Source organism: Cetorhinus maximus, chromosome 27 (genome assembly GCF_964194155.1).
Source record: "Cetorhinus maximus chromosome 27, sCetMax3.hap1.1, whole genome shotgun sequence".
NCBI classification, from domain to species: Eukaryota; Metazoa; Chordata; class Chondrichthyes; order Lamniformes; family Cetorhinidae; genus Cetorhinus; species Cetorhinus maximus.
In genome coordinates, this window is record NC_135905.1 from 12,088,423 (window position 1) to 12,665,138 (window position 576,716).

Below are 576,716 nucleotides of genomic sequence, written 5' to 3' on the forward strand. Positions count from 1 at the left end.
GCCTTGCTGCTTCATTTGCCTGATAAATTGTGTAGTCCAAGGATTTACCTAAAGACACAAGCAAGAGTTGGTGACACCATGTTGGGTATTTACACTTTGGGTGATTTCAGATTTATGGGAGCAGCCAACTGTAAGGCAAGTTCTGAGGCATCCAAGTCAGGTGGTGGAGCATAAAAATCTAAGCTGACACTCCAGTGCAGTACTGAGGGAGTGCTGCACTTCTAAAGGTGTCATCATACAGCTGAGACATTAAACCAGGGCCCTGACTGTAAAAGCTCCAATGGCACTAATTCCAAGATGAGCAGAGAAGGTCTCTCAGTTCTGGCCAACATCACTAAAACAGATTATTGTGGCCATTATCACATTGCTATTTGTGGGATCTTACTGTGCGCAAATTGGTTGCTATGTTTCCTACATTGCAGCACAGCCTACTCTTCAAAAGTGCTCCGTTGGATGTAAAGCACTGTGGTTGTGACAGGTGCAATAGAAATACAGGTAATGTTGTGGTCAGATGTGCAATGCTGCATCCTATGAATAAACCTACTATCAAGAAAAGATTTGCATTTACTTTCATACTTCACCATCCGGCTTCGGATCAATTTGTTACCTATGACCCATTACTTCTCCCTTTCCCAGTCAAACTCTTTGCTGGGGTTACTGGGTTTAGCTTAGGTACAGAGGGGAAGAGAATTCCACAGGCCCCAATCTTCATCTGGGTTTCTCTTGCGCAGCAATGACAGAGATTTAAGGACTTTAAAAAAAACACAAATACCTTCAGTTCAGGTGTACGAGTGAAACTAAAAGCAACTCTTTAATGAAAACATGTATAATTGTAGATTACGTCTGTGTTGCTTCCTGTGTATTGAGTTATATGGAAAATATGGGGCACTGTGTTTAACCCACTCCTTGGAGCACTCAATATTTAGTCAAAGAATGTTAAGTGTTAAGTAAACAGTGATTCCCACTTTCCCCTCATCACCACATTATATTTCTTTCCTGTTGTTTTATTGGCTTCTGTACCAGCATGAATTTTCAATCTCAATCAAAGATGGCAATTTAAATCACAGTGGATCTTAGGAATATTTATTTTATTGTCAAAGAAGGGTATATCTGTTATTGTAGGGTACATCGGAAAATCATCCATGCAACAATGGTCGTTTCCTCCTCAATGGGTTAGAGTGCTCAGATTCTCCTTATTGCATGTTCTAACCTGCTGTATGTTACTGTGCATTGGTTCATTGTGCAGTCAGTCCAGTCCAAATCTGATCCCTATTCATTTCCTTCCCTATTTTTTATTGAGTGTAAAATAACATAAGTTATTTCTAAACAGTAGGATTTTGCTTGTTGTCACTTTCTGTCCCCTGCCTCAGCCCATCTGCTGGCAAAACTCTCGTTCATGATTTTGTCACCCCCAGGCTCGACTATTCCAAATGCTCTTTTGGTTAGACACAGCCATCTTCCACCCTCCAAAAACTTGAGGTCAGCCAAAACACTGCTCCCCATATATATCCTGACAGCCGCCAAGTCCCACTCCACCATGAGCCCTGCATTCTCTGACCTACATTGGCCCCCAACCCAACAACATCTCGATTTTAAAATTCTCGTGTTCAATTCCCGCTGTGGCCTTGCCCCTTTCCGCAAGCACTTCTTGAGCATTCACAGTTTTAATCGCTCCACCACTGGTGGCTGCCATCAGTTGCCTAGGCCCCAAACTCTGGAAGAGCCTCCCTACACCTCTCCACCTCACTTTCCTTCTTTAAGACACCCCTTAAAACATATACTTTTGACCAAGCTTTTGGTCATCTGACCTAATATCTCTTTATGACTTAGTGTCATATTTTGTCTGATAACACTACCGTGAAGCACCTGGGACATTTTGTTAGGTCAAAGGCGTTATACAAACATAAGTTGTAGTTGTTACAGCCCTCTGAAAACTCTGTGTTTCTCCAAATTTGGCCTCTTGTACATCTCCTCCCTCCTTTTCCCCAAAGTTGACAGCTGTGCCTCCAGCTCTCCAGGCCCTACGCTCTGAACTGCTTCCCTGAAACCTCCCCATCTCTCTCTCCTTTGAGGTTCCACTGAAAAGAACCAAGTTCTTTTGGCCAAGTTTTTGGTCACTTGCCCTAACATCTCTTTTTGGTTCGGTATCAGCTTCTGCCTGATGATGCACCAGAGGAGCACGTCCTTTTGCTATGTTGCAGGTGCCCTGTAAATGTAAGTTATTTTTGTACAGATTTTGGAGAGGAAGTTTGAAATGTCAGCATCAACGGGCTATTGAACTATAAGGGGCATCACAGCTGAGCTGATTCAGGCCTGACCTTTGACACACACACACTTCATAGAAGGAATCACTGTAGAAGCAATCAGGATGAAAACTTTAGTGATTGAATTTTCAAACCAACCCCCTCCCTTGCCTTTGTCTATATGCAAACTGCAGTTTGCATACCAATGGTCCCTCAAGAATGGAACCTGTAACCTTCCTAATCAGGATGGCTCGGGACTGTTCACTAATCTCCTGAAGGGTTCACACCTTTCACTGCAATAACCTCACCATGATTAATTAATGCTGTACAGACTCCGACCAGTCTGGCTATCTGCACCCGATATAAACACTGGGCTTTCCATTGAAAGCAGCAAATGATATTCGAGACATTCCCTTGAAAGTGGCATTTTTCTCAGATGCCAGTTAACTCCTGAAGTATTTGAATCAGAGTTGGGGGTTTTTTCCAGTAAAATCCATGATGAGTAACACATTTATTTGTGGTAGCTTCAACACGGATGATTTAACTTTAGCCATTTGTGCATCTTGTACTTACTTACACACAATGAGTTTCTATTTGCCATGCATGGATAGAAAGCTTTATAATCGTTTCGTGTATATGAATCTCTTTCCTACACTTGACTATATGATCTTTACAGAATGCTTAGACACAATCTGCAGCTGCCAAGCACTGGGGGAGTAAAAAATGAGGCATGTGATGCAGTAAGTGTCCCATAAACTGTTAACACAGTAAAATAATCCATGGTAAGGTATCTGCATGACAGAGATAGTGCTCTGACTGAGATAACACCCACACACTCACACCTCAATTCCCACTCACACTCACTCAATCTTTCACATTCACTTTAACACAGAATAATCTCTAAATGGCCATTGTGCAATGAGTGGAATACAAGAAAGCAGCTCGCACTGTCAAAGGTCTAGTTCTGCCAGAATACCAAACAGTCACTGGGAGAACAGATTGTTGGAAATGTGATCATGGGGATTTGCTCTAAAAAAAAATTCAACATTTCCACATCTGCCTTGTTCAAGCTGTGAAACAGTTGCAACAGACGAAGGCATCTTTTCCACAACTTGTTCAGCCAAGACGTCGGAAGCTGAAAGATTGCAGAATATCTTAAGTGTGCGTGTTATCTGTTTACAGTCGCTTTTTTTTTCCTTATTATAATACGCACGGGATACATTCCCCTCCATCGTGGTGACATTATTTCTGATCCCATTACTGTTCAGGTCAGACGATTAGATCCCATCTGTCTGCAGCTTTGTGTGGAGCCATGGACCGAAATAGAAGCAGAGATGGGAACTGGTAAACTGCAGTGAGCAATTGTAGTATGTTCGTCCTGCATTGTGAGGAATAACAGCCAGGAGTTCACCCAGGGCTAGAAATGCTCCTTGGGGTTGGTAAACCGCTCAAGTTTCACTATCACAGCTGACATCTCAATTGCTTGATGCAACAGTGTGCTGGAGACATCGCAGACTTGACATTATCGTTTTTGTGATATGCACATAGCTTGAGGAGAATGGACAGATGTGAAACCCACTTTGACAAAATGCGTCTCATTGTCTGAACATTCTCAATAAGTTGCGACTGAATGTTAAAACATTTCTTTGATAGCACGTGTACACACAGTGACCTTTCAGGTTGGAACTTGCAATCCCTTCATTATTTTTGCCAAATAAAGCTCGTGCAACACTGTCACTAAGACAATGGGCGTACGTCTCAATGGTGAACGATACAGGTCAAGGAAACAACAAAAAAAAAACAAATGAATCCTGCTCAAGCTGTGATAAAGGAATTTTTCACTCTGAATATTATCTTATGGGATGCTTCTCCTTGACCCATGGGTAAATGTTGAATCTTCATTCTCCATTTCTCACAAGGAACGAACAATTTTTAAGATCAAGGGCGGAATCGCCCCAGATTTGTGCTAAGTGCAATAGCAAACCTGAAAAAAAAGGCATTTTACCCGCTGGCAGCCATGGTGGGTTTTCGTGCATTATTCCACCTCATTAATAATGCATTCACGGGAAACACTGTGGATCGCTGGTGGGCAGACTCGGGATTCGCCCACCACGCTGTGATCTCACTGCTTCCTCGCTCCGGACGCCATATTTAAAGTGCATCAGAGCGCAGCCTACTTCAGGTCTCCAGACCAGGACTGCTCCAGGTGACAATTGGCCCCGGAAGCAAAGGAAACGGCAGCCCCCAAATTTAGTGACGCCTCTCTAGGGCACCTGCTGGATGCACTGGAAGGCCACGATGTCCTCTATCCCCCACTCTGGCCGCAGGAGGTCCACCAGAGTCACCAATCCAGCCTGGGAGACGGTAGCAGTGGTGGTCAGTGTCACTGGAGCACAGAGGAGGTCAGCCATCCAGTGCAGGGAGAGGATGAATGCTCTCACCTGTTCCGCCAGGGTAAGTCAACCACCTCATCACTCTCAACTCACACACTCACAGGCTCCTCACACATCCACAGGGATCTCACACCTCAAGGGACAACACCACTAACTCTCACACACACCCTCACATCTCCATCAGGCTCATATCCCCTGGAACTCACATCCTCCTCCCACCCACGGCTCCGCTCACCACACAAACATTCCACTCAGTGCCATATGTCCTGCTCACACTCTCTCCATCTGTTTTCATGCAGGAGAAGCTGGCTCACAACAGCAGGGAGAGGTCCCAGATGGGGGACGGGGGGGTTGGGTTGGGGTGGGGTGTGGAGTGGCCCATATCAGGCCCCTCACTCACTTTGAGGAGCGTGTCATCACGCTGACTGGTGAAGACGTGAACCGTGCCTGCGACGACAGTGAGGTCAGCGGCGAGCACCCGTGTGAGGATCCTGCACCACATCATCCCTCTCTCAACGCAAATGTGAGGGCTAGGTCTGCAAGAGAAGGATGGCGGACGCCATGGAGACCCTGGTTCAGCAGGACGTGGAGATGTGCGCAGAGCTCCACTCCTTTGCGGGAGCCATGGGTGAGTTCCTGCAGTGGCAACGCGAGAGGGAAATGGGGCACCTCAAAATCCATCCAGGTGCTCCTTCCCCTCCAGGGGTCAGGCCTGGGCCCTCGGGCACCTGAAGGGAGGAGGAGCGATAACTAGACGCCTCTGGGTCATCCACTCAGGAATCTCAGAGGCTGTCCGCTCCCTCCGAGTCCCCTTTGCCTGTGACCCCCTCAACCTCCTCTGTCACTGCAGAGGGAACAGCTGGCCCACAGGAGGACAGCCAAAGCAAGCCGGGGCCCTCAAGGCCTTGGTTCTCCAGAAGATGCACGCTGAAGTTATCAGAGGCAACAGGGCCTACCATTGCACAGGCTGTCTCCACCCCTGCTGAGGATGTCAGGACAGCACCTAGAAGAAGTGGTAGGCCTAGAAAATCCTGATCACAAGTGGTCGCATGAGTGAACACATTTTGTCACTTAATAATCTGAAAATGTATTCACTTTCACTGAATAACGTGTAATATTGTCTTTCAGCTTCATTGACAGGCTTCACGAGTCCTCCCACGGGATCCCCCACTAGTGGGCCACGAGTGATTGTGGAGGGAGAAATGTGTGTGTGTGTGTGGCAGGGCCTTTCAGAGTCTCGAACAAGCACTCTCCCACACAGGCCAAGCCTTCATCCATCACACCCATCTCACTCTCCCGAGCAATTTCAATGCTGCCCGCTGGGGTTCTCTTTCAGTTGTCCTTCTGAGCTGACCTGCATTTCCGCTCACCCACTGACCGCACTCCCATGCAGCACCTGCGCCCGTCCAACAACAGGCTCCGCGCACGTTCGATTTCGACAGCCATGGTAGTCGTTAAGTTTCGGATCAGCTCCCCTGTCCTTTCCACAGTCACCCATGTCCTTTCCCCCCTCACTGTTGACCCTCCTGGCATCACCTTCCACCTCCCCACCGTCGCCTACCAACCTGAACTCTTGTCTTTCCAGGATGTCTAGGTGAATGTGTATGTTCCCTACTTTCTTGAGAATTCCACCCTGATCCATATTGACCTCCCCAACCTCCTCCTTCCCATCCCCATGTCTGCCTCCGAGTCCCCACCAACCACCCTCACCATTCATTCTACCAGTATCAGTGCACCCTCACCCTTCCCCTCTGCCCCTTCTCACACTCACCGTTCCATCCTAATATGCACATCCTCAGTTTGCTCAGTCATTGACCCCACAGATCCCTCCCTTGCACATTCATCTGGACATTCCCCACCCCTTACTCCCTCCTCCACCTTGCCCCCTTCTCCCTCCAGACACCTCCACCCCCACCGAACTCCCTCCCTTACATCTTCCTTCCCCCTCACACACCTCCCCACTTGCCAACTTCTCCCCCATTACACCCCCCTCCCCCTCCCAATCTCACCCCACCCCACCAATCACCCCTACTGCACCTTCCTCTCCCATTCACAGCTAGACCTTCCCCCACCCAACCCCCCACCTCGCCAATCAGCCATAGCAGCTCATGCCAAGACCGTGATGTCCTGAAATAGGCCCGAACCATCAGCAGAGGCCTCTAACCTTCCGTGAGCAGCTTCGTGGCAGAGCCCAGTCCATGAGAATCCACCCAGGATGTGATGCCCGTGTTCCTCCAGGGTCCGGTTGCTGTAGGGCTCTAGCATCCTCTGCTGCTCGGATGTCCGCGATCTGAGCATGGCCCTGACGGTAAGTCCTGATTTCTGCACGTCACACTTGTCCAGACGTGTACTGGGCCGGTGTAATCTGGCATGGGGGAACGGTTCTGGTCGGGCCTTACTTTGCATCCCATTAGCGGGATGCAACGCAGGTTCACATCGGCCTTCAGCGGGATTCACATTCTGCCATGGCCGACACTATCGGATAATCCCGCTGTGCTTTCAAAGCCAGCATGGAACAGGATTTTGGCCTTCACCCCATATTGTTGTCCCCCACCCCGTCCGCAATGACACCCGACGCCAATGGGACCGGAAAATTCCGGCCCAGGTAATAAATAAAAGCAAATGCTGGCGATCTGGAATAAAAACAGAGAAGGCTGGAAAAGCTCAGCAGGTCTGGCAGCATCTGTGGAGAGAGAAGCAGAGTTAACGTTTCGAGTTCAGTGTGACTTACTCGAAATGTTAACTCTGTTTCTCTCTCTCCACAGATTCTGCCAGACCTGTTGGATTTTTCCAGCATTTTCTGTACCATATTATAAAAGACCAGGTCCTTGGGTTTCACCTCTGGTAGCTGACTGTCCCTTATGGTTGATATTCTGCTGTCAATTCTGCTGCTTGTAGACACCATTATATCAGACTTTTACTTCGTTCTTGGTTAAAACTCATAATCAAGTCAGCCAAAGCTACTAGAGTTTAAGTTTCATCGGTTGCGTGACATGCTTGGCTGTGCAGCTAGAGCAGGGCTGCTTAAACCCAAAAAGGCTTTTGCTCCATTACACTTGTAACGCTATCCCACCTTCTGAGTGCAATTAATTATACCTATTCTGTTCACTTACAGTAAAAGACAATATCCAGCAGTGGCAGACAGGCTGACCTGTGAATAGCTCAGATACAACAGATCAAAAGTAAAATGTCACCTCACACAACTGCTGAAAAGCCAGACGGGCCTCTTGTAAATACAGACCCCACCTCACTGTATCTAAAGGATTATTGTAGGTATGAAATAGATCTCCTCAGTAACTTAATATTCTGTCTACCGGAGAACTGTGAAATGTTGTTACTCTCTTCTACTTGGCTGTCATGGCATGTTTTGCAACAAAGCCAATGATGGAATAACTGAGAATAACTGAAAATACATTGAGGTGCGGTATGATTAATTGATTATTCAATCGCATCTTCCTGATGGGCTGACAATAACTTTTATTTGTTGAGCAGTACCAGTTAAGCTTGATTGACAATACCTTAACAGACAACACAATACTCCTGCAAGTTCCCAATGTGTTTGACGATAGGTATTGTGCTAGGGGGAAGGCAGAGTGGGAAAGTATTGTTTTGACCTTGGTAGAGACCAGTAACGTATTTATTTATATTTTTTAAGAGTCCTAAATCCCAAGTATTTAATAAAAGAATGAAGCCACAAGGTTAATGGTTTAAATGAAAATTCAAAGCACATGAATATTCACAACTGCACTCTGTCTTAAATGATCACTTACATTAAAAATATTAAAGGTACAACGAACACAATTTTCCAAACAAACTTCTTAACTCAAATTTCTTTCTACGCCCATTTAACTTATGCCCTCAAAATTCAAGTCAGATACTTAATAAAATTTGGAAGATTAACCATTTGTTCTGAGTACTACTTTGAAGATTCATATAAGTGTTGAGATTTCTTGGGTCTTCTGCTTACATCCAGCAAAGTTTTCCCTTCAAATCTCCTCCAACAGTCCCATGGTTGTAGACTTCCTTGTTCAACATACTTGTTGCTACCATGGCTACCTTGGGACAGAACTCTCCTGTTTCTGGTATTCTTTAACCCTGGAGTCCTGCATCTAAAACTCACCCTCTGTCTCTTCTCAGCTTGGCTATCCCAGAAGTCTAATTTACTGTTAGGAGTTCTTTAGTCCATGAGAGGTTTGAACTCTTTTAGTCAGCACATCTTGCTGTGCAGCTAGATTGCTCTAGAAACTAAAAAACCGACTTGAGACCAGAGCCACACTCACAATCTACTCACCCCTATAATTAAATTGTTGCTGTCCCTTTGCTATACTATTGTCTAATCTCCTGGGCAACTTGGTCACATGATCATTTACTGAATAACAGGTGCTGTACCAGAAATCAAATCCTAGTCAAGCCTAGTTCTTAAGGGGGCCATAACCCCAACATAAAATATAGCTTTTTCCCCTAAAAGCACATGGGCCATCACAGTATACATACACATAACTTACTAAATGCCAAAATTGTGAGTGAATTAGAGTGCTACATGGCCATTCAAGGTTGCTGCCAGCAAACACTTCTTTGCACAAAGGTCGTGAAAATCATGTACTCTGTCCCCCAAAAAGCTGTTGATTCCAAGGGTCAATTGAAAATTTCCAAACTGAGATCATTAAATGTTTGTTAGGCGAGGATTTAAAGGTTGCAGAACCAAGCTCCTTAACTGGAGTTAAGATCAGATTTGACCATAAACTAATTGGATGGTGGAGAATGTTCGAGGGGTTGAATGGGTCTCTTTCTATGTTCCTACGTGTTAAGGACAGACTTGGAGGAGGAAGCTGGACCAATGTTTCTGTCCTCACCCAATCTGTATTCAGTTTATAAAGAAAGTGTACAGATGCCTGAATCAAACTGGATGTTGTTATGGACTCATAGGGCAACTCATAAAGCATTTCCTATAAATGTTAATTATCTTTCACGTTGATGAGTTGGCCAGCTCCAAACCCCCTTTGGCATGTCAATATCAATGTGTTCCGCACGCTCACAAACACAGCCTATTTTTTTGGTGATGTACCTAGTCAACTTGCCCAACAAAGAACCACTTTACCTGGTGTTCCTGTAACATTTCTCCTTCTGCCGGGGTTTTTTTTCCCCTGTGACTGCCCTTGTATTCCACATGAATGATCGTACCGAGATGCTATAATCCCTGCAGCAAACCTAATGACGTGAAATGGTAGCTCAGATCCATGGGGAATGGGCACCTGGTAGTGGAAGGATTTTCCAGCACAGAGGCTCTCTCACTGGCACGGTCTGTCACATTGTGGGCCAAGGATTCAGCAGGTAGCCTGCACTAATACTCATAGACTGTCTGCCTTGTGAATGATGCTATTTACATACACTGCGATAGGTTATTGGTCAATGAGCACGACTTGATAGAGGAAGCACTGTTTGCTACTTCAGTGCAGGCAATTCACTGATGCCCAGCATATCTATAACTCTTGGTGATTCCATACTGTGATGCAGATAGAAAACTGGGACTGTGACGTTGACCGAACAATTCTCATGATTCTTTTCGATGCCATTTTTTAAATTGCTGCTTCCACCGACTGGCAGCGAACTGTACCCTGGCAGAAGATCCGCTTCCGGGTTTCTGCCAGTGTGCGAGCGCAGTGCGAGATGGCTGTACCTTGCCTCTTCCCGCAGCCCCTCTGAAGCAGTTCCTGGTTTCATCAGCTCTCCATCCCCAACAGCGTGTCTAACGCTTGCTCGGACAGGAGGCACGTGCAAACTCATTACCTGCTGCAAATACAGAGAGCGGCAGAAAGCAGCGGAGGCAGGCTCACTGAATGTTTTGAAGGCAGAGGTAGGTAGATTCTTGACTAACAAGGGAGCCAAAGGTTTTTGGGGGTAGACGGAATGTGGCGTTGAGGCCACAATCAGATCAGCCACGAACTTACTGAATGGCGGAGCAGGCTGGCGGGGGGGGGCCTCCTCTTAATTCACTGAACAATCACCCAGTTAGATTCAGTCTGGTTCATAACAGGAGATGACACACATCATAAATGTGTCTGCAAGTTGGTACTGAGAGGTCATAAAGGCAGCTGGAACAGCAGAAGCAAGAATTCATACTGGTACAGTTACCAGGCTGTTAAGGGTCAATGTTAAGGCAAATTATTGTCCCTCGCTTTCAACACCGAGGAAAGTCCTTTTGCAGCTAAGCAATACTACAGGCAATCTCATTCGTGCAGAATGTTACTTTCCTCCTCACGTCTACGCTGGACATATTTTGGCTGTTGTTGGCTTTGAAAATTTTATGCTAAGGTCGGTCGGGTCTCATTATTCCATTGGGCTGAATCTTGACAGGGTTGGGCTGCACAGGTTCAAGTGTGTTGTGGGGGGGGAGGGGGGCTTTCTGTCAGGAAAGCCAGATGTTTGGGTTTTCGCCACATGTTGTGAGTTTTGGCTCCCTGACGGTGTTGCTTTGCTTTGATAGGTTCCTCGCGTGTGAAACTATTGGTAACCCTGGAGTTATGGGGGAGCAAATGGGAATGTGGTACTGCGCAGCACTGTCAGAAGGACAAAGGCTTTAGTTCATGTTGTTATTGTTATCAGCACCCTTCTATACGACAGCCCCTCCGGGTGTTGGAGAATTCCTATCTTGCAGTGTCTCCGCAGGATACTTAAAGTCTAGCTGGGAAGACAGGCGATCGAAATCTAGCATCCTCAGCAATGCCGATTCCTCCAGCACCACAATCACGATCGTGCAAGATCAGCTCACTGGTCTGGACACCGCATCTGCAAACCAAATCATCGGCTCCCGACGCACACCTTCTTTCCACAGCTTAAGGATGGCATCCGATCTCAAGGAGGATACGGCAAACATTTTTAAGGGCACTCTGGAGGCTTCGTTGAAAAGGGGACAAATTGATATCGCTGCGTATATGAGGCGTTTGCCACAAATCGTACCCTGGGAGCACCACATCGGACAGGCTGCAACGCAGTCAGGAACTCACCGCATAAACTCTGCTGCGGAGACGTGACAAATGGGGAAGGGAAGAGAGCAGGGCTTAGCTTGAGAAACCTCCCCGGCTTCCTCAGGGCACCTCTTGTCCCCTCTGCCCAAAGAGCTGGGGCTCCAGGGTATTGGTCCGCTGAGTCACCTGCGGGCACACAAATCGCGAAGCCTGGCAGACATCACCCTCGTTTCGAGGCACTGACGATGAGGGCGATGCCTTTCAGATGAGATGTAGGAACCGAGGCCCTATCATTGGGCGTAAAAGATCCCACGGCACAATCTGAGCAAGTGCTCCCTGCTAGCCTGGCAATATTTAGTCCCTCAATCAACATCACTGACATTACATCATTATGAAGAAAGAAATACTTGCATTTATATAGCACCTTTCACAACTTCAGGGTGTCTGAAAGTACTTTACAGTTCCTGAAGTATTTTCTGAAGTTGCAGTTATTGTTTTAATGCAGCGAATGCAGCAGCCAATTTGTGCACAGTAAGCTCTCGCAAACAGGGATGAGATAGTAAGCAGCATCTCTTTTAGTGACGTTGGTCAGCAGAGTGAGAGCAGACACTGGGGGTAGAATTCTCCTCGTTCCGGTGAGGGTGTATTTTGTGTCACATTCTCCCTCACAGCAGCACCTTTCAACTTAACCAGCGAGTGAGAATCCCATGAGATCAGCTGAAACATTGGTTAATCATTCCACCCAATATCATTCCCCATTGATTTCAATAAAACTAGTGTTGCAACCAATCCCATTAGCTCCCGATGGGCGGGTTAGGATGAAATCGCTTCCAGAATGTTAGAACTATGGGAATTCTATACAAAGCGTTTGCTAAGACCAAAAAAAAATTACAGAAGACTATTTTCACGAAACAGTGCTTCCTTTAAACATCAACAACAATAAACTCACTGCAGGGAGTACAAGTGGTCCTTTGATGTATTTCTTGCCAAGTAACCAAGTCCCTGGACTAATTGTTTCCATTTCATTCTTGCACTGTATGTCATCTAAATCAAATGCATTGATTGTGCTGCTGTCATGTAACTCTCCTCTAGGCAGATATCATTAAACTATTTAGGTTCATACGTTTCCCTTTCCTGCTGTGAGGATACAGCTTGAGTAAAGAAAGTGATTTTTATTTATAAATATGCAGCTTTACATCTAACTTAAAAATCTGTCAGAAAAAGAAATTCCATCGCACTTGTGTTGTAATTATGTACCACGAGATGGTGTGGTGAGTAAACGCGGAGCATAGTCTTGTTGTTCTTCTTCTGTCCTACAAACTCCCCAGCCCCAAGAATGATCCATCAGGTTTGCATCTTTAAACAGTTTGAGGGACCAGCAGATCTCTTGTGGCATTGCTCAAGATGAATCAAAGGAAATGCTGTTATATAACAGGGGTGTCATCAGCATTGTGCGAGGGAAATGAGACAGGAAGTTTGTGAGACTCTGACAGGAAGCTTGGGTGATTGACAGGAACCTTGTGAGACACTGACAGGAAGCTTGGGTGATTGACAGGAAGCTTGTGTGACACTGACAGGAAGCTTGGGTGATTGACAGGAAGTTTGTGTGACACTGACAGGAAGTTTGTGTGACACTGACAGGAAGTTTGTGTGACACTGACTGGAAGCTTGGGTGATTGACAGGAAGTTTGTGTGACACTGACAGGAAGTTTGTGTGACACTGACTGGAAGCTTGGGTGATTGACAGGAAGTTTGTGTGACACTGACAGGAAGTTTGTGTGACACTGACAGGAAGTTTGTGTGACACTGACTGGAAGCTTGGGTGATTGACAGGAAGTTTGTGTGACACTGACAGGAAGTTTGTGTGACACTGACAGGAAGTTTGTGTGACACTGACTGGAAGCTTGGGTGATTGACAGGAAGTTTGTGTGACACTGACAGGAAGTTTGTGTGACACTGACAGGAAGTTTGTGTGACACTGACAGGTAGCTTGTGTGACACTGACAGGAAGTTTGTGTGACACTGACTGGAAGCTTGGGTGATTGACAGGAACAGAAACAGAAACAGAAATACCTGGAAAAACTTAGCGGGTCTGGCAGCATCGGTGGAGAGGAACACAGTTAACGTTTTGAGTCCATATGACTCTTCAACAGAACTAAGGAAAAATAGAAAAGATATGAAATATAAGCTGGTTTAAGGGGCGGGGGGGGGTGGGACAGGTAGAGCTGGATAGAGGGCCAGTGATAGGTGGAGATAACCAAAAGATGTCATAGACAAAAGGACAAAGAGGTGTTGAAGCTGGTGATATTATCTAAGGAATGTGATAATAAAGGTACAGATAGCCCTAGTGGGGTGGGGTGGGGGGGAAGGGATCGAAATAGGCTAAAAGGCAAAGATAAAACAATGGATGGAAATACATTTAAAGATAATGGAAATAGGTGGGAAAAGAAAAAATCTATATAAATTATTGGAAAAAAGGGGGATCGGAAAGGGGGTGGGGATGGAGGAGAGAGTTCTGGCAGATCCTGGTGAATCTCCGCTGCACCCTCTCCAGTGCAATCACATCCTTCCTATAGTGTTGCGCCCAGAATTGCACAGATTACTCCAGATGTGGCCCAACTAGTGCTTTATACAGCTCCAACATAACCCCCCTGTATTTCACATCTTTTCTATTTTTCCTTAGTTCTGTTGAAGAGTCATACGGACTCGAAACGTTAATTGTACTCCTCTCCGCAGATGCTGCCAGACCTGCTGAGTTTTTCCAGGTATTTCTGTTTTTGTTTTTGTTTTCCAGCATCCGCAGTTCTTTGCTTTTATCTTTATGATTGACAGGAAGTTTGTGTGACACTGACAGGAAGTGTGTTCGATACACAAGACCTTTAATGTGTTCCTATCTCTGTGGGGAAACCATAAACCAAAATAACTGAATTTACCAAACAACCCCCAATTGAAGAAATTACCAACAAGATTTCTCTTCTTATAACTTTTACTTCAACACAAATCAGAACCAAAGCAAATTAAACATTAATTAACAGGCAAATTAAAAAGGTACATTTCACTTTAAATAGTCAATACAACAAAGATATGTATTACACACAACCACAAGCATTTCCCTTCAGCATGTATGGCATTGTGTAGCTACAGAGTTTCACAATATGCTGTACTTTATTCACACAGAGTAGGTCAGATGTCCTATCCAACAACAGCTTTCACCTCCACATTTCACAGGTATAATTATCATCAGCAAGGCACATTTCTACAAACCATCTCTCCCTCGGGTGATCCCGATGATGCAGCTCCCTAGTTCCTTTTCAACCAATCAACCAATACCCCCTGATTCACGATCTACTCCTTTGCCACAAACTCTCAGCTCCTTCACGGGCCCAAGCTATTGGGATCACTTTTTAGGATTTAGTCCCTTTTAGCTCACACGTACACCACTTCTCCAAGAGCTTCTGGAGTTCTATTTTTCTTCTTACTACCAAACAGAAAACCAACCTTTTCATGCAGCTTTGTTGGCATCTCCTCACGTGAGTTCTGTAATCCTCTTTCTGTCTCTGTCTGCTCTCTCTTTGTGTCTGCATCTGTGTGCTAATTGCCCTCACCCTCCAGCTCTCCTGCTTGGAGCTCTCCTTTGCATCTGGCAACTACACGGCTTTCGTATGTTAACTTCTTTCCTGTTGGGACTGCTTCCAGGTCAAGGGTCGCCAGGCCACATGTACCAGTAATTCTTATTATCCAAGAAAATGACAATTGATCGCTTTACAATTGATGCAAATTCATAAAAGTCTTTTTTAAACATTCTTAACAATTACAGATTCCACAGACATTTTAAAGAAATTACTAATTTTCCTTACTGCAATGCTTCCAGGTCAAAGGTCATCACAAGTGTAATGTACAGATGTGTATTTTAATCTGTTATATATTGCTTAATGCGATAAAGAGCAACAATGCACATTTACCAGTGTGCGTGTTTCATCCTTTCTTGTAGTGTTTCATATTTTAAAATAACCAGAGGTGCCAAGAAGGAAAAAACAATTCGGACCAGTACTCTTATTTTCCAGTTTTTATTGCTTTTACCTTCTGGGTAGGACATAAGTGCATAAAAATAGGAGCAGGAGTAGATCATTCAGCCCTTTGCGAGCACTCCACTGTTTAAATAAGATTATGGCTAATCTTCCACCTCAATTCCACTTTCCTGCCTGAACCCCACATCCCTTTATTCCCCTAGAATCTTAAAATCTATTGATCTCTGTCCAACTTCTGAGAGCAAAAAGTGGGACCATGTATGAGAGCAGGGAAGATGTGGGGGCGGTGGGGGGAGTTGCAGGAGGACGGGGAAAGGAGTGGGAGCGGGGGGGGGTGGTGGGGGAGGTTTATAGGATAACTGCACTAGCCTTTTGGAGTCACAACATCATCATCATCAGTCTATTGGCCAACTCAAAGCACACTTGCAGTCTCTCTCCAAGCGCTCTATCTCCCCTGGTGGCCGATGGACCACAGTGCACAAGCTCAAAACAAAGTCGAGTGGGCAATGGTAAGAGATTACTCCCAGCCATCTCCCACAGCTCTGGAAATACGGGACAAGAGAGTCCCGGGCTGAGAATTTGCAAGAAGTGGGATGAACAGGTAAAAACATGGGGCAATCCTATAAAATAAGGGACAGTTGGTTACCCTGCAAGCAAGTCTTGAATACAATCAATAACCAAGTATCCACAGTCCTCTGGAGTAGAAAAATCCAAAGATACACATTGATGGCAGAGACTTCTCTTCATCCCATTCCTAAACGCCTGACCCCTTCTTTTGAGATTATGATTCCCATGCTCTAGATTCTCCAGCTGGGGGAGGCATCCTCCCAGCATCTATCCTGTCAAGTCCTTTAAGAAATTTTTCTAAACCGTAGAGAATATGAACCGATTATATGCCCAAACTCTCCTCTTAGGGGCGAGCCCCTCAACCCTAGGAGCCAATCTAGTGAACCTTTGTCTCAGTCCCTCGAAGGCAAGTAAATCCTTAGATAAGCGGGCCAGAATTGTATACAGTGCTCCAGGTGTGGTTGCAAATTGCTTGCTGTACCTGACCAGGTCCCTACCAAATATCAACATTTCCTAGTCTTTCACTATTTAAAAAATGTTCTGCTTTTCTATTTTTCTCTGCCAAGGTTGATAGCTTCACACACCCACACCTCCACGTCATATCCATCTGCCCCATTATTGCACACTCACTAAACCTGTGCATCTCATTTTGTAGTCTCTTTGTGCCTTCCCACTTACTTTCCCACCTAACTTATATTGTCAGTAAAGTTTGATACAATTCACTCAGTCCCCTCACCTAAGCCATTAACATAGATTGTAAATAGCTGAGGTCCAAACACTGATACTTTTGGTAAAAGCAAAATGCTGCGGATGCTGGAAATCTGAAACAAAAACAAAAATTGCTGAAAAAGCTCAGCAGGTCTGACAGCATCTGTGGAGAGGAAGACAAAGTTAACGTTTCGAGTCCCTATGACTCTTCATCAGAACTAAAGAGAAATAGAAATGTGGTGAAATATAAGCTGTTTAAGTGGGGTTTGGACTGGATGAAGCTGGATAGGGGGCCAGTGATAGGTGGAGGCAAAGGAGAGATTGCCAAAGATGCCATAAACAAAAGGTTGAAGGGGTGTTGACGGTGGTGATATTAGCTAAAGGATGTGCTAATGGTGACATTAAGGGTAGAAAGCAGGATGAGCAAGTGACAGATGGCCCTTGTGGGGGTGGAGAGGGGGATCGAAATAGGCTAAAAGGTGGAGATAAAACAATGGATGGAAATAAATAATAATAGAAATAGGTGGGAAAAGAAAAATATACTTATAAAAAATATACTGATACTTTTGGTACCCTGCTAACTACATCCTGCTAACTGGAAAATGACCTGTTTATTCCTACTCTCTTTCCAGTCTGTTAAACATTCCCCAGTGCTGGTTTATCAGCTCCATTCCCACCAGTCGTAACTTTGTGCAATAACCCCTTGAATGGCACCTTTACAAAAATCCAAACACATTGATTTTCCCTTTCTAGCCAGTTAGTTACAACTAAGGTGGGAGCACAACCACCAATATTGAAATCAGGACATAGGAAATAGGAGCAGGAGTGGGCTATTCACCCCCTCGAACCTGCTCCATTATTCGACTAGGTCATGGCTGATTTTCTACCACTACACCATGATCCCGCACTAACTACATATCCCTTGATATCTTTAACATCTAGAAATCTCTGTCTTGTATTTACCCAATGACTGAGCCTGCACGGCCCTCTGGAGTAGAGAATCCCAAAGATTCACTGCCCTCTGAATGAAGCGATTCCTCCTCATCTCGGGCCTAAATGGCCTAACCCCTTATTCTGACACTATCTCCCCTGGTTCTAAATGCCCCAACCAGGGGGAAACATCCTCCCTGTATTTACCCTGTCGAGCACAGTGAGAATTTTGCATGCTTCAGTGAGACCAACTCTCATTCTTCCAAACCCGAGAGAATATAGGCTCGGTCTCCTCAACTTCTCCTCATCGGAGAATCCTACCGTCCCGGGATTACTCTGGCAAACAATCTGCTCAGAATGAAACTTTGCCCCAATGATGGCGAATTTTGGGCAGCACTTTCACTTCATTCTGATTTTGTGCGATATTGTAAAATGGGTGACCATGAGCGTCAACGTGTTTCCCGTGTCTCCCAATCTTTATTTCCATGGAAAATCGGCAACCGACTCACTCTGCCCAGTTTTGCAGTGTCACATAAATTCAAAACCTTTCCTCATTTTGACACAACAACAGCATTTACACAGTGCCTTTGACCTGGTAAAACATCCCGAGATGCTTCACTGGAGCACTGTAAACCAAAAACAAACTGCTTGAAGAGATATTAAGATAGGTGGCCAAAGGTTTGGTCAAAGAGGCAGGTTTTAAGGAGTCTCTTAAAGGAGGAGAGTGGGGTAGCGTGGCAGAGAGGTTCAGGGAGGGAATTCTAGAACTTAATGCCTCAGCAGCTGATGGCACAGCAACCAATGGTGGATCGATTAAAACTGAGGGTGTTCAGCAGGCCAGAGTTAGAGGAGTTTCGATTTCTCAGAGGGTTGTGTGACTGGAGGAGGATGCAGAGATAGGGAGATCATGAGGCCGTGCAGGGATTTGAGGACAAGGGCAAGAATTTTAAAACCAAGACATTGTCGGCTGAGGAGCCAGTTGAGCGAGCACTGGGGTGGTGGATGAGCAGGGTTTCTGTTGCGCAAGGACACGGCCTAGCAGAGTTTTAGATGATCTCACGTTTACGGAGGGTAGAGTGTGAGAGACCAGCCAGGAGTGCATTGCAGCAGTCAAGCCTAGAGGTAACAAAGATATGAATGAAGGTTCCGGCAGCTGATGAGCTGAGGCAGGGGTGGAGTCAGGCAATGCCATCAGGGGGAAGATAAGCGGTCTTATTGATGATGTAGAAATGTGGTTGGAAGCTCACTTTAGGATCAAAGGTTCAAAAAGTACTTCATTGGCTGTAAAGTGCCTTGCGGTGTCCAGTGGTTGTGAAGGGTGCTATATAAATGCAAACATTTCATTCCAAGGGTGCAAACAGACTGGCTGAGCCTCAGACAGTTCTCAGAAGGACAGAACTTCTAACGTACACTAACTAGGAATGTCTGAGGTGCACTGCAATATGTACTTAAAACCCCTTTAGGAATTCTGGAACACAGTGACAATTAGAGCACGCTTTCCCTTTAATAAGAACAGAACAATCAAAGCAATCTCTGGGCTGTCAGACAAGGACGCTTTTTCTGATTAATACAGGCTACTGTTATTGATTTTTATTACTGTGTGAATGAAGGGAATGAAAGCTGGTTAGCGGCGATAGTTAATTAGCTTGCCTTTGACTGGCTAAGCAAGCAGCTGATGATTAACAATCACCTAAACTATCCAGTTATGTTTGCACAGCAGGCTCCTGCCTCATCAGCAGACACTGAAGCCTGGGGGTCACCTTAAAAGTGCCACACGGACAATATATGAGCAGGACGTAACATTAAAAAGGAAGCCAGCAAGGTAAAATTTCAGTGCTCCAAAGGTCAGGCAGGCTCCACTCAGTTTGCACTATTGAACTCCACGGAAATAGAAGCTGAACTCCCAATTGTCACATCACGATTCTCCAGGGTAGCTCAGAATCGGCTATTTCAAGACTCCCAGCTGGAATCAGAATGGAACACAGGGCGCAGCCATTGACCTAGCCGAGGGCTTGGCGGACAAAGGTTCTGACCCGTGTGATACTGAGCCACCTAGGTGAGGAGGGTTCCAAGTCCGATCACTGTCTAGGCTAAACATATCAGGCAGGGTGACACTCGAGGCACTCCGGTTGGGGAGGGACCTAACGTTCCGGGGTTAGGGGGGGGGCCAGATTTACAAATGCCGGCGGGGGGGTTTGGGACCCGGTGTGGGCGTGGTTTGAAAATCGCGGTGTCCCGTGGGCCATGTCAGGATTCTTGATGCCTATGGGACAGTTTGAAGTTTCCAAAGTGCTGGTGGCGGGGGGGGGTTGGAGGGAACAGGAAGCTTTACTCGCCACCGATTAACAACCCCATCAAGCTCCTTTAAGGAACTTGTTAATGGACTGGGGCGTCCGGGGCTGCAATATTCAAAGCTGGCTTGGGTAGGCCCGAACAGTCTGGTGCATGTTAGTGTACAGATGTCAGGTCCGTCACAGGGTCAAAGAACAGCTCTTTTGATGGTGGGAGTTATGGGGCCCTCGGGGGATGTGCATTACCTCAGTTTGGCTCAGTTGCCCTCGGTCTCATGTTTTTTTTCGTGCTTCTGGCCTGCTCTTTTCAGTAAAGGTGCAGACTGGCAGCTCGTGTCTCCTGAAGGGGCTCCTGCCCAATCAGGGCGTTTACATTCAAAAATAGCATTGTCTTGGCGACACAGCTGAGGCGTGGGATGGGGATCCGAAATTCGTTTGGGTCCCAACCCCACTGAAAATCCACCCATCCCTAAGTTCTATCCAGGGTTAAATGAAAAGGGGCAGCAGGAAACTCATGTGGAGCATAAACAGTGACAACTTCAATAGATAAACTGCCGGGTAAAACGCACTCCTGGCTAATCTCCCACGTTCTCCCCTCCGTGAACTCGAGGTAATCCAAAACTCTGCTGCCTGTGTCGTAAACGTGCACCGAGTCCTCTTTACTTATCACCCGTGTGCTCGTTGATTTTAAAATTCTCATCCTGGTTTACAAATCCCTCCGTAGCCTCGCCTCCTACCTGTCTCTGTCATCTCCTCCAGCTCCACAACCCTCTGAGATATCTGTGCTGCACTAACTCTGGCCTCTTGTGCATCCCTGATTTTAAACCCTCCACCATTGGTAACACACCTCCAGTTGCCGAGGCCCTAAGCTATGGAATTCCCTTCCTACACCTTTCCACCTCTACACCTCACTTTCTTCCTTAAAACCCACCTCTTTGATCAAGTGTATGATCATCGGACCTAATATCTCCTGATGTGGCTCGGTGTCATACTTTGTTATATAATACTCCTATGAAGCACTTTGGGACATTTTATGATGTTAAAGGAGTTACTAGCAGATTTTGAAAACTGAGAGAAAATAGCCAGTGAGAATTAGCAGTTGGCGATAGCCCCTTCTCCCAAAATGAGAAGATTAATTGGGTTGAATGACCTGTTCCAGTGCTGTAGACTTGATGTAAGTCCATGTGATGCCTGCTAGGAAGTGTAGGCCTGTGACTATTGGGGTGAAGATACTTTCAGGCTTGACTCTCCTGCTCTTCTGTCCATTGATGCACATGTATGCTCACTTGGGTTTCACTCAATGCCCCAAGTATGGTGCCCACTCCGCACCAGCAACTCATGCCAACCCAGCATGAGTTGGCCCCTTCAATGGAAGAGGAGAGAAAAATGGTCCAATTCTTGGTGAAAGTAAGAACTCCCACCTTTCCCCTTTAGAAACATAGAATGCAACAACAGCTTGTGTTTATATAGCTCCTTTACTGTAGTAGAATGTCCCAAGGAGCTTCACAGGGGCATTATCAAACACAATTGAACACTATGCCACATTTTAGGACAGTCTTGGTGAAAGAGGTAGGGTTTAAGGAATGTCCTAAAGTAGGAGAGAGAGGTAGACAATTTAAGGAGAAGCTCCACATATTAGGGCCTAAAGAGCTGACAGAACAGCTGGCAACGGTGGGAGAAGGGAAGAGGGAATGTACGTGAGACCGCAATTGGAGGAACGTGGAGATCCTGGAGGGTTGGAGGGCTGGAGCAGGTTTCAGAGAGGAGGGGGCGAGGTCTCGGATGGATATGAGCACACTCGAGAATTTTAAACTTGAAATGTTGCTGGACGGGGGGGCCAATGAAGATCAGTGAGCACTGCGTTAATCACAGGTGAACAGGATATGGTGAGGGCAAGGGTACGGGCAGCAGCGCTTTCGATAAGTTTAAGTTTATGGGTAGTGGAAGACGGAAGGCTGGCGTCGGAATAGTCGAGTCTAGAGGGAATGAAAGCACGGATGGGAGCTTCAGCCACAGATGGGCGGAGCTGGATGTTGGCGCTTTTGTTGATGGACAATACAGAGAAGCTCAGTAATCAGGCAATAAGGTTACACAATGCACATCAAACCATGCAATTGCCTCATATACAGGTGATATCTCCGTGATCAAGCAGCATGTTATTCTTCTTGTTCCAACAGGCAATAAAGAAAGAGCCTTTGCACTTTTTATATTTACCAACATTTTCACATTCACTTTCATTCCTCACACTTGGCAAGAAAAAGTGATGCTAATCAGATGTTCTTCCATGGTGGATGATAACATTTAAACAGTGTGGCTAACATCCGCATAGGTCCATCGTTCATGGTCGTTTGAAACAAGAGTAGGAAGTGTTTGTGTTATTAGATGCCTCACAGCCACCATTCAAAATGGCGGAGGCCCTGCTGTAAATGCTAACATGGTAAGTGGAACTTACACGTAACTGACACATCGAATAGTGGCATAATGAGAAGCAAAGACAAGTCAACAAGGCTGATGATAAATTAATGGTTGAAATTTTTATGGAAATGCGTTGTTTATTCTGCTCCATGTCACCGCCTACTTTAACAGTGTCGTCATTTTAAATATGTTGGCTTGCGAGGAGGGAGGTTTGACTTGGTGGGAAGCAATTTTGTTTCTTCCTCTCAGTATTCTCTTGCTTCTTTTCCTCCATAAGTGTCATCTGCAGACAGCAATCCACACTCGGTACATCGATCATCATTCTGGGCTTCGGGAGCGTTGTCCAAAGATTTCAAACCAAAATCTTTTCTTTGAAAACAATGGGTCAGCTTGACCACTTTTTCTCATGCTGCGGTGATATTAGTAAAACTGCTGATGGGTTCGCTGAATTTCCAACAACTGGCAAATCGATTCTCCAAACTCAAGCTATGATCCTGTCCACTGGTACACACCTCCCTCATCTGCTGCCCATTGTGGACTTGGAAGCAGAGTTGGACCCTTATGCAAAGGCAGGTTCCAATGGACACCATAGTCTACCAATACAGCACTGAAGTCTTTCCTTTAAGAATCTGGATAGTGAGTATCGATAGGAAGAATTGGTCTGCTTGCTATGTCTTGACAGCACAATAAATGTGTTCAAAAGGAGCCTGCTAATGGCACCATCAGATACAACAATAAGCACAACTGTGCCAATTACCTAAGATAAAAGCAAAACGCTGGGGACGCTGGAAATCTAAAATAAAAACAGAAAATGCTGGACAAACTCAGTAGGTCTGACAGCATCGGTGGAGAGAGAAACAGAGTTAACGTTTCGAGTCTGGGTGGCTCTTCTTCAGAGCTCTGTGAGTTTTTCTAGCATTTTCTGTTTTTATTATTATAATGACTTATTATTGTGGCAGTTATCTCTTTGTCCGCACGTTCCCACTTTCAATAGGGATCGCTCTAGCAAAAATCTTGGATAGCTTTCCTTTCCTAACTTGGATAGGGCAGTCATAATGATCCAGCTGTCACTCTAGCTGAGAGCAGGTAACTGAGAAAAAGCACAGGTTGAACACCAGAGCTTCCAGGTTCTTTATAGTGTCGATCTCAAACTCACTGAAGGGCATTTGCTTATTACCTTTCTCAAGAGTTTAAAGGACACGTTCCATTGTGTCGACCTCCCCATGTGTTCCACAGAGTTTTTAGATTGATAATAGAGCTTTACTAAGAAGCAAAGGAGGATGCAGGCTCTATTCAGACTGTAAACATCTCAGTTCTGGAATATTGATTTTTTGGGGGTGAGGGGTGTTAGTGAAGTGGAGGGAGTGGGGTTGGATCCTTAATAAACATCTGCATTGTTTTGTATACTAATATATTACAGGCAACCCTATTGGTATATTAACATACACGGTGCACACAAGCCTACAGTTCAAATTATAACTTCCATCCTCCTCAAACAATGTAAGTTTGGTACTGAATCTTCTTTGATGTGCATTTTAAATAGATAAATAATAACAGATAAATAAAAAAAAGGTGATACGTTTTAAATTCATTAAACCGTTTGCTTCCAATAGGCTGCAGTAAATTCTCATTAAACAGGGATATTATGCGTTTAAACCGATGGTGTGACCATTCTGTGCAAAGAAAACCCTGACACCTACTGGACAGTTGCTGCTAAGCTCTGAACATGCATGAACGTTAGAACAGGGGGGGGAAAAAAAAAGTCACTTGATAAACATCGTCTCACTCCATTAAAGCTCACCTCATTCACCCAGCCCAGCATTCACTGCATTCTGAATGTTTGTCAAATCGATCACCCTACTATCATGATTGGCAGATTGTTCCAAACATTCACATGCTTTGAGTAAAGATGCTTCATTTCCCCAGTGCCAGTTTTGAATGTACTGTCTGTCAATTGAAGCTCATCTCTGACTCTATTTACTGCAAAGTAACATTCTGGGTTAATGTTATCAATACCATTTAATATTTTATCCGCTACTTAATCTTCTCCTTTCAGGATTGTAGTGTTTGCGCTTTTCTAATCTTTCTTTATAGCTCAGGCCCTTTATATTTGGGATCATTCTTGTTTCTGTCAGAGCTATTCATTGTCACCTGGAATAATATCTGGGCTTCAGGTAGCATTCTTAGCACAAGCTGATTAGTGTCGTACACCCCCCCTCACACTCATTCCCACCGTTTAATGTTTCAGCAGAGTGCAAGTGTCAGCAACGTGCTTCAGGTGAATTCTGTGGCTACACGGCACATTAGGTTGGGTTTAAACATGAATAAGCAAAGATGCAAATTAGTAATGTGATAGCACTATGTCACTCATTAAAAGCATCTGAGCCTGTCTCATGACTCCCTAAGGAGTAGGTACTGTCCTATCAAGTTTAGCTTTCTCAAGACAAGGTGCATTCCATTCAGCTGTGCTCGTAAGTCAGTTTTTACAGAACAGCTAATCTTTTTTAAGTATATAACCTGTCATTCCTTTGTCAATCCCTTCCCTCGTCCACAACATAGTGGGGCAGATTGTGCTGAAACAATAAAGATGTCTGAACAACACACGCCATTATTATTAGTGCAATCAGCCAGAGCTTGTGGCAAAGGAGAGATGCCTCATGAATTAAGCAAGTTTGCTGGAAGGTTTACATCACTTTCCTGTTAGCTCCACAAAAACAGCAGCGAGCATTTAACGCCTCCGTCGTGATTTTCATAGTTTCTGTATTTGCAGGTTAATTGCCCATTGAACTCACCACAGGAAGTTAAGTTCCATAATTGTCAGCAGAAGGACCCCTTTAATGATGTGATAATTGTTAATGACTGCCAATTAACACCTCTTGCCCTGAAAGTGAACAATTATTCTCAATCCTGCAGGTTGTGAATTTTTTTTTACTCTTTCACGGGATGTGGGCATCGCTGGCTGGGCCAGCATTTGTTGCCCATCCCTAATTGCCCTTGAGAAGGTGGTGGTGAGCTGCCCTCTTGAACCGCTGCAGTCCATGTGGTGTAGGTACACCCACAGTGCTGTTTCAGGAGATTTAAAAAAAACACTCGATTTAAAATTTAATTTTTTTCACTTTTCCTTTTATACGTTAAGATTTTTGCTCTTATTAGACATTCAGATGTTTTGAGTGGGGTATACCTGAGATGGAGTCACTCGTATATCGTTGCCAGTTAAAGTGTACTGACTCTCATTATGCATTTGCCTATATATACACAAGAAGCTTGACACCATCCAGGACAAGGCAGCCCGCTTGATTGACACCCCATCCACAATCATTCCCTCCCTCCACCACCGACACACAGGGTCAACAGTGTGTACCATCTACAAGATGCACTGCAGAAACTCACCAAGGCTCCTTAGACAGCACATTCCAAACCCGTGACCTCTACCATCTAGAAGATCAAGGGCAGCAGACACATGGGAACACCAGCACCTGGAAGTTCCCCTCCAAGTCACTCACCATCCTGACTTGGAAATATATCGCCGTTCCTTCACTGTCGCTGGGTCAGAATCCTGGAACTCCCTCCCTAACAGCACAGTGGGTGTACTTACACCACATGGACTGCAGCGGTTGAAGAATGTGGCTCACTGCCACCCTCTCAAGGGCAATTAGGGACGGGCAATAAAAGCTGGCTTAGCCAGTGAGGCCCACATCCTGTCAAAGAATTAAAAAAAATCCATCTTTAGGATGTGATTTTAACCCAAGCTCCATTTGCCCCGTCAATCCTGATAAAAGGTCATCGACCTGAAATGTTAACTTTAGTTTCTCTCTCCACAGATGCAGCCTGGCCAGCTGAGTAGTTCCAGCACTTTCTGTTTTTATTTCCCAACTGCCCCCTCAGCTTGATGTAAAACAACACTATTCAAAGAAGACCAGATGTTCTGGCCATTTGTCACTGCTGCTTGTGGGATCTTGCTGTGTGCAAATTTACAGTCACATTTTCCTACACTACAACGGTGACTACACTTCATAGTATTTTACCGGCTGTGAAGCACTTTGGGAGTGTCACAAGTGCTATTTTGTCCTTTCACTCTGAAAAGAAATGAACCCTCGTGGATAAATGCAGCGTCCTTATTGTTTAAATAACTGTTCCCTCCCCTCTTGCCAGCTTTCTACAAAACAATCTTGCCTGTATTAATCGGGCATGGTTGGAGGGGGGGGGGTAGTGGGTGGGAAGCGAGGAAGTCTTGCGCTTATTCCAGTCAGTCCAGTTGCCCCCCATGCGAAAGGGGTTAGTGGAGTCCATAATGTTCACCACATTCTTTGGTGGCAGCCCCTCGGAATCCAGGATGATGCCCGTCAGGCTTGGCGAGGCTTCGGATGACTGAGGCGCCCAATTCTGGATCCACATGTTCTTCCGCAGCGGGGGCGTGTTGTTGCGCAGGGGAGTGGAAATTGCAGCCCCGTGTTGGCTACATTGCAGGATAAGTATTAAGGTTTTGATAGGTTGGATACAAAAAAGAATGTTTCCTCTTGTGGGGAAGAGCAGAACTAGAAGCCATCAATATATAATATATAGAAGCCAAGAAATCCAATGTGGAATTCAGAAAGAACTTCTTCACCCAAGTGGCACGAATCAACCACTCCAGAGGGAATGGCTGAAGCGACTGGTACAATACAGATGCACTTCAGGGAAGCTAGACAAGCGAATGAGGGAGAAGGGAATAATAGGTTACGATGAAAAAATTCAATGAGGAAAGATGGGAGGAGGCTTGAGTGGAGCATAAACCCTGGCATGGACTGTGTGGGCTAAGTGGCCTATTCACCGCCGGATATTCTGTGTGACCCTATGTAACTACATTGAATTCTAAGCAAGAAATTCTTTAAAGTGCGGCAAACCTTTCTCTCAATCTGCTGTGTGAAAACCAGGCACAGGGAAACGATTTGCAATGCTTAATAATTCTTTCTTTTCAGCCTTTTTTTGTGGTCGGTTGCAGTTTTTGCACTTGCAGGTTTGAAGAAGTTTGAAAATTCCATTTCCTGTCGGATTTGGATGTCTCATGCACAATTAAAAAGCAAAGACCTCTAGAAAAGGAATTAGCTGTGGAAAGGCGATTAGAGCCTGCAAGAGACCCTTCGCCGTTGATTTTGGCAGGGGCTGTCTGTTGCTTTAGGAAAACTAGAAACCTGAAGTAGGCGGTCGCTTCAGAGTGCGCAATGGGGCTGAGAGGTAGCACACCCTCCTGCTCAATAAATCTCTCTTTGTTTTGATCTAGACGCGATGGTAAGGCAAACAGAACTGATCACAAAGTTTGTGTTACCAGCTCTAATGGGGTGTGTCGATTACATGTGATGGTTTCCTTCTAGCTTGTAACTGCTTTATGTGGAGCAAATTTAACCCATTACGTGGAAGAGATGCAGATGGACCTTCCCTCCACCATTCGTACTGATCTCCATCATTAAAACCTAATCACCCACCAGGATGACAGCAAAACTGAGTGAATGGTTAACCACTAGCTCAAATGACAAAAAGTTCAGTACTATAATCATATCTGGGAATATTAATAAATCCTTATAATATGACTTCCAAAAGGAGACCTGCATCATACTATACACTGGATCCCTATAACTCCCACGTTTCATATGTGACATTTTATAGGTCCTCCTGGATTCCATGTCTCTATGCTACAAGCCGTGAGACAAAACCACCACTGCTGCATTTTTTTATTTGTTCATGGGATGGGGGTGTCACTGGCTAGGCCAGCATTTATTGCCCATCCATAATTGTCCTTGTTCAGAGGGCATTTAAGAGTCAACCACATTGCTGTGGGTCTGGAGTCCCATGTAGGCCAGACCAGGTAAGGACGGTAGATTTCCTCCCCTAAAGGGGTTAAGTGAACCAGATGGGTTTTTACAACAATCAACAATGGTTTCACGGTCATCACTAGACTTTTAATCCCAAATTTTTATTGAATTCAAATTCCTTCATCTGCTATGGTGAGATTTGAACCTGGATCCTCAGAGCATTACCCTGGGTCTCTGCGTCTCTGGATTACCAGTCCAGTGACAATACCTCTACACCACAGGGGCTGCAGGGTGTGGATCCGGCTGCTTAAAACGCCCGCCTTGGTACAGTGGGACTTGGTCCCAGTTAAAATAAAAACATGAAGGCCTCCAGTCCTCACCCCTTACACCTCCTCACCATCCAAACACTCCCCATGCTCCATCCGAGCCACCTCATGCCCCACACCCGCCACCTATCCCCCCATGGCCGCTCATGCCCCCTATGCCAAATGTCTGCCCTTCCACCCCCAGCCCCTCATGCCCCATGGCACGCTATGGCACTTCCATGCCCATTGACCCACTATGCACAGTGTAGAACCAATGAACCCTATAGTCGCAGTAATATGTGTTTAAAAAGTAATTCATTCATAACTTTCTACTATGTCGCAAAAAAATCATTTCACTAATAAAAGTGCCCGACATCCAGACACTTTATCAATAACAAAAATCACAAACCCTTGAAACCACTTAACGTTGGGTTAGCAAACGTTGTGAAATTGACAGCAGAGATCAGAGAGCCTGAAGCTGTCAATCAAGCAATGGTTTCCCTGGGGAGCAGCTGTTTCACAAGCATAATGAACAAATGTCTGAGCTCCGAGCCAAGCCTCACTCTTTATGCTTACAGTTCATTTACCCTTCATTGCTTCCTCATTGCCCACCAATAACATTACACTGGCATGACTAACTTCTCAAAGTAAGGAGAGAAATGGTTTGGGAAACAAATGAAGTCAGATGTCATGCCAATAAAATGACTAAATCAGCATTGAGTCATATATAGTTACATTGCCATGTCATTCTTCCCTCCCCACCAACGCCTCCTCCAACAACAGCAGTCCCAGGACCTTTACTCAATCAAGACCTCTGTGAAGTGAATTTTTAACTACTGCCACAGCAGAGGAAGCTCAATGTCATTTAGATAACCTCAGAAGAATGGAACTGAGGTGGATTGCAAACTGAAAACTCAATCTCCTTTGATAGCTGCAGTAATAAACAAAAGATGTGGAATAATGGCTCGAATCATTGATTGCCATGGCAGTGAGTGACAGGTTGAAGAAACAAGTAGACAGTGTCATGATAAAGTGCAAGCTACTTGGAGACAGATTCTGAAAGGCCTTTTTGAGGGTGATTTGTATCGATGGCTTTTAATGCATGTGTATAACTTATCTGTGTGTATCCAACCTTCAATGCTTCCTATTGACATGTAATATGATAAAACATTTAATAAAGATACTGGTATCTATAGAAATTTCAAAAAAAAAAGGACAGTTCCAGTGGGTATTGAGTTTTGAACCAGAAACCCCCCTGGGATGCCCTTACAGTGTGTATCGGTATCTCCATTGTGGCTGTCAGCAGTCTTTGGTCATTTTCTTACACAAAAAGTCGTCTCAGCATCGTCAGTTTCAATGTTAGTTACATACTGACATGGACTGAAATTTGCACAGCTCGGTGGAAAGCTGTACAAACTGTGTTTTTAAAAACGCACATCATAGAGTTTCAGGGTATTTCTGATCCAGAACAAGAGGCGAATAATATTGAGTGCTGTTGAAGGGACTACACGTTACATAATTTGAGGTGACTTTGTTAAACGTTTTACTGATCACCATTGTTTTTGGGGTCTGCTTCCTTTATTAAACAGCAGCAGTGTCTACCCCTATTTGTTAAATAGTAAATAGCATATTTGGGGGGAGGTGTAGTATAAAGGTGTTAACAGAATGCATATGACATAGATGTATCGCTGACACCCTATTTGATTGCACTAATAATCAGTCATTCTATGCGGTATCACATATATAAAAAAAATAAGCATTAGACTATTCTTCAATGCTTCACGCTGAACCCTGGGGTATACACGTTGAATTGCAAAGTCAATCCCCACACCAGAGACTTGAGCCCATAGTCCACCTTGGTGCAGCACTCTCAGGGGTGCTGTCTTTCAGATGTGATGTTAAACGAATGCCCTATCTGCCCTCTTAGGTGGATGTGAAAGATCCTATGATGCTCTTTTCGAAGAAGAGCAAAGGAGTTCTCCCCGTTGCCCTGCCCAATCTTCATCTGTCGTTCGTGGGAGCTTGCTGCATGCAAATTGATTGACACATTTCCTACATTATAACAGTGACTACATTTCACGAGTACTTCACTGATTGTAAAGTGCTTTGAGGCTCTGTGTAAGGTGCTGTAGAAAGGCAAGTCCGTCTTTTCCATATGATTGACTGTTGAAGGTGAGCGAATTAAAGGCCGAAACGATTTTGAGCTACTTTCCTCCCCTCCCCACACTGATCCAGGTTTTATTAAGTGAATGCTGTGTTATCCTGTAGGAAACCAGCAAAACACGGTATTGTATTCCTCTCCATTTTAAGGTCAATGAAGTTGATAAACTGGAAGCTGTGGGTAGGTCACACGCTGAGCAGTAAAGATAACATCAATCTGAACGATTTTAGATGTTAATCCCTGGATAATGAAAGGGAAGAAAATAATGGGGTTTGCTGAGATCCATGAATCATTGTGATGACCATTGGATTTTGCAAGCTGCATGTTATAGGTGTCCTTGTTAATCTTTTCTACCAGTCTGCCCCTCCAAGTTCAACACTATTGCGTGGTTTGTTTTCAATACACAGAGGATGTTTGATTTTAGCGTGGACGCTTGCCACCATGAAGATTCTGCAGTTATTGGCCAAGGCGATAGTTAGCACTTTAGTAGCACCTCGCCTCACAAAATGGGGTGGAAAAGGGGCACTGAGCAGGAGGAAGTGTCGGAATTATGTTAAAGATTGAGATATCGAGGAGACGTTTGGAATTCGGAAGTGCTGATTTTTTAAATATTATTCATTCATGGGATGTGGGCTTCACTGGCTGGGCCAGCATTTATTGCCCATCCCTAGTTGCCCTTGACAACCGAATAGCTTGCTAGGCCATTTCAGAGGTCATTTAAGAGTCAACCCACATTGTCAGTCTGGAGTCACATGTAGGCCAGACCAGGACAGGACAGCAGATTTCCTGATTTAGTGAACCAGATGGGTTTTTACAACAATCGACAATGGTTTCATGGTCGTCATTAGACATTTAATTCCAGATTTTTATTGAATTCAAATTCCACCATCTGCCATAACAGGATTCAAACCCCAGTCCCCAGAGCATTACCCTGGGTCTCTGGATTACTAGTCCAGCGCCAATAACACTAAGCCATCACCTCCCCAACTAACTGATGGCGAAAGGCATTTGTGGAGGAGCAGATACGCCTGCTTCCATATATGCTCATGGCACCCGCTCGCTGGATGTAAGGTCCAGCCCATAATGTTAAAAATCTCTGTCAGGTCCCCTCTCAGCCTTCTCTTTTCTAGAGGAAGGAACCTCGGCCTTAATCTTTCCTCATGGGTATAACCTCTCGGTTCTGGTGTCATTGGGTGGAATTTGATGCCCTCTGCTGAGGTGAGTTTGGTGGCAGGGGGGACGTTTAATCAGGTAAGTAGGGTGGCGGTGGGGCCTAGCTGCCTTCCTGCCTCTGCACAGGGCAGGAGGGCTTGTGGACGGCCTTCCTGCCTGGTCGCCAATTGAGGCCTTAAGTGGGCAATTAATGGCATGGAGCGATGCGGAAGCAGGCATATCTTCCGCTCCCGCTCCGTCACATGATTTTGCAGTGATTTAACATCCGTTGGGGCATTAATGACCTTGAGGTGAGACCTCGGTCCCTAGCTGGCTGGAAGTCCTTTCTCGAAGACCTGCTGGCCATTCGGATGGCCAGTAGCTCTCTGATCCCAGAAGCGCCACAGGGAGCGGTGCCCACTGCTGGGAGGGTTTCCAGTCCTTAGCAATGTTCGCCACTGGAGCTGGGTGCCAGGTAAGTGGGGCGGGGGTACTGTATCATCGGAGCCAGGCTACCAGGCCCAGGCTAGGGCAGGACGGTGGGGGGTGTGGGGTGGGGGGGTGGGGGTAGGTTGGCGGGGGGTGGGGGGTGTGAGGAGGAATGGGTGCCATGTTGGACAGGGCAGGGAGTTTAAGGTGAACCACAGGGGTGACTGGAGATTGAGGTGCTTCTGATCAAAATGGGGGCCTGTGAAGGAGGCTCCCCCACCCCAACCCCCCACCCCCCTCACCCCACCCCCGGCTTTCCCACCTGCTGCCTGGGCAGTGTCACCTCCTGGGGTTTCCAACCAGTTGACAGCTTCAGCCTGCTGCCCATGAAATAGCGGCGGAGACAGAAAGTGGCCAGTGGGTGGTCATTAATTGGCCACTGAAGGGCCTCAATTGTCACAAGGGTGGGCATGCAGGCTGCCCTATACCTGTCCTCACAATTGTAAAATTGCAGGGTGGGCACCAGGAAAAATGCCCATGGGGCCCACCACCCCACCCACCCACCACCCCACCCACCCACCACCTGCAAAGCCACCTGGACTGATGCATAAAACTTTCCCCTGTGAATTTGTCAATGATCCCAAACTTAGAAGAGTGGCAAACAGTGAGGAATATACTAGTCGACTGAAACAGGACGCAGAAAGGCCTGCGGAATGGACAGACAAGTGGCAGATGGGATTTAATACAAGTACAGGGAAGTGTGAGGCGATAGGTTTGGGCAGAAAGGACAGGGAGTGACAATATAGACTTCATGGCACACTTTTAAAGGGTGTACAGGGACACAGGGACCTGGGGGGGTTGATGTACAAAGCAGGCCATTATTGAGAAAGCTGTTAGCAAAGCATATGGGTATGTTGAGCCTTTAAAGCTCTGGCGACACCACAAGCCGGGTATTGTGTCCAGTTCCGGGCACCACACTTTAGAAAGGTTGTGAGGGCCCTTGAGAGGGTGAGGAGGAGATTTACCAGAATGGTTCCAGGGATGTGGGATTTTAGTGACAAGTTTAGGTTGGAGAAGCTGGGGTTGTTCTCCTTGGGGCAAAGGAGATTGAGGAAAGATTTGATAGAGGTGGGCAAAATTATGACAGTTTTGATAACGTAGAGAAAGAAAAGCTGTTCCCATGAGCTGATGGTACCTGGACTAGGTCACAGATTTAAGGTTTTGGTCAAGAGATGCGGGGGAGGGGGGTGGGGGTTGGTGGGGGGGCGGGGGGGGGGTGTGAGGAAGAACTTTCTTACGCAGTGGGTGGTGATGACCTGGAACTCGCTGCCCATTCGGGTGGTGGAACTGGAGACAATCAATGATTTCAAAAGGAAATTAGATGGGCGCTTGAGGGAAATAAACTTGCAGGGCTACGGGGATAGAGCTGGGGAATGGGACTGATTGGATTGCTCTACAACACACTGGGCATAAACTCAAATGGGCCAAATGGCTGTTAATGATTCTATGAAAGGGTTTGATAAAGTAGACAAAGATGTTCCCACTTACAGGTCAGATCAGGGCTAGGAGCCATACATAGTTACTTATAAACCCAATAAGGACTAGAGGACAACACTCTTTACCTGGAGAGTGGTTGCATGTGGAACTTGCTACCACATGGAGTAGTTGACGCGGAAAGCAAGGGTGCATTTAAGGGGAAGCACATGAGGGAGCAAGGAATAGAAAGATGTGTTGATGCGGTTAGATGCAGAGGGTGGGAGGCATCTGGAGTTGAGCATAAACACTGTTGGTCTGTTTCTGTGCTGTAAATACTGTGTAATACTTTATATATAAAACACAATGGAATACCAGCTCAAATGATTATGACTGAGCTTCACAATATCACTCCTCAAACTGTACTTTGGCTTTAAAGGGGCAATTGTCATTTCAAATTAGCACCATTATGACATGCGTTTGAATGTGAGGGTTTCTTGCTTTCAAGCAACATCCACCTGGGTTTGTCCTGAAACTTGACGTAATTTTAAGATTAAGATCAGCACTTGGGCAAGTTCAGATTTAATCTACATTGACAGGTGAATCCATCTCTATTGTATCAGTATTAACGACACCTGATGGGAATCCCAGACTGGTTGGAATGATATGGAGAAGTGCTTTGCACAGGAAATTTTGACCTAACACCTAGCATGCTGAAACTAACTGGTTGTTACTGGTTCCATTCACTCTCAAGTATCACTGCAGTCCTTTAAAGGTCATAGCAGAGGTCCTGTTACTGTACTTACAGAGAAAAGCAGTGATCTATCTGGAGTAATGGGAGAGACATAATCGCCTATCTCACCCCATTCAGAACATGGTGACAGGAACCTGGAAAGGGTCCCGAGAGTCAAAAGTGACAGAAATCAATAGCTTGAGGATCAGAATAAAGAGATGCTGGGAATTTAAACCTATAATTCCTTCAGCACCTGTCTCACACACCTGATTGATTACAAGAAGGAACTTGTTGCACGACAGGCAATTCATCGCCTGCCTCCTGCATTCAACCTCTCTCACTTAAATCATTGCAGCATTTCTTGCGTTTCTCTGTTTTGTAAATACTATTTCAGCTACTGCATTTCTGAAATTTCCCCTTTTCCTTTTAAATTCCAAATACAGGATCCTTTATATTCATCATTTATGTATGAAAACACTAGTTAGACAGCAACTAGAGTACTCATTCACTCCTGGTCACTGCATGGCAGAAAGGATGTGCTCACAGTCCAGATGGTACAGAGGAGATTTATGAGGAAGTTGCCAAGAATGGGGGAATTTTAGCCATGAGGAGAGATTGGGTAGGCTGAGGTTGTGTTTTGGAACTCAAGAGGTTGAGGGGAGATTTAATTGAGCTGTATAAAATTATGAGGGGCCGAGATGGAGTGGATAGGAAATATCTATTTCCCTTCACAGAGAGGTCAATAACCACAGGGCATAGATTTAAAGCAACTGTAGAACGATTAGAGGAGAGTTGAGGAGAATGCTTTCACCCAGAGGGTGTTGGGGATCTGGAGCTAACTGCCTGAAAGGGTGAGAGAAGCAGAAACTCTCATCGCATTTAAAAAAGTTCTGGGATGTGCACAAGAAGTGCTGCAATCTGCAACACTACAAATCGACCACTGGAAATTGGGATTAGACCAGATAGCATTTTTTTGGCTGGCACAGAACAATTGATTGAATGTCCTCCTTCTATGCAGTAAATTTCAATGATTCTATCCTCCTATCTCTATCCTCTTAATGCCGAAATCAAGGCTCATCATTGAATCTCCCACTCAAATTCCTTCTTTCCTTTGGGAATAAAACTGCGGAACTACTTCCCTCCATCAATCTTTACTCCTTCCTCAAAGTCCATCACCTTTAAAGTTAATTGGCGCTAATCACCATTGGCAGTTATGGGACTTGCCCCTCCTCTTCAATTTCTCAGTTGAATTGGATTACATACGCTGTACCATTGTCTATGGCCTGGACATTAACTGGCTACAGATACGTTCACATTTAGCGAGATGGGAAAGATCTGAGGGAGCAGAGGCAGTTGTCCTGGTAACAGGCGAACTGACTGATTGGCATGTTGACTTGTCAAGATGGAAAACATTGAACAATTGCACTACAGTAACCATGGCTACATTGGACTTTCCCCCCTGAAACACATGTAGAACACGTATACCTTTTGGAAAAGGGCTGGTAGAACACTAATCCACCCTGAGTGGACTTTGATAGAAAAGACAGTGCTACTTTGAATTAAACTCCTTTATACATTGGGATTTTCATGTTGGATTTGTGTTGCTACAAGCATATAGGTGATGCACAAGTCCTATTGTGGCAAAGGTATCATGACTTTGGAAGATCCATACTGAAGGACACCGAGAAGGACAAGGGCAACAGATGCATGGGAACACCACCCCCTACAAGTTCTCTGTCGAGTAACACACTTGGAACTATGTTGCTGTTCGCAGAATCACAGAATCTTAGGAGGCCATTCAGTCCATCATGTCTGCACTGGCTCTCCAATGAGCATTATGGCCTAGTGCCATTGCCCTGCCTTTTTCCCGTACCCCTTCACTGTCGCTGGGTCAAAATCCTGGAACTCCCTTCCTAACAGCACTGTGGATGTTCCTACACCGCATGGACTGCAGCGGTCCAAGAAGGCAGCTCACCACCACCTTCGCAAGGGCAATTAGGGATGGGCAATAAAATTGCTGGCCTAGCCAGTGATGCTATGTCCCATGAAGGAATGAAAAAAACATGATACAACACCCATGGCAAGACCTATAGCAGAATGTTATGAATCATGTCTTTAGTGCCTCAGGGCCTGGGAATTTTCCACTCATGTGACATGTAAACAGCTTCGTCTATTTTACAAAAAGTTTAAGTCTATTTTAGGAATTATAATCCACTTCCTCTAAGTGGTAAATTTAACCTAAAAAAATATGGTCAGTATGAATAGTTTCATCACATTCAGAGAAATAGAACGTGCAAAATTTGAAAGGAATGATGGTCCAGGAGCAAAACGTTCTCTTCTAATAAAAGCAAAATTCCGCAGATGCTGGAGATCTGAAATAAAAACAGAAAACGTCAGGAAAAACTCGGCAGGCCCGGCAGTGCCCGCGGAGACAGAAACTGTTTCAGTTGCGAGTCGAGCATGACTCTTCTTTGGAAAAAGTTCGAAGCACTTCTCCATTGTCGAATTAAAAAGGATTTAAGTATAGAAGTGCATTGTTAACATTCGAAAAGGATCTTTGAATTTCTTCTCTCTGCCTGATTTTCATCACAATGACATTGTGCGCAAGTGTTGTACGCTAGTGTTTATGGCCAAGAAAGGATTTGGTAAGTATTGTTACATGAAGGTAGTGCCAGCTACTGAGAGGTATATAAAGATACACAGGGGTATAAAAGCAGAGGTGGCCTATGCTTAGACTTCTGTCTCTCATCTTTCTTGACTTCTCTAGTACAATCAATATCAAGCCATCGCCTTCTCCAATAACTCCTCCTCCTTTGCCAACATGATTGCTTCTAGTGTTTTTTTTTAAATTCATTCTTGGGGTTTGAGCATTACTGGCAAGGCCAGCTTTTATTACGCATATTTAAAAAAATTCTTTCATGGGATGTGAGAGTCACCGGCAAGGCCAGCATTTGTTACCCGTTCCTGACTGCCCGTGAACTGAGGGCAGTTAAGCATCAACCTCATTGCTGTGGGTGTGGGTTGGGAGTCACAGGTAAGGACAGCAGATTTCCTTCCATAAAGGGCATTGGTGAACCAGAACAGTTTTTACAACAATTGATGATAACTTCATGGTCAGCATTACTGAGACTAGCTTTATATTCCAGATTTATTAATTGAATTTAAATTCCACCAGCTACCATGGTGGGGTTTGAATTCATGTCCCCAGAGCTTTAGACTGGGCCTCTAGGTTACTAGTCCAGTGATATTACCGCTATGCCACCATCTCCCCCTATCTATAATTGCCATTGAGAAGGCTGTGGTAAGCTACCTTCTCGAACTGTGCACAGTCCATGTGGGGATGGTATTGCCACAGAGCTGGTAAGTAGTGAGTTCTAGGATTTTGGCCAGGCAATGATGAAGGAATGCCAATATGTATCCAATTCAATATAGTGTGTGTGACTTGGAAATAAATTTGTAGGTGGTGGTGTTCCCACGTAGCTGTTGCCCTTGTCCTTTTAGGTGATGAAGGTCACTTGTTTGGGAAATGCTGTCAAAGCAGTCTTGGCGCATTGCTGCAGTGCATCTTGCAGTTGGGACACACGACTGCCATTGTACATCAGTGTTGGAGAGAATGGATGTTTAAGGTGATGAATGGGTTGAAGTGGATTGTTTAGTCCTGGATACCGTTGAGCTTCTTGAGTATTGTTGCAGCTGGGTCCATTAAGACAAGAGGAGAATATTCAATGACACTCCTCCCTTGTGCCCTGTAGATGGTGAACAGGCTTTTAAGGGGCCAGGAGGTGAGCCACTCACCGGAGAATACCCAACTTCTGACCGACTCTTGTAGCTACAGTGTTCTTATAGCTGGCCTAATTGAAGTTTCGCTCAATGGTGACCCCTAGGACATTGATGGTGGGGAATTTGTCAACGGTAATGCCATTGAATGTCAAGGGAAGGTGGTTAGACTCTTTCCTGTTGTAAATGGACATTGCCTTGTACTTGCATGGCATGAATGTTACTTAATACATTTCAGACCAAGCCTGGATGTTGTCTGGGTCTTGCTGCATATGGGCACGGGCTATTTCATTATCTGAGGAATTATGAATGAAACTGAATATTGTGAAGTCATCAGCGAACATTCCTACTTCTGACCTTATAATGATGGGAAGGTCAGTGTTGAAGCAGCTGAAGATTTGACTGCTGCCTTGAGGAACTCCTATAGTGATATCCTGGGGCTGAGATGATTAACCTCCAAAAACCATACCCATCTTCCTTGTACCAGCAACTGGGGAGAGTATTCCCATTGAATTCAATATTACTAGTGTGCCTTGGTGATACACTCAGTCAGATGTTGCCTTGCTGTCAAGGGCAGTCACTCTGAATTATCTGTCCTTAGTCCCATTCGCTTCACCATTTACATGCTACCTCTTGGTGATATCATTTGGAAGCATTTTCTGCAAATATGTGGACGCATTGCTCTATCTGTCTACCTATCGCTCCTACTCTTCCACTGCATTTCTGACATTAAGACTTGGCTGACCAAGGGCTTCCTCTGGCAGAGCCATTCTCTTCACTTCCTTAGCCTTGACGCCATCATTCTTCTGTCTGTTATGCCCGCTTGAATAAGGAAGTGTTTAGTCCTGCTCTGTACTGGCCTCTGCTTCCTCATCTACATCCACTCTGTCAGCAAGGCAGTATTTTTCCCTTCTCGTTCCTCAATGCCAGCACGTCCACCGAAACTGTAATCAATTCCTCCTTCCCTTGAGGCTTATGGTCTCCTTACCAGCCTCTCTACCTAAACCGCCCACAAGATATAATTTACTCAAAATGGTACAGTCTGTTCTTCCTACACAAGGTTTCATTTCCCATTGTCTCTGAGCCCCACTGATTCCCTGTGTCCCAGTAAATGAACTTCAAAATCCTCAAAGGACCATTAGAAACAGGAGGAGGACATTAGTGTTATCTCTGCTATCCAATTAGTTCGTCGCCGATCTATAGTTCATTTTCATTTACCTGCCTTTGTTCCATGTCCCTTAATGCCCTAACCTAACAAAATGCAGTCTTGAAAATTCAAATTGTCCCGACATCCACAGATTTTTGGGGGAGGGAACTCAGGGGAAGAATCTTCTGGGGGCGATGGGATTCTCAGCCACTGGCTGGAGAGCGGGCGAGACCCCTGTGCCACCTCCTTTTCCGGAAGGCCTGCCCCGTCTTGTGCCACTCGGGCGCTTGATGGTGGTGACCTTCACATCTTTCCTGCCAAGGACTTAATCAGGGTGGAGGAGAGAAGGTGGCAGGGTCCCCAACCACCACCCTCCCCCTTGATTAAATGCCCCCCCAACAGTGAACCTCATGGAAATGGGAGATTTTATACATATGGGGAATGAGAAATATCTGCAGATATAGGACAAGGTAAGGGAGGGGACATGAGGCCCAGGGAAGCTGGCAGAGAGGGGTGGGGGTGTTGTTAGGGAGGCTGGGGGTGTTGTTAGGGAGGCTGGGGGTGTTGTTAGGGAGGCTGGGGGTATGGTGAGGGTGCCCTCGCAGGGGTCAGGCCTTTTGGGTGGGGGCGCCCGATGTTAAAAGGGGGCTGCTGTTAGTGCCACCTCCCCCACCACCCAACCCAACCTTCCTGACGGAGGCCTGAACACAGTTCATTTTCAGGCTACCCCCCCCCCGCCCCCCCCCCCCCCGCCCCCCGCAAGGCCAGTTGAGGCTGGGCAGGAAACGGCCCTTAAGTGCTCAACAATTGGCCACCTAAGGGCCTCAACTGATATTAGGGAAGACGGGCCTCACCAATCCCAGCATAAATTTGTGGAGACACCGAGGCAGGCAGGAACCAGGTGGGAAGGCCGCCCAAGACATTTTACAGTCACCCGCCCACCTACAAACCCGCCGGCAGGGGAACATAAAATTCTGCCTATGGTTTCATCTGTAGGTGCCGTATATAAGAGCACAGGATAGAATCAGAATTCTGACTTCTATTGAGCAAATCTTGAGTTATAGGCAGTGCTTTGTAAATATTTCTTTGGACCTTTCACATCCCGGTACAGTTACATCCTAATTAGGGTCAGAAAAGGCAAAACTCCACAAAGTGTGTCCGCAGTCAGATACTCAGAAAGCAGCTAACCTTTACAAAAGCGCTTTCTCCAAATTCAGCATCTTGACCTCCTCTTCAAGAACTGTTCCATTATTAGAATCTGCTGTAGAGTGATTCCATGAATCTAGAATAACTTAATTGGCTTGCCTGGATCACTCTTTTACAATGGTTACATTTATGAGCTGAGAGCACACTCCAGTAATAGCAACAGCAGCAAGCAAATAAACAGACAATCATGATAGCTTTCCGGCAATGTCAGTAGCAGCAATATTGACAGTTTAACAACCTCAATTGGTACAGCAGTTAGGTAGAGTTAATGCTATTGAAAAATATCACTTTAGGGGATTGGTAGAGGCCGTCTAAAACTGCCTGTCACCGAATCTATTCTGCCTTGCGTAACAATAGTCAGTGTTGTTTGTCATACAGGGAAGCCATCAAAATTCATCAGCCTTTTGTCTTCAAATCTCTTCCTCTGCCCAAGGGCTTAAAACCAAGTTTCATTCTCATGTCTCTGCTAAACCCCAATAACGTCTGATAACCGCAGTTTGGTTCATCATTGATCAATTTGTTTGAGGGAGGGGCCAATTCATTCAGTTCAGATACAAACATGCTGTGTGATTTGCTCACATAATGGACCTGGCAGCCTTTGAATCTACCAGACCGTTATTGAAATTCCCTTCGGCATCAGGTACTACCTTGGAGCGACATATCTGCCTGGCCTTACAAATTGAAGAGGTTTTGATCTGGAGCCTTGTGTGGCTAGAATCTTTGAAAAGGATAAGTTTAAGTCAGGCAACTTCTGTAGTTGGTGAGGGAAGAAGTTCAAAAATTACCTAAACAACTATGTAAACAAAAAGGTCGCTGTAGTCATAGTTTAGCACTAAAGTTGCAATTTATCTGCTACTGTGTGAGAACTAAGATCACCGAATCACAGGAGTGTTGTGGTGCAATTGGCCCATTATGTCTGCACTGGATACTATTAAGCTGCTGTAAAATTTGTTATGCTCCTGTTATTATTCAGTTGCTCTACTATGGTTTGATTAGTATGTTTAGAATCAAAGCCTAGAACAAGGTGTGTGTGGTGTCACTCAATTCAATTCAGTTTGGGTGCATTGCTCAAACATTAAAAAATTACATATACCTGTAAATGAATAATACCAATAAAAGAATGAAACATCTAACATTACTTAAAATAATTAATTAATTATAATACTATTCCAATGCATGAAAATAATCTTTGAAAGTTGCCACTTTCAAAGATTATAAGAAAGTCCCAAAAAGAAATAATAATGTAAGGACGGAATGTGAAGAAAAGTCTTCCCTGTTCATTATTTTAGATGTGTTACAAATGTCACCTAGACAGCAGTACAAATATTAACGCTCTCAAGGATGTAAGGGGCTAAGGTTTACCTACAAGTATAGTCTGACACACGGAGGTCACAAGTACCTAGAGTAAAAAGGGTAAACAAACTCAGATAATGTAACAGGGGATTATATAGGACCAGTCAAGGTTGGTTGATGGACAAGATTTTGATGCAACAATTCATTTAAGCAACCAGCCAGAACGAGCAGAACTTAGAGAATGAGGGCAACAGGTGAGTGAGAGCTTCAACTTGAAGGCTTAGTTTGTCCTTGTTCTCTCAGGCAGAGAGGGTGTCATTCTCCCTGCTAGAGTTTTGATCCACTTAATTTGGCTTGTGCACAATAGCCCGCGTGATGTCCCAACAGTAGCAACTCTTCCTGCATTTATTAAATGCTCGATATAAAAAAGCCTACAAAGCTGCTCACAAACTCAACCACTTTGAAGTGTTCCTATATTTGAATGAATCTGTAATCTTTGCTTTCAGTAAGGATTTAGTGAACACAAAATCTGAAAAACGGTGTTATTAGTCTGGGGCACAATTGAGAGAACAAAGACCAAGATCGAGTAAAGTCCAGTGGAGGCTTTTTAACCTTCGCCACCAAGAGGCTCCAATATTTGCCGCTGCAAAGTTTTTGAGCAGTGGGGTGAAGTAACGGTCGGGAAAACTGTGTTTTCTCATACACCATGGCATGCACGATTTTTAAAAATAGATTTTCTGCCCAGAAGCCAGCCTGATTGGCTGGTTTGGCTGACTGGCAGGCGGGGACTGTGCCCCAATAGGCTACAGAACTGGGCCACGTAGGTTCAGTAACTATCGAGGGCAGAGATTGCTGGAAGGTTAGTAGAGTGTGGTTGGGGGGTGTTGGGGTAACAGGGGAGGGGTGTGTGTCTGATATCCCAGGGGACTGGTGGGGTATCAGAGGGGAGGTTCAGAGACTGAGGGAGAGTTACGGTTTGTTGTGGGGTGGGGGGTTGGTGGTTGTGTGGAATTGAGGATTGAGTGGGTGGGGGGAGTCATTGATGGTGGGTCAGTCATCATGAGTGGTTGGTGATAGAGGGGGGCTGCTGGGGTAGGGAGATCGGGAGATGGTGAAGATGGGGGTGCAGTTACAGGTTAGCTTGTTGGACCTGCAGGGAAGCCTTCTACAGATGCTGAACCACAAGCCATGTTGTAAAGGCACTTACCTGATGGATCCAGCTCCTCTCGCCTCCCTTTATCTGCTGAGTTTCCTGAGTGCCAGGAAACCCAGCTAACATGGGTTAAGAATAGAAACCCTGTAAAAGTAGAAACATGGAGCAGCGCGCAAGATTTCGAGGACAGGCACACCTCCTGAGAGCAGGTGTCTGAGCTGTCTGCTCTCATACACTCCCCTCTTCCACCCCTGCTAAAACTGGGAGTGGGCATGTTTGCACTGGGTTGGGTTCCTGTCGCATATCTTTAACATGTTAACCTCCTAACTGACCCAAACCCACCAATTTTGGGGGGTTAAAAATTACTCCCAGAAAACATCACGACTTTTTATAACACTTTTCCAGAGGCCCCATTTTATTTCTTTATTTGTTTCACATATAACAAATTGATTACATCACATGATTGCTGAGCAAAACCTTATTTTGATTCTTAAAATGAATTACATTTATGTGTCTCTTTTAGTTCAATTGCTATGAGCTTGGGCAAAGCTCAGTGAATCATTTTGGAATCCAGGATGGCTATGTTGGAAAAATCATGTTGGGGAGCTTGGAATTCAGATTCAACTAAACCTTAATCGTTTATGTCTAACAATTTGGGTTGGAAAGAGGAAGCCAATGCGGATGAGGGAACAGGAAACAGGGATAGTTCCATACCCTCCATTGTAGCACATTACAGGGTGAAGATCATTGAAGGCTCTCCTGACAAGGAATGGATGAGTGAGAGGGGATTAACAAAAGAGGAAAGATCAGATAAAATAAATTGTGGCAGCAAGAATGCCTGTAAATATTTTGCCTTCATTCGCAGTATGTTTGATTAGGGAAATGAATCAAATTATTTGTCATGTTGCCCACACTGCATTATAAAAATGATTGATACCATACATGCTGTGGTAATGATACCTCTTTAGTCCAATTCAGTAATATACAGGTACAAAATCACACTTGAAAGATAGGTCAATCATTGTAAAGCATTCTCAATGTAGCATTAGGTTCATGCCAATAGCAGAGCATGTCAAAATGGCCAGTGACTGAACTGGAGCAGCTTTTTGCCTGAACTGGACACAGAAAAAGGGAGGACCAACCAAGCACCTGCAGCAGACTCAGTGTTCTTACCTGGGACAATCTCAAACAGATGTTTGCCAGGCTCCTCAGGGTTGGCTGTGAACTCATTCACTTGGCTCCCTTGCAGGTGGATAGAACCCTGTGGACAAAGAAAGGCTGAGTATTTTGGACAGAAGAAAATATTGAGATGCTTAACTGCAAAAGAAAATCAGCAAACACTTGAATTTCTACATCAACTTTATTACAATAAAATGTACCAAGCGCATTTCACGGGAGCATTATGAAACAGAACTTGACACTGAGCAATGCGGGATATTAGAATGGATGACCAAAAGCTTGGTCAAAGATGTATGTTTTAAGGAGTGGCTTAAAGGAGGGAAGAGAGGTAGAGATGCAGAGAGGTTTAAGGAGGGAATTCCAGAGCTTAGGGCTTGGAAGACATGGCCACCAATGGTGGAGCAATTAAAATTGGAGATGCTCGAGAGGCCAGAATGAGATGAGCCCAGATATCCCAGAGGGTTGTGTAGCTGGAGGAGATTACATGCATAGGTGTGGGTCATGGAGGGATTTGAAAACAAGGATAGGAATTTTAAAATCAAGGTGTTGCTTAAGCAGGCATCATTGTTAAACAGTGAGCATATGGATAATGGGCGAATGGGACCTAATGCCATTAAGGACATGGCCAGCAAAGATTTGGTGACCACAAGTTTATGGAGGGTAGAATGTGGGAGAGCAGCCTAGAGTGCATTGGAAGAATCAAATCTAGGGGTAACAGATGTATAGATAGGATTTCTAGCATAGCAGATGAGGCAGTGATGGAGTTGGGCAATGGGCGGTTTTAGTGTTAGGGCAGATATGTGTTCGGAAGCTCATCTCAGGGTTACATATGGTACTGAGGTTGTGAATAGCCTGGTTCAACCTTAGAAGGATTCTCTGTGTCCAATGACAGAAAATCGTGATGGAATGATATCTGAATAGACTGAAGGCTGGATCTGCACATCACATCAGGAGAAAGATAGTTCGTTGACGTGGGACGAACGCTTTACTGTTGGAACAGTGAGACACAGAGAAATGTCTTTAAAGGAGCAGCATTGAATAAATCGCTTGTTTCATATCTAGCTGCTTTTATTTGCAAGAAAGCCCCTCAAACTCGAGTTAATAAGTAATAAAGAAGTATTCACTGTCAACAGTTGGCTTTCATCTTTTTTTAAATAAGTTCACAATTTGATGCATCTCAAATAAGTCTTTGCTTAAAAAGCTCAGTGGGAATGTCCTGTTCTTGTAAGCTGTTCCACAGTTATGTAAAGCTCCGACACCAAGAAGCATTCGACAAGCTACTGCCAAAGCAGCTCTGTTCTGATCACTATAAGTTGTGTGGGAGCAGCTTGGCAGAGACGCCCACACAATGATGTTAAGCTCCTGGCTGCTTTGTAGTTCCATTGTGTGACTGGTCTGTGAGCCAGCTCATTTTTTGTATAAGGTAGATGCAATAGAAGGAGGGATACCATGTGTTTAAGGGGTCAGCACCCATTCCGTGTTGGAGCAATGCTTTGGAGTGAAGAGAGATGGGTTTCAGTCCCATTTTCCCGAGTTTCAAATCTCACCCATTCTGTATGGAAGCACTAGGCAAAGCAAATTGTGTGGGCGTCTCTGCCAAGCTGCTCCCACACATCTCTTAGTGATCAGAACAGAGCTGCTTTGGCAGTAGCTTGTCGAATGCTTCTTGGGGTCAGGGGCGCATGACCTATGAAGTAGGCTTTTCGCTTGTTAGGGTGCAAGGTAGCTCATTTTTCACCACTTTTGCATCTTGGGATGAAAACAAGTTGTTACTTAAGTTATGAAGGTTTACTGTAAATTGCCAGCATTAAAAAACAATCAACATCAGGGCTGCCCCACTCCTATCCAGTTTATGATGGGAGAGAGGAAGATGCAATAGACCCACAGGATGATAAAAGGGAATGTTACCACCTGACCCCTCAATCTCCATCACAGAGTCTCAAATATACACTTGTGTTTATAGAAATCCCTCTCTGGAGTGGTTGTGAATGCTATATATATATATATTTTTAAAAACATCGCTATTACTTAAGAGGCTACTTTACAAAAGGAGGGCTTTTGAACTTTGATCTTAGCCAATATGAATGCAATGCTTACAAGTAGAAGATCCCAAATTGAGTAAGGTCAGAAAGGAATTAAATACCTCTCCTCATTTTCTGTTTGGATTCATGTTCAAATCCAACTCACAGAACTGAACTAAGAACATGTTAAAACCTTGCTGAGCCACCCAACGTTAAAATCAATCCTGGATCATCCCAAACCCTGACCCACTCTCAGTCCATTATAAATGACTCGCACATCAATGTAAGTGATGCATAAAGCCAGTTTTAATAAGGATGGATACCTTTCACATTGAAACCATGAATTATTTTGAAGTCTAGAGGCTGTTATTGTGTGTGCAAAGTGGCAGCCATTATAGGCCCATAATGCAAGAGTCCCCCAGTGATGATTGACTAGTTTTTGTGTATGACATATTTTCTGAAAAAAATGTTTCACTATAAATAACTAAAATCCTGTTGTAAGCAGAATGAACTTCCCCTTCTCAATGATGAAACCTCCAGCCAGTAACTGTTATGTCGTGCTGACAGACTTTATTCAGTGCAGAAGTCAGCCAGTGGTGTTCTGGCTAGTGAGACACTTTCATCTCCAGAGCCTAACAGATTAACCAAGAGGACAAAAAGAAAATGGTAAAAATGTAATTTGCCCTTAAGGAACAAGGCAAAATTTCTTAGGCTGCTTTTGTTTGGTTTCATTTAATGTGAACTGCAGGGTAGTGTCCTTGGCCCAACCATCTTCAGCTGCTTCATCAATGACCTTCCTTCCATCATAAGGTCAGAAGTGGGGGTGTTCGCTGATGATTGCACAATGTTCAGCACCATTCACGACTCCTCAGATACTGAAACAGTCCATGTCCAAATGCAGCAAGACCTGGACAATATCCAGGCTTGGGCTGACAAGTGGCAAGTAACATTCGCACCACACAAGTGCCAGGCAATGACCATCACCAACAAGAGAGAATCCAGCCATCGCCCCTTGATGTTCAAAGGCATTACCACCACTGAATCTCCCACTACCAACATCCTGGGGTTTACCATTGACCAGAAATTGAACTGGACTAGCCATATAAATACTGTGGCTAGAAGAGCAGGTCAGAGGTTAAGAATCCTGCGACGAGTAGCTCACCTCCTGACTCCCCAAAGCCTGTCCACCATCTACAAGGCTCAAATCAGGAGTGTGATGGAATACTCCCCACTTGCCTGGATGAGTGCAGCTCCCACAACACTCAAGAAGCTTGACACCTTCCAGGACAAAGCAGCCCACTTGATTCGCACCATATCCACAAACATTCACTCCCTCCAACACTAAGGGACAGTAGCAGCAGTGTGTACCATCTACAAGATGCACTGCAGGAATTCACCAAGGCTCCTTAGAGAGCACCTTCCAAACCCATGACCACTACCATCTAGAAGGACAAGGGCAGCAGATAGATGGGAACACCAGCACCTGGAAGTTCCCCTCCAAGTCACTCACCATCCTGACTTGGAACTATATCGCCGTTCCTTCACTGTCACTGGGTCACAATCCTGAAACTACCTCCCTAACAGCAGTGCGGGTGTACCTACACCACATGGACTGCAGCGGTTCAAGAAAGCAGTTCATCATCCCCTTGTCAAGGGCAACTAGGGATGGGCAAGAAATGCTGGCCCAGCCAGTGAAGCTCACATCCCGTGAATGAATTAAAAAAAAAGTAGGACATTCAGCTGCTTGAGTCTGATCCACCATTCAGTTGGTTCATGGATGATCTGTATCTTAACTCCATCTACCTGCTTTGGCTCCATAGCCCTTAATGCCTTTGTCTAATCCAGATTGGTAGCATGTCTTATCTCAGCACTTACCTTTGCTTTATCATCTGGAGTACTGAAAGAATTTTTTCCCAAGCTGATAAATGAAAGTCTGTTTCTGCTCATGCCAGGTGAAAAACCCTGTCTATATGGTGAACAGAGCAGTAATATTACTGCATTAAAGATGTTGAAAACATATATCTATAGATTTTTTTTGTGTTTTCCCCTCTGAAAGCATTCAGCCATGCTAGCAGACAGACCTTGCCAAAGCAGTCATCCTTCACATTTGCTGCTTGACAGTGATGTTAACAGGCTTCTTGAGCATGTAGAGCACTGTTTCTGAACTTAATTCCTTCCATATCTTATGTCCACACTTTCTACCACAAGTTGCTCGTGCACATTCAGGAACGTGACTTTCCCCCCCCACCCCCCACCCCACCCTCCCTGCTGCCCAAGGGCAGGAAGTCAATACACTGCCTCAATCTTGCCTTTAGGCATGACTAGTTAACTCTACTTGGGCTGAAGACTCTCCTTGCCCGTGTGGCTAATTACCACACTGGCTATACATTTACCCACAAGGGTGTCTGCAAATTTCTAATAGGCGGTCAAGGAGGAGTTGAAGAGCAGTGAGTGATTCAGCTGTACAATCTAATGTCACCAAACTGCAGAAGCTGACTTTGAATTGCTGGCAGAACCCAACTCAGCTATTACCTTGGGAAGATAGTCAGCAGTCCTATTGTTTGTTGTGCGCTTGCTTGCCACATTTTTTTAACCATTGGGTGTGCTGAATGCAATAGAGATGGAGTCCAACTGAAAAGTAATTGAGACAGTGGGTGTGGAGGGCAGAGGGTAGATGCAGTATGGAAACTGCCAGCAAGCGAGCATCAAACACGGCTGCAAATTTTAAATTCTATGCAACATTTATAAAAATGCTACAACGCTGAGAAATGGAAAGTGAAAGTTTTCTTCGCGGAGGCTGAATTTGGATTAGATTCCCCCAGAGATAGGGTGGTGTGTGACAAAATGGAGCCCTTGCTAGACTGGGGATTGGGGAGGTTCGCCCAGTGCTTGAATCAATGTGAATTTCCCCATTCCATGAGTATGCTTACTCAAGCATACAAACAGGATGTTAGGTGGTAGTTTGAGTAAAATAATTTTTACTTTTTTTAAGGGTATACATTTCTGGTAACCTTTATTATTACTTCAGGAGCAAAATTAATTCCTGGAATATCCTTTGCTCATTTTTTTTACATTGAATATTAAAATATTCTAGTTATTTTTTTGTTGTGCATTTCCATAGTTGACGATTCAAGGTTTAAAAAAAAATCTTTGTAGAAGGTCTCGTTACTAACAGTGATTGTTACTTAGCCAATCTGAGCCTGACAGATCCACTGATATATGCAGGTAAGTCCTCCTCCTTCGGTTACCATGCCCTAAGAGAGCATTGGCAACTCTGGACTTCCATTGGATTGGTCCATGATTTTGCTTGGCAGAGTATTGCAGTGGTTTGCCATTGCCTTCTGCAGTATGGTTGACCAGGAAACTCTCCCACTCACCATCAGGCACATTGGAGGGATTTACTAGGCTGATGATCAACCTGATTGGCAACGTTAGGAACAGACCTTCTATGGCCATCAAGTCCCCAAGTGGGACTTGAACCCAAAATGTCTAGCCCAGAAGTAGGGATGCTACCCACTGTGCCACAAGACCTTCAACATGCAGGTAACTAGGCAACTTTATTTACAAACTCGCATCCAAACTCAGCAATACTTCCCGCTGAAGTGATATTTTGACCGATTACTTTGGTAAACTAAGAAAGAGGGACCATGATCTGATTTAAAGCCTCAGACAAAGATTTTAGGTAGAACTTTGTCAAACTGTTGGCTCCACAAAATCCATTAAGTTGAAGGAAGCTGTGCAAGATGGAGGAAGGTGACCTGTTGGTCAACGTGAATATCCGCAGCTAATCTGAATTGGAGGTTTGGGATTTTATCCAGAGAAAGGGCACAAAACCAGAACTAAAAAAAAAACGTAGCTGGATTTCAAGGATTGGATGAGAGGAAACAAATTTCAGATAATTGCAAAGAATTAATGGCATGAGTAGAAAGATTATTTACAGGATACAAGAAAGTGTGGTTGTTGAAAACAGGGCAGGAGTGTGGCATCGGGGGGAGGTTCTCTTGAAGAGAGCCAGCATGGACATGATGGACCAAATGGTGCTGTAACCGTTCTATGATTCGTGAGTTGAACTAAACCAAGCCCAAGCACTTTGCAGTAGAGTAGAGTTTTGAAAATAAACACTTTCAGTTTTAATTATGAACTTGGAAGTTGTACATAAACAAACTGCCTGACATCTTTGGTCTCCAAAGCAGCTCCACATTATTGACCCACATTTTGCAGCCAGTGTTGAAGCAACAGCGCTCACTGCTGGCCTTGAAGAAAGCTGCCCACAAAGATCTAATGATCTCTGTGGCATGGATTTCACCCTTTCCTGATGCTAATTTGAATCTGGCACCAAATTCAAGAGATCACCAAGAGCCCAGCAACAGTGAAGTCAGGCTAGGCAGCCAATCACATTGATGTAATCTCACAGACTGCAAACTAGGAAATAAGATGCTCTGATTATCCTTGGCTTTTTATAAATTTTACAGAGAGCAAAACAAAGATCACGACATACACATTAGAAGCTGAAGTATCATAAACAAACATAACTTTTTTATTATGTTAAGAAGCTAACATTTTTAATGGAAAAAGATTGACATTACACAAATATAACATTAGTTTACTGAGGCCAGAGAGGTTGTTCAGCAGTACCTATGACTTAATACAGCATTAAAAACCTACTTACACCTCATGAATAAAAGGTAACTTTTTCAGAGGATTTTGTCAGTGAGGTTATAGCATAAAAGGGATGTTTATGTCAGTTCAGTGATTTCTAAAGATTACCATCTCGAGGGACTTCAACAGTGCACTCTGTGGAGGAACAGGGACCCACAAATTGCAGCTTCTGAATTTCCATGTTTAACTGCACATCTGAAGACATCAGAAGTTGCAGTCAGTTTCATAAGATAATAATGGCAAATGCTAACAATCTCACCATCATGACAACCACAGAATCTGGGCCAACATCTCAGTCATTTATCCCCACATTAGAAAGAAGCTTTGTCACACACAACACGGTACAGGCTCATGAGTTTTTTGGACAGATTCCTTCAGGATTAAGGGTGCTCATATGGAGAGCATCTTGAATGTGTGGTTGTAATTGGATACAGCAAGTGATTCCCTTTGTGGCTTTGTTGCTTTGGGAGAGATCCAAACAACATGTTTAGTCTGAACTAATCATGGATTGCTCAAACCTAATCCCTGTTTATGTTGCACTTGTCACTTTCTGAATGGCTGCAGCATTTAGTCATTTATTGTGTGCGTGATTCTTTTGTAGCAACACTTAAACAGCGCAAGCTGCCTGTCGTGGAGGTGAACTGCTCCCCCTATACTGTCTGTAGCCATTGTAGCAGCTGGTTTGAACATGTTGTCTTGGATACGACTTAAACGAAACATGTTGCTAACATATGTGGCAGCCAAAAAGGATGCGAGGATCCAGGAACATTCTTAAGACAACATTGCTGGCATATTGGATAGTCTGAGTAACTATCAGGCCAATATTAGTATTGATGTATCAAAGTATTCAATCCATTTTCATTTGTTACATTAACAAGGCAGTCATCCATTCAAAATATTTTAAGCATGCATACAACCACATTGCCCACAATATTTTCTACTTTTCAATGAGGTACGGCCTGAATCTGTTGCTCGTTGAGCTGTTTTAATCAAGGGAGACGGTTTTATTGTAGTTGGCAAAGCGAACAGATCAGAAACAGATTTACATAGTGAGTTAATATGACCAAGAAAACACTGCCTGAGTGGATGTTGGAAGAAGCGATTTCAATAAGAATTGGATAAATACCTGAAAGGGGGGGGATGGGGAATTGCTGGGCTCTGGGAAAAGAGCACGGGATTGAGACTAATCGGGACGCTCTTACAAAGGGCTGGCAGAGGCAAAATGGGCCAAAGGGCCTCCTTCTGTACTGGATCATTCTATGACGGGTGAGGGTAAACTGAGTAAATGCAGCTTCCAAAGATCTTTGCCACAGGACATGCTAAATTTCAGTGCCGTTCTGAAGACAATGGGCCAGATCTTGTGGAGGTGATGGGGGGGTGGCCTCTGCCGCCAGCTGGAGATCTTGCGAGACCCTGGACATTGCCTTGTTTTTGGAAGGCCTGCCGCATCTTGTGCCAATCAGGCACTTGACAGGCCAACGTCAGCCTGCCTCCAGGATCGAGGACCCCAGGGGCGAACATCCCGCCTGCCGAGGGCTGCCCACCAATCACAGGGTGGCAGCGCTTCTGTAACCAGTGGGGCCACCAGGGAGGCGATGACACCTACCTGAGGCCTAGGATCATCGCTGGATCCCAGGCCAGAGGCGAGAAATGGCGGGAGGGGGATCGCGGGGTGGAGCTCACAGGGCAGGGGGTGGGGACGGAGGTTGGCAGCAAGGGAAGGGGTGGCTCTGAGCGGGAACCCACCCCTTCTAAGATGCCAGGTCCCTCGATCAGGCACTGACTGCATTTGAACAAGGGACCCTTCCCTGGGAGACCGGGTGCAAACTTGCCAGGGTTTGCTTGTTATGGCCTCCACATGGCGAGCAACCTGCCCGCTTCTGGGTTAATACCAGCGGCAGTGGGGTGAGGTCTTTAAGTGGGCATTAATTGGCCATTTAAGGGCCTCAATTGGGGCTGGGGCAGGAAGGCCATCTACAGGCCTTGTCCACAGGCCTTCCTGCCATGGATCTAATTGGGATAAAGGCAGGAAGCTGGTGGGAACCTTCCACTTGATTAAATGCCCCCGCCACCAAATCCACCACGGGGAGAGCACATGATTCCTCCAATACATAAAACTGTTAATAAGCTCACTAGTTACTAGTAAAGGCATTGCCCATGATCAGCTGATGAAGTTAAGGTTTTTTTAAAAAATAAATAACGTGGTGACAAAGCCCTCCTCGAGCTTTCAGAAACCTACCCTCCAGCGCCATCAAGCAACGCCAACGTGACAATTAACACAGTACAATGGATTAGGAAATGTTGACATAGCAATTTACAATGGGAAATATTGACAGGAAACACCAATCAAGAATCATTACAAAAGGCAGAAAGGTTATTGGGCATGAAGTACATACCCTACTCAAGATATGAACTATTATTTAGATTATATTTAATAACATATGGATTATATTTTACCATCACCAAAGAAGCCTCTCTGGAATCACCACGCCGACTGTTTTCAACATTTCTTTGCCATTACTTCACTAATCCTTCACTGATTACTCTGCTTATGACTTGCATGTAGGCAGATGCTGAATTTTAGCCCTCGGTCATTTTTGATAATGACTGGAATACGCAAACAAAATGACTGAATTAGTGATGGTGCATATTTTGTACAGTACGACTGCCAGACAACAGTGCAACCACACCAGAAGTCACGGTGAGCACTGGATTTTGTGAAGAATTGGGTTCTGCTGTCATTTTTCCCCACTCAGCTTAATCATTTTTTTGGTCACAAAATGTTTAAAGTAGGCCACACAACTGATTGTTACCCCTAATTTCAACCGGAATAATACAGAATTTGGAATTTCATGTCATTAGGGAGCGAGCCGATCATTATTTTGTCGTGGTACATTCAGTGTAAAGTCGGTTACATCAAAGCGATTCCGTTTGATGTACAGTCAGGCACTGCTTGAACATCATTTCGTGTGAGGTCTGTTTCGGGTTAAAGAGGAAAATGCCACTCCGACACGTCACTGAAGTGCTGCATGGAACCATACGGTAGGTGACATTTATTGAAGCTTTTAATCAATTTTCGCTAACACCCGCCAAACCTCTGCTGCTACTTGATGCTTTATCTGTACTTAGGTTTTATTTCAGGTTACTTAAATATAGTCAGCTCCGTTGGACTTTAATAAGAAGCAGGATTTTCAAGATAATCCCGTGGTTGCCGTGCAGTTACAAACCTAAAAGTCTTATCACAGAACCGTTATGCAATTGATATCACATGCACACACAGAAAAAAAAACCATTCATGCGGAGCCCCACTGTACAAAGGCAGGTGAATTATTTTTGTCTCAGTTACAGATGGCATGATGCACACTGACAGTCAGGCTAGGGCACAGCTGTGCTGAACCCCCGCATCTCTTTAATCTGCAGGATGAGTGAAGAAATCACCTGGTGACTTGAATAACAGATTCACTTGCAATTGTTTCTGTCCATTCAGAGGGACTTGGGATCGGAAGCTGCTGCACAATTATTAATGTTTAATGACGGTGACAGGGCTCCATCTGACATTTCTGAGTTAGAGTGGTGGAAGGCACGAAACAGAAATGATCACTAATTTGTTCAATGTTAGAAAAGATATAACTTCTGAATGGACCCAATAGCTGCATGTTAATTATTTGTTAATTGTGCTTAATTGTATGCAGGTGGTAGGCACTATGACTGGGTATTCATTGAGCCCCAGAAACTGAACTGGAATAACCATATAAATGCTGTAGCTATAAGAGTAGGTCAGAGGCTAGGAATCGTGCAATGAGTAACTCACCTCTTGACTCCCCAAAGCCTGTCCACCATCTACAAGGCACAAGTCAGGAGTGTGGTGGAATACTCCCCACTTGCCTGGATGAGTACAGCTCCAACAACACTCAAGAAGCTTGACACCATCCAGGACAAAGCGGTCCGCTCGACTGGCATCCCATCCTCAAACATTCACTCCCTCTGCCACTGATACACAGTAGCAGCAGTGTGTACCATCTACAAGATGCGCTGCAGGAATTCACCAAGGCTCCTTAGACGGCACCTTCCAAACCCACGACTGCTGCAATCTAGAACAAGCTTGTCCACATGCAGCCCATGGGTCACTATGGGGCCCGCCAGTCCTTTCTATCCAGCCTGTGGACCATATGTTTAAAATGCCAGTAAGTAAGTTCAAAGATTCTGTGCGTTTCTACCCCTCCAATGAGTCTCTCCCGCGTTTTCTGTTGATAGGATCACTCGTGATCCTATCAGCAGCGAAGGTGGGAAAGAACCAGGCTCTGATTGGAGGAGCAGCTGGTGGGGGACAGAGTGGCTGATGGTGGTGGGGGAGAAAATGGTTGCTGGTGTGGGGGGGTGAGAGTGGCTGTAGGGAGGGGGGGAGGGGTGAGTGTGGCTGCAGGTGGGGTGAGGGGGTGAGTGTGTGCGAGGGAACAAATTTGTGTGAGGAAGCGAGTGAGTGTGAGAGGGTCTGGCTCACTCCCAGTCTCAGGGTTCACACTCACCCTCACCCCACACACCTAACACACTTGAACCACTTCACACAGCTGGTGTGGTGAGGGTGAGGGGGTAAGCACCCTGAGACTGGGAGTGAGCCAGACAAACACAATTTGACCCTCTCACGCTCAAATGGTCATCTTTAGTAATTACCTCATTTTTAAATTTATTGCTCTGACAATGCTTTTTTTTGATCAGCAAGCTGTCTTTTTCCCTCATTCCTCAGCATTTTATTGAAATTCATGTTTAATGTTGCGCCAATCTCTCCAAAATTTTCTCATCGGCCCCTTGAGTGAGAAAAAGATTGAAATGTGGTCCCTCGCACAAAAAGATTGGACAAACCTGACCTAGAAGGACAAGGGCAGCAGACACATGGGAACGCCACCAACTTGAAGTTCCCCTCCAAGTCACTCACCATCCTGACTTGGAAATATATCGCCGTTTCTTCACTGTCGCTGGGTCAAAATCCTGGAACTCCCTCCCTAACAGCACTGTGGGTGTACCTACACCATATGGACTGCAGCGGTTCAAGGAGGCAGCTCACCACCACCTTCTCAAGGGCAATAATGGATGGGCAATGAGTGATTTCCTAGCCAACAATGCCCACATCCCATTAATAAATTTAAAAAAAACAGGCACAGACCAAAACTGTGGTTGTTGGGTTAGGAGGTGTATGCTTGTAATGTGCAACTCTGTAAATAAATATAAAAGTGTGCAAAGATTGGCTCCAGTTCTATCCCCCATGAACAGGCTTTCTGAAACAGGACACTGCAAAGCAGAACTCCTTCCATAAAACTATTGATTCAAGGGACCTATGCTCTCAGCTTTGGGAGAGTATGTAATTCCTCAACAAAATGATTTCACCTCTCAGATTGATTATAAGAAGAACATTTCAACCGATTAAGGTTTTCTTGTCAGGTTTAATTGTAATGCAGCATAGCTTTTAGAATCTGGCAAAAGGCTTGCCAAAAGTCCAGTTGTGTTCTTTCAGCATTGAGTGGCTTTCATTATTATCCACATACAGTGGGTAGCCAATATAGCTTGTTAAAGGTCACTTTAGGCCAATTTAAAGGAAGCTGACTGGGAATTCCAGGCCGCCCAGTCCCTGCAAGTGGCGGGGGCCAATTTAGCTGCTTGGAGACAGGCTTCAAGCGGCAGATTATCAGACCAACACCAAGACTGGCCTGCAGGCCCTCCTGTCTGCCTTGGTGCAAGAGCCATTGGAGATCTGGATGCATGAGCCATTTTTTAATGTAAGTTTAAGAAAGTTGCGAAGAGGGTGCCTCCATTTTGAAGGGCACTTCCACTTACCTTCCATTGCAGACTCCTTTCAAGCTGGAAGGCCTCTGATTGGCCCTCCAGTTTCAAGAGCCCACACGCCATCCTTAATTGGATGGTGAATCTGCCCGCTGGCCATCAATTGGCTGCTCTGGGGAATATCACAGTGAGTGACTGTTTCGCACACAGTGCAGGCTTCATTTCAGCCTGACAATGGGGTTCAGAAACCCCACAGGGAAAATCTTGCCCAACTCTTGTAGACAGATTCTAGACATTTACTGGCGACATCTCTTTCTTTTGCTACCCTTATCTCCTGAAGGCAGTGGTCTTTGCTCAAATATGGCCCCATGCAACACTCTGGTGCCGTGTCGGAGTGGCATTTTCCATTATTGACTTGGGGCAATGAGTGTCAGCAGGACATTTATCACAAGGGGCATTGCATTCAAGTGGATCATCTTCTCACCCAATGCCCATGTCTGTGAATTGAATAAGCGGGTCACGAGGTAGTGATCAGGAGTGGGAACCTTGTCTATTTTTATTTTCTGTATCTTTTGCTGATGCTCATTGCAGTATCTCTGCTGTTAGCGTGGCTGAGATCAGCTAGCTCCATGTAGGCCTGGGATTGAACCTGGGGCCTTCCTGGCATACGTGGCCAGCTATACATCGGGTGGTGAATTTACCCACTGAGCCATCTGCTACTATTGATGTTTAAGTGTGAGGCCAAGGCTCTGTTTTGTGATGCCCCCTCTTGTGCACTCCCCCTCACTTCACTCCATCATTGGCAGCTGTGTCTTCAGCAATCTAAGCCCCACTTTCTCCAGTTCCCTTGCTAAACTACTCCACCTTCTTAAAACCCGGCTCCTCAACCGAGCTTCACTCCACCCTTTTAAGCTCTCGTCTTTTGAAGCACTCAACATTAACAGATTCACTTTTGTCACCTGTTTGTCCTTTACGTTCTGACTCTTCCAGTAGAACCACATAGTTCAAAGAACTATTGGCAACAAAAATATTTTCCCACGTTTAGGTTGTTTTAATGGCGGTGGTTAGAGGGAGTGCCTCCCAACCCATTGCTTTGTTATTTTAACAAGACAGTAGTCCACTTAAAATAAATACTTCAAGCACAACATACGATCACATTGCCCACTGTATGTTCTGCTCCTCAATGACGTATGGTCTGAGTCAATTGCTAGCTGAGCTGTTTTAACCAAAGGCGACAGTTTTATAGTAATCGTTGGAATGGTCAGAAGTGACACGCGGAGAAACACATTTACCCAAGTTGCTGTGATCTGGAACGCACTGCCTGGAGGGGTGGTGGGAGAAGTTTCAAGAACTTCCAATAGGGAGTTGGATAAATACTTGAAAAGGGAAAAAGAAGCTGAACTATTGTTAAAGAAAAGGGCGGGACTAATTGGATAGTTCTTTCAAAGTGCCAGCAGAGGCACGATGGGCCGAACTGCCTCCCTTTGGCCTAGTTTTCTCAGGCCTCCATGAGATACCTTGGGATGTTGCTACATTTATTCAAGTTGTTGGTGTTGACCAGTGATATGCCCACGTTCAGGGCTGAAACTTGTGTTGCAGAAAAGAAACTAGGAAGTGCGTGATGTGACTGGTTCAACTGGCATGAGGTAAAAGTAATCGTTTAATTCCCAGGCATTTCAAATATGCTGTTCCACTGAGAATGGAATTGCATAACATTTGGAAAATCAAGGATATGGCATCATTATAAAATAGAACGGTGACTCAGTGAGCCAATCAGCAAAGTATTGTTTTTGCCCTGGGTCTTCTGTCTGAATCCTGTCTGGAATATATTGGGCTTGGAAGGGGTATTGTGCAGATTCACCAGAATGATACCAGAGCTTAAAAGGTCACATTATGCTTACAGATCACATAATTGTATTCCCTTGAATGTAGGTGTTTTTGACGGGTTCCATGATTGATGTATTTCAAATCAAAGGGGTTTAAAGGGGTAATACAGACAAACCATTTCCTTTGGTGAGAGAATCCAGAGGAAAAGATTCAAGCCAGGTCATTTAGCAGTGAAACCTGGAAGGACTTCTTTTACACAAAGGGTTGTGGAAATATGGAGCTCGTTCCCAAAAGGCTCTGCCGATGCTTGGTCAAGTGACATCTTCAAGATTGGGATTGATAGATTTTTGTTGGGTAAACGTATGAAGAGGCATGGCACAAATGTGGGTAACTCAGTTGAGGTGCAGATGAAACCTGAACTGATTGAAAGGTGGGACAGGTCCAAGAAGCTGAATGACCTCCTGGAGCTGTCAACAAGGGTACATCACACCACATGGAGCAAGGAAAGAAAATCAAGTCAGACATAAAAATAACCAAACAAAGAGTACATTGAGTAGGAGCCAGGCTGTTATACTTTTGGCTGATCTCCTTCAGCTTTGTTTGATTGCCCCCAGGGATGAGAGAGGAATTTCCCAGCTTTATCTCCCCACTAAATTAACCTACTGTTTTTAACTTCTCCTTTTTGCCTCTTCTAGTAGATTGTGAGAGTGCAGTGGGCAGGAGAGGGGATAGACCGAAGATGTGATGGAAAGGATTTAATGCTGCATGTAGGGTACATCTTGTCAGGACGGGATAGGCTTGTCTGTTTTTTGTATGTTCAAAAGTTGTTTTTTTATTTGTCCTTGGGACGTGGTTGCCAATGGCAAGACCAGCATTTATTGCCCATCCCTAATATTTTTAATTCATTTATGGGATGTGGGCGTCACTGGCTAGGCCTGCATTTATTGCCCAACCCTAATTGCCCTTGAGAAGGTGGTGGTGAGCCACCTTCTTGAACCACTGCAGCCCATGTGGTGCAGGTACATCCACAGTGCTGTTAGGGAGGGAGTTCCAGGATTTAGACCCAGCGACAGTGAAGGAACGGCGATATATTTCCAAGTCAGGGTGGTGAGTGGCTTGAAGGGGAACTTCCAGGTGGTGGTGTTCCCCATTTGTCTGCTGCCCTTGTCTGTCTAAATGATAGTGGTCGTGGGTTTGGAAGGTGCTGACTAAGGGGGCTTGGTGAGTTCCTGCAGTTCATCTTGTATATGGTACACACTGCTGCCATTGTGCTTCGGCAGTGGAGGGAGTGAATGTTTGTGAATGGGGTGCCAATCAAATGGACTGCTTTGTCCTGGATGGTATTAAGCTTCTTGAGTGTTTTATTGAGCTGCACTCATCCAGGCAAGTGTTGAATATTCCATCACACTCTTGACTTGTGCCTTGTAGATGGTGGGCAGGCTTTGGGGAGTCAGAGAGTGAGTTACTCACCACAGGATTCCAAGCCTCCGACCTACTCTTGTAGCCACAGTATTTATATGGCTAGCCCAGCTCAGTTTCTGGTCAATGGTAACCCCCTGGGTGTTGATAGATTGCCGTTGAGAAAGTACTGATAAGCTGCCTTCTTGAACTGTTGCAGTCCGTGTGGTGCAGGTACACCCATGGTGCTGTTAGGGAGGGAGTTCCAGGATTTTGACCCAGTGACAGCAAAGGAACGGTGATATACTTCCAAGTCATGTCCTGTCTGAGTGGATCCATGGATCAGGACATCATCCATCTGACATACAACTCCATCCAGTCCTTCTAGGATCCTTAACATTGTCCTCTGGAAGATTTCTGGTGTTGATGTGATGCCGAAAGGTAATCTGTTGAAACAAAATCTCCCGAATGGTGTGATGAAGTTTATGAGCCACTTAGACTCTACATCGAGGGGTAGTTGCCAAAAACCATTATTTACATCTAACTTCGTGAAGATTGAACTCTTTCCCAATTTTGCTAAATGCTCATCCACAAACGACATCGGAGGAACTTCGCGTTCAGCTGGGTAAGATCTACACAAATTCTAATAGATCAGTTGGGTTTTGGCACTGGGACCATCCCCGAGCACCAGCTTGTTGGTTCAATTACAGTTGAAATAACCCCTTGCTTCAACATAGAGTCTCTTTCCTTCTTTACGTTTGGGCACGAGTGGATGAAGGACATTTCTGGGTGTAAACAGGCACCCTGGCTTTGTTTCTGGAAATGTGGTACACTGTCTTCAGCTTCCCTAGTCCTGCAAACAACTGTGAGAATTCAGCTCTGGAGTTTTTGGTCAGATCTTCTTGGCTTTCCATTTCCTCTACTGTGCAAATCTGATGTAACTCAGTGCAGGGTTTCCTGTTTAAGAGTGAACAACTCTGGTTCTGAATCACATACAATGTTCCTGTGATTTCTTTCTCTCGGTAGGGTTGCCTTCAGTTCTTCTATGACCTTGAGCTCTATACCTCCAGGCCTGTATAGTTTTTTACATGATGGCTGAAGAGAGCTTCTCTCCAACTACAGTTCAGCACCAGACAGAACCAAAACTGCTGCACCTGCGTCTAACTTAAAGTGCGTTTTGTTTCCCTCTACTAGGGTATCACCGCTCCAGTAGCTTCCTCTTGGCACCTGGATCTCTCCGAGGAAAGGCACCTCAATATCTTGGATATCATCGCCTTCATGGATCTCACCACCTTTGGAAGGCTTCCTTTTGTGCGTATTGTGGACAGGCTTCTTGCTAGGGCACGCGGCCTGGAAGTGGCCCATCTTTCTGCATGAATGGCATTCAGCTTCTTTGGCAGGACAGTTTTCAGGCCTGTATATTTCCCTGTCACACCAATTACAGTTAACTTGCTCAGAAGCTGGGAATTCTGCGCAGAGTCACTCATCTTCTGACTCCCCAAATCCTGTCCACCATCTACATGGCACAAATCAGGAGTGTGATGGAATACGTCCACTAACCTGGAAGTGTGGAGCTCCAACAGCACTCAGAAGCTCAACACCATCTAGGATAAAGCTGTCTGCGTGATCGGCTCCCCATCCACCACCTTAAACACCCACTCCCTCCATCAATAGCACATAGTGGTAGCAGTGCGTACCATCTACAAGATGCTTTGCAATCTCTAAGCCTCCTTCGACAACACCTTCCAAACCCCTGACCTAGAATAGCCTGTGGCTCTTTAACAACGCCCAGCTTTTTCATTTGCAGCTCCCAACCTTTTCCAGTTGGATTGCATTATCATGAAAAAAAATAGCCTAAAAAAAATGCCAAGAAAAGGAAGAGCTGTGTTTTTATTCTGAGTTTGGGAGGCTAATCATTAAAAAAGCTTGTTCTAGTGATATAACAATATCATGGCTATAGATCAGTTCTGATGAAGAGTCATACGGACTCGAAACGTTAAATCTGTCTTCCTCTCCACAGATGCTGTCAGACCTGCTGAGTTTTTCCAGCTATTTTTGTTTTTGTTTCAGATTTCCAGCATCTGCAGTATTTTGCTTTTATCATGACTATAGATGAGCTCTTTAATTTGAGGAACAGGTTTTATACTTGTGACCATTATTGGTCCAAATATGGCTGAGATGATAAATTATTTTTAATGTGCTATTAGAAACTGTTTTTATCATGAGAATCAATAGCTGAAAAAAATTGTCTTAATTCCCATGCATCCTGAGTTAAAGTTTGTTTTAGAGATGATTTTTCTGACAGAATTATGTTTAAAAAAAATCAATTTATCACAAGATCTGTTATAAAAACTCGAAGACAAATTTATCTGTAAATTTCTTATTCCAAGTGAAAACCTGTGTCTTTGCATTACATTGATGCAGCTCACCATTTTTACATGCTTATACATAATTCATGCAAATTGATGCATGAAACCCAAACATGCATTGACCAGAGAAACGAAGAAAGCAAAAGTCAAAAAAAGACAAAAAAATGTCAAAAATGTTGCGATTCAGAGTTAGTGTCTGTTTTAATTTTGAATTTTTTTCTGATTCATAAATTTAACACGCATTTTATTTTGTGTATTATGTACGCAATTTATACATTCTACTAGAGACACCTTGTAATTTGCCATGTATTTAGTTTAAAACTGCCAACTTTTCATCTTGTGATCTTCAATAGATTTTATTTTTTAGGCATTTTTTTATTAAAAAAAGGTTGCCAATCCCTGATCTTGAAGGACAAGAGCAATAGACCACAAGCTGTAAGTTCTCCTCCAAGCCCTCGATGTAGAGTCTAAGTGGCTCATAAACTTCATCACACCGTTCGGGAGATTTTGTTTCAACAGATTACCCTTGGGCATCACATCAACACCAGAAATCTTCCAGAGGACAATGTTAAGGATCCTAGAAGGACTGGATGGAGTCGTATGTCAGATGGATGATGTCCTGGTCCATGGATCCACTCAGACAGGACATGACACTAGAGTGCGAGCTGCGTTACAATGCCTACAGGAAGCAGGGCTCACACTCAACAATAAATGGGAATTCTCACGCCTACTGTCAGGTTCCTTGGACATCTTGTGGATGCATCTGCTGTCAGAGTTGATCCACAGAAGACAAGAGCAATCAAGGAGTTCCCAGCGCCAGAACGTGACTGAGCCCCAGGGATTCATGGTGAACCAAGTCTGAAAGTTCTTACCCAACCTGGCTGTTGTCAGTGAGCCACTATGTCAGCTGTTGCTACAAGACAATACATGGTGCTGGGAGGAAACAGTTTTTCACAGGATTAGGGAAGCTGAAGACAGCGTACCACATTTCCAGAAATGAAGCTAGTGTGCCTGTTTTGAGAAAATCACTATTTTAGCTCACTATGTCCCAGAACTACACACTATCATTGCTTCAGATGCATCTTCTATAGGATTGGGAGCTGTTCTCTTTCAGATACAGACGGGTGGAAAGCGTAGACCAGTTTACTATGCATCCCGTTCACTGACAGAGACTGAACAGAGATATGCAGTGATAGAGAAAGAAGCATTAGCTGCTACATGGGCTTGTGAAAAGTTTGAAGATTACATTCTTGGTCTCCACTTTAAGATAGAGACAGGCCACAAATCCTTGGTGACACTCTTAAATTCTAAGGAGCTAGTAAAAATGTCTCCACAAGTACAATGATTCAGACTGAGGATGATGAGGTTTGATGCAAATACAGAATACATTCCAGGAAAGCAGCAATATACAGAGGAAGGTTTGTACCGTATCCCAGTTACATGGGCCCAAAGAAGGTGATGTAGCCCTTGTTGAAGAGGTAGAAATCTTTGTATCGACAACAGCCACAGCTCTACCAGCAACAACTCAACTCATTACTCTCCCACACACTCTTGCCACAAGTACAAGCTGATGTCTTGGACCAAGTGAGAGGGAAAGAGGACAAATATCATTACAGCCACAAGGCACACAACCAGCCAGATCTCCAAACAGGAGAGTCAGTTTGGATCTGAGACCTAGCTTGCTATGGGCAAGTGGTTGAACTAACACCCCATCCATGGTCCTACCTCATCTAAACAGTGCACAGTACGGTGAGATGGAACAGACGTGTGCTGGTTGGCACACAGAAGCAGCCTCCTACCCTGTGGATGCAGTCATTTACACAATCTAACCAGCTAGGGATGCTGCATTCATCCACCAATCCAGATGACAACCTGACTGGTAAACCTGGGTCATCTACCAATTCCCCTTCTGCCCAGCAGAGTGTGAGAGACCACACCAAGTACTCAAACCCCCCCCAATACCCACAAAGGAGAAGAGGACCCATTCTAGTAGATTCGTGAAACTGCCACATCAATTCTCCCTATAAGAAGGCAGGAAATAAAAGGATGTAAGAGTTACAATGCGCCAGGATTTACAGTTGTGATTGGTTTGATCTTCGCAATATAGAAATTGAAATCAGAGACTTGGAGGGAGATGTAGTGTAATGGATTAACTCTAACTGTTTAACATGCTAGTCAGATACTGTGTACATCATCACAGGAAGTGAAGTAACATCACATGATTTACACTATTGTACAGCTTCATGGAAGATGTAGCCCGAGCAGTAAGATGTGTTCCAATAAAGCTCGTGTATTATATACCTCAACAGACTCATTACATATTCTGCATTACTTGAACAATACCATATTATAGTCACCATCCCTTCTGCAACTGGAAATAATTTGTCCTTATTTACTCCATCAAAGTCCTTCATGATTTTGAATGCCTCTATTAAATCTCTCCATAACCTTCTCTACTCCAAGGGGCACAGTACCAGTTACTCAAATCTCTCCATATTTCTAAAGTCCCTGATATCAATCCGGTAGTCCACCCTATATCTTCCTATGCCGAGAATCATACTGACAGTAGGTCATGTGACATTACATACACTGAGAGTTTGGATTTGGGAGATGCAAATTTCTTGGCAAATTCAACAACAACAACAACTCACGGTTACAAATAATCTTTAACTTGCTTTAAATGTCCCAAGACTTCACGGGAGCATTATGACACAAAATTTGACACCGAGCCATGTGAAGATATATTAAGGCAGATGACCGAAAGTGGAGAGGGGATTCCAGAGCTTGGGGCCTGGGCATGCTGGAGACATGGAAACTATGGGATCTGCAAGAAGCCGGGGTTAGAGGAACGCGGAGATCTTGGAGGGCGGGTAGGGATGGAAAAGGTTACAGAGATAGAGAGGGGTGGTAGGGAGGGATTTGGAAATGAGGTATTTCTGGACAAAACAATCTGTACATCCCCATCAAAAAAAAAACAAAAATGAAGACTGTTTATAAAATCGCATTGTTAACATACTTGCACAACTTGCTCAAAGTGGCCTTATCATTTACAGCAACTCAAGCAAAACCGCTTTCTCTTGTGGGTGACATAAGCAGTTGTCCGCTTGAATCACAGGCTGGAATTTTCCAGATCCAGTTGCGTCAGGCGTCATGGCGGTGGGGGGCGGGCAGGGGGAAACATTGTGGCAAGAAGGCCAAACGTTTGCGATCGTCTGCTCTGCCCATCAGTGGCGGGCCACACTTCCTGCTGCCACACATTAGGAATCTAATCTCACTATTTTAGCGGCTCATTATAAACCCTGCTTGCCGGAATCATCCCCCCCATGCTTGGTCATCCGGGATCACACTGGCATGTTTCACAACTGTACGTCAGCAACGTGCGCCTGGTCAGCTGCATTTCATTCAGGAGTTCGAGGTTTGTTGGCCTACTTTGCTTCGGGCAGCACTCGTAGTCATCAGCGCCAGGCTTCGCAGGCAGAACCTCATCACTTTATGGGGGCTCACGGGCAGGTCTCCACCTACCAGACCCACCGTAAGGCGGGGGTGGCTTTTCAATGGCTGCAGGGCTAGGGCTTGCTTGGGGAAGGGGGAGAAGCGGCCTCAGGCAAGGGAAGAGGCTGCAGGATGAGAGCTGTACTGAACAAGGAGGGAATCCCAGAGTGTGTGTGTGGAGGCACATGTTGGTCTGTGCAAGTGGACTCAAGATGGTGAGAACTCCTCTTGGGTCTTGGGGTCATGTCTTCACCGGAGCAGTCCTGGGCTACAAGCATTGAGAAGTGTGCACACAGCTGCAGTTTAAATATGGCACCCAGCGTGAGGAAGCGGCGAGGTAATGGCATGGTGGGCAAATCGGAGGCTGCCTGGCAGTGAGATGGCGTGTTTCCTGTGGCCGCATAATTAATAAGGTGGGAATGGGGCGATACGGCGCGAAAACCCGCCATTGTGGCCAGCGGGTGAAACGACTGTTTTCCCACTAGCTACTGCACTTTGTGCAGATCTGGGACAATTCCACCCACAGTGTGGAGATCATAAAGGCAAACTTGCTTCATTGACTGACGTAGGCAGAAGGATGCCATACAAACACACTTAGTGCTTATTGACCAACATTGGCTTTGCTTGCTCATGCTTGTATCTTTTTTTTAAAGATCTTGTATCAAATCAGAAAAGTCTCTAAGGGTGATCCTCATAGAAAAAGTGTTTGACAATCCTTTCATTTATTTGCAACTACACTCAGCTGTGGCTCAGTTCATAGCACCCTCGCCTTTGAATCAGAAGGTTGTGGGTTCATGTCCCACTCCCGGAAACCAAGAACTGTGAATGTACTCGAAAAAGTTACAATCTGTGACTGTTGATAACTCGAAAGAGTTACACGTTGCAATATGCAAATTACATTATCTTATCACAAGTGTATCATATCAAGCTGATGATAGCTCCTCCTCCCAACTCAAACTTAAAAACCTTTTCTAAATGCTTTGTGAGCAATGAGTGACTTTTAACCTTCTGCCTTTATTCCTCTCCTCCTGTCTCATTGTCTATTATATGAGCCGGGCTGACATTCCAGAACATTGCAGGAGTGCTACATTGGCAGGGGCGCGATCCTTTTGCTTAGATTACACTGAGATCCAAGCTGCCTGTCCAAGTGGTCCATGTGACTTTTAAATATCCCTTGACACCATTCAAAGTCTTCCAGTGTCCTAGCCAATATTTCGCCCTCAACCAAAAACAGATGCACTGTTTGTGGAAACTCCTGGGATCTCACTGTGCTTAAAATGGCTGTCGCTTTCACCGAAATAACAGCAGTGATTGTACAACAAAAAAAATGTAGTTCGTTGTGTGAGGTGCTTTGAGATGCTTTTGAGAGACATGATAAGACACAGCATAAATACAAGTCTTTATATCTATTGAACCACAATGGGAGTTTCCCTAAGCCAATGCCATGAGCCCAAACACACTACAACTACTGCCACAGAGCTGCACTCCTCAGAAATTTCATAAGATGTCTTGCTGAATCTCATGGAGTAAGGTTACGTCTCCTCGACATGAATAATAGTTTCTGTCAATGGTGATATAAATAAAGAGGATCTGTTAAAATTGAACCTGTGCAGCATTAGCAATCTTAATGGGGATTCAGGTAGAAATTCACATCAAGTGTAGACTGATGATATCAGTAACATCTCAAAGTACATTGTGCATATCTCAAAACTGACAACTTTTGCTTTTTAGATGGTTTGGATATAGACGCAGTAAACTGGATTGGGGCAGTTTTAAAATTCCATCTTATCTTTGACACGGGGGTTTGAGTCCAGCTAAGACAAATAGGATGAAAATGCCTGCCATTTGATGATTAATAAAAGATCACAAGGGAAATAACCTGCAGGCAGCCTCTATCTTTAAGTGTAAATCCACGGTGTTATTGGGACCAATTAGGCTATCACAAGCTGGGATAATGTTGGAAATAGATGTGTCACACAGCAACAGTCAGGGGATAAACTTCTGAAGCACTGGTTAAATATTCAACACAGGCAGAGTTCTAACCTTTGTCAGGCGCTAAGGGTGGGATTTTTCGTATCTTCCCACTGCTGGTATCTTCCAGAATGGGCTTCTGGCTGGGCCGCTGCCTCTCCCCCGGCGTTTCCTGGCCTAAGGCCCGAATTTCCTGGCCGCTGCCTCTCCCCCGGCGTTTCCTGGCCTAAGGCCCGAATTTCCTGGCCGCTGCCTCTCCCACGGCGTTTCCTGGCCTAAGGCCCGAATTTCCTGGCCGCTGCCTCTCCCCCGGCGTTTCCTGGCCGAAGGCCCGAATTTCCTGGCCGCTGCCTCTCCCCCGGCGTTTCCTGGCCGAAGGCCCGAATTTCCTGGCCGCTGCCTCTCCCCCGGCGTTTCCTGGCCGAAGGCCCGAATTTCCTGGCCGCTGCCTCTCCCCCGGCGTTTCCTGGCCTGAGGCCCGAATTTTCACCAGGTCAGGTTGACTCAGGAGCCCTTTAAAAATGGCGGCAGATCCCGATTCTGGGATTCCCGACCCCCATTCTGGGCTGTCCAATTGTCGGGAGTGCCTTTAAGGGGTGCGGGCAGGCTCCTGTTAGATGCCCGCATCCCATACCCCCGACCTGGGCAGCTCCAATGCAGAGATAGGCACCTCCTACACCTCCGCAATTTTCATGGAGCCTGGCCAGCTCTTTAAAGAGTCATAAACCCTAGTGTTTACGAGAGGACCATTTAAAAGGTAAGTTCAAAAGGACCCCTTCGTGTCCCCAAGCCAAGTTACGTCCCCCCAACCACCTGCTATGTCCTGTCATGCCCCCCGTGCCAAACTCTGCTCTTGCACCCACTCCCATGTCCTCTCATGCACATTTACTCCTTTTCCCAATTATTTTGAATCTGTGCCCTCTAGTTCTTGATGCTCTCTTGAGTGGGAACAGTTTCTCACTATTTACCCTGTCCATACCCCTCAGTTCTTCCTGGTATCCTGGCTAGTATTTATCCCTATGGCACGAAAATAGATCATCTGGTCACTTCTATTTGCGAGAGTTTAATTGGCTGCCGTGTTTCCCACATGTAACCGTGACGACAGTTGAAAAGTATTTCACAGAATCTTTACAGTGCAGAAGGGGGCCATTCAGCCCATTGAGTCTGCACTGGCTCTCTGAAAGGGCATTCCACCAAGTCCCGCTGCCTACCTTATTCCCGTAAACTTGCACAGTATTTCTTTTTAGGTAGTAATTCCCTTTCGAATACCTCGATCAAATCGGCCTCCACCACCCTTTCAGGAGGTTCGTTCCAAACTCCAGCCACGCTCTGGGTGAAAACATCTTTCCTCACATCACATTTACTCCTTTTGCCAATTATTTTGAATCTGTGCCCTCTGGTTCTTGATGCTCTCTTGAGTGGGAACAGTTTCTCACTATTTACCCTGTCCATACCCCTCAGGATCTTGAACACCTCTATCAAGTCTCCTCTCAGCCTTCTTTTCTCCACGGACAAGAGTCCCAATCTCTCTGATCTATCCTCATAGCTACAGTTCTTCATCCCGGGAATCATTCTTGTGAATCTCCTCTGTACTCTCTCCAATGCCTTCACATCCTTCCTCAAGTATGGTGCCCAGAACTGGTCCCAGTACTCCAGATGAAGCCTAACTATTGTCATATACAATTTTAACATGACTTCCTTACTCTTGTACTCAATGCCCCTTTTAATAAAGCCTAAGATACTATGTGCTTTATGAACTGCTCTCTCCACATGCCCAGCCATCTTCAATGATCTATGTACATATACACCGAGGTCCCTCTGTTCCTGCATCTCCTTTAGAGTCTCTCCCTTTATTACATACTATCTCGCCGTATTCTTCCTGCCAAAATGGATTACCTCACACTTCTCTGCATTGAACTTCATCTGCCACTTGTCTGCCCAATCCACCAACGTGTCTGTGTCCTTTTGAAGTTCAAGACTATCCTCATCACAGTTTGCAACATTTCCAATCTTCGTATCAATTGCAAATTTTGAAATCATGCCCTGCACACCACAGTCTCGGTCATTAATCTATATCAGGAAGAGCAAGGGTCCCAATACTGACCCCTGGGGAATTCCACTACAAACCTTCCTCCAATCTGAAAAACAACCACTTATCACTACTGTGTGTTTCCTGTCACTCAACTAATTTCTTATCTGTGCTTACTTTCCCTTTTATTCCATGACCTGGAATTTTGCTCACAAGTCTGTTGTGTGGCACTGCATCAAATGTCTTTTGAAAATCCATATGTATCACACATCAACAGTGTTTCCCTTATCAACCTTCTTTGTTACCTCCTCGAAAAACTACAGCAAGTTAGTTAGACATGATTTTCCCTTAATGAATCCATGCTGGCTTTCCTTAATTATCTTGCACTTGGCCTAAGTGACTATTGATTTTATCCCAAACTATAGTGTCCAAGAGTTTCCCTACCACTGAGGACAAACTGTAAAGTACTTTGGGACATACTGAAGTTGGGAAAGGTGCTAAATAAATGTAGGTCTTTCTTTTTTAACCCCTTACCTTGGGGTTACTCAAGTTACTCCTTGTTGAGCAGTGACTCGCTCAGAAGCCACTCTCACACACCTGATGTAAGGATGTTTCACCGATACTCTTGAATTTATTCCTAGACATTTCCAAGGGGTGGTTGAGCCCCGAATTCAGAATTCAGGAGACTGCAGATCCCTTTTTTTAAAACAAAGTTCGAAAAATCTTCACCTTGGCACATTTCCCCATTGCCTTGTAGTACAAGGATTGTGAAGCTCAAAGTGTGCTGCAGGAGTAGAACCAACTCCCAAATTAAAGCAACACTAAACTTAAGGGTCTGTGGAGGTGGGAGAGTGGAAGGCCGAAAGTGACCCTGCCACCTCTAGAGCATCACTAATGTGCAAACAGACAAACAACAACAAAAAAAGCCGGAAAAGCCAGCATCTCAAACACAAGCAGAAACAGAAATACCTGGAAAAACTCAGCAGGTCTGGCAGCATCGGCGGAGAAGAGCACAGTTGGGTCTGTTGAAGGGTCATGAGGACTCGAAACGTCAACTGTGCTCTTCTCCGCCGATGCTGCCAGACCTGCTGAGTTTTTCCAGGTATTTTCTGTTTCTGTTTTTGTTATGGATTTCCAGCATCCGCAGTTTTTTGTTTTTGTTTTTACCTCAAACACAATGCTTACAGTCTTACAGTGCAAATGTCTGAGTTCCCTATTGGATCCATTAGAAACTATCTTCTATTTATTTGTGACTAATTTATATTTGCAATGGAGAGTGGGTAAGACCAAGATTTTTTTATAAGTTATATTAAAAACAAAAAAAAATTGTCCTCTTGTTAGCGTGAGTAGTGGATGAGGCCTCAAATTACTTTACAGTTCTGCGCTGATCAATCTTTTTGTTCTGCAAGGCCCTTCATTCCACAAATTACATTTGCTACTTGGTTTGGAATTACTTCTGACTGGGAGCTCTGTGTTTTGTTCCACTTATCACTCTGAGTGGGCCCCGCGGTGCTTTGCTTGGTTTAAAACATCATTAGCCAGGCAGAGCCTGTGTTGAGTCGGCGAGGAAGGTTAATGCAGACTAAATGACTGATGAACAAGGACACATCAATCTGTTTAAATTTCGTAATTGTACTCCAACAGTGACGGCAACTGTCTGGATCAATAAGACCCACAGGGCCAGGAGTTCACCTTTCCTTCCCTCAGTTCTGCGGAATTTCATTTCACAGGCCTCGATCGCATTGCAAATCAGAAGCTCGTTTTCCTCCTCAATTGATAATAATTCAGAAACGCAACGAATTTGCTTACTGCACATATAATCCTATTCTGTACCTTTCACTAGCCGCTGCTTTTTAAGAAGGTCTAACAACTGCCATGAATCTTTACAGGTTGTGATTTGGGTCTTTTTAACGGCCACTGCTCTGCTCTCAACGTAATGAACGCTGTTTTACCCGCCGGCCCCAATGGCGTATCATTCACACCGTATCGTTCCCAAACCCCACCCCCGCATTAATTGCGCGTTCCCGGGAAACACGCCTTTTCCATGGCGGGTGGGCTCTCATTCGCCTGCCTCGCCATCACTTCGCCGCTTCATCACAATGGGCGCCATATTTAAAGTCCAGCTGTGCGCTCACCTCCCAGTGCTTCCAGCCCATGAGTGCTGTACAGAAGTCTTGGCCCCGAAAGGCAAAATGACGGCTGCCCCCCAGGTTCAATGCCAACGTTTCTCGAGCACCTTTTGGACACAGCAGGTGCTCGGTGTGATGTCCTCTAACCCCACTCTGGCTGCAGGACGGGCAGCAAACTCGCTAATCCGGCTTGGGAGGCAGTCCAACGCCCGACAAAAGAGGACAGCCACCTAGTGCTGCAAGAGGATGAATGATCTCCTCCACTCTGCCAGGATAAGCCACTCTTCTCATCGCTCTCAACTCACACACTCACAAACCCATCACACATTCACAGGGCCCTCACTCACTGCCAGTTCAAGGGACATCACTATTCACTCTCTCACACTCAACTTCATTGTCCTCATCCCATCCATTGGACCACTCACCACCCACACAGGCCAGGCATACTTATCATCTGGCCTGGCAGGCGTCCTGCTTACACTCCCTCCATCTCTATTCATGCAGGAAAAGCTGGCACACAACGAGAAGGAGAGGTGGCAGACCTGTGGCAGAATGCCTGAAATCAAGGTCCTCATGGACTTTGAAAACAGAGCCATCCAGCTGGCCGGCGATGACCGGGACCGGTCCTGTGCTGATGGTGAGGTTGGCGCTGCTCTACCAAGTGAGGATCCAGCAGTGCAACATCCATTACACAACCATGCTGTGAGTGATGTGTCCTGTTTCACAGGCCACTGCCATGCACTAATTATCTCTCCTTGCTTTCGCAGGCACATCTGCCAAACAGCCGACAGAGTCCCCGACCCAGGGCCTCCTTGACCCAGGCCATCAGTCCTGCACTGCTGTGCGGGCTGAACTCCATCGCTGATGTGCCCAGATGCCCAACTGTTCTGCAGTCCATGAAAACGCTAATCTCTTTGCAGTCTGTGCCCGAGGGGTGTAAAGCTCTGGAGCACTTGGTGGCACTTTCGTGCCTCGGCGTTGCTCGAGTGGGCAGAGAAGCTAGAGGCCCGACTCCAATCACATCAATGTGGCTGCGTCTGAACTGTCTCAGCTGCAGAGGAATGGTCATTTTATTCAAGGTGTCCTTAATGGGTGGCTGCTTCCCCCATTCACTGCCCCCCCACCCCACCCCACACATGTTTGTGCTCTACCTTCAACCACAGGGCAGCCTTTCCACCCCCCCACCCAAATGTCACCTCAACCTTGAAGCCCAACAGGCATCCCTCATCGTGTATTCCTTTGCCTTGTTAGTCCTCCAAAAATGCATCACCTCACAGTTTTCAGGATTAAATTCCATTTGCCAGAGTTCAGCCCATCTGACCAGCCCATCTATATCATCCTGTAGTCTAAGGTTTTCCTCCTCGTTATTTACCACACCAACAATTTTTGTGTCATCTGCAGACTTACTGATCATACCTGCTACATTTATGTCTAGATCATTAATGTACACTGTAAACAGCAAGGGACCCAGCACCGAACCTTGCGGTGCACCACTGGACACAGGCTTCCAGTCACAAAAACAACCTTCAACCATCACCCTCTGCCTCCTGCCACTAAGCCAATTTTGGATCCAATTTGCCAAATTGCCCTGGATCCTATGAGCTCTTACCTTCTTGACCAATCTCCCATGTGAGACCTTGTCAAAAGCCTTACTGAAGTCCATGTAGACTACATCAACTGCACTACCCTCATCTACACAACTAGTCGCCTCCTCAAAAATTCAATCAAATTTGTTAGACATGATCTTCCCCTGGCAAAGCCATGCTAACTATCCTTGATTAATCCTCGCCTCTCCAAGTGGAGATTAATTCTGCCCCTCAGAATTTTTTCCAAAGGTTTCCCTACCACTGATATTGGACTCACTGGCCTATAGTTCGCTGGTTTATCCCTACCACACTTGGTGAATAATGGTACCATATAAGCTGTCCTTCAGTCCTCTGGCACCTCTCCTGTGGCTAGAGTGGATTTGAAAATTAATGTCAGGGCCCCTACAATATCTTCCTTTGCCTCCCACAGCAGCCTGGGATACATCTCATCTGGGTCTGGGGGGTTTATCCACTTTTAAGACCACTAAAACCATTAATACCTCCTCCCTCTCAATGCTAATTTGTTCAAGTATATCACAGTCCCCCTCCCTGATTTCTATACCTACAGTCAAGTACATATCCATAAAAGGTAAAGACTTCAAAACTCCACTTGTGTAAAGCAATCATGGTCAAAAAAATAGGCTAAGGGGCAGAATGAAATGAAAGGGGAAGGTTTACACAAGTGCAAGGGAAAGTGGAAATTCAATAGACCGGAAAAAACTTTAAAAAGCAACAAAGGGATACAAGGAAAATGATGAGGTGCAAATAGGCAAAATGAAAAAAACTTGCAAGGGATATCAAAGATAACGCAAAAGGCTTTTAGCAATATAGGAGAGTGATAAAGTGGATTGTGGGAGTATTAAAGGTGGATGCAGGCAAGTCTATAACATAATATGAAAATGGAGACTTTGCCCATCCAGGACAAAGCTGCCCACTTGATTAACACCCCATCCACCAACTTAAACATTCACTTCCTTCACCAGTGATGCACATGTGGCAGCCGTGTGTACTATATACAAGATGCACTGCAGAAATTCGCCAAGGCTCCTTCAACAGCATCTTCTAAACCCATGACCTCTATCACCCAGAAGGACAAAGGCAGCAGATGCATGGAAACATCATCACCTACACGTTTCCCTCCAAGCCACTCACTATCCTCATTTGGAAATATATGGCCGTTCTTTCACTGTTGCTGGATCAAAATCCTGAACTCCCTTCCTAACAGCACTGTGGGTGCACCTCCACCACATGGACTGCAGCGGCTCAACAAGGCAGCTCACCAACACTTTCTCAAAGGAAATTAGGGATGGGCAATAAAATGATGGCCTAGCCAGTGGTGCCCACATCCAATGAAAGAATAAAATCAGCACTTTGCATCCATTTTCAGTGCAAAAGAGAACAAAATACCAGCAGTACAGGGATACCTAAAAAATAAGGGAAGTGGAGAAGCCTAGTGGATTAAATAGCAATGGAGAAAATAATGGGACTTAAAACAGGCAAATCTCTTGGACCTGGTGGTTTCCAGGTATTAAAAGAAATAGATGAGAAAATTGGAGAGGCTTATGCCCTAATTTACCAAAACGCTCCAGAATCAGGAAATATGGCCTTGAATTGGAAAATTGCAAATGTCAGTCCTTCATTTAAGAAGGGAAGGGGAGAGAAACCAATGTAAGCACTGAAGCATCTGTTAAACATTAGTTGTTTTCAGTGAAAACGCACATCGGACATTTTCAATAAGAGGTAGGTAGCTGGAATGCCTGGAATAAGTCTAAACAGCAAGTCTAAAATCCATACTATAGTCTCCATCTTGTTATTGGCAAAATTAGTGCACAAATTCTTAATGTGGAACTAATAGATAGTACAGCACAGAAGAAGGCCATTCTGCCCATTGAGTCTGTGCCAGCTCTTTTGACGAGCAAGCCAGTTATTTCCACTGCCTGGCTCTTCCCTCATATTTCTGCAATGTTTTTCCTCCTTCAAGTATTTACCAATTCTCTTTTTGAAAGCTGCTATTGAATCTTTATCCACCACTCGATTAGAGAGTGCATTCCAAATCCTATTCCCTCACTGCATTAAAAAAAAGCTTTTCCTCATGGTGGCCACTGGCTCTGATGCCAGTCATCTTAAATCTGTGTCCTTTAGTTATTGACCCTTTAACTATTGGAACCAGTTCCTCTTCCTGGACTCTATCTAAACCCTTCATGACTTTGAACACAAATCTCCCCTTATTAGCTTTCTCTGCTCTAAAGAGAACAACCCCAGCTTCTCCAGAATGAATCCCTCATCCCTGGGACCATTCTAGTAAAACATATCCTTATAATGTTGCTTCTTGCTTCAGCAGTGCGCTAACCTATTTGAAATAAACAGACCGACCATCAACTCTAAATTCCGAGAACTATCGAACTGAAACATTCGAAGAAAATGAAAAATAAAACACACCAATTTCTTTTTAGTGCCCATATGAATTTTCTCCCTGGTTTCCCGCAGTAATTACAGGTCATTAATCTTTAATTCCTGGAGACTGATGGACTATCCAGGAGACTTGGAGACTCTAGTTTAACCACAGCACGCCAATTTGACATCATTGTTACTGGGCTGCTGAAACCACCACATATTTCTCTGACAACGGTGTTTAAGCACTTGTTTTCAAATGCTGTGCTGATGGTTTTTGCTATCATTTCTTTCCATCCATTTGAGTATTAAAGTGTAGGTCCTGCAGATGTAAAATCGTTTTGCACTGCACTGGGCTACATTAGTGACATTAACAAAAAATTATTTTTTGCTGTCTAATGTCTAGGAAGCAACCTCCCATGTATTAAATGTGTCCCAAAGCAAGCCTGCTAAATTAATATTGCAGAAGACCCTGATCTGGCAGAGAAAATAAGTAGAATTCCTAACGTTTCATTTGAAGATTAATATAGTGCAGGATTTTTGGCAGGAAATGCTTATAACTTTTGGGGTCAGAAGTTGCAATGTAATTTACCCTCACTGAAAATCTCTATTTAAGAATCATCGAGATAAAGATTAATTAATGTATTTGTGATTTCAGAATTTTTACTGGTTATGTTATTTGAATGGTACAGTAATCAACTACAAGTCATTCCCTAAGCTTCAGTTGTAACCTCGCAATTGTAAATCTCTCAGTGTGATATCTGTGTGTACTGGGTGCAGCTGATTATACTTTGAAGGGGAATTTATACAGCAAGTTTAGCATTTTATACTTTGCCCCAATACAGACCGACAGTGTAAATCCAGAATCGGTATCCATTGTGATGCTGAGACAAGACTCTCTGCTCTGCCCCATGGTACAATGTCAAAGCTGGTTTACAAAGAACTCAGGGCTTTGTGGAGCACCCCAGGCATTTTTTAAGAACTGCCTCACCTCAGTTTAAATGTTGGGGGATCTGTGACTCTCTGCTTCTGTATCTTTAAATATTTTGGGGGAAGATGGTGGCGTAGTGGTGATGTCACTGGACGAGTAATCCAGGGACAAAAACAAAAAATAGTTGGAAAGACTCAGCAGGTCTTGCAGCATCTGTGGAGAGGAAGACAGAGTTAACGTTTCAAGATGCTCTCAGACCTGTTGAGTTTTTCCAGCTATTTTTGTTTTTGTTTCAGATTTCCAGCATCCGCAGTATTTTGCTTTTATCTTAGTGAACCATAGGCCCAGGCTAATGTTCTGGGTGTAAGGGGATTGTGTCCCACCATGGCAGCTGGTGGAACTGGAGTTCAATTAATGATCTGGAATCTGAAAAAGTCTCAGTGACGGCGACCATGAAACCATTGTCAATTGTCGTAAAACCCACCAGGTTCACTAACGTCCTTTAGGGAAGGAAATCTGACGTCCTTACCTGGTCTGGCTCAGACCAGGGCCACAGCAATGTGGTTGACTCTTGACTGCCCTCTGAAGTAGTGTGGCAAGACACTCAGTTCAATGGCCAATTAGGGATGGGCAAAAAATGCTGGCCTTGCCAGTGACAGTTTAACAGGGACGCAGTTTGAGAATAAGAGGTCTACCGTTTAATACGGAGATGAGGAGGGAAATTTTTCTCTCAGAGAGTCGTTAGTATGTGGAATTCTCTTGATCCTGAGAAAGCATTGGAGGCTGGGTCATTGGATATATTCAAGGCAGAGTTAGACAGATTTTTAGGAGATTTAAGAGTAATGAGGGGTGAGGGGCTACGTGTGGATGGCAAAGTGGAGATGAGACCACAACCAGATCAGACATGATCTTATTGAATGTGGGGTAGGCTCAAAGGGCTGAATGGCCTACTCCTGCTCCTATGCCCTATGTTCCAATGTTTCCAATGATGCCCACATCCATGAATGAATAAATAAATAAAAATGAATTACTAATGGTGGTGCAGTGGCTATGTTACTGGACTAGTTATCCAGAGAATGTTAGTTAAAGTCTCCAACATGGTAGTTTGAGAAATTCAATTCAGTTTAAAACAGAAATCTGGAACTGATAAACTGGCATCAGTAAAAGTGACCATGAAGTTGTCATTAAAAAAAGTAGAATCTTGCGGACTTAGTATCTGCTAGCAAAGGTGGGACCATTTTCTGGGCCGGGATTGTGATTTTCTAATTGGGGAGCTTTGCTGAGGCTCTTTCCTAGAGCAAAGCCGCTGTCATCTCGCCTCTGGGTTCCTCAGACCAGCTAGTGAGGCTGGGCAGGACGATGTGTCCATTCTGTCAAAGGAAGGATCTCTAATTAAAAGGGCCACAGCAAGGGCTAGAATGGCTCACCTACACGTAGACTTTTGAGGCTCCAGGCAATGACAGAATGGAGAGGAGACCTGGAAAAGCTGCCACCCGGGTCTTTCACTCTTACCTGGGGGTCCTGCTGTACGATCGATGAGGTGACATCTCTAACCGGTCGGGTGTAGATTGACATGCCTGAGGAAGTGTGGACCCTCCAGCTTTGAGAGAGTTGCACTGTGGATTCAGGCCCTCAGGATGACACCTGCAGGCACCAAGCCCTGGCCTGCCCAAATTTCTCCTGTACATCTTGCCACATATCGACACACCTTGCAACTCCACTCATCTGAATCCCTGCAGGTGCTCGCGAATCCAGCTAAACAACCAGCGCCGATGCTCTTGCACCCTTGCCTCAACTTCACCCTCCTTAAATAGGGCCCATCCCTCCTCTCCAAACAAGCACTCACATTACGAGCACTCACACCTCTCTGTTTCCTCTGCTTGCAGGAGAAGATAGCGTACAACTTGGCAAGAGTCAAAGACGCGGGTTGGGGATTGGTGGTCGGGTGGCCCTCCAGTAACAGACACCTTGTTGGCCACTGGCAATGCAAGCCTGCCTGGTCCACTGGGAAGGTGGTCTTGTTCCGGGGGGGCCTCAGATGTCAGCAGTGACCTCCCATGAAAGCCTGAGCCTCCCGAGGCTCTGGTCCTCAGACGTGCCGAGGCAGCCGAACCTCTGCTTGTAGGCTCTGTGTTGAGGTTTTTGCTTCCACCCATCTGCCCCTCCCCTCTGCCCTGGGGAGGGACATGTGGCTGGGGAAAAGGCAGCTGATGTCGTTGCTCCTGCTGCTGGAGTATTTGGCAGCAGTGTGGTTTCTGCTCTTAATCCTCAGCAGAGTTAGGAGGTGGAGCTGCTTAAACTGCTCCCATTCCATGGTGAAGGCTGGCGGTAGAGAGATGCAGCTGGAAGTGAATGAAATGCTGGACAGGCCTCCCAAGAAGTTGGCAATCACCCATCAAGGAGTAAAAGCACCCTCTAAGAGAAGAAATGCTTTGAATAGCAACCTCTCATCTGGCCATGGCTCTTGCATGTTAATGATAAAAGCCTTCCCAGCCTGCCAGTTTCACTACTGAAACCCTTTCTTCTGTGGAACATGCCTCTGTGACCCTGGTGAGGAGCAGACACAGTGTGGAACCTGGGCACTGTTGGGGGCGGGGTGGAAATAAAGGCATCCAGGGTTAAAAAAAACTCCTAACGGCCTTTTTAATTGACTCCATTGCTTTCCTGCAGCCCAAGGGAACTCCCCCAGTGGACTCAGAATTCAAGCTGGGGAAAGCCAGGAGTGGGAGAGATGATGTCGGGATCCCGATTTGATTTCAATTTCAGGGAAGTTGATTCCCCACATGCTCCGATACCGCCTCCACTTGACTGTGAAAACTCTGCCCAAGCAGCTGACCAATACCCTTCAGGGAAGAGAGCCTCTTGTCCTTACCCGATCTAGCCTATGTTTGACTGCAGCCAAAAACCAAAGCGATTGATTTTTAGCAGGCCACTCAAATCTTTAAACTGCTACAAAGAATAATGCCAGTGGTTCAAGAAGGCGGCCAATCACCATGTCCCCAGGGCAAATGGGGATGGTCAATAAATGCCTGCCTGTCAAGAGAGAGCTCTCAATACGCAGGCAAGCTCTCAAACCCCCACCCCACCGCCCAGCCAGATACAAACCAAGCAGTGTAAACAGTGTTCTGCTTGGTGGAACCCAAAATGCAGCTGTCAGCCATTGACCAGTAGTTATAGCGTAAATACATCCAGAGACGGGGGAATTATGAAGTTCACGGTGTTTATATTATTAAAACAATAATAGGAAACCATGAATGATTCCTAGATGGGAATCTTACTGTGGGATTCATGTGACAGTTATGATAATGCACTAAGCTTCCTTCTCACAGCTGAGATTGTATCTGAAGCTGAGATCAGATTACTGTGTTGTGAGTACTCCCAGGTATCCATTATTCCCGGCAGTTATTTAATTGCACATTCCAACTTCTTCAAGCTTTCATCAACTGCTTTGTAAACCTTCTCCCATGAGCATATGCTGCTGTTGGACACGTTGCTTGAAGAGCTTGCAATCTGACACAGTCATGACCCTCAAAGCAAATCCAGGCTTCCCAAAGACATCCACAGGGTTGGCCTCACTGCCACTGACAAGAGTTTGACTGATGGACAAGCTGGGAGATTGGAATAGCTTTACCTGGTTTTCAAATTTCAGATCAAAGTATTTTATTGGAAAGTGAAGTGGGATCAGTTCAGCGGGTGCAGCGAAGATACCTCTCGGGCATCAATACCCACCTAAAAACCATGGAAAAGTTGACGGACAGCTTCAAAACGCCAGCCACAGCCCTAGGAAACTGGCAATTCAGTGTCACAAAGTGAAAAGTAACACTGAATAAAGACCCCTACGAGGCTGAATCCATTAAATTATCCTCGTTACACCGAAATCACAATCCAAACTTCTGTTACCTTTTCAATGCAAACTGAAACCCGATGACCTCAAATGTGACAGATGAAAAGGAATAGTTACAATGGGAGTGCAGTGGGACATGAACCTGCCATGACTGACACTGCAAACGTATATCCACATTACATTGGGTGCATTAATATTAGGCAAAATCAGAGCGCATGGAAGTATAATTTTTAATTATAATTATCATGGTCGACCTAGAAACTTTTATAGGGAGAAATGAACTCTGAAGCTGCAAAGTGGATTTTTTTGGCATTTTGGGGGAATGTCCTGTGAGGAAAATTAGATTTGTTTTTACACTTTTTGGTTATATTTCCCAACATTTGGAAGTATACTATATGTTTTAAATGTGTATATATATATAAAAAGATTAAAATGGGCACACGGTGACATCCCTGGGTACTGGGGATAGGAAGCATCATGTGTAAGTAAATGATTCAGGGCAATAATGTGTGTGAATCAGAGATGGGGAAGGGAAATGTCTGGGATGAAGGCCAATGGTTTGTTAATGTACAGTGTTAGACTAACAGGTTCATTGCAGTCAAGCTCAGCTCGATAGTGATGTTTGAAACCTGACCTCTTTCGTGACCTCACTCTGCTCCTCCATAGGGTACCTTCAGCCATTGAGGGCCCACAGTCCGAAATTCTCACCTGAAAACCCCTCCACATTTCCAGCTCCAAGATCCTTCTGAAAAATCCATGTCCTTGTCCAGGTTTTTGGTCACTCCTCCTAATATTCCCTCTTTTGCCATAGAATCACAGTTACAGCACAGAAGAAGGCCATTTGGGCCATCATGTCCATGCCAGCTCTCTGCAAGAGCGACCCACCTGGTCCCACTCCCCTGCTTTTTCCCCACAGCCCTGTAATTTTTTTTTTTTCTATTCAGATACTAATCTAATTTCCTTTTGAGTGCCTCAATTGACTCAGCCTCCGCCACACACTCAGGCAGTGCATTCCAGATCTTAACCGCTCGCTGTGTGAAAAAGTTTTCCCTCATGACGCCCTTGCTTCTTTTGCCAATGACCTTAAAACTGTGCCCTCTGGCTCTCAATCCTTCCAGAAATGGGAACAGCTTCTTCCTGTGTGCGCCTCATGAATTTGAATACCTCGATCAAATTTCCTCTCCACCATGGCCAAAATTTTCCGGTTGGCGTGAGGGTGGGCAGGCCCCGCACACCGACGCGTAAAATGACGTGCGGTGACATTGGGCGAGTGTCACGATGTCACCGCGATATTTAGGTGGGCGGGCACGTGATGTTCTCCGATGTGCGCCCGCCATTAATTAATCACCCAGTTAAGGCCCTTGAGGCATCAATTGACTGCAATTTTTCGGGGCCCATGAGATCTTCAGAAAGTCGCCTGGGCGCAATGGGCAGGCGGGTAGGAGACATTTGTATAAACCTCATCCACGGGCGGGATAAGAGGGGTGAGTGGGGTCGTGAGTGGTATTTGTCAGATATTTAATTGTAAAAGTTACAGATACTTGCCTGTGTGAGCAGGAATACTTCAAAACTCATACCAGCTGCTTGGACAGGACTCACAACCTTCAGGTCAGCACTCTACAGTAAAGATCATTTCTGGAGCCTGCAGGTTTCAGGAAGCCTTCCCTTAGCCTGGGAATAGGAGTTGTGTTCTCCACTGGAGGCACCTCCTCTGAGGAAGTAGGGAGAGCCAAAAGGGGGAGGAGGCCAGGAGTCCACGTTCAGCCTCCAGGGAAGCCACCTTTGGGAGGACAGGCGCAGGCACAAGGGGTGCAGGGCCAACAGGAAGTCCAAGGCAGAAGGTGCCGCAGAAGACGCCACTATCCTGCTGCCAGGGTTTACAGGCGGGGAAGCAGCTACCTCAATATGTCTGAGGTGCAGTGCCAAAGGAGGCTCTGTCTCTCAAGGGAGACAGTCACCTCCATCTGTCAGGTGATTGGGCCTGAGATCTGCGCCAACTGTGTGGGTGGGCACCCCATGCCAGTGGCTCTAAAGGTCACAGCTGCCCTCCAGTTCTATGCCTCTGGCTCTTTCCAGGAGTCGGTGGGTGATCTTTGCGGAGTCTCCCAGTCAGCTGTCCACACTTATGTCAAGCAGGTGACAGACGCTCTATTCAGGCGTGCACACACAGTGTGTCGGTGATAGTGGTTGCATGCTGCACTCTCCACAATCTTCCGCTGGAAAGGGGCGATGCAGTGGACGAAGAAGATGTCGACGCAGTGGCTGCAGCTGCACACGATGAGTCCAGCAGTGAGTCCGAGGATGAGCACGCACAGGAGAATGCTGAGGGGGTAGACACTGACCCGGGCATACTGCAGGGAGGCAGGGACACCTGGGAGGCTTTAATCCAACAAACCTTCAGCTGGAACACACCACAGCTGGACCTCCAACACCAGCTAGGGCTGCAGGCTCCATGCTCGATACCTGAGTGCAAAATCTGCCTGGATAGGAACATTAACTCAAGGGCCTTGTCAATAAAGTTCAACGTCACAAAAATCACTCATAACATCATGGGTAACCGTCCACCTGCAGAAGAAAGAAGCCCTCTGGTGAGCCCTTCCACTTGCCATTGTGAGCAGCCTTTCCAAGGCTGCCAGCGCTTCATATAAACAGGCCGCCGGATCACCATTGGATCGGGTGGACAGTGCACTCCCACCACCGCCCACCCACTCCCGCTATCCTCAGGAGTCGCGCATTACACTGGGCGGGTTTTAATTGGCCCCGTAAAATGACGGCGCAGACCTGATCGCGGGCGATGGTCAGGTCTGCGCCTGCCCACACCCGCTCCCGCTCAGCCCGCCCGACATGGGGAAAATTTTCCCTATGTCTTTCCTTCCAGAAGAACAGTCCCTGTTCCTCCTCACTGGAACCATTCTTGTGAATCTTTTTGCACCCCCTCTAAAGCCTTCACTAATAATGGCAAATAATGATGACTTGGCACCCACTGATTTCTGATGACAACTTGGTGAAGCACCCTGGGGCATTTCTCTACGTTAAAGGCTCTATTGAAGTGCGGGTTGGTATTGATGGGGAGAACGCTGGATAGACCTAGTTAAGTGTGATGCTGATGCTTTCTACCTCAGGATCCATTTTGTTCATTGTTGCGTATCTGTGATGCCCAACAATACAAGTGTAGCGTGAACAGAGTTTTATTAATTTACAATTTTGTTTCACTAAAGTTTTAATCAGACCACAAAAAAAGTTCAGCATCCATATTTAACTCTTTGTTTTAAAAAGGGAGCATTGATGAAGGTATATGAGCTAATTCTGGATTCTGTTTGAATGCCCCACGCAGGACATAGGAAATAATAACATCTTGTTATTTTACTTTTCTGCTGATTAGGGCAAATTAGCATCACACGGTCCGGAAAGGTGACGGGCCAGTCTGAAATATCAGAGTTGATTTGGCCTCCATTTAAAACAGTATTTTTCTAACTCCACACAGTCCCAAGGGCATTGTTGCAGGATTTTCAAAATGAATTCTATGTTCAACTATAATGTTTAAAGAATTAACAAGGATTTAGGGCTTAGTAGTATATAATAATGAAGAATATTATTCGTGCGTAACGGTAATTTATGGTTGAATAAGGATATGCCTCATTCCTAGATTTCCTGACAAGCTCCTCATTGCGAGGATCAGACTTTAAACCATAATGGCACGGAACAAACGCGAGAAGGAACTACGGAGAGGGATACTGTTGACGTTTCGAGTCCGTATGACCCTTCATCAGTTCTGATGAAGGGTCATACGGACTCGAAACGTCAACTGTAACCCTCTCCGCAGATGCTGTCAGACCTGCTGAGTTTTTCCCAGGTATTTTTCGTTTTTGTTCCAGATTTCCAGCATCCGCAGTATTTTGCTTTTATCTGAGAAGGAATGATCTTGTCCTGGATGTCAGTGCTCCTTGACAGCTCACCCTTACCCGGTGAGGAAGCTTCCAGAACAGCACAAAGCCAACCGACCCACTTCACAAAGTCATCGACTAAGTCAAGCCTTGCACTAGGTGCTGCAAAGGGTATCTGTGCTGCTGCTTTTTCAGATTTATTTTCAGTGTCGAGAGAGAGAGAGAGAGAGAGAGAGTGAGCGACGGCTGAGAAAATCTCTCTGGGGAGGTGCAGTTTATAAATACCTTGGAAGATTGCGCACAGAGCATCTGTTTCGAACAAAATCAATTCTGATCCTGGTGACTTTGGCGCAGCAAAAGGATCTCTGTTGTTTCATCAGCATTAGTACCAAAACTTTAACTTGGTTTTCCAGCAACTGCTGGTTCCTCTTTTGGCTTTTCCCATGTTACATGAGGTCGGCGCAATGTTGTTTGATCATCTTCAAATGAACCATCGTTTTTTTTTGTTTGCATTTGGCAGGTGGCTTTACAAGCAGATGCTCTTCCTGTCACGATCCCTCCCATTTGTCTGGGCTGGGGAGCAGCACATGTCTGCACCAGTCTCTGTGTTCTTTCATAGCCAACAAGTCCTGGAGTGGGACTTGAACCCAGGGTCTTCTGGCCCGGAGTTAGGAGAATTATTTGCCTTGTGTGTTATAATGATACAAAGGGTACCAATCATTGATAAGGGATTGTGCAAACACGTTAGAACCATAGAACCATAGAAAAGTTACAGCACAGAAGGAGGCCATTCGGCCCATCTTGTCCATGCCAGCCCGAGGACACCCAGGTGCCCTTTCGTTGTAGGTTCATGTATTAAGAATAGGCACATGTGAACATATATACGTGGGTAGAAAGCTTGAGGGCATCAGAGCTGTGTGTGCTGTGTTCTGCTCCAGGCTGAAGTGAAACTGAGGCTCAGTGAGGCTTCCCCCCCTCCCCCCCCCCCCCCCCCCACCCCCCCCCCACCCCCCCACCCTCCCCCACCATCTCAGCACCATTCCTGACAGGTGGAGCTATAGTGCTGGAGGCAACAGGTGAAGAAGCCTCCCAAAGGATCAAGCTCTCTTAAAGCCCATGTGGCTGCTGTTTCTCAGCAGCTTCTCAATGGTATGGGCCTCTTCACAGGGTGTTTGTGCGCTGCCCTCAGCCAGACGGGTGTCAGACGTTCCCAGACGCAATGTGAAGATCTCAGGAGTGTCCTCACTTCATCTCGTCATCATCCTCCTGGAATCTTGTGGCGATGAGGGCCTTATGAGTAAGCCTGCCTCGTCTGGCCAGTGCATTGGCCTCATCGCCTGCACCCTCGCCTTCCAGGACCTCATCACCCTCATCCCCTTTGACTTCCTGCTCATCGGAGCAGACTTGCAGCTCTTGCATCTCCTCATCATCCAGCTCCTCCCCCCTTTGCATCACCAGGTTGTTTAGCATGCAGCAAGCCACGATGATGCACTACACCCTCTGGGGAGCGTACTGCAGTGCTCCGACACATCTGTCCAGGCACCGGAGCCTCATTTTCAGGGTGCCAATGGTGTGCTCAACCAAACTCCGGCTTGCGGCATGAGCCTCGTTGTGACTTCTCTCACCAGGAGTCTGGGGCCACCGCATGGGCATCATCAGCCATGTCCTTCATGGGTAGCCCTTGTCCCCGAGAAGCCAACCCTGCATCCTGTGTGGTCCCTGGGAGACGTCAGGGATCCGAGAGCTGCTGAGGATGTATGAGTTGCGGACACTTCTGTGGTATCTTGCACCCATCTGCATGGTCCGTTTGTTATGGTCAGAGACCAGCTGAAGATTGAGAGAGTGGGAGCCTTTGCGGTTCACATACTGGACTGCTTGTTGCCAGGGAGATTTAAGAGCCACGTGGGCGCAGTCGATGGCCCCCTGCACCTGTGGGAATCCAGAAATCTGAGCAAATCCCAGCGCTCTTGCTCGCCTGATCTCTGTCGAAGTTGCCAAAGGTGTGTGCCTTGGCAAAGAGGGTGTCCGTGGCTGCCTGGATACGTTTACGGGTGGAGCCTTGCGAGATCCCGCAAAGGTCCCCAGTGGAGCCCTGGAAGGAGCCACAGCCGTAAACACTGAGCGCGGCGGTAACTTAGCGACTGGCAGTGGATGCCCTCTGAGTCCCCGTGGTGCCAACTCCTGCAGAAGGTGGCATATGTGTGCATGACCACATTGGCATGTGCAAGTGTCAGTGACACTGATTCGCGCTCATCTGCAGGTATCACACGCGCCATCTGTAGACCCTGTATCTAGTGATGCGTCTACGAATGATGACTGTGTGTGTGGAGGGGGCCGTGTGACCCCTTAGTCTTCAGGGTTCTGCTTCTCCCTTTGGCGAGCCAGGCACCTCCTGAGTAGGTCATTCGGCCCTTCGAGACTGCTCCGCCACTCAATATGATCATGGTTGATCCTCTATCTCAACGCCATACTCCCGCTCTCTCCCCATAACCCTCGATGCCTTTAGAGTCTAGAAATCTATCTAAAGTATATAACTTGGCCTCCACAGCCTTCTGTTGGAGAGAATTCCACAGGTTCACTACCCTCTGAGTGAAGAAGTTTCTCCTCATCTCAGTCCTAAATGGCCTACCCCGTTTCCTGAGACTGTGTCCCCTCATTCTAGGCCCTCCCCAGCCAGAGGAAACATCATCCCTGCATCTAGTCTGTCCAGCCCTGTCAGATTTCAATACGTTTCAATGAGATCGCCTCTCATTCTTCTAAACTTACATCATTGTAATAATTATGGTTTTATTTAGTGTGTAATGTGCCTTTAAGAATAATACTTGTTAAGGAAGATCACATGATCTGTAGTAACCAATAGGAGAGTAGCGCGGGCTACCTCAACAGTCAGTGTAGAGATAGAGTTGGAGGTGAAAGCACATGTGTCGTTGCTGCTGAGTATATTGTAAATAAACTTAATGTTTCCACCCAAGAAGTATCTGCAGATCAATTTTACCAATAGCAGCAACTGGGCCACCCTCACAACAATTACGAAAACAGATTTGCTGGTTATTAACGCATTGCTGTTTTTGGGATCTTGCTGTGCACAAATTGGCTGCGGCGTTCTGGACATTACAACAGTAACTGCACTTCAAAAATAGTCCCCTGCTCCTCTTTGAAATAGTGCCACGGGATCTTCTCTGTCCACCTAAGGGGCTACTGGGGCCTTGGTGTAATGGCTCATCTGAAAGATGGCACCTTTGACAGCGCAGCACTACCAGAGTACTGCGCGGAAGATTCAGCCCGGATTTTTGTGCAAGTCTTTCTTTAAGGGTGGGAGAGAAATTTTTCAGACTTTTTGCTCTACTTGGCCTGAGTTTTTAATCTGTTTGTTTCCCTTGATTAATAGGGGTGGGAAATCCATTTTATTGTGATGCAGCTTCCAAAAAAACAAGAGGGGGGGAATATCTGTCATGAAAAAGTGAGCTTTGTAGCTGCCTTTGACCCGATGTTGCTGGCCACAATCCCATTGGATTGCCACTGAAAGGAAATAATATGCCAAAAAAAAAAAATCACGAGAAAAGATTGTACCACATTCTTTGATGTAATAACACTTTGCAAACCCGTGACCTCTACCATCTAGAAGGACAAGAATAGCAGATAGATGGGAACACCACCACCTGGAAGTTCCCCTCCAAGTCACTCACCATCCTGACTTGGAAATATATCGCCGTTCCTTTACTGTCGCTGGGTCAAAATCCTGGAACTCCCTTCCTAACAGCACTGTGGATGTACCTACACCGCAGGGACTGCAGCGGTTCAAGAAGGCAGCTCACCACCACCTTCTCAAGGGGCAATTAGGGCTGGGCAATAAATGCTGGCCTAACCAGCGACGCCCGCATCCCATGAACAAATATATTTTTTTAAAAAACAATAATTATACCAATACTGTTGCAACAGTCCTTTAATATGTTACAATTACCAAGAAGCTATTTTTAGAGGTTGGATATCATTGAGGAAATGGATGTGGCTCTGAAGCAGTTAAAATGCTTTGCTGGAGCTTACATTTCTTTGGCACAATATGAATCAGGCAGCTGATGGGGGAAAAAAGAAACAAAATCTATATGTGAAACATTTTGAACTGCACAAGAAACATATCACACGGTGTGGTTGTGATATAGTAATGAACATCCCAGCTCTGATGGGCGGGACCATGCTTTGCAATTATAAATAAGAGGGCTTGCAGTACACAGGAAGATTTCTAATTTAAGAGTAACATTATTGAGCCCTGCCTAAAACCTCAAAGAAATCTTTTTCCTTCCCAACACTTTCAACATCCTTTGTTTCTTCATCAGTGATTTGATCGATTCTGGTGAATATTGCTTCGCATTAGGAGCGAGAGCTTTAAATAGCTGCTTCATTTGACAATGTCAAGTCAATAATGCAATGCTTGACTAGCCCTCTCGTTACAGAGGCATCTACTCACACTGCCTTTGCTACGTTGTGGCAGCGTGTTGTGCTAATGCTTATGTAAGATGATCTGAAGGAGAGCTCACACAAAGAGCACTGGCAAATCACTGGCAAATAAGGTATCTCCACCTTCCATTGCAGTATAACTATATAGATGTGTCAATTTAATGAGTCAGTGTGATCAGTGATCTCTTGGGTTCCATCTATCATTTGTCCTGCATATTCAAGAGATTTCTACAGGGAATTGCTGTGTCCCAATAAATATATTCAAAAAGTGAATTAATAGGCATGCTCTGGTGTCTAATGGGAATAATCTAGTGCTTTAGCTGTACTTAAAATCTCAAGAGTCAGATTTATCTTTGCTGGAAGAACATTGGAACTATTTGTACAGATATCTCAATTAGTGCTCTATCTTGTGTTGAACAATGCTTCCACATTTGAAGTTTCACCAGCAATTGTACCTTTGCGTATTCCTCTGTGAGGCAGATTTGACTGCCACTTAACACTAGGAAATTGGTTTAATTAATTTTGCATTTCACATCCGGTGAGGTATCATGCATCTGTAAAACATCACTAACTCGCCCGTCCTTCCCTTGAGTTTATTCCCATCCCTTTGAAAATCCTATTGCATACTAGGGTACAATTGAGCAGGTCCCAATAGTGCTTGCTCAGTACTGCCCACTACTTTCTCAACAGCAACAACAACTCTATTTATATCTCGCCTTTAACGCAAAACATCCCAAGACGCTTTGCAGAAGCATAATCGGACAAAAAAAAATCGAGACTATAGAAGAAGGAGACATCAGGTCAGGTGGCCAACAGTTTGGTCAATGAATTAAGTTTTAAGGAGTATCTTAAAGGAGATACTCTGTCGTTCAGTGATTCAAGATGCCCCAGTGGCTAATCTTCAGGCGCAAACCTAAGCAGTGAATGGTACAGGAAGAACTCTTGCTGTTGTGTTTCTCGTCTCCTTTGAACATCGGGAGGCAATTTAATCGGGCAGAGCATGACAGGCTTATCACCATGGCAACTGACCATGTCCTCCTTCCATTTTGGTGAAAGTATATTTAGTCACCATCACTCATTTTTATTCCCATAGCAGCCTATGGGAATTTGGCCCATTAGTAACTTTGACGTAGGCTGGTGCTCAATTTATATCATCCTGCCCTGAGTTTCGTTACACGGTGAGACTGTCTGGCCTCAGTAGATATTTAGAAGTGGCTGATCAGAGGGGCAAAGAGAACTGGAAATGAGTAGAGTAGGAGACGGAAAACAACAAGAATTCCTCCAGCTCTATAACTGGAAGCCAAGGATAAGGAATGTCAATTCCTTAAGGAATGTCAATGGGAATGGACAGAGAATTAATATACTCAAAGAAAACTATGCTAAAGTTCCCATTAGAGAAGAATAGATTTAGGTGGAGAAGATTCTGCCTGATGAACCTCCTTGATTTTTACCAGAAATGCTCTTCCCAAATGGACAGGACAGAATAACTTGCGCACTATTCGATTTTCAAAACACCTTCAATAAAGGCCTTCTTGAAAGACTGTCATGAAAGTGAAGATAGAACAAAGCTTAAGGCGAAACCTGGTTGTGGATGAAACATAGAAAGCGATGAGTAGGGGAAGTGAGGGGGCAAAGTACCAAATGCGGTCCCCAGGGGGCAGTGCTAGCACTCTAGGATTATTCCTCATCTATATTAATGACTTGGGGATTAGACATTCAACTCAAGCCGGTCAGTTTTGTGGTTGATATTAAATCAGAGGGGGAATTTGCAAGCTGGACGAAGCAACAAGGGATCTCCAAATGGCATCAGATAAAATTTACAAACAGAATATCAGTGGCAGCTGAAATTCATATGGTCAGGTAAACTACATTGTTATTGTTATTGGTATCTGTCCATCTCAGGAGATGGGGGATTGTGCCTGGGATGGATGTCACCTCTGTATTGAACATCGTCTGTTGTGGCTGTGGAGGCTCTCGTGAGTGGCAGTCCCTTCCACAGCTGGCACAGATGGCCCGAGGCCAACTGGTGTTTTTTTTTCCCTTCCGGTGGGCTCTCTTTTCCTCCATTTCTTCTGTCCTCTGCTTTTTCCACACCCTTCCTGACTGCTTGTCTCCCAGGCATTCTGCTCAACAGCAAGGACTTCCCATGCATTGACTCCAATCCCGGTCAACTTGAAGCCTCGCTTGCAGACATCCTTGTATCGCAGACGTGCATGACCTGTTGGTCTCGTGCCGATATCAAGCTCGCCATAGAGCATGTCTTCGGGGATGTGGCCGCCATACTTTCGACTCATATATCCAGCCAACGAAGTCGCCGCTGACTCAAGAGGGCAGGCGTGCTGGGGATCCCTGCACGCTGGGTTTACTTCCATATTCGGCACTCTGTCCTGCCGACAGATCCCCAATATTCATCTGAGGGGGGTTGAAGCTGTTCAAGTAAGTTTTGGGCCAGAACTTCAGAGAACTGTCTCTCTGCTCCTTTTTACTTACCTTAGTTGGGAGCTGCACCTTTCTCGCCCGCCCTTCCGACTCGGGCCTGGCGAGGGTAGTGCAGTGCAGCGGGTTCCCGAGGCCTTCAGTCTAGGGCAGCCTCATCGGGGGAATTGAAGACACGCCCCCTTTTTTACAGTACTAGCTGCTGGAAGTTTAAAGCAGGTAAGTTTAAAGGCCCCAGCTATTTTGAGAAGCCAGGGAGAAGGTAAATGTGTAAGGTAAGTGGGTAGGTTTGGAGTGTAGGGGGGGGTACTAGGATGGGTCGGGTGGAGGGGAGTCGGAAGGGTAGTCAGGGGTTGTAGGGTATTTGGGGTGTCGGGAAGGTAGTTTGGGAGGTGGGGCATAGTCGAGGGTGGGGGTCGGGTGGTTGGTCAGGATTTGGGAAGATAGTCAGGAGTTGGGAGTAGTTGGGGGTTGAGGGGTTGGTCGGGGGGGGCGGTGGTGCTGAGGTTGTGGTCGGAGGGGTGTGAGGCGGTTGTCGGGATGGGGGTAGTCGGGGGCTGAGGGAGTAGTCAGGGAGCATGGGGGCACAGTCAGGAGGGTTGTTGTGTTGTGGGAGATTAGTTGGGGGTTAGCAGGGTAGTTGGCGGGTTGGGAGGGTAGTTGGGGCTGGGGGTAGTCGGGGGGGGGTGGGGGTAGTTGCAGGGTGGGGAGTAGTCGGGAGGTGTGAGGAGGTAGTCGGGGATTGGGAAGATAGTCAGGGGCTTGGGAGGATGGATGTGGGGTAGTCAAGGGGGTCAGGAGGACCATAGGGGGGAGTCGGAGGTGGGTGATCAGTACCATAGTTACCCAGGTCTTAGGAGCGGTTTTAATTCTTTTAACTTTCCCTGGATAACTATTCTGCTAAGAAGTTGGAACCATCAGAAGTCTCCGAGTTAAATTGGAGCGTTGGATGGTTCCCTGTGCTGGGTAATTGTCCATCAGAAGTTTGAAATTCCTGGACAATTGTCGTGCGTTCCTTGCATGGGGGCTTCTGGGGGTGCATCCCAGCGCATCTTCTGGGGTACCTCTGGGCTATGACTCCCCCAGTGATTGAAAGTTATGGGCCATATAAGGGGTGAAATAGCTGAAGATTAAGTGGAAAGGGATCTGAGATTAATAGTTAATTAATCGTTTGGTAGTACAGAACTTAAGCGTTGCTGAATAGAGAGACATGTTGAAGTTTTTCATCTTGCACTCATCAGGACACTTCGCAAGAATACCAATATAAAGGGAAAACGACAATTTATACTGTATGTGAAGAGAGTGATGATTGGTTGGCAAGTGGACTCTGATTGGTAGAGGCATTGCCATGGAGAATGCACCAGTGATGGTAGCTGACAACTAACTGCCAAGCATTGTTTGAAATTTAAACCTGGCATTTCAAGCTGCCAGGTCTGGTTGGTCACGACATTGTCCTGAGGAATGAGTCAGTGAACGGTTGTCACTCAGTCTGTTTAGCTGAAACAAGCACAGTATATGTACTTGTTCTTTCTGTCCGCAAAGAACAGGGCCCTGTGTATTAGTATATGTAGTTTCCAGTACACACGAATACGTCACATTGCGAGCCCAACTTAAATTGTTTGTCAGCATAATTCTTAGCACATTGAGGGTTATGTAGCAAATGTTGTCTAGTCGCAGAATAACATTGAATGTTGGACACTGTGTTTTGAGTTTTGTAAGCATGGGCTGAATCTCAGTGGTGAAATACAGCAAATAGAATGATAAATGATGTCGCTAGGTTAATTAAGTACAAGTTGGAAGATGTCACGTTAAAACTGCAGCATACTGGTCAGAGTGGACCTTGAATACTGCGTTCTATTTTGGTCGCTAAGGTAAACTTCCAAGCCACGGAGGTGGTGCAGAGAAGAACCACAAGACACATCCTTAACATTACAGGTTTGACATACAAGGAATGAGGCCTATTTAACTTTGATAGAAACAGAAACTAGGAGCAGGAGTAGGCCATTTGGCCCTTCGAGCCTGCTCCGCCATTCATTATGATCATGGCTGATCATCCAACTCAATAGCCTGCTCCCGCTTTCTCCCCGTATCCTTTGATCACTTTCGCCCCAAGAGCTATATCTCACTCCTTCTTGAAACAAGGTGACTGAGTGGGCTCTTCTAGAAACATACAAGGTACTAATAATGTAAGTCCAAAACACTACTTCAGAGTACACCAGAATATTAGGACAAAGAAGCCTAAGTTTAAAATAGAGAAGGATAATGTAGAGCAAAAGGTAGGAAGAACTTCAAACCTTTAAATGGTCCTCCAGGTATGAAGGTGGAGGTGAGAACTTAGAAAATGTTAGATGATTTGATGTGGGAAAGTGATGTTTGTTTTTCTTATTTCTGAACAGGTGAATTAAGCCAGGCCAAACAGTCACACTTAATTGGATCCAACCAGTGATCTAAAAAAGTGTAATGTCGAGTTGAATTAACAACATGGTCCCATATCACATTTGGACCTACACAGGCTGCACATCAATTGTTCCTACTCCAGGTTTGTGTTTCCACTGCTGTGTCTTTGTGTGTTTTTCAATTGTTTAAATGTATTCACTCTCCCACTGAGTGTGGGATTGAGCCAATGGGAGTTCCCAGGCTCAGCGCTCTAGCTTGCCTTTCTTTGAGTTAACCCTTCTCAGCTTGAACAGTAATGGGACAGGAATTTGCCTGAAAGTTCCTCAAATTGGAGAAAAAAAACACAAATCGGAATTCTCGCTCCTGATCTCTGTCCGAAGGCTCCTGCAGGGATTTTTGTGTGATGGAGACGAGAGCAAGTTTGGGTCTGACAATCACAATGTCAAGCATTGGATGGCTGTTGTCTAGGATGACACTTCAGGATTGGTCATAGAGATGAGGTGCTGGGAGGTCACCAGAAATAGGGGCACTGCCCACCAACCACCCCTCAGCATGAATCACTGCCTTCAGAAGAGGACAAGCAGAAATTAGAAAAATAAAGTATTACAGCATTATGATAATTCAAACCTCGTTTTGCTTAGGGTGCATGGGCAGGTTTAAATGATGTTTTTTTTCTGATATCTGGGCACCAATGTAACATCTGCCCTCTTCTCTGTCCCCCCACCAGATGGGGATTGTGCTGACATACCAGTGCAACACATGCGTGTGAATCTTTACTAGTGTCAGGGGATTCAGTTTGGGGATCTACAGCAGCCCAGTGAGAATCTGCTGATGGGGAACCATCTTTGCCTCTGCTGCTCACATCAGGAGGCACTCACTAGAATAAAGGTCATAGCACACACAACTCTAAAGGTCAGTGCTTTTGAATTGATCCTGTCTGAAGGCTGTTCTCAATTCATATGTCCTGCACATGCCCCCTGCCCCTCTAAAGTTGGACCCTTCCTTCTTTCTCTCTCCCATGCTTCCACAATAAGGGGCTAATCTTTCAGTGACCATCAGGTAAATTCTACATTTTGGCTCACTCCGTGTGGAATTGGAAAATTGCACACTCCCAACCTTTGATTTTCCACCTCAATGTGAATGTCCTAATATACATTCACTGCAGTGACAGTGCCATACCAGGAGGTCCGGAGCAGAGAATGTACTCTTACAATCTCTGTTCCTTGGAATTTTTTCCAAATAAGTTCTTCTTATTCCCAGTACCTTTCTAAAAGCCCATCTCACCAACCTGGGTTTGGACTTCTCTCTGCAACTCCCTCCCCATTCCTCCTTAGTCTGCGTGTGCACCGTTATCTTGCAAAGACTTGTGGTTTTTTTGTCGAATTTGCATGATGGTCACGCACAACCAGAAAACTCAAAGCGCTGCTGCAGCTATTCAGAAATGGCATCAGCAGCCATTAAAATGGCTCTCATTTGGTGTGAGGAGAACAGGGGTGGATTAAAACTTCACGCTAGCCAGTGGAACCTTCTGGATAACGCTTGGACCCGTGTGTCAACGGTCCTCTGGCAAATGCAGATGTGTTTAGTAAGGCTGATGGAGATTGGCTTGCTTGGTTGTCAAGAACATCCCATCCACGAAGAATGAAGTAAAATGCTTGACAGGAGCTAGCGCTGTGGTGATTTCTGCCTGTAGGCAGTGCAGCAATTTGAAATTGCCATTCGGTTGTGATTTATTGGAAAAGGAAACAAAAAACGCTGACCTTGCTCCACTGTACATCAGTCAACTATTTGTTATATCTGCTGGTCGCAAGTTAATCAATACTGCAGCTAACAGCTCTGTTTGCCAACATAGAGTTAGAACCATTGAAGCAGGGATGACCTTGACTAGAAGTGTTGTCCCCTTGTTGGAGCTGACTGCAATCCCTATGCATCAGATGGTGTGACTACTGGCTGGATTTAATAGGGCCCCCAAGTTCCTGGCCCTCCTCCCAGCAGAAAAGTCAGTGGCGAGAACACCCCCCACTCCAGTGACTCACCCCACAGCCATTTAACACTCGGAGGGGCGTTAATTGACTTGAGGCGAGATTCCCACCCCCAGTCTGGGAAGACGGTTCCACCTCTAAGAGCTGCCGGTTAATCAAGTGATCCGATGGGCATGGTGGGTGCAGGGAGGGGTATCGCCAGGCTGGAGGGGGGAACAGTAACTAGGGAGCTGTGAAGACTTGCGGGAGAGGGGGGTGGCCTCTGATGGATCTGGTGGTGGGGGGGCATTAAGGAGGTACACCCCTTGCCCACTGTTATGACCCAGCAGTTTGGTAAAGCTGAGTTATTTAAAAATCCCAGAGGGAAGCTTCAAACAACTGTCATAACCTATATTTTTAAGTGGTATGTTTGAGATGCAACTCTAAATTCAGGGATCGGACCACCAGTTCTCGAGAGGTTTTATATTAAACTAAATGAGACATTTTATTAATTTAAGTTAAACATATACACATGGCTACAAATTACTAGGATCATAACTTTTAACAAATTCCCAAACTAATCTGCATTAAGGGAGCAGCAACCCGTAGACTTAACCAGACACCAGGCAAAGCATTTTAACCATACAAATTCAAAATGAGGATCTTTTCACTTTGGTTCATGTGGAGACAATTGTAGGCTTACAGTTGCTTTGATCTTACATTGCCTCTTCCCTGCACATACAAAACTACTGAAGTTATACCTAGCACAGCTCATTGAATGTAAATTCTCACTATATCACCAGCCTCTTTGAATTCTACCTCTTCTAATAATAAAATCCCTTTCATAGTGCCAATTTTATTAGCAATATAAACATATTGCTTGGTCTCTGCTAGCGAGGTGCCAGATTTCACCCCACTTCTTGAATGCTCTTTTCAAAAAATGCAATTGTACTCTACCTCTCTTACATCTCAAAACTAGTACACAGCAAAGTACCCAGACTAGCTGGCTTTAATCCAATTAAGATACACCCACAGGCTAAATCTCTATTTTACAAGAAAAATATTTTCCAATAATATTATATACATTAATAGCTTCAAGACACCCACCACTAACCGACACAGAGAGAGTTGCCGGGCCGGACAGTTGGCGTGGGTGTCTTCTGCCACTGGTTAAATCCTAACAACAGTGGGATGGGGCCCTTAAGTGAGCATTAATTGGCAACTTAAAGGTCTTAAATGGACCACGGGTGGGTGGGCAACCCGAGGCCTCCCCAGCGCTGATAAAATTGCAGCATGGATGGATGGGTAGGCAACGAGCACAGCTCCCCATCTGCAAACTCGCTGCCAGGGACCAATAAAATTCGGCCCTCTATGTCTGCTGGAGTTCTCCTTCACCAGGGCAACGCCAGGTAGCTGTGCCCAGGCTTATAGATACATTTGGCAGCATAATGGCAGATTGTGGGTAGCCTGCTTCAGTCCCATCTGGTTCCGCAGCAATGATCCTCCCCGTCCCCTTGCATAAGCACCTGTCATGGGTACACTTTTCATATCTTGCAATGGATTGGCGGAAGAAAAAAGAGCAGTGTATCTTTAAGAGATCTTTGTCAGCCCGAGTTGCCATTTTAAATGGGTGTGATTAGCACCAGGCAGGAAAAGAATCCATCCACGTGCAGCCTTGCTATATCCTTTTAGGAATGCCATATACCTGTGTACTGAAGCTTTTGCACTGTATTAGGGAAAAAACACCTGTGGATAGCCTGGCCAGGAATTATTGGGCACTATATGAATTGAGTGGGGAGCTGAAGAGTAGGTGAGCTTCTACTTTTTCCGATCCCCCTCCCCTGCTTACCCACTGATGCAAGTAATTCCAGGGCAGGGACCCTACAGTGGACCAACAAAATGCACTTTCCTTTCCCTTCTCTTACCTTTGCAGTCGAACTGGAATACTGAATAAAAAGCCATTGATTTGTGTATTGGTATCAGTCATGAATGGGACCTTGGTGACTTATGGATGTCCACGCCATGAGTTACTCTGCTATTCATGAGTGTAGGATGGGTGTTCTGCTGCACATCCTTTACTGAATCTCAAACCTCATTTTATTAGCAATGCAAGCATTGTACTTTCCTTCCAGTAGTTAAAAGGAAATGGGTACGATAAATATTTGAGTCAAATGTAGAGTCTTTTAAACACTTTAATAGGTGTTTTGGGCTTTCAGTTAATCCTGGTTTCAATTTTATGAAATCCTTTATAGAGTCTAGTTTAAAGCCTATAATTGTGATCTATTCTATCAGCGAATCCCAACTGTGCACTGTTCCCTTTGGCACTCTTTTTATACCTCATGAAGTAACTTGGTTTAGAAGGGGAACAGTTCAGGAGGTGGGGTTGGTGGGGGAGGTGGGGTTGGTGGTGCCACAAGATGGAGGTGTCACCTAGTTGTCCTTGCAGCCTCAGCAACAGTCACTGCCTCTCTCGCCTCTAGCGAGGTTTCTTAGCTGTGATTGCATGGACTGCCCACCCATCGTCCTTAATTGAGAGGCCGCCTCCAGGAAAATGTTGGTACTTGCGCCCTTTCGAGAAAATCCCAACCCTTCACCCTCACCCCTCTCTCTAGTTTCTCAAGCAAACACATTGTTGTGCAGTTGGTCTGCTTGAGAAACTAGAGAGAGGGGTGAGGGTGAAGGGTTGGGATTTTCTCGAAAGGGCGCAAGTACCAACATTTTCCTGGAGGCGGCCTCTCAGTTAAGAACGATGGGTGGGCAGTCCATGCAATCACAGCTAAGAAACCTCGCTAGAAGCGAGAGAGGCAGTGACTGTTGCTGAGGCTGCAAGGACAACTAGGTGACACATCCATCTTGGGGCACCACCAACCCCACCTCCCCCACCAACCCCACCTCCCCCAGCCCCCTCTCACCTCACCCCACCCCCTCACCTCCCCCCACCCACCCCCTCACCTCCCCCCACCCACCCCCTCACCTCCCCCCACCCATCCCCTCACCTCCCCCCACCCACCCCCCTCAATGGCCCCGTCCCCTCCACTCTGAGAAGCCAGAGGGAGACAACCTGCTTGCAGCTTCAGCCTCCCTATGTGGCACAGTGCCGCTCCATTGCTGGCATAATGCTAGTAGCCTGGGGTAAGGGTCCTCAGCTGGGCCATTAATTGGTTAAATTGGCCACAGACTTGCGGTCACTCCAGCCGCTGCCTTTCCCGCCGCTGGAAAACTTTCCCAGTCATGGGACTGCGTCGTGAATCCATTCCGACATGGGTTCCCAGTGTTTGCCTGAAGGCCCACCACCACTTAGCCTGCCACCCAGGGGCTGGTACAACCTCACTCAAGGTGTTTCTCCAGAGAGAGACTCAAGCTATGTCACCTTGGTGGGCCTCCTCAACAGGAAGGAATTTGGGAACAGTGCAGTCAATTAACCCCCTCAGTCCGATAGTTATATGAGTCAAAATGGCCAGAGTCAAAACAGAAAATAACTGGCAGCAATAGGTAGAAATTAGATACACAAACTGGTAAATGATAAATACATCATTACGTAGAATATGATTTGATAACCTATCAAAAGGAGCTTGCTGTGTTAAATCTTCTAACAATTCAGCTGTACTGATTAGATGCAAGGATGGTCAACTATAATTTCTGTGTACGTCTTACAAGGTCAAAGCAAGTATATTGTCGTTTTAAGAGCCTTCATGAAAATATGGCACCTTTGCATTACCTGAGGCTTGTTCTCCTCCTCGTCCTTGTAATAGTAGAGCTGTTCACCCCTGAGGACAAACCAGCGCTGCTGCCAGTTCTTCATGATACTCCTCTGTTTCTTCAACCATCCTGATTTCAGTGCTTTATCCTGTAGACTGGGTGAGGATGGCCTGCTGGAGACTCTGCTCTGCTCTCCCATCACCATGCTTTTAGACCGGGCTGGCAACAGAAATAACAACGAGGTGAGAGCTGCAAAGACATCCTTTCAAATGTACCAATGTCAACATTGAACAGAATTTATCAATACCAAAGTTTAACTGTGACAGAGCCATCCACAAAAAAAGTAATGTGTTTGAAATTTCCATGGCTAGGTCGAAGTTCAATTCATGTCCACCATGTTATTTTTCAATATTTTGGCCCAAAGCTAAATTTTTAGAGAAAATAATTGTTACATTTCTGAAAGAAAGGCAACACCAGTTGAGTATTACAAGGATGTAAAAGCATCACAGTTCAACATCGGGGAATAAGTCACCTTGAAGATGTATTTATGTTATGAGGGAAACCCACTTTTTGGAATCTGTATATCTCAATTGCTGGCTGTGTTACGAATGCCTGAGAACGTGGTCAGTCCTCCATTTCGTGTTTAACCTGAGGAACACTCCAGAATCTACCCTAGACCCGAGAGATGTGTGATCTAAGGTTTGGCAACAAAATACCTCATTAATTAGAGCAGGGATGCTCAAGCCCTCAGTCTCCCAGGGTCACGTATGAGTTAGTCTTACAAATAGAGGGAAAAAAAGACCTGTATTTCAATAAAACTTTTCATTCCACTAAGGATGTCCCAATGTGCTTTACAGCCAGTGAGATACTTTTGAAGTGTACTCACTGTTGTAATGTTGAAATGCAACAGCCAATTTATGCTCAACAAACTCACACAAACTGCAATGAGATTAAGGACCAGATTATCCACTTTTTAAGTATTGGTTGAGATGGAAATTTTCAGTTTTGAAACTTTCATTTCACAAAGCCTCAACAGGTTTTTGAGGGAGAGAGATCCAGATTTTCATCACCCTTTGATTTTTTTTATTAGTTATTCATTCACGGGATGTGGGAATTGCTGGCCAGGCCAGCATTTATTGCCCATCCTAACTGCCCTTGAGAAGGTGGTGGTGAGCCACCTTCTTGAACCGCTGTAGTCACATGGCATCTACCCACAGTGCTGTTGGTACACCCAGAGTACTTTATGGGGGAGTTCCAGGATTTTGACCCAGCGACAGTGAACGGTGATATAGTTCCAATTCAGGATGTTGTGTGGCTTGGAGGGAAATTTGCAGGTGGTGGTGTTCCCATGTATCTGCTGCCCTTGTCCTTTTGAGTGGTAGAGATTGCAGTCTGGAAGGTGCTGTCGAAGGAGCTTTGGTGACTTGCTGCAGTGCATCTTGTAGATGGTACACACTGCTGCTACTGTGGGTCAATGTTGGAGGGAGTGAATGTTTAAGGTGTTATGGATGGGGTGATATGGATGGTGCTGAGCTTCTTGAGTGTTGTTGGAGCTGCACTCCAACTCTGAAGAAGTGCTTTTTGATATCACCCCTGTCTCATCTGAGAGACAGTACCTACATGAATTGGTACTTTTCTTCAGACTTCCCTGAAATGCCAGCCTCAGTTATGTGCTGAATTGCAACTTAAATCCACAACCTTCTGACTTAAAAATTAGAGCTCATTCTGGACCCATTACATTAGAGACAAGTTTCCACAAGTATGCAGCATTTAAAACTAAAGCTAATGGGTTAGTGTGGGCATTGAGATTTGAAAAATAAATATTTTAAGATATCTTCAGATGTTACTGTAAGAATTCAATCATTCAGTTATGATAATCCATTAGGGAATTCAACAAGTAAAGTTGTATGAAGCCAATTTCCCATCACTTTCTATTGGTCTCAGCTTTGATCGAAAGATTTTTGACCCCATTTGGAATATGATGCAGTCTCGGTTAAGCTGCTGAATGTAGAAATCTGAGCATTTCACTGACTGACACCCATCCTGAACAACACAAAATATTGATTTCAGAATACTTTTATACTCTTCCGCCAACATCGCCAACAATTAGCCTCCAACTATGGCCCCACACATAGCTCAGGTACATTTTCCAGACAGGGCATTAGCTGGAATAATTTCCTATTTACAGTGTTTGTTCCTGAGGTAACTGGACATTCCTCCTTGTTTCTGTAGAGAACTCATGAGCTCCACCTGAATTTGTGGGAGGTGATGGCGTAGTGGTATTGTTGCTGGACCAGTAATCTAGAGACCCAGGACCTGGGTTTGAATCCTGCTGTGGCAAATGGTGGAATTTGAATTCAATTGAAAAAAAAAATCTGGAATCAAATAAAGTTTAATGACAACCATGAAACCATTGTCGATTATTGTAAAAACCCATCTGGTTCACTAATGTCCTTTAGGGAAGGAAATCTGCCGTCCTTATCTGGTCTGGTCTACATGTGACTCCAGACCCACAGCAATGTGGTTGGCTCTTAAATTCCCTCTAAACAAGGGCAATTAAGGATGGGCAATAAATGCTGGCTTAGCCAGAGACACCCACATTCCGTAAAAAAATTAAGAAATATCTTAAAAGCTATAACCAATAACTTCAAGTGAAGCAATGTAAATAGAAACAAAAATGGGCAATGAGTCCTAGTAAAAAGAGACATACTATCGAAGTTTTTCGTCTTGCACTCATCAGGACAGGTACACAAGATAAACTAACAGTAAAGGGGGCAACAATTTATACTGCATGAAAAGAGAGTGCTGATTGGTTGGCAAGTGGGCTCTGATTGGTAGCGGCATTGCCATGGAGAATTCAGCAGAGAACTGTTAATTGTTAACTGCCAAGCTTTTGTTTCAAATTCAAACCAGGTCGGTCAACTCTGATTGGTCAAGGCATTGCCAAGGGGAATGAACCAGGGAATGGCAGCCCCCCAAACTTTTGTTTAGTTAGAAAAGTCGTAATGCATGAACGTGCTCCTGTCTGCAAAAGACAAGGCCCTGTGTGTGAATATATGTGGCTATATATTATGCTAGAAGCAAGACGAAATGCTTCAGCAGTATATCTCTTTTTCCAGCAACACTCAAGTTCTGCACTACCAAATGACTCATTCATTCTTTTTTGGCCCTGTTATTTTTCTCTATTGAAGTTGTTGTTCCTGTTGGCAAACCTCTTGTTCGGAGTTTTGACCTGGCCATTGCCAATCAACTACTCATCTTTGAACGGGGCGGAGACTTTTCCTTGTGTGGTCCTCTAGGTTGTGTCTTTGTGTCAATATAGCTAACAAGCCGTTTGAGATGATGTTAGTTCATCGGAGTAGTAAATCAACCAGCTCATTCTAAAGCTTAGAAATCATCAGTTCATTGTCGGGTGAAGTTAAATAATTTAATAGGTTCTTCACTGACTGCTTATCTAATTAGCATTTGTGGAATAATTTACATCAAAGGGACTTCCTTTAACTCCTTCACGTTGAATTTAATTCCCTGTTGAAATTAGGTGTGCTTCAATAGTTTACTCCTCTAAGCCATTTCCCTGAACCAGTTGTACTGTGGAGAAATTCCAGTGGTAACACTGCACCCTGCAACTGTTACCCGTATGTGTCAAATATTATAATAAGAAAAGCAAAATGCTGCAGATGCTGGAAATCTGAAATAAAAACAGAAAATGCTGGAAAAACTCAGCAGGTCGGGCAGCACCTGTGGAGAGAGAAACAGAGTTAACCTGGCAAATATCACCCAGTTTGTGGCAGATAAAATTTGATGCATTGTCAGGCCTGCTGCATCCAGTGAAGGCTGGCTCTAATTAATGATCTCATGTCTGGAAACACCTATTATTTATTTTGCTAAATGCTATGGAGGCTGGACTATCCCAGCAGCCACAGCAGTAGCGAAAGCCCTCTATTTAAACCATTGTTCCTCACAGGCAAAGGAACTGTCTATTAAAGCGTGAATACCATGGCCCATGTGACAGATGCAACTTTCTACTTTTATACAGATGAATGACTTTTGAGCAGGGTATAGCCTAAGGTCCCCACAAGCTGGTGGGACACTGTTCAGTCAGCCATTCCTAATGCCCTAAGCCTTGACTGAGAACATGACTGGTCACTGGGCAGACTGCAGAGAGCATCAAAGCCTATTCTCAACTTATCATACACTGCCCAGCAGAGGCCACTGGAGAATGATGAGCAGCTAAAGCCCTGGTTCCTTCTCCCTTTCGCCAATCCAACTATAGGAGCCCCTCCACGCCCGTTCCCTTTGAGCCACTGCCCTGTTTGAGATGTGTTTATGCTCACAGACTGAGAAACGGGTTGGTGCGGCTTGGTGCTACAGGAGCCACTGGATGGGCAAAATTTAAAGCCATTACAGCCTTTGCATTTTCTGCACAAAGCAGCCACTGTAGCCCAGCAATGCATAATGATATGGATCATTTTGGCAGCAAACAGTACATAATAGCCAGAACAGATTTGTAGCAAAGGAGCTGTTCAAAAACATGACGGCAGATCTCCTGTATGTCTCAATAGCCCAGTATAAAGTCACTGGAACTGGGCACTTTGTTCTGGTACATTCATTATTTGAGGTTTTGATGTATCTCTATCTGGAAGTTATTAATAGAAAAGTGGACAATCCTTTTCCTGCATTTAGCAGAATAAAAACCTGCTCAGCAGATCTGCCTGACTTTGGCTGTCTTCAGCAGGTCTAATTAAAAAATTTCTGGCTGCAAAATAAAACCACTGACCAAACATAAATAGTTCCAAGATTGTCCCATCAACGAATAGGAGCAGTACATCAGGCTTTATAAATATAAATTATTTTACTCTGAAATGTGCAAATAGTTCATGTGCAAATGTTCGTTCAAAATATTAGGAAAATGTTATTCAATTTGGTTTAAAATTTGGTTTATGGGTGAAAGATCCCAATTATTTAATCCTTTGTAATTCCTTTTGTTCATTATCTCAAAGAATGAGTCAAGTTGTGAATGGCTAAGAAGGCATTTGATAACTACACACAGACAGAGCTAAGTGATCCCACAACCAATGGATCAAATCTAAGCTCTGCAGTCCTGTCACATCCAGCCATGAATGGTGGTGGACTAATCGTTTAATTAACAAGCAACTGGAGGAGGAGGCTCCAAAAATACCCCCCATCCTCAATGATGGAGGAGCCCACCACATCAGTGCAAAACACAAAGGCTGATGCATTTGCTACCATCTTCAGCCAGAGGAGCCAAGTGGATGATCCATCTCGGCCTCCTCCTGAGTTCCCCACTAACACAGCTGCCAGCCTTCAGCCAATTCAATTCACTCCATGTGCTATCAAGAAAGGGCTGAACACACTGGGTACAACAACATCCTGGCTGTAGTACTGAAGACTTGTGCTCCAGAGCCAGCTGTGCCCCTAGCTAAGTTGCTCCAGTCCTGCTACAACATTGGCACCTACCTGACAAGGTATGTCCTGTTCATGAAAAGCAGGTCAAATCTGATTCAGTTACCATCCCATAAGCAAAATGATGGAAGGTGTTGATATTGCTATCAAGCGGCACTTACACAGTAATTAAATGCTCACTAATATTCAGTTTAGGTTCCATCAGGGCCACTCAGCTCCAGGCTACATTACAGCCTTGGTCCAAACATGGACAAAAGAGCTGAATTTCAGAGCTGAGGTGAGAGTGACTGCCCTTGACATCAAAGCAGCATTTGATAGATTGTGGCATCAAGGAGCCCTAGCAAAACTGAAGTCAACGGGAATCGGGGGGGGAGAACTCTCCATTGGTTGAAGTCAGACCTAGCACAAAGGAAGATGGTTGTGGTTTTTGGAGGCCAATCATCTCAGCCCCAAGGCATCATTGCAGGAGTTCCTCAGGGTAGCGTCCTAGACCCAACCATCTTCAGCTGCTTCACTAATGGCCTTCTCTCCATCATAAAGTCCACTTGCCTGGACAAGTGCAGCTCCACCAATGACTAAGAAGCTCAACACCATCCAATTCAAAGCAGAAGGATTGGCATCCCATCCACCACCTTAAACATTCACTCCCCCGACAACAAAACACAATGGCAGCAGTGTGTACTATTTACAAGGTGCACTGCAGTAATTCACCAAGCCTCCTTTGACACCCTTTTCCAAACCCACGACCACTACCAAGCAGAAGGACAAGGGCAGCAAACACATGGGAACACCACCACCGCCTGAACGTTCCCTTGCACATCACATCCAGTTTCCAAGTTCTCTTGCACGTCCGGACTTCCAACTATTTCGCAGTTCCTCCCCTGTTAAAATCTTAGAACTCCCTCCTTAACAGCACGGTAGGTGCACCAACATCAGATGGACTGCAGTGGCTCAAGAAAGGGGCTCACCACTACTTTCTCAAAAGCAATTTGGGATGGGTAACAAACTCTGGCCTTGCCAGCAACTCTCACATCCCACGATAAAATTTTTAAAAAAAATTGCTGGAAATCTGAAACAAAAAAGGGTTATATAACCAAATTTCTTTGAAGCATTCACTCTCAGCCTATTGCCCTCTTGCACCCATACATCACAGGCGGCATACACAAAAGGTCTCTTTCCCTACTCTCCACACAACCCATTACAACCATTCACACCTCCCGGCTTTCACTACTTGCAGGAGAGGAGAGCACACAAGAGCCAGAAAGAGGCACAGGATGGTTGTCCCTCCAGCGATGGGCACCTTGTTGGCCATTGGCAATGCATGCCCACCTGGTCCAGGGGGCAGGAGGTTTTGTCTCGAGAGGTTGCAGATGTCCCTGCCACGAAAGCCCGAGTGTCCTGAGGCACTGGTGTTCAGACATGTTGAGAAAGCTGACCCTCTGCCCTGTAGACCCTCTGTTGAGGGGCCTTGTCCCCTTCCAGCTGGTGTCCATCCACTCTGCCCTCTGGGGGTGGGGAGGGGGGGGTGTGTGGGGGGGAGGGGGGGGGGGGCATGGGGTGGAGGAGAAGGCAGCTGGTGCAGCTGCTGGTGTTGCTCCTGATACTGCTGGAAAAGTTGGCCTTGATGTCACTTCTGCTCTTGGCCCTCACCAGAGGTGGAAGTTGGATCTGCAGAAGCTGCTCCCATAAGGTGGTGAAGGCTAGCAGCAGAGGTGAGTGAGGTGCTGGGCAAGCAAAGTGCCTTCCAAGGAGTTGGCAATCACCCACCGAGCAGTGAAGATGCTGCCTGAGAGAAGACGTGCTTTGAACAGCAACCTCTCACCTGGCCATGGCAGGAGCTCTCCAGCATAACTAATTAAAGCCTTCTCAGCCTGTCAGTTTCACTGAAGAAGTTCCTCCCACTGTGCACGCGCCTCAGTGTCCCTGACGAGGTGCAGGAACAGTGTAGAACCCTATGCGCTTTGGAGGGGAAAAAAATGAATCCAGGGTTAAAAAGGCTCTGAAAAGTTTTTATTCTAATTGGCTCAACTGCTTCGTGACCCAAGGGTGGTGGGGAGGGGGGAGCTGAACTCGGAGCACACCTGGGGAAAGCTGGAAGAGGGCGGGCGTTGCCTGGATTCCAACCCAACGTCAGTTTCAGGGGCATTACCATATCCGCACACATCACTTCCACCTGGCCACAGAAAATTCTGCCACAGCATCTGACAACAAGGACTGAGAAGGCCCTTGTTCAATTCCTGGTCTGTGGCTGCAAGTACCCCAAGATATGGAAACGAATATCAGCTGGGGCTCCAACTCTCAATGGGCTGGGCTAGTGGAACTGAGCATGCGCAAGGCCATTAAGCCTGGACATGCTCAGTTCCAGTAGCCTAGTCAGAACATCGTGGGCTGGTTTGCCAATGGCTTACACTTAAAAAAAATGAATTGCCTGTATTTCAAATATGGAGTTACCACCTTCAGTAGAAAAGGGAATGTGGTCACATTGAGAAGGAAAGAGTTCATAACTATCATGAGATACAAAAAAAAAAGATGATTTTATTGACTTTCTGTCGCAATGTACTATGAAACAGAATTTCTATTACAGTCAACTAGTAAGGTGCTGTAGACATCAAATAAAATGAACAGAAAGAGCTCTGAGAGCAGAAGGGAATAGTACATAATGACACAGTGGACTTTCAAGAATTATAAAGGTTAATTAAATAATTGGAAGGGTGTTCAGGGGGTGGAGACTGTAGTCTCCAGTTCCGCATAATGTTTATGAATCTTCCAAACTTTGATGCCTCATTGTGTGATGCACAGTCTGGTAATACACACCCACCTGTGTTATTCTCAATGAATATTGGATGCTACTGAATGTGTTTAATGCTCCTAATTTATTCTTTACAGTGCAACAATATGTGACTATCAAACAGAGAACTAATTGCTTCAAGTTTTGTCTCCTATTTCTTCACTAGAAAAGAGGAACTTACCAAAAACAGAGGTTTAAAACATCTATCAGGAAGTGTGGGATAGAGGCTGGGTTAAAAACTCTGACAAAGTTAAAACAAAAATAAATCCTGGCAAAACTCTGAAGAGACAATTTGCGGTAATTCCATCAAAGGAAGACGTAATATATTCTGTTCAATGGCATTTATGATGAAGGTTGCATCACTGGAAACGCCACTTTAATTTGGCATTGTCAGGCAGTACCTTTGGTCGCCTCGTAATTAAGATGTTCGTAGTGGTGACAATCTGTCACTGTGCATCAGAGGACAGATTCAAGTGAAATGGTTTCTTCAAATAATTCAGCTCAAAGGACTTCTTTGGCTTACGCCTTAAGATTTGAATTGGCTATAAAGTCCCAGATCCCATAAGGTCATCAGATACCTATCTGGGGCTGGCTTTACTATTTGCTGCCAACAAATCTCTCTAGGTTTCTGCAGACTAGAAAGGAAGAAAGACTTGCATTTATATAGCACCTCATGATGACCCAAAGCACTCTAGGTCCAAGGACACACTTTTATATTGTCGTCACTTCAACATGGCAGCCACATTGCATGTGGCAGAGTCCCACAACAGCAATGAGCTAATGACAAGATAATCTATCAAGTGGTTTTGGTTGGGGAATAATATTGGCCTGGACACCAAGGAGAACTCCACGACATAATGCTATGGAATTTTTAATGTCCACCTGAGAGGGCAGACGTGGCTCGGTTTAACGTCTTATCCAAAAGATGGCACAGTGCAGCACTCCCGGAGTGTCAGCTTAAATTTTGTGCTCAGGCCTCTGGATTGGGGCTTCAACCCACTACCTTTTAACACAGGAGCAAGCAGGCTACCAGCTGAGCTACAGTTGACATCTACGTTTAGCCACATATGTTGCATGCTGTGGTTGTACACTAATAAAGCAAGTTTTCTAACATGGTAATACTATTTCCTTTGGGTAGATGACTGGCAGACTAATTGTAGCTGAAAACTAGGTTTATGAAGGACAAGCTTAAAACTTTTCCCCCACATAACATGCATAGTAAACCTTCCCTTAGTGCACATTATAGCAGGGGGTGTCCAGCAATGTTTCCATATTTACAAGGGGCTCTCAAGGAGTGAGTCCATGTTTAAAAGGGATCCCTAGGAGTGTGTCGATGTTTGCAGGAGCCTGGAGAGTGCATCAATATTTGAACAGGGTCACTGGGAATACGTGTCAGGGTTTGCGGAACATGCTACGGGGTGAGTCAATATTTGCAGGGTTTCCCCGATCTTGTGTAGGGGCCTCTCACACAGAAAGGTTTCAAACTATACACAAGATGAGCTATGTCACATTAAAATTGTCTGGGTTTACCCCAGTTTCACAGCCGAAATAAACTTGAATAAGAACTGATGCTTTCACTCCCAAATTCAAATCTTCTTACTGGAGCTTGGGCTGATAAGCGGCAAGTAACATTCACGCCACACAAGTGCCAGGCAATCACCATCTCCAACAAGACAGAATCGAACCAACACCTCCTTGACATTCAATGGTATTACCCCATTCTGAAATCCCCCATTATCGACATCCTAGGGGTTACTATTGACCAGAAACTGAGCTGAACTAACCATATAAATACTGTGGATTAAAGAACAGATCAGGCACTGGGAATCCTGTGGTGAGTATCTCACCTCCTGACTCCCCAGAGTCTGTCCACCATCGACAAGGCACAAGTCAGGAGTGTGATGGAATACTTCCCACTTACCTGATTGAGTGCAGCCCCAACAACACTCAAGAAGCTCAACACCATCCAGGGCAAAACATCCTGCTTGATTGGCACCCCATTCACCAACATAAACATTCACTCACTCCACCACTGATGCACAGTGACAGCAGTGTGTACCATCTACAAGATGCACTGCAGCAACTCACCAAGGCTCCGTCAACAGCACCTTCCAAAACTGCTACCTCTACCACCTAGGAGGACCTGGGCAGCAGATGCATGGTCCTCTCCAAGCCACACACCATCCTGACTTGGCACGACATCACTATTCCTTCACTGTCGCTGGGTCAAAACCCTGGAACTCCCTTTCCTAACAGCACTGTGGGTGTACCTACACCACATGGGCTGCAGCGGTTCAAGAAGGCAGCTCACCGCCACCTTCTCAAGGGCAATTAGGGATGGACAATAAATGCTGGCCTAGCCAGCGGTGCCTGCATCCTGTGAAAGAATAAATAAAAGGATTTTTAACTTGATTGCAAAACCCAAAGGATTGGGCATTGAGTGCTTAGCTTCCTCTCATTGGCTGGTCCCACCAGCACAGGTAACATCGTGGGTTGGATGGGAAAATTTGGAGAGCAGCCAAAAATCAATTGGCTTTTGGTCACTCGCCCGCCCACAACAATGTCCACCGCTGGCAAGACCAGAAAAACCCACCATTATCTAGTATTCCTCCATTGGAAAGTTTACTTTAAAAAGATTATCTGATCCAAGAGCCCCAGTTACTGCCCATTGCTGGCAACCCTTCGAACGTGTGGTTAGCGATCGCTTATACAATTGAAGAATAACAAGGCATCGCTTTTGTACATCGGAGAGAGTCGATGGAGCCTCAGTTTAACGTCTCATCTGAAAAAAAGCATCGCTGACACTGCAGCTCTCCCTCGGTACTCCTGGAGTGTCAGCCAAGATTCTGTGCTCAAGTCTTTGGACTGGGGCTTGAACCCACAACCTTCTGGCTCAGGAGAGAGTGGTACCAACTAAGCCGCAGCAGCCAGTAAAATTGTTAGAAGATAACTGTAGCCTTGAAAATTAAAAAACAAAGCCATCAATTAAGGTTTGCAGGTAGGGTTGCCAACTCTCCAGGATTGGCCTGGAGTCCCCAGGAATTGAAGATCAATCTCCCAGGATGCTGCTGTGTGCTACCCTGGAGAAAAATCATCGGGACGTTAAAAAAGTTTTTAAAAAATGTTTCTTTGAACATTTCTCTTTACCAGATATCAAAAATATTGAAAATTGGAAAGAAAGATTGTTTGGCTGACAGTCAAGAATCATCTGATTGGGTAATGAGTCTTGTTTGCTTTCCAGTTGGTGTAGGAAGGCCGTACGTCACAAGGATGGATGTGTTGGCCAACTAATGGCTGGAGTCTGTGGGGGCAGGTCATGTGATGGAACCTCCAGGAATACACTCAATCCCAGTTGGCAACTCTAGATGCAGAGCCTGGTTGGGTTTTCACTAAAAGATTTACAGTATGTTACTGTTCATAGAACCACAGAGCACAGGAGGAGGCCATTTGGCCCTTTGTGCCTATGCCAGCTCTTTGAAAGAACTATCCAATTAGTCCCACACCTGTTTCCTCCTAGCCCTGCAAACTTTTCTTTTTTAAGTATATATCAAATTCCCTTTTGGAACATTATGGAATTTGTCTCCACCGCACTTTCAGGCAGTGCATTCCAGGCCACAGCAAGTCCCTGAGCAAAAGGAAATTCTCCTCACCTCCCCCACCCCACCGCCGCCCCACTTGCTTTCTTTATATACGAGTGAGTATATGTACTTACTAAAGACTCCAGTAATTCTATTTGTGAGGAGTGGAATAAGCTCACAGTGTCGATGTGGGTTACAACGCTCACTGAGGAATTCACTATGCCACCTCCAGGAAGGCTTATTCAGTTCTCATCGGTGCAGGGAAAACCGGCAGTCATTCTCCGGGAGTTGAAACATTCTTGAGAGGGAAGCCTTGGAGAGTGCGTTTGTGAGCCTGGAGCATCCATCTGCGCAAAAGCGTGAAGCATCTGTGTGGGGGAAGTTTGAAAGCATCTTCAGGGAATCCAGGCATGTTGAGCGGGAGCCAAAGATCCAGGGCTGAATGAGTTATTTGGTCGGATGGAGGTTGCAGACTGATTAAAAAGAAGGGAATCATGTTTGGAGGAATCACTGATGCAGCAAACCTGTTTTTTAATGGTGAGGAAAGGACAATGTCTGTTATATTAGGGATTCGTGCTCAAAGTTTAGAGTCCCAAATATAACAGGATTATAGAACCATGCAACACAGAAGGAGGCCATTTGGCCCATCATACCAGTTCCAGCTCTGTGAAAGAGCTGATTCATCCCACTCCACTCCCTTTTCCCCCATAGCACTGCAATGTATATAGTCAATTCTTTTTTTGGAAGTTACTGCTTCTAACACTCTTTCAGGTAGTGCCTTTACTCACCGCTGGTTACATTAAATCTGTATCCCCTGGTTACCAAGCCTCCTGCCTAGGGAAAAGGTTTCTGCATATTTATTCTATCAAAATCTCTGGAACTGTGGCTTAAGTGTGGGCTTCAATGATTTGGGGGCAGTCAGATTTGGTAGTCTAATTGTGTGGATGAACAGGGGACAAACATGGGCTATATTTTTGCTCTCATATTTCTTTTAATAACTTTTAGCCTGAATCGGTCATTGGCAGAATAACATACTTTGTATATTTAAAGCTGGAAGCCAGTACATTGGGTATACCTCACAGCAGTGGAGTTACCTGTAATAAATGAATTACACGCATCATACTTTGTTGAAGAACTGCTTGAAACTTGCATGTCAGGCAGTCCAAACTCATTGCACCTATCAACTCCGCTGCTAGAGCAATGCAATAAGCCTCTGGAAAGGGAGGTATCACCAGGTGCAGCATCTTCCAAGATGAAGTAGCAGTCTTGCATGCACAGGAATGTTCGACAACAACACCAGTGATTCGTGGGCAACAATCACGTTTGCTGTTAGATTTTTGAAGTTTTTTTTGACCCCTCGCCTTTTTCCTTCCTCTCATCCCGAAGCTGCAGGCTTACACCTGGTTACAGTCCCACAGATCACAGGCGCTCCCCACTACTCCCAGACCCATGGTTAGGCCAACTTCCAATCCACGTCTAATAACAGGTAGCATCACCGTCATGCCCAATGCCGTCCCTGTTCGTATGCACCCAAATGTCAACTTTGCAGTGGTGTGTGTTTTTATCCCAACATCAAAAGCAATAAAATATACCGGGTGAATTTCACATCAGAGTTCTTTCAACAACAACAGCAAAAGCTTGCATTCAAGGAGCACCAAGCAAAACGTCCCAAGAAGCTTCAGAGGAGTTGTTGTGAGTGGTGGCCGAGTTGGTCCTATTGATAGAGTTGATCAGCAGACACTTCTTTGATGGAAACTTTAAGTTTATTTCCAAAGATACTCAGGAGGAACTATTCATGCACTTACACTTCGAACTCTATCTCTACACCACTAACTGCAGAGGTAGCCCGTGCTACTCCCCTATTGGGTACTAAAGATCATGTGATCTTCCTTAACAAGCATTATTCTTAAAGGTATTTTACACACTAAATAAAACCATGGGCAGAATCTTCCGGTCGGCGTGTGGGGGCGGGCCCTACACGCTGATGTGTAAAATGACGGGCGATGATGTTGGGCGTGCGTCCCGCAGTCATTGCGATACTTCATTCGGCGGGCACGCGCCGGAGGTGGCTGTGCACCCACCGAAATGTAAACGGCCTATTAAGGCCATTAAGAAATTAATTAAAGTGCTTGCAAACGCTGCCTGTCCAACCTTAAGGCTGGGGGGCAGGCGAAAAGCCCAAGCGGCCTTTGCGTTTTTCAGGAAACCTGGATGAGGTTTTTCTGAACATTTTATTAAATAAATAAATACATTTTCATGAATATAAAAACATGTCCTCACTCATGTGACACAGTCACAGGAGGGGACGTGTTTCAATACATTTCTAAATCTTTTCTTTCATTATTTTAATTTCCATTCAATTTCCCTGAGGTAGCTCCGTGCCTCAGGGAGACTGAAGCGCTCTTTCGCGTGCATGTGCGAGGTGTGCGCTAGGCCCCAACTCTCTCTCCTCCCCCCTGCCCACACAGGTAGCGCTGAGCACTACCAGCCATGTCTTACGCTGGGCGGGCCTTAATTGGAGCAGGTCAGAGGCTAGGAATCCTGCAGTGAGTAACTCATCTCCTGATTCCCCAAAGCCTGTCCACCATCTACAAGGCACAAGCCAGGAGTGTGATGGAATACTCTCCACTTTCCTAGCTAAGTGCAGTTCCAACAACACTCAAGAAGCTCATCGCCTTCCAGAACAAAGCAGCCCGCTTGATTGGCACCCCATCCATCACCTTAAACATTCACTCCCTCCACCACTGACACACAGTGGCAGCAGTGTGTACCATCCACAAGATGCATTGCAGCAACTCACCAAGGCTCCTTTGACAGCATCTTCCAAACCAATGACCTCTAGCACTTAGAAGGACAAAGGCAGCAGGTGCATGGGAACACTGCCACCTGCAAGTTCCCCTCCAAGCTACTCACTATCCTGACTTGGAAATATATCGCCATTCCTTCACTGTCACTGGGTCAAAACACTGGAACTCCCTTCCTAACAGCACTGTGGGTGTATCTACACCACATGGACTGCAGCGGTTCAAGAAGGCAACTCACCACCGCCTTCTCAAGGGCAATTAGGGATGGGCAATTAATGCTGGCCTAGCCAATGACACCCACATCCCCTGAGTGAATAAATAATAAGAAAAATATAAAAAGTAATTTCACTACATAAATTTAAATGAGGGAGTCAGTCAATCTGAGCGAATTTATTCAGGGGGAAAGTGATCAGTTCCCTTATTATGTCATTCTTCTGGATCCTGAATGAATCTGAGGAATTTACCTGCAGTATTCCACTTGGCAGCCATTCCAAATACCGAACATTCTGTGAACATATTGACCACACGAAGTCTACATTCCCTGTCCTTCTGTCATTCCTTACTTTCAAGGTCTGCTCTGAATATATCTCATGTATGTCACCCATGTCTAGATATGTTAATAAAAAGCTTGTGGTGCATGTGCTTCCTGTTGTTACAAATTTTGGTTAACCCTTTACGTCAATATTTAATATTGAGATTATCCATGTAAACATTTGGATTGTAGTTTCAGGCTCCAGTCAACAGGTGGTAGAGTGGAGTTTTTATTTTTGGAGTGTCTCTTCCCAACTCCTCAGTCATCTTAAACCTTAATTTTTAAAGAATATATGCACCAACCGGCCACCAACGATTTACTGTTATGTGAGAAATTGGTCTAAAGTCCTCTCTCGTGTCCTTCAGCGTTTTTCCAGTAACCTATTAGCATTTCTGTGCCACCTAGTGCTGGATAGCAGAGAGAGCACGAGCAACACTGAAACCTAATCACTCAACATCCCAGCTCGGGCAGGCCAAGAATTGAGGCCTGAGGTACACGAAGGAGGAAATATGCCCAGAGTGATGGATGAAGGAACAGCTTGGGTCACTCGGCTATACGAGAAACCTCGATGCTGTAGCTGTTCGGTTGGGCGAACTTTTTTTTGCAGCATTTTCAGACGTGATCTCATCGAGCTGTAGAGCCCTTACATCACATAACCTGCTCAACCTGACTGTCTGCTGAGTAAAGTACTATCACACGAGGAGGGGGGGTGGCGGCTGTTAAAAGTCTTTCGCAAACCAAATTCCGCCACTGAGAGCTGGTCAGCAGTACCGCAAACCCATTTCACTATGGATTATTTATAACCTCCTTTCGGAGGGCGCTGGAATCCTGCTTCATTTCTATTCCTGTGACAGACGATCAATGCTTTATTGCTGAAGAAATCAATACATGAGGACTCTTACTTTCGGCATATCCTTCTGCTGACAGCGAGCAAAGGGCGCCTCCAGACACAGAGAGAGAGAGAGAACTCCTGTCTGATCATCGCACAGGCATATCTGCTTCTACAGCCAATTGCTGTAATGGAAGTACTCGTCAGCCTGAGCGACTACTCTATTATATTATACGTCTCCTGCCCAGTGAGCCTTCAGTTTGTACAACAACTGAAAAAAAATTCCCTGTCTCTGCCAGTGGATATTTCATTCGGGCTGCTCGCACATCTTGCAATATAAGCTTTTTCCTTCTCGGTGGGGGATCTCGGGCAGGATGAGATTAATGCTCCCTTGAAACTTGTGCGTAAAATAAATAAATAGAAGCAAAGCTTGATGCAGCAGGACCTGATTGTCAGATAAATTAGCCAGCTCCAAGACGCACTTAACGTGGAGCAAACTACTCGCTAGCATCCTAGCTTATTGACATTCTGTAGATTCGTTGGGGGGGGAAACACTAGGTTGAATTTAATCTTGCAGAAAGGAAGAAACTAGCTTCCTGCTTCATTCCTTTGAAGCCTAATTTGAGTCTCCACTGTAAGTTATCCTTCTGTTCATTCTCTCTCTCTCCGTCCAGATAATTCATTCTATCACGCCAGTCCACTGCCACTACACCACATCTTAACTTGTACTTAATCCTTCCTGCACTTTTTTGCAAAAAAGCCATGTACTCAGTAGCAGGGTTACAAATCAATACTCCTGATATGGAACAGCAATCTGCAGCTTTACAGAGAACACAATGGTAAAACAAAGGTGAATCCTTGTCCAGTATCACTGAACTGTACAACAACCAGTATAACTGCTGCATCTCTGCTCTGTGCCTCAGCTACTCAGCTAAGGTAAATGAGAAAACAAACAGTATTATATTGCACTTACCTCTTCTAACCTGCCTTATCTTAGGACTCAGCATGCTCTCAGTCCTCTGTCCTCTTGCTTAAAAGACTCAGCATATCGTCACTCTCCCTTCTCGCACTCTGTTTCACCTCCTGATACCATTACCCCTTCACCAGCGGACTCCCTCTGGTCAGCTGCACCAGTGAAAACTGTTGTGCCATCCACTCCCACTGACAGTCCTGGAATGATGTCTCACATCAGGCTAAATAAACCCTTATGCATTATTTATCTGGTCCTGAATTAATTCTGCTCCAAACTAACCATTAAGTACTTGAGAGATTACCGTTGATAAATCACGAGAGCGCACATCAGGGGTGCTGGTGGCTCCCTTTCCTAATTGGCCCATGACCAATGTTATTAATATGCCTTTAACATGGCACAAGCAGCAGTCTCTCATCGTCCTGTTAATGTATGCAGTGACTGCAACATGAATTCAATCAATGGGCTCTGCATACTTGAGAGGAGCAGACAGGGACACAGAGGTCAAGATGGACACGCAGTTGATAAGCCTGTGCTTAACGTGTGTGTGAAATAATAGACATTGTCCCTCGGAGAGGAAGACATGTGTTTTCTAATGTACTTCTGGATGAGGGGGGTTAATAAGGGTTAATATCTGGGGGACACCATGGAAACACGTTGACTCGAAAAGGCAAAACCATTCCTTGTAATTGCTATCCTAGCACACATTACTGTGACTATTTTCCCTCGAGTTAAAATGCCCGTTTATAGGACATAGAATTTACAGCACAGAAACAGACCATTCAGCCCCACTGGTCTATGCAAGTTTAGGCTCCACACAAGCCCCTTTCACCCTATTTAATTTCGTCCTCCCTGCTTATCCTTCTATTCCTTTCTGCCTCACGCACTTATCTAGCTTCCCCTTAAATGCATCCATGCTGTTCACCTGAACTACTCCTTGTGGAAGAGAATTGTACATTCTAACCACTCTCTGGGGAAAGAATATCGTGGAGTCTCCTTTATTCCCGCCCCAATTGTCCACCCTTCTGCTTATCCACCAGCATGTCTGTGCGACAAAGCTTTGCGTGCGACATCTCCTCACTGAACAAAGCCCCCCCGACACCAATCTTCCTCTTCCTGACGCCCTCGCAGCCCAAGAAGGATAGAACCTTAATTTATGTTTTCTGAATTAGACTCATCTTCATTCCAGTGCCTGAGGTCCTGGTGTAACATACAGGGCCAAATATCTGTGGACTTTTAATTATCTTTGAATGCCCATTGCCTGTGATTCATAAGAAGAGCGCAAACAAGTGAACGCAGCCCATTCAGAGTTTATTTGGGTGGACAATGGAGCTTTACTGTATGATGTCTGTTGAACTATTTCAACAAGGAATATGTTCACTTTTCTCATAGTGCGAAAAAGGTACAACAGTATACGACTCTTAATAATTTCATCAATAAAAGATTTTATGTCTTTTTCAAATGCATGTAATTTATTATTTTTTTTAATGTTCTGTATGTGTGGTCTGCCAACTGTGCGCATAAAATTGTTAAAGAAAAGGTGAATTATATCGAATTTACAGCTCAGCTGGTCCAGGCCAGTGTTCATGCTTCACATGACTGGCTTCCCACCCCTCTTCGTCTCACTCGATCGGCGTGCCCTTCTATTCCTTTCTCACTCGTGTGTGCTTATATCCAGCTCCCACGTAAATACGTTGACGAATTGTCAGTCATTTCACCGCATAAGTTGACATGTTTTATAGTCTGCCTTTTAGACGAGATGCTGGACTGACAATCCATCTGCTCTCTCAGGTGGGCCGAAAAGATCCTCATGGCAGCATTTTGAGGAGGAGCAGGGGAGTTCTCGCTGGTGAACTGGCCAAAATGTATCTCTCAAGCAACTAGGGCTGCCAACTGGGATTAAGTGTATTCCTGGAGCTTTCATCACATGACCTGCACCCCACGCTCCAGCCATTAGTCGGCCGACACATCCATCCCTGTGACGCACTGCCTTCCAACGCCAATTAGTAAGCAAAAGCATTCATGACCTAATCAGATGATGTTTGACTGTCAGCCAAACAGCCATTTTTATTAAAATCAATTTTCAATATTTTTATATCTGGTAAAGAGAAATGTTCAAAGAAAATGATTAAAAAAAAACCAAACTTTTTTCATATCCCAATGATTTTTCTCCAGGGTTGCACACAGCAGTCTCCTGGAGATTGATCTTCAATCCCTGGGGACTCCAGGCCAATCTTGGAGGGTTGGCAACCCCTACAAACAACACCCCCAAAACAGATTAACTGGTTATTCTGGTCATTATCACAATGCTACCTGTCGAACCTGGAAATTTGCTACACTTCCTACGTCACAACAGTGACTACACTTAAAAAAAATGCTTCATTAACTGTAAAATACTTTGGGGCATTATGAGATTGTGAAAGTTGCTAATACTTCCTTGCGCTTTCTTTCTAGTGAGTTAAAATGCTGCTGATCTGCCTCTGTACTGGTGCTTTATCACAGTAGTCCATCAGTAATGGGCTGCTGTCTTCAATTATAGAATCGAAGCATTAATACCTTCTTTGAATTATCTTCTTTTCTCTGGAAGCAGCTCTGTGGTACAAATTAACTGGTGTTTGCATCTCCTGAGGGATTGAGACCTGCAAGGTAAGTGGCTTCAGAGAATTGCTGTTGCTGCATGAGGGATATCACTGACTGCTATTTTCCAAATGCCTAGTTCTAACGTTTTGTAGCTGACCACCCCCTGTACAAGCCTTGTCACTAACTAGTGAAACAAGTCATGCTTGTGGCTTCCAGGACCCTGGGAATAGAAGATTTTAGTTTTCCGAGTTGGTTTTCTTGGTATCAAGTTTCCAAAACACTGGAGATTGCTCTGTCGCTAACTGGTGGACTGGCACACTGGAGATTGCTCTGTCGCTAACTGGTGGACTGGCACACTGGAGATTGGTCTGTCGCTAACTGGTGGACTGGCACACTGGAGATTGCTCTGTCGCTAACTGGTGGACTGGCACACTGGAGATTGCTCTGTCGCTAACTGGTGGACTGGCACACTGGAGATTGCTCTGTCGCTAACTGGTGGACTGGCACACTGGAGATTGCTCTGTCGCTAACTGGTGGACTGGCACACTGGAGATTGCTCTGTCGCTAACTGGTGGACTGGCACACTGGAGATTGCTCTGTCGCTAACTGGTGAACTGGCACACTGGAGATTGGTCTGTCGCTAACTGGTGAACTGGCACACTGGAGATTGCTCTGTCGCTAACTGGTAAACTGGCACACTGGAGATTGCTCTGTGGCTAACTGGTGGACTGGCACACTGGAGATTGCTCTGTGGCTAACTGGTGGACTGGCACACTGGAGATTGCTCTGTCGCTAACTGGTGGACTGGCACACTGGAGATTGCTCTGTCGCTAACTGGTGGACTGGCACACTGGAGATTGCTCTGTCGCTAACTGGTGGACTGGCACACTGGAGATTGCTCTGTCGCTAACTGGTGGACTGGCACACTGGAGATTGCTCTGTGGCTAACTGGTGGACTGGCACACTGGAGATTGCTCTGTCGCTAGCTGGTGGACTGGCACACTGGAGATTGGTCTGTCGCTAACTGGTGAACTGCCACACTGGAGATTGCTCTGTTGCTAGCTGGTGGACTGGCACACTGGAGATTGCTCTGTGGCTAACTGGTGGACTGGCACACTGGAGATTGCTCTGTGGCTAACTGGTGAACTGGCACACTGGAGATTGGTCTGTCGCTAACTGGTGAACTGCCACACTGGAGATTGCTCTGTTGCTAGCTGGTGGACTGGCACACTGGAGATTGCTCTGTGGCTAACTGGTGGACTGGCACACTGGAGATTCCTCTGTGGCTAACTGGTGAACTGGCACACTGGAGATTGCTCTGTCGCTAACTGGTGGACTGGCACACTGGAGATTGCTCTGTCGCTAACTGGTGGACTGGCACACTGGAGATTGCTCTGTCGCTAACTGGTGGACTGGCACACTGGAGATTGCTCTGTCGCTAACTGGTGGACTGGCACACTGGAGATTGCTCTGTCGCTAACTGGTGAACTGGCACACTGGAGATTGGTCTGTCGCTAACTGGTGAACTGGCACACTGGAGATTGGTCTGTCGCTAACTGGTGAACTGGCACACTGGAGATTGCTCTGTCGCTAACTGGTAAACTGGCACACTGGAGATTGCTCTGTGGCTAACTGGTGGACTGGCACACTGGAGATTGCTCTGTGGCTAACTGGTGAACTGGCACACTGGAGATTGCTCTGTCGCTAACTGGTGGACTGGCACACTGGAGATTGCTCTGTCGCTAACTGGTGGACTGGCACACTGGAGATTGCTCTGTCGCTAACTGGTGGACTGGCACACTGGAGATTGCTCTGTCGCTAACTGGTGGACTGGCACACTGGAGATTGCTCTGTGGCTAACTGGTGGACTGGCACACTGGAGATTGCTCTGTCGCTAGCTGGTGGACTGGCACACTGGAGATTGGTCTGTCGCTAACTGGTGAACTGCCACACTGGAGATTGCTCTGTTGCTAGCTGGTGGACTGGCACACTGGAGATTGCTCTGTGGCTAACTGGTGGACTGGCACACTGGAGATTGCTCTGTGGCTAACTGGTGAACTGGCACACTGGAGATTGGTCTGTCGCTAACTGGTGAACTGCCACACTGGAGATTGCTCTGTTTCTAGCTGGTGGACTGGCACACTGGAGATTGCTCTGTGGCTAACTGGTGGACTGGCACACTGGAGATTCCTCTGTGGCTAACTGGTGAACTGGCACACTGGAGATTGCTCTGTCGCTAACTGGTGGACTGGCACACTGGAGATTGCTCTGTCGCTAACTGGTGGACTGGCACACTGGAGATTGCTCTGTCGCTAACTGGTGGACTGGCACACTGGAGATTGCTCTGTCGCTAACTGGTGGACTGGCACACTAGGGATCGCTGAAAATGTTCACCTCTCAGTGTTGGTATCATGAGTGTCCCGACTTCAGCATAACTTTCCCAAATCACTGGTTAGACCCCAGCCAGAGTTTTATGCCAGTTCTGCCAATTGCACTGCAGCAAGGATGTTAAGCCATTAGGGTGCAGAAATTTACTGGAATGGAAAAGGATCTTAAGTTATGCAGAGAGACTGGTGAAGCTGGGATTGTTCATCATAGAGTAGGGCAGGGATTGTTCCCTCCGGGACACCCTGGTCCAGTCCTCCATCACCCCCTACACCTCAACCCCCTCCCACGGCACCTTCCCATGCAACCGCAGAAGGTGCAACACCTGCCCCTCTACTTCCCCTCTCCTCACCGTCCAAGGGCCCAAACACTCATTTCAAGTGAAGCAGCATTTCACTTGCACTTCCCTTAATTTAGTCTACTGCATTCACTGCTCCCAATGCGGTTTCCTCTACATTGGAGAGACCAAACGCAGACTGGGTGACCGCTTTGCAGAACACCTTCGGTCTGTCCGCAAGCATTACCCAGACCTCCCTGTCACTTGCCATTTCAACACTCCACCCTGCTCTCATGCCCACATGTCCATCCTTGGCCTGCTGCAATGTTCCAGTGAAGCTCAACGCAAACTGGAGGAACAGCACCTCATCTTCCGACTAGGCACTTTACAGCCTTCCGGACTGAATATGGAGTTCAACAATTTTAGATCATGAACTCTCTCCTCCATCCCCACCCCCTTTCCAGTCTCCCTTTTTTCCAATAATTTATATAGATTTTTCTTTTCCCACCTATTTCCATTATTTTTAAATGTATTTCCATCCATTGTTTTATCTTTGCCTTTTAGCCTATTTCGAACCCTTCCCTTCACCCCACCCCCACTAGGGCTATCTGTACCTTTATTATCACATTCCTTAGATAATATCACCAGCTTCAACACCTCTTTGTCCTTTTGTCTGTGACATCTTTTGGTTATCTCCACCTATCATTGGCCCTCTATCCATCTCTACTTGTCCCACCCCCCCTCCCACCCCTTAAACCAGCTTATATTTCACTCCTTTTCTATTTTTCCTTAGTTCTGTTGAAGAGTCATACAGACTCGAAACGTTAACCGTGTTCCTCTCCGCAGATGCTGTCAGACCTGTTGAGTTTTTCCAGGTATTTTTGTTTTTGTTTTGGATTTCCAGCATCTGCAGGTTTTTGCTTTTATCTTAATACTTAATAGGTGTGTTAAAAATTAGGAAGGCTTGTGATCGAGTAAATAAGGAACTATTTCCACTGGCAGCAGGATCAGTAACTAAAGAACCGATTTACTATAATTGGCAAAAAGGCCAGAGGGGAGATGAGGGAAAATGTTTTCACACAGCGAGTTGTTATAAGGGACTAGGTCTGCCTGACTAACAAGAGAACCATAATGCACCAATCAAGGGAATTCATTGTATAGCTCTTGCACTCAGATACAATAGCAACTTTCAAAAGGAATTTGATACATCCTGGGAAAGGGGGAAAGAAACCCAGGGGTATGGGACTAATTGGATAGCTCAAAGAGCCAGTATGGGCACAATGGATTGAATGGCCTCTTTTTGTACTTTTTTTATGAAAATCAGCACCTTCCCATTTAGTTGTCAACCCATCTCCATTAAATTTGTGCTCAAGAAAACAGGCCTTCCGCAAAATGACTAGCAGCAATTGCAAGCAAATGTTACCCCCTATTTAGTCATTTCCTTATGCCACAGAGAGGCAAGTCTTTCTTTAATGCACTCTCAAACAGAGGTCATATTAAGCAGGAGGTAAATCTTCCATTCCCTATTGCACTCGTACTCTGTCCTTCGGGTTTGTGAAGTTTTGGCACACTGACTTCCACAGCCAGTACACTTACATTTCTCCACTCACACCCCTGTCTCCCATTGCTGTAAATAATACTCATTCCTTTGCTTTTACTGAATCCTGCCGGTGATAAGGGCATGGGTTTGGCGATGTGACAGACTGGGATGAAGGACAATCAAAGCATATTGTCTGAGAAGAGACAGTGAAGCAGAAATATTTATTGTAGTGCGCTTACAGGAATTTCACCATCTTAAGTACTTTCTGAGTGCAGGAAGTATGCAATGAATTCCCTTGATTTGTGCACTGCGGCTGTCTTGTTAGTCAGGCAGACCTAGTCCCTTAATGTTAATTATTTAAACGTAGTATAAGCGTTACTTCGCATTGCAGCGCTTGGATTGGCCAGTAACAATGCAGATCCCATAAGTGACTTTCCGTAATGTCCTCTGTGGTTTTCAGTTACATCGTACTGATGCTAAAGCATTTTCTACCTTGTAAAGTATTAGCCCACCTATGCAAAAACAATTATGAGCAGTTTGTTCCTACCACTTTGCGTGTGTGTGTGGTCTAAGAAGTGCTGTTTGGCTTGTCTGTGAATGACTATTTTTATTTTCCCGGCCTATCCCTTCAGCTGTTTTAGTGCAGCCGCACTTTCATCTCAGCTCTTTAATCTGCCTTTTTTTTTCTCTATTTCTGACCTAGGTCTCTTTCGCACTGGCGTTTTCTTTCCTATTTTTATTTACCCATCTCAATCTCACTTCCTCTTCCTCCATTTACTGCCCAGTCCTGCCTTGCATTGTTTTTCAATTTGTCCTCAGTCCAGGTCTGCTCTCCTGTCGTGTTTTCCAGAGATTTCCACTCTAACTGCACCATGCCATGGAAATAAATTTCAGTCTCTTGTTCCTCGACCTCTCCCCTTCCGTTCTTCCCCCACTGTTGTTACAAAACTGAGGCCAATGTCATTCACAAGTGTTATAGGGTAACTTTACTTGACATCAGTGGGTTACAGATATAAGAATTTCTGATCCTTATCCACCACTCCACCCCAAGCTCCCATTCTCTGTTTTTGTTCGACTCTGACATTTGTACATCCTTCACTCAGTCTTTGGCAGCCATTTAAATCCAAGTTTAAAAAAACCTATTGGCTTCTCCACTCCCCTTTCTTCCTTTAAGACCCGCCTCTATCCAACACTTTGACCAACCATTCCTAATTTCTCCTTCTTTGCCTTGACATCCAATTTTTAAAAAAAAGACATTTATGTGATGTCATGTCTATTCATGTCATGGGATGTGGCCATCGCTGGCTAGGCCAACATTTATTGCCCATCCCTAATTGCCCGTGAGAAGGTGGTGGTGAGCTGCCTTCTTGAACCGCGCTGCAGTCCATGTGGTGTAGGTACACCCACAGTGCTGTTAGGGAGGGAGTTCCAGGGTTTTGACCCAGTCTAATTACAGCTCTCTAAAGCACATTGGGACATATTTCTGCATCAAAGGTGCTATATAAATGAAATTTCAAGGTGTTGTCAGACTTGACTTACCTCATACAATATTTTGTTTGTGCACGAGAAAGTTTTAAAGAACGTTGTGAATCTATAATATGAGATTGTACGTAGGATGTAAACATTACTCAATATTACCAAAGGGTAACCCTCTGCTTGGCATCAGTTAGCCTGGTTAATACTTCTGTCTGTGTATGGTGCCTGTGGTAATGCATACATCGTTCTTTCTTTTGTTGTTGGCAGCAACAGGAATTCGGACATCTTGGGCAGACTACACATGTTTGAGTGTCTGTAGTTCAGGGATGTGTTGGTGAATAATGCACTTGGTCCTGTAATTACAGCATTTCATTCCGAGGGGTGTATTCGTAAATGAGTCGTAAGTCACATTTTAAATGTATGGAGACATACAGTTTTTTTTCCACTAGGAACCTTTTGTTCCCAAGGTTTTAACTGATTGACAAATTAATTTGACTTAAATACAACTATCAATTCATTTGGGTACCTATCTGCAAATTATGTTAACATTTTGATGAATCAATTTGCATACCTGATTAACTGACACAGGAATTTGAAAATTTATGATTGAATCCCCAAATTTATTAATTTTTAAAATCATTTAATTTGCCCTGAAGAGTCCCATCTAGATCTGCTATCATTCAGGAAAACCTGTGAGGGCAAGATTTGCTGAATGCTGTTTTATTTTTAACCTACGCACATTAAAAAGTGAACATTTTGATGTTTGGATAGAAATGACAAACCGAATTAATGCCAGCTGCGGCAAGACTCATCTCATTATTCTCTCCCTTTAAATATACTGTCACTCACACTCTGGCTCTGAATTTACTCACATCCCATCCACTGCAGTCAGTTGGAGAACTGTCAGTGTATTCAATGGAGCATTTCACCAGGTCAGATCCTTCCACTCCAAGGGAGAAAGAAAAATAGACATGGGGTAGCAATTAATATTAGCATTTTCTTGCATTAATACGTTTGTGCCAAATTCCTCTGTGCTATTTTAATGTGGGTGTGTTGGCCTGTGTAAAATAACACAGAAGGCACGGTAATTCTTTTTTTGGGGTGGGATGAGGGGATGGGTTTCACAGATACCCTTTCAGTACCGCTGCTAAGTGGTGAGACTTGGAGGTAAATGTCGGCTCAAGTCACAGTTAACCACAACTGTCGACTGCCCACAAGCACTTCACTGGATAACGATTGAGATTGGCAACGCAAAAAGGCATCTTTCTTCCTGCCTGATCCAACGAGGATGGACATGGAGCCCAGTTGGTTTTGCCGGTTGTGTGTGTTGGGTGCCAGTTTTGTTGAGATCAGATCGTTGCTGACTGGCACTTCTTTTACCCTTTGAGCCATAAATGGAGTGGGCAATGCTGAGGCATTGTTGGCAATCCCGACCATAGGCCTGTGGAAGTGGTCTTGTTGGAAGAACTCGACAGATAAGCATGATGTGAGCAATGCCACTTAAGTCCGGGAATTGTGCACCAACAAAACTGTGTGGTGAAGGTAGACTATTTCTTATTGAGTAAGTGGTGAATAGTCAGTTCTTCAGTCAAATAAGTGCTTCACACAGATGACAACTTGATTGGGTTAGTACATTGTATGCTTTTGCAATCGTCCTCATCATAATATTGTAAAACTGCAACTAAGCTTATTTGCCTAAATTACTGAACTTTGATTTGTTTCATTTGCAAATCGGTAACATTATACCTGAGGGTGGAACTGTTAAAGGGGGACTTAATAATCTTCACAGAGCTTTGATCTGTTACAGGACACGATGAACACCATTATTCCTCTGGGGAATGCTATTTTGATAAGAATGGTCAGAGTGAACACTTACAGTGTAAATCTGGGAATTTAATGCAGTTGAAGAAATGATATCAGGGTTAATGCGTGGATTTTGATAACCATTGTGAAACTGAATACTCTCAGCGTTTCCCCATGGATTTTCAGTCTTGCACACATAACTTAAAGATTCATATTTCAATAAATCCAAAATGTTCCTCCAAACCTTTTGTGTAAACTTGTCCAATTTACAGTTGAATAGTACTGGTCACTTGAACCAATTTGATTCCTTATCCCCACATCATAAAATTCCCAATCACTCCTTCACTGGTTAACTCCACCCAGTCATACTGCTGTGGCTGCTGTCACACGGATATTAGTTGGAAAAGCAAATTTTCCAAGAACTCTAGATTTTGGAGGAGCCTTGGTGAAAGCCCATACTGTAGGAACTCAGTAAAATTTTAAAAATCGAAGAGAAGATAAATCGGGAAGGTTAGGTGATGGCAAATTTGACAAGTGAATTTTACATTTGAAATGATGCATTGCTTGTTTATTTTGTAATATGCTTTGGGTGTCTGGGATAATTGAATCTCTTTGATTCAACGCGTATATGACAGAGAGCATGAAGAAGAGGGGAAGGCAAAAATTATCGGCAGGAGATCTATTGTTTATGAAGAGAAAGGGAAGCCTGTTTAAAATGCCTGCAGTTATGGTACAAATACAAGGGTTCCAATGGTCCTCACTGCTTTTAAGAATTGGCCACTTAGAAGGACAACGATAGCAGATGCATGGGAACACCACCATCTTCAAGTACTCCTCTAAGCCACTCACCATCCTGATTTGGTACTATATCGCTGTGCGTTCACTGTGGCTGGGTCAAAACTTCGGAACTACCTCCCTAACAGCACTGTGGATGTACCTATACAAGATGGACTGCAGAAGTTCAAGAAGGCAGATCACCACCACCTTCTCACAGGCAATTAGGGATGGGCAATAAATGCTGGCCTAGCCAGCGACGCCCACATCCCATGAATGAATAAATAATAAAAAAGAGACTTTTGAGAGGCAGAATTTCTATCTACCTTCTGAAATCAAACAGTGAGGTATATGCAGGACTCCCTAAAAAGGTAGTTCCTGATTCTGAACATAGGAACAGGAGGAAGCCATTCAGCCCCTTGAGCCCCTTCTGCCATTCAATTAGATCACGACAGTTCGAGACCTTAGTTCCATTTATCCACCTTTGCTTCATGTCCGTTGATACCCTTATCTGATAATATTCTGCCCACTTTGCCCTTGAAAGTGTTAGCAATCATTGCCATTGGGAGGAGAGAATTCCACATTTCCTTCCTGCGTTCACTCCTTCTTTAAAATTCACGGGATGTGGGCTTATCAATTATTGCCCATCCCTAGTTGCCCTTGAGAAGGTGGTGGTGAGCTGCCTTCTTGAATCACTGCAGTCCATGTGGTGTAGGTACACCCACAGTGCTGTTAGGAAGGGAGTTCCAGGATATTGACCCAGTGACAGTGAAGGAACGGCGATATATTTCCAAGTCAGGATGGTGAGTGACTTGAAGGGACCTTCCAGGTGGTGGTATTCCCATCTATCTAATGCCCTTGTCCTTCTAGATGGTAGTGGTCATGGGTTTGGAAGGTGCTGTCTAAGGAGCCTTGATGAATTCCTGCAGTGCATCTTGTAGATGGTACACACTGCTGCTACTGTGCTTCAGTGATAGAGGGAGTGAATGTTTGTGGATGTGGTGCCAATCAAACAGACTGCTTTGTCCTGGATGGTGTCAAGCTTCTTGAGTGTTGTGGGAGCTGCACTCATCCAGGCAAGTGGAGAATATTCCATCACACTCCTGACTTGTGCCTTGTAGGTGGTGGACAGGCTTTGGGGAGTCAGGAGGTGAGTTATTCGCTGCAGGATTCCTAGCCTCTGAATGGCCAAGATTTAATTTTATGATTGTGGTCCCTTGTTGTGGATTCCCCCACCAGAGGAAATAGTTTCTCTGTATCAGTGTATCCTTTGATCATTTAAAATATGGAACAGGACCTGACTGATGGCAATCAGTAGCCGTGTGAGCTTGGGGTTTAAAACTGAAAGATTGTAGGAAGAAAGAAGAGCTAATTATGGGGAAGGGTCCCAATGAAGAGTTTTACGCAGCTCCTGATATTTAATTCCATCGACTGCATATAACAGACAGCCGATCCATTACTGTCCCTTTTGCCCTACGGCCTGAGACCAATTTCCAGCCCCAGTTTCTTGAAGCCCTGAGAAAGGATGAGTTAGAAGAGGGGACATTGCAAAATCTGGATAACAACACAATGAGAGTATAATGAGGAAGGGGAGTTGGAGGATTTTCTTAATAATCTGTGAATTTTGAATTTAGTTTCTCAATATCTTAAAAACTAATAATGTCATGAAACTAATAGGTTTTTCCATTATATTATTGTGGTTTATTGTAAAGTAGTTTTGTGGGTGTGAGTGTAGATGGTTCTGCCTGTGTGATTTAATTAAATTAGAGTCAGATAGTCTGCAAGTTTGACATTATCAAAAGAAGTTAGGGGTAAAAGGCATTTGAAATGTTAATGAGTAAAAATGGATATGGGTATGAAGGAAATTTGCATTTTTGGATTTGTGAATGGGTTGTTTAGGTCTCAGTGGGATGATAGGATGTTTACAACTAACAAGATAAGCAGTCCCAAAGGTACTGACCATATTGGCAGCATGAAAGATTTTTTTATATTATAGGAAAAGTAAATTTCCCAAGGCATATAGAACAATGGAATTTACAGATTAAAGAGGAGAGAAACATACATAAAGGAGGAGGGAAGGTTATGTTGTGGAACCATGTAAGATCCAAGAGGGCCATGTAAATCAGCCTAGGGGAAGCCTCCAGCCACTTGACCAGAAGTCTGCTGTACCCAGTAACCAAAGGTGGAGGAAAGCCTTTGGAATTCCACTGTCAAGTGGGTGCTGTGGTAAATTTGCTGACTTATTATTTAAATTTAAAACCTATTTTGGACTGTTGCCTTAAAGAGGGTGTGCAGTTGGGAGTCAGGGTAATTAGGAATTTTTGGTTTTGTTATAGTATTAAGTAACTGTAATCTTATGAATGTGCTTGAAATATTTTCTTTAGTTAATAAATGTTTTAATTTAGTTTTTAAAATCTCTAAAGGCTTTGGTGGACTCTTTACTTCTAAATTTGTAATGAATATAATTTGCAAAATCATTGTGATAGCATAGCCAAATTTCCCTTGTGGATTTAGTCTGCCTGGCACACATCACCTGCCATGTCATAATAATAACAGGAGGTATTTTCTTTTTTTTCCGATTTGTTCATCAGATGTGGTGTTGCTGGCTAGGCCAGCATTTATTGCCTATCTTCAGAGGACTGGAGTCACTCGTAAGCCACACCAGGTAAGGACAGCAGATTTCTTTCCCTAAAGGACATTAGTGAACCAGATGGGTGTTTTACAACAGTTGACAATGGTTTCATGGTCATCATCAGACTTTTAATTCCAGAATCTTATTGAATGCAAAGTTCACCACCTGCCATGGTAGGATTCAAACCCAGGTCCTCATAGCATTACCCTGGGTTGCTGGAATACTAGTCCAGTGACAATACCACTACGCCACCACCTTACCAATAACTCTTTACATTGAATCAAGCCAATTCTAATCTCTGGCAGTGAAAACAAATGAAAGATTTCCTAGATAAAATGGCAACACTGGTTGGCTAAAAGCATCCATTAGCAACATGACTGTTACCAATAGCTAGACAACCAGTGCTCGATGCTAACTGATTGCATCAGTCCATACAACCATAATTACTAGTGGCACACAATGTCAGCAAGTTCTATCTCTGGAAAAGATTGTTTAAGATGCACATGCGTAAGTTCTCCACAAGTCACTTCACAGTATGGTGAAGCTGGAAAACATAGCAACAGCGTTGTGAGTTAAAGCTGTTAGATGCAGTTGCATATCCCATAGGTCAGGTTGTGAGATGCAGTGGCATAGTCCTTGGGTCATGCTATAGCCTCTGCCATCCTGCTGCAACAGTGCCCTGTTCTAAACTTAGTTACTGGGAGGTAGTCTGTCTCTTCCATTTGCTGGCTTTAGCAGTACAAGGTAGCAAGGGAGTTCCAAGTGTCCACTTCACCTTTGAGGGTGCATTGTCAATCATTAAGCTGTAACTCAACCCTAAAGTTGGTGAATGTGCCAGAGAAAGCAACAGTGATTATGTCGAACATGTACAGAAGTGACTATAGGTTAGCGTGCTAGTGCTGCCTTGTCAAACCAGCATATATGCTATGTACCCTTATTTGACACGCACATGGCCAGTTAATCCACTGGTTCTAAGAGACTGGATACTGAAAGGGCTGGGGTTTTTTTTTATGTGCAGTGCAGAACTGCTTTTGCCTTTCACCATATCAAGGATTTTGATTAGTTTGTTTGGACTGAGAACTTGCTGGGCAATCTGTAAATATCACATATTTACAGTCACAAACTGTCACACTATTTGACATTTGCAAAATGGCCTGCAAATAGATTTTGCCTTGTAACATTATATATAATAATCCTGATAGTATTCTGTTAAGTGCACACTAACAGTGGGGCAAAAGTTGTCTATCTAAAAGTTCACTGCCCAAACAATCTGTCTGGATCACCAAATGATACTCCATGAGGTTGGCCCTTGACTACCTTAGGGAACTTGGTGATTGTTGGCCTGTTATCATGGGAACAACCAATTACCTGAAATGTAACCAACACTGCTAGCTGACCCAGTCACTCTGCTTGTTTCAGACTGCGAGAAAAGTACGATCAAAGATTATTTGTAAAATCATTTTTCAACAGGCCACGTTTTCTTTACAAATTTAACATTAGTTTACTTCAGGGTTAGAAAAATACGTTCTCAAATGGGAAAAGAAAGAAGTGTGTTTCTGGTCTCCGTGTCTAATAGGGAGGCCATTGGCCTGGCTCTTCCGAGGAGTGGGAGTCATCGATCGTTTCCCCAACTTGACCCTGCTCCTCATTTCTTCCGTGACCCTCCAAGCCCAGCTTTCCCAGAGTGCTATGTTGCACAGCGTAGAGTGGGCAGGAGAAGAGAGGACTTGCCCCGTTTTTACGACACTAGCTGCCATATGGTAAGTTTAAATGTTCAGTTTGAAAGTTAGTGAATGGGTGAATGACCCATAAGACCGTAAGACATGGGAGCAGAAGTAGGCCATTCGGCCCATCGAGTCTGCTCTGCCATTCAATGAGATCATGGCTGATCTGATAATCCTCAACGCCACTTTCCTGCCTTTTTGCCCATAACCTTTGATTCTCTTACTGATTAAAACTCTGTCAATCTCACCCTTGAATATACTTAATGACCCAGCCTCTACAGCCCTCTGCAGTAAAGAATTCCACAGATTCTCTACCCTCCGAGAGAAGAAATTCCTCCTCACCTCTGTTTTAAATGGGCGCCCCCTTACTCTGAAGCAAATTCGGTGTAGAGCTGACCTGCTCCACAGCAATAACGTACAGCGGGTGGGCCAATCAGGGGCAGAGCTTGGCCTTCTGTCCCCCTCACTGGGGAGGTAGTCCCACCCTTGGGAGCTGCTGGCAATCTGATTGGCCGGCAGCTCCATCAGTCCCAGCGGCGCCAAGAGAGCCCTATTTTATGTACCATCCCCCTCCCTGCCGAAAACACGCCTGGTGGGGACACATAAAACGCAGCTCTATGTGGTTTCCAGCTCATCCCAGGGCCAAAGTGTTGAATCAGCCATTAGCCAGGGAAGGGATGGGAACAGTGTTGGAACGAAATGGATGAATTTGTCCTCTCTGATGCTCTGTTGGGGAAAACTCTGGCTCATCCGTAGATTGACACCAAACAAGCAGTCTAGGCTGTGCAGATTATCAGGCCATGCAGGGCAATGACCGATGTGTTTGTTACGTGACACTCCAAAGATTATTGTTTGTTGGCCTTTTTTTTGATTTGTTCTTGGATGTGGGAGTCACTGCTCTGACAGCATTTATTGCCCACCCCTAACTGCCCTCATTCAGAGTCAACCACATTGCAGTGGGTCTGGAGCCATGTATAGGCCAGACCAGGCAAGGATGGCAGATTTCCTTCCCTTAGAGAACCAGTTGGGTTTTTACAACAATCGGCAATGGTTTTGTGGTCATCATCAGACTTGTATTGAATTTAAATTTCACCATCTGCTATGGTGGGATTTGAACTTAGGCTGGAGCATTACCCTGGGTCTTTGGAATACTAGTCCAGTGACAATACCACTATACCAGCACCACCACCTCCCAAAAACCAAACACCAGCTTTTTAATCAAGGCTCGCAAAATCAAAATACTTATTGCTCGTATCCCTTAACAATTGTTCATACATGGCGACCTCAGTGATAAGATACTAAGTGGGCCTAATTTTAATGCTGTGAAGTGAATGAAATTTGGGCAAGTTCAAATCTTGCTTGCTTACTGCTTCTAACTAAAGCTTACTCAGGTAGAGTTTCGACTCAACGCCTTGGTTTAAATCGGCGTGAACAATGCAAAAGGTCACAGAATTTTAAGTATAAGTTACATTCAGTGCAACTGGAGTTTCAGCCACCTTTTGTGCAGTTTTAAAAGCATCGCACCAGAGCCCACCTATAAAACTGACCCAAGTCCCAGCGTGAAGTAATCATTGCTGGGAGATGCCACTAATCGTGCTCATTTGCTGCTCAGAATTGTAACTTGTTAAGAGCTTTCCAGCTACAGTTCACAAGAAGCCCTAAAAATTAACTTGGGTTCTTCTGGGCGCAAGGACATTAACTGGAACATTTTTAAAAGCTTTTGAACATAATTCGTTCTTTAATTTGCTCAGGAACTGACTATTGTGCCCCAATGTGACTAGCAAGCGATCCGGTATATTTTTTTAAAAAATCATTGCAGTCATTCCAAATTGGGTTATTCACAGATGGTGAGCTGACTCTGCAATTAAAAATGCTGGGTTTTTTTTCTGCACTGTGTTCTGAAAAACCCATTTTCAGATGTGTTAATGTAACTGTATCTAGTTACCACTCTTAAATATATAAAGGAATATTTTGTGGCTCAGGCTACTTTTAAATTACATTTTTTCAATGCTTTCTGAGTCACGCCAGATATTGTGTTCAGCAATGGGCAAATGACTTTGAGCAGAAACTCGAATAAGAGACACTTTGCAAAATGAGCGCAATCGATACCCAGATTGCCAACTGCACCCAAAATGGAATCACTGCTCCATCAAGTGCTTCCTCCCTCAACCAACCTCCATCTCTCAGTTGCTACCAATTTTGTTTGTCTGCGTCACTGATACTGCATCTCCTAAATTCCAAATATGATTTTCTCCACAGCCATCTTCCCAACTGCAACCTCGCTGTAGTAAGATAATGCTTTGCTGCACAGTCTCCTAACTCTACCTCTCTCTTTCCAAATACTTAAACATGATAGCACTCTTGCCTCATTCATTAGCCCTGCCTTCCTACAATCTACGGGCTTTTAAAACCCAAATTTGGTGTCACTCAATTAGCCACTATAATTGTGATTTATTTCCACTGCACTGGACATTATTCCTTTGGCTTTCTTAACAATGATAGAAAAATGTCCATTGTCAACTACGGGGTTAAGGTGGATGGGGGTGGTGGGGTGGGTGAAGAATGGGCGGGAAACATATCCTGCAGCCATCATTAAACCCTGTGCTGATATTCAGGCATGACCGACAACCAATAAAACATTACTGCTGTATCATGCTGTTTTATGCTTCATCCAAAACCAGCAGTAAAGGGACGACCCACAGCGTAGTTGTTTCTCTTTTTAAAAATGCATCGATTCGTCCATTTGTCATGAGAGAAGCTTTCTCGTTGTGCCTTTGAATTCTGCTGGTTGCCTAGCCAGTAGTTCTTATAAACTTACTAGTGATCTAAATTTCCCCATAGCGCTCCCAGCCAAAAGGTGCCCGATAGCCATTCATTGAGATAACTATGTGCCTTGATAGGCTGTCTCGATCTGATCTAGTCCACAAGTCATTTTGTTCATGATAGGCCATTAGGCTACCCACCTATACATAACTCTTAAAATTCTGAGGTTTGCTTGCTGTCAGGTAAAAAATCTTTGCGCACTTCCATATTCATTGCCTCCAAATGGTGAAAAAAGCAGTAAGTGAAAGGTAGCCATTCTTTAAAAAAAAAACAGACCTTATGCAGGTATTTTTTGCCCTCAGTGCTTGAGAGGTCATCTGACTGCTCGTCCACTGTACAATCCTTTAGATCACACTGAGGTGGCAATTGGCCAGGTTCTCCAATCGGTGGGTAATCCACCATACCAGGCTACCACACAGGTGGCAAAGGTTAATATTGCCCCTTGTTTCTCCTCTATAATCCAGAAATTTCTGGATCCTTATTCAGGAATCCAACCTTTAGGGGCAACATTGAAAAAATTGGAAGTGTTTTCTGTCTTGCAGTAAATTGCATTGACTTTAGTTGTAATGTGAAAAAAAAAAGCTGTGGTTTTGAAACCAGAGTAATCTCAAATGCAATAAGTATCGAAGAAATTCCTCTTGCTACCATGTAAGTCTAATTGTTAAGACGTACAACTGCAGATGCTGAGCATTCAAAAACAAAATCCCTTCAGGCCTATCTGAAAAGGCTGATTGTGAAGTGATATCTTGAGAATATTTGCAAGTTTTATTGTTTGGGAAGGTGCTGTAAAGTTATGTAATTATTACAATTAACCTGACCTCGTGGTTTGCATCGAACTTTGTATTCATTTTAGTAAGCATAAATTCATAGTTTTTCACCTAATGTGATGGTTCGGTAAGTTCCGTCGTTTTAGTGAGAACTTGAGGATTTCCAATGCTTTTAGAGGAGCCCATTGTTTCTCCTCTGCCAGCGCTATCACAGCTATTTCCTTTATAATGCCTCAGTTGGTAGCACTCTCACTTCTGAGTTTGAAAGTTGTGGGTTCGAGTCTCACTCCAGAACGTGAGCACAAAGGTCTATGACATGTCATGCAGTACTGGGGGCATGCTGCACTGTCAGGGGTGTTGTCTTTTGCCTGAGATGTTAAACTAAAGCCCATCTGCCTTCTTAGGTGAATGTAAAAGATCCCATGGTGTGATTTTGAAGAAGAGCAGGGGGGATATCCCTGGTGTCCTGGGCCAATATTTACCCCTCAAGCAACATCGCTAAAACAGATTACCTGGTCATTAGCAAATTGCTGTTTGTGGGAGCTTGCTGTGCACAAATTGGCTGCTGAAGTTCCTACATTACCACATACTTAAAAAATAATTTATTGGCCAAAAGCACTTTGGAACATTCCAAGGCCACGGAAGACATTAAACAATGCAAATCTTTCTTCCCAAACATAAGATTCGACATTATGGAAGCTGCCTTTCCGGTCACAATTGGAAATAGTCAAAATTATAATGGATTCTGTGAAAATTCTTGAAATGCAAACCGAGCGTTCAAAGCAGAAAGTCATCATTCAAAGCAGAAAGTCATCTCTTTCCACTTACTTCTGTGTTTTACGATGTCCTGGAGTGAATTATTAAGCTTCCTGATAAATTTTCCTTATGAATAACGCAAACATTAGAGCACGTGCTCTCCCCATCAGCTCCTGCAATCTTGCCTAGGGCTTATCTTATCTCCTTTCTACTTTTAGTATTGACTATATGTTTTGTGGATGAATGTAATGTCATCCCCATGTATTATAAATTTAATTTTGCCCAATGTAAAATGTTGCTTTAATGGATTGTGAATTCTGTTTTGATATTTCTTCTTGGGACATGAATGATGCTGGCAAGATAATGTTTATTCCTGGTTACCCCGAGGGCATTGAGAGTCAACCATGTACGATCAGACTGGAATCATACATATAGGCCAGGCCTGGTAGTTTGCTTTCCCCAAAGGACCTCAGCGAACCTGTTGCGTTTTTACAACTAACTGGCAGGTTTCATGATCACTAATCTCTTCATGCTGGCCCACAAATTACTAGATTTATTGAGTCTAGTTTCACAATTTGTCATTGAACTCACAACCTCAGGTTTGTTGGTCTAGTACCATAACCATTAAACTACCATATTCTGTCTAGAGAATGAAGCAGGAAGCAGATTTGCCCAGGGCTTTTGTGTTAGGTTCTCCACGGAGTCCACATCAAATCTCCCTGTTCCAGGCCCGGACATGACACACAAGTGGCCCCATTAAATAACAGCCAACCTAATGCCACATATTTGAAGGGTACCAGACAATAGAGCTCCTGTGCAGCATCCATGCAACAGATCAATAAACCATGTTTGTGAGTAATATCAGACATCTGTAGCTTTGGAGAACTGGCCTAGGCTGTGGGCTTTTTCAAAGCAGACAGAAAACACAGGAGCCAAAGGCCGCATTCAGTAAATGTGCACACATGCAAATTATCAGTGTCGGTCACAAAAACAAGACCAAAAGTTAATCTCACATGATCAGATTACACCCAATTCCACCACAAACTAAACCAGATACACAAAATGTTCCGATCTGGCCCAAGATATTTTGCTGAGGTTTTCACCCAGGCTTTCTGTTAAATTGTCTGATTGCTTTTTCTTGTTTTAGTGTGAAGGCTGTGCCTTCTCAAACCCTTTGCTCTGCATCCCAACACAAAAACATCAACATCGCTTCCAATATAAATGATAAAACTTTCAGAGATTTAACTGCATCAAATACCCATTCTTTTGTCCTAAGCTGTTATTAAATTATTTGAGGCCTTTGCTAAGCTATAAATGTAATATTTCCACTCACAACCAAGTGTCACTCTTAAATTCAATGGCAACACTTGCACTTCTGAGTTATAGATGCCCTATTCCAGACACTTGAGCATATATCTAGGCTGACCCTCCAATGCAGGACTGAGGGAGTGCTGCACTGTCAGAGGTGACACCCTTCAGATGAGACGATAAACTAAGGCCCCATCTGCCCTCACATGTGGGTACTTTTGCAAGAAGAGTATGGAGAGTCACCTTGTTTCCTAGCCAAAATTTATCACCCAATGAATAACACCATAAACCACCCCCCACAGATTTTCTGATCACCTATTTCATTCCTGATTGTAGAAGCTTGCTGTGTGCAAATTAGCTGTTGTGTTTCCTACATTAAAACAATGACTACCCTTCAAAAGTACTTTGTTGGCTGTAAAGTGGTGTTACAACATCCCAAGGTTGTGAAAAAATGCTATATAAATGCAAGTTCTTTGCTTCTTATTACTCTACAATGCCATTAAGTCAGGGACATCCAAACTGGATGCAATGGGCTACAAGCAGCCCTTAAACCCAAGCAATCCTGCCCAAGAAACCCACATTTCCTCAATTTTAATATAATATTTGCTAATTTGTCTTTTGAAAATCATCAATCAGAAAACCAATCAGAGCTGTTGCTATCCAAGCCTTGAGAGAAATTAAACTATCAATTGCATCTCTTGACAGTACAGAATACTCAGTAACATAGGAAACCTCACTGTGTTTTAGACCAACACTACAAAATAATTTTTTAAAATATTGCATGTAAGGCATGCAATGTGTTTGAGGTCCTCGCCCCAGCTCCAGCTGCATTGATCATGAAATAGTGAGTATCCCTTTAAATGGTGAGTATCCCTTTAAGTAGTACTTCAAATTGATAATAACCCTATGTTTACCTGCAAGCTGTCAGGAGTGGGTGATAATTAAAGTGATAGCCTCAGAAATGCCACGCTGTCAATTATTAATAAAACCTGGCAGGTATTTTAAATGGCAATCATCTGCCAAAACTGTTTTCTATTTCAGGATCATCCTGGAATGCACATAAAACTCTGAGTTCCTTTTTTTAACTACAAACTGTCTTCTTAAACCTCTTTCCCCTGTCTCCTTCACCTCCAATAAGTGTGAGGAGCTCACAAACTTCTTTGGCATGAAGTTCAAGACCATCTAATCAGCTGCATCTGCCATTTCCCTCCCTCCCCCTAGCCCACCTGACCAAACTTCCTCTAAAGTTCCCTCTCCCTTACTGCGAACGTGCACCTTTCTCTGGTTTCCCTCCTATCTCCCCTCATGCCCTCTCACAGCTCATCTTGCTCATGAGATCCACCACTTGGAATAAGCACATGAGGGTGGCAAGGACACAGAATGAACTCTGGGTGGGTACTTCAATGCTCATCATCAAGAGTGGCTCGATAGCGCCACTACTGACCGAGTCCTGAAGGACATAGCTGCTAGACTGGGTCTGCAGCAGGCGGTGAGGGAACCAACAAGAGGGAAAAGCATACTTGACCTCACCCTCGCCAATCTACTTGTCACAGATGCATATATCCACGACAGTGTAGGTAGGAGTGACCACTGCGCAGTCCTCGTGGAGTTGAAGTCCTGACTTTACACTGAGGACAGTCTCCAATGGTGTAGTGTGTCACTACCACTGTGCTGAATAGGATAGATTCAGAACAGATCTAGCAGCTCAAAAGGAGGCCTCCATGAGGCGCAGTGGGACATCAGCAGCAGCAGAATTGTAGGGACAAGTTTTGTACATTAAAGATACTAAATAAGTACAAGTTGTTGTTTAACAAATCTCTGGGTGACTGCTCCCTAGTGCTCTTCAACTCCTTTATCAAGATAGTTAAACCAACGTTTTAACTTAGGAACCCATCTTGACCACCCACTTGACCATGTTTGAACTGAATGCTATGGACAGGGTCAGGGTAAAAACTGAAACATCCCCCCCCACACTCCGAATGCCCCAACCATGCCAACTTGTGCCACCCCCTCATTCTCTCTCACACACACACATACACACATGCACATGAGAAAGCTGCAGTTCAAGAGAAAGTGCACTTTTACAAGTTGTAAACAAGCGAATAGTTCATAGTTCACGTGTTTGGCTTATCGTAGAAAAAAGAGTCGTTGTGGGCCTGTTGAAGGTCACATTTTCACTCCGAAAAGGTAGTTTAGGTGGGTTGGAATCATATATCAGGATTATTGCAGGACTTCCTTGCAGAGATGGGTGTTCAGCAGTCACAAAATTGGTTACTTGAGTTTTTTTTACAGGACGTCAAGTTTCTATTCTAATAGACAGTGAAAAGGAACGGCTGGGGAGACTTTTAAGATGTAACAGTCTCCAGATTGTTATTCAGTAAGGCATAGGTGCTACTGCCTGGTCTGCAACTGGCATTCTGTAGTGGGTCTCCCTGGGTCTTGGGGTAATAGATTTGTTATCAGCAGCCAATTTTAGTCACATGATAGCAAATTTCAGTGCCATTCACAGTCCACATAATGGGGTTGGAGTCAGGGTGAATGAGAACAGGGGAATGGCTGGTAACCCATTAACAGACCCCAGCTACGATTAGCTCATGGAAGACCTTATTTGACACTCCATCTTCACAGCACTGACACATCTGGCAGCCATCGTTTGTCAGATCTCTCCCATTGAGTTGGTAAGAGGTGGCTACTTTGCGCCTGAGAAACCCACCTGCATTTGGGAACTTTTCAGATGTGAGTTAATCCTTTGTCTGTGCAGAAATTGCAATAGGCACCTGACCCTCGGCAGCCATCCTGGCCACCTTGTTAGTATCCATTTTTAAATAAAAGACAGTTCCAGGAAATTATGAACCGAACGTTGGCCACGTTTAAAGTTATGAATAGGACATACCATAAAGTATTCAGCAAAAATGACCCTCTTTGTGTTTTAACACCATTCTTTTCCTTAAATATCAAAAGCATGCTCCGGACAGAGGTCACCGGAGGTTTTTTTTTTAACCTATCTTGTAGTAGTAACCTAAAACGCAGCGGGGTTTCCTATGTTACTGCAATTTTGGCTCACTTAAACCCCTCCATTAAATCACCTGGTGCCACAATTGGTTCTTTGGTCAGGGGTGGGAGTGCCAGGCAGGAGAGGCTTTGCTGTTGGTGCTGATCACTGCTGGGCTGCTCTCTAAGGTGGGTGGTCTGCATCACCTCTTTTTGGCCCCTTGGATGGAACTACTTTGCCATTGCATTTCACCTTATCAAGCAGCCCAGCTGAGAGCCATTCTGCTGAGTGGCTCGATGCTGGGATTTGACGTTGAGCCTCAGTGAAGACGAGGAGCTGATCTGGAGCCCTATGGTGGAAGTTTTAGCATGACGTTGCTAAAGCTGTTGTCTGAAATTAGGTTATTTTGCTAATTCAGTTCAAGTCTCATTACGTCATCCCATCAATTAGCCTTTGGCTGTGTCAGCTCTCAGAATTTCAGAAGCGAAGGGTCTAAACCATTAACTTGGTATTGTCTCTCCAAGGGCTGATGCATCTATCACTTTCCTGTCTCTTGTTTTTTTTCTCCTGTTCTTTACCACAGTCAAGTACAGATCGCACACACAGATTCCTTTGGAGGAGGGAACCAGGAAGTATGTCATTATTCCGAAATTTGATAGCAGGACTGCTGAGTTGAAATTTTTTGAAATACCTGTATATTTATGAGCATGCTTAAGTGTATACAGGAGCTTGTTGAGTAATTTGGTGTTTTACTGTTAAATCCAGCCTGCTTAAGCTGCTGTAAAATCCCAAAATATTATCGAGGTCAATAACCTCTCAATCTTCAGATTATCTCATTCAGGCTATAAACGTTCTCCTTTGTAGCTTTGTCATATCAACATTACCAATACCTCATTATAGTGACAGACTCACCACCACCTTCTCAAGGGCAATTAGGGATGGGCAATAAATGCTGTCCTAGCCAGTGACGCCCACATCCCGTGAATTAAAAAAAGAGGATTATTATCATTATAATAGCGACTATCAGTGCTCTGATTACAGTTCCGTGCAAGTGCTTTAGGAACAGTGGTCTTTTAATAGTGGCAGGACCCTCTCAGACTTGCTGAATAGAGGCAGGTCAGCGCCTTTAAAAAAGAATAAAAACAGAGAATGCTGGAAAAACTCAGCAGGTCTGGCAGCCTCTGTGGAGAGAGAAACAGAGTTAACGTTTCGAGTCACTATCAGCACCATCAGCATCTTCTTTAGTCTTCACCGCTACCATTAACACTCCCTTTGCCTTGTGTCCATGACATCCTTGTCAATTTATCTTTAGCCCCCCCCAAACTTATCGCTGACCTTCTATCCTGCTTTACCCGCTCCCTGCCCCCCTCCAACAACACGGGGCAGAATTTTGCTCTCGTTGGGTGGGCTTGGTGGGGACGAGTGGGAGTGGCCGTGAAATGGACCCGCCGCCTGTGATTGGGCCACAGCTGTGATTTCACCCTGGCGGGTCAATTAAGGCCCACTGAGCGTGAATGCCGGGTGCAGAATGTTCGAGAAGGGGCAGGTGGGGGTGGGAACCTATTGGCCACTGAGTCCAATGGTGACCCGGTGGCCGGTACAAAAAACAGCGCAGGCAGCCCCACAGGGAGGCTCACCCCATCAGAGTTGCTGCAAGGACACGGCTGCAGCCGCAGATGTAGACGACAGACGGGAGGCGAGGCCGTCTGGGCACCCGGCTCCCTGTTTTTCGGGTGAGCGCCTCGCCGTCCTCCTGGGGTAGGCGGCTGCCAGGAGGGACACCCTTGTCCCCCAAGACATGGGAGGAGGAGGCTGGTGCACCTCACAAAGAGGGCATGGGGGGAGGTGGCATCCCGGGTGAGCAGGTGCAGCGAGCGTGGGTGCAGTGCCACAAGAGGTTTAATGACCTGCTGCGCTCAGGAAGGGTGAGTACCGTGTTGGCATGGCTCAATGTGTTGAAGTGTTTTGGGTTGGCCATTCCCCTGTGGAGCTCAGGGGTGTTAGAGTCTGAGTGCCAACTGTCAATGACGCCGGAGTTGGCCAAGGGGGTGAGCCCTGGCTGCTGGGACTGAGTGCCTTGCGGCTTGAGGGCCAGGACTCGGATGTGCCCTGCGAGGTGTTCCTCAGCTGGGATTGGTCAGACTGCAATGGTGCTGCAGCTAGAGAGTGAAATAATCAATGCTCCTCTGTTCTTTCAGGAGAAGACATCGCATAACAATATTGAGAGGTCATGGACAGGTGGGGGACCCCCACATCTCCTCATCCTCTCCAGATATGCCTTGCTCCTCGGTCAACCGACTGCGGAGAGGCTGGGGTGTCAGGTGAAGGTAAGAGTGCAGTGCACAGAGGTGAGAGTTTCGGATGGTGCAAACAATCTTGTGTAGCCTCAACATTGATGCGAGACTCGAAACTGGATTCCACACTGATCATTGGAAGACGATGGCACCATGATGCAGATCTCCATTGTCTCACCAGGGTGCCTGGCATGCACAGTGACAGTGTGATGACTTTAACTAATGACATGTCCTTGTTCTCCCTTAGATCTACTACCAATCTCAGGACCTCCAGGAGCCACCCCTGACACAGGAGGACCACCAGGCTCCAGAAGCACCTGCATCATACCTGCTCTCTGAAGCAGGCACCAGCGTAGATGCCAGCACCTTGGTGGGCATTAGATCAGCGGCTAGTATCTCAGTGCACATTGGGGGCAGTGAGGGCACTTCACACTCACTTGAGGCGCAGGCGGAGGCAGAGAGTGCTCAGGGCACCGGCAATCGGAGGACTGCTGGGGACCAGGATGATGCTCAGTCGAAGGCTGATGATGAGCCTCTGGAGTTGTCCATTAGGCGGCAGACACTGGATGTCCAGCAGGATGTGCAGGAGGATCTGGCGGAGATCCGTGAGGAAATGAGTGCCATGGTCTCTGTTATGGGGGAATCCATGCGGAGTATGAGCACTGTGTTGACCATCATGGCGACTCTGATGGAGAGGCTCCTCCAGGGACTCAATCCGGGTTTCCTGGGGATTTGCTCGGATCTGCAAGCCCTCACACGGGCAATGATCTCAGGCGGTCAGTCTCAGAGTGGGAGACGGGTGAGGCACCCAGCACCCCAGCTAGAAGCCCATCCATCAATGGCGAGCAGGGAGGTCCAGAGCAACCTCACATTGGGCACGAGCTGCTTGTCGCCTATGCAGGCGCCTCTCAGGGTGGTCTGGATGATGGCAGCAGCTCCTCCGCCCCTCTGCCAGTGACCATGGCATCTGATTAGGCTGTGGCGACTGGGGAGGTGCCAGCCGTGGCACTAGCCGCTCCCTCCCAGTCAGGTCCAGCCCAGGCTCCACTGGCCAGAGGACAACCGCCAAGGTCATCAAGGCCAACAGGACAGCAGAGTCAGCAGCCTGTCTCCAATGCCGGTGCCAGCGATGGGGGAGCACCTAGAAATAGCACCCGCAAACCTAAGTTTAAAGCACCATAATCACAAGAGGGGCTGGTCACGGGTGATCTTTTGTTCTCCCATTTTTTTTCCTTTTTTTAATGGTGTGACCATCAACACCTGATATTGTTCTGTTCATAATCTGTGAGCGCCAACATTATATTCCATTTGCTTTGTGTTATTGGCCTGAGTACGCTTCATTTGTTCTGTAGGTGTGGGGCACGTGCGGTGGCTCGAAACTTTATTGCACAGGCACTGAGTGTATCTTGGGGGCAAAGGAAAGGGTCATTTCTGACATCCGGGATAGAGGCGGCAGCCCTGGCATGAGGTGGTAGAGTTTATTTGGCAGCCTAGCTGACGGAGCGTTGGATCGAGGCGTCCCTGGTGTCCCTGCCTCCCTGGAGGTTACCAAGCTCTAGCTCCACGCCCTCAGCATTCTCCTCACCGCACTCCTCTTCTCATTCACTACTGGATTCATCCTCTGTGGCCTGTGCAGCTGCATCAAGATCCTCTTCCTCCAGTGGGTCCCCCCTTGCCAGTGCCAGATTGTGGAAAGCGCAGCATGCAACCACTATCAGTGACACACACTCTGGAGGGTATTATAGTGCTCCCCCTGAACGGTCCAGGCATCAGAAGTGCATCTTGAGAAGACCTATGGTTCTCTCTACCACCACCCTTGTGGAGACATGGCTCCTATTGTACCGCTGCTCTGCCTCTGTTCTTGGCTGGCAGAGAGGCATCATGAGCCACCTTTTCAAGGGATAGCCCTTATCACCCAACAGCCATCCATCCAGTCGGGCGAGAGCAATGAACAGCTTCAGCACCTGGGAGCGTCTGAAGATGTACACGCCGTGGGAGCTGCCAGGGTTCCTTGAACAGACTTGCAAAATCTACCCGTTCATGGAGTGGAATCCCTCCCTGTTGACGAAGGCACCCGGCTGACCCGCTGGTGCCTTGATGGCCACATGTGTGCAGTCGATTGCACCCTGGACATGGGGGAAGCCAACAATCGCTGCAAAGCCTCTGGCTCACTCAGCCTGGCTGGCCTCGTCCGTACGGTAATGAAGGAGAATCAATTCCTGCCTGAACACAGCTTCTGTCACCAGTTTGACGCAACTGTGGACAGCTGATTGGGAGACTCCACACTGAGCCCCCACTGAGCCCTGGAAAGGGCCGCTGGCATAGAAGTTGAGGGTCACTGTGACCTTCAAAGCCACTGGCATGGGGTGTCCACCCACACAGTCGGAGTTGATCTCAGGGCCCAATCATCTGACAAATGGAGGTCATGGTCTCCCTTGAGAGGCAGCTCGGACATATTGAGGTAGCTGCATCGCTGCCTGTAAACCCTGGCAGCAGGATAGTGGCATCTTCTGCAGCCCCTTCCGCCTTGGACTACCTCCTGGCCCTGCGCCCCTTGTGCCTGCGCCTCTCCTCCCACAGGACCCTCCCCTGGAAGCTGCATTGGGACCCCTGGCCTCCTCTCCCTTCTGCCCCTCTCTTCCTCAGAGGAGGAGGTGCTACCAACGGAGACCACAATCTCCATTACCATGGTAACAGAAGGCTGTCTGATACCTGGAAGTGTCCACACAGTCCGAATCCGCAGGGGGCCTTGGAGGTAGCAATGAGCCCTGCAATGAAAACTGGAAATGCTCAGAATGAAGCCCCGAACAGAGATGAAGCTGCCAAGAACCGATAAGCCACCAGTAGCAAACCCTCTCAAAACCCCCTCACTACTCACAACGGCAATGCTGCTGATCCTTTTCATCCCACCCGTGGATGAGGTTTTACAAATTGTGGGCTGCCCGCCTGCCCATTTTGCCCAGGCGATGAGCGCAAAATCGCACGGGCAACATTAAATCAGAGTCAATCGGGTTCTTAAGGGCCTTAACTGGCCTTTGAGTTAATGGGCGGGCGCGGGTCTGACTCCCATGCGCACCCGCCAACCGAAATATCATGCGAGTGCGCGATGATGTCGGGACACTCGCCCGATGTCATCGCGCGCCACTTTACACTCGAGCGTATCGGGTGCACACCCGCCGAGCAAAAAATTCTGCCCATAAATTCCATCACATTTCTACTTCTCTTTAGCCCTGAAGGAGAGGCATTCGGACTCAAAACGCTAACTCTGTTTCTCTCTCCGCAGAGGCTGTCAGACTTACTGAGTGTTTCCAGCATTTCCTGTTTTTTTTTTTATTTCAGATGTCCAGCATCCTCAGTATTCGCTTTTGCTTACCCTTAAAAAGTAGACGGGTTAGAAACCGTACATTAATGAATGACCCATGGCTGTACGATTGGGACTGACTGCTACCTGCACTTCCCCAGATGGTTCCATTGACAAGATTACCGTGCAGTCCTAGTTTTGCGTTGACTTCGGCGGAGGTGGGGTCAGGCAAAGCACAGCTGACCTCAAAAATTTTTGCTCGGGAGGTTCCTTTTACTGATCGTTAACCGGTGGGAATTGCTAGAAAATGCTTGTGTGTAGAGATTGGGTGGAGACAGGATTAAGCTAGGCTTTGATGTCCCTATGATAAAGTAGTGTACTGGTGTTTAGGTGTCTCGGGTTACATTTGATGAATGACCAACATATTTATAAATGGGTTGTGAGCGTTGCTGGCAAAGCTGGATTTTTATTACCCATTCCTAACAACTGAGTGGCTTGCTAGACAGAGGGAGGTCTAGAGTCACATCGGTGTTGGCCTGGAGTCTGTTATAGGCCAGACAAGTTAAGGATGGCAGGTTTTCTGACATGAGTTGGCAGCATTCTGGCCTCACAAGGCCCCATCTTCAAGCCCCACTCCAGACCTCGAACAGAAACATCAAACCTGACACTCCAACGCGCAGTACTGAGGGACCACTGCACTGTGAGAGGTGCCGTCTTTCACATGAGACCGAGGGCTCATCTGCCTGCTTAGGTGGGTGTAAATGATTCCCCTGGCAGGGGAGCTCTCCCTGGTGTCTTGGCCAATATTTGTCCCTCGATCGACATTACAAAAACAGATCACCTGGTCATTATCACATTGCTGTTTGTGGGGGGTTTGCTTTGTGCAAATTAGCTGCTGTGTTTCAAACATTACAACAGTGATTACATTTCAAAAAGCGTTTCATTAGCTGTAAAGCACTTTGAGATGTCCAGCTGTTGTGAGAAGTGCTATATAAATGCAACTCTTTCTGTTTTTCCAGACATAAATGAATAAAGATCCAGCAGTTTCATTATCACTTGTACTCTTTATTTTTAATGAATTTAAAACTCACATGAGTGAGATCTGAACTTCTGATCATTAGTTTAGAGCTATGTGTTTACTAACCCAGTAACATAACCACTATACTAGCACACCACTTAGGAACCATACAGCGCCTATGGAGATGTACAGTCCAAGCATGAGCCAGCACTTTCAGCAGAGCAGGAGAGAAAACTGGAGGTTGGAAGGAAACTAGTGTCCTCCAAATTTCTAGGCAATATATCTTCATGTAGCTTGACAGTCACTGTCCACCTTGCCAAGAATGACTGACTATTATAATCCTGAGCAGTCATCAGTGCAAGAAACATAATATTTAGCAAAACTCCAGCACAAAAGGCTGTAGCATCCATTAGCAAATTGAACCAATATTTCAAGATAATTGTAGATAGCCCATCAATTTGGATCATGACTTTCAGGTCAGCAATTCTTCAGCAAATAAACATTTGTCCTGACTGTTTTTAAGAAGAACGGAGCATAATTGAAATCAATTGTTGGAAAGTCATGGGGTCAAATTTCTGTGATGGAATTCTGATTGGCAAGATTCACCTGCTGGAAGCATAAATTCAGAATATTACCCCAAAAGTGAGGAGGAAAATGAAATATTAACTTGCCATTTAGGAATGCATAGTAGCCCCATTACTCACCATACCTTATGTTGTGCCTGTCAGACTTAATGTATTACACATCCATTACAGCATTATCTTTAAACAGTCAGATTAAACCTTTGCTACAATATACCTCTACAGATTTCATTCATTTTCCTTCCTTCTCTCCATCTTGTTTTCTCTGTTCATCCATTTTGGAGACAGTCTATATCTATTTACCTGTGCCTATTTCTCTTGAGAAAATACTTGCCTTGGATGCATTCTTCATTGTTTAAAAAGTTTTTCCATTTTCTGCTCCTTTACGAAACAGAAAAGAGTGTCTGGAAAGGTCACAGCGGCGGGGTCAAATAACGACTGCCTAAGCATGCTTCCTGCATCCGGATTGGTGATCCAATGATAGACCACAGCCCATTCACCACTGCTCATAACCTAACTCTCACCACGTTCATTTCACCCAACACCTCCGTGCTCACTGACCCACATTGGCACCTGGCCCACCAACACCTCAAATTTAAACAATTTGTGTTCAAATCTCTCCATGGCCTCGGTCCCCCTAATCTCTGTAACCTCCTCCTGCCCTCTGTCCTTCTGAGATCTCTACGCACCTCCAACTCTAGCCCCCTTGCACACTTATTACAGGTGTGGATCATTTTAAGCTGCTACGTGTCATAGGACACAAAGAGGGTAGTATATCGGATTAACCCAAGCCAAAGTTCCGAGGATCATCAGCACATTTCACTAACCAGCAATCGTGGGTCACTGTGAGACATATTGTCGCACAATAAAAAAGATAAAGACAGTGATTTTGTTCTTCTGGCAAATTATTCAACCAGTGCACTTTGATTTACAAACTACATCAAGAGATGGTATTAAAATCAAATGCAGAAAATGGATGGTCCTAAGTGATATTTGAATGATCCATTAGAATGCAGACTCCCATATTTCTTTGTGACAGATTCACGTTGTTAGTCTGCACAGTTGGAAGTTATTGTTTAAATGTTGGTAATGAATAACAATCATGTATGCCTGGCACATCTCAGTACAATCAACCATGTCCTCCAGCCCATTCGAATATAGTCATATGCTAAGCAACCAATTGTTTTCCAAAAATCAGTGGGATTCCAGACGAAGATTGAAAGGGCAATGTGTTCATGAAAAAGAGGCTTGCATTTACGTACTCTTTCATGGCCAGCCCAAAATACCTTACAGCCAATGAAGTACTTTTGAAGTGTAGTCGCTATTTTGAAGCAGGAAACAGGACAGCCATTCTGCACACACACCCACGAACAGCAATGTGTTAACGGCCAGATAATCTGCTTTCTGTGATGTTGAGTGAGGGATAAATATTGGCCAGGACACTAAGGAGAGCTCCCCTGATCTTCTTTGAAACCGTTCTTTTACACCCAGCCGAGAGGGCAGATGGTACCTTGGTTTAACATCTCATCCAAAAGACGGCAACACTCCCTCCCATACTGCACAGGAGTGCAGCCTTGATTTTTGTGCTCAAGTCCTGGAGTGGGACTTAAACCCGTAACCTTCTGACTCACAATGTTATCAGCTGAGTGGCAGCAGACACACAAGCTTTATTTGTTGACATTGAACCACTCTTACTGCACGCAAGTGACTCCCATTTTGGCACAAGACACTACCACTAAGACAACCATTAATATCCTGAGGAATGAGATTCCTCTTTTAAAAGGTGGACGATGAATGTCTTTCTCGACAATTAGTGATTTACCAGTAAAATCACAACTCAATGTGTGGCTTAACATGAGACCTCTGAGAATTCAATTTGATTTGCAGTTGGCATTTATGGGGAAAAGCATTCATTTCCCTGCAACACAAAATTCCAATATTGTTTCTTCCTGTCACATGATCGGGCATTGAAGTTTTCATTGCAATCTTTGGTGGCCTAGGGAATTTTCCACTCAAACTGAAAGCAAACATATAAGAAGGCTATCACTGATTCAAAGGGACATGCACATCTTTGTAAGTGCACTTGGCTTCTGTATAGCTAAGGTATAAATATCAACAATTTGAACAACAGTCTGTGTAGATTTAGCGAGTGTCAACTGAGGTAGCAGCAAAGATGCTACAATCTGTTTCACTGCATCTTCGGCTATAGGCCAAGGATAAGGAAAACTATCTAAGCGTTCATTCCTGATTGTGATCCAATGATCTCAGTTGTGTGATGATGATCCACCAGACTTTCTCCAAGATCTTTCTCCTCAAACAAGAAATGTTGGGCGTATAATTTTTCTTTAAATTTTATATATAGTGTGCTTATTGTACAGTATCAGTGCATTCATGAGACTAATCAACATTCCATTTAAGACAACATCCAAGCTCTTCATTTCTACCACCATCTTGTAACATTTTTTGGTATTGTACAAGAAGTCAAATAAAAAACCAGAAATGTTGGAAACGCAGAAGGTTGTGGGTTCAAGTCTCATTCCAGAGGCTTAAGCACAAATCCAAGACTGGCACTTCAGTGCAACATGGAGAATGTAACATAAGAAACAGGAGCAGGAGTAGGCCATTCAGCCCTTCGAGTCCACTCTGCCATTCAATGAGATCATAGCTGATCTCCATCTTCAACACCATTTTCCTGCACTATCCCCGTATCCCTTCATGCTTTTAACATGTAGCAATTTTTTTGATCTCAGTCTTGAACATACTCAACGACTGACCCTCCAGAGCCCTCTGGGGCAGAGAATCCCAAAGATTCACCACCATCTGAGTGAAGAAATTCTTCCTCATCTCAGTCCTAAATGGCCTAACCCCTTATTCTGAGACTGTGATCACTTCTCATTCATCTAAACTCCGGAGAATAAAGGCCCAGTCTATTTAATCTTTCCTCCATTCCAGGAATTAATTTAGTGAACCTTTGTTGTACTCCCTCCTTGACAAGCATATATTTCCTTAGGTAAGTAGGCCAAGCTGCACACAATACTCCAGGCGCAGACTCACCAAGGCTCTATATAATTGCAGTAAAATCTCTTTACTCCTACACTCACTCCTCTTGTAATAAAGGCCAACATACCATTTGCCGTCTTAATTGCTTGCCGTACCTGCACGTTTGCTTTCAGTGACTCATGAACACCTAAGTCCCTTTGACATTCAACACTTCCCAGACTCTCACCGCTTAAGAAATACTCTGTATTTCTGTTTTTCCTACCAAAGTGGATAACCTCACATTTCTCCACGTTGTACTCTATCCGTCAAATTTTGGCACACTCGCTTGGCCTCTCCGAACCCTCTTGAAGCGTCTTTGCATCCCCTCACAACTCACACTTCCGCCTAGAGAGCGCTGCACCGACGGACACACTGTCCTTTGAATCAGATGTTAAACCTTCTCCGCTCATTCTGGTGAAGAAAAAAGATCCTACGGCACAACTTTGAAAAAGAGTAGGGCAGTTCTCCTTGGCTTCCTGATGAATATCTGTCCCTCAACCAATATTGTTGAAACAGATAATCTCATTATTATCACATTGCTGTTCGTGGGACTTTGCTGTGTGTAAACTGGTTGGTGTGTTTCCTACATTACAATGGTGGCTATGCTTCCAACAGTATTTCATTGCCTCTAAAGCACTTTGGTACACCCCGAGGTTGTGAAGGGTACTCTATACGGTAGGTGATTTAGCAAATCAGAAGAGAAGATATTAGTTGATATTTGATATCAAATGACCAATAAAGTCCGAGCTGAGAAAGTCCTACCTTTCTCTTTACAAACTTGACTGACCTGATGCTCATTTCCAAATTTTCAGCTTCTAACCCTATTCTTCTATTCTGGCTATGGCACACACTGGACATTGACTAATTCAGAATCCAAACACAAAGCGTATCCCCTAATCCTCTTATCCTAAGCTTGCATCCCTCCTGAGAATTACTAAACTCTTTGCTTGATTCCCCGCACCTTCAGCAAGATTATGGGACCACATTAATTCATTGCACTGCCCTCTCACCTATGATTGAGAGTTCTTGTCCATTGTTCTGCTGTCTTGGTATAAAGGCCTTATGCGAAATCAGCTTGGGCCATCTCAAACCAGCTCCTACAATGCCATGTTGCATTTATATAGAACCTTCAACATAGGGAAATGGATGGAAAGAATATGGGAGAGATGAGTTTTGAGAAGGCTTTTTAAGGTGGAAGGTGAGGTGGAGTTGCAAGTTGCTGAACAACACCCCCTTACTCTCAAACGATAGGAAGATGGCGTCGGAGTGGTAATATCATTCACCTAGCAATCTAGAGGCTTGGCTGGATGCTTGGGGGGTATGAGTTCAAATCCCACCACCCTAGCTGGTGGGATTTAAATTCAATTAATAAATCTGGAATATAAAGCTAGTCTAGTCTCAGTAATGGTAACCATGAAGCTATCATTGGTTGTTGTAAAAACCCCCATCTGGTTCACTAAGATAAAAACAAAATACTGCAGATGCTGGAAATCTGAAACAAAAACAAAAATAGCTGGAAAAACTCAGCAGGTCTGACAGCATCTGCGGAGAGGAATACAGTTAACGTTTTGAGTCCGTATGACTCTTCATCAGAACTAAAGTTGTATAGAACCTTGGTGAGGCCACAGCTGGAGTACTGTGTGCAGGTCTGGTCGCCACATTATAGGAAGGATGTGATTGCACTGGAGGGGGTGCAGAGGAGATTCACCAGGATGTTGCCTGGGATGAAACATTTAAGTTATGAAGAGAGGTTGGATAGACTTGGGTTATTTTTGTTGGAGTAGAGAAGACTGAGGGGTGACCTGATCAAGATTATGAGGGGCATGGACAGGGTGGATAGGGAGCAGCTGTTTCCCTTAGTTGAAGGGTCAGTCACAAGGGGGCATAAGTTCAAGGTGAGGGGCAGGAGGTTTAGGTGGGGATGCGAGGAAAAACTTTTTTACTCAGAGGGTAGTGACAGTCTGGAAGTACTGCCTGGGAGGATGGTGGAGGCTGGTTGCCTCACATCCTTTAAAAAGTACCTGGAAGAGTACTTTGGCACGTCATAACATTCAAGGCTATGGGCTAAGTGCTGGTAAATGGGATTAGGTAGGTAGGTCAGGTGTTTCTCATGTGCTGGTGCAGACTCGATGGGCCGAAGGGCCTCTTCTGCACTGTAATCACAGAATCACAGAATCAAAGAAATATAGAAATGAGATGGAATATAAGCTGGTTGAGGGGGGTGAGACAGATAGAGCTGGATAGAGGGCCAGTGATAGGTGGAGGCAAAGAAGAGATTGCCAAAGATGTCATAGACAAAAAGACAAAGGGGTGTTGATGGTGGTGATATTAGCTGAGGAATGTGCTAATGATGACATTAAGGGTAGAAAGCAGGACGAGCAAGGTACAGATAGCCCTAGTGGGGGTGGGGTGGGGGGGGTGAAGGGATCAAAATATGCTAAAAGGTAAGAGATAAAACAATGGATGGAAATACATTTAAAAATAATGGATCAGTGAACCATCTGGTTCACTAATGTCCTTTAGGGGAGGAAATCTGTCATCCTTAGCTGGTCTGGCCTACATGTGACTTCAGATCCAAAGCATTGTGGTTGATTCTTAACTGCCCTCAGTTCAAGGGCAATCAGGGGTGAACAACAAATGCTGGCCTTGCCAATGATACCCACATCCCATGAAAGGGTGGGGGGGGTGGGGGGGGAAGTTTTATTGAGTTTGGAATCTCATTGAGAGCAGCAAAATGTAATGCCTAGATGACAAGTGGAAAAATGTTCAGGTTGATTCAGACTTTGGCAGGTTCCAGCCTTGGCGTTTACAGACAATGCTGGAGCCAAATTAATTCACAAAGCACAATCCCCTTGAAACAAAGAGTTTGGCCTTTTTTTTTTATTGGTTGCAATGATGGTAGATGACACAAAATGTATTATTAAACAGTTGTGCATGGCGCCATCATTAAAACCAGTACTAATTTAATCAATAATTTCCCCTGAAGCCAACAGTTTGCTCTTTAAACCAAAAAAGGAAACAATTACTCTTCACTGCCATAGGGGCGTATCTAGGATTTTGAGTTGATGGGTAGGAAGCATAAGAAAAGGAATGTTAAACAGGGTCATTTTAGTAACCTTGTACTTGAAAGAACCAGGGGCCAGTTGCAGTGCTACAACAATCTACCGCTAATTATCTGAGCCACAACCAATGAATTTAGCTTAATATTTCCATACTGTAACTATACTCTTGCTTAGTTACTCGCTCCATGTTTGTAGTTCACCCACTCACCCACCCCACCCTCCCTGCCCATTCACCCCCACCCCACCGCACCAAAGACCAGAAGGTCAAAGGTCTCAGCCAGCCTTCCTCAACACGTCAACATTTCAGTCTTGGTGGAAGGGACGTAGGAGAGATATTACTGCAAACCACCTTCGGCTGTAGTTCAGGGAGCTGGCACTACCTCAGGAAGAAATCATGAGCTTCTGAGAATGAGCTCCCTTGCATTCGGTTCTATTTTTAGCACCTGTGGGAATCTGAGAGAGTGCTTAGCTAGAGGAAAGCCACCTTGTTTCAATCCTGTAGTGCTGCGCTCAGCCATCACAAACTCATGATCCAGCCAGGCGCCCGCTCGCTTTGCTCTTCTGTTCTTTCCCAACTTGTGCAAGAGAAGACCCAAGAGAGTAATAGAGAATCAGGCTCCAGGAGAGGAAGAAAACCTGAAACAAGCATTTGATCATTTGAAGGGTCGTGTGGACTCGAAACGTCGACTCTTTTCTTCTCCACCGATGCTGCCAGACCTGCTGAGTTTTTCCAGGTAATTCTGTTTTTGTTTTGATCATTGGGTGAATGCACCAGTTGGAGTGGAACTGACAGAGAAAGGAAGGCCCCATGTTTGGCCCATGGCCTCGCCCGAGTGACCTGGGGCCAAATCGTCCCAGTTTTGCACTAAGTGCGGTTCCGGGTTTACCCGCTGGCCGCAATGGCGGCTTTTCACGCCGTATCGTCTCAAACCCGTTGCATTACTTATGCATTCTCGGGAAACACGATGTTTCTGTGGCGGGCAGGCTCTCATCCGCCCGTCACGCCATCATCTCGCCGCTTCCTCACCCCAGGCACCACTTTAAGGTGCAGCCGTGCTCAGTGCTTCCAGCCCAGGACTGGAGCAAGGAAGACATGGCCCCAAAAGGCAAGGGGACTGCAACCCTCGAGTGCCTTTTGGACACCGTGGAGTCCCGCTGTGATGTCCTCTACCCCCACTCTGGCCGCAGGAGGGCAGCTGCATTACCACTCCAGCTTGGTAGGCGATGGCGGTGGTGATCAGTGCCAATGCTGCACAGAACAGGTTGGCCATCCAATGCAGATAGAGGATGAATGATCTCATCTGTGCAGCCAGGATATGGCAACCATCTCATCACTCTAAACTCACACTCAAGCCCATCACACATTCACTGGCTTCTCACTCACTGCCAGCTCAAGGGACATCACCACTCACTCTCTCACACACAAACCCTCACATCTCCATCTGGCCTCATCTCCTCTGGAGACTGCCTCCTCAGCCCTCACCATCTTGAGGCCACTTGCACAGATCAACATGTGCCCCCACACACACACCCTGGGATACCCTCCCTTCTCCAGTACAGCCCTCGCCCTGCAGCCTCTTCCCTTGCCTGAAGCCACTTCCCCCCCTTCCCTAGCAAATCCTGGCCCTGCAGCCATTGAAAAGCCGCCCACATATGGCTGATCTGGTAGGTAGAGACCCGCCCGTGAGTCCCTCAAAATGTGGTGCTGTCTGTGAAGATTGGCACTGAGGACTGCGAGTGCTGCCTGAAGCAAAGTAGGGAAACAAGCCTTGAAGTCCCGAGTGAAGTGCAGGTCTCCGGGTGCACACCTTATACATGCTGTTGTGAAACACGTCAGAGTGTTTTCCTGCCAAAGTGGGTGGATGATCCAGCGGGGTTGGCGGGGGGGATGAGTCCAGTGGGCTGGCCTTATAATGCTATGCTGGTCACAATGAGGTTCCCGATGTCCGAAGGTAGGGAACGCGGCCTGCCATTGGCGGGTGGAATGGATGATGACAAACTGGTTTCACGACATCGTGAAACCAACTTTTGGCCTTCTCACCATACTGTCCGCTTACGCCACCGAACACATCTAGTGCCAGTGGGCAGGGAAAACCCTGGCCCTAATGTTGGCTGGGGTGATTTTAAGTGGGGAAAGAGTTGGTGTCTACATTCCTAAGGTAGTGGGGAGGAAATGGGTATGGGTTCCTGCTTCTGATCACCATCCAGTGAGCTAGACCATCTGTGCCAATGTCAGGTGCAGCCCAATGACAATGTTAGGCCTCTTGCTACCCTTGGTATAATAGAACTGGTGCCACTTACTGTCTAGGGTCACCCAGTATTAACGATGACTATTGTTATATCCTTTAAGAGAGAATATGCTAATGAGTAAGTAGCCAAGACGCAAACCACGTGACCAGGAGACATTGTTCTGAGTAGTTTTCAGTTTAGCTAGCAGCATGTGATGTGAAGAAGTTGCAGCTGTACTTTCCTGTTAACAATAGCTGTTGAATCTTTATAGTCAATCTGTTTGTTGAGCAATCCTGTACTACAACTTCAAATAAACCAAACTTATGTTTATTTTACCAGTCCTGTGTGAGATTAGTAAGTTTGTATTGAGCAAACATAGAAATAAAACAATGACCCAGGTGAAGCTGCAGTTTACTGACTGAACCTGTTATGCAGACTTGGCAAAGTCAGCATGTTAAAGGAAAGATCACTTACAGTTGGATTCCTGTAGAGACCTTTCATTGTAAGATTGGAGTTAGCCCTGTTCCATGGCAGAGTGACATCACTCACCACTGGGTATAAATTTTCATAATTAAAATCCTGCAATTATTTCTCCTTGTGGGTTATACGAGATTGAGTGGAACATATCAAAGAGCCATTGCAGCACAGAAACAGGCCATTCAGCCCATCAATGGTTCAAACCTCTGTCAGTTCAAGATATGTTCTGGTTCCTTGAGTCAAAGGAAGCCTTTCATAGTGAACATAGCATTTTATTTTCCACTCGATGTGACCTGTACACAGGCAATCCCCAACTAAATCAATGTGTCAGTGTTTTTATATAGCTTCCACATAGAACCCAGAGAAACATTAGCATAGGGACTGGGCTTTATCTGCATATGACCAGCTCAAGCCTTTCCATTGGGATGGTTATCGTTCTGGGCTCCACAATCTAGTTCCACAACTTTTTGGTGCCTTCACTGTGATGGAACATTAGGCAGCTAGATGAATAATAGTTATTAACAATATAGGAAGAAAGAACACACTTGCATTTATATAGTATCCTTCATAACCACAGGATGTCCCAAAGTGCTTTACGACCCTCCACTGAAGTAGTTTTAAAGTGTAGTCACTGAGGTTTTGTACAGAATGGAGTAGAGAACTTATACACTGTGAAATAAGTTCAGATCATCTGTTTTCAGTTTTAGTTGAGGGACAAGTGTTGGTCAGAAGAACCCTCGCCTTCAAAAGAGTGCCATGGAATCTCTGAGAGGGCAGATAGGACCTTGCTTTGATGCCTCATCCAAAAGATGGCACCTCCGACAGTGCAGCACTCCCTCAGTACTGTGGTGGTTTTTTTGCCTTTATTTTTTTCATTGGACATGGGCTTCGCCAGCATTTATTATCCATCCCTAATTGCCCTCGAGCTGACTGGCTTGCTGGGCCATTGCAGAGGATGGTTAAGAGTCAACTTCATTGGGTCTAGAGTCACATGTAGGCCAGACCAGGTAAGGATGGCAGATTTCCTCCCCTAAAGGACATTAGTGAACCAGATGGGTTTTTACAACAATCAATAACAGTTTCATGGTCACCATTACTGAGACTGGCTTTATATTCCAGATTTATTAATTGAATCTAAATTAAACCAGCTGCTGTGGTTGGATTTAAATCTATGCCTTCAGAGCATTAGCCTGGGCCTCTGGGTTACTAGTGCAGCAACACTACCACTAGGCCACCATAGCCTGGATTAACCTAGAATCTATTACTTACTGATTGCGAGGAAAGAGTGATACCACTGAAACAACTTTAAGAGTCTGCCAGTTGGCAGCATGCTCACTGTTGAGTCGATAGGTTGTGGGGTCAAGTACCGATTCAAGCACTTTAGCACATAATGTCAACATGTTCCAGTGTAGTACTGAAGGAGCACTGAACTGCCGGAGATGTCACTTTTTGGATGAGATGCTTAACTAAGGCCCAGTTTGCTCTGGTGGATGTGAGAGATCCCATGGCACTATTTAAAGAAGAGCGGGTGAATTATCCGCAAGAGTTTTGGCCAATATTTATCCCTCAACCAACGCCCAAAAGAAAGGGCTGATCTTGTCAATTATTGCACCACAGTTTGTGGGATCTTGTTGTGCACAAATTGATTGTGTTGTGCAGTAAAACAACCAGCACTCTTCAAAAATACTTCATTGGTCGTCTAGCCTTTTTGGGGGCCTTTGGTTCATGGAAGGTGCTATATAAATGCATGTTTTTCTCTTTCTTATGTCTGACACGATGACTGCTCATTGTAGCCACCCCCATTACCAGCCTAAATCAACTAACTGAGCTATCACTGGGAATCTAACCTGCAACCTTCTTATGCAGGCAAGGGATAAGCTGGACCCTGGCTGTCACAAGGTCTTAGTGTCACCATCCTTAGACCAGTGAATGAGACATCATAATTATAATGTTGCTCAGTATTAAACAAAATAGCTTGGAAATGCTAGCAATTACCTTAGCAACAAGGGTTGATGGGGCATAGATATATACCAGGTTGACGGGGGGTGGGCTTTATATTGTTAATTGCCTGACCAAATATGGACAGTAAACCAGTTGTAAAAAGTCCAATATACACCCAGCATGGGTTATATTATTAAGAGCACAGCCAGAGGAGACATTAGGATAATTTTCCAAGCAGCAAGAAGCCTTGTCCCTACCCACACACACACACAACTTCCCAACGTGTCCCAGCTTTGGGTCTTTTATTTCTTGGAACAGTATAAACATCCGGCTGTGAATGAGAGTAAGGACAGGGATTGATCACCTAAGCAGGCAGATGTTTGTCCCCTTATATCATGGGTACGGATCAGAAGCGATGGGTATGAACTCTAATCAATGGGTAGGAATAATTATGACTGATAATCAATGGAAGAGCTGTAAAGTTGGCCAAGCTGTGCCAACAAAGTAATAGTTAGTGTGCCGGCTGACCCCTAATACTAACAGCAAACCTGGGGGGGGCGGAAAACCTCGTCTGTGTTGAACTTATTTTAAAGGAGGAGGAGTCCTTTTCACTACACAAGTAAATCAACTTTCTCGAGTTTTCCAAAAGACATTACATTGTGAATCCCAAGCCTCCACTTTGCAGGATTTTTCCATAACCTAAAAGCCTCCACATTTGTCATGCCAGTTAAAAGCTTTGGAGACCACAGGGTTAACAAGATGTGAAACAGAAATGCATACAAACCACATCCTTGTGCATTTCCAGTGTTTATGTGAAGGAAAGAAAGTACTTAAAAAAAATTGCAGGTCTCGTTTTAGTTGGTTGGTTTTCAATGTAGGTTTAGTGGAAATTTTCTTCAGCAATGACCAGGCAGCCAAGGTAACTAAAGCACAAGCTGACGCTACGCGTTATTATTATCTGATGCTGCCCTATCCTTGTCTGTGTCTTCATACACTTCAGTAATCAGTAGACAGTCCAACACATTCAGTTCTAAACTACAAGGCATTACTAACATATCCAGAAGCAGCCAGTCAGCATGCTGAACTACCCTGAAATCTTAATTCAATTCTTTAAATGTATTACCACAAGGGACAGATTAGTGCCTCTGCTCCAGCCAATTAGGTTTTCTCATTCCAATATAACTGTCTGCTTATTTTATGTAGAAGTTATTACTTTACAGTCCTCACATTTCGTGAAACAAATAGCATAACATACCAATCTGGGACCGCCTTGATCTTTGTCTCCACATAGTTCCTGCTGCAGTAGAGACCTCTCCACACTTTCTTGCATCTGCTGCCCTGCTTCACTAGTTATAAGCAAAAGAATGTACTGAGTGACCACATCCTCATGCATCATTCCCCTTGACAAAAACAAGGCAGAGAGTCAACTGGAAGGATCTGAGATTGTAAGAGCAGCAATTGCTTCACAAATTTGAATCCAGAAGCCCACACAAACACTTTGCCATAAGCTTTTCGAACCCAGGTTGCCATTTCGCATGTGTCTTGTGTGCCAGGCACTTTGGGATGGAGAGAAAAACTTGAATTGATCAACATTGGAATGGATGTGATTCCAATGATTGGATAAAGTTGTAGGTAAAACTGTATTTATTTCCCTCACCTGGGACAAGTTGGCTGCAACTGACAAACCCATCCCTGGGGAACATTGAATTTGGAATTTGGTTGAGGTTGACTTTACTATAATTTGGCCTCCAGATGGTTAAACAACTTGGTGTCATTATAAGGCCACCCTCCCGTCCATAGTCCTGTAGCTCTGCTGCATGATATCACAAAATGTGGTTTAATTCTTTGTTTCCTGGCTCTTGCTCAGTTTTACCTAGTTCCCTTTTGTAATGAGATCTGCTTCAATGCAGACAACCAGCCAGAATGTGGCTTCCAGCTCATCGCTGCCTCCCCACCAACTCAAAAATGCACTAATGCCCTCATTTATAAATTGCCTTGTCATGTTGAAAAGTCTCAAACCACTTTGTACAGAGAATTACTTTCCAAAGTGTAGTAGCTGTGGCTATGTGGGCCAAAGCTGCAATTATCCTGTGTCGACATTTCTGAGTGACTGCAATTTAGCTTCCCACAGGAGTTACTGGGCTGCTGTCCTCAAAATGTACCCATCCCATGATCCCAGTGAAAATGAACTCTAATTGAGGGATACATACGAACATACGAATTAGGAGCAGGAGAAGGCCACTCAGCCCCTCAAGCCTGCTCCACCATTCCATAAGATCGTGGCTGATCAGATCGTCACCTCAGCCCCACATTCCTGCCTACACCCCCCCCCCCAGATAACCTTTCACCCCTTTGTTGATCAAGAATCTATCTAGCTCTACCTTAGAAATATTCAAAGTCTCTGCTTCCACCGCCTTTTGAGGAAGAGAGTTCCAAAGACTCACCACCCTCTGAGAGACAAAAATTCTCATCTCTGTTTTAAATGGGCGATCCCTTATTTTTAAACAGTGACCCCCAGTTCCAGATTCTCCCACAAGAGGAAACATCCTCTCCACATCCACCCTGTCAAGACCTCTGAGGGTCTTAACGGTTTCAATTAAGTCACCTCTTACTCTTCTAAATTCCAGTGGATACAAGCCTAACCTGTCCAGCCTTTTCTCATAAGACATCCTGATATTAGTCTGATAAGACTTTCTCTGAACTGCTTCTATTGCATTTACATCCTTCTTTAAATAAGGAGACCAGTACTGTACAGAATACTCCAGGTGTGGTCTCACCAATGCCCTGTACGACTGAAGCATAACCTTCCTACTTTTGTAATCAATTCCCCTCACAATGAATGATAACATTCTATTAGCTTTCCTAATTACCTGCTGTACCTGCATACTAACCTATTGTGATTCATGCACTAGGACAGCCAGATCCCTCTGAATCTCTCACCATTTAGATAATATGCTTCATTCTTCCTGCCAAAATGAACAATTTCACATTTTCCCACATTATACCCCATTTGCCAGATTTTTGCCCACTCACTTAACCTATCTCTGTCACTTTGTAGCCTCCTTATGTCCTCTTCACAATTTACTTTCCTACCTACCTTTGTATCATCAGCAAATTTAGCCACCATTCTTTCGGTCCCTTCATCCAAGTCATTTATATAAATTGTAAAAAGTTGAGGCCCCAGCACTGATCCCTGTGGCACACCACGTGTCACATCCTGCCAACCAGACAAAGACCCATTTATGTCTACTCTCTGCTTCCTGTTAGCTAGTCAACCTTCTATCCATGCCAATTTCTTACCCCCTACACCATGAGCTTTTATTTTCTGCAATAACCTTTGAGGTGACACTTTATCAAATGCCTTCTGGGGGCAGAATCTTGCCCTCGGATGGCGGGCGGGCCCCACCGGCTCGGCGGCGGGCGGACAGCCGACGCCCACCACCAAAACGGGGCCCGCCGCCATTTTGAGGCCCACCCAGCGGCCTGCCCGACGGGAAGCGCTATGCACTTCCGCTGATTTCGCTGTCCGCCCGCCTTCGTGAATATTTAAAGGGACCGGGATGCCGTCGGGGATTCCTCCCGACATCATCCCGGGTAATTTTCCCCTCGGTGAGCTGGCTCCGCCCCCAAATCACCGAGGGGAAAATCCTGGCCTGGAAGTCTAAGTACAGTACATCTACCAATTTCCCTTTATCCATAACACATGTGACTCTTTCAAAGAACTCCAATAAGCTACTTAAACACGATTTCCCTTTTACAAAACATTGTTGATTCTGCCTGATTGCCTTGAATTTTTCTAAGTGCCCTGCTATAGCATTTTTAATAATAGCTTCTAACATTTTCCTTATGACAGGTGTTAGACTAACTGGCCTATAGTTCCCTGCTTTCTGGCTCCCTCCCTTTTTGAATGAAGGAGTTATATTTGCTATTTTCCAATCTGATGGAATCTTCCCCGAATCTAGGGAATTTTGGAAAATTAAAACCAATGTATCAACTATCTCACTAGCCACTTCTTTCAAGGCCTTAGGGTGAATTCTATCCGGACCTGAGGATTTGTCAGTCAGCAGTCCCACCAATTTGCTCGATACCACTTCCTTGGTGATTGTAGTTTCCCCGAGTTCCTCCCTCCCTTCCATTTCCTGATTTACAGCTATTTTTGGAATGTTACTTGTGTCCTCCATAATGAAGACTGAAGCAAATTACCTGTTTTATTCATCCGTCATCTCCCTACTCTCCATTATCAATTCTCCAGGCACACTCTCTATAGGACCAATGCTCACTTTGTTAACTCTTTACTTATTTAAATATCTATAGAAACTCTCACTGTCCATCTTTATATTACTAGCTAGCTTTCTCTCATACTCTAATTTTTCCCTTATTAATCTTTTTGTCATTCTTTGCTGTTCTCTATATTCTTTCCAATCCTTTGACCTTCCACCTGTCTTTGCTTAATTAGATGCTTTTTCTTTAAGTTTGATATTGTCTTTAACTGTTTTAGTTAACCGTGGATGGTGGGCCCTCCCCTTGGAATTTTTCTTTCTCATTGGAATGTATATATTCTGAAATGTCCCTTTAAGTGTCTGTCACTGAACTTCTATTGACATATTCCTTAACCTCGTTTGCCAGTTCACTTTAACTTTAATGCCCTCATAATTGCCCTTATTTAAGTTTGAACTACTAATCTTGGATCCACTTGTTTCCCCCGCAAAATGAATGTAAAGTTCAATCATATTATGACCACTCCTACCTAAGGATGCCCTCACGAGGTTATTAATTAATCCTATCTCATTGCTTAATACTAGGTCCAGTATATCCTGCTCTGCTCTCTGGTTGGCTCCAGAACGTGCTGTTCTAAGAAATTATCCCAAAAACATTCTATGAACTCCTCATCTACGCTACCTTTGCCTATCTGATTTTTCCAGTCTATATGTAGATTAAAAACCCCCCATGGTTATTGCTGTACCTTTCTGGCAAGCTCCCATTATCTCTTCCTTTATGCAATGAAGAGTGCAGGAGGGCATGCCAGGAGCAGTACCAGGCATAGCTAACAATGAGGTGTCGTCCTGGTGAATCTATAACACAGGACTACTCGCGTGCCAAACAGCATAAGCAGCAAGTGATAGTCAGAGCTCAACAATCCCACAGCCATCGATCAGATCTAAGCTCTGGGACAGAATTTTCTCTCTGGCATGTAGGGGTAGGCCACGCACACACGCGTGTAAAATGACCCATGGTGACATAGGGCGAGCGTCCCGACGTCACCGCGTGCCATTGCGATATTTCATTGGGCGGGAGCGTGATGATCTCCGATGCACACCCGCCATTAATTAATGGGCCACTTAAGGCCCTTGACTCACCAACTGACGCAGATTTTTCGGCGCCCGTACGATCTTTGGGTCGGCGCACGGGCGCAACGGGAAGGCGGGTAGGAGACATTTGTATAAACCTCATCCACAGGCGGGATAAGAGGGGTCACTGGGGTCACAAGTGTGCTCTGTCAAGTATTTATTTGTGAAAGTTTTTGAAACTTGCCTGTGTGATCTGCAGTACTTCAAAATGCATACCAGCTGCTTTGTCTGGACTCTTCACCCTCAGGTCAGCACTCTGCAGTGAGGAATCTTTTCTGGGCCTGCAGGTTTCAGGAAGCCTTCCCATAGCCTGGGAATGGGAGCTGATCTGTCCACTGGAGGCAGCTTCTCTGAGGAGGAAGAGAGGGCTAGAAGTGGGAGAAGGCCAGGAGTGCACATTCAGCCCCTATATTCTTTCCAATCCTTTGACCTTCCTTGACCTTGGGAGGACAGGCACAGGCACAAGGGGCGCAGGGCCAGGAGGTGGACCAAGGTGGAAGGGGCTGCAGAAGATGTCACTATCCTGCTGCCAGGGTTTACAGGCGGGGAAGCAGCTACCTCAATATGCCTGAGGTGCAGTGCCGAAGGAGGCTCCGTCTCTCAAGGGAGACAGTCAACTATATCTGTCAGATGATTGGGCCTGAGATCTCCGCTAACTGTGTGGGTGGACACCCCATGCCAGCGGCTCTAAAGGTCACAGCTGCCCTCAACTTCTATGCCTCTGTTTCTTTCCAGGGGTCACTGGGTGATCTTTGCGGTGTCTCCCAATCAGCTGTCCACACTTGTGTCAAGCAGGTTACAGACGCTCTGTTCAGTCGGGTATCCATCTTCATCCACTTCCGCTGGGACCAGGCAAGCCAGACAGAGCGAGCCAGAGGCTTCACGGCCATTGCTGCCTTCCCCCGTGTCCAGGGTGCTATAGACTGTACACACGTGGCCATCAAGGCACCAGCGGGTGAGCCCGGTGCCTTCGTCAACAGGAAGGGCTTCCACTCCATGAACGTGCAGATAGTGTGTGATCACAGGATGCAGACTCTGCAAGTCTGTACAAGGCACCCAGGCAGCTCCCACAACGCCTACATCCTCAGACACTCCCAGGTGCCAGGGCTCTTCAGTGCTCCAGCCCGGCTGGATGGATGGCTGCTGGGTGACAAGGGCCAGTCCCTCAGAAGGTGGCTCATGACGCCTCTCCGCCATCCAAGAACAGAAGCTGAGCGGGGGTACAATAGGAGCCACGGCACCACAAGGGCTGTGCTGGAGAGAACCATCGGTGCTTCTGATGCCTGGGCCGCTCAGGGGGCGCACTCCAGTACCCCCCCAGATCGTGTGTCGGTGATAGTGGTTGCATGCTGGGCTCTCCACAATCTAGCGCTGGAAAGGGGGGACGCAGTGGATGATGAAGATGTCGACGCAGTGGCTGCAGCTGCACACGATGAGTCCAGCAGTGAGTCCGAGGATGAGCACACACAGGGAAATGCTGAGGGGGTAGACACTGACCCGGGCATACTGCAGGGAGGCATGGACACCCGGGAGGCTTTAATCCAACAAACCTTCAGCTAGCACACCACAGATGGTCCTCCAGGAGAAGCCTGGGCTGTAGGCTCGATACTTCATACCTAAGTGCAAAATCTGTCAGGTTAGGAACAGTAACTCAGGGCCTTGTTAATAAAGCTGAATGTCCAAGCAAGCACTCATATTTTTGGAAACCATCCACTTGCAGAAGAAAGGAGGCACCATCAGCCATGGTGACATGTCTCAATTTAATAAGTCAAGCAAACAAAGTTATGCAAAAAAAAAGACAATAGTGTTACAAATCGTAAGGACCTCATCTCGGGCCCACAAAAAAGCACCAGTGATAAACCCGTGGTGTGTCTAAGGTGACTTATGTTTACGTTTCCGGGTGCTATGTCTTGGTGCTGCCCCCTTGTTGGGAGTGGTATCTGAGCCAGCCTGCTGACTCTGCTGTCCTGTTGGCCTCGATGACCTTGGCAGGCGTCCTCTGGCCCGTGGAGCCTGTGCTGGCCCTGCCTGGGAGGGAGCTGCCAGTTCCACAGTTGGCATCTCCCCAGTTGTCGCAGCCTCACTGGATGCAACGGTCACTGGGAGAGGGGCGGAGGAGCTGCCGCCCTGAGAGGTGCCCGCAGAGATTCCCGGCAGCTGCTGCACCGACGTGAGGTCGCTTCGGACCTCCCTGCTCACCGTGGATGGGTGGGCACCGAGGTGGGAAACTTGGTGCCCAGACCATCTCCCACACTGGCACTGACCAGCTGAGGTCAATGCCGATGTGAGGGCTTGCTGGTCAGAGCACATCCCCAGGAAGCCCTGATGGGTCTCCTGCAGGAGCCTCTCCACGAGAGTCGCCACTCTCTCCATGGAGGACGCATGGCGCTCGGACGTGTGGCTCATTGCTTTGGCGATCGTCCGCGTAGACTCCTCCACCACAGAGACCTATCCAAGCATAGCCTCATGTATCTCCCCCAGATGCTCCCGCACACCCGGCCGCATTTCCTGCCCCTGCTGCATCGCGGCAAATCCAGAGGCAAATCATCAGGCACCGACTGAGCATGTACCTGGTCCCCTGCAGTCCTCCAACTGCTGGCGCCATGGGCACTCTCTGTCTCTGCCAGCTCCTCCAGTGACTGTGAAGTGCCCTCACCGCTGTGCCCCGGGATACTAGCCAATGTTCGAATTCCCACCCAGGTGCTAGTATCAGCGCTGGTGCCTGCCTGGCAGAGATGGTGTGACGCTGGTGAGACTTCAGGGCCCTCAGGTGTGAGAGGGGTCTCTGCTGCTCTTCCTCCCGGCCCTGCTCCACTGATGCTGAAAGGAAGAACAAGGAGAGTGGATCAGTTAATGTGGAGACAATGTCAAATTGCGTCCCTGTCCCCCGGATCATTATGCACTCATCCTTCCATAAGCAATGGTCAAGCCATATTACAAAATTAAATCAACTAACATTCAGCGCTTCTATGGCTGTTGGGGGAACAATGCTGACCTCACTGTTGGGCATAAATACCTGGCCATGGCACCCCAGCCTCACCAATACCAGTGGACCTGGGTGCCTGGCGTCTCTCCAGATCCAGGGCCTCCCGCTCAAACTGGCTGAGAATGGCGATCTGCGCCTGTCCGCTGCCAGTCCTCACACACTCTGCCGCGCTATGAGCATTCTTCTCCTGAAAATGAGACACGAGCATTGATTTGTGCAAATTGTACAAGGAATCTCTTCGCGCACGGCCCACCCCAACCAGAGTGGGACATATCAGGGCTCCAGAGCCTCCTCACCCCACTGCTGCCGAACACTCACACAAAGATGCTGGGCCTGCTCCACACCCCCAACCCCACTTGGCCACGTGCTGCCTACATCACATTAGGCACCACACGGTATATCTTTCCATAGCAAGGAGGCACAAGCACTTGGAGTGCAGAGGGCAGCAAATGGTTTGGTGCCACGCCACCTTGAAGCTCCCTTCCCAGCATCTCATCACCCTGACTTGGACATGTCCTGCAGTTCAAACACAGCATCTAGGTGCAGCTCCTCCAGGCTGCCCCCAAACCAGTCATGTGGGACTCAGTGTAACACATGCTGTGGGTGCAGAACCCATCTCTTCACCACCCTCTCAGGGTGACCTCAGCATGGGCAATATCTGCTGGCCCACCCAGCAAAGGACACACGCTGCCAATAATTCAATGCAGTCACTACACTCAGACTTAGTGGGGGGGTGGGGGAGGGGGGGGTAAGCAGGGTGCAGCAGGGGAGTAAGCCGACCTGCTGGGTTAAATGCCCAATGGCAACATGGTCCTCACCCTGCCAGAGCGCAACAAGTCCTTGAAGCGCTTGCGACACTGGATCCAGGTGCACTGCACCACGTCGCGGGAGCTCACCACCTCCTCCACCTCCTCCCAGACACGTTTCGTCATGTGGTGGGGCCTCCTCCTCCCGTCCTGGGGAACCAGCACCTCCCGACATGCTCCCACCTCCTCGAGGAGGGCAGCAAGGCCTTCATCCAAAAACAACGGACCCCCTGCCCTACCCTCCAGCCTGGCCTGTCCCGGTGGCCTACCCTCCGGACTTGCATAACCCCCATTGCCCCCTCCTCAGAACCCTTTGCCCAGCCATTGGGAGCAGCCTTTCCGAGGCTGCCAGGCCTTCCTTTATACAGGCCGCCGGGTCGCCATTGGACCCAGCAACCTGAGCACGCCCTCCGCCACCCGCCCACTCCCGCTATGCACGGGAGTCGTGAAGTACGCTGGGCGGGCCTTAATTAGCCCACCCGCAAAAAATGGCAGCACGGACCTGCCCACACCCGCTCCCTTCACCCCCCCCTCCCACCCCCCGCAAACCAGGAAATTTAGCCCCTGTAATCCTGCCACATCTAGTTGTGAATGGTGGTGAACAATTAAACAACTCACTGGAGGAGGAGGGTCCACAAATATCTCCATCCTCAATGGTGGAGGAGCCCAGCACATCAGTGCAAAAGATGAGGCTTAAGCATTTGCTACAATCTTCAGCCAGAAGTGCCGAGTGGATGATCCATCTCAGCCTCCTCCGGAGGTCCCCAGCATCACAGATGCCAGTCTCCAGCCAATTCAATTCACTCCACCTGATATCAAGAAACGGCTGAAGGCAGTAGATTCTGCAAAGGCTATGGGATCTGACAGTATTCCAGCAATAGTACTGAAGTCTTGTGCTCCAGAACTTTCCATGCCCCTAGCCAAGCTGTTCCAGTACAGTTACAACACTGGCATCTGCCCGGCTATGTGGAAAATTGCCCACGTATGTCCTGTACACAAAAAGCAGGACAATTCCAACCCTGCCAATTACTGCCCCATCAGTCTACTCTCCATCATCAGTAAAGTAATGGAAGGAGTCTTCAACAGTGCTATCAAGCATCACTTGCTTCGCAATAACCTGCTCACTGATGCCCAGTTTGGGTTCCACCAGGGTCACTCAGCTCCTGACCTCATTACAGCCTTGGTTCAAACATGGACAAAAGAGCTGAACTCCCAAGGTGAGGTGAGAGTGACTGCCCTTGACATCAAGGCAGCATTTTACAGAGTGTGCCCCCCCCCCACATGACGAAACGTGCCTGGGAGGAGGTGGCGGAGGTGGTGAGATCCCGCGACGTGGTGCAGTGCACCTGGATCCATTGTCGCAAGCGCTTCAACAAATTGTTCAAGGAGCCCTAGCAAAACTGGAGTCAATGGGAATCAGGGGGAAAACTCCCTGCTGGTTGGAGTCGTACCTAACACAAAGGAATATGGTTGTGGTTGTTGGAAGTCAGTCATCTCAGCTCCAGGACATCACTGCAGGAGTCCCTCAGGGTAGTGTCCTAGGCCCAACCATCTTCAGCTGCTTCATCAATGACCTTCCTTCCATCATAAGGTCAGAAATGGGATGTTCGCTGATGTTTGCACAATGTTCAGCACCATTTGCGACTCCTCAGATACTGAAGCGGTCCATGTCCAAATGCAGCAAGACCTGGACAATATCCAGGCTTGAGCTGACAAGTGGCAAGTAACATTCGCGCCACACAAGTGTCGGGAATGACCATCTCCAACAAGAGAGAATCCAACCATCGCCCCTTGATGTTCAATGGCAATACCTTCACTGAATCCCCTACTATCAACACTGAGCAGAAACTGAACTGGACTAGCCATATAAATACTATGGCTACAAGAGCAGGTCAAAGGCTAGGAATCGTGCGATGAGTAACTCACCTCCTGCGTCCCCAAAGCCTGTCCACCATCTACAAGGCACAAATCAGGAGTGTGATGGAATACTCCCCACTTGCCTGGTTGAGTGCAGCTCCCACAACACTCAAGAAGCTTGACACCATCCAGGAAAAAGCAGCCCGCTTGATTGGCATCACATCTACAAATATTCACTCCCTCCAACACCGACGCACAGTGGCAGCAGTGTGTACCATCTACAAGATGCACTTCAGGAATTCACCAAGGCTCCTTAGGCAGCACCTTACAAACCCATGACCACTACCACCTAGAAGGGCAAGAAGGTGCCCCCTCTGCTGTTTGTTCACTTGTTCGCTTTCACCTTGACTTTCTGGGGCCATTGGCATCGTTTTTGCTTCTTCTCCGGTTTTCCTCAAGCCTCCCTCAGTCCACATCTCAATGTTATCCACCCATCCGAGTTTTCTCCTTCCTCTTCTGTTTTTACTCTCCTTTTCTCCTTGAATTGTTGCCAGGACAAGCTTTCAAGTCTTTGTTTCCAATGTCCGTACTTGGCTATTTTTTTCTCTCTCTAACTGTACTTAGCAACCCTTTCTGATTTTCTACTCTGGATCTAATCTGTCCGTCCCATTGAATCTGAGCATCCTCCTCCATACCCATATTTCAAAACATGTTATGGTCCTTTCATCCTCTTCCTTCAGACTCCAACTGTCACATTAATAGAGTACAACACTCCACACTACAGACTGTATTGATGTTTCCTCAGCTTCATGTTGATGCTTTCAGACTGCCGTTCATTACTTAAGGCTCTCGCCTCTTGATGTAGCTAATTGAACCTGGATTTCATTCTTGGATGTAACGTTGGTGTTTATAGTCAAGCCAAGGAGATTGAACTGGTCCACTGCCTCTACCTCAGCGCTTCCAAACTTCTCTCTACTGTACCAGTGTAGCATTTGCTCATTTCTCACTTTTGTATCCCTTTCGATTTTCTGACTGAGATTGCCATTTCAGGGCCAATTTGGGAACAGTTCATGTCTTGCTTCCAACTTTATTAGGAACTGGATTAGAGAGGTTCCAACTCATCTCACCGAGGACCCTTATGGGCTACAATCCAAGAAAGCTTTTATTGCATCAGCCTGGCCTGGAGTGGTGACACGTGCAGAAATTCTAAAGTCTATAAGAGTGTATTTACACTTCCATTATATGTAGGAGTTGATTTCTCTCCCCATCCAACCACTCATATTAAATTTGATACTAATTTTCCAGCCACTGGCTAGTGGATTCTGCTCAAACAGAGCACACCCTAACTGAGTCAAAGTAACTTTGGAATATTGATTTTGTTATTTATAAAAAATATGATCTCATTTCTTAAATTAATCATTTTAATTCTGCCTGTGTTGTGAAATTGCAGTTTAATTCGAAAAATGGTGACCACAGTGCAAACAGTTCTATAACTGAAGCCTACGTAGAGATTGCGCTGGCAATAAAGTGACGGGATGTCTGTTTTCTACTCTGACCACTGATTTCCTAATCTCAACAGAGCCATCGTGGGGGGAGTCATTCAACAGACGTCATAGTGTGTTACTCTATGGTGAGCAAGCACCAAAACAAGAGGCACACTGTGTGATATTTGCACAGCTCCCAGTGTCACCATCACATGATTTTGTCTTATTCTCGTCCCATTCAAAAGTTGACCCTCACATTCCTCACGGCATAGTTCCTAGCATTACGGTCACTTGGGCCCCAGAGCTACACTCATGTGGTTCCACAAGCGGTGTCAGCTCTTTGGTACCTCCCTCAAATGGCCATTTATATGTCGGTTATTGCAGTGACCCAATAGAACACATGGGACATCACAACTGTGCCCACTCCTATCATTTCTTTTATCCTTTCATGGGACGTGGGTGTCACTGGCTAGGCCAGCATTTATTGCCCATCCCTAATTGCCCTTGAGAAGGTGGTGGTGAGCTGCCTTCTTGAACCGCTGCAGTCCCTGTTGTGTAGATACATCCACAGTGCTGTTAGGAAGGGAGTTCCGGGATTTTGACCTAGCAACAGCGAAGACGCAATGATATATTTCCAAATCAGGATGGTGAGTGGCTTGGAGGGGAACTTGCCCACACTTTCCAGCAGAGGGTACTAGATGGCAATGAGAAGCGGGAGCCAAGGCTGATCTCCTCCAGCCCCAGCCTCTCCCCCTGCCAAGGGCAATTAATGATTGCAAACACCGGACATGTGAGGCCTCCATTTTTTCCTCCTTCCTCCTAGAGGCATAGACTATTTTCTAAATGGGAAGAGAAGTCAGAAATCTGGAGTGCAAAGGGACTTGGGCGTCCTAGTCCAGGATTCTCTTAAGGTTAACTTGCAGGTTGAGTCGGTAGTTAGGAAGGCAAATGCAATGTTGGCATTTATTTCAAGAGGACTAGAATATAAAAGCAGGGATGTGCTGCTGAGGCTTTATAAGGCTCTGGTCAGACCACATTTAGAATATTGTGAGCAATTTTGGGCTCCGTATCTCAGGAAGGATGTTCTGGCCCTGGAGAGGGTCCAGAGGAGGTTCACGAGAATGATCCCAGGAATGAAAGGCTTAACATATGAGGAACGTTTGAGGACTCTGGGTCTATACTCGATGGAGTTTAGAAGGATGAGGGGGGATCTGATTGAAACTTACAGAATACTGAAAGGCCTGGATAGAGTGGATGTGGGGAAGATGTTTCCATTAGTAGGAGAGACTAGGACCCGAGGGCACAGCCTCAGAGTAAAGGGAAGACTATTTAGAACAGAGATGAGGAGAAACTTCTTTAGCCAGAGAGTGGCGAATCTATGGAATTCATTGCCACAGAAGGCTGTGGAGGCCAGGTCATTGAGTGTATTTAAAACCGAGATAGATAGGTTCTTGATTGGTAAGGGGATCAAAGGTTACGGGGAGAAGGCGGGAGAATGGGGTTGAGAAACTTATCAGCCATGATTGAATGGCGGAGCAGACTCGATGGGCCGAATGGCCTAATTTCTGCTCCTATGTCTTATGGTCTTATGGTCTTATCCAGGGTCCCAAGCCCTCCTTCCAGGTGAAGCATCGATTTATATGTACTTCCTTCAATTTAATCTACTGTAATCGCTGCTTACAATGTGGTCTCCTCTACTGCTTTGTGGAAAACTCCCGTTCTGTCCACAAGCCTGATCCCGAATTCCCGGGTGGTGTGTCATTTTAATTCTCCCCCTAGCTCTCAGGTTGATATTCCTGTCCTCGGCCCACTGCACAGTTCCAGTGAAGGACAACGCAAGCTCGAGGAACAGAACCTCATCTTTCAATTAGGCACTTTACAGCCTCTGGACATCACATTGAGTTCAGCTATTTCAGACCATAATCTCGCTTCCCATTTTATTTCCTTTTCTTTGACTGTTTTGGTATTTCCCCTTTGGCTTTCTGCTTGCAGTCAGCGGCGCAGCTGCTGCCCGCACATCTTTTGTTTCTTTCCTTGCCCCATCCTTTCCTGGATGATTAACCCTTATATCCTTCAACCTCCCCTGCCTTCCACTCTATCATAGGCCTTCCTTTCGTCCTCGTCCCATCACCCACCCCTCGCTCACAATCTGTCACATCTCTAAACTTTTCCCAATCCTGATGAAAGGTCGCAGGCCTGAAACGCTGGGCGGGATTTTCCAGGATCATCCGGTTCCCCTGTCAAAAGTCAATGGGCTTTTGGCTGGGCCACTGAATCTTCCGCGGAGCATCCTGGCAGGGACAGGGCCAGAAAATCCCAGCCGTTCACTCTGTTTCCCACAGATGTTGCCATAACCTGCCGGGTATTTGCAGCGTTTTCTGCTTTTATTGGTGATTAATGATTGTTGTAATGGCCCACTCTGTCATGCTGTCAAAGATTAGCAAGCTCGGCACTATTCAAGGGCTAAACCTGGGAGCTTCAGGTTTGGTTGATTCAGTATCACAGCAAGTGGTGCGATATATTCATCCAATGGTCTGATTCACCTACAGTATTGGTAAAATGCACTGTGACTGGGAAAACGGTTGGAATAATAGAAGTTGAAATCTGGCAGCTTTGAATCTAGCCAATGGTCTCACTGAAAGGTTTACCAGGCTAACACCTGGAATGGGCAGGTTGTCTGAAGAGGAAAGGTTGGACAGGTTAGGCTTGTATCCACTGGAGTTTAGAAGGCTAAGAGGCGACTTGATTGAAACATATAAGATCCTGAGGGGTTTTGACAGGGTGGATGTGGAGAGGATGTTTCCCCTTGTGGGAGAATCCAGAACTAGGGGGGTCACTGTTTAAAAGGGGTCGCCCATTTAAGCCAGAGATGAGGAGAATCTTTTCTCTTAGAAGGTTATAAATCGATGCTTCACCTGGAAGGAGGGCTTGGGACCCTGGATAAGACCATAAGACCATAAGACATAGGAGCAGAAATTAGGCCATTCGGCCCATCGAGTCTGCTCCGCCATTCAATCCTGGCTGATAAGTTTCTCAACCCATTCTCCCTTCCTCAAAAGGCAGTAGAGGCAGAGTCTTTGAATATCTTTAAGGCAGAGGTAGATAGATTCTTGATAAGTAAGGGGGGTAAAAGGTTATCAGGGGTAGGCAGGAACATGGAGTTGAGGTTCAACTCAGATCAGCCATGATCTTATTGAATGGGGGAACGGGTTTGGGGGATCGAGTGGCCTCACCCTGCTCCTAATTCGTATGTTGGCATGTTCTTAGGGCTGAGATATAGTGAGTGGGATTTTTAAGTGGTTGGGGTCAGGATCGGTTGCCGGGGGTTGGGGGTAGGTGCAGCGGTGCTATGGGTGCAAGATTTGGTTGGATTGCTGCCATATTGCTGATGGATCATCTGGGAGTCACCAAGGAGCCGGCAGCCAATTGATGGACACCAAGTCCCTGATCCTGTGCTGAATGGAATTTCCCCACCCCTACTCCAGACTCCCAATGGCTGTCGGGCCACAGCCAGGGAAGGGAGGGGTGAGGGAGGGGGTGGGAGTGGAGGGGAGAGTGGGAGAAGCCAGCAACCCGCACGCCTCCAGTGAACTTGCTGTTAATCCCGTTGGCGAGCTTGTTAACGGGCTGGAGAAAGACAGAATCAAATTTTCAAAGGTGGGAGCGGGAAGAGGAGAAGGTCTGGGGTGCAGATGTTGGGAGCACTGCCTGGCGTCATGACTGACTACTGATAAAAAAAAATCAGGTATAAAAATGGACAGGCAAACTGAGGTCCTCAGGCAATGGCGAAAGTCACCTGAAGAGAGCAGCTCGAGTACTTGAGGAGTGAGCGTTTGGGCATTTGTTGGCACCGTGAGGCGGCTGGTTATCTGCCCTCCGGCCTGCTCCATTCCTCTGGGCAATGGCAAGCCCGCTCATGGCTGGCGTCTGCCTTTGAAAATCGCCCTCGAGAGCCACTTACCACCCAATGCCATTAATTAGACATTCAATCCGCTCACCTCTGGACCACCTGGGGCTTTTGCCTCTAAAAAAATCACACCGGTGTCACTGACACTGAAATAATCTGGGCATCGGGGTCCTGGCCCCAGATTGAAAATCTAGTCCAGAATGTCACCGCAGTCTTTACTCTTAACGTCTGCCTGGCACTTTTGGCGTGTGGGTTGCTGGCTTCTCCCACTCTCCCCTCCCTTGGCACTTTTGAAATGTGCCCAAAACCCTCTTGAGAGATGAGTACTCCAATATTGGAAGAGACAGATTTTCCAAACCATTGTGGGGTTTGCCGAGTTTCAGGCGGGAAACCCAGGAGTTTAGAATTCCCTGCACAGTTTTAACTCCATGGGGTGTGTCTTTTTTTTTTCAAGGAACGGGATCTTTGCCTGGAATTTAGCCAAATTGACAAGTCTGGTTCCCTGTAGGACGGGGAGCATTCTGGAGTGGGCCATTGGAGGTTGGCCACCTGTAATTGCTAGTGGGATGCCTTGGTTGGGGGGGGGTGGTAAGGGTTGGAATCTGATCTGGGAAACCTACTGACTACAGTTAAACCTACAAGCCAGGTTAAATCAGAGGCTGCCAACCTTATTAACATATTTAAATGGCCAATGCGCTTCCTGGGAGTGGGTTGGCTGTCCCACCCCCTTGCCCAGTTGAATCGGGTGGGTTGGGGTCACTATTGAGATTTTTAATATTCTTAACTTCTCTCCGACCCACCAGTTTCCGAGGGTTAAAATGATGCCCCGGATCTATCGATGTGGCCGCAAGTATACCTAAATGTGCAGACTATACACCCTATACGGGTATCACTGCTTAGCATTGTCCTGCCTGCCAGCAGTTTTATATAAAGCGTTGCTAAGACATGGTTATATCTTAACAAGATATAACTTTAAGAATGTGGACTATAAGATTCTGTCCAAGGTCATCGCCAATCGGGTCAAATCCGCTCTGGAGTTGGTGATCCACCCTGACCACATCTGCACTGTGCCGGGCAGGAAGATCTCTGACAGCCTCGCGCTGCTCAGGGATACGACTGCCTATGTACAGGACAGGGGTGTGGATACCTGCCTCATCAGCTTGGATCAGGAGAAGGCCTTTGACAGAATATCGCACACCTACATGGTGGATGTGCTCTCCAAAATGAGGTTTGGGGAGGGAATTCACAACTGGATCCAACTGCTCTACACTAACATCAGTAGCGCAGTCTCAGTTAATGGGTGGGAATCAGATAGCTTTCCTATTAAATCTGGAGCCAGGCAGGGCTGCCCTCTCTCCCCTGTTCTTTTCGTGTGTTGCATAGAACCCTTTGCTGAGTCCATCAGGAAGGATCCGGGCATAAGAGGAGTGACAATCCCAGGCAGTGGAGGCACTCAGGTCAAAGCCTCCCTGTACATGGACAATGTCACCGTCTTCTGCTCGGATACGCTGTCGGTGCGCAGACTGATCCACATCTGCGACCAGTTTGAACTGGCCTCGGGAGCTAAGGTAAATCATGGCAAGAGCGAGGCCATGTTCTTTGGGAACTGGGCTGACCGATCCTTTGTCCCCTTCACTGTCAGGGCTGACGGTCTGAAGGTGCTGGGGATATAGTTCGGAGGGACCGGGGCATGCGTTAGAAACTGGAAGGAGCGAGTGTCTATGGTGAAAAGGAAACTGGGCATGTGGGAGTGGCGCTCCCTCTCCATTGCGGGTAAGAACCTGGTCATCAGCACTCTCGCTGTTGCTGTACACGGCGCAGGTCTGGCCCATTCCACACTCCTGCGTGGTGGTGATCACCCGAGCCATCTTTCGCTTTATCTGGAGGTCGAAAATGGATCATGTTCGCAGGGACGCGATGTACAAGCCTCTAGATAAAGGGGGAAAAAATGTGCCCAACATCGCCCTCATCCTGATGGCCACCTTTGTGTGTGGCTGCATCAAGCGGTGTGTAGACCCTCAGTACGCAAACACCAAGTGTCACTACGTGCTGAGGTTCTACCTGTCCCCGGTGTTACGAAGGATGGGTCTGGCCACACTGCCGCGGAACGCTCCAAGTAGTTGGACCGCGCCGTACCACCTGTCCCTGGTGGAAAAATTTATGCAGAGAAACACCTTTAACCACAAGTCCATCAGACAGTGGTCGGCACGTAACGTCTTAGAGGCCCTGAGGGAAAAGGAGAGGGTGGATCCTGTGGGATGGTTCCCCGAGCAGACTGTCAAAGTCATTTGGCAGAATGCCTCATCGCCAGAACTTTCCAACAAGCACCAAGATGTAGCTTGGCTGGTGGTGAGAAAGGCTCTCCCCGTCAGATCCTTCCTACACGCCAGGAGTCTCACCCCCTCTGCACGTTGCCCTCGAGGTGGCTGTGGTGGGTAAGAGACCGTTGTTCACCTCCTTGTAGATTTTGCCTTTGTAAAGAAGGTCTGGAGAAAGATGCAGTGGTTTTTGTTGAGGTTCACCCCGAGCAGTGCTGTGACACAGGACTCTGTGCTCGACGGGCTGTTCCCAGGGACACTCACCGAGACAAACATCAATAGCAGCTGGAGGATCATCAACTCAGTGAAAGACACTCTGCCCGAAACTTGTTGGCCTTCCAGCACAAAGAGTTGTCCCCGACCGAGTGTTGCAGACTGGCACATTCCAAAGTCCAGGACTACGTGCTGAGGGACGCACTAAAGCTTGGGGCAGCCGCCGCAAAGGCGCAATGGGGAAGGGTCGCTGTGTAAGACCATTCAGCCACAGTGCACCGAGGGACTGGGAACTGTTTAAATCCCCTCGGGCTGTACAGCTCAAAATGAATGTCTGCAAATGATTGTAATATTCATTGTTTGTACTGATGCACCTTGTGATACATGTTGTAAAAGTTGAACCTGATTGTACCTTTGTGATGGTGATTTTGAAATGGTTTGGAATGTGGTTGAAGATATTTTATGAATAAAGTATATTTTTGCAAAAAAAAACATGGTTATATCTTTACAAGAGCAGTGGTGGAACCAAAACCCAAAGTCGCTTTTAAAAGGGATGTGCACAAATATTTGAAAGAGAATGTAAGGCTATCTTTGGAAGTCACCAAGGCCTGGAATGCTTCATGCCTGCACTAATATTCCATGATGTATCATTGATGTGATGTTCAGCCTCGGACAATCAAGGCTTTGTTTTCAAATCCCACGACTGGATTCATCAAGTCTATTCCAAAGTGGCCACACCAGCATCTCTTCATTACATGTGAGGTATTTCTTCTACCCGTGAAAAACCTGATTTATAGCTTGTGGCCATGTTTTGAAAGCACCCCCCACGTTTCCCCGACCATCTCTATGCACACGTGTTCTGAATAAACCTTTGGTTTCAAATTATTCCCAATCAAAGTCAGCAGCTGAGCTAAGCCACGGACAGGGTGAAGAGTTAAGAACACCAGAGAGGGGGGGGGTAATCACAGCTGGGAAAGAGATCTGAAGACTATTAAATATCAAACGTTAGCAAGCTTGTCCACTCCTGCAGCCTGTGTGTGGGCAGTTGAGGACAAAGGCATTTTTGAATGAAGGTCAATTATGCTTCAAAGTTACTGTTGGAGCTGCTAAAACCTACTGAGAAAGCAGGATTTTGTTCTCTGGAGCCCACCTCCGCCTGTATTTCCCTTTCCTTGTGTGACTTCTCCCCTTCCCTCCCATCCCCTTATATTTGGGCTACTGAAGAAGGAAGATGTTAGTGCTGAGAAAGTAAGCAGCTGGAGGCAACGTATCATATCCCTAGGCCCACACTAGGCCTCAGTCCCAAGCATCCCCTACTGCAGCAGTGTGTCAGTTTTCCATTTGCTGCAACAGTCATCCTATGGCCTCTTTAAATGAGCCAATTAGGCACGAATAGTAGGCAGTTCTGTACTGTTTCTCTATGCCCACTAGAAACCACATTTGTACATGCAAACTCATTTCATATAGGACACTTACAGCTGGCAGGAATCTTTGGTTTGTGCCACAATTGTTGGTTAATTTCTGAAGGGGACAATTATATATGGGACCATTAATGTAAAAACCCATCTGGTTCACTAATGTCCTTTAGGGGCAGAAAATCTGCCCTCCTCACCTGGAATGGCCTACACGTGACTCCAGACCCACAGCAATGCGGTTGACTAATCAATGCCCTCTGAAATGGCCCAGCAAGCCACTCAGTTCTGAGGGGCAATTATGGGGTGGGCAACAAAGGCTGGCGCAGCCGGCAATGCCCACATCCCATGAATCAATGCAAAAAAAAAAGCTTTTAATACCAAATTAGGGGTTGCCCCAGGTGTCAGCCTTCAGATGGGAGCAAGTGTGGGGCAGCGGTGTGGTTATTGCAAATCCGTTGGAGATCTTTGCAGATTGATAATGGAAAGGTGCAATTTTTTTACCACCTCAAATGACTTTTCTCCTGATCTGCTCGCAGCAGTGACCAGGAGATTAATCTTTAACAATTGGGAGGCTCCAAGTCAAACCTGGAGGATCAGCATTTCAGATGGTGCAGGGTATACTCACGCTTGCTTACGGCCTAAGATTTCTGTTGGTTAAGAAAGCATCCTTAGATTTAACATGGGAAGAGGATGGGAGTTGATTTTAACTGGGAGAGGGATCAAGTGTGTCGAGGGACCGAAATGGGCGGCGCACCAGGAAGTTGGAAAGGATGTTCCTATCAGGAAAAGATAGAGGCAGGTGGATTGTGTTAAGATGCGGATCAATGTGGTCTCATCAACCAACAGAACAAGCTCAAGTGACTCAATGGCCCAACCCCTGCCCCCAGTAAACTGCATCTTAGAACCATAGAAAAGTTACAGCACAGAAGGAGGCCATTCAGCCCATCTTGTCCATGCCAGCCTGAGGACACCCAGGTGCCCTTTCTAATCCCACCTTCCTGCACCCGGCCCATAGCCCTGCAGCTTACAGCACTTAAGGTGCAGATCCAGGTACTTTTTAAAAGAGTTGAGAATTTCTGCCTCTACCACCAACTTGGGCATCGAATTCCAGACACCCACTACCCTCTGTGTAAAAAAGTTCTTCCCCATGTCCCCCCTACACCTTCTGCCACTTATCTTGAATCTTTGTCCCCTGGTTCTAGAATTCTCCACCAAGGGAAACAATTTTATCCTGTCCACCCTATCTTTTCCCCTCATAATGTTTATAGTCGCAACTGGCAAGACTGATGCAGAAGTGCTGGCATTTTAAATATAGACACACTGGGTGGGTGTGGCAGAGTGTTCCTGCTCATCGGCCCCGTTTCCTGGGCTGTACTTTGGCTGATTTTTTTGTGCTGCCGTCTTTAAGGGAAGGCAAACCAAACCATTGCACCGGCAATTGGGAAGTAAGCCCTTTGCAAAGCAGAATATGACTTCACTTCCACTGCTTACGTGAGTAACTAAATGTTGTACTTCTCTAAACGTACCCCCTCCACATGGCTTCAGCAGTTAACCTCACACTCCACAGAAAAAATGGTGAAATAGATGAGCCTCTTTAACCCTAAAAGGTGCTAAAATGTTTGGCAGACAAAAGAAATTACTTCACGTACAATCTGAGTTTAGAAATCATTGTGATTTCAGGTCAGATGCTCTTTGATGTGCGGTACATTTTACACAAGCAAAAATGACAGAGTGCTTTCCATGTCAGATTACTTTTATAGCGTGGTCTCAAACTGAAGGCCCAGAAGCCTGACTACAAGCCCAAGCCAACATTTCCTATGCTCCCCTCTGAACCACTGTGTTTCTTTTTGTTTCAAATCAAGGACAAATGTCAATGTTTTATGTTTCCAGGGATCAACTGTCCTGACATAGAAAATACAGGACTTAGGAGGAGGAGTAGGCCATTCAGCCCTTCGGGCCTGCTCCACCATCCAATAAGATCATGGCTGATCTGGTTGTGGTCACAGCTCCGCTTCCCTGTCCGCACCCCCCCCACAACCCTCGACTCCCTTATCTATCAAACATCTGTCAAACTCTGCCTTGAATAGGCATTCCTTGGTTTGGTGGGGGAGGTATACTTCAGTTCCTATATCCGCTGTGTTTGTAAGCTCGTGATCTATTATTCCAGCAATGATGAGAAGCCTATGGGAGCGGTGTCCAGGTTTTTGTGGGCCACACGTGTGATCCGTGGCATCTCGCGACAACATACAAGTTTCAAACCCAAGTTTCCATTAACTTGCATCAATTTGAAGTAGCAGATATTTAGGATTTGTCTACCAATGAGGCAACGGTGTTAAACACCGCCCATTTCAAACCTCCATGGGCTGGAATTTCATCCTAGAGGCAGGTAGCAGGATTCAGGAAATTTGCTGGCTCAGCCCACTCATCGCAGAAGAAAGTGCCTGCAAAGGCACGGTTTTTATTCCGGGGTGGGTGGTTGCATGCTGGAGCGGGGCCAATGTATAACGAGACATGGCTGAGAGGCCAGACATCCATTAGTCTGTTTAGACAGCTGCACCCAAGGGAATACATTGCTTGATTGACAGCTTTTTCTCTAAGAGCTGTTTCTCAATTGCTTAATGTTTATTTACACAAGATAAAGAGGTGTCAAGTACTTGCAGTTTCTGCTATCGATCCTTTAAAGGTCTGGCTGATTGACACTTTCATAGGGCTGTAGTAAAAGCAATATTTTTCAGAAACTTATGAATTATTTTTTTTTTAAAAAGCTTCTTCACAAATTTCCTTGTTACTGTAGGGTTCATTGGTGCTGTAGAGTGTACACTGGGTGAATGGGAATGGAAGTGCCATCGATTTGCATGGAGGGTACGAGGGGCCATGGGGGTGAGTAGAGGGGTATTGCTTGGCATGAAGGGTAAGAGGAGCCATGAAGGGGTGAATGGAGGTGCATACCTTGGCTTGGGGCATATAAGGGGACATTGGGGGTAAGATCTTTCGAACTTGCCTTTCAAAAGGTTCCCTCATTTACACTATGGTTCATGACACCGCTGAGAGGCTATGAGCGATGAGTCCTTGAATAACTGGCCTAACTTCTCGAAAATTGCAGCGGGCCGGGTGATGCCTGTCCCCATAATGGAGTCGACATGACCAGGCGCACATGATAGAGGCTTGTGATCTGCACTAGCCCCCACCCTTATTCCTCCTTGACAAAAATCGGGGGCGTCGGGGATCCCAGAGTTGAGTGCCGTCCACCGTTTTTAAAAGATCTGTGGAGTCTCCCCGATTCCATCAAAATCCAGCTCCGTGCACTCAGGGAGACCTGGATATTTTTAGAATGCCAAATCGCCTTGGGCGTGGATATCCCTGGAATTGAGACTGGGGGCAAAACGTGCCGAAATCGAGCAGCAATGAAGGATAGGGAGTAAAACATTGGGGGGGACAAAAAGCAGGAGGAGCTGAGATAAAGAGAAAACATTCTTCCCTTTCTCAACCTGCAAGAAAAAAATGAGAAGAAATTGATGAGGAGAAAAGTGTAGACACAGATCGACCGCGATAACACAAAAAGGAAAGGATGTGGAGGGTTTTGATGTCATGCTGCTTCTGAACCAACAATTCAGAGAATTTACCTTCATTGCTGCTTCGCACGAGAAGTTTTCTATTGGTAAATTAACTAATGCAACGTGTAAGAGAGCAGTGGCTATTGTGACAGTGGAAAGGCCTACGACAGGAGTTCCCAAACTGTGGGTCGTGACCCCAAAATGGCGGCCGCGTAGCAACCGAATGGAACTCCTTCAATGGGCCACTTTGATTGGGCTACCACTCCCTGGCGTGCTCCCCGGTGAAGGTCTGGCTGGTTACCGCGTGGTCAGCTGCAGCCGGCCTCCATTTCACTCCTCTTGAGGTTTGGTCGAGTGGTCATCTCTGCATGGCCCTCGGGAGGGACGCACTGAGTGGCAGGGTCGGGGAGCAGGGAGGGAGGCGGCGCTGTTCCTGTCACAGGTACTGCGAGAATCCGTTGCAGCCTGAATTCTAACTGCCCATTCCCTGAGTGGGGTGGGGTACATTGTTTAATGCACTGTACACTTGTCCGTGGAACAGGCCAAGCGCGAGTGCTCCGAGCTACGCTCCATGTATCAACTAGTATAGAAAACTCACCGCTCGAACAGAAATGATTTTAATTCTGTCACAACACCACATCCCCAGCTCCACCCTCACAACTCCCAGCACCCTACCCCACTCGGTCTGGCTCAGGTCATTTTAAAAGCAATGAATTGGCATCACAATGGGAGAAGTTCGGGAAGCACTGACCTATGATGAGCCAGCCAGCCCTATCATCCTTACTACAGTATTCATTCGTAACTGTGACCTGTTTATCTGTAACTCCATTTCACTGATAGCCCTTGATTTAACAAATACTGACTACGTTGTAACTTTAATGGACGATGACAATGAACAGTTTAGAACTGGCTGGAGAAATTTCTCTGGCCGCTCTGCAGCCTGCTCCCGGTGAGGAGGAACATGGTGACATTTTTCAAACGGCGACCCCATGTGTAGGCGGCGGCGTTTGGCGTGTGCGTGAAGGTGGTCGTGGAGTTTGTGGAGACCATCACCAGCTGATTCTTCAGGACCACCAGCTCCCACGAGGCAGTGGCCAAGTTCATCAGGGCCAGTCCTACCACCCAGGACTCGAGGCTGAGAACGGACTGGGCGACCTCGAGGTTCAGTCCATATCGAAGGTTCAGGCAGTACAGAGCCGACGCCGTGAAGGTCAGGTGACAGACGAAGACTTCCATGAGGAACAGGATGAAGAGTCGCTGATTATCTCGGGCCACACATTTCATGAGGAAGAGACAATGGTGGTCAAAGTTGACCATGCAGGTGTTGCAGAGTCTACAGTGCTTTGTTTGTTCTGGCTGAATGACCTAAAACGGACAAACAAAATAGCATTTAGGAATAAAACGGTATCTATTCCCTCCTCGCCCCCCCCAGTAAAAATGAACTTTCAAAGAGACCGCACAGTTGCCATCTCTGATTGGATGGGCTTCATCACATGGTCTCCTTCTTTCAACAGCTCTGCCCCATCAAACAGCCATTCCCCACCTCCCAATATCCTTATAACTGAAGTTCTCACAGAGAATGAAAAAGACCCTTTTATAACACCCCAATGATTTGCAGTGACCGGGAGATTAATCTTTGATACTTGGGAGACTCCAGGTCAAACAGGGAATGTTGGCAATCCTAATGATACAGGGTAAACTCCTACCTGCTCACACTCGCTCCCAGCCTAAGGTTTCTATTGGTTAAGAAAGCCATGTTCCCCTCCTTAGATTAAGGCCACAACCATCCCAGATTTGCGCCAAGTGCGGTAATGGGCGTGGAGAAAGCTGTTTTACCCGGTGGCCGCAATGGCGGCTTTTCACGCCGTATCGTCCTATTCCGGATGCGACCCACCTCACGCGTTTGCGGGGAACACGCCGGATCCGCTGGCAGTGTGGCCTCTGATTCGCCCGCCCCGCCATCACCTCAGGCCTTCAGTAACCCGGCAGCCATGTTGAAAGGGCAGACCTGCACAGAGCCGGCACTCTCCGAGGGATCGGAAGCTGCTGCAAAGCCAAGGGGCGGAAACGTGCTGCCCCCAAATTTAGCGACGTCTCTCCCGGGCGCCTGCTGGACACAGTGGAAGTCCCGCTGTGAAGTCCTCTACCCCTGCTCTGGGCAAAGGCCAGCGAGCAAGGTCACCAATCCAGCATGGGAGGTGGTGGTCAGTGCCAACGCCCTGCAAAAGAGGACAGCCACCCAGTGCCGATAGAAGGTGAATGATCGCAAGAGATAAGAACTAGGTGCGGGAGTAGGCCATTCAGCCCATCGAGCCTGCTTGGCCATTCAATGAGATCATGGCTGATCTACCTCACCTGCCTGATCTCCTCTGTTCCGCCAAGATAAATCACTCTTCTCATCACTCTCTTCTCACACACTCACAACTCACAACATTCCACAGGGACCTCACTCACTGCCAGTTCAAGGAACATCACCATTCACCCTCACTCACACCTTCATCTGCCCTGCGGAACATGTCCTCATCCTATCCATGGCACCACTCACCACCCACACCTTCCAGACGTCTTTCTCCTCTGGCCTGGCAGGTGTCCTGCTTACACTCTCTCCATCGGGTATTCATGTAGGACAAGCTGGCACACGGCAAAAGAGAGAGGTTGCAGACTGGTGGAGGAATGCCCAACATCAAGGCCCTCACAGACTGTGAAAATAGAGCCATCCAGCTGGCCGGTGATGATCTGGACCGTTCCTGTGCTGACGGTGAGGTCGGCGGTGCTCAATCAAGTGAGAATCCAGCAGTGCAACATCCATCAGATAACCATGCTGTGAGTGAGTTCCCCTGTTCCGCAGTCCCCTGCCGTGCACTAATTATCTCCCCTTGCTTTCACAGGCAAATCTGGGAAGCAGCCGAGGTGGTCACTAACCAGGTTCTCGACTCAAGCCCTGAAGACTCCTCAGAGCAAGAATCTGATGACACCATGATACAATCCTGATCAGAGCGCAAGCGAGTTGCCCTCAGCCAGACAGGAGTCAGACATTCACAGAGGCAATGTGAAGATCTATGGAGTGTTCTCACTGCATGTCGCCATCATCCTCCTGCAATCGAGTGACTATTAGGGTCTCCGCTGCATCTCCATGACATGAGCCTGAGCACTGAGGGTATGTGCGCTGCCATCAGCCACACAGGAGTCACACGTTCATAGATGCAAGGTGAAGATGTCAGGACTGTCCTCACTGCATCTCCTCATCATCCTCCACGAATCTTGCGGCCATGAGGGCCTCCCAAGCGCACCTGCATCGCCTGCCCAGTGTGATGGCCTCATTACTGGCATCCTCGCCTTCGAGGACCTCATCACTGTCAACCCCTTCGACATTCTCCTCATCGGAGGAGACTTGCAGCTCCTCCATCTCCTCCTCAGCCAGCTCCTCCCCTTGTCGCAGCACCAGGTTGTGGAGCCTGCAGCAAGTGATGATGATGCGCGACACCCCCTGGGGACTATATTGCACTGCTCCACCGGACCTGACAAGGCACCGGAACCTCATTTTCAAGATACCTATCGTTTGCTCCGAAGTCCGGGTTGTGTCCTGAGCCTGGTTATACCGTCGCTCTGCTGCGGTCTGAGGCCGCCGCACGGGCATCATCAGCCACATCCTCTCTGGGTAGCCCTTGTCCCCGAGGAGCCAACCCTGCAGCCACTCTGGACCCTGGAAGATGTCAGGGATCTGAGACCTGCTGAAGATGTAGGAGTCGTGGACGCTCCCTGGGAATCGTGCGCAGACCCGTAGGATGTGTTTGCAGTGGTCACACACTAGCTGAACCTTGTGGTTGACATAGTTGATTGTTTGATGCAATGGAGATCTAAGCACCAGGTGAGTGCAGTTGATGGAAAGCCAGAGATCTGTGCAAATCCCAGTGCTCTTGCTTCCTGATTTCAGGTGAAATGCACAAAGTTCTGTGCCTTTGTGAAGATGTCATCTGTGACCTCCTGGATGCACTTGTGAGTGGAGGCTTGCGAGATCCTGCACAGGTCACCTGTGAAGCCCTGGAAGGAGCCAATGGCGTACAAATTTAGCGCCACAGTCACTTTCACGGCCACTGGCAGTGGATGCCCTCAATGTCCCCATGGCACCAAATCCTGCAGCAGGTGGCATATGTGACCGACCAGTTCTCTAGCCATACGCAGTCTTCGGCAACACTGGTTCTCAGTCATCTGCAGGAATGACAGGCACCATCTATAGACCCTGGGTCTGGCGAGTTGCCTACGAGCTATGGCTCTCTGTGGGTCTTCAGCTCCGTACACAGCAGGCCCTGCTGCCCCTTCAGCTTGAGAGAGGAGCTCCTCCCTTTGCCAAGCCAGGCACCTCCGCCGCTCTCTTCTCCTTCATCCCTGTTCCCTGTAAGCCATGAGGCATTCGCTAAATCACCAGGCTCCATGATCCTGATGTTCTCCTCCTGCAGGATCAAAGTGAGAGACACGTGGGTTAGCATATGTGTCCTAAGAACCTCTCTCGGTTAAGTCTGGAGTGCAGGAGAGTGCTTGGATGGCCAGTGTGCAATGCGCTCATTGGCTGTCCGAAACTCCACCCACTCCACTTGACCGATTGGCAACAGCTTCAGCCACTGGACTCCATACTGTGCTCTCAGCTCAGACACAGCCATTCTCCTAATCCACACTGCAAGTCTACGCTGTTAGCTTGAACCATGAGGGATCCTGGTCCAAACCTTAATGAAGACATTGCAGGGGGGCTGTGAGCACCTCCAGCAGTGACTGTGCCATGGCCCCTTTCACAAGGGGATTCTGCAGCTTGCCCAGTCGGCCAATTATTCTGTTGCCCCCTAAAACACACATTAATTTGCAGTCTGCGCCTGAGGGGTGAAAAGTTCCGGGGCGCTTGGTGGTACTTCCGTGCTTTTGCGTTGCTTGAGTGGGCAGAAAAGTTTCAGAAGCCCGACTCCAAGCCTGTCAATGGAGCTGCAGCTGAACAGTCCCAGTGGAGGAAGAATGCTCACCTTTGACCAGCTTTTCCCAGTGCACGGCCTCTTTGTCAACCCTCCCTTCCCCCACCCTCAACATGTGCTTGAGTATTTCCTTCAGTCTGTGCTGCCTTGTCCCCCCCACCCCACCCCCAGCCTGACCCACACTGGAGCCCTTGCCCTGGCACTGTACCGAGAGCCAGCCGGGAGAAGTGACTTGCCAGTCCCTCACCCCCCACCAAATGCGCAGTCCCTCTTCCCTAGTGTCCTGTGGGAGATGCTTGCAGGCGCTACACAAGGTTAAGTTCTCTCACCTCCGCGTTTCCCTCGAAGTTCGGGTTGCCAGGTGCACGTTGCTTATGGCACGTTGTGAAGCACATTAGATGTCCGGATGATCCAGCATGGGGGAGGGGGGATGATTCCGGTGAGCAGGACTTATAATGGGAATTAGGTTCCTGTTGTGCGGCAGTGGGGAACGCAGTCTATCATCGATGGCGTGGACAATCGCAAACTGGTTTCACGATGGCGTGAAACCAATTCTGCCCCTCAGGCTGAACTATCCCCACTGACCCACCATGACGCCCGGCGCCAATGGGACTGGACAATTCTGCCCTAAGAGAAAGGAGCAGATTTTACTGGGGTTGGGACCAAGTGTGTCGGGGGAGCAAAGTTGGCAGCGCACCAGGAAGTTGGGAAGGAAGCGAGGCCCAACTCTGGCTGGGCCCCATCTTAACATTTTAAAGCCGGCGGGAAGTGATGTCACAGTCAGAACGCGCCAGCGGAAATCACGGCGGGAACTGGGGGACGGTCCCCAGCGTAAGGTAAGTGCTGGGAGGGGGGAGTGATTCCCAAACATATGCCGGTTTGGGGGAAAGAGAGGGAGAGCCGAGAGGCCGACGGATTACCTCCGGGTACCGGAGGAGCACTCCTGCCTCTCCCGGCCCCTTCAGAAACCCTCCAAAAAAAACAGTGAAGCTTTCCCTGTGCTCCGCTGGCTAAGCACCGCCTCCCTCCGGGTTTCCTGGTGCACATGTCACCGGATGAGCCTCCTGAGCCACCAGGCCGGAGTCTCGGCCGACCTGAAGGCTGACGGGGATAAAATGGCAGCTGGGCCAGAATGGAAGGATTGCGGCCCTCTGAGATGACCTGGCCAATTTAACCCTTCACAGGCACCGTTGGTGCTGATCGGAAGGGGGAGGGGCTTAACACTGATCCCAATAAGTTTCAACAACGCTGGCTTTATATAGCACCTTTAACATAGAAAACACGTTGGATGCATTGATTAGTCTCGATCTGGGAGTGTCCCGATATCTGTTCCTAAAGTTTCCTCGTGCTACATAGAAGCTGTACCCCTGTGGCCCGTTATCTCCTTTTAATCTTGACAATATTCTGAACATCCCAGAAGGAAAAGCCAGTTGGGACCAGTACTCTCATTTCCCAGTTTTACCGGGTTCCATGTTAAAGGGAAATAAGACCAGTTCGGAGCAGTATCCTTATTTCCCAGTTTTTACTATTTTCTCCTTCTGGGGTGCCTGTTCCATTCCTTTAACAATCTTCGATAAGGTCACCTCACAGACACCCATTCTCCAGGCTCATAAAATCTCTCCCAGTCCTTCCCAGAACCAAGGGGCAGAACTTAGCCCACGTTGGGCGGGCTGGGTTGGGAAGCCGCCCGCGATCAAGGCCGGAACGGGCCTGCGACCGAGCGTTGACGTCGGGGCGCTCGCCTGATGTCAACGCGTGTCACTTGACGCTGCAGCGGGTTGGGCGCACGCCCGCCCGCCCAGCTAAGAATTTTGCCCCAGGTCTCAAGTCACCAGGGATCAACCACCGGCCAAGAGTTTGCGAAAAACCGCGGCTTTGCAAGTGCGTGTGGGCGCGAAGCAGGATCAGCGTGGAGCCCGGGAAAAAGGGAATTTAATCCCTACTGGTCCTGGTGACCAAACTGGCTCCTTGTTTGGAACATTATGGCAAAAGTGCAAAGGGACGGCGCACAATTTAAACCTGGTACCCAAAACACAAAGTTTAAGCGAGCGGGGAACAAGGTGGCATTTGGAGTATAATGTGGGGAAGTGTGAGGTTATTCACTCTGATAATAAGAATACAGACGTAGAATATTTCTTAAAAGGCACGGAACATCGGAACATTAACGTTCAGAGAGACTTGGGCGTGCTCATACAAGGAACACGGAAAGTTAGCATGCAGGTACAGCAAACAATTAGGAAAGTAAATGGCCTTTATTACTAGGGGATTAGGGCACTAGAACTTGCTACAATTCTACAGGGCTTTGGTGAGACCACACCTGGAACACTCTGCACAGTTTTGACCTCCGAGGATGTTTGCCTTGGCTGCAATGTGGCTAAAGTTCACTAAATTGGTTCCTGGAATGAAGGGTTGGTTCTGTGATGAGAGGCTGAGCAAACTGGGTCTATATTCTCCGGAGTTTAGAAGAATGAGGGGTGATCTCATTGATACATACAAGATTCTGAAGTGGCTTCACAGGGTGGATACTGAGAGGTTGTTTGCCCTGGCTGGGGTATCACGGGGGCACATTCTCAGGGTAAAGGGGGGGGGCAATCATTTAAAGAGCGAGATGAGGAGAGCTTTCTTCACTCAGGGAGTTGTGAATCTTTGGGACTCTCTGCTCCAGAGAGTTGTAGATGCGCCAACATTGAATATATTTAAGACTGAGGTTGACAAACCTTTGGTCTCTCGGGGGTCATGGGATATGGGGAGCAGGCGGGAAAGTGGAGTTGAGGCAGGAGATCAGTCATGATCATATTGGATGGCGGAGCAGGCTCAAGGGGCTGAATGGTCAACCCCTGCTGCTATTCCTGATGTCCTTCTAAATCTGGAAATTGAACTATCATGAGAATCAGCTTAAAGCACTGCTGTAGCGAGCCACTTGCTTATATTAGGCTGCTACTCAGGGCAACCAGGGATGGGCAATATGTGATCTTATTGAATGGTGGAGCAGGCTCAAGGGACTGACTGGCCTACTCCTGCTCCGAATTCGTATGTGTCTATGTACAGCTCAAAGCTTTGCTGTAGCGAGCCACTTGGTCATAATAAGCTGCTACTCAGGGCATCCAAGGATGGGCAATATATGCCAGCCTTGCCAGTGATGTCCATGTTCCTCAGGAATGAATAAGGCCCCTGTGAATTTTCAGGGGTTACTGTTTATGGGGCGTTTAAACTCTCTAGTTTATCACTGAGCTCAACAGCGAGGGGCACTGCAGAGCCGGGGTTGCTGACAATTTCCAGTTCCCTCGACGCAGAACAGTTCAATTCTGCAGCGAATTGAAAAATGTCAGTGTTTAAGTGGTGGTCTGCACTCCAAGCAATAGAAACAGAGAACAGCAAACAGCCTCCGTCGTCACAGTCATTACCTCACAGTAGATACAGAACCTGGACGGATTCTGATTTGCTTCAATAAGCTGGGTGACCGTTGAGTACTCTGCTTCACAGCCAGATTTCTGCAGGGTCCCTGGGTCCCTGGTTAACAGCTCCTTGAACATCCACAGCAAGGTGGTGGCCAGCAATGTCATGCACCACAGCAGGAGCTTGTCTGGCCACAGAAGTGTCATCAGTCAAGGAATAACCTCCGCACCTTTTGCAGTCCCACCAGGGACTCTTGTCAACATTAACGACGGTGTAGCGGTATTAATGTACAGAAACAACATACCTAGTCTTTCACACATGTGCTCTGCCCAACAACTTTTCACTCAACCAGCACCTAAAACAGATTTTTTTAAAAAAACACAAAATGCTGGGAAGACTCAGCAGGTCTGGCAGCATCTGTGGAGAGTGAAACAGAGTTAACATTTCAGGTTGTCAGAGTCCTGATGAAGAGTCATATTGGGCTCGAAACGCTAACTCTGTTTCTCGCTCCACAGACGCTGCCGGACCTGCTGAGTCTTTCCAGCATTTCCTGTTTTTATTTCTGGTCTCCAGCATTCGCAGCATTTTTGCTTTTGTGTTAGCGTCTAAAGCCAGGTTATCTGGTCGTTACTTCATTGCCTTTTGTGGGAGCTTGCTGTGCCCAAGTTCCCCGCTTGGCAGCGGTGACTATACTTCAAGAAGTGTGTCACGGACTGTGAAGAGCTGAACCAAATCGGGTGAAGCAGGGTTAGGAGGAATGGCCCAAACGTTCGATCGGAAAGGGACAGCTTGGTGTTCGGAAGGAGTTTGGGAGGGAATGACTGGCCAGGATTGGACGGCCCTGCCATGTTGTGGGTGTGGCAAGCCATTTAAATCTCCACTCAGTTCGGCAGGACCATAATAACGTGGCCGTAGAGTGTGGGCCCTAAGTAGCTGAAGCTTCATCCAGCTCTGAAGGTAGTGGGGGAACACAGGAGAGGCCCAGGTCAGAGGAACAGAGTAGGCCAAGGGGAGATTTAACAAAAACATTCACAATCGTGCAGGGCTTTGAGAGAGTAAATAAGGGGCGACTACAGTAACTGTTTCCAATTGCAGAAGGTTTGTAACCAGAGCACGCCGATTTAAGGCGACTGGCAAAGGAAATCGAGGCAACATGAGAAAGCTTTGTTTTCCCCAAGGTTGTTACGATCTGGAATGCGCTGCCTGAAAGGGCGGAGGATGTAATAGTAACCTTTAAAAGGAAACTGGATAAATACTCGAAGAGCTAAAAAAAAAAATGACAGGGTCCAGCGGAAGAGAGCAGGGAAGAGGGATTAATTGGATAACTCCATCAAAGAGCCAGCAGGGGCACAATGGGTCAAATGGCCTCCTTCTGCTCTGTATCATTCAAAGATTCCATGGACAGAAAGACACAGCTAAGAATTTTAAATTGGAGGCATTGGGACCAGGAGCCAATGTTGGTCAATGCGGACATGGGTGGTGGGGGGAGTGAAGCTTGGTACGTGATAGGGTACAGTCAGCAGAGGTTTGGGATCAGCTGATCTTGAAGGGGACTGGTGCACTCGAAACCACAGGTAACAAAAGCAATTTGAGGGTTTCAGCAGAAGATGGTGCTGATGAAAGAAGGGAGATGAAGGCTTGTGGTCTTTTTGAACATACATTAGTTCATAGAGTCCCTTGGTTGCTTGGAGAGTAAATAAACACTGCGATGTATCCATGCAATTAGAGATTTTATATCACCCATCAACCTCTTGATTCACATTCCCCAACATTAATCTAATATTAGAATGGTGTTACTCAGGCTCCTTAAAATAAAACTGACTGTCTGAAGCAATCAGAAACCTTGTGACATAGCAACAAAACCCGGACTACTGCGAAATGTTCATTGGACAGGTTAGCAACATGTGGAAGCAGGTCAAATGGATAACTAAATGTTGCATCTTCCTTTAAAAGTTTATTTTGTTTCATTCCTTTGGCCTGTTTCCCCCCCTCAAGTTTATTCTATCAATTCATGCAGGTACTATCATGCTTGTGAGCCATTTCAGTTCATAGACCATGTCTATGCTTATCCACAATTCATCCACTTTAAGGAGCTCTTGTGTGATGTGGTGAACAGATTAAAAAGCTTCCCTTTCTTGGATATTTTACCCCCCCCAGCTGCATTTACCGTCAAGATTCAGGGTCAGGTCTCCTGGTTTACAATCAGACCAATGGGACACCCCCATTCGTTTTACTTTTGTTTGAGAGTCACAAAATTTGATTGGCACCCCATCCACCACCTTAAACATTCACGACCCCCACCACCGACACACAGTGACAGCAGTGCGTACCATCCACAAAATGCACTGCAGAAACTCACCACGGCTCCTTCCAAACCCATGACCGCTACCATCGAGAAGGACAGGGGCAGCAGATAGATGGGAACACCACCACCTGCAAGTTCCCCTCCAAGCCACACACTATCCTGACTTGGAAATATATCGGCTGTTCCTTCACTGTCGCTGGGTCTAAATCCTGGAACTCCCTCCCTAACAGCACTGTGGGTGCACCTACACCACATGGACTGCAGCGGTTCAAGAAGGCAGCTCACCAACACCTTCTCAAGGGCAATTAAGGATGAGCAATAAATGCTGGCCTAGCCAGCAATGCCCACATCCCGTGAAAAAAGATTTTAAAAACACTGGCCTTGGCAGCAACACTCATCCCTTGAAAGAATAAAACTATTTTGATGTTCCAAAGCTGTTTAAACTGAGTTAAGTATTTTTTAAAGTGAAGTCAGTGTTATCATGTAGGAGGCAGAGGAGTCAATTTGCACACAGCAAGCTCCTACAAACAGCAATGCAATATTGACACGACACTTGGTGGGAATGTGAGTGGTGAGGAAGGTGTTAAGAGGCTTCAAGGCGATTTAGACACGTTGAGTGAGAGGGCAGATTCATGGCAGATGCAGTATAACGTGAATAAGTGTGAAGTTATCCACTTCTGTAGGAAAAACAGAATAGCGGAGTATTGTTTAATTGGTGATAGATTGGGAAATATTGATGTACAAAGGGACCTGGGTGTCCTCGTACACCAATCACTGAAAGCAAGCATGCAGGTGCAGCAAGCAGTTAAGAAGGCAAATGGTCTGTTGGCCTTCATTGTGAGAGGACTTGAGTACAGGGGCAAGGATGTCTTACTGCAGCTGTACAGGGCCTTGGTGAGACTACACCTAGAGTATTGTGTGCAGTTTTGGTCTCCTTACCATAGAGGGAGTGCAGTGAAGGTTCACCAGACTGACTCCTGGGATGGCAGGATTGTCGTATGAAGGAAGATTGGGTCGACTAGGGCTGTATTCACTGGAGTTTTAAAGAATGAGAGGGGATCTAATTGGAACCTAAAATTCTGACAGGGATGGACAGACTGGATGCAGGGATGATGTTTCCTCTGGCTGGGGGGGTCTAGAATAAGGGGTCACAGTCTCAGGATACGGGGTAGGCCATTTAGGACTGAGATGAGGAGAAACTTCTTCACTCAGAGGGTGGTGAACCTGTGGAATTCTCTACCACAGAGGCTGTGGAGGCCAAGTCACTGAATATATTTAAGAAGGAAATAGATAGATTCCTGGATTCTAAAGGCATCGAGGGGTACGGGGAGAGAGCGGGAGTATGGTGTTGAGATAGAGGATCAGCCATGATCATATTGAATGGCGGAACAGGCTCCATGACCTCGTGCTCCTATTCTCTATGTTTCAATGTATAAATATTTCATCAGGGAAAACTCCCCCCTTCTTTAAAATAGTGCGATGGAATCTTCTTTACCCGTCGGAGAGGGCAGACAGGGCACTGGTTTAATGTCGCACCTCCAACAGTGCAGCACTCCCAAAAGTGGCCGTCTAGATTTGTGTGTTCAGGTTCCAGGAGTTGGCATTTGAAAGCGCAAACATCTGATGCAGAGGTTGGAATGTGCGATCGCTGAGCCATATCTAACGGAACCTTTCACCTGGAACACGGAGATCGGGCAATACATGAAAACCAGACCAGCTCCAAGTGCCAGGGCTCTGCTGCTCCTGTATTTGTTTCACAATGGTCCTGCTACATGAATGATCAGTTCTTTGGCACTGCAGGGTACCAGCCTGCTGAGGAGAATACAGAGCCTGGGGTGGCAGGGTAAGTGAGGCATGGCGGCTGTCATTAGATAGATAAACAGAGGCAGAGAGGGAGGAAAGAAAGAGAGAGAGAGAGGGAGAGGGAGAGGGAGAGAGGGAGGGAGAGAGAAAGAGAGAGAGAGAGAGAGAGAGAGGGGGGGGGGAGGGAGGGAGAGAGAGAGAGAGAGGGAGAGGGAGGGAGAGAGAGAGAGAGAGAGAGAGAGGAGCTAGAGAAGGACTGATGGGGGAAGAGAGACGGAGAGCCCATTTATTTTGCTATTTCAATTACACCATTTTCCAAATGTATACAGGCTACTTGAGCCCTGAATATTTTTGATGGGATTTAGGGTGTGAAGTTTCTAACCTCAGTTAGCGTTGAGTAACACCACTGTGGAAACTAAACCTGTTCCCAAAGCAAAATGATTGCTTTTCACTTTCACACAGTGAAACTAATACACTGGGTGCACTAGGACCAGGCTGAATAATCCACACACTGGCAGCATGAAGGTTACTGACCCATCACTTTAAAACTCTGATAAATACAATGGTGCGTGTAAAGGATATCAGGCAGGATCTTGTAGTAGAAGCAGTATAACGAGTGAAAGATCCCAGCAGCAAAGGTGCCGACATACATTGGGTTTGGTAACCTGTGACAGGGGGAAATAAAGACAGTGTTAGTGTTAAGCTCTACACCTGATCTCATTTCTCTCGTGCCCCGAGGCTCAACTGCAATATCTTAGTATGTGTGTTTTTAATTAAAAGTGAGACACCAACCCTCAGGCCAGGATATAAGGTCTGAAACCTGACTACCTTGCACACTAACTTTGATGGACCACTGTCTCTAGGCAGCAACCTTGAAATCTGCCTTACTTGGGGAGAGAGAGAGGCAGACAGAGACAGAAAGAGACAGAGACAGAGACAGACAGAGAGAGAGAGACAGAGACAGACAGAGAGAGAGAGAGACAGAGACAGACAGAGAGAGAGAGACAGAGACAGAAAGAGAGAGACAGACAGACAGAGAGACAGACAGAGAGACAGGCAGAGAGACAGAGAGACAGGCAGGCAGACAGACAGGCAGACAGACAGGCAGGCAGACAGACAGACAGGCAGGCAGACAGGCAGGCAGACAGGCAGGCAGACAGGCAGGCAGGCAGGCAGGCAGGCAGGCAGGCAGGCAGGCAGGCAGGCAGACAGGCAGGCAGGCAGGCAGGCAGGCAGGCAGGCAGGCAGACAGGCAGACAGACAGGCAGACAGACAGGCAGACAGACAGGCAGACAGACAGGCAGACAGACAGGCAGGCAGACAGGCAGGCAGACAGGCAGGCAGACAGACAGGCAGGCAGACAGACAGGCAGGCAGACAGACAGACAGACAGGCAGGCAGACAGGCAGGCAGACAGGCAGACAGACAGACAGACAGGCAGGCAGACAGGCAGGCAGGCAGACAGACAGGCAGACAGACAGGCAGACAGGCAGGCAGACAGGCAGGCGGACAGACAGGCAGACAGACAGGCAGACAGACAGGCAGACAGACAGGCAGACAGACAGGCAGACAGACAGGCAGACAGGCAGGCAGACAGGCAGGCAGACAGACAGGCAGGCAGACAGACAGGCAGGCAGACAGACAGACAGACAGGCAGGCAGACAGGCAGACAGACAGGCAGGCAGGCAGGCAGACAGACAGGCAGACAGACAGGCAGACAGGCAGGCAGACAGGCAGGCAGACAGACAGGCAGACAGACAGGCAGACAGACAGGCAGACAGACAGGCAGACAGACAGGCAGGCAGGCAGGCAGGCAGGCAGACAGATAAACAGAGAGCCCACAAGAATAGTATGCCATTTTCAGTGTGTGTAACAGTGATGAACAAGTGACATGATGATGCCTTTAATGCAATATGCAATGAATAAAAAATTGCCTGACATTTTTTTTCCCTGAAGGCAAAACACCTTCAAGAAACTCTCTGTGGTTGAGTTAGGAGGTACACACTTGTAACGTTTCGCTCGAAATAAAACATAAGACTGAGTAAAGATTGGCCCCAGTATCAGCCTTCACTTGAACTGTTAGATTCCAGAAACCAGGTGAAGGCTGATACTGGGGCCAATCTTTACTCAGTCTTATGTTTTATTTCGAGCGAATCATTATAAGTGTGTACCTCCCAACTCAACCACAGGCAGTTTCAGTAAGTATTTCTTTAAATGTGCTCAAGTAAAATGCCAATTAATGCCCTCCACCTGCATATAATCAAACACAGCTGATATACTATTAACAGTACCTGTTACTGGGTCAAATGATCAAGTTGCTGACTCTAAATCTAATCACTGCTGAATGAGCTGATCATAGCCAGGGTGGTAGTTGGGTTGCTTCAATAGGGAGAGGAAAAATTGTGCCTGATTCCTGTTTCTATTTGCTGGCCAGAGAGCGCTAGAAGTGAGTGTGTGTGGTTAGTGGTGGGTGAGAAGCAGTGTGTGCAACTGTTGGTGCACACCATGAGCGTTTGTGTGCATGGTCAATGGCAGGATCAGGCTCAACTGTGAAGCAACTGCAGTTGAATATCCTGCCCACATTCACAATGAAAATGGTCACGGGGCCAAGTGCCAGAAGGCACCGTGACCCATATAATCATGCCCCGGTGAGGAATTAATGGGTCTGTGGCGGGGCGGGGGGGGAAGAGAGATAAAACTGGCCACGGAGGAAGAGGTGAGAAATAGAACGGCCTTAAAATGTTTTGCGGCTTGTGACATTGAGCTCAGCACCGCCACCTATGGTAAAACAGAGGAAATGCAGCACAATGGGAATGACAGAGAGCACCTAAAAAGAAAACATAAAATATTTTAACCAAATTAAAAATCTGCGTGTCTCATGGAACCGAACAGGTTTTCAGGTTCTGGTTGCGAATTGCAGAATGTGTGCCCAGGACCCACAACTCCAGGCTGTTGAATGTGCCGGGTAGCGCAGAGTACTCAGAAACGTCCTAAATTTACCCCGTGAGGAATTTCCAGATCACACTCGGTGATTGTGGGGAAAAGAGCTACAAAACACTGGGCTGGGAACGGGGAAAGAGGTTAGCAGGAGTAAGAACAGAAAATGCTGGAAAAATCTCAGCGGGTCTGAAAGCATCTGTAGGGAGAGAGAAACAGAGTTAACTTCAGTCTGAAGAAGGGTCATTCGGACTCGAAACGTTGACTCGGTTTCTCTCTCCACAGATGCTGTCAGACCTGCTGAGTTTTTCCAGCATTTTCTGTCTTTATTTCAGATTTCCAGCATCCGCAGCACTTTGCTTTTTATCTATCTTGAAGTTAGCAGGAGTCCTTGCTCCTGATCACCATCTGGTGGCCACTTCTGAAAAGTACATGTGCGGACAACGAGCAAGAACAAAGTTTTAGCTTGGTTTACATTGGTCCTCGTTAAGAATTACTAATTCTCCAGGATTGGCCCCTGAAGTGTCCAGGAATTAAAGACTAATTTTCAGGTTTTGGGAGAAAAATTATGGGGGAACTAAAAAAGTGTTTTAAAACCCATTCTTTGAACACTTTAGTTTACTGGTTTAAAAGAATGTAGACATTTGGGGGTGGGGAAGGCTGTTTGACAGTCAAGAATCATCCAATCAGCTAATGAGGAACCTACTTGCTTTCTGATTGGTGCAGGAAAGCAGGGAGCCATGAAGATAGACATGTCGGGTGACCAATGGCGGAAAGGGTGGGGGCAGGCTGGTGCAAACAGCAGATCTTACATAAAACTTCCAGGAATATCTCCAAACAAGAGTTGGCAATCTGGTCTCCATGGTCAACAGTTTACTGACAATCAGTATAATCGACTTACTTGCGGAGAATGGTTCGGTAGGCTAGGTACAGAAGCGGGTAAACCTTAGAAACATAGAAACTAGGAGCAGGAGTAGGCCATTTGGCCCTTCGAGTCTGCTCCGCCATTTATTATGATCATGGCTGATCATCCAACTCAATAGCCTGCTCCCGCTTTCTCCCCATATCCTTTGATCCCTTTCGCCCCAGGAGCTATATCTAACTCCTTCTTGAAAACATACAATGTTTTGGCCTCAACTACTTTCTGTGGTAGCGAATTCCACAGGCTCACCACTCTCTGGGTGAAGACATTTCTCCTCATCTCATTCCCTAAATGGTCTAGCCCATATCCTTAGGGTTGCCAACCCTCCAGGATTGGCCTGGAGTCTCCAGGAATTGAAGGTCAATCTCCAGGACACTGCCGTGTGCAACTCTGGAGAAAGATCCATTGGGACATTAAAAAAAAATAGTTTCAAAGAAAAATTTCTTTGTGAAGATTTCTCTTTACCAGATATAAAAATATTGAAAACTGGGGTGGGGTCGGGGAAAGCTGTTTGGCTTCATCCAATTGGGTAATGAGTCTTTTTGCTTTCCAATTGACGTAGGAAGGCAGTGCGTCACAGGGATGGATGTGTTGGCTGGAGCATGGGGGCAGGTCATGTGATGAAACCTCCAAGAATACATTTAATCCCAGTTGTGAACCCTGGCTCAGCTTTCCTTCCACCCCATGCTTGGGGAGGTTGGAACCAGCTGTATCGCACCCGACATCACATTGGCTGCAGCGACTGAATGTACCTTGGCCAGTTAACAGCCCCTAAATCAGGCTTCGTTATACTGAAGTTGAAGATGGTTGATGAGATGAAACCAGGTCCCGGGAAGGGAGCCAGGAAAGCCTTAAAGAAACTGTCAGCAAAGGGCGGCAAGCAGCGGCGAAGGTCGAGGAAGGAGAGTTACTCCATCGACATCTACAAAGAGATGAAGCAGGTTCACCCCGACACCAGCATCTCCTCCGAGATATTTTCGAGCGTTATCGCTGGCAAGGCTTCCCACCTGGCCCCATGACAACAAGCGCCAGACCTGGGAGATCCAGACCGCCGTGTGCCTGCTGCTGCCCAGGGAACTGGCCAAGCGCCGTGTCGGAAGGGACAAAGGCGGTGACCAAGTAAGTACACCAGCTCCAAGTAAAACCCCACAATGGACTGAAAAACACATTTACTTCCACATGCTCAACCCAACTTCATTTGACTGCGCTTTTGACGTGTGTTTGATTTCTTCACTGCTGCGCTCGGGGGGAAGGGGAGAATAGGAAGCAGGTTCCTCTGGTATTATCAATCTGTGTTCCCTGCTCTATATTGTACATCTGAAAAGTCACTTTGAGCAGTGGCTGGAATAGTTTGAAATCTAAGATGTCAATCTGGGGGGGGTGACGATTAAATCAAATTCAGTTTTTATTGTATGAGATTCTGGCATTTTTAGCATTGGTTTGATAATCTCCTCCACTGATTGTGACCATTTCTCTACAGCATTTATTTTTCCCGCAAGACATGAAAAGAGATGCTCTTCCTTATAATCTTCCTCACTGTGTTGTATCACTGAATTTGCTTCTTTCAAATGACCTGATAATCCCGTTTATCCTTTAGCCTTTCGCGTGTTGCTTTAGCGCACATTCTCCACTGTGCAAAAAGGTGCCGGGGTGCAGGAACAATTCTCTCCCCCCCCTTCCACCCGTCTCGAGGGAAACCTGTGCTGCCTGGCTCTCAATGCGACATTGCGATTATGGGGATGGAAAACATTCGGCTCAGGGCCTGCAGATCTGAAAAGGAGTCCAGAATGGAGTCATTCCTACCTGGCCAGATGAGAAATGCGGTGATACTGGAAAAAAACCATCCTGGCGAGGACTGCAAAAGCAACGACGCTGAAAGCTCCCCCATATTCCCCGAGGTAGCTGGCGATGAGGAACACGATGGAGCTCAGGACCCCTGGGAGGAGCAGGCAGCCGTAATATAGTCCTAAAAGTCAAAAGATTTAGATGAGGCTCCAGAGCGCTGATTGTTTTGTAGAGACTTACAGCACGGTCGGGGCCCACTGGGCAGGATGGAAACTGCCAAGTCAATCGCCGGGGTTGTCAATTAATCAGTAACATAGTGATCGTGTTCCTGGTCTAGTAACTAATCCAGAAGCCTGGACTAATAATTCAGAGACAGGAGTTCAAATCCCACCATGGCAACTGGGGGAATTTAAATTTAATTCTTAAATGTGTCTAGGATGAAAAGCTGGTCCCTCTAATGGTGAACACGCAACTAGCAGGTTGTCTTAAAAATCCACCCGGATCACTAATGGAGAGAATATCTGCTGGCCTTACCTGGTCTGGCCTACACGTAGCTCCAGACCCACAGCAATGTGGTTGGTTCTTAACTGCCCTCTGAAATGGCCTAGCAAACCACTCAGTTGTTCAGAAGGTGCCTCGCCACCTTCTTCTTAAGGGCAATTAAGGATGGGCAACAAATGCTGGTCCTGCCAGTTATGTCCACATCCCATGAATGAATAAAATAAAGGCTCCTTTGAAAGAACGATCCAAATGATATGCGTCTCCTGCTCTCTCCCCCCCAATAGTTGTACAAAATCCTCCCTTCCAAGTGCTTGCCTCAATCGGTTTACTACTGAATACAAAAGCAAGGAGCTTATGTGAAACTGGTGTAGAGCCGTGGTTCAGCCTCAACTGGAGTTTTGCACCCAGCTCCGGACACCACACTTATGAAGGATGTGAAGGCGTACAGAGAATGCAGAAAAGATTCACGAGAATGGTTCCAGGGATGAGGAACTTCAGTTATGTAGATGGATTGGCGAAGTTAGGACTGTTCTCCTGGAAGAACAGAAGGTTGAGAGGAGATGTGATAGAAGTGTTGACATAAGAACTCCAACACCGTATGTTCAAAGCATTTTTCCCCTTACTGCTATTTTTAAAAATTGACTTTTTGATGAACCAAAAAGATGGCTACTTCGGGTCACCTGACCAAAGGGTTGCCTGAGAACCAACACCAGGAGTTTCAAGAAAAGAATTTGAGCACTGCTGAAAAAAAGACATTGTGTCAAAGTTTTTCATCTTGCACTCACCAGGACAATCGGAAGGATACTGATGAGTGCGAGACAAAAAGCTTTGACAAAGTGTCTCCTTTCAGCAATACTCAAGTTCTGTACTACCAAATGATTAACAAATAATTCTTCTCTCAGCTTCTGCAATCTCACACCTCATTGTACAGAGCTCTTGTAATCACTAAAGACCTGGAGGCTTGCATATCCAACCTCATTATGCCTAGAGAGCTGCTAACAGAATCCTATCACACCCGGGGCTGTCTAGACCCACTTTAAAAGGGAACCACAGGGATGTCATTTGCATCTGATCAGCTTACCTTGCTAGTGGAGTCACTGGGTCTACCGAGACAATGGCTTCCCAAACACCAGACCCTCAACATAGATGATATCTCTTTCAACAACTAATGACTGGGATATTATGGCCCTGAAATCAAAGTCAATTCTGGACATTGGATAAACATCCCTTTTTTTGAAGTCAATGGGGATAAGGAAAGTCACATGACTCCAGTGACCATTTTGAAATCCCTTTGAGAACTGAAAAATAGGGAGTTTGCTGTTTAATATCCACCAAGAAGCAGCTGCCTCCAGGCAGAACAACAGCCTGTACCTTAAAGCCTGTCTCTGTTGGAAGACTACATACCATCACCTACTGAACTGACCCAGTTGCTGCGTCTACTTCTCCTTACAGTCAGCACCAACTGAAATACTAACACTACAGCCAGCTGAACTCAAATGCCTATGTGAAAGAAATCCACATTGGACACTGACCCTGGACTCTGGAAATCATGTGAACTAATATTCATTTCAGTGATTCTTGTACTGTAAAACTTCTTTTCTCAATTCCCTTCCCCCTTTACTGACCGTGTCTGTGTGTGTGTGTGTGTGTGTGTGTGTGCCTGCCTGTCTGCGCACACCTGTGTGCACGTGCAGACTGTGTGTGTGTGTGTGTGTGTGTGTGTGTGCCTGTTTGCGCACACCTGTGTGCGTGTGCGCGCGCGCCTGTGTGCGTGTGCGCGCGCGCGTGCGTCTGCATGCGCATGGGTCTGCGTCTGCGCGCGCGGGTCTGCGTCTGCGCGCGCGGGTCTGTGTCTGCGCGCACGGGTCTGCGTCTGCGTGCATGTGTGGAGTCGGATGTTGTGAATGCTCCTTCCCTAAGTTTGTTTGAATGTGAAATAAACAAACCTTCTGAGTTAATCCTAACCTGAGTTCTCTGTGGGTTATTAGTAAATTGGATCACAAAAACTGAGCGATTGGGAAAACAATGTCACCGCCAATTCTTTGAAAAACTAATTTAAAACACCTTCTGCTTATGGACAGGTGGTAGGAGGAAATCAGAGCAGGTTGTCTGTCTCTGTCTCTCTCTCTTGCCTGTAACAGAGGTATTCAAAATCATGAAGGGCCTGGATGGTGTAGATAGGGAAAAACTGTTCCCGTCGGTTGAAGGATCAAAAACCAGACGGCACAAATTTAAGGTAATTGGCAAAAGAAGCAATGGCGACATGAGGAGAAACTTTCTCAGACAGTGTGTGGTTAGGATCTGGAATGCACTGTCTGAGAGTGTGGTGGGGGCAGGTTCAATCATGCCATTCAAGAGGGAATTGGGTTATTATCTGAAAGGGAAGAATGTGCAGGGTTACGGCGAGAAGCCCAGGGAGTGGCAGTAGGTGACTTGCTCCTTTGGAGAGCCAGCATAGACATGATGGGCCGAATGGCCTCCTTCTCTGCGGTAACCATTCTATGAACCTGTTTCCACCACCCTTTCAGGCAGTACGTCTAGACTATAGCAACTTGCTGTATAAAAAAAATCCGCACATCTGGTTCTTTTGCCATGTGCCTTATATCCACGTCCTCTGTTTATAGGCCCTCCTGCCAATGGAAACAGTCTCTCCCTTTCCACTCAAATCAAAACCCTTCATCACCTTGAACATCTCTATTAAATCTCACCTTAACTTTACCCATCCCAGGTTCACCAGTTGCTCCACAGAAGTGAAGTCCCTCATCTCTGGTACCATTTTTGAAAATCTCCTCTGTACTCTCTCCAAGACCTTGACATCAAATTGTCAATTGTTCTGGAAACGAGGCAGGTATATTCTTGCTACAATGAAAGGACGGAATGAAACCCAAACAGAGTTTTCTTAACTAAGTCATTTGTTGAATGCTTTATACTTTCCAACTTAGTAACCACCTGTATTCCCCCTTCCTGGAGGCTGATTTGTTGCAGGGGTTAAGATTCTGTGGGTGCTATTTAAGTAGCTATTCACATGTAAACCTCCAGAATTAAATTATTAGCCAAAAGCTGGTCTGACAGACAAACAGGATGCTCTCCTCACTCAACTGTTACTTTCCAGTCGGAGTTAACAGAGGACGACCTTCAGGGAGGACCTAGGAAATGTCCTTTAGGGAAGGAAATCTGCCATCCTCACCCGGTCTGGCCTACATGTGACTCCAGACCCACAGCAATGTGATTGACTCTTCACTGCGCTCTGAAATAGCCTAGCAAGCCACTCAAGGGCAATTAGGGATGGGGCAACAGATGCTGGCCTTGCCAGCGACGCCCACGTCTCATGAACGAATAAATTAAAAAAATAAGGTTTTGCCCAGTGGGTAGCACCCCTGTCCTCTGAGCCAGAAATTCCGGGTTCGAGACCCACTGACTCGATGGCCAAGGAAGGCGTGTTCATAACGCAGCCAAGCAGGTTGTGCGTCAACCTGCAAATCCTTCCAACCCACGTCAATGGCAGGCGGTAAGAGCGGGAGAGATTCCTGGTCAGCTATGTGATGGAAGGAACACTAGAGCCTTTGCCATCACCATCCAGAGCTCTGGACTACAACATGTCATAAAAATTCATGTCGTCATAGCAACTCCGACTCCTTGAGTGAATTGTGACACGTGACAACCAGGGGCTCGTGGATGGAATGACAGCACTTTCTCCCTTTCCTTCCATTAGCTCAGGAGTACCGAGGCAAGATGTAGCCCATCCAAACCCAAGGATTGTTCTCAGGATGTTCCTGCTCTACAGAGCTCACTTCACCACAGGGCACTGCCCCTCACTAACCTTGCCATCAGGGGAAACATGTCTTTTTAACTTAAAAAGTGCGACCTTAACTTCACGTAGCCCAGATATCTGAAGCCCCAATTCCAAAATGGTGGTCCTGATATGTCAGGAATAATTCTGATGAAGTAAAAAACTCAATTGGATCATAAGGAATAGAAGCAGGAGTAAACCATACGACCTCTCGAACCTGCCCCACCATTCAATAAGATCATGGCTTCTACCCTCAACTCTACTTTCTCATGTCAACCATTTCTCAAAGGTCTTGACCTGCTTTCTAGGTAAAGAGGTTACACCTTTAGCGAGCAGTTTTCAACTGAGCTCCAGTGTAAATACAGCTATACCGTTACTTAGATTATTGGGTTAATAGACTAATAGTGTAGAACGTCACCCAGATTGTCCTGGCACCTTTCAGCTACTTGCCCTGTGTAACTGGGAGATAGTTGTGGTTATTAGAATCTGTTTTTCAAATGTAAAATTGGAATGGTGACATTTACAGTGGAGTGGAACAGAAACCGCCAAGTCAATCATTGGGTTGCCAATTAATCAGCAAGAGGCTGGCGTTCGGTTAAAATGGAGTGGTTTAACTCTTTACCTGGATTTCAGAAAGGGTCTCCTACAAGGCGGTTCACTGAAGATGCTTTTATAGTACATGAGCCCAGGCATGGACAGGCTCCCCCAGCCCGAAAGGATTCGCAATTCTCACCTGCTCATGTCTTGCTGGACAAATCCCAACCCACGTTACATACAATGAAGGTGAGAGTTTAGCCAGATACTCCAACGGAGGAATACTGAGGGAGAGCCGCACAGTTGGTCAGCACATTTCACTGAGCTGGTGGTCTAGGTAGATGTTAACGGACATTAATCCAAGAATCCTCCTTGCCTCTTGGGTGACATTGCTCCCTCACTCAGTCCAGGAAATGCGCTGGTCAGAGTAACATGGCTGACAGACATAGCTACTGGATTTACTATATAGCAACACTTAATGGGATTCAAAGTCCTCAATTGTGTAATTGGAGGCTACTTGACAGAGCAGATGCAAAATAAACACAAGGATTATTATCAAATGACATATTAACTACTGGTCTGCATAGCTCAGAAAGCTGGTGACATGTATGAATAATCATAATCAAATTCCTGGGGGTTACGATTGACCAGAAACTGAACTAGACTAGCCATATAATATAATAATAATAATATAAAATAATACTGTGGCTACAAGAGTAGGTCAGAGGCTTGGAATCCTGCAGCGAGTAACTCACCTCCTGACTCCCCAAAGCCTGTCCATCATCTACAAGGCACAAGTCAGGAGTGTGATGGAATACTCTCCACTTGCCTGGATGAGTGCAGCTCCAACAACACTCAAGAGCTTCGACACCATCCAGGACAAAGCAGCCCGCTTGGTTGGCACCCCTTCCACAAACATAGGCCAGAATTCCCCCCCACTCCCCACAGCAGGGACGGCGAGCCATTGAAATCTTCCTTCACATCGGCAGGACCGGAAGATCCCACTGGCTAGCGGGGCTGGAAAATTCCAGCCATTCACTCCCTCCACCACCAATGCACAGTGGCAGCAGCGTGTAGCATCTACAAGATGCACTGCAGCAACTCACCAAGGCACCTTAGACAGCACCTTCCAAACCCACAACCGCTACCATCTAGAAGGACAAGGGCAGCAGACACATGGGAACACCGCCACCTGGAAGTTCCCCTCCAAGCCACTCACCATCCTGACTTGGAAATATATCGGCTGTTCCTTCACTGTCGCTGGGTCTAAATCCTGGCACTCCCTCCCTAACAGCACTGTGGGTGTACCTACACCACATGGACTGCAGCGGCTCAAGAAGACGGCTCAACACCACCTCCTCAAGGGCAATTAGGGATGGGCAATAAACGCTGGCCCAGCCAGCGACGCCCACATCCTGTAATAAAAAAAATTGCAATATCCGTTTGTAAAGAATGAAACTGACTTTAATTAAAATAATTACCAGTTGGTTGCTTGGGCTTCCCCCTCTGCTGTTCCTTACTGTATTTGTTCAGAAGCTTTGTTACTTCCTGGTGTCTGTAAGAAAGACATGTTGATTATTGAGATGAACGAACGAATTTTCCACTTTACAAGGAGTTGTGTTGCTGTCTATGCTGATCTAGAGGTGGACTTTGATATAAAAATTGAAGACAGTGTGAAAGTGGGATATTTTTAAAAATCACTAGTTTGGTTGTTTGTGGGATTAAAGTTCCTTGCAGATTGGTTCCCCTTTAAGTTTGAGACAGAATTTTCACAGAATTGTTACAGTGCAGAATGAGGCCATTCGGCCCATCATGTCTGCACCCGCTCTCTGAATAAGCGACTCGGCGCCATTCTCCTGCCTTCTCCCCATAGTCCTGCACATTCTTCCTGTTCCAAATATCACTCTAATCCCGTTTCGAATACCTCGGCTGAGTTTGCCCCCACCAGCCTCCCAACTTCTCTCCTTTTTAATGAGTCGATATTTTTTGGTTCTTTCTCATTTCCAAAGTCACTTATTTAGGATTAACTGGTTCCCGTGACGATTTTGGGCACCTTATAAAATTGGGTTTTTTTTTTTTACCCTACACATCACCCCATTTCTGGAATGAAACAGCATCTTTGGGTTGGATTGGGACAATGTCTTACAGAGGAGACAAGACCCTTTGATCCGATAATTTAAAGGGAAAAGATAGCCGGGAGATCCCAGGTGGCCATGAAATATTCTAGCAAAGGGATTAGAAACACGTAACAGTAATTAAAAGCAGAGAGCCAATGGAATGAAAGAGCATTGAATACAAAACCTAATACAGGCAGGATTACTGCCACTACTAACATCTATGTAGATGTGGTAATCTAGACCGTCGTGAGTAACCCAGTAAAGAGACCTGGCTTTTTATTCAAACTAATTTTCTTCTCGAGTTCTCTGTCTAAAGTCAGGTCTGACCCCCACAGCACCTCGATCTCCACCATGGGTCAGGCAAGGAGACAGTACCCAGATCCACCCCAGACAATGCAAGTTTATCAGGAGCTGTTGGGTAAACAGTCAAATGACCCAAGGCTCAGTTTGAGAACGGTTTCCTATTCCAGGGAGTTAATCTATTTCACTAGTGCTGTTCTGGTAGAAATCCAGGAATCAGTTGTTGCCCATTTCTCCTCCACGGCTCTAAACTCTCCGGTTACGGTTACTGGAAGCTTCCTTTCCTGTTGGATCGCTGAGGAGGATCATTCTGCCGAAATGGAATGCAGACGAGCTACAAATGAGGAAGATTAAAGCTTACTGAAGCCTTTCACCATTTCTTCTGCTGAGAGCGTTCAGCAAACTAACTGGGAGAGGAGACCACCCGCTCAGCATCCTTCGTAACGTGGGGAACCTCTGACAGCTGGGGGTTTATATGTAGCGTGGGCCTATATAGCGACACCTCCTCCAGCATACGCCCCCATCACCGCCCGGAGTTAAACGGAGCGGAGACGAGCTCCAGCTTTGCGGGTACCGAACCATTGTGTTTTTCTTCACTCTGAAGCTAAGGCTGTAACAGTATTTGACGTCCTCAAGATTTAATGAATTGATTGGAAATGTTACTTGGTGGTTGGGTGGGGGTGGGGGTGGGGGGGGAGGTAGTTGGCTGGATGTCTGGTGCAGATCAATTGATGCCAACAGTGCAGAGTTCAATCCCCATTCCTGCTGGGGTGGATCTGGGTACCGTCTCCTTGCCTGACCCATGGTGGAGATCGAGGTGCTGTAGGGGTCAGACCTGACTTTAGGCAGAGAACTCGAGAAGAAAATTAGTTTGGATAAAAAGCCAGGTCCCTTTACTGGGTTACTCACGATGGTCTAGATTACTACATCTACATAGATGTTAGTAGTGGCAGTAATCTTGCCTGTATTAGGTTTTGTATTCAAGCCTCACTCCAGACACTGGAGTATATCATCTTTGATGCAGTGCTGAAGGAGTGCTGCACAGTCAGAGGTGCTGTATTTTGGATGAAGCATTAAACCGAGGTGCTCCCTGACCTGTCCGATGAACACCACACGGAAAAAAGCTGGGTGCTTGCTCAGTATTCCGCACATCATTTATGCATCCACCATCAGTAAACAGATTATCAGGTCATTTAGCTCATTGCTGTTAGTGGGACTTTGTTCTGTACAAATTACTGCAACTGTGGCTACATTTAACAAGTACTTCACTGGCTGACAAGCTGTTTGGGACATCCTGGCATCATGTAGGGCACTAGTAGAAATCCCAGTACATTCTTCCTTCATATTTTTTTAATCAAATCTTATATAATTAATTCCATTGCTTCATGTCACCTAGATTTGTAATTTCTGCCCTTTGTAATTGGTTATTTCTTATTTTGCAGCATTAGGAGTATTTTGAAGTTGTTTCCTTCAATATTCTGTCTCCCAGAGACCTTGTTTCATCCCCTACAAATTACGAGCAGGTCACTGATGTAGCACATGGTTCAAAATTGCCTGGACCTCATTCTCATTTCATGGATTGCACCCAAACAGTGGTAGTTGGTGAAATTAGTGGATGAAGGGCTAAACTAATTGAACCAACACCTTCCTGGTTGCCATTGTGGCTGTTTATTCAAAATGAATTATAATTGATAAAATACTAGACAGAGGTAAGTCATAGAATTGTATTAAACTATCACCAACCAGTTTCTGGATTAACAGTACATTTGAAAAAAAAAGTGTTGCATTTATAACACACTTTTAAAAAATTCTTTCACAGGATGTGGGCGTCGCTAGCAAGGCCAGCATTTATAGCCCATCCCTAGTTGCCCTTGAGAAGGTGGTGGTGAGCTGCCTTCTGGAACCACTGCAGTCCATGTGGTGTAGGTATATCCACAGCGCTGTTAGGGAGGGAGTTCCAGGATTTTGATCCAACGACAGTGAAGGAACGGCCGATATATTTCCAAGTCAGGACGGTGTGTGGCTTGGAGGGGAACTTCCAGGTGGTGGTGTTCCCATCTATCTGCTGCCCTTGTCCTTCTAGGTGGTAGAGGTCGTGGGTTTGGAAGGTGCTGTCGAAGGGGCCTTGGGGGGTTGTTGCAGTGCATCTTGTAGATGGTACATACTGCTGCTACTGAGCGTTGGTGGTGGAGGGAGTGAATGTTTGTGGAAGGGGTGCCAATCAAGCGGGCTGCTTTATCCTGGATGGTGTCGAGTTACTTGAGTGTTGTGGGAGTTGCACTCATCCAGGCAAAAATATCCATCGCGTGCACCAGATGTCTCAAAACACTTTACAGTCAACAAAGTACTTTTTGAAATGTAGTCACTGTTGAAATGTGGCAGATAATTTGCACTCAGTAAACTCTCTTAAACAACTAGATAATCTGTTTTGGTGATGTCGATTGAGGGATAAATATTGGTCAGGGCACTAGGGAGAACTCCTTGCTCTCCTCCAAAATAGTGGCATGGGATCTTTTACATCCACCTGAGCAGACAGATGGGGCCTTGGTTTAATATCTCATCCAAAAGACCTCTGACAGTGCAGCACTCTCTCGGTACTGCACTGGAGATGTCAACATAGAGATTTGTGCTCAAAACCTGGAGTGGGACTTGAACCCAGAATCTTGGGACTCAGACCCAATTGTGCTACCGATCGAGCCACTGCATTTGGGCACTGAGTTGGTCCAATACTTAATCTCAGCTGCCAGCCGGGCGGGAAGACGTCACTTCTCCGTCACTGCCAATTTTTGCCCGGGCAGCGCTGCTTCACCCGAGTTTCACTCTTCCCCTCCCGAGGTGGGGAGCAGGCCCCTCGCGCAGTGAGCTCAGATTGGGAACGTTTACAAACGGAAGGCAAACCTGTGCGTTTTTCCTTGCTTGGCGAGGTCCAGAGGAGTGAACCCGTCCTTGTTCTGTGGCTGCAGTGTGGCGAAGCCAGCCTCCATCAGCAGCAGCCAGCAAATGGCCACTGAACCCGTCTGTGCTGCCACGTGCATGGGAGTCATCCCCCAGGTATCAGTCGCCTCGACTCTGCACCTCTGTGTGAAGATAGAGGTTATTAGCACTGGGCGCGGTCAGAAGCCACTTCGTACTTCAAGGCACTGGACGTGAAACCCTGAACTGTAAGGAGGGGCACTTCAACTGTTGGTGCCAGAGGCAGCTCTGAATGGCACAAGCTTTCAGTTTTGGTGGTCTCCATCTGTATTAGACTGAAAATCCTGGGCTGGTGCTAAGTCAAACTAAGGCAGTAAGATCTTTCCCACTCCTGTAGTGCAGCTTCCAACATGCACCTGAACCACACAAAGCAGGACCCAGCCCCAAGGCTGTTTGCGGACGTGTGCAAAGTTCCTGACCTTTGACTTCTATAACCTGACCTCCTGCTGTTTGTTTGGTTCAAACCCATCATTTATCTTCCAGCTTCCGTCAATCAAACTCATTCAGCCCATCATTTCTAATGGCTCCAGAGTTACTCCCACCATCTCCTCATAGCCATCCTTCGCATATTAGTTCACTCTTAAAAGATGCACATGTCTCAACCTCCAGGACTCCCTGTGCTTCAACAACCCCTCTTGTAAAGACAATTTCCCTCCTCTCTCGCTCTCTCTTCCTGGCTATTTTAAATTGATCATGAGATAAGACGACAGCTTTTTGAAAACTGGAAGAAAGCCACGGGTGAGACACGTTTTTGTTCTGACAGCATAATTTGTGGAGCACAGAAACCAGCCCATTTGGCTCAGCTGTTCTATGCCAGTGTTCACACTCTCCAAGAGACTCTTACCGGGGAAATGGTGGTGTAGTGGTGATGTCACTGGACTAGCGGTCCAGGCGAATGCTCCGAGGACATGGGTTCAAATCCCACCACAGCAGATGGTGGAATTTGAACTCAGTTCTGGAATTGAAAGCTAGTCTCAGTAATGGTGACTGTGGAACTATGATTAATTGTCGTAAAAACCCATTTGGTTCATGAATGCTCTTTAGGGAAGGAAATCTGCCATCCTTACCTAGTCTGGCCTACACATGACTCCAGACCCACAGCAAGTGTGGCTGACTCTTAACAGTCCTCTGAAATGGTCTCACAAGCCACTCAGTTCAAAGTCAGTTAGGGATGGGCGACAAATGCTGGCCTTGCCAGTGACGCCCACAGCCCAAGAAAGAATAAATAACCTTCTTTATCAGAAAAACCTTCTGTTCCTTCCTCTCTCACATTTACATAGCTTCCCCTCAAATGTCTCCATGCTTCTCGCCCTGACTGCTCCCTGTGGTTTTAATGTTACGATCCTGTCACAGTGACATGCTTGCTCTAGTTGTAAGTGAGAGCAGCTGTTGCTAACTGATGGAAAACGGTAGGGCCTTATTCTTCAGTATTTATAAGAACTGTGTCGGGGGAAGGAAAAGGGAGTCAAATGCCTGTGTTCTCTTGGTTATGTGAATAAACCAATGTCAACGCAAACTGGAGGAACAGCACCTCATCTTCCGACTAGGCACTTTACAGCCTTCCGGACTGAATATTGAGCTCAATGATTTTAGATCATGAACTCTCTCCTCCATCCCCACCCCCTTTCCGATCCCCCTTTTTTCCAATAATTTATATAGATTTTTCTTTTCCCACCTATTTCCATTATTTTTAAATGTATTTCCATCCATTGTTTTATCTCTACCTTTTAACCTATTTCGATCCCTTCCCTTCACCCCACCCCCACTAGGGCTATCTGTACCTTGCTTGTCCTGCTTTCTACCCTTAAATAGGACATTCCTTAGATAACATCACCACCTTCAACACCTCTTTGTCCTTTTGTCTATGACATCTTTTGGTTATCTCCACCTATCACTGGCCCTCTATCCAGCTCTACCTGTCCCACCCACCCCTTAAACCAGCTTATATTTCACCTCTTTTCTATTTTTCCTTAGTCCTGTTGAAGAGTCATACGGACTCGAAACGTTAACTGTGTTCCTCTCCGCAGATGCTGCCAGACCTGCTGGGTTTTTCCAGGTATTTTTGTTTTTGTTTTGGATTTCCAGCATCTGCAGTTTTTTTGCTTTTATCTCAATGTTAAAGAGAGGCTGGCTCCAGGTTCCTCCTTGAATGAGCAGTGATTTATAACATGCGGCAGCGAGTTCCACATTTGAACCACTCTTGGTGGTAAAGAGGTTTCATCCAAAATCCTTATTGTATTTCTTAGTAGCTATCTTATATTTATGGCCCCTAATTTCACCGTGTATGAGACTACCTGCAAGACATCTACCCTGTCAAACCCTTCAAAAAGCTCTATCCAGCCAATCTTCATTCTTCTCGCAGGATGGGGGAAATAAGGGTGAGTTTAGAAGTGAAAAAAGCTACTGTTCCCCTGATATTGGAAATAGGCCTCTTATGAATGATGAACACAAGAAATAGAAGCAGGAGTAGACCATAAGGCCTGTTGAGCCTGCTCCGCCATTCAATACAATCATGGCTATTTAGCCCATCGTGCCTGCACTAGCTCTTTGAAGGAGATGTCCAATTAATTCCACTCCTAGGGCTTAGCTCAATTTTCCCACCTGCTCCCCATATCCCTTAATTCCCCGAGACACCAAAGACCTGTCTATCCCAGCCTTAAGTGTATTCAAAGATGGAGCATCCACAACCCTCTGGCATAGAGAATGCCAAAGATTCACAACCCTTTGAGTGAGGTAATTTCTCCTCATCTCAGTCTTAATGATTGGTCGCTTATCCAGAGGCTGTGCCCCCGTGTTTTAGATCCCCCAGCTGGCTGAAATAATCTCTCAGCGACCACCCTATCAAACCCTCTCAGAGTTTTGCAATGAGATCGCCTCTCATTCTGCTAAAATCCAGAGGATATAAGCCCAATTTACTCAGCCTCTCATCATAGGGCAACCCCCTTGTCCCCGCCCCTCGATCCCATTAAAGGGACTGATATATCGATTTTAAGATAAGTGCCATTAGCTTAGCGTGCGTCATTCAAAAGAATGTCCCGCCCATGTAGACCCAGCCGGGAGAGAATCTCTCAGCGAGCGGCCTGGTAAAATAGGATTGATCAACACCATCTTTTGACCTGGTCCAGCAGTAAGTAACTTTAAGGTGACAGGGGTTAAGGGTCAAAAGGTTGCCGTGAACCAGCCCAAAACAAATCGGGTCAGTCAGCAACACTTAACAGGATAATTTAAGGGCCATCGTGATAGGTTCGGCCTCATCTGGTGTAATTGTGGCCTTGAAAGCCGAGGTACTTAGACAGATTGCTGTGCGCAGTTTACAAGTGGATTGCTGACAGTACAGATACAAACAGTGATAGAGGTGTCAGCTGTGGCTCAGTTCATAGCACCCTTGCCTTTGAATCAGAAGGTTGTGCGTTCATGTCCCACTCTCGGAAACCAAGAACTGTGAATGTACTCGAAAGAGTTACATGCGATCTGTTGATAACTCGAAAGAGTTACAAACAGTGATAGAGGTGTCAGCTGTGGCTCAGTTCATAGCACCCTCACCTTTGAGTCAGAAGGTTGTGGGTTCATGTCCCACTCCAGGACTTTGAGCAAAAAAAAAAGTCAAGAACTGTGAATGTACTCGAAAGAGTTACAAACAGTGATAGTATGCATGAATTGGAAGGCGGGTAGAGGGATTATGGCAGTTGCCAGAGTGATACCGGATGTCACCCTGTCTCATCAACTTCTGCCTAATGAGGAGAAATAAAACTATTTGCCAAGCACAGGCTGCTGCAAACTGAAATACGTCGGCACTAAAAGGAATGTTCTTGGTCACAGGGCTACGGGGAAAGAGCAGGGGAGCGGAACTAATTGGGTAGTTCTTTCAAAGGGCCAGCACTGGCACGATGGGCTCAATGGCCTCCTGTGATGTGAGATCCCATAACTTAACAAAGACAGCCTGGAAATACTGATTAAACCTGATCTCTCTGTACCTATTGCACAGAATGTCTGAGTGGGACGGCGGGGGGCAGGGTTTCAGAGTGGGCTTGAGCATTCTTCTTCGTGAAAGGTTCCTCACCGAGTCTCTCAGCAAGTATTTCGTGACGTCCTCGTTGCCAAGCGATGCCGTGATGTGCAGGGGCGTCTGCAAAAACCTGTCCGCGTCGCGGAAGTTGAAGCGACCCATTTCTTCCAGGTAACGGATGGCGGCTCTGGAAACAGACACAGCGAGACAATGAGCTGACAGGAAGGGACTCAAACTAAACTTGGGGGAAAGGGAAGTTTAGCTACGACAGCCTGCATTTATATAGCGCCCTTCAAGCAGTAAAATGTCCCAAGAGGCTTCGCTGCAAAGTCATCAATCAAAATTAGACACCGAGCCTTGAGATTTTAGGGCAGAAGACCACAAAAGCTTGGTTTTATGGGCACATCTTAAAGGAGCACAGAGAGGTGGAGATGTTTGTGTGTGGGGGGAGGGGGGAGAATTCCAGAGCTTGGGGCCGAGGTAGCCAATAATGAGGCGATTAAAACCCGGGATGTATGCAAGGCCGGAATTAGAGGGCGTGGAGAGAACTCACAGGGTGGTGGAGCTGGAGGAGATTACAGAGATGGGGAGGGGGGGGCGTGACCATGGAGGGATTTGAAAGCTACGATGAGAATTTTAAAATGGAGACGTTGCTTGACTGGGAGCCAATGTAGGTCAGCGAGCACCGGGCGGGGGGGAGACAGGAAGGGGACTCAGTGCGAGTGAGGGCACAGGTGGCAGTTTCGGAATGAGCTGAAGTGTATGAAGGGTGGAGCACACACCCAAAGTGAAAGTAAGTTTCACACTTCCAGCAGTATGAACATAGAACAAAGGACCAGAGATACTATCAACGCCTGTTCCACACTCCCGATTAAACCACCGACAGTGACAGAGTGCAAGGCAGATTCCTCTACCCTGTTACACGGGTTACACTGTCAAGGCACAGAGTGGCCCCGGTATCAAAGTATCTTGCTAGGTCACAATGTGTAAGATTGGATTTATGTTAAGGCCAGACTGGTTAAGCTCAGCTGGTTGTGTCTCAGGCTGAAAGGACAACACTCAAAGTCACAGATTTAATGGCAAGAAGATCATTTAATTTGCCATGTTGGTTAACTCCCTAACATGTGGTAGCTGACCATCAAACTGTCCAGGTCTGGCGACCCCACAAGTAGTACAGAGCCTACCTAATAGTATCTTATCCGAGCGCCACATTGCACCTAATACTCAAATCCACACACACACACACAGTCAGCTCTCATCATGACAGATAGCGCTCTCATCTCTGAGTCACAATGTTCCAGGTTCCCGGGCTCGAGTACAAACATCAAGGCTCACGCTCCACTAGTGAGGGAGTGCTGCCCTGTCAGAGGTGCCGGCTTTCGGGTGTGACGTTAAACTGAGGCCCCAGGTGGATGTGAAAGATCCCACGACACAATTTGGAAGAAGAGCAGGGCAGTTCCTCCCAGTGTCCTGGCCAATAATTATCCCTCAGTTAACATCACAACAACCGATTACCTGGCCGTTATCACACTGCTGTTTGTGGGAGCTTGCTGTGCGCAAATTAGCTGCTGCGTTTCCTATTTTAGAATCGTGTCTACACTTCAAAATGTACTTCACTGACTGCAAAGCAATTTGGGATATCTGGTGGTCATGAAAAGCGTTATATAAATGCAAGTCTCTCTGTTTTTAAGACAATCTGGCAGTTTTCACAATCAGTTCTTTCTGGTGATAGTCAATAAATGTACTGGATTCACAGCTGCCATGCTAGAATGTAAACTCATAACCTCTGGGCTGCCAGTCCAGTCCCATTACCATTCCCAATTCTACTAATGCCTGTGTCAATAGCTGCGTTATGATTTGTTTTGTTGACTGGCTGGTATCTCCCATGCCTGATGGTCTCATAAGACCATAAGTCATAGGAGCAGAAATTAGGCCTGAACCTACCTGGATGTTGTGGACTGGGGCCAATTAATTTTTTTGCACTGGGGTGTCCAGGCAGCTGCCGGTCTTGATGGACCCGGTAAACGGACTGAAGGTGTGTGTTTCCATGGTAACACGATCGCCAGATGCCGGGGTTGGGGGGCAGAGGGAGGGGCGGATGGTCAAGGTTGGCAATTCCCCTTTGCCACCAATTCATGAGAAGAGCAGCTTGTCCGCACCTTCCCCTCCCATCCAGTTCAGTTGGTCCTTGGCTCAAAGCCCCAGGTTCACGCTGACACTTCCTGCCCCTTCTAGTGTTGACGCTGTCGCTCTTCTGCTCCCCACCCACAACATTCACGCTGCCCCACTTTCGCCCTCGGAGGGCTGTGCTTTCAGAGCTCTGGGGGTGCAGGGCACAGGCGAAATTTAAAGGTCCGAATTACGAGAAAAGCCTGCACCATGCAGCCCGGGACGCAGAGCTGTGCACTCAGGTCCTGTAAGATAAGGGGATAAGGGACAGCTGCTGACCTTGGTCACACTCCCTCCTGGAGTTCGGTTGCTATCACATCGGGCTGAGTTCTCTTCTCCCAGTGCTAACAGCACAAAGCAATAGTTTAACATCTCAGCCAATGGACGGCCCTTCCAACAATGCAGCACTCACCCCAACCCCAACCCCCCCATCTTCAGCAATCCATGGAGCGCAGGCCTAGAGTACAGAATCTGACCTCAGCTTGAATCCACAGCCTAGAGTTGAGAGTTACCTAGCTGAGCCAAACAAACACGACCGGCAGTGACTGTCTGTAAACTCCGAGTGCATACAGCATTAAGTGACCCTGAGTGTCAGCAGCCCCTGACTGGAACACACTAACTACTGAGAACAGGCAGGAGATCGACACACATCGGGCGTTGTTCAACATCAACCTCTGCTGCAGGTCATGTATGTGTTTGAGATACAGCCAGGCGTACAGTGTAGACACCCGTGTACCCTTGTTGACTTCACCTGATATGCATCACACACCCTCTTTTAACTTTCACTATATCCTCTATCTCTCTCGACATCGAAGGCTTTGGTTCCTTTACCTTTCATCCTTGTTGGAATGAACTTCACCAGTACCTGAAATTTCTGCTCCTTAAAAGATCACCCATTGTTCTGTTACAGTTTGTCCTGTCAGTCCTTGGTTCTATTTTACCCTGGCTAGATCCCCTCTCATCCCACTGAAGTTAGCCCTCTTCCAATGTCAAAGTCTGCTTTAGATTGTTCTTTGTTCTTCTCCATCACTAATCTAAACTTATGATGCAATGATCACTCTTACCCAAATGCTCCCCCACAGACATTTGGTTCAGTCGGTCCACCTCATTCCCCAACCCCAGATCCAGAAATACTTCCTTCCTGGTTGGACTGAGAACATACTGATCAAGGAAATTCTTCTGAATGCATTTCAGAAATTCCTCCACCTCCTTACCCTTTACTGGAAGGCTATCCCGACTGATGTTTGGGATTATTGAAATATCACCAATCTCTAATTTTCTATAATTTTCCATTCCGATACCCTGGGAGATAAAAGTGCCACCGTGGGCGGGGATTTTTGGCCAGCTTCTGGTGAGCATTAGCACATCCACGACTGAATATGTGAAGTACATTGGAATGCAGCCCGGAAATGCCAACACTTACATATTACCACCCGACACGGCTTGGTGAAGCGCAGTCTTCCCTTGGTGATCCAGCGCTGTCATGTTCGCTCCATTCTTCACCATTTGATGCATAATGCAGAGCTCCCCACGCCTAGAGGGATCAGTGAAGGAGACACACTGGTTTGAATCATTCTACACGCATTGTGTGAATTAAAATACAAACATTAGGAGTAGATCGAGAGAAAACATTTCCTCTGGTGGGTCAGCCCAAAGCAAGGGGAAATAACCTCAAAATTTGAGCCAGGTCATTCAAGGGTGATGTCAGGAAGCACTTCTTCACACAAAGGGTGGTGGAAATCTGGAACTCTCTCCCACAAAAAGCTGTTGAGGCTGGGGGTCAATTATACATTTTAAAACTCAGTTTACTACACTTTTGTTAAGCAAAAAGTATTAAGCGATAGAGGAACCAAGGTGGGTAGTTGGAGTTAAGATAAAGATCAGCCAGGATCCATTGGAATGGTGGGACAGGCTTGAAGAGCTGAATTGCCTACCACCTGTCCCTATGTTTCAATATTAGTGAGAACAAAGTGTACAAAGGCTCTGTTATAGTGTTGTCTAACGCTCCAATTAAATCTTGTAAATGGCCCCAGAGGTTAGCACCATGAGTAAATGGCCCCACTGGTTGCCACGGAAACCGCTAGCTGCCATTTTGTTCTGGCCGCAATCTGGCTTCGGACTTTAAGTATCTGATCGTCTCACGTACAATAATCCATACTTGCCTGCAGGCAAAGTGAAAGGGTGTCTCCCCTGCGTTGTTGGGGATGTTGCTGTCTGCCCCATGTTCCAGTAGTAGATATGACAACGCCCTGTGGCCACGATACGCTGCGTGGTGAAGCGGTGTGAAGCCATGCCAACCTCGAGAGAGAGAGAGAGAGAGAGAGCGGGAACAGAAACGTTACTAAATGCGAGGGAAGTCAGTAAGCTGTGGCTCGGCGGCTTGTACCCTCGCCTCTGAGTCACAAAGTTCTGGGTTCAAGTCCCACTCCAGGGCTACGGTACAAGAATCAAAGCTAACACTCCAGTGCAGTCGTGAGGGAGTGCCGCACTGTCAGCGGTGCCGTCTTTCAGCTGAGATGTTAAACCAAGGCCCCCTTGGTGTGCTTGGGCGGATGTAATAGATCCCATGGCACTATTATGAAGAACAGCAGGGAATTAACCTCCATGTTCTGGCTAACGTTCATCCCTCAATTCGCATCATAAAAAATAGATGATCTAATCATTATGACATTGCTGTTTGTGGGAGTTTGCGGAGTGCATATTGTCTGCCACATTTCCTACATTGCAACAATGGCAACATTTCACCAAGTTCTTAATTGGCTTTAAAGTGCTATATAAATGCAATTTTCCCCCAAACACCAGCATGCACAGCGTTAATCTCTTCCGGTGGGCAGTGGGGATGTGGCAAACAGGCGAGGAATTTGAAATGATGAAAAGCAGAGCGAGGTAAATACTGGAGGTGTTCTGCAGACCGCATCATGAGAGTGACTGCTGACCCATTTTAACTCAGGGGAACAGGGGGAAGCATTGGGTAGAAAGCAGGAACAAGCTGAGAGACAGATAGTGGTGGAGAACCCAGATAGAGGTCACGAGACATAAGGAGCATCGGTTATATGACAAGTAAGGTTGGGGCAGCGGTTATAGGTTGAGATTCGTTGCTAAGACCAAGCTTAAAGCAGCCTGGGAATTATTGCGAGATACATGGAGTTAAAATCAAGTCTACAGCACTGAAATGGTTTTTTTTAGCTCAAGTGGTCTAGGCCAGTGTTTAAGCTCCACGCAAGCTCCCTCACACATGCATTTTACTCACAAAGTGTCATCATTGTATTTAAAACAAAAAGGTTTGCATAAGTGACACAGAATAAATTGTGCCCAAATGTTGGAAAGGAAGAGTGGACCATTCTGCTTGAGGGGGGAGTGGAATACTCACCCTCAGTAAACTCCTCGGAACAGTCTGGCCCTCTTCTGTTTGGTTTCATTCCCAAATCTTAACGTACAACACTACCACCTCATGGTGAAAAGTTGAATTTACATCATGAGCCGCCTGATGTTTCACAGGCAAAAGATTTAAAACGTGTGCAGTAATTTTTTTTTTTAAATTCAGTCATTTGATTCAGCTCACCCATTAATTTAGATATTGAGTACAAAAAGCAAACTGCCCTTTAACTAAATTTCATCATTTAAAACAAGTGAAGTTCACCAGCATTTTGCATTGTAACAGTGTATTACAATCTGAAAATACTGTATCACATCAGTCTTAAAGAGGAGATCACCTCCTCCAGCTCTATAGCCCTCAGATCTCTCTGCTCCTCTAACTCCGCCCTCTTGTACATCTCCATTTTTCATCGCTCTGTCATTGGAGGCCATGCCTTCAGCTGCTTAGGCCTTAAGTTCTGAAATACCGTCCTGAAAGCTCTACTTGTCTTTATCCCTCTCCCTTCCTTTAAGATACTACGTCTTTGACTGAGCTTTTGGTATGTTCCTAAAATCTCCTTCTGTGGCTCAATGTCATGTTTTGTTTGATAATTGCTCCTGTGACACACCTTGGTGTTAACAGGATCCAAGCTGGTGGGCGAACCTGAAACCAAGACACAAGGCTTTCCTTTATTGACTTGCTCAGTCTCTCGGCTATCCTCCCACTCAACCCAGTGTCCCAGCTATCCCCTATTTATACGTGCACAAAGACAAATAATGCCCATCACCTGTTTCTTTTAATCTTAACAATGTAATTGACAAGACATTAACACTTGGGAACATTTGACTATGTTCAAGGCACTATATAAATGCAAGCTGTTGTTAAATGGGGAGATGGTGGTGTAGTGGTAAATTAATCCAGAATTCCCAGGCGAATGCTCTGGGAACACTGGTTCAAATCCCACCACGGCCACTGGTAGAATATAAATTTGATTAACAATTTCGAAATTAAAAGCTAGTCTCAGTAGTGGTGACCATGAAATTGTTGTCAATTGTTGTAAAAAAACACATCTGCTTCACTAATGTCCTTTAGGGAAGGAAATCTGTCGTCCTTACCTGGTCTGGCCTACATGTGACTCCAGACACACAGAAATGTGGTTGACCCTTAACTGCCCTCTGAAATGGCCCAGTAAACCACTCAATTCAATGCTAAGTTAGGAAAGGCCAACAAATACCGGGCCTTGCTAGTGACTCCGACATCCCATGGAAGAATAAATAAATTTAAACAAACACAGTGCCATTAAGAACAGGATGTTGTCACATTTTGGAGCAATTCTACTCTACTTAATCCAGTTCTGTCATAAAAAATACCTGTGAGCTGACAGTGCGTAGAATTTCAGCAAAGGGAACGGGTTAAAATCACTTTGTGTTTTTTTTTAAGGAATGTGACTCTCCCTGTGTACTGTTTCAGTAGGCTTGTTAAAAATAGATCATGCAAACAATGAACAACTTGTTACAATATTTCCCCACATTATACTCCAACTGTCAAATCTTTGCCCACTTACTTAACCTGTCTATGTCCCTTTGCAGACTCTCCACCTCCTCTTGACAACTTACTTTCTGTAATAACTTGAGGGAGGAGCAGGTTTGGTGCGAAAAGGCTTCACTTTCATTCAGGACGCGTGTAGAGATGATTACATGCTTGTCACCATCACCCTGTCAGGAAGCCACGCCCCAAAGCATAGCCCACGCAAGAAGCTTACTGGTCTAAGCCTCTGCAACTGTGTCACACGGTGGTTGATTGACAGGAGGGAGGGAAAACAAATCTAGTTATCACACTTTCCTATCTATCTAGCCTCGTCACTCTGCTTGTGTGGATGTAAAAGATCCCAAGGCGCTATTTCAAAGAAGAGCAGGGGAGTTATCTCCGGTGTCCTGGTCAATATTTACCCCTCAGTCGACATCACAAAAAGGAGAGATTATCTGGTCATTATCGTATTGCTGTTCATGGGATCTTGCTATGTGCAAATAGGCTGTTGGGTTTCCTACATTACAACAGTGGCTACACTTCAGAGGTGCTTCATTGGCTGTAAGGCACTCAGACGTCCAGTGGATATGAAAAGTGCTATATAAATGCAAGTATTTTGTTCTCTTTCAGTAACTAAGGAGGTAAATAAGGGAGCACCTATTCAAACAAAGGGCAATAGAAATCTCGCCCCCAAAAGGATGTGGATGATGGATCGATTCAGCACTGAAATCAATAGATTTTTTGGCAGCAAGGGTAGCAAGGACCATGGGAGAGCTGCAGCCAGGATTAAGGGGCTGAATGGCCTACGCCTGATCCCATACCAGAGAAAGAGAAAATGCTGGGAACCTCCACAGCCAGGATGGTTAAATCCACAGAGAGGATGGTGGGATTAGCACTTCAGTTTCTCATCAGACCTGGGAGATACAACAAACAAGCAATATGTAAGGAAGAACAGATTGCTGTGTGCCAGACTACCAAAGCGCATTGGATGAAGTTAAGGAAATACTCCGTGCATAAAGCAAACAGGAACCCAGCAGTAATAGAAAAGTGCTGGAAAAACTCAGGAGGACTGGCAGCATCTGTGGAGAGAGAAACAGAGTTAACATTTCAAGTCCAATATGACTCTTCATCAGAACGGAGGATGGGCTTCACACTGATGAAAAACAGGGAGAGGGTCAGGTTGATCAAAAGGAGAGGTCAGGGATGGATTAGAAGGCGGGAGAGATTAAATAACAAAGACGTCACAGAGCAAAAGGCAACGGGAGTGGTAATGGTTGCAGTAAAGAAACAAAGTACTGGTCTGGAGTAAATGTTAATGGCAGAAAAAGAGGCACAGTCAACAGCTTTGTAAAACTGTTCTGCATATTTAAAACCCAGTCTGATGATAAATGATGGTTTTCACAAGGAACGCAGTGTATGGAATGCATGCACAGGATCAACGTGCTCTCATTTATCCAACCCACAATTTGTCAAAAACAACCACCAGATCACAGTGCCGCATTTTGCCTCTCTCACCAGAAGGGTTGGAAATATTTGTTAAGCACTGACCCAGCGCCCACTGGCCCTTTCTGAGGGCGACAGTGTGAAAGGGAAAGGCCCGTGGTGCTTCTGACCAATCACCGAATAACATCAGTGCCTCGAATTTCAGAGCAAACAGGGTTTGGATAAACTGCAGCTTCACTGACTCATTCCCAGTAAAGTCTTGTTTGTTCATGTTTAAATCCACAGCCAGGATGTGGACCATTAAGGATGGGTTCAGGTGGCACACATCGTGCATCTTCAAAAACAACCTTCACTAACTCCTGTCTCAAGTGCAGACGAATGCGCGACTGTCATTCATACAATAAATATCCTGACATTCTGCCACAATCAGTAATCTTTCATTGCCGACTCTTTGGCTGGAATTTTCCGGCCGGACCTGCCAAAGTCAATGGACGTTTGAATGGCTCACAGCATCCACCACAGGGGTAGCTGCCACAGCAGGGCTGGAAAACCCCTGCCTTTGTGCTTTAAGCGCTATGAAATACAAGGTATTTACACGTTCTACCTTCCGTGAACTCGAGGTCATCCAAAACTCTGCTATCCGTGTCCTTACTCACCGCAAGTCCTGTTGACCTATTAACCCTGCGCTCGCTAACCTATACAGGCTCCCGGTCAAGCAAAGCCTTGGTTTTCAAATTCTCAGCCGTGTTTTCAAATCTATCCATGGCCCTGCCGCTCGCTAACTCTGTGATCTCCCCCAGCCCCACGACCCTCCGAGATAGCTCCCCTCATTCTGGCCTCTTGAGCATCCCTGATTTTAAGTGCTCCATCATTGGTGGCCACACCTTTAACTGCCTTGACCATAAGCTGCTCGTATTCCCTCCCCGAACCACTCCAGCTCATTTTCCTCCTTCGACACGCTCCTGGCCTGTTTGACCCAACTTCTGGCCATTTGCCCCAATATTGCCTCCTGTGGTTCGATGTCAAATTTTGCTCTATGATGCCCCCTGTGAACATTTTATCATGTTACCAGCGATGTATAAATACAAGTTGTTGTAGTACAACTCATGGCTTTCAAAAGGGAGTTGAATTAGCAGCTGAAGGAAAACAATTTGCAGGGCTATGGGGAAAGCCCATATGGGCTATCTAAATTGCTGTTGTAGAGAGCCAACATGGGCTTGAGGGGCCGAATAAATAAAAATAAAATTTTTTAAAAATTCGTTTATGGGATGTGGGCGTCGCTGGCTAGGCCAGCATTTATTGTCCATTCCTAACTGCCCTTGAGAAGGTGGTGGTGAGCTGCCTTCTTGAACCACTGCAGTCCATGTGGTGTAGGTACACCCACAGCGCTGCTAGGGAGGCAGTTCCAGGATTTTGACCCAGCGACAGTGAAGGAACGGCGATATATCTACACCACAGGAACTGCAGTGTTTCAAGAAGGCAGCTCACCACCACCTTATCAAGGGCAATTAGGGATGGGCAATAAATGCTGGCCTAGCCAGCGACGCCCACATCCCGTGAATGAATATAATATGGTTGGTAAGTATCTTGGAGGGGAGCTTGCAGGTGGTGGTGAACCCATCTATCTGATGTCCTTGTCCTTCTAGATAGTAACAGTTGTGAGTTTGGAAGATGCTGTCTAAGGAGCCTTGGTGAGTTCCTGCATCTTGTAGATGGTACATACTCCTGCTACTGTGTGTCAGTGGTGGAGGGAGTGAATGTTTGTGGATGGGGTACCAATCAAGTGGGTTGCTTTGTCCTGGATGGTAGCAAACTTCTCGAGTGTTATTGGAGCTGCACTCATCCAGGCAAGTGGAGAATATTCCATCACACTCCTGACTTGTGCCTTGTAGGTGGTGGACAGGCTTTGAGGAGTCAGGAGGTGAGTTACTCGCCACAGGATTCCCGGCCTCTGACCTGCTCTTGTAGCCACAGTATTTATATGACTAGTCCAGTTCAGTTTCTGGTCAATAGTAACCCCCAGGATGTTGATGTTGGGGGATTCAGCAATGGTAATGCCATTGAATGTCAAGGGGTGATGGTTAGATTATCTCTTGTTGGAGATGGTCATTGCCTGGCACTTGTGTAGTATGAATGTTACTTGCCGCTTGTCAGCTCAAGCCTGGATATTGTCCAGCTCTTGCTGCATTTGGACATGGACTGCTTCACTATCTGAGGAGTTGCGAATGGTGCTGAACATTGTGCAATCATCAGCAAACATCCCCACTTCTGACCTTATGATGGAAGGAAGGTCACTGATGAAGCAGCTGAAGTTGGTTGGGCCGAGGACACTACCCTGAGGAACTCCTGCAGTGATGTCCCGGGACTGAGATGATTGACCTCCAACAACCACAACCATCTTCCTTTGTTTACGAATGGTTACAGGATAGGAGGCCATTCAGCCTATTGATCCACGCTAGCTCTCTGTAAGAGAAACTCAGCTAGCCCCACACCCCTGTCCTATCCCAGTAGCCCTCAACAAGGCTTATCCAATTCCCTTTTAAAAACCATGATTGAATCTGCCTCTGCCACACTATCAGGCAGTGCATTCCAGATCCAAACCTTTGCCTAATATCACCATTGCTTCTTTCTTCAAGAGGAAACAAAATGTTTCACACCAATTCTCCCAACTTCAATGCACAAGAAGATTTGTTCTCAGTCAAATGCTGTCTATCCAAATAGAAATGCTCTTAATTGACTGATTACTCATATCAGCCTGTCGTCTGTGCATATGTTTAATCGTACTCTATTTCAATCTTCCTTCTGATACAGTGCTGTTTAATTAATTGGAATTAATAAATAAGGGAACAGTAGCACAGTGGTAATGTTACTGGACTCACAATTCAGAGGACCAGACTAATGCTCCAGAGATTTGAGTTTAAATCCCACCACATTTAAACTCAATGAATTAATAAATCTGGAATAAAATACTGGTCACCTAAAACTACTGGGCTGTCATTAAAAACCCATCTAGTTCCCTTCTGTCCCTTTAGGGAAGGAAATCTGCCATCCTTACCCGGTCTGGCCTACATATGACTCCAGACCCACAGCAATGTGGTTGACCCTTAACTGCCCTCTGAAAAGGCCCAGCAAGCCACCCGGTTATGTCAGACCAATACAAAATGCACCACGATTATACGTGGGCAGCAGAAACGTGACTCACCACCACCTTCTCAAGAGCAACAAAGGATGAGCAATAAATGCTGGCCTAGCCAGCAAAGCCCACATCCCAAGAGCAAATAAAGGAAAGTTACTAAATTTATTCACTTGCCTAACACGCATTACCTCCATCCACAAACATTCACTCCCTTCACCACTGACACACAGTAGCAGGAGTATGTACCATCTACAAGATGCAGGAAATCACCAAGGCTTCTTAGACAGCATCCTCCAAACTCACAACTGTTACTATCTAGAAGGACAAGGACATCAGGTAGATGGGTTCACCACCACCTGCAAGCTCCCCTCCAAGCCACTTACCAACCTGACTTGGAAATATTATATTCATTTATGGGATGTGGGCGTCGCTGGCTAGGCCAGCATTTATTGCCCATCCCTAATTGCCCTTGATAAGGTGGTGGTGAACTGTCTGCTTGAAACACTGCAGTTCCCGTGGTGTAGGTATATCGCCGTTCCTTCACTGTCACTGGGTCAAAATCCTGGAACTGCCTCCCTGACTGTGTACCAGATTAGATTTCTAGAGTCCAACTATTCAACTTCACATGTAAAAACACAGATAGCAAATTAACATGAGTAAAGTCTCTGCCCCTACCTTGGTTTTACCCCACGCTCGAAGGTGCTGAGTCGGGTGGGATTATGGCTCATAAACACAGGCAATCCATCAAATGGTCCTGAGGTCAATGCCTGCAGGCTCTTTAACCAGGTGTCTTAACCAAGCACTCGATATCCACAATGTCCACATCTAGTAAATCTCCTTCCTCCCGCTCCTTTTAGGTCCTCATCCTCCCCTAGCCCCTTCTCCAGCCCACTGAGTGGCACTGAGGCCAATTGCAGCGTTTTAACTTTCCACTCAAGCTGGGCCCAGCCGACTGGGACCTACAGAATCTTACAGCACAGAAGGACCAAGGTGTGCCAAGTCTCTGCCGGCTCTTCGAAAGAGTCATCCCATTAGACCCTCTCTCCCCCCTCACTCTTCCCCCTTCGCCTTGTAAATGTCCCCTCTCCAATTTCATACCCAACTCCAATTCGGAAAATCGTTCCTGAATCCACTTCCACCCACCCTTTCACCTGGATAATAACTACTCACTACATTCAAAAATATTCTCCCCAGCTCCCTTTGCCAGCTGCCTTAAATCCATATAAGATAAAAACAAAAAAAACTACTGCGGATGCTGGAAATCCAAAACAAAAACAGAATGACCTGGAAAAACCCAGCAGGTCTGGCAGCATCGGCGGAGAAGTGAGGACTCGAAAGGTCGACTCTTTTCTTCTCCGCCGATGCTGCCAGACCTGCTGGGTTTTTCTGGGTCATTCTGTTTTTGTTTTGTCTTAAATCCATGTCCCTCTCCCCACCCTGGGTGAGGTGTCAGCTGTGGCTCAGTTCATAGCACCCTCGCCTTCGAATCAGAGGGTTGTCCCACTCCCGGAAACCAAGAACCACGATTGTACTCGAAAGAGTTGCAATCTGTGACCGTTGATAACTCGAAAGAGTTTCCCCACCCTGGGATGGAGACAGTTTCCCCATTGATTCCTGTGCGCGTACAAGACCCATTGAAGCATCCTGCAGAGAGAGAGAGAGAGCCCGACTCCGGTCAGTGCATTTACAGACCAAGAGGGGAGCCAAATCCTCAAGCTGACAACAGGAAGAGGCCAATGCCCCCAAAAACCAGGGCACTGGGTCAAAGTGAGCCCCAGGTTTCACCTACACTTAAAGGGGGGTTTGGGGGTTAAGCTGCCCCTGTACCCAGGGCTAAGGGTTAATTGACAGGCCAGTCGGTGTGGTGCAGGTGGAGGTTGCTGTCCTGACACAGGGGGGTGAGGGAGGCTTGCTCTTACCTCTGGCACTCAGTAGCGCCTGGTCCTGCTGCAGCCAGCGGGCGCATTGCTGCAGGTCGCCCTGTCTTAGCGCTTCAGCGAAAGCAGCGGGGCCAACGGGGGTAGCCCAGTGAGACAGGGAGGCTGCAGGCAGCATCCAGGCTTCGGCTCCCCGTTACCTCCCTCCAACCAAACACCCGGAAACAGAAATAATTAAATAACCTGCAGAGAAGAAAAAAAATAAAACGTTTGCAGGATTTGCAGAGGAAAAAAAGACAATTGGTCGGCAACAGAAAATTTTTAGCGATTGGAGTGAATCACTTTTATTCCCACCCTCCAGATTTCCCATTCATGGTTGACTGAGGCTTTTTTTTGTTGTTTAATGAGATAAAGGTCTTCCACATTTTCGCTTTCCATGTCCAAGGTGCTGGACAATGCTCCTATTTATTTGTCTGTCTTTTTTTTTAGGATAAGAGGTTATAAATATAAGTGGAATTTTTCCCCTTACAGAATTCATGTACCACTCACAAACAACACGTTGCATTTATATAGCGCCTTCCCTGCAGTAAAGCACACCCCCCCCCCGCCCTCCCCCAATCCCATCCCAAAAGGTGCTTCGCTGGAATGTTATCAGATAAAATTAGACGGGGAACCACAAAAGACTCATTGGCCTAGATTTTGCCTTAAGAATGGTGCCCTGGGTGGGTAGGGTAACAGCGGTCACTTATTATGGAGTAAATGGGATAGAATATTCTAGAGTCTACACATGTGCACTTAAGACCCCACAACCACCCCACCCTCAACTTCTCTCTCCCCCCGCCCTCCCCCACCTTAAACCAGCTTATATTTCACCTCTCTCCTAACTATACTTCAGTTCTGTTGAAGGGTCATGAGGACTCGAAACGTCAGCTCTTTTCTTCTCCGCCGATGCTGCCAGACCTGCTGAGTTTTTCCAGGTAATTCTGTTTTTGTTTTGGATTTCCAGCATCCGCAGTAGCTTTTGTTTTTATTAGTACAGGAGGAAGTTGCTGTCAGAATTGCCCCAGCTTCCATTATACTTGTACCTCAACAGTAGATTTGGCATTGAAATCAATGTAATCAGCTGTGTTATTTATCCTTTTTTCTTTGCCCACTGTGCATGCTAGAAAAAGCCTGGGCTGGTGCATTCAGAGTGAATTCAAAGTGAATTTTTAATCATGTGATCAGTTATAATTGCTGCCGAATAAAGCCCACAAGATTTAATTGCGCAAGTGTGGAGCCTCGTTCCTTCAGAGATTAATTGTTGTTGGAGATTTAAAATTTGGGGATTGAAATTGGAGATGCACAGGAGGTCAGAATTGTTGGAACGCAGAGATCTGGGAGGGTTGTAGAGCTGGAGGAGATTACCAAGAAAGGGAGGGGGCGAGGCCATGGAGGGATTTGAAAGCTAGAATTTCCATATTTAGTTTTTGTGTTTGTCCCCCTTATCGCTCTCTCTCTCTCTCCTAATCCCAAATTTCTTTCCAGGTCTTTATTTTGCTTTTTGTACATGATTTAAATCTAATTTATCCTTCCAGGTTTGTACTTCCTGGTTTAGACACTGCATGACTCAGTCAGGATTCTTTATTCTGCTACATTGAAGAGCCTCGCTGTTGCTTGCCTTGCCTAGACACACACACACACACCATAGATGCCCTGTAGAGGGCACCAAGTTGGATCAGTTGCCCAATGTGAGCAAGTCTCCACTTAAAAGCCTGAGAGAACTCAGGGCAGCTGTCAGTGCAGCAACTTGCTCTTTCTTCATTGCCGATTGCAAAATCCGGGTCAGCAGGGTGGGAGAGCGAGGTCAGTTTTAAGGTGCATGGTAAAGGAGGCGGAGAGAGGTGCAGAAGTTTATCGGAGGTGGGGGGAGTTCCAGGGCTTCGGGCCTAGGTAACTAAAGACATGACAACAATGGCCAAGCGATTGAAATTGGGGATGCACAAGAGACCGGAATTGTTGGAACGCAGAGATCTAGGAGGGCTGGAGGAGATTACAGAGATAGGGAGGGAGGGGTGAGGCCCCGGGGGGGTTTGAAAGCTAGAATGAGAATTTTAAATTTGGATTGTTTTAGGACTCATCGCTTTAACACCATGGGGAATTTTGTGCCCTCAGTGGGAAACTGTTTGAAGGGAGCAAGGGAGATGTGTTTGGAGGGAGTGAGGGAAATGTGTTTGAAGGGAGCAAGGGAGATGTGTGTGAAGGGAGGGAGGGAGTTGTGTTTGAGGGGAGTGAGGGAGATGTGTTTGGAGGGAGTGAGGGAGATGTGTTTGAGGGGAGTGAGGGAGATGTGTGTGAAGGGAGTGAGGGAGATGTGTGTGAAGGGAGTGAGGGAGATGTGTGTGAAGGGAGTGAGGGAGATGTGTTTGGAGGGAGTGAGGGAGATGTGTTTGAAGGGAATGAGGGAGATGTGTGTGAAGGGAGTGAGGGAGATGTGTTTGGAGGGAGTGAGGGAGATGTGTTTGGAGGGAGTGAGGGAGATGTGTTTGGAGGGAGTGAGGGAGATGTGTTTGGAGGGAGTGAGGGAGATGTGTTTGGAGGGAGTGAGGGAGATGTGTTTGGAGGGAGCGAGGGAGATGTGTTTGAAGGAAGCGAGGGAGATGTGTTTGAAGGGAATGAGGGAGATGTGTTTGACGGGAGTGAGGGAGATGTGTTTGAAGGGAATGAGGGAGATGTGTGTGAAGGGAGCGAGGGAGATGTGTTTGGAGGGAATGAGGGAGATGTGTTTGAAGGGAATGAGGGAGATGTGTTTGGAGGGAATGAGGGAGATGTGTGTGAAGGGAGCGAGGGAGATGTGTTTGGAGGGAATGAGGGAGATGTGTGTGAAGGGAGGGAGGGAGATGTGTTTGAAGGGAGTGAGGGAGATGTGTTTGAAGGGAGTGAGGGAGATGTGTTTGAAGGGAGTGAGGGAGATGTGTTTGGAGGGAGGGAGGGAGATGTGTTTGGAGGGAGGGAGGGAGATGTGTTTGAAGGGAGTGAGGGAGATGTGTTTGGAGGGAGCGAGGGAGATGTGTTTGAGGGGAGCGAGGGAGATGTGTTTGAGGGGAGCGAGGGAGATGTGTTTGAGGGGAGCGAGGGAGATGTGTTTGAGGGGAGCGAGGGAGATGTGTTTGAGGGGACTGAGGGAGATGTGTTTGAGGGGCGCGAGGGAGATGTGTTTGAAGGGAGTGAGGGATATGTGTTTGAGGGGACTGAGGGAGATGTGTTTGAAGGGAGCGAGGGAGATGTGTTTGGAGGGAGTGAGGGAGATGTGTTTGGAGGGTGCGAGGGAGATGTGTTTGAAGGGAGCGAGGGAGATGTGTTTGAAGGGAGCGAGGGAGATGTGTTTGGGGGGAGGGAGGGAGATGTGTTTGGAGGGAGTGAGGGAGATGTGTTTGAGGGGAGCGAGGGAGATGTGTTTGAAGGGAGTGAGGGAGATGTGTTTGAAGGGAGCGAGGGAGATGTGTTTGAGGGGAGCGATGGAGATGTGTTTGAAGGGAGTGAGGGAGATGTGTTTGAAGGGAGTGAGGGATATGTGTTTGAGGGGACTGAGGGAGATGTGTTTGAAGGGAGCGAGGGAGATGTGTTTGGAGGGAGTGAGGGAGATGTGTTTGGAGGGTGCGAGGGAGATGTGTTTGAAGGGAGCGAGGGAGATGTGTTTGAAGGGAGCGAGGGAGATGTGTTTGGGGGGAGGGAGGGAGATGTGTTTGGAGGGAGGGAGGGAGATGTGTTTGAGGGGAGCGATGGAGATGTGTTTGGAGGGTGTGAGGGAGATGTGTTTGAGGGGAGCGAGGGAGATGTGTTTGAAGGGAGGGAGGGAAATGTGTTTGAGGGGAGTGAGGGAGATGTGTGTGTAGGGAGTGAGGGAGATGTGTTTGAAGGTCGGAGGGATATGTGTTTGGAGGGAGATGTGGTCAGGCTTAAACACTCCTTTTCATTCAGTTGTAAAGTGGGAGTGCAGTTCTGGTGAAATAACATTGATATGAGGCTCCATTGCATGAAAGAATGTGGCTTGACTTCCGTGGCCTCTTAAGCTTTCCCTAATTTGTTGTTAAAATCTACCTCTGATCAAATCTTTGATCACCTCTCCTATTGTCTCCTCATGTGGCTCGATGTCAAATTTTGTTTCATAATACACCTGTGACGCACCTTGGGCCATTTTACCACATCAAAGGCGCTATATAAATGCAAGTTGATGTCGCTCTATATGCTGCACTCAGTTATGTGTTTTATAGCAATTCACTGTCCTACCGCAGCCCCTTCCGTGTGATATTCTCCACAGTTATCCTACCCCAAAACCTCTTTCACTCCTTGTTACATTGCGCTACCATTACTGCACCTGATTAAAGTAAACTTAGTTCAGGATTTCCGTGGTGAACCAAAAGAACGTTAACAAATTGAAAGCAACAAGCTGGCGTGCTGGTACTGAGGAACTCCTGAGATTCGCTGTTACAGTTTGCGATGTAATCAGCATTTTTGAATTAAATTACTGTCCTGCAAAGCAGCACTGTTCACTTCTATTATAGTGTAGAGCTCCTCTCGCTGGCTGTTTAAAGGCCAAGGTAAGCTTATGGTGTAGATTTACCCTCACTGAAAGTGATTTCCCTCGGGCACTTTTTAAACTCACCTTGAGTTGATTCCAGTGAGATTGGGAACACTCTCATGTTTGCATGTTAACTGCTGAGAGGGGTACCCAACTGTAGCCACACTAGCTCAGAACTCACTACTGGCCTGGGGTTCCAGTTTGAGCCATCCTGAGATTGGCAGTCCTGGTTTAAACACATCTCTAGTACAGGAGGGCGGGCACTCTCTCCATATTTAAAATCATGTTTGAAAGTCTCTCCGGACCACTTGTTTTAAGCTTGACCTTTCCAAGCCATAGTTAAGTCACTCCGAGTGGAAACCCTTAAGCTCGTGTGGGCTCTTAACCGGACCTCTTGGTTTTAATGCATGCAGGAGCCAGCGCGTGACCTGAGCTTCAGGTTATATTTGAGTTGATGCCAGTCCCAAATCGATTTGTACTGGGGCAACGAGAAGTCACACAAGTCAAAGTCACAACCCTGACATGAAACCCGCTTCACCAGAATTTTTCGTATCAAGAATGAAACAGAAAATGCTGGAAAAACTCAGCAGGTCTGTCATCATCTGTGGAGAGAGAAATGGAGTTACTATTTCAGCTTGATGACCTTTGATCAGAAAGGACAGAGTCCTGATGAAAGGTCATCGAGCTGAAACATTAACTCTGTTTCTGTCTCCGGAGATGCTTGACCTGCTGAGTGTGTCCGGCATTTTCAGTTATTCTGTCAGATTTCCAGCACCCACAGGATTTTGCTTGCTCTCATTGGGAAGCTGGATGCATTGCTCCATGACTTCCCATTTAATTCAGGAAGGGCACACCAGAATCCCCAATATGCCCTCTAACATGCAAGGTTTCACACTTGGAGCACAACTTCATGAATAACCTTCATTAGTCAACCTGCAGCTGACTATTAACACAGTTTTGGTTTTTGTTGTGCAGTTAAACTGGTATTTGCATCGCATCATTGGGGTGGTGGTGTGTTACAGTTCATTCAGGGAGTCCGAGTTGCTGTGGCAACATACGCTTTTACATGCATGTTGCAGTCTGGAGCTGTGGATGCTCCAATTTTCTTTCCATCAGTCTCTCCCGTCCTTACTGCCTGCCATTGACGTGTGTTAGAAAGATTTGTAAGTGGGTAATGAACCTGTTTGGTTATGAACGCACCTTCCTTGGCCTTCAAGTCCTGGGTTGAGATTTGAACCCTAGCTCCAGGCTTAGAGGTGGGGTACACTACCCACTGCACCACAAGACCTCCATCGTATCCCAGTACATGGCGACCGTTGGTGTGTGGTGTTGTAAAGGTAATTCTGGTTTGACTTATCCATTGAGGTTTTGTAACATGACTTACTGCCTCAAACTATGGCCCACCCCACCCCCACCCCTCCCCGGCCCCCACAATCTCGTACCATTGGTCGTCAGATATGTCAATATTTTTGGGGGGCACTGCCCTCCCAACCTAATTGGATGGGGAGTACACACTTCATTATCTGATTGGATGATTCGTCAAACACCATTATCCTCACCATCTCTGTCTTTAATAACTAATAAGAGAAAATATAAACAACACACTTTTTAAAATCCCTCTATGATTTTAGTCACAGTTATGTTCCACAGGTTCATCTTTAATTCTTGGATACTCCAGGACAACCCCTAGAGGGTTGGAAACCCTATCATGACTGAGTTCAGATTTGACCTGGTAATACCCACCACACAGATGTTCGTCATTCAGGAGAGAATCAAGACGCCAGTCGATGTATTGGGGAGTTTAGCTTTTGAATGTAGTTGTCAATTCTGGTTGGTCATAGTCCTGAAGTTCTCATTGCATGGCTTCCCACCCTCCTAGTGCCAGCTGTGGGTCAGTTGGTAGCACTCTTGCTTCTGAGTCACAAGGTTCCGGGTTTTCAGCCCCACTCCATGTCTGGAGCATAAAAGAAATCAAAGCTCGTACTCCACTGCAGCCCTGAGGAGTGCCGCACTGTCGGAGGTGCTGTCTTTCAGATTTGATGTTAACCTGAGGCCTACCTGCCCTCTCAGGTGTAAGAGGTTGCACAGCACGATTTTGAAAGAAGAACAGGGGGTATTTTATTCCTCAACCAATATCACACAAACAGATTATTTGGTCATCATTATGTTGCTGTTTGTGAGAGTTTGTTGGGTGCAAATTTGTTGCTGTGCTTCCTACATTCCAACAGTTACCTCAAAGAGTACTTCGCTGGTTCTAAAGTGCTTTGAGGTGGTCACTAAATACACTATATAAATGCAAAACCTTTACTCCAATTGAAAAGTGAACAGCCTTTTTATTACCAGATTGAAAGGTTCTTCGCTGCTCAAACAAGCTCATTTTTACAACAACAACAACTTATATTTATATAACACCTTCGATATATTGAAACATCCCAAAGTGCTTCATGGGAGCAATGTAGAACAAAGTACGACACCACACTGCGCAAGGGAGTACTAGGGCAGATGCCCAAAAGCTCAGGCAAAGAGGTAGGTTAAGGATTGCCTTAAAGGAGGCAAGTGAGATAGAGAGGTGGAGATCGGGAGGGAATTCCAGAGCTTGGGGTCCAGGCACCTGAAGCTATGGTCACCAACGATGGTGTGATTAAAATCAGGAGTACTCAAGTGGCCAGGGTCAGAAGGGCGCAGATATCGCAGGGGGTTGTGGGGCTGGAGAAGATTACAGAGATGGTGCGGGGGGGATGCCATAGAGGGATTTGAAAACAAGGATGAGAATTTTAACCACCTCAAACATTCTTCCAACTAATAAATGCAAGTGTTCAAAGAGGGGAGGAACATTACGGCGTTTTTAAAATGCCTCTGTTATTTTGCTCCCAGGTTTGTGGGCAGCAGTCTCCAGGAGATTAATGGAAGGTTTGAAGCAGTTCTCTTAATCCTGGTGAAGGCTGTGCTCATGGTTGTTACCCGGTCTGTACAAGGTGTTGCCTAGTTTCCTGCAGAACCAACCCAGCAGCTTTCCAAACAGCTACCCCGTGATTTGGAAACCCGAACCTTCAGCCTCGGTGACTCCACCCACAAGCGGCTAAACTTAACCAAGCAATCACAGGGTAAGGAAACTGTTCTGCATCTTGCACAGTAAGTCAGGATTTAAAATGCAATTTCAAGGAGGAAAGTGGCTCGGTTCGGAGTAATTACGAGGTGACGGTGATTGGGGATTTTTTTTTTTCAGAAAGGGACAAACAGGTTGAGTAGGTCACCAGTTCCTCCTCCTTACAAGTTCGTTTCTTGAAATAAATAATAATTTGAAGAGCAGTTCATCTCATCTAACCGGAAAGCAGAATCGAAACTTGGCACTAAGTTAGAGAAACTGTCAAGCGATATATTGTATTTAACCTGGATATGTTTCTCTAAATAAAGTATCTGGTGCAGCACTAGTAAAGGACTCAGCTTTTGCGTCCCGCAGTTGCAGTGTTTCATTCACCTCTCAGGTCGGGATAGGACTTGGATTTAAAGGGGCGGTTTCTTCTGCGGAAACAAAACTTCCTTGTGGATATTTGGGAGGGAGCAAAAGTCGCGTTTGTTACTGTAGCCCTGCAACAATTTAATCATCTGCTTCAGGGCCATTTGCAACATTTTGTGATGATGTGCAACCAAAAAAAATTGGATAGCATCTCCACCCACCCCGCCCCCCCAACCCCGAAGGCCATGTCCCTTTAAGAAGTATTATTGTCTGAGGTATAAAAATAGTCGTTTGGCAGGACAGAACTTGAGTGTTGCAGAAAAAAGAGACATGTCAAAGCTTTTTGTCTTGCACTCATCAGGACACTCGCAATAATACCCAATATAAAGGGATTACATGATTTATAGTGTATGTGAAGAGAGTGCTGATTGGTTGGCAAGTGGCATTGCCACGGAGAATGCACCGGTGATGGTGACTGACAGTCCTCATCACTGGTGCATTCTCCATTGGAAACTATGTTCCTTGTGGCTGGTGTACAGAGCAGCACATTCCCGGGATAAGGAAGGCCACTTTGGGGTCAAGAGTAATCAGGCCATAGCTATCTGTGCTAGTAACTCCCGTGGGTTTGCCAAAAACAGAGCTTTCAATGCTGCAACAAAATTAAAAGAGGAGAGATGAATTTCCAGTAAATATGGTTTGTGTCCTATTGACCTCTGTCCTTCACCTGTCTCTTCTTGGCAATGAAAGGCACAGCATCTTGACTAACACATTTGCTATCTCCCTCCTGGTGCTGCCAACCCACCAGGATTGGCCTGCAGTCTTCAGGAATTGAAGATCAGCGTCCAGGACACTGCTGTGTGCGACGCTGGAGAAAAATCCGCCAGGGTGTTGAAACATATAGGGGAGGATTTGCCCCCTCGTCAGGCAGGTGCGGTGGGCGGGTCCGGGAACGGCCGCGAGACCAACTGTTGCTCGCGATCGGGCTCTGACTGCAATTTCACGCTGGCTAGCCAATTAACGGCTGTAGCAGCAGCTTAATTATTTTTTAGTGTGGATGTTTTTTTTTTAACCAATATTTAGTGCAGTCTCTGTTTAGTAAACTGTTAACCTTAAGAGGAGAGTGGGAAGCATATCATCTTATGCCTTGACCATGGTTGTGTGTTGGATTCCCATTAGACATTGTTTTCCTCGGGGTGTCAGCCATGGTTCAGTGGGCAGCACTCTTGCCTTTGAGTCAGAAGGTTGTGGTTCAATCCCCACTCTAGAAACTTGAGCACAGGATCCAGGTTCACACCTTAGTTTAGTAGAAGGATGTTCGCAGGTGCCATCTTCCAGACGTGAGGTTAAACTAATGCCCCATTTGCTGTCTCAGGTGGATAACAAAGATCCCATGGCTGCTATTCTGAAGAAGAGCAAGGAAACTCCTCAGAGCCCTGGTCAATACTTATGCTTAACCAATATCACTAAAACAGATGATCTGATCATTTTCTCATTGCTATTTCTGGGACCTTGCTGTGCACAAATTGGTTACTGCCTTTCCTACATTGCAACATTATTGTACTTCAAAGGTACTTTGTTGACTGTAAAGCACTTTGGGATATCCTGGGGTTGTGAAAGGTGCTACAAAAATGAAAGTCTGTCTTTGTTTTCTTATTTTTTTTCCTCCCATCTCTTCCTCAGGCTTACCCCTTGTCTGAATCCATCTTTAAGGGTACCAGTTGCCCTCCTATGTCACCATTTAGTTTCAGTGGGAGAATCGCATCAGTTTTATTTACACCCAATGCCCACACAAGTCACCAGATGACAATCAGAAGCAGGAATTTTGGATGATTTTCCTCCTTCCTAGCCCAGGGGGAGCTGAGGTTAATTGTAGTGCTCCTTCTCCCAAACTGGCTGAGTTCAGATACCCCACACCTCAGCTTTATGGCACAGCATAGACCAGTGCTTGTGCCTGGGCCTTTTTTTTTGGCCTCTATGACTACACTTGACGTGGAGCCGAGGCCATTGGGCCATTAAGTTGAGTATTATTGTGGCTTTGAAAAAAATCTACTCAACAAATATGATACTAAACAAATATAACTGGGGCCAGTATGAATTACATATATATATAGATATATGGAGTGAAGTTTTTCCTTAACAGTTAATGATCTGCTAATGCAAGGGAGGTAGGTGACATTAAATGTATGGTATCTGACAATACGGGGTTTGTTGGCGTGTTAATAATTATGAAGAGGAAACAGGAACTCAAGGTTTTTTTTCGATAAAGGAGAATTTTGCTGGTGCGAAACTGAATCTGCAACATTCAGAAATGTACTTTCTCAAGAGGCCTTATGAATTGTGCCTCGTTTCTGTTTCCCCCCCACCCCATGTTCCCCTCAGCCACTGACAGTCTCAAAACTCACTTCTGCGCACCACTAAAGATTAAAAGACAAGGCACCCTCTTCAATTTCGATTATTTTTTTTTTCGTTTCCAAATGCAGTTCCAGGGACTGCATATGTTTTACTTGCCTTAGGGATGAGTGTGGTCTTTCAATTGGAAAGACGGTGGAGCAGTTTTTGACATTTTAACTTAATGGTAGAGCACAGGAGGAGGCCGCTTGGCCCATCATGTCTGTGCCGGCCCTTTTGAAGCATCTGTCCAATTTGTCCCTCTCCCCAGTTCCTTCTATGCAAATTTCTCCTTTTCAACTCTGTGCCCTGTTCCCTTTTGAAAGTTAGTATTGAGTCTGCTTCCGTCGCCATTGCACGTAGTGCATTCCAGACCTTAAGATTGTATAAAAGGATAAAAAAATCCCCTCATATCCTTCCTCCTGCTCCTCTTGACTTGCCAGTTATCTGTGTTCTCTGGTTACCAGCCTCCCATCAGTGAGGGCATTTTCTAATGTCTCCCTATCATTACATGTAGATGTAAATCTCATACTGCTAGACAACTGAAGGTGCTAATTGCGGAGAGCAGTGATTCGATAACCATTTGCTTCAAGGAACTTCTGCAAAGCTCAGTCACTGGGTTATAATTTAACGCCAGCCCACATCCCATCTACTTCTCCTTTTGTCAGGAAGTGAGCCGCATGACTTGGGTCCCAGATGGTGATTCACTGGCCAAAGACCAGGCTGCAGAATGAGACAAAATAAGTTTTCGTGGTGTTTGGGTGAAGGTCGCACTGTCAGTTTTTGTGATTTGGGAGGGATATGAAGCCACGCGTTTGGAGAAGGGCAAACGTGTGTAGACGTGTGTGGAACCCAGAGGGGATTTTGAATCTACTGTGAGCAGTTCCTACAGTCAGGTAAGTTCTTCACTGCACCGGCAAACTATGCGATTACACATTCATTCCACTGTGTAGGTGAAGATTCTTTTACTAAACTTGGCAGTTGCGGTTCCAGAAGCAAATTTTACTTAAATGCAGAATGAAACATACCTCTGCAATTTTATTTTTGCATTATTATTGCTGAGTTTCAGACCTTTTGTAATTTAAAAAAAGTGGGTTTTACGCATTAGTTTTGTTTTTAATTATTTATCTCTCTGTTTTATTGTAATGTAACTTGTCACATTATAGGTGGCATGCAAGTCAATGATTATTGATGAATTTAAATAGGGCTGGTGTGACTTAATAGATTCAAAGTCCATTTAAAGCCCTCTGCGGGGTTCACACGTGAAGGGAGGCGTCCTGTTGGGAACAGGTGCTGGGAACCTCCACAACGCAGCCTGTGATGCTTCAACCGTTATAACTAATCCAATAGCACAAACTGGGAGATCCAAAAAAAAAAGGGAAGTGAAGAGAGGAAATTCACTGGTATGAAGGAAGCTGTGGGAGGAAAATCCTGGGTTGCCGGGAGATCATGTGAGGGGTGCACAATTTCCTGATGGACAACTGACTTTGCCCCAGCGAGCAATGAGCATCAAATAGGAAACCAACTTTTGTTTGCCACTGAACTAGTTTGCTGCACTGCATCAGTTAGTACAACTCGATTGTGAAACAGCTTAAGGCATTCTGAGGTTATGAAAGGTAAGTCCTTCTTTGGATGGTGAAATGATTGCCTGTTTCCTATTTGTGGTGAAATCTGGTGTATTTTTTATGCTTTTATCCGCAGATTGGAAACCACTTTGTCTCTTGCCCTGTGGGAAGCGAGAACTCGTGAAGATGGAAAAAAGTATGGACAGGTTGAAACAGCTGGTGGGTCGGGTCAGCCCGTCACAATGTAGAGACACCTCTCCACAGGCAGCAAGCCAGCCCGTGGAGACCAAGGAGCAGAAGAAGACCACCAATGCCACAGCTCGGGAATGTCTGGAAAGGCAGTTCTCTGACTATCTCCACTCGCTTCCACATTTCACGCAGGAAGAGAAACAGAAAACGTGGAATGGGCTCGTCTCTCTCTTCCTGCAGGTGCACGTTTGCTTTTGGCTTTGTGCCTTCCATTTTCATAAATGCAGTGGGCAAAAAACAAAATCACCAGTTTGCACTCAGTGTTAAAGTGGGAAGGAAGTTTTACAAGAGGAAGCTGAGCAATGACGAAATTATTGTCTTTATATCTTGCTGATTGAACTCAATCAGTTCCATGTATGCATATGTGTGTGTGCCTATTTGTATATGTATAATCCTACAGAAATGTGTATAAATGTGTGTGTTATGTATATATGTGTGTGTGTGTGTGTGTGTGTGTGTGTCAATATAAATACTATGAATGCTGGAATGAACGAAGAACAGAAAATGCTGGAAACACTCAGCAGGTTGGAAAGCAACCGTGAAGAGAGAAACAGTGTTAAAAGTTTCAGGTCAATGGCTTCAGGTGACAAGCCATTGATGCAAAACATCAACTCTGTTTCTCTCTTCACAGATGCTTTCCAACCTGCTGAGTATTTCCAGCATTTTTCAGCAAGGAATATACTGTCCGAGCTTGTTTGGTGATTCAAAGTGAGGGAGTGTACTGTGTGCCAAGGTACAGATCGATATAAACCAGGTGGTTCCAGGTTTGATATCGAACCTGTGCTTGGTTAGCTGATCTCAGCCCAAGCAGAACTGGGAATGTTGGATGAGCTATGGAGAGGAAAAGGTTAACCTGCCTGTTTTTTTTACTCCTTGTCATTATTGAGAGTTTCCTGCTGGAATGTTTGTACTGTCAAGGAGGTTGCATTCACTATGATGCCCCTGCAGTTGAAGACCAACCCACACTCACTGTCTTCAGCTTTAGCTTTAAGAATGGCCATGTGCACACTGTAGCAGATGCACCTGTGAAACCATGCCTGAGCACGAGTCAGCAGCTTTGGAACAAGAAGGGATAATTCAGCCAAACAATATTTGACAAAGAGCTCTTATTTAGGATTAAAGATGCAGGGGGGGAGAAAGTTCTTTAATGCATAACCCAGTTGCTGCCCTCTGACGTGTGCTTGAGTTAGGTAGTGAGCCTACCATGCCTTTCGCTGTATGGGATGATGCGCAAATGGATTCAGACAGTGGCTGTGTCACTATGCACAACTGTGACCTGCCTACTCACCCATACTGAAACCATCAGCACTAGAAGGCTTGCCCCACTGAAAAGTGGAGTTGACACCATAACCAGATCGGCCACGATCTTATTGAATGGCGGAGCAGCCTGGAAGGGCTGAATGGCCTACTCCTGCGCCTAAGTCCTATGTTCCTAGGTTAATTTTGTTTTCAAAATGGCAGTAAGAAAGTAACAAAGAGCGGTAGATTTCTAGAGAGCGATTATGAGGCAGTAATCTACTGGAGAAGCTCAGATCCAGCAATAACAACCAGAGTGAAGGCTGTCAGGTTTGAAATCATCGCCTGAATCGCCGGAGTAGGTTGGGGTCTTGAAATCTATCGAGACATCTGTTGCTATTTCCTCTTTCCCCACAGTACTGACAGTTCAATGGGTTCGTCATGGGGTCATTTTTATTTTGCTTTGATTCTATTTTAATACTAGCAGCTGAAAAGTTGCGTACTGGCTGCCAAGTCTACTCATGGCTTCATGATTGATGAAGGATTAGTGTTTGCAGTTGCTATTGTCAAGTTTGTCGGTTATTGGCAAATTCGTGCACAGCTTTTCATTGCATCGTTACATTTGGTGGGTGGTTCATGGCAGAATCACTTTATTAATGGCTCTGAATTACGCCACATCCAACTAAGGTAAGTGACAGTGTTATGATGCTGGTGCTTAAAGAGCCAGCATGACCAAAGCATTGTGTTCAGATTCTCATAGATTGTCTGGAGGTTTGGCTAGGAACCCCTTGGTGTGTCAGCTGTGGCTCAGTTGGTAGCACTCTAGCCTCTCAAGTCCCTCTCCAGGACTGGAACATAAGAACCTAGGCTGACATTCCAGTGCAGTACTGGGGGAGTGCTGCATTTTCCAAGGTCTCATCTTTTGGAGCAGCCACTAAAGCGAGGCCCTGTCTGCTCTTTCAGGCAGACGTATGAGATCCCATGGCACTATTTCAAAGAAGAGTAAGAAGGCCATCCGAGTGTCCTGGCCAATATTTATCCCTCGATCAACATCACAAAAAGCAGGTTACCTGGCTGTTATCACATTGCGGTCTGTGGGAGTTTCCTGTGTGCAGACTGGCTGCTGCTTTTTCCTACATTACAACAGTGACTACACTTCCAAAAAGAACTTCATTGGTTGTAAATGCTTTGGGACATCCTGAGGTTGTGAAAGATGCAAACCTTCCTCCCTTCTGCTGCATTGTAACCCAGGATACTCTTATACTCAAGCTGACACATGGCATCATGTGTACACAGACTAGTGGCTAAAACCCGCAGTGTGTGCAGTCTCCTTTCTGTGACTTTGACCTCATTCTGTTGGACTGCCAGCCAATGGAATGAAGTGGGGTCAGAGTGTCTCTTTCACCAGAGTTGGTATTTTGAAAGTACCAGCTGTTACACTGGAGCCAACACATCTGCCCTGAAACCCCAGTGGTTTTTTTTTTTTTTTGTCCATAGAATCATAGAATGAGGCAACACAGGAGGCCATTCAGCCCATTGTGTTTGTGTTAGCCCTTGACAGAACTATCCAATTAGTTCCACTTTCCTATTTTTTCCCCGTAGCCCTGTAATCTGCTTCCACCAGGGTATTCCAGATTATAACAACTTGCTGTGTGAAAAAGGCTCTCCTCACCTCCTCTCCCCTTGTCACTGACTTTAACTCTGTGTCCTCTGGTTACCAACTTTTCTGCCATTGGACTGGCAATGGATTTTTCACACCCACTAAAGCACAGCATGTTCTAGAATAGTGCCACTTGGCGTCACACTATTATTCTGGTGCCATGCAACAGCAGCATCTTTTAACCAGGCAAAATGCCATGGATGCTGGAAACCTGAAATATGTGAAGAAAAGGCTGGCCAAACTCAGCAAGTCAGACAGCGTTTGTGGAGAGAGAAACAGAGTTAGTGGCTGGGATTTTCTGGTCCTGCCCATGCCAGGGAGTGTCACAGACGGGAATGGAAAATTTGGAGAGGCAGCCAAAAGCCTACTGACTTTCGACAGTACCGGAAAATCCCGCCCAATGTTCCAGGTCAATGACCTTTTGTCAGGCCTGAAATACCCACTCATGCTGCCCGACCTGCTGAGTACCTTCTAACGTGACTGTCTCAAACTTTGAGGTTTAGGATCACAGCTGTAAACTTAGATTCATCACCCATTCGAACTGCAGTGCGTTGAACCCAGTAGCGGAAGGTGTTCTGTAATGCTTCTATTATTATTATTATCCATCATTGCAGGCCTTTGACCATGACTCAAGTAATTGGATGACGATGCCCCCATGCATCTTGCCATTTTCGGTTGAAGCCTCCAAAGTAATGGTGCAGACACTCAAACAGAAACTCACTGGGAAAGAAGGAGGTAACTATGATTTAATGAACTAGTTTGCAAATGTTTAGGCTCTACTGATTCTCAGATTATCTACGTGCATGTTTTGGCAGGAGTAACATGCTTGATCCCACGGACTGAAGTTCCAATTATGGATGAACCATTTTCTTTCACCCCACGGGTGGCTGCCATGCCTTCAGTCACCTCAGCCCTAAATTCCCTCCCTAAACCTCTCTGCCTCTCTCTCCGCCCTTAAGACACTCCTTAAACTTCCCTCTTTGACCAAGCTTTTGGTCACCTGCCCTAATCCCTCCTTACCTGGCTCACGATAGTGAAGTGCCTAGGAGGGGTTACTCTATTGAAGATGCAATCTTCATACACGTTTTGTTATTGTTGTGGTCATCATCAGGGCTGCATTGAACTTTGTTGGTTCTTAAGCTGCATCTCCATCTTTACTGGAGGGTGCACAAGTCACTGCAGTTGCTGCTCAATTGCTACAATTCAATCTAAAAAGCATATGAACAGTTGACTCACACACTGCTTGTCCTGAATGTGGAACTCTCTCGCAAACAGCTCCACCATTTTAAAAGGCCCTTTGGCCCATCGTGTCTGCACTGGTCATCAAGCCCCTCTACTCTAATCCCATTTTCCAGCACTTGGCCCGTAGCCCTGTGTGCTATGGCGTTTCAAGTGTTCATCCGAACACTTCTTAAATGTTGTGAGGGTTTCCGCCTCTACCAACCTTTCAGGCAGTGGGTTCCAGATACCCTCCCACCCTCTGGGTGAAAAAATCTTTCCTCCAATCCCCTCTAAACTCCCTGCCCCTTACCTTAAATCTATGCCCCCTGGTTATTTACCCTTCCACTAAGGGAAAAGGTTTCTTCCTATCTACCCTATCTATGCTCCTCATAATTTTGTACACTTCAATCAGGTCCCCCCTCAGCCTTCTCTGCTGTAAGGAAAACAACCCCAGACTATCCAATCTCTCTTCATAGCTGAATTCTCAAATGTATCCAGGAAAGCTTTTTAAGCCTGCACGTCCAGCCTAGGCAACATCCTGGTGAATCTCCTCTGCACCCTCTCCTGTGCAATCACATCTTTCCTATAGGGTGGCGACCAGAAATGTACACAATACTCCAGATGTGGCCTAACTAACGCTTTATACAGCTCCATCATAACCTCCTTGCTATTGTACCTCAAATAATAAAGGCAAGTATCCCATATGCCTTCTTAACCACCTTATCTACCTGTCCCACTACCTTCAAGGATCTATGGACATGCACACCAAGCTCCCTCAGTACTTCCTAGGGTCCTACCATTCATTGTGTATTCCCTTGCCTTGTTAGTCCTCCCAAAATGCATCACCTCATCACACTTTTCAGGATTAAATTCCATTTGCCAGTGTTCTGCCCATCTGACCAACCCGTCTATATCATCCTGTAATCTAAGGCTTTCCTCCTTGCTATTTATCACACCAACAATTTTCATGTCATCTGCGAACTTACTGATCATACCTCTTACATTCATGTCTAGATCATTAATGTATACTACAAACAGCAAGGGACCCACACCGAACCTTGTGGTGCACCACTGAACACAGGCTTCCAGTCACAAAAACAAACTTCGACCATCACCCTCTGCCTCCTGCCACTAAGCCAATTTTGGATCCAATTTGTCAAATTGCCTTGGATCCCATGGTCTCTTCCCTTCTTGACCAGTCTCCCATGTGAGACCTTGTCAAAAGCCTAACTGAAGTCCATGTAGACTACATCAACTGCACTCCCCTCATCTACACAACTAGTCACCTCCTCAAAAATTCAATCAAATCAAACATGATCTCCCCCTGACAAAGCCATGCTGACTATTCTTGATTAACACTTGCCTCTCCAAGTGGAGATTAATTCTGTCCCTCAGAATTTTTTCCAAAGTTTCCCTGCCATTGTTGTTAGATTCACTGGCCTATAGTTCCCTGGTTTATCCCTACCACCCTTCTTGTCTAATGGTACCACATTAGCTGCCCTCCAGTCCTCTGGCACCTCTCCTGTGGCCAGAGAGGATTTGAAAATTAATGTCAGGGCCCCTGAAATCTTCTCCCTTGCCTCCCACAGCAGCCTGGGATACATCTCATTGGGCCTGGGGATTTATCAGCTTTTAAGCCCGCTAAAACCATGAATACCTCCTCCTCCTCAATGCTAATTCATTCAAGTATATCACAGTCCCCCTCCCTGATTACTATACTTATATCGTCCTTCTCTATAGTGAATACAGATGCAAAATTCTCATTTAAAACCTCACCTATGTCTTCTGACTCCTCACACAGATTGCCACTTTGGTCCCTAATGGGCCCTACTCTTTCCCTGGTTATCTCATTCCCTCTAATATACTTGTAAAACGCCTTTGGATTTTCCTTTATTTTACCTGCCAGTGTTTTTACATGCCTGCTTTTTGCCCTCCTAATTTCTTTTTTGAGTGACCCCCTGCACTTTCTATACTCCTCTAGGGCTTCCGTTGTTTTGAGCCCCTGGTATCTACCATAAGCTTCCTTTTTTTACCTTATCTAATCCTGTACATTCCTCATCATCCAGGGTTCTCTAGACTTGTTGGTCCCACCCTTCACCTTCACAGGAATGTGTTGGCCCTGCAATCTCACTATTTCTTTTTTGAATGACTCCCACTGCTCTGATGTAGATTTTCCTACAAGTAGCTGCTCCCTTTCCACTTTGGCCAGGTCCTGTCTTGTCATATTAAAATCGACCTTCCCCCAATTCAGAACCTTTATTTCCAGTCCATCTTTGTCCTTTTCCATAACTATCTTAAATCTTACTGAGCTATGGTCACTTTCACCGAAATGCTCCCCCACTGACACTTATAGCACTTACCTGGATTCATTCCCTAAAATTAGGTCCAGCACCACCCCTTCTCTTGTAGGATGTTCAACGTGCTGACTTAAAAAGCTTTCCTGGATACATTTAAGAATTCCGCCCCCTCTAAGCCTTTCACACTTTTTGTCTATCCTAGTTAATATTGGGGAAGTTGAAATCCCTTACTATTATTACCCTATTATTTTTACACTTCTCTGAGATTTGCCTGCATACCTGCCCCTCTATTTCCCCCTGACTGTTTGAGGGTCTATAGTACACTGCCAGCAAGGTGATTGCCCCCTTTTTGTTTTTAAGTTCTACCCATATGACCTCAATTTCAGAAACCTTCTAAGGTATCATCCCTCCTTATTGCAGCAATTGACTCCTTGATCAATATTGCGACACCACCTCCTCTTTAACACTGACCCCACTCAACCTCCCCGTCTCGTCTGTGGATTCTATACCACGGAATATTGAGCTGCCAGTCCTGCCCCTCCCTCAACCACGACTCCATGATAGCAATGATATCATATCCCCATGTGTTAATCAACACCATCAACTCATCTGCCTTACTTTCAAGAATCGTGGCATTAAAATAAATGCCATACAGCCTTGCCTTTATGCCTTAACTTGACTATATATGCTCTGTCTTCCAGACTGACTTGGTTTTTCTTCTATACTTGTCTGTACATCACCCCCTACTATACCTCCACTCCATATCCCAGCCCCCTGCCAAATTAGTTTAAACCTCCACCCACGGCACTAATCACTTGTCAAGCAAGGGTTAGGCTGCGTATTCATCTATGGAAATCTGTGATTCTGTTGGCACCAGAGCCTCCAAGTTCTATATACCTTCCCGTTTTCATTGATTGCAACCTGTTATTGTGGTATTTCGTACCAAAGGAATGGTATGTGCTTTCTGTGGGGAAGGGACTGAATAATGAAGCCAATTAGTCCAAAGCCCTAGGACATGGGACAACCGTGAATGAGTTTGCTTTCTGTGCCATTTTTGATTTCCTCTTGGAAAGCCGGTACTCATCGAATCTTACAGCGCAGAATGAGGCCATTCACCCCATCAAGCCTGCGCTGGCCCTCTGCAAGAACAATTTAGCTAATCCCACTCCCCTGCCTTTCGCCATATCCGTGCAATTATTTTCTCTTCAGATGCTTATCCAGTTCCCTTTTGGAAGACACAATTGAATCTGCCTCCATCGCAGCCTCTCAGACACCACATTACATAGTGTAAGCACTTGCTGTGTAATTAAAAAATGCTTTTTCCCCCATGGCATCTTTGCTTCTTTTGTCAACCTCTTTAAATTTGTGTCCTCTGGTTTCCGAGCTTTCCGCCAATGGGAACAGTTTCTCTCTACCTGTTCCGTCCAGATCCCTCATGATTTTGAACGCGCCTATCAAATCCCCTCTCAATCTTCTCTGCCGTAAGGAGAACAACTCCAGCCGTCCATGTAATCGAGGCTCTTCACCTCTGAAAGCATTCAGGCAATCTTTCCTGCGCCCTCTCCACAGCCTTCACATCCATCCTAGAGTGCGGTGCCCAGAATTAGACACAACACTGTACCCCAATTGAGTTGACTTACCTCAGCACCCTTAAATTGAAGCCTGTTAGCAGACAGCAGGGTAACAGGAGCTAGAATTACAGCTGATAGCATTTATACCAGCCTGTCAAGGTCTAGGAATCACCACAAATTAATGACTGACAGCTTCCCTTGGCTGCTTATCAATGTCCAAAGAGAAACAAGCGGCCATTGTATTGTAGGTTAATAACATGGATCCTGGTGAGCCCTTTATCTGGGCTCCTGAAAAAATGATCAGGTGACAGTCCATCTGTCTTAAAACCTGAAACAGTGTAGGTTGGTTTAAAAACTAGCGTCATATCAATGTTGACTTAATCAGCATTTGGGAACTTTTTACGATCCCTTTCTTAAATAGAGAAATTCATAAAGCCTCCTATTCCCATATTATAAGGTGAGAGTGCATTGTTTTTGAGAAGGGCACCACATTTACAAGATGGTCATTCAAGCGATATGTGGTTTAATAATTAAAAATGGAGCTAATTTTCTGATACTCTTGTGACAGATGAAGCACGATCCATTGTTGAGGACTTCCTCCAATGGAACCAAGATACGGGAAGCAGTGAGGGGTGGCGGTTATTAAGAACAATTCAGCTATTAGCAGCAGCTGACTCAGTAAGTAAAAAAGTAAACTTGTGTACTTATTTAGGTGTCAATCAGTAGTTAACACATGAGGAAATTATGTGATAGAAATAATCCATATGATGGTGATTCATGCTGGTGTGCTTCTGTGAAATTCCATAACAGGTAGGACTATTGTTTGCCTTTCAGGTTCGCACAGTGATCCAGTTTATTTGGTGTTATAATACTACGTCGATTAGTGGTGAGCTATAGAGCACCTTTTGCATCTTTTGGGAGAGAACTCAGTGTTTGCACTGACAACGTTAGGTTTCAAGGGCCTGGAGTTTCACTCCCGAGGTTGGGAAAATTCCTGGGGCACTTGACTCTGGAGAAAAAGGCCCCGCCAAGCGGATATTTGTTCCAAGTGGAGGAGGGCAGGTGCATGCTGGAGTCAGGTACGCTGCCCCGGTGACAGGTTGGAGGCAGCACAAGAGCTGACGAGTGCCGAGGAGGCCTGTTTAAAAGGCCCGCCTGGGTGCCCTGGGACTTTGCTCCAGTTGTGATAAAAGCAGATAGGCCCTCTAGACCTCACCCCTCACACACCGTCATCCCCCAACCCACTCCCCATGCCCCATCCAAGCTAACATTCCCCCACCCACACTCAGCTTCTTGCAAACCTATGCCTCTCTACCCATCCCCCACCCTCCATACCAACCTATGCCACCCTACCCACCCTCAATGGCCTCTTATAGCCCACATGCCAACTAAGTGCCAACTTATGCAACCCATGGCCTCCCCACTCATCCCCATGGCCCTTTATAGTCCCTTTGCCAATTTAGTGCCTACCCATTTCCCCTTTGTCCTTGCACCCTCCATGCCAATTCATCTAATATCCATCATGGGTAGACCTCAGGAGACCTGCTGAGATTAAATAAAATAATGATTTAAGTATTTATTACAAATATCATTATTTTTCCTAAAAAATACTCTCATTGATAAAAGTCCATTCAATACATTTAAATCCTTTCAAGTGCTTAATCCTTTGCAAAAACAAATATTTGTATTTATAGCCTCACATCAAGGCAACTAATCTCTTTATGACCACTTGGAGTTGTCAATCAAACTGTGAACTAACAGATCTGATAACAATAGGCTATGGAAGCAGTCAAGCAGTAATAATCAGATAAGGGGACGACAATGAGAAAGGGGACGGGAAATACAGGACTGAAGGTGTTGCATCTGAATGCACGCAGTATATGAAATAAGGTAAATGAGCTTGTGGCGCAGATTGAAATTGGCAGGTATGATGTGGTGGGCATTACGGAGACATGGCTGCAAGGGGATCAGGACTGGGAGCTAAATATTCAAGGATATACATCCTATCGAAAAGATAGGCAGGTTGGCAGAGGGGGTGGGGTTGCTTTGTTAGTAAGAAATGAAATCAAATCGATAGCAAGAAATGATGTAGGGTCAGATGATGTAGAATCTGTGTGGGTAGAGTTGAGGAACCGCAAAGGTAAAAAAACCATAATGGGAGTTATGTACAGGCCTCCGAACAGTAGTCAGGATGTGGGGCACAAGATACACCAGGAGATAGAAAAGGTGTGTAAGAAAGGCAAGGTTACAGTGATCATGGGGGATTTCAATATGCAGGTAGACTGGGAAAATCAGGTTGGTAGTGGATCTCAAGAAAAGGAATTTGTGGAATGTCTACGAGATGGCTTTTTGGAGCAGCTTGTGGTGGAGCCCACTAGGGAACAGGCAATTCTAGATTTAGTGATGTGTAATGGGGCAGATTTGATAAGGGAGCTTAAGGTGAAGGAAACCTTAGGAGGAAGTGACCATAATATGATAGAATTTACCCTGCAATTTGAGAGGAAAAAGCTGGAATCAGATGTAACGGTATTACAGTTGAATAAAGGCAACTACAGAGGCATGAGGGAGGAGCTGGCCAGAATTGACTGGGAGATGAGCCTAGCAGGAAAGACAGTGGAACAGCAATGGCAGGAGTTTCTGGGAGTAATTTGGGAGACACAGCAAAAATTCATCCCTAGGAAGAAGAAGCATACTAAAGGGAGGACGAGGCAACCATGGCTGACAAGGGAAGTCAGGGACAGCATAAAAGCTAAAGAGAAAGCATACAATGCGGCGAAGAGCAGTGGGAAACCAGGGGATTGGGAAGCCTACAAAGACCAACAGAGGACAACTAAAAAAGAAATAAGGAGGGAGAAGATTAAATATGAGGGTAAACTAGCCAGTAATATAAAGGAAGATTGCAAGAGTTTTTTTTAGATATATAAAGGGTAAGAGAGAGGCAAAAGTGGACATTGGGCCACTGGAAAATGACGCTGGAGAAGTAGTAGTGGGGAACAAAGAAATGGCGGAGGTACTGAATAGGTACTTTGCGTCAGTCTTCAAGTGGAAGACACGAGTGACATCCCCAAAGTTCAAGAGAGTCGGGGGGCAGAGGTGAGTGTGGTGGTCATTACCAAGGAGAAGGTGCTAGGAAAACTGAAAGGTCTGAAGGTGGATAAATCACCTGGACCAGATGGATTACACCCCAGAGTTCTGAAGGAGATAGCTGAAGAGATAGTGGAGGCGTTAGTGGTGATCTTTCAGGAATCACTGGAGTCAGGGAGGGTCCCAGAGGACTGGAAAATCACTAATGTAACCCCCCTGTTTAAGAAGGGAGTGAGGCAAAAGACGGGAAATTACAGGCCGATTAGCCTGACTTCGGTCGTTGGTGAGATTTTAGAGTCCATTATTAAGGATGAGATTTCAGAATACTTGGAAGTGCATGGTAAAATAGGGCAAAGTCAGCATGGTTTCATCAAGGGGAGGTCATGCCTGACAAATCTGTTAGAATTCTTTGAGGAGGTAACGAGTAGGTTAGACAAAGGAGAGCCAATGGATGTTATCTACTTGGACTTCCAGAAGGCCTTTGACAAGGTGCCACACAGGAGGCTGCTCAGTAAGATAAGAGCCCATGGTGTTAGAGGCAAGGTACTAGCATGGATAGAAGATTGGCTGTCTGACAGGCGGCACAGAGTGGGGATAAGGGGGTCCTTCTCAGGATGGCGGCCGGTGACTAGTGGAGTTCCGCAAGGGTCAGTGTTGGGACCACAACTTTTCACTTTATACATTAATGATCCAGATGAAGGAACTGAGGGCATCCTGGCTAAGTTTGCAGATGATACAAAGATAGGTGGAGGGACAGGTAGTATTGAGGAGACGGGGAGGCTGCAGAAGGATTTGGACAGGTTAGGAGAATGGGCAAAGAAGTGGCAGATGGAATACAACGTGGGGAAATGTGAGGTCATGCACTTTGGTAGGAAGAATAAAGGCATAGAGTATTTTCTAAATGGGGAGAGAATTCAGAAATCTGGAGTGCAAAGGGACTTGGGAGTCCTAGTCCAGGATTCTCTTAAGGTTAACTTGCAGGTTGAGTCGGTAGTTAGGAAGGCAAATGCAATGTTGGCATTTATTTCGAAACGACTAGAATATAAAAGCAGGGATGTGCTGCTGAGGCTTTATAAGGCTCTCGTCAGACCACATTTCGAATATTGTGAGCAATTTTGGGCCCCGTATCTCAGGAAGGATGTTCTGGCCCTGGAGAGGGTCCAGAGGAGGTTCACGAGAACGATCCCAGGAATGAAAGGCTTAACATATGAGGAAAGTTTGAGGACTCTGGGTCTATACTCGATGGAATTTAGAAGGATGAGGGGGGGATCTGATTGAAACTTACAGAATACTGAAAGGCCTGGATAGAGTGGACGTGGGGAAGATGTTTCCATTAGTAGGAGAGACTAGAACCCGAGGGCACAGCCTCAGAGTAAAGGGAAGACCTTTTAGAACAGAGATGAGGAGAAACTTCTTTAGCCAGAGAGTGGTGAATCTATGGAATTCATTGCCACAGAAGGCTGTGGAGGCCAGGTCATTGAGTGTATTTAAGACCGAGATAGATAGGTTCTTGATTGGTAAGGGGATCAAAGGTTACGGGGAGAAGGCGGGAGAATGGGGTTGAGAAACTTATCAGCCATGATTGAATTGCGGAGCAGACTCGATGGGCCGAATGGCCTAATTTCTGCTCCTATGTCTTATGGTCTTATAATGATAGCCCTCAGGCTTATGTCAACTGACAGCTATTGAAATTACAAGTACTGATTTTTTTCAACTCATGGACACAGCAGGCTGTTTTTTTTTTCAAAATTGAAGTAATAGGGGATTTAGATAACCTTATGGTTCCATAGACCTTATCCACCTTTTATGCACAATCATGTCTACTCTTAAAAGTCTAAAGTTGCACTCTGTGGGAAATTGACCTTGCTCCGGCTAAAATAGGGTCAGTTTGAACTGAGCCCTGATAGGTTTGGGTTTCCCTCACGTGTGAATCTCATCCAGCTTCCGCCCCTTTCCTCTAATAGCAAAAATAGGATGTGTCAGAAATGAGGGCGAGACTTGTGGATCCAGAATCCCGGTGACATTTTGGCCAAGGTGTGGAGTCTCTATGACTCCCTGAAAATCCAGGCCAAGGTGTCAACTGTGGCTCAGTTGATAGCACTCTTACCCCTGAGTTACAAGGTTGCAGGTTCAGGTCCCAATCCAGAGATTTCAGCACAGAATCCTGGCCGACACTTCAGTGCAGCATTGAGGGAGTGCTGCACGCTTAAGAGATGTCATCTTTCAGATGAGATATCAAACCCAGGCCCTTTGGGTGAAGCATTATTTTGAAGAAGAACAGGACAGTCCCCTGAGAGTCCTGGACAATATTTATTCTCAACCAACATCACTAAGAACATTATGACATTATTGCTTGTGGGATCTTGTGGTGGACAAATTGGCTGCTGCGTATCCAACATTACAACAGTGACTGCACTTCAGAAAAACTTAATTGGCTGTAAAACACCTGTGAAAGGTGGCTGCGAAAGTGCAAATAGCTCATTTCATTGGAAAAATATAAAATAAGTATTTCGAGTTAAAATGATGGAGATGTTCATGTTTACAAAGAGTCTTTCGATTTTGCCTACTTGTGTTTTATTAATATGTTAGCTGGTGGCATTCTTGCCTTTGAGTCAGCAGGTTATAGGTTCAAGCCCCACTTAGGACATGAACATGTAATCAAAGCTGTAGCTTCAGTGCAATAATGCAAGAGTGCTGTATTGTTGGAGATGCTGCCTTTTTCAGAAAAGGCAATAAACTGAAACCCATCTGTCTATTCAGATAGACATAAAGACCTTGTGCCATTACTTGTAGGAGAGCAGGGAATTCCACCAGTGTCCCTGGCCAATGTTTAACCCTCGATTAACAGTTTCAAATTTAGATTAGCTTGTCACTCTCCTCATTGCTGATTATGGGAGTAACCTGTGTGCAAATTCAATCACCTGTTTACCTACAAAGTAACATTGGATATGCTTCAAAAGTAATTCATTGAGCATAGAGTTCACTGGGATGTGTAAAGTTGCTATATGAATGCAAGTCTATCATAACTTAATTGCTGGAGGGTGAGTGCTGTGTGGGTGTGATGTAAGTACAAGGTTGTAACAGTGTTTGATAATATTTAACCCAGAACACATCTTCATTACATAACAAGAAAGGTAACTCCATAATGCAGGATAACATACCCTGCACATATTGTTAATTGTTTATCTTGTTAACTGTTTATCTTATTGAGTAACATATTCCAACCGTGTGAACCAAATTAAAGCTCTGTGCACTGTGACACATGCCAATCAAAGCTTTCAGTCCATTGAGGCTGAGAACGTTTCACGTGACACCTGTTTAAGAATTAAGAAAATCATGTCACATGCAACACCATCGAAAAATGATGGCAGGATCAAGAAGCTGAATAGACAGTAATGCTATTCTCTGAAATTAAAACAGAAAAACTCAGCTGTCCTGGTGATCGTATTCACCCTCAAAGTGGCATTTCTGGCTTCAGACCTGGCACGAGTAACTTTAAGGGACTGCCAAAAATTGTAGCAACTGTTTTAGTTTTTTAATGTAAAATATGCTGACGGTGTAAACCCTTTGCTAGCCAGTAGGAGGTGCTCAGCACTCATTTGTTAGACTCCAGTGATAGTATCTGAGACCCCTGGGCTGTCAAGTTTAACGAGGGTAGAATTCCGCATGAAGCAACTAATTGAGAAATATCTCCTCCTGATTGTATGTGAGCTTTCAACTTGAACCAGGCCTCAATTAAGATTTATAGCTTTCAACTGTGGAGGCATTGTATGAAGGAAGTGTATTACTGAGTTGCGATATATTGGACACATGTTTTTATCATGCTTTTACAAGCCCTGTACCGTGTTTTCAATATATGGAACAGTTGAAATGCGTTGGCAATTACTTTAAAAAGAACATTGTCAGAAGAATTGTTGGCAAAACTAGAACTCTCCCTCCTTTTGTTTATTAATCATTCTTGGAAGGTGGGTATCACTGGCAAGGCTGGCATTTATACCCATCTCATGTTGTCTTCTTGAGCCACTACAATACAAACTTCAGAGGGCAATTACATGTAATCTACTTTTTTAAAGTTGTTATTAATACCACCTGTTTGTTAATAACTGAATTCAATTTCTCAAACTGCAATGGTAGGATTTGAACTTGTACTTTCTGGTTTTTACTGGTATCGAATGCAGTAACATAACCATCACAATACTTTTGCTGTTGAAATAAGGCAAATATATATAATATAAAACATGAATCATATTGACGTGTGCAAGATAACAAGGTAGAAAATCTTACCCACTATTTCAAGTCAAATTATGATTGCAGAAGAAGGAGCCATAAGTAACTCTGGTAAAATACCAATTCAAGGCTTAAATTGGAAAACATGTTGTCTTCACACAAAGAGTAGATAACATCATTTAATGCTCACCTGGGAATACATCTGTTGATAGAGAGCCCAGTATGAAAAGCAGTAAAAACTGGGAAATAAGAACACTGGTCCGAACTGTTTTTTTTCCTTCTAGTAGATCTGAGCTTTTTTTGAAAGATGGGCCTAATGGCCTCACCTTTAGCATTTGCAACCTTAAGTATCATCTAATTAATGATAGTTACTGATGTATTGCAGCAGGTCCCTACCAGCCCCATATGCACAAAACATTGGTGTGGCCTTTATTTTGGCACAGTGACATTTTGTGATGAATAGCTGGAAACGTGCACTATTAATGAAAAGAATACCTTGTGTTTATATGATCTCTCAAAGCACTTCACATCAACGAAGTACTTTTATAATGCAGTCAATTTATGGACAGCAAGCTCCCACAAACAGCATGTGACCAGATAATCTTTTTTGAGGGATAAATAGTGGCCAAGACATCTGAGGCAACACCCCTGCTCTTCTACGAAATTGTGCCATGGGATCCCAGGATAAACATGGGATTGTTTATGTCTCAGCCAAAAGATGGCACCTCTGACTGTGCAGCACCCTCTCAAGTAGTGCAGTACTGAGGCTCGAATGCAAGGCTAAATTTTGTGTTTGCTGATGTTTCTTTCCAGTACGGTACTGGATACAGAAAACTAATCTGAATTAGTATTGGATTCTTTTGGTCGAATCACTATTTGGGTTTTATAAATGCTATTTCAAAACCAAAATCAATTTTAATTTTTAAAATTTTAATCTAAGTCAGAGCTAAATGGTGCAGCATTTTCTGACTGGCCCTCCCTTTGAGGAGTAAAAATATCTGATCACCGACTCAGTCTCTCTACCCTATGACGGGGAATACCTCAAAGCCCCGTATGTTTTTAGTAAAGTATGTTTTTGCAGTTGCGCTCAGCTAATTACTTTCTGTGAAATGAATGTGTTCATTGAACCCCCTGTAGATCCTAAACAGTGTCCCACTGCAAATGAGATTCAATTTGGAGCTTTATATATAATGAATATTTAATCAGCCAGAATAGTCTGATTCCAGTATATACTCAATGATGAAGGATAACATAAAATGAAACACTCTTTGCCCAGTAACGTAAATAATCCAAATTTTCTGCCTCTTCAACTTTCAGGAGACACTGGGGTGCATTGCCAAAACAGGACTGCCCTTAATTCTTTTAAAATGTCTGCACCTTTTCTTTGCTTTCTCGTCCAAAAGAGGGGCTGGAGTAACGGAATCGCAGACACAAGACGAGGGGACACTTTTTCAGGAAACCATAACCCACGTAAGTTGCAACTTGCGCTCGACGCCTTAGAAGAATCACCAACTGAAACACTTCATGTAGTTTACGCAGCGAATGAATTGACGAAAGATGCTCAGAAAGATATGTGCATGCTTTTCTTTCAATCACCTGTCCCTGTAGCTTTGGACGTTGAAATATAAACGCACAATATACCTAGTGCAAAGAGGGATTAAAAATTTCATGTGTTTAATGTTCTCCTCTTGAAACTTGTCTTTCAGCTGCTGGTTGAGTTTTTTTTTGGTTTGATTGAAAATGCTCATTTTAGTCCTAATTCTTTTTTTTGCTTTTTCATGTTATATAGTCTTAAAGGAGTAGATTTGTAAGCTGCCAATGGAAATGATTGCTTCCCACCTGGTGAAGGTGAAAACTCACTCTGTGATTTCTTAGATTGCGATTTTCTTTTTTTTTTGTTTATTCTTTCATGCGATGTGGGTGTCGCATTTGTTGCCCACCCCTAATTGCCTGGCTTGCTAGGGCCATTTCAGTCAAGAGTCAACCCACATTGCTGTGGGTCTGGAGTCATACGTAGGCTAGACCAGTTAAGGATGGCGGATTTCCTTCCCTAAAAGGGGCACGAGCGAACCAGATGGGTTTTTTAACAACAATCGATGATAGTTGTCATGGTCACCATTGCTGAGACGAGCTTTTCATTCCAGATTTTATTAATTGAATTTAAATTCAACCAACTGCCGTGGTGGGATTTGAACCCCTGTTCCCAGTCCATTAGCCTGGGCCTCTGGATTACTGGCCTAGCGGCATTACCACTACACCACCTCCCTCAAATTGGGCTGTTAATTATAGCGAACAGCATTCTCTTCAATTTTGTGAAAGGAGCTGTGTCACCTGTACAAGCCAAGTAAGCGCGAGGTATTCAAGCAAATACACCTCGTTACAAATTTACAATTTCACGTTCATATATTTCAAGTGGGAATAAATCTTAAAATCTCTTTTTTGAATATTTGATCAAAAACCTGTTGCTTGCTTTTTACCTTAACCTTGTCAATTGATTGACGCTGGTACATAAGAAGCAGGCATTTGTTTTGTTCAGTCCTTGTCAGTCTCAAAAATTCACACCCAACCACAGAAAATCGGAATGTTAAATGTGAAATCAAGCTAAAATAGGCGGGGCAAGAGAATACTACACGACTGGCATTGGTATACAAAGGATGCTGTTACCTGGAGTGGCCAAACTAATTAAGTTCGGTAGAAGTGCAGACAAACTAACCCTTTACTAATACTTTCTAATTTCATGACAAACTGCACTTTCTATTCCTTGCATCGCCTTTCTTGACAGTACAATTTGGGTCTAAGTATTTGCTATTGTAATTAAGATGCATCTTAACTTTACGCTAATAATAGCTCAGACGATTCCATAATGCATAACAGAACATTGGGCCTGGGGCCTTGCTCTCTTTCAGATCATGTTGCACTTCTGCAGCCAAGCCTCCACTGTAGAGACAATGGTTCAAACTGAAGACCTCAGGTGTCTGATTTTGACAATGGCCTCCCAGTGGGACCAGTGCAGCTTTTGCTGGAGGAAATATATAGGTCATGTGCTGAAAGCCGTTTCAAAAACACCAACTAGAAATACCATCAGATATTTACATGGTGGGTGTGCACTTCTCTTTACCAGTATGTTGCCAAAACATTTTTTCTGGAAATGATTTTAAAAGTTAAAAAATTGTGTTCCTGAAGTGTTTGGTTATTCGTTTTTTTTAAACACGGAAAAATCGCATTGCAATATTTCAGATAATTGTTCCAGTGAAGTTTGATTGATTGGCTCAATGAATTAAGAGACACCTGAGCCTCCATCATTCTTCCTGATTATCTGCTAGGGTTTTTATGGGATAAAGCCTTGCACTTTATTATACAGCAGATTAACACCAATCTCCTACTCTTTGATATCAAGCAAATTCACAATCCAGAATCATCTCGAATTACATCGAACATATAGCACATATACAGGCCATTCAGCCCCAACCATCCATGCTAGTGTTTATGGCTTGAATCTTCTGGTTGGCGTGCGGGGGCGGGTCCTGCTTGCCGACACGTAAAATGGCGTGCGGTGACATCGGGCGTGCATCCCGACGTCACCACACATCATTCAGATCTTCAGTTCGGTGGGCGCACTGCCGAACTGTTAAAGGCCTATTAAGACCATTTAAATAGCAATTAAAACAATTAACAGGGCTGCCTGTCCAACCTTAAGGTTGGCGGTGGGGGGGCAGGCGAAGAGCCCAGGCGGCCTTCGCATTTTTCATGGAACCTCATCCACGGGCGGGATGAGATTTCATGAAGGTTTTTAAACTTTAATAAAAATTTTTAATAAAATTCATTTACAAATGAACTGCCACATGAGGGGACATGTCCGAATAATTTAAAAAAATCTTTTATTCACTTTTTCACAATGAAATGAAACTCCCTGAAGCAGCTCTGTGCCTCAGGGAGATTTCTGCACTCTTTCGCGCGCAGGCCCCGACTCAGCCTCCTCCACCCCCCACCCCACCCCCGCCCGCACAGGGAGCGCTCAGCGCTTCCGGGTGCGTGTCACACTGGGTGGGCCTTAATTGGCCCACCCATGTAAAATGGCGGCGCCCAGCCGATCGCGGACGCCAATCAGCTGCACGCCCGCCTGTGTCTGCTCCCTCTCCGTTCCTCCAACGAGGAGAAAATTCTCCTCTATGTTCCTCATGAACCCCCTCCCACCCTTCTCCATCTAACCCTGTTAGCAAAAGCTCCTGTTCCTTCTTTCTCACGCATTTATCTAGCTCCCCCTTAGATCCATCTATGCAATTTGTCTCAAATACTCTTCAAGGTAGCAAGTTCCACACTCTAACTACCCTTGGCAGAAAGACATTTCTCCTAAGTTCACTATTGGATTTATTAATGAATATTTTATAGCTAAGGCTCCTAGTCTTGTTCCAGTGTATTTTGTTAATGAAAGGAATTTCAGGATTGAGAAATAGCGGAGGAGTGACTGAGAAGGAGGATGAATTAGAGTGGGTGAATTTAATATCAAATCAGGCACAGAAAGAGACATAAAGAGAGGGAAAGAAAGAAAGTGATAGAAAGAAAAAAAACATTGATATTTAGGCCAGGATTTTTCAGCCCCATTGTGGTGGGACCCGCCATGGGAGATTCAGCAACCCAGCCAAAAGCCCATTGATTTTCGGCGGGACTGGACAATCCAGCTGGTGGGTGGGGCTGGAAAATGTTTATATTTTATACTTTTAACATCTCCATTAGCAATACACTACCTGTAGAAATGAGAATCATCATCTTAAATTGTTCACTTTTTGGGCCAGAGAGGTTGATTGACAGTAATTAATAATTACTATGTTATGTCAAGCCAGACTTAACTTTCTGGGCAATTAACGTTCAAACTCAGCAAGTTCTTAAAAGTAACAGGGAGGCGAAGGGTGAGATGCCACTGGTGTCAACCAACCAGTGGAATGGCGTCAATCAACCAGCCAGTTTCTGGAGACTTACAGTTTATATTATACCCCTTTAGCCCTGGCACCTGCTTGCCGATTTTTCCCACTGATAAAGCAGTGAGAGAATTTTATATGTTGTTAACCAAATCAAACCTTGAGGGAAATATTTGTTCTGGAGAGTAATTAGTGAGTGAACGATCATATATTTTGCTGAAGTATTATTTCTGTGCTTGATATGTGGCTTGAGACACTAATAGCAGATGTATATTTTATACAGACAGCAATTGCATAAAGAGGTGTATTCAGAGTTTATCTACAATGGCGGACAGGTCATCGGTCTATGAAGCAGCCCAAGCAACAGTCAACGTGCTGTGCTTTGTGAAGGACTCTTATCACGTTTCTCCAGAGTTACTCATTGATTTCGAAAGTGGCGATGGGTACCAGCTACTAACTGCGCTGCTCCTCGGGCAAGTACATCTAAATGGTCTTTAAAAAGAGGCTCCTGTGAGGCACTTTTAAAAATCAAAGCTCTGCTTAGAATGTTGTGCAAATTTTGCCTTTGTTGAGTTTCTGAAAACTGGAACGGTCCAGTCACGTTATTAATGACTGACTGGATCACAGCTACTGTGTCTTTTCCCTGAGAATTACAGCGTTGGGAGTCCTACAGCCTTCGGGGCTTGGAGGGCAAATCAGGAAAGTGAGTATCCCCATGCTGTGGTTTTCTGTGTATTTGCAGGAATGAGCAGAAAATTGTGGGGGTGGTGGAGGAGGGCAGCATGGTGAAATGTGGATGATGGAAGGGGATGTGGAACCTCCATTTCCCTGGTGGGTGCCAAAAGAGGCAAAATGGGAGATCTTCCCTCGAGATTCTAAACTGGCGTAGTCCTAGGCAATATCATGACACGAAAGTAGAGAGGCTGCTGAACTGTGAAAGCTGAAACAGCGTTATAATTGTCGGCTCCAGAACCGTTAGTATTATACTGGGAAGGGCAAAGTAAGGGCATTGATTCGGTACATGAAGGAATGCCAAGCAGTGCCCTTATGATCCTGCTCACCCAGCTCTTTGAGTTTTCTGAGAGTGACATTTCAAATAGATGCGCAGTAGTACTTCTATTGTGTCTTTTACAGTTAAAGACCCACAGGAATGAACGCTATACAAATTTGAGACACTAGGTAACCCACATAATTGGTGAAAGGAAAGTGCTTTTAAAAGAGGACAGGACAGCCTGAGTAGCCTCTTTTTGTGCCCTAAGCTTTTATGATATTTCCAGTCTCAAAAAAAGATCTGCCATTATAGGACTCTACAGCACAGAAAAGGGCCATTCAGCCCATCATGTCTGTGCCAATTCTTTGAAAGAACATGTGAACATAAGAAATAGGAGCAGGAGTAGACCAAACAGCCCATCAAGCCTGCTGCACCATTCATGGCTGACCTTGGGCTTGAACTCCATTTTCCCGCCCGCCCCCCATATCCCTTAATTCCCGGAGAGACCAAAAATCCGTCTATCCCAGCCTTAAATGTATTCAATGATGGTGCAGTCGCTGCCCTGTGGGGTAGAGAGTTCCAAAGGTTCACAAGCCTTTGAGTGAAGTAATTTCTCCTCATCTCAGCCCGAAATGATTGGCCCCTTATCCTGAGCCGGTGTCCCCGTGTTTTAGATTCCCCGACCAATAAAACAACTTCTCAGCATCCACCCTTCAGCATTTTGTAGGTTTCAACGAGGTAAAAGAGCTACCAAATGAGTCCCACTCCCTGAGCCTTTCTTTCCCCAATGTCTGACAAACTCCTCCTTTTCAGCTATTCACCCATTTCCCTTTTCAAGGCACTTTTGCCAATTATCTTAAACCTCCATCCTCTGGTTACCAACCATCCCGTCAGCCAGCGGGAGCAGCTTTTCCATTGCTACTCGATCAAAATCCCTCATAATTTTGAACACCTCTATTAAGTTTCCCTTCATATACTCTGCTCTAGGGAGAACCATCTGTCGTCTCCGCACATAGCTGAAATTCCTCTTCCCTGGTACACTGTGGGTAAATTCCCTCTGCACCCTCTGCAAGGTCTTGACATCCTTACTAAAGTGCAATGTCCCAAATTGGACAGAGTCTACCTGAGCTCTGACCAGTGATTTACAAAGGTCTACCATACACTGCCTCTACCTGTAAAGCCAAAGATACTTTTGTAACAGTTTTATTTAACTTGTCCTCCCAACGTCAAAAATTCCTGTAAGTGAACTCCCAGGTCCCCATGTTGCTGAACCCCCTTTTAAAACTGTACCATTTAATTTTAATTGATCTCAATTTTCTTTCCAAAGTGCATCATTTCCCACATCTCGGCATCAAACGTCATCTGCCATGTGATTGCCTGTTTCACTGTATTGAACCAACTCACCATTTCACCGTGCTGCGCTTCCTGTCCTTATGGCCTTTATCAGTGACATTAACCAATGAAGCCCTTCCCACCTTTCTCCCCCGAGCTGTGGAGAGACGAGGGTGCCCAGACTCGTGGTCATATAAAATTGGGAAGTTTTGCGAGAAGGTGGAGATTTTCATCCACCAGATGAACTGGATTGAAATTGAAGTCTTGGGAGAAAGAAGGATTGTGCAACCATGGGTGGGATTTTCCCCACCTGCCCACCGCTGGCATCTTCCGGTCCAGCCGCAGGTCAATGGACTTCTGGCTGGGTGGGGGGAGGCGTCCAATTTCGATGTGAATTGTGACGTTGTCAGAAGGTTATAGTTTGAGTCTGGTTGCGATTGTTTGGCCAAGATGACCATTAACAGGTCCAGGCAGTGGGTGGTTGAGGGGGGTCATTCCACCCGAATGCCTTGCCTCTCTTCTGCGGCCATGTTCGTGTCCCAACTGTCTCTGTGTACCTTAAAATGGACCAGTTCCAGTCATTCCCGAGTTTTACTGGTTTTTCCTTCTTGGTAAGGTTTTTAGTTGTGATACGTGGAGAATTATATCTCTGGAACAGGTTGTGGGGGCGGTGTTGACAGTGGTGGGGCAGGTGAGGGTGGAGTGGGGGGTTACACTTCATACACAGTTTTTCTTTTACTCATTCATGGGATGTGGGCACCGCTGGCCAGGCCAGCATTTATTACCCATCCCTAGATGCCCCCTGGTTCAGAGGGCATTTAAGAGAACCACATTGATGTGGGTCTGGAGTCACACGTAGGCCAGACCAGGTAAGGACGGCAGATTTCCTTCCCTAAAGGGCATTAGACACGGTTAGTTAAAGAAGATAATCTTCACTCCGTTTTACATTTATTCACCAATTCAGATTGTATTGTTCATGCCCGGTTGCCCCTGGAGAGGGGGCGCCTGGTGTCTGCTGGTACACTTGAGGCTTTCGGTGACCGATGGGCACCGCATGGGCTGGAGTGACTCATTTCCCGCCCACCCCAAAATATTTATTTTAATTTAAACTAGTTTCATTTCAAGTTTTGATTTTTGTTACAGTGCTTCTTTAAGGGCTGTTAACTTGTTAATTTGTGTATTAGTTAATTTGTTTATTTGGTAGACTCAAAAGAGTTTATTGACACGGGGCGATAGATCGTTGCATGGTTAGGAGTTATACGATATAGTCTAAATTGGGGAATAAATGTAAAACTGAGCAAAGATTAACTTCTGGGTCTCCTCCTTAACCAATTGCTAAGAAGCATAACCCCCTCAACCCCCACCCACCCTACCTGTGTGCATTTGTTCCAGAGTGACAATTCTCTATGTCATACAACTAAAAACCTTGCCCAAAAGGGAAAGAACGGTAAAAATTGCAAATGACTGGTCTGAGTCTATTTTAGGTTATACAAGACCAGTTTGGCTTCCAGGAACCGGTTGAAACTGGCCAAACTCATTTCACATGATACTTTAACTGTGAGTGCGCACTTTCTTCCTATCATACTGATCTGGATTTAAGTTGAAGGCTTTGACCTAAAAGGGGACACACACCACCGCCCAACATCCCTTGTCCAAGTGTATTTTTTTTTTGACACACACTACTTTCTCAGTTAATATTTGTGTTTTATTTTGAGTTAATCAATTCCTAGTTGAACCTTACTCTCTCATTAGGTACGATAAAGAACTGGAGAAAGAAGAAGCAAAAACCTTGGAAGAGCTAGTAGATTTTTTGAGTTCCCTCACAATCTATGGTCAGAAAGAATTGAAGGTCACACCTTGTATTGCAGGCTCTCAATTCCCAAATTTTAAGTTTCAACAGCCTTCAAAATCAGGTAAATAGCTCTGTCTGAACTCACTAGCTATAGCGAGATTTTAAAAATTATTTTTATGGGATGTGGGTGTCACTGGCAAGGCCAGCATTTGTTGGCTATCCCTAATTTCCCTTAAACTGAGGGGCTTGCTAGACCATTTCTGAGACCTGTTGAGGGCCAACCACATTACTGTGGGTCTATAGTCACATATAGGCCAGACCAGGTAAGGATGGCAGATTTCCTTCCCTAAAGGGGCATTAGTGAACCAGATGGGTTTTTACAACAATCAGTGATTAGTGAGACTCAGATTCATTAATTGAATTTCCACCAGCTGCCATGGTGGGATTTGAACCCATATCCCCAGAGCATTAGCCTGAGCAACTGGAATATTAATCCAGTGATATTACCAGTACACCAGAGTCTCCCCAATTACTTGAAACTTTCATGATCCTGATATTTGACTTTTAACACCGTGACTCTGCATGCACTGTATCAACTTGGTGCTCTCTGGAAGTTCAGTTGAGTGCTCTCTATAAGTCTTGACGCTCTGTGGAGACTCCAGCTTGCTAATAAAGGACTTCATTCTGTAAGGAGAAACACGTAGTCACTCAGAGCTACCATTGCATAATTATGCAATGGATGACTGATGGTAGGAGTGTATCTTTTTTCAAGTACAAATTATAATAACTGATTCACCCCCTATTGAAAAGAGAGATGGGGTGGTGGGAGAGGGGGAGGGGAGTGCCCCATTAGCCCCCATGTATGACATTGAAAGAACGTGAGGGAGTCGAGGTTAATCCCTCCGCCCAATGGCAATGGGGCACAGGGAGGTTTAAAATAATTTACCTCCACACAATGATTTATGGGCACCGCGCTCCAGCCTGCCACCATTTTGTATTTACCAATTACGAAATTGGCCAAGACTGAGCGGCAGGCAGGAAGGAACCCATTGAACAGCTTTGGAAATCACCTAAACTTCTGCGTTTGGGTCACACTTCTGCTTTTTTGTTCAAACTTGTCCCATGAATCTGCAGGTAAAGTTGCAAGGGCTGAGTCATCCAGGCATACAGAGCTACATGTATTGGGTATGGTAGCCTAGCAGTCCAGAGGTTGTCAATTCAAGGCCTACCCCAGTTTGTGACTTTGAGTTCCATAAGCCTGGTAAACTATGGGATGATGTTGGAAAATGGGCTGTTGTAAAGGTCAAACTGGCTCATGAGAACCTGCCACCTAAATATGTGACACCAATCCCACACTATTACTGCCTTGCCAATGTTGTCCACACACTTCCACTTACTTAAGTGTACAATCAAAATTCTGGGCCTGGACATAGTGTACCTCTACACTCATGTAAGCTTCTGTCTTTCCAATTTCTGTGGTACTCACGGGACTGTTTCATTCCTCCTGTTTGTCCAGTTTTGAATCTACCGTGACCTTCCTAATGTTAAGTGACCCCCTCACAATGACCTTAGTGCCTCTTTTTAATCCCTTAATAGGATGGGCCCATCCCTAATTGCCATTTTACTGAGAGGGCAGTTAAGAGACACCTTTGGGCCTGGAATCACGTATAGGTCAGACCGGGTAAGGATGGTAGATTTCCTTCCCTAAAGGGCATTAGTGAACCAGATGAGTTTTTATAGTCTCATGGTCACCATTACTAGCTTTCAATTCCAGGTTTATTAATTAGTCAAATTTAAATTCCTCTAGCTGCCTCAGTGGGATTTTAACCCATGTTCCCAGGATCTGGGCCTCAGGATTATTAATTCAATGAGATTACCACCATGCTAATGTCGCTTGTCTCATTTCAGCACTTATGAATGCCATTTCTTGAAATCTTTTATTCAGTATGGAACGGCCAAGTAATTTGAAGCTCACTGATTTTACTTGGATATTTGATTTTTTAGGGTGGCAATGTTGCTCATTTCTCCACCAGTGAATGTGTGGCATAGTTAGTGATTAAGTAAATATACTACCTTATGCTCATCCTTAGTTTGGCCATGGGAGCATGTTTAACAGCCCCCAATTCCTTCCCTGACTGCTCAATTTGTGTTCGTACCAAAAAACATTCTTGATGTTGACCTTGCATCAATGGCTATACTTTCCTTCCTTTGCCTATTTGACAAGCCTTTCAATGCATTTCTGCATCTACATATCTCTGTTCTGATCGAGCACTGTGTCCTTCTCACTGGCAGGATTCATAGAGATCGTTTTGTTTCCTAGTATCATAGCTACAGTTTCAACAGCCTTGGGACATTTTCTCATCTTCTGAATTTCCTGATCAAATTTTCTCCATTACCCATCCCTGCTGAAGGTGCTAACCCCCTTAGCGGCTAAAGCATCAGATCCCTCATTGGGTACAGTTCCATGTGTGTTGCTTTCCCTCTGGTAGCTCACTCAAGTAACCTTTAATCATATGTGATCTATGGCATTGAGTGCCAGCAGATGATCTGACTATGGAGGTCATGGTTGAGTCTGATCCTGCCTTCTTCCTGTGCCCACAGAAGTGCCACTCCATTGGGGGCCCCTGGGGAGTGGTCAGGAGCTGGAACCCTGGTCAATTGACTCTTCCCTAATGTAGGGATGCAGCACTCAATCACAATACTGCTACTGTTGGCCCGTGAGATCTGCTGCCTCAGGCCAGAGCAGGGATTGAACCTGGGACTTTCTGGGAGTGCGTAGCTCAGAGGTAAAGACTAACCCAACTACAGGAACAGCCAAAATCCAAAACCTTTACCGAGGAATAGCTGGAGCAGTATCTCGGGAAGCTGCCCATGCTGACCAGTTAGCGTCTGCATTGGAAAATGTGCATTTTGCTATGGTTTAGTAACAAGAAGGAAAGTCTTCTGGCCTTTACATTGCACGGACCATCATATTTTTACTAGCTTCTGGACAACTTGTGGTCTACCAACCTCTTCTATCCCCTCCCTTTGTCCTTCACCCATCAAATGTGCTGCCAGGTGCTCATTTTAGTTGTTGGCCTGTTTCCATGCTAAATATGTCAGTTCCGTCATGCTTTTCATCTTGCAATGATAATTATCAGAAAATTCTGCTGTGGACACAGGAATAGCGCAGACTCCCCTGCATCGGGAATAAGGATTCGGAGTGCGTCGGGATGGTTGACTGAAGTAATAAGGCACGACACGAGGGCTTGACATTAACTTCCGCAAACACGCAATGTTCTTACTGTGATTTATTTGTGCTCAGCTTTATGGTGAGAATAGAATACATTGATAGAGGAGGCTGAGATAGTTCTGTATTTCTATTGCACTTTGGAGTAGGTTGTGCACTTTTTTTTTACTTGTAGATTTTCTTACATTTCTGCAGTACATTAATTGTCTAAACAACTATTGGTTTTGTGTATCTCATTTTGCTGCGAATTACTAACGTTTTTTTTGTTTCAATGTCAAGATACAACCGTGAAAAACCTCCAGGCTTTCAAAGTCTTGCAATTAGTCTTTTTAAAAGCTAATTGTTCCTGCGTCTCATCAGTCATCCTGAGCAGCATCAAAAAGATCTGGGGCTGGGACAAAGCCAACTTCTTTCTGTTGGAGTGGACACAACAGGCGCTCTTTCAGTTCACTGAGGTGATATACCTCAAGCCGCAGTCTGTGCAGATTCAGTATTTTCAGATGCTGCGGTACGTTGTTATTGACTTGTCTTACATACCCCACGAAGTCTTTTCCAGGGTACAGGCCATTATCCGGGAGAACCTTTCTCCATCCTGTGCCCTGCTGGCGCTCGAGTGTGTGCTGGACATTGCCAAATATGACCCATTGCTCACTGTCGTGTTCAGAGAAACCAGGCTCCTCGAGATGCTCCTGACACAGCTTCAACGATCTGCAAAAATGCTAAGGAAAGCAGGTAACAACTTTCTCTGACTTTCAGATCTCAGTGTTCAGAGACGGCAGTTAGATAATCGATTTGCCTGGGTGCGCTGGACTGCTTGCAGTAAAGTAATGTTGAGCAGCAGGAAGTGTGCATTTCCATATGGTTTTCCATCTTATTAATTTTAAAAATAAAACTAGGAGAGGGTGGAGCCTGAGTTCAGTTTTCAACATTAATTTCTCCCCTTGATTTGTTTTGATTTATTAATTGGGTTGTGTTAAAAGGGTTGGGTTATTTTGACCCACTGTGGTCCCAAGTGTTTTGCTGATCCAAGCATTGCAGAGCCAACTTGGTGAATATGGCCTCACTGGTTGTGAGTAAGTACTGGAGAATGAGGACTATACTATTATAACCCCACCTCTGTCATGCACTCCCATCTAACAAGGTTCTGTTACAGGGTTCCAGTCTTGCTGAGCTTACCCTTACAACCCCTGTCAGGGAAATCACCACAATTATTGAGTGGGATTGTCACTCCTGGATCGTCCAAGAATTGAAGATTAATCTCTGGACACAACAAGGGAGAAAAATATTAGGGGTGCAATCAAAATAAAACCTTTATCTTAAATTTTCTTTTGAATGCTTTCACTTATATGTTATCAAAATATCCACAATGGGGAAAATGTTTTGACTGAAATTCAATTGGCTTTTCCAATGGGAAAGCAGTGTTGGGTGACCAATGGTAGGTGTGTGAGGGCTGGGCAGGAGGTCAGATGATGACACCAGGAATGCATGCACCCAAATTGGCCATCCTATTAACGGGATTAACTGGCATCGTATTGTGTTTCTTAATTTTCTTAAGCATTTGTGTTTGTATTCCATCATTTCTTTCCCGCAGGAAACAGCTTATCTTCCAGTGAGCAGCAGCACCAGAGGGAAGCCTCGTGTTTGATGTTACAAGTTGTGGCAGTCATGCTTCAAGGCTCTGTGAAAAACATTGGTGAGCTCCAAAGAGTTGATGTGACCTTCGTTCATGTCAGTGGTCCTTAGCGGAATGCCAACGCTTTCTGTAGAACATTCTCTACTGATTCTAATAGCCAGAGCTCCCCTGGCCGCTTTGCAATTTTGGTTTAACACTTCCATTTCATGTTCTGCCATCACTTATGTTAGTTATCGGGTCATTACAACATGAAGGAGGCCATTCGGTCATTGAGTTTATTGAAAACTACTTCAAGTCTGGTTAATCCATCGCCCCTGTGCTGGACAGCCTACATTAACTCCTGCTCGGCCAACACCTCAGACTTAAAAGTCTCATACTTGTTTTGTAATTCCTCCATGGTCTTGTCCCTCCCTATCTCTATAACCTCCTCCAGTTCTACAGCAGGTTCTGCGCTTCTCCAATTCTGACCATTTGAGCATTCCCAATTTTAATGGCTCCATCTTTGGTGGTTGTACCATTAGCTGCCTAGGCCCTCAGCTCTGGAATAACCTCCCTAAACCACTCTGTCTCTCTACCTCTCTCTCCTCCTTTGAGTCGCTCTTTAAAACCTCTCTCTCTGACCTCTTGCCTATCTCAACCTCCTTATGTGGCTTGATGTTGAATTTTGTTTGATAATCTCTTCTATGAAGCATCTTGAGGTGCTTTACTACATTAAAGGTGCTTTATAAATGCGAGTTTAGCCCCACATTCCATCTTTTCCCCCATTACCCAGCAAATTAATCCTCTTCACATACATGCCTGATTGTCTTTTGACTATTCGTGGGAATATAGGAGCAGGAAAAGGCCATTCAGCCCATTGAGACTGCTTCGCCATTCAATACGATCATGGCCGATCATCCACTTCAACGCCTTCTTCCCACACTTTCCCCATATCCCTTTATGTCATTGGTATTTAAAAATCTGTGAATCTCTGTTTTAACCACACTCAATGACTGCACTTCCACAACCTTCTTGGATAGAGAATTCCAGTGATGCACAACCTTCTGAGTAAGACCATAAGACGTAGGAACAGAAGAAGGCCATTCGACCCATAAAGTCTGCTCCACCATTCAATGAGATCGTAGCCAGTCTGATAATCCTCAACTCCACTTTCTTGCCTTTTCCCCATAACCCTTGATTCCCTTACTGATTAAAAATCTGTCTATCTCAGCCTTGAATATACTTAACGACCCAGCCTCTATAGCCCTCTGCGGTAAAGAATTCCACAGATTCACTACCTTCTGAGAGAAGAAATTCCTCCACATCTTGGTGCTAAGTGGCTTCCCCCCTATTTTGAAATTGTGTCCCCTGGTTCTAGACTCCCCAACATCTTACCTGCATCTACCCTGTCTATCCCTCAAAGTATTTTGTAGGTTTCAATGAGATCATGTCTCCTTCTTCAAAACCCTAGAGAATACAGGCCCAGTTTCCCCAATCTCTCTTCATAGGACAGTCCTACCATCCCTGGAACAAGTCTGGTGAACCTTTGTTGCACTCCCTCTATGGCAATAATATCCTTCCTAAGGTAAGGGAACCAAAACTGCACACAGTACTTCAGGTGTGACTTAACCAAGGTTCTATACAACTGAAGCAAGGCTTCACTACTCCTGTACTCAAAACTTCTTGTGATAAAGGCTAACATTCCAGTAGCCTTCCTAACTGCCTGCTGCACCTGCATGTTAGCTTTCAGTGACTTATGGAGAAGGACACCCAGGTCCCTTTGTACATCTACACTTTCTAATCTCTTACCATTTAGGAAATACTCTGCACATCTGTTCCTTCTACCAAAGTGGATAACCTCACATTTTTCCACATTATATTCCATCTGCCATGTTCTTGCCTACTCACTAAGTCTGTCCAAATCCTCTTGAAGTCGCTTTGCATCTTCCTCACAACACACATTCCTGTCTAGCTTCGTATCACCCGCAAACTTGGAAATATTACATTTGGTCCCCACATCCAAATCGTTGATATATATTGTGAACAGCTAGGGGCCAAGCACTGATCCTTGTGGTACCCCACTAGTCACAGCCTGCCAGTGCGAGAATAACCCGTTTATTCCTACTCTCTGTTTTTTGCCTGTTAACCAATCCTTAATCCGTGCCTGTATATTGCCTCCTATCCCATGTGCTTTAATTTTGCTAACCAAACTCCTTCTGAAGCCTTCTGAAAATCCAAGTGCACTATGTCCACCGACTCCCCTTTATCAATTCTGTTAGTAACATCCTCAAAAAAAACTCCAACAAGTTTGTCAAACATGAGTTCCCATTCACAAATCCATGTTGACTGTGCCCAATCAGATCATTATTATCCAAAGTGTCCATTAATACATCCTTTATAACAGATTCTAGCATTTTCCCTGCACTGATGTAAGGCTAACAGGTCTGCAGTTCCCTGTTTTCTCTCTCCCTCCCTTCTTAAATAGTGGAGTGACATTTGCTACCTTCCAATCTTCAGGAACCATTCCAGAGTCTATAGAATTTTGGAAGGTGATCACCAATGCATCCATTATCTCCATACCAACCTCCTTCAACACTGACCGACCATTCCTCTTTCCATTTAGTAATTCTTCGGGAATACGGGATGACTCCCTATGTCAAGATTTTTCTCGACGACAAATTCTATCGAAGCCACGCCCTGACCATCTTGGAGCAGTTGTTCATTGTGAACGCAGAGGAGTACATGCGCGTGGTAATCGGAGTGCTGTGCTCAGCAACTCAGGGAGAATTAACCCTGAAACTCGACCTTCTGCAGGTATCTCCTTGCTAGTCTAACCCCCTTCTTGGCTCGGGTGAGGACGGACGGAAGTAGAAAATGCTTATTTGTTTCTCTCTGCTTCAGGGAGATTCACAACACGGTGAATTTCCCCAGTGACGCGGTGATAAATGGAAGCTGCAATTCGATTTAACGTCACAGTGCAAGCTGTATTTTAGTGTCAACCCTTCACGTATTTAGGCTTAGAATTATTCATTTTTTTAACGTGAGTCCACAGATAATCCAGTTAAAGGAAAGTGAAGCATGTAGTGTAGGATTCTTTGGGTTTTGTCCCATCGCTGCGGTATATCTAGCATCCTCACACAAGAGGAGAAAATGTATCCATAGTCTTAGGATGGAATTTAAGGCCTTTCCCTGAGGTGAGTTTGGAGGTGGTGGGATGGGGGGAGGGGGGTAATTTAATCAGGTGGGAGGGTGCCGGGTGGAACCCTGCTGTCTTCCCACTCAGCCCTGATCAAGTTTGGGACAGAAAGTGATTGGTCTTCCTGCCCTGATGTCAGTTGAGGCCCTTAAGTCGAGCAATTAATGCCTGCATGAGGGCTACATCCTGTTTCCGCTGGTATTCAACCAGCAGCAGGCAGGACAGCCGCCACACAGGAAGCCCAAAGGGCAAATCCCAGTTGGGTTTGCTTGAGGGCTCATGGGGTCGGAGGCAGGAGGGTGGTGGGTGTATCCTCGTTGTCAGGCAATCATTGCCTGGTCAAGGGGACTTGGCATCAAGGAAGGCCACTGAGGGCTGCCCTCTTCCCTCCAACCCCCCCCACCCACAACCCGCCCTCATTAACCTGTGGGCCAGACTCCCTCCCTCCCTCGTTGGGCCTCTGGTTGCCATCGCACCCGGTGGCACTGCCTCTGATTGGTCAGTGGCTCTCAGGGGTGGGGGTGGAGGGGGTTACGTGGGTGGCGGGTGCCGGATTTCCACCCCCGGGAAGGCTCGCCACTGGCCACTGGCCACTGGCCACTGTCTGATCAGCTCTTATGGGTTTTACTCAAAAGGCGGTGACGCGGGCTCTCAAACGCTGGCAGTGCCCCTGTTGCCTGGGTTGAACTCCGTCTCCAATGTGGGAAACCCACAGGATCAATCGGAAAGCTGATTCTGCACCCTGCCCAATATTACTTGTTGGCTTAAATGACGATTAAAGTCAAGCCCCATGTGAAACAACAATGTACCCGCTCCCATCAGCTTGACTGGCGGGTTTGGCTAAAAATAGCTCAACCTTGGGCAGGGTGTAAAATGAACACTCCACCTGATCCTGAGTGTCTCCCACCTGGAATGATGTTAAAATTGACCCAAGATATTATTAGCATTGCGCAGAGCTGTTGATTACAGTTATTCCCCCATTTAAATTGCGTTCTAATAATATTTTTGTTTTAGCACGATTTGTAAATTAGGTAATTTCCTAAACAGCACTGCCTCTATTTTTGCAATAGTGTGGTTACTGATAATGCTCAGTCCTCAGTCCCCAGCCTTCCCGCTCACCCCCTCCCCACTCGCCGATCCTGCTGCTTGCTGCCTCCAGCTCAGTGGCCCTCCCTGACCCTCCCAATCATCGCTTCCCTCCCAATTTCAACCTCGCTCTGATGCTCCTGCATGCCACCCCTCCATTCACCAACCTCCACACCCCCCCCGCCCCCCCCCCCCTACCCCAACCCTCAGGCTCATCAGCCCTCCTCAACCCTCCTGCTTGCCACTTCCCTCCCTGACCCTTCTGCTCGCTACCTCCACCTGACCCCCAGGTTCACCGGCCCTCCCCGACCCTCCTGTTTACCAACCCTCCCATTTGTCAATCTCCTCCCCAATCCTCTTGTTCGCTGCCTCCTTCCGCCCCTCCCGCTTGCCACCCCTCCCACTCGCCACTCCCTGCCACCTACCCTGCTCCATTCCCGCCCCATTCGCAGCCCCTCTTGCTCCCTCACTTGTTCCCTCCCTTTGGCCTCCCCTCTCCCAAGTCCCCACTCACAGCAGGAGGGTCGACGAACAGGAGGGTTGGGGATGGAACTGGGGAGCTTGAGAGGTGGTGAGTGGGAAGTGATGAGGAGGAGATTAATAGAAAGAGTTATAAAGTTATTAAGAGCTAATAGGAGCCTTGGATTCAAGGCAGCCAACAGGTTTTTTTCTGTAAAAATTACAAGCAAGGAACATTACCCAGCCTTATTACCTTCTTTCTTATGGGAAAGTGATTTTTGCTTAGCATGTTTTTGTTGGCATGCTGATTTTTGGAAATATGGTAGGAATGCTAAAAAAAGATACTGAAGCAGTCCATGTCCAAAATCCAGCAAGACCTGGACAATATCCAGGCTTGGGCTGACAAGTGGCAAGTAACCTTCTCCTCACCACACAAGTTCCAGGCAATGTCAGTCTCCAACAGGAGAGAACCTAACCGTCACCTCTTAACATTCAATGGCATTACCATCACCAAATCCCTCATGGCAAGGATCACAACAGTAAAGACTTCCAAAGCACTTCATTGGTTGTAAAGTGTTTTGGGACATCAACAACAACTTATATTTATATATTGCCTCTAATGTAACGTAACTTCCCAAGACGCTTCACTGGAGCGTTATAAAGCAGAATATGACACGGAGTCACAAAAGGAAATATTAGGTCCGATGACCAAAAGCTTGCACAAAGAGGGAGGTTTAGGTTCAAGAAGTGTCTTAAAGGAGGAAAGTGAGGCTGAGAGGTGTGGGGAGGGAATTTCAGAGCTTGGAGTCTAGGCAACTGAAGGTACGGCCAGCAATGGTGAAGCAATGATAATGGAAGTGCCCAAGAGGCCAGAATCAGAGGAGCGTAGATGTCCCAGAGGGGATTACAGAAATAGGGAGGGGCAAGGCGTGGAGGGATTTGAAAACAAGGATGAGAATTTTGAAATCAAGACTTTGCTTGACTGGGAGCCAAAGTAGTTCAGCGAGCCCAGGGGTGATAGAGGAATGGAACTTGTTGCGAGTTAAGACGCGGGCAGCAGAGCTTTGGATGACCCCCAGTTTATGGAAGGTAGATTGTGGGGGAGTGCGTTGGAATAGTCAAGTCTAGAGGTACCTAAGGCATGAGGGAGGGCTTCAGCAGTAGATGAGCTAAGATGGGCAAGGTTGAGTGAAGTTACGGAGGTGAAAATAGACAGATCCTGAGATCATGAAGGATGCTATATAAATGCAAATCTTTCTTTACCTAAACATGAATTTATTTTAAAGAATATTGCAATGAAAACCTTGTCATAAATTGATGCTGTTTGCAGCCTACAGAAAAGTTTGTTTTTTCAGTGCAAGTAAATAAACAACATAATTCTATACATATAAAATATGTATTTATATGATTAAGCTGATTTATTAGCCTAAATCTACTGAGTGCATCTAATTTTGACAAATTGTGAAGCAGTCACAATATATAATAAGCCACTGAATTTATTATCTCTTCCCCTCAGGATTCTTATTGTGTTACACACAAACTCAGATTGATTTGCTAATATATATTTAGCTACTAACCCAAAATAAATATCATTATACCTCCACACTCCGAGGTTGACACAGTGAAAATTGTGTGCTGTATCAAATTACAGAATGGGAGGTAAATTTGCTTATGTGTAACTCAGTTTGCATTTTACATATTGAGGCTAGAGGAATATTAAGTCACCAAGGATTAAAGTGTAACTATATTAAAGGCTGTATCAATAAGGTTATCTATGGCCTTTACTGAAAGGTGTCAAAACCATTTTCTTTATTTCTATTTGGTGTTATTAAATTTATCTTTTCTTCTTAACCTGTAGCTCTTGTAATTATTTGATGTACTTTGTACGTTGTTTACTGCTACATTTTCTGATGCCATCTCCAGAGGTCTTCTTTTAACTTTGATTCCAGTATCAAGCGTCCATAGTCTGACTCTTAGCGTTTGCACTCTTGAAACCGTTTTTTGTTGACTGGGAACTTGTATCCTCAGATAAACTGTGACTCACGAGTTCGCTGCAAGTGGTCTGAAATTAGATACAACAGCTTTAAAAGTTCCCAGAATCTAAATTAAAAGGCCAACATTAAAGTGGATTTTATTTGCAGTGGATGTTGCTCTGTGATCAGTGAAAGGGTGTTTCAACCCCTCAATCAACTGATTCAGTTTTCTCTCATACCGCATGTCCCAGTTCTCCCACGTGTACAAGGGGTGTTCTGTGAAAGATGTTTCTTATAATAGCAAATGAACCAGCCATTTGATGTGGGTTTCTTTGTAGCCCTGAACCATTTGCTGTGCTGGTACATTGCTTGTTTTAAAATGTTAACCTTGCCCTAGAGCTGTGTCACCCATATGGCACTGCAGCGCCAGAGATCTTGAGTCACACGTTTGTAGGTTCAAACCCTGTTTTGATGATTTGAGAGCAAAATCTAGGTTCACACTCCAACACAGCATTGATGGTGTTAGGATCAGGTGGGGAGGGATGGACCAGGTTTCCTCTTTTTCCACTCCCTGTTTGGTTATAGCAGAAGTTTTGAATGGAAAAAGAATGCTGTGCTGCCAATTCACTTGGCTGTGTGCAGTTTGTAAAAATTAAGCCAGGCAGGCATTCTTGAGTTAAACACATCAGGGGTTAGTTTTATTGCACTAAAACCCACCCATGTAAAAACATTAAAAATGTAAAAGATGTATAAATACATCCTTCTTCCCACGAACACACAAGTACACATTACATCCTCCAGAATGCAAAAAAGCATACAACTTTATAGAGTATCAGATGTTAAACTTGGCCAAGTAAGATGCAGATAAAAAGATTCACTGATTATGTCTAGACTCTGGCTCTTCGCTGAAGCAGTTGCTTCTCAGTTGTGGTTGGTAGATTCCCTATTCTCCTGGAATCATTGTTGTAGGAAATCCAATGGTTTTCTTAGTCGAGTCTCTGTTTGCTGGATGGATGTAGGCAATTATCTCAGCCAATCAGGGTGCAGGCTTAGATTAAATGTTGTAGAGAGGGAGAGGGAGACCTCTCTTCCCTGTGGTCACCTGTGTACTCTCTGCTTAGATCCCAATTCCAGCACTCGCACAAAAGGTTCTATTGCATGACCTCTCTCCATGTTGGTTGTATGTTCGAAAGAATATGGAGGACTAGTGCATGCCTCACCTAGCATTTCTTTAGCCTTTGTTCTATAGCCGAGGTGATTAACATTTTTCATGTCCCAGATTTTAAACTCCTGAAGGATCCATCCTCCATCTTGGTGAGATGGGAAGGAGCTGTTCACTCCTCCAGAGGTGACATTGACTCTGTTGGTGCCTCCACAGACTTTGTACCTCCCTGGAATGGAATGTAGCTCCACAGGTACAAATTAGCAGCTGCTTCAAGTCAGCGTCCTTTGTTTAGCAAAAGTACCTTTTTCATAAAAAGGCTGTATGTAACAGCTGATGAAATTACAAACTAATATTGCATATAGCGTGCCTTCGTAACAATGGGACCCTAAACAAAAGCCCCAACTTCCCTCTCCAATGGGTGTAGAATATCCCAAAGCACCAGCTCAAAAAAGAACGGTGAAGTTTTCACCGGTGCCCCGGCCAATTAGTTACCCTTCAACCAAAAAACACTACAATAAATTATCTGGCCGTTATCATATTACCGTTTGTGGGTGCTTGCTGTGCGCAAGTTCGCTGCTGCATTTCCTTCATTGCAGCAATGACTACACTTCAAAAGTACCTCACTGGCTGGACAGCAGCTTGAAAGGTGCTATATAAATGCAAGTGATTCTTTGTTCTCTCTCTTTCTTCTCTGTCCTTTCTTAACTCAGTTCTATTTGCAGTTGGATCAATTATGCACTGGTTTGTCCTGTTGAAATTTCCTGTACCTGGAAGTTTGAATTGGACTTTCCCTAGCCCTCTTTACTGGTGGATAAATCAAATACTAAGATCTATTCGAATCCTTAGATTGAGGTGTATGCCGATTGACAGGAACATTCATTAGAGAGATTAGGGAGCTGGGATAGTTTCTAAGGCCATGGGGAGATTTAATAGAGATGTTCAAAATGATCAGGGATTTGGTTACAGTGAATGAGGAAAAAAGTGTTTCTGCTTTGAGGGGATCAGTAACCAGAGGGCACTGATTTAAGATAATTAGCTAAAGAACCAGACAACAAGTTAGAAAAAATACTTTTACACATGAGTGGTTATGATCTGGAATGCGCTGCCTGAAAGGGTGGTGGAAGCAGATGGAAGAGTGACCTTCAAAAGGGATTTACAGAGGAAGATGGGGTCCGAGGAGGGGAATGAGGCAATTTGGATAGTAGCTCCTTCAATCAGCCAACACAGGCTTGAAGGCCCAAATGGCCTCCTCCTCTATTGTAAGATTCTCTGATCAATTTAAACTTCATATCTGATACAAGAGGCCACATTGTCGGCACCTCATCGATCCTCAAAGGTCTTGGGTACTCCTGAATGAGATTATTATTTTTTTCACTCTGCATTGTTTACCAGTGATGATGTTTTAGCTTCATTGCTCTTCTCTGATGGAGTTAAGCATTACAATTGCTGCTATATAATGCAATGTGCAGTTAAGTACTCTAACCTGTGTATCTCTCTTTACACTGCAGTCCCTTTTAAACGTACTGGGAATGCCAAAAGCTCGCACTGCATTCATGACTGCCGGAGGATTCAATGCTTTGCAGTCAGTGTTGGCTGACATGGAAGGAGCGTTATGCGACCCACCTTCAGGTAATTGGGCCGCTGTGGATCAGAATGAAATATGGGACCTCATCCAGTCAACACTCTGCACTCTTACCATTGCCATGCACTCTGACCCTGTCAACAGTTACTTCTTCAGAACTCAGGGACAGTTTGACAAAATGACGGAAGACTTCAGGCTTCTGGGCTGCTTCAGCTGCAGAGGAGGAAGATTAAAATATTCATTGGATATCGCCACCAGCAGAAAGTTTGAGGAGTTTCTGACTTTGGTTCACAATTCCAAGGAGGACATTCTGCCATCTTTGAGGAAATGTGTTAAACTCTTTGATTTTATGGACCAGATGGCCAAAGACACGTTGTCTTCTCCCCGCTCTACTCAGCAGACCAGGAAAGACCCTCCTCCACATCACAGTGAATTGCGGAACGAAAGTGATGTGCCAGAGGTGACTGGGAGTCCTCACGATGCCTCCACCAGCACTGATGAACCTTCAGAGCAGCTACTTAATGCTGAGCCTGAAGACAGGTAGGCTACTGAAGACCGGTAAGCCATGTTTAGGCCCCTGGAGACAGGTAGGGGCCTGAACATTGCTAAAACCTCTTAAAAATCATTAACAAGAGCAACAGTTATCAAAGCTACAGTATTCAGAGTAGAACATTTCGGTCTACAGTAAATCTCTCTGCACATTAATTTAATTCCTTCCGGCAATGCTGCACAGTTTAAGTCCAGGTATTCTAATTAACGGGATTACCAAACTGCAAGTTATGTGATATGTGGATCTGGTGGATGATTCTGCTTTAATCCTTGATCAGTAACTTCTTCATTCGTTCTCCCTCTTTCCTGGAAGTTCCTTCTTTTTACACGGAATGGTGAAGGGGATATCCGGAACCAGCTAGCGCTCGGGACATTAATAACCATTCTGTGTGAGAAACTTCTTTCCATTTGGTGGTTTATGAGTCTGATTTTTCAAAAGGCAATTCTAATTAGGCCAGACCGGAGTGATCTCATTTGAGATTGATGCTGCAGCACTTTTCAATCACACCCCTGTTCTTTTGTAATAAATTCTGAGCTTCATAAAATGAAATAATACCACTTCATAAAGTCTCCCTTGCTGGGGAATATATCTGTATTAAGGCTACAGAAAGCACTGACTCCATTTCTTAATTTAATAAGACTCCAGTACATCCTTGTAAGAAATTGTCAAGACTCATCTCTGAGGATTTATTCTTAGTGATGAGAGGCAAGCTGGGCTGAAACACTGATTCAATTTGAAATCAGCAGTTTGGATGAAATTTGGAAGACCACAATCACCTGACTTTGACTCTCAAACTGGATATTTCTGACCGTTGTCAGAAACTATCTGTCTCCTAAATGAAGGATTCGGCAAGGCTGATGTTTCAAGCTGCATGTTATGCCCCCAAAGAGTGAAACTCTTGTCAGGGGATCATTTATTGGGTTACAAATCCGGACGTCTGAATGATTGCAAAAGGCTTGATGGCACCAAAGCTGAAATGTTCATTTGTAAAATATGACGCTCAGGTTGGCTGTACCTGGGCTGGTTGCCAGTCAATTGAACAGGTTTGAAAAGTTTGTACAATCAATGCATTCGCAGTGTTCAAAAGAGAGGGCGTGCAGTTATACGGCTGCTTTCACACTGATGTGGAAGTGCCAGCACTGTTTAGGAGGCATCCAAATACTAGAAAAGACCTGATCTTCCAGGTCTCTCCAGCTTTAATTTCTGACCCATAACCTGCTTCACCTTTGCCAGTGTCCTGGCCCACTGCTAACCCCTCAACCAACAGCACGAAAACAGGTTTTCTGGACATTATTACCTTGTTGTTTATGGGGCCTTAGCTGTGAGCAAATTGGCAACATTGGTTCCTACATTACAACAGTGACCAAACTTCAAAATTACTTCATTGTCAATAAAGTGCTGTGGGAAATTCTGAGGCCATGGTGAAAGGCAGTACATGAATGCAAGTGTTTCCCTATTTGATACGGGGAGGCGGTGGTGTAGTGGTATTGTCACTGGACTAATAATCCAGAGACCCAGGGTAATGCTCTGGGGACCCAGGTTTGAATCCTGTCATGGCAGATGGTGGAATTTGAATTCAATAAAATCTGGGATGAAAAGTCTAATGATGACCATGAAACCATTGTTGTAAAAACCCATCTGGTTCACTAATGCCCTTTAGAGAAGGAAATCTGTTGTCCTTACCTGGTCTACATGTGACTCCAGACCCACAGCAATGTGGTTGACTCTTAAATGTCCTCTGAACAAGGGCAATTAGGGATGGGCAATAAAGGTTGGCCTAGCCAGCGATGCCCACATCCCCTGAATGAATTAAAAAATTAGGTATCAGTTTAAGTACGACTGAATACTTCCCTTTGACTTTAAAGATTTTTTTTTTTGCTGGGGTTTTTTGTCAGAGAAGCAAATGTCTGTTGGGAATTTGAGAGTGCCACCTGGGAGATACAGTTAGCCGGGAAAGAATAGTAAAGATTCCAATTGTAGATCGATGCCCTGAGTTTCCTTTGGAAGGTGAGAACATTGACGGTTAAAGCTGTGTTGAAAGGTGCGAGTGTGATGGGTTAGTTGTGTGTGCCTCCAGTCGCCTGCAATCCAATGTTGAATGGTCAACCAAAATTACAGTTCTGCAAAGAATGTCGTTATATTTAGAAGGATAAATTTTGTGAGGCTGGCACGGAGGCTCAGTTAGCGGGAGCACAGATCAGAGACTCAGATGGCGGAAGTTGTCACTCTTGATTTTCTGGTGGACTCTGCATCTGATTCTCTGGTCTTCCGTCCCACTGAAATCCATTATCTCGTGTTATTTACAATACACAACTAATGACATGGAATCACACGTTTGTGTTTGTCTTTATGAAGGTTTGCTCCAGATCCTGTGCTTGTCCATCCAGGTGCTATTTGTGTCATGATAGACCTACTACCAAATATAAACTGTGAAGAAACCCCTCAGGTACCCATCAAGCTTTCATTGTTATGTGTATGATCGTAATTGAGAGTGAAATATGTTTACCTTGTATGACTGTTCAGGACGATCTACTGTTTGCGTTCATTCATAACGCTTGAGAGATAGTTATGCTGAGTTTCTGTGCTGTAACAGCCCTATTTACAAAAAGGGAACACACCTCAGGATACATTGACTTTGGCAGGGTACAGGACATATTCACCAAAATGATGCCAGGGCTTTAAAGGTTAAATAATGAGGCCAGATTACATAACCCTGATTTTTTATCACCTTGAGTAAAAAAGGATAAAGGCTGATCGAACTGATGTGTGGAAACTCAAAAAGGGATTCGATAGGATGGATACAGAAAAAGAGGGAATCCAGAATAATGCGCAAACTCGGTATTCTTGCTAGGCTATTCAGGAGTCAAAACAGGAAACACTTTTTCACATAAAGAGTAGCCGAAATTTGGAACCTCTCTTCCAAAAGAGTGTGGTTGCGGGATCAGTTGAAGATTTCAATAATGACGTGGACAGATTTGTATTCAGTCAGGGTATAGGAATAAAGGTGAGTGATTGGAGGTGAAGTGCAAATCAACAACAATCTGATAGAATCTGTTGGAGGGGCTGAAGGGCCTACTCCTGTTGCTATGCCATGGCCTGCTATCATCCACCTAGATCATTACATTATTTTATAAATTAGAGACCTAACTTCTCAATTTTTAGGTGTAACAGTTTGATTTGGTACCCAGGCATTATTTAATACTGTGGGTGGAATTTTCCCTCCTGGGTCTAAGCCCCACGGCAGGGGTTGGGCCAGGGAGTGTTTCCCGCCACAGAGGCAGCTGGGAATTCGCGCAGTATCGCACAACCCTGGCCTCATTAAATATGCGACGCTTACTGGTGGGTTTTGAAACGCTTCCCGTGGCGGGGCGGGCTGGGTGGTCCACACTCCACCATCATATCCAGGCGCCATTTTTAAAAGGAGTCCAGACTTAACTGATCCACCGTCGGAGAAAGAAGGTGGACCTCCAGGAACACTCTGAAGCTGGAAGATGGACCTCCTCGAAGACACTGAAACCAGAACACCCACCTGATTGATGCTCCCTCCACCCACTGCTGCACCTTCCAGGGTCTATGATCACTGAAGGCCTCTGTCCCAAATTCCAGAGGCAGCTCTTACTTCAGGTAAGTGCTGACATGTACGTGACACGTTGGTCCAGACATGTTCTGGAACGATGTGATTTCCCGCTGGTGGTGCGGACGATTGGGTTTTGCTGGGTGGGGGGTGGGGGGCTGATTTCAGTCAGGCCTTCGCCTACATCCCATTAGCGGGATGCAAATTGGCTTCACGTCAACCTCCGGTGGGAATTGCGATTCACCACGATGAGCGGGAGTGAAAGACCCCACCTTCTTTTCACTCCGACATGAAGCAAATTTTTTGAGCTCCTGCCTCATTGTCCTCCCCCCACCCGCCATTAAATCTGGCATAGGGGGACTGGAAAATTCAGCCCTGTGTCTTTGAACCCATTGACAGAATTTGTTTCATGTCTTTGTAGCTGTTCATGGGAAAAGCCGCGCAAGTGGCCCATGTCACCCTGCTTTGAATAAGAATCACTAAACCAAAAAGGCAACTGTGGTTTTATATAATGAACTGTTTATTTAGTATGTAAATCCATCAAAGAATCCTAAAATCCACCTTTGTTGAGCTATATTTAAAGAAGCACTCCAGGAGAGTGTCTTACAATGCCACAATTAAAGAGGTGCTTCACACCAAACAGATTTTTAAATGGTGGTTTATCGGTGCTAAACATGACAAATATCAGTTTGATTCTGATGTGGTATAAATCCCCCTTTTCCATCATTCAACTGGTTTTAAGTGGGCTGAACCACCATGAAATAATGTTAAGTGCTACTCTTCCTGGCCCCTTGCTGATATTTATTTCCTGGTGGGGTGAGCTGGGGTTGAGGAAGAGGGTGCAAGACAGCTGGTGGGAATTCACCACAATATCCCACATCTCAACGTATTTGCAACCTCTGAGTCCTGTAGTGGATATACAAGTGGCGGACCAGTGACATGGGTTAGTGAGTTGCTGACTGGGATCAGGTTTGATGTGATTTTTTTGTTATTCTTTCACAGGCTGTGGGCATCGCTGGCTAGGCCAGGGTTTAATACCCATCCTTAATTGCCCTTGAGAAGGTGGTGGTGAGCCACCTCCTTCTTGAGCCCCTGCAGTCTGTGTGGTGTAGGTAAACCCAACAGCGCTGTTGGAAAGGGAGTCCCAGGATTTTGGCCCAGCCACAGTGAAGGAACGGCGATATAGTTTACACACAATTTGTCTGGTTTACTTTCTGTGAATCAGTAGCCCCTGCTGCGTGACCATTTTGTATAACTTAAGGTCCATTCATCCAAGCCAGTATGGAGCTAAATCAAAGCGAGTGCCAATCAGAGAAGGGCTACAACACTGTAATGCCAATTTACTGACCAGTCCTCCCTCGGTCAGTTGGGTCAGTGAACTTACTGTTAGCTCCATGTACACAACTGAAATATTTTAATGTATTTTCTTTTATTTGTTTCCTCAGATGCACTGTTCCTCTGTGAAGTGGGACAGATTGCGACTGATGATTGCATCAACGTTTTTAACATATTTGGCACATGCTGGGTGGTGCCAAACAGTGGCCACTTGCGGCAAGTGCAGATCATTGAGCATAAGCCACTGGTCTGGGCCATCATATCTTTCATGCACGTAAATACAGCTGGCCAAAATAATACTTGACATACGGAACGTACAATTGGCCCCTTCCCATTGGTTGAGGCTGTGCTGAGAGAGTGGGCAGTGGGGTAGGAAATGTGAGGAAGATGCTATTCTGTGACATCGTTGTGAAATAATTCAGGGTGGGTCACTATGCAAAAATGGCAGTATAAATCGGAGTAGAGAGGGGTCAGGTCAGTGATCTGACTTCACAGTGCACCAATAGGATATGATGTAAGATCAACATGAATGCGCAGAGCATCTATACGCTGCTCCACAAGTTTATTGACATACTTGTGCAATACACACCTGCTCTAATTTGACATTTTTAAAAGTAGCTTTCTCATGCATTTGTGCAGTTAATATTTTGTGTAGTGTTAATTTTAGGTTTCATTTGAATATTAATTTAAATGTACTTTTTTTTTTAAAAAGCGCATTCACATAGGGTAAGGCACAATGGGATATTTGGTACTCCCAAGTCTTCCCTATACTTTGCTTTATGAGCCATGACAGCTTTACCTTCTGCCCTCTACAGCAATCCCTGGAGCTGCAATATGCAGTGGCTGATTACGTTCTGTCGCTAGTCAGATCAGAAAGGAACCGCCAGGCCATGAGTGGATCGGGACTTCTGACCATCCTAGTGAGTCGCTGCAAGGAGGCACTGGCTGATAGTGGCGACCCGCTACACTTGCCCCTCATCAGGATTTTCGAGAAGCTGGCTTGCCAGGCGATTGATCCGCCAATTCTGAGGTATGGTTATGCGTGCGCTCTCACTCTGGTACAACTAGCAAAGCCTTTTTCAATATTGTATTATGCCTTCAGTTGCCTAAGCCCTAAGCTCTGGAATTCCCTCCCCCTACACCTCTCTAACTCCCTTCCTTTCCTTAGGAATCTCCCTAAAACCTATCTCATTCACCAAGTTATTGGTCACCCATCCTAATATCTCTGTGCGGCTTGGTGTCAAATTTTATTCAATAACACTCCTGTTAAGCACCTTGGGATGCTTTACTATGTTAAAGGGCCTAAACAAATGCATGTTGTTGAAATTATCACAGCATTTTTACAGTGCAGAAAGAGACCATCTGGCCCATTGAGTCTGCACTGACTCTCTGAAAGACCATTCCACCTAGTCCCACTCCCCTGTCTTATCCCCGTAACCTTGCACATTCTCTCTTTTCAGGTAGCAATTCAATTCCCTTTTGAATACCTTGATTGAACCTGCCTCCACCACCCTCCCATGAAGTTCATTCCAGCATTCAACCACCCTCTGGATGTAAAAGCTTTTCCTCACATCACTTCTACTCCTTTTGCCAATTATTTTGAACTTGTGCCCTCTAGCTCTTGATGCTCTCTTGAGTGGGAACAATTTCTCACTTTTTACCCTGTCCAAACTCCTCAGAATCTTGTTTGCCTCTATCCAGCCTCCTCTCAGCCTTCTTTTCTCCAAGGAAAACAGTCCCAGCCTCTCCAATCTATCCTCATAGCTACAGTTCTTCATCCCGGGAATCATTCTTGTGAATCTCCTCTGTACTCTCTCCAATGCCTTCACATCCTTCCTCAGGCATGGCGCCCAGAACTGGCAGTGCTCCAGATGAAGCCTAACTAATGGCTTACATAAGTTCAACATGATCTCCTTACTCTTGTACTCAATGTCTCTATTAATAAAGCCTAAGAATACTATATGCTTTATTAACTGCTCTCTCAACATACCCTGCCACCTTCAGTGACCTATGTACGTGTCCACCAAGGTCCCTCTGTTCCTGCACCTCCTTTAGAGGCTCTCCCTTTATTTTGTACTGTGTCATCATATATTTCCTACCAAAATGAATTACCTCACACTTCTCCGCATTGAACTTCATCTGCCACTTGTCTGCCCAATCCACCAACATGTCTATGTCCTTTTGAAGTTCAAGGCTATCCCCATCACAGTTGACAACATTTTCAATCTTTGTATCATATGCAAATTTTGAAATTATGCCCTGCACACCACTGTCTAGGTCATTAATACATATCAGGAAGAGCAAGGGTCCCAACACTGACCCCTGAGGAACTCCACTACAAACCTTCCTCCAATCTGATAAGCAACTATTTATCATTACTCTCTGTTTTCTGTCACTCAGCCAATTTCTTATCCAAGTACCTGCTTTCCCTTTTATTCCATGACCTAGAATTTTGCCCAGAAGTCTGTTGTGTGACACTGTATCAAATGCCTTTTAAAACTTCATATACACCACATCAATAGTGTTTCCTTTATCAACCTTCCCTGTTACCTCCTCAGAAAACTCCAGCAAGTTAGCTAAACATGATTTTCCCTTGATGAATCCATGCTGGCTTTCCTTAATTATCCTGCACTTGTCTAAGTGATTATTGATTTCATCCTGTACGATAGTTTCCAGAGGTTTCCCCACCATTGAGGTCAAACTGACTGGTCCGTAGTTGTCGGCTTTATCCTTTCACCCCTTTTTGAACAAGGATGTAACATTCACAGTTTTCCAGTCCTCTGGCACCTCCCCTGTGTCTAAGGAAGACTGGGAGATTATCACTAGTGCCTTTGCAATTTCCACTCTCACTTTCCTCAGCACCCTTGGATGCATCCCATCCGGTCCTGGTACCTTATGTATTTTAAGTAAAGATAGCCTTTCCAATACCTCCTTCCTCTCGAATCAAAGTTCTTCTAGTGTACCAGGTACTTCCTCTCTCACCTTGGCCTAGGTAGCAAGTTCTTCCTTTGTAAAAACAGATACAAAGTACTCGTTCAACACCTCCGCTATTTCTCCAACCTCCACATGCAAGTCCCCTTTTTGCCCCTAATTGGCCCTACTCTTTCTTTTATCACCTTTTTATTATTTACATGCTTATAGAAGACCTTGGGATTCCATTTTATGTTAGCTGCCAGAGAATTGCTCTTATTAAAACCTGCTGCTTATGTCAGTTTCTTACAATGAAATGGCAATTTTACTGGGGCAGTGTGCTTGTAAGGCAAAGAGGTGTTGTAAATATTAATGTCAGTGATAAATTTTACAGTTGAGTGCAAGAATCTCTTGCTCTTTTGGCACGGTGCTGGTTCCCTCATCCAGAGCCTTGTCAATTCCAACCCAGCTCCACTGATGGTTACAATTTTTGGAAACTATCAGCATCCTGCAGGGTTACCATTGACCAGGAACTGAACTGGACCAGCCATATAAATATTGTGGCTACTAGAGCAGGTTAGAGGCTGGGAATCCTGCAGCGAGTAACTCACCTCCTGATTTTCTAAAGCCCATCCACCATCTCCAAGGCACAAGTCAGGAGTGTGATGGAATACTCTCCACTTGCCTGGATGAGTGCAGCTCCCACAACACTCAAGAAGCTTGACACCATCCAGGATAAAGCAACTCGCTTGATTGGCACCCCACCCACCACCTTAAACATTCACTCCCTCCACCACAGACGCACAGTGGCAGCAGTGTGTACCATCTACAAGATGCACTGCAGGAACTCACCAAGGTTCCTGCGACGGCACCTTCTAAACCTGTGACTTCCAACCACCTAGAATGACAAGGGCAGCAGATACATGAGAACACCACCACCGGGAAAGTTCCCCTTCAAGTCCTGAATTGGAGTTATATTGCCGTTCCTTCACTGTCACTGGGTCAAAATCCTGGAACTCCCTCCCTAACAGTGCCATAGGTGTGCTGACACCACACGGACTGCAGCGGTTCAAGAAGGCGGCTCACCACCACCTTCCTCAGGGGCAATTAGGGATGGGCAATAAATGCTGGCCCAGCCAGCGAAGCCCACATTCCATGAATGCATTTAAAACAAAGACTGGCCCAGGTCTCTTGCTGATTATGTTACTTCCTGATAGTGAAAGAGTAATCAGTGGAGAAGCAGGAGGACTCTGATGCCCATGTACTCTCTATCCTTGTGTCCCTGGGCAATATTTTCCCTGGCCATCATTACAATGCTGTTTGTGTGTTGGAGTTTTCTGTGCATAAGTTGCCTACGGCTTTCCTACACTACAACTTTGTTCCAAAGAAGAGTCAAGTTGGACTTGAAATGCTGATTCTTTTTCTCTCTCCACAGATGCTGCCCTACCTGCTGAGTTTTTCCTGCATTTTCTGTTTTTAGTTCTGATTTCCAGCAGCCTTTGCTTTTGTATTTGATAAGAAGAAGTATTGTTGCTTCCTAATTCTGACAGTTGTGGCGACAAAAGTTTTGCGTTTACATAACACCTTACCACATCCCTCGGAAAATCTTAAAATGCTTCTGGCGCCACTGGATTTCTTCGAAGCCCAGCGGCCGAAACCCAAGGAAACAGGTTAGCCATTTAGTGCACAGCAAGATCCCACAAGTGGGAATAATCAGCTAATCTAGTTTAGCTGGGGTTTGCTGTGGGAGGAATTTTGGCCAGGAACCCGGGGGAGCTTCCCGCCTATCTTCCAATCCCAACGGGACCCCTGAGGTGTGCCTGAACCAGCCATGCCAGGCAGTTGAAAGAAGTTTTAGCTCAACGCCTCACTGGAAGAATGAGGCATTTTAAGTTTTCAGGAAACTGTTAACTTTCATGAAATTGCCAGAAAGCCGGCCTCCAAAAGAGGTTCAGCCTCAATAACACAGGCCTATTGGACAAGAGCTCGGATGTGGGATTAATTGGATACAAAGAGCTGGCATGCACATGATGGGCTGAATGGCCTCCTTTTGTGCTGTATCCGCGTGCTATGTTTCTGTGATTCTACTGCCTTCTGATTTACAATTCACAGACAGTTCTTGCGCCTTGGTGAGCCCTTGAATTGTAGAGTTGGAAAGACCCAAATGTGTGACTCATCTGGTAGACATCAGACCGATCTTTCCTGCCGGCAGATTGGTCCCAGAGGTAAGCACATGACAGTGGGGGGGGTAACAATGACAGGAGCCGGAACATTCCAAGTGTTGTGAGGAATGGTGGCTCCTCTTAAATTGGTACCAGGTCAGCACTGTGCAGACATGATATTCAGTTATCTCATTTGTTATTTACTCTCAAAGCCTGACTCTTGTAGAGTTAGCATGTCGGCTGACAAAAAGTGTTGCATCTGAGAATAAACACCTTTCAGCTGAACTTTACAGCTAACAAAGGTCTTTTAAATTTTAAATTTTTAACAATTGTCTTTTAAAAGAGGATATATCTTTTTTATCCCCCTTTTTTATCCTTTTTCCCCTACCATTGCCCCTCCTCCAACCCCACCCACCACAAAAAGGCCACCCGGTACTTATTCCATGTTGTTCTTTCAGTCGTGCTGACCCTTGTTCTGCCATTAACACCTGCTGCTTTCTTACCTTTATGCCACTTTCAGCACCTTCTATTGTCTTCACCACGACCATTAACACTCCCTTTGTCTTGCGCTCATGACATCTTTGTCAATCTCTCCTAGGCCCCAACTGTCGCTGACCTTCTATCCTGCTTTACCTGCTCCACTGCCCGCTAAGCAGTATAAATTCCAAACCATTTCTACTTCTATTTGGCTCAGAAGAAGAGCTGTGGTGACTCGAAACACCGGGCAGGATTTTCCCTTCGCCGGGCGAGCGGGCCTGGGAGCAGCAGCGAAACGGACTGCGGCCAGCGACCGGGCCCTGACCGTGACTTCACGTTGGCTGGTCAGTTAACGGGCGACCGAAAGATCACGAGAGTGCGCGATGAGGTCGGGGTGCTCGGCCAACGTCGTCGTGCGTGATTTTGCACCCGATCGGGTCGGTCCTGTGCTCGCCCGACAAACATAAAATCCTGCCCATTGCTCCTATCTCTGCAGATGCCGTCAACCCTGCTGAGTTTTTCCCAGCATTTTCTGCTTTTATTTTTTATTTCATATTTGCAGCATCCGCAGTATTTTGCTTTTGTCTTAGGCTATACCTTTCACCTTTTTTTCACCATTGGCTTTAGCTCTTTGAGATCACTCATCTGTTTCTCGTGTTTCAGTCACTTATTTCAAATGGCCAGATAATGAAAATTATTTTTACTGCTGAGTCCCTAATTTACTGTTCTCAGGAAAAAATGCTTGTATTTTTATCATGCCCTTTGTGAAGCTTACAGAATACTGAAAGGCCTGGATAGAGTGGACGTGGGGACGAGGTTTCCATTAGTAGGAGAGACTAGGACCCGAGGGCACAGCCTCAGAGTAAAGGGAAGACCTTTTAGAACAGAGATGAGGAGAAACCTCTTTAGCCAGAGAGTGGTGAATGTATGCAATTCATTGCCACAGAAGGCTGTGGAGGCCAGGTCATTGAGTGTATTTAAGACCGAGATAGACAGGTTCTTGATTGGTAAGGGGATCAAAGGTTCCGGGGAGAAGGCGGGAGAATGGGGTTGAGAAACTTATCAGCCATGGTAGAATGGCGGAGCAGACTCGATGGGCCGAATGGCCTAATTTCTGCTTCTATGTCTTATGGTCTTATCAGGATGCTCCCTAAGCACTTTGCAACCAATGAAGTGCATTTGAAGTGTAGTTGCTATTGTGACGTAGGGAACTTGGCAGCCAATTTACCCACAGGAAGCTCCCAGAGACAACAATGAGAAAAATTGCTGGATCATTTGTTTTGGACGTTGGTTGAGAGTTAAGGTTAAGAATGGGAGGTGAAAGTACAAAATGTAAAGATGGAGCTTACTTGAACAAGCTTAATAAAGTGCATTATCATTAAGCAAAAATGATCCATGTTGTATAATTAGAATTCATGCCAAATAGCAGTGGCTTATACAAATATATATCTTGACCGGCAGAACGCATTCCTTCATGTACAAAGTGCTCATGGGTTCAATTTGTTAGGTTTATTTTTTTTTCCGCTCGGTTTATTTGATTGTTCTTCCTCCTTGCGCTGAATCAGCCAACATTTTCACGATGCAAATAATGAACAGGATTAAATTTTAAAACCCCTGTTGCAGGTTGAAATGAAAGCTGTTTGAGGACAGGTGCCTGCAAATCAGGAACCGCGCAAATAATCTTTTCAGCAGAATAGACTTGTTCAAAGGCCCAGATTTCTTTACCACCTGAATGTTAGCAGCAATTGTCATACCTGCATTCTTCAACAATTCATTTCAATTTTTGTCAAATGTAATGAAATTTATTCATTTTAAACATTAAGTAAAGGCAGATTATAGATTTCTCAATCATGCAAATGCATGGAAAATAAAAATCAATTTCTATTGACTTACATATTGAATAACAGCAGCTTTGTCTTCACTGGCCAGTCTGTTAGTTATCAGTAATAATTGACTTGGTAACTGCTCATTAATTCATGTTTCTAGCTTACTTGTTTAAATGCATTTAAAACGGTTAATTTAAGTGAGGTCGATGAGTACATTCTATTGCAAACAGTGTTCGAATCTTAATGCATAGCCTTCTTCTTCTGTTTCAGAGACAGACTCGGGGTGGAGAGGAAACTCCGCCCGGAGAGGGTCACTTGTTGCAAAGAACAGACCAATATGGGGATTCAGTTTATCCCACCTGTCAAGACATAATGCAATACCATGGCATCGTGTCATGAGCTTAGTCTCCATGATGTCTTCTCGGAGTTTCCACCCAACCAAATCATCCACTGCGCCCTCCTTTGTAGAGTTTGACATGTCCATCGTTGGCTATGGGTATGAAACATAGATACAAATCACTAAGAACATAGCCAGTATGGCAGTGATCACCGTCTAACACGGCTAACAGATATAACTCCGGTAAAAGTGTGTTCACCTGCGAGAGGTGCTGCTTGGCACGTATATAATTAAATAAAAGCCTAAAGTCAAAATTGAAGTTGGCAAACCACAGAATCTTTATGGTGCAGGAGGCCCATCGAGGCTGCACTGGCTTTCTGAAAGAGCGTTCTACCTAGTCCTACCTAGTCCCCTGCTTTATCCCCGTAACCTTGCACATTCTCCCTTTTCAGATAGCCACCCAATTGCTTTTCGATTGGCGAATAAAGAATTAGGAAGGAGGGGCAAACGTGAAACGTGATCAGTGAAGAAATTGAGGATGAGCTGAGCGACTTGATGTTGAAGGACTATAAAGAAAAGATTTATATAGTGCTTTTCGCTTCCCAAAGAGCTACACACCAAATGAAGCACTTTTGAAATGGAGTCGCTGTTTTTAAGTGGGGAAACACGGAACCAATTGACACACAGCAAGGTCCCACAAACAGCAATAATAACCTGTTTCAACGGTGTTGACTGAGGGATAAATACTGGCCATGACCAGTCTTTGAATAGCGCCACGGGATCTTTTATATCCTCCTGAAAGAGAAAATAGCGCCTCTGTTTAATGCCCCATCCAAAAGAGCTCTCTCAGTATTGCACAGAAGTGTTAGCATGGATTATGTGCTCAAGCCTCTGGAGTGGGGCTTCAACTGACGACCTTCTGGGTCAGAGGGTGGGGAAGGAGTGTTGTCATTCAGTGAGGGCCGTCAGGAAAATGAATAACCTGGAGGCCTGATTCCTAAAGACAACAGCAAGATGGAACTTTAGTCTGGTGCTGGGTTCGATACTTTTCATCAGTCAGCCAGTTGTGAAATGACAAGTAGCCCAGTGATGGTATTTTGAACCTGGCTTCTGTTCAAGGTCTAGCAGTCCCAGTGTTGTAATTACAGATATTAGCTCCGAGTGTGTGGTGTGTCAGCAGATGGTGGATCCAAAGGAAAGGAGATTAGAGCTGTGATGGTGCCTCGCTGTTTGCGTGCATTGAATTTTCATATTGTGAGAGGAGGATTGCCAATTTTTTGCCAGTCCAAAGCCAGATTGGCGCACGGTATTTAACAATAATGCCGCACATATAAGCAAAGCAAACTGCTTGGGTAGGTGTGAGAATAAAGCAGCCTGCGCCCAGCATTTTAAAAAAAAAACTCATTCTGGGGGTATGGGCATTGCTGGCAGGGATGGCATTTACTGGCCCGCGCTCGTTGACCTTAGAAGATGGTGGTGGACCTCTTTAAACTCCTGCAGTCCATGTAGCAAAGGGGCTCCCACCGCACTGTTGGGTTGGGAGTTCCAGGGTTTTGACCCAGCGATGATGAAGGAGCCATGATTATATTGTCCAAGGCAGGATGGCGTGTGACTTGCAGGGGAGCTCGGAGGTATTGGCCTCGCCATGTCTCTGCTGCCCCCTGCTCTTCTGGTTGAGGGAGGGTTGTAGGTTTGCTGAAGGAGCTTTTAGTGCGTGCATCCTCTAAATAAGCTTCGCTGCCCCATTTGCAAAGTTTCCACAGCAAAGCCTGTGATGGCTATTGCATGTCGGGCTGGCGAAGCTTGTTCAGAGACAGGCCTTATCGACAACGCAATTTACTCCGATTTCTTTCGTTGCCCGTCTAACCTCACGGTTGGCGGACGGGCTAATCGGCCGTTGTATTTTTCATCAAGCCTCATCCACGGGTGGGATGAGATTTCCGTGATGAAATAAAATACCAATAAATTTCTGTGGACAGCATTTTCAGCGGCTAAATTTTCAGGTGATTGATTGTGATGCGTCGATACTTTTTTATCCCCCCCAGCTTTTGAAACCTTCATTTTTGCTTTTTCAGCTCTTCAGCTCCCTGAGGCAGCTCTCTGCCCGGCAGGCCCCGTGCCCACGTTGACGTCATCGCCCGCCCTCTTCCTTGCCCCCACCCCGGCAGCGCTGAGCTTTTCAGCGTGCGCTTCACACCGGCTGGCTGTCTATTGGCCAGCCGGCGTGAAATCGCGCGCGGGGACCGATAGCGGTTGGTGACCCGTTTCCCAGCCGATCCTGGGCCCGCCGATCGGGCCCACCTGCTGAGCTGAAAATTCAGGCCGCAGGGCATCTGAAAGGAGCGACAGAGGCAGAGAGGATGGCACCTTCATGCCCATGTGACATGTTCCTGATGTTACCTATGGTGACTGGGCGGGGGGGTACTTCACCACAAGATGGAAGGAAGGGTGAGAGAGCAACAACTCACGTGGGGTTTTGCACCTCTGCCAGTGGCAGACTGGAGAGCAGGACTAGCTGTTGAGCATGAAGGTACTGGGAAAGTGTGAAGCCCAAGGAGAGCTAAAGAGCAACAAATGTAAAATGAAATTAAATTAGAAGGGGAGAATGATCTCAGATGTTGTCAGTTCTTGACTGCAGGCCTAACTCTCTCTCTGTTTTACTAGGTGCTGTTTATTACCTACACTGGCGACAGTAATGGGGGTTAATGCAGAATCCCCAATTGCTGGTGGGATTGGAGATGGTAAGAAGTTTTCTATATTTTGTTTTCTTGTAATTGCTCTGTTTATATGCTTATTAGCGCAGTGCTAATAGGCATGGCAGAGATTCTTCGGTCAAATCATTTCCCCCGATGACTTTTGTACTTTTTAATTGTTATTGCGAATGGCAGGGGTGGTGTTGAACCTCGGGTCAGGTTGTGTCAGTCCTTGGGCTTGGGGGAAGAGTGTCAGCCCTCGGGGAGGGGAGGAAGGGTTGGGGGGTTGGTGGGGGGACGATGTCGGGCCTTGGGTTGGGGGTGGCGAGTTGTGGATGGTGTCGGGCCTCAGGGGGGGTGGGGGAGAGTGTTGGGCCTGGAGGTGGGGTGGTGTTGGGCCTTGAGGGAAGGGTGGTGGAGAGGGTATCATACCTTGGGTGGGGTCAGGCCTTGGGTTGGCGGGGGGGGTGTTGGGCCTCGGCGGGGTGGGGGTGAGGTCGGGCCTGGGGGCGGGTTTGGGGGTGAGAGTCAGTCCTGTCAGGGTGGGGGAAGTGGAGGGTGTGAGAGGCGGGCCTGGTCAGGCAGAAGTGAAAGAACCCCCGTGGGTTGGGGAATTCCTGTCAGAGGGTGCAGTCCTTTGTGGGGGTAGGCAAGGGGATAGGGGAGACCCCTGGGGGGGTGCTCAGGGGGTGGGGGATGTCCTGTCAGGGCAGAGTCCGGGGGGTGGGAGGAGACCCCCAGGGGGGGTCGGGGTATTGGGAGAGTTCCGTGGTGGGGAGTAGTTGAGGATGTGGGGGGGGAGTCTCATGGGGAGGCCAGTGTGGGTCTGTACAATAGTTACCCAAAAGTTAAAAGAGGCTTTAATTCTTCTAACTTTTTCTGTGTAACTATTGGTTCCAGTCGGAACCATCCGAAGTTTGCGATTTAAATCACATTTTTGGATGGTTCCCAGTGCAGGGAAATTTCCCAGGGAAAGGTTGAAGTTCCGGGCAATGGCTGTGCAAACCTTACCTGTGAACTTCCGAAGGGGATTACCCAGCGCATCTTTGGGGTAGCCTCCCTCAATACGACACCCTGGAGCTCCGAGGTTATGGGCCAATAACATGGTAGAAGATGACTGCAGCACACGACTGAGCAGATGGAGCCTTGGTGCCAACACCACATGACAGACATGCAGGAGGAGCGTGGCACATACCACCCACCGCCTTTACCCGCTCTGAGAAGCTGAGCAAGAATGCAAAACAGGCTTTACTGGTTTGACTTCTGCTTTCCTGACCTGGCTTCCTTCTTGCTCTTAGGTTGCCGGGGGTTTCCACCACCTGCTGGCTTCACGTACTCCACGTGGTTCACCATCGTCAGCTTCAGTTCTGCTTTCGAAGCTCATCCCATTCGCTTTCTCACACTCTTCCGCCACACTTCGAAGATAGAGGAAGATTTCACTTGTTTGTCGATCAGAATTTCAGCACCGGAGAAGCAGTTGGTCATTTCCACTCAGGAGGAAGTGTTTGAACCCTTGGGTAACCCTTGATTATAATGGTGAAATCAGTGAATTTGTAATTGGTGTCAGAAGGTTGCCATTCTGTCCCTTAGCAGTTCTGTTAGCTACTCAACTAGTAAATGCTTTTCTTACTGTAGAAGCCAACTATGTAGTGAAGGAAGATCCCATGTTTGATCTGCAGTTAGTCTCAATCAGGGTAGTGAGAGCACGGCTGCAATAGGCATCAGTTGCCCTGTATTGAGGAGGGGTAGTTGGACAAGGGCTGTTGCCCCTCATCACTATCCAGTGGCCTAGCTTGCTGGGAAGTGTAAAGGGCAACCCGGAAGGATAAAACAGTTCAGACCTGTACTCTTTATTTCCCAGCTTTTACTGTTTTTTTTCATTCTGGGAAGGCTATGACCCTATGGTTAAGAAGCCTGGTAATGTGCACAAACCAGGCTTACAGATAAGAAATACCATGGAAGGAAAATATTGGATGGTATGGGAGTGGAAGCTCATGGAACTGTACAAAGTTGCAAAGTATTCATAACACAGAAACAGGCCAACTGGTCCAGGCCAGCACTTATGTTCCACAATAGCCTCCTCCCAGCCATCTTCACTGAACCCCTTTCTCCCTCATATAGCTTGTCCTTGAATGCATCTATGCTGTTCACCTCCCCTACTTCCTTTGGTAGATACTGAGTTCCACATTCTAACCACTCTTTGGTTAAATAAGCTTTTCTTGACTTCCCCATTAGATTTACTAGTGACCATCCTAGTTCAGGTCTAACAACAAGTGGAAACGCTCTTTCTATGTCCACGTTATCAAACACTTTCGCAACCTTGAAGCTCTCCATCAAGTCCTCAGTCTTCCCTTTTCTAGAGAAAGAGCCCCAATCTGTTCAAGCTATCTTGATAGGCGTAACCACTCAGCTCTGCTATCATTCTAGTGAATCTTTTTTACACTTTCTCCAGTAGCTCAGCAAGTTTTCAGTAGGGGGAGAGGCATCCCTTTACTGTAGCAAGAATTATGCCAAGTGACATAGAGTAATTAGTAGCCCTCCTGAAATATTTAAACTTTTCCCACTTCAATATTATTCTATTCAGCGCAATCATGCGTAGATGTGTAAATAATTTACGGTTTTAATTTTACTCAGGATTTTGGGAACTAGAGTGCTGAGACTTCAGTTTATTTTTCATTCCTTAATTCAGTGACACGCAATGTTGCCTAACGATGTGGGTGGGAGACAGGAGGGTCTGGCAGCTCAAGATGAGCAAACTGATACATAGTAAGATCCACTCCTGCACTCTGCACCCTCATTTGGGCTCGCACATACATTCTTACAAAATAGGAATGAAGCATACTTGCTAGAGGCACATCAACCATATATTCATGTGGAGGAAACAGCGATGGTACTTATTTTTTAATGTCTAGACAGAAGTATGGTCAGTGCAGTGTTGAAATGAGCTGCCATTTGCCACACTGTATCAAAGGAAGAAAGAAAGATTTGCATTTATATAGTGCCTTTCACAACATCGGGGTCAAGCCACATCACCAGCCAACGAAGTACTTTTGAAGTGTATTCACTGTTGTAAATGTAGGAAACATGGCAGATAATTGGCACAGAGCTATGTCTCGCTAAGAGCGATGAGGTAAATAGATAAGCAACATTCTAGCTACATTGTCAGTTCTTAGATTACTAGATATATAAATATTGCAAACTCACGAAGCCTTTATGAAGATACCGAAGCAATTGTTTTCATTGTGTGTTGAATTGGAGGCTCGCCAACTTCTTTCTCGTCTTCAAGCGACTTGACCTGTTGACCTCTTTTGCTCACATAATTGATGCTATTTATGACTTGTGGGTTTAATGTGGAATTGCAGAATTTCCGTGGTGCTTGTGTAGTGATAAGCAATAAACCAGAGAAATCATTGCCATGCTCCCAAATAAAGAAAAACAAGCCTCTGTCTATGGAGGTGTGGATACACGTGGACTTACACAGGGGTTGAAATGATAGCAAAGTGGGGCTTGAATGCAGCTGAGACAGTGAGAACCTCCATGAGGAAGCTAACCTGGAGTGGCAGCCCTCAGCTTAAAGTGATAATAGATGCTGTGTTCAACATGCAGGGAATCAGCACTAACTTGCTGTTACCTCTTGAGAGTAAAAATTAGACACTCATTACCTGCCTGTCTGACAATGTTTCAGCTCTGCCTGCCCGTCCCTGTGCCTGGAGTTGGTGCCAATGGCATTTGCCTCCAAGACATCACCCAACTCCCTGTTGTCAGGTACTTAGAGATACCGCAATGGCGCAGGACTCTTCTGTGAAATGTTTGCTTTGCCACACCACGCGTCCCTACAAGTCAAGCACCCTCTGGTTGCCTCCATTTTTGTTGGAGTTCAGAGTGGGGAGACTCCAGATTTACCCCCACTGCCTGTATTTGTCACATTGGGTTTTCTTCGATTCATAATTACCCCGACCCAACATTCGGAGGATAGTCAGCCAACTCTGCTAATGGCGCCCTTCAACTTGCTTCAAGGACATACCCCTGAGAACTACCTGTAAAGGCTTATGTTCCGGTTCCCCTTGCCTTCCCCTGGAGGAAGCTACTCCCTTCACACCGCAGCTCTTTCCAGTGGCATAGCTGAGGCCTGAAACTCAATGGCCAGAATCTTCCGGCGCCCCTGCAGCGCGTTCCCCCATAGCAGGGCCGGCGTTCCACTGAAATCTCCGGTCACATCAGCGAGACCGGAAGACCCTGCCGGCGTGAGAAGATGGAAAATTCCGGCCAATGTGTTGGTTTCCCACGTCCTCCAACACAACATGGTACAGATTGGCCTAAAAAAGCTCCTGATAAGTGATCGGCCCCAGAGAAATGGCTCAAGTTGTTGCTTTCCACCATGTACTTCAACTCTAAATAAAATCTGCTTCCTACCACCACCTGAATAATTATTTTTCTTGGTTAATGTGCACTTCAGATTGGAATGAGTCAAGTCAGACCCAGCAGTCTTCTGCGCTAACCTCTGTTGAGTTCGACGTCTCCAAGTACTTACTTGTCGGTCAGTGGCACCATTTAGCTGTGGTGCTGAGCAAGGACGCTCGAAAGAACACCACCGTGCTGGCATATTTAAACGGGAACCTCGTAGGAACTGCAAAGGTGGGTGATGTGGCTTTTAATTTCGAATGAATGGTAATTTTATAAACGTCCAGTTTCCATTGCAAACACGTATAATTTAGCATTGTAAAAGGCAATCGCTGATTATTTCTCTGGTGAAAGATTCTAATATTCAGACAAAGTAACAGTTTGCGGATGGGTCATTTTGCAGAACTCTTCCCCCAGTATTTCAGAACACTAAAAGTCTCATACTTGCGTCATTTTACTTCTTGCCAGGCTCCACAAATCAAGTTTCAAAAACCTTTTCATGCTAATGGACAATTTTATGCCCTGGTCCCATCTTAGGCAGTTACCCTGTTTCAGTAGAAAGTAGGATTTGTGGGCAGGAATTGTACACCCTGTATAAAATCTTTAATAATATGTATAGATGTGTGGAATACTCCAGGGATGCTTGCTTTAAAGAGGAAGATCATCAAAGTACTCGGTTAGTTAAATACCAATGTACAGGTGTATCTTATACTTGACTAAAGGCCTGAGGAAATGGAAGGGATTTCCCCCATCAGCAAGCGAATAGAAAATCATGAACACATTGTAGTAAACTAGAAGGTAAGGCTTTACCTAACGCTGTGGTATATTGTGAATTCTTTACTGTCATTCTGCCTCCCTGTTAACAGATACAGTACATTCAGACATTTCCAGGAACGCATTTTTCCTTGGATTCGTCAGCTGTCATCGACGTGCATGGAATTATTGGAACCCCCCAGATCTGGAAGCGATGGTCCTCTCTAGTCTGGCGTCTGGGCCCAACGTGCCTGTTTGAAGAGGTGACTCTTCCCGAAACTGTTCAACTCATTTATCAGTTGGGACCAAGCTATCTAGGAAACTTTCAATCTGTTTATTCGCCAGGTAGGTGGATAATATATGGATTCAAAATTCGGATGTACTTCACTTTCTACCTAGAATCTCTTCATTTTGCTTTTGTTTTAAAAAAAAATCATTTCTTATACTACAGGCGATGATTTAGCCAAGATGCCAGTGCCTTCAGTGCTAGTGCCAGAAGAGAAGGTATCCTTTGGTATCAATGTAGCATCATCAGCTGTGATGACCGTTACAGATATAAGAAATAATTATAATGAAGTGGACAGCCGATTAATATCAAGTGAGGTATGTTCACTAATTTGCTTTACAAACTATGCTATGGTTTATCGAATTTAAAATGAGGGGCAACTCATTCAAAAGCAACTATATAATTGGGACCAGAGCTATTTCCATTGGATCAGAGAAGGCTAAGAGAAGATTTAATCGAGTTTTTTTTTTTCAAAAATTTTTGAGGAGGTAGCCTAAAAAGCAAAAAACAAAAACCGATTTCCTTTGGCTGGGGAGCCAGTGATGAGGTATCATCAGTCTAAGATTGTCACTGCGATTGAGAAAAGGCATCAGGAGGAATTTGTTTACACGGTTTCCAGATCATGGGGCTGCTTTGCCACAAGAGACGGTGGAGGCAGAGATTTCCGTATCTTTTAAAGAAGAACTAAGTAACGTTGGAGCAAACAAAGATAAAGGGATATGAGGAAGGAGTAGAACAATGGAACTAGTCTTTTATTTCACCAGCAAAAGGCTGGCGCAGTCTGTTTTTGTGCTGTAAGCATCTATGGTTTGACCTTCCTAGCAGCTGTATAAGGTTATAAAGGTTAAAAAGGACTGAATATCCTATTAACTTTTTTTACCCCTCAAAAATTTCTTTGCTTCTTGGAAGCTGTTTGGAATTATTCAATCCATAAGCCTGCAGCCCTCAGTACTCCTCCTGTTCAGGCCTCTTGCATGTCCGTGATTTTCTTCCCCCACCATTGGCGCTTTGCCTTCAGCTGCCTAGGCCACAAGCACTGGAACTCCTTCCCGAAACCTCTCCATCCTCCTTTACGATGCTTCTTAAAAGCTACCGCTTTGACCAATCTTCTATCCTAATACCCCCTTATGTGGCTCGGTGTCAAATTTTGTTTGAACATTGTTCCTGTGAAGTGCCTGGGGCATGAAAAGCACTCCATAAATGTAAGTTGTTGCTGCTTGGATGCACATATGTGAAGCTTTGCCTTTCCTCATCCTGAAGCAATGGCAACAGACAAAGCCACTGCCGGTCCCTGCTCATATCATGCTCGTGTGTTTGAAAAAAGCAGCTGAAAGGCTGTAGAAAAGTGCTCGTTCTAGGCCCTGATAGGCACCTTCACCGAGGACTCGAGATACTGAAACCTTTCCAAATTTCTGGTATTAATGTTGCAATGTTTCCGTCTCCTTCCATTTGGTGCAGTTGGGAATTTCGTCTCGAGATGATGCAATGCCCATTGTTCTGGCAAAAAATACGGCCAACCATCTCCCAGGTCTCGCCCGGACAATTGGGGCACCAATTGCAAGCTTCTTTGGTAAGAAACATTAATTCATATTAATGCTAAAGAGAATTAATGGGGCAACAGATTGATAGATGTGTGGCAAAGTTAGAAATAACTTTATCAAGTGGACATTCTTCTTGTATAAACTGAGATGATGGGTTCATCAGGCTATTTAACTTTGGGTACCAGCTGTGGCTCAGTTGGTAGGACTCTCCCCCTCTGAGGCAAAAGGTGCCAGGTTCAAGTCCCACACCAGAGCTTGAGCACTGAGGCTGAGACTTCAGTGCAGTACTGAGGGAGTACTGCACTGTCTTTAAGATGAGATGTTAAGTCAAGGCCCTTGGATGAGTTTAAAATGCCCTGTGGCACTATTTTGGAGAAGAGTTAACCCCTGGGTTTCCTGCTCAATAATTATCCCCCAATCAACATCACAAAAGCAGAATATCTGTTGATTGTCACACTGCTGTTTGTATAGCTGGCTGTGTGCAAATTGTTTGCCATGTTTTCCACTTTACAGTAAGCGCCCGCACTTTAAAAAGTCCTTCATTGTTTGTAAAACGCTTTGAGATGTCTGGTGGTCATTGCTATATAAATGCAAGTCTTTCTTTTTTGGGGTGGGACGAGGGGAGTGCAGGGGGAACACATCACGCCTGACATCCGGCCTCTCTCCCTCCTCTCCCATGCCCTTTCCGACATGTCTCATTGGGTAGCAGTCTAAAGAGGGCAGCCTGGGCCAGAAATACTGAGATCAACACGCTCACCTTCACAATCACTACAGTTACAGTTTGGTTAATTTGGAACATATGAGGAACTGGGGGCATCGTTTGATCATTGTGTTTCACTTCCAAGCATTGGGGACTGTTTATTTTTTATCCCATGGGGCTGAATTTCACCCCCTGTCGGGGGAGTTGTGCGGGGATGGGCAGGAGCGAGTGTGAACCCGATCGGCGCCCCCAATCGGGGGCGCGCTGCCATTTTACGTGGGCGGGCGAATTAAGGCCGACCCAGCGCTACCTGTGCGGGCGGTGGGGGGAGGAGAGAGAGTCAGGGCCTGTGCTCTTTCACGCACACGCGAAAACGCGCAGAAATCTCCCTGAGGCACAGAGCTGCCGCGGGAAGATTTGTTTAAGTTGAAAATTTCTAAATAAAGTATTTGAAAACTTTGTCACATGAGCTGGGATATATCAATGATTTTTATTTAAAGAATTTTATTGAATTTTTAAACACCTCATGAAACCTCACCCCGCCCATGGATGAGGTTCCATGAAAAATGCGAAGGCCGCCTGGGCTCTTCGCCTGCCCGACAACCTTAAGGTTGGACGGACAGCTCATTAATTGTTTAAATTAGTTTTTAACAGGCCTGTGACAGTTCGGCGGGCGCGCACCCGACTCAGTTGCGGGCCCGGTGAACTGAAAAGCCCACCCGACGTCACCGCGCGTCATTTGACACGTCGGCGAGCGGGCCCCGCCTCCACTCGTCAACTGGAGATTTCAGCCCATGGTGTGGTTAAACTTGTGTCAACCGTGCCTCAGTGTTAACACTCTTGTCTACGAGACAGAGCTTTTGTGGGTTCAGTCCACGAGAGGCTTGAACACATGATCCATCCTGACACTTCACTGCAGTACTGAGGGAGTGCTCCACTGTTGAGGAGCCATCTTTTGAATGAGACATTGAAACAAGGCCTCATCTGCCCTCTCAAATTGACGTAAGAGGCCCCAGTAGTACTATCCAATAAAGAGCCAGAGATTGCTGTTTGTGGGAGCTTGCTGTGCACAAATTGGTTGCTGTGTTTCCTACATTCCAACAGTGACTACACCTCAAAAAGTACTTCATTGGTTGAAAAGTACTCCGAGATGACCCAAGGTTGTGGAAACCACTACATAGTTGCAAGTCATTTTCTATCTTAAACTTATTTCCCATGTTTTTTCTTCTTTTTATAACTTTGAAAGAATTCGCTGTTTAATTGTTGTAGTTTTGTACTGACAAATATCTTTCTATAAGGTAGTTTGCTGGGAATATCTTGGCTAAATTGCCATTCTGGCTCGATGCCTCCACTATTATCATCAGATAGGATACAAGGGATTAACAAATGGCTTGGTGCGGAAGTATTGCTGAAGGATTGACAAGAGCCCGAGAGCTCACAGAGATTGATAAGGGAGTCATTTTGAAGATAATCCTCGTTATTTATTTGATTGCTGTAATTAGTCCATGGAAATTGTTCCCTTCATCTTTAGAATTAGGCGACAAACCAAAGCCCTATCTGCCCTGCACGACTGAATGGAGCCTAAAAAGGGTCCCTAGGTGCACTTTGTAATGAGCAGACCTACTAAAGACTGAGGTCCTGGACAAATTGCCCTGCCTAATTTCTGTATCATTATTTACCCCATACTGTGACAACATTCTGTTGTAAACAAGTCATCAAGACCTTTTAGGCCTTTTTGATGAAATATTTTGAATAGATTTATTTTATTGTAGCAATTACATTGCGTTCTATTTCCTTTGAGTAAATCCTTTAATTAAAAAAACAAAATATATCAATATTTTACCTGGCACATCCCAATTTATAGCACCTTTAATATTAAGGTTTACAGTTATATTGCACCATAGTGCCAGCTTGCCCCATTGGTAGCAATCTTGCTTCTAAAACAGAAAGTTGTGAGTTCAAGTCCTGCTCTAGAACTGCAGTCTGCAATCTAAGCAGATGTTTCAGTGCAGAACTAAGGGAGTATTACAGGTGATGGCGTTCAGATGGGGCTTTAGACTGAGGCCCTTTGTTCTTGGTATTGTGGAAGTAAATGTCTTGCAGAACTATTTAAATAAGAGCAGGGAGTTCTCCTGGTGCCCTGACCAACATTTAACCCTCAACCAATGCTGCCACGGCTACATTAGTTGGTCATTTATTCATTCTTTGTTTGAAGTACCTTACTGTGTGCAAATTGGACCCCACATTTCCTTGCATAATAACAAAGACTGCGCTTCAGAAAAAATATGTAATTCATTTGTTGTACAATGGTTTGACCATGAAGAGAGAGCTGCATTTCAGCAGCCCATTTTACCACCTCAAGACCCCCCCAAAGCAGTTTACAGCCAATGAAACACCTTCAAAGTGCCGTCACTGTTTTTTAACGTAGATAATGAGGTAGGTAAATGCAAGTCCTACTCCCAGTCCAGAGCATACTAAAAAATTAACGTGTTAAAAGTTGATTTTGGTTTATTGGCTCGGTAATAGTCTTTGTGCATAGTCTAATATCCTCGAGAAACTTGGTCTCAGAGTTTGAACCTTTTAAAAGTATGTTCATTTGACGGATCGATTCCCCACTTGGTTAGGAGTTCCATCCTGTAGAAAAGTTTAGGACCATCGATGACTAGTATTGGTAGGAAGCATGAGAATATTCATGGCTCATGCTGCTTCAGCTGATCAAGGCAGCAAGTGAAAGATCTAAACAGCTCCTTCACACAGGGTCACTTATTCCATGTCTGATTCCTTCTGCAACACGAGCGAAGAATTGACCTCCGTGTAACACTGTGCTTGAAATTTTGGTTTGAATACGGTAGCATGCGAACACTCACCTGCCATGATTTATCTTTTTAGGAGTCAGAACGTTTTTTTCAAATCCGGCTGCCAATTGTTTGCAGTTTGTCGGTGGTCCTGCTGTGATATTAGGCCTCGTTGCCATGGCGTCCGATGACCATGAGATGTACGCAGCTGTTAAGGTTTTGATTTCTGTTCTGAACAGCAGCACATTGTGTGAAAAAGAGATGCAACGCATCAAAGGCTACAGGGTAAATTGACCAATTTGGAGATGTTTAAAAGTATATTGGTAGCCAGGATTTTGAAGTTGTCTTATGGAATTCTAACAAATGCAATTGAACCTTGAAGTTTATAAAATTTCAAGAAGTCATTTAGGTTTTGGGTATAAGTATGAGTTGATTTTTTTTAAACTCTGCAAAAGCATTGAAAATATTCTGCAATCAGATTGTTTACATAACATAAGTATTTTTGACAAGAATGATACATTATGGAAGACCAGTCAAGGACTGATTGACTTAAGGATCTTGTCTCTTTTTAAACTAAAGTGAAAGCCAAGTTTTCTGGTACAATGAAGTCAGACCCTGACTGAGAATTCTTGTGAGCTGAAGATTGTTGCAGGTTTTTAAGTTCCCTTTAGTTACTCAGTTTTAATTTGTTTATTCTTTCGCGGGATGGAGGCATTGCTGGCTTGGCTAGCGTTTGTTGCCCATCCCTAATTGCCCCTTGAGAAGGTGATGGTGAGCTGCCTTCTTGAACCGCTGCAGTCCATGTGGTGTAGACACACCCACAGTGCTGTTAGGAAGGGAGTTCCAGGATTTTGACCCAGCGACAGTGAAGGAACAGTGATATATTTCCAAGTCAGGATGGTGAGTGACTCGGAGGGGAACTTGCAGGTGGTGGCGTTCCCATGCGTCTGCTGCCCTTGTCCTTCTAGGTGGTAGAGGTCGCGAGTTTGGAAGGTGCTGTTGCAGGAGGTTTGGTGAGTTGCTGCAGTGCAACTTGTAGATGGTACACACTCAAGACTCTCACCTTAACCATCACTACTGATAGGCAATGCTAGATAAACATTGCAAACCCCTAGTTGCTTTGCAATGATCCTGAGGGACTGGTCTGTGAGAATGTCAAGTTGTAACTCCTCCCACCATTAAAGTTGGATATGTAAGACAAATTCTAGGAGGTCCTGTGAGGAGAAGAGAGAAAGGTGGGATATGGTTGCAATTGCTGACTTGCATCATAATAACCAATTATATATACATAATGATTAAACTTGTAGTTTAAGCATGAAGACTTTGAAGATCTCCTTATAAGTAAGAATGCACAGTATCAAAATAAAGTCACTTAGTGGTGACAAATGTTGAGTGAACTGATAAACACCCATGATCACAATGGTCCAAATGGGAAAGTTGCAACTTATCAGGAGAGAAAGATCCACATCAGCTGAGGGTCTCCTGCCACCCAGCTACCATTCTGTGATAAGCAATGGTTAAACAATGTCTCGATTTTAAAATTCTCATCCCTGTTTTCAAATTCCTCCATGGCCTCACCCCTCACTATCCCTGTAATCTCCTCCAGCCCCACAAGATCTCTGTGCTCCTCTAATTCTGCGCACCCCTGGTTGTATTTGCCCTCCAGCTGGTGGCCGTGCCTTCAGCTTCCTGGTGCTGAGCTCTGGTATTCCCCCCTCCACCCCCACCCCAAACCTCTCTGCCCCCTCCTTACCTTTCTCCCTCCTTTAAGCCGCTCCTTAAAACCCACCTCTTTGATCAAGCTTTTGGTCATCTGCCCTAATATCTCCTTATGTGGCTTTTGTGTCACATTTTGTTTCATAATGCGCCTTGGAACATTTTATTAGATCAGGGCACTATATAAGTGCACATTGTTGTTGTTGTTGTAAACAGAGCACATGCATTGACTTGTGTTCCAAGTTCTGTTCATCCTTCAGGGATAATGAGATAATGGTGATGGAAGGAGTAAAAATAAGTAATGATGTCTATCTGCTGCTAGCTCACTTAAACCCGAAACAAGACATTAACACCTCAATAATAAATTGAGAAGCTAGATTTTGTGTTGTACTGCACACAAGAGTCAAAAGTTGCCAAATACTATCCAAATAACCATATATCAGCCATCTAATTCATGTCTTAATTATATAAATTTATATCAGTTATGCCACAATCTCTGTATCTCATTATTGATGTCACAAAATGGTCCATGTGTGAAATTTTGTTCTTGAGGAACTTGCTGGTTACACTAAATCAGTGGGTATTTAATTTGTTTTTTAATTATAAAATCAAAGCCACTCTCTATATCCTGGAATATTTAGTGAAAGTTATAGAAATTATTACTAAATTCCATCCAAACTAATCCTGAAAGTTCAAAGTTTTAAAAAGAATAAATTATCCAATAATTTGAAGTAAAGCAACATAAAACAGAGAGTTAGTGCTCAAAGGAGTTTTGAACTATCAGAACTTGAATTTGAAGGAGACTAGAAGTACAAGCTTCATTTTCATTTGCGAACAACTCCAGATCTGCTTAACTCCTAATGACTTCGAACTCCAAATTGTGCGGTTAGCTTACAGCCTGTCTACTGTTGTGGTTTATTATAAGTTACATTCAACTCTTTTCTACTCCATATAGCTTTTAGCGCTTCTGTTAAAAAGGAAGGTCCGATTGTTAAATGCAAGGATTTTTCAACTTATATTGACCATAGTTGGAACTGCAGAGCTGGGCCGAGGAACCTCAACAATTCGGAACGACAGCGCTTTCAGAGACCTCCTCTGTGATTTTGAGGTAAACATGCCTTGAAAATATTCACACTTCAGGCTGTTCAAATGTGGAGGGCATCATGACTGAGCTCGATCCTGTTCACAGCTCAAGTTCACACACTTTGAAGCTGCGGTCAAGAGATAGTTTTCAGGCCTGATTTACTTTTAACTTCAGGTGTAGCTGTGTGGATTGGCTATCATCAGTTTAGCTTTATTTCCAAACCTGATTTCAGCTCTGATTACTGTATGTATTGGTAGCACCCTTTCCATTTTTAGCTTCCTGTGAATTAAGGCTATTGGCACAATAGTGCACAGGGCTTTGGGGCAGTCCACAGCACATTAAACTGGCTTCCCATTGTCATTAATGGCATTGCTTGTTTCTTTTGAAGATCTGGCTGAATTCTCCAGAGATGCTCGATCTGCAGCTTTTCAGACATTTTGTGCAACTTCTCAAAAGCAGGTAAGAGTACATGTAGGAATCATTGTTGTCTGATTGCTAGTTGATTTAATTAAAGTATTTGCATTTGTGGAGGGCTTTGGAGAATGCAAATCACCGATTTATTAAATGCATACCTAGAAGATATGAAAATGATTAAATCCATTAATTTTGAACTTGAAAATATTGCTGTTTGCATTTTTGAAATCCATATCATTGTGTCATTTCTCTCCAACTGGGAATGAATATGGTAGGACTGAAGGAACCTGAATCCTGAACATGAAACATTGAGTTTAATTTTTTTACCTTTTTGTTTTATATTCCCTTCCTCTTTTTCTTTCCCCCTTTTATGAGTCATCTCATTGCATCTCTTCAACAATAATTCTTGACGAGAAACCTGAAAGGATTACTCCTGTTTCCTGTGTTATGATTAATAGGCTGGCAATATCAGTCAGGGGCTGGGTCACACTATGAACCATCTGAAATTCTTGCTTATTAAATTCATATTGTGCAGTATAAAGGAGTGCCTAAGTGTTCTTGTTCCTCTCCCTACAGTGATGGATACAGAAATGCTGAAGTCATGCACAGGCTTCAGGTAGTACCAAGACTTGTCTTTCTCCTGAATGACCCAAATAATACCAGGTCAAAGGTTCAGATCATATGCACCATTCTCGCAGCATTGCTGAAAAGCTACTTTACCACAACAGACCTTCTAAGGTAATACTTTGCAAGGCGATTTGACAAAATTGTGCTGCCAGTGATTTTTATTTTTTGTCCAATGAATGAAAATGTTTTCCTTTTAAATCATCCCTTCCTTCATTTGTCTCTGTTCCCAAGGGCAGAACCTTACCTGTGGCGGACGGGCTGGGTGAGAGCTGGGTGGGGGCAGGGGCGGTGCCGATTGCCGCCAGCGATCGGCTGTGCGCCGCCATTTTACGCGGGCGGGCCGATTAAGGCCGGCCCAGCATAACGCGCGGCCGGTAGCGCTCAACACTGCCTGTGCGGGTGGGGGGGAGGGGGGGAGGAGCGAGAGTTGGGGCCTGTGCTGTTTTGCGCATGCGCACAAAAGAGCGCAACAATCTCCCTGAGGCACGGAGCGTCCTCAGGGAGATTAAGTGGATAATAAAAGTTTCTGCAAAATAAAATAAAATATTATTTAAACATGTCCCCTCAAGTGACAGTGTCACATGTGCTTAGACAGGTTTGCGAAGTGCACAAAATGTACTTATTAATTGTATAAAAGCTTCAGGAAACCTCATCCCGCCCGTGGATGAGGTTTCCTGGAAAATGCGAAGGCCGCCTGGGCTCTTCGCCTGCCCCCACCACCAACCTTAAGATTGGACGGGCAGCGTTATTAACAACTTCAATTACTTTTTTAACGGCCTTAATAGGCCGTTGAAAGTTTGGCGGGTGCGCAGCCTCCTCTGGCACACACCCGTTGAACGAAATATCAAAATGACGCCTGATGTCATCGTGCATCATTTTACACATTGGTTGGCATGTCGGGCCTGCCCCCACACGCCGATGGCAACATTCTGCCCCAAGGGTGGAAGAACGCAGGGCATTAGCAGCTCTAGTTTGTACTGTTTGCCAACATGTACAAGATCTGTGGAGGAATACCATCATTTTGTTTTAAGTGGTGTTTAAAGACTTTACACATTATTATTTCATCTATTCAAAGTGAAGAATTATGGATGCTGAGCACCTTGGTAGGTTCAAAGATACAAATGGTGTTTCAAGTAGGATCCGTTCTAATGATTGGTCTTTCATTGAATATTAATCTATTTTCTCAGTCAGTTGCTGACTCATTGTGCATTTTGAGGGAGACGGTGGTGTAGTGGGAATATCATTGGACTGGTAATCCAGAGCCCAGACGAACAAACAATAAAAACCAGGAAATAAGAATACTGGTCCAAACTGGTCTTGTATACCATAAAATGGAACACCAGTAAAAACTGGGAAATAAGCGTACTGATCCGAACTGTTTTTTTCCTTCTGGGAGGCCCAGGCTAATGCTCTGGGGACCGGGTTCAAATCCAACCACAGCAGCTGGTGGAATTTGAATTCAATTAATAAATCTGGAATTAAAAACTAATCTCAGTAATGGTGACGACAAAACCATTTGTCATTATAGACCCATATGGTGCACGATTGTGCCTTAGGGAAGGAAATCTGCCATTCTTACCTTGCGTGGCCTGGCCTACATGTGAATCTAGACTAACAGCGATGTGGTTGAGCCTTAAATGCCCTCTGAAATGGCCTAGCAAACCACTCAGTTATGTGAAACCACTACAAAGCCTAGTAGGAATGAAACCAGACAGACCACCCGGCATCGACCCAGACACTGGAAATGACAAAGTCAAACCCAGCCTTGTTGACCCTGCACAGTCCTCCTTACTGGGGGCTTGTGCCAAAATTGGTACATCCCAAAGAACAGTCAAGCAACAGCCTGACTCATGGATTCATACCTTACAGCCAATGTCCCAGGCACCGCCATCACCGCCGCCATGCCTGGGTATGTCCTGTCCTACCAGAAAGACAGACCCATCAGACATGGCGGCACAGTGGTATACAGTCATGAGGGAGTTGCCCTGGGTGTCCTCAGTATTGAGTCTGACCCTATGAAGTCTCATGGCATCAGGCCAAACATGGGGGAGAATTTTCTCCCTGGCGGGCGGGCGGGTTGGGAGCGGGCACAGAGACAATTGCCGCCCGTGATTGGCTGAGCGCCGCCATTTTACGTGGGTGGGCCAATTAAGGCCCACCCAGCGTGACGCGCTCCCAGAAGCGCTCAGCTGTGTGGGCGGGGGGAGGAGGGAGAGTCGAGGCCTGTGCTCTTTCATGCATGTGCTCAGAAGAGCATAGAAACCTCCCCGAGGCAGCTCCGCGCCTCAGGGAGATTAAGTTAAGTGCAAAAGATGTTAAAAATAAAAAAAATAAAATTATTCAGACATGTCCCCTCATGAGACTGTGTCACATGAGCTGGGATATGTTTGAGTTTTAATAATTTTTAGTTGTTATAAACTCTTCAGGAAACCTCATCCCGCCCATGAATGAGGTTTCATGAGAAATGCGAAGGCCGCCTGGGCTCTTCGCCTGCCCCCCCGCCAACCTTAAGGTCGGACGGGCAGCCCTGACAATTACTTCAGTTAGGTTATTAATTGCCTTAATAGGCCTTTGACAGTTTGGTGGGCACACAGCCGATTCCGGTGCGCACCCGCCAAACGGAAGATCAGAATGAGGCGCAGTGACATCGGGACACGCGCTCCCGCACGCCGACTAGAAGATTCTGACCATGGGCAAGGAAATCTCCTGCTTATTACCACGTACCGCCCTCCCTCAGCTGATGAGTCACAGCTCCTCCATGTTGAACACCACTTGGAGGAAACACTGAGGGTGGCAAGGGCACAGAATGTACTCTGGGTGGGGGACTTCAATGCCCATCACCCAGAGTGGCTCAGTAGCACCATCACAGACTGAACTGGCTGAGCCCTTAATAACATAGCCGCTAGACTGGGTCTGCGGCAGCTGGTGAGGGAACCAACAAGAGGGCTAACCTATTTGACATCATCCTCACCAACCTGCCTGCCACAGGTGCATCTGTCCATGACAGTATTGGCAGGAGTGACCGCCTCACAGTCGCTGTGGAGAAGAGGTCCCGCCTTCCCATTGAGGATACCCTTCATTGTGTTGTGTGGCACTACCACCGTGCTAAATGGGATAGATTTCAAGCAGATCGAGCAACTCAAGACTGGGAAACCATGAGGTGCTGTGGATCATCATCAGCAGCAGAATTGTAAACGAACACAATTTGTAACCTCATGGCCTGGCATATCCCCCACTCTACCATTACCATCAAGTCAGGGCATCAACCCTGGTTCAATGAAGAGTGCAGGAGGGCATGCCAGGAGCAGCACCAGGCATACCTAAAAATCAGGTGTCAACCTGGTGATGCTACAACACAGGGCTACTTGCATACCAAACAGCATAAGCAACAAGCAATAGACAAAGCTAAGTAATTCCACAACCAACGGATCAGATCTAAACTCTGCAGTCCTGTCACATCCAGTCGTGAATGGTGGTGGGCAATTTAACAACCCATTGGAGGAGGAGGCTCCACAAATATCCCCATCCTCAATGATGGAGGAGCCCAGCACATCAGTGCAAAAGATACGGCTGAAGCATTTGTAGCCATCTTCAGCCAGAAGTGCCGAGTGGATGATTCATTTCGACCTCCTCCTGACGTCCCCAACATCACTGATGCCAGTCTTCAGACAATTGGATTCACTCCACATGATATCAAGAAACAGCTGAAGGCACTGGATAGTGTAAAGGCTATGGGCCCTGACAATATTCCGGCAATAGTCCTGAAGACTTGTGCCTCAGAACTAGCTGCACCCCGAGCCAAGCTGTTCCAGTCCAGCTACAACACTGGCATCTACCCGGCAATGTGGAAAATTGCCCAGGTATGTGCTGTCCACAAAAAGCAGGACAAATCCATCCCGGCCAATTACCACCACATCAGTCTACATTCTATCATCAGCAAAGTGATGGAAAGTGCCGTTGACAGTGCTATCAAAGAGCACTTACTCAGCAATAACCTGCTCACTGATACTCAGTTTGGGTTCCGCCAGGGCCACTCAGCTCCTGACCTCATTACAGCCTTAATGCAATCATGGACAAAACAGCTGAACACAAGAGGTGAGGTGCGAGTGACTGCCCTTGACATCAAGGCAGCATTTGACTGAATGTGGCATCAAGGAGCCCTAGTAAAAGTGAAGTCAGTGCGGGGGAAAGCTCCCCACTGGTCAGAGTCACACCTAATACAAATGGTGGTGCTTATTGGAAATCAACCATCTCAGTTCCGGGACATCACTGCAGGAGTTCCTCAGGATAGTGTCCCAGGCCTATTCATCATCAGTTGCTTCATTAATGCCCTTCCCTCCATCATAAGGTCAGAACTGAGGATGTTCGCTGATGATTGCACAATGTTCAGCACCATTCGCGACTCCTCAGATACTGAAGCAGTCCATGTCCAAATGCAGCAAGATCTGGGCAATATTCAGGCTTGGGCTGACAAGTGGCAAGTAACATTGGCACCACACAAGTGCCAGGCAATGACTATCTCCAACGAGAGAGAATCTAACTATCTGCCCATGACATTCAATGGCATTACCATCACTGAATCCCCCACTGTCAACATCCTAGGGGTTACCACTGACCAGAAACTGAATTGGACTAGCCATATAAATACTGTGGCTACAAGAGCAGGTTGTAGACTGGGAATTCTGGGGACGGTAACTCACCTCCTGACCCCCCCCAAAATCCTGTCGTCCATCTAGAAGGCACAAGTCAGGATTTGATGGAATACTCCCCTCTTGCCTGGATGAGTGCAGCTCCAACAACACTTAAGAAGCTTGACAACATCCTGGACAAAGCACTCCATTTGATTGGCACCCCATCCACCACCTTCAACATTCACTGCCCACCACCAATGCACAGTGGCAACAGCGTGTACCATCTACAAGATGCACTGCAGCAATTCTCCAAGGCTCCTTCGGCAGCACCTTCGAAACCCATGACCTCTACCAACTAGAAGGACAAAGGCAGCAGCTACATGGGAACACCACCACCTGCAAGTTTCCCTCCAAGCCACACACCATCTGACCTGGAAATATATCACTATTCCTTCACTGTTGCTGGGTCAAAATCCTGGAACTCTCTTAACAGCATTGGGGGTGTACCTACACCACATGGGACAGAATTTTTCCGTCGGCGATTTGGGGGCGGGGCCCGCTCGCCAACGCAAAAATGACATGGATGATGTTGGGAGGGAACCCCTGATGTCATCTCGCCCCATTTAAATTTTCAGGAAGGCGGGCAGACAGCGAAATCAGCTGCGGGCCCGCCGTCCTGTCAATGGCCAATTGAGGCTATTGACAGGGTAGTTAAATCAATTAAAGGCCCTGCCCGTCCAACCTTAAGGCTGGCGGGTCGGCCAGGAGCCCCGGTGGCAACTAGAAAAAACATGAAACCTCATCCACCGGCGGGATTAGGTTTCATGTTGGTTTTTTAAAAACTTTAATAAAGTTTCTGTGATATTTATTAACATGTCCCATCTCGTGTGACATTGTCACATGAGGGGGACATGTTAATAATTTTTAAATTTTTCTATTTTTAAACTTTCAAAAACTTTTAGCGCTCTCCCTGAGGCAGCACTTAGTCTCAGGGAGCAGTGCGCATGCGCTCAGTGCGCACTCTGACAAATGGGGAATCCCTCCCCACCCCGCACAGGAAGTGCATAGCGCTTCCTGTCGGGCGGGCTGCTGGGTGGACCTTAATTGGCCCGCCCACTCAAAATGGTGGCGGGGCCCATTTCGGTGGCGGCGATCGGCTACCCGCATGCCCATCAAGGGCAAAATTCTGCCCCATGGACTTCAGCGGTTCAAGAAGGCAGCTCACCACCATCTTCTCAAGGGCAACTAGGGATGGGCAATAAACGCTGGCCCAGCCAGCGAAGCCCACATCCCATGAATGGATAATTTTAAAAATTGCAGTACATGTACAGTAGCTGAGTGGTTATTGTAATGCGCTAGCAAACCAGAGAGCCTAACTCCAGAATCCTGCCATGACAAATTAGGAAATTGAATTCAAAGCAATCTGGCCATTTGTGGAAGTTGCTGGAATTTTACAAAAATTCGACTGGTTCACTGATGTTCTCCAGGAAAGGCAAAGTGCCACGCCACCCAGATGACCTACTTGTGACTCCAGTCCAACGTTGTGTAGTTCACCCTGACTTGCCTTCAGTGCACCTAGGGTTTGAGAAGAAATACTGCCTTACCAGTGTCCCAAGAACCAATATACCATGGGCAGGACTTTCAGGTCATCAGGTGGGCGGGCCCGGGAGTGGCTGGGAGACAGCCCATTGGCTGCTGACTGCCATTACACCCTGGCTGGCCAATTAACAGCCAGCCAGCAGGAAAGGCGTGCTGAGAAGCTGAGCACTGTCGGGTTAGGGGGTGGGAGGAGGACGAGCGCAAAAGTCTGCGCAAGCACAGGGGAGCGCGCATACGGGAAGCCCCCTGAAGGCAGGGGAGCCGAAGAATTTTAAACTCAAAATTACAGATTTTGAAAATTGTAAAATAATGTCCCCGCGTAGGCCTCACTCACCTGAACAGAAACCATAACAAAAATTATGTCAAAGCATTTTTATTTTTTTTTAAAATGAATGTCAGAAACCTCATCCCGCTCATGGATGAGGTTTCCTAAAAAAAAAATCCAAAGGCCGCCTGGCCGATTCACCTGCCCGCCGCCAACTGTAAGGTTGGACGGGCAGTTAAAAACAGCAGCTAATTGGAACTTTAATGGCCTTAATGGGCCTCTTAATTGTCGGTGGATGCGCTGCTGACTGTCGCGCGCGCGCCCGCCGACCGAAGTGTCGCGCGAGTGCGCGCTGGCGTCAGGACGCGCGCCCGATATCATCGCGGGCTATTTCACGCTCGGGCAGGTTGGGCGCCTGCCCGCCCCCACGACCTGAAAATCCTGCCTCATGTTTTAAAAAGTATAAGTGGAATTTTACGCCAGCGGCATTTTCCAGTCCCCCCCCTCCCTCCCTCCGAAATCAATGGACTTTTGAACGGCTCGTCGCATTTCCCGGTCCTGCCCCCATCACGACGGGGCCCGTAAAATTCCTCTCTCTGTGTTTTTGTTTCAATTATTTAGTGTTTGCAGTTCTTTTCCCTTTTTTTTCTCTTGAAGTTAGATTCAGACAATATGCCAACAATTCCTTTACAGTGAGACATGAAAAGTTAACATTATTTCTTGGCTGCCATTTAAAATGACTGACATAAATTATAATGAAACATAGTGGTATAATTAGAGACATATCTGAAGGTGAATTACCATTGAAATATTTAATATTCTCTATTGAAGGATTGGATTATTCCTTACTTACACTTTGCCTCCAGCTTCCATGAATGAAAAATTAATTTCACTAGAAAGAGTTTCTGATGCATCAATAGATGGTGAGATTTTTAAAATTTATTTAAGACAATTATATTCCAGATGTGTCTCACACACGTATGGAACCTGATCTATCTTACTCTTAATTCCTTTTGTTATTTGAAGTCATAAATCAATTACCTGGACGGACAATATGGCTAAGGAACGAACTATTAAAGACACTGCTGGATGTTGTGCGTTGGGATCACCTTATTGAAAATTCCAAGTAGGTATTCTCTCGATCACTTGTTATTTTTTAAAACTACCCTCTTCTGAACTAAATGTTCTTTTTTTTTTAAAAAAAAAAATAAATTGTTTCTGTCAGAGATCAGGAGAAAATGTTTACATCGCTGGGGCCTGACTGGTTCTTGCTTTTCATGCAAGCTCACCTTCATCCGACTACTGTGATCCTGAGTACGAGACTGGTGCTTCACTTCCTGTATAATCCAGCGCTGTTGACCAAGTTCAGAGACGGCATGGCGGGAAATGTATGGTTGGAAAGCAACACAGCAGTGTGTAATATCTTAATGGGTACGTGTCAATGTATATAAAACTAGAGCTTTCATCATACGTCCGCAAATCCTATTTTTCACATGTGCCCCTTTTTATTTCATTCACTTAATTGCCCGATAAAATGTTGTTTCCATCCGAGCTGTTTCAGACACTTGGGTAACTCTGGCGTTTTGCTGTCTCCAGAAGTTTCTCTTCTATCACTCTGGTGAGGGTTAAAGTGAGAAATTTGGACCCTGATGTGGTCAGATATCTGTAACTGGTCATAGAGCTGGTTCATTTCAAGATGAACAAAGGAGGGGTTAAGGACTGATATCACGAAGTTTACAGCAATTGGCAAAAGAAGTAACACGAGGGGGATTTTTTTACACAGCAAGTTGTTGTGATGCAGAATGCATTGCCTGAAAGGGTGGTGGATACAGATTCAATGGTAACTTTAAAAAGGGAATTGGCTACCTGCTTATTTGCAGGGCTGCGAGGAATGGGTAAGGGAATGGGACAAGTTAGATTGTTCTTTCAAAGATTGCTCTTTCGTAGACAAGATGGGCCAAATGGCCTTCGATGCTGTATCATAACTACGATTCTAAGTTCTGCACAGAAAGAGTGATTATCCTGTGGAATAGTCTTCCACATAGCGCCATGAAGGCGAAAATAATGGATGTAAATCGGGAAGAATTGGACGCTGCAGCGGGTGGGGTGGGAGGGGGGTTTGGTGGTGCAGAAATTTTAGGGACCTTCTGGGTGGATGCATCAACATAAATTAAATAACCTTACTCATTTGTCATCATCTTGTAGTCTGGTTTAGTCTAAATAGCTGCATGTGACCATTAGACTGACTGCCAGGAAACTACAGCCTATTCTCAAGATAAAGAATCTAGCCTCAGAAGATCATGAAGTAGAATCAGTATGGGTGGGAATTATGAATAGCAAGAGTCAGAAAACACTGGTGGGAGTAGTTTATAGGCCCCCTAACCGTAATTATACTGTTGGGCAGAGTGTTGAACAAGAAATTATTGGGGCTTGTAACAAAGGAAATGTAATAATTGCGGGGGACTTTAATCTTCATCACTCTGGTGAGGGTTTAAGTGAGAAATTTGGACCCTGATGTGGTCAGATATCAGATTGGTAACTATCAAATTGGTAACAGTGGTCTAAAAGATGAGTTTGTAGAGTGTTTTTGTGACAGTTTCCTAGAATGATACATTTGGTAACCGACTAAGGATAAAGCTATCTTAGATCTTATTGTGTAATGAAGCAGGGTTAATCAGTAATGTTGTTGTAAAAGATCCACTGGGAAATAGTGATCATAATACCGTTGAATTCCACGTTAAGTTGGAACGTGACATACTCCAATCATAAACAAGAATCTTAAATTTAAACAGAGCCAATAACATAGAGATGAGGGGAGAACTGGCTAAGGTTAATTGGGTAAATAGACCAAAAGGCACGGTGGCAAATGAAGGGAAGGAGACATTTAAAGAAACAATTCAAAATGTTCAACAAAAATACATTCCATTGGAAAAACAACAACTCAGCTATAAAGACCCAAGTCTCCGTGGCTCACTCCGGAAGTTAAGGATGGTGTTGGATTGAAAGAAGAGGCTTACAATGTTGCAAAAAATAGTAGCAAGTCTGAGGATTGGAAATGTTTTAGAAGCCAGCAAAAGGCCACCAAAAAATTTATAAAAGGGAAAAAAATAGAATATGAGAGTAAACTGACCAGAAATATAAAAATAGCTTGTAGAAGTATATAAAAAGGAAGAGAGTAGCTAAAGTAAACTTTGGTCCCTCAGAAGCAGGGACGGGATAAATTATCATGAGCAATGAGGAAATAGCAGAGGTATTGAACAAATAGTTTGTGTCTGTCTTCACAGTAGAAGACACAAGTTTCATACCAGAAAGGGTATTGGAGAAAATTAAGGGATTAAAATCCGACAAATCCCCAGGACCTGATGCCCTACACCCTTAGGTTCTGAAAGAGATAGCTGCAGAGATAGTGGATGTGCTGGCTATGATTCTCCAAATCTCCTTAGATTTGGAAATGGTCCCACTAGGTTAGGATAGGGAAGTGTGAAGTTATTCATAAGAATAAAAAAGCAGAATATTTTTTAAAAGGGAAAACTTTTAAGTGTTGTTGTTCAAAGAGACTTGGGTGTGCAAGGAGAGCAGAAAGTTAGCATGCAGGTGCAGCATTAGGAAGGCAAATGCCAAGTTGGCCTTTATTGTAAGGGGATTGGAGTATAAGAATAAAGAAGCCTTGCTACAGTTGTATAGGGTGAGACCACATCAGAAATACTGCGTGCAGTTTTGGTCTCCACGTCTAAGAAAGGATATACTTACATTGGAGGTGGTACATTGACGGTTCACTAAATTGGTCCCTAGGATGAGGGGGTTGTCCTATGATGAGAGGCTAAGTAAATTGGACTTATATTCTCTGGAGTTTAGAAGAATGAGAGGCGATCTCATTGAAATCTACAAAATTTTAAAGGGGCTTGATAGGGTAGGAGCTGTGAGATTGTTTCTGCTGGTTGGGGAGTCTGAAACACGGGGGGCCAGGATTTCCTGGTCCCACCCATAGCGGGAATCGTCGAAAATTTGATGGACCAGTCAAAGGTCCATTGACTTGCCAGAAAATTCTGGCTGGGGGCACAGTCTCAGGTTAAGGGGCCAATCATTTAGGACTGAGATGAGGGGAAATTGCTTCACTCAAAGGGTTGAGAATCTTTGGCATTCTCTACCCCAGAGGATTGTGGAAGCTCCATCGTTGAATACATTTAAGGTTAGGATGACAGATTTCGGTGTCTCAGGGAACTAAGAGATATGGGGAACGGGCGGGAAGATGGAGTTGAAGCCCAAGATCAGCCATGATCATATTGAATGGTGGAACAGGCTCAATGGGCCGTATGGTCTACTGCTCCAATTTCTTGTGTTCTTGTGTTCAATGGCATCTTTTCCCGTCATGAGTGAATTGAATTGTATATTGTGTTGTTGCATTACCTGAGGTAGTTTTGTGGCCTGAATGGAGCAGAAAAAATTGTATTCAGTTTACGCCCACATGAATAGATTAAATATTTTTGTTCTGAATTGACCCTCCTACCCCCTAAGTGATGCAGGGTTTGGGGTCGTTGTTTAGAAAAATAGAAAAAGTTCTTATTAATTGTGAAATTATGCTATAAATATATCTCCCTTCACTTTTCTCTGACTGATGGTATTATACTGTTCCAAAGGTCTGTGCACATTCTTTGCTGTGTCGCACAAGTGGCAGTTCCTTATGTGCAGGATTCTGCCAATGTGGTTATTGAGCATTAGGTCATTTGCTACCTAAAAATGAGGTTCCTATGATTGTAATTACAGTAAACCGATTACACATACAGTGAGATTTTGTAAAATTGTTCTTTGAGAAAATCATGGCCAAATTTGTGTTGTTGGCAGACGAGGGAACACAGTTAGAGGCACAGAAGGAGGCCATTCTGGCCATCATATCTGTGCTGGCCCTTTGAAAGAGAAGTCATTCTTAGACCCCTTTTTGTCTGTAAATTCGATAACATTGCCCTGTAATCCGTAGAGTCTAGATAAAATATTCATCTGATGGTAGGGATAATGTTGATACAATGTTTACTTTTGATGCTTTCCTGTCAATGTGTGTGTAAACTGTAATGTGTAAAAGCAAACTGAAATGATCAAAATTGTTATGCAGTTGTTGGAAAAATCTTTGTGGGATGCCAACAGAGTACCGAAAGAAATCCTTGTCATTTGCTCTTTGGTTATAGACAATATCAAATCTCGGCCCCGAGCCAGCAGCCAAATGCCGCGTTTAATTCCTGGATTTGAAATGATGCAGATGTTTTTGAACCACCATATCGCCATACCTGAGCTGTACCTGCTCCTGGCTGCATTGTTCTTACAGACGCCAATTAATGAGATGCCAGAAGACTCCAAGGTATTGTCCCCCTAATTCTGGAAAATGTACCTTGCCACTCGCGATGTGTTGCTCTGATTGCCCGATTGACCTACTTTAAGTATTTCATGTGGTGGCTGTGACCTAAAATCATCAGCACAACTTCGACAGAAAGATAAGAGCAAATAAAAACGTTAATTTCGTGTACTCACAACTTTCAGACATCTAAAGCAGTGAAGTGTGGTCACTCTTGTAATTTAGGAAACATGGCAGCCAATTTGCACACAGCAAGCTCTCACAAACATTGAGATAAATAACCAGATAATCTGTTTTAGTGATGCTGGTTGAGAGATGAGTGTTGGCCGGGGTTCCCCTGCTCTTCATTGAGTAAGGCGATGAGATCTTGTACATCCGCCCCCAGCAGGCAAACATTGGTTTACTGTCTCACCTGAAAGATGGCACCCCTGACAGTGCAGCACTCTGCAGTACTGCACTGGAGTGTCAGTTTAAGTTATGCGCTCAAGTCTCTGCAGCGATTTTTGAATCTATGACCTACTAATTCAGCGATGAAAGTCCAACACTAAGCCAAGGTTAAGTGTGGAATAAAGAAGTAAGGCCTTCCATGTTATTAACAGGGAAATAAAGGATATTTCATGGGTGAGATTGGCAAAAGTCCATCTTACTGCTTATTGTTTGCTAAAATTATGTTTTTAATAAAAGATAACGCCTAATATTATATGCTCTGAGAGAGTGTTACAGGACTACCATTCAGTCAATGGGCTGTGACATGATCACAAACCATGGGTGCGGCTCTCAACACTGATGGAATTTGTGAATGAATTATCCTCTTTAACAGCAAAGTGGCATCTTCAATTGAAAGTTTTGAACATAAATACTTCACAAAACTACATTCTATTTATACTGAGGAGATCAAGTGTTGCAAGCAAACCTTTATAGTGCATTACACAAAGATTTTTGTGACGAATCCTTGTATTGTTATATAGTTACAGACATGATCTCACTTCTCCCATCAAAACCCATCTGAAATAATATTCTGCCAGTGGTTTATTGTTATTCTAGCTCCAATGCAACAGTAAATACAGCTATTTGCACCTTGTCTGCCAATACTAATGATAGATTTGTTGGGTTTCTAGGCATATTAGGGTCGCTTGCTATTGTCTGTCAATCCTGCCGCTGTCTGATGGTTGGAGTGAGTTCAACCTTCTGACCTCAGCACTCTTTAGCTGTCCTGGTTCCATTCCATCGACAACACCTGCCATTTACTCCGGCCCCATTTAAAAACTTGCATTATCACCATGACAGCATGCCAAGTAGAATGTCCAACAGTGCAAGATGATCCAGAGGGTCCTTGAGCACCCAGTTTGCACAGCCTAAAGAATCTCCCAAATGCAATTGAGGGACATGGAGACGGGTTTAGTGCTGGTATTCAGGTGTAAGAACAGCGAGTGACAGCTGGTAGTTGTGCAGAATGAGATTAGTGACAGTGTATAATTACTGAATATAGTTTGCATGAAGCAGGACAATAACATGTGATTCACAGTAGGGTGTAACAAGGTGCATTTATATCTTCTGCAGTGACATACACATAATTATATAGTCGGTATGTACAGTATAAAAAGGTCCGGTAAAGATAAAATCACCGGGACAGTTAATCGATGACATGTAACATTGGACATTTTTATAGCAACACTGCCCCCATCAATAGCAGCAGAGATAAAATGGGACTGCTGAAATTATATCACTAAGCTGTTTGATATGGTGTTTGTAGGGAGTGGTTTTAGTGAGAATATTGATAACTCACATACAACACCAATACGAATATAAATATGTTATGCTGACTCTTAATTCCAAGGATTTGGTTTGGAAACGCACGAGGAGCAGGAATAGGCCATTCAGCCCCTCGAGCCTGCTCCGCCATTTAATAAGATCATGGTTGATCTGACAGTAACCTCAAATCTGCATCCTGCCTACTGCCGATAACCTATCACCCCCTTGCTTACCAAGAATCTATCCACCTCAGCCTTAAAAATATTCAAAGACTCTGCTTCCACCGCCTTTTCAGGAAGGGAGTTCCAAAGACTCATGACCCTCAGAGAAAAAATTTTGCCTCATCTCTGTTTTAAATGGGCGACCCCTTATTTTTAAACAGTGGCCCCTAGTTCTAGATCCTCCCACATCCTCTCTACATCCATTGTGTCAGGGCCCCTCAGGATCTTACATTTTTCAAACAAGTCGCCTCTAAACTCCAGCAGATACAAGCCTAGCCTGTCCAACCTTTCCTCATCCGACAACCCGCACATTCCAGGTATTAAGTGCAGACTTAATTTCATTAATCTGCTTTGTTGAGAAACATTTTTTTTAAAAAATGCTAAGGGCAGGATTTTCAGGTTGGCGGGCGGCCGCAATTGGCGGCCCGGGAGTGACTGGAGAACCGACTGCTGCCCGCCATCGGCCCCAGACCACGATTTCACACTGGCTGGGAGCTGAAGAATTTAAATTTACATAAAAACAGATTCTAAAATCTGGAAAAAGAAAAGCCCACGCATCAGAACGAGTCACCTAAACAAATGGATGCTGAAATTTACGTCAGCACATTTTTGCCTTTCGTTAAATTAATCTCGGAAACCCCGTCCCGCCCTTGGATGAGGTTTCCTGAGAAATGCCAAAGCCGCCTGCTCTATTCGCCCGCCTGCCAACCGTGACGTTGGACGGGGCAACGAAAAATCCCGGTTAATTTGCGCCGTTAATGAGCTTAACAGCTCTTGATTGTCGGCGGGCGCACTGCTGACTCACGCACGCGCCCCCCCCCCCACCCCGGACCGAAAATGGCGCACAAGTGCGCGATGACGTCAGGATGCTCGCCCAACGCCGCCGTGCGCTATTTTACGCTCGAGCGTGTCGGGCACCTATCCCCAGGCCGAGCGAAACATTCTAGCCTAAGAATATTTCTGACTGAAGTCCTGTTAAAATATGCGCTGTGGAAATGCACTAAGGTGTTAACCCAACTGAGTGGGAAAACACAAAGAACATTCCGGACCTCCTTCGTGCCGTGACTGACTGCCTTTAGTGATTCTGCTTTGTTCCTGCCATGTAAAAATTAATAGGCCGGTAGTTTAAAAAAAGTCGAGCACAAAAGGTGGAATGTTCGATGCTTTGTTTTCCAAATGATGGTGTTTGGTGAGCGACCAACAATCAGGTTTTTAAAGCATGAATTGTTTCCCTAGCAGGACCTTGACACGATGATGACTCAGCTTCTCGAACAAGTGAAACCAAAGCCGTCTGAAAAGTCTGCAAAAATCTCAAACGGATTGTGTGCGGAAGCCGCCTTGGTTCTGCTGGGGATGGTGAGAGCTATACTGAGCAAGGTGAGACAATGCACTTGATGTTGAAACTTGCTCTCAAATATTGGGGCTGTGAAACACAAACTATCCCCCTTAGCTAACCAGGGTGCCATAGAAACAGAGTGCCTGTTGCCTTGAAACACTTCAAATTTGAACTTTTGGTGCTGGAATTTGCTGTTTGTTGACAAGGGGGGAAGGTCATGAGCAGGCTATGTCTACTGTTCCAATTAGCAGTCCCAGTGGGAGAGGCTTCTCAACAACTGTGCAACCTCAGACTTACTCCCAAGTCCTTACTATTGCTGTCGTCATTGGTAAATTGCTGAAATGTAATCGCATTTAAAATTTGAGCAGAAAGTGCAATACAACAATATATTTAGATTTCCTTGTGCAGTTTCTCAGATACTTAATGTGCAATAACTCCATAAAGTCTATGAAGTTTTCCAAGTGACTTCCCAGGACTGTGCAGTACAATCATTACGAAGCACTGTTTCAGATGAATTTACAAATAGATAGAGTAGAATGTCTAAACATGGGTAAATGTTGACAGTTGATATTGAGTTGCTGAGGTACTGTTCTGTTGCCATCCTGCTCAAGTAGCCATCCTTTATATTTGAGCCTGAACAGGGGGTTTTAGTTAACTCTTCTCGCCCAGCTCCACACACGTACGCCTACTAGGAGTCGCTCTGTAGCAATGAGAGGCAGGAGCCCAGGTGGAATTTTCCCTTCATATTCCAGCATTATGCTGAGCCTGTCATACACCAGTTGCTACCTAATTGGCTAATGCGACGTAAGACAGGGCCTTGAAACGAAACCATTTGTGTGGCCAAATACCATGCTGGGCAATGTCTTTCACCTTTAGATGCTCAAGCTGGCTAATGAGCTGTAATTTCTGGAGGATTGGCACCTCTAATGTGTAACACATCAACCTTTTCATAAACCAAGATCTCAGGAAATTATTTGTGACCAAATGGTTGTTATTTTAAACTGACGCAATCATTTTAGAGAATCAGCATTTTCAACAAATCTGCTCACTGACAATGATAGAAAGACGGGGATTATACTCTCTGGCTGAATTATAGTTTGTTCTTTCTCTTCTCAGCTCATGCTTTTCAGGGCTCTCCCACCATGGTTGTAATTGCCAAATCCTTCCAAATCTGTTTCTAGGAAACTTCACTTATTTCCTGCTTTCCTTTCTCAGTGCTTATTTCGGGTACAGAGTGTTAAAATGAATGATCTAAAATTGTGATATCCCAAGCTAATTCTGAAGCTATTTTTAACCAAGCCCAAGTGGCCTGACCAGATGAATGTATAAGTTCGGTTCACTTCTAGTTTCATTTCTTAGGGCCTGAATATCCTTTCTTGGGAAACCAGAAGTGTTTCTCTAAATGGCAACTCTTTATGACGATAATAATGTCTAATTTATAGTCCAAACATCTTCGGGCAGATATGAGTTTTACCTTAAAGAAGTGACTTGATACTTCAGGCACTTCCAAAGTAGTTTGTTGCACTGACTTTATTTTAAATAATTTATTTTATGTCCAGATGATTTTTAAACCAATGGCTGCATTGGAGAACCTCTGCAAGGTTAGCATTATTACAAAGTAATGCTGATTAACTGCTGAATGTGCAGACTACTCAGTGGAACAAGGGACCAACATTTTTAACTCATGCACAAGGAAAAAGACTTCCGATTAAGCAAAGTTATTAGTGATTCCTGAAAGTCAACTCCATCAGTTAGATAAAAATGCGATTCCGCAGGTGTTAGTTAAGCAGGAGTTAAAAACCATAATCATTGTGAGCTTATTTATTTGGGAAGTGATTTATGCTTAATTTTATTGGGGTTCTTACAAGCATGGAGGGTAGTTTAATACTCCCTATAGTCTGGTAAAGCAGATTTTCTCTCTCTTCATGAGTGTCTGTTTGGCACGTTAAAAATCTTTTATAGACTCCCAGATATTATTTTTATTATTTTATATTGAGCTCCTGAAACCATTTAACTCCATGACTGAGTCAAGCTTCAAATGTTCTGCAGGAAAATGCTGATTCTGTAAAATATAGTGAACCGCTGCTCGACTGGTAGGATCCTCCTGGAAGAACGTGTATTGCGTGGGGTTCAAATAATATTAAAACATGATTAGTACTCAGTGCTGAGCAACGTTTAGTTAGAGCTCTGTTTGCTGCAGGATGACCCTTGAGGAGATGTGTTTAATGTAATCATTTTATAGATAACAAGAACTGGTGAATTTGACTGAGTTGTAAACAATTCAGCTGGTAACAGCTTTATGGGGACGACTTCTACTAGCCAAATGCTTTTCATTCTTAAAGATGATAATTACAATCTTCCTATTATTAATCAATGCAGTATGCATTTATTATCATGTTAAAGTTATTTAAGTGCCTTTTCCCCTGGAAATTGTGCAGAAGTATTATCTGATAGATTTAAAGATGTTTGAGATTAATTTTGAAGTAGGCTCAGTATTACTCAGCAGTAGCCATTCATATATTAAACAGTCAACCAACAAAACTAACTCTTTGTGACACAAGATCTTGCTTTCATGTTCTCTACTCTTCTCGTTGTCAGTTCATTGTCACTCTGCATTTCCAGACTCCCCATATAATTTGAGACATCTCAACTTTAATCAACAATGTGGTCTTTTCTATAGCCACGTCCCATCACTACCCTACTATGCTGATCTTCAGCAGTGTGGTATATTTTGTTTTATTCATTCATTCACTGGTGAAGCCAACTTTTCTTACCCATCCCTCACTGCCCTTGAGAAGAAGGTGAGTCACTCCTTGAATACAACTGAGTGCTTGTACGGCCATTTCAGAGGGCAGTTAAACATTGAGCACATCGCTCTGGGTCTGACGTTACAGGCGGACTGGATCAGGATGGAAGATTTCCTTCCCTAAGGCAAATCAGTGCATTTGATGGGTTTTTATGACAATCCAGCAGTTTCAAGGCCACCATTACTGAGGCTAGCTTTTCACTCCAGAGTTATTTAATTAATTGAATTGAAAATTCTCCTGCTGCTGTGGTAGGATTTGAACTCATGTCACTAGACCATTAATCCAGGCCACTGGATAGATTAGCCCAGGCCTCAGTAACATAATTATGCATGATCTATCCCCCACAATTTACTCAACATAGCAAGCTCAATCAATGTTATTGCATGACATTAGTCTAAGATGACAAAAGACCTTTCAGGCTGTTGAAACAAGTTCATTCACCTAACACTCAAGCTGCCTAGGTTAACATTTGAATACTACTAATATTTTTATTCCAAGTATTTGTCACCTATTCTGTAAAGGAGTTGGTCCTGATTGTTGTTTTATGTTTACACCTCACTCATTTGAATCAATGTCCTCTTGTCCTACTTGCCTTACTTTGAAGTGATATTCTGCATTTTCCTTATCTATGAACCATTTAATATCTTCAGTAATGTCCTCCCTTAACCTCCTCTCTCAACTGTTGACCTGGACCAACTCCAACTTGTCCTCACTGTTGCCCCCCGCCACATATTTCTGGTTTCTCTTCCCTGCACTTCCTGATCTTTGGCTTCAGAAGCCATTCATCGGTCTTTCAGAATTGGTCAACTCTGTCGCTATGTTGACATGTCCCGAGGTGCTTGGAGCTTATTGTCACTGCAGGTTTGAGATAACTGAACATAGCCGGGTTACAACTGATCAGTAATCGGATTGTTGCTGTTTCTTAGCCAATCTCAGACGCTGCTGGCTCGTGGGAGGTCATTTACCCTGGCAGTGTGATGCAGTTTTTCAGCCTTGTCTACTACATGATCCCAGATGAACCCCTGTGGAGGTCACCAGAGTTTCTACACAGCCTGGCAGCTGCTGGTTTTCCCATGGCTGGAGCGTTCTATTACATGGTACGTCTCATCAGTGCAGTTTAGCATCTCTATGGGTTTTCTCACTCCATTGTGGGAATGTTTCAAACTGATCCTCAAGAAATATTTTGTTTTTCTACAGCTGCCTAGTTAGCGATCACGCGGGTTTTATTGCAGAGAGAAAAATGTTCCTCAAATTTTGGCAAGGTAATTGATTCCAGAAATGCATCAGCCGCTGAGAGAGACGAGACAAACAGGGCGGAATTTAAAGTGAGGGGCGTGTTCAGAGGTGGGACGGGGTGTGTGATGGGCAGGAGGGAGGGTGCAGGGTGAAAGGGTGATGATGATTCTGCCTTCTTCTCACCTCCCCTCACTCAAACTCCGATAGGTCCTGGGCGGAAGGTTTGCAGGTGGCCCCACCATCCAGATGCCTCATCCTGCCACCATTGGTATTCAACCAGCAGTGGGCAGGGGACTCACCACGCGAGGAGACCACCCAGGGTTTGCCCGCGGCCTTCGGGGGTTGGGCGGGAGTGGGGGAGGGGGTGGGGGTGTGGCAGGGCGCTCCTCGTTTAAAAGCTCTGTGCCCGATCGGGATCAGGAAGGGGTTCGCCTCCAGGAAGCCACCCCTGCCCTAGCTGGCGAACCCACCCCTGCCCCCACCATTGCCCCCCTGCTGGTGGGACCCCCCCCATTCCCTGGTATCCCCATCCCACCTCGCTTACATGTCTCTAGAGGATTCTCTGGATAGGCCCTATAGCAATACCAGGGGGGGCCAACACTCCTGGTGGCGCTGCTAGTACTGCAGAGCCGCCAGTCTCTGATTGGCTGACAGCTCTCAAGGGTGGGATAACTGCTCCGCACTAGAGTGTTCAGCGATTGAACCATCCCAGGGGAGACCCGGGGGGAGCAGGGAGCCCCGGGGGGAGCGGGGAGCCCCGGGGGGGAGCGGGGAGCCCCGGGGGGAGCAGGGAGCCCCAGGGGGAGTAGGAGCCCCAGGGGACCTGATAAAACATTGCCCACGCCATAAAACAGCTGGTGAGGGCCGTCGGGCTGGAGCGGGCACCCCGCCCCCTAACCTGCCCAACCCCTCCCTGCCCAAGGCCCTGGATTTACCCATCTCCGGGATCTAAAGGGCCACCTTCTTCCTGGTTGCAGTCCAGGCAGCTCTCACTATGGCGGCCTTGGCCAGCCGCTCCCGAGGGTGGGGCTTCCTCCCAGTGAGGTGGGGTGGAAGTCCTGCACTCGGCCTGTCTAGCCCACCCGCAGCGCCTTATGGCATGGAGCAGGTTGGCTCCACACTGGCTTTGCTTCCGGGATGCGGCGGTGAGAGGGCCTGAGCTATCTGCCCACCACCTCCCTCTACCCATGCCCAGTAATATTCTGCCCATTGTTGAATTGGCTGTCCATTAAATACCTGATTGATTCCTTCGTTCCAATGGTTTCAGTAGAAGGTAGATTGATTGTGGTGTATTGAGGGCTGTGATCTCTTATCACCCATGTTACACCATTACTCAAGGTTCATATTAGTCACTCCCTGTTGTCACATTCAGTGCACCTTTGCTTTTGACCTTCCTATGGTTAACGGTTAAGCCTAAAGCTGTCTGGATTGACCCAGAAAGAACAGATTTCATTCCCATCTTAACAGGAATTTTGGAAAATTGAAATCCAAACTCAAACTGCACAGCTTTATTGCAAAACATAGTGAGCCACTTGTACAGTTTTAGTGTATCACCCCTAAAAATTTCATATTTATACAGGATTTAAAATGTAACTGTGAATGTTGATGAGGAATGCCTTAAAACCTGTCCAGTTCTAAGGAATTCCCCTTTTGCTATGCTCTTTCCACACTAGTGTGACAATGATGGCTCAGTTGGTAGCACTCTTGCCTCTGCCACTCACAATTGGCTCTGGGTTCAAGTGCCACTCCAGAATTTGAGCATGAGAATTGAGGCTGAGACTCTTGTGCAGGCCTGAGGGAGTTGGGGATGCTGTCTTTCCGATGAGAAGTCAATCCAAGGCCCATCCCGCCCTCTAAGATTCCCCCATGGTACTATTTTGAAGTAGAAGGGAATTATCCCTGGTGTCCTGGCCAATATTTATCCCTCAATCAGTGTCACAGAAGCAGATTATCTGGTTGTTATCACATTGCTCTTTGTGGCATTCTGCTGTGAGCAAACTGGATTTTCCTGTCAGCAACTACCCTTTGAAAGGACTTCATTGGCTGTAAAGCACTTTGAGAATCCGGTGGTTGGGAAAGTGCAATATAAATCACAGAATCACAGAATTTTAACGGCACAAAATAAGACCATTCGGTGTCTGCTCCAGCTCTCCAAATGAGCGTTGTGACCTAGTGCCATTGCCCTGTCTTTTCCCCGTATCCCTGCACATTGTTTCTATTCAATGCCCTCTCGAATGCCTCGATTGAACCTGCCTCCACCGCACTTCCAGGCCGTGCGTTCCAGACCAGAACCACCCGTTGCGTGAAAAAGTATTTTCTCACGTCACATTTGCTTCTATTTGCAAATCACTTTAACTCTGTGCCCTCTCGTTCTTGATCCTTTTACGAGCGCCAGCCCCCTGGTGATTTTGACATCTCTTTTTCTTTTTCCACGTTTAATAGGCTGACGGAGAAGCCTCATCACAGGAAAACCTGACTCGCAAAGCTGAGCAGCAGTCACATTTGTCAACACATCCAGCAAGGAAGCAAGTCTCTGATTTTATACACATCCTTCTTTTGTACAGCTTTCTGAACATTCCCGCCAGCAAGCAGCTGCATCCTATTGAGGTCCTAGTCGAGGTCAGTGTTGTAAGATGTTGTGTCTAGCTCAGTAGGTCTGGCGAAGAGGCTCTGAGTATTGTATAGTTTAATAGTAAGTGTTTATTGACTACTCATAACTGTGTGTGTACGAGGTCTAAGTTAGGAGCTGTTTCCACGCTTGCCTCCACACACGTCTCTGTCCGCTACAAGTATGCCCTCTAGACTTGGGTCATGTGTTCCTTTACATCACAGTATGGGTGGTACTGTACCCAGTCCCACATTAACCCTTTCCATGCCAGATCCTTATACTACAGCCAGTGCTGTGTTTCATTCAAATATCATGTCATCCCAGATAAGTCAATATTTTACATTCCAGTTTCACTCTGTTACTGTATATTTGTTTGGACCTCAGTTTATTGTCTATAAATGACTGTTCACCACATTCATTTAAGATGTTTAAGATGATGGCCACCTGCATTTTTCTTAACATTTTCGGAATTAAAAACTGGGTGCACGGTTGACCAGAAATCCTGGCAAGCATTTAACAATTAATGGCCAATTACACTTGTGTATGTTTTCATTGATACATTGGTGTAGATTGTCGTACTGATGCAGGACTGGTTGAATTTTCTCTGATACAGGACTGGCATAGGAACATAAGGAACAAGAGGAGGAGTAGGCCGTGCTGCCTCTTTAGCTTGCTCACCGTACAATAAAATCGTGGGGGGCGGGGTTTTCCTGTCCCGCCTGTGGTGAGAATCCTCGGGGTGGGACAGATAATTTGATGGACCAGCCAAAGGTCTGTTGAATTTGGGAATTTGGAAATCCCAATCAAGGCTTCTCTTTCCCTTCAGTTCTACTTTCCTGCCCTAACTCCACACCCATTGATTCCCTTAGCGCCAATTATTTTAAGAATACTCCCTCTGATACATTACTGGCATATACTCAATTTCAAACAGCGCTGTGTCTCCGATACAGTGGCAGAGAACACTGCTTTCCCCAGGGTCTCCCTAGCTGCAAGAGGACTATCTGGAGCAGCATGGGAAGAACACTTAACTTTCTATTCGTATAATTATGCAAAAATGAATGCTGTGCTGAAAAGATTGTGTCTCATTGAGTTAGCAAGCTCACAATAGGTTCGAAATTCCAGAACCAATCCTTTTAAGTCAGTGAATGAGTCCATTAAAATAGCGAACCAAGTAATGCTACAAGAGCATTTTAATATCTGCCTGCAATTAGCAGTGACTTTCAGTATAATTGCTGAAGGAAATTCATAGGCAAGAATTTTACATCCCGCGAGTGGACCCGCGCCCGACTCGAACGGACGTGAAATAGCGCGAGGTGACGTTGGGCGAGCGTCCCGAAGCCATTGCGCACTCGCGCGACATTTCGCTCGGCGAGCGGACGCGACAGTCGGAAGCGCACCCCCCGACAATTAAGTGGGAAATTAAGCCCATTAACGATGCAAGCAACAGGGATTTGTCACGGCCCCGCCCACATTTACATTTGGCGGACGGGTCTTTCTCCCAGGTGGCCTTCGCATTTTTCCTCAAACTTCAATCCAGGGACGGGATGAAATCTCCGTGGGGGGAATAAGAGTACTATCTGGGTACTGTTTTTTTTATATGAGGTGTGCTTTCAGGTGCTCGATTGTGCTGCACGGACATATTTTGCAGCATTTTTTGTCGTGACCTTTAGCCTGCGGAGGTCCGTGCAGCTCCCTGGGGCAGCTGTCTGCCTGCGTGGAGCTCTCTGGGGTCGCTCACCTGTACCCTCGGTCAGGTCAGCACCCGCCCCTGCAGCGCTGAGCATTACAGCGCGCGTTTAATGCTGGCTGGCCGTTAATTGGTGTGAAATCGCGGTTGAGGGCCCATTTCCTGTCCGCTCCCGGGCCCTCCGATCAGACTTCCTAAATCATGATTTCTTATTTCTTAGCGTAGGTAACGACTGAAAAATTCAGGCCATAAACTCTATACGAATTGAATTATTGATTTCACTATTTTCTAGATTTATCAGTGTGAATTTTCTTTATCCGTAGGTCTCACCAGAGAGAGCTACTGGTGACCAGAGAAAGAGTTTCCAAACTGAGATCCTACTCTTCATTATGGACATATTTCACATCATCAGTGAGGAACAGACTGTTACACAGATCTTGATTGGAGAAGGTCAGTCACATGTAATACCCTTGATATTCATTCTAATTACCTCAAGTCTGGGACACCGGTTTACAAACAATATCTAACAAAGCTTAGGTATCCAAAACTCTTCTTCCCCGTGTCCTACTTTGCACCAAAGTTCCATGTGCTCATCACCCCTGTGCTCACTGGCCTCCAGTGGTTCCTGCTCTCGTCTCATCCTGGTTTCCAAATCCCTCCACTGCCTCCACCTCCCCTACGCCTGTAACCTCCTCGAATCCCAAAACCCTCCAAAATACCTGAACTGCTCCCAATTCAGCCCTCTCGTGCATCACTGATATGTAGTTGTGCACCATTAGCGACCGTGCCTTCTGTTGTTTTGACCCTATGCTCTGGAATTCCCTCCCTAAACCTCTCAGCTTCTTCAAAATGGTTCTTTCTTCCTCTTTTATTGAATAGGTCAGAATGCCACTCACAAATCCACTGAGGGGACCTTGACTACAGTATTTGAAAATATTACATACTTCAGCCAAAAATTTGTCGACAAGCTGTATGCAAGAATGTTTGATGTGAACCCTGAAAAGATCCTCCGTTTCTTAACTGAACAGATTTGTGTGGTGAGATACATTACTCTATTCTGTAAAGTGCTTTTACAGAAGGGTTTAATTTTTTTTGATTTAAATCAATGGCTCTCCAGAATGGGAAATGGCAAATTTCGTGTTAGCTCATGAAAATAAGCGGGGGAAAGAATATTTTAAATAACCGCCACTCCATATTGGCCTGGCACACCTGCACTGAGAAATAAGAAATCATGATTTTTGATGCTGATGGGAAAGATCGATGGAAAGAGAGATCGAGGTAGACAAAGAGCCATCTATCTCAAGGGCCTTGCATAATGGACGAATGTACCACTAATGAAGATGATCCACGTCCCCAGAGCAAGACGAACATGGAGGTCCATGGTCACTAATGCCCTCTTAGGCATGGTACCTGAAGAGAGAGAAAGAGAGAGAGATACCTGCGCTACATGTTAAATTTGTAATTAGACTTTCCCCAAAATTTCAACGTCAGTAGCAATACAGAGGACAATTCTAAAACTGTCTGTATCAGAGATAAAAACAGAGAATATTGTTTACTATGCACAGTTTTACTCTGGTTTATCATTTTCGACCAAAGTGAAGCAGGAAGCACCGGTCAACTCAAAAATAATGAAACCAAAAAAATAGAGGAAATAAGCACTGAAAATTCTAGAAAAATATCTACCGGAAACCCTATGCTCCCTAACTGTACAATATTTTCAAATTGCTTTGCCCTGTATAGTTTAAATGTGAACCATGCTCAACTTCATGGCACAACAAAATACCAGCGCTGACTAATTTTAAAAATCTGATTATAATTAGATAGCTTGGATGGAACCTTCTAAGGACTGAAGCTCCTATTTCTCTTGTGAATCTCAGGTTACGCCTATTTGGCATCAATTTACACTTTCCATGATTCAATGCACAGTATGTTATTTTAAATAATTTGCTGCTGTGCCATTAAAGGCAGTATATAAATGTAAGAGATTGTTGCCGTGTTTCCCTACCATTTTCATTATGTATAACTTCCCTCCCCTCCCGTTAGAAAACCGTACATTAACTAGTGAAGAATGAGATTACTCACATCTCACTTGCTCGCCACTTACCTAAACTCTCCCTCTGATTTTATCAGCTTAATTTTCCCAGGAGCATTTTGTAGTCATTCAGTCCAGTGCCTCGTTGCTGTCACTCTCTATGGCTTTGATTAGGAGCCGGTGTTTTAAGGACAGAAGGAATTTGCATTTATATGGCTCCTCATTGCATCACACTCAATGGATTGAGGTACAGTCACTATTATGTAGAAAAGTGCACAATGCATAGCAAGATCCCACAAACAGTTTCTCTGTTTTGGTGGTGCTAGTTGAGGAATGAACATTGAATAGGACACCGGGAGAGCTCTCTTCTCCTGCTTCTGGGGTCTACCTGAACAGGCAGATGAGGATTCAGTTTAATGCTTCATCAAAAATTTGGCAACTCCAACAATATAGCACTCCCACTGGAGTGTTTCCAAAACTTTCTGATCCAGAGTGCAACCAACTGAGCCAAGCTAACATTCTTTTTTTTTTACTTTTGCTCTCAACTTTCTCTATAACTTTCTGATTGTAAAAAAAGTTTATGGAAGTTCTTTCTGATTTATATTCCATGAGCAGGGTGAGCTGATAACTTACTTACAAGTGGTCAAATTATGAATGAGTCTTCAGAACATCAAAGTGGAGGACCAGAGACTACCCGGCCATCCCAATGTTTGAAAATCCCATGTTGTTTTCACAATTCACTCCACATTGCTCCACAAATGTTTCAATTGTTGTCCCTGCTAAATATCCTTCCAGTTCCCCTTGAACTTGCTGCTGCCTCCAACCACTTCCACTGTCACACCAGCCTGTCCTGTATATTTGGTGCTCAGAACATAAACTGCTCACTTAAGCTTCCTCTCCTGAGAGTGAGTCCATAAAATTTATGATTTTGTCAAGCATATTATTGGGGTTCCATTTACCCTACTGGTATGAAAATCAATGAAATTTTCTCTAAGGTTCCTTTTTTGCAGCTTAAATATTTCCAATTTCTCACCAGGCCCCTAATCCAAAGTATCAGTTTAATTCTGCTGGGTTAAGCCCTCTACATTATTAAAGATGGAATGGATCCAATGATGGTTTCTCTGTTGCCGAAAACCTGAATTTTCTTAAGGTATTGTCATCAGTGGAGTATAAATCCAAAAAAATAGGGGAAATAAGCACTGAAAGTTCTAGAAAAATATCTACCAGAAATCCTATGCCCCCTAACTGTACAATATTTTCACTGCTCTTTATAATGGATCTTGCTTACGCTGTACGGTAAAATATCGTAAGGTTGGCGAGGTTAATTAGCTTCAAATACGGGAGCTTTGTTGTGTATTTGTCCTTAGTGGTTTGGTCCAGGGGTAATGAACCCAGGTTTGCAATGTCAAAACTTTGAAAATGCAATTCAAGTGAACTTTCTAAAGGAAAGTAGTTCTGGTGATTAGATGATGTCACATCACCACATTCTACCTTGATGATGGCCACTGCATTGGTTATTCTTCCCACAGGCTACAGTCAGTCATGTATCTGATTATTCTTGTATATTTCCCCTTTCCCTCAGGTAATGGAGCAAGTATATTCCCAGAAGGATCATGTCATGAGCAACCTTTACAGCAGTTTGAACAGAGCCATTCTGTATTGTCTGTCAAGGCCAAGACAGTCACCTTCTGACCTGCTAACCTTGCTGAATACTCTTAAGTTCCTACAAGAACAATGGGACATCGTATTTGCAACGTATAACTCTAGTTTACCATTCACCATTTGTCTCATTCACTGCCTTTGTCAAATAAAAGCTGGAAGGTATGGACATCAATCAAATATCTCCATAATTATAAATGTCCCCTTTGAGTGGAAGGAAATTCCTAATTTAAGTTTAACACGGTACTTGCAACTACACTTTGAGAAATTGCATTTATAAAGTGCCTTAATATTGATCTGGCAAAGTCCTTACTTTTAATAAGTTGCTTTGGATAGCTACTCTTGTTTCTTTGGTAAATGGAAAGCAGTTTGCTTGTGGAAGATGAAATGACTGGCACTCTGTTTATTGGCAGTCTTGGTTGAGGGAGGAATATTGTCCAGAACACCAGGACAATGCATCATCATTTCAAGGAATCTATGGGCCGGATTTTCACGGTTGGGTCGCGATCCCAACGCTGGCCTCAGTGCCGTGTTGGGAACCTGGAAGTGGCCATGGTGGGACATTGTTCATAATCTTCTCAGAGGCCGCCAGTTAAGAAGCCGTTTCCGGGAGCCCTGTCCGATTAAGGATGGCGGGAGGCCCAGGAAAGTGGGAAGTCCAATGGGAGGGCCTGGAGCAATGTCCGGCTGGCAACCCCAACAGGAATGGCGGGTGCTGCGGAGGCGGCCAAGAGACAGTAGAGAAGAAGCACTCTCGGGAATTGTGAAATTGTGGCCATTTTAGTCAGGCCAGCAGAGTGGAGGGGATCCCCTCTATTGATGGCCTGTGGCCATGATGGTGTTCCCCATGGCTCTGGGAGGGAAGGAATTTTAAGGAGGAAACTTGGGATGAGTTAAAATGGAGACAGACAGCATCCTTACAAGGTTTTACCAACTGACCTGCCTTCTGGGAGTTGTTAGGCCACCCATCATTCATCCTGCCTGATTTGAGGCGTGTTGGATTCCTGTTTCAGATTTTTAACATTTTAACTTCCTATTCAACCCAAATCTATCAGTTTGAACGGGTTAAAATTATCTTCTAGGATGTTACAAACTGGGTCAAACTAATACTTAGGAACTGATCAATGAACTTCAGACCTTGACGATGGAGTATCCCTGCCTTTGACTTTATACACACAATCTGTTTAGGTCAACTGCAAACATCCCACATGTAATTTGAACAGAATGCATGATAATCGTGAGGCATGCTATAGATAGTATTCTGTGTACCTACCTAAATCATGTCTATTGTCCCCAGGGCTATAAACTCCAATGTATTTTCAACATGTTAACAACTGTGCCATTTTGCAGCTATCCTGATGGCTTTGGTGTGAGGACAAGCAGCAGAAAAATCTCTTGGATTGTACAGTCAGCATCAAACAGCGAAAATTATGATGGCTCCTTTGAAGCAATCCACAGTGTCGAAAGTAATAATCACCTCTCTCAGGGTACAAAGCGGAAGCAAGTTCAATTAATAAATGTACAGTATTAGTTAGCTAACCATTAGGAAAATGAAGTAGATCATCTTTATTCAGCCTAATGCAGTTGTTGGTTTGTATATTTTAATTTGTCTTTGGGATATATGTGACACTAGCAAGGCAGCATTTAGCACTCAACTTCAATTGAGGGCATCAAGAGTGAACCATATAGCGTGGGATTGGAATCATGTATAGGCCGGACTAAGTCAAGGTCACAGATTCCTTTCCTGAGGGATATTAGTGATCCAGTTGATTTTTTTGAACTATCCAGTGGATCTTACGGGTATTTGCCGCTGAATTCAGTTTGTCCTTGGTGGCATTTGAACTCATGCCATCTCCGTTGTTAGTCCAGTCCTATAACCTCCAATAGACATTGTTAATCCTATCTTCTTGCTACCCTGGGGACAAGTGTGTAAACTATACAAATGAGGTGGATCTTGGTAGAGCAGGTGGGCATATTGGGAAATCACTATAGGGGATCAATGTACCTCATGGTTCACCCATTGCAGATTTTCGCTCCAATTATCAATATCTAAGTATTGTAGGTAGGTTTGTTTTAGTTAATGTCGTAAAGTGAAATAAAATGTGCATTTTACGAAGAGTGATGTACAAAGGTTCCGTGATTTAAATTTCTGTGTTTTCTTTTTGGAAGCTCAAAGGGATATTATGGATTCAGTTGAATGGGTGTGGAACCATCTCATGTCACAGAGAAGACAAGCCCTGGAGGAAAGCTACAATATCGACCTCTCAGTGAAGCAGAAGTCTAGTGAGAATGTCATAGACTTTTCTGAGGTCTCTCCTCTGTGGGAAGAGTCTGCGACAAAGGCATGGCAGCAATATATAGGTCTGTATGTTGAGTAACTGGGAAGTAGTCTTAAACTGGAAGGGATTTGTAAGGGTGATACCAAACCTTGTTGTCCAGCACATTCGCAATTAGCTTTTCATAAGCATATTACTTCCCTGTGGCTGGCCAGGGAAGTTTATTCCAAATAACCATAATATAGTGTAAGTCATCTATTACTGTGCTAGATAAACTAACTAATTTTAAAAAATATAGCTTCTTATTTTAATTGAAGTGAGGGGAATTTCATGTGGCGAATGGAATATTTTTCATTTTGAAATCTCAGCACCGGCATCAGGCACTCGCAGGTTAAGTGGATCATGGTTAGATGCAAAATAGAACTCTCTTCACCTTACCCCAATGGTGATGTAACGGGAGAAGCATAACTGCTGCGTGAGGCTTTTCACTCAAATCACCTTGTGGTCTTTCTCAGTGAGACTGCGAGTTCAGCACTGATTTTATGCTGTGGCCCATGAAGTGCTGGACTGTTGTTATCGAACTTCATTTCACACAGGGTTCTTACAGATAGCGGGCAGAAGTGACCTTAATCTTATCTGTCTGGTCTAGGCACGAACGCATGTTCCAGAGTGGAATGTCATTGTCTAACTCCCCCTGTGTATTTATAGTGCTGTATCACACTATGACCTAGTGTGATTATTAGCTTGTTACGTTCACCAGCATTGTTTGGCACTGTTGTGCGACTAATAGATTTAATGTCCTTTGTCAAGAATTTATGTTACTCATTGCATATGTATCACACACAGTCTGTCCATTTGACTTTAAGAAAAAGCTTCACCCAATAGGTACTCATGTTGCAAAGTGGCACCATTAAAATGAATGCACGAACAATCAGGATTTCCTGACATTCACTCCCAGCGGGTGAAGCCAGAAATACAACATTCCTCATCTGGAGAATGGCACCTGTACAATGGGAGGCCATGAGTTACTTCTGAGGCAAAGATCATTGGGAAAACAGAACTCAATTACACACGCGTCTGGTTTTACTGTCTTAAAAAAATCCCAAGCATTCGCTGAAGTTAAGTTTGCAGAAGATTGCGTGACTCTTTTGTAAATCTTATCACGCTTCAATCTCATAAGACTATAAATTTTTTTTTGCCCCCTCAGCTTCGGAAAAGAAGAATTTGTCGAGTAAAAGCGTAGCAATTCAGAGCAAATCCGAGTGGCTGCCTGAAAGCCTGTCGACGGCTGTGCGTTTAGTTGGCAAACGTCTTCTGAAAGAGGCCAACCGCCTGACTATGAAGGTATCCGTTCAAAACACAGTTTCCCCTAGTCAGGTTCATGTAGCGCTATCAGAATATAACCCCCACCATTTCGCTTTTTGAACGATCATCGTTTTAGTCTTCTCTCCGGTATTCAGAAGCCGGAACTGGCTCTCCTGCCCGTTGAAGCCGCGACAGGAAAGCCACCCCTGAGCTAAGGCTCACTCCGCACCTATCTTAAGACATTGATCGCACAGACACAGTTGAGCTACTTCAGTGCACCTTGTGCAATATCCAGCCCTGTGTGTTGGCGTAGTGGGAGCGTCACTGGGCTAGTAATCCAGAGAGCCAGGCTAATGCTCTGGGAACATGGGTTTAATCCACAGCAGCTAGTGGAACTTGAGTTCAGCTCATAAATCTGGAATATAAAACTAGCCTCAGTGACGGGGACCATGTAACTATAATCGACTGTTGTAAAAACCCCATCTGGTTCACTAATGTCCTTTAGGGAAGGAAATCTGCCGTCCTTACCCGGCCTGGCCTACATGTGACTCCAGACCCACGGCAATTGTGGTTGACTCTTAACTGCCCTTTGAAAAGGTCGAGCAAGGTGAGTTCAAGGGCAATTAGGGATGGGCAACAAATGCTGCCCTTGCCAGCGACACCCACATGAAAGAATAAAGGAAAAAAAAAATCTATGGACCAGTGTTCAAAAAGGTGAACCATTCACTTGTAAACAAAGGAAAAAAAGTCACTAGTGTGTATGCAGTACACCAAACCTTACACAGGTAAACATATAAACCAATGCCCAAAAATGATTTGCTTTTGGACTTAGCAACATTTATCAAAATGACAAACAAGTGATAAACAATGTAACTAAAGGGCCTTTATAATGGAGTTGTGTTTGGGGGGGTGTAGGGGAAATCTAGAATTCTTAATAGTTGTCTTCCAGTGTTTGTTTCATGTGCGACAGAGTAACCTCAGGATCCCTTGAAGGTATTGTAGGGCTGAATCCCAGAGCGTGGGTTTGATTGCCCCTTTGCATTGAATTAACTAACCTCAGCTTAACTGGTTCTACAGTTGGTCTCAGTGATCTGGAGGTGGCGAAGAGAAGTGAGCCAGCGTTCCTGAAGTACATTTATTTCTATTATTCATCAATGGGATGTGGGCATCATTGGTAAAACCAGCATTTACTGCCCATCCCTAATTGCCTTTGAGAAGGTGGTGGTGAGCCACTTTCTTGAGCCGCTGCAATCCTTGAGGTGCTGGTAGGAAGGAAGTTCCATGTTTTTGATCCAGCGGCAGTGAAAGATCGGTGATATAGTTCCAAGTCTGGATGGTGTGTGGCTTAGAGAGGGGTCTTGCAGATGGTGATGTTTCCACGTGCCTGCTGCCCTTGTCCTTCTATATGGTAGAGGCCACGGGTTTGGAAGTTGCTGTCAAAAGAGCCTTAAGAGCATAAGAAATAGGAGCAGGAGTAGACCATTCGGCCCCTCGAGCCTGCTCCGCCATTCAATAAGATCATGGCTGATCTTCTGGTGTTTCGATTTCCACATTGGGCTGTAGACACTCTGTTCAGGTACACACACACACACACACACACACACATTCAAACAGGCTGCACTCCATCCTGTCGCTATCTACTTCATGGTCACGCGCTGAATTCCCTTGCCCAATGCACAGACTGTGCTTCTGCCCAAGGTATTGCTTCAGTTTGGACTGAATCACATTGGTCTGAAATCCTGGCTCAAAGAGTGAAAGTGTTGTTAAATCCTGGACGAGTGGCTTTGGATCATTCAGCAGCAAGTGTAAAAAATTAGCTACAACTTTACAAGGAGCCTGGATTTGGGGCTGTGAATTAAGTGACGCTTTGCAGCTCTTGGTATTTTGGGGGAACAGTTTAAAGTAACATAGTTTAGTAGGGAGGGTTAGTAGCACAATGAGAATTCAGTCACAGGTACAAATGCATGCTGTGACGTCATACCAGAGAGCATCGAGAATTTGCCCTAGGGTCTGTTTAATTATTTTTAAAAATTAATTTTGATTATTACAGCTGATTACACCTCAGCAAGCAGTATAATTGATATTTGTTAATTTATCCCTTGGAACATTTTGTAGAACATGCTTTTGCTGTTGAATGTTAAAGACTCCTTTATTGGTTTTCCTCTAAATATATCCACATCATTAGTTCTTCCAGTGAATACGTTACCATCTGGAAAATGCAGCTTTGAGACATAACTCATGCACGAATGCATGAAATTGGTGTTTCTGCAAGTCCTGCTTTAGTTCCTTGACAAAAGGACTGTAATTAAGTAAATTGTGATCAGACAAAACATTACTCATTTTGTGATCTCCCTTAACATGCAGCCTACCGACAGCCTATCAAGCCTTTGATAAATGACTACACTGTAAGCCTGTTTGTTTCTTTCATCTTAAATGTCTCAGCGTAAGGGATCATTAGAAGGACCAGTGATCGGTCTTGAGGAGTTCAGAAGTTTGATTTCATCCTCAAAAGTTGGAATTTGTGTGACAGATCCTCCATGGCTTTGTTTACTGGAGCATTCGGCACACAGTGTTAGCTGCTAGCTTAATTTGGCCCTTTTGTTAGGGGGGTGGGGTCGGTCACAGCCCAGGTATTCTGTGTGAGTGGCCGGAACAGCTCGTGGGTTTTACTTGTTGTTGTGCTTGGTGCTTTCTCCTGTTTGACAGCTGCCAGCCTTCCCTCCCGGTTAGGTCAGCAACTTCTCTGAAACGTTTCGAGGTCAGGAAACAACTGGTTTTCTTCCTCTGCCGGGATACCTGCCTTGTCCAGCTATCTAAAACTCACCAAAAATGTGGTACGGCAGATGCCACACTCCAGATGTTGAACTTTGCTACAGTTGTTAAAATGCTGACTTGCACTTCGAACCTCCAGCCTCAGGCTGATGATCACACTCCATGTCACAAAGCTTCTAAGGCAGATGATTATTAAGCTCTGAGGCCATCTGGCCCCATTGTACCAGCACTGGCGTTGTGCCCTTTCCCTGTACTCTTAAGTTTCTATTTTATCAAATATTCATCCACTGCCTTCTTAAAAAAAAAACTGTTATGGATTCTGCTTCCCCCACTGTTTATGCTAATGACCCATTACTTAAACATTTTTGTCGTAACCTCCCCCTTTGTTCACTTGGTGATGACTTCAGATTTATGGCTCTCTGTCACCGGCTCACCGGCCAATGCAAATAATGTTGATAAGCTAAGGAAGGAAACATTCATAATTTTCAGCACCACCAAGATCTTCCCTTTCTTTCCTTTAATAATAATTAGACATTGCAAACTTAAAGCGACATGGCTGCACCTGAGCAGGATAATGCATAGTAAACCATTGCCTATATTGGCTGCTGCATTTCCTACATTACGACAATGACCACACTTCAAAAGTACATCATCAGTCGTGAATCACTTTAAGACCTGCAGAGGTTGCGAAAGGCGCTACATAAATGCGAGTCTTTCTTTTCGTTCTTACTGGCGTCCTTATGAAGCAGATTAACTGACCTACGGTGAGCAATGCTGTGGGGGGTCTGCCAACATTTCTAGAATTGTGAAATGCGAAATCACCTCTAGAAATTGTTCATGGCTTCACGGTTCAAAGTGTCAAAAAATGAAAGAAAGGCAGACATTTTGGGTTGGTTTCTTTTGACCTTTGGCTAGAAGCTGAGGGCAGGATTTTACAGTCGGCGTGCAGGTGTGGGCCCGACAACGCCGAGACGTGTAAAATGACGCGCGATGATGTCAGGCGAGCGTCCCGATGTCATCGCACGGTCCCGCGATATTTCGTTCGGCGGGCGCGCTCTGGGGTCGGTTAAGGCCATTAAGAAAGCAGTTATTGTGATTGTGAACACTGCCCGTCCAACCTTAAGGTTGGCGGGGGGGCAGACGAAAAGCCCAAGCGGCCATCGCGTTTTTTAAGAAGCCTCGTCCGCGAGCGGGATGACGTTTCCTGAAGCTTTCGCAAAAATAAATAAATAAATTTTCATACGTATGAAAACATGTCCCAACTCATGTGACACAGCCCCCACGAAGGGACATGTTTAAATGAATTTTTAAACCTTTATTTAATAATGTCAATCCCCCGAGGCAGCTCCGTGCACTGGCCCTGACTCTCCCTCCTCCCCACCCCACCCACACAGGTAGTGGTCGTGCCTTACGCTGGGCGGGCCTTAATTTGCCCTCCCACGGCGCAGAGCCAATCGTGGACAGCAATCGGCTGTGCATCCACTCCCGCTGAGCCCGCCCGCCCGCCATATGAAAAATTCTGCCCTTGGAAGTGCCTCCCAACCTACAACTTCCTTCAAAAATAACCAGAATCATCGAACCGAGTTGAAGATTTGCAGTAATTAAACTCGGGCCTAAAAGGAAAAGGCCTGCTTCAGCGCACAGAGCAATACATTACATCACTCCTGTTGTACAATAGAGGATCATGTAACATAAGGTGAGCAAGGCAAGAGGGGATTTATTGGTCCACATTCTTATATGACTGTAACTGTGTACATCACTTGTCTACCAGTTACATGGTGAGAAATATCTTTATATTTAAGCTCCCATTCTTCTAAGAGGCTCTCAGTAACGCCAGTCCCCAATAATTGGATGTAGTTCTGAATAAGCATAGCTTGTTGGAATACCTGGTACTCCATTCACTGATCTGTAAATAAGTATGTAAGATCCTGAGGGGACTTGACAGGGTAGATGCTGAAAGGATGTTTCCCCTTGCGGGAGCGACTTGAACTATGGGATGCAGCGTTTAAAAAAAAAAGGGGGGCTCCCATGTAAGGTGGAGATGAGGGGGACAATAGGCGGGATTTTCTGGCCCTTTCGTGGCGGGACCTGCACCGGGAGACTAGGTGGCTCAGCCAAAAGTCCATTGACTTTCAAAGGGACCGGACCATCCCATCGGCAGGCAAGGCTGGAAAATCCCACCTATTTTTTCCTCTTAGAAGGTGGTGATTTTGTTTTTTTTAAATCCATTTGTTGTGGGCATCACTAGCTAGGCCAGCATTTATTACCCATCTCTCATTGCCCTGGTTCAGAGAACATTTAAGAGTCAACCACATTACTGTGGGCCTGGAGTCACATGTAGGCCAGACTGGGTAATGGTGGCAGATTTCCTTCCCTAAAGATGAACTAGATGGGATTTTTTTTTAATCAACAATGCTTTCATGGTCATCGTTAGACTTTTAATTCCAGATTTTTATTGAATTCAAATTCCACCATCTCCTGTGGTGGGATTTGAACCTGGGTCCCCGGAGCATTACCCTGGGGTTTTTGGATTACTAGTCCAGCGACAATACCACTAAACCATCCCGTCCCCAGAGAGCAGCGGAGGCAGGATTGTTGACTATTTTTAAGGCGGAGGTAGGTAGGTTGTTGACAAACGAGGGAGTCAAAGGGTTATCAGGGGTAGGCGAGACTGTGGAGTTAGGGCCATGGCCACGATCTTATTGAATAGCGGAGCAGGCTTGAAGTTCTGAATGGCCGTCTCCTGTTCCTAATTCTGGACCCTCTCCAAGTCCAGAAGCTAAACCCCAACTGGTGAAAAAAACCCAGCTCTTAAGTCCAGGCTTCAATGAGCATCGCCTCAATTCACTCTGAAGCCTGTTCTGGTTTCCTCTTAAAGAGACCTGCATTTCTAACATTGTCAGAAGAAAACTGCCCACAAAGATTCCCAAATTTAAGTTTTTGGATTGCAAAATGAAGAAAAGAGTCACGGGAATGGTTCCAGGGATGAGAGACATCAGTTATGTAGACAGGTTGCAGGAGCTAAGACTGTTCTCCTTGGAGAAGAGAAAGCTGAGAGGGTATTTGATACGTGTGTTCAACGTCATGAATAGTCTGGACAGAGTAGATAAGGATGAACTGTTCCCGTTGATGGAGGAATCGAGAACCCGAGGCACTGATTTAAGGTGATCGACAAGAGAAGCAATGGTGACAGGAGGAAAAACTTTACAGTGCAGTGAGTGGTTAGGATCTGGCACTGCCTGGGGGTGTGGTTGAGGCAGATGGAATCGTGGCTTCCAAATGAGAATTGGGTCAGTATCTGAAGAGGAACAGGTTTTCAGAGCTACGGGGAAAAAGTGGGCGAGTGGGACTAGGTGAATGGCTCTTGCAGAGAGACAGCAGAGACACAACAGGCCGAATGGCCTTTTCCGTGCTGTAACCATGCTGTGATTCTATTGGATTAAGATAGATGCTAGAATAAAGATAGAGACTTTTTCTGGAAAAAAAAATCAAAAATATCTGGAAATTCTTTTCATTCTGGAGAAATTTGACATTCCAGAAATAGAAAATTAGCTTCTCAGGACCAGCAAGGGTGTTTGATAGTAGTTATGAAGTTTTTACATCGATAAAAACCTAGGCCAGGATATTCCTGTCGGCGATTTGGGGGTGGGGCCCGCTCGCCGAGGGGAAAATGACGCAGGATAACATCAGGAGGAACCTCCGACGACATCACGGTCTCTTTAAATTTTTAGGAAGGCAGGCGGACAGCGAAATCAGCTGTTCACCCGCCGACCTGTCAACGGTCGATTGAGGCCATTGACAGGATCGTTAAGCTCATTGAAAGACCTGACCGTCCAACCTTAAGGCTGGCGGGCAGGCCAGGAGCCCCGGTGGGCTTCTGAAAAATGTTAAAAAACCTCATCCACCGGCGGGATGAGGTTTCATCTCAGTTTTTGAAAAGTTTATTAGAGTTTCACTCCTATTTATTGACATGTCCCATGACAGTGTCACATGAGGGGAACATGTTAATAATGTTTTTCTTTCTTTCTCTATTTTTAAAGTTTTTTAAACATTCAGCGCTCTCCCTGAGACAGCGCTTAGTCTCAGGGAGCAGTGCGCATGCGTGAGAGAGCGCACTCTGACAGATGGGGAATTCCTCCCTCCCCCCGCCGCACAGGATGTGCATAGCACTTCCCGTCGGGCAGGCCGCTGGGCAGGACTTAATTGGCCCGCCCACTCAAAATGGCAGCCGGCCCTGTTTCGGCGGCAGAGTTCGGCTGCCCGCCCGCCCATCGAGGTCAAAGTTCTGGCCCTGGTTATATCTCATTCAACGAGCTGCAGCTTTTTCAAGGACTTTTACAGTGAGATTAACAGCGTAAGAGTGAAGGTTTTCGCCAATTCATAGGGTAAAATTTTTTAGCTCAGCGGGCGGGCGCGCGCCTGACCTGACCGAGTGTAAAGTGGCTCACTCACACACGATATTTCGGTCGGCGGGCGGGTACAGGAGCCAGCAGCGCGCCCACTGACAATTAAAAGGCCTATAAAAGCCATTAAAAAGTTAACTAAGAGAAATTTTTTGCTGCACATCCAACCTGACGATTGGCGGGGCAGGCGAAAAGGCCAAGTGGCCTTTGCACTTTTTTTGGAAACCTCATCCACAGGCGGGATGAGGTTTCCGAAAGCAAATAAAAAAATCAAATGAAGACGTTTTTTTTTCATTAATAACATGTCCCTGCCCAGGTGACAGAGTTCCATGAGGGGGCATGTTTCATTACATTTGTTATTTTTTCAATTATATTTTTTCCATGTATCTTCATCTCTCTCTCTGAGAGCCGCCTCAGGGAGATTATTTATAGCGCGCGCGCCTGCACTAAGGCCGCACTCACCCGGCTCGCACTCCTCCCCACCGCCCGCACAGGCAGCTGCCGCTCATGTTTCATGCTGGGTGGGCCTTAATTGGCCCGCCCGGCGTGAAGTTGCCTCCCGGGCCCGATCGCTGGTGGCTGTCAGCTTCCCGCACGCCAAGGGCAAAATTCTGCCCCTAGATTTCCTATCGACCGCAGGCTGGGGATGCCTCAGCAGCGTACCCTCTGGGGAAGGGTAGAATCACTCACAGCAACTTCCCATCCCCACGTTTAACTACGCACGCGCGGACTCCAAAAGCTGCTGTTAATTTTAAAGGAGCAGCGATGACGGACACTGACAAGTTTGCCACCGTTGCCACCAGAAAAATCCAGGCTATTACCTTGGGGGATAAGTTGTTTGAGCCACAGCTAAACAGTTTTCAAATAGTGTTCAATGTTCCGAGTGCGCGTTTGTCAGAATTGCCGTGCAACGAGAGTCACTCGTTGTGTGGATAATGATTGCACGATTTAATGATGGGTGTACTTCTCATTTCCCCTTTGAGTGCTGAGAACGAAATTGAAAGCAAGAAACCACCCGCTGTTTTCAGAGCAGAACTACCAGATCTCTAATTCAATCGTAAGGCTTAATTTGAAATAAGAAAGTCCAGAGTAGAGGTCACCAGCACTGAAAATAATAAGAGAAAAATAAACCTGGAAGTAAGGCTCATGCCATATGCTTGCAAATGTATGGTCAACATACAAATGAGTCTAATCTGTGATTTTTAAATTACACGAACTTATTATATTGCACATTTATAATAGCTTGGGACTGTGGAACTGCACCTTGCTAACTCTGAACTATGGGCACAAAAGGTTTGTTTCTACTTCCTGCTGATAATATTACTGGATTGTATCCAGTCAATTTTAACAGAGCAATTTTGAAATGGCAACTCAACACCATTTTCCTTGCTTGGTGCCTGTGATTTATGGATCCACCAGCATCAGAGGAATTCAACTGGCCAATCAGACTTTTTTTTTTATAATAAAGTAATAAAACCCACCCATCATAAATTTGGTTAAGCGTTTATATTGCCAATTAGTTAGCATAAATGGCCAAGTATTAATTTATCCGGCTGCCTTGAACGGCTGAGCAGAGATTGCGCAGAGGCAGATTCAGTGACTGGGGTCTGGATATTCTCACTGAGAAATCACCCAGCGCCTCGTCACTCTGGAAATGGATTCTCGACACTGTGGCACATGCAGCACAGTGCACGCAAGGAAGTGCGACAGTCAAATGTCACAGCCGTTCATTACCTGAAGGAAATTCTGTCACTCCGGGACTGCGCTCCATCCTATCTCTGTAACTTCCTCCAGCCTTACAACCCTGTGGAATCTCTGCTCTCCCCCAACTCTGCCCAGCTGTGCATCTCCGATTTTCATCCCCAGTGGAAGCTACATTTTCTGCTGTCTAAACCCTAAATCCTGGAATTCCCTCGTCAGGTCTCTCCACATCTCTCTATCCTCCTTTAAAACGCTGCCAAGAAAACCTATCCCCTTGACCAATCTTTCGGTGACCTGCCTTAATATGTCCTTAGGTGGCTCGGTGTTGGGAACGTGCCTGTGAAGCACTGTGGAATATTTTGCTGTGTTAAAGGTGCCATATAAATGCAAGTTGATGTTTGTCATTCTTCGAAAGACCCGATAAACAGATGAGAACAAAAAGGACTTGTTTGAGTATGAGTGCCCATCGAACCTTCTTTAGTCTGCCTGGCTGGTATGCTCTCAGTGAATATGTGTAGATCTTTAACAGGCAGCATTTTTCCTGGGCTGAGTTTCTGTTTAAATTTCCACATTGAAACTGTGCAAAATCAGGAAGGTGGGTCAGTTACTGCTACGTAATTGCGTTGTTCATCTCGAGTAGGCTCGAGTCTACTTCTCCTTCAACTAAGGCTGGGGAGGAAACTATGGGCGGGATTTTCCAACTCCGCCTGCTGCTGGGATTGGACGGTCCCGTCAAAAGCCAATGGACCATTGGCTGGGCCACCAAAGCTCCCAAGGCGGGTTTGCAAGATCCGGCCTATAGCTGGAAGCTTCATAATTTATTCAGGGGAACACCCGCGCAAAGAGAGTGTGTTTTTAGGCTGACTATCCCGGGGTAGAATTCAGGGGAATGGGAAGCATTCGCGCCTTGAAGTTAAGAAGGTTACGTGTTCAAAGTCAAGTCAATGATCTCATCTAAAAGCAAAATGCTGTGGATGCTGGGGAGCTAAAATTAAAACAGAAAGTGCTGGAAAAACTCAGCAGGTCACAGAATCACAGGAATCTTTACAGCACAGAAGGAGGCCATTCGGCCCATCGTGCCTGCACCGGATCTCCAAATGAGCATCGTGACTTAGTGCCATTCTCCTGCTTTTTCCCCCCCCTGGCCCTTACACAGTGTTTCTATTCAAATAATCACCTCTTAAATGCCTCAGTTGAACCTACCTCTACCACACTTCCAGGCAGTTCATTCCAGCCTTGAACCACTCGCTGTGTGAAAAAGTATTTTCTCGCATCGCATTTGCTTCTTTTGCAACTCACTTTAAATCTGAAGAAGAGACATGATGGATGTGAAGCATCAGCTCTGATTCTCTCCACAGGTGCTGCCTGACTTGCTGAATTTTCCAGCACTTTACGGGTCTGATTTTAACTCCATGCAAGTGGGTGGGTTTTGAGTGAGTTAAAATCTTGCCCTATGTTTTTTTATTTCAATACCTTATACTTCAGTACAGCATTGAGAGAGAGAGAGAGCCCAGCATTATTGGAGCTGCTGTCATCTAGATGAGATTTCTAGTGCAATGGCAAATTGGTCGACCCCATGCTGGGAACCAGTTGGCAAGTAGAGCCTCATGGAGGGACAGGCGATGAGCACAAGCCAGCGGCAAAGCTGCAGTTTTTTTGTGGGGGCCAGGAGGAGTATGAATGTCCACTTTAAGGCCTGAAATGCATCGAAGGCAAATCGGGCGGCAAAATGGTTGTCCAGGGTCCCTGCCAGATTCTCCTCTGCAGGCACCTGTTCATCCAGCTGAGAAACTGGTGGCCGCAGTTGAATATCCCACCCCTCCCACAATCCCTCTTGTTAGGCCGAGCTACAATGATCTGGTGGATGCAAAAGGCAGTTTTCCCAGTGCCCTTACCAACAGTGGCCCCTTATTTCAGTAGCTGTTTGTGGGACCTTGCTGTGCGCAAGTTACCTGGGGAGGCAGTGGTATCGTGGTATTGTCACGGTCCTAGTATTCCAGGGACCCAGGGTAATGCTCTGGGGATCCAGGTTCGAATCCTACCAAGACAGATAGTGAATTCTGAATCCAATAAAAACCTGGGATTAAATAAAAGTCTAATGATGACCATGAAACGATTGCTGTAAAAACCTATCTGGTTCACTAATGCCCTTTAGGGAAGGAAGTCTGCCACCCTTACTTGTTTTGGCCTACATGTGACTCCAGACCCATAATAATATGGTTGACGTGTAAATGCCCTCTGAACAAGGGCAAATAAATGCTGGTCCAGATAGTGACACCCACATCCCATGAACAAGTAAAAAAAATATGTTTATCCGCACCATTACAAAGTAACTCAAGTTAAGAGTAGTTCATTAACTGTGAATCTCAAGACATTTCAAAGCACTTGTGGTGAGGTACTACCTAAATGCAAATTCCATCTTTCTTTTGTTTTATACAATTTCTTCCCTCAAAACATTCTTCGGTAGCAGAGAGAACTGTCGCCTTATTCACTGTAATGCAGAAATGGCTAAGTATTGAACATTTCAATTAATTTATGTGAAAATTAGCACTGCCTTGAACGTATCAGCGTACGAATGAGAGAACTTGGCAACCTGTTTTTTTCTCCTCATTGCTAGTTAATACTAAACTATTATAGTTTGGGATACTACAGCTGTTGTCATGAATTATCCTGCTGGTTCACTTGTCTGACATTAGCAAGCTCACTGGCTGCACAGAAGACTGAATGTACAAATCTTTCTGTGAATTTTGCCTGCAAAGTTAATGAATCATTTGCATAATATGTTTATCTGCATATTACTGAGATAATTAACATCCCTGGTTATCTAATTAAGTTCATTAAGTGTCTACCAACACAGCGCCATGAAGTTGACATTATGTTCTACTGTCAATAATGGCACTGTTTTTTGGGAAGTAATTAAAATGTAAATTAGCATGATGTTAATTGCACTTGGGGAGGTTTGGAATTAAATATAAACTTCTATACCTTTATAGTGATGCTTACATTGAATTACATAGATTTTACAGCACAGACTTAGGCCATTAGGCCCAACTGGTCTATGCTGGCATTTATGCTCCACCTGAGCCTCCTCCCACCCTCTTCATCTAACACTATCAGCATGTCCTTTTATTCATTTCTCTCTTGTGTGCCATTCTAGCTTTGCTTAAATGCATCGTTACCCAGTTAGTTTTTTTTTTATCATCTGTAATGTGATCTGACCACTTGGCAAATTTCATTCTGAACCCATTGCTTTGGTGTTTATTTGAGAAATCTGTCATCACATGTACCCGTGGAATATTGTTATCTCCATATCTGCTTATTTTTATGTAACCGGAAGCAATTTGAAAGTAAAATGCTTTCAATTTTGTTTTGGCCTCCTAAAGCTCGGTATCAAAGCAAGTCCAACAGCGTCGACAAAGAGAAAAGGCAGGTTAACCCTGGATTCTTTCATCTTGAAAGACAAAAGGCATTTGTTAAGCAGCTGATGTGTAGTGAGTTGATGCTGTTGGGGAGTGAGAGGTTGAGGGAGTTAACGCACTGATGCTTAGTCCAGGTTTGTAGACAGTCATAGAATCATAGAATGTTACAGCACAGAAGGAGGTCATTCAGCCCATCGTGCCTGTGCTGGCCGCTTTACATTTTTTAACTTTGTTCTTGGGATGTGCTTGTTGCCCGTTGCTGGTTGCCCTGAGAAGGTGATGGTGGACCCTCTTCTTGGACCATCGCAGTCCATGTGGCAATGGTGCTTGCAGAATGGTTTTAGGGCCAGAATTCTGACCCCAGCGCCAGTGAAGGGAATGGTGATATATATCCAAGTCATGATGTGGAGGGGAACTTGGAAGTGATGGTATAAACACAGAAAATGTTGGAAAAACTCAGAGCTCTGAAGAAGTCATGCGGACTCAAAACGTTAACTCTGTTTCTCTCTCCACAGATGCTGCCAGACCTGCTGAGTCTTTCCAGCAATTTTTGTTTTTAATTTAAGATCCCCAGCATCTACAGTTTGCTTTTATATGATTGGAAGTGATGGTGTTCATGACCCTGCTCTTAATCACCTTACTGGTCAAAGTTACAGTGAAAGGGAGTGCTGTCAAAGTAACAAAGCAGGTGAAATGAATGAGAGCAGTGGTCACGGGAGTGTTGAATTTAACTGAGATATCAATGATTGTAAGTGGAATCAAGTTTAAGGGTGAAATTTCAGCTGGGGCCAGGTGATCAGGAAGGAAAGATGCCTGTGAAGATAGATCACAGATGAGAATATCTGTTTCTGTCCTTGTCTCGTCTGTCAGTGTTTTCCTTCAGGAAAACACTGACAGACGAGACAAGGACAGAAACAGATATTCTTCCAATCTGACACATACCTGGAGGAGAAGTAATAAGGGTCCAGTGACCTGTTTGGCAACATTATTAAACTTTGCTTTGTCGCTGTCTACAGGTGTACAGCACTCAATGTGAATCCCCAATGTGGTCACTTATTTCAGTATGTTTCAAGTAGCTGCACTCACGAATTATATTGTATGGTTTTTGCTGACATCCAACTGAACCTTGTTCACACCAAAGTCAACTCTGCATTAACTGCTTTGTACAATACTTATGAAAGGGCACCAACCTCTCCTTCTTGTGCACTCCTGCAGAACTACATGCATACGTTCAGAGGAGAATGCCTTGTGCAATATTTAAACTTTCTTTTTTTTTCAAAATGAAAGTGCTGATGGTTTACAGTCAATTTAGAACAGCATTAAATCAACCACCGGAACTCTGGCAGGGAATAATGATTGTTACCATTGACTTGTGAGCAACAATTAAGAATGGGATGATATTAATATGTAGGCAGCACCTGAGAAAGCATTGAGTGACTACAGAACAGGAATGTGAGTGCTAACTCACTATCTTCAAATCACTCGCATTACTGGGATAACTCTCACGATCAGCTGTTTTACAATGACACATGCGTTAGAATGTGATGCGCAATGTAGTATATTCTTATTACAGCGAGAAAGTTAAAAGGAGATTTGATGGAGGTGTTCAAAATCATGACAGATTCAGTTACATTATTGGAGAAGCTTGCACTATTTTCTTTGGAGAAGAGAGGGTTGGGTGAAGATTTGACAGTGGTTTTCAAAATCATAGGCGATCCAGGCAGTGTAGACAGGGAGAAACGGTTTCCACTGGTGGGAGGATCAAGAACCAGAGGGCACAGATTTTAAGTAATTGGTAAAAAATGGTTAAAAAAAAGCAACGTAGGCATGAGGAAAAACTTTTACACAGAGTGAGTGGTTAAGGCCTAGAATGCGTTGCCTGAGAGCTTGGGGGAGGTGGATTCAATTGGGGCATTCAAGGGGGAATTGGATTATTATCTAAAAAGGAAGATTGTGCAGGGTTACGGGGAGAAGGCAGGGTGAACACGGTGATCTAGCACAGACACAATGGGCCAAATGGTCTCCTTCTGTGCTGTATGAATCAATGATTATAGTAAGGAGAATGTTTCTGACTTGATGGCCCTCACCTCTAAGTGCAAAGGGAGGTGCCTTGAGAGAAGCTGTAAGCGCTAAGGCAGAGCTGTGCTTAACCCTTTAAACTTCAAAGTGTAAGAGCGCCAGAGCAGAAATCTGATCATCTGCTCCCTGTGGGAAAGTGGTCTAAATAGACCTTCCCAGTGACCAACTAGAGAGATAATTGCTCCAACAGAGGAAAGTTTGTATCCATTAAAATAAATCCCAAGAAGCTGCCACAATGGTCCCCCTCCTGTTTGATGAATGATACTCGAATTAGTCATTTGTAAGTGTGAGGTGTGCTATACGTGTACTTCTCTCAAGTTGTGGAAAGTCCTATGAACTCAAGCCCCTAAGAACCAAAACTTGCACTGTATGTTCATGCGTGGGGTGAAAGTGCGGTGAACCTCAGTGTGCCAAATAGCCTTTGTTCATCCTTAATTCTTCTTATGCATTTGAGGCATTTGTTAAAATTGCTGAAACCATTAATGGTAGACCTTAATTGTCTCTGCGACGTTTAGCTGAGGTGCTTTCATCCAATGTTTAAAGTAAAACAGTGAACTACGGGGTCCAGTTTTAGGATGCAAACTCCTGACATGTGCCTGTTTGCAATAAACATCTTAGGAACCATTTTAACTTCGGACGATTGTGCAAAATATCAACTTAGCTCCCCAGTTAAATAACCACACCTGCTTTTTGCTTCCATTCACTTCAATAGAAAGGGGATTAGGTATTGTGTGTAATGGGCTAATTCAATATTACTCCCATTTTATATTATCAATCCAAGGTCAATTACCCAATTGTCCTTTTTTTTAAAAAGAGATTTCAGAGAACTCATCTGCAACTATAAGAACATAAGACGTAGGTGCAGAAGTAGGCCATTCGGCCCATCGAGTCTGCACCGCTATTCAGTGAGATCATGGCTGATCTGATAGTCCTCAACTCCACTTTCCTGCCTTTTCCACATAACTCTTGATTCCCTTACTGATTAAAAATCTGTCTATCTCAGCCTTGAATATACTTAACGACCCAACCTCTACAGTCCTCTGCGGTAAAGAATTCCACAGATTCACTACCCTCTGAGAGAAGAAATTCCTCCTCATCTCTATCTTAAATGGGTGACCCCTGACTCTAAGATTATGCCCTCTGGTCCTAGACTCAGTCAGAAGGGGTAACAACCTCTCAGCACCTACCCTGTCAAGCCCCCTAAGAATCTTATATGTTTCAATAAGGTCGCCTCTCATTCTTCTAAACTCCAATGAGTACAGGTCCAACCTACTCAGCCTCTCCTCATTAAGAAAATCCCTCCACCCCCGGGATCAACCTAGTGAACCTTCTCTGGACTGCCTCCAATGCTAGTACATCTTTCCTTAGATAAGGGGACCAAAACTGTTCACAGTATTCTAGATGTGGTCTAACTAGTGTCTTGTATAGTTTTAGCAAAACTTCCCTAGTTTTATACTCCATTCCCTTTGAAATAAATGCCAACATTCCATTTGCCTTCCCTATTTCCTGCTGAACTTATATGCTAGCTTCAAAGGAAAGTAAGAATTCTTCTCAGATATACTGTTTATGAGGTATAATCAACTTGTTCAAATATTATTATTTAAAGTGTTGCAACTCCATCCTTCATGATGTAAGGGAATTGTTTATCATTGCTAATTTTCCCTCACTTATATTTTCATGTAGGGACAGGAAGACATGAATCGGGCCCCTTTGCGGCTGCCTTAATGTGAGCCTATCTCCAAACCCCAACCTGCCATATTTCTGTCTCCGAGAGATGTGGGCATTGGGTGGGTGCTGGGGTTTTGCAAGGTGCTATGCAGTGCAGGAGTGTGGGTGTGGAATGGGCCAGTTAGAAGACTCACCTCCGTTCTTGGGTACAGCAGCTCAGCTCCCAACATTGTTCTTATGGCCCCTCACCCCCTCAACCCCATGACACTGCAATTCCCCCTCATTCCCTCCATGCCATTCCATGCCTCCTCCATGCCCCTTCATACTCACAATGCCCATTCTGTGCACCCTCATCCCCTCCTCATGCCCCCCATGTATCCACCATAGCCACTCACCCAGTATTCGCTGTGGACAGCCCTCAGCCTGTCTTTGAAATAGACATTAAAAATACACATCCAACAGTCTAATGGAGCTGTCAATCAAACATACTTCATACTGAAAAAAACTCATTCAAGAAAACCATTCAAAAACATCTAGATCCCCTCAAGTGGTCAATTTGTTGTAAAAGTAAACACACACTTACTCAGTAACCACATCAAAAACAGATGATCCTTTAGTAACCTCTTTAAACTGTCAATCAAAATGTGAGCACAGCCCCACTGCTGGGATAAGTGATTCTGTTGCTTTTGAAATGCAGCTAAGCATTCATAATAGGCTCTGCTGCCAAAATAAACCATTACCAAAGCAAACAATTGAGTCTGTTAAGCAACAGAGTCTGTTGAAACTGCAGGAACTGATGGTCTTTCATTTCTTAGCTACACCAAATGTTAGGTTAGCTCAGTTGGCTAGATGTCTAGTGTGGGGTTCAGAATAATGCCAACAGTGCATGTTCAATTCCTGTTGTGGCTGAGGTAGGCTTGAGACCTGCCCCCTTGCCCTGCCCCTGAGAGTAGAAGGGAATGGCAAACCACCACTGATAAAAGCTGCCTAGAAAACAGTTGCAGATGAAACATCATCAGACAATCAGCCTTCAGATAGAGCACACGTACTATACCATACACCAGATGTCCTGTCAATAAAAGTAGTCCAGGAGCAGGGATCTGCTTTTAATTTTCACTTTGCTGGATGAAAGCTGCTTAAGTTCTTGCCCAATCAGAGGCTGGTAGCTCTTCATTGCTCGACAGTGCCACCAGGGAGGTGGTGGCTACTGCTGGTAATGCATCCACCTGAGGCCCGGGAGCATTGAGGGACCTGAGCCACAGGTGAGTGATGGCAGGAGGGGGCATCAGATGTGGGAGTCACAGTGGGGAGGGGTTTAGCAGCAAGGCAGAGGATGGCTTTCAGCAGCCACCCCCTTCCCAATGCTACAACGCTTGATAAAGCACGGAACGCCTTTGAGCGAGGGACCCTCCCTGGAAGCCCAGAAGCAACTCTGACAGGGTTTGTTTTTTGGGTTTCCTGATTGGTGGGTCTCCTGCTTGCTGCTGGGATACCAGCAGTGATGGGATGAGGCCCTGACGTGGTCATAAGTTGCCCACTTAAGGGTCTCAATTGGCAGCGGGGTGGGAAGGCCATCAATGGGCTTATTTGGGGCAGAGGTCACAGGGCGATGGGGTCCCCACCTGCCACCCTCCCACCCGATTAAATGCCCGGCCTGCCCCCTAACTTGCCATGGGGGAAGGCATTAAATTCTGCCACTCGCACAAATAGAATTGCATTGCCTCAGCCTCATAGTTGGGATTTCCAGCTCTTGTTGAGGGTAAGTGCAGGGGACTGACTGCATGTGACCCATTGGCTGCAGTCGGACCATTCCTGCTTTGTTGTGCTTTGAAGTTTGAAGACATTTTAATCAATACACTTCATGAATGTACAATGGATGGACAAACTTTCTCCACAAAGTGCCCCTGGACTTTTATTCCCCTTTAACGTCCCTGAACCACATAAGCGTCTTAGCTCATTACGAAGCCATCGGTCCAAATTTAAGGCAGGAGGCACTGTGACATTATCAGCTTAGTGGCAGCAAACAAGCTATTATGATACATCATCAGCAAAAGTGATTGATTGGCTCAGTGACGAGGAATGACCTTGAATGACATTATTAGCTTAGCAGCCGTACTCACTGTGGCCCTGCTCATATTTGTTTGATGAGTTAATTCCATGAGAGTTTCAGTTAAGTAACAATAATGTTTTGTCAGTGCATTGCTGTGACTAAAAGCTTAATGATCCTGTAAACAAACAAAATATAATCACTGCCTTCACGTTACACAGGCACTTCCCGCTGTGCACTGCTAATGAATATAACTTAACAGTGGGGTATCTGGTCTTGGACATCCTCCAGCAACCATCTGTACCAACTAACTCCTGTATTTCCTCACAGCAGGGAAGATATAATTGTATTTGCATCTGCTATGTCACTGGTACAAAACCGCTATACTAAAAAAAGAATGTGTGTCAAAATTAGAACTTAGCCAAGACTATCAACCTTTCTCAAACATGGAACCTACTGTTCTACGTTGAAAGCAAAGTTGCATTACAAAACTTAATTGTGTGTCATTTTGGAATATCTTTTATTTCATTTGAAACAAAACTCTAGTTCATTTGTTTAATGATTTAACTCTGGAGAGTTGAGCCCAAGGCCATGTGTGTTCTATACGAATACATGTTTCATGTAATCTGTTTTAAAGAAGTGTATGTTACATAGGGTGTGGGTTGTTGGACTGCTTGCTTGTTCTAATGTATCTTGTTACTTTAAACATGGAAGCGCACATGCATCAGTTGTAACAAAAGCAGAATCTGGCCTTTTATTGGGACATCATACCACATGATCCCAGAAAGAGTACATGGGTCTTTAATGGGTTCATATTGCATGATCCAATATGAGTACCCAGGTACATCACAACTCCACAATCCAGGGAGTACAACATGCCAGTGGCTCAGTCACATCTCCTTTGCTAATTCTACCTTTGATTTTCACATTCCATGCAACAGCCACTAAATCATAGTACACCAAATATACATCAAAGTGACATCAGAATAACAAATTGGAGACAGTAAGATGCACTTAACTCTTCTAAGCATTTTGTACCATGGTTATATAATCCATCCCAAGTTCCATGCTTACTGCCTTCACAAAAACACCTCAGGGTCATTTTATTCCTATAAACACAAGTGACTTGATTAACATCTTGCAGACTTTTAAAAATCTGTTCACATAAGCTTTATTGTGGCATCAAAGACATGGATAAGTGAATTTCACACATTCCTTTGCTTCTTAATCTTAACATACTGTACCCTTACCTCACGCCCACTTAAGCAATGCACCCACCCCACACTGAGCAAAAAGGTGTTTTAATTCATTGTTTGCTGATCCCGCAAACATCAAGGTAGACAGGTAGTGTGGACTCTCATTTCATGTGGGTTATATGTCAAAAACATTAAACTGAGCAGAAACCTGACATTCACAGTGTTTGTTGCTGAATATAAGATATAGAACATGATATTGCATATTAGAACTTTGCTTCATTTGCATTGAACGCAAACACCCTGGGGAAAGGGTTAGTGGAGTGAGTTTTCCTTGCAGAAAGGCATGATGAGCTAAATGGCCTACTTCTGTGACCAGTTATTTTTAAATCCGTTTTATTTTGCCATTTACATGATCAGTTGACACAGCTCGAATCCTTTTGTTTCTTCATGTAGGACTTAACAGTTGGCATGGATGTGCAAAGGAAAACTGGACAAGAATTGTTTGCCAGCCTCCACAAGGATCATTGGCAGGTAACGTTTGGGACAAACTGTTAGCCGTAATTAAATGGCTCCTCTCCAGTGTATCAGCCCGTCTTTAGAAGTAAGATGCCTTTTTTAATGACAAACAACAGAACCCTTGTCTTCTTCCAGAACGCGGGATGCTGAAATGGATGATTTCATTGTGTCTTGATTGCAAAATTCTCATCCTTATTTTCAAATCCTTCCGTGGCCTTGCCCTCCCCATCTCTGAAATCTCCTTCAACTCCACAACCTTCTGAGATATTAGCATTCCTCTAATTCTGACACCTGGAGCATTCCCGATTTTAATTGCTCCATCATTGGTGGCCGTGCCTTCAGTTACCTAGGTCCAAAACTCTGGGAGACCCTCCCTACACCTCTCCGTCTCTCTACCTAGCTTTTGTCCTTATGACAATCCTTAAAACCTATCTCTTTGACCAAGTTTTGGTAATGTGACCAAATATCTCCTTATATGGCTTAGTGTCATGTTTTGTTCCATAATGCTCCTGTGAAGTGCCTTGGGATGTGTTGTGCGATGTGCCTGCCTGCATGTCATTGTAATGTAAAGGTGCTCAGCAGAGCAAGGGTTAACATGGAACTGGAGATATGATGTATAGAGTCACATGGTAATAGACTGAGAGAACAGTCTAGAAAGAACATGCTGGAACCAGCTTGCATGGAGGAAACAGTAGCATGCAAGACAGTAACCTGGGATCTGTAAATGGTTAAAGGTTAACAATAAAAGGTTCATGTTTAAATATACACGTCTCAAGATCTCATCATTGAGACATCTAAAGAACCCATATTACAACAGGATGTTTTATTGTGTTAAAGGTGCTATACGAATATAAATTATTGGTGGTCAGCAGAGAAGATATTGTTAGCATATGGTGAATGGTGGTGAAAAATAATCATTGTTCCATTTGTCATTATAAGTGGAACTTTCATCCTTTAATCACAAAACATACCTTGATGGTTAGTTCAAAAATATCTACAATATGCTGTGCCTGAATTTTATACAGGTATTCTATATGTAAACAGAGCTGTTTAATCTTATTTCCTATTCTTTTTAGCAGCAAACTGAAAAATAACTTTCTACAATCCAATTTTCCAAATGTCGATTGAGCAGAAATCAATATCTTTCCTTGCCAGTTGTTACTTGATGATATGATGGATCTGAGGTTGCATTGGTTCAGGAAATTCTAAAAAAACCTTTGGCCTTTGAACCAATGACCCTAGGACACAATCCATCCTGGGTGTTTTTTTAAGTTACACTGCAGTGATCATATTTTTGGATTTGATACAAAAACTGATATGATTTCAATATCCAGTTTGTGCTGCATTAGTTGATAATCGTAAAGGTAAAATGAAATGTCAAATGAACTATATGTTATGTACCTTCGAGGTGTCTCAAAGCATTCCACAAACAACAGCATGATGAATAACCAGACAATCTGTTTTTTTAGTGATATTAATTGAAGGATAAATGTTGGACAGAACACAGGGAGACCTCTCGCACCCTTCTTTGAATAATATAACGCAATTGTCTACATCCATCTAAGAAGACAAGCAAATCCAAAAGACCACACTCTGACATTTAATGTGTCTAGCTCCTTTCACCTTGTCATTGGGCCCACTTGGCCTTTTGGCTTTATTTGCATCTGTAATATTAACAATTAGGCTTAAATTCATTAGCAATTTAGGAAGAATGTAAGCGTATTGATGATCCCTTAGAATCTGGGAAGGTATTTGCTGTTTCCTCAGGATTGTGACTTAGCTCTGCTTCATTAAGGTTCATCCGGTACTATAAACGTCTGGATGTTAAGCTGGAGTTTCAATGACAAGCCTCAATTATTGTTTACAATATTAATGTACGAGTGCTAACACCTTCCTCTGCTTGCTGTTTTAAGGGAGTCATCAACCTGTCCAATTGAAATGGGTTAAGAGCTCCATCATAATGGATAGAAGAAAGCCATATGGATTATACTAAGCAATTCACCAGCAAATACTACAGTAATCTCTATGTTTCATCATTCCATTATCACATAAGAACATAAGATAAGAAATAAGAGTAGATGTAGGCCATTTGCTCCCTTGAGCCTGCTCCATCATTCAATAAGATAACTCCGCTTGCCTGCCTGTCCCACACTGACTCCAATATGTCCTGATACATTCATTTTCAAACACACAAACCTCCCTTTCTTGAGTAGTCAAAAGCCACTACGTCAGCTGTGGTTCAGTTGGTAGCACTCCGATCTCTGAGTTAGAAGGCTGTGTGGTCAAGTCCCGCTCCAGTAACATGAGCATAGAATCTGGGCTGACAGTCCGCTGCAGTGGGAGTGCTGCACAGTCGAAGAGGCCATCCTTCCGATAGGACCTTAAACCACAGGCCCTTTCTCAGGTGGATGTAACCGATCCCATGGCACTATTTGAAGAAGGGCCATGGGTATTCTTTCTAGTATCCTGACCAACATTGATCCCTCAACTTACCTCACTAGAGCAGATTATCTGGTCGTGGCTCTTTGCGGGAGCTTGCTGTGTGCAAATTGTCTGCCACATTCCCTACATTACAACAATGCCCACACTTCGGACGCACCTTGGGAACTCCTGAGGTAATCCGAAGCAAACTGTAAATTATAAGTTCTTTTGTCTCTCCCTTTACTCTGCAGCAGCCTCGAGAACTTTGAGATGAGTCCAGTTGGACTGAGTAGCGTTTGTGAAGTGCGTCCGCTCAATCTTTTGTTTGACATTGCGAGATAATCACCTGGGGTCTGTGCAATCCAGCACAACAAATACTGTGGGGTCTTTTTTTTTGTCAAAAGGAAGAAGTATGCGTTTAAAGGAACGATCGAGCGGCCAGCTGTACACAATACAGACACCATCTGTTGAGGTTTTTCACTTTTGTTCCCAGATGCAGCAGTGCATTCTGAACCAAACATCGAAAGACTGGGCGAAGATTGAACAACAGCTGCTTCAAGAGAGAGGATTATGGGGTCCTTCATCAGGGTCACAGCAGGATGCATGGATACTGGATATGGCTGAGGGCCCCTGTCGAATGAGGAAGAAGATGAGGCGAAAAACCATTTGCATCAATTATGCTTATAATGCATGTCGAGAGAAAGAGGCCAAGAGTGAGGTAAGATTATATCTTTTGGATAATGCATTGAATCTCCAAGCAGAAGACCAGGCATCATAGTCTAACCCAGTGAACAAAGGCTGAAAATTAATTCCATACGATCGCAATATTAAGTTGTGCAGTAAACAATGCCTTTTTTCAATGCTTAAGTAGGAAGTGTTAAATTATAAGATAATAATAGTTATCAGCGTCCGGCCTTTTGCCATGGACATTGAACTAAACACGAAATGCATGTTTGCGCCCCCTCCCCTAATAGTCACTTAAAATGTGACACTTCCTCTGTTGGCTACCCTCTTGCTGGTAGTGAGGTCACAAACCTGTAAATTAAGTTTTTTTTTAATTCATTTAGGGGATGTGGGCATTGCTGGCTAGGCCAGCATTTATTGCCCGTGCCTAGTTGCCCTTAAGAAGGTTAGGAGTAATGTTTGAAGTTCATTTTAGTGACTGGGAATATTAATTACTATAACATAAAGGAAGGAAGCTCTCTGTCTCTAGACAGTCTCTGCTACATGCTGTTTGTGGGAAAAATGAAAGGGTCTTTTAAGTGGCAGAGAAGGGGGGTGTAGAAATGGGACTTTGCTGTGCCTATTTTACAGGTATGAAATGGGTGCAATCAGGCATAATTTCAGGGAATCCTGCACCCCAATTACGCCTGAAAAATATCCAAGCCAAAGTTTGGTTGGGCCTTAATTCGTGCATCCCCTCCCGCAACATCCTAAAACAATCGTTAGGTTACTTACGCATGTAAATGAGGGAGCTGGCCCCTGTTTTAGGCCTTGTGACAGAGTTTGTTCTGGGGTGGGGAGAGCAGGGGGCAGCCTGCTCTGCTCGGGGGGTCGGCAGGGCTGCTGCAGCCTCAGCAGACCCACCTACCCCACCCACCCCCTTCATCACTCCCCTTCCCCACCCTCCAACTTTACAAAACCATACCTGTGCTGATGGAATGCTGCTGCTGCAATGGCCACAATATCTCAATTGCCCTCCCCCATTATCAGTCAAGCTGAATGTAGGGTTGGGGTCGCCGACTGTGATTAAATGTGTTCCTGAAGGTTTCATCACATGACTTGTCCCCACACTGCAGCCAACACACCCATCTTTGTGACGCACTGCCTTCCTACACCAATTGGAAAGCAAAAAGGCTCATTACCCAATTGGATGAAGCTTGACCCTCAGCCAAACAGCCTTTTTTTACCCATTGGCAATATTTTTATATCTAGTGAAGAGAAAAATGTTCAAAGAAAATTTTAAAAATCGTTTTTTAATGTTGCGATGATTTTTCTCAATTCCTGGAGACTCCCGGCTAATCCGCCAAGGGTTGGCAACCCTACATGGAGTGTGGAGCCGATCTGATACTGACCGTTTTACCCAAGATCAACTTGTAGCGCATAGCTGACAAACCAAAAAAACCTTGTCTGGTTGTTATGCGGAATACATGAAATCTGCTCGGTGGAAGCAGATTCAATAGCAACTTTCTAAAGAGAATTGGATGAAGACTTGAAGGTGAAAAAATGCATGGCAGTATGGGGAGAAAGCAGGGGAGTGGGACTAATCGTATAACACTTTCAAAAAGCTAGTACAGGCACGATGGGCCAAATGGCCACCTCCTGCACTGGATGATTCTGCGACTGCTTAATGGAGAAGGGATGTAATTAGGAAGTCCTCACTTTCTCAATGGATTTATCTCAGGTCACATTCCCACAACAGCAGGTGGAGGGAGAATGTCTCTCCCGTTTAGTATCAGGCCAGTCGGAGTTATTGAGGATTGCGCAGGCTGAATTTGCAGAGAAGGTGGTACCAATGGCAAGTGAAATGAGATTTGTTTGTCCAGGCAATCCAACAGAAATAAAAGTTCCTAAGACCATAAGACATAGGAGCAGAAATTAGGCCATTTGGCCCATCGAGTCTGCTCCGCCATTCAATCATGGCTGATAAGTTTCTCAACCCCATTCTCCTGCCTTCGCCCCGTAACCTTTGATCCCCTTACCAATCAAGAACCTATCTATCTCGGTCTTAAATACACTCAATGACCTGGCCTCCACAGCCTTCTGTGGCAATGAATTCCATAGATTCGCCACTCTCTGGCTAAAGAAGTTTCTCCTCATATCTGTTCTAAAAGGTCTTCCCTTTACTCTGAGGCTGTGCCCTCTGGTCCTAGTCTCTCCTACTAATGGCTTCCTGCAGCCAGAAGTGGCGAGAGAAGGCATTACTCGTTGCACAGTTTAGACGTTAAAGGCTGCGGCCAATCCAAAAGAACCCACATTTTCAAATCCAGGAAGCTTCAAAAGGTTGAGCTGAAGAGACCTCTGAATTCCATACTTCATTTAGATGCTTAAGCATCCCAAAAATAATTACAAATAAAGAAAGCTTTGCTGGAAATATAAATAGAGACAGGCTTGTTTATTGCCTCAAATTCCTTTACATGCACAATCCTCTGTGGAGATAGATCTTGACAATGCATTTCTATAGTGCTTTATTGTCCCTTCCAGATATGGTAAATCTCTATGGTTTGTTTTTGTCCTTTTTTGAGTTCATTCTTACTCAAGTTGAGGTCTTTTCATAACAACGACATTTTCTTCACCCTGAGTCTTGTTCTAAATTTGGAGACCATGTGAATACAGATTTTCAGTTGCACAATTAAAAATCCGAGTTTCATAGTTAAAACCTTAAAGCAACTTCTTTGAGTCCTTCCTAATGCCAGGCAAAGGAACATGGCTCGAAATGATACCTCACTCTGTCGCATCTTTAGGACGTCACAAAGTGTTTCAAGTCTGAATGATTACCCTTTGAAGTGTATTAGTGTTATTTTGCAGTAATAAGGATGTTTCATGGAGAATCGGGTAAAATGTACATTCCCTGCCAACACCGCACCTGCACAGTTCTAGTGGGGTTTTTTTGCCATGTTTATTCTTTTAGCACAGGTCTGGATGCAAAGTTTCTCCTTTCCAAATTTCAGTTAGATTATGTACCAAGTCTGTCCCAATCACTCAATACTAAATTATGGCCCCACCATCTCGTTTGCCTGGAACATATTGCAGCCGAATTATATCCTGTGTGTAATCAAGACATTAACTGCTTTCTGACTTAGCAGAGTCAGACAGCCATTTTACGCTGGCAGGTGACACAGTATTTTTGAAATTGTTGACTGGTGGCATTTTCTTTCATTACAGGTCAGCAAGAATCTTGGGTTCAATTTTGGTAACGAGGAGTTTTACATGAAGTTATGTTCTACGCATGAACATGTGGGAACCACTGACAAGCAATTATACTCAGGTAAAACTTTGGGAATATTCAGCATAGCTGCTCCTAGGCAAATTCATTGTTGTTTAATTTTTGCACCCTGTACTTAATTCCCCTCCATGTAAAAGTTAACCGTTCAGCTCAGTACCTAAACGCTGTCCCTTCTGCTGTTTTATGGTAAGAGCCATGGGGCATTTTACTACCTTAGAGATGCTGCAAGAGAATGCAAGTTATTGCTTTTGTATGTGAGTTCCGGTCAGTTCAAAAGCGGTCAACTTTTTGTCATTCTCCCTTCTGAATTTACCAGAAAACGCACAAGCAGGGTTGACATTGAACTTGGCGGAGGGAGACATTGATGAGAGGGGCATTGACTGTAATCAGCTGACATTCTTCCCAGCTCTTATTGAGAGTATCCAGTTCGAAGAATTCTTTGAGGATTGTGTGGAGAGACAAGCTATTCTCCAGGTTTTGGATCCAAAAGAGAAGGCAAGAAATCTATTTTTCCGTGTTTATAAGCTGATTGACCGAAGTGTTGATAGTGCTTCTTAATGTAAGCTCAGCTGATGCAAAAAATAGCTGCCTAAGCTCATTTTAGCTTCCATCACATTTATGGAAGTATGGTTGAATTTAACTTCAGCGAGCTTCTGGAAAAACATATACAGGCCACATGCCCAAAGGCCATTTCAAAAGTGCCTATCCTGCGTCCACATCAAAAGCTGTAGCAATTGAGTAGTGGAAATCATCCCAAAGCATTTCAGAGAGGTCATAGAGTCCGACGTAATTAAAAAAAGAAATAGACACCGAGTCAAAGGAGGAGATATTGGGAGAGCTGTCCTTGGTTAAAGGATGGCCTTAAAGAGAGAGGTGTTGCTGTTGAAGGAAAGAATGCCAGTGTTTGAGATCTACATGGCTAAAAGCATGGGAACCAATGGGTGAGGGGAGGATGGTGCCAAAGAGGTGGTTGGGGGGGGCGAACTGGGATCCAGTTTTGGTCAGCGATGCTGAACAGGATGGTACCCTTTTTAATCTTAATAAGTGAAGGCTGAGGGATGACCTGGTAGTGATCTTTAAGGTTTTGAAAAGATTTGATGGAGTAGATGTAGAGAGAATGTTTCCAGTTGTGGGCGAGTCCGAAGCTAAAGAACATAGTTACTCAATAGGGAATTAAAGAGAAACTTCTTTACCCGGAGAGTGGTTAGAATGTGGAATGTGCAACTAGAAGTGTGTAGTTGAGGCAATAGCGTAGATGCATCTAAACACAGGAGGTAGGATGGAATATGTTGAGTGTAGGGAGGGATAAGGCTCATCTGGAGCATAAAGAGTGGCATAGACCACTATGGGTTTCTGTGCTGTACCCTCACCCTGACTCGATGTTAAAAAAAGGTGATGGCTGAATAGATTTAGTGTAAGTAGGCGGCAGAGTTTTGGATGAACCGTAGTTTGAAAAATGTGAAGGGAGGAAGCAAGGAGAGATCTGTGACCCTCACTCCCAGGCTCTGTCACCCTCACTCCCGGGCTCTGTCACCCTCACTCCCGGGCTCTGTCACCCTCACTCCCGGGCTCTGTCACCCTCACTCCCGGGCTCTGTCACCCTCACTCCCGGGCTCTGTCACCCTCACTCCCGGGCTCTGTCACCCTCACTCCCGGGCTCTGTCTCCCTCACTCCCGGGCTCTGTCTCTCTCACTCCCGGGCTCTGTAAACGTCACTCCCATCTCCTGGTGCTTACTCCAACATGACTCAGCAGCTTCAAGACTGAATTTTCACAGAACTTAAATTGGGTCGGAACTGAAGAGATGAAGAAAAAAAGTGATTAAAATAAGTGTTGGCAGGGTAGCTCTGATCGAGCAATTCTATAAACGCTGCCACTATAGTTCATGCTACAGTACTTCGACAGGCTGTATTATTGATTTATATTAATTGCCCTTTTCTACAAGCATCTTATGTACCACATATGGTTGCTGTTTGTAAGTCAGAGGGGATTTGCTGTATCTGTCATGGTTGAGTTGTGAAGAAACAGGTGTGAGTAGGTAGAACCACTGAAGTGGATAATATAGATAACAGCAACCACTTATGCTGCACTCGTATATTGAATCTGTTTATCTTTTTAAGAAATGAGTTACACCCCAGATTCCCAAGTAGGTACCATTTTAATATTTCAGTATTTCCTATACTCAGATATATAAATTAGTCAAAAATAGGTAATTATGTATCTAGAGCTGCGGGAGACAGATGGGGGCACAGTAATCTTTAGATTGAGAGAGGGAGAGGGAGACGGAGGCCAATTTTAAGCTGTGTGATTGCACTCTCTCCCAGAAATCTGAAGGTATCGCAGTGAACTGTAAACAGCCTACAACAATGAACAAAACTAAGAGGGAACATTGTTGCAGACCTTGTCTATATTTTTGGAATTTACAAAATTATTCTTTCAGAAAGAGTTCTTTTTTATTATTCACTCATGTGTCTTCGCTGGCTGGGCCAGCATATATTGCCCATCCCTAATTGCCCTTGAGAAGGTGGTGGTGAGCTGCCTTCTTGAACCGCTGCAGTCCATGTGGTGTAGGTACACACACAGTGCTGTTAGGGAGGGAGTCCCAGGATTTTGACCCAGCAACAGTGAAAGAACAGCGATATATTTCCAAGTCAGGATGGTGAGTGGCTTGGAGGGGAACTTGCAGGTGGTGGTGTTCCCATGTATCTGCTGCCCTTCTCCTCTAGATGGCAGTGGTTTTGGGTTTGGAAGGTGCTGTCTAAGAAGCCTTGGTAAGATTCTTCAGTGCATCTTGTAGATGGTACACACACTGCTGCTACTGTGCATCGGTGGTGGAGGGGGTGAATGTTTGTGGATGTGGTGCCAATCAAGTGGGCTGCTTTGTCCTGGATGGTGTCAATGGTTTCAAGCTTCGTGAGTGTTGTGAGCTGCACTCATCCAGCCAAGTGAAGTGGATTTCATTACGCTCCTGACTTGTGTCTTGTAGATAGTGGACAGGGTTTGGGGAGACAGGAGGTGAGTTACTCGCCGCAGGATTTCCAGCTTCTGACCTGCTCTTGTAGCCACAGTATTTATATGGCTAGTCCCATTCAGTTTCTGTTCAATGGTAACTCCCAGGATGTTGATAATGGGAGATTCAGCAATGGTAATGCCATTGAATGTCAAGGGGTGATGGTTAGATTCTCTCTTGTTAGAGATGGTCAGTGCCTGGCACTTGTGTGGTACAAATGTTACTTGCCACTTGTCAGCTCAAGCCTGGATATTGTCCAGGTCTTGCTTCATTTGGACATGGCCTGCTTCAGTATCTGAGGAGTCACGAATGGTGCTGAACATTGTGCAATCATCAGCGAACATCCCCACTTCTGATCCTATGATGGAAGGAAGGTCATTGATGAAGCAGCTGAAGGTAGTTGGGCCTAGGACACTACCCTGAGGAACTGCTGCAGTTGTGACCTGGGGCTGCTTGTACAAAAATAAATTTTATACTGGGAATCGAGGAATATGGGGATAAAATGAGAAAGTATTGAGATGGAAGATCAGCCATGACCTTGTTGAGTAGCAGAGCAGCCTCTGTGGACTGATTGCACTGGTGTGAACGTATATCGCACCAGGATTGTTCCCGATCTTCTGACCCTAGACTTAACACCCAAAATTTTGATCCAAGTAAAGGACCAGTAAGTTTTTGTTTAAAGTAGACAAAGTTTGAGAGAATTAAGCCACAAGATTCCATGGTTTTTGAACAAACAAAATAAACTTTGCTATACAGGGTCAGAGAAATAGAACAATTTACAATATCTATCTTATACTCTAACATTCAGGGTTAAAATGAGTTAAATGTGAATAAACAGGCAAACTGTGGTTGAACGCACTAGACTGCACAATAAATGGCAAATGCAACCAAGACAGATTCCAGAGGTTTCTCAGCAACCCACCCAGATGTCAGTGTTTCTGTTAGTCAACATCCTTGTTGAAACCCTGTCTCTTTCATGAGGGATTCCAGTCTTCACCGTTGAAGATCAGCCTTGAAATTCTCTCCAAAAGTCACTTCAACTTTGATGGCCTCAATGGCTGCTCACCTTGCAGAGTTTCAATCCCGTCTCCCAAGACCCTGTTCCCTTTGATTCCTGCACTCCAGCACCAACTCGCAAACACAGCTTCAGCTTCAGCTACAACAAGCAGAACACTGCTGCCCCAAAGGGTTACCCTTGCCCCAATGGCCTGCAGCACGGATTCACCAAGCCTCTGGTGCCTTCACAGCTCTCCAGGGCTTCTCCTAAGCCCTCATGACTTTACCTTTACTACCTGGGGCCTCTTTCTTTGCTCCTCCTCCCGGTGGCTCCTTCCCTGGCGTTCTCACACTTTCTGGGACCTCTCATTGCCCCCTCGCCCTGGGTTCCCTCTGTGGGATGTCTCCCTGTCCCCTCTCCCTGTCCCCTGTCTGCGACTCCTGTCCAGTATGGCTCCCCGCTCCCGGGTCCCATGATTGGGGTTTACACACCGTCTTCCACAGGCAGGCGCACTGCCTTTTAACTGCAGGAGGAGAAACCTAAAACAGAGCAGGTGTGGCCAGGCGCGGTGTCGCTGTGAGGAGAACCCGGTTTTGGAAAAATTGAAGGACATTGAATTTTGGACATTCTGCCTCCCCAGTTATTTTTTTAAAGTTTGCAATGTTAAGTCGGGGCTGTGAATGTGCCATTCGCCAAGAAGCCACCGGTCAAGATAGACGCCCGGCAAGGGGACACCTGGAGAGGGAAGGGATAGTTTGCATTTCTAAGCTAACAAAGAACTGCTGTTGCTAGTCTAAAGACTTTTGCTGATTGGTTAAAATCACCTGGCCTAAGGGAGTATTCTTTGATAATCTTAGTCTTGAAAACTCTCAGAGAGTGTGTGTTGGGTGCCTTGGAAGCAGGCTACAAGGAAAAGACTCTCTCTTTCTCTCTTGCTCTGCCTTTGAGTTAAACTGGCCTGAGAAACATCTCATCAGGATAACTCATCTGTTTTTTTTGAGAGTTTTGCAAAGTTGTGATAAGTAAGATTCATCAAGGGCAGTTTCACCAACAAATCCATCTGAAACAACTTGCAGATCTATTGTGACCAGGGTTCTATCTGATCAACAAGATCTCTTCGAATTTTATCTTCTTAAAAGAACTGTTCCCACACTCTAGCCTCTGCAGGGGACTGTGTTTGTTTTGTCCTGCTTTGGCTTGTGAGTGAGTGTATGGGGGTTCAAATATCTGTTTTTTTTTTAAAAATGCAGAAAATTGTTATACTTCTAAACTACAACTTGTATGTCAACCAGTTTATTAACTTGTTTTTAAAAAGTAGTTCATTTTATAATTTTTTTTTGTGTTTACTGAAAGAATTCTGGTTAGAGTCATTTTACGCTGGGAATAACAATGTCAAAGGTAATAATTGGCCAGTTTTGCGCGTGAATTAAACATTTAAACTATTGTTGCGCAGTGGGGCTAGAATTGACCACGCACGCCTCCCATCACGGCCTGTAACACTGCGCACTGTGCATGCACCGAAACATGTGGCCTGCTAGGAATCATAGTCGTCAGCCTTCACCCAGAAACCACCCACACGCCCCCACCCCCTGAGAGAAAGGTAAGTCCGTTTCATAATGTCACCAATGCAAACTAATTTGCGCCCAGGGTGTTTCCATGGTTTCTTTTGAGCGAGCTTAGCTGCCACATTTCTGACTGCTAAAAGTATCCAACATAAATCCAGTATATAAAAAGAAACAGTTAATAATTCAAACACATCATTTATTTTGTGAACTTGAACTAACAGCTTAATAGAGAGGACAAATCTTGTCTTCCTCGTCTGCTGTTAATTAAGGGACTTACCACTGAACTTGGAACGAAGAGACTTGCGTCTGGGTTTTGGCTCAATTACGTTAGTTTGGGTGGAATTATTAGTTAGATAAATTGTATTCTGTGGCTGTAATCATTGATTTGATACATCAAGAAAATTCCCAGTGGACCAAAAATGTAGTGCTGGTGTGGGAAGTATGTGAGGAGTTTCAGTCCTGCCTGATTCCTGACATGCTTCTGAAACCTAGCCCCTGTCTGATTCCAGTACCCCTAAAGGGTAGGCCTTAATTGCCTGATTCCAGTGCAGGGTAGGCCTTGCCTGATTCCAGTGTTCCTAAAGGATAGCCCTTGTCTGAGTCCAGTGCTCCTAAACAGTAAGTCTTGCCTGATTCCAGTGCTCCTAAAGGCTAGCCCTTGCCTGAGTCCACTGCTCCTAAACGGTAAGTCTTGCCTGATTCCAGTGCTCCTAAAGGGTAGGCCTTAATTGTCTGATTCCAGTGCCGGGTAGGCCTTGCCTGATTCCAATGTTCTTGAAGCCTGGGCCTTGCCTGGTTCCAGTGCTCAAGGTGCCTTGTCCCTGCCTGAGTTAAATTGTTCCATAAGACCATAAGACATAGGAGCAGAAATTAGGCCCATCGAGTCTGCTCCGCCATTCAGTCATGGCTGATAAGTTTTTCAACCCCATTCTCCCGCCTTCTCCCCATAACCTTTCTATCTCGGTCTTAAATACACTCAATGACCTGGCCTCCACAGCCTTCTGTGGCAATGAATTCCATAGATTCACCATCCTCTGGCTAAAGAAGTTCAAACTAAGTGTATTAAGAAAAATAGTGGATAAAGGGATTTTATATTACAGTGTAAACAAGTTCAGTTGCTAGTATTGCATGGTGTTAGTTTCACGTTTCTACACATTTTAATGAGGCATTCTTTCACAGATCAACACAAAATACTCCCTAATTGTTGGTGATGGCCATTTGCTGATGGAAGGCGTTCTGCTTTTTGGTAGAAGTCACTTTTACGTCTGTGAGAATTTCACACTGTCTGCTTCGGGAGATGTTTATTGTGTTAATCACCATCCTTCAAGGTAATAACTTTGTAGATATACCACGTGAGCATTTATGCCTTTTTACAGGCAGTTTGTGGCAGAGCCTAGAGGGGTACATCAATAGATCCTATCCTAATTTTGCCCTGTGTTACCACTCATGTGCCGTCTCGCTGTGTGAGGACATCATTGTATTATGTAGAAAACGTCTGGCCTGGGTTCTGTGCTGAATTATCTAGCCTGAGTGTGGGTGGCAGGGGTGGTCACTAGAATTGGCCTTAGTGTTCCTTTGGCTGCGTAGAGGAAAATTCCCGTGGGATTCCTGTTGGGAAGTGCATGGGTTGAATTTTGAGGTCGTCGGGGTGGGCGCGGCGGGCGGGCCCGGGAGTGGCTGGGAAAAGGTCTGCCACCTGTGCTAGGCCCTGACCGTGAATACTGACGCTGGCTGCCCAATCGACAGCCAGCCAGCATGGACGGAGCGCCGAAACGCTCAGCGCTGGGGGCGGGAGGAGGGTGAGTGCGGAAGTTTGCGCGCGCGTGTGTGTGTGTGTGCACTGAAAACTAAAGAATTGGAGAAACAGAAATAAAGATTTATAAGATGATATAAACATGTCCCCACATGTGATTCAGTCACATGAAGAGGGACATGTTTAAAATGTAGTTGAACATTTTTTCCTGTTTTTTTTTATTTGCTGTTGGAAACCTCATCCCGCCCGTGGATGAGCTTTCGTAAAGAATGCAAAGGGCCGCCCGGCTTATTCGCCCGCCCGCCCGCCAACCAAACGGTTGAACGGGCCGCGAAAAATACAAATGAATTAATTGCTTAAGGGCCTCAATAGGCCTCTTAATCGTCACCTCTCGCGTGCGCCCGCCATCCGAAAGACGGTGAGAGTGTGCGATGACATCGGGACGCTCGCCCGACATCGTCGCTCGTGATCTTAGATCCGATTGGGCCGGGCGCGCGCCCCCACCCGATGAACGTAAAATTGGGGAGTTAGGAGGTGAGTTGTGGTGACGTTGGCGAACTGGTGATATCACTGGACTTGTAATCCAGAGACTCAGGCTAATGTTCTGGGGTTTCAAGGGTTCAAATAACAGCAGGTGGAATTTCATTTCATTTAATAATCTGACAATTAAAGTGAGTATCAGCAATGGTGACCCTGAAACTATCATCAATTGTTGTTAAAACTCACCTTGTCCACAAATGTCCTTTAGGGAAGGAAATCTGCCATCCTTACCCGGTCTGGCCTACACGACACTCCAGGCCCACAGCAATGTGGTTGACTCTTGACTGTGCTCTGAGGTGGTATGGCAAGCCATTTCATTCAAGGGCAGTTAGGGATGGGCAACAAATGCTGGCCTTGCCAGTGACGCCCACATCCCATGAACGATTTAAAAATGAAGTTACTTCTGACAGAATTTCCAGCCTCTGACCTGTTGTGGTCGACACAGTTTTTATATGGCTAGTCCAGTTAAGTTTAACAGCTTCTCTAATCATCTCTGCGCCTTTAGCAGGTAATTAATCAAGGTAAACTCTAACAATCCCCTGGTGGATGAGGGTGGTGACACCCTTCTATCTCGCACGTCCGCTTGAGCAGGGTCCCAGTGGGCACCTGGTAGCTATGGAAATCCCTAATATGAGATGGTTTGGGATCAAAGTGTTTTATTTCAAATTAAATACCCAAGTACTTGTTGGGTTTTTGACAAGTAAATGTCAGCCTGTTTTTGCATTGCAGTATTAACGATTCCTACATTTACGACATGTGCAGTAAGGAAACAGGCGGGAAAAATACAAAATGTTCCAGATATTCATATAATGACGTTCGAGAAATCCACCATCTTCGCTTCCTCCTTCAGGTAACGGAAATATTGAGTTACCTGGAACTTGATGTTGGGAGAAATACATTTTCTGGTAGGCGTTTATGTGACAGGATTAACCCGTGCACACATGGTGCAGTAAACATGTTAAACACAAGAGGATTCATTTTCTGTGATTGCAAAAATCAACGTTGGCATAAGGCAGGTTTCCTAGCTTTACACCCAATTTTGTTCTGCTCATTTTAAAACTGTAAGTTACAAGCAAAAAAAATCTAACCATTTAAAAGACAACAGAGGACAAAACCGTGCATGGCTGCAGACACAGAACACGCGAATCACATCGATCGCCTGTTGAGGGGGTAAAATGAAGAGGAATGGGAGGAGGCTGGTGTGGAACATTAACCAATTGGTCCAGATGGTCTGTTTCAATTGTATAGGCTTCTCATTAGCTTCAACAGGGTGTTGTGTGTCATTAACCATCGGCAGAAATGCAGTCCACTTCTTTTGCCTATTTGTCCAAACATATTTCCACCCCCAATCTGCTGTGGACCCAATTCTAGAAGATTTTACAAGGTGCTGAGATAGAACCATAGAACCATAGAACACTACAGCACAGAATACAGGCCATTCGGCCCTTCTAGTCTGTGCCGAAATATTATTCTGCCAGTCCCATTGACCTGCACCTAGTCCATAATCCTCCAGACCTCTCCCATCCATGTATCTATCTAATTTATTCTTAAAACTTAAGAGTGAGCCCGCATTTACCACGTCAGATGGTAGCTCGTTCCACACTCTCACCACTCTCTGAGTGAAGAAGTTCCCCCTAATGTTCCCCCTAAACCTTTCCCCTTTCACCCTAAAGCCATGTCCTCTCGTGTTTATCTCTCCTAATCTAAGTGGAAAGAGCCTACTCGCATTTACTCTGTCTATACCCCTCATAATTTTGTAAACTTGATATCTGGAGATATCCAGAAGGCCAGACAATTCCTCTTGAAGCTGTTTCCAATGTCAGCAGTTACTGGGCAACCTTACAGTTTTGCCCAGTTTTCCCCCTCCTCCTCCAGTCCTGAAGGTATCTGCTCACACTGGAGCCTGGTTGCAAGGGAACCGGGCCTCACCCAAGCAGTCAGCCTCTGCGTGGGATCCCAGGCTGCAGGTATATGACCCTGGGAGGCTCCTGCTTTTGTCAATTGGACAACCAAGGTGCAATGGTGTTGGAAAGAACAAATATTTCCGAAACTGGCTCAAAAAGCCTTGGTAGCCTTTCTAACGTTTGGTGCCAAAGTTGGATGCTGTACTGCAGCTGAGGTTGAACCAGTGTTTTGTAAGGGTTCATCAGCACCCCTTTGCTTTTGTGCTCTATGCCGCTATTAATAAAGTCTAGAAGAACCTTTTCAATCGGACTGTTAAAACTTCCTACGGGGCCTATTGAAACCCAGCCAAGGACTCCCCACAAATGGCAGAAATGCACCAAGAACACGGATTCACCCTAAAGTAAAAGCGATATAACTCAAGCCGTTGTTTGTCATTTTTCGACAGGGAGAATTGCTGAATCAGTCAGAAGGGTTTCAAATTTGCCCGGAAGCAAAATGCACAATTTTCTCAACACAGTTTCTTATTGCTGCTCAGCCAGAAGTTTTGAAAATAATTAGCCCCGTGCTTGCTTTGTGCTTTCCTACGTAGTCAGGTAGTCAGGCGTATAGCTATCAGCTTGCGGAGATTACAGGGGTTGGTTTCCCCACCCCAAAGTAACCTCAACCCAACTCCCCTCAGCAAACCAAGGTGTCCTCTCCTCTCCCAATCGGAAAAGGCTGTCCTGACACAATCTAGGGTTTTCCCAGATCGCACTGGAATTCCAGTTGTTATCACCTTTCCCAGGCCCCATTGGGATTTCCGCGTTTAGGTGTTATTTTCTTTGAGGGCAAATCATTTGAAAATACTTGAGGGGAAATTTTCCCAGAATGCTATAGACACTAAAAAAGGTAAGAGGCGGCCAAGATGGGGTCTTAATGCCAGTTTAGCCTGCATTTAACCCAAGATGCCATCTTGGTAAAGGAATGGAAGCCGGCTCTAGGTGGTCAGCAAGCTCGTTCGACAGCTGATTGTTGGTTACGTTGCCTGCTACCGTTCTTTAAAGAGGCAGCGTATTGGTTTTTTTTTGTAAAAATATACTTTATTCATAAAAAATCTTCAATCACATTCAGAACCATTTCAAAAACAACATTACAAGGGTACAATCCAGGTTAAACTTTTACAAAATGTATCACCAGGTGCATCAGTACAAACAATATTACAATCATTTACAGCCTTTCATTTTGATCTGTACAGCCCGAGGGGCTCTAAACAGTTCCCAGTCTCTCGGTGCGCTGTGGTAGAAAGGTCTTAGACAGCGACCCTTCCCCATTGCGCCTTTGCGGCAGCTGCCCCAAGCTTTAGTGCGTCCCTCAGCACGTAGTCCTGGACTTTGGATTGTGCCAGTCCGCAACAATCGGTCGGGGACAACTCTTTGTGCTGGAAGACCAACAAGTTTGGGGCAGATCAAAGCGCGTCTTTCACCGAGTTGATGATCCTCCAGCTGCAGTCGATGTTTGTCTCGGTGTGTGTCCCTGGGAACAGCCCGTAGAGCACAGAGTCCTGTGTCACAGAACTGCTCGGGATGAACCTCGACAGCAACCACTGCATCTCTCTCCAGACTTTCTTTGCAAAGGCACAATCCACAAGGAGGTGAACAACGGTCTCTTCCCCACCACAGCCACCTCGAGGGCAACGTGCAGAGGGGGTGAGACTCCTGGCGTGTAGGAAGGATCTGACGGGGAGGGCCTTTCTCACCACCAGCCAAGCTACGTCTTGGTGCTTGTTGGAAAGTTCTGGCGATGAGGCATTCTGCCAAATGACTTTGACAGTCTGCTCGGGGAACCATCCCACAGGGTCCACCCTCTCCTTTTCCCTCAGGGCCTCTAGGACGTTACGTGCTGACCACTGCCTGATGGACTTGTGGTCAAAGGTGTTTTTCTGCATAAATTTTTCCACCAGGGACAGGTGGTACGGCACGGTCCAACTACTTGGAGCGTTCCGCGGCAGCGTGGCCAGACCCATCCTTCGCAACACCGGGGACAGGTAGAACCTCAGCACGTAGTGACACTTGGTGTTTGCGTACTGAGGGTCTACGCACCGCTTGACGCAGCCACACACAAAGGTGGCCATCAGTATGAGGGCGATGTTGGGCACGTTTTTTCCCCCTTTATCTAGAGGCTTGTACATCGCGTCCCTGCAGACACGATCCATTTTCGACCTCCAGATAAAGCGGAAGATGGCTCGAGTGATCGCCATCGCGCAGGAGTGTGGAATGGGCCAGACCTGCGCCACGTACAGCAACAGCGAGAGTACCTCACACCTGATGACCAGGTTCTTACCCGCAATGGAGAGGGAGCGTCGCTCCCACATGCCCAGTTTCCTTTTCACCATAGCCACTCGCTCCTTCCAGTTTCTAACGCATGCCCCGGTCCCTCCGAACCATATCCCCAGCACCTTCAGGCCGTCAGCCCTGACAGTGAAGGGGACAAAGGATCGGTCAGCCCAGTTCCCAAAGAACATGGCCTCGCTCTTCCCACGATTTACCTTGGCTCCCGAGGCCAGTTCGAACTGGTCGCAGACGTGCATCGGTCTGCGCACCGACAGCGGATCCGAGCAGAAAACGGCGACGTCGTCCATGTACAGGGAGGCTTTTACCTGAGTGCCTCCACTGCCTGGGATCGTCACTCCTCTTATGCCCGGATCCTTCCTGATGGACTCGGCAAAGGGTTCTATGCAGCACACGAAAAGGACAGGCGAGAGAGGACAGCCCTGCCTGACTCCAGATTTAATCGGAAAGCTATCTGTTTCCCACCCATTGATTGAGACTGCGCTACTGATGTTAGTGTAGAGCAGTTGGATCCAATTTCGAATTCCCTCCCCAAAGCCCATTTTGGAGAGCACATCCCCCATGTAGGTGTGCGATATTCTGTCAAAGGCCTTCTCCTGATCCAAGCTGATGAGGCAGGTATCCACACCCCTGTCCTGTACATAGGCAATCGTATCCCTGAGCAGCGCCAGGCTGTCAGAGATCTTCCTGCCTGGCACAGAGCAGGTCTGGTCAGGGTGAATCACCAATTCCAGAGCGGATTTGACCCGGTTGGCGATGACCTTGGACAGAATCTTATAGTCCACATTCAACAGTGAAATGGGTCGCCAATTTCTAATTTCCTCCCTTTCCCCCTTGTGCTTGTAGATGAGGGTGATGATGCCTTTCCTCATGGATTCTGACATGCTGCCGGCCAGGAGCATACTCTCGTACACTTCTAGCAGGTCTGGGCCGATCAAGTCCCACAGAGCCGAATACAACTCCGCCGGCAGGCCGTCGCTTCCGGGGGTTTTACTCTTCTCGAAGGACTCGAGGGCCTTAGTCAGTTCGTCAGGAGTTAGCGGTTTGTCTAGGCTCTCCCGCGTACTGTGGTCTAAGACCTCCGTGATAGAGGACAGGAAGGACTGGGAGGCCGTGCTGTCCGTGGGCTTCACGTCATACAGTCCGGCATAAAAGGATTTGCTGATCCTCAGAATGTCGGACCGTGATGACTTTACTGAGCCGTCTTCTTCCTTCAGGCTGCTGATCACAGAGCGCTCTCTGTGTACCTTTTGGAAGAAGAAACGTGAGCACGTCTCATCCTGCTCCACGGAGCGGACTCTGGAACGGAAGATGATCTTGGAGGCCTCCGAGGCAAAGTGCGAGGCTTGCTGGCCCTTCACCTCTTGGAGCTCCTCCTTGACATCGACCCCCATCGACTGCAGCCGGAGCAGATTCTGCATCTTTTCCTGGAGTCGGGACATTTCCCTCTGTTCCTTTCTAGCTTTCTGGGTGCCTTTGCGGATGAAAAACCTCTTGATGCTTCCCTTGATCACTTCCCACCAGTGTGTCAGGGACTCAAAGAGGGGTTTCACGGTTCTCCAACCTTTGTAATCCCTCTTGAGCTCCTCAATGTTCTCTGGGGTCAGCAGTTGCACATTTAGCTTCCATGCCCCCCTGCCCACCCTCAGGTCTTCCTCCAAGTGGCAGTCCGCCAGTAGGAGGCAGTGGTCAGAGAAGAACACCGGCTTGACGTCGGTGGATCTGACTGTGAATGCACGGGACACAAACAGGAAGTCTATCCTGGAACGAATGGACCCGTCTGGCCGCGACCAGGTGTATCTACGCTGCGCTCCGTCTGCAGGGTTGCTGAAGACGTCGTGCAGCTTGGCATCCTTAACTGTTTCCATCAGGGATCTGGACGTAGCGTCCAATCTGCTTCCGGCCCTGCCGGATCGTCCAGCCGCATCGATGATGCAGTTGAAGTCCCCGCCCAGAATGACCGGCCTGGAGGTCGCCAGCAGCAGTGGGAGCTGCTGAAAAACCTCCAGCCGCTCAGCCCCTTGTGCCGGGCCATACACGTTAATTAACCGGAGTGGAGCGTTCTTGTACATTACGTCTGCTACGAGGAGTCGCCCGCCCACCACCTCCTTGACCTCGGAGACGGTGAAGTTGCCTCCCCGCAGCAGAAGCAGCGTATTGGTTGCTCACACTTAACTAACCGCCCTCTCCTAAGAGCGATTAGCTGTACGAGAGCGAACTTAGCGTTGATGTCGATTTGAAGTCCTCCTTAAAGTGATACTCACCACTTAAAAGGACGCTCACACCTTAAGGGGATACTCAACACTGAAAGGGATACTCACCATTTCATGGTCATTGTTGCTGATGCTGTGAAGAAGGGCCACAGACACATTAGGAGATTTTCTGGGAGACTTTGTCAAGGTTTCACCAAAAGTCGAACAACATTTATTCTGGAAATCCTCCCAGATCGGCACTTAAAAAGAGTGAGTGCGAACCATTCTAAACTCCATTGACTTCGGCGGAAATGTAAAATCCGGCTGCTGTAAAATTCTGCCTCAAGTTTCAGGTTTGCATCTGCAGCTATGATAGTCATCAGTAAGCCCAAAAATTGTAGACTGAAACCAGACTTTCAAACAGGCGTTTCCTATTAGCACAGCAACCATTTAGCGCTGGCTTTTTTTTTACCCTTTACCCGCTCCAGTTTTGCTTTCTCCCACCATACTTCACCACATTGCGGAGTGGGTGCTGCTGCATGGGTGGACTCTGTCCTCAGAGTCAGAACATTGTGGGCCCCTCTGCCCTAGCTCCCAGGTGGGCACAAAATATCCCGTGCCTCTATTCAAAGATCATCAGGGGAGTTATCCCCAGTGTGCTGGACAATATGTGAGAGCTTTAGCAAACATCACTAGGACAGTCTAGATAAAAGCAAAATACTGCGGAAATCTGAAACAAAAACAGAAAATGCTGGAAAAACTCAGCAGGTCCAACAGCATCTGTGGGGAGAAAGACAGAGTTAACATTTCGAGTCCATATAACTCCTCTTCAGAGCTCGAGGACAGTCTATCGGGTCAATATCAAATTGTGCTTTGTAGGAGCTTGCTGCACTTAAATTGACTACTGTGTTTCCAACATTACAGCAGTGACTACACTGCCAAACTACATTAGCTATGAAGATCTTTGAGACATCCTGATGTAGTGAAAGGTGCGACATAAAAGTAAGTCTGTTTGCTCTCGTAGGTTGTCAGCGGTCAACACGCAAGTGTCGCAGGATCTGAGGAAGAGGCAACTGAATGCTTCACCGTCTTCCCTCAGGGAATGGCCTGCTCATTGTGTTATATGACAAGTTGCTTCCAGGCTGGTGTCACGCCTCTCTTGAGGGACCAGCCAAAGAACAGCATTGGCAGGGGCTTAGGCTCAGATTGCCTGCCCATCTCTGTCCCACAATAGGTCGTAGCATTCACCAGAACTAAGAGCGAGGAGGTGGGAGTAAGCTCCCCCTCGCGGCTGAGTTAGCAAATGCACTGCCTGATATGGGACAGACCCACACGTCTGGAAAGGTCATCTGATTAATGAGTTCACTGATCTCGGACAGGGCAATGGTCAGATGGCCTCTTTGCTCTTAGACTAAGGAGGTGGTGTGGGAGGATGGAGCGCACGGGAATTGGCTGGAACTCCAGCTGCTGATCCCTGTAAAAGGACTTCTGGAAAGTGTGGATCCAGTGAGAACAGGATTGGGCTTCACTGTGATGGGACCCAATCTTGAGTAGCTCACACAAAAATAGGATGGCCACTTGAATGAGAACTGCCAGCATTTGTGAAAGCTTCCTACAGAAAACTGTGGCCAAAAATAATTAAAGTGCCTCACCAGAAGTTAAAGTACTGCAACCACTTTACAGTGCATCTTTAACTTTACTCTATTTATTTTATGCAAAAAAATTTAATTGCAACAATGGGTTTAATGTTCATTATGTGTTTATTTACTTTTGCCCCTTAGGACATTGCACTTGAAATCTTTTTAAAGAACGGATTTTCTAAGTTCCTTATATTCCATAAAAATGATAGGAAAAAGGTCTTTAAAAAGTAAGTAACTTATAAATATGCTACACGCTCGCTACAGCCAATGAACTTTTGTGCAGTTATTTTCCACTGAATTTCTTGTTGATTTGTTATTTGATCTTTGTTTTCCCCCAGATTCGGCAATGCCATTCCTTCCGTGAAAAAAAGCAAAACAGACAACCTTAAAAATGTTGGGTGAGTTCACACTTTGTCGCGATTACCTGTCTCTTATGTTTTGACTGTAAATCCACTTTGCACTTGAGGATCAAAGCCCGAGAGGAGCAATTGAGTATCTTAAGAGAAAAGTGGACAAACTGCTTGAAACTGTGCAAGACGCGGGCCCGTGGATTGAGAGCAGGGTGGTGAGGTTAAATCTGGTTTACTGTAACAAAGAGCCAGCACAAATGCCAGAGGCCAACTCGCCCCGTTCTGTTGCTGTGATCTTTGGTTTGATTTTGAACTGGTTGGTTTTTGTGTCAGACATTATACTTTATCCAGCTCGACTTTTAAAATGGAACTCTGGATTTTTGATCTTTTGATTGTTTTTCTTGTGTGTTGGATCCTCCATTGAGGTATTTATATTATGGCCAGGATTTCTACCTTGTCCGGCAGGCCCAGGAGTGTTTGCAAAGCTGACTGCGGCCTGCGGCCAGGCCCCAACACTGATTTCACGCTGGACAATGAACGGCCAGCCAGCATGAAACATGTGCTGCAATGGTCAGCGCTGCTGGGATGGCGGTGGGGGGGTGGGGGGTGGTGGGGGTGCGGGAGGAGGGCAGGCGCGCGCAATGAAAGCTCCCCGAGGCGCAGACCTGCCTCAGGGAGCTGAAGATTTATAACATCAAAAGTAAAAAAAGTTAGCAATGTTAAAGACATGTCCCCGCTCATGTGACTCTGTCACGTGAGCAGGGACACGTAATAAATGAAATTTCAAAGTTTTTATTTAATTTTTTAATTGCTGTTGGAAACCCCATCCCACCCGTGGATGAGGTTTCATAAAAAATCCAAAGGCCGCTTGGCCTTTTCGCCTGCCCCACCAGCCATAAGGTTGGACAGGCAGCAAAAAAATTTCATTAAATTATTACCTTAATGGCCTTAATCGGCCTGTTAATTGTCGGCAGGTGCGCTGCCAACTCCCACACGTGCCCGCTGGCCGAAATATTGCGCGATGGTGTCGGAACACTCGCCCCCATGTCATCGCACGTCATTTTCTGCTCGAGCGGGTGGGGAGCGAGCCCTCTCGCTCAGTGAAAAGTTCAGCCCCATGAAACGGTAAAGCCTTTTTATAATGTGTTTACCACAAAACTCCGCCTCAAGGTTTTCCCCGTATTAGGAAGCAGATGACCGGGGATTTATAACTACAATTAGACAAACTGTGTGTTCCCAGTGACGGAATTTGTAGAAAACCTTTTGTCTAATCACAGAAAGCTCTTAATGTGTGATCACTGTTGCAATCTAGGTAAATACAACAGCGATTATGCTTCATTGAATATCCTGAAATCACGAAAGGTGCTATATAAATGCAGCGGGGAGGCGGTGGTGGAGTGGTATTGTCACAGAGACCCAGAGTAATGGCCTGGGGACCTGGGTTTGAATCCATCACGGCAGACGGTGAAATTTGAATTCAGTTTAAAAAAGCAATTTAGAATTAAGTCTGATGATGACCATGAAACCATTTACTGATTGTTGTAAAAACCCATCTGGTTCCTTTAGGGAACGGAAATCTGCTGTCTTTACCTGGCCTGGCCTACATGTGACTCCAGGTTCACAGCAACATGGCCGACTCTTAAATGCCCTCTGAACAAGGGCAGTTAGGGATGGGCAATAAATGCTGGCCTAGCCAGCGACGCCCACATCCCATGGACGAATAATAAAACGAGTCTTTCTTTAATGCAGCAGCCATTTTGTCCATAACACTGTCTCACAAACAACATTAAGCACAAGAGACATTTACTCTATTTTTCTCAGTGTTGGTTGAGGGGTGAATGTTGACCAGGACACCAGGCGATTGGCCTGCTTTTCTTCAGACAGTGTCTGGGCTCTTTAATATCCAATCAGAATATTGGAACAGGCAGACAGACTGCTTCAGCTTAGCATCTCACCCTGAAGCTTGGCACCCCTTACAACACAGCACTCCCTCAGTGCTGCAGGGGAGCATCAACCCTGATAAGTGGACATTTTAAAGCCATTAGCAAAGGTAGAAAGGGAAGTTGGCTTTTGTGTGATTATTGACCGTTTTTTGAAAGTGGTCAATCAATGAGCAGCGCTTACCAACTGGACTAATCATGTATACTGGGTGACGTCTCAGAGTTACTTGACTATAAGTTGAAACCAATAATTGTAACCTTGAGTAAATTGTTGATTAGGATCCATTTGCAATATTCCGTGTAGTTTTGGACACTCCAGCTTGAAAAGGATGTTGATATAATGAAGAGGTGTCAGAAAAGACTGCCAAGGAAGTTGGTGAGACAGGAACACTTTAAGTGTTTCATATATTCAAACACATACTGGTAATGTTCAAAGTAGGATTATAATACTTGGAGCTGAAAATGTTGGAAGTTAGCATCAGAGGATATTACTTCAGTAAGAACTTGCAGGGAAAAGGTCAGAAATGGTAAAAATCTGAATCTTAACGCAAAATGATTGGGACTATACTTGGACCTCCAGCTGCTACAGGGTCTCCGCCGATGCTGCCAGACCTGCTGAGTTTTTCCAGGTATTTCTATTTTTGTTTTGGATTTCCAGCATCCGCAGTTTTTTGTTTTTACCCAGTTGAAAAGACACTCAGGCACTAAAAAGCGTTGATAAATCTAGGATGAATGTAAACAATGGAGAGGGTGGATAAGGGTAGAAGAGACACTAATGTGCGCATAGGCTTTCAAAAAGCATTTGGTAAATTACCACATAATAGGGTTTTACTTATTAAGCAAAGGACTCTGTGTGCCTTTTAAACAGCTTTTTCAACGTGCCCTGCCGCTTTGAAAGACTTGTGTACACACACCTCCAGTCCCCTCTGTCCCCGCACAGGTTTGAAGCCCGTGGGATTAATGGGACAGTGGCTATGTGGGTACAAAACTGGCTTGAAGGACAGAAAGCAAAGAATTGTGGTGAATGGTTGGAACTGGAGGGTAGTATACTGTGGTGTTACCCAGGAGTCAGTATTAGGATCGCTGCCCTTTTTATATATAGTAAGGGCCTAGGCTTGGTTATCCACAGCATAATTTCAAAGTTTGCAGATGACGAGACTCAGAAATGCGGTAAAGGGTGAGAAGAATTCTAATAGATTTCAAGAGGACTTAGAAAGACTGGTGAAATGGGAGGCGTACGGCAGATGAAATTTCATACTGTGTGAAGCCATTCGTGAGAGTAGGAAGAATGGGAAGGCACAAAAGAAACATAAGTGGTACAGTTTTAAAGGGGGTGCAGGGACAGAGGGACCTGGAGGTCTATGTACACATGTCTTTCAATGTGGCAGGATAAGATGAGACAGTTGTCTAAATGGTGTATGGGGTCCTTGGCTTTATAAACAAAAGCATAGGTTGCAAAAACAAGAAGGTTATACTATAAACTTTATAAAACAATGGTTATACCCCAGCTGGAGTTTTGTGTCCAATTCTGGGCAAGAGCCCCTCCCTCTCCCCTCCCCCCTCCTCCTCTCTCTTTCACTCCCCTCCCCCTCTTTCTCTCCTCTCCCCCCTCCCTCCATCTCCCCTCAACCCTCTCTCTCTTTTTCTCCCCTCCCCCCCCATCCTCTTCTCTTGGGAAAGATGTCAAGGTCTTGGAGATGGGGGCAGAGGAGATTTGCTAGAATAATACTGGGGATGAGTGAATTCAGGTGCATAGAGACCAGAGAACCTGGGTTTGTCCTACTTGGAGCAGAGAAGAATAAGGGGATATTTAATAGAGATGTTGAAATTCTTAAAGAGTTTTGATCGAGTAAATAAGGAGAAACTGTTACCAGGGGCAGAAGATTTAAGTTAATGGGCAAAAGAACCAGCGTGGCATGAGGAGGTAAAAATGATGAAGAGAAATCTTTTTCACAGCGAGTTGTTATGATCAGAAATGCACTGCCTGAAGGAGTGGTGTAAGCGAGTTCAGTAATAACTTTGAAAAGGGAACTGGTTAAATAGCTGAAGGGGGGGGTGGAAAGTACAGTGAAATGGCGGCAGAATGGGACTAATTGGATCGGTCTTTCAAAAAACAGGCACAAGCACGATGGGCCTAAAATTCTCCATCTGATTTTATTATTTTATAAGTTTGAGACTTTGTACTTTTCAATGATTAACATTTTCACTTAAATATGAAAATTGGATATTCCCGTGTAGGATTTATTTTGGTTTTTTTTTTATTCATTCATGGGATGTGGGCTTCGCCGGCTGGGCCAGCATTTATTGCCCATCCCTAGTTGCCCTTGGGAAGGTGGTGGCGAGCTGCCTTCTTGAACCGCTGCAGTCCATGTTGTTTCATTAGGCAAGTCAGCAGGCCTATGGGATAAGGATTTGGCAGGATGGGATTGACCCAGCCAGGGGTGAAATTGGAGGTGGATGTGGCTATAAAACTAATTGTATCACACTTATCTCCCACCTCCCAACTATACACTCTACCCAACATACAATTCCATTTACTTCAATAGAACTGAACACGTATAACAATCAGAAAATGTGATTCTTTAACATCCTTACCCATGCCCAATTTCTCCCCTGTTCTAAGAATGTTTCGCTGGTATTATTTCAGATAATGATCTAGGCAGCTCTGTCCTTTGGAGATGTCTCTGAAAACACTTTGATCTTTTGACTACTTGACATTGCTGCCTCCAACAACAACAACAGGGCTATCAGAGGCCAGCCTCTTGAAGCAAACAGGGCACAAGCCAATGTGGCAAGTTGTTATCGGGCAGTACACAGGGCACATCTACACTAGAGTCATCCACTTTCTCCAGTGTACACCTTTCAGGAACACAGATTCATCAGAACGTTACCAAAGGGTTAGATTATGAGGGGGGATTGTATAATCTAATCTTGTACAATGTGTTACATAGAAGATTAAAAAGGAAGATTTGATTGAGCTACGTAGGATTTTGAAAGCAATTGATAGGGTGGATAGAAATGTTTTCTGCTGGTGGGGGAATTGTAAAACAAGGGGACATACCCTTAAAATCCATCTAAAGGCCATTCAGGGGGAAGATGGATAGGCACCTCTCTCCATTCGAGAGAGACAGGTGTTTATATGTCTTGAGAGGCACCACCACACATCAAGAATGGAGGCTTCCCTGAATTACCAAAGCCAGTATGCAGTAAGCAGGAGAGAGTAACCAGTCCTGAAATACAAGGCAATTGAGATAGTTTTATTTTGTTTTGGTTTAACCATGGTTGGGCGGATAGCAGCGATTCAATCAGCTCATTCACTAATTCTCCAAGATCCCTCATCTTGCTTCGCAATTGAATTGGGTGATATGAGACCGCTAAAATCAGGCTCCTCCTCCAACTCAGCCATATTCTTCACCTTGATCCATTTGTCCCTCTCACGCAGACATTTCTTGAGACAGGGGCGGCACAGCATTTCTCTCCTGACTAGATAAAGGTTCTCGATGCGGTCAATGGTCTCGATTGGCTCTTCGGGCACCTGTGGGGTGGTGAAAGGGTTCCGCATCACGTTCAGTTTCTTCAGCTTTGGGAGCTTGGTGATTTTCTCTGGCATGTAGGTGATCCGGTTGTCGAACAGCCCCAGCTCCTTGAGCTCCTTCAGAGTGCCAAATGTCGTTGGGATCATTTCCACGGAATTCAGCCCAAGGTTCAGCACCCGTAGGTTTCTCAGCTGTGTGAGCTCCAAGGGCAAGCCGTCAGTCGTGAGCTTGTTGTTGGACAGATCAAGGTAGTAGAGCAACTCCAATTGACAGAGAGTGTCTGGGATTCTCTCTATCTTATTTGTGTGGAAGTCGAGATAGCGCAGCTTTGGGAACTTGTTGATGAATTCTGGAATCTTTCTGATCATGTTTCTGCTCAGGTCGATTTCCTCAATGTCACTCAGCTTCAGAATACACTTGGGAAAGGTTGTTATGCCCATGTTGCTCAAGTCCAAACGGCGCTTCCCATCGACTGTAATCTTCATGGAATTTTTTGCCATTTTTAGGGTAACCTTTCTCCCCTGGGCGCCTATTTTCCTTTTCGGCATTTTCCTATTTTTCTAAAGAGAAAACGAACGAGAGAGAGAGAGCACCAATACAAAAATCAAACATTGTCCTTAACAACCACGGAAACAAATAATTACACAGAATTAAATGGCATTTACAGCACAGGGCCATTCATCCCAATGGCCTTTGCCAGTGTTAATGCTCCACATGAGTTTCCTGCCTCTCATCGTCATCTTACTGCTTCATTCTTCATCCCGCCCTACCAGCATATCCTTCTATTCCTTTATCCCTAATGTACTTATCGAGCTTCCCCTCGGCTGTTGTTTAATTATTACATAGCTTTCCTCCACATCCCATCCTCTTATTGTAACCAGGACTGTAAAATGTGCATTAACTTGTTTATATTTCAACTGAAACATGGATTGCCTTTCAGTGACAACACTGAGTGCTACATCGTTTCGAGTTCACCGCCCTGCTGGTTTTCATGCATGAAAGCAGTGACTTACCATAAGGTATGGTTATCATGGTGCCAGATCCTCCTCCCGTCCTGCTCCTCCCCCCCACCCCGCTCCTCCCCCACACCCCGCTCCTCCCCCGCCCCGCTCCTCCCCAGCCCCGCTCACCAATATTACCCCCCAAGTTACTAACCGTCATGTGTGAAAACGAACACACTGGGCGGGATTTTCCCGTCCAAATACAGAGCCAAAGTTCATCGGACGGGCTTCAAAAATGGGCAGGACCCGAATCCGGGATTCCTGCTCCCACCCCCACCCCCATTCCTGGCACCAGCAATTTTCGCATTCCAGGACTTGAACACCAAAATTCAAGCTGGCTGTCAGGCCAGTGCAGTACTGAGGGAGCGATGCATTGCTGGAGGAGCCATCTTTCAGATGAGATGTTAAACTGATGCCCTGTCCCCTCGGGTGGGTGTAAAAGATTCCTTGGCATTTTTCGAAGAAGAACAGGAGTGTTTTATTCCCCAGTGCCCTGACCGGTATTTATCCCTCAGTCATCATCACAAATGCAGATTATCTAGTCATTATCACATTGTGGTTGGGGGAGCTTGCTGTGAGAAAATGAGTACATTACAATAGTGACTGCACTTGTACTTCATTTGTTGTAAAACACTTGGAATGGCCTGTGCTCATAAAATGTATGATGCAAAAACGAATAAAGTACAAAACTGTAAGACTGCACAAATGCTACATTGCCTGGTGTGAGTTGGACTGAGGCAGCAAAGTCTTTTTCTTTTTACAAGGGGCATCACTGCGAAATCCTATTCTATTCTCATCCATTACCTGGCCTCGCACTCCAGGAGGCATTGCTGGGTCATGATCAGGACCAGAAACACCATCTCTACTGAGGTCTGTTTGAAGACCCTGCCAGTGTTCCCGTTGAGATCATGTAAGTGAGCACAGGCTGGTGATGGACGATGGCACCTTTGCTGACTGCCAACCTCAGTGGCTCATTGATCCCCATGTTATGACACAGCCAATGGGTAAATGCCAAGCCCGAGATGCGGGCTTTGAATTCAGTAAAAAGAAGGCCACCATGTCTGATAGGTTTCCTACAGAACTAAATTAAACCTTTATTAAGAGAAGAAATTATTTTAAGCACATAAATAGATCTATAAATTACTACTATGATAACTTCTAAATCCCTTAATTAATCTAACCTCCAGTTACACCTCTGTTAAGGCAACAGTAAGATACATAGATTCTAAAAGACCTGAGCAAAGTAAAATGATACCCTGAACAGCTGAATTCAAAGTGAGTTTTTCTCAGTTTTGGTTCCTTGTAGACAGCAGCTTGAGGCTTAGATGCTGGAGGTTTTTTTACACTTGAGTTAGATCTTAGAATACCTGCCCTTACACACAGTCTTCTCTCCTTATACATATTTTCTCCTTTGAGCGCAAATTCCCATTGTTTCACTATGTCTTTGGACTTTACCTCTCTAATAATAAAAATCTATCATAGTACCAATTTTACCAGTAATCTTTGGGAAAAATAAACACACTGGGCAGAATCTTCTGCCTGTCAGGCGGGCTGGTTGGGAGCAGGCGCAGGCGGGTTTGGAGCCAATCACCACCTGCGATCGGCTGTGCGCTGCCAATTTATGTGGGCATGCGTGCGAAAGAGTGCAGAAATCTCCCTGAGGCAGCTCCGTGCCTCAGGGAGATTAAGTTCAGTTTTAAAGTTTGAAAAAAGGAAAGATAAAAATTATTCAGACATGTCCCCTCATGTGAGCTGGGGCATGTTTATGAAGTGTCAAATTTTTAACATTTATTTAATAAAACCTTCATGAAACCCCATCCCACCCGTGGATGAGGTTTCATGAAAAATGCAAAGGCCGCCTGGGCTCTTCGCCTGCCCCCCCCGCCAACATTAAGGTTGGATGGGCAGCCCTGTCAATTAGTTTAATTGGCATATTAGTAGCCTTAACAGTGCTTTGACAGTTCGGCGGGTGTGCAGCCGCCTCTGGTGCGCGGCCACCGAACGGAAGATCAGAATGACGCGCGGTGAAGTTGGGACGCACGCCTGACGTTACTGTGCGTCACTTTACGCGTCGGCATTCGGGGCCCACCTCGACACGCCGAACAGAAAATTCTACCCACTGTTTCTTAACTTCTCCTGGCTAAGTGAAACATTTCACCCCCTCTTTTGAATTCAAGCTAGTCTGGCTTATTTAAAAATGCACATCACCTTCTAAAACAACCCCCATATTTATCTGTTTGACATTTCAAACCCAGCTTATCTTCTGATACATCGAAGCCTTCAGACCAGCTGCCTTTAATTCAATTAAGTCCCACACACACACACACACACACACACACACAGACATAGACAGAGACTCCACTATTACTCTACTTTACAATAAATTCCTATAACATTAGGAAAATATTGTATCTTCTTGACACCCATGGGACAATTAGAGCTGCATGAAATAGTGCCTGCTTGCTGTAGGCTTTGGAATGACACCTGTGAACCAGGGCTGAATTCTGATAGGGTTGGGCACTAGCCAGCTCACACAGGTCAGCAAGTATACCTCCACCTCCCACAACAAATAGCCCTTTTTGTTCCCACCATATGTTCCACTGAATAGAAAACTTATGTTTTGCAATGGTGGTGAAGGAGCTACTAAGGCGTCAAGTTCCCTAGAAGATTAAATGCTCTAAATCTGTTTCCTCTACTTAGGACTATTATATTTCAAAAATAGGTTCCAGCAGTTTAATGTGGAGTGGGAAAATCCAGCTTGCAGACTGTGCATCTTTGGCCATCATTGCATTTCCTTAAGCAGTACAAACGTTGAGGCTACAGAAATTGGTTACAATTGTGCGTTGCATGAAGGAGATACAACAGTCTGTCTCTTCCCCCTTCTCTCCACATCCCACGCACTCTACATGTACCCAAAAGAAACAACAAACTGGGCTCTTCACAGCACAACAGTGGAACACCCACTTGAGTTTTGGAGAAAATTATTGGAACATATATTTTTAAGCGCTCTTTAATTATTTCACAGCAGCCACCCACTGGCAACGTCACTGCAAATACTCGCTGTAGCATGACAACTTACATGTGACAAAGCATTTACAGCACTGAAACAGGCCAATTGGCCCAACAGGTCCATGCTCCGAACAAGCCTCCTCTCACCCTTTTTCACCCAGCATACCCTTCATCAACATACCCTTCTACCCCTCTCTTCATATGTTGATCTTTAATGCAGCTAAGCTGTTTGCCTCAGTTGCTCCCTGTGGTAGTAGGTTCTAAGCACTCACCGGGTAAAAGAAGTTCCTTCTGTGGTGTCACTTGCAATTTCCCCAAGCTCAGCTACACAATTGCTCCCTTTTTTTGAAGGCCAGAGACTTAACTGGAAGCGCTGTGTATCATGCAGCTGTTAAATTTGTTTTCCCTTTAGCACTGGTAAGGGATTTAAATATTTCCTTTAATCCACCACCTCCCCACCGGCCCCCCCCGATAAAAGTGAAATTGCGCATTTAACATACGTGTCACCTGATTGACACCGTTTAATGTGATTTAGCGAAAATAAATGACCATGAGTTATTTGAGAGCCACTGGGAACTGGAGGAGTTTTCCAGCTGGTTACTCTGTAGCTGACTTTCACACGACAGCGCTTAATTTCGCTAAGCCCGATCATGGTGGTGATGAATGATTGTTTGGAAAGCAATATGGGTTTCTCTCATACACACCTTTCCATTAAAAAGGCTTCATTACAAGCCCTTCAGGGACTTTGGCTACTCATTAATCATATTCAACCATGTGCAGGGGAATGTGAGATAATAACTAATGCATCCAGCTAATTTCAATTATCTAGCTTGGAACAGGGAGGAAAAAAAAAAAGAATGAAAAAAAAAGCGCAGTGTAAAAGGGTCCACTTAATCCATCCATTAAAATCAATCAAAAGCACACTTGCTGCTTTGTGCAGCCATGGTGCTGAAAATTTGTTTGAAACTGACTTGTTACACTCTTCAGATTGTTTACTTGCTACTTGTAAAGGAACCGCTATCGGAGACAACTTGCTTTTGAGTGAAACCAGGGGGAACTAAGTTACACCTTTAAGGGACGAAGAATGAACTTGCCCTTATATAGCGCCTTTCACAGCCTCAGGAAGTCACAAAGTGCCTTCTAGCCAAGGGGGTGCTTCTGAATCCTGTTTACCGGTGCAGCAGCCAATTTATGCACAGCAAGGTCCCAAAAAACAGCGAGGAAACAATAACCAGGTAATCTGTTTTTAATGATGTTGCTTGAGGGCTAAAGATTGTCTAGGACTGGAGAGAACTCTCCCGATCTTCTTCGAAAAAGTGCCATACCATCTTTTGTCCTGAGAATGCATTGAAACAAATGGTGTCAGTACCGGACTGGTAACCATGCCATTTTTGGTGTTATTTCACTTGTTGTAATGAACCAAAAGCCAGGAATTGTCAAAGGTTAGTGAGTGCCAGAAGGATTTTTAAAAATCTTGTGATTGACTGTAGAGTGGGCGCTAACTCAAGTAGGAATTTTTAACCCTAAATTAGAAAGCATGAGCTTTATTTACCCTTTAGCACTGGTAAGGGATTTAAATATTTCCTTTAATCCACCTCCCCCCACCGGCCCCCCCGATAAAAGTGAAATTGCGCATTTAACATACGTGTCACCTGATTGACACCATTTAATGTGATTTAGCGAAAATAAATGACCATGAGTTATTTGAGAGCCACTGGGAACTGGAGGAGTTTTCCAGCTGGTTACTCTGTAGCTGACTTTCACACGACAGCGCTTAATTTTGCTAAGCCAGATCACGGTGGTGATGAATGATTGTTTGGAAAGCAAGAATTGATCTTTTAACCTGTAGAGTACTGTCACAAATTTCCCCCCTCTCGGGCTGATTATTTTAAAAAGAAAGTTTTGGGCCATGCATCTATACTGAAAATATTTCAAACTGCAGCAGTTGTGTTTCTCAACTATGACAAGAAGCTTTTTATTTAGTAATCTCACGCAACGCTGAAATATATTAGAATAAAAACAGGAAACCCTGGAAATACTCAGCAGGTCCAGTAGTGATCTGTGGAGAGTTAATGTTTCAGGTCAGTGATTTTTCATCAGAACTGGAAGGTGTTAGAGGTGAACAGCTTTTAAACGAGCACAGAAAGTGGAAAAGGGCAAAGGGGATAGCTCTGTGATTGGGTAGAAGGGAGGAACAGTTAGAGGGATATTGGTGCAAGGCAAAGGGTGGGCCCAGGGGAGGTGTACATGGTTGTATGGGAATAGCAAAGGGAAGAGAAGTGTGGACCATCTGAAGCAAAGGCGAAAGCTCCCATGAACCAGGAAGGAGATGGGGGGAAAGGTGAAAAGATGTGCACCAGCCCACTGACTGTGGACAGATAGGGCTACACTGGTCCTCACCACCTCCACTTCCCGTGACTCTGATGCAGTCATTCCCTGTCAGAACCTCCTGTCTTAATGACAGTGGGAACATTGGTTAAGATAGGAATCTGTTTCAGCTCAGTGCTAGTACAGGAAGGCTGCAGAGTGACTAGTAGAAAGAAGACGTTTTGCTCTTTGAGCTTGTGTTGAACTTCATTGGAAAAGGTAGGAGTCCAAGGACAGAGCGGTCAGAATGGGACTGAAGCATACTATACTTCTTTATAGCAATTTCAAACAATAAAACGTCTCAAAATGGCTGGTCCCTTTCTCTTCAGTCCCGCTCTTTTTGTAGTTTTTAGTTCATTTGTTCTTTTCCTATAAGTTTTTTTTTCCCTCATACATATTCCTGCCCGACTCTATTGGTACCTCCCTTCATGTTGAACTACTAATGACTATAGTACAGGTTCCAGCAATTCAAGAAGACAAGTTGAACAGAGCTCACACCTTTTACCATAACCTACCATTGTACCATACAACTGCAAGGATAGGAACAAGCGTAGGCCATTCGGCCCCTCGAGCCTGTTCTACCATTCAATTAGATTTGTACTTCTGCTTCACTTGCCTATCCTTGTTCTATATTCCCTAACACCCATTTATAACAAAAATCTATTACTCTCATCTTGAAATTTTTAATTGTTCCCACCCCCCACCCCGCCCAAACCCCTGTCATCCTCCAGTCTCAACAGCTTTGGGAGAGAGAGTTTCAGATTTCCACAACACTTTGTGTGAAGATGTGACTTGCTGACATCACCCCTGAATGACCTGGCTGTAATTTTAAGGATACGCCCCCTTGTACCAGACTCCCAGAGGAAATAAGACAGGCTTTCGTGTCCATGAGAAAGCGGCAGGGGCTTAATCTCCCAGGAGTTTGAACACAACATGTACAGCTTCGAGCTTTCTGGTTAATGCAGTCGTGTCAGAGTGTGCAGAAACTTGCAGCAAGTCTATTAGGCACTACAGTAAAAAGGATGTACAGGGGACTTTCAAACACAGTGGCTGGATTTTCCAGTCCTGCCGCGACTGGTCCACCCACAGCGGATGTGGTGAGCCATTGACTTCGGCAGGACCGGAAGACCTCGCTGGCGGGAGGGGCTGGAAAAATTCCGGCCGCGTGTGTCGCTACTAAAGGTGCTCACCTGCCTGAACGTTTTGCCCACTAGGCGGCTGAATATCCACACACTAACTAAAGCAACCTGGGTTCTCCAGAACAATTCTCCCTCAACCCACAACTCAATCCCTCGACTCTCACTCCCAGTAACTGGTCATTTTTAAATGAGCTGGTTTTATCTCTCAGTTTTTCTATCCCATCCCTTCGGCCCATGTTTCCTACCGGGTTTTCAGTTTAACAGCAATCTGTTCATCCTGCCACTTGCAAATTTAGCTTTTGTGGTTAAGAGTTCTCTATCATCTTTTGATTATGTATTTCTCAGTACATTTAGCCTCGAGTACCAGCACTTAAGCCCCCTGCAATTCTTTTCCTTTGCTTTTTTCTTATCTTTGTTATAAATGGCTTTCTTCCTCTATCCCTTTTGTTGGGAGGCCTTGTAGGCAAGTGGTAGCATCCCTACTTCTAGGTCAGAAACTTTGGGTTTAAGTCCCACTTCAGGACTTGGCGACCATGGCATGTGTATTCATAACATGGTCAAGCAGTTTGATTATCAGCCCATAAATCCTTCCCAAATGCCTGACGGCAGGCGGTAAGAGCGGGAGAGTTTCCTGGTCAGCCATACTGCAGAAGGCAATGGTAAACCATGGCAGTGCTTTGCCAAGCTTAATCATGGACCAATCTGATGGCCACAGTTCCTGAATGAGGAGGAGGATCCTTTTAGCAACAAAGGCAGTTTTATTGTTTGTCCTCCTTTGTCTGATTCTCTTTTTTCTTCCACACAGCAACTTCTGATTGTTCGATCTTGTGTGCGGTATAGATGTGGAGATTTACTTTCCCTTTTTACCCGTTACTCTTTCCAGCAGTTCCTTCAGCTGACCCCTTCCTCCCCTCTTCCATCCCGACCACCCTTGTCCTTCCTCATCCACCTCCTTTTCCTTCTCTCCCCTCCTCCTCTCCCTGTCTCCTGCCCACCAACCTCCCTCCCTCCCCTCCTCCTCTTCCTCCCTCCCACTTCTCTCCCTCCCACCTTCTTTTCTCTCCCTCCCTCCTTCCTCTTGCTTTGTCCGGCTGGCAGTATGACAGTGCCTCGATACATTGAACATACTTTACTTTAACCCCTGACCTGCCTTTGCTGCCAGGCTAATGTTGCTCTGCAGTTTTAATCAAATGCACATTTTTTTTCTAACGTATTATGGAATTATTCCTATTATAAGGCTACAGATGCTGGAACTCTGGAATAAATTCAGGAAATGCTGGAAAGAATCAGCAGGTCAAGCAACGCCTGTGGAAATAGAATAGATAACTAATCATCCACCTGAAACATTAACTCTCTTTCTCCCTCCAAAGATGCTGCCTGACCTGCTGAGTGCCTCCAACATTCTCTGTTTTCATGATAAAATGGAAAGGTTTTTTGCAAAATGATGAACTTACACCATGGGACCAAAGCACTAGCAGGCAGTGAGCCTGAATGTTGGCACTGAGGCTGGTTTCTGTTTTGTCTTTCCCATTTTACAACCACTGACTGGGCACAAACAATCAGAACATCGAGGCTGGAGACTCTCAGCCATTGGGAGAACGTGAATGTGATTCAATTTGAGCATGCAAACTGGAATATCCTCCAACAACAACTAGCATCTATCTATAGAACATCTTTCACATCCCAAAGCACTTTACAGGAGCATTGCCAGACACAAAGTGACACTGAACCTACTATGGAGGTATTAAAGCAGGACAGAGGTCGATTTTAAGGAGCATCTTAAAGGAGGAGGGAAAAATGGAGAGATTTAGCAAGGAAATTCCAGAACTCCTGGCTTAGGCAGCTGAAAGCACAGCCTCCATTAACTCTAGATTTTGGCTTTAGCCACAGTGGCAGTGAGAAACAGTGTTAGCTTAAATGTGCCCTGAGGTAAAACAGGTCAGATTTTTGTTAGTAACAGATATTAGCACATGCACCATCTAACATTTCAAGTAGCATTATGGGCTGGATTTTCCTGTCCCAATGTGGGTTTGCCCCACATCAGGGGCAGGTGGAAATAGAAGCAGGCGGGTTCCACATGCAGAAGTCTCACCTCCATTCTCAACACCAGCGCTTTTTAGTGATGCACAAAAGGGAGCAGGTCATGGGCCACCAGACAGCACTCTTGGCCTTGCTGGCTCCATTGCAGGAGCGGGAACTTTGGACACCCTGCAATTTTGAGGGGTGCTTTGCATTAGCTCAGAGGTGTTGTGAACCATGAGGGAATCCTATGATGAAGTCATATCCTTTTGACAGGTAAGTTCAACTTCACATATCATACAGCATTACATTATGACAAGTTAGATATGTTTTTAATGCAATGATTGATGATAAGGTTTTGTTCTTAAAATGTAAGCGTCTGTTAAATTGACCAGCATTGTGAAAGTGGAAAAGTCTTCAGATGCAATAGAGAACATTGTCCATAGGATAAAGTGCTCATCTGCATTAAACAATAATGACTGTGTCATTTTTTTCCCTGTGATTTAATCTTTTAATTGGTTAACAGCTCAAGCATCTGTTGCCCTGCTTTAAAGCTTGAACAGATGGCTGAGCTCTTTCAATGGCTTCAGAAGCTATAATGTATTGAGCTCTGAAGGTTTTGTTCACAATTGTAAAAATAGAATCTTCATTATGCATGCCTGGCTGAGTTCAAAACCCCATTAATGAATTCAGCTCAGCAGGGGTGTTGGTGCAGTCATTCAATAGAATTTCATCATGAATGCTTGGCTGAACTCCAAACCCCATTAATGGATTCAATACAGCGGGAGTTGTTGACATAACTGTCAAGAGGACTGAGAGTGTGTTTTATATGTACTTATTAGGATTATATTTTTGAAGTGGTTTTTGAATGATTGTTTATCTTGACCGTTTTATCATCTCAAAAACTTCCCAATGTTATTATAGGGCTCAAAAGTTCTGTATATTGTGGATATTGGGTGGGTGGGCTTGAGGGAGTTGGTGAGGGGTATGTTGTGTGGGTGAGTGAGCATAGGGGTGAGGGAATAAGGGGGCATGAGGGGAAATGGGGGATGAGGGGGGCATAGCTGGACATGGGTGTGGGGGGGGGGGGTGCAGGCCTCACACTTATCTACCAAACTGGGCCCAACAAACAGAGGTAGGCCTTCTAACCTACATCAGCCCACCTCCATTTCCGCCTCTGCCCTGTTTCGAGGGGGCTGGGGAGGGTGAGCAGTGGCCTCGACTCCAGCCCATCCCCAACTCTGTGGGGTGGAAATGCAGTCGGCTGCCATGGTCACTCAGGAGGCGAGATCGTGATATCAGGAAATGGCCCACCTCCCGCTTCAGAGGGGAAAATTTAAGCCCTTTCTTACCCTTGTGCAAGATAGTTAGCATGTGACGCCGTGGGCAGACTCAGTTGCCCTAAGATATGACTGCATCAGGAGTTGATACCAGAAATACTGTTAAAATTTACTTTGCAAACTTGCAACAGATAGTGAATTTAAAGAAAGATTCCATGATAAGGTTTTCCAATGGTTTGATCCTCCACTGTACATCTGAAAGGAAAAAACAGTACTGTATGCAATTTAAGGATCCCTTTGGATTGAGTTGAGTTGCAGTTGCCTCATGTTGGAACCTCCACAGCTCAGGATAACTGGCATGGGAAAGAAGAAGACAATCCCCAGTTCAGCATGGACTGAAGATCACACGTGGGGAACTTTCCTGAGTATAAAAGGAATTTTGAGTGCTTAAACTGTCTCGTGGTCTGACACTGGAGAGATGTTGTCACTTGTAGTTGAGCTGTACGGACCAGTTTGATCTTCAGATGCTCGGTGTACACTGAGGTAGCTGATCTCAGCTGGGCCATCAATATGAGTATTCCAATTGGTTTACCTTTGGATTCTAGGGTAAAATGAACCAAAGTTCTTCACTAAGTGACAATGTACCAGTCCCTTTTGTAAGTTTGTGATCGTAAAGACACTGGCGTGGCGATGAAGGACCCCATTACTGAAGAGCCTGACATCCCTCGCTGTCAAGTCTTGCGTAAATAATGACTTGACTGAGACATTGGAAGGCAAATGCAACAATGAAACTATAGGCCAGCAGAGAGTCAAGATGTTCAGCAAAGTGAAAGGAGAAGAAGCAAATGAATAATTAGATTTTTAAACCACAGAGTTCCAGTGATTCAATGTCTTATGGTGTCATCTCCATGATGTTTGAGCAATCTTTCAAATGTCATCACAATGGTCCCATTGTGGACACATGCAAAGAGAACCTAGCGGGGTATGACATCATCAGACTTTTGGGTCAACTCACAAGATTAAAGATAGTGTATTAACAACCTTTGACCCCCTTCACCCAGGACTGTGTTGTAACTTCCTAACTAAAATAGAAACACGATTCTCTTTATATATAACACCAACGTACCTGGATTTCTTGAGTTATGAGAGCTTGGCGTAATTTTTTGATTTAGTGGTAGTGGGGTAATAGGGTAATGTTTAATGTGGTAATGGCCTTAGTGTACAATACTAGAAAAAGTCAGTAACGTCATACCAGGTATTATGACAAAACTAAGTGCAATGATACATAATAACGGGAAAGATACTTGTCCTTAGCTGTTGCAAGGTGTATTTTGGTAGTTGCAGGAATATTTATGCTCCCTTATGCCATATTGTATTATATTATGTATGTTGGCTTTTATTGCAAGAGGATTGGAATACAAGAATAAGGAAGACTTGCAATGTTATACAGAGCTTTGTGAGACCGCACCTGGAGTACTGTGTGCCGTTTTGGTCTCCATGTTTAAGGAAGGATATAGTTGCATTGGAGGCAGTGGCGTAGTGGTATTGTCACTGGACTGGTAATCCAGACACCCAGGGTAATGCCCGGGTTTGAATTTGAATTCTGGAATTAAAAGTCTAATGATGACCATGAAAGAATGAACCCATCTGGTTCACTAATGTCCTTTAGGGAATGAAATCTGCCATCGGTATCTGGTCTGGCCTACATGTTACTCCAGATCCACAGTAATGGGGTTGACTCTTAAATGCCCTCTGAAATGGCCTAGCAAGCCACTCAGTTGTATCAAACCGCTAAAAGGTCAATAAAAAGGAATGAAACCAGACGGACCACCCGGCATCGACCTGGGCACCGGAAATGACAACGGCAAAACCAGCCCTGTCGACCCTGCAAATCCTAAACATATGGGCACTTGTGCCAAAATCGGGAGAGCTGCCTCACAGACTAGTCAAGCAACAGCCTGACATAGTCATCCTCACGGAATCATACCTTACAGACAATGTCCCAGACCACCATCACCATCCCTGGGTATGTCCTGCCCAAATGGCCTAGGCCCAGCAGAGGTGGTGACAGTGGGATACAGTCGGGATGGAATTGCCCTGGGAATCCTCAACATCAACTCTGGAGCCCATGAAGTCTCATGGAATCAGGTCAAACATGGGCAAGGAAACCTCCTGCTGATTACCACATACCGTCCCCCCACCATCCCTTAGCTGATAAATCAGTGCTCCTCCATATTGAACACATCTGGAGGAAGCACTTAGGGTGGGAAGGGCACAGAATGTACTCTGGGTGGGGGACTTCAATGCCCATCACCAAGAGTGGCTCAGTAGCGCCACCACAGGCCGAGCTGGCCGAGTCCTAAAGGACATAGCTGCTAGACTGGGTCTGCGGCAGGTGGTGAGGGAACCAACAAGAGGGAAAAACATACTTGACCTCATCCTCACCAACCTGCCTGCCGCAGATACATTCGTCCATGACAGTATCAGTAGGAGTGACCACCTCACAGTCGTTGTGAAGACAAAGTACCGCCTTCACATTGAGAATATCCTCCATCGTGTTACGTGGCACTCCCACCATGCTAATGGGATATATTTCAAACAGATCTAGCAACTCAAGACTGGGCATCCATGAGGGGCCATCAGCAGCAGAATTATATTCAACCACAAACAGTCACCTCATGGCCCAGTATATCCCCCACTCTACTATTACCTTCAAGTCAGGGGATCAACCCTGGTTCAATGAATAGTGCAGGAGGGCATGCCAGGAGCAGCACCAGGCATACCTAAAAATGAGGTGTCAACCTGGTGAAGCTACAACACAGGACTGCTTGCATGACAAACAGCATAAGCAGCAAGTGATAGACAAAGCTAAGTGATTCCACAACCAACGGATCAGATCTAAGCTCTGCAGTCCTGCCACATCCAGTCATGAATGGTGATGGACAATTAAACAACTCATTAGAGGAGGATGCTCCACAAATATCCCCATCCTCAATGATAGAGAAGCCCAGCACATCAGTGCAAAAGATAAGGCTGAAGCATTCACAACAATCTTCAGCCAGAAGTGCCGAGTAGATGGTCTATCTCGGCCTCCTCCAGAGGTCCCCAGCATCACAGATACTAGTCTTCAGCCAATTCAACTCACTCCATGTGATATCAAGAAATGGCTGAAGGCACTGGATACTGCAAAGGCTATGGGACCTGACAATATTCTGGCAATAGTACTGAAGACTTGTGCTCCAGAACTTGCTGTGCCCCTAACCAAGCTGTTCCAGTACAGCTACAACACTGGCATCTACTCAGCTATGTGGAAAATTGCCTAGGTATGTCCTATACACAAAAGGCAGGACAAATACAACCTGGCCAATCACCGCCACATCAGTTTACTCTCGATCATCAGCAAAGTGATGGAAGAGGTCATCAACAGTGCTATCAACCGAGATTGTTTATCAATAACCTGTTCACTGACGCTCAGTTTGGGTTCCGCCAGGGTCACTAAGGTTCTGACCTCATTACAGCTTTGGTTCAAACATGGACTAAAGAGCTGAACTCAAGAGGTGAGGTGTGAGCAACTGCCTTTGGCACCGAGGCAGCATTTGACCGTGTGTTGCATCAAGGGGCCTAGTTAAACTAGAGTCACTGGGAATCAGGGAGAAAACTCTCTACTGATTGGAGTCATACCTCGCACAAAGGAAAATGGTTGTGGTTGTTGGAGGTCGATCATCGCAGTCCCAGGCCATCACTGCAGGAGCTCCTCAGGGTAGTGTCCTAGGCTCAACCATCTTCAGCTGCTTCATCAATTACCTTCCTTCCTTCCATTATAAGGTCAGAAGTGGGGATGTTCGCTGATTATAGCACAATGTTCATTCGCGATGCCTGAGGCATATCTGAGATACTGAAACAGTCCATGTCCAAATGCAGCAAGACCTGAACAATATCCAGGTTTGGGCTGACAAGTGGCAAGTAACATTTGCGCCACACAAGTGCCAGGCAATGACTATCTCCAACAAGAGAGAATATAACCATTGCCCCTTGACATTCAATGCCATTACCATCACTGAATCCCTCACTATCAACATCCAGGGGGTTACCATTGACCAGAAACTAAACTGGACTAGCCATATAAAATACCGTGACTATGAGAGCAGATCAGGCTAGGAATCGTGTGATGAATAACTCACCTCCTGACTCCCCAATGCCTGTCCACCATCTACAAGGCACAAGCCAGGAGTGCGATAGAATACTCTCCACTTGTCTGGATGAGTGCAGCTCCAACAGCACTCAAGAAGCTCGACACCATCTGGAACAAAGCAGCCCACTTGATTGGCACCCATCTGCAAACATTCACTCCCACCACCACCAATGAATAGGGGCAGCAATGTGTACCATCTACAAGATGCACTGCAGAAACTCACCAAGGTTCCTTAGACAGCACCTTCCAAACCCACGACCACTACCATCTAGGACAAGGACAGCAGATAGATGGGAACACCACCACCTGGAAGTTCCCCTCCAAGTAACTCACCATCCTGACTTGGAAATATATCGCCGTTCCTTCACTGTCGCTGGGTCAAAATCCTGGAACTCCCTTCCTACCAGCACAGTGGGTGTACTTACACCACATGGCAGCGGTCCAAGAAGACAACTCACAACCACCTCCGCAAGGGAAATTAGGGATGGCGATAAATGCTGGCCCAGCCAGTGATGCCCACATCCAGTGAATGAATTTTTAAAAAGTAAACTGAAGGTTCACTAGATTGGTCCCGGGGATGAGAAGGTTGATCTATGACGAGAGGCTGAGTACATTGGACTTATATTCTCTGGAGCTTAGAAGGCTGAGGTGATCTCATTGAAACACACAAGATACTGAAGGACAGACACTGAGAGGTTGTTTCCCTGGCTGGGGTGCACGGGGGCACAATCTCAGGATAAGGGGCTAATCATTTAGGAATGAGATGGGGAGAAATTACTTCACTCAAAGAATTGTCAATCTTTAGAATTCCCTACCTGAGAGGGTTGTGGATGCTCCATTTTTGAATATATTTACGACTGAGATGGACAGGGTTTTGGTCTCCCAGGGAATTGAGAGATATGGGGGAGAAGACGGGGAAAATGGAGTTGAGGTTGATGATCAGCCATGATTCTATTGAATGGCAGAGGGACTGAATGGCCTACTCCTGCTCTTATTTCTTATGTTCTTATGTCCTCAGAGTACTAATTCTAAAATGACTCAAGTTTAAGAGTTAGGCAGGCAACACTTTTGGTCTTGTTTCATTTTGACTAAACTATGCATACTGTTTACTTAAAATGAATTGAAAGTAAATGGCCTGTGGACCTGAGTGTTACTGAGCAACCTGCTTGATATGAAGAACAAAGGTTTCTTTTTCTATTGCATTGAATGACTCCAACTTTCTAAACCAGTCAAATGACCTATATTTTTTCTAATTTAACACAAACATAATTCTCTTCAATCATCCCTCAAAGAAAATTGTGTTCTAAATGGTTCTTGCTCAAAAGATCATAAGGAACAGCAGTAGGACTAGGACATTCAACCCCTCGACCCTGCTTCTCTATTTGGTAAAATCAATGCTGATCTGTTTGTGGCCTTAACTGCACTTTCCTGCCTGTCCACTATAAGCCTTAACTCTTGTGGATAAAAAATCTGTCTAACTCAACCTTGAACGTAGTCAATCACTCAGCCTCCACTGCTCACTGTGGAAGAGAATTCCAAAGACTAACGAGCCTCTGAGAGAACAATTTCCTCCATATTTCCATCTTAAATGTTTTTAAACTGTGCCCCCAGTTCTCGATTCCTCCATGAGGGGAAACATCCCTTCAGCGTCCACCCTGTCAAGCCCTCTCAGAATCTTGTGTTTCAATAAGATCACCTCTCATTCTTCTAAACTCCAATGAGTATAGGTCCAACCTGCTCAACTTTTTCTCATTGCACAACTCCTCCATCCCAGGAATCAGCCTAGTGAACCTTCTTTGAAATAGGGTGGAGGGACTGGATTATGTACTATTCTGTCATCTCTGTACTCACCCCAGAATGGTGAGTTGAAACACCCTCTCTCTCTCCATCAGATTCAGGTTCAGATGGGAAAGCAGTTCTGGGCAGGTTCAAGCCAAGTTCATTCCAGGTGCACCTCTGCCCACACTTTCGTCGACATTGGCATTGGCATGCCGATGGGGGACATTCCATCTAGGAGATGGACAAAGTCACACTGGAGTGGTGGTGGCGAATTAAGGGGTGATGTTGGAGAGGAGCAGAGTGGGAGGGATTTACAACTGACCACACTGCACCAGACCCAGGAGTACTTGATGCTGTGACTGTGCAAACATGTAACACATTTGATGAGCACAAAAATTAACAACAAGAACTGTCAGCTAGATATGAAGATGCATCTAGAAATGGAGCACTGGAATACAATTGACGCATAATTCCCTCTGTTGACCTTTTTTGCTGACAAAGATTCAAGGGCCTATAAACAAAGCTGTCTTCAGTATTAATTTGACAAGAACAATCCATCCGAGAAAAGAGACATAAGGAATGACATGTAAATGAAATTTTGAGGGAGATAATGTGATAAGAGGATTAATTCAGCATGGTGTAAGAGATTAGGTGAATTTGACAGGATCATGTGAATAGGACCAGCCAGAACATTTAGCTCATTTATTTTCAATGGCAGTCAGAGCTCTCTTCCTAAATATGATTCAGGGAGCCAATTCAGAAGATTTTCTCTTGCCTTCCCTCAGAAATTCCTCAGGGTGAATCCTCGGCAAGCTTTCCACTTAATATGATTCTATTTGTTTAGTTAGACTTCATATTGCTCACAATAATTATGGCATTACTTCCTAACTGAATGGAAAAGTATCTGCCTTGATCGATCTTACTCTCACACATTGATACCACTATCGGTGCTGACACCATAAAAGCTGTCTTATTATTTTTGCCATGTCATGGGTGAAGGATTTGTCGATAGGATTAGGCAAAGTAGGTGGGGTAAGCAGAGAGTCATATGGAGCATAAACACCAGCTTGGATCAGTTGGACCAAATACCCTGTTTCTGTGATGGTCAGTGAAATTCAATGTTATAAAGATCAGACCATACTCTTGGGCCACCTTATTGTCTGCTATCCCAATTCCATAAAGTCTGTTCAAAACTGCACCTTTATTCTACAAATCCTCAATGATCAGCCACAATGCAGTGATCTGCGAGAATGGATAATGAAATTGCTGGTAAATTTAGTCTTCTACCTATGATGCAGCGAAGCTTTGGCCAGAGGAGTGAAGCCAAAGCACAAAGTGTCAGCCGTGGATCACTGGTAGCACTCTTGATTGTGCCAGGAGGTTGTAGATTCAAGGCCCACTTCAGGACTTGAACACATAATCTAGGGTGGCATTTCAGTGTGGTACTGAGGGAGGGTTAGAGGTGCTGACTTCAGATGAGATGTTTACCCGAGCCCCATCTGTCCTCTCATGTGAACATCTCTGGCACTAATTGCAGTATAACAAAGGAATTCCTCTCGCCAACACTGCAAAAGTAATTATTCGGCTGAGGATGTAAAAGGCTATATATAAATGTAAGTTTGTTCTTTCAAGTGACAAAAAGAAATGTTAAGCAGTTTTATTCACTGAAAAGAGGTTAAATGCAAATCTATGAACATGGGATAAAGGACTAGAGACCAGCTGGTCATCAAACCTCTTAGGTCCAAGTGTGGTGTAAATGCCACACACCAGCATTCCCTTGAGATATCCTTCTGGTCCGCCCATGTTGCAGAATGGGCATATAATTGACAAATGAATTTCGACAGACGTAAGTGTGAGTTTATATTCTGGTAAGAGAAAAGGAGGACACATATTTATGGGAAATAAGAATCTAAATGAGGTAGAGGAGCAAAGGAGTTAAAATACACAAATCACTGAAAGTTGTGACAGAGCTCAGTCAGGTCATAACAAATTCAAACCAAGCACCATGGTTTACTTCTCAAAGGATAGAATTAAAATATAGGAAAATTATACTTGGAGTACTGCGTATAGTTCCCGTTGTCATATTTTAAAAAGGATATTTAGACACGGGAGAGGATTCAGGAGAAGATTTACAAGGATAATACCAGATCTGTGAGGCTATGTCTATCAGGATAGGATAAACAAGTTGAGTCTCTTTTCTATGTAAAGAGAAAGCTGAGGGGTGGCCGAGTAGAGTTATTTTAAATTAATGGAAGGTTTTGATAAGTGTGGACACAGAGAGTGTTTTTCACTTGTGTGGAAGAGCAGAACCAGAAGCCATCAGTATGAGATAGCCACCAAGAAATCAAATAGAGAATTCAGAAAGAAACATATTTACACTGAGAGTGGTGAGAATGTGGAACTTGCTATCGCAGGAGTGGTTGCAGTTAACAGTATAGATGCATTAAGACGAAGTTAGATAAGCATTTGAGGGAGAACGGAATAAAGGGTTATCCTAATAAAGTTAGATGAGGAATGATAGGAGGATCCTTGGGTGGAGCATAAACGTCAGCATGGACAGGCTGGGCTGAATGGCCTGTTCCTGAGTTGTATAGTCTGTGTAATTCTGTATAATTTCACCCTGATGTATTTACTTATGTTTCCCTGAAATTAATCTTTGCTATTCACCGCAACCACTCTTTGCAGCTGCAAGTTCTACATTCTAACCACTCTCTGGGTAAAGAAGTTAAAGACCATAGTGTGGAAAATGGAGCTTTAGTCATATATGTTACAGGTACTGAAATAATTAGTTGTGTCCCATATCAAAGCTGCTCAAGATTTTTGAAAATTAGGAACAGCAGCTCTCCATTCAGCCTCTCGAGCGTGTTCTACCATTTATTTAGGCCGATCTGTATTTTAACTCCATCTACCCTGCCTTGGTTCCATATCCCTTAATAGCGTTGTGAGCTGCCAGGGTTCCCCAGTGTCCATCAGTGGAAGGTCAGTATGACTCCACAGATCTCCCATTGAAGTTACAGTGGATGACTGGGACAAATTTCAACTCGACAGAGCGTCAAGAACTAGAGGCCGCAAATTCAAAATAATTGGCAAAAGAAGTAAAGGTGATGTGAGGAAAAGTATTTTCACCCAGAGGGTGGTTGGAATCTGGAACAAACTTCCTGAGAGCGTGGAGGAGGCAGGTTCAATTGAGGTATTCAAATGGGAACCGGGGCTATCTGAAAAGAAAATGTGCAATGTTCGTGGCTCTGTTTTTTGGCACCTGACAGTGTTTTGTAAATGCAACACAGCTCAGAATGTTACGAAGAGATAAGGCAGGGGAGTAGGACTAGGTGGAATGCTCTTTCGGAGAGCCAGTGCAGACTCGATGGGCTGAATGGCCACTTTCTGCACTGTGAAGATTGTGTGAAATTTATCCCCTTTATTTGCAATACTCATTATTATAATTTGTGACCACTACATCCAGCCTTATCTCACTCTTGCCAGAGGTTATGAAGATTTTGTTTCAAATGCACGAACAATGAGTGTGTTGGGGCTTCTAGTGTGGCATTCTGTTCGAGACAGACACTGTTCCGCTTGGGTCCAAAGTGACTTGAAGCATTTGTGATCACAAAATTGTCTGCTCTAAATCTAACAATAAAACAAGGCCGTAGACACGCAACAAATAAAGGGGCCAACTGTCATGAACTGTCCCTCAATCTGCATAATGCTCACTACCATTAAAAACCCCAACTGGTTCATTTATGTCCTTTAGGGGAGGAAACCTGCTATCCTTACTCGGGGTGGTTTATGTTTGACTTCAGTCCCAGGTCAGTGTGGTTGACGCTTAGTTGCCCTGTGAACTGGCTGAGCGAGCCACAGGGTTGTGTTACGCCTGTACAAAACCTCGCAGTCCACAAGAAGGCAGCCAACCACAGCAGCTTCTCCGGGCATCTAGGGATGGGCAATGAATGCCACTGCTGCCCACATCCAGAGAATACATTTTTAAAAACCATAACCACAAACCACGACATTGTCAGCAGTCAAAAAGAAGCAGCTAATAACAAGCTTCCATAAGCTACTTATTTAAAGGAACCTTTCCTTGGTTCTGGCTGGAGGACCAATAAAGAACTTTAGATTTTCACTCAGACGAGAACAATGAATTTCGACTATGATCATTTTTTTTCCATGATACTATAGTAAACCGAAAAAGGTATTTTTTTTCTCTCTTTCTGAGATAAGCTGTACAGTAATTCAATTCCTGGGCCATAACTTTGTAACGTTCTGAGCTGTGTTGCATTTACAAAACACTATCATGTGCCAAAGAGAGCCGCGAACCTCAGTGGATACCCTATAATCCAGCGTCAGCTACAGCTCGGTAGTAGCGCTCTTCCCTCCAAGCCAGAAGGTTGTGGGTTTGCCTTCCACTCCAAGGGCTGCACCTCCCTGAGGTGAATTCTGGGCTCCACGACACCCTCCCCCAAGACCAGCGGTGGCCCTGAGGTGAATTCCCATCATCGGCTACAAAGCACCTCAGATCAACTTCTATCTTGAGATTTTCTTTTTCTCTTTCATGGGATGTGGGTGTCACTGGCAAGGCCAGCATTTGTTGCCCATCCCTAATTGCCCTTGAACTGAGTGGCTTGCTAGACTGTTTCAGAGGGCAGTTAAAAGTCAACCGCGTTGCTGTGGGTCTGGAGACACTTTTGACAATGATGGCAGATTCCCTCCTCTAAAGGCACATTCGCGAACCAGATGGGTTTTTACAACAATCGATGATGGTTGCCATGGTCACCATTACTCAGACTAGCTTCCAATTCCAGATTTATTAATTGAATTTAAATTCCACCAGATGCCAATGTGGGATTTGAACCCATGTCCCCAAAGCATTAGCTTGGATTTCAGGATTACTCTGAAGAAGAGTCGTACGGACTCAAAACGTTGACCCAGTTTCTCTCTCCACAGATGCTGCCAGATCTGCTGAGCTTTTCCCCCTCGCATATTTTGTTTTTATTTCAGATTTCCAGCATCCACAGTGTTTTGCTTTCATCTCCTGAATTACTAGTCCAGAGACATGACCACTGCACCAACATCTCCCCCCCAGTTTACTGAACAACAGCCAGTTAATACTTCTTTTAAACAAAGAAAAAGATTTAATCTGTTGGAGTGGCCATGTGACTCGATGGGAATTTTACAGGGTGGCACATCCAGCAAACTCATGTCACTTTATATTTTCCTTTCATTGAAGCAGTGGTGCAAAGACATGGCTGTAATTAGCCTTGGCTCCACAGGCCTTTCTGGACCTTTCTCTCCGGTAACCCTTTGGATGTCAATAAAGAGCAAGATTGAATGCGACTATAACCCCTCATGGTCAAAAAGCTCACTGCCACCGTCAGGACCCTTTTCTGCCTCGGTGCTCCCGGTGCTTGTGGAGAGGACGCGGTTGTCCGTTTGTTCTACACTTTGACGATATCGAATGAGAGAATTGCGTACTTCCCGGCCTGTCACCTACCGCCCGTTAATCTGAATGGACGGGATTCCAAGGCAGGGGCTGCACAGTTGCCCAACAGGAACTGATCACCCTTTCAGTGTCAAGGCTGACTCACTAAAATCAGCAAGGCACTGTTGGGGGGGGTCGGGGGTGGGGTGGTGGCATTGGAGGTGGTGTGGCTACTGCTGAGAGTGGTACCATACGCCAACCTTCAGGAGGGGAAAGCAGAAAATCTAGCATCAGCTTTGAATTCAGCCAAAAGGAAAAGCCTTGGAAGGAAAGAGATGCATTTTTTGCTGCGGTAGAATTTGATTGACTCTGCTTTGGCCATATTTCTACACGAGGTGAAGTCTAGATGAACACATCACTTCAGTTCATCACTAACATTAGATTACTTGCAGGGTAATTACAGTAAAAAGAAATTGCATTTCCTGTTGCTGACAATGAAAGTACTGAACCCGTGCATCTATCCTGGATTTAACAAGTTTCTGGATGAAGACCACTTTTTTCCAGGGTGTTTCCTCCCCAAACCTCTGTTTATCTCTGTCCTTTAAGATGCTGCTTGAAACCTACCTCTTTGACAAACTGTGTGGTCACTTGTCCTAATGTCGCTCTCGTTGGATTGGTGGTAATTGTTTACTACATTAAAAGTGTTATCTAAATGTTGTATGCAGCACATCAGATTTACAGTCACTTCATGGGTGGAATCTGGAGAGAAAAGGAGCAAGACAGATTGGTAATTGCATGGCAGAATACAACTTATCTACCGTGTGTATTATGCCCAGTAAGCTTCCCATAAGTAGACTAGTGAGTGTCGGAGGCTTACTTTAATAGAAGTAGCCTGCATTTATACAGCACCTTTCACATCCTCAGGACTACATTTTACGGCCAATGAAATATTTTTGAAGTGGAGTTGTTAGAAACACAGCGGCAAGTTCCCATAAGCAGTTATAAGACCATCTGTTTTTAAATTATGGTTTGTTGCGGGTTAAATAATTGGCCAGACCATTCGGATGGTTCTTCTTTAAATAGCGCTATGGCATCTTTGATGTTCATCTGAGAGGGCTGATGGGGTCTTGGTTTAACGTCTCACCTGAAAGATGGCACCGCCAACATGCAGCATTCTCTCAGTACTGCACGGAGTGTCGGCCTTGTTTGCTCAAGTCTCTGGAGTGGGTCTTGAACCCACAACCTTATGGCCAAGAAGTGACTGTAGCCCCACTGATTCTCCGCGCTTCACTCTAATCGTAATTTACTCGAATACACTCCTCTGTGTATTTCAGTTTAACACAGAAATTTACAGAGGAAGCAATGGGACAGAAGCCTCAGCCATCCCATTTGAACCTGGCAGGAATTTTCCCTGGATTTCTCTGGAATTCCAGGCCACCCATTGGATGCAAGATCTTCCCAGGTACTGAGTTCCAACCGTTCAGCACGTGGCAGGTTTTCAGCCGTGTTAACTCAAGGTTTCCACCCAGAGAATATGTAGGCATAAGGTCAGCAAGTAGCCTGGATTTAACATTGATTCCTTCAATTTGAATACACACCTCAAAACTCCCAAGTATCAAAATGCTGTAGCAGAAATCATAATGTGAGTTTAGTAAAACCGCTGATTAATATGCGTGGTTACCATCGAAGGTACAGAGAGAGACCACTGATCAGATTTAGTCCAATCTGCCTTACAACACGATATAAAAGGGTAAAAGATGCAAGAAGCCAACTTAGATACTTTGTCTAATTCCTGCGACTTGGCTGAAGAGGCCTTTTACAAATGTTACAAACTCTAAAAGGACAAGTCCACACCTATCCTTACCCACCTTTCCTTTAGCAAATCATAAAGCACATATAGGATAGACAGCAAGAACTCTGCAGCGTCTTCCTCAGCACTCTGACCTGTGTTGGCCAGGGCTGCCTTCCATTGCGCCGGCTCCTTCCATCTCTGTTCCTTTGAATAATGGATTACGTCTTCAGCGAAGTTTGTAAGCTGAGCCCAGTGGACAACAATTCGAAGAACTAACCATCAGCCTTGATAGGTTAAAGCTCCAACTGCGCACGGCAACAGCCAGAGAAATCTCTGGAGTTGAAAGAGCTGTCAAACATTTGCACAAGAAAATTCAGAAGCAATTCCTGCCTGCAGCAGAGCTTTCCTTCTACTCCTTGTTTAACTTGGTTGCTAAGCAGCATAGGCCTATGGGCCTTGCCAATAATTAGCATAGTGTTTAATCTTTGTAGCAACAACATTTAATTTCAAGGTGTACAACCACTTTGCATAGATCCCATTGCCTTTCAGAGCCTGTCTTGGAGATCTTAAGCTATGGATATATAAGTTCAAATTTATTTTGTAAACGTTACTGGTATATTATTTACAGAGTGTGGATCTTAACCCATTGCCTGAATGGCAAAATGGTTAAATTAAAACAAGGGCATTGGTTTTTCAATCATACAGCACACCATTCAATTCAATTCTACCTTCGCTATTACAGTGTTCAAGTTGGGAAGTAAGTAAGAAGTTTAAATTGCCACGTATTTTCATCTTTCTGACAATAAATCTACATATAGGAATGAAAGGCTCCTCAGCGGTGATGTGCTTTTCTGGGATTTACTCTTCATTCAGATTGTTGCTATGGGAATGTGGTTATGTTCCTTAACTGGTGACATTATTTCTGTGTCTGTTTAACGCCAAAAGATGCCTCAGTTGCTGAGGTAATCCATTGACATTACTTGTGGATTTGTGTAAAGTAATCTAAAGATTTGAGTGTTATAAAGGGAAAGGGGGAAGGGAATGTGGAAGGAGGGAAGGAGAGGAGGATGCTTGGAGTTGTAGTTCATTGCAATGGCAGTGCCCCTGACTGCCACTGGCAATGCCCTTGACTGCCATTGGCCGTGCCCCTGTCTGCCATTGGCTGTGCCCCTGACTTTCACTGGCAGTGCCCTTGACTTTCACTGGCAGTGCCCTTGACTGCCATTGGCCGTGCCCCTGACTATCACTGGAAGTGCACTTGACTGTCACTGGCAGTGCCCCTGACTGTCAATGGCAGTGCCCCTGGCTGTCACTGGCAGTGCCCTTGGCTGCCACTGGCAGTGCCCCTGTGGTGGAGTTTGGCTGGAGGCCATTTCCAGCACATGGGTTACGGTCAGGGCACCACTAGGTATCCCTCAGATAAAAACATAATTGAGTGCAGCTCTGTCGACCGGTGCAAGATGGAGGATAATGGCACATTTGTAGCTTAAATGTTTCGAGGCTTAAGGCTTTGGAAAAGGCTTTTTTTAACCCCATTGATTGAAGAGCCCTAAATCCACATCCTGAGATCAGTTAGAATATGCAAATTAATAGGAACCTGGAGTCTAACTTCGTGGCCTAAATCTTTCCCACATCAGACGGGCTCGGTGGGAGCGGCTGGGGGTGGTTGGGGAGCCGACTGTGATTGGCTCCGCACTGCGATTACACGTGGGCCGTTTAAGGCCCGCCCTGCATAGATGGCGAGCGGTAGCGCAGCACTACCTGTGGGGGTAGGGGGAGGAGGGAGAGTCGGGTCCAGCTCGGTGAAAGATAGAGCTGCCTCAGGGAGACTGAAGCGCTTTTTAAAAAAAATAAAGACATCAAAAATTTAATGAAACATGTGCCCTCATGTGACTGTGTGACATGAGACGGGACACGTTTTTATTTTCAAAATAAAGGTTTTTTTTTAATTAGTATTAGCTTTAGGAAACCTCATCCCGCTCGTGGATGAGATTTTTCTAAAAAATGTCAAGACCGCTTGGCCTTTTCGCCCGCCCACCAGCCAGTCGTTAGGTTAGACGGGCAGCGGTAAATTTCAAGTTAATTAGGCCCTTAATGGCCTTAATAGGTCACTTCAATTATTGGCGGAAGTGCAGCCGATTCCGGCACGCGCCTGCCGAACGAAATATCACGTGATTGCGTGGTGACATTGGAACGCACGCCCGACATCATCGCGCGTCATGTTATGTTCCGGCGTGTCGGGCACGCGCCCACACGCCGAAGGTAAAACTCTGGCCCAGATGTGGCTCTCGAGGTTCCATGATACACACCCGCATTCCTCATTCAAGCCTCTTCCCTCCCTGTTATTCCATCGGCATTCACTGAATCAGCAAATTAAAACAGCTTACTTGCCAGGTTTGGTGAAATTATTTTGAGTTATACACTGGATTTTAATTGATCCTTCATTGGTGGCCATGCCTTCAGCTGCCAAGGCCCTAAGCTCTAGAACCTGGTCACTCTACCTCTCTGCCTCCCTACCTCTCCCTTTACCTTCAAAATGTTCCTTAAAACCTACCTCATTGAGCAAGCCTTTGGCCATCTGCCCTAATATCACCCTATGTGCCTCAGTGTCTACTTAAAAAAGCTCCTGTGAAGCACCTTGAGGCATTTTATGATGTTAAAGGTGCTATGTACATGCAAGTTGTTGTTGTTGGTCAATTTCCTAAGAGATCTTGTTGGTGGAATAAAGGGGTATGAGTTTCTCTTCTCACACGTGTGACTCAAAAGGGAGCATGAAGCAGGATCTCGATTTCTACTCCCAACATTAGTGAATGGAGGAAAAACATGCCCCATTAAGACTGTGAAATAGTGTGGAGGTGAAGTCCCTTTTGTCGGTAATTTTAGCCAGAAAAATCGAGTGCATAACGGAACTGTTCATTTTGTACTTACACAAATTGTCCAACTAAACTTTGTTGACAGAACAAATTTAACTGCTTGTGAAATCAGGTAACACTGCTTAAATAATACTCTCTCTCCTCTATAATGTTTTTCCACAAGTCATGGGTTTGTGCACAGTCACAGCTACAGTTTGATACTGATGCCCCTATCCTGGGCAGTTGTGTCAGCTTCGATTTGTGCTCAGGTTCTAGAGCAACCTGAACGTGAATGTTGAGCCTATTTTGGACCTGTGGCAATGTGGCTCACTGAGTAAACGTGCTAAAGCAGTGGAAGCGCTGTAGTTATCGTTCCTGGAGGGGGGGGGGAAAGTCAGCATGGCTTACTGTGGCTGATTACATGAACGTGGATGCTGGGCAAGGATCAAACGGTGATGCTTCTGACAGTCGAACAGCCATCCACTCTAAGACATTGGGAGAGCTGCAGGGACTGTGTTAGAACCTTCCAGAGAGGAAGGGCGAGGGGAGACGATTAGGTTCGGAAGGAGTGGCAGACAGAAAGATATGACCTACATTTTGTGCACTTGTTGCATTAATGGTGACAACCACCAATGAACGATATGCAGATGGCAAGATGGACTAATCAAATCACTTGACTGCCAGCACACAAGGCAATAATAAATACACACATTGGGTGTGGGCCATTGAGCAATGTTTATATCCCTGAATGTGTGCTTATGACTCTAATGGTAACAATTGGTTTCTTTTGTATTTAGTTGTTAGTTAGTTTCTTGAGATTAGCTACTGTGAATCAGCTGTCAGCTGGTTGTTATGGTGCGCTTATCCAGGAAGCTTAGACAAGAATAATGTTGCTCGTTAAAGAAAAGTGCACTCTAACTCCCACTTAATTCCGGAGTGACGTGTGCCAGAAAGCAGGGGACGTTCTTTCAGTTGTGCCTTTGAAAGCTAATTAACAATTGCTTACGGTTCCTTACACAAAAATGGTCATTGTCTGCAGCATGTCACCCACTCAAACAGGGTGAGCTATGAGCAAGAACAGTTTGGAGAAAAAAAAAACCTTCACCCTCACTGCCTGGGAGACTTGCCAACTTTGGTTGTATTCCTGAACGTCACATAGCCTCTGCCTTCAACTGACCCAGCCGGTCTTATGAACCAGGGTTTTACGCACCCCCCTCCTGCCGGGTTGGACACTATGGTCCGGCCGAACTGAATGGAGATTTAAATGGTTCGCTGCATCTGCCAGGGGGAGACACACTGTAGCCACAAAACCCTGGCCATAGTGTTTTTTTTCCTCCCATCTCCAATATTGTTTTTAACTATTCCGAAAGTGTTCGGAAAAAAAAAATTAACAAAAAGCTATTTGTTTTGTCTCCTCTATAATCACTCGTTGGAGTATGATGTCGCATTCTGGGCACCCACCACAATTCAGGAAGGATATCATCATTTTGGAAGGGGTGCAGAGGAGATTTAACCAAAACATAGAACCACAGAACCATAGAACACTACAGCACAGAAAAGAGGCCATTCGGCCCTTCTATTCTGTGCCGAAATATTATTCCGCTTGTCCCATTGACCTGCACCCAGTCCATAACCCTCCAGACCTCTCCCATCCATGTATCTATCCAATTTATTCCTAAAACTTAAGAGTGAGCCTGCATTTACCACGTCAGATGGTAGCTCGTTCCACACTCTCACCACTCTCTGAGTGAAGAAGTTCCCCCTAATGTTCCACCTAAACCTTTCCCCTTTCACCCTAAAGCCATGTCCTCTCGTGTTTATTTCTCCTAATCTAAGTGGAAAGAGCCTACTCACATTTACTCTGTCTATACCCCTCACAATTTTGTAAACTTCTATCAAATCTCCCCTCATCCTTCTACGCTCCAAGGAATAAAGTCCTAACCTGTTTAATCTTTCCCTGTAACTCAACTCCTTAAGACCCGACAACATCCTAGTAAATCTTCTCTGCACTCTCTCAATCTTACTGATATCCTTCCTGTAGTTAGCCGACCAGAACTGCACACAATACTCCAAAGTTGGCCTCACCAATGTCTTATACAACCTCACCATAACATCCCAGCTCCTATACTCAATACTTTGATTTATGAAGGCCAGTATGCCAAAAGCTTTCTTTACAACCTTGTCTACCTGTGACGTGCCAGGGTTGAGGGAGTTCAGTTATGTTGAGACACTAAAGAAGCTGGATTATTCTCCTTAGAACTAAGAAGTTAAAGGGGAGATTTAAATGAGGTGTTCAGAACGATGAGGGGTCTTGATAAAGTAGGATGGAGGGAAACTGTCTCCACTGGTTATGATCCAAAATGGATTGCCTGAATTTAACCTTGTATCTATGTCCCATCATTCTAGATACCTGAATCACTGGGGATTAACCTGTTCTATTTACACTGTCCCATCCCTTCATAATTTAAACATTTTGATCAATTCACCCCATAAATCCCTCTATTCTGAAGAAATAGTCCCAATTGCTGAATCAGGGGATTAAATTCATTAATTAAACCTCTTAGAGCTGAGTGTCTTGAAAGCAGTTCAATTCTAACATCAAATATAGACTTGCAACAAATCTATTTATTGTGCTTGGCCAGATACACACAATGGGCCTGATTTTAACTCACTCAGTATCCATTCACTTCCACTGAGTTAAAATAAGGCCAATCGATATATTTGAGCAGTGAAGATTTGGGAAATAAACAATATTCTTTTTCGCAGGGAGGCAGGTAATCTTCATCATTCCCTTCCAATTCTGACTCTCTCTACAACTGGTTGAGAAAAGTTAAGATCTTTATAAGCCGCCTCTCAAAAAAAACATGTCGTTGCTGATTTATAATGGCATGGCAAGTGTCATTGTAGGCAAGACCCGCAGAAAGGAAGTATCCTTCAAAGCAACAGATGCCAACTAATTCATCATCACAGCCAATTATCTCACTTCCTATCTCAAGATTGCCTTGGGTATCTCACTTCACAACATGGCCACAGCTTCAGGTAAACAGACATGAGTCTCAAATGCTGCAGTTTCAGCAAATGCTTAAAACAACAGAATCAGCTAAATTCTACCCTGACACATTAAACTTTAAAGCATTCTGAGCATGAATAACTTAACCTTTTCATTATCCCAAGCTACGTATAAACCTACGAGCTATCCATAAATAAAAATAAACTTAAAACTTTAAATTTATGAGATTAAACCAAATTCTAATCCTACATCTGTATGTACGCAACTAGAGTACTGTCTTAACTGTATGATATTAGTTGGACATAAAATGTGCACAATTAGATTATCTTTGCCTTTGTTTCTGTAAAAAATAATTGTAAGGACCATAAAAAGGTCACAGTATTTGCATGTAAACAGATACTTGACTGTTGAAAATGTTAGCAATTGCTAATCCTCAGGGACCTCTCTTCAAACTCTGGTTTATTTTAAACCTTTTAACCTTCACATGTCCATAAAGGGAGCTGTACAACCCAAACATCCTGTTGTGGCATTCAAGTGCTGACATTAATCCCATTGCATTACTTGTAAACCTGGTAGAGAGCTGTGTGTAAATGTGATTTTGTGGTGCGCTATTAATTAAAATTCTCCCATTTATTTTCCACTCACACAGAAGGACGTTAGGCGAGAAAGCAGTCACACAGAAATGGCAGGTAAGATGCATCTTCCCTCAGCTTCATAGGGCTGGGAGGTGGGAATGTTGCCTGATTTTGATTTGGGTTTTTACCTGGTCGGAGGATAATCCATTCCCGTTGACGCCCATATTGCTGATGATGGGTTATACCAGTGTAGATATAGTGGGGGGATTGACTGATTAAGGGCTTCCAACTGATATTCTGATTAACGGCAAATGGTATTATTATTTCAAAGAACCTGACTCCTCGTGCCATATGGTCAGATTCCTATTAATTAGATTCCTGTCCTCAATGGCCCAATATTCCAGTTTGCGGCCAAATAATATTAGTTGAGGGTTAATTAATTGATTAGTTAATGTTTGCAGCTAAATGGCATGAATGGTACACCTCAGTTTTAGGAGAATGTGAGCAAGTTGTTCTGAATTGTACTGCCCAATCACACTGTACTCAAAAGGCCTAAACACACTGAGGGAGCTCTTCTACAAGATTCTGCCCGATATTGCTGCAAAGTGTGCACTATAACTGCAACCAGACATATAAACCCACAAGCTGGGTCATTTTAGTGAAGAGAGCATAGTCCAGCAGAGTGAAGGAATGTTTATTAACTCTGGCCTGATCTAAGATTACCTCTTCCAGGTCACCTTATACCAGACACCAAATGCTAAACAGATGTATAAAACTCTTAGAGGATGTAACAGGTAGCGGCTGATTTTTTTCCTGCCAGAAGAGTCAAGGACTAATAGTTTTCATCGCAAGATGAGGAGTTGGCCATTTAGGACTGAGCTGAGGAGAAATTTCTTCACTCAAGAGGGATATAAATCTTTGGAATTCCCTACCCTAGAGGACTGCGTATGCTCAGTCATTAAGTATATTCAAAAATAAGACGGAAAGATTGGCCAGGATTTTCCGGTCCTGCCTTTTTTGCGGGGCCAGAAATTCCCGTCCAAAGTCAACTGACCTTTGGCTGGTATGTCAAATTTTCCACCCCGCCCACGACGATTCCCGCCATGGGTGGGAAGGACCAGAAAATCCCGGCCATTGTTGGGCACTAAAGGAATTGAGATATGGGGATAGGATGGGAAAGTGGAATTGAGGTATAATATCAGGCTCAGAGAGTCTACTAAGCTCCTGTTTCATATGTTTTTATCTGTCTGGGTGCAGTTATAGTGCACACTTTGCTTTGCTGCAGTGTAGGGCAGAATCTTGTAGGGATGTCGGGTGTCTCGCCTGTCAGCTGGAGAGCCGGCAAGAGACCCACGGTGCCTCGGTTCGGGAAGGCCCGCCGAACCACACCCCAATCGGGCAGTGGTGAGGACACCAACGGGCCCCTGGAATCAAGACCCCGGGAGCAGAACTCCCGCCTAGTGAGAACCGCTGGCCAATCAGAAGCCGGCAGCCCTTGCACTCAGCAGCGTCACTGAGGAGGCTGTGGCTGGTGCTGGAAGGACCGGCTGTCCCAGAACCGTGGAGGACGCAGGCTCCTCCTGGGTGATTAATGGCGGGTTCCGAGGTGTGGGGTGAGAAGAGGTCGGGGGTGTCGGAATTGAGCAGGGATTGGCCCCTCAGGGAGAATTCCCCCTTCCCGATGTCGAGTCTGAGTGTCTTTGATTCAAGGGACCACCCGCACCCCAAGCTGACAAGTGGCTGGCTCACCGCATGGTGACAGGCCCACCCACCACTGGCTTAATGCCAGCGGCAGTGGGATGAGGCCCTTAAGTGGTCATTAATTGGCCATTTAAGGGCCTCAACAGGTGGCGGGTTGGGAAAGCCGACAATGGGCTTTCCTGACCAGAACTTGATTCTGGTGGAGGCAGAAAGGTGGCGGAGTTCAGGCGCATCACCGCCCCACTTAAATACCCACCTCCCGCCTACCCACCTCCAAGCCAGTGAGAACAGAAGATCACGGCCTTGGCTTCAGCACTGCAGCAATGCAATGTAGTCATACAAACCACGATGTTAGGCATTTATGCAGGGGTCAATCTATTGTGTCGAAACTGTTGGCTTCTTTATTCGAGACTAAAAGAAATGCGTATTGCAGTTATCAGGAGAGTCAGATCTTTCAAACTGGGGCTATCGTGTTATGCTAACATACCACTTTCGGGTCAAACCCCAACCACAAAACCACCAGAAAATACAGTTCAGGATTCTCTAAAAGTTTGCAGTTGCTTTCCATCTTGTAATTTGCATCAGGGAAATTCAATAAGACATTAACTGTAATCGTTTTATTCATATTGCTTTTTCCCCTCTGTGGCAGAAAGGAGAGATCAGCAATTTCGAATATCTCATGCATCTGAACACTTTGGCGGGGCGAACCTATAATGATCTGATGCAGTATCCAGTATTCCCCTGGATTCTTGCTGATTATGACTCTGAGGCAAGTGACAAGTAGCACAAAGGAGAGAGCTTGTACTTATTTGCACAATGACTTCCATGACCTCCGGACACCCTGATAAATATGCGCATCAATTCCCTTTGAATTTAAGTCACTGTTTTTATGTAGGCAAAACACAGCAGCCAATTTAGACACAGAAAGATCCCACAAATATTTAATGGGATAACTGACCAGTTAATCTGTGCTGGAGGCACTAGTTGAGGAAGAACATTGGCCAGGAGGCCAGGGTTACTTCTGGGTGGATGCCAGATGATGAGCCAAATGGCCTTCCTCACCCATACCTACCTTTGACATGGTGAACAAATAAAAATCTTGCGATATTATGGGGGTTGGGTTTGTACCTTCTTACATTAATTCCATGATAAATTGAAGGTGTATAATCATTATAGTATAAGTCATACTCTACTGCTGTTATCCAGACTCAACTGTTCCAATGTTCCCCTGGCTGGCTTTCCATCCTCCACTCTTCATAAACTTAAATCTATACTGCCTGCATCCAACTCTGCACTTTTATTCACCCATAAAGCATGTTTCTGGAAACCGTGCTTAGCCGCTGGACATCAGTAGACCTGTTTAATTCCCCCCTTTCCCCGGTGCAAATTGTCCTAAATCTTTAGGAACATTGAACGGTGCAGGACTGAAAATGATCTTGGCAAGCCCGAAGGAGTTCCTCTTGCACCTTACGTCAGAGACGTTGCTGACCTCACACTGCAAGCACCACCACCTCCTCCCCCGCCCAAATGCCGCTGCCAAACAACACAGATTATTCAGCAATCGCTATATGAAGAAGCTATGGGAACAACTTTTACTTTGGGCAGGAGCTGAGAGCTGGCTGATTGGCCACCATTTTACACCCTGTCCTGTTATCACTTCAGTTAACGATAATGAGGTTTATAACACGCATCTGACCCACTACACTGTAGCTTTTCCACTCCTGCTGTGAGAATGACCTCCACACAGTATAACCATGCATCTACCTTTCCCCTCCACGTTTGAGCTCAAGTGCTTATGTCCGAGAGCTTGCAGCCCAGTTTATCTATTTCCCTGAAGATTTTAAATAAGGCCTGTCACAAAAGTATAATGATTCTCATAATATTATTGTGATTTATCGTAGAAGTAGGTTAAAAGTAGGTTTGGATAGTGTGTGTGTGTGTTTGGGATTTAATTGAATTGGAGACAGCTGGTCTGGAGGTTTTGACTCATCAACAAGCGAGGTTTGAAATGCTAAATACATAAACATGGCTGAATGTTTTAGAATGTGAGGTGAGGAGAATTTGCATTTTTAGATAAATCAGGGTAGTTTGAATTTCAAAGACATGGTGGGATGTTACACCTAGCCAGAGAAGCAAGGCCAATCAGTGTGTTTACTTTTTCCAAAGGTTATGATAATATTAGCACCATGAAATGATTTATGTTATGAGAAAGGCAAAGTTCCAAAGACATATGGGAACAATGGGATTTATATTAAAAGGGAGAAACATGTATGAAGGAGATTGAAAGCTATGTGTCACGGAAGACATTGTAAGCTCTACCAGAAGTGTGAAAAGCCTCTGGTATTTGTGCATTGAGCCTGCTGCCTACAGGAACTGACGCTGGGAAAAGCCACTTTGAGTTCTACTATCCAGGGTATTGTGTTAACTTGCTGGCATCTGTTTAAGTTTTTTTAAATTTTATTTTTGCCGTTGCCTTAATGGAGATGTAACTGGAAGCCAGGTTAATTATGGGTTTTAGGAGTTATTATAGTCGTAATTTGTAGACCTATGTATCTGCTTGAAATCTTTTCTTTGTTAATAAACGTTTAATTTAGTTTTCTAAAAATCTCTAAAGTCCTGGTGGACTTATTATGAGTGAATTCAAGGCACGCATCTCGAAATAAAATACAAATTGCAAAACCGTTGTGACCGTGTGATCAAGTCTCCCTCGTGGATTTGATCCACCTGGCGCACATCATCTGCTGCGTCATAACAGGCTGTCTCTCCACCACCCCTTATTCTCAGTGTAAATATCCCTAGTAGCCCTTAGTCTTCCCTCTTAACCCAGGTGCCCGAGTGAATTTAACACTTTAGTACTCTTCTGGGTACTCCCATCAACTTTGCTTTGATGTATAAAGTTACGTGTTATAATATATGTACTTTTCTATAATACTGGAGTTGACAGTTTTCCAGTGCACGTAAATTCTGACCACCTTCAGTGAATTATCACATAAACTGTTCACAGGTTGGGCTTCAATTAGCCTAATGTTGGTATATTTGGAAGTTGCTCCTGAGAGTTTGAACACAATGAATATTTATGCCATTTTTCATGACTCTGTTTGTTTCATGCTCCTAGGAGTTGGATCTGACTAATGCAAAGACATTCCGGGATCTCTCGAAACCCATGGGGGCACAAACCGAGGAAAGGAAGGAAAAGTTTGTCCAGCGATATTTTGAAGTAGATAATGATGGTTAGTATTTTCACAGGAAACTGAGGGAGTAATTTGAGAGAGTAAACTAAAAAGAATGATAACAGAATGTATGTGTTTAAAACGTTAGAAGGATTTGATAGGGTAGATATAGCGAAAGTATTTCCTCTGGTGAGGAGTCTTGAATGAAGGGATCCCACTTTAAAATAAGAGCTTAAGCTCTTAGGAGCAGAATATTTTTCACACTAAGAGAGTAGAAAACTGTACATCTCTCCCTTCAAAGTCTTTGGATTCTGAAGGTCAATTGGAGTTTGCAAGACTGAGATAGGTATATTTGTGTTAGATAAGGGCATCAAGGGATATGGAGCAAGAGGCGTGTGACTAGCATTGAGGTGAGTTTAAGCCATGATCTGATCGAATGATAGAACAAGTGGGAGGGGCTGAATGACCTACTCTTCTTTCTAATGTTCCTGAGTAACAGAAGTAAGCCCAGCCCTGAATGTAGCTGTTTTTATTTAACCAATTCACAAAGACCTTGTAGGTAACTTTGTGTTTGATTTTTTTTTTCACTCTGTTGCTAACATCACTCCCCATCCCACACACCTTTCTTTCTATTCTCCACCACTGCTTCAGACTGCCTCCCTCCCTTGATTGGAAAAATAGGGCAGCTCGAGTCTCAAACTCTCCAGTAAGGATAACGCATGAGGTGAGCTTGACATTGGTCAAGATTCTAAAGCAATCACGTGTCCATCCAATAAATACATAGGTTTGGCAACACAATGGACAGATTGTTACAGGAATCAGGCTTTGGAATAATAATGTTTCTGAACCAGTTATCTAATCTTCAAGGCCACAAGGCAACGTTGTAGCTGATTCATCCCTTCCCAACCCATTGGTTTTTTGTACTACTTACTCTTGCTTTGATTGACCAGCCAACTCAGCAAAGGTCAAGAGCCAAACCCTAGGATTATCCTGGTCTGTGCAACTCCATATTACACTGGGCTGTCCACTTGCCCTGTCAGCCATTACCATTCATCCCTACAAGAAACCAACAGGTGAAATCTTCCCCTCTTGTTTTATCCAAAAGACCTAGGTGAGACCCAATGTCTGTGAGGATAGCAATGGGGAAGGGAAACATTAAAAATCTGGCAAAGTAAATCCTGTGACCCAGGATATGATGAAAGCTAAAGGCAGGTGACCATCCCCTAGCTGGCTGTGTGCCAATTGGGGACCCCCATCTCAAACACCAGCCCACAATCTCTCCCCTGTCCCTGTTTGTCATTATAAGCCATTTATCCGTAACATCTGGTCCTGGCGGAATATCATTGACCTGATACGTTAACCTTAGCTTTGCCTCTCCACAGATTCCAGCGTTTCCAGCATTTCCTGTTCTAATTTCAGATTTCCAGTATTTTGCGTTTTGTATACCACCTTTCACAGCCTCAGGGAGTTCCAAAGCTTTCCACTGTGAATGAAGTGCTTTTGAAGAGTAGTCTTGTAATGTAAGCAAACACAGCGGCCAAGATGCGCAAAGCAAAGTTCCCCAAACAGCAATGAGACAAGTGGTCAGGTGGTTTGTTTTAATGGTGATGCCTGAGGCCTCAATGCAGGACAGGATAGGATGTCAGGAGAATTTTTCTGTCCTTCTTCAAAAGAGTATCTTTTACATCCACCTAGAGAAGGAGACATTGGTTTAACACCTCATCTGATAAACCGAGATTAATGAATAGTCCAAATTCGAACTAATCTTCAAGTAAACAATGGTACCATCTATTCCTATGAGAATGAATATCTTCCTATCCATAGAGGAGGATCCATTTTCTATATACCATTAAAGGTTCCTCGTCATATTTGGTTGCGAGTATTTACATTTTAGGGACTGAAACCTCTGACTAAGGGGCCTATTTAACCTTGATGCAATGATGAACATGGGGCTGGGGATGTTTAGAACTAGCAGATTTGTTCTGTTCTATTCTCCCCTTCAATTTTGCAGTCTGGGATTAGTGAGTTCAGAGTAATATATTCGCATTGATAACCCTAACCCTAACCCTAACCCTAACCCTGTGTGCATTAAGCCCTTCCAGGTTGTTGGAGCTGAGTTAATCAGCATTTTTCTTCAAGCACAGCAATGCTCAAGGTTCCTGCTAAAACTTTTAATGATGTACAGATGACCCTTGGTTATCTGGACTCCCATTATCCACACTCCCAAGGATATTTACAAAATACAAGGTTGCTGGGATTCATGTTGGAAGACCGAGGGGAGCTGTGGTTACCAGGAAATATCTGCGGTTTAAAATAGGAAAGAGGGCAGGAAATTGATTGAAAGGAGATTGGGGGGGCTACCAATTATCCAACCATTGCCATTGTTCATGGCGGGGGTGAGGAGTGGGGGAGGGGCAGCAATAGAGTGAAGTCTCGTCCGGATGGCAAATAACAAAGGTTCCACAGAATCACTTTAATGGAGGTTTTGCAGGTAGATCTTCGAATGAACTCGCACCAACGCCAAGGGGCTCTGCATGTATCGGAAGATCACAGGCATGCAGCCATAATTTCCCGACACAGATTGGCTGCATGGAAAGTTCAAGTAACAGTGCAAGGTCTTTGAAAATATACCCCATGGGTTATAACGTGCAATGCATGCTTTTATAATGTTCTAAAAGTAAGACTTGCGTTTACAGAGCAACTTTCGCAACCTCTTCACAACCAATGAGGTTCTTTTTAAATTGTACTCGCTGTTGTCAAGTAGGAAACGTGGCAGCCAATTTACATGCAGCACAAACAAGAGGGTGATAGTGACCAGATAATCAGTTTTAGTGATGCTGGTTGAAGGATAAGTCAAGACACCGAGGAAAATCCTCCTGCTCATCTGCGAAATAGTGTTACGGGATCTTTTGCGTCCACCTGAGAGGAATGAGGAGGCCTCGGCTTGATATCCCAACCAAACCATGGCACCTGTGACAGTGCACTACTCCCTCAGAACTTCACCAACGTGTCTATCTAGATTTTCTGCTCAAATCTCCGGAGTGGAATCTAAACCAGTATCTTTGGCCCCGAGGTGAGAGTGCTACCCATTGAGGCAACAAAAGTTTGTAAATAGACCTGTCCCACGGCCTAATAGTCCAAATACCGCCCGCTGTTCATAACCTCCTGAGCCATCTTGTTGAATGTTTCCACGCATTTTAAATATTTCAAATGGTGAAAAGCAGAATGTGGCAATATCAGGAGCATACCGAGAATAATAACTTTACAACTCGATGCCCTAAATTTAATTGGTTAAAACTTATTCCCACACATCCTCCTCAGGCGTTCAATCTTCCAACAAATTAAATTAGAAAAAAAACATTATAACGCTCGCAGTGAAACTCTAGATGAGTTTGCAGTTGTGTTTTTGCTTGTAATCTATAACCTAAGTATTAGCGAAGCCTGTTTGTGCTGTAAGCTTATTCTTTAAACTGTTCTTGTTTTATTTCTGATGTCATAAATTTCTCTGCTTGCTTGGTCAACAGTGAGCAACATCAAGTCTCCCAGTTATACGCTCAGGCCTGAATATTCCCACAGACGACAGAGGCACGGATCCAGAAGTCCTGGCCCCAAATCTGGAAGTCCTGGCCCCAAATCTGGCCTCCACCATTTTTGCAGGGAGGGAAGGGGATGGGTTCTAAGGAGCACATTCACGGCTTACGGAGATAGCTGCCCATATAAATCAGTAGCTGCCTCTACTCATGTTATTTTGAGGAGATAGGTGTCTGAAACACAAAGTGTGCCAATTAGATCTGGTAGGAACAGGTCTGAGCCATGTGGATTCATCTGGATAGCCACGGTTCCCCTTTTTGAGAGGCAAGATACCCCTTTGGATATGGTCCCAGGACACCATTGGGAGAGGTAAGGTACCCTTTGGGACAGGTCAGGCGCCTTTTGGGATTGTTAAAGTAAACAGGATTGTTTATAACAAGCTCAAAAACTCATTGCAACTCTCCAAGTGGTCAAGGAACTGTCAAAGTTGTAAAGGAACTGTCAAAGCTGTCAAAGAATTGTCAAGCTGTCAATGAACTAACAAAAAGCATTGGAACTGTCAAAGCTGTCAAAGAATTGTCAAGCTGTCAATGAACTAACAAAAAGCATTGGAACTGTCAAAGCTGTCGAGGGATTTAACTCTGTTGGGCTGTAAATTTAACAAAAAAGTTTAGAGTTTAAAAAAAAGTTTTAAAAAAAATCAGTGCTTGATATTTCACTCTGTTTGTTGACATAAACCTGATGGTTATCATTATAGGATTTGTGCTGCATGATTGATTTTGGAATCTACCATTAGCACAGTGGGGTACCTGTTAAGTGAGCAATTTCACTGACAGCTCTAAGTGGATATAGAATAGAAATGTTTGTTTTTATAAGAGGTTAGTTGAAGGAATTTCAATGAATTGATTTTTTTAATCAGTTTTTTTTTAATAATGACACCATTGAGAGACACACAAGTTTATTTTATGTCAGCATGGCTCCTAAAGTTTTCCCAAGGTGGATACTAGATTAGTTGGCATGGAGGATGTAAGGGCAAAGAGTGGTTGGTGGTGGGCATGAGTTAGCACTAAGTTGGCATAGGGGTATGAGGGGCCATAGGCGGTGGGTAGAAGGGCATAGGGTGGCATAGGACTATGTGAAGCCATGGGGGTGGGTGGGGGGCATGAGGTGGCATGCGTTAGCATGGATGTGGCATGGGGAGTTGGGGTGTGAGTGGTGAATGCCGGGGAGACATTTTTTTGTTTTGACCGTTTTAAAAGTAAATTCAACAAAGTGCCAGAGCGTGGAGGCTGGCATTCTGCCCCCAGCCCACCTCTGCACACGACAGCCTCCGCAGTCATTCCAGGGGCAGCGGGCGCAACTGCTAACCCAGCCCACCCCCTGGAATAAAAATCTGACCTTTCCGAGCTTCTTTCTCCTGAGCCGGGTTAGTGACTTATGATACATGCGCATACTCAAGGTTAGTGCCTGGAGTACATGGTTTCCAAATGTTGTAGTGGTGACTCATGTTTTGTCATGGATGGACACGGTAATCTTTTGGTATCCCTTCAGTTTATTGAACTTTGAGTTGATTCTAGGCCACACACTCACTGACCTGTCCAAATCCCTGTTGGATGTCCAGTTTCATCCTCCTTGTAACCCCTTCCCTCAGTTGGAGATCTACCCATTGTTGAAGGGTCATGAGGACTCGAAACGTCAACTGTGCTCTCCTCCGCCGATGCTACCAGACCTGCTGAGTTTTTCCAGGTATTTCTGTTTCTGTTTTTGTTTTGGATTTCCAGCATCCGCAGTTTTTTGCTTTCATCTACCCATTCTTCCCCAGGTATACAAACAGGTCCTATTCTCACCCAGGTATATGGATTCCTTTCTCAACCCTGTTATACAGTAACTTCTCCAGTCTGGAAACCAGTTGTCCAGAATTTTTTTAAGCAATGTGATAACGATCCTCGACATCATCGGCATCAGTTTAGTACAGTACTTTGGGCACAGAAACATGGAAGATACAGTGTTTGGACAAGTAAAACAATTTTTATTGCAGCTTTATAATGTTTGAACAATGTTTTATGCTTCAGGTAAATATTTATATCTGCGGTGTTTTTTTGGTTCACACTCTTGTGGTTAGGCATTCTAACGCCATTCAGTAATTGAGAAAATTCTGAAATGCAGGAATGAATTGGTCCAAAATATTCTGGACTGGAGAAGTTAGAGCCCCATTGAACCAAAGTTACAAAGGTTCCATTCTCACCTACGGTATGTAGAGCCTGACCTCAAACACGCTCTGCCATTCAATTCATTCATGGCTGACCTGTGCTTCAACTCCTTGGCCCAACTTAGCTCCACATCATTTGATATACTTACCCAACAAAAAACCTATTGACACAAAGGCAAAAATACCGTGGATGCTGGAAATCTGAAATGAAAGCGGGAAATGCTGGAAATAGTCAACGGGTGTGTGAATAAAGGAGAAGAAGCTCGCTGTCCTTGCCTATTGATCTCAGCCTGGAGATTTCCACTGAGCCAGCAACCAACCCCTTTTTGGTGAGTGAATCCTGGATTTCCACTTCCATGTGCAGCTGAAGCAGGTAAATACAGCCGAGGTACAGATTAGCCGTGATCGAATTGAATGGCAGAGCAGGCCCTGAGGGGTGAACAGCTCACTCCTGTTCCTATGTCCTCTCACCCCCCGCCCCAGTATGTAGGCCCTATCCTGTTGCTACAGTTTTCATTTCTCCAGCTGATCTTGCAGTACCTGACCACGCGAAATTGTTTGGTTTCTTGCAGAGGACCTGTCTGTACGATGTCACTACTGCACTCATTATTCTTCAGCAATAATTGTCGCGTCGTACCTGGTCCGAATGGAGCCCTTCACTCAGACCTTCTGCTTACTACAGGTACAGTCCCTGATTGTTTGATTTTCAGAAAAATGTTGAATGCCGTTGTTTATTTTAAAAAAAAATTCTTTCATGGGATGTGGGTGGCACTGGCTTGTCCATCCCTACTTGCCCTTGAACTAAGTGACTTGCCAGACCATTTCAGAGGGCAGTTAACAGTCAACCACATTGCTATGGGTTTGACCAGGCAAGGATGCAGTTCTCCATCCCTGAGTGAACCAGATGGGGTTTCACGGTTATGATAACTAGCTTTCCATCCCAGATTTTATTAATTGAATTTAAATTCTGTCAGTTTCCATGGTGTGCAAGAAAATGCAAGGAAACATCAGCAGGTTCTGGCAGCATCTGCGGAGAGAGAAACAGAGTTAACGTTTCGAGTCCGTGTGACTCTTCAGAGCTCTGTGGACAGAGAATCATTAACTCTGTTTCTCTCTCCACAGGTACTGCCAGACCTGCGGAGATTTCCCAGCGTTTTTTTGATTTTATTTCAGATTTCCAGCATCCGCAGTATTTTGCTTTCATCCCCAGAGCCTTGACCTGGGTCTTTGGATCACTAGTCCAGTGACAATACCACTGCACCCACTGTCTCCCCTATCTGATAGTACCCGATAGGGAGGGCACATAGTCTTAATATGTAACACCTGGGCCAGTTGGAAAAGAAGATCAGAAAACGCGTGTTTGCACAAAGGGTAGTCAGAAACGAGAATTCTCGCCTCCAAGGGCTGTAGATGGTGGGCTAATTGGAGTTTTCAAGACTGGGACCGATATATGTTTGCCAGGTAAGTGCATCAAGGAACATGGAGCAAAGGCAGGTAAATGGAGTTGATGTACACATGCTGTGACTGAGCAAGAGTGAGGGGCTGAATGGCCTGTTTGCTGCCTTCCTACAGCGTTGTGGTGAAGTGACAGTCTAGGATATATGCTAACCTGTCTAGGATGGGACTTAAATGCTCAGCCTTAAGACTCAAAGATGCGATTGCTACCTCTGAGCCAAAGCTAACACTTAGTTCAGACGTAGAGATGTCACCTAATATGAACTATAACACGTGTAAGGCTCTTAATTGCTTTTAGGCGTAATGATTAGAAAGTTTGTTTTATACCTCTTTAACTGACTAAGAGGGCCTATTTTCACACAGCCACTAAAACATGTTTCAATCAAAGTAGATTATTATTTGCCTCTGCACGGCATTGCGTCTGTGGTTGACACATCTATAAATGTAATAATAAAAAAACTTTAATATTTTATGAAAAGTTTTAAAACCGTTAAATAAATGCAAAGTGCAAAAAAAAAAGAAAAGCGATTAGAAAATTTGCAGTTTTCTGGCCTAAGACAATAAAATGTAAAAATAATAAAATGTTGTCGATTTTATTAGAGAGATGTGATGCATATTTGATGGTTGTAAACCAAATCTCTCAGTAAAGAGATTAGCTGATACATAAAGCATTAGGCCGCTGCAGATCCTATTTTTTATTCAAGTAATATCTTTAACCCAATTTGTCGAACTAACAACATTTTGCATGTATATTTCTTTTCTTTATTTGATATCAGTAATGCTTTTATCAGATATTATTGTCTTTCCCAAGAGACTGCTGTCACTACCTAAACCAAAAGTTGCATTAATGAAATGTATCAATCACCGTGTGCTTGCAGGTAGGAAGAATGCCACTCCAATTCAGAACATAATCTGAAATATAAATGGAGTGCAGGCTCTGTACAGACTGGCAAGTTTCCAGACTCGCCCCCTTTAGGCAATGCTTGAGCCAGTACTGCTTTCACTGTCTCTGGGGTGACTCAGGGTAAAAAAACATAGTCAGTTAGGGACTGATAGGAACTCATCGGAACATAGGAGCAGGAATAGGCCATCCAGCCCCTCGAGCCCCATGACGCTCCTACGCTTAGAATCGTAGAAATTTACAGCACGGAAGGAGGCCATTCAGTCCATTGTGTCCATGCCAGCCGACTTGTAACCATCCAGCCTAATCCCACTTTGCAGCTCATAGGAATATAGGGGAAGGCCATTCAGCCCATCGAGCCAGCTCCGCCATTCAATACTATCATGGCTGATCATCCATCCTTTTTCCCCACACTATCCCCAAATCCCTTTATGCCATTGGCATTTAGAAATTTGTCAATCTTGACTTTAAATATACTCCATGACTGAGCTTCCACCGCCCTCTGGGGTAGAGAATTCCAAAGATTCACAACTGCATGAGTCACAAAAGTTCTCCTCATCTCGGTCCTAAGCAGCTTCCCCATCATTCTGAAATTGTGCCCCCTTGGTTCTAGACTCCCCAACCAGGGGAAACATCTTACCTGCATCTACCCTGTCTGTTCCTTTAAGTATTTTGCAGGTTTCAATGAGACCACCTCTCATTCTTTGAAACTTCAGAGAATACAGACCCAGTTTCCCCAATCTCTCTTAATAGGACAGTCCCGCCAAGTCTGGGGAACCTTTGTTGGTCTTGGTCCTTAGCCTTGTAGTTATGAAACTTCATGCCTATCCAACAACTTTAAGTGTGTTGTGAGGTTTTCTGCCTCTCCCACCCTTTTAGGCAGTGAGTTCCAGATCCCCGCCACCTTCTGGGTGAAAAAATCTCCCCTCAATTCTGCTTTAAACCTCCTGCCTCTTACCTTAAATCTATTCGCTCTGGTTAAGGAAGCCTCGACCAAGAGGTTAGGGCCTTTTATATCTAGGCCTCTCATAATTTTATACACTTCAATAAGGCCTCCCCTCTGTTCCAAAGGAAACAACCCCATCACTTTCTTCATCACTGAAAATCTGCAGTCCTGGCAACATCCTTGCCAATCTCCTCTGTACCCTCTCCAGTGCAATCACATCTTTCCTATCATGTGCTGACCAGAAGAGTACTCCAGCTGTGACCCAACTAGTGCTTTGTATAGTCCAACATACCCACCCTGCTATAGCATTCTACACCTCAGCTAATAAAGGCAAATGCCCCATTTAAAATGTGCATGTGTGTGGACTTTGTGTGAAGATAGAATTGGGCTCAGCTGTGGTGCACTCCACAGTCAAATAGCCAGCTGCGACTCAGGGCCTTGGCTCAGGCATGAAGAATGGTCATTCAGCCAAGGGAGCAAAAGTGACGAACTGTGGAACCAAAGCTCTTCAAAATTCAGCCCCGTCAGGCAAGGGGAGGGGAAAGGGAGAGAGAGAGAACTGTGAAAAAAGACAAACAGTTCCATCGGTTTACTCTCAAGACTTTTTTTTCTGCAGCTTTGTTACCTGCTAGCAATTGTTCTTTTTGCTTCAAAAATATTAACCAAAGACGTAAATGTGTTTTAGCTGTTTTTATTAACCTTCTCCCCACCCACCCCCACCACATATGGTGCTTTCAAATAATTCATTAAACTCTTGTCCTACAGTGTTTCTTCACCAGTTCCACGACACTAAGATCGGGAAGTCGCAATATTGTTTGTATGGGGTTGGCGTACGATTATTAAACTTTAATAAAAATATTTCTTCTTAAAAAGAGGTATCCACAGATGAAAAAAAAATCCAGCTATTAAAATGATTAATCACAAGGTGTATGTGGGCTGCCAATTCATGCTATCAGCTTCACTGACACTTCATGATTAGATTTCATGTCTCTGGTGCATTGTTGGTGTCAGCTGCATATCAACTCTTTGTAGCACAAACCTATCTGCATTCAAAAGTTAGTTGGAAAAACGTGACAAAATAATGTTGGGTTGTGTTATCGGCGTGAGCAAAATATTCTCTATTCTTGTCGATGGCTGAAATGTTCGATTTTGTATCATTTGGTACTTATAATACTTTAAGTAAGGAGCCCTTCTCTCCAATACAGATTATCTTGGCTTTAACATCCATAGTCGCCTTTCCAGAGAACCCGTTCAAACTCGTTATTTGTTCGTTCTCATCTTATCCACTAGATGGAGGGCTGTGCAGCTGTTAAGACTTTCCACCACAGGAGACTGTTCATTATCTGCGCAGGTTTATAAAGAAAATGAATAGAGACAATGAGAAAAGGGAAATGCGTGGGAGGGAAATGTGAGGGATCAAGGCAGAGGAAAGAGAGAAAAAGAAACTGAGACAGAAAAGGGGAGAAGCAAGAGTGACCGAACACACAAAGATCAACTTGCAAATGGAGAGGGATAAAATAAACGTGGCACAATAACAGCCACATTAAGTAACGATGGTTGGAGAGGGAGAGAGAGGAAATAAAGAGAAAATTAGGGCTGAAGCAGGGATCAGAGAGATCAACAGGAATTAGAGAGATAAGTGGTTGAGCAAACAGGGTCTGAGATAGGCAGAAATGGAAGGGGATAGAGAGACAGAGAGAGAAGTCTACACCTCCTGGTGGTATTTTCCCTGAATTTTGCTACCTGTCTGTTGCCAACTGTGATTAAATGTATTCCTGGAGGTTTCATCACATGACTTGCACCCCCTTCCCCCCACACTCCAGCCATTAATCAGCCAACACATCCATCCTTGTGAAGCAATGCCTTCCTATGCCAATTGGAAAGCAAAAAGACTCATTACCCAATTGGATGATGCTTGACTGTCAGCCAAACAGCCTTTCTACCCCCTGCCATTTTCAACATTTTTACACCTGGTAAAGAGAAATGTTCAAAGAAAATGACCAAAAAAAAAAATACTTTCTAATGTCCCAATGATTTTCCCCTGGGGTTGCAGAGAGCTGTGCCCTGGAGATTGAGCTTCAGTTCCTGGAGACTCCAAACCAATCCTGGAGGATTGCCAAGTCTGTGTTACCACCCCTCCATTGGAGAATTTGAAGCTCTGACCAGATTGGAAGCCCTCCGATCTAACTGTGACAGAGTTTCCTCTTCCTGTGTCTGAGCATGTTGACTTGTCGGGATGCAGTAAACACAGGAAGTTCAAGCAGGTGCCCTTACCAACAAGGGAGAAGAAGCCCAGACCCCAGTGTTTTCAGTTTAAAAGCCCCTGTACCATCACTTCTGTGCTATTGAGCAATGGTTTGGGATGTGCCTCACGACGGAGCTGGTAGTATAACTAAGGAGTCAGCTGGTAGTTTGACTGAAATGAAGGCCAGAGGCGCGAAAGTACCTCCAGGAGGTAGTCTCCACTGCGTGGGTTTCACACCTGCAGTATAACTGCAGGCCAGTGCAAGACCAAGTCCACGCAGATGGTATGTTGAAGGACCTGAGACCTTTTTAGTTAATAAATTATCAGTGTAGAGTCATACTCTGTGTTACATTAACATAACCCATACAAGCTTTGAGCTTAGTCATTGTGGCTGGAATTTGTAGAGGATAATCATTGGTCAGTCCCCATCATGACAAGTGCAGCTGGGGTTACATGTATGTAACAAGATTAATTTTGTCCCTTTGTGCGCTCTGTTATAGGAGACATTGCGACCACAGTCCAAAACAGTAAGATTTAGGCAGGCTCTAGTATTCAGAAGTGAATGATAAATGGTTCAGTTGGAAATCATTCCAAATTTCTTCTGTGTCACCGTGACACTGCATATCCTCGAAATGATACCTGAAAATGTATTTTTCTAATAATTCTAATAGAGAATAAATATTCCAATTTGTAAATTAATGTACGCATTACTTTGCAATAGCATGACATTAAATGCAATGTGTCATTTTAGTATTTATTCTAACCAGGATGCAAAAGTATAAACTGAAAAGGAATAGAATACAGAGAGTTATAATAGGATCCTTATCTTAATCTATACACATGTTATCAATGATACTAAACTGCAGACAGTAAATAGCTGGGAGTGTTATAATCTTGACAGGGGCAATGTACGATAAGGGATTTAAAGCTAACAATCTGTTCTTACCAATGAGACAGCTGTAAGCCTAAGAAGCCAGCAAAATTGTTGTTCAGCGAGTGTTCTGAAGCCTTCTTAACCACGGCCATGGAGAGTTAAAGGGAAAGTGTAGAAACCAACCAAAAAAACGAAGACTGCCTGGAGGAGCTGCAAGAAGACAATAAAATGTAATAAAACTTGGCTTAGGAGGAGCTGAATGTAGCTGGTAAAATTTAATAAAAGCGGCCTGGAGGTGTTAGAGAAAGAGGCTCAAATATAATAAAAAGCGAATGGGCAAGTTACAATCAGCCACCAGAAGGAAACAGAGAAAAGACCTGGAAGAGTATTAGCAATAGATTAGAATGGAATTTGATACTCACATCTTAACAGTAGCACTGGGAAGATTAATGACCGAGGAGGAATGGGGTAATCACTTCTGGTGACATTGACCTAGTTGTGGTCACAAAACAGACACTGTCGCCTAATTACTTTATTTTGTTTAACAGATTGTGGGTTTATAGTGTTAAACAGTACAACAGTGCTGCACTGATTTTATTTATTGAGTGTAAAAGTCCACTCTCAGTTCCACTGCCCATGAGTTCCAGTGTGTTCATCCATGTGAAATCAATGAACTTTTTCTCGCCAGTACAACATTCCATAATCTTTAGGGACTTTTTTTGCTTTCCCAGTTCCCCTCCAGCCCCAAAATCTCCCATTTTTTTCCCTGGAAACCTGTATGTCCTGGAACCTCCGAGTCCCAAGAGCCCACACAAGTTGAGACCTGACACTAGACGCTTTGAGACCCAAATCCCCATTACAATCAAGTAACTGGTCCTGGAGGAGGGGGTTGCTTCTCTTCCCTCGTAGGGGAATGAGGCAGTGGTCTCAGGCTTGACTATCCGATACTTTAGCCACCAGAGCTGGCCCCCATACCCCGTATTTATAAAAATATGAAATTATAATGTGTCAAACCAAAATAACGAAACCAAAAGGAATCAAGTAACTGAAACTGCCGTATATTGCATGATCTGAGCATCTTGTTATATCTCCCTCTCTGTTGGGGAGGTGTAAATAAAGTTTGTTCAATAATGGCTGCCTGCAGTTAGATGTACTCAATGCAAAACAAAACAGAAGCCTCTGTGATTACTCAATCCACCTGTTAACCAAGATTGAAGCCTCCACTGGCTGAGGTGACAGAGGTAAATAGCACACCGGATTAAACCCATTTCAGGTACAAAATAGATGCAGGTCAAATTAGAATGGACACAATCATCTATCTATCATTGACTCCAAGATAGGGAAAAACAGTTCAAACCTGTACTCTTATTTCCCATTTTTACTGGTGTTCAATTTTAAGGTATACAAGGCCAGTTCAGACCATTTCCCTCATTTCCCAGTTTGTGCTGTTTTTTTCATTCTGGGGTACAATAAAGAATATTAACACCTAACATTCTGCAGTCTCATCATTGTTTCCAAGTCCCTTCCTCTCTCTGTAACCTCTTCCAGCCAGACCACCCTGAGATCTCTGTGCTGCTCCAATTCTGGCCTCTTGTGCTTCCTCGATTTCAGCTGTGCCACCAATGGTGTTTTCAATCTTTGGCTCTATAGGCATTGCAATTCTCTCCTAAACCTCTCTGCCTCTCTACCTATCTCTGCTTCTTTAAGATGCTCCTTAATACTTAACCTCTTTGACCAAGCTTTTGGTCATCTGTCCTAATAGCTTCTTTTGTGGCTCAGTGTCAAATTTTCTTGGATAATGCTCATGTGAAGCGATTTGGAATGTTATTATGTTAAAGATACTAAATAACTACAAGTTAATTTCAAGCCTGCCTAAGTGTCAAGAATGAAAACAAAATAAATGTTTTACTAAAATGGAAATATTTCATGATAATGTATTTTTTTTTCATTGCTGTTCACTTTGGTCCAATAATGATGAAAGCTTCTCCTTGAAATGAAATCAGAACTTGAGAGTATGTACATATTAGCTAAAGGTGGAACAGGCTGGGTCCTTCTCTCTAGAAAGGGGAAGGCTGAGTGTTGATCTGACGAGGTCCTTAAGGTAAATAGAAGAGTTTTATAGGGTAGACGCAGAGAAAACGTATCCACTTGTGTCCCAAGCGAGGGGTCAGGAAAAACTTCTTTACCCAACGAATAGTAAAAACATAGAACTCACTGCTGCAAGGGGTAGTTGAAGCAAATACAACAACAACTTATATTTATGAAGCACCTTTAATGAACATCCCGAGGCACTTCACAGGAGCAGAATCAAGCAAAACCAAACCTTGTCCAACCCATATCAGGCAACATTAGGGCACATAGTCAAAAGCTTGGTCAAAAAGGATAGAAAGGCAAAGAGATTTTCCAGGAATTTCGGAACTTTAGACCCTAGGTAGCTGAAGGCAGGGCTGCCAATGGTGGAACGATTAAATTGGGGAGGCTTAAGAGACCAGGTTTAGATGAGTGCAGATATCTCAGAGGGTTGTGAGGCTGGGGATATAGGGAGGGGCGAAGCCTTGGAGGGAAGTGAGGCTGGAGGAGATTACCGAGATAGGGAGGGGCAAAGACGTGGAGGGATTTGAAAACAGGGATGAGAATTTTGGAAAGCCGAGGCGTTGCTTAACTGGGCGCCTATTAGGTCAGCGAGCACAGGGGTGATTGTTGAGTGAGACTTGGAGCGGGAAGAAGAGTTTTGGATGCCCTCAAGTTTATGGAGTGTAGACTGTAGGGGACTGGCCAGGAGTGCATTGGAATATTCAAGTGTAGAGGTAACAAAAGTATGGATGAGGGTTTCAGCAGCAGGTGAGCTGATGCACTTAAGGTGAAACTAGATAGTCACATGAGGGGCAAAGGTTACGCTTATAGGCTGGGATGAAGTAGGCTGGGAGATGGCTTGGGTGGAGAATAAACACCAGCACAGACCAGTTGGGTTCAATGCCTTGGTTCTGTGCTGTACACTCAATGTAAATACCTTTGTGACTGACTTTCTGCTGTGAATAGGGTTGCCAACCCTCGAGGATTATCCTGGAGACCCCAGGAATTAAAGATTAATCTCTAGGACACTGCTGTGAGCAACCCGGGAGAAAAATCTAATTAATAAAGGCATTGTTTTATTTTGTTGTTTTCCTTGTACACTCTAGTTATAAAAAAAATATTGCCGTCGGGGGGGAAAGGGGGGTATGATTGGACAGGGTAATTGGAAGCAAGTGATCATGTAATGAAACCTCCAGGAATGCATCCAAGGAGAGATGGCAACCCTGAATGAAGAGGGTGTCTGCTGAATGAGTCTCAGAAGCTAAAGTTGACAGTTCCGCAATACTTTTCAAAGCACATGAAAGGAAAGATTGAACGGGGGGTGGTGGGGCAAAAATGACGAGAAACGTTGACTGTTTTGGGGGAGGGGAGTTCCGAAGTCATGGACAGGATGTTGAAGCATTGAATGTTTTTTGGGAGATATCTTGGAAGAGTCGGACAGGATGTTGAATGTTTTCAGGGGGGCAGTTTCGACATGGCGGACAGGATGTTGAAATGTTTTCGGGGGGCATTTTCGACATGGCGGACAGGATGTTGAAATGTTGAATGTTTTTAGGGGGCGGTGGGGGGGGCAGTTTTGGCGTGGTGGACAGGATGTTGAAATGTTGACTGTTTTCAGGGGGGCAGTTTCGACGTGGCGGACAGGATGTTTTTCAGCATCAGGAAAGAGTGGGAGTCGTCCTCCAGAGACAACATGAGCGATGTCAGAGAGCTGATCCCAGACTTCTTCTACCTGCCTGATTTCCTGCTTAATCAGAACCGTCTTGAATTTGGTACGTAAGCGAAAAAGGGCTGAATTTATAAATCTCCTCTAGGCCGCCTCGAATTATTTTGAGTGCGCTCGCTGTAAGCCAACTTGCGTTGCACAAAGCAAATGAGATGAATGGCCAGTTGACTTGTTTTTGGTGGCATTGATTGAGTGGAAGGTGTTGACCAGGAATCCTTGCTCTTTATATCATCCCATGTGGTATTTAGTGTGTATTTGAATCACGAGAAACAGACAGGGCCAGGTGGTGGGGGGTGGGGGCAAAGCTTTTTTGAAGATCCAAACTCTAGTCCCAGGTGCATAACTGCAATTGGTTATAAATCTTTTTGTGTGGAGTTGAGAAGATTTTTGCCAGTCACAGAGCTACGGAAGATTTACATTGTACAATGTGCATTCGCCTCCTAAGTATTGCCAAGCGCCAAACCTATCTTTTTAATGAAATCCAGTGTCCAAGTTGGGAGCTTTGCTCAGTAACTCTTAACAAGTTGCAGACTAGATTTTCCAGGGCGAGCACAAAGTGTGGAGGGGACAGTGCCAACCTCCGCGGGCCTGATGTCTGGCAATTAAAATCAATTATGCTGAAAACAGAGTTTTGAAAAGCTTACCCACATTTATAACAGTAAAGAGTAGATTTTTTTAAAAATCGCATTTTATTATTAATCAAAATTATTTTAACCTAATGTGAGATTTTAAATATTGTGCATATTTCATGCCGTTTTTGGTGTTGTCGCTGAACCTGCTTTTTATTATGGAGTCCATTCTCTGAGTTAGCACTCAAAGTGCAGAGCTACAGGCGACAGGAGCACATGCGGGGGACACAAGTACCAACATTTGAGAGTTTGATTTGAGTTGTTCTAATGGACACAAAATCACACAGAACCATTAACTTCCACAGCCAGGCTCCCATCATGCAAAGACCTGCTCCTTGACATCCTTATCCTATTTGAGGTTACCCCTCACGTAGTGAAATGGTGAAATTAAATCCAAATGGTACTTTTGCCTTTCCTTTGATCAGAAGTGGGGTGAGTGCATCTTGTCACTGCTTGCAGCAAGCATGAGAAAGCTGTCAGTGTAACACGGAAGATGGGTTGGTTAATCACCGCTCAGCGTTGGCTCTGCTCTTCCGACATAAGTGTCCCATTTGAATTCAGACAAGAACTATTGCTTCCCGATATGTAAGGAAGTTTCATAGAAAGAATATAGGAACCAGAGAAGGCCCTCGAGCCAGTTCCACTATTCACTGAGATCATGGTTGATCTGTGACTTAATGCCATATACCCACCTTTACCCTGTAATCCTCGATATTTTTGGTTAACTAAAATCTCACATTTAAAATTAAGAATCAACTTAGCATCAATCATTAGTTTGTAGAAGAGAGTTCCAAACATTTACTACCTTTTGTGTGTAGAAGTGTTTCCTAACTTCACTCCTGAAAAGTTTGGCTCTAAGTTATAGACGATGTCCCTTTGTCTTAGACTGCCCAACCAGCAGAAATAGTTTCCCTGTCTACCCTTTCAATTTGCCTTAATATTTTCCAACTTTCCATCAAAATACCATAACCCTTGTATTTCCCAGGGAATAAGACACTAGTTCATGTAACATCTCCTCGTAATTTAACCCTTGGAATCCAGGTATCATCCCGGTAAATCTACACAGCACTACCTCCAAGGTCAATACATCCTTCCTAAGATGTGGTAGCCAGGACTGCTCACAGAACTCTAGATGTGGTCTAAACAGGGCTTTGTGTAGCTTCTACACTGTTATGTTTTCCAGTCCTCTGGACAATAAGGTCAGCATTCCATCAGTTTTTTTGATTATTTTCTGTACTTGCCCATATTGATCCACACACATGGACCTCCAAATCTCTTTGGACCTCCACTGTTTCTAGATTTTCACCATTTAGAAAGTACCCTGTTCTATCCATTTTAGGTCTGAAGTGGATGATCACACATTTGTCCACATTAACAAGTGAAGACTTATTACTTCAACTGTGTGCCCAAAATATTTGCAGGTTCCATGCAGGATGGGACTACCCTAGGAGATGTGATACTTCCTCCTTGGGCTAAAGGAGATGCTCAAGAATTCATCCGACTGCATCGGATGGTAAGTACTTGTTAACCAGCTGCCTGACTTCAGTGCTGACCTCTTTTGGTTTCCTTTATTGGCTGCCATCCTTCTCTAGGCTGCCTGTCCTCAACACGTCAGATGCTAAGAAGGTAGGGACAAGGCACAGTCCCGGACTGCAGCCAATATTTCCTGTAGCTGATCTTCAGGACACACCAGCGGCGGTTATTTCTTGCCTCAGGGAGTTGATCTGTCACTCCACGATAAGGTGACCCACACTGCGGCTCTGTGTATTAATGCTCAAAATGAAATGATTCTCGGTGAGATGCCAGGAACTCATGGCTCAGTTTTCTAAGATGCAGATTGGCGAGTGTTGAGAGTGCACAGCATTTCTGATCTCACACTTGACTTTGTTGTAGTTATCTGCCCACAGGCAATTCTTTCTGCCCGTTTCCTCATGCTTCGCAGCCCAATGCTTTTCTCTTCAGATGCTCACAAGAGCCTCCCATCTTCAACTTCAATGAGGGAAAGAATGCATGAGGGTGATTTTCCCACCTTATGTCAGCTTAAAGGAAACATTTCCGGAAGGATACTGAGCCCAGTAAGCAGCAGTTGTCCCTCGAGGTTGTAACACTTCCACCATTGCCACCGAAAATTTGCTGACTCCACCATTGGCCATACCCATGTCCCTGAGCACCCTTACCCCAGGGTGACCAACTCTGGTCGAAAAAATTGTAGACACTTTGCCATGCAGTTGCAGGTGAAGGGCGGGTAGGGGAGGGATGTGCTGGCGAACTTGTCTGAGCGGCGGAGAACCTCTCAGAGTGGGGTTGGGGCACTGACCTGTCCCGGTTCTCATGCTGCTATCTGTCCGATCAAGCCCCCCTCCCACCCCCCCACCACCCCGCCCCCCTCCCCACCCCCACCCAAACGCCTGCAGTACATCCCCAAAACACAGGCCATGAGCCTGCTGTGCCCGAAGCATGCACAAAAACATGGCCTGCTGGGAGCAAAAAGCACAACCCAGGAAGGCCTGAGCTAGGACAGAAGGCCGAAATCCAAGATGGCTGGTCACCCTGCCTTACACGGGCCTAGCACAACTCACAAAAGGGCAGGGACGACCAACTTCTGAGGTCTCAAATCACCCTGAGACCCTCACATGGTCTCAAAATGCCCTAACATTGACACTTGTGTTTCTGAGTGTTTCACCTGGTGCTTTAGCTGCTACCCCATGAGAAAACACGGCCTATATTTAAACACTAGTGTATTTTAGCAATCTGTGGACCCTCAGTTGGACTTCATCAGAAAGGAAATGCTGCTATCATGATTAACATTGAAAAAGAAGCTGAATATGTAAGTAGAAAATGTTGGAAAATCTCAGCAGGTCTGGCAGCATCTGTGGAGAGAGAAACAGAGTCAACGTTTCGAGTCCGTATGACGGACTCGAAACGTTAACTCTGTTTCTCTCTCCACAGATGCTGCCAGACCTGCTGAGTTTTTCCAGCATTTACTGTTTTCGTCTCAGGTTTCCAGCATCTGCGGTATTTTGCTTTTATCTGAATGTACAGACGTTGTTTGAAAGGGCCGGAAGGTTACAGTCACGCAAGTAAATCACAGCTCTTCAAAACCAGCTAGGGTTAGACGAATACCAAAGTGAAATGTTGGAGATGTTGGAAGCCTGAATAAAAAGCAGAAAATGCTGGATTACGCATCAAGTCAGGCACCATCTGTGGAGAGGGTAACAAAAGTTAACGTTTCAGGTCGGAGCTGGAAGAAGGTGGGAAAAGGTTCCTATGGAGCATCAAAACCAGCATAGAGCTGTCGGGCCGAAAGGCCTGTTTCTGGTGTTGTAGATTCCAAGTAATTTATGGGAGATTGTGGAAACAGTCTGGATGAGAGTGTGGGGGTGACATCTGTGGAAAGCAACTGAACAACGGAGGATGTGACAATTGCACCCTCCTGATTACTTTCAGATCACCAGGAGAAATTTGACCAATTTCTGTTTCTCTTTGGCTGTTCACTGTTCCCTCACAGCTCGCTAAATAAACCATGTCACATCAGTGGCTATTGCAAGGAACAGGCAAAAGTAATGAAGAACAATCAGGCCCAACTGTGGAACCTTGTTCAGAGCTCATGTCAAATTAAATTTACAATGGTAAAAAGTGCAAGAGTTGTCAAACAGAAGGAATGGGGCACAACAAGGTGTAGAACAAGAATTTTTAAAGAAGTGTGTTGTGGCATGTGGAATTCATTACCTTAAGGAGTAGTTGAGGCGAATGGCATGTAGGCATTTAAAGGGGAAACTAGATAAACGCACGAGGGAGAGAGGAATAGGAGATTTGCAGATGCAAAATACTGCGGATATCGGGGCTCAATAAAAACAGAAAGTGCTGGAAGTACTGAACCAGCAAGGCAGCCTCTGTGGAGAGAAAAAGAGAGGTAACATTTCAGGTCGGTGATTATAAAAATGTTATGTAGATAAGGTAAAGGAGGCTCATGTGGAGAATAAACACCCAGCATTGATGTGTTAGCGGAATAGGCTATTTCTGTGCTGCAAATTCTATGTAATTATTTTGTAATTTAGAAATGTTTAAAGTGGGTATTTTCACAATGATAATGCAGCAATATAGCTGCTTTTGACAACGAAGTAAAATTATTACGATTTTTCATTGTCACAGTGGGAAAACTGAAGGTAGAGTTGGCTGAGCCAAGGAACATAGAATTCCCTGGAGTTGCTGGTAGTGCTAGGGTTAAATGGGTCTGGCCTTGTCCATGAGTATAATGCAGATTTAAGTGGTGATTAATAACCTCCACTCTCACCTTTGCAAATGCTAATCTGTTAATTGTTCATCTAAATGGATCAATTTAATGTCTCATTATTTACTAACTACCAGCTTGGCCTGTAGAAATGTCAGACTTATGTGCTATAAGCTACTCTTAATTTGTCTTATTATTGTAATTATAAACCACTCAGGAGCAACAGCCAATTGGATTGTGCTGACTGATCCAGTTACACATCTGATACAGTTTAGCATTGAGAGGTTGAATTCATTTTTGTGTTTGGCTCATTTTCTGCTCATTTGTGCAGTGAGCTTTTACAGACGTGACTTATGTGTCGAGTGGGGCGACCAGAGCAGCTCCGCATATTGTATCGTAGAATCCTTCAGCACCCGTAGAGGCCATTTGGCCCGTTGTGTCTGTGCTGGCTCTTTGAAACGCCTGTCCGATGAGTTCCACTCCCCTGCATTCCCCTCCAGGTTTTCCCATTGAAGTATTTATCCAATTTCCTTCTGAAAGTTACTCTTTGAAAGTGCTTTAACTAACCTTTCAGGCAATGCATTCCGGATCACGCTAACTGGCTGTGTGAACAAAAAAAAATCTCATCTTGCCCCTGGTTCTTTTGCTATTGACCTACTGATCTACCTGCCAGCAGAAACAGTTTCTCCTTATTTACTTAGCCAATTTACTTTATATTCTTTCACGGGACGAGGGCATCGCTGTCTAGGCCAGCATTTTTATTGCCCTTGAGAAGGTGGTGGTGAGCTGTCTTCTTGAACCGCTGCAGTCCATGTGGTGTAGGTACATCCACAGTGCTGTTAGGAAAGGAGAAAGATTTTGAATTTAACAGACTTGAAACGTTAACTCTGCCTTCGTCTCCACAGGTGCTGTCAGACCTGGCTGAGTTTTTCCAGCTATTTTTGTTTTTGTTTTGAATTTAAGCGCTTTTTTTTCAATGATTTTTCAATTGAGGTTTTACACCAATGGAGGGCCATTTTCATCAGACGCATGGTATTCCTGGTGTCAGCTGCTACCTGAGGCTCATGAGTCTTCGGAACTCTCTTCCTGAAAAGGTGGTGGAAGCAGAGTCTTTGAATATTTTTAAGGCAGAGGTGGGCAGATTCTTGGTAAGCAAGGGGGGGTGATAGGTTATCGGGGGTAGGTGGGATGCGGGTTTCAGGTTACTACCAGAGCAGCCAAGGTCTTATTAAATGGCAGACCAGGCCCGAGGGGCTGAATGGCCTACTCCTGCTCCTTGTCCGTTTGCTCGTATATAATGGACCAGCTCTCTGAAAATCTGATGATACCAGAGACTACGCTTTTCCCAGGGCTTCGTGAGCCTTTAGCTAAAACTAAGTGTGGCCGAGTTGGATTCCCTCCCGACTACGCCAATCATGGGATCTCCAGCTGGATTAGGAGTGACAGTAGGGAGCAAAAGCTAAACAGGAAGGAGAAAGAGGCACAGATGTTCGTCATGCAAAAGCAATACTAAACGAACGCAGAACACTCATCTCATCTGCCTCTGACCGCTAGTCCAATTTCTAGGAAAGATAAGACCGGGAGAAGACCAGGAGAGTCACCTATCTACAGAAATGAAATGAAATCCACGCTTTCGAAATTTATACCATCTTCAATTGTTGTGCAGCACTAAGTCCTGCAAGATATCCCCTTTCCTGGTGGCCTCATTACTGCTGTCAGTGATACTCTATGGTTGGCACTTGTTCAACACAAAACACCCAGCCTATCTAGGCCAAAACTACAGTCTAATCGGGATGTTATTTTTACCCCTCTGCTTTCTCCTCCTTGTTTTCAACCTCCAAAGGCAGCGTCTCACACTGGAATCCGTTTCCATGGGTACTGGCAACCCGCCAGTGCTTTGATTATGCAACCATTCTGTATGTCTAGACAGTAGTAACAGCGGGGTATTCAACCACAGGAGTGTTACAGCAGAGCCCTACCTTGTTAACACAAATTGTTCCCTGCGCTATGACAGTGAATACACTTCAAAAAGTGCTTCATTGGCTATAAAGCAGTTTGGGATATCCTGAGGTTGTGAAAGGTGCTACAGAAATGCAGGTCTGTTTTTCTTCAAATACAATTCCACCATCAGCAGTAATCATGGGGCTGATTTTTCAAACTGCCCAGCTTGGAGACAGTTCAAATGCCTCTACTACCTCTCTAATTACACAAGAAGGCAAGAACAAAGAACCTAAAAAATAGGAAAGCAGGAGTAGACCATAGAGCCTCTCAAGCCTGCTCTGCCATTTAATATGATCATGGGTAACCCATGCCCTCAATTCACCTTCCCACCTGCTCCCCATATCCTTTGATTATCTGAGAGATCAAAAGTTGTCCACCTCAGCCTTAAATGTCTTTAACAATGGAGCATCCACAACGCCCTGGGGTAGAGAATTTCCAAAGCTCACAAACATTTGAATGAAGAAATTTCCCCTCATCCCCGTCCTGAATGATCGACTCCTTATCCTGAGACTGTGGCTCCGTATTCTAGGTTACCCAGCCAGGGGAAGCTGCCTCTCCGTGTCTACGATGTGAACCCCTTCAGAATCTTGTATGTTTCAATGAGAGTTTTGTTTTAAAAAACTGACACCTGATGTTGAAGCTTTTTGTCCTGCACTCATCAGCACAGATTCGCAACAATACCAGATCTCAGAGGGAACAACAATTTATACTGCATGAGAAGAGAGTGCTGATTGTTTGGCAATGGACTCTGATTGGTAGAGGCGTTGTCATGGAGAATGCACCAGGGAACAGTTAACTGCTAAGCTTTTTCCTTGTATCGCTCAAGGAAGCCATAGACATTTACACCATGTCACTATATCACAGCAATCTAGACATGCCCCCATTGTCTGAATCTGTATTCATTGAACTTTTGAGCTCAGTAACTTGCGTTCAGTTTTAATAACACCATGTATGCCCAAATAAATGGTGTCACCATGGGATCCCCTTGAGGCTAGGCTGTTTCCATGAGAAACACGTCTTTGATGACCCCTATCTTCCTACCCTGCATACCTGTGATACAAAGATGATACGTTTGTTATATTTGAATCTGCAGCTGCATGTAAGAATTTCCTTACACATCGTAATGGGCTCCATCTTTGCTCAAGTTCACCTTTGAAATGTAACAGTCAAACAAGCTCCCTTTCCTCGATGTGCTCGTTGACAAATCTCCCAATGGGTTCTCTAATGCTGTCTTCCGCAAGCCTACCTTCACTGGTCAATGCACGCGTTGGGATTCCTACAGTTCCACCAGCTATAAGATTGGCCTTATTGGCAGCCTCATAGCGTGTGAGCCATTTGCTCACTCTGCAAGCTTGATGCCAAAATAGAGTGCATCAAAGCTGCCCTGCAGGATAATGGCTACCCATCATTGCTCTCAGTATATCCACGATCTCAGGAATGAGCCAAAAGACGCCACTTTTGGTCCTGAGAAGTGTCCAGTCCACCTCAGATTACCCTGGAAGGGTAATGTGTCTCTAGGATTTGAGCAGCAGGTAAAGCTAGTTGTTTCACGCTGCTACTATGCAGTAGCAACACAAATAGTATTCTCCATTAACAAGATGCTGCTGTGAAGCATAAAAGACATTCTGCCTACCACACAATAAGTAATGTGGTATAATGAATTCCAATGCCGGTGGTATGTCAGGTATGTAGGCCACATACATCCCAGTGACCGCTGCATCATATCAAACAGCACGGCGGTTTGCAACAGACAAAGGACTATACTCAACCAGCCCTGCTTGCGAAATGTAGAACAGTGCCCAACATTAGATGTGATTCCACGATTGGGCAGCACTTACTAAACAATCCTGATTGTGCTAAGAATTACACTGACAACCAATTTAAAATGATTAGTCTGGCTTGCAGTGTGGCTCACTTACGCTGCTGGAAGCTATATATATTCTCACACAGGACCCTGCCCTTTGCAAACAGAAAGAATATGTCCACGCATTGTGCCTTTTTCAATTAAACAAAAGCTTTGACCAATCAGAGCCGGCTTGCCTGATTTGAATTTAAACAGAAGCTTGGCAGTTAAAGGTTTCCTGGTGTATTCTCCACGGCGAAGCCTCTATCAGTCAGCGCCCAATTGCCAACCATACAGCACGTTCTTCTCATGCTGTATAAATTGTTGTTGCCTTTGAGATTTGGTATTCTTGCGAATCTGTCCTGATGAGTGCAAGACCAAAAGCTTTGACAGCATGTCTCTTTTTTCAACAATAATCAAGTTCTGCATTACCAAGTGGCTACTATTTTTAAGTTATTTCACGGGGTGTGTTCGTCACTGGCTAGGCCAGCATTTCTGAACTCGAGACAAAGGCCTGAAGTCCAGGGGGATCCTTCCTGAACATGTAGATTGGGGTCCGACATAATTGAAGGCGCTTTTGCATTTTTTTTCTATTTATTCTTTCATGGGGTTTGGGCGTTGCTGGCTGCACCAACATTTATTGCCTCTCTTTAATTGCCCTTGAGAAGATGCCTGGCACTTGAGCTGCCTTCTTGAACCGCTGCAGTCCACATAGTGTAGGTACACCCACAGTGCTGTTAGGAAGGGAGTTCCAGGATTCTGCCCCAGTGACAGTGAAGGAACGGTGATATATTTCCAAGTCAGGATGGTAAGTGGCTTGGAGGTGAACTTGCAGGTGGCAGTGTTCACGTGCAACTGCTGCCCTTGTCCTTCAATTTGGTAGAGGTCGTGGGTTTGGAAGGTGCTGTTGAAGGAGCCTTGGTGAGTTGCTGCAGTGCATCTTGTAGATGGTACACACTGCTGCCACTGTGCATTGGTAGTGGAGGCAGTGAATATTTAAGGTGATGGATGGGTTGCCAATAAAGCTAGCTCCTTTGTCCTGGATGGTGTCAAGCTTCTTCAGTGTTGTTGGAGATGCTCTCACCCAGGTAAGTGGAGAGTATGTATTCTATTATACTCCTGACTTGAGCCTTGTAGATGGTGGACAGGCTCTGGGGAGTCAGGAGATGAGTTCCCAATACAGACACAATTTTCTTAGTCTCTCTGCATAGGACACCCCTCTCATCCCAGGGACCAATTTTGTGAACCTTCACTGTACCACCTCTAGTGCAAGTATATCCTTCCTTAAATATGGAGACCAAAACTGTGTACAGTATTCCAGGTGCGGTCTCACCAAAACCCTGTACAATTGTGGCAAGACTTCCTTATTCTTGTGCTCCAATCCCCTTGTAATACAGACCAACATGCCATTTGCCTTCCTATTTGCTTGCTGAACCTGCATGCTAACTTTCTGTGTTCCTTTTATGAGTACAGATGCAGCAAGACCTGGACAACATTCAGGCTTGAGTTGATAAGTGGCAAGTAACATTTGTGCCACTCAAGTGCCAGGCAATGACCATCTCCAACAAGAGAGAATCCAACCATCTCCCCATGACATTCAACAGCATTACCATCGCTGAATCCCCACTATCAACAACCTGGCAGGGGCAGGGGTAATAGGGCATGGGTGTTGGTGGTCACCATTGACCAGAAACTGATCTGAACCAGCCATATAAATACTGTGACTATAAGAGCAGCTCAGAGGCTGGGAATTCTGCAGTGATTAACTCACCTCCTGACTCCCCAAAGCCTGTCCACCACCTACAAGGCACAAGTCAGGAATGTGATGGCATACTCTCCACTTGCTTAGATGAGTGCAGTTCCAACAATACTTAATAAGCTCGATACCATCCAGGACAAAGCAGCCCGCTTGATTTAGCACCCCATCCACCACCTTCAACATCCACTCCCTCCACCACCACAGTGCCAGCAGGGTGTACCATCTACAAGATTCACTGCAGCAACTCACCAAGGCTCCTTAGACAGCACCTTTCAAACCTGTGACCTCTACCACCTAGAAGGACAAGGGCATAAGACACATGGGAACACCACCACCTACAAAATCCACCCCCAAGCCACACACCATCCTGACCTGGAAATATATCGGCTGTTCCTTCACTCTCACTGGGTCAAAATCCTGGAACACCTTCCTAACAGCACTATGGGTGTAGCTACATCACTTGGACTGCAGCAGTTCAAGAAGGCAGCTCACCACCAGCTTCTCAAAGGCAATTAAGGAGGGGAAATCTGAAACAAAAACAAAAAATGCTGGAAAAACTCAGCAGGCCTGGGAGCACCTGTGGAGAATCTGAAGAAGAGTCATATGGATTCAAAGCATTAACTCTGTTTCTCTCTCCACAGATGCTGCCAGACCTGCTGAGCTTTTCCAGGTTTTTTTTGTTATTATTCTTTTACCTAATGTATTAGGTCAGCCCTCAGGACATAATATATAAGAACGAAGAAAAGAATTTGCATTTATTTGCATCCTTCACACCTAATAAATTATTTTAGAATTGTAGTCATTATCGTTACATAGGGAAATGCAACAGACAATTTGGTTTCACAGACAAGAAATAAATTTATTTGTTTTAATGATCTTGATTGACATCAGCCAGGGCATAGGAGAACTTCCGTGAATAACATATCGGGATCTTTACCTTCACCTGAATAGGCAGACTGGACCTGAGTTTCATGTTTCATCTAATAGGTGGCACATCTGGCAATGCAGCACTCTGGCAGCACTACAGGAGTCTCAAACTACCATATATGTTCAAATCATTGGGAGGGGACTGAATCCATGACCATATAGTGACAACCTCACCCAAAGCTATATTATACAAAAACACTGCTTATAGGTAATACAACAGACATTTCTTTTAAAGACCTTTACTTAAGACTCTTCAGATTTAAGCATCTCAGCATAACGTTGTTTGAACAGATGTGTTTACTCATTGAAATAAATAAATGCGGTGGTGCACGTCTGAAATAAAAATACTTTGCAGAACAAATGGACGCTTTCTTGTAAATGACACTTTGTTCTCTCCTCTTCCTCACAGGCTTTGGAAAGTGATTATGTCTCTGCTCACCTCCATCACTGGATAGACCTGATATTTGGTTACAAGCAGCAGGGTTCAGCTGCAGTCGAAGCAGTTAATGTTTTCCATCCTTACTTCTACGATGACCAGGTTGATCTCAAAGGCATAAAGGACCCTTTGAGAAAGAATACCATCATGGGCTTTGTCAGTAACTTTGGGCAGATCCCTAAACAGGTACGAGTTAAGAGAGCCTCTCCATTTCTAAATTTTACAGGATGGGTTTCCTTTGATGTTTGTACACCACAATGGTTTTTATTTGGTCAGATTTATTTGATTGTAAAACGCTGCTTTTATATGAAGCCGTTTTTACAGGACCCTGGTGAGACCACATTTGGAGCACTGTGTACAGTATTGGCCTCCTTATTTAAGGAGTGATGTAAATGCATCAGAAGCAGTTCAGAGAAGCTTTACTAAACTGGGTTGTCTTATGAGGAAAGGTTGGACAGTCTGGGCTTGTATCCACTGGAGTTTAGAAGAGTAAGAGGTGACTTGATTGAAACATATAAGATCCTGAGGGGTTTTGACAGGGTGGATGTGGAGAGGATGTTACGTTTTGTGGGAGAATCTCAAACTAGGGGTCACTGTTTAAAAATAAGGGGTCGCCCATTTAAGGCAGAGATGTGGAGAAATTTTTTCTCTCAGAGGATAGTGAGTCTTTGGAACTTCCCCAAAAGGCAGTGGAAGCAGAGTCTTTGATTGTTTTCAAGGCAGAGGTAGATAGATTCTTGATAAACAAGAGGGTGATGGGGGTAGGCGGGAGTTTGAATCAGATCAGCCATGATCTTATTGAATGGCAGAGCAGGCCCGAAGGGCCGAGTGGCCTACTCCTCCTAACCCACATGTTCATGCGTACAGTAACAGCAAGAGCAGCAGAAGAATCCAGTAAGAATACTTAGGGTTTACTCCCGATCATTTCATATCATTGGCTGCACTTAGAACTTATCCAACGTTTCGAATTAGCCAACATAATTAACACAGCAAAGTAGATACTTAATGCTGAAAATGTCGAATGATTAGAAAATTTGACTCTCAAAACGAGTAGAATTTGGCCAGAAATCTCCTCCGAGCATCTCCTGCTCTGTTGCTGAGACTTCGCCACAGTTGAAACAGAAACCCCATTTTCACGCATCAACGGGATATTTTGCCGCTCCTGTCGGAGTTACGGGAACTGCTCTGAGGAAATCTCCAGCCTTTCTCATTGTATCACATTGTCTGTGCGTTGGACTTGGATTGCTCATTAATTGCTGGCAGACACGAACCTCTTGGGATTTGTTTTGCTGTAGCGTTTGCGTCAGCCAACCTTCCTTAAATTTAAAATTTATCCGGGAGAACGCCCAGGGATGGATTTAATTAATGTTCACTATACAGTGGATAGGAAAGAGTGGCTGTAAAATGGGTGATAATGGATCCAGCACCCATTATTAGTGGAATGACAAATCGAGAGGATTGCATAATGATATCACCCCTTGCTGAAAGTTAAAATTCCCTCCAGGATTCCCAATTGGCTTCCTAAAGACCCTTTGACATTGGGTTGACAGCAGATGGACAGTTCTTCCTCTGTCAGCAATACCGTGTAGTGTAAAATGACCTTTCCAGATCTGACAACATTGAACTCTTATATTCTCTTGGGTCTTGTGAGCTCACCACCACTTCTCGAGGGCAATTAGGAATGGGCAACAAATGCTGGTCTTGTCAGTGACCCCAATTCTGATGAAGGAATTTTTTTTTTAAGAAGCTGCAATAAGGGACAGGATTTTCAGAGGTTTTTGGGGGTAGGACTAGAGGATGGCAGGAGCGGAGGATGGCAGGAGCGGAGGATGGCAGGAGCGGAGGATGGCAGGAGCGGAGGATGGCAGGGCTGAAATCTTGCGTTGCCGACACCATGCTGACTCACTGGCAAAATCCCGCCCTTGAGCCATTTTCGAGACAGCCAGGCTGGAGGTGGAACTGCCACTTGTGGTATTGAGAGATTTAAGGGGCCTATTCAGGCCCTTCCCCCACACCGAGAAGGCCAGTTGGAAGGCCGGCCTCACACAGTGGAGGGTGTGTCCCTCTGTGTTCACTGGCAGCTGCGACCATTTTTAAATAACATTTGTCTGCCTCGTCTTCATAGGGCACCTTCACCTCTCTCTGTGTCTCTGTCTGCTTGTCTCTCTCTCTCTGTCTCTTTCCCTGTCTCTCTCTCTCTCTCTCCCCCTACCTCTCCCTATGTGTCTTTGTCTCGGTCTGTTTCCCCCTCTCACTCTCTCTCACTCACTCTCTCTTTGTCTCTCTCTCTCCCCCTCTGTCTCTCTCCCTGTCTCTGTGTCTCTCTCCACCTTTCTCTGTGTCTTTGTCTGTCTGTCTGTCTCTCTCTCTCACATTCTGTCTCGCTCTCCCTCTGTCTCTCACCCTGTCTCGCTCTTTCTCTCTCTCTCTCTCACTGTCTCTTCCTGTCTCCCTCTCTCTCTCTGTCTTTTTTTGTCTCTGTCTCTCTCTCTCTCTCTCTCATTCTCTCTCTCTGCCGGCATCTGCAGCTCCCACCTCAGACATGATGTATCACCTTTTGGATGTCCTCCAGTTGCCCCTCTAACCTCTAGAATCTGACGGCTGGCCCTAATTGGATGACAAGCAGGTTCTACAGCAGCTAATGGACCAGCTCACCAGAAGTTGGTGTCAGGCGACTGTTCCTGACACAGTGCAGGGTCGGGACCCACATTTGATCCCCAAGTTGGTGTCCTGCCCCAAAACAGAAAATCCAGCCCCAGGTTTTCACTGACAACTGAGCAGAATTCCTTCCTTTCCTTTTAACCTGATGGGAATTGGATCCTCTGACCTTGAGACCCTTGACTGAAGTAATGATGGAAAGTTAGATGAGCAAAGTTATTGAGGCTTGGAGGCCATGTATCTCCATTTGGGCATTGCTTCTCTGAACCCCTTAATGCAATATAAATTGGCCCTTCACTGCCTGCTGCACACTTAGTTCTCACCTACTCCTAACCTCTGCTGGGCAACCATCTTTCCCTCTTCCAGTTGGCTGCGGTACCTCAGTAACAAGTAAACATGATTCCATATACGAAACTAAATGGCATTGTTTGTCCAAGTTTAAAGCAATATACTTTAGAAGTCTTCTGATCTACCCAAGAGCGTTTATTGCCATCTATGCTAACCCTGATAACTTACCAGGTTGCACTCATTGTTCTGCTGCTGCCTCTGCAATGGCGCAGTCTCTAAATGACTTGCTATTTACACTAAATAATTCTGTGTTGAGCATCTAAGTAAGTAATTGTACTCACAGTTTAAAGTAAATTAATTGTATTCACATTTTAAAAGAACTAATTGTATTCACAGTTTATAGTAAGCGTCTTTAACCAGTCTTTAGACAATGTGAAGACCATGGCCGTTTCCGTGCCGCAATTCAAAGCGCGCTCACAAATCAGGTGCTTCAATCTGCATTGGCACCACAGCTCTTCAGGTTGTAGCATTGAGAAACCAATCTTGTACCAGCACAGAAATTACAGCGAAGCTGATTCAGTAGAAGTGTTGTGTGACTGCGAGCAACTAAGGGCCTTTGCATGGGAGGTTTAAAGAGGGGGGATCTCAAGGACTTGCCCAGATCATATCTGTTCCCAGTGTCGGAAATGTGCTTTGGAGATTCTGGCAGGTTACTTGGGACTCGTCGCCAGACCAGTCTGTCTAAGTGGCTGAGAGATATTTTTCAGAGATAATCTTCATTCCGCCTGACATTAATTAAATCGACAGGCGAGCACACGAACATAGGTTGCGTCTTGAAAGACAAAGAGACTCACAGGTGTTTTCTTTTCCTTGAATTCAGCTGTTCAGTAAAGCGCACCCCGCACGGTTTGTCCAAGGAAAGCACTCTTCAGGGAAGGACTTTGCTGCCTCTTCTCCCGCTACCCTGCCCTTCTTCTACCACCTGCAGAATCTGAAGCCCTCTAGTGTTCCAGTAAAAGGTATTTAAAACACTGATCTACAAGTTTTTATGTCATATTTTGACATTCCGGATGTGTCAACTGACTGTGCAAACTGATCAATGAAAACTATTTAACTATTCAAAACTATTCCAACTGTTTGTTGGAAGTGATGGTCTTGAGCCATTCTACCATTCATATTCAGCCTCACCTCTGGTTTCAGATTAACTTTTAGACAAGTAAAATTGATTCAACGGGCATCATCCTGCATCGCTGGGTCAACCAGCGAGAGGCATCAACTCTCTCTGTGTCTCAGTCTTAACTGGGAAGATGACAGGCTCAATCCCCAACCTGTGCTGCACCATTCAGGGTAATGGGGTGTTACAATTACCCTCAGTATCGCCATGCTGGGTGCTGGCCAGGGCAGAGGGAGGTGAGGAATTAGCCAGGACCCCCATTGTATTAATTATCCAGCAACGTTAGCTGGATGTGGTCAAGTGGTGAGGACAGAATCAGGTTTGGTTGTGTTGTCTTGCCACCGGGCATGGAACACTCATTGTCAATACTCCTCTGTGACCACTTGGGGAGGTTTTGCAGTGGATCCCCACAGAACTTCACCCAGCCTGGGGTAGTACCTTCAGGAGCTGAGGAGGGAAACCCAGGAATGCAGTCGGTTGATTGAATTATTTCACCCATCTAACGAGGGAGGATTGTGTAGGTGCAGAAGGGAAACATGGAATTGCTATGAGATGTAAGGTGGAGGATTTTTAAATTTATTCTACTTCCACAAGGATGTGAAACTTTTCCATGGTCTGGCATCAACCCTTGTCATGAAGGCAGGTGAGAGTCACACTCACGGGGCAGCACTGACAGTAATTTGAACTAAGTGCCAGGAAGTGTGCAAGCAGGGGACTGCTCCCTCTGATATCTGTTCCCTGCAATCATTTTCCCCACTAAGATCAGGAGGAATCAAGCCCACGTTCCCCCACTACCAAACCACAGCTGGGCACAAACGTGCTGAGTCTCTTCCACAATTCCCTATGTTAGTCGTAAGAAAGAGAGGACACCTTGCATTTATATAGCACTTTTCATGATCACTAGATGTTTCAAAGAACTTTGGAGCTAAGGCAGGCAGTACTTTCTTTTGAAGTGTAGTCACTATTGTAATGTAGGATTGTATACTAATTGTATTCATATTGTATTCAGGTGGTGGGCATTAACTGGGGGTTCACCATTGGAAGGCTGAAACTGGATGTGGGGTTAGGAGGTGCTTGTTTGCAATGTGTGTCTCTGTAAATAAATGTTATAAAATCATGTAAAGATTGGCTCCAGTTCTATCCTTCACTATGTGGAATATAACATCTTATCCCTCTCTCATAATACTTTACTACCCAACTTATTTTACACAGAATTATCGAAGGGGGTTGTTGGACACATTGTACATACCGAAAAAGGGGTTCTTGCTGTGGAGAAGAATAAATTATTGATACCACCAGAATGGAACAAAACCTTTTCCTGGGGTTATGATGACTTCAGCTGCTGTCTGGGAAACTATGGTGCTGACAAGGTATGTGCAATTCATAAATAACTGAAGTCCAAGGCTGCTTCATCTGTCTTTTGGAGGTTAAATTGAGGCCCTGCCTGTCCTCTCATATCCCTCAACTAAAGTAACTGAAAAATCAACATCACTAAAACAGATTATCAGATCATTATCTCATTTCTAATTGTGGGATCTTGCTGTGTGCAAAGTTGCTATCGCATTTCTTACATTACAACAGTGACTACACTTCAAGAAAGTGACTATAAAGTGCTTTTGGATGTCCAGAGACTGTGAATAACCATATATAAATGCAAGTCTTTTTTCAAGGAATACTGAGCTAGATTCACAGGTTAACTGTAGATGCTTAACTAGTGTTCTTGTTGAAGTTCAGTAGATTTAAATTAACTCTCTATAATGTCTTAGCTCAAGGTAATAGCAGAGGAGAGTGATGCCTATTGATATTTGAGTAATTTTGCTTTGTGAGCCTTGATGTATGTTGTAAATCGTGCATAAAGAACAAACTGTAATACTGTTGCAACGTAGACGAACCCAGCTGCCAATTAATGCACAGCAAGATCCCACAAATAACAGTGAGATCTTCAGTTTTGCCTGTGTTGGTTGAGATAACTGTCGGCCTCAACACTAGGGAGCACTCCACGGCTCTCCTTTGAATATTTTTATGGGATCAGTTACATCCACACGGGAGGCCTTGTTTTAACGTCTCATTCCCAAAGACAGCATCTCCGGCACTGCGGCCATCCCTCAGTGTGGCACTGGAGTGTCAGCCGGATGAACAGCAGGAGGGAGAAGAGTGGGCTGTCCGAATTGTGAAGCTGAGCAAGAAAGCGGTTTAGGTACAGTGCAGTGGAAGGTCAGGAGGAAATGGCAACCAGTTAATGATGCTGCCTCAATTATTTGTACACTACAATGTCGGGTTAACACAGGTTGATTGAAAATTGAAGACCGACTACAATGGAATTACATTTGTAACAATGCTCTCTTGTTCCTGATACAGATTCTAACTGTATTTGAATGCCTGTCTGACTGGGGCCAGTGCCTGTGTGCTGTGTGTCCAACACCCACAACTGTTATCACTGGAGGCACGAGCAGTGTAATATGTGTGTGGGAAATCCCAGGCCACAAGGCGAAAGCAAAAAGCATGATGTTGAAAGAGGTAGGTCCCTGCTGCTCTCTGTTTGCCTGCTTCTGTTGTTTTTATTTAGCTTACATGCTACAATGTGAAGTTGCAAAACTTTGCTGCAAATGATCCCACCTGAGCCCATCTTTCTTCATGTTTGGACTCAGCCTCCTGTCTAATACAAGTTAGGAGCAGGAGTAGGCCATTCAGCCCCTCAATCCTGCTCTATTATTCAATAAGATCATGGCTGATCTGATCGTGACCTCAACGCCATGATCCCGCCAACCCCTGAGACCCTCTGGTTCCCTTGTTAGTCAGGAATCTATCTCCCTCTGCCTTAAAAATATTCAATGACCCTGCCGCTACCACTCCCTGGGGAAGAGAGTTCCACAGATTCACAACCCTCAGAGAAAAAAATTCCCCCTCACCTCCATATTAAATGGGAGACCCCTCATTTTTAAACAACGCCCCTATTCCTCGTCTCTCCCACAAGGGGAAACACCCTTTCAGCATCCACCCTGTCAAGCCCCCTCAGGATCTTATATGTTTCAATAAGATTACTCTCATTCTTCTAAACTCCAATGGGTACAGACCCAACCTGTCTAACCTTTCTTTGTAAGATAACCCCCCTCATCCCAGGAATCAGTCGAATGAGCATTTTCTGGACTTGTTAAGGAAATTCTGAAATTTCAATATGCCTGAAGCATAAAATGTCACTGTAATGTGTTGGCTACTAATTTGGAATCAGTAGTTCATACAAAACAATTATTTACGGCCTCAGTTTGTGCAGATGCCAGGGCAACAGCTAATTCAGGACTGATTGAAGCCACCCCATAATGCACCATGGCTAACCACTTTGGGACACGTAGCTCTAGAGAAGCTGCTGTCTGAACAAAGAGCGGACAATTGGCAATTACGGTAGCTTGGACAATAACCCCATTGTCGTAACACTGCCAAAGCAAAATGGTCACTGTCAGTAAAGCCAGGCACTAATCACTGCACCGCTACGTCAGGGTTATTTGTGCCCGTAACCCTTGCTTCTGCTATGTCTGAATTCCATTAACATGCTGAAGTGGCCTTGTTTCCAATTTTTGTTTTTGCAAGGTTATGACTATTTGAAGCAGAGTCATTAACTGATTGTCATCCCCTCCTGTCTTTCACCACTCTCTACATGTTTACTCTCTATATGTTTACTCTCTACATGTTTACTCTCCACATGTATGCTCATTCAGTTGCACAAATAAGACAGTATTTTTCCCTCCTGCCTGAATTTAGTTTTCTGGCCCATGTGTCTCTATTGCAGACATTCATGGCATATGTTCTTGTGCACCCAGGCTAATTATCTCTATCTCTGCCCCCCTTCCTCCATCTCTCTCTTTTTCCTGTGTTCTCCCTCTCTCTCTCCCTCACACACACACAAACGACAAAACATTTCATACTTCAATTCTCAAGCGCTCTTCAATATCCCCTAATATGTGGGCAGATGGTAGCATAGCGGTAATGCCACTGGTCTGTTAATCCAGAGGATCAGACTAATACTCTGGGGACATGGGTTCAAATCCCATATTGGCAGCTGGTGGAATTTAAATTCAATTAACAAAACTGGAATATGAAGTTAGTCTCAGTAATGGACACATCATTGATTGTGGTAAAAACCTATCTGGTGCACTAATGTCCTTTAGGGAAGGAAATCTGCCATCCTTACCCGGTCTGGCCTACATGTGACTCCAGACCCACAGCAATGTGGTTGACTCTTAACTGACCTCTGAAATGGCCCAACAAGCCACTTAGTTCAAGGGCAATTAGGGATGGACAACAGGTTCTGGCCTTGCCAGTGACACCCACATCCCTTGAAAGAATTTAAAAAAATAAACAATGGCACTCAAACTATTTTCTGAAGATTAAACAATTTTGCAATCTTGCTTTCAGAAGTCACTTGTTGACTTGTGAACAATGCAGCCAATAGTTTTTCTGAGTCCTGTTGTAATTCCTGTCTGTATCCCATGTGAGTCTTTGGTTTCCTCTGTTTCTTTGCACAGAAATTGCACCAGTTGTCATAAATAATTGTCATTACTAAGTCCGGAAGGCACAAGTCTGGGAACGTTGCACTTTCTCTGATGCCAACTCATGATTATAACCTTATTAGAAAGATGTGGAGCTTTTTTTCAGAAATTCAGTGATGAATGGAAAAGTGAAGACAAAGTAGCAACAGGAAATTAACTTTTTAATAAAACTAATTATTGTGCTCTTGTTCTTTTTGAAAAGCAACATATATTTAGCATTGAATTTCAGCTTTCTGTTAGTGAGTGCAATCTCTGATGGTTTCTCAATTGATTTGCATTAGATTAAGTAAGCAAACCTGTTTGTATTAAACTTCATTGTGAAAGAAGGCAGGTAAAAGAAGATCTTCCAGAGGCTTATAGAATATTAATGGCATAGCTGAAAGAAACCCAGTGTAACATTTCAAATGAAGCTCACAAAGTGGATTTGGAGCAGCTAGACTTCAGTTTGCGAACAAGTAAATTCAAAACAGATACCTTATGAAGAGTGACTCATTTTGGGGATAACAGAGTGTTTGCAATACAGCTGGATTTGTAATGGGGACATTACTGTACTAGAAGTGTCAGCTTGGCTTAGCAATAGTATTTTCTCTGCTAAGCCAGAAGATTTTGTTACAATCCCTGTGGGAATTGTAAACCAAAAGAACCAAATTTACCTAACGACCTTCAAATGAAGGAATTATCGAACGAGATTTCACTTTTTGTAACTTTTTATTTTAATACGAATCAGAATCAACTTAAATTCAACATAAATTAATAGGTGAATAAATCATGATCAGTATGAACTATGAATTACACATGACATAACAGATACGACAAAGATAGACCTCACAGATCTCCTCGGCAGTCCATTCTGCCTGTATGGCACCAATTTCAGTCCCACGTTTTCCCATCTGAGATATTCCTCAGGAAGAAATCCAGTCCTTTTCCTTCAAGGACTTAGCCAAGTCTTTGTAGGCAGCGATGTCCATGTACACACAGGGTGCTGCCCGTGCAATCTTCCACACAACAGTGTATTTCTTTCCGAACCTTCTCAACTCTAGGTTCTCGGCAGAAGCATCTTTACCTTCACGTGGCACGGGTGATTCTGGGTGTTCAATCGCTCAGAAATGAAAGAAACAGAAGCAGCATTCCTAAACGTACTTTCTGACCCCTCAGGAATACAGCTCTCTGGTTCAGCTGGCTGACCGCCTCCTCTCCACAGCTCTTCCCTTTCATCTTGCCAGCTCCTCTCTTTGCACTTTGTCTGTCTGCCACCCAGCTTCCATATTTTAACTTCCTTTCCTGTTGGTCACCAAGTCAAATGGACCAGTATTTCTTATTATCCAAAAAATATAATTGACCCCTTTAAAAGTGATACAAACTCTTAAAAAGTCATTTTGAAACATTGTTTAAAACAGTTACAGATTCCCCAGACATTTTAAAGTTGTTATAAGTCTTTCTTGCTGTTGCTGCTTCTGGGTCAAAGGCCAGCACAATATGGGTTTAAGCACCACTTCAGATATTTGCATATCCAATCTAGACTGACACTTCATTATTATACCAAGGAAGTATTGTTTCCCAAGTTGGACAATTGAAATAAGTCCAATCCGCGCTCTTGGGTAAACATAAAAGATACATTGCATGATGCAACAAAGGACAAGGGAGTTCACCTGGCTAGCAATTATCCATCAACTAACACCACCAAAATCCAATTATCCAGATATTTATCTCACTGTTATTTTGTGAAATCTCGCTATGCATAACTCGACTGCTGCTGGCTGTGACAACAGTGACTACCATTCAGAAATATTTCATTGGTTGGGGGATTCTTGGGAATGTTCTGAGGTTATGGAAGATACTGTATGAATGTATTCCTTTCTTCACTAGAATAACAAGTTTCAGTGGGTGAACCACTGCAATGGAAATTCTTGGGTGCTGAGCGGAGAATTGGATCACCCAGAGGGATGTGATGGAATCAACCAAATGGCCTTTTTTTTTCATCCTTGAATTTTATGTCTGTTCTAGAAGTATAACTTGCAGCCCTCTGGGGAGTTGAGGCAAACCTTTCTTCATTGAAATAAGTGCATTTTTGATATCTAATTTTTTCCAGTGGACATGTCTTTGGTATCTCTCCTCCTGCAAGCCAACCCTCTCTCTGGTCTGAAAATAGCATGTTGTGGTTTCCTATTCTTGTATTGCAGAAAAACAATAAGCGACTGAAATCTTTTAATATCTGGTTAGGGTGATCAATCCTCACAGCAGTAATTTGTTCTTTGTCCCAGGTACTTCATGGACATATAGAGGCTGTCACTTGCCTGGTGGTGTCTTCATCTTATAATGTGATTGTAAGTGGATCGCGTGACAGGACATGCATCCTTTGGGACTTTAACACACTGACGTACATCAATCAGCTTCAGGGACATGAAGCGACTGTTTCTGCTGTCGCCATCAATGACCTAACTGTGAGTTCCATCTCTTGTCTTTTGCTGCAGGAATAAATCTGTTGAAATGCTTCCAACAGGTCAGATGTCAAATTACCCAGAATGAAGGGGAATTAGATGGTTGAGTATCAATTTAATTAGTGTGAAGAATGGGCAATGTTTGTATAAAGTTCTTGTATTTTGGGCCTTTTACATTTCTTCACCAATGACTGAAGAAAGGGACCTCTTGATTCTCATATGGTTCTCAGCTGAAAATAGCAACAGAATTGATGTGAAAATTGGAAAATAAATGACAGTGCCTGTGATGTCTGGAAGGCCAATGCCCCCAATGTGGGGTTTTTCTTGACTGTTTTATTCTCTTGTGAGTGGGAGTGAATTAGATAAATGTGAGTATTGCTGAGAAAAGGGACATGTCTAAGCTTTTCGTCTTGCACTCATCAGGACACTTGCAAGAATACAATATAAGAGGAAAATAACAATTTATACTGTATGTTAAGAGAGTGTTGATTGGTTGGCAAGCGGCATTGCCATGGAGAATGCACCACTGATGGTGACTGACAGTTAACTGCCAAGCATCGTTTGAAATTTAAACCAGGCAGCTTGACCCTGATTGGTCAAGGCATTGTCCTGAGGAATGAGTCAGCGAATGGTTATCACTTATTTTATTTAGCTGAAACAGGCGCAATGTGTGCCAAAGCACAGCCTAGTTGGGTATGATCTATACTCTGCCTGTTGTTGTTCACAACAGGCAAGGTACAGACTGTACCCAACCAGCCTGTGCTTGCAAAACTCAAATCACAGTGTCCAACATTAGATGTGATTCTGCTCTTGGACAACATTTGCTAAATAATTCTCAATGTGCTAAGAATTATGCTGACAACTAATTTAAGATTATCAGTTGGGCTTGCAATATAGTGCATTTGTGTGTACTGGAAGCTACATACATTAATACACAGGGCGTTGTTCTTTGCAGACAGAAAGAACATGTATACACATTGCACTTGTTTCAGCTAAATAAAATAAGTGACAGCCATTCGCTGACTCATTCCTCAGGGCAATGCCTTGACCAATCAGGGTCAAGCTGCCTGATTTAAATTTCAAACAACACTAATTGTCTGTCACCATCAGTGGTGCATTCTCCATGGCAATGCCACTTGCCAATCAACCAACCAGCACTCTCTTCACATACAGTATAAATTGTTGTTTTCCCCCTTATATTGGTATTCTCACGAGTGTCCTGATGAGTCTTTTTTTTCAGCAATACTCAAGTTCTGCACTACCAAATGACTATAGATCATTCTGCATGTGGCCTGCAATTTGACAACCTCAATCTATGCCATGGATAAGAAGGAATTATTTGATGAGCAAAGCAAAAGTGCAGTGTTTCTGTCGAAATTTTAATTTAAATTGAACTGCTGAATAGTTTTACATCCATTATAACTAAGTAAAAACGAAAGTGCATTAGTGCAAAAGGGTTGATACATTCAACATTAAATGTGTGCATTTTAGGCTGTGTTTACTTTACTTTAACTGTTATAATATAGGTCAGTGCTTATCAATCTCCATTGGGCGTTGTGTGCTTGGATTCTGGAATTATAGTATTTGAAAGTAAATATAATTATTCAGGATTAATAATTAAGATGTTATAGAATCACATGACAATATGCTAAACTCATTATTTATATTATATTATGGGGGTAATGTCCAAGTGGTGTAAATTCTATCAATGCTATGATATACTTATTATGTGAACTCACAAAATGATTTCAATGTCATTTGTTATAATGTTGGTGGTTCTTCTGTTTTCATATGCTCATCATTTGTGAAGGTGTGCATGTGAATGTGCACAGCCACACATCCATGCACATGATGTGTCTGTGATTTGGTCCTTTTCATACATACATGGGCAGTTGGTAGGAATGCCCTTTCCAAGGAGGTGAGAATGGATCTGACCACTTCACTTATCAGATGGTTCTCCTTCAATGTATTTAAGGGGTCGCTTCACCCGATCCTACCTCCTACCTCATGCTCCCTTTTCACATGGTTTCCTCACTGGAGATAGTGGAATCAGTGAATTTAGCCTGTGTATTTCATCCCGGCAGCTCAGGGCATGGCACCTAAATTTTGCAGCATCACCAATTGCGGGATGGGCAAGTTTCGTAACTGAATGGTGTAACCAAAGCCCTTTGTTAAACCCTCTACTGTTTTCAGTGCTGCACATCTGGTTGTGTCACCTCCTTAGGCATCAAGCTAACATCGCCGATGGTGTATAAAGTGGACCAATACACATTGGTGCACTGGGAGCCAGATCCATATCCTATGGATTTCACCTACTCCCGCTGGATGCTCCCCTCTACAACTGATTTTTAATTATTTAGATTTTGTTTGGCTAGATAATTGGGAGTACTTCTCTGGCAAAGAAAACCCTTCCTTCCTCTTTAGGTGATGGCCCTTTAGGATGCCAAAGAGTTTCACAGTTTCAAATGGTGGCTATACACAAGCTATGGCCTGAGGCATTCACTGCCTTTCTGACTGAACTAATCTGCCAAAAGCAAGCAGACTTGTTCAATGATTGCAGTGACGTGGGTGGAACCATGAAGCACTGGAGACGGAGTGTTGAGAGTTGGTAGGAACATGAATCGAGCAAATCTTAAGAGGACTTGGGGCGAGAGCTCCAACAGACGGTGTTAGGGGGAAGCAGATTGGGAGTGCAATGGGGATGACATTGAGGTTGAGTTAACTTGGGGCTGGAACTGCAATATGGCAACACTTGAGCTAAAGCCAGAGAAGTATCAGGTCTTGCTGTTCCTGTGGTATATCTTATTGCACGGCATAATATTGCCGGAAGTTCTATTTGTGATAACATTAAACTATTTAGCCCTCTTCTGTTGTGAGAGGAGTCTGGTTGGCCTGTTCTTATAATGTTTTATTGCCACGGGTGCCATTTATAGCTGGGTAATATCCTCGAATCCAAATTATACTCTAATAAAAATGTATGATATTGCAGAGAGTATAATCTTTTGCAATTTAAAAATGTTTAGAGCTGGCTAAAGTTTATTACCCTGTTTGTAGTGTCAGAGATAGAAATGGTCTGGCTTTTTTTCAAAGGATTAGTGGGATGATCTTACTCAATTTGAGACTCACCCAAGATTGACGTATTCATAAGTGATCCAATGTACATTAGTTCTGTTACTGGTTAGTTCAAAATTGGATGATCTAAAATCAGCAAATTTAAAATAGAAAACGCGGCTGAAATCTAGCAGGAGCGAGGCAACATGCAGTGTACTTCATCATTTAGACTTTCCTGCACCCTTCAGCTGTAAAATGTTTTGCCCATTGTAACTTGATGGAAGAGCAAACTGACAATGGTGCATTGAGGATATGAAAGTACCAATGAGCTCAGTGACCAGCAATCTGGCCCCTTAACCGATGAGATTTAATGATTGAGAAAGAAACAGAGGGACAGCAGAGAAAGGGGATGAATTTAAAGTCAAATCAGATGCAGAAAGAAAAATAAAGAGAGGGAAAGAAATCACAATTGAGGGGGAGAAAGAAAACAAACTCTCATTAATCGCCCTAAACTGCAGTGTACAATAGTGAACCAATCAGAAGAAAAAAATAATCACAATCCATCACTAATCTCAACCATCCCATCTCCTGAAGCAACTTTCCCTCTGATGGGCCTTTCTTCTCTCAAGGACTCTGGGTTTGGCTTCTTCCCCTTTCTCAGACTTTAGATCCTCCAATTAGGGTCTTTGTGTGTGCCAGAAAAATATTGGGATGAATCCCATTGCCCCATCTCACACTGCCATTGGTTAAAAGAGCATTACATAGAAATCCAAAGAATTTACAGCACAGAGACAGGCCACTTAGCCCCAAGAGGTCTGCCAGTGCTCATGCTCCACACAAACCTACTCTCAGCCTACTTGGTCTAACCCTATCTGTATGTACTTTCTCCTTCATGTGCTTATCTAGTTTCCCATTAAATGCATCAATGCTGCTTGCCTCAACTACTCCATGTAGTAGAAAGTTCCACATTCTAACCACTCTCTGGATAAAGATGTTTCTCCTGAATTCTCTACTGAATTTGTTAGTGACTATCTTTTTTTCATGTTCTCTAGTTTTTGACTTTGCCACAAGTGGAAACATCTTCTCTTTGTCTATTCTATCTAGCTGCTTCATAATTTGAAAAACCTCTATTAGGTCACTTCTCAGCCTTCACTTTCCTAGAGTCCCTGATGGTTTAACCCTTTAAGATTTTGTTCATCATCTCTAATATCGGCCTTTGTGGCTAGGTTGGACCCTCTCAGTTCTGATATCATCCTTGCAAACCAGTTTTTGCAGTTTCTTCGGTGGTTCTATATCCTTTGTTTAATATGAACAGACTAGAATGGTGCACAATAGCCTCAAGATTCTAAACAAACCTAACTTCCCACTTTTCAATTATATTCCTCCAGAAATTAGCCCAAGTGCTTTGTTTGCATTTTTTCTGGCCTTGTTAACTTGTGTTGCTATTTCTCATAATGTGTGAATGTGTACTCCTAAATCCCATCGCTCCTCTTCTATTAAAACCCATCCACGTGAAGGAAACATGAATTCCCTTGGCTTAAATGGTAGCAGTCTTGCTTCTGAGGATGTAACTTAAAGCCCCTCTTTGGGACTGAAGGATTGTTTTTTTTAAAATTCTTTCATTTATATTGCCCATCCTTAATTGCCCTTGAGTAGGTGGCGGTGAGCTGCCTTCTTGACCCGTTGCAGTCCATGTAGTGTAGGTACGCCCACAGTGCTGTTAGGGAGGGAGCTCCAGGATTTTGACCCAGCGACAGTGAACGAACGGCCGATATATTTCCAAGTCAGGATGGTGAGTGACTTGGAGTGGAACTTCCAGTTGGTGGTGTTCCCATCTATCTGCTCGGTGGGTCACGGATTTGGAAGGTGCTGTTGAAGGAGCCTTGGTGAGTTGCTGCAGTGCATCTTGTAGATGGTACACACTGCTGCCACTGTGCATCAGCGGTGGTGGGAGTGAATGTTGAAGCTGTTGGATGGTGTGCTAATATAATTTAAGACTGACAGTTAAAGTGCAGTACTGAGGGAACCTAACACTACCAGAGATTCACTAATGTATCACTATAAAAATTGGACTGACCCCTGACCTGCTGGATATGCTTTACCCCATCGATCATTTGTATTCCTTTGCTCAGTTAGGGGCAGCCATCCCCAAAGAGCTAAAAAGTCAAAGCCCCTGTTGCATCAATGGAATTGTTCCTGAATGGGGAGAGCAATCTCCTGGCTGCAATGTCACAGGTATCTTTTTTAAAAATTCATTCATGGGTTGTGGGTGTCGCTGGCTGGGCCAGCATTTATTGCCCATCCCCAATTGCCCTTGAGAAGATGGTAGTGAGCTGCCTTCTTGAACTGCTGCCATGTAGTGTAGGTACACCCCCAGCGCTGTTAGGGAGGGAGTTCCAGGATTTTGACCCAGCGACAGTGAAGGAACGGCCGATATATTTCCAAGTCAGGATGATGAGCGACTTGGAGGGGAACTTCCAGGTGGTGGTGTTCCAATGTGTCTGCAAAGGGTCCTGACAATGGTACCTGCTCATGGGTTAAAATGTTGAAGGATAATAGGAAGGATTTCCACAGATCTTGATTCATTACATGTTAGTCAGGAGTTAATTATTATAGATGTCACTTTTTAAAAAAACAAACTTGAATTTGTATCGTGCCTTTCACGACCTCAAACATTCTAAAGCGTTTTATAGCCAATTAAGTAGTTTTTGAACAGTGCTCACTATTGGAATGTAGGAAATGCAACAGGCACTTTGCGCATAAGCAACTGGCAATGCGAAAACGACTGGATAATCTGTTTTTGTGATGTTCACTGGGGGATAAACATTGGCCAGGACACCAGCCGAACTCCCCTGCTTTTTTTTCCCCCCAAAATAGGGGCATTGGATCATTTACATCCACCAGAGCACATAAGTGGGGCTTTGAGTTGAATATTTCATCCAAAAGCCAGCACTTCCAACATCTCACTGAACGGGAGCCTAGATTTTGTGCTCCAGTCCCTGAAGTGAGACTTGAACACATAACCTTCTGACTCAGAGCACAGAGTGCCATCCGTTGAGCCAAGGCTGGCATGGGAGCTGGTGAAGGGGCACATGCCTGAAATGTTAGCTCTGTTCCTCTCTCCACAGATGCTGCTAGACCTGCTGAGTATTGCCAGGATTTTCTGTTTTCATTTGTGACATAGGAGCCACGTAGCCTGAAAATTAGAATTGGGATTACAATAATTACACGCCACGTGTAATATCTGTGTCTCATTATAGTTACCTCATTGTAATTTTATCTGGTGTTGTGGGTAGTTATTCCATCTCGTAGTTATTTCACAGATGCAGCTATTTACTTCATGCTATGGGCTTATATTTCCCCAGTCCTAAATTGGCTGATTAAGCAGCTGAGAGAACCGAAAATAAGACCAAAATTTAATTTGGTGTCCAGTGACCACAGAGACCCTGTTAGTGCCAGAAATTTGTCGTGTGCAAGCAAGCAAGTTTAACATAAAAACAGAACATATTTAAAAAAAAACCCAGAAGAAACCGATGAGCAAGGGGCTTAGGCGACAGCAGTCTGTCATTCTATTGCAATTTTTGGCTTCTATCAAAAGCACCTTTGCTGCAAAAATGAGGACAAGGGGCATGGCTGCCCATTAATCTGGGATTGGCATCACTTCACTTGCTGAACTGCCAAGACTTGAAACTGGATCCCGATCCAGTTTTACATGTTGTGACTCTACAACAAGCACTTTGGAACCTCTGTTCCTTGACTAAGGATAAAATCTTGTGCCTGACTCTCTTATTGCAGTCCATTTATTACATAGAGTCTACAGCACAGAAACATTCCATTCAGCCCAACTGGTCTTTATCAGTTTTTATGCTCCAGTTGAGCCTCTGCCAACCCCTCTTCATTTAATCCTATTAATTTTTCTTCTATTCCTTTCCCCCTCCTGCGTTTATCTCAATTCCCCTCAACTGCATCTAGGCTACTCGCCTCAACCGCTTACAGAATAAATACATTTCTCTTTAATTCCCCAATGGATTTATTGTTGGCTACCTTATATTTAGAAAATTATTGTTTCTTCTGCTCTTTAAATTATACTTCTCTTCAAAGATGTGACCAAAGCTTTGGATTATTGCACATAAAAGGTCAACATCTGCCTCTGAATACCCACAAGACCCCTGCAAGTGGAAACCTGTCTCTTGAGCATCCCTGATTTCAATTGATCCAATGTTGGTGGCTGTACCTTCAGCTAAGCTCTGGAATTCCTCCTCCAAACCTCTCCACCTCCCTTTCCTCCTTTAAGATGCTCCTTAAAACCCACCTCTTTGACCAAGTTTTTGCTCCTCATCTCTAATATTGGCAGATGTGGCTTAATGTCAAATTTGGCTTTATAATGTATGTGGAGTGCCTTGGGACATTTTATTATGTTAGAAATGTAAATACAAGTTGTTGTTGGTGGGTAATCAAACACTTTGATAATGCTGCCTTTCAGATGCAGTTTAAGGTCATTGGGCATGAAATTTAGAGGCTAGAAGGATAGGCTGCATAGACGAGGCGTGTATTCTCTTGAAAATGGAAGGTTAACGGGTAAAAGATGACTGGAGAAGTTGATAGGGTAAATAGACCAAAAGAATTTCCTCTAGTGGGGACTCAAGAACAAGGGGGCATAACCTTAAAGGTGGATCTAGGCCATTTAGGAAGCATTTCCTCACACAAAGGATAGTGGAAATTAGAAACTGCCCCCCCCCCCACCAAAAAAAAAAGCTGTTGAGTTTGGGGTGGGGTGGGGTGCAGTTTCCGATTTCCAGGGTCAACAAAAAATGTAATATTTTGTTAGGCTAGGTTATTAAAGGTGACGGAACCAAAACAGTTAGACAAAGTTAAGATACAAATCAACCATGATCTAATCGAATGGCAGATCAGGCTCAAGGGGCTGAATGGCCTACTCCTCTTCCTATATTTTGGAGAAAATTGCCCATAGACAGACAGGTATATGTGAATTGGGTATTACAGCATGCATCATATTTTCTAGCCTCACCAACATTGCACTGACATCCAGTATTGCTACGGCCAAGCAGAGGGGTTTTAAATTTTATAGCTGAAAAGCCAATTATTGAATTCTCCCACGGAAACAGGTTCTGCCACGTTGCTGGGAAACCTGGTGGTATTTATTTTCCCTAAGGCAGGTTGGCTTTTTAAGTTGCTTGAAGTGTCTTAGTCCTGCAGCAGCCACATTCACACAGAGGGTGGTGAACCTATGGAATTCTCTACCACAGAGGCTGTGGAGGCCACTCCTCCCACTCCCCAACCTCCCCGCCAAATATTGGAGGGCCCCCCCAGCACAGATGACAGTCTCACTGGGAACCCTCTCCTGGAAGATTCATTCATTTTACCCACAACCTTTGGTTGAGCACAGGTCAAGGAACGAGGGGGTGGAGTTTAATGCCCTCCCCAGTGGCAAGTTTGGTGGCATGGGGACATTACCATCTCCACTCCATGGTGGGAACGTCCGTGGATGGCCTTCTCACTCTGCCACCAATTGAGCCCCTTAAGCGGGCAACTAATGCCCACTTAAGGGTCTCATCCCACTGCCACTGGTATTAACCCAGCAGTGGGCTTGCCTTGTGGGAAGCACGACAAACAAATCTGTAGAGGGTTGCTTGCGGGCTCCCGGGGAGTGAGTGTCCCTCATTCAAAGGCACTCAGTGCCTGATTGAGGAACTCGGCATAGTGGTGTGGAGGGGGGGAGTGACGGACCTGGGAGGACTGTCGATGCCCCTGGGGCTGTACTACGGCAAGAGTCGAACCATCAGGACGGAAAGGCTTGAGAATTAAAAGCCCGGAACACTTTTTACCCTGTAACACACTGCATGTCATAGAAACATGGAAAATAGGAGCAGGAGTAGGCCATTCGGCCCTTCGAGCCTGCTCCACCATGCAATAAGATCATGGCTGATCCTCTATCTCAACGCCATACTTCCGCTCTCTCCCTGTATCCCTTGATGCATTTAGAGTCTAGAAATCTATTTCCTCCTTAAATATATGCAGTGACTTGGCCTCCACAGCCTCTGTGGTAGAGAATTCCATAGGTTCACCACCCTCTGTGTGAAGAAGTTTCTCCTCATCTTTGTCCTAAATGGCCTACCCCATATCCTGAGGCTGTGTCCCCTTGTTCTAGACCCCTCCAGCCAGAGGAAACATCATCCCTGCATCCAGCCTTGTCAGAATTTTATACGTTTCAATGAGATCTCCTCTCGTTCTTCTAAACTCCAGTGAATACAGACCTAGTCGACCCAATCCCTCCTCATACAACGCGGTCTGAATGTACAGTCCAGTAGTGCTTAGTCAGCTCACCAATCATTGTTCTAATGCTCCAGGGTGACATTGCCTCCTGCGCAGGGACATACCTGCACCTGTGGACAATCAACGGGCAGCCGATTGCAAGCGTCAACACCTCCTCAGAGATGACGGGGGAGATTTTGTGCTGCTGCTTCACCGAGGTGCATGAATGGGACTCACGCAATGTCGTCGTGACAGGATGTGCTGACGGCGTCGTACGAGTAAGTGTCACCAACAGCAGGTAAAGCGCTGGCACCTTTTGGTCGACATGACACGGTGCCAAGGGTCAAATAAGCCACAGTCCTGCGTGTTATCACATCATTTTCTCCTGTGATAGTCTTCGGTGAAAATCCCAGCTTCCCCCGTTTCCTCCTCTCCCGCCCCAAGGGAACTTACTCACATTAGTTTTCTATAGGGGGACTGCTGCTTCCTCATCCAAATGACTTGTGTGTATATGTGTGCCATTCAGTTATGGAAAGCATCACAGACAAGCAAGGAGCCTGTCCCCACTTTATGTCCACGTGCGCTTACACTGTAGGAAGGGCGCTAGGCGTCAGTCGGGATTGAGGACTCAGGCAGAGTCCTCACAGCGCCCATGCCCCTCAACGCCAGTGCCCCTCAACGCCAATGCCCAATTGCTGCCCTTCCATTAGAAATTACCTGTGTAATTTGCAATTGTAACCTGCAAGGCTACGGACTGAGTGCTGGAAGGTGGGATTAGAATGGGCGGCTAGTTTTTTTCAGCTGAATGGCCTCTTTCTGTGCTGTAACTTTTCTATGGTTTGAATTGCTCTGGTCACAATATCAAGACCTGGCTGTGAAAAAGTTTATAATAAGCACTCCTAATGCAAGTCAGGAATGCTGAATTCTAAGACCCAAGCCCGTGGGTCAGATGCAGGTACAGGTACCTCCACTCCCACATCACCAATCTGTGCCCATCACACAAAGCTCAGCATTCAGTTAATGCAGCCCTTAGAGTGGTACTGATTCCTACAGACCAGGAAGCTCCGAGGTTCTTTACCTGATCTATGCTGAGTCAGGACAGCAGTTGAACTCTAGAGGAAGGGATAGGAGGGGAAAACAGCCAGGGTTCCTCGTAACTATGGTATGCACACCCTTTGCAGTTACAAACATCTGTATTTTTTACCTTCCTCTGCAGTTTCTATCTTCATTTAGAACACTTTTTTTGAAAAAGGACAATTTGCACTGAACAGATGATATCGTGTGAACCTTACACAGCCCATGGCTATCTCCCACATTGCATTTATCTCCCTCATTTGTAAAAGTTAAATGATAAGAGCAATAATTGAAATGTGTTATCTTACTAATGTGTTTGACAAATAGAAAATGGATTTTGTTTCTTATAATCCTTTAATGAACAATATTTGGAATCATTTTACCTTACACATAGAACACAGCACAACCCAAAGCACATGTTTTATTAGACCTCTGTACAATTACTCTATTCCAATTTAACACTTTTAAGTATTTTAAAATGTCCATGCATTGAAGAGTTAAATGGCTGACTTGGACAGCAGACATATCTTTATGTAAAGGTTCTGTACATCTCTGAATCTTCCACTCCAGTTGTGCCTATCTGGGACTTTACCCCAATGTAGAGCTCCTTATTGAACAGGTTTCAGTTGGTGGGCACCTTCCTTCAATCTTGTGTGTTGAAGAGTGAAATGAGAAAAGTGTGATGCACATTTTTCCACTTCCCTCAACCCTCACCATTTTAAAATGTCATTTTATTGTCCCGTCTCCTGTTTTTCTGGTGACATGAAAACCATCAGAACTCCTTATCTCATCTGTCTGTTCGACAAACCTCAGACTATTAAAACCAAAGAATAGGTCTATAGTTTAGTTTATCTCCTCTCTTCTTCTTGACCTCGGTTCAATCAGGGGCCTTGTCCTTCCAACCAGTTCTTTGATTTTGTACATTGAGCTCACATTGCAGAAACTGACTATTTGGCCCAACTGATCTCTGACAGTGTTTATACTCCAATTAAGACTCCTTCCGCCCTACCTTATCTAACTCTATCAACATACCCTTGTATTCTTTTCTCCCTCATCTACTTATCCATAAAGGCATCAATGCTACTTGCCTCAGCCACTCCATATAGTAGCCAGCTCCACATTCTCACCACTCACTGGCTGAAGAAAATTCTCCTGAATTATTTATTGGAGGTGCTGCACCAGAGCACAGATCAACTGCTGCTTCGTTTTGTGGTTAGCTAATGCAGGGTTGTTTGTTTTATTTTTTTGCGAATCTTAAGGAGAAGGTTTGTAAAACTCTGCTTTATTTTCAATTTATAGCTATGGAGGACAGAGTATAGAAGATTACAAGTCACCAAGAACGATGGAGAACCAGCCTCAGAAAACAAGGGTAATGTTTAAGCGGCATATGGCGTCTCCACCTGACAGAGGCACAATGCGTCAAATAGCTTATCCTCCGTAGAATGTTGCTCTGGTTAATGCAGGACTGAAGAGTTTGCAGATAATCAGTGGTTTGCACGGCAATATAGGCATTTTCTGCCCTTTAAGGACTGTCCTTTGCTGCTTTCTGAACAAAAATGCTGCAAGTTGCAATGTTGAACAGCATAACGCTGTCCGTAACACCGGCGCAGTGTCACCAAACCTAAGCCAAAATAGGAGAGCAATGAATAAAGAACTAAGCCACCATCAAAAAAAAAGGAAATCAGTAAATTTATAATAATATTGCCAGTATTCAATATTCACTGTCATCCCTGCAGTGCCCACCAGGCACAGAATATTGTTGAACACTGGATACTCCGTCTCCAACGCTTCCAAGTAATAGATTTTTTTTTTTTAATAAAGTTTAATTCTGGTGGAAATTTCTCACCATGATATTGCTCTTCTTCCTTTGCCTGCAATGTGCCTGAATCTGGTGGATCTGGTCATTAGCAAGGCCTGTTTGATCCCTGGTGTAGACTCATCTCCTTCATGGCTTTTCCCCAGAAACTCGGGGTGGAACTGTTGCAGGTCTGGCTGCTGTCCTTGGCCTCCTGGTTGCTGTTGGAGAACAAAGCCAGAAGTCCCAATGCCCAACAATCTTCTTGTGTTCCTGAAAAAGGTAGCTGCAATCTTACCTATGGTATGCTTGTTTTTTATCCCACCATTTCTGGCCATGTCTTCCACCACCTAGAATTCCCCTCCCCACTAAACCACCTCCTCTCAACCTCTCTCTCTCTCTCTCTTCCTTTAAGAACGTGTGCTCAAGATGTGAGATTGTGGGCAAGGCCAGCGTTTATTGCCCATCCCTAATTGCCCTTAGCCACCGCCTTGAACTGCTGCAGTCCAAGAAGGGGGTGGTGAGCCATCCCAGAAGCAACTGTCAGATTTGGTTCTCACCCTTGAGGTTTACTCTGCCTCTCATTGGGCTGTGGAAGAGAACTCAATGGAAATGAGAGAAGTTGAAATTCAGAATGAACAATGCAGCCTTCCTGGGACCTGTAGTCTTCCACTCCAGATCATCCCAGATGAACAAGGACATGTAGGGAGGAGGTAGGAGTCAGGAAAACTCCAAAGACCAATTGAATAAAGCGCCCAGGAGAATGAATAAAGGGCTTGTCTTTGAAGCTGGGATTCCTCTAGGTCATTTGCAGAAAACTCCATCGACTCCAATTTTTCATACTGTGATTGGGAACAAAGAATAGCAAAGTGTCTTTGTGCTTCCTAAGTGGTATGACTTGGACCAGAAGACGCCAGGTTCAGTCCTGGACCTCCATTGATCTCAGTTAGGAACTACAATATCTTTAGATCGAAGGGAACAAAACCAGCCAGTTCCACGTCTGATGACGATTGAGTGCCCCGCTCCCGCCCTCTGGCCACCTCCCACCCCCAAACGACATCCCATATCCCGCAACGTGTTGGGATGTGAATGTTAGCTGAGGATTGGATTAGCCTCAACTATGATGCTCTCCACAATAGATAGCTTACAGCCATTCACCATCTAGTCTCCCTCCCTCCTACCCACCCACCAGCTGGCTGCCAATGCCAAAGAAGAGGTTTGTGCACTTTTAAGAGAGGATCGGTGGAATGTAAAAGAAACTGAAGCTTACTGACCCCAAGCCGAACTTATGAAGTTAAATTTGAGCCTGAAGTTTTGGTGCCTTGGAGAATCCCGTCCACCAGCCCCGAGGAAGTTAATTGTGTTTCAAGAATGAATAGCGAATTACAGCATAAAAATCTATATATTCATTTCAGGCTACAACATTAGTTGATCTATTGAAAGAGCACTGTAGGGAAATTCATCAATTATAAATAAGAAGTGACTGAATGGAAGTGTGCGTGGGGAATCGCACAAATAGCATAGAACTTCACTGGCAAAATGCTAAAGACATATTGTCTAGTGTCAGATTATTGGGAGCGACATCTATAGATAGAATGAGTGTAAAAATCTGCCTCTGATGCAGACAGCAAACTGCAATCATACAAGGGGTAGGTATTGCTATAGGTGATTGTGTCTAACTAGATAATGCAGACCTAGGACAAGCTGTTTCACCTTATACAGAACATTAGAACCAGAGGAGCTTAAAAAGCGTTAATGGCAGGACTAATCTACAGAAATATTTCAGTGAACGAGTGTTCAATGTATAGAACAGGCTCCCTCAGGACACAGTGAAAGCTGACAATATTGATTCACTCAAATGCAAATTTATTTCCATAAATAACATTTTGGGATACAATATATGAATAATTTGTGGTATGTGTCATGGCTTGGGAGGAATAGGTAACTTTGGACCTAGGATTCCCAAAGCGCTCTACCACTGGGCTTTTCCTCCTTTCAAATCTAGGCCTGTTTAGACTAACTGATAGAGATTAATTCCTATAATTAGTCAATAACTTCATTATTATTGTATCAAAGAACTGCTTGGGCTATTATCATGTAGAAATTCCCATGTTCTTAACTCATATTTCTCGTTAATTGAGCTATTAATCCATTTTATTTTCAAAGTGTAGTACCTCTATTCAAGTAACAGATGGAGGAGAAATCTGAATTAATCCCATTTGTTTACCAATATCAACAAACAATAATCTCTACCTCTGAGTTTCCTTTCTTATTTCTAAAAACTTGAACACTTAATACAGAAGGAAACTAGTCTCAGTGCACATCCCAGCAAATCTGCATTAAACCTCTAGGAACTGCATGGCATTCCTGCCTCTTCCTGAACCAAATGACATCCATTGTGGAAGCTGACACAGGCTTTATAAAGACTTACAATAGCCTGATTTGTTTCTACATGATGCCCATTACGCTTCCAGTATCCTGGTATCAACATCAACTGGCATACTCAAAAAATTGTTTGGCACTTCTTCAAAACCTGACCCACCCGCACCTCCCAACCCCACCCCCACCTTTTCTCTCCCTATCTTTTTAAAAAGTTAGCAATATACACTTGGGTATCTTTCCATATCTTACAACAACCCTCCAGTACTACTACTTCCTGAACAAAAACTAAAAATACCTGGAAAAACTCAGCAGGTCTGACAGCATCTGCGGAGAGGAATACAGTTAACGTTTCGAGTCCGTATGACTTCAACAGAACTAAGGAAAAATAGAAAAGAGGTGAAATATAAGCTGGTTTAAGGGGGGGTTGGGACAGGTAGAGCTGGATAGAGGGCCAGTGATAGGTGGAGATAACCAAAAGATGTCATAGGCAAAAGGACAAAGAGGTGTTGAAGGTGGTGATATTATCTAAGAAATGTGCTAATAGAACAAAGAACAAAGAAAAGTACAGCTCAGGAACAGGACCTTCGGCCCTCCAAGCCTGCGCCGATCATATTGCCCGTCAACTAAAACATTTTGCACTTCCGGGGTCCATATCCCTCTATTCCCATCCTATTCATGTATTTGTCAAGTTGCCTCTTAAACACCACTATCGTACCTGCTTCCACCACCTCCTCTGGCATTAAGGGTAGAAAGCAGGACGAACAAGGAACAAGGCGATTAGCCCTACTTCCTGACTGTTTTTCATGTGAGAGACTAGGCAGGGAGCATCAGCAGAATGTTCAGCTGCAAAAAGGCATTGCCGACCCTGTTCTCACTCGATGTTGGGATACAAATGCTTTCTAGCAGAAGATAAGAAATAGGAGCAGGGGACAGCCGTTTTGCCCTTGCAGCCTGCCCTGCCATTTAGTGAGATCGTGACTGATTCATTTCAGTTTTGCCTTCCCGGGCGATTCCCCATATCCCATAGATTCCAAAAATCCACTGGGATAGCGAGCGGGAGTGAGGACCCTGACTGATTTATTTTACCCTGTCTGGGACACTGAGGCCAGTCGCCCACTGCTGCCCAAACTGAGACCGGCGAACTCAACGGAGATCAAACTAAGAACCATGTGCCCACTGAGAGGCGTTTGACCCCAATAGTTCGGGTTCCCTTAAAATCTGCTATCAACAGAGCAGACCAAGGTGCATTGTTGCAGACTCCCTGGATAGCAAATGACCTCAGATATGCCAAGGGCAAGCAGTGGGTGGGGGGTCAGGCACTTCTCCATAATGGAGGGGGGAGGGAATAGCAGACTGTCAGTGGCCTCCTAAGAGCTCACTCAGGAGCAGCATTAGCAGGGCTCCAGGAGGATTTGTCCAGCCATCTTGTTGGTTCAGAAGTGGTGAGTGTTGGAGCGGGAGACAACGTGAAAAATAAAAAAGTCTTGAAAAATATAACATTTAAAATCTCAATCCGGGCCCATTGGTTCAAATTCAGTGCATGACTTTGCAGTCACTGTGCACCACCGTGTCTGCAAACTTTGTTTTTTCCTTTTGCTAACAAAAAAATAAGTGGTAATTATAGGTTTGTACCTGGCGCAATGGTATGTGGCTGGGAATGAAATAGTAATTTCCCCATTGTTCCAGGTGATGATGGCTTCAATTATCATCGCAATACTTTCTAGCCAGAGTTGGAGCAGGAAAATTGCTGCTCTGGCTGTTACTTATTCACTGCGATGTTATTTTTGTTTGTTTAGCCATAAGAGATGAACAGAGGAGAGACACAAACAACCAAGGATGAGTCACTGCCGACCTGACTCTGCAAGTTAGAAAGCATTTAATAATGCAGGGATCCGAATTCCTGGTTAGAGCTCAGCTTCGCGATTAAAATGTAATTAAATTGGGACATCCCCTCACATTACCGGACAGGCAGAGATTAACCCTGGGTGTTTATACTGCGAGCGCTACCTGTTCTGCCATCTACTTGTCGGGCATATCTCCACTGAAGTCATGACCACGGCTTTTAATGTTCCTCCACCGCAGGTCACGGGTGGGAGCGGCACCTTGCCTTCCGTGGGAGGCTGAGCAGGAACAATGGGCTGCCGGGGAAGCCGAGTAAGAGGGTTCCTGCTATCACAGCACTGGCCATCTCCAGGTAAGGGCTTGCTCTTCTCACACGCTCATGAGACTTCGGCAGAGGGTGCATTTCAGACCCAGGGATCACAGCTCACAGCAACCTCAGGGGTCTGGACATCACTCCTCTCAGTTCTGTACCCCCCCCACCCCCCCCAAATGTCCTGCTGACCATGAGTGGGAGCGTTTTATCGCCATTTAGAAAGCTGCTGGGAAGAGGGAGAAAAAACCCCCCTCCCCAATGCAGTTCTTCTTCCAAGTGAAGCTTAACTTTATTCAGGACATTGTAACTCTTTCGAGTTATCAACAGTCACAGATTGCAACTCTTTCGAGTACATTCACAGTTCTTGGTTTCCGGGAGTGGGACATGAACCCACAACCCTCTGATTCAAAGGCGAGAGTAGTTAGTGCTTCTTCAATCGGTTCGAATTGAATGTTGAGAATTGAACATGCAGCCAAACTCCGCATTTTCTGCAGGGCCTGGTCACTTTTTTTTGGAGTGCATCCAATCCCTTCCCTCTTTCAGAAGCCTGGGTCATGAGCAGCAAATGGAAGCACTTGCAGCTTAAAATTAACAGCTCGACAAGGAGGGTGGTGAACCTTTGGGAACAGGCTTCTCCATGAGGCAGATGATGAGAGAGCTGCACAGGTTTTTGAAGGAGTGGGGTTGAGGGATGTTGGTTCCTGGAGTGATCCACAGGCACACCATAGTCTTTGTTCGCTCTGTAGTTTCCTCTACTGTGAGGGCAATGCCACAGGATGATGCCACACGCACACCAGCCACCCCCTGACACTGCACACCAAATAGCCGCTCTTCACGTAGAGTGTCCCAGAGCTGCTGGACTGTTGCAGGGTGGCATCATTGGATCCCATCCCTTTCCGACATTCCATCACTGCCAGCAAACAATCAGGAGCAGGAACCTCGGCTGATCATTTCTCTCCTCCTTTTCCCAGGGGTCCTGAGGCCAATTGTAGGATCCCTTCCTTTGGCCCACCTGACATCAAGTAACACGGCACAATCTGGGATCTTCCTGGCCTCTGTAACCACCGGGGGAGACAGACAACTTTAGCCGTTAACAGTCAGACAGCTGAGTAGCCTACTGGCTTAGAAGGCTATTTTTCAATTTTACACGCGCTGCTTGAATTAAAGTGCAGTCTGATCTTTTCTTTGCGGCATCTGTTAAGGGTCACAAGTGATGGATGAGTTCTTCTCATTCCACTATGGTTTCCCAGTGACCTACCCTGTCCCGCACTTGTCCCTTATTTTGAACGGCTCTGCCGCGAAGATGATATAGAATGGAAAGCCTAAACGGAAAATAACTGAGATTTAAATAAGCCGACAGTATATAGGATGCCTCCACAGGGTTGGAATAAAGTAGAGCTCTGAGCATCTCAGAAATCCTAGCCTACACGTTGGCACTTCAAGTGAAAATAAAAGAGATTCTTTGAGCCGCACTGCCATTATTCACCTTGATGAGTTCAGAAATTGTTAATAGTCTCTGACTCCTTCCTTACAGGAATCATGCTAAACTACTTGTGGGTGATTCATGGGGCAGAGTCTACTGTTGGTCTGTTGAAGGCTGAAATAATAACCACGAGGAGGAGATCGATGATGATGGATTCCATAAAGGCAAAAACAGCCTCCAGTGAAGAATATATTGCCTGAAGAAGCACCTGCTCAGAGAGTTTCCTGCTGCGCGATTGTATTTGCACACATTTGGAGTAACATGTGTTCACTTGAACTGGTCCAGCTGCAAGGTTTTAGCAATTGTACAATGGAAAAATTTGATTGAAACTATCATTTTTAAGCATTGGAATTTATTGAAATTTTATTGGGAATGATGACTTTATGCAATGGAACATTTGACATTTACATGAATTAACATATCAGAGCTGGTCATTTTGTAAAATGTACTCCTTCAGGATGTAAGGCAGAGACTAGGTGTTGGGAATTTATGGCTTGACTGAATTATGTGGCTTCCAGTTGTTGTGACACTAAAGGTGTCATCAATTAAACTCACCAACAATGGTCCTGCCCAGTGAACAAGCCGTTAGTGGTACCTGCTCTCAGAATAATATGGTGCATGTTAGTGGAACTCCATCTGAATGGAAGTACCTGCAAGCACATTGGGTCTTGAAGCTTAACAGGAACAATATTCATTGAGACTGACATTACCTTCTTCAAAAGGCTGATACTGCGATGCTCAGTGTCCCGCGTGATAAGTTATTTTGCGGATCAAAGGCAAAAGTTTTTTTTAACAAGTACTAAATTCTAAAGTAAGCATTTGATCAGCTCAGTTCTGTTAGAACTTGCTTGTTCTGATTTAAACTTCACACTTAATTGTGTTGTTGAATTGATGCATTTACAGGTTGCTAATCTGACTGTTTTTGGAGAGTGAGAAAATTCTTCTAAGTCTTTAAGACACTGATATTCCCTAGTACACGGGGTGTCAGAGCTAATTCTGTTTCTCCTTGAGCTGCTTTGGGACATATCCTGCAGCAACCTGTGTTCACATGCCAGCAGCTTGTTGGGATCTGCAAATCAGCAGTTGGATGGGTCCTTCAGTCATTCATCCCAAAAGGCTCCTCGCCAAAGTTTCGGCCACAAATTATATCATAAAGTTCCTGATTCACAAGAGCAACAGATGTTCCAATGGTAGTATCGGATGTGGGGGGCATGAAGGACAATTATTCAGTGGAGAGTTCTTTTCTGACCATTAAAAACAGCTACGCGTTGGAGATTTGGATTGCAGTTTGACGAAAGGCTTCACGGGTTAAATTGCCAGATTTGCATTTTTTTTTTTTATTGCCATTCCAATTAGTGAAATGGGACAGTGAGAATTTTGGACTGAGGAGTGTCACTGTGAATTAAACCTATCCTTCCTACACATTATCAATTAATAGAATGGAGGCCATCCAGTTGATATTTGATTTGGCTCCCTTCTATTTTCACAGAGAGATCGCACCCAGCGTTTGTACCTCAACAGAATTCTGTTTTCTGTGATCGTGTAAATACAGATGATCAAATAAAGTTTGGATAAACAGGAAGAGACTGCAGACACCAATTAGCTTTGTTCTTTTTTTGCAGATGTTGGGGTTTGCGTTTACAGAGAGTATGGCGTTTCTCGGATGTGTTTTCAATTAATCTGTTACATAACCCGTAACAGTTTAACATTACAAAACATGGCCAAATGTATCAGTCCCAATCGTTTTAGAACAGAACAAAAATTATTAGCACATGTTTTCAGTGGAAAAGCCCATTCCACTTGCATTTTTATCGGTCAACCCGATTCACCATGTTTAATAAGGGGGTCTGCCCCAACTTTTGATCTTGTTCTCTCTGATTTAGTGTATGTCACAAAGGGATTAGCCAATTTATTTCGCTTTACAATGGGCCTGTCCAATTCTCACTGGTTTACAAGAGGTCTGTCTAATTCTTATTCTAAGGTGACAAGAAATAGAAGTAGGCCATTCAACTCTCTCTCTCTCTCCACCCCCCCCACCACCCCCCCACCAACCCCCACCCCCCCATTGCTGAGCCTGCTCTGCTACCAATAACATTATGGCTGATTTGAGTGTGGCCTTAACGTCATTTTCTTGCTTCCCTCACACAAACCTTGACTCTCCTGTAGATCAAAAATCTGCCTGATCCAGCCATGAATATGTTCAGTGACATAGCCTCCGTTGCTCTCTGGGGAAGAGAATTCCAAAGACTAACCTCCCTCCGGGAGGAAGTTTTCTCTCGTCCGTGTCTTAAATGGGAGACCCCTTATTTTTAAACTGTGCCCTCTAGTTCTAGCTTCCCCCACAAGGGGAAATTCTGCTTGTATAGAACCTACCAAATGTTCCCTCTGTTTTATGGAGGCCCTGTCCAACTTTCCTTTTATCATATCCTCACTCTATTTTATAAAGAATTTTTCATATGCTCATTAAGGGTCTGTCTGACTTCCATTTTAGTTTATACAGGATTTATGCTATTTTTCCTCTTTTATTTTTTAAAAAATGCCTTACTCTCACTCGGTTTTGGAAAGACTATGTCAAGTTCTGTTTTCACTCCTGTCGGTGGTCTCTCCACCAAATGTTCAGGAATATTAAGTCACTAAGATAATTCAGGGCTAGACATAACAGTAGCACCCTTTGTGGATCTAAATTGATTGTTGAGACATGTGAAATCTTTCATGGAAATGATGAACAGAACATTTTCTGTCTGTATAATACAGCAGCTTAATGATCACCCATAGTAATGCTTAAAACACACTTAAAACTCACTTCAAATCCATTCTTATGAATGACAGAAAAATATAATAAACCACATAATACTATCCCATGTTAATGCTAAGTTAATTCTCCTTGTTCAGCCTTCTTGCCACGTCCGTAAGATATGAAAAAAGATCACAAGCTGTTTAAATCAAACATTACTTTTTCCCTATCCAAAAAAGTGGACTTTGCTGAAGCAAAAGATGGCTGCTACAGTTCACATGATTTACAAGTTGGCTACAGTTTCTGGAAATTTCCAACATCAGTTATAGAACAAAAGCTCAACTCTCATCCTTGCGGAATCTCACACATCTCATTGTGCGGATACATTACAATCAACAAAACCAGGGACCAGTAGAAACAAAACCAGTAGACAACTTCTCTCCCCAGCCTGGACTGTAGCAAAGAGAGAGCCAGCAAAACTTATTTTGCCTGCAGAGGCACTAATAGCCTCCAACTATTTCCTGAGGTAAACAATGGATTTTGACCAAAGCATAGTAACTGTTAGCTCACCTGCCACTGACTCATTAATGAGCAACATCACATAACCTATGCTTCTGGCCCTTTGGAAAGATCAATGTTACATTTCTAGATTCGAGTAATTTTAGCAATTGTAAAGTTTTATTAGTAGTACTAAGGTTTACTAATATTAGTAAAGCTTATATTGCTGGTGAGTATTTCCCATTTATCATAACTAGCGAATTTTAATCGGGGTAAGCATAACATTTATTGAAATAATAAGCATATCAACACAGGCAGGACTAAAGACGTTATTTAAAATTTAATCAGTAAAAACGAGTAATTGAGTAAATGCTATAAAGATGGCAGGGCAGGTGATGTGTGGCAGCTGCAGAATGTGGGATCTCATATACACCTGTGTGATCCAAGGCAAACACATTTGCAATAAGTGTCTGCAGCTGGAGGAATGTCGGCTCAGAGTCATTGAGCTGGAGGCTGAGCTGCAGACACTGTGGCACATCAGGGAGGGGGAATGTTACCTGGACACTTTGTTGCAGCAGATGATCACAACCCTTAGGATGGGGATAACTGATTTGGTCCATGGTCAGGGATATGAGGGTGTGACTGTGAATGAGGCAGGTATGGGGATTGAGGAGCCAGAGGTGGAGGAGGCTCAGCCCATGCAATTGTCCGACAGGTTTGAGATTCTTGCAGCCTGTATGATCAAAAGTGGGGGCTGCAGGATGGATGAGCCAACTGACCATGGTGCCATGGTACAGGAAGCCATTCAAGGAGGGGGGAGTTAATAGGAATGTAACTCTTTCGAGTTATCAACAGATCGCATGTAACTCTTTCGAGTACATTCACAGTTCTTGGTTTCCGGGAGTGGGACATCAACCCACAACCTTCTGACTCAAAGGCGAGGGTGCTATGAACTGAGCCACAGCTGACACCTCTTAATAGGAATGTAGTGGTACTAAGGGACAGTATAGACGGGGAATAGACACTGTTCTCTGCTGCTGAGAGCAAGAGCCCTGAAGGCTGCATTGTCTGCCCAGTACCAGGGTTCGGGACATCTGCTCTGTGCTGGAGAGGAACTTGCAGTGGGGGGGTAGGATCCAGTTTTGTGGTCCACGTAGGTACCAACAACATCGGTAGGACCAGGAAAGCGGTTCTGCTTACGGAGTATGTTGTAATATGGGTCCTTTGGGTGTCTTAATGATGAGATCTTGAGACTTGTATATTTAAACATGAACTGTTAATCTTTAATGATTTACAGATCCCAGGTAACTGTCATGCTGTTATCTCCATGCAGCCTGGTTCCAGAGTGTTCTCTCTAGACTGTTCTCTCAGTCTATTACCATGTGACTCTATGCATCATACTGTGGGCTGTGCTATTCTCCCATCCACATTAACCCTTGCTCTGATGAGCACCTTTACATTACCACGGCTTGCAAGTACACACAACATCATACAACAGAGTATGAGCAGCTAGGGGCTAAATAGAGTTTAGAAGAATAAGAGGTGATCTTATTGAAGTGCACAAGATTCTTATAGGGCTCAGCAAGGTAGAAATTTCCCCTGGCTGGGGGGGTCTAAAACCAGAGGACGTAGACTCAGAATAAGAGGTCTGATATGTGGAGGAATTTCTTCATACAGAAGGTGGTGAATCTTTGAAATTCTGTACCCCAGAGGGCTGTGGAGGCTCAGTCATTGAGTATGTTCAAGACAGGGATCGATAGATTTCTAGATATTAAAGATATCAAGGGACCTGGGGATAGCGTGGGAAAATGGCATTGAGATAGGAGACCAGTCATGATCTAATTGAATGGTGGAGCAAACTCAAGGGAATGAATGCCTACTCCTGCTTCTATTTCCTATGAACCTATAGCCCTGAACTTAAGGTCAGTTTTCTGTCACTGGGATGGGTTGCCTCATCAGACTGTCTGACCTTCATATCTGTCTTTGTTCCTTTCTTGTTACTCTACCCACGTGAAGTTGAGGATCTGTCTTTCCAATTTCTTTCCTGTCAAGCGTTTTATCAGTACACCTATCGACAAAACTGGTTATTGCCCCTCCCTTTGGGTGCGGACCTCCAGAAACCAATTCTTGCTTCTCTCAAAATGATCCATACCCCAGGGGGAATCACTGACTCTGAGAAACCAAGAAAATTGTCCAGCTATTCGAGTAGGCCCCCACAATGGGTGAGAACTTATTATCGGAAGCTTAGATTTCTTCTTTTGGAAAGAGGTGGTAAACACAGGAGCTTTTATCTGAAATAAGACATTTGCAAATCCTGCAGAGGCACCAAGTGGAAGAACTGGAAGAAAAAAAATCATACCAGCAATTGGGGAAAATAGAGCGACAGCAGTACTCGATATTTTCCTGCTAATTCTGTGCAGGGTTCATAAAACATTGAATAGGTGCCAAGTATATGATTGCATGCCACTAGGGTGCAGCACTTTTACTTTTTGGGTCATTGGATGTAGATAAAAAGGGAGAAAGCAATAAACCTCAGATTGTATTTATAGTCATGGAGAAAATCTGGTGTTATATGTAGAACAAAAGGGCATGTCTGATTTGCCTTATGTGTGCTAATGATTACTGGGAAAAATATAATCTAAGCTCAGCTTTTAAAGCTGTGTCTGCGCAGTTTCTACTGTCACATTCTCAGATCACAATTTCTCCTTTGTTAAAGTTCCTGTGGTTGGAAATGAGGACTGTCGCCATTGTGACAGCAACGGTAACTGTCCATCCTCGTACGTGATATAATAACCGAGGACCGCCCAGAATCCTGTGGTGGAGCAATTTGCCGACTCATGGTCCTTTCCAGTTTGGTAGTTCTAGGTGGAACCAAACTCTTCCATGTTGCGTAATGTAAGAGTTCAGTTGGCAGGAGGATAATGGAGTCAATCAGCTCAGATTTTGCTTGTCTGATTTGCAGTGTAATTCGAACTTCATCTGTCGCCAATCTTTTAGAACTCACGTCTATTGTAATACATAGAATTTGCAGCACAGAAACACGCCATTCGGCCCAGCTGGTCGATGCTAGTGTTTATGCTCCAGTTGAGCCTCTTCGCACCTATCTTCATCTAACCCTATCAGCGTACCTTTCTGCTCCTTTCTCTCAAATATTTATGGAGCTTCCCTGAAAATGCATCTATGAGTGGAATTGCACTTTTTGTTATTAACACGTAAGATGTAAGACAGCCTTTTTCCTGTTAAAAATAACCCCACACATTATAACTAGTTTTAGCGTCCGAATCCAACATCATTCCATGTCATGCAAACTCACATGGCAAGACGTGGCAAGAATAGTGAAAATAATGCAGTGTTAATAAGAAAGGATTTACAGTGATAATGAAGATGTAAGATGGTCAAGGCAAGGTTGAAAAGATGTAATACTCAGTCCCGAGCCCAGTATGTGAGGTGTAGCTACCTCATTTGGGTTTGGAGGGCGGTTTTAGATTTCCAGCTACACAGAATTGTCTTGAACTCCTCATTTATTCCAATCAAAACAAATTAAACCAGCAACCTAAGTAATGAGATAAATCTACATAAGTTAAAAGATAAAGCATTCTTCACAACCTCAAGACATCCATGGTATACTTTTGAAGTATACTCATGTATACCTATGGTATACTTTTGAAGTGCAATCACTGTCTTAATATAGGTGAATGGCAGCCATTTTGTACACAGCAGGATCCCACAAACAGCTAGGTGTTACTGGCCAGATAACTCTGTTTCACTAATGTTGGCTGAGGGAAACATATTGACCAGGATGCCGGGAGTAATTCTCCTGCTTTACTTCAAAATAGTGCCTTGAGATCTCTTCCATCTACCTCAAGGGGCAGACGTTTTAATACCTCATCCAAAAGACAAGGCAGCACTCCTTCAGTACTGCATTGGAGTATGGCCTTAAATCATATGCGTTTCTTGTCCAGGAATGGGAGGGTCTCCAATAGTGAGAATGGACCTGTGTCTGGCTGGGCCGAGTTCACTTCTCACAGAAGGGAGATGCTGTAAGGGATTGTCAAGACCAGAGTGATCACCAGGACTAATTTTGAAAACTTGGGCCAGAGGCTGAAATAAAATTGGCCAGGTTTCTTTCCCTCAAATTCACCTAGGTTTTAATCTGTTCTTTCACCTCTCCCAGGAGATCGCATGGTTTCAAAAGGGTCGGGTTGTATATACTCTAACCAACCAGGTATCACGATTTTGTTGGGTGGGCTGGATTGACCAGTTGATTACTGTCTCATTGTTTGCATCGTCAAACTGAGGCTGAGTTGGAAAAGCCGTAAAATTTCACAGTTAGCTTCAGAATTGGGGGAAAAAGTGCCAAGTGTGCGTACTATTAAAAATAGCAGATGCTTGGAAGCACGTAGGCTGGAACACACAGCTTGTGTGTGAGCGTATGGCATCATTTGCCACACTCCCGTGTGTCAGAGACCAGGCACCCACTCCCAGCCAATCTGTTTCTCTTTGCCTTAACATACCCCAGCCCAATCATTAGTCTCCTTAATTCACACTTTCCAATTAAACAGACCTCGGATTTAAAAATACACCAGCTCTGCCACAGCATAGCGAGAAAGAAAACCATGTCCCTATGAAGCACGCCCATTAATGCCTGCAACAGGCAAACAAAACTCGTGCCAATCCGGGACCACTAAATCGTTCGGCTTAATAATTAGTGAAGTCAAAAACTCAGCTGCACTTACATGAGTTTCCATTAAGCCATTGAGAAGAAAGACTCTACCAGCTTGCAGGATCTGAGCTCAAATGGAACAAAACCCTTGTTCCTATCAGACTGCTTTGATTGCATCCAGTTTGAGACTTAATCCGTACCCGTTTCTCCTCACCTATCATTTTAGAATCGGTTTGGTGGGGTCGCGAATTGTTGTTTGCAAACAGCATATCGCTGGAGGCTCCAAAAACTGCAAGCTTTCAAAGATTGGAAGTCATAATTAGTAACATATGTTAGCACAAATGATTTTGGCGGCTTTGAAGTTTTTGGAAAAGCTGGGCTTCATTTTTTTTTTCGCGACCTGTGTTGACAAACTAAAGAGTTTGCGCTCTCTTTTTTGTGCCTTATCCCATCGAGAAGGAATTTGAAAATGAAAGGCAACATTGCTCAACGATCTTCGCAAAAACCTGCCACAGATTGTGGCACAACCCAAGTATTAGCTGAGAAAATGGAACCAATCTGGGAAGCTTGACAATTTTTCAATGTGACTTAGACTGAGGCCATGAAAAACCAGTCAAAGAAATGGAAAATGCCCAGCAGATCTCGGTGAGGATCATCTCTTTTTTTTTTTGCTTAAAATGCTCAAAAGAAGTAGCAATCAAACACCAGAAAAAAATGTTTCTATTTCCTGCAGTGCCTGAAAATCTGGTTGCAATTTGGAGAGAGCATCTGAGTAAGCGAAATTACAGAAACTTGAGTATGAAGCTCTGTCACTGGAGGCTAGCTTGACCTTTTCGCTTGAGGAGCAGAATTTGGCTGGAGGGGGTGATAGGCAATCGTGAAAAACTGGAGGGGTACATGAGCTCACATCCAAAATTCCGTGATCTTTTAGGTTTTTCACCTTGATGGCGTGTGTCTTCCTGGGGCAAATGCAAGGATAATTCCAGGTCAAAGATCTACACAATGAATTTAACGTCAATGAATCCCCATAAAGAAAGCGCTTGTGCAACATTTGAATTCTTTTAGGCATCGTTTCAATATTGATATGAGGCCAGGAGGCCATCAGGACCATCTATGAAAGACCCTGACCAATTTTTCAGTGGCGTGAATGCCTATGCGACTCAGTCACAGGCTTCTCCCTTGCTAAATTGCTTATCATTATGCCCATTTTACACACCAGGAAAATGGGCACCGTGATAAGACCATAAGATGTAGGAGCAGAAGTAGGCCATTTGGCCCATCGAGTCTCCTCCACCATTCAATGAGATCATGGCTGATCTGGTAATCCTCAACTCCACTTTCCAGCCTTTTCCCCATAACCCTTGATTCCCTTGCTGATTAATAATCTGTCTATCTCAGCCTTGAATATACGTAATAACCCAGCCTCTACAGCCCTCTGCGGTAAAGAATTCCACAGATTGACCCCACTCTGAGAGAAGAAATTCCTCCTCATCTACATTTTAAGTGGGCACCCCCTTACTCTGAGATTATGCCCTCTGGTCCTAGGCTCTCCCACAAGGGGAAATAACCTCTCAGCATCTACCCTGTCAAGCCCCCTAAGAATCTTATATGTTTCAATAAGGCCGCCTCTCATTCTTCTAAACTCCGATGAGCCCAGGCCCATCCTACTCAACCTCTCATCATAAGAAAATCCCTCCATACCCGGGATCAACCTAGTGAACCTTCTCTGGACTTCTCCAATGCCAGTATATCTTTCCTTAGATAAGGGGACCAAAACTGTTCACAGTATTCTAGGTGTGGTCTAATTAGTGCCTCGTATCGTTTTAGCAAGACTTCCTTATTTTTATACTCCATTCCCTTTGAAATAAAGGCCAACATTCCATTTGCCTTCCCTATTAACTGCTGAACTTGTATGTCAGCTTTTTGAGATTCATGAACGAGGACCCCCAAATCCCTCTGTGCTGCAGCTTTCTGCAGTCTTTCTCCATTTAAATAATATTCAGCTCCTCTATTCCTCCTGCCAAAGTGCATTGCCTCACATTTTCCCACGTTATATTCCATCTGCCAAGTTTTTTTCCCACTCACTTAACCTGTCCATATCCCTCTGTAGACTCTTTGTGTCATCCTCACCACTTGCCTTCCCACCTATTTTTGTGTCATCCGCAAACTTGGCGATAGTACATTCACTTCTTCATCCAAGTCATTAATATATATTGTAAATATTTGTGGCCCAGCACTGATCCATGTGGCACTCCACTAGTTACAGGTTGCCATCCTGAAAATACCTCTCTCTGTCTTCTATTAGTTAGCTAGTCCTCTACCCATGCTAATATACTACCCTCAACACCATGGACTCTTATGTTATTAAGTAGCCTCATGTGTGGTACCTTATTGAACGCCTTTTGGAAATCCAAATATATTACATCTACTGGTTCCCCTTTATCTATTTGTTACCTCCTCAAAGAATTCTAATACATTTATCAGGCATGATTTCCCCTTCATGAAGCCATGCTGATTCTGCTTGATTATATTATGCATTTCTAAATGCTCTGTTTTTACATACTTTATAATGGACTCCAACATTTTCCCAATGACAGATGTTAAGCTAACTGGCCTATTGATTGTCTTTGTGTCTCTCCCCTTTTGAATCAGGTTGTTACATTGGCAGTTTTTCAATCCTCTGGGACTTTTTCAGAATCTAAAGATTCTTGGAAGATTACTACCCAGTGCATCTACTATCTCTGTAGCTACTTCCTTTAATGTCCTAGGATGCAACCCATCAGGTCCAGGTGACTTATCAGCCTTTAGCCCCATTAATTTCCCTAGTACTTGTTCTCTGGTGATAGTTATTGTATTTATTTCCCCCCCTCCCCCCTTTTGCCCCATGATGATTTAGTATTTTTGGAATGCTATTAGTATCCTCTACCATGAAGACTGATGCAAAGTATTTATTCAGCGCCTCAGCCACTTCCTGGTTCCCCATTATTATTTCCCCAGCCCCATTGTCTAAGGGGCCTATATTGACTTTGGCCTCTCTCTTCGTTTTTATATATTTAAAGAAGCTCTTAGTGTCCGTTTTTATATTACTTGCTAGTTTACCCTCAAAGTTTCTCATCTCCCTCTTTATTATTTTTTTGGTCATTTTCTGTTGGTTTTTAAAACTTTCCCAGTCCTCTGGCTTACCACTAATCTTTGCCACATTGAATGTTTTTTCTTTCCCTTTGATACTATCCTTAATTTCCTTGGTTAACCATGGTTGGTTTATCCCCCTCATATAACCTTTCTTCCTCACTGGCATTTTGTTTTCTCCTTAAATTCATATTTGGTAAATATTCTGATTCCTGAGATGGAGAACAAAGCAGCAGTTGGTGGTTTCATTTAGTTAAAGTGGGTCATTTTCCTGGGTTAAGTTTTAGCATTGTTCCTTCAATGAGAAAAGTCTGGCTTATTCCCGAAGCCTAGTTCTTCTTAGCTCAGACATGGGAGGTGGACATGTCCTCTGAACGAGGGACTATTCTTCTGTGCTATTTGTAGCTCTGTCATCTATATATATATGCATGAAGTATTTATGAGGCTTTCTAATGCTCTGAGAATCATTGGTATCTGGAATAGATGGGGCTGGCAGAAGGTCTGCTCCCACCATCCCATCCATCTGAAATTGGGTACAGGGTAATCCACTTCCACTCTAAATTGTAGGAGAAGCCAGCACGCACTGCAAGAGAGCGTGCCGCTAATGGGAAAAGCCACTGTCAGCATTACTGGCTGAGAGAGCAGCATCGGGGTTAGTGAGGCCGGAGGTTGCACATGGCAGGGAATGAGTGCAGATGAAAAGGGCAGCCCAGCAAAGAGCTCGCCAGAGGGCAAGCTCACACCCTAGCTCTGCTGAAGAGGGCAATAGTAAAGACCTAGGCCACCAAGCCCTAAAAAGAAAAAAGTGCTTTCTGTGCACCAGTGGCTCTCCACGCTAAATAAATCACTACAACGTGTTGCAGAGTTTAGAGAACTGCTGACTTGTGTGGTGTTCTGGAGCTCCTGGTGCATGGTGGTATCACTCTACAATCAGCCATGTTGACCTCAATGGACTCTGTGACTGACCCTGCCCTGCAGGAGACTGAAGCATTTCGAGGGATGCTCGTCATTCAGGATCAGGCCTCAACCATCTCCTTGAACTTGGCAGTTTAGAGGATTGAATGGATAGGGGCTTCAATTAAATAATGGATCACCTAACATCCTCCCTCCTGCTGATCAGTGAGAGTGCTGAGCTTTAGCCCAGTAGCAGGGGCAGTTCTGCAATTGGAAGGGGCACTTGTTGCAATTTCTCAGGACGACAACAGTTCCGGGTCTTTCTAATCTCTCGACTAATGCCCTTTTTGGCTCCTGTCGGGCCATCATGCCCCTGGCAGATGCCAAGTTGCTGCAGTGTGCAGCCAGGACTTCTCAGGCCCAAGCTCCTGGAGATAGCCAACCCGTCTCCCAAACTGCAACCAGAGGAGGACCACCTCGTAGAAGCACTAGAGTAAGTAACAGAGCAATTAAATCAGGTAGTAACGATCAACACCCTTTGGGCATTTGTGTACAGTTGTAAACTTAGAATCCTTGTTGAAATATCTGCATGCAGTGAATGATCCTGTGATAGTGCCAATGTTGGCCTTTGGGTAGAAGCAGGTAATTAGATGGTGAAATCACCGGCTGAGATGTTTAACGTAACTGGTAACGCCGAGGAGCAGGGAATCATTCAGCTGACACGCTGTTGAACAGCATTGAGGGCATGCAAGTGTTGAAGCCCCCCTATTTCCTCACCATAATCTGTATCGTCACTGGCCTCTCTCTCTTAACAAGTTAAAAGCCTTCTTCCAACAGGTAGGTTGCCCCATAGCAGAGACGAGGTATGCAGCTATGTTACATTTACTTTATAAATGTAAGATCTTTCTAAGGCCTAAATGCCTTTTTTTTGTTTAAATTTGACCTAATCTTCCATTTAACCCTCACATTCCATCTATATTTTTCATTACCGTATATATACATAAATAATATATATATTTATATATATATATATATGACTTGCATCATTCCATCTCCAGTTCACATATTTCCCAATACTGACCTAAACTTCTCTTTGCCAATTCTTTTTCTGTTTGATCTCCAGAATGATCCTCTTTTTAGCCCAATCACATCTTTCCAGTCAAGCACCCTTGTCCTCAACTTGCCTTTCTCCCTTCCACATTTCCACGAAATCTAGTTACAACTACACTCACTGCTTTCAAAATGTTTCCCTATTTTTAGCTGTCCTGTTTACTCACATCTTTTGATTGCCCAAAACCACACCAAGTAGTGTTTGGTTCCTTGTGGGAATAGAAGTACACTGACTGAGAAAATAGCCTTGCGTACACTGCAAAAACATCTCTTTTTAACCAGAAACATTTTCCCTATCCCGGTCTATTTTTGGATGATTAACATCTCTTAGAGTTAATAAAGGCTAATACTGTTAACACGGGCCTTTCTAATCTGTCCACAAATTTCACCCTCCTCTTTTTTTCAACTGTTATTCAACATTGTCCAATGGGTCAGCAGAAACACTTGTTCAGACAAATGAGCAATTAAAAGCAGGAGTTTGAAACAGGACAGGGGAACTTCCAATCCTGGCCTCTGGTCGATCAGAATAAAAGATTTACTTTCACTCGCGGCCCAAGGACAGAGTGCGTTCACGCAAAAGATTTCTCAGAATACAGAGCTATCATTTACCACAGATCCTTAAGACTGCAAGTGTAGGAATCCTTCACATAGGGCGATTGACCAGTTAAAGACTTTCTCATTGTATGTGCATTTATATGTCTTATATTTTCACAATGTGACAACGGCCATTATTAGGAAATAACGACATTAGTTGCTTTAGTTGGTAAACGTCAGGCTTGTCTTGTAGTAAGACCGGAATTTTCCAGCCCTGTTGTGGGACCCACCATAGGAAATTCGGTGGCCCAGCCAAAAGCCCATTGACTTTCGGCGGAACCGGCCAATCCCGGTGGCAGGTGGGGGCGGAAAATCCCACCCTAAGATATCAAAGAGTTTGGTAGCCCAGCATAGGGTTACAATAAAGCCAGTAAGTAAATTACTGCAAGTGGGGCAGTTGTAAATCACTCAGTTATAGGGTTACAGGGTTAAAATTTATAGAGTTATAGGTTTGGATGACTGCTCTCCTTGTAGTAACAGAAGTTGTGGTGAGATTTGATAAAGGTGTACCAGATTATAACAGATTTAAATAATGTGGCGATCTGATGTTTAATATACCTTTAAGAAGAATGTTATAATGGAAGATCACATGATCTTAGTATCCAATAGCAGAGTAACGCAAGCTACTTTAGTAGTCAGAAGTCAATAATCTAGAGTCTGTAATGTAATCAATAATCTAGAGTCTGTAATGTCGTCAATAATCTAGAGTCTGTAATGTTGTCAATAATCTAGAGTCTGTAATGTCAATAATCTAGAGTCTGTAATGTTGTCAATAATCTAGAGTCTGTAATGTCAATAATCTAGAGTCTGTATTGTTGTCAATAATCTAGAGTCTGTAATGTCAATAATCTAGAGTCTGCAATGTTGTCAATAATCTAGAGTCTGTAATGCAGTCAATAATCTAGAGTCTGTAATGTTGTCAATAATCTAGAGTCTGTAATGTAGTCAATAATCTAGAGCCTGTAATGTCATCAATAATCTAGAGTCTGTAATGTAGTCAATAATCTAGAGTCTGTAATGTAGAGACAGGGTTCGAGTTGTAAGCAAACAAGTGTAGCTGCTGAGTTCCTTTGTAAATAAATAGAATGTGTTCTACATACAAACTGTCTGCTGGTCTACTCTGTTTATGGTACCAACTCAGCCATCCCAAAACAAGCATGCAACCCGGATCCATTAGCCCAACTAAACTAGTGACCAGGATCCAACAAACTGGCGATGAGGAAAAAGCAAGAAAAAGCAAGGAAGAAAATCAAGTGAACCAAAATCGGGCTGTATCTCGCACGGTAATTGTAAGTAGAATTTCTGCCCTAATCATTGAAGCAGTCCCCTCGAAACATGCCACTGTTTGGAAGAGTTGATTCTTTCGACCAACCATGGACAGTTGGTCTCATTATGTTGAATGCCTTGCGTTATTTTTCCAAGCTAACGACATTGCGGGAGAGGAGAAGAGGCGAGTAATCCTCTTATCCACATATGGGAGTAAGACCTATGGATTGATTCAAAATTTGAGGGCACCAAGTGCCCCAGATTCAAAAAGTTTTGATGACTTAGTGAACCTTGTGAAGAGTCATTACCAGCCCAAGCTCTCGGTAACTATGTAACGGTTCAAAGTTAACCCAAGAAATAGAGCCCCAAGGGAGATAGTTGCTTGTCATGTGGCGAGTCTGAAACAGTTAACAAAATAATATGAGTTTGGTACATCTTTAAATGATATGCTTAGAGATCATTTGGTGTGAGGTATAAATGAAGATACGATTCAGAAGAGATTACTGCCTGAAACAAATTTGGATTTTCAGAAGGTGCTAGAAAGAGCACTGGCCATAGAAGGTGCAGTGAGGAACTCAAAAGCCATACAGGGAGTGCAAAATGGCATCATCCTCCATGTTGGGTGGGGAGCCCCAGCCAAAAAGGGCACAAAAATGCACAGCTCCGATGGGAAGTGGGAAGCAGCCACCGTCTGTAGACAAATAAAAAGAAATGACTTAGTAGATAAAACATGCAATACTGGTAGCAGAGGTGGAAGCAGACAACCTTGTAATGAATGGAAGTTTAAAAAAATCAAATGTTTTTACTGTCATTGAAATGGACACATCATGAGACATTGCAAAGATGGAATCAGGCAGATTTTCAATCAAAAGAAAAAAGCCCAAGAGATCCATAACGTAGAAGAGCCTAAGGTAACAGATTCAGATAATTATTCATTGTATAATTTAAAGGTGGGAAGAACAGAACCAACCTATGCAACAGTGAGGATGAATGCTAGACCTATCAGAATGGAGGTGGACACAGGAGCTTCCACTATGGTAACTGGAGGGCATACCTTCACATACCCTGAATTATGGAGAATGTAAATTAAATCTGGAAGAAACAGATGCCAAATTGAAAACTTACACAGGAGAAGACATCAAAATCAAAGGCATAAACAGGGTTACTGCACAGTACGGAAGTCAGTCAGTGAAATTACCCCTGCAGGTGGTAGTAGGTGAGGGGCCAAGCCCCCTTGGATGAAACTGGCTGAAAGGAATTAAATTGGATTGGGCCGAGGCCTTCCAGCTGAGAACCAGTTGGCTACCTGAGCTATTACAAAAGTAAGCCTCAGTCTTCCAAGCTGAACTTGGGAAGATCCAAGGGCTACAAGCAAAAATTCACGTGGATCCAGATGCTACCCCCCAATTTATGAAGGCAAGGCCAGTACCTTATGCAATGCAGGAAAAGGTAGACGCCGAACTGGACAGATTAGAGAAACTGGGGGTGATACAACCTGTGCAGTTCTCAGAATGGGCAGCACCAATTGTCCCCGTACTTAAACCCAACCAAAGTGTTCAAATTTGTGGAGACTACAAGTTGACTGTTAATAAAGTGGTTAAGTTGGACAGACACTCTATACCAAAAATTGAAGACCTGTATGCTAATCTGGCAGGTGGAACTACCTACAGGAGCTTGATATGAGCCATGTTTATCAACAATTGGAGTTAGAGAAGGCCACCCAGAAATTTGCCACAATTAATACACACAAAGGGTTGACCAATACACCCGTTTGCCTTTTGGTGTATTCTCAGCTTGTGCCATAGTCCAGAGAGCAATGGGAAGTTTACTGCAGGGATTGCCTCACGTTGTAGTTTATTTAGATGACGTTCTGCTGGCTGGCCTCACTGGAAAGGAGCATTTTGCAAACTTGGAAGAAGTTTTGAAACATTTCTCACTGGTGGGAGTTTGTTTAAAAAAAGAGAAGTGCACATTCCAAGCGAAAGAGGGAATTTATTTAGGTCACAGGGTAGATTCACAGGGCCTCCACCCTGTTGAGGAAAAACTCAGAGCCATTAGAGAGGCATCAGCGCCAAAGAACTTCTCCGATCTCAAATCATTCCTGGGATGATGAATTACTATGTTGGACATTTCTTGCCTAAGTTGTAGACAGAACTGGCACCACTGTATTACCTACACAACAAAAACCAATGTTAGTCTTGCCAAACATCACAGGAAAAACTTTCACAAAGCTAAAACAACTGTTGCACTCATCCCTATTAGAACATTTTGACCAAAGAGTTAGTTTTGCAATGTGATGCATCTTCCTATGGAGTGGGAGCAGGGCTCTCCCATCAAATGGACGATGGCTCAGAACGGCCTATTGTATATGTACCAAGAACACTCACCACAGCGGAAAAGGGATACTCACAGATAGAAAAAAGGCCTGTCCATCATCTTTGGGGTCAGGAGATTTCACCAATATGGTACACGGTTGTCATCTATTATGTTACTATCGTTTTGGACCACAAGCCTTTGCTAGGATTGTTCAGCGAGGAAAAGGCCACACCACCCATAGCCTCAGCAAGAATACAGAGATGGGTGTGGATTCTGGCAGTGTGTAAGTATACTTTCATCCACAGGCCAGGAAATCAGATTGCAAACACTGATGCGTCATTTGCCTTTGAAAGAAAACGATGAGGATGTTCCAGTTCCTCTGTCGGAGATTAATCACACCGAGGCATCATTAATACATAGAAACCCCATTTATTACTTGTGCACAAGGGAGAACAATACAACGAGAGCTATTGTACCGTCTCAAAGCAGAATACACAAACACTTGCTCAAAAGCATTTTACAACCAATCAGTAAATTTTGCACATCTCAATCCGCTTATTTGCATACATTAACTGACCAATCCATGTTTTAGTTCATTTCCATTCCCACCACAACAGGCGTGGTGCCTACACACTTGGTTATCACAACTTTGATTACATTTGGTCTGAGAAAGAACAACATGGAATGTCTCAGGGCTCATCCTACAACAGTGGTCAGACAAGATGGTATTGTTCTTCAAGGTTGCAGTATTTTTCTCTTAGGCCTAGGCATTTAATTCAATTTCTCCATTAACCCTTTTAGTACTAAGTGGGTTCCATATTTGTCTAGGCCACCACTTTTCCTACAAGGACAATCCACCACCCTTAGCCAAGTTCTATGTATCCGAGCCGCCGGGCTTCATCCTCAGAGGGGTCTGGATCCCTGAGGAGAGGGAGGGAATAGATAGCTGGCTTGGATCAGCAAGGTAGGCACAGGGACCCAATGGCAGCTCACCCACCCGAGTGCTCCCCTTGGTATAACTTCTCCTGATGCATAGCCAGCCCTCCCCCTTAACAACCACAAAGGTGGGCTCCCGTCTCCACATGGGCGTTTGCTGAATGAGCCCCTGTATTACCGAGGGACCATGCGGAATCTGAGGGGAAATCCAGAAAATGCATCTCAGAGGAGGAGGGGTTAACAGGAAAATGAGTACAAATCCAACGTTTAGTCCGATTAACTTGCGAGGCTACGGCCTGCATTCGTTGAACCGCAGAATTGGTAGTCTATGCCCCCCGCAAGGACCACGCAGGACAGGATCCAAATCAGAGTCCACATTCTAACGGTTCAGTTAAAGTTCTTGCACAAGCACTTCCGTCCGAGGTCAGCGTCCGCTTGACGTGCGATGTGTGGATCCACAAGGGTCGTCCTTCAACCTTCACTGCCATATGGATGGTGAGCAGGACTTGGAAAGGCCCCTCCCATCGAGGTTCCAAGCAGTTCTTTCTCCTGAAGATCTTTACCTGGACTAGGTCCCCGGGCTGGTATTGATGGCAATCTTCGATGGAGGGCTTTTTCTGAGCTTCTACTGCCTGTAAATGCAAGCTTTTGAGAGAATTAGTGAGCGCTATACAGTATGTAATCATTCACTCATCCATAGCGTGGATGTCCATTTCCCTAGCAGACAAAGGTGGGGCCACTGGGAGGCGCATAGGACGTCCCATTACAACTTCATAAGGAGAGAGGGAGGTGGTACAGTTAGGGTGAGAGCACATAGTCATGAGCGCCAAGGGTAGAGCTTCAGGCCATTTCAAACCGGTTTCTTCACATAATTTAGCTGGTTTGTTTTTCAGAATACCATTTTGTCTTTCCACCGCCCCAGTAGACTTGGGGTGGTATGGGCAGGAAAGGTGATGGTTGCATTGTAAGGCCCTCAACAGTTCCTTTATCACTTTAGCAGTAAAATGAGGCCCATTATCACTCGATAAAATCTCTGGTATCCCAAATCTGGGTATGTATTCACGCAATACCAATTTTACAACAACAACAGAATCATTTCGTCGGGTGGGATACGCCTCCACCCATCGCGAGAACAAACATACTAGAACTAAAACATAATTATATCCCATACATTTAGGCATTTGTATAAAGTCCATTTGTAGGTGTACAAATGGGCCCCATGGCTGGGGTCCCGTACCAGCAGTCACTGTGGGCATCTTGCCTGGGTTATGTCATTGATATAGGTATGACAGGTATTACTAATACAATGCGTATTAGCATATTACTATTCACTATACATTCAACATTCATTCTACATACATGTGTTAAACCTCTGAGCTGGCAACCGGTCAAGTCATGATTTTTGTGTCATGAGAGATTCAATAAATGCTCATTAGTTACCCATAAAGGGACTACCCCTTCTTTAGTCTGTCTTAAATTTTCTCAGGCTTGTTCCAGTGCCCAAGATCCATAGGTGTTGCAAACATCATTTCTGCTCGCTTCGTCTGAAATATTTTTCCCTATTTCAGTTAATTTATTGATAGTCCCCGCATGACTTTCGAGCACGGTAGCCAGGCTTTGGATTAACCAATGATGTCCCTATATTGAATATTGTAGCGGCATCATTTATCAGGCTGTGCTTAACGCGGTTCCCTCCCGAGCCTGATCACATCTCGCCATTGACCTGAACTGTTTCAGTCATCAATTGGCGCGTCAGAGCCGTATAGAGTGCTTGGGTATGGGTTGAGCACCACTGGGGCAGGACGACACCGGATACATTCAAGACCACGGGTACCAGCTCATGGTGTACATTATCATACAAAACTTCTGATTAACCAAAACCAAACCATTCGTCGGTCCTGGGTGCATAGTCAGACAAGATGGGTCAGTCGGTGTGGTTTGAGGGGCTTAAATTATCTCTACTCAGACTGTGGAAGTAGATGTGGAAGGTGGCTGGGTAGTGGCGGACCTCCCACGCTCAATCTGAAGCAAACCCTTACTACAATTCGAAAGCACTTGTTCTCCTACTGTTACATTTATCATTCCCCGTTGCGTGTCGCATTCGGCACTGTCCATGCTGTACCAAAGTTCCTCCTGCGGTGTGGGAAGGGCAGTGATGATCCCCAACCTTGTTGACAGTATTGATATGCCCACGACCAGGATCATAGATCTGTGGAGACATTAACATCGGCTCTCGTTCTCATATCTACAAGTGCACATGTATCACCTGTCATAATTACCTCGTATGGTCCATGCCTGTTCACTCCGAGCTCACCTTGACCATCACCTTATTCCCCATTTGGGGGGGTCTGTTGTTGCTCTTTGGATTTGCCTGTTTCCATATCCTTAATCATCTGTCAGCCTCTAACTTCCTCTCTCAACTCATGTAATTGCTTATTTAATTCCCTTACATTGCCCTGTATTTTCCCTTTCAGTGGCCCTACACCTCCTACTATAATGCCTTCAGGTAATTTCTTGGCCCTTCCTGTTATCAATTCAATGCGGTGAACCTGGTAGTCTTATTTGGTGTCACCCTAAGGCGTATCAGAAGGTTGGGCAATACCATGGCCCAGCTGTTGCCTGTCTCCTGAATTGCTTAGACTAGAGATGTTTTTAAAGTTCAGTTCATGCTTTCCACCATCCCTGGACTCTGGGGGTGGTAAGGAATATGGAATTTCTGTTTAATCTCCATAAGATTACACACTTCTTTAATGACTCTCCCTGTGAAATGAGTTCCCTGTTCTGAATCCATTTGGGTAGGCAACCCCACTCCTTCCAGTTTACTCCCTCCTGCTGCTGTCTCATGCGATTTTACACATGCAACAGCTACCATCTTATCTTGTTCAGGTTGCCTGGAGAGACTTTAAAATGAATAAAATATTCTCATCACAAAAACAGAATTACCTGGAAAAACTCAGCAGGTCTGGCAGCATCGGCGGAGAAGAAAAGAGTCGACGTTTCGAGTCCTCATGACCCTTCAGCAGAACTGAGTATAATTAGGAGAGGGGTGAAATATAAGCTGGTTTAAGGTGGCGGGGGGTGGGGGGAGAGAAGTTGGGGGGGGTGGTGTGGTTGTAGGGACAAGCAAGCAGTGATAGGAGCAGATAATCAAAAGATGTCACAGACAAAAGGAACAAAGGGGTAAAAACAAAAAGCTAAAAGCTACTGCGGATGCTGGAAATCCAAAACAAAAACAGAATTACCTGGAAAAACTCAGCAGGTCTGGCAGCATCGGTGGAGAAGAAAACAGTTGACGTTTCGAGTCCTCATGACCCTTCGAAGGGTCATGAGGACTCGAAACGTCAACTCTTTTCTTCTCCACCGATGCTGCCAGACCTGCTGAGTTTTTCCAGGTAATTCTGTTTTTGTTTAGGAACAAAGAGATGTTGAAGGTGGTGATATTATCTAAGAAAATGTGCTAATTAAGAATGGATGGCAGGACACTCAAGGTACAGCTCTAGTGGGGGTGGGGTGGAAAGGCTGACAGGGTATTACAGTTGTAGATTTAAAAATAATGGAAATAGTTGGGAAAAGAAAAATCTATATAAATTATTGAAAAAAAAACAAAAGGGAGGGGGAAGAAACAGAAAGGGGGTGGGGATGGGGGGAGGGAGTTTAAGATCTAAAGTTGTTGAATTCAATATTCAGCCCGGAAGGCTGTAAAGTGCCTAGTCGGAAGATGAGGTGCTGTTCCTCCAGTTTGCGTTGGGCTTCACTGGAACGATGCAGCAAGCCAAGGACAGACATGTGGGCAAGAGAGCAGGGTGGAGTGTTAAAATGGCAAGCGACAGGGAGGTTTGGGTCTTTCTTGTGGACAGACCGCAGGTGTTCTGCAAAGCGGTCGCCCAGTTCTCAAAATATTCTCATAACAGTTTTAAAAACAGAAATCAGGTATTGACATGTTTTGCTTCCTTATCTTCTTCTCAAACATTTTGTTGTCTCAAAAGTAACCCACTAAATTGTGTCTGACCCGTTTCTTTTAGAATTATCCCAGATTCATTAACTCGGCCAAAAATTGGATTTCTGCCAAACTTTGTCAAGGCCTTGAGCTCAGCTTCATATTTTGGGGACAGACTTACAAATACAAAACCTTGCAGCATTTGAATTAGTGCCAATTGTTGTCAAACCTTTTAAAATGAAAATTCCCTTTTGAGAACTTTATCAAGAACCAAACCTCAAATTTTTTTAAACCTTGTAAGAACTGTAATTTACACTATCAAAATTAAAACAACCTCTTTTTTTTTCACGTGTAATGATTTGTATCCAAGTTATAATTTCTGTATGTTTATCGACACATTCTTTATCTTTGGATAGCATCCTCGTTATTCAAAGTAACCTGTTAAATTACACTGCACTTTACATCTCAAGATTGTCCCAAATTCAAATTACAGTGCTTTTGGAAAGCAGATTTCCTTTAATATTTAATTCATCTCTTCATAGGAAACCCCTTTTTATCCATTGGAACCACCTAGACCTTGTGTTTATTTCTTTTGGTTTTCCTAGAATCTTTCTGAATTTCAAGTAATTTTTTTCGCTCAGAATTTTAGAATACAAACTCGTATGTATTAATCCCAATCAGCTTGGAAGCTGGTGATGAGGGTTATTCCCTATTAGTCTGCGAGGGGGTGGTACAAGGGTTGGTTCATCTCAAACAAAGGCAAGCCCTGTTTTATCTTTACACTACCTTCACATTACGATTTTTGCCAGAAATCTCAACTCAAACCTTATACTCAAAACTTTGGAATATTTGAATAAACTTTTCCTTTAATCTAATATGGGGCTTTCAACTCTAAAGTGCTCAACTACACACACAAAAGACAATTCAAGGAAGAAAACACATTAAAGCTCACATACAAATGCTTCATTGCACACAAACAAACATATAGATAAAGGTATGTATCGATACTCCTATAATATTGAACTTAACTCTAAACGAAGCTTCGAGTAGCAGTAGGGGAATAAAGGGATCTTGAAGGCTCCACTTATAGGAACCTTCAAACTGACGAAAGCTCACATTTTCTCTGCTGCTGCTTGTCAATTGCTCATTAACCCCCTAGGGGTACCCTCTCTCTCTCTCTCTCTCTCTCTCTCTTCAGCACAAACAGCTCTTGTAACTTAGATCAATTCATTTTTTTTAAGTTACAGGAAATTCAGTAGTGGACTATCTACCTCCCTTAAAACATATTATAAGCGCTCAATTCTGACCTAATTAAAAGTTCCATCTAGTGGGAAGCTCTCTTCTTTACCTTGAGTCCATTTAACCCAATCAGAAACATATTGGACAATTTCAGGACCGTAATGGACATACATATAAGCATTTGGGGTTCCCTTCAAAGGGAGAACCTGGGGTTTCTTTGATGTCATTTTACCCATTCTTATTTAATAATATACACAAAAATACACACAGAAACTAAATCTTCAACTTCAGGGGACTCGAACCACTGGGTATACTAATACTACTTTTCAACTCCGGGGACTCGAACCCCGAGTACACTAATACTACTTTTCAACTACAGGGTCTCGAACACCTGGGTATACTAATACTACTTTTCAACTCCGGGGACTCGAACCCCGAGTACACTAATACTACTTTTCAACTACAGGGGACTTGAACCCCTGGGTATACTACTACTACTTCCAACTCCGGGGACTCGAACCCCGAGTACACTAATACTACTTTTCAACTACAGGGGACTTGAACCCCTGGGTATACTACTACTACTTCCAACTCCGGGGACTCAAACCCCGAGTACACTAATACTACTTTTCAACTACAGGGGACTTGAACCCCTGGGTATACTACTACTACTTCCAACTCCGGGGACTCAAACCCCGAGTACACTAATACTACTTTTCAACTACAGGGGACTTGAACCCCTGGGTATACTACTACTACTTCCAACTCCGGGGACTCAAACCCCGAGTACACTAATACTACTTTTCAACTACAGGGGACTTGAACCCCTGGGTATACTACTACTACTTTTCAACTCCGGGGACTCAAACCCCGAGTACACTAATACTAATTTTCAACTACGGGGGACTCAAACCCCGAGTACACTAAATTACTGGCCAGATTAATCCCCTAAATATTTAAAGAGATGACTTACCCCGAGAGTCAGCCACAGGCAGGCGAAGGCAGGTCGAAGGTCAACGAACCCCAGAAGCCCAAATGGGGCTGCCGCGGACTGAGGAGTCCTTGAACCGTGAGGTCCTAACGCTGGCGCTCCGTGACTCAACCCCAGGGGTTAGTCATCTCGGTGGAACCTCGAAGAAACTGTTGGAGATTAATCACACCGAGGCATCATTAATACATAGAAACCCCATTTATTACTTTAGCACAAGGGAGAACAATACAACGAGAGCTATTGTACCGTCTCAAAGCAGAATACACAAACACTTGCTCAAAAGCATTTTACAACCAATCAGTAAATTTTGCACATCTCAATCTGCTTATTTGCATACGTTAACTGACCAATCCATGTTTTAGTTAATTTCCAATCCCACCACAACAGGTGAGGTGCCTACACATTTGGTTATCACAACTTTGATTACATTCGGCCTGAGAAAGAACAACATGAAATGTCTCAGGGCTCATCCTACAACAGTGGTCAGTCAAGATGGTATTGTTCTTCAAGGTTGCAGTATCTTCCTCTTAGGCCTAGGCATTTAATTCAATTTCTCCATTAACCCTTTTAGTACTAAGTGGGTTCCCTATTTGTCTAGGCCACCACACCTCAAGAACTCATTTTATCATTGAACTTCTTAGATTCATCCCTGGTATGTACTGGACAGATCAACAATTGGACAAGTCGAGACCCCGTCTTATCCAAAGTAGGAAAACAAGTTGGTCACAAGAACAGGAATCTGACAAAATGGAACCATATTTTCACAGAAGATATGGGATAACCAGCCAGGATGGTATCTTATTGTGGAGTGCTCGAGTGATTATTCCTCCAAAAGGACGAAAGCCATTGTTAACTGAACTACATAGTGCACATCCAGGTATTTCCCGAATGAGGACCATAGCACGCAGCTACCTGTGGTGTCCAGGAATGGATGGTGAGATAGAGCTTAGTGAGAAGTTGTATGCAGTGTCAGCAAGTGCAAAAGTTACCTCCAACAGCTCTGTTACACCCCTGAGAGTGGTCAGGTTGGCCATGGGTGCGATTACATAATGATTATGTGGGACCTTTTATAGGAGCAATGTTTCTCCTTATTGTTGATGCTCACTCAAAATGGATGGACATATATGAGGTGAAGTCACCAACATCTGCCACAATCGACAAGCTACGTCAAAGTTTCGCCAGCAACGGATTACCAGAAGTGGCCATGTCTGATAACAGACAGTATTTACAAGTGCTGAGTTTCAAAGGTTTATCAGCCTCAACAGTATCACTTATGTAAAAACTTCACCGTACCACCCTCCCTCGAACGGGCTGGCCGAGGGAACGGTTCAAACATTCAAAACTGGCACGAAGAAATTAACTGGAGACTCCATAGCAACCAAGCTAGCAGGTTTCCTTTTACATTATAGGACCACCCCTCACATGACAACAGGTGTCACACCTGTGGAATTGTTGAAGAAACGCCGTCTCTGAACGAAATTGAGCTTAATAACACCAAATTTGGGGTCGAAGGCAGAAAGGAGTCAGGGAAGTCAGTAAACTGGACATGACTGGCATAGTCATGACAGAAAGTTTACCGTAGGAGAGACGGTATATGTGAAAAATTTTGGAGAAGGACCCAAGTGGTTATCAGGTGAAATATGTACAGTGACTGGACCTCTTTCTTACCATGTGTAAGTGGAAGACTGATTCACCCAGAGCCATACAGATCATAAAAGGAGGAGAGAAACAAAGTTTCAAGAAATGATTCCTCCAGTGTTCACGACTGCATCAACATCTCCTGTTGAAAGAACTCAACCGAGTACAGATGTAAGGATCTACAAGAGTTGAGGAAACAAGTTTGCAGGTGCCCACCAAAGAACCTGATGTTCAGACAACACCAGAAAAGGAGGTTCCTGACAAAGTCTCTGAAGCTGTAGAGCTGAGACGTTCTACGCGCATAAGGAAACCCCAGAAAGACTGAATTGGTAAATTACTTATCTGTGTCAATAACTTGATATTTTGAGAAAAATTGTAACTGTAAAATGTACTTCTGAGTAAAGGGGGAGGGATGTGGTAATCTGATGTGTAATTATACTGTTAAGAAGAATGTTATAACGGAAGGTCACATGATCTTAGTATCCAATAGCAGAGTAGCGTGGGCTACCTTAGTCGCCAGTAGTTAATAGTCTAGAGTTAGCGTCTGTAATGTAGAGCCAGGGTTTGCGTTGTAAGCACACAAGTGTAGTTACTGAGTTCCTTTGTAAATAAATAGAATGTGTTCTACATAAGAACTGTCTGCTGATCTGTCTATAGTACCAACTCAGCCATCCCAAAACAAGCATGCAACCTGGATCCATTAGTCCAACTAAACTAGTGACCAGGATCCAACAGATAACGTGGACCAAGAAAAGCTGTTCCCATTAGCTGATGGCACAAGTACAATGGGACACAGGTTTAAGGTTTTGGGCAAGAGATACATGGGGGAATGTGAGAAAGAAATGTTTTATGCAGTGAGTGGTAATGACCTACAAGGTTGGTGGAAGTGGAGTTGGTCAATGGTTTCAAAAGGAAATTAGATGGGCATTTGAGGGGATTAAACTTGCAAGGCTATGGGGAGAGACCTGGGGAACAGGGTTGACTGGATTGCTGTACAGAAAGCTGACATGGACTCGATGGGCTGAATGGACTCCTTCTGTGCCAGAATAACTCTCTGGCCGTAATTTTCCAGCCCACCCCCCCACCGCATGGCAGGTTTCCCCATACTGATGAGCCATTGAAATCTCCGTGAGAGGCCGGAAAATTCTGGCCTATAACTCCCTCCTGGGAGGTTTCATCATGGGACCTCTCGTCCAGCCAAACAGCCTTTTATTCCCCCTCCATTATTTTTAAAACTAATAAATAATAAAATTCAAAGAAAATGAGAATGAGGCATTTTGTCAGTGACCCTATCATTCCTTTTCTTGGTTTCTACACTGCAGTGACCTTGGAGACTGAAACTTTAATACCCAGAGACTCCAGGGCAATCCTGGAGGATTGGCAATCGTACAGTGTCTGAGAGGCTGGATGATAGTATGGGTAGAGCTGCTGGCTTATAGAACACGGGATCCATTACAGGAACAGCTGGTAAGCAGTTGAAAGTGAAAACTGTACTTCATCTAAAAATAAAATCGCAACATTGCAGCGCTCAGCGTCGCGTTCCCAGGTATGGCACACAGCTAGACGCAAACAACATCCTTTCATTTCTTGCCAGCTGGGAGAGAAAGCGAGAGGAAACATTTCCAAAATCTGAAAGCCGGCAAGGAAGTGAAGATAAGAAGCCCAGCAGTGATAAAGGGAGGTGGAGATGAAGACAGACAAAGAAAAAAAGAGTCAAAAAAGCAGCAGATTTTTGAAATGTTAGTAATGAATCAGAAAGCCGCTGGAAACACTCAGGTCAGTCAGCATCTGAGAGAAGAACACACCAGTTGCAAATTTCCCATTTAGTCTCACTTCAGGACTGCAAAAAAGAAAGGTTGACTCTGAACAGTGTAGAGAATCATACAACACAGGGGGAAGCCATTTGGACCGATGTGCCAGTGCTGGTTCTTTGAAGGGCTATTCAATTAGTTCCACCTTTTTGCTATAGCCCTGCAATTTATACAGGGTATCCTTCAAGTTTTCATCCAATTCCCTTGTCTAAGATGCAGTTGAATCTCCTTCCACCATCCTTTCAAGTAGTACTTTCCAGATCACAACAACTTGCTGCATATAGTCCCAGTTTTATGTACAACCATCTTGTTGTATGATCTTTCTTATGAGGGGAACTTAAACCACCAGATCCAAAAGCTGTACCTATTCTGTATTCTGTCTTCATAGGGAACACCTTGTACCTGCCCTCAGTGTCACTCTGCAGTAGCCCAGCAAAGGTCTACTAGGAACATGGGAGCAGGAGTAGGCCATTCAGCCCCTCAAAACTATTTTGCTGTTCAAATAGATCAGGGCTGATCTGATACCTGCCTTGATTTTGTAACCCTTAATACCCTTGCCAAACAAAAACCAATTAATATTGGTTTGGAAATTTACAATTGATCCCCAGCCTCAGCAGCTTTTTAGGGGAGAGAATTCCAAATTTCTCCTCGCCACTGTGTGAGGAAATTCTTCCACAGAATCACAGAATTGTTACGGTGTAGAAGGAGGCCATTCGGCCCATCACGTCTACACTGGTTCCCCAAGCGTTTTAACTTAGTGCCAATCTCCTGCCTTTTCCCCACGGCCCTGCACATTGTTTCTATTTAGATAATCATCCAATGCCATCTTGAATGCCTCAATCAAACCTGCCTCCACCACACTTCCAGGCAGTGCATTCCAAACCCTAACCACTCGCTGTGTGAAAAAGTTTTTTCTCACCTCGCGTTTGCTTCTTTTGCAAGACACTTTAAAACTGTGCCCTCTGGTTCTCGATCCATTTACGAGCGGGAACAGTTTCTCCCTATCTACCCTGTCCAGACCCCTCATTGTTTTGAAAACTTCCATCAAGTCTCCTCTCAGCCCCCTCCACTCCAAGGCCTCTCCTGACATCACGCCTGAATGACTGAGTTCTTTTAAGGTTGTGACCTCCTGTTCTGGACTCTCTCACTAGAGAAAACAGTTCCTCTCCCTTTTCCTTGTCAACACCGTTAATCACCGTAAACAGTTTAGACTGGAACAAGGAGGGCGAGTGTCACCTACTCCATGTGGATACGGGTGACCTGACACATCCTGTGCTACTAACAGCAATGCTAATCAAAGGGAGCATAGGCCCGACAGCCAGTATAACTGGCCTTCTCCACTGTTAGAATTCAGGGTATCAGAGTCAATTTACCCTTTAACCCCTTAGTTTCAAGTTTGGAAATGACTCAAAGTGATATTGATGATAGTTGTTACATTTCAATCATTTTAAGACCAGACTTGCCAATGGCTGAGCAATAGCATCAAGGTGCAACAGCATTACCGTTATGCCCTGTGTTAGATCGGCGAGACCTCCATATAATAACTCCCTATCCTGCCCCAGGTACCATCGCATCAGTCAATGCAACAAGAAATACCTTGACATTTCCTGTGGTCGGAGAATTTCCTCTTCGTTAATTAGCAAGGAACCCGATGTGAGGGTTTCTCAGGATTCTTTCACCACCGCCTGGCCACAGCACAGTAGCAATGATTCTGCAAATCACCACCCTGTCTAAGTGCAGCTCCTATATGGAGTATTGGGATCAGTACGTTTGCCCTCTAGCATGCCAACACTATGAGATAGGGCATTTAAACTATTTTTTTCTTTATTCTTTCATGGGATGTAGGTGTCACTGGGATGGCCAGCAATTGTTACCCATCCAGAATTGCCCTTGAACTGAGTGGCCAGTAGAGGGCAGTTAAAAGCCAACCATGTTGCTTTACATTAGGTTTCCTTCTCTATGGATTTTTCAACAACCAATGATAGTTTTGTGGTCACTATTACTGAGACCAGCTTTCATTTGCAGATTTCTTTTCATTTTCGCTGCCATGGTGGGATTTGAACTTGTGTCCCTAGAGCATTTGCCTTTTGGATTACTAGTCTAACAATATTATCACTACACCACCATCGCTTACTCCTTGTAGTAGTTAATGTGTTCATGCTGCTCTGAGACTTGTACCCGCGAGTATTGGGATGGGAATCTGCCAAGAGGAATTGGCCATTAACTACTTACTTGTGAGATCTAAGTGCTTGTGTTTGTATCAGTTTTTTTTTTAGTGTTTTATGATCAAACTCTTCTTATTCCACCTATGAGTGTTGCAGAATATTTGTGGTTACATAAGGGTAGAATTTGCCCAGAGCCTCTCTTAACTGCCCAATATAATATTGGCAAAATCACTCCAACTGGGCTAATTACTCGAGTGCCAGTTTGTTTCTATATCGAGCATGCCTCAAGAGGAAGATTGAAAGGAGCCAAATAAAATGCCACAGCTACAGACCACAGTGGTTACTGTGGGCACGCTGGCATTAACAGGATTTTCCCATGCTGTGGGCGCCGTAGCCAACTGTAACTTCCCATCTGCCAGGGCAAGAAACTCAACAGGCTGCTGGGGGTGGCGGGGGGGAGGGAGGAGAGTTGTTTCCCCATTGCCCAGTGGGATGCCCTGCCCAACAACAAGGCTGTGCCCTGCCTGATAAACTAGTGCTCTAACCTGGCACTGGTGGGAGCTAGCCAGCCATCTAGAAGGGCTTGCAGGAGGTCTCAGAGGAGGGTCTGGAGAAGGCAGGGTTCCCTGACCCAGGTGCAGTAGCCATGGCAAGGATTTAATGCCAGACACCTCACGGAGGCAAGTACACTCTAACAAAGTGCTAAGTGCTGCTTGAAATTGGCTGAAATGGTAGGCACAATTAACACCTTTTAATGCCCCCTTTTTAATTAATGGTCAGTGGCAGCTGTCCAAGATAAATGGGGACAGTTTAATAGGAACTGCACTTTTCACCCCAGTTCTTTCACGGGCTCCTTGGCTTTAGTTTATGCACATTGTAGCACCCATTGCCTGACCAAATCCAGTACCCACATCGCTCTTTTTAAGGGGTGGTTTTATGAACGTGTGATTCTAGAGCAGAGCCTTCCTTTCTGGTCGACACCCATTGGGGGATCCTGTGAGTGCCCACAACTTCAAGATGTGGAATCGTGACATAGGCATGCCCTGACAGAAACAGTAATTGATAAAGTCAGCCCTTTATTGCAGCTCCTTTTGAAAGTGCCAGCCTTGGCCCAGTGGGAAACCCTCTCACTTGTAAGTCAGGAGTTTGTGGGTTCAAGTCCCTCTCTAGAGTCTCAAGTAGATAATCTTGAGTGCAGTACTGGAGGAGGTGTGATCTTTCACAGAGGCACCATCTGCTCTCTCAAATGAACAGAAAAGATGGCATAGCACCCCCTGGATAAGGGCAGAGGGAGTTCTCCCAGTGTCCTGGTCAAAATTTATCCCTCAACCAGGATAGCCAACTTCAATAAAATAAGGGGCACTTCAACCTGGGGCTATGGTGACCATAAGAGAGAAGGAGGTTTCTGGTGATCATAAACTTCCCCTAGTGGCCAATGGGCACAGTGCATGTGCTCACAAAGGAAACAAAAAGGCAAGGGCAAGAGGAGACTCCCAGGCTCAGTCTCCCATAGGCTGTTCTAGAGATAAGGGACATGGGACAAAGTCAGAATAAAAGACAATTGCTTAATGGTTGGTCAACCTGTCCTTAATTAATACCACTAAAATAAATGATCTGGTCATTTACCTAGCTCAATTCTGCTAGGGTGACCTTAGTCTATGAGTGAAATGGCTGCCATTTTTGCCTGCATTCTGATGTGACTACACTTCAAAAAACCTCATTGGCTGTGAAGTGCTGCAGGACCGCCTGAGGTGTTGAAAGGTGCTATAGAAATGCAAGTTGAGTAAATTGGGCCTGTATCCTGTGGAGTTTAGAAGAACGAGAGGTGACCTCATTGAAACTTACAACGCTCTGTTGTTTCCCCTGGCTGGGGAATGTAGAACAGGAGGGCACAGTCTCAGGGTAAGAGGTCAATGAGGTAGGGCTGAGACGAAGGGAAAGTTCTTCACATAGAGGATTGGGAATCTTTGCATTTTCCAACCCGGAGGGTTGTGGATGCTCCAACATTGAATATATTCAAGGCTGGCATAGATAGGTATTTGATCTTTCAGGGAATCAAGGAATATGGGGAGAAGCAGGAAACAACAGTAAAACTTGGAAACGACTGGTACTGGTCCAAACTGGAATTCCATTTCAAGACCAGTTCAGACCAGTAGCCGTCGTTTCCCAAGTTTTACTGGTTTTTCCTTCATGATCGTATTGAATGTCCTGAGGGGGCTGTATAGTCCACTCCTGCTCCTATCTCTTATGTCCTTAAATTCCTTCTTTCTTAGCTCAGCATGTGTCAAGACTGCGATTTGGAAATGATATGGCAGCATTTGTTGGTCTTTCTTTGAGACCTTAATACCAGCAGCTCGGAATAGACAAAAAAAAAAATGATACTATAAGAATAATGGGCAGCCAGCAGCTTGCCTTAAATGTGTCCATGCTGACTGTTTATGTACTTTCACACAAACAAGATGGACAGACGGGATGTACTAATCTGCTCAACTTTTGCCTTCGTAGACAACGCCAAACTAATTTATTAAAAAAATGTAGCAGGACAAAGCGAATTTTTACATCCACTTCTCGTTTGCATAGGAAGTTAAGTAACATTCAGCAGTTTCTCTCCCTCCATGTCTGCTGGGTGCACTTTGACTCTTTGTGAGAGCTTTTTCTTTCCGGTTACCATGGCACCAATTTCCCCCATAGGGAACGGGACCTTCCTTTGCCAGATGTTACTTCAGAGGTGCTGAATTTTTAATGCTATTTGCTGCCATATGACTTCTGTTAAAACTGCTGGGGATCCAAAAACGAGAGGCAGAAGCGTGCTGTTAAAACTGGCATCCCGGTTTTCCTGTTTCTTCTGTGGACTTGAATTAATTGAAAGCTGTTGGCAGTAACTGGATGTCAGAAGCCTCAAGGCAAATCTGCCTGATTTCTACGAAACTGAAGCAAGGTTCGGCGCAGGTAGACATCTGACAACAATGCACTTTTTTACCAGTAATGTAATAAGCAAATCACAAATTCTGGGGTTGCCTTCCTTGGTGTCTAAATATCTGTGCAACGTGTTTGTTATGGTGGAGGCTTTCTCAGCTGATGCCAGCAGCCCCCTCGTGTCTGAGTTAAAGTGCCACTCCAGAGACTTCAGCCACTTCTGTGCAGTACTGAATGAGTACTGCACTGTCTCAGGTGCTGTGATTTGGATGCTACTTAGGCCACCTCTGCCCTTTTGTGTCCGTAAAAGATTCCATGGCACTATTTTGATGAGATGTCCCCAGCATGCTGGTCAATATTTGTCCCGCAACTAATATCTCCTTAAAAAAAAAAGCAGATTATTAGCTCATTGTAGTGCGTGGGATCTTGGACTTGTACGACAAACTGGACTACACATCAAAAGTAGTTCATCAGCTGTAACACACTATGGGTTATCTTGAGGTCATGAAAGGCTATCTATAAACGTAAGGAATTTATTTTCTTTGCAACCATTTTCAAGCTGATTGTACATTCTGGTTTTCAGTCTAAAGTGAAATCTTCAGCGAGACTGTCAGATATTTATATGATTCATTGTAAAATTCTGACTTTCTCCGGTGGTGCCCTCAGTGAGATCAAGGCAATGGTCTTAACCTGTACAGTGCCAGTCACAGCATGAGCAACAGTCACCACTTGGAGTGACTGCACAAATAAAAAAGACGTTTCAATACTGTGCTAGGAAATCTGCATATTTTTGCTTTTAGATTTGCTTTTTAATAGTAAACAGGATTTGCTTTTATACTAAATACATTTTCTCAGAAGCTTTTCTGCTTTATGTGTCAGTGCATGGGTAAATATCACTGTAGACCAATGTTTAGCAGGATTTACCAGAATGGCCCGGGGATGTGGGACCTCAGTTATGTGGAGAGGCTGGAGAAGCTGGGGTTGTTCTCTTTAAGAGCAGAGAACATTAAGGGGGAGGTGGGACAGAGGACCCTGCCAGAAAATTTTGAAACCATTATGTGTTCAATAACATTGATATGCACCCATTTGCGATCATCTGGGTCCAATAGTGATCATTTTAACCATAAAAAAGTTATGGCGCAGAAAGTGGCCATTCAGCCCATCATGTCTGCGCCAGCCAGAAGAAAAAGAGAAGGAAAGAAACTAAGCTGCTCATTTTTGCTCCCACTTTCTATCACCTGGCCCATGGTCCCGCAGGTTACAGCACTTCAGGTGCAGGTCCAGGTACCTTTTAAATGAGTTGAGCGTTTCAGCCTCAACCACCAACTTAGGCCGTGACGTCCAGGCTCCCACCACCCTCTGGGTGAAAAGGTTTTTCTTAATGTCCCTCAGCTAGGGGAAATAGGTCTTTCCTGTCTACTCTATCTAGGCCCCAGACAATTTTGTGCACCTCAATTGGGTCACCCCTCAGCCCCTTCTCTCTGAGGAAAACAACCCCAACCTTTCCAATCGTCCCTCACAGCTGCAATTTTCAAGCCCTGGCAACATCCTCGTAAATCATTTGACATCAAATAGTGATCAAATGACATCATTAGCAATCAGCTGACATGAAATGAAATCATCCAAAGCGCAAACAACATCATTTGTGATCATCCAACATCATTTAAGTTGTTCAACTGACACCCGGAGCTTGCTCATGAGGGAAAGCTCCAAGTTCTAGCTATCAGGGCCAAATTGTCTTTAGTTTCAGATTTTTCTAAGTCCCAGCTGATTCCGTATAGACAAGCTTATTTAACATATAGTGATTATTATGGTAGAGGGTGTGAGGATCTGGAGGAACGGTACATTTAACACATTTGGACAAATTTTCCAAACAAAATTTCAGATAGTCCCTTCACATATGCACAGGGGCATTCATGACCCATTATACATCTTACCGTCATCAGCTGACTTTCATTCCCGTCTCCACCCTCCCTGCTCCTATAATCATAGAAAATGTAGCATAGTTACAGCACAGAAGGAGGCCTTTAGGCCCATACAGTCTGTGCCAGCTCTCTGCAAACGTAATGCAGCTAGTCCCACTCTCTGCCGTATGACAATTTTCCCTAATAAATGGCCCCTGAGACTACACAGCAGAATCATAGAATTGTGACGGAGTGAGAGGAGGCCATTCAGCCCATCGTGTCTGCACTAACTCTTTGAGCATTTTAACTTAGAGCCAGTCTCCTGCCTTTTCCCCGTAACCCTGCACAATGTTTCTATTTAAATAATCATCCAATGCCCTCTTGAATGCCTCAATTGATCCTACCTCCACCACACTTCCAGGCAGTGCATTCCAAACCCTAACTACTCACCGTGCGAAAAAGCTTTTTCTCACCTCGCGTTTGCTTCTTTTCCAAAACACTTTAAAACCGCACCCTCTGGTTCTCGAGCACCCAGGTAGCCCAAGAAGGCAAAGGACTCAGATATTTCCGATGAACACCTTCACAGACAACATATGTAAATCATATTCATCTGGAAAACATGGTAAACCAAGTCTAGGTAAAGATGGTAATTGCTTGAATTAATTCTTAAGTGCTAAATAGTTAAATGTTTAATCAAGGACTTTGCTTGATGTGAGTTTTCATTGGCATTAACACATTTACTGGCAGCCTATGGCTTGTATTCTATGGCTATCCTCCAGTTACTTGAATAGTATTATTTTGACATGGTCCTTAATTGATGGTTCAATACCAACATTTCTATTATACATTTCACACCAAAATACCTCAAACCACTTTACGCAATTAATTCCCGCTGTTCTGTAAGCAAACGCATCACCAACATTCCACAATTATACAGTGGATGGCCAGTTAGTCTGTGTTTTGTAAGTGGTATCGGAATACTGGTCAGGACATGTGCAGAACACCCTGCAATTTTTCCAATGGCGCTTCCTGGCCTTTCAAGCAGGCCTTGGAAAAGGGAGGGAGAGAACATTGACTGGTAAATACCTTTTCAGGGTATTCGCTGTTTTGATTGTCCAAATGGTGTGCACATTCCAAGTACAGAAAGTAATGCATTTTATTGCTTCTTGTAGTAGAAGGATCTGGTACCTAAAGGGTTAACATGGGACTGAGGTCAGTACCACCACATGGTGATGTAAGAAGGCACATGACCTAGAGCTAAGGGCAGTCTAGAGATAGGTAGCAACATGTAAAGACATAGTTTGGGGTCCTCTCCATAACTTTATCCTCTACTGTAAATATGTACATCGGTACAGTTCAGTATTGTTAATAAATACTTCTTTGTAACTTCAACAAGACTGCTTCATGGTGTACACGTCATAGGTAGGGACAACAGAACAGATCTTATATGTGTGTGTTTTTGACTGCGTGGGTGGTGATCCCACTGGGTGCGGTTTCCCAGGCAGGACTGTTTGGGACAGCCTATATTTGGGACATCTTTTCTAGTCCCTTCTTCAAGTGAGGCAAGCAGAGGAGACCCTAAAAAGGACTGCTCAGTTGTAGATGCTGCTGCCAGAGAGTTACTTCTGACTTGAATCCAAGAGCTGAGTGACCATCAGGCATCCACTGGCTATGGCAGATTTGTGGCTAGAGAGCTCCAGGTTCCCAGCCCTGTCTCCAATGCCACTTGTCCATCAGGGGACTGCAGCTGTCATCTTTTAACATGAGGAAGTTGGTGCGCAGTCAACAACTGCACACGGTCTTGATGGGTTGGCAATCGTCACTTGATGGTGTGTAGAGCCATGAGGACTGGAGAGTGTCAGTCTCACTGCAGCGTTCACCCACCATGGCAGCCATTGTTGCGCACATGTGCATTATTCATCCGCCATGCCTGCTATTGACAATTGCAACGTGCGTTTTAATAGCAGTTCGCCCCTCTAGACCTGCCCCGATCAGCGTAGCATGCCCACCTCGAGCAGGTTTTTGGTGGGACGGTCTTGATGGAAAGCCAAGCTGTGAGCAGAACCACCACCAGTCCACCTCCCTGCCATGTGAAGACCAGTACCAGTGGGAGGTCTTACTCACCAGAGCTGTTGAGCCCAAATTGGAGGCTGTACTCCTCTTTTGACAATATCTTGCTCAAGTTGTCCTCCACACTATAAACTGAGATAAAGTTTCCGCGAGGTCAAATTCACTGTGTGATGAGTTGGAAATGTTTAAAGGTTTTATGTCTTGAGTCTATGTGTTCACTAGTCGAGTAAACTCAAATTGCACGCCTTCATATATACCTGTTAGTTGATGCTCGCTGTCAATAATGGAGAGACTGACATAAGAACAAACTGTGATTGTTTATTGCAGCAGAAGGCAAAGCACTAAATCCTTGCGTGCTCCCACAACCACCTCCAGCTCTAGACTTACAGTTAACCAGTAGCCCGTGCTGGACACTGTTTGGTCAGTACTATGACATGGTTAGTCCACTTGCATTCTCTTAAAGGTACGTGGTACTCCACTTTACCACAAAAGGGATTTGTTGACCTTGACACGAGTAAAGACTGTCAAATTTATACCAAAAGAAGAATTGTGTTTCGTTGTGTGGTTAGAGAAGAAAGGCGAATGGCAATGAAATCTGAAATTTGTAAAGTTTGGACCAGGCCGGGTCTGAATTTTGTTTCGTATGGGTGTCTGACACCGGCTGAAGGTTTCATTCAGCAAGGCACAAACAAAGCTTGGGAAATTGGCTCTAATTTAAACTGGGCTAAATGTTCCACTCAAGCAGCTTTAAATGCAGCTCAGAACTATTCAAGAAGCTCCTCTGTAGATGATTAATTCATGACATTGGTAAACTGGCAGACAAGGAATATTCCTGAGATTAAAGATACATAGAGACACATTTTAACACACACAGTCAAGGGGCAATTAAACACAGCTCAGATGAAACCGTCACCTGTGGGATATGCAAATCATTTCCTCAGAGCCTGTCACTTATATTTTAATGTGTTGAATGCACAGTCAGTCTGGGCTTATGTAGGAACTGTTATGTCAATACAGTCTCCATTGACTGTATCCATGGCACATTTCCCTTAGCTTGGAAGAAACTTGCTTGTCTTTGGAACAGGGAGTCTCAATAAATTGCCTAAGATTAAAGCAAAATACTGCGGATGCTGGAAACCTGAAACAAAAAAAAACAGAAAATGCTGGAAAAACTCAGCAGATCTAACAGCATCTGTGGAGAGAAAAAAAACAGACTTAACGTTTCGAGTCCACATGACTCTTCTTCAGAGTTAGGAAAGTCATACGGACTCGAAACGTTAACTCTGTTTCTCTCTCCACAGATGCTGTTAGACCTGCTGAGTTTTCCCAGCATTTTCTGTTTTTGTTTCGATAAATTGCCTGTTTGCGCCTGGTTACATCGGTGACTGCCTGACCTGAGACAACTGTTGTCATTGGCTTAGCTGAAAAATATCTGCAATCTGCAAACGGTTCATTTAAACTGAAGACATTTTACTGTCCTGTAAAGACTTGTTCTGTTGGTGGCAAGTACAGGATGAGGTTAGAGCAACAGACATATTTGTCATTTTTTAGAGAAAAATATTTATTACCCCAACAAAAATTGCAAAGTGAAGGCATTTTTTGATAAAACTAATGGCAATGAGACAAACGACCTAGATAAATGAATGATTTGAATGGAGTTGGTAATTATAGGGATAAGCAAAGTCTGATGTGATCAAGTATTCCGTGGGACTAAGCTGACACTGGGGACATTGTTGTGTTACCTGCAAGCAGGCAGAGTGACGTGATGACAAATGAATGTTTAAAGCGCTTGTCTTTGGGAATCAGTAAGCTCTTTCAACTTCCCCTTGAGAGATTTAACACATTGGGTCAAAACAGTGACAGAACTGTTCTACGTGGTCTGTGAAAGGACTGGGCTTGAAGGATCAAATAGATTTTTCTCGTTCCTTGCCTTTTTACCTTCTCAACAGAGGCTGTGAATGACACAAAGGAGCCAAACAAGCATCACCATCTCTCTGATAGTAGATGTTGTGGCTATTATCTAAAGTTATTAAGGTTTTTTTCCCCTAACCATCGTTCATTCAATACGAGTACGGACGGGAAGATCAGGCACGGAGGTCAGGACACCTGAATCATAACACTCCCTAGTTCCTGGTCCATAAAAAGCAAAATACTTTGACCTCAGAGCAGTGAGATTGACATCCAGTGGCTGGCATGCTCACCTCTCCATCAGATGGTCACGTGTTTATGCCTCACATCAAAGGCTTGAGCCCATAGCTAGGCTGACACTCCAGTGCAATGCGGACTCAGTGCTACACTGTTGGAGATGTCACCTTCAGATGAGACCTCACTTTGAGCAGGTGGATGCAAAAGATCCTATGGCGCTATTGGAAGAAGAGCAGTGGAGGTCTCCTGAAAAAATATTTTTCACTCAGCCGACATCACTGAAACAGACGATTTGGCCAATTGCCTCATTGCTGTTTGTGGGATCTTGCTGTGCACCAATAGGCTACCACGTTTCCTGTATTGCAATAAAAAAGTAATAGTTGCCCGAAAAGCATTTTGGGACATCCTTGTGATCGTGCAAAAGGCGATATATAAATGCACATTTCTTTCTTAAACAGAGATAAAATCAAAGGCATTCTAGAATAAATCTGGCAGTCTCAATCTCCCACGAGGGAGCTTGGTTCAATAGGAAGGCAACTGGAGACCCAGATCCAACACTGATTTTCTAACCCATACTGTCGCCCAACCAGCTCCCGAAAGCTGAATTTACTCTTCCATTTAATTACAAATGCCTTGTGACACCAGATCAGCAGAACGGAAAATATTTTAATTCTCAATGGCACTGTTGCATCGGACTGATGTGAATCGGAACTGTTTACACTTGAACCAAACGGGGGTGGAGGGGGGCGCCCAGTTCAAGTGTATGATGAAATGTAAGAGGGTTTATTCCATGATGCGAGTGTCACTGACACCCGCTGGTGAATCATTACATCTCAATTGTCTGTTCTTCCAGATATTTTATGAATAAAGTATATTTTTCAAAAAAAAATTACATCTCAATTGTGTCTCCCAAAGCCTTGAGCTAAACAAATACATTCCCCATGACACACAGATATAAACACAGGCAGTTCAGCCTCTCCTGACTAATTTGCATTAGCTTCATCATGAGCCAGTTTGTACAGACAGATACAGTTGCGTTGGATAAACAACAAGACGTAAGATTAAAATTGCAAAGCTTCTTCCCCCGCACCCCTCCCCACCACCCCCCTCAGAATAAGCCAGAGACTGGTGAAAAATGCGCATTATTAAATCAAAGTGACATTATCCCTGAGGTGGGCCAGACAGTTGCAGGATAAAAACAAGGCTCCGATATGTCGGCACACAGCTTTCCATGCCACACTCCGGACTCGAGATTCCAAAGGAGCATTTATCAGGATTAGGAGTGGTTGCAGAGAGATACATCTCCCTGTCACTTAATGCTTTGAGGAATGCCTGGACATTCTATTGTTAGAGACGAATATTATATTAGTAAGGACCATTTTGGATCTTGTGAGAATTCTGATAATGGGGCTCAGTAATGTACAACACACTGATATTCTTCTCATATTAGAAAACACTAAATTGACTGGCAAGTAACACAGTTCATTGGAGTGGAAAATAATCACCATATATCTAAATGAGGAAGTAAATGACCTTCAGGATGACAGTGGTACTTGTCCTAATTCAATAAGTCTTTGACTCTGGAATCGCAAATGTCAGATTGACAGGAACTTGGAAAATAATTTAATGGAGAAATTTATAGCACCTCGGCAGTGCCATTTACTGAACTAACCTAATTATCATTTGCTTTAAAACTAATTACAAAGCAATCTTACCTTTAAAAAAGCCGCCTTGCAATTTTTTATAAAGATACATTGTGGTGGCCTTTAGCCAGTACGGTGAACTGTGCCTGTGAATTTATACTAAGGCATTAATTAGCATTGGTATGACTGAGTATGTTTACTGGTCTTTGTGCCTTAGGTTTGAACATTTTGTCAGCAGCCCTGCTGAATAAAATAAATCCCAGCATTGCTCGTTATTCTGTGGGTTTTCTGAGTTAAGTAGTAGTATAGGGGCAAAAATTGTTAAGATAGCATTGCGGAAAAAATACTTAAACTCCTGATAATTCTTTATTCGAAGGGCTTACAGATAGATTTGGGTTAACGTTCTGTTTTTCAAGACAAAATCTCTTTCTTGATGTTATTCTTCCCTCTCCATCCCTGCTAGTCCAAAGACTGTGGCCTGCAGTTCCACAGTCCCCAGTATCTTTCCCAAAAGGCCACTATTTATTTCTGAAACGCTCCAGTCAGTGTCGGTGGGCGGTTTGAGCGCAGGCGGCATCATAGCAGGGCCTCATCTTGTCCCTGCTCCATGGCCCCATGTACGTGGGCGTCCAGCAGCAACAGCTGGGAGGCGGTCAGGAGCAGGAACCCTACTTGGTTTTTCTGTTTCCTATCCCGGAGCACTGGAGCCAATTCCAGTGCTTGTGCTGCCACGGTATTAGGGTTCATTTACTCCAGCGCAGCCTGTTCGGGACCTGGAGTCTTCCCTGATCTGTGTGGCTCACTCTTAAAATGGCTGAACAATCGCAGAAGCTCTAATGAACACAACCAACATCACAGACGGGATCCATGGTGTAGTATAAGGGTCTGGCACATATAGGGTTAACATGGGACTGAGTGCAGTGCCGCCCACACAGTGTGATGTAAGAGAACATATTACCCGCACCTAGGGGTCAGTCTAGTGTTGGACAGAGCCCTGTGCACAAGCAAGCACGGAGACAGCTCCTAGCTTGAACCCGTCACTGTATGTTTGTACATAGTTCTTATAGTTAATAAGTACATACAGTTAACTTACATAGGGGTGGCATGGTGGCGCAGTGTTTAGTGCTGCTGCCTCACAGCTCCAGGGATCTGAGTTCAATCCTGACCTTGGGTGTCTGTCTGTGTGGAGCTTGCACGTTTTCCCTGTGTCGGCACAAGTTTCTGCAGGGTGCTCCAGTTTCCTCCCATTGTCCAAAGATGAGCTGATTAGGTGGATTAGCTATGGTAAATTGTCCCCCAGTGTGTACCCTGTGATGGACTCGTGCCTGGGTGTACCCTGCCAAGTGCCCATTGCTTGCCAGGATAGGCTCCAACTCCCTGCAGCCCTGAATTGGCTGAAGCGGTTCTGGAAAAGTGAGTTAACTTAAGGCTTCATTAAGACCTACTGAATAGTATCCAACACATGCCATCTTCAATTTCCTTGCTTCCAAAACCAGAACATTAGTTGGAAATACAATAGGGAATTCCTACCATACTTGCAAAGCTGATTATCCGGCCAATTAAAATGTATTGTGGTGTTATAGTGTTGGGTCTATAGTGTAAGTACTGGCTTGAAGTCAATACTTGCTAATGGGGATGCAGAGTTGGTCGATTTGAATTTACTGTCAGATCTGCCCTGGTTTCTACTCAGGGAAAGGGGAACACTGTACACACATGATTAAAAGTACAGGACAGTCAGCTTTCTCCTTATATCAAAATGGAATTGAAAGGTGTTGAAATTGGTCTTGAATCCAAGGAAAGATGAAATTGGGTGGGTCTAAATCTTGGGTGCTGATTCACTGTTGTCCTTTTTACACCAATTCTTGAGACCAATTTCACCCCAGTAAGTGTCCAACTGGCTGACTGAAATTCTTTGAGTTGCAAATGTACTGCAGCGAGCATGAAGCTGAACGCACCAGAGCTATCATCTCTCTGAGTGTTAAGTGGCTCCAGACCTGAATTACACACTCTTTATGCATTGTACAGAGCCAAAAACACACCTTACAACATTCCACGGTGTAGTCTAGCTGGCCTATGTTGAACCTGCACTTTGAAGTAAACATTCCCTATAAAGTTGAGTGAAGATCGGATTTTATAACTGACAGAAGAGACCGTAGTATTGTGCAAAAATCATGTGCGCAAGCCATTGCATTATCTCTTGACATTTTTGTAACTAAATCATATTCATTGCTCACCTAATCTTTCATCTTTTGCTAGTGATTGACTGAATTGAATTGTTTCACCAGTCAACAGTTTCTGCCAGTGCAAGTGTTGTTGGACTCGTTGAGGGCTGACATGTGTCACAAGAAAGGAAGCTGGAAAATCTAAGAAGCCATGTAGTCTGGCAATGTCTTTGCTGCAAATGCAGGGGCCAAGTGTATAGTGAAAGGATGCCTATCAGAACCAGGTCTGTCATGTACGTTGTGCAGCATGTCAGAAGCTGCCCACTGACTACAACAGGATTTAGGAGTTCATGGTAAGCAACCCGACATAGCGACAGCTTTACCCTTACCTGGATCACTCAACATAATCGGTCCATGCATGTACACTGATAATCAAACATGTTTACATGACAAGTGCTAATACGCCCTGTCACTTCCATAATACTGACAGATGCTGCAGCCAAGGATAAAGAATCCTAGAATAGTACAGCGCAGAAGGAAGCCATTCAGCCCATCGAGTCTGTGCTGGCTTTGTCATAGAGCCAACCAGTCAGCTCCACTCCTTTGCTCTTTCCCCATATCCCCGCGACTTTTTCTCCTTCAAGTGTTTATCCAATTGTCTTGAGAAGGCCACTATTGAATCTATATCCACCACCCCATCAGGCAGTGCATTCCAAATCCTAACCACTCACTATGTAAAGAAAGCTTTTGCCCACACCACCTTGGCACTTTCGCCAATCGCCTTAAATCGGTGACATCTAGTTCATCCATTGGAAACAGCTTTTCTAAGCCCTTGGTGATTTAAAGACCAAATGAAATCTCAGCACAGCCTTCTCTGTTCTAAGGAATAATCCCAGCTTCTGCAGTCTATCCAAAGAATGATGTAAGTATCCAATTTACAATGCAATCATCACAGGATTGAATTAGTTACTGAAATATTTCAATGGCGTATTTAACCATCCCGTCCCACAAGTGCTTTTGTATGTCCGACTGCAAACTTCTCATTTATTATTTTTCTTTTGCTTGTTCCATTTACTATTTCTTGACTAAAAGTGCACACAGCTGGTGACCATCTGCCCTAAGCCACTTTGAAGTGGTTTTCCAACTTTGCAGGAAAGCACCATTAGACATTCTTTCCTTAGACGATAGAAACAAAATTAACCCATTCATTGTCGATGACCGGGTGTTGCAGACTGGAATGTTACAAGCTCCAGGATTGTGTGCTGAGGGACTCACTAAAGCTTGGAGCAGCAGCCGCAAAAGCTCAATGGGGAAAGGCTCGGGCCATAGTACACCGAGGGGCTGGTACTAGTGCAATACCCCTCAGGTTGTACTGCACCAGAGAACGTTTGACATGAAATATAAATGTACCCTGAAAACATAACCCATAATGGCAAATGTAGTGCGGCACCTCGTGCACTGGATTGGGAGAAACTAATCTGTATTGTACTTTGTGATGTCAACTTTGAATTGTTTTTTTCAGTATATTCCTTCATGAGATATGGGTGTCACTGCCCATGCCTAATTGTTCTTACAATTACAGATTACATTGCGGGCTTGATCTTTTGTGTATATGGGCTCACATTTCCCTGTCATCATATACAAAAGGCTCATTTCCTGTGGCTTGTGGTTCTGGCCGCCGAGTTCATAAGGTCGGGCGGCTCCGCCATCTTGTTCTCTCCTTGACCCCACAACCTTCAATTCCATCCCCAGCCTGATATTGTAAAGCCCTTTATTTTCGAGAGAATAATTGAGACAACACCGACAGCTTTTGCTAAGAACCAGTTCAACAAAAACCATTTCGTTAGGAGGGAGAGCAAATTACTTTAATCTCCCTTTTCACTTAATGATTGCTCATTTCGACCTCATTTCTTTGAGTTCCACACTGTCAGTTGATGCCTACATTGCTAACAGTGAGGTAATTTTCTAAGGCAGGCCGATGTCAGTAGGTGTGTTAATGTTTAAGGGCAGAATTTCCTTCCATTTAATGTCAATGGACCCACCCTAGTTGCTTAAATGGACATAACTGGCAACAACTCGAGTTCCCATGGGTACCACATGATTTAAGGCCCACTCCTGCACGCTGTCAGTCTTATTAAGGAATGCTCTCACCATTGAATGCTCTTCATTTCTGGCTAGGGAATACCTCAGAGGGAGTGTCTGCAAATTAATTATTTCCTTAAAAACACACAAATATTTTAGTGTCTAACTGAACACAGTTATCAGGGTAATATACTGAGAGCAGACTCATCCCATGTATAATGGCAGGAAAATCGTATAACATTAATCAGGAATGGGGCCTTGTGGACTAGTTTCCTAAGAGGGTCGGAAAGGAATTCTTCAGGTTTTCTTCCCCCACTAATTTTCCTGGGATTTTAATCTGGTTTTTTTTTGCCTCACTAAGTGGATCACATGGTTGGTGAGGAATTGTATGGGACAGGCTGGATAGACCAGCCCATTATTTTTATGTTTTTGGACAAATAGGCACATTTTTAAAATGATTTTTTATAATCATTTCTTTATTAAAAATTCTTCAGAGAATTGTTAGTAGCTCTCTAATTCCACATTTATACAGCAATATTTTTGACAGGAGGAAGTCATCTGACCATGTATACATGACTAGTCAACCCTCCCAAACCACCCATCAAATTCCTTGTTGTCACTCTAATGTCTCTGTATCCCATCTCCTATCAGTAATAATCAGTTATAAGAGAATCCAGCTGTAAGTAAGGAGTTATACGATTAAAAAGAGCGATTCTCCTATGAAGTAGGGATTAAAAATTAAAAGCAGAGTTCAACGACTGGACAAAGGTTTAAAAATTTATAATTTTTATAAATTGTGCATAATTGTGTGCTCAAGGTCACTAACATTCTGTGGTATATCCTCTAACACAAGGTACTTCTGAAAAAAAACAGGAACTGGCCTTTACATCACCTCAGGAAGACATTGGTAAATTGTATATCAATCTAACAATGGATAACCTTAAGGATGACCCTAAATAACTTGTCAACTGAATCCTGGAAACTGGGTATTGCAAGGCAGTGACCATTATCTGCACCTCTCAGTCGCCTATTTGATTGTTTAAAAATGAAGGATGCTGACAAAAAAAACCAAAGGATGTTGTCCAGCATGAGTGCTCAACATGCTTCCTGTTGGTTCAGTTCCTTTGGGATATAAATATTGGAACTGCACAGTAGGACTTTTAGATTAAAACAAAAATAAAAACAAAAAACTGCGGATGCTGGAAATCCAAAACAAAAATAAAAATACCTGGAAAATCTCAGCAGGTCTGGCAGCATCTGCGGAGAGGAACACAGTTAACGGTTCGAGTCCGTATGACAGTTCTGTTGAAGAGTCATACGGACTCGAAATGCTAACTGTGTTCCTCTCCGCAGATGCTGCCAGACCTGCTGAGTTTTTCCAGGATTTTTAGATTAATGGATTCACTCCAGCATCTCTCAAGGTCAAGGTAGCCGCTGTAGTGCAGTGATTATAGTTCTCCTCTTAATTGGGATAAAGGTATCTTGTTAGACTCCGTAGCTTTCTACTTGGGGATTTAAGGTAAATACTATTTTAAATATTGATGGATATACTAAATATCTCTCTGTACCATCAATAAAACTTGGATTCTCTATCAGAAATAAGATTATATTTTTCCTAGAACTATCAATGTTGCAGTTACCATCAGAAGTGAATTGCATATTTGGTTCTTTAATAAACTTTTATATAATTTAGAAAATATATTATCTCATATAATCTTCTGTATCCAAATTCGAGAACCCATCTCCGTACAGTCTTCAATGGAGAGGTACATTGTTGGAGAGAGCTATCCAGACCCTTATAATGTCTGGGTTGTAGCAACCTAGCTAAAACTTGATAAAAAGGCTATCTGGAGAATGGTAATATTCTCTGGTGGTTCCCTTCCTTTGGGGAGAGTTAGATCAGTTCTTTAGACCCATTTAAGTGTCTGTGAGGACTGTCTTTCTCAACCTTAAATATGGGTGATCATCCGAGGAGTAGGCCTGATCCAGAATAGTCCCAAAAAGGGGCTAGGATTATAATCCATTTCATTATTCCAGTCATACTAGGTTACAGAGGTTTAAATTCTTAATAATACAGTTTGAATGGCTGAATGAACATTAATAGATCAAACCACCTCGAAAAATTTGCCATCTTCAGATCTATTACTTGCCTCAGTTGCCTTCTCACTTGTTTAAAAATTGTAACAGGTTTTCTCTCTGAGAAAGATAAGGAGTATCATATATTAACTCTCATGAAAACACTGGTAGGATAGAAGGAGATGCTGCCTTTAGCTTCACCTCAACAGGCATGGCTATTTGCCTCTTGGTTCTCAATCACACTAGAGACCAGTTTAGCTAAAGACTCCAATCTGGGATGCTACTAAAGAAACTGCTGTACATCAGAATTTGATCTCTAGAACCATGGTTCAAATCTACTTGAGGCTGGTCAGATGAAAATCGGCTCTCTTTGAAGATTGCGAAAGTGTTAAGTGAAATGAGTTTCAAACACTCCAATCCATTTGCTTTGGCACGAATGAATAGTGTGTAACCATGCAAATCTTGCAGCTAATTGCCAGTGTGAGTACGAAAGGCCAGAAAGATAGCTAGTGTTTTGGACAGGATAGACTGACGAGCCAGAGTACAGGAAACTTCACCCTGCAATCAATCTCCTCTACACCTGACCTTGGAGTGCTTGAGGCCAACAATAAGTGGGAAAAGTGGGGAAAAGGGAATATCATCACAAAGCACTCGCATCTCGCAGTAATGAAAAGAGAACAATGGAGACCCGGGTGTGATTAACAGGCAGCTCCCTTATGGATGATGTCAACTGATATGGGAGATAAGTCTGGCAGTTTATTATCATCAAAGGAACTCCAAAAACGTTTCCTGTATTGTGGTCTTTATGCAATAATTGGTGCTAAGGCACTCTGAAGTCAAACCTATGTATTCATTTTTAATTTACACAAATTTGTTTCTGGAGTAACAAAGAAATTCCACTCAAACCCCCTATGTCGCTACATTTTAGAGTTAGGGAGCTGGGAGTCTGTCCATTCGTGATATTGTAAGATAAAGTTTAACTGTTTCCAGGTTTGCTTGCACAAGAGGGACAAAAAAATCAGAACATGATTTAATATCCGTGTATTTTTATTTGCTGAGAAAATACGTTTCTGATACCTCCGAGTGTTGGCCTTGCTTCAATAAAAAGAAACCCTACTGATCCCTGCACACAATGAGGCGAGAGAGAGGTGGTCTGGTGATTGGCTAGTGCTCTCACCTCAGAGTCACAAGGTTCTAGGTTCAAGTCTCACTCCAGGCTTGAGCACGAAAATCAAACCTGACTCTCCAGTGTTGCACTGAGGGAGTACTGCACTGTTGGTGGTGTTGTACTTCTGATGGGATGTTAAACTGAGACCCCAGTTGCCTGCTTGGGTGGATGAAAAAGATCCCACGGCACTACTTTCAAGAAAGGCAGAGGAGTTTCGGTGTCCTATCCAATATTTATCTCTCAATCAACATCACAAAAATAGATAACTTGGTCGTTATCACATTCATGATTTGGGAGCTTGCTGTGCAGAAATGGGTTTCCACATTTCCTACATTACAGAAGTGGCTGTATTTCAAAACTACTTCATCGGCTGTAATGCACTTTGGGATGTCTAGTGGTGGGGAAGAGCGCTATATAAATGCAAGTCTTTCTTTTCTCGTTCATTAGAGAACTGCAGAAATAAAGAGAAGATACTGTAGAATAAAGCATTAATAGATATGTTAATTAGACAATGATGTTCATGATGATGTAAGCATGATATCAGGGTCAGGTGACCAAGAGGCTCCAAGGAAGCAAGACACACAACACTGTGTCCAGAGAATAATGTACTTTTCAAGAGATCTCGGATGTAAATAGTGTAAATAGACAGTTTTAAGAAAAACAAAATGCTGACTACCTCCAAGTCACTCATAAAGTGAAACCTTCTTGGGCCAGAAGACAATGTGAAGGGCAATAAGCTAAGCCACATACATTTGGAAATCTGTGCTTTCATGGTGGAAAGTAGAAGTGTTTTCTACCTCCACAAGCCCCTCCACCCACCTTCCGCAGTGACACTCAACATTGATAAGCAAACATCTTGGCAGCTCCACAACTCAACAGTGCTGAGATGAATGAACTGGCCTTTGGCACACTAAGGGCTAGAGGTAATGTGATGCAGATGAAAGAATGATACAGATGATAGTGAATTGAACTAATAATAATCAGGGTTTTGTTTGAAGACATTTATAAGCTTACTCTGTGTAATATATGTATATCTTTAACATCAAGGTTGGTAATAGCCAAAGTATTCCCTGATTGCAACTTTTAAAGAAAGGTTGTATTCCTATAAGTAATCACAGCACTGAAGTCAGAAAAAAACCCAACAGAACAAAACAACCAATAATAGAAACACAGTATATGACAGGGGCGATTTGAACGCCAAAGTTATTTAAGTGACTGGACCACACATTCCACAAGTAGCAAAGTCACAAGTAGGGCCCAGTGTTTGGCTATTTGTTGCCTTTAAGCAGTTTCCTACCACATTCTCTCTCTGGGTCTACAGACCCACCATCTGGAAAATATTTTCCATTTTTATACTGTTACTTCCACAAAGACCAAGGGCAGAATTTTCCGTTTGACATGGGCGGGGGGGGCGAGCCCCTCACATCCGCGTGTAAAATAACGCGCGGTGACATCAGGCGAGCTTCCAGACGCCACCGGGCGCCATCGCGACATTTCACTGGGCGGGCGCGCGATGAAGTCTGACACACGCCCGCCATTAATTAACTTAAGGCCCTTTAGTGTTCAATTGACACCGATTTTTCAGCGCCCATGCAATCTTTGGGTTGGCGCACAAGTGCAACGGGCAGGTGGGTAGGAGACATTTGTATCAACCTCATCCATGGGTGGGATAAGAGGGCTCAGTGGGGTCGTGAATCTGATCTGTGAAGTGTTTATTGTTGAAAGTCTTTGAAACTTGCCTGTGTGATCTGCAGTACTTCAAAACACATCCCAGCTGCTTTGTCTGGACTCTTCACCCTCAGCTCAGCACTCTGCAGTGAGGAATCTTTTCTGGGCCTGCAGGTTTTTCGAAGTCTTCCCTTAGCCTGGGAATGGGAGCTGAACTGTCCACTGGAGGCAGCTTCTCTGAGGAGGAAGGGAGGGCTAGAAGTGGGAGGAGGCACATTCAGCCTCCAGGGGAGCCACCTTTGGGAGGACAGGCGCAGGCACAAGGGGCGCAGGGCCAAGAGGTGGTCCAAGAAGGGCTGCAGAAGACACCACGATCCTGCTGCCAGGGTTTACAGGCGGGGAAGCAGCTACCTCAATATGTCTGAGGTGCAGTGCCAAAGGAGGCTCCGTCTCTCAAGGGAGACAGTCAACTATATCTGTCAGATGTTTGGGCCTGAGATCTCTCCTAACTGTGTGGGTGGAGACCCCATGCCAGTGGCTCTGAAGGTCACAACTGTCCTCAACCTCTATGCCTCTGGCTCCTTCCAGGGCTCGGTGGGTGATCTTTGCGGTGTCTCCCAATCAGCTGTCCACACTTGTGTCAAGCAGGTTACAGACGCTCTGTTCAGACGGGCATTGACCTTCATCCACTTCTGTTGTGACCAGGCAAGCCAGACACAGTGAGCCAGAGGCTTCGCGGCCATTACTGGCTTCCCCCGTGTCCAGGGTGCTATAGACTGTACACACGTGGCCATCAAGGCGCCAGCGGGTGAGCCCAGTGCCTTCGTCAACAGGAAGGGCTTCCACTCCATGAACGTGCAGATAGTGTGTGATCACAGGATGCAGACTCTGCAAGTCTGTGCAAGGTACCCAGGCAGATCCCACAACGCCTACATCCTCAGACACTCCCAGGTGCCGGGGCTCTTCAGTGCTCCAGCCCGGCTGGATGGATGGCTGCTGGGTGACAAGGGCTATCCCCTCAGAAGGTGGCTCATGACGCCTCTCCGCCATCCAAGAACAGAAGCTGAGCAGGGGTACAATAGGAGCCACGGCACCACAAGGGCTGTGGTGGAGAGAACCATCGGTCTTCTCAAGATGTGCTTCTGATGCCTGGGCCGCTCAGGGGGCGCACTCCAGTACCCCCCAGATCGTGTGTCACAGATAGTGGTTGCATGCTGCACTCTCCACAATCTAGCGCTGGAAAGGGGGGACGCAGTGGATGATGAAGATGTCGACACAGTGGCTGCAGCTGCACACGATGAGTCCAGCAGTAAGTCCGAGGATGAGCATGCACAGGGAAATGCTGAGGGGGTAGACACTGACCCAGGCATACTGCAGGGAGGCAGGGACACCCGGGAGGCTTTAATCCAACAAACCTTCAGCTAGCACACCACAGACGGACTTCCAGGACAAGCCTGGGCTGTTGCCTCTATACTCGACACCTTAGTGCCAAATCTGCCAGGTCAGCAGCACTAACTAAGGGCCTTGTAAATAAAGCTGAATGTCCAACAAATCACTCATTACACTGTTGTCAACCATACACATATAGAAGAAATGAGGCACCCTCAGCCATGGTCACACATCTGCATTTAATGTGTGAAGCAAAAGGACTTATCACAAAGAGAAAACAACAGTGTTAACAATCAAAAATAAATCATAAGGACCTCATCTCGGGTCAACAGAAAAGCACCAGTGATAAACCCATGGTGTGTCTAAGGTGCTTTATGTTTACGTTTCCGGGTGCTACGTTTTGGTTCTGCCCCCTCGCTGGGAGTGGTATCTGAGCCAGCCTGCTGACTCTGCTGTCCTGTTGGCCTCGGTGGCTTTGGTGGTCGTCCTCTGGCCCGTGGAGCCTGTGCTGGCCCCGCCTGGGAGGGAGCTGCCAGTTCCACAGTTGGCATCTCCCCAGTCATCGCAGCCTCACCAGATGGTACGGTCACTGAGAGAGGGGCGGAGGAGCTGCTGCCCTGACAGGTGCCCACAGAGATGCCAGGCAGCTGCTGCCCTAACGTGAGGTCACTTCGAGCCTCCCTGCTCACTGTGGATGGATGGGCAACAAGCTGGGAAGTTTGATGCACAGACCATCACAGACCAGCTGAGGTCAATGCCTATGTGAGGGCTTGCTGGTCTGAGCACATCCCCAGGAAGCCCTGACGGGTCTCCTGGAGTAGGCTCTCCATGAGAGTCGCCACACTCTCCATGGAGGATGCTTGGCGATCAGAAATTTGGCTCATTGCTTTGGCGAGCGTCCGCATAGACTCCTCCACCACGGAGACCTAAGCATAGCCCCATGTATTTCCCCCAGATGCTCCCACACACCCGGCCGCATTTCCTGCCCTGCTGCATCACGGACGACTCCAGAGGCAAATCATCAGGCACCGACTGAGCATGTGCCTGGTCCCCTGCAGTCCTCCGACTGCTGGCGCCATGGGCACTCTCTGTCTCTGCCAGCTCCTCCAGTGACTGTGAACTGCCCTCTCTACTGTGCCCCGGGACACTAGCTGCTGTTCGAATTTCCACCCAGGTGCTAGGATCTGCGCTGGTGCCTGCCTGGCAGAGATGGTGTGACGCTGGTGAGACTTCAGGCCCCTCAGGTGTGAGACGTCAAGCCCCTCAACAATAACAAATTTAACAATCATCAGTGCTATGGCTGTTGGGAGGACAATGCTAACCTCACCGTAGGGTATAAATACCTGGCCGTGGCACCCCAGCTTCACCGACACCAGTGGACCTGGTTACATGGTGCCACTCCAGATCCAGGGCCTCCTGCCCGAAGTGGTTTAGTATGGAGAGCAGTGCCTGGCCGCCTCCAGTCCTCACCCGCTCGGCCACATTCTGTGCATTCTTCTCCTGAAAAAGAGAGAAGAGCATTGATTTGTGCAAATTGCACTTGGACTCTCTTCGCGCACGGTCCACCCCAACCAGAGTGGGACATATCAGGGCTCCAGGGCCTCCTCACCCCGCTGCTGCTGATCACTCAGACAAAGATGCTGGGCCTGCTCCCCACTTGCCCCCAGTCCCCCCTTGGACACTTTCTGCCGACATCACATTAGGCACCACACGGTATATCCTTCCATAGCAAGGAGGCACAAGCACATGGAGCGCAGAGGGCAGCAGTTGGTTCGGTGCCATGCCACCTTGAAGCTCCCCTCCCAGCATCTCATCACCCTGACTAGGACATGTCCTGGAGTTCAAACACTGCGTCTAGGTACAGCTCCAGTCATGTGGGACTCAGTGTAACAAAATAAACTCAGTTCCTCATGACCCACTCAGGCTGACCTCAGCATGGGCAATATCTGCTGGCCCACCCAGCAAAGGACACTTGCCGTCAATGATTCACTGCAGTCACGACACTGAGACTTTGTTGGGGAGGGTACCGCAGAGGGTAAGGCTACCTGCTGGGTTAAATGCCCAGTGCTAACATGGTCCTCACCCTTCCAGAGCGCAACAAGTCCTTGAAACGCTTGCGACACTGGATCCAGGTGAACCGCACCACGTCACGTGAGCTCACCACCTCCTCCCAGGCACGTTTCGTCATGTGGGGGGGCCTCCTCCTCCCGTCCTGGGGAACCAGCACCTCCCACCATGCTGCCACCTCCTCGAGGCAGCAAGGCAGTCATCAGAAAAACGAGGGGCACACTGGCCCCCTGCCCTACCCTCCAGCCTGGCCTGCTCACCCGAACCCCTCTGCTGCGGCCTAGCCCTGGCCATTGTAAGCAGCCTACAGGAGGCTGCCAGGCCTTCTTGTAAACAGACTGCTGGGTCGCCATTGGACACCCGGTGGTCTGTGCCCACCTGCGCCCACTCCCGCTCCCATTCCCTCATCAAATGGAAAACTCTGCCCTCAGTGTTACCTAATGTGCTAATGGGTGATAGTGCACTCTTGGGAAATTATAGGGCCCCTGCTTCTGTATCCCCAGGTATCATATTTGCAATATTAAAAGCAAAGGAGTAGTTTGAACTGCTATGTAAATGCTACGAAGGGGAGACAGATTTACATGCGATGGTATTTCCTAATCCTCCCCTTATGGAAACAGCTTTTTTGCTCTCAAACTGTTGGACTGGGGCCAACTACCTTCATCTGGAACTCACTCCCCCCTCCATTGCCTCTGTGAAACTCCTTTCCAGTGGCATTGTGAAGCTTCTCTGCAGGCTCAGTGGGTTTGGGCTATTAGTTTAAGGTGCGTGTGTGTGTGTTTGTGCGTGTGTGAGTGTGTTTGTGTGTGTGTGTGCGTGTGCGTGTGCGTGTGTGTGCGTGTGCGTGTGCGTGTGTGTGTGTGTGTGCGTGTGTGTGTGCGTGTGTGTGTGTATGTGCGTGTGTGTGTGTGTGTGTATGTGCGTGTGTGTGTGTGTGTGTGTGTGTATGTGCGTGTGTGTGTGTGCGTGTGAGTGTGTTTGTGTGTGTGAGTGTGTGTGCGGGTGAGTGTGTGTGCGTGTGTGCGTGTGCGTGTGTTTGTGTGTGTGTTTGTGTGTGTGAGTGTGTGTGTGTGTGTGTGTGTGTGTGTGCGTGTGTGCGTGTGCGTGTGTTTGTGTGTGTGTTTGTGTGTGTGAGTGTGTGTGTGTGTGTGTGTGTGTGTGTGCGTGTGTGTGTGTGTGCGTGTGTGTGTGTGTGTGTGCGTGTGCGTGTGTGTTTGTGTGTGTGCGTGTGAGTGTGTATGTGTGTGTGTGGACCTAGCGTGTGGGTGTGTTTGTGTGTGTGAGTGTGTGTGCGTGTGAGTGTGTGTGTGTGTGTGTGCGTGTGTGTGTGTGTGTGTGGACCTAGCGAGTACGAGGAGAGGTAGAGTGAGGGAAAAGAGATGAGAGACAGGAAGAGAAGAATGTCACACAAAGGGTCAAGAATGCGAGAACCACAGAGACAAGGCAGTTCTGGGAAAGCTGAAACAAAAACAAAAATAGCTGGAAAAACTCAGCAGGTCTGACAGCATCTGCGGAGGGGAACACAGTTAACCTTTCGAGTCCTTATGACTCTTCATCTGGGGAAGCGTTTGGATCTTTACAAGCAGAATCACAGAAATAAGAGACCCCACAGCTGTCACAGGCCAGATATCAAAACTTAAATGTCTTGTCACTCTTTAAAAAGGGCAAAATATACCAATAAAAAGAAAAAGCGAAATACTTTTCACTTATTAGAACCAAAGGCAACAGCTTGAGACCCATCGTCTGTCCTGAGAACCATCACGTGCAACTTGGACAGAAAAAATTGTCCTGCCAAATTTTAGTGATAAAGCCATTTTCTAATGAGGCCACCTTGTCTTGTGCTCATCTTTTTCAACAGTCCTTCCTCCAGATTCTCCCACTCCTAACGTCTTCTAGAGTTTCTACATGGCTAATGTGCCCAACTTACTGAATAAATTAAAGGTTGTTTCATTATTTTTCTAATTAAATTGCCATTTATTAAGTATGTTAATATGGGAAAGATAAAGAATTAAGGGTGCTGTATAGTCTAACTGACCCACAAAACAATACATTGTCTGCTATTTTAATTTCAGCGTTTATTTCCCCTGCGCATTTTTATTTAAATGTTATTTAAGTTAAATTTAATTAGGCTACCTTTATAAATCAGCTGGAGATACCCAGAGACTGGACTGCCTGTTTCTGAATTCATTAAACTGACGTGTAGCTCTGTTTGAAGAATGATACTGGAGTTTTAAAACTAATCAAAATTTGTTTTAACTAGATTGCTGAAACTCTCTAATTTGATTTGTTCCTGTTGTGGGGTGTTGGTTATATCTCGGTAGGTTTGATGAAGTCTTTGTAGTCTTTAGCAGATTAACTGTAAGTCTTTATTAACTACTAGAACTATTTACAAATATACGGAAAAAGGTACAAGCTAAGAATTGCCTTTATCCAACACTGACCGCCAGGTGTGATTCATGTGTTCTCTTACATCGCTGTGTGGACAGTACTATGCTCAGTCACACAATAACCCTATGTGTGCCAGACCCTTATACTGCAGTTTCTTTTCGATGTTGAGATGAATACTGATAGCGATAGTTACCCATAACCACTCTATTACTGCTACTTAATCAGGAGTTGCTAGTTAACCATGATTTCTTGTAACCACTTGCAGTAACTTAGAACAGTTGGACTGAAATCTAAGGTAAAAGCAAAATACTGCGGATGCTGGAAATCTGAAACGGAAACGAAAAATGCTGGAAAAGCTCAGCAGGTCTGTCAGCATCTGTGGAGGGAAAGACAGAGTTAACGTCTCCGAGATCTGAAGAAGAGTCATACGGACTCGAAACGTTAACTCTGTCTTTATCTCCACAGACGCTGTCAGACCTGCTGAGTTTTTCCAGCATTTTCTGGATTGAAACCTGTTTGCCCGCCACCACTTTGTTACTACTTAAATATTCTGATGATCTGCCATCATAAGGCTTGTGTAAGAGGGCTAGAAACAGTCCCTCTCAGGCAAACCAAGTGTGTGCTCTGAATGCCACAGAGTTTTCAATCACTTCTCATTATTACAGAGGAACACTCATCACCATCAGCCTGTGCTATCTCAGCAGTAGCTTATGTTTGGGGAGATGATGGCGTAGCGGTACTATCACTGGACTAGTACTCCAGAAGCCCAGGCTCATTCTGTGGGGACAAGGCTACGGCAACGGGTGGAATTTAAATTCAATTAATAAATCTGGAATATAAAAGTGAGCCTCAGTAATGGTGACCATGGCAACTATAACTGATTGTTGTAAAAACCCATCTGGTTCGCTAATCCCCTTTAGGGAAGGAAATCTGACATCCTGACCTGGTCTGGCCTACATCTGGCTCGAGACCCACAGCAATGTTGTTGACTCTTAACTGCCTGTCTGAAATGGCCTACCCAGAAGGAAAAAACAGTAAAAACTGGGAAATAAGAATACTGGCCCAAACTGGTCTTGTATGCCTTAAAATGGGACACCAGTAAAAACGGTAGCAAGTCAAGCCACTCGGTTCAAGGGTAATTAGGGTTGGGCAACAAATACTGGCCTTGCCAGCGATACCCACATCCCATGAAAGACTAGAGAAAAAAAATTACATAACTCCTTTAACATAGTAAAACATCCCAAGGCTCTTCACATTATTATTAGAAAAGGTGACCTTTGTCAAAAAGGATATTTTAAGGAGTGTCTTTCAACTGCAAAGTGGCAGAGAGGTTTAGGGAGGGAATTCCCGAGCTTTGGGCCTAGATAGCTAAAGGCACAGCTGCCACTTGTGGCGCGATGAAAATCAGGGAGGCACAAAATGCCAGGATTGGAGGAAGCCAGATATCTCCGAGGGTTGTGGGGCTGTCGGAAGTTAAGACAAGGTGGGGCGAGGCCATGGAGGGATTTGAAAACAAGACTGAGGATTTTACAATGGAGACATTGTTGGTCTAAGTGTCAGTGTAGGTCAATTCGGCCACCTTGTTTTGCACTCATCTTTTTCAACAACCCTTCCCTCCAAATTTTCCCATTCCTAACCTCTTCCGAATTTTCTACATGGCACATATGTCCAACTTACTGAATAAGTTAAAGCAAGTACAGGAGTGATGTGTGAGGGGGAGTTTGTGCAAATTAAGATACATGCAGCAGAGTTTTGCATGGGCACAGATTTCTGTACAGTGGAAGATTGGGCACTAACCAGGAGAACATTGAGTACGCAAGTCTGGACGTAACAAAGGTATGGAAGAGGGTTTCAGCAGCAGGTGGGCTGAGGCAGAAGTAATGTTGCAGAAGTGGAAAGGCAGCCTTGGTGATGGAGTGGATATGTGGTCGGAAATTCATCTTGGGATCAAACACAACCCAATCACGTCAAAGTGTGGATCAGCTCTGATCAACTCATTGCAGCAGAGAGAAAAACGTTGCTGTATTTGCTGTAATGTCATTTGTAATATATTATCGAGTTTTTAGATCAGAATTTCAGGTAAGGACTAGTTCCTGCTCCTCAACCTTTGAGTTCTACAATGTTTGAAGTCTCTCAGTGAATGAAGGTGAGGTTCATGCCAGTACTAATGTTATCACTGGGTGTCCCTAATGTGCATTATAAGTACATGCATACATGCAGTAGAAATCTGGAAATTTCTTCCTCCAATAGATGCTGGGACAATTGAAACTTTCAGGATTGAGATTGATAGTTTTTTGTCTGGTAAAGCTATTAAGGTATATGCAGATAGGGCAGGTATATGGAGTTCAGGTACAGATCAGCCATGATCCAATTGCACCAAATTGAGGGACTGAATGATCTCCTCCTATTTGTATATCCCTAAACATGGTACAACACAGTTTGTTTAGCTCTAGAGAAGATTTTTTTCATTTCAGTGTTCCCAATGACCCCTTCAAGCCATAATTTTCTCTGCACCATAATTAATGAGGGCACAGAATCTCTTGAAATGAGCTCCTCACAAGTGCAGGAAGCGTTGGTGTGAAAAGCCTCCTCTCCAGTGGTCCTGCCTCTTTTTGTGTCCAGGTGCCCTATCTATTCTGAAATTTGGTCAGCACTTCACATCTTTTGCGCTATGGCTGACGGAGCAAAAATGAGTGGTGGGTTACCACAAAACCCCAATAACATGGCTCCAGAAAAGCTGTGCACCTGGCATACTGTACACTTTACTGTTACATATTTGCTGTTAGACAACTTTCTCTTTGTTCGGTTTTAATGCACTGCAGTCACATTGCTATTCAACAACTGCTGGGTCCTCACCACTGTGGCCTTTTTGGTATGCTGGCAGTTCTAGTGAAACCTGTGTAGTTCAAAACCAAAACTGTCCCTTTTTTATTTTATCCCTTAACGTCAAAATTCTTCTGAACTTTGGTTAAGATCTGCAGTTATTATTTCAACAGAAGGGAATGACCTTGGGAAATGATTTAGATCTAAGTACAGTCGGTTAACATAGGAACGATTGAGAATTTGACCAGGCATTTGTCAAGCGGCATCCTTGGTTTAGTGGTAGCGCATAATCTGGATTATGACATCAGTGCAGTACTGAGGGAATGCTGCACTGTCAGAGATTCTGCATTTTAGATGTTGAACTGAGATCCCACCTGCCCTCTCAGTAAAAGATCCAATGGCACTGTCTGACAAAGAGCATGGAAGTTCTCCCAGTTTTCTAACGAACATTTATCCTTCAATCAACATTACTATCATAGACAATTGGCAATTGTTCCATGTTTGATTATGCAAGCCTGTTTACCATTGATGCTCACTATGCCTGATTGGTTAAACCTGGGTGTGGACTCAGAGCAAAGTATAGAAACTGTACTAAGAGCTGGAACGTAGAGTTGGAAGCATGGAGTGGACATTTTAAAAGCACTGTGAACAAAATCATGGAAACTAGTGTCATCTCTGCATAGATCTGAGATATAAAATAAACAACAAATTGGTGATGAGGTTGGGATCCAAACTCACACGTGCAAAGCAAAAGCTTCCCACCAACGCTTTCAACATCGAATTCATCACCAATTGTGTTGCATCTTACTGCACTGGTCTAATTCTTTCCCACAGGCTGCTCAGCATATTTGGGTTGGGCAAGATCAATGAGGGTCAGGTGGAGGTGACTGGTGATAAATACAATGTGGAGAGCATTGAAAAGAAGCCTGGTGCTTTCATCTGCTACCTTGATGCTGGACTTGGCAGAACCACCATAGCCAACAAGGTCTTTAGAGCTTTGAAAGGTGCAGTCGACTGTGGCCTGTCTATTCCAGATAGCGCCAAGTGATTCCCTGGTTATGACTAAGAGAGCAAGGAAATCAATCCTAAAGTCCATCGTAAACACATCTTTGGATTGAATATGGTAAAGTACATACGCTACCTGATGGATGAGGAAAAAGATGCCCATAGTAAGCAATTTTCTCAGTACACCAAGCGCAGTGAGTACCAATGTTAAACAGATACACACAATCAAAAACAGAAGAACTGAACCATTGAAGACTACACTGGCCATTTATCTCATTGTGTTTGTGGAACCTTGGGCAAATTAGATGCTACATTTCCCTATATCATAACAGTGATTATACTTAATTAGCCGTGAAGCGCTTTGGGATGTGAAAAGGTGATAAATAAATTCAAGTCCTTTCTTGAACATATCTCTCCATAGGATTTACAATGACGCTCTTGCTTCTAAAATGAAGTCAGCAAGTTCAGTTATGTGCAATGAGTGACAAAAGCATGTATCATTCAATGCAGATATATTCCAATAACAAGCACACTGCCCTGCGGCTATTAATGGGTAAAGGTTTATAAATGCTGCATTATCATTTGTCCTGGGTATAAAACAAATGAAAGTGCCGCATGTAGCAAATGGCAGGGTATAAATGAAGAAAGCCAATAATCAGGTATCTGAGACACTCTGCACTCATTTGATATGTAGCCTCCCCTGTGAGGGTGTTGAGTGAGGTGAGTATTACTCTGATTTAATATGCTATAGCTAAGTCCTATAGGCTTACACTGGAATTAGAAGTGTGTGTTTAATCACACCCAGCATCTCCCAGACTGGGTGCTTTTATAATCAGTCATAATTCATTTGGGCACGCTTAAGATAGTGGCTTAAAAAGAAAACTATCATGCCTTCATTCTAGTATAAAGCCTTGGGTATCGGTGGGATTCTAGAAATCAACTAGTGTGATGCACAGAGGCTGCAATTAAATAGCAAACAGATTAATTATTATAGTCCCAAACCTCAGCGCTGCAGATAACCGAAAGGTATGGGCTGTGTTTTTTAATGTGGATAGAACATTTGAACAATTATGATCCTTTGTATTTGAGGTCTATATTGGAACAAAGCCCTGTTAGGAAACTCAGATAGAATTTCTAAGAAGGACACATTTGGTCTTGACCACCATAAGTTAGACCATTGTGGTTCTACAATCGTCTTATCCTCACTTTCAAAACCCACGTTGTCCTCCCCCCTCCCGATTACTGTGATCTCCTCCAGCCCTACAAGTCTCCTAGACCTAAGTTCCTCCAATTCTCGCTTCATGTGCATCCCCAATTTCCTTTGCCCAGCAGTGGTGTGGATCTCCAATCCTCCTGCACGGCTTCCTCATTTACATTACAGTGCTGTCATTAAAGGTCTCCTTCATTGGCAGTAAGGTGAGAGAGACATTAAATATCACAGTTGCTTTCCAGGTATGTAACCAGGCATGCTTTGATTGATGGAGCAATGGTATTGTGTTAAAAACGCATGGCAGGCAACCTGCCGTACACTCATGATGACTGGAGTATCATAACCACTTTCTTCCTCCCTCTCCTCCTACTTCACATCCACCCCCACAGCCATGTCATGTCCTGGGAGAGGCACAAAAACAGGGCCAATAAGGAAATAAGTACTCTGGAAAACTTCACTCAGATCTGTCGTGTTCAATGGTTCAAACGTTCAGTGTTTGATTATCTGAGTCTGTTTACTATTGATGCTCACTGTGCTTGATTGGTTAAGCCTGCGTGTGGACTCAGAGAAAAAATAAATAAAGCTGTAAAAAGAGCTGCAAACCAGAGCTGAAGCATGGAGTAGACATTTTAAAGCACCGTGAATAAAACCTGTTACACACATAGAAACTAGTGTCATCCCTGCATAGGTCCAAGATATAAGGTATATAACACAATCCCCTCAGGCAATGAAAATCAGCCCAGGAGATCACAGGATCAAACACCAAGGGTACAACCCTCATCTGAGTGTAACTGGTCTACATTTGAAGCTGCAAAGCCGGACAGTTGGTGGGAACTTCCAGGCATCTACCGGGACCAGGTCATGAGAGAACTCCAGGTCAACAGCTTCGAGACCCTGCCGAATTTATCCTTTATTTTATAACACCCATCCTCCAAAGCCCATCTCCGCAGAGAGACTCTATCTGTTTGTCCTTTGTTTGCCTGTGTGTGTGCTGGGGGAATTCTTTAGGAAGAGATGGATAGTTACACTTCCCGATTACAATTGTGTGTTAACCAGTTAACTTGCAACTTGTTAGAAGAAGTTTTGTTTAAAATAAATTAATCATTCTGAGTTTTTGAAAGAAGCCTGGTCAGAGTCTCTTTCCTTCTGGGTACTAGAGGTATAGGTACACGATTGGCCATTTTGGTGAGAAAATTAAACGTTTAAGTTAATCGTATGCCCTGCGGAGTAGTGGCGCTTGATAATTCGCACACTCCTCCCATCCCGGTTGTAACAACGTTTCCTCTCTCCCAATCTTGCCACTCCTCCAGAGACAGAATCTATGATTGGAGGAGCAGCAAGGGCAGGAGAGACGGAACCTGTGATTGGAGGAACTGGAGCAGTTACTCTGGCCATTCCTGCTGGCCACCATGCAGGAGTCTTTCAGCTGCGCTGAGCGACTTGTGACAACATCTTTCAGGAGGCCACCGGCAAGAAACAGAAAATGCAAGAGCAGGAGGGGGCCTCCACTGGTAATGAGGCCTGAGCTGGCCCAGGGGCACCGTCACTCAGCCTCACACCGGGTCAGACCTGGCTGTCATCCACGTCCGCAGCACAAGACACTCCCAGGGAACTGGAACTTGTCTTCTCAATGCACTGAGTTACCTTGACTGAGGTGAGTAAGTGCTGCCTGCGTCAGTGTGTAGGGGCAGGGAGGAGGGAGCTTAGGCAGCAGCAAGCGAATGGGACCAGCCCCTCACCTCCTCCCCTCCCTCCCTCTTTCCCTTCCACAGCTTTCCAATAATGAAATAATGCAAGCTGTATAATGGAGTCAGTCTTTCCTTTCTATGCAGAACAGGCAGTCGAAAGACAGGTACAAGGCCTCAAAATTGGCAAACTCGAGTCCGGGTCCTGACAGTTCAGGCGGATTGGGCCGAGCCGGTTCGGGTAGGGTCAAGGGTTGCCCGGACCACTCAGAGGGCAGGAACAGATCATCACGCAAAGCCGATAACCAGCCTGACGCACCACTGCACCGAAGCAACACCTACCTGGCTGAACAAGCTGGTTAACAGGAATTAAAATTTGCGTGTGGCATTTTCTAAAAATATCTGATTTTTCGGGTGTCTCTGGTTTTCAGATACCGGATTTAAGACTCTGTACCTGCATATAAAACAACACTTGAAAGGTTTTCATGCAATCTCGGTTGCAAGTATTGAATCTTTCCCCCAAATGTGAATTTACTATTATCGTGTACGTATGGTGCAAAGGTGCGGAACATGTTAATGAGGCAGTCACCAAAATCAGTGTTATCATCTGCACAGTGTTATAAATAACTAATGGGATATTTTCCTGTCAAATTAACAATATTGTTCAATGCTGTTAAAATAAAATTATTACCTTATGGTTTGATTAATAATCGCTGTGGGATCATCTACAGGGGACACACAAACAAACACTGTATTATATCGTTGCTGCTCTTAATATTAATGACCTATGCTGCATATACATCAGAAGATATTTATAACCAGGTCTAAACAATGGGCACTATAATTTGACTCGGACCGTTCTGTGATTGTTTAGTATACTGATTGGTGAGTCAGTGTTTAGGGGAGATGGTGGCATAGTGATAATGTCTCTGGGCTAGTAATCCTGAGGCCCGGGCTAATGCTCTGGGGAATGTGGGTTCGAGTCCTATCATGGTGAATTTTGAATTCAGTTAATAAATCTGGAATATGAAGCTAGTCCCATGACAACCATCATTGATTGTTGTAACAACCCATCTGGTTCACTAAGGCCCTTTAGGGGAGGAAATCTGCCATCCTTACCTGGTCTGGCCTACATGTGGCTCCAGACCCACAGCAATGTGGGGTGACTCTTAATTTCCCTATTAGGGTGTTCAGGATTGTAAGGGTTAATGTGGAACTGGGGAAACAGTACCACCCACATTCTGAGGTAGAGAGCCACATGGGCGTATTAGAGTCTAGGAGTGAGGCTGGTAGAAGTTGTCCTGAAGATAACTCCCAGACGGGACTTTATCCTGTATCTAGTTCAGTGTTTTTGATAAACACTTATCGTTCAACCATACAACCTCTTGATGATGCAGCTTACAACCTGGTGACAGCAAGTGAAGGACCCCAAAATCCCTAAGAATGAAGAAGTAGGGAAACTGCAGTCTGACCTGAGAGAAGCGAGCCTACCTTGAAGACCTCGAGTACACAGCTGGAGATGGTCTAAAGAAGCTGCATTACAGGCGTGGGGGCGGAAGAAAGGTCCACCGTGCAATGTAGAAGGGCTCCACCAGAGCACATGGAGGTCCATTGTGAGACCCGATCGAAAACAAAGCCAAAGGACTTAGTCTCAGATCACGAACTCCAGAAACAGAGGCTGAAATAAGCTTTTAAATTCGGCACAATACTCGGACAGCACTGCCAGGATGATTGCTTTAGCGGGCACAGCTTGGAGGATGCTGCAGCCTGGATCCAGAGTCGGTGCCGTAACACACGGCAACAGCGGACGAACGGCAAAAAATAAATTTACGCCAAGCAAAAAAATCGGCTTTATTCGATTCTCCCAGCTCAGGAAAGCAAATAGCTGGACAAAGGTTCAAAACGTTTCCTACAGAATAGTTAAAGTTTAAAACGGCTCCATAACTATGACGGGTTCTTGCCAAATCCCAACAAGCGCAGGGAGAAAATAAAAATTTAAAGCTGTACTCCCCAGTGCTGAAAACAGCCATAGATTGATGGTAAATGAATATTGCCAGGCCAATTAAGGCAGGGCCAGGCCAGGTGCAAAATTGCATATTGTTGAGAAGAAGATTTTTAAGATATAGGATAACATCAGGCTTAAACATGAAAACAGAGGCTGAACAAGTGATTTTTTTAATTCATTTATGGGATGTGGGCATTGCTGGCTAGGCCAGCATTTTTGCCATCCCTAATTGCCCTTGAGAAGGTGGTGGTGAGCTGCCTTCTTGAACCGCTGCAGTCCATGTGGTGTAGGTACACCCACAGTGCTGTTAGGGAGGGATTTCCAGGATTTTGACCCAGCGCCAGTGAAAGAACGGTGATATATTTCCAAGTCAGGATGGTGAGTGACTTGGAGGGGCACTTTCAGGTGGTGGTGTTCCCATGTGTCTGCTGCCCTTATCCTTCTAGGTGGTAGCGGTCGTGTGTTTGGTAGGTGCTGTCTAAGAAGGCTTGGTGAGTTCCTGCAGTGCATCTTGTAGATGGTACACACTGCTGGTGCTGTGCATTGGTGGTGGAGGGAGTGAATGTTTGTGGATGTGGTACCAGTCAAGCGGGCTGCTTTGTCCTGGATGGTGTCGAGCTTCTTGAGTGTTTTATGGAGCTGCACTCATCCGAGCAAATGGAGTGTATTCCATCACACTCCTGACTTGTGCTCTGGGGACAGGCTTTGGGAAGTCAGGAGATGAGTTACTCGCCACAGCATCCCTGGCCTCTGACCTGCTCTTGTAGCCACAGTATTTAGATGGCTAGTCCAGTTCAGTTTCTGGTCAATTTAACCACCAGGATGTTGATAGTGGGGCATTCCGTGATGGTGATGCCATTGAACATCAAGGGGCACTGGTTGGATTCTCTCTTGCTAGAGATGATCATTGCCCGACACTTGTGTGGCACGAATGTTACTTGCCACTTGTCAGCCCAAGACTGGATATTGTCCAGGTCTTGCTGCATTTGGATATGGACTGCTTCAGTATCTGAAGAGTTGTGAATGGTGCTGAACATTTTGCAATCATAAGCAAACATCCCTACTTTTGCCCTTATAATGGAAGGAAGGTCATTGATGAAGCAGCTGAAGATGATGGGGCCTAGGACATTACCCTGAGGAACTCCTGCAGTGATGTCCTGGAACTGAGATGACTGACCTCCAACAACCAGAACCATCTTCCTTTATGCTAGGTATGACTCCAACTAGCGGAGAGTTTTCATCCTGATTCCCATTGACTCCAGTTTTGCTAGGGCTCCTTGATGCCACACTCGATCAAATGTTGTCTTGGTGTCAAGGGCAGTCACTCACACCTGACCTCTGGAGTACAGCTCTTTTGTCCATGTTTGAACCAAGGTTGTAATGAGGTCAGGAGCTGGGTGATCCTGGCGGAACCCAGAATAAGCATCAGTGAGCAGGTGATTGCTAAGCAAGTGCTGCTTATTAGCACTGTTGATGACCCCTTCCATTAGTTAACTGATGATGGAGAGTAGACTGATGGGGCGGTAATTGGCCGGGTTGGATTTGCCCTGCCCTTTATGTACAGGACATAGCTGGGCAATTTTCCACATTGCCGGGGAGATGCCAGTGTTGCAGCTATCATACTACTATATTCAGTAGGTCCAATAACGGATGACATAATTACTAAACAAGGAATAAATGAATTTTCCGATAACTTTGAAGTGGTCATGAAGTCCTTTGACAACTACTTTAATGTACGAAGCAATAACATTTTGGAGTGAGCAAAATTTAACAAGAGAGTCCAAAAGCCCTGGAAACCTGTAAATGGGTCATACAGATTGGCTGAAGGCTGTGACTATGGTGACCTTAAATCGGAGCTCATAAGAGATTAAATACTAGTGGGACTGGCCGAAGATACTCTTTAGGGTGTACTCCAATCTAATGAAGATCTGACTTCAGGAAAAAATATCTAAATTGTCAGACAATCGGAAGCAAAACCGATCCATTTTGCATGGTGAAGTTAAATTGTGGTACAGAGCAACCCCAACAATCCAACTCATAAAGGAACAAAAGGGCAAGGAGACTCCAGGGCAAGGAAAGCAATACCTAAGCAAGACACTAGATGGTGGAAGACCATGTCAGCCCTGTGATACCGGAATACCTCATAGGTGTGAGACGTGTCCAGCAATCACTGTGCAGCGCTTTCACTGCAACTGCCTGGGACACTTTGGAAAGATGTGTCCAAAACCTTGACATGTGGAGAGGATCCCAAACGAATCCTTGAGGTAGATGAGCCACACCAGGCAGAAGTCCAACAATGCTTCTTGGGAGAAATCAAGGATCCCAGATTCACATTTCGGAATGCTGACTTATCTGTAAATGGTCACCTCACGAATTTCAAGTTAGACACAGGAGCCAGTGTGATGGTTCTGTTAGACAAAGAACCATGGCTAGTGGAACAATGTCTGAAGCCAACTACAGCACAGTTATATGGGCTAGGAGGCATCAAGCTCCAGGTCAAAGGTACATTGCAAGTGACGCTCCAGTATAAAAACAAACACGGGAGACGTTATATTGCTCCACAACCAAGAATTTTCTGTCCTGAGCAGGAAAGCCTGTGGTAACCTCAACCCCATCCAAAAGATCGACAAGATTAACCAGCAAGGATCTATTTCCAATTGTAAAAAAATCTTTTCCAAAAATTTTCATTGGACAGGAGTAACTGAAGACTGCATACAGCGTAACACTGAGAAACTACGTCAAACCCATGTGCTTGTTCACACCATGGAAGATAGCGAATCCGCTTATGAACCAAGTACAACAGCAGCTTGATGAGATGACCAAGATGGGGGTTACCTTCCCCCATCACTCAGCCGACAGATTGGCGTTCCAGGATGGTCCCGGTTTCAAAGTCAAACGGGTCCATTCGCATCTGTGTCGACCTGAAACAACTCAACAAGGCAGCTGGGAGGAAAATCTACCCCATGTCCTTGGTGGATGGCAGTTTGACCAAACTCTGCAAGAGGACAGTGTTCTCGAAACTTGATGCCAACAGCAGGTTCTGTTAGATGAGAAATCTAAGTTGCTTTTAACTTTTATCACCCCCATTTGGCAGATTCAGCTTCAATCATTTGCCCTCTGGGATTACCCTGGCACCCGAGATTTTTCGACACATGATGTTGGCCATCTTACAAGGCTAGAAAGGAGTCATCTACCATGTGGATGATGTCCTTGTCCACGGTATGACTGCTGAAGTAGCCTCACTGCTGCCTTGAAACTCTTGCAGGAAGCAGGATTGATGTTGAGTGGGGAGGGTTTAAGCTAACTCAGCAGGGGTGTGAGAGCCAGGAGAGAATATTAGAAAGTGATACCAGGTTCCACGGAATGCTGGGAGAGGCAGATAGCAATAAAATAGAGAATAGTAAGTTAATAGATGGAGTCGGAGTAAGGGAGCAAGTAATGAAGTCTAATTCAGAGTTACACTGCATGTATGTGAATGCACGGAGTATAGTTAATAAAATTGGGGAGTTACAGGCACAGATTGCCTTGTGGGATTATGATGTTGTGGCGATAACAGGAACCTGGTTTAAGGAAGGGCAGATCTGGGTGTTAAATGTTCCTGGTTACAAAGTGTTCAGAAAAGATAGGAAAAGGAAAAAAGGAGGAGGGGTGGCGTTTTTGGTCAAGGAACATTGCAGTACTGGAGAAAGAGTATATGTCAAAAGATTCAAGGACAGAATCGATTTAGCTAGAGCTAAGGAATAAGAAGGGTGCAATTACATTGCTCGGTCTAATATATAGACCACCAGCTTGTGGGAAGGATATAGAGGAACAATTCTGCAAGGAAATTACAGAGAGGTGTAAACATCATAGAGTAGTTATAATGGGGGACTTTAACTACCCTTATATAGACTGGGATAGTGGTTGTGTAAGGGGTAGTGAGGGACAAGCGTTCCTAGATTGTGTTCAGGAGAATTTCCTACAGCAGTATGTGTCCAGTCCAACAAGAAAGGAGGCGCTGCTACACTTCTTGGGAATGAAGTGGGCCAAGTAGATCAAGTGACAGTGGGGGAACATTTAGGGGGCAGTGATCATTGTATCATAAGGTTTAGATGATGGTGGAAAATGACACTGGTCAATCTGGAGCAAGAATAATCCATTGGCGGAGAGCGGACTTCAATGGGGCAAGAACAGAGCTGGGCCGGATAGACTGGAACCAAAGGTTGGTGAGAAAAACAGTAGCTGAACAATGGGCTACCTTCAAAGAGGAGATGGTTTGGGCACAATCAAGGTATGTTCCCTCAAAAGAGAAGGGTAGGACAAACAAATCCAGAGCTCCCTGGATGACAAAGGAGATAAAAATTAAGGTTATGAAGAAAAAGTGTGCTTACGACAGGTGTCAGGTAGCAAATACAATTGAGAACCGAGCTGAATACAGAGGGTTCAGGAAGGATGTGAAAAAGCAAATATGAGAAGCAAAGAGGGATTATGAAAAAAGACTGGCAGCTAACATAAAAGGAAATCCCAAAGTATTCTATAAGCACATTAATAGTTATAAGGTGGTAACAGGAGGAGTGGGGCTGATTAGGGACCAAAAAGGAGATTTACACATAGAGGCAAGAGGCTTGGCTGAGGTGTTAAATGAATACTTTGCATCTGTCTTTACCTATGAGGCAGATGCTGCCCAGGCCATGGTGACAGAGGAGGAAACTCAGCCACTAGAAGGGTTTAAAATTGATAAGGAGGAGGCATTGGATTAGCTGTCGGTACTTAAAGTTGACAAGACACCGGGACCAGATGAGATGCATCTGGATTTGGGGGAGGTGCTGGAGGACTGGAGAATTGCAATCATTACATCCTTGTTCAGAAAAGGCTGTAAAGATCTGCCCTGCAATTACAGACCAGTCAGTTTAACTTCGGTGCTGGGGAAACTTCTAGAAATAATTATTCGGGATAGAATTAATAGTCACATGGAAAAATGTGGATTGATTTAGAAAAGTCAGCAAGGATTTGTTAAAGGAAAACCGTGTCCAACTAACTTGCTGGAGTTTTTTGAAGAGGTAACAGAGATGGTTGATGAGGACAAGGCCATTGATGTGGTGTATATGGACTTCCAAAAGGTGTTCGATATAGTGCCACACAACAGACTTGTGAGGAAAGTTATAGGTCATGGAATAAAAGGGACAGTAGCAAAATGGATACAAAATTGGCTGAGGGATAGAAAACAGAGAATAATGGTTAGTGAATATTTTGTGGGCTGGAAGAAGGTTTGTAGTGGAGCTCCCCAGGGGTCAGTATTGCTTTTCCTGATATTTTTAAATGATCTAGATATTGGTGTGCAGGGGACAATTTCAAAGTTTGCGGATGACACAAAAGTTGGGAGAATGGTGAACTGTGAGGAGGGCAGTGTAGAACTTCAAAAGGACATTGACACATTGGTGGAGTGGGCAGATAGGGGGCAGATAAAGTTCAATGCGGAGAAGTGTGAGGTGATACACTTTGGTACAAAGAACATGGAAAGACAGTAAAGGGTACTATTCTAAAGGGTGTGCAGGAGCAGAGAGACCTGGGTGTATATGTACATAAGTCATTAAATGTGGCAGGACAGGTAGAGAGAGCTGTTTCTAAAGCATACAGTATTCTAGGCTTCATTAATGAGGGCATAGAGTACATGAGCAGGGAGGTTATGCACAACTTATATAAGACACTGGTTGGACCTCAGCACAGTTCTGGGCGCCACACTATAGGAAGGATGTCAACGCATTGAAGAGAGTGCAGAAGAGGTTTACGAGAATTGTTCAGGGTGAGACACTTCTGTTATGACGAAAGATTGGAGAAGTTGGGACTGTTTTCCTTGGAGAGGAGAAGGTTCAGAGGAGACTTGATAAAAGTTTTCAAAGTCATGAGGGGTCTGGACAGGGTAGATAGGGGGAAACTGTTCCTGCTTGTAAACGGATTGAGAACCAGAGGGCACAGTTTTAAAGTGTTTTGCAAAAGAAGCAAATGCGAGGTGAGAAAAATCTTTTTCACACAGCGAGTAGTTAGGGTTTGGAAGGCACTGCCTGGAAGTGTGGTGGAGGCAGATTCAATTGAAGCATTCAAGAGGGTATTGGATGATTATTCAAATAGAAACAATGTGCAGGGTTATGAGGAAAAGGCAGGAGTTTGGCACTGAGTTAAAATGTTCAGAGAGTTGGTGCAGACACGATGGGCCGAATGGCCGCCTTCTACACCGTTATAATTCTGTGATCCGAATCTGTAAAGTCGGGGGCTTGGGGGTACAAGGGGTAGCGTGCAAACATTATTGAAAATAGATTTGGGTAAAGACTTGGGGGGAGGTGTAGTATTAGGATGTTCAGGACTGTAAGGGTTCATGTGGGATTGGAGAAACTGTACCACCCATATTATGAGGTAGAGTAGCACATGGGAGTAGTAGAGTGTAATCGGGAGTTTGGTAGAAGTCGGCAGGAAGGTAGCATCTAGTCAGGACTGTATCCTATATATATGTATATATACAGTTATGTGTTGTTAATAAAGCATTATTGTTCAACCATACAAGCCTCCAGACCTCTTCATGAGACAACATGCAACCTGTAATAAGCTTGGAGAGTGCAGGACAGGTTTCTTGTAAGACACAGTAAACTTTATTTACAGAGTTCAGAGGAGACTACATGCTTGTTCCAAGACCAAAGCTAAAAACCTCCATGTCTAGGATTCCCCACGCTTAGAGCTGATTGGTCTACACAGTCATATGGTCCCCATAACAGTAAGAAATGGTTTAACTTACAATCGTTACATTCCTCCCCCTTTAATTTTGTTTTACTCAATCTTATTTACAGAACATCCTAACCCATATCACATACAGTTGTATACAGTTCGTGCCATTATAAATTTAGTCTTTGAGGAAGTTATTGGATTCGGGTAGAGCGACGCAACTCTACAGCTGGAGGTTCTTCCACTGGCTCGACTGGCACAGGAACTGCAGCTTCAGGGACATCCCTAGACACTGGCAGTTCAGAATTATTTACCTCAGCGGAGACGCCCGGTAAGTCTATTCTTTGTCGATCTGGCACCTGAGGCGTCGAAGTTTTGATTTCAATTTCAGGTGGATTCATTGGTTGTTGGAGGGTTTCTCAACTTCTGAGATAATCCACATGTTTCCGAACATTTCTTCTTTTTTCACTTTCCACTTCTACCTGATAAGATAAAGGTCCTATTTCAGAGACGATTGTACCAGGGACCCATCTCAGTCCAGTTGCAAAATTTTGTACAAAAAAAACTACCTCTCCCACAGTAAACTTTCAACTTTTACTGTGAATGTCATGATTTACTTTCTGGCTCCCTTGGTTTCTTTCCACCTTCCCCTCTAAATTAGGGAATACTAGACCCAATCTCATAGGAAATTAGCACTTCATCAACAATTCTGAAGGTGTTAAATGAGTGGACATGTGGGGAGTTATGCAATGGCTGAACAGCAATCTTGAAATTCATGTTGCTAACGTTCCCGCTGATAGTTTCTTCATACCTGCTTTAAAGGTTTATACTGCTGTTTCCGCCAAGCCATTAGATGAGGGATGGTACGGTGCTGTTCTGACGTGTTTAATCCCATTTAGGTTCACGAACCTTTGGAATCCAGCACTAGTGAAAGCTGTGCCATCGTCTGACACAATAACTTCAGGTAAACCATGAACACTGAAACTCTGGCACCGTTTTTCAATAGTTGCAGACAAAGTAGGTGATCTCACTTCAAAAACCTCCATCCGTTTGGAATGTGCGTCAATAATCACCAGAAACAAGGTACCTAGAAATGGGCCTACATTGTCTATTTGTACTCTAACCCAGGGTTGACCAGGTCACTCCCACGGAAGCAGCGGAGATGAACGGACAACTTCTGCTGTTGCTGACACTGGAGACCGTGTTCCACCATTTTTTTAATATCACTGTCTATACCTGGGCCACCAGATGTAACTTAGTATGAGCATCTTCATTTTCAAAATACCAGGATGCACACTACGAAGTTCTCATAGAATGGTTCTCTTCCTTGTACAGGGATAACTACTCTTGTTCCCCATAAGATACCATCTTGACAACTCAATTCAGATCTACCTACAAAGAATGGTTTTAATCCTTCAGGAACTTGTGCATTTGACCATCCTTGTAATAGTTGTTCACGGACTCTTGATAAAACTAGTTCCCGATTCGTCCAATTCTTTATCTGTCTTGCGCAGACTGGTGAGGAAATTTAATGCAAGTGAGGGACTTGTATGTGTGCAATAGTATCTGGAAAAGGGAGACAACTGAGGGCGTCTGAATTTGTTATATGCACACCCGGACGGTGCATAAAAGTGTACTCGCATGCCGACAATATTAAAGCCCATCTTTGAATTCTGGCAGAAGCTATTGGTGGGATTTCCTTATCTTCAATAAACAATCCCAACAGTGGTTTGTGATCTGACACTATGGTGAAGTATCAGTGTAAATATTGCTGGAACTTCTTTACTCCATATACGGTAGGTAAGCCTTCTTTTACAATTTGTGAGTATCCTTTCTCAGCTGCAGAAAGGGTTCTGGATGCATCTCCTATCGGTCTTTCAGATCCATCCTCCATCTTGTGTGACAATACTGCCCCTACTCTATTGGGAGGTGCATCACAAGTGAGTATCAATTCCTTAGATGAGTCATAGTGCACTAGAAGACACAACGAGTGTAAAATCTTCTTAACTCTCGTGAAGGCTTCCTCTTGCTGAGCCTTCCAGGACCATCTGTGGCTCTTCTTCAATAATAAGTGTGAAGAGGCTAAAGATAGATTATGCAAAAATTGACAGTAATAGTTAACCATGCCCAAAAAAGGCTTGAGCTCCGTGACGTTGGGAGGAGAGGGTGCTTCCTTGATTGCCCTGACTTTCTCCTCTAATGGATGCAACCCTTGGGCACCAACTTAATGACCCAGATATACAACTTCCTTTGCTTGGAAGGTGCATTTTTCTTTTTTTAAATAAACACCAACCTCTAAAAATCTCTCCAGAACATCTACCTGGTTGGCCACATGCTCTGCTTCTATGGATCTTGTAATTAGGACATCGTTCAGGTACACTATAATTCAAGGGGATCCTTGTAATAAGCTTCCCATAGTTCTCTGGAAAATCGCACAGGAAGAGGACACACCAAGGGGTAGGCCAGTATACTGGTACAGGCTCTTGTGCATGTTTATGGTGACATACCTTCTTGATGTGTTATCCAACTTGAGCTGCTGATATGCATGGCTCATGTCCAGTTTAGTATAGGATCTTCCTCCTGTGAGTTTAGCATACAGATCTTCTATCTTTGGGATTTGGTACTTGTCCAATTTCACAGCCTTGTTTACCGTTAATTTATAATCCCCACAGATGCGAATGGTCTGTCTTTAGCATAGGGATTATGGGTGCTGCCCGCTCTGAAAACTGTATTATTCCTAATTTCTTCAAACAACATAATTCCACATCAACCTTGTCTCTCAAACCATAAGGCACAGGTCTTGCCTTAAAAAACCGAGGTGTTGCTTCAGGGTCCACGTATGTCTTAGCTTGCAGACCTTTGATTTTCCCCAACTCAACTCAGAATACTCTGTCATACTTTTTCAGCAACTCTGGAATTTCTCCAGTCCGGACCTGAAAAATTTCTGACAGTTTCGTTTGATTTCCTTCAACCAATCACAGCCCAGAAGGCTAGGTCCTTCTCCAGTTACAATTATTGGCAGCTAAACCGCCCGTATGATACAGGTACAAGTACAGAGGTGTTGCCTTTCACCTGTATTGCTTCTCCTGTATATGTTTTTAACTGAGCAGCGGTTTTCTCCAAACGCAATGGCTGGGTACCTTCTCTGAGGTATTTATAGATGTCTTCTCCCACCACTGTGATCGAAGCTCCTGTACCACCTCCATGAGCAGAGGCTTTCCATTTACTTGAAGTGTAACAGTGATTGGTTCAGTTTTCCTGGCCTTCAGCTTGTGTAGGGAATAAATGTCAGCCTCAGTAACATCTGGCTCTTTTATATTGTGCACTTCATTTAACTTGACTTGCTGGCTGGATGGCTGTCTTGATCTAGCCCTGCACTGTTTAACGAGCTGCCAATTATTGTGGCTGTAGTGGCATTCTGCCTCTTTACATCTACATCTCAGCACTTTCCATTGCTAGCGCTATCTCCATGGCGCGTTTCAGGTCTACCTCAACTTCTGCAAGCAAACGGTGCTGAATGGCCTCGTCGTTTATGCTGCAACCTAAACGGTTTTGCAACATGTCGCTTAAAGTATCACCGCAGTCACAGCGCCCCGTTAACTTTTAATTTTGCAACGATTGACTCACCGGGGGGAGCCCATACTCGAGAATTAAACTTGAATCTTTGCATGATCGCAGCGGGTTTAGGCTGAACATGTCCTTTCATGAGGTGGACTAGCTGTGGGAAGATTCTGGAATTTGGTACGTTCGGTGCTGTCAGCCTATGGGTTAGATTATAGGTTTTGCTCCCGCAGGCGCTTACGAGAATTGCTTTCTGTTTCTCTTCCGCCGTTATTTGGTTAGCGACTAAGTAGAAACCTAAGCGCTCAACGTATTGACTCCAGTCCACGATGGATGAGCCGTACAGGTCAATCCTGTGCAAGCGAGGTAGTGCTGGTCAGTATACATCTTTTCTTCCCTTAAAATATTGGAATACTCACAGTCACGAGGCGAGGTGCTGCGTAGGCGCTATCCCGTCCTCGTCGCCAGTTGTAATAAGCTTGGAGAGTGCAGGATGGGTTTCTTGCAAGAAACAGTAAACTTTATTAACTTCAGAGGAGGCTACATGCTTGTTCCAAGACCAAGGCTAAAAAGCTCCGCCCCTAAGATTCCCCACACTTAGGGCCGATTGGCCTATACAGTCCCCATAACAGTGAGAAATGGTCTAACTTACAATCACTACACAACCTTACAATGGAAAGAGCCTAGCAAGCCATTCAATTCAAGGGCAATCAGGCAACAAACGCTGGCTCTGTCAGTGACGTCTGCACCCCATGAAAGAATAAAGAGAAAAGAATCTTGAAAGGGGTAAAAATTACATGCATGTTTGGGGGGTTGGGGGAGGGGGGTGCGGTTAAAGGGAGGGGGATGGTGAGTGGGAAGATAAGGGACCTGGACTCATCAGAAGCACCAAGGCCCATGATTTCTCTCCCTGGCTCTGGATAACACAACAAGGGTTTGAGATTTTTTTGGCAGGTTTGAGGGCGGTGAGTGGAATATTCCTGCCCCTCAGCCCCGAAAAGTAACAATGCCCCCTGAGGGGAGAACGATTGTCCACCCCGTCCATTCCCCACCCCTGGAATATGATCCCAGCGCCAACTCATTAAATGTCAACATTATGTTCCGCGATTGAAATTGAAAGCCTGTTGGTTGAGGACAATGCAGCAGGGCATTGGAGGCCTTAATTCATGTTGGAAATGGTGTATGCCGTGGAGAATGGAGAGTAAATTCAGGGCACTCATGCCTGCAGTGAGAGGATCGATGGGAACAAAGGTAGAGCTCTAGCATGTAATTCTGTGCTAACTGGCACTAAGTTGCCAGTCACTTAGGGAAGCCACAAGGAAGACTAATGTAGCGAACGAGAACAGAAAATGTCACAGATGCAGGAGGGATGGTCCTCTAATGATGCCTATTTTGACCTCTGTGTGAAGCACATTGCAACGTTTTCTATGTTAAAGGTGCTATACAAATGCAAGTTGTTGATGGAGTTAGAAAGCAAAGGCTTGAATTTGTATGGCACCTTTCATGACCTCATGAAGTCCTGAGGCACTTTGCAGTTACTTTTTTAAAAAATTCGTTCATGGGATGTGGGCATCACTGGCCAACATTTATTGTCCATCCCTAAATTAGGGGGCATTTAGGAGTCAGCCATATTGCTGTGGGTCTGGAGTCACATGTGGGCCAGACCATCAGATTTCCTTCCCTAAATAAAGGACATTTGTGAACCAAATGGATTTTTAATGACAACCAGCAATGGTTTAATTGCAGATTTTCATTAAATTCAGATTTCACCATCTGTTATAGTGGGATTTGACCCTGGGTCCCTAGACTACCAGCCCAGTGGCTAATACCACTACACCACCCCCTCTCCCCTTTTGAAGTGTAGTGTACTGCTTGTAATGTGTAGTCTGGGACACTGTTTTCACTTTTATGACCTTCTACTGCCCCTGATTTCCGATGTGTGGGTTTCGTACAGGCAGCGCCAAACTCAAAGTAAATTGACTACATTTAACCACCAGGGAAAATATGTCTTTCATTTTCTCTGCCTGGGTTGGAGTTGGTCTTAATGAATCTGGCAAGTTTACTTTGGAGTTGCAACAGAAACATGAGCACCCGTGAGTTGCGAGCCAGAAGTATTGGCAATTAGACACAAAACCATTTGAAATGAAAAAAACAAGAAGTTACTGCTTAGGTAGAGTAGCTTTGCTGTGCATCTAGTCTCCCTATCCTGATACTGAAACCAAAACTTGTTTTTCTTCACTTTCATGGTAAATGCTGGGCTCAAACGCAGGCAAGGGAAAGAAGCTAGTATCACAAAGAATTCCCTCCCATCGCTGCCTACCGACAGTCTCAACATTCAGCTTAGCCCAATGGTGATCCTGCTCAGTCCACACACACTCAGCCCACAAACGGCAGGTGGAAAAACCTCAAGCAGGGAGCGGCCAAATTCCCTCAAGCGCTTCTCTCCAAGCGGCAGGAGAAGCACAACTTCAGTCTGTAAATGGGCACAGCAGCACTCTAGTGCCACCTAGGATCCAGGAGTTTGGTTCATCTGGCACACCCTTTTAGGAGCACAGGAGCAGGAGTTAGGCCATTCTGCCCCGCGAACCCTGTTCCGTTATTCAATTCCATTATGGGTGATCTGTATCTTGACTCCATCAATCCACATGAGTTAAATGTTCCTTCGTACTCTTACCAAACAAAAACCTAGCGACCTCAGTTATCCAGAAGGATGCCATCCTCTTAGGGAAAACAATTCTAGATTTGACGACCTGACTGAGTTATTCTTACTTTAATCACGGTAAACTCTGAGTGATAAGTAAAATTATGCATACACTTAGTCCTGTATGATTCCTGTGCAGCTCGTGAACTCCTTTACGGTCTAGCCTTTCACACTGTGAGAGTAAATACCTCAAGTCCATAGGATAACTAGATCCTGCCTTTCTCGGGTCAAACACAGCGCCTTGAGAATTTTGCACTGCGTCTTCCTTCGGTTTATAAGCAAATCAATTCTTGCAATGGACGAGTGAAATCATTCTCCCCGACGAGAGCACAGCCTTCCCCGTGAGAGTAACATAATGGGGGGGATTTAAACCTAAGCCTCCCGCTGAGAAACTGACGGGATCGGGTGCAGAAACGATTTTAAGCCCTGCTCGATTGTATTCGTTATTGATGTCAATGTTTGGCAGGGTGTAAAACTGATATCCCACCCAGTCCAACAGGTTTCTCACCCAGAACGTCAGGTTAAACTGACCTCCTCATTGCCTTTTGTAAGTTAGAAGGGGGGCTCCTCAGGAATCTGTCAACATTTGCCCAGCACCACTGCTCAAAAGGGTTCAGGAGCCATTGCTTAATTGTACATGTACTCAGTCAATCAGTATAAGAAGTAGAAACAGAAGTAGGCCATTTGGTCCCTCCAGCCTCCTCCGCCATTCAACAAGATCATGGCTGATCTTCCACATCAACTCCACCTTCCCGAACTATCCCCATATCCCTTAATTCCCTTAGTATCCAAAAATCTATCAATCTCCTTCTCTGATACATTCAATGACTGAGCATCCACAGCTCTTTGGGATAGAGAATTTCCAAGACTGACAACCCTTTGATTGAAGAAGTTTCTCCTCATCTCAGTCTTCAATTATCAACTGCTTAATCTGTGAACATGACCCCAAGTTCTAGGCTCCCCAGACAAGCGAAGTAGCCTCTCTGTGATCGACCCTTCCAAGCCCTCTTAGAATTTAAACATTTCAGTTAGAACACCTCTCATTCTTCATGACTCCAGGGATTTCAGGCCCATTCGACTCAATCTCTCCACATATGCCTCTCTTGCCAGCAGATTGGTTAGTCTGTTTGCACAGCAAGATGAGGGAAGACAAGGCATGATCCCAGGTGTCTACTGGTGAGCACACAGACCCCCGTGAATAGGCATGTGAAAGCTCACCATCCTGTTCATGTAGACCCTGGGGGGGTACATGGGCAGTATGATGGGTGTGAGCTGGCAAACTGACTCTCGATAGATCACGTAACCTCAAGCATAAGTGGTTATCGGTGTTTCATGATAATTTGCGCTATTTCAGCTGATTTCACCCAGAATGTGCTGATATCTGGATGGAAACAAAACAGGAAACTTCAGACCTGCTTTCACAAAGATATCAGTTATTGGCGCAAATGAAGGAACCTGGGATTGCAGTTGAATTTTTCAGTACAATGTTTGGGTTCTCTGTCATATCATATTTTCTCTCTCTCATATATGTAGAAATGATTGCCTTTAAATTCTGCAAGGTACATATATCGTAAAAGCACAAGGTCACTTCAGTTTATTATTGTTCATTATTGCATATCCTGGCATTACATTGAAAATCAACTTCTAATTTTTTTTCCACATATGCAAACTCATAGCTGGCATTTCATGACGAGACTCTGCACAGGGACATCTTCCATGCAAATAATTCAAGTAATCCGCCAAGTATCTGAACCCCTAAGACACGAAAATATTAAACTGCCAATATTATCAGAACAGAAAAGGCTGAGTTGGAGCAGCTTGACCAATTTCAGAGCTCACACTGGTGGCTTCTCCATTACATGATTTTGTTGAAAATGCTACTTTTATGGGATACTTCAGTCACTTTTAGATGATGTATTTCCGTTATCCATCCAGGGCTGACTCCAACAGCCAAGAGGGAGCCTCGATGGCCACTAAGAGGCGCCAAAGACTGTCCACACTTGGCTTCATTTTACGGGTTTCTCAGCTGAGATATCCCACGGCTCCAGTTAATGAAACAGAGGCAGTGAGCAGGCTGGGAATCAAACTAGTGTCAGTCCCTATATGGTATCATCGGTCGTTAGCACTACACACTGACACGCATACAGAGTACCTATATAGTGTGAGGATTGTGGTACCAAGTTAGGATGATAACAATAGCTCACATCACCACACACTCGCTCAGGCACACTTAGTGGCTCACGCACTCTCATTCACAATGCTAACATACACAGACAAATTATGTAGTCATATAAATACAGAGTCTGCAAATACTGTTACGAGTAACTCATCTCCTGACTCCCCAAACCTGTCCACCATCTACGAGGCACAAGTCAGGAGTGTGATGGAATACCTCCCCACTTGCCTGGATGAGTGCAGCTCCAACAGCACTCAAGAAGCTCAACACCATTCAGGCCAAAGTAGCCCGCTTGATTGACACCCCATCCATCACATTAAACATTCACTCCCTCCACCACTAACACAGTGGCAGCAGTGTGTACCATCTACAAGATGCACTGCAGCAGCTCAGCAAGGATCTTTCAACAGCACCTTCCAAACCTGTGACCTTTGCCCCCTGGAAGGACAAGGGCAGCAGATGCATGGGAACACCACCACCTGCAAGTTCCCCTCCAAGCCACACGCCAACCTATATAGCCCACCTTACTGGGTCAAAATGCTGGAATGCCCTTCCTAACAGTGGCATCGTTGTAATGTCACTGCTAATCGAAAGGCCCAGGCTAATGCTCTGGGGACATGGGTTGAAATCCCAACATGGCAGCTGGTGGAATTTCAATTCAATTAACAAATCTGGAATATAAAGCTAGACTCAGTAATGGTGACCATGACAACAATCCATGATTGTTGTAAAAATCCATCTGATTCATTAAGGTCCTTTAGGGAAGGAAATCTGCTATCATTACCTGGTCTGGCCTACATGTGACTCCAAGCCCTCAACAATGTGATTGATTCTGAAATGGCCTAGCAAGCCACTCAGCTGAAGGGCAGTTAGGGATGGGCAACAAATGCTGGCCTTGCCAGTGATGATGCCCACATCCCATGAAAGAATAAAAAGATGGACTGCAGCAGTTCAAGAAGGCGGCTCATGACCACCTTCTCAAGGGCAATTAGGGATGGGCAATAAATTCTGGCCTTGCCAGAGATGCCAACATCCCCAAGGTGAATAGAAAAAAACATCTCTCTTCAACTTATTCATTCAATTCACCGCCCACCTCCCCACCCACATGTATAGTGTCTATAATATAACCTCACAGGGACATTATCAAACAAAATTTAACATAGATATATATATATATCCACACACATTCAGCTCATGCATGCATTCGCGTTTGCTTGCCCACTGCTTCACCCACTCGAACTCACACAGAAAATAATTATTCTTTTCCTCACAAAAGACCATTAATTCAAAACTTATTGCGAGTGTCCACCCATTAAATTATTTCACACACACACTTGCAAATGTGCATGCATTCCTTATTTGTCTACCGCAGGGCTTTCAGTGATGCAGGAAGATGGGGTGTACTCAGTCCCAGGCCTCCTCGTGCTCAAAATCGATCCTAGTGCAACTAAATGATTGAAGACGCAGTTTGATGGAGAAGGCCCAAAAGCTGTGTATTCCTCCCCTATTTGGGGGCAGTGACTGAGCAAATGCCCCAATGTGGACAAGGTGAGTTTCACTATTTGTGTAGTTTGGTGGTTTGAACTATGTTGTTTGACAGTGTGGATAAGATAGCCCACTCCCCTTTACCACTGCAGTCTCTAGGCTGCCTGTGCCATACAGGTTTACATACAAATGCTTCAACAGGCCTGGGGAATATCGTAACAAGGCGTCAGTCTCACTGAAGTCACATAAATATGCACACTACAAACACTTTATTGTTCCTTAAATATTGTTCTGTCAGTGTTAAATGTGCATTTCCTGAAGCTCTTCCAGTTGGAGTTCATTGACCTTGGTTTTCAGAGAAAAGGATCTTGGCATAGACCGTAGTGGCAGACTGGGAGCTCGGAGATGTAGGATTGCTTGGGGCACTTGGCTGTGTTGGCACAAGTTCCAGTTCAGCATACGTCAGACTATCCTCTACAATTCGAGGCTGAGAGAGAGAAAGAGAGAGAGAGAGAGAAACAGCATTACCAAACAACCTAAAACAAAATTTTAAAAAAGCCAAGAGCAAAGATTTAAGATACTTGACAAAAGTTACAGGGCGTAGTGGTATTGTCACTAGACTAGTAAAACAGAGACCCGATGTAATGCTCTGAGGCCCCGGGTTCAAATCCCACCAAGGCAAGTGTAGAATTTGAATTCAGTAAATTAAGTAATTAAAAGTCTAATGGTGACCATGAACCATTGTTGTAAAAACCCATCTGGTTCACTAATGTCCTTTAGGGAAGGAAATCTGCCATCCTTACCTGGTCTGGCCTACATGTGACTCCAGACTCACAGCAATGTGGTTAACTCTTAAATCCCCTCTGAAATGGCCCAGCAAGCCACTCAGTTGTATCAAACCGCTAAAAACAAGTCAATAAGGAATGAAACCAGTCAGACTAACCAGCATCGACCTAGGAACCAGAAACAACAATGGCAAACTCAGCCCTGTCAACCCCAAACAGACCTCCTTACTAACATCTGGGGGCTTGTGCCAAAATTGGGAGAGTTGTCTCTCAGACAAGTCAAGCAACAGCCTGACATAGTCATACTCACAGAATCAATCACACCTTACAGATAATGGGTGGGATTTTCCACATCTGCCTGCTACCGGGATCGTCCGGTCTTGCCGCAAGTCTATGGACATCTGGCTGGGGCACTGCCTCGCCCATGGCAGGTCCCACTCACAACAGGGCCAGAAAATCCTGGCCCATGTCCCAGACACCGCCATTACCATCCCTAGGTATGTCCTGTCCCACCAACAGCACAGACCTAGCCGAGTTGGAGGCACAGTGGTATACAGCCAGGACGTAGTTGCCCTGGGAATCCTCAACATCAACTCCGGCCCCCATGGAGTTTCATGGCACCATGTCAAACACGGGCAAGGGAATCTCCTGCTGATTACCACATTCAGTTCCTCCCTTGGCTGATGAATCAATATGTGGTGGCCTAGGCAACTGCAGGGAGCCCATCTGGCACTGGGTTAATGAGAAGTTGAATTGTATGCCTAGGCCTAAGAGAAAAATACTACAACCTTGAATACAATCTTGTCTGACCACCATTGTAGGATGAGCCCTGAGACATTCCATTTTGTTCTTTCTCAGGCCGAATGTAATCAGGGCTGTGATAAGCAACTGCATAACCAAACATCTGCTGTGAGGGAAATGGAAATTTACTGGAACATGGATTGGTCAGTTAACTTATGCAAATAAACGGATAGGCTTGTTGCAAAGCTTACTGATCGGCTGTAAAAATGCTTTTAACAAGTCTGAGTGTATTCTGCTACGAGACTGTACAGTAGCTCTCATTGTGCTGTCTCCCTTGTGCACAAGTAATAAATGGGATTTCTACATACGAAATGATACCTCGGTGTGATTAATCTCCGACAGTTTCTTGGAGGTTCCACCAAGATGACTAACCCCTGGGGTTGAGTCACGGAGCGCCAGTGTTAGGACCTCACGGTTCAAGGACTCCTCAGTCCGCGGCAGCCCCATTTGGGCTTCTGGGGTTCGTTGACCTGCGATCTGTCTTCGCCTGCCTGTGGCTGACTCTTAGGGTAAGTCATCTATTTAAGTATTTAGGAGATTAGTTGTCGCCGGGACTGCTCTGGCCAGGATATACTCGAGGTCGGTAGCCTCTGGAGTTCAGGATATACTCGGGGTCAGTAGCCTCTGGAGTCTGTACTGAGTGTGTGTGTGCATGATTGCGGCTCGGGGTCCAGGATCCCTTGAGCGTGTGAGTGGACTGATTGGTGAAAGTACATTAGTAGATTGCGGGTTGGGGACCTGCCAAGGACTGGCCTTTCTTAGTTATTAGATAGAGAATGGGTAATATGGCATCAAAGAAACCCCAGGTTCCCCCTTTGAAGGGAGCCCCAAGTGCTTATATGTATGTCCATTACGGTCCTGAAATTGTCCAATATGTTTCTGATTGGGTTAAATGGACTCAAGGTAAAGGAGAGAGCTTCCCACCAGATGTAACTTTCAATCGGGTCAGAATTGAGCGCTTATATGTTTTAAGGGATGTAGATAGTCTGCTACTGAATTTTCTGTAACTTAAAAAAAAATGAATTGATCTAAGTTACAAGAGCTGTTTGTGCTGAAGAGAGAGAGGGAGAGAGAGAGAGAGAGAGAGAGAAAGGGAGGGTACCCCTAGGGGGCTAATGAGCAATTGACAAGCAGCAGCAGAGAAAATGTGAGCTTTCGTCAGTTTGAAGGTCCCTCTAGGTGGAGCCTTCAAGATCCCTTTATTCCCCCATTGCTACTCGAAGCTTCGTTTAGAGTTAAGTTCAATATTATAGGAGTATCGATACATACCTTTATCTATATGTTTGTTTGTGTGCAATGAAGCATTTATATGTGAGCTTTAATGTGTTTTCTTCCCCGAATTGTCTTCTGTGTGTGTAGTTAAGCACTTAAGAGTCGAAAGCCCCATATTAGATTAAAGGAAAAGTTTATTCAAATATTCCAAAGTTTTGAGTATAAGGTTTGAGTTGAGACTTCTGGCAAAAATCGTAATGTGAAGGTAGTGTAAAGATAAAACAGGGCTTGCCTTTGGTCGAGATGAACCAACCCTTGTACTACCCCCTTGCAGACTAATAGGGAATAACCCTCATCACCAGCTTCCAAGATGATTGGGATTAATACATACGAGTTGGTATTCTAAAATTCTGAGGACAAGATTACGTGAAATTCTAGGAAAACCAAATGACATAAACACAAGGTCTAGGTGGTTCCAATGGAGAAAAAGGGGTTTCTTATGAAGAGATGAATTAAATATTAAAGGAAATCTGCATCCCAACAGCACTGTAATTTGAATTTGGGACAATCTTGAGATGTAAAGTGCAGTGTAATTTAAGAGGTTACTTTGAATAACGAGGATGCTATCCAAAGATAAAGAATGTGTCGATAAACATATGGGACTTCTAATCTGGATACAAATCATTACACATGAAAAAAGAGGTTGTTTTAATTTTGATAGTGTAAATTACAGTTCTTACAAAGTTTAAAAATTTGAGGTTTGGTTCTTGTTAAAGTTCTCAAAAGGGAATTTTCATTTTAAAAGGTTTGACAACAATTGGCACTAATTCAAATGCTGTAAGCTTTTGTATTTGTCAAGTCTGTTCCCAAAATGTGAAGCTAAGCTCAAGACCTTGACAAAGTTTGGCAGAAATCCAATTTTTGGCCGAGTTAATGAATCTGGGATAATTCTAAAAGAACCGGGTCAGACACAATTTAGCGGGTTACTTTTGAGACAATAAAATGTTTGAGAAGAAGATAAGGAAGCAAAACATGTCAATACCTGATTTCTGTTTTAAAACTGTTATGAGAATATTTTATTCATTTTAAAGTCTCTCCGGGTAACCTGAACAAGATGGTAGCTGTTGCATGTGTAAAATGGCATGAGGCAAGTAGGGGAATGAGTTAGGGAGAGAGGACATAATGTACAAACTGTTTTAAGGGAAATGAATTTGATAATCTGGCCATCAACTGAGGCATTGGAACTGCACAGGGGGAGATAAGCAAAGATCTAGAGACAGAGATCCCCGTTGAAATGGAATAGTTAATATGGCCTAAAGAGTAAGGAAACATTTTAAACAATCAAGACAATAGAGAAACTAACTTCAAGAGAATCAAGATGATTGTGGTCAGAAAAAAAACCTTAGAGATAAAATTATTCAGTGTCTGTAGTTGAGGCAATTGAAGGGTAAGGAGAAAAAAATACTTAACAATTTATCACAAGATAGATACAGGTAAAGGGAAAGCTGGGAAAAGGCTAAATAGATGTATTATTGACTATATTAATGTGCCTGCGAGCTACAAAAAGTAAGACCACAGGATAACACCTTGATGACAGGGAGAGTTAAGCGGTTCCCAGAGACAACCATCACTGGAAGTGAAGATACTGAGCCATTGAAAGATAGGATAAGAAAGTGCACTGTAGAGTTGTTTAAGGAATTGAGGTCTGGCATGAGACAGCAGCAGGAGAGAGTAAACTGGAAGGAGTGGGGTTGCCTACCCAGATGGATTCAGAACAGGGAACTCATTTCACAGGGAGAGTCATTCAAGAAGTGTGTAATGTTATGGAGATTAAACAGAAATTCCATATTCCTTACCACCCCCAGAGTCCAGGGATCGTGGAAAGGATGAACTGAACTTTAAAAACATCTATAGCCTAAGCAATTCAGGAGACAGGCAACAACTGGGCCACAGCATTGCCCAGCATTCTGATGCGCCTTAGGGTGACACCAAATAGGACTACCAGGTTCACCGCATTGAATTGATAACAGGAAGGGCCATGCAATTACCTGAAGGCATTTTAGTGGGAGGAGGAGATGTAGGGCCACTGAAAGGAAAAATACGGACTATGTAAGGGAATTAAGTAAGCAATTGCATGAGTTAAGGAAGGAAGTCAGAGACCGACAGGTGATTGAGGATATGGAAACAAGCAAATCCAAAGAGCAACAATGGAGCAAGTGGGGAATAAGGTGATGGTCAAGGTGAGCTCACAGCGAACAGGCATGGACCATACGAGGTAATTATGGCAGGTGATACATGCGCACTTGTAGATATGAGAACAGGAAGTAAATGGAGGCATTACACACAGTTAAAGATACATGACAATTGACCAAGCGGTAACCCAGAGAACAAGGGCAGATGTTAATGTCTCCACAGATCTACGATCCTGGTCGTGGGCATATCAGTACTGGCAACAAGGTCGGGGATCATCACTGCTCATTCCACACCGCAGGAGAAACTTTGGTACAGCACGGACAATGCCGAATGCGACACGCAACGGGGAATGATAAATGTAACATTAGGAGAACAAGTGCTTTCGAATTGTAGTAAGGGTTTGCTTCAGATCGGGCGTGGGAGGTCCGCCACTACCCAGCCACCTTCCACACCTACTTCCACAGTCTGAGTAGAGATAATTGAAGCCCCTCAGACCAAGCCAACAGACCCACCTTGTCCAGCCATGTATCCAGGGCCAACAAATGGTCTTGTATAGATCAATCAAAATAAAGTTCTATATGATAATGTACACCATGAGCTGGTACCCGTAATCTTGAACATATCCGGTGTCGTCCTGCCCCAGTGGTGCTTAACCCATACCCAAGCACTCTACACGGCTCTGACGCACCAGTTGATGACTGAAGCAGTTCAGTTCAATGGCGAGATGCGATCAGGCTCGGGAGGGAACTGCGTTAAGCGCAGCCTGATAAATGATGCCGCTACAATATTCAATATAGGGACATCATTGGTTAATCCAGAACCTGGTAACTGTTGACCAGAGGGTCTGAGCTTTAAACTTAAGGAGATTCTAGAGAGGGGACAGGGGATCCAGGATACCCAATTACATATGGACCAGGACATGACACGGTTAATCCAAAGTCTGGCTACCATGCTCGAAAGTCATGTGGGGACTATCAATAAATTAATTGAAATAGGGAAAGATATTTCAGACGAAGCGAGCAGAAATGATGTATGCAGCACCTATGGATCTTGGGCACTGGAACAAGCCCTAGAAAATTTAAGACAGAATAAATGTTGGATTTGTACTGTATTTCCCATCCTTTGACTGGTGAGGGTGGCTCCCTAACATCAGCGGGTGGTTTGGGGGCCTTTTTAAAACCCTCCTCAAATACCTTGTCATAGGTCTTGCCCTACGCATTGTTCTGTACATTGTTTTCCAGCTCGTCCTCTGTTACATCCACTCTGTCTGTCGACTACAGAACCTCCAGAGTCCTGGTGGCAAGCCAGCTAACCATTCCCTCCCTCTCCTCAGGAATCAGGACCCCACTGAGGATGAAGCCCGGCAACTAGGATACATAGGACTTGGCTAAGGGTGGTGGATTGTCCTTGTAGGACAAAAGTGGGGGGGAAGTGTGGTGGCCTAGGCAACTGCAAGGAGCCCATTTGGCACTGGAAGGGTTAATGAGAAGTTGAATTGTATGCCTAGGCCTAAGAGAAAAATACTACAACCTTGAGAAGAATACAATCTTGTCTGACCACCATTGTAGGATGAGCCCTGAGACATTCCATTTTGTTCTTTCTCAGGCCGAATGTAATCAGGGTTGTGATAAGCAACTGCGTAACCAAACATCTGCTGTGAGGGAAATGGAAATTTACTGGAACATGGATTGGTCAGTTAACTTATGCAAATAAATGGATAGGTTTGTTGCAAAACTTACTGATCGGCTGTAAAAATGCTTTTAACAGGTCTGCGTGTATTCTGCTACGAGACTGTACAGTAGCTCTCATTGTGCTGTCTCCCTTGTGCACAAGTAATAAAAGGGGTTTCTACGTACGAAATGATGTCTTGGTGTGATTAATCTCCGACAAATACCCCTCCATGTTGAACACCACGTGGAGGACTTCAATGTCCATCACCAAGAGTGGCTCGGTAGCAGCACTGCTGACCGAGCTGGCAGAGTCCTAAAGGACATAGCTGCTAGACTGGGTCTGTGGCAGGTAGTGAGGGAACCAACAAGAGGGAAAAATATACTTGACCTCACCCTCACCAACCTGCCTGCTGCAGATGCATCTGTCCATGACAGTATCGGTAGGAGTGACCACCGCACAGTCCTTATGGAGATGAAGTCCCGCCTTCACATTGAGGACACCCTCCATCGTGTTGTGTGGCACTATCACTGTGCTAATTGGGATTGGTTTCAAACAGATCTAGCAACTCAAGACTGGGCATTCATGAGGCGCTGTGGGCCATCAGCAGCAGCAGAATTGTACTCAACCACAATCTGTAACCTCATGGCCTGGCATATCCCCCACTCTACCATTTCCACCAAGCCAGGGGATCAACCCTGGATCAACAAAGAGTGCAAAAGGGCATGCCAGGAGCAGCACCAGGCATACATAAAAATGAGGTGTCAACTGGGTGAAGCTACAACCCAGGACTACTTGCATGCTGAAAAGCGTAAGTAGCAAGCATCAGACAGAGCTAAGCATTCCACAACCAATGGATCAGATCTAAGCTCTGCAGTCCTGCCACATCCAGTCATGAATGGTGGTGGAAAATTAAATAACTCACTGAAGGAGGAGGCTCCACAAATTTCTCCATCCTCAATGATGGAGGAGCCCAGCACAACAGTGCAATAGATATGGCTTAAGCATTCGCTACAACCTTCGGCCAGAAGTGCCGAGTGAATGATCCATCTTGGCCTCCTCCAGAGGTCCTCAGCATCACAGTTGCCAGTTTTCAGCCAATTTGATTCACTCCACATGATATCAAGAAACAGCTGAAGGCACTGGATACTGCAAAAGCTATTGGCCCTGACAATATTCTGGCAATAGTACTGAAGACTTGTGCTCCAGAACTTGCCATGCCCTTAGCCAAAATGTTCCAGTACAGCTACAACACTGGCATCTACCCGGCTATGTCGAACATTACCCAGGTATGTCCTGTACACAAAAAGCAGGACAAATCCAACCTGGCCAATTACTGCCCCATCAGTCTACTCTTGATCATCAGTATAACGATGGAAGGGGTCATCACCAATGCTATCAGGCAGCACTTGCTCAGCAATAACCTGCTCACTGACGCTCATTTTCAGCAGGGTCACTCAGCTCCTGACCTCATTCCAGCCTTTGTTCAAACATGGACAAAACAGCTGAACTCAAGAGGTGAGGTGAGAGTGACTGCCCTTCACAGCAAGGCAGCATTTGACCAAGCATGGAATAAAGGAGCCCTAGCAAAACTGGAGTCAATGGGAATCAGGAGGAAAACTCTCCACTGGTTGGAATCATACCTAGCACAAAGGAAGATGGTTGTGGTTGTTGGAGGTCAATCATCTCAGCCCCAGGAGTTCCTCAGGGTAGTGTCCTCGGCCCAACCATTTTCAGCTGCTTCATCGATGACCTTCTTTCCATCATAAGGTCAGAAGTTTGCTGATGATTGCACAATGTTCAGTACCATTCACGGCTCCTCAGATACTGAAGCAGTCCATATCCGAATGCAGCAAGACCTGGACAATATCCAGGCTTGGGCTGACAAGTGGCAAGTAACGTTTGTGCCACACAGGTGCCAGGCAATGACCGTCTCCAACAAGAGAGAATCTAACCATCATCCCTTGACATTCAATGGCAATACCATCACTGAATCCCCCACTATCAACATCCTGGGTGTTATCATTGACCAGAAACTGAACTGGACTAGCCATATAAATACTGTAGCTCTTTAGATAACACCTTCTAAACCCAGAACTGCTACCATCTGGAAGGACAAGGGCATTAGACACATGGTAACACCACCACCTGGAAGTTCCCCTCCAAGCCACTCATCATCATGACTTGGAAATATTTCGCCGTTCCTTCACTGTCGCTGGGTCAAAATCCTGGTACTCCCTCCCTAACAGCACTGTGGGTGTACCTACACCACATGTACTGCAGCGGTTCAAGGAGGCAGCTCACCAGCACCTTCTCAAGGGCACTTAGGGATGGGCAATAAACACTGGCCCAGCCAATGATGCCCACATCCCATGAATGAATAAAAGAACCAGTGGGGAGAGGAAGAGAATCTTCCAGCGAGATGTTATGACCTGGCATTCAGTACCTGAAAGAGTGGTGGAAGCAGATACAGCCGTAACATTCAAAAGGGAACTGCCTATACTCTTTGAAGGAGACGGAACAAGTTGATAAGGCTGTAAATAATGATTATGGAGTCCTTGTTTTTGGTGGTAGAGGTACAGAGTATTAAATTAAGCAAGTTATGCTAGACATTCATAAGTTCATAGTTTGGCCTCAGCTGGGGTATTATGTTCAGTTCTGGGCACAACATTTTAGGAAGGATGTAAGGCCATAAGAACAGTGGTGGGCAACCTGTGCCCGCAGGCTGCACGCAGCCCATCAGGGTACTGATTGTGGCCCGCGAGACATTTTGTCGACTGTTACTAAAAGTACCCTATCCCGGGAGACCGTGGTGGTTATGACACTGGTGGACATGGGAGGCTGTGCTTTTTGATGTTACTTTTTGGCGGTAACCCAGAGTTAGAAGATGAAAACTGGATTGTGGATGTGGCTTTTCTCGCTGACATCCCTGGTCACCTGAACGCGTTGAACGAGTCGTTGCAGAGGGAAAAAATCACCCCTTGCCCACACTAGCTGCTAGAGTCAGAAAATTCATGCTACACCCGCAGTTAATGTTCACTCAGTTACCTTCACGTGACTACACTCACTTCCCAAATCGGAAAAAAAATGCTGGAGAAACACTCTGATCAAGGAAACGAATATGATCCCGTCAGTTCACATACAAGTGCTGTCTACACGGGCAGAGCGTTTTGAGAACCGCTTTTCTTCTCTGATCTGAAGCCTTCTTGTTGCTCTCAAATCTATTTAAATTTGATCTGAGCAGATGTGGCACAGAATGTCAAAGGCTTAGGGTTCATAAAAGGAAGTTTGACGAGGAATTAATTGACGTTCGTGCCCTGGATGAAGGCAAAATTAACCAGCTAAAGTGGAAAGGGGTACGAGAACTTTGGTTGAATATCCCCGATCCAGTTCTCCAGCATTGCATTGCAAAGCTGATGTCAATCTTTGGATCAACACACACATGCAAGCAGACTTTTTCTGCTATAAGACGCATCAAATACAAAAAGCACAACGGACTAATGGATGGAACCCTCAGTGCTGAATTGCAAAGCATCTGCACATCGTAAAATCAAAAAGTGCTGGAAAAACTCAGCAGGTCCGGCAGCATCTGTGGAGAGAGAAACAGAGTTAACGTTTCGAGTCCATATGACCCTCCTTCAGAGCGTCTGCACACCCCTGATTCAAGGAGGCTTGTGGAGGGCAGATCCAACCAATGTAGGCAAGGCAGGCGTAAATATTTCTTTTGCTTTAATCATTTGAAGTTGATGACAGTTCTATTAATATATGAATGATTGAGAATTTTACTTGTTAGAGGCAATATTCCACGTATATTAAATGTATTCAACCTTATTCATGGGGTCATGGTTAGTGCACATTTCTCTTTTACTTTATGCAATAGTGTGTAAGTGGATTGGCAGCCCCGACTTTCGGCACTTCAGGTAAAAGTCAGTGGCTGGTGTCAGGGAGCAGGAACCCTGGCTGATTATTCCCTTCCGTATCCCGGGAATACTGAGGCTAAATTGTGGTGGCTCCGCCATTGCTCCGGCTGAGATCAGCAAACTCACTTCAGCCCAGGGATCAAAGCGAGGATCTCCCAGTTGCAAAAGGCACTGAGATGTACACCTTTTAGCTCAGCCACAGTGCAAAGCCTCCTACCATTGGCATGTTTCATCTATGTGGGTATTTGGAGCATTCCCCAGCTGTCTGAGGGAATCCGGTTTAAAATGTTGGGCCACCCCTTCATGCTACACCCGCAGTTAATGTTCACTCACTTACCTTCATGTGACTACACTCAATTCCCAAATTGGAAAAAAAAAATGCTGGAGAAACACTCTGATCAAGGAAACAAATATGATCCATCAGTTCACATACGGCCTGTGTTGGCAGCCCGATTTCAATCTTGCGGCCCACTGAGATGGAGGGGGGCTACTCATGAGGCCCAGTCACAAGCCTAGGTTGCCCAGCACTGCCACAGAGAGTGTGTAAGACTTACCAGAATGGTAACAGGGATGAAGGACTTCAGTTTGTGGAGGGACTACAGAGGCTGGGATTGTTCTCCATAGAGCAGGGGAGATTCAGTGGCCGTGTTCAAAATTATTTTTATAGAGTAGAGAGGGAACAGGCATTTTCCACTGGCAGGAGGGTGAATAACCAGAGGATATAGGTATCAGGTAATTGGCTGAAGAGCTAGAGGGGAGAGGAGGAGAATTATTTTACGCAGCGAGCTGGAACAATCTGGAATGCACTGTCAGGTGGCAGGTGATTCAATAGTATCTTTCAAAGAAAAGTTAGATAAATATTTGAAAAGAAAATCTTTACAGTCACATGCGGAGAGAGTAGGGGACCGGGATTAGTTTGGTTGCTCTTTCAAAGAGCCAGGACAGTCACGATGGGCCTAATGGCTTCCTTTTGTGCTGGAAGATTCTAAGCTTGGAACAATTATTTGTGAAAAATCAGCACTCCTGTGGTCCAACATTTTAAACCGGGTTCCCTCAGACAGCTGGGGACTGCTCTAAATACCCACATAGATGAAATATGCCAATGGTAGGAGGCTTTGCAGAGTGGCTCAGCTAAAAGGCGTACATCTCAGTGCCTTTTGCAACTGGGAGATCCTCGCTTTGATCCCTGGGCTGAAGTGAGTTTGCTGATCTCAGCCAGAGCAATGGTGGAGCCACCACAATTTAGCCTCAGTATTCCCGGGATACGGAAGGGAATAATCAGCCAAGGTTCCTGCTCCCTGACACCAGCCAATGACTTTTACCCGAAGCGCACGGGGGTAGATTCAGACTTGAAACTACTGGACAGAGAAAGCCGGGCTGCCAATTCACTTACACTGTTGCTCAAAGTAAAAGGGAAAGTCTGTTCCTTTGTGCGGACATCAGGTGAAGTTGTGATGCCCCCACAGCCAAATAGCCCATGAGTACTAATTGTCAAGGTGCCCGCTCTGATGCCACGGTAAAAGGAGCTGACACGCACAGGAGAATTTGCAGGAGGCGGGACGGTGAAATCGTACAGATGGAGCAAACATTACAACAACAGCTTATATTTACATAGCATCTTCAACATATTAAAGACACTTCACAGTTAAACAGGATACGACACTGAGCCACACCAGGAGCTATGGGGTCAGGTGACCAAACGCTTGGTCCAAGAGTTTGGTTTTTGAGGAGTGAATGAAAGGAGGAAAGCAAGGTAGCATGCACTTAGACTAAAATTAAAAGTAAAAATGAAACCTTCAATCGGTGTACTTGATTGCAAAGCACCAGAAAACCTAGTGAAGGATCTTTGCATGTCTTTGTTCAAATGATAAGGGCCCTGGGCAACATGGAGCTGAAGCACACTGATCTGAAGCACACTGATCTGAAGCACACTGATCTGAAGCACACTGATCTGAAGCGCAGCAGCAGGAAGGCTGCTATTTGCTTTAGTGTGTCTCAGCTAGGGAGGGTGTGCATGGAAAGGGCAATAAACTGGAGGAAGAAATTGAAAGGAGACGCCCTGATAAGGACGAGCTCGGGGCTGAACATGAACACGTTAACAGCGAAGTAGAGACAAGGGTTGTTTTAAAAGCCCAGGCTGCCAGTGGCCAAATAAGGCAATGGAACCCGATGTCCATTGTTATGGAAGGTTCTTTCTGTTAAAGAATAATTTCACTGACATACAGGAAACCGAAGGATATCCACAGTGTGATTGGCTGAAGCGAACTAAGTGGGGGAGCCTGAAAAAGTCACATCGAGGATGGTGGAGTGTCTTCTCAAGGGCAATTAGGGATGGGCAATAAATGCTGGCATAGCCAGCGACATCCGCATCCTGTGAAAGAATGTAAAAAAAGCTTTATAGATACCCACCCAACTAAAAATCTTTTCATGATAGACTCAGAAACTACTGATAAACCTTAAGCATTATGTAGTATTACATTAGAGTCTTTACAGAACTGAAACAGGTCATCCTGCCCCACATGTCTATGCTGCTGTAAACACTTCACACTGACCTCCTCCCACTTTACATCGCTTAACCCTACCAATTGCTTTCTCCCTCATAACGTCCCCTTAACTGCATCCATGCTATTTGCCACAATGTGGCAGCAAGATCCACAATCTCCCCGCTCTCGGAGTAGAGATGTTTCTCCTGAATTCCCTACAGGATTTATCAGCGAATGTCTTATGTTTACAGTCGGTTTTGGACTCCCTCACCTCTACCCTACTGAATCCCTGCATGGTGCTAAAGACCTCTGTCAGGTCATCTCCCAGTCTTCTCTCTTCTAGAGAAAAGAGTCCCAGCATGTCCAGACAAGCCACATAGATGGACTTTCTCAATTCTAGCACCATCCTTGTATATGTGAGGTTTTGCCATGTCAATGCAGAGCAAAAATGTGAGCTCCCAAAACAAGCTGTTTTCCCTCGAGCAGATGTAGCTTCCTGATTTACCACGTTCTAGTGTGCAGGACCTGCAATTTGAAAAGATGTCACTTGAACAATCTCCCAGAGTTGTTGTTTTTTAAAAAAATTCATTTACAGGATGTGGACGTTGCTGGCTGGGCCAGCATTTATTGCCAATTTCTAATTGCCCTTGAGAAGCTGGTGGTGAGCTGATGATGTTGGAATGCTGTTTTTAAGTGCAGGTATCCAGAAATAATTCCAAATTTCACAAAGGGACACGTCGACAAATGGTATTTGAGATTGCACCTGGGAAGGTTCATCAGACGCAGTTTTTCTTTCAACTCACATATTTCTCATCTAAACAAAAATGCCCTATCTCAGCTCAGACGATGCTAATAACAAGTTGCAAAGATCTGGAGGTGATTACAGTAATTACAGTATTTGGGGCCCGTCAGTTTGTTGGTGAGAATACCGACATGCTTTGTTCGCAGCTCCAGCCTATTGAAAAGCAAGCTGATTAAATGACAAGGCAAAACACAATTGTGGGAGCAGGTGGCCCAAGACTCCAGCTTAGTACAGCGAAGAAGCCTTATCCAATTCAGATGAATCTATGGCTTCCTGTAATGCAGCAAAAGATCTCCTTCACGGAGGAGTAAGTTTAGGTACAGACTAAACACATTCCTAGGAGGCGGAAGGCTAGAGCTCCCTAGATAACTAAGGAAATTGTGATTCAAATGAAAGAATGCTTATGATAGGTACCAGTATCCAGCAGAATGCAGGGGGAACCCATAAAGGAGATGAGGGGTTAAGAACCTATGTGAGAAAAGAGTAATGGGCAACATAAAAGAGATCACTAAAGTCTTTTATAAACGTATAAAGAGTTAAAAGGTTAGTCAAAAAACAGTGGACTGATTAGAGACCAAAAAGATCACCTTACAAAGTCAGACAGCATGGCTGAGGTACGAATCAAATATTTTGTCTGAAGGTGCTACTGATAACACAGTAAGGAATGAGTAGTAGAGAAATTGAATGGGATATAAAAAAATAGACAAAGAGGAGGTACAAAGTAGAAAAGACGTCCAGCCTGGGTGAGTTGCATCCTTGGCCACAATCTTCCAATCTTCCTTTGGCATGGGAGGGGTGCCAGGGAATTGGAGAGTTGCAAATGTCACCCCCTTGTTCAAAAGCAGAGAGAGATAAACCTGGTTACTGAAGGTCAGTCAGCTCCTTGTTGGTGGTGGGGGAAACTTTTAGAGATCATAATCTGGGACAAAATTTATTGTCACTTAGTGAAATGTGGGTTAATAAATGACAGTGAACTTGGATTTGTTAAAATTGTATTAGCCAAGATAATGCAGCCAATGCTGTTTGATAAAGTGATATAACGGATAGTGCAATTGATAGGTGAAAAATCTCTCCAGTAATGTGAACTTGGTAAATTATTGATTTAACACACTTGAACCAAATTCTGTTATGCTATTTTAGCAGAGGGGTTAACCATTGACAGGTTAGAACAACAGGCAGAAATTTGGTTGGTGAGTTAAGAGGTCACAAGATAATCTCCACTCTGGAGTTGAGTTCTGTTCTTCTACATACAAGTTACATATTTGAACTGGTAGTAACAGATTGTTTTTTTTTAAACAAAGATCAGGTTTGTGTTTCATCTTAGTGACAGAAATGGTCAAGTTCACCAGCCAATGGAGATCAGCCCTCAATCTTCGGCTTGATTTGAATAACCAAGACAATAACTGAACTGAAAGGTGGTCGTCAGCTCCCTTTCTACACTTGACCGTCCGCAGCCTGAACAAACTTTATTACAAAGAGCCAAATCAATGACTCAACTAATTTTACTAATCTCCAAATGCTGCCTCTTGTGGTTGATGGTCAGAAGATAAGGAGGTGGGATGGATTGCTTGTCCCCTGGATCGAAAAACGTTGGTCGGCAACCGGCCGACTTATAACCTGGTTGCCCTGCAGCAATAATACTGCTAATAATAATTAGTAATAATAATACAATAAACTGGATCAGAGTGGGACTTCCACCCCTCAGGGACAGGAAGCTCCACCCTATCGAGCTGCTGGCTAATCTGATAGGCTGGCAGCTCTGTAGTCCCAGAAGCACCAG

General features: G+C 44.9%; 5 protein-coding genes across 8 annotated transcripts in view; 1 reads left to right on the top strand and 4 right to left on the bottom strand.

Moving 5' to 3' along the window:
• arhgap22a (Rho GTPase activating protein 22a) overlaps nucleotides 1-159,623 on the bottom strand; it is a 376,947-nt gene extending 217,324 nt beyond the window's left edge. Inside the window, exons 1-3 of one of the 2 annotated variants that reach the window (XM_078530720.1) lie at nucleotides 159,551-159,623; nucleotides 99,611-99,810; nucleotides 44,332-44,419 (exon numbers count right to left, since the gene is read on the bottom strand). In XM_078530720.1, the coding sequence (XP_078386846.1) occupies nucleotides 44,332-44,419; nucleotides 99,611-99,810; nucleotides 159,551-159,584 (322 nt within the window). In that variant the 5' untranslated portion in view covers nucleotides 159,585-159,623. Of the gene's footprint in view, nucleotides 1-44,331; nucleotides 44,420-99,610; nucleotides 99,811-111,515; nucleotides 111,561-159,550 lie in introns of those variants that run through there. The other variant, XM_078530721.1, reaches the window with a different exon arrangement.
• A 23,167-nt stretch (nucleotides 159,624-182,790) lies between these two features.
• On the bottom strand, nucleotides 182,791-228,231 carry LOC144668566 (palmitoyltransferase ZDHHC13). Of its 2 annotated transcripts, XM_078530725.1 has the most exons (10): nucleotides 228,059-228,231; nucleotides 218,841-218,976; nucleotides 218,102-218,212; nucleotides 214,564-214,696; nucleotides 210,429-210,607; nucleotides 206,595-206,668; nucleotides 200,307-200,469; nucleotides 195,228-195,310; nucleotides 190,546-190,736; nucleotides 182,791-183,548 (listed from the first exon to the last, which is right to left on the bottom strand). In XM_078530725.1, exons 1-10 carry the CDS (start codon nucleotides 228,192-228,194, stop codon nucleotides 183,084-183,086), a joined length of 1,671 nt encoding a protein of 556 aa, XP_078386851.1. In that variant the 5' UTR covers nucleotides 228,195-228,231; the 3' UTR covers nucleotides 182,791-183,083. The 2 variants fall into 2 exon arrangements, with proteins under 2 accessions (XP_078386851.1, XP_078386852.1); XM_078530726.1 differs by lacking the exon at nucleotides 218,841-218,976.
• An 11,942-nt stretch (nucleotides 228,232-240,173) lies between these two features.
• Nucleotides 240,174-481,728, top strand: wdfy4 (WDFY family member 4). Its single transcript, XM_078530732.1, has 61 exons — nucleotides 240,174-240,416; nucleotides 243,747-243,867; nucleotides 248,790-248,899; nucleotides 256,850-257,002; nucleotides 258,439-258,628; nucleotides 260,732-260,921; nucleotides 264,524-264,684; nucleotides 268,072-268,524; nucleotides 269,384-269,485; nucleotides 272,028-272,218; nucleotides 278,792-279,405; nucleotides 281,771-281,861; nucleotides 285,140-285,354; nucleotides 289,347-289,459; nucleotides 291,970-292,195; nucleotides 294,701-294,777; nucleotides 296,028-296,246; nucleotides 299,186-299,364; nucleotides 299,997-300,228; nucleotides 300,335-300,486; nucleotides 301,628-301,739; nucleotides 305,300-305,490; nucleotides 307,877-308,029; nucleotides 308,394-308,464; nucleotides 308,996-309,157; nucleotides 316,373-316,464; nucleotides 316,568-316,667; nucleotides 316,767-316,972; nucleotides 320,722-320,891; nucleotides 324,095-324,235; nucleotides 327,928-328,098; nucleotides 330,680-330,856; nucleotides 332,856-332,982; nucleotides 333,412-333,569; nucleotides 336,147-336,385; nucleotides 337,574-337,689; nucleotides 338,393-338,584; nucleotides 339,707-339,843; nucleotides 359,543-359,620; nucleotides 362,520-362,744; nucleotides 365,912-366,014; nucleotides 366,289-366,467; nucleotides 372,723-372,871; nucleotides 374,566-374,686; nucleotides 382,042-382,127; nucleotides 382,239-382,298; nucleotides 418,232-418,271; nucleotides 420,508-420,627; nucleotides 422,974-423,088; nucleotides 429,341-429,450; nucleotides 438,881-439,034; nucleotides 441,039-441,130; nucleotides 450,788-451,000; nucleotides 454,641-454,779; nucleotides 456,147-456,304; nucleotides 457,293-457,451; nucleotides 461,740-461,919; nucleotides 471,336-471,518; nucleotides 473,614-473,683; nucleotides 478,574-478,685; nucleotides 480,181-481,728. Exons 1-61 carry the CDS (start codon nucleotides 240,174-240,176, stop codon nucleotides 480,245-480,247), a joined length of 9,660 nt encoding a protein of 3,219 aa, XP_078386858.1. The 3' UTR covers nucleotides 480,248-481,728.
• On the bottom strand, nucleotides 387,501-411,997 carry lrrc18a (leucine rich repeat containing 18a). The gene is made up of 2 exons (XM_078530509.1): nucleotides 411,797-411,997; nucleotides 387,501-388,286 (listed from the first exon to the last, which is right to left on the bottom strand). The coding sequence occupies exon 2, from the start codon at nucleotides 388,272-388,274 to the stop codon at nucleotides 387,501-387,503; it is 774 nt and encodes a 257-aa protein (XP_078386635.1). The 5' UTR covers nucleotides 388,275-388,286; nucleotides 411,797-411,997.
• A 77,254-nt stretch (nucleotides 481,729-558,982) lies between the features above and the next one.
• vstm4a (V-set and transmembrane domain containing 4a) overlaps nucleotides 558,983-576,716 on the bottom strand; it is a 57,815-nt gene continuing 40,081 nt past the window's right edge. For both annotated transcript variants that reach the window (XM_078530734.1, XM_078530733.1), the window contains exon 9: nucleotides 558,983-561,559. In XM_078530734.1, coding sequence (XP_078386860.1) covers nucleotides 561,410-561,559 — 150 coding nt within the window. In that variant the 3' untranslated portion in view covers nucleotides 558,983-561,409. The remainder of the gene's footprint in view (nucleotides 561,560-576,716) is intronic.

Excerpts from the sequence above, each read along its gene's own strand:
- LOC144668566 (XM_078530725.1), bottom strand. The coding sequence starts at position 228,194 with ATGCTGCCTGCAGCCTCCCTGTCTCACTGGGCTACCCCCGTTGGCCCC. Across the intron at positions 210,608-214,563 it reads AATACTTGCTGAGAGACTCG|AGGTGCAGAGTCGAGGCGAC; the intron begins GTGAGGAACCTT and ends ATCTTCACACAG. Across the intron at positions 206,669-210,428 it reads AAGCAAGGAAAAACGCACAG|ACACCAGGAAGTAACAAAGC; the intron begins GTTTGCCTTCCG and ends TCTTTCTTACAG.
- wdfy4 (XM_078530732.1), top strand. The coding sequence starts at position 240,174 with ATGGAAAAAAGTATGGACAGGTTGAAACAGCTGGTGGGTCGGGTCAGC. Across the intron at positions 366,015-366,288 it reads TGACAAGCAATTATACTCAG|AAAACGCACAAGCAGGGTTG; the intron begins GTAAAACTTTGG and ends TGAATTTACCAG. Across the intron at positions 382,299-418,231 it reads GACAACCTTAAAAATGTTGG|AAGGACGTTAGGCGAGAAAG; the intron begins GTGAGTTCACAC and ends CCACTCACACAG.
- lrrc18a (XM_078530509.1), bottom strand. The coding sequence starts at position 388,274 with ATGCCGAAAAGGAAAATAGGCGCCCAGGGGAGAAAGGTTACCCTAAAA.